This window comes from Dendrobates tinctorius, unplaced genomic scaffold (assembly GCF_039654945.1).
Source record: "Dendrobates tinctorius isolate UK_male_01 unplaced genomic scaffold, ASM3965494v1 ptg000035l, whole genome shotgun sequence".
NCBI lineage: Eukaryota > Metazoa > Chordata > Amphibia > Anura > Dendrobatidae > Dendrobates > Dendrobates tinctorius.
The window spans coordinates 71,588,442-72,127,500 of record NW_027361703.1 but is presented as its reverse complement, the minus strand read 5'-3'; the positions used below and the strand labels follow the sequence as shown (position 1 = coordinate 72,127,500).

General features: G+C 44.9%; 5 protein-coding genes across 7 annotated transcripts in view; 3 read left to right on the top strand and 2 right to left on the bottom strand.

Annotated features, from left to right (window-relative positions):
* FAM185A (family with sequence similarity 185 member A) overlaps window positions 1-35,347 on the top strand; it is a 125,909-nt gene extending 90,562 nt beyond the window's left edge. Inside the window, exons 6-9 of one of the 2 annotated variants that reach the window (XM_073573643.1) lie at window positions 1,806-1,901; window positions 3,555-3,689; window positions 17,826-17,983; window positions 33,092-35,347. In XM_073573643.1, the coding sequence (XP_073429744.1) occupies window positions 1,806-1,901; window positions 3,555-3,689; window positions 17,826-17,983; window positions 33,092-33,100 (398 nt within the window). In that variant the 3' untranslated portion in view covers window positions 33,101-35,347. The remainder of the gene's footprint in view (window positions 1-1,805; window positions 1,902-3,554; window positions 3,690-17,825; window positions 17,984-33,091) is intronic. The other variant, XM_073573644.1, reaches the window with a different exon arrangement.
* Window positions 35,348-53,303: 17,956 nt separating this feature from the next.
* Window positions 53,304-450,168, bottom strand: FBXL13 (F-box and leucine rich repeat protein 13). The gene is made up of 21 exons (XM_073573638.1): window positions 449,928-450,168; window positions 443,876-443,979; window positions 408,846-408,939; window positions 398,251-398,318; window positions 380,662-380,816; window positions 368,933-369,042; window positions 310,651-310,755; window positions 241,283-241,378; window positions 239,031-239,166; window positions 188,943-188,995; window positions 186,865-186,965; window positions 176,335-176,464; window positions 158,679-158,777; window positions 129,030-129,150; window positions 128,791-128,953; window positions 122,808-122,927; window positions 113,779-113,905; window positions 103,142-103,225; window positions 73,818-73,952; window positions 59,068-59,231; window positions 53,304-54,816 (listed from the first exon to the last, which is right to left on the bottom strand). Exons 1-21 carry the CDS (start codon window positions 450,000-450,002, stop codon window positions 54,654-54,656), a joined length of 2,403 nt encoding a protein of 800 aa, XP_073429739.1. The 5' UTR covers window positions 450,003-450,168; the 3' UTR covers window positions 53,304-54,653.
* On the top strand, window positions 176,237-235,854 carry LRRC17 (leucine rich repeat containing 17). The gene is made up of 4 exons (XM_073573640.1): window positions 176,237-176,394; window positions 222,738-223,573; window positions 230,458-230,613; window positions 234,426-235,854. The coding sequence occupies exons 2-4, from the start codon at window positions 222,826-222,828 to the stop codon at window positions 234,827-234,829; spliced, it is 1,308 nt and encodes a 435-aa protein (XP_073429741.1). The 5' UTR covers window positions 176,237-176,394; window positions 222,738-222,825; the 3' UTR covers window positions 234,830-235,854.
* ARMC10 (armadillo repeat containing 10) lies at window positions 450,133-472,229 on the top strand. Of its 2 annotated transcripts, none has more exons than XM_073573642.1 (6): window positions 450,133-450,248; window positions 463,218-463,369; window positions 463,904-464,038; window positions 468,151-468,327; window positions 468,422-468,493; window positions 471,837-472,229. In XM_073573642.1, the coding sequence occupies exons 1-6, from the start codon at window positions 450,185-450,187 to the stop codon at window positions 472,110-472,112; spliced, it is 876 nt and encodes a 291-aa protein (XP_073429743.1). In that variant the 5' UTR covers window positions 450,133-450,184; the 3' UTR covers window positions 472,113-472,229. The 2 variants fall into 2 exon arrangements, with proteins under 2 accessions (XP_073429743.1, XP_073429742.1); XM_073573641.1 differs by lacking the exon at window positions 450,133-450,248 and adding an exon at window positions 450,301-450,545.
* An 866-nt stretch (window positions 472,230-473,095) lies between these two features.
* Window positions 473,096-527,342, bottom strand: NAPEPLD (N-acyl phosphatidylethanolamine phospholipase D). The gene is made up of 5 exons (XM_073573639.1): window positions 527,095-527,342; window positions 495,378-495,678; window positions 479,466-480,112; window positions 477,753-477,867; window positions 473,096-474,869 (listed from the first exon to the last, which is right to left on the bottom strand). Exons 1-5 carry the CDS (start codon window positions 527,274-527,276, stop codon window positions 474,750-474,752), a joined length of 1,365 nt encoding a protein of 454 aa, XP_073429740.1. The 5' UTR covers window positions 527,277-527,342; the 3' UTR covers window positions 473,096-474,749.
* Between the last annotated feature and the right edge of the window lie 11,717 nt (window positions 527,343-539,059).

The following is a 539,059-nucleotide window of genomic DNA, read 5'->3' as shown; positions in this document are numbered from 1 at the left end:
CAACAGGGTAGAGCAGTGCGCCTGGGCTGGAGCCATTACAGGACAGGAGAAGAGGACGACATCGCATGAAGAAGGGAGGCGCCGGATGGGACGGCGACACCCATCGGATCGGACCTCCCACCTCTGTGAGTATAATGTAACGTGTTTTTCTTCTCTTTCAGGTTACATCGGAGGCTTATCTACAGCATTACAGAATGCTGTAGATAAGCCCCCAATGTCTATGCCGGTAGCCAATAGGGCAAAAAAAAAGCGTGACAGATTCCCTTTAAAGGGGTATTTCCATCTCCAAGAGCCAATCCAAATAGGTATGATAGCAATATCAGCAAATGCCTCCAATTAGAAATATAATAGTTTTTCTGTTTCGCTATTACTCTTTCCTCATGTGCAGGCATTGCAGGACCTTAGGTCTCCGTGGTTATGACCACTAGCACCTAACTCACTATTGGTCTTCATAACCATGGATACCTAAGGTCGTGCATTTGCCTGTACATGAGGAAAGAGACATAACGAATCAGAAAAACTATACTACATTTCTGATTTGAGGTATTTGCTAATATTATTACACCTACTACATACTGGAATAGGATCTTGGAGACAGGAATACCCCTTTTACTCTGCAGTTACTATGTAGAGATACAGCAGAGTTGCGTTATTTACCATTAAAATCCCTGCCAGATTTAATTTCACTTCACTGTGCTGTCACTTTTCACCCTCTCTCCACACTGACTGCCATGAGATGAGATCTGGAAGAGTTTATAATGATACATAACTCTGCAGACATGTAGAGATACAGCAGAGCTGAGATTAGTGAAGAGAGAAGGGCGTGTTCTTTTCTTCCCTGCATGATACTGTCTGCTTATGATTGGTCAGTGTCATGCCTGGGAGGAAATGCACGCCCCCAGAGACACAATCTATGCCGGTTAAATTATAACATAAATTATAACCTAAACTTTACGACGTAATATCTCCGCAATGGAGCGGAGAAATTAAAAAATAAAAATTATGTCTTGCATGGCTGTTTATCTGCTATTTCATGTGGCCTGTCTAGTTTGAGAACGTTAATCAAAGGTCCTCTTTAAACTAATATATTTACCCAGTCTCCATGTTTGGTTAGCTTTACTGGTGAAAAATTTTTGTAGCTGTAAATAAATTACTTTCTAGAGCTTAGACAGACCCATGTAATGCCCGTCAGGTTTTGATTACTACCATCGTCCCTTAGGCTAGAACTGGTTTAGACACATGCAGAGCAGGAATTTCCCATGACCTTCTATGTAGGACAGATATTTGATGGATGGACCATATGGCTTTGATTTATCACCAGTTTGTGACGCTGTCCGTTAAAAACATCACATAGTAACTTTATCTTGTGTTTATAATGGTTTGGGTTGAACTTGCATGTAACTTATTAGTTGTGGAAGCAGCTTATACTTCCATAGTGTGCACAGTGTCATAAAGCGTATCTCCTTGTTAGTGCTACAAGACAAACCTGTCTACAATGTAATTAATGGTCTCACTAGGTGTCAGAAACTGAGGGGGCCTGGAAGCTCAATTCCATTTTTCTGAGGTCTTGATATTTCCTGTATCCTGGTGAAATGGGATTCCATAAACCTTAGTGTTGTAGTCTCTGTGCTATAGAATAATGATATGATATAATAATGATGTAAGCCATAGGTTATGTGTGTGATAGAGCGACAATAATAAACTATTGTTATATCTGTGGTGTACTTAGTGTGAATTACTATTGTATGAATAACATATAGTAGTGTATTCTGCCATTGAATAGTGATTGTATTTGTATTTTGTAGACTCGTCAGATGGCTCTTTAATGGCCTCGTCAAATCAAGGCACCATAGATGTTTACGTCAGTCAAGCTGGCAAGGTATATCTAAAAACTGACAACGGTGAGCAAGTTTATTCATTTGCTTTCTCAGGATTTAACTACAATTTACTCTACATAGCTGAACATCCTCCCGCTGTACTGCCTGCCCATGTGCTAGAATTATTACCCCATGTTAGCAAAATGGTATGAGGAGCTCTGTCACCTTGTACCCTATTACATGGGCTCAGGACTTGTTACCTCGCAGTACAAAAATGTTAAAGAAGTGAACAGTGAAGTTACAGAGTCAACATTTATTTATTTTTTTACTTCTAGAGTGTCATCATATTTAACAGCACTTTACAGACATGTTCATCACTGACCCCATTGGGGTCACCATAGAAATTCGCTATCAATATGTCTTTGGCATGTGAAGGAACCCGGAATACCCTATGTATATAGTACATTGCGGTATAGGTGGCTCTGTGGCTAGCACGGTTACTTTGCAGCGCTGGGGTCCTGGGTTCCAAGCCCACCAAAGACAACATCTGCAAGAGTTTGTATGTTCTCCTCGTTTTTGCGTGGGTTTCCTCCAGGTTCTCCGGTTTCCTCCCACGCTACAAAGACATACTGATAGGGAATCTAGACTGTGAGCCCCAATGGGGACAGTGATGGTAATATCTAAAGCACTGTGGAATTAATTGTGCTACGTAGGCAAGTTAAATACAAGTAATAAAAGTATTGAATGATTAAAGCTATGTGCCCACGTAGCGTTTTTTAAACTCTCAGGAAACGGGTTCTCCTTCCCAGAAAACGCGCGTTTTTTCTGCGATTTTTGTGCTTTTTTTGCGCAAAAAACGCCCGTTTTTGATGTGTTTTTTTCCCGTGCGTCTTTTGGACTATAGGAAATAGCCAAAAACGCGGACCTAAGCAGAAATTAATGAACATGCTGCGTTTTTTGCCGCTAAGTGTTTCCTTAGGCTGTGTGCCCACGTAGCGTTTTTTTCGGGGTCAAACCGCATCAAAAACGCTTAAAAGAAGCATCCCATTCATTTAAATGCATTTTGGCCTTTTTGTGCCAATGGATGCGTTTTTTTACCACTAAGGAAACGCTTAGTGGTAAAAAATGCAGCATGTTCATTAATTTCCGCTTAGGTCCGTGTTTTTGGCAATTTCCTATAGTCCAAAAGCCGTGCGGAAAAAACCCCGCGTTTTCTGGGAAGGAGAACCCGTTTCCTGAGCGTTTAAAAAACGCTACGTGGGCACATAGCCTAAAGGTTATGAACAGCTGAGATATTGGGAATATTATTCACTGGTCCCAGGAGGTGGGTCTGAACTAGGCATCTGAACTACTCGATTTTCCGAACTGCTATAGGAGTGGTTATTATGGAAGCTGCATAGCACAGTGACTCCGCTTCCACAACTCATTTACCTCTGGGGATTCCAGAGACCCCTTCTGTGGCTGGCGCTTGGATGCCACAATAATGGCAAAGGGTGTTCTCAGCATTAAAACGTATGGCTTGTCCTCAGAGTAGGTGATAATTGTGTAATTGCCAAGACCCCCACCAATCACATGTTTGAATGGAGCAGAGATGATGCTCTACTCAACGTCAGAGCATCTGAAACTGACTAGAGTCCACAGCACTCAGCTAGGATCATGTCATGATCTATATTACATTTCTTTTATATGCTTGTTTATTTCAGCCGCTTCTTAATAGATTTTTATTACCATTTTTAGGAAATATTACTTTAAAAATCCCTGCAAATCTTCAGGCTCAATTACAGCTTACAGGAGCTACAGTCGATGTTAACCCTGATGTGCAGCTGCACGATATAGAAAATGCCTGTAGAGAAGGGCAGACCATATTGAAAGGTGAGTTTATACTATAGAATTTATCATCTAGTACCTTTATACTACATGTCCCTTCCATGTAGTCAGATTTAGATTTCTGCTCTGTTAGTGCACAGCTGCGATCAATGGCTCCAGTGTAGCTGGATTATGCAGTGGTTTAGAGCCTCACACCGCAGCCAGCACTACCCCTCTAACATGCTTTATAGGGAATCTGTCCTCAGGTTTTTTCTACCTCATCTAAGAGCAGCATTAAGTAGGGGCAGAGACCCTGATTCCAACAATGTATCACTTACTGGGCTGCTTTTTGTTATTTTAATAAACTGAACCCCACAAAAAGGCAACAGTGTTTATCTGCACCGGAGCTTATAAACTAATGCAGGATGCAGCAACCACTCACAACCTGCCAATGCATGGAGGGGGTGATTGCTTGGTATTAAAATTGCACACAAAAAAAGGCTTTTATAGGTCGCTGGTCACAGACAGGTAATTCACAGTGTCTTTATTGCAGCCTATTAGTGACACCAATACGATTATATTAGGTGGGCTGCCTAACAATCTATTAGTGCACCCCATGACGACAGACATCCTTGTTTACAAGGCCAACAATGATGGGCTTGGCTGCACCCTGAATATAAATATTTATAACATCAAAAGAAACAAATGTTATAATACCGCCATACAAGGCAACAGCAATACTCAGAATCAATATACCAAACCAAAGAGAAAAAGAGTACACAAGGCTGTTTACATAATAAAATTATTTTTCTAGTATTATCATTGCATAAAAATATATAAAATACACATAAAATTATTTTATAGACAATAGTTAGTTCAATATTGCAAAGGACATGAACAGTGATACAATAAGTGGTACATAGTATCAGTTTAGAGGACCAGGTAAGTCAATCTAATATATCAAATATACTGTAAATGTCATGATCCAGGTTGGATATGACAGGTTTTGAATAAGTAACCTTTTTTTTCCTTTGAGCTGGTTGCTTATAGTTAGTTTTGCCCCGGTGGCCATTAGGGTTATTACACAGTGGTGTCTTTTGTTCTAGTTTGCCCCCGGTGATGGTTAATGTTATTGCACATGATAATGAAGCAGGTGTGATTCCTTGGGTCCTGCCTATAAAGGTGTAGCAGGTGGTTTCACTCACTGTTGGTGATATTGGTCTTTTCCAACCATCCTTGGTGAAGGAAGGAACTTGAGAAGAGTCCCAGGCAGCTCAGTCAGAATCCTGGAGTGGCAGCTATGGTGTCAGCAAGGAGTTCTTGCAAAGCTTGGAGGAGTGGCAGCTATGGTGTCAGTGTGGAGTTTTTCAAAGCTTGGTGGAGTGGCAGCTATGATGTCAGCGAGGAGTTCTTGCAAAGCTTGGTGGAGTGGCAGCTATGGTGAAAGCTGCACTCAGATGCTGGACTCTGTTGCTGGAAGAGAGCTGCACTCAGATGCTGGACTCTGTTGCTGGAAGAGAGCTGCACTCAGATGCTGGACTCTGTTGCTGGAAGAGAGCTGCACTCGGATGCTGGACTCTGTTGCTGGAAAGCTGCACTCGGATGCGGGACTCTGTTGCTGGAAAGCTGCACTCAGGTGTTGGATCCTGTTGGAGGAAAAGATGCACTCAGGTGTCAGACTCTGTTGCTGGGAGCATTAGCAACAGAGCAAAGCTAAGTGGTGTTTCCCTGTTTGTCACTTTCCTCAATGTGTGTTTTAGTGCAGTGGTGGGATTAGTTTCTGCACCGTCCACTTCACTAGTAAGGGATTGGTTCAGGGCGAGCTAGGGATTTCAGGTATCCTGATCAATGCCCGGTGCGGAACCGGCCTAGGGATCGTTAGGAGTGTAGAGACACTGACTCAGGGGAGTGCAGAAGGTCTCCACGTCCCCGTTCCCTATCGCAGGGCCACCATTGTAATTTTTTTCCTGGTTTCCCCCTTTATTCTGAAATTCGCCCTGCTGGAGGCGGTATATCCAGACATACGTGTACTACTGAAATTCGCCTGCTGAGGGCGGTGTATCCGGCTGCACGTTCTATTATTTAAATTCAGGATCACGCGTGTCATATAAATTCGCCTTGCTGGAGGCGGTGTGTCCAGTCACACGTGACCATGACAATAAACTCCTAAAGTGTCATAACATGTGCAACTACTCAATATGAGCACATTAGATAATTTTAATAATAAGGGAGTGGAAAAATATTAGACAAATATCTATAATCAGCTCACAAGAGTCTGAACCACTCCACGAAACCAAAAAATAAAATGTGCTCAAGTGCAATGAAAGATGGGGAAATTCGTACCCAAATAGGTCCTAATACACCACGTATATAGCAGCCCCAACGCGTGTTTTGCGTGGGCTTCCTCAGGGGCTGGTTTGGTACCCTGAATAGAAATATAACATGCATCTGTATTATATATTTAGAATGTGTGTGTATATATATATAATATATAAATTTTATGGTATTGGTTGATATTTGGCCAGCATACGCAAGCTAGCAATCCTCGTGAAAGGGCCTCATGTTTGAGAGTCCCTATACTAAAATTAAAAGCAAAACCACAAAAATAGGTACAATTCCCCATTTTGATAAAACTGTTTTCTCAGCTTTCGATCTAACAGTTCTCTGCATGCTGAGCTCTGTATAACCCCGCCTACACCACTAATTTTCAGATATCTGTGTACACTGTGCATAGGCAGAAAATTGCCAGTTGCGGGGGTGGGGTGATGCAAAAATCCTGAATAAGGAGGACTATATAGCAGCAGGTCTACTAGTCCATTAGTGATAATATCCTGCTGATAAAATACGAAAACTACTGCAAGCAACCCAGTAAGTGACAAATCGCTGGAATCTGTTTCTGTCTCTACATTATGCTACTCTCCGATGAGGTATCATCACCTGGTAACAGCACTTCATTAACGCCTAGATTGTTATATATTTAAGATTACATGTCTGCTGCTGCTATGACCATTTAATTATAATCTTTAAAGAGTGATTTTTTTTTTAATTTTTATTTCACAAATTAGTAGTACACATGAAAATAAGAAACAACCATTTTTTTTTTTCTCTTTTTACAAATTTCGGAATTTTTCATCACCACTTAATAAAAAAACTATCCACGTCTGGTATTGAAGTAATTGGACTGACTTGGAGATTCATATATCCAGATCAGTCAGAGGCGTGGCTAGGGATTTAGCTCAAGGGTGGGGGGGCAAAACATCGGAGTGGGCCCCTAACCAGGTAACCCTGATTACAACTATAGTGGCACACCCTAAATGTGGGCATGGGGGGACCTCTGCTGATGACCTTGGTATTACTGAAAATAAATTTCTATAAAATATCAACACTGATATTCCCGCCATATGGTGCTAGATACCACTACTGCAGAACATATAGGAGATTACAGCACAGTTATAGATGGAGACTTACAAAGGACGTTCTTTCTGATGGAATCGTTCACTTTTCATGTCTTTTCCATCTGGCCTAGGCCGACACAACAAGTCCAGCCAGGACTCGACTGTAGATATTACAGCAAAGACGCAGATGATTTCTCACTTTTCCAGCATTGTTCCCGTCTATTCCCTGCCTGCACAACCTCCCCATCCTACTGATACCCCAGTACTGAACCTCATCTGCTGTATGTGTCCCTATTAATGCACCTGCTGTACAAAAACAGGGCTCCACTTAATATTGTCCCCCTGAGTCCCCAAAATGTACAGCTCCCCTATACTCAGTATGAGGGACCCATAGCTCCCCTATACTCAGTATGAGCGACCCACAGCTAACGTATACACAGTATGATGGGTCTACAGCTCCCCTTCACTCAGTATGAGAGACCCACAGCTCCACTATACACAGTATACTTCCCCTACAGCTCCCCTATACATAGTATGAGGAACCCTCAGTATCACTATACACAGTATATTTCCCACAGAGCTTCCCTGTACACAGTATGAGGGGTCCACAGCTCTCCTATACACAGTATGATGGGCCCAGTGCTCCCTGAAATATAATGACCCCACAGTAACACCCACCCTTTATAATGGCCTCCACACTGTCTAATGGCTCCCACAATAGCTCCAATACTATATATTGGCCCTGTCCATCAGGCTCCTTCGATTAAAAAACAGTTTTCAGCAAACATTTTAATAATAATCTTTATATGCGCCAACAAATTCCAAAGCGCTTTACAGTTTAACAGTTCCAAAACACAAGTCCATAGGTAACGTTAACAATACAATAATTAAAGAAAAATAAGACAACCCTGCTTGTGAGAGCTTACAATCTACAATGAGGTGGGGGAGATACAAAGTACAGGTGTGTATTTACAGTGATGGTCCAGCCATCTTGAGGGGGTGGGGGGTAGAGATAGTGAATAGGCTACACACACACTTACACATAAAATTACTTTGATTAGGGAACGTGATAGGCCGCTTTGAAAAAATGTGTTTTGAGGGAGTGCCTAAAACTGTGCAAGTTGTGGATAGTCCTAATTTCTTGGGGTAGAGCATTCCAGAGGATTGGCGTAGCGCAGGTAAAGTCTTTGAGTCGGGAGGTACGGATTAGTGCGGAGGTTAGTCGAAAGTCATTTGCAGAGTGCAGCGGTCGGTTAGGCTGATAGAAAGGAGGGTGGAAATGTAATGGGGTGCCACACTGTGCAGAGCTTTGTGGGTGAGAACAAGTATTTTCCCTTCACCCATGACAGCACCACCTGAGAGAGGGATCCGCCCCGCCAGGACAGGAACCTACTGAGACATAAGGGGCGGCACCTCTCCCCCGCTTCAGTTGGGTTCCTGTCCTGGAAGGAATCCCACTGTGGCGGTGCCTGTCATGGGCGAAGAGAAAGATAAAGACCCAGGCCCGTCCCGGCGCGGGAAGAACAGGTAGCTTACCTGTAGCGCCGGCCGTCGGGTCCTGGAAGCGCAGTCCCCGGGGTCCCTGGGGCTCCGGGTTCGTGCGGGCGTGGATGGGATCCCGGTGGCTCCGGGAAGCCCCCACCGCGCCGCCCTCCCCTCGCGCACGCCGCATCTCGATCCCCGTGGTAGGGGAGAGACGCTGGCGTCTTCCGGCCGCTGACGTCAGCGGCGCTTGGAATGCTGGGTGCGCCGGCTGACGTCAGCAGAGGGCGACGGTGTAATGGCGCCGGGTGCGACGCCGGCCGGCTTTCTGAAGCGCTGGGCTGGCGGTCGCAGGGGGGAGGGGAGGAAGACGCTCACCAGGCGGAGGCATGCAATTTAAAAGGGGAAAGACAGCTGTAGATCGGCGGTGCAAGATGGAGTCCGAGCAGGAACGTTCAGCGTCCCTGCCTCCCTCACAGCCCTCTGGCAGAAAGCATGGAAGCCATTCAAGCAGCAGTCGCCCCAGCCGCAGGTCGGGGCACTCCTCAAGGTCCAAAGAGCGCGGGTCAGGTGCTCCGACGCAGCCTCCAAATCCGGTACCCTTGATTACGGGTGGTGAGTGATCTTCGTGAATGTCAGCAGTATATTAATAGGGGGTTTTTCTATTGTATGCTTCACCCTGTAGGAAAGGCCCAGAAAAGCAGGAAGCAAGAAGAACAATAGGGATTGTGCTATATGTAAATCTCCCCTAGCAAGAGACTGGCAAAAAGATCTCTGTGCTTTGTGCATTCAGCGGACTATGGCGGAGGAAGCGCCTAGTTTTGCAGCCAATCTAATATCTGCCCTCAGGTCAGAAATGGAAGGCTCAATTAAGTCCTTATTGAAAAAAGGGAAAAAAAGCAGGAAGGATTTCCCTAGTTCCCCCTCAGATTCCGCATCAGTATCATCTCAGGCGGAAAAATCATCCTCCTCAGACTCCTCAGATAGTGACACAGGGGGAAAGCCATGTTTCCCTGTAGAAGATACAGATGCCCTCCTAAAGGCCATTAGAACCACAATGGGCCTACAGGAAGAAAGGGCGGCTAAAACCCTAGAGGACGTCATGTTTGGGGGGCTTCAGGAGAGGAAAAAACGAACCTTTCCAGTAAACGCGAAAATCCAGGCGCTTATTGAGAAGGAGTGGAAAAAGCCTGAAAAATCGGGGGCCCTTCCATCCGCCTCTAAGAGACGATACCCCTTTGAATACAAGGATACGGAAATATGGGACAAAGTCCCAAAAATAGATGCAGCGGTGTCCAGGTCTTCCAAAAGGTCGGCCCTGCCCTTGGAAGACGCAGGGGTTCTTAGAGACCCGCTAGACAAAAAAGCGGACTCATATTTGAGGCACGCATGGGAAGCGACAGCAGGAGGTCTTAAGCCGGCGATAGCGGGCACCTGCACGGCACGCTCCCTCATGATCTGGCTGCAGCAGTTAGAAGAGAAGCTGGCGTCAAGGGTCCCAAGAGAGAAGATCTTATCAGACATGTATCTCTTGCACGGGGCAGCGGCTTTTCTGGCAGATACCTCGGCGGACTCTATGCGATTGACAGCCAGAGCAGCGTCACTATCAAATGCTGCTAGACGCGCGTTATGGCTTAAGGGCTGTCCGGGTGACCTTCAGTCCAAGGCCAAATTGTGCTCTCTCCCCTGCGATGGCCGATTCCTGTTCGGCAAGAACTTGGACGATATTCTGGAGAAAGCAGGCAATAAGAAAAAAGGCTTCCCCAGATTCCCTATGGATCAGAGGAGACAGCCCTTTCGGAGGGGGAGATTCAATAGAGGGCGTCCTCCCGCTGACAGAAGAAGATGGGAGGATAAAAAGAAGAAAGAATCAGGGTTTATGTTTGGTGGAGGCACCTCCACCTCCAAAAAGTCACCACAGTGATGCCAGTATTCCAGTAGGAGCGAGATTGGCACTCTTTTTCCAGGCCTGGGAAAAGATCTCCTCCAACACCTGGATTCTGAGCATCCTAAAAGAAGGCCTGAAAATCCCCTTTATTCGTCAGCCAAAATCCGTGGTCGTCATCACACCTATCAGGAAGATGACCGAAGAACAACTGGCCTTAGAAACAGAAATCCTGAGCCTGATAGACAAGCGGGTACTGTCCGAGGTGCCACGCTTACAGGAAGGAAAGGGGTTTTATTCACCCCTTTTCCTAATAAAAAAACCGGATCAGTCGTTCAGGACAATCATAAATCTCAGACGCCTCAATCTACGGATAAAGAACCCGACCTTCAAGATGGAATCAGTAACTACGGCAGTGAAGCTGCTACATCAAGATTGCTTCATGGCCGTAGTCGATTTAAAGGATGCGTATTACCACATCCCTATCCATCCAGATTACCAGAAATACCTGAGGGTAGCGCTTTATATTCAGGGCACACTAAGGCACTTTCAGTTCAGGGCTCTTCCGTTTGGCATATCCATAGCCCCGAGGGTCTTCACCAAGGTCATAGCGGAAGTGACAGCCTTTCTCCGGATTCACGATACGGTCATAATACCATACCTGGACGATTTTCTTATAGTGGGCAGTTCAGAGGACCACTGTACAGCACAGCTGACTCAGGTGATCAACACCTTGCAAGAGTTAGGGTGGATAATCAATTTCAAAAAATCAAAATTACAACCCCTAAAGAAACAGACCTTCCTGGGATTTATACTGGACTCAGAAAGGCAAGAGTGTCTGCTCCCAGAGTCCAAGATAGAGAAGGTTCAAAATCTGGCCTTGGCGGGCCGAAACCAACCATGTATGACATTAAGAAAAGCAATGTCCCTGCTAGGTACCCTAACATCCTGTATTCCGGCGGTCAGGTGGGCTCAGTTTCACACCCGGCAACTCCAGGGGGAGATACTAAGAGCACAAAGATCGCTAAGAGGGCGTTTGGAAGGAAAGCTGGAGCTTTCCTTAAAAACCAGAGACTCTCTCAACTGGTGGTTGAACGAGACAAATCTGACCTTAGGAATACCATGGGACAGACAGGCGACAGATATAATTTTAACAGATGCAAGCTCCTCGGGGTGGGGGGCACACCTAAGGGGCCTCATAGGTCAGGGTTCCTGGACACCTCAAGAAAGGAAGGCATCCTCCAACCTGAGAGAACTGTGGGCAGTGGGCAAGGCCCTAAACCACTTCATTCCGCTACTCCAGGGTCGAGATGTACGCATCATGTCAGACAACAAGGTAGCAGTGGCATACATCAACCACCAAGGAGGGACAAGATCACACTCCTTAATGGAAGCAGCAACAGACATTCTGAGCAGTGCAGAGGATCACCTACACTCCGTGACAGCCCTACACATAAAAGGGGCAGAAAACATAGAGGCAGATTTCCTGAGTCGCAATACCCTGAGGCAAGGAGAATGGGCGCTAAACCGATCCATTTTTCAAAAGTTAATTCAGCTTTGGGAGGAACCGGTGATAGACCTCTTTGCAAACAAGCACAACAGGCAAACAGAAAGGTTCTGCTCTCTAAACCCAAGAGAAAACCCATGGGCAGTGGACTCATTGCACATCCAGTGGAACTTCAGACTGGCTTACGCGTTCCCCCCAGTAGCTCTGATCCCGACTGTGGTAAGAAAAATCAGAAACGATCAAGCCAGGGTGATTCTAATAGCTCCATTTTGGCCAAAAAGGCCCTGGTTCGCTCTGCTACGGAAGATGTCCCTCTCCGATCCTTGGGTTCTGCCAGAAATCCCGGACCTACTAGTTCAGGGTCCAATATTGCACGCTCAGGTCAAAGGATTCCATCTGACGGCGTGGAATTTGAAAGGTCGCTTTTAATAGATAGGGGGTTCTCCCCTGGGCTGGTGGCCACTCTGCTAAAAAGCAGGAAACCGGTGACTACTAACATCTACGGCAGAACATGGGATAAGTTCCTACAGTTCTTGGGTAAGCCGTTAGGGAAAGAACCCCCGATTAGTGACATCCTAGAGTTCTTACAATCTGGGTTGCAGATGGGGTTAGCAGTAAACACACTTAAGGTTCAGGTGTCGGCACTAGGGGCGCTGTACAATTGCAAACTGGCATCAGATAGGTGGATAGCCAGATTTATTAAATCCTGCCATAGAGCTAGGCCTATTCCAATACCTAGAATAGCCCCCTGGGATTTAAACCTGGTGTTAGAAGCCCTTACAAAAGAACCGTATGAGCCATTACATCAGCTACCCCTAAAGTTTTTGACCCTAAAAACGATCCTGTTAGTAGCCCTCACATCAGCCCGCAGGATAAGCGACTTACAGGCTCTCTCAGTAAATCCTCCTTATACGCAAGTCTTTCAGGATAGGGTAGTGTTAAGAACAGACCCCAGTTATCTGCCCAAGGTAGTGTCAGATTTCCATCGGGGTCAGGAAATTGTTCTTCCATCCTTTTGCGAAAATCCAAAAAATCTGGGGGAGGAAAAATTCCATAGTCTGGATGTTAAAAGAGCTCTTGTAGAATATATATCTGCCACTAGCCAGTGGAGGAGGTCACAGTCCCTATTCGTAGCTTTTCAGGGTGCCAGGAAAGGCTATGGGGTTTCAAAAGGGACTATTGCTAGATGGATCAGGGAAGCCATTAGTGTAGCCTATTCAGCTAGTGGTATCCCGATTCCTGACGGCATCAAGGCTCATTCCACCAGAGCCGTGGCGACCTCCTGGGCTGAAAAGGCAGAGGTATCAATCGAACAAATTTGTAAGGCCGCTACCTGGGCCTCACCTTCAACCTTCTTTAAGCACTATAGATTAAATCTATCCTCCTCTGCTGACTTAACCTTTGGTAGAAGGGTGCTGCAAGCGGTGGTCCCTCCCTAAGGTGTTTCGAAGTCTCCAAAAATCTCTCAGGTGGTGCTGTCATGGGTGAAGGGAAAACCACCATGGTTACTTACCGGTAGCCGGTTTTTCCGGAACCCATGACAGCACCCGTACATTCCCCCCCTTTTTTCACTGTATGGTGTGCACAATTAGTAGGGTGTTTTGAGTGTTGTGGTGTTGGATTAAACATGTAACTAACCGGGAAGTCCTCTCAATGCTCTGTAACCCAACTGAAGCGGGGGAGAGGTGCCGCCCCTTATGTCTCAGTAGGTTCCTGTCCTGGCGGGGCGGATCCCTCTCTCAGGTGGTGCTGTCATGGGTTCCGGAAAAACCGGCTACCGGTAAGTAACCATGGTGGTTTTGAATTGGATCCTGTAGTGAATGGGCAGCCAGTGTAACGACTGGCGAAGAGCGGACACTTCTGAGTACCGATTAGCCAGGTGGATGACCCTTGCTGCTGCATTAAGTATGGACTGGAGAGGGGAAAGTTGAGTGAGGGGGAGGCCAATTAATAGAGCGTTACAGTAGTCCAGGTGGGAGTGAATCAAGACGACAGTGAGGGTTTTTGTTGTTTCCATGGTGATAAAAGGGCGGATTCTAGAGATGTTCTTTAGGTGTAAGTGGCAAGAGATTGTATATGGGAGGTGAAGGAGAGATTGGTGTGAAACGTAACACCCAGTGGGCGTGGCTATGTAGCGGCAGAGAGAGGACGCACTTAGGCAGAGCTCCTGGCATCCTGAAGTTATCCGGCCAGCGGACCCTTGTCACCGCGACATATTTATTGGTGTCCGGACTTCCCTGGACTCCGAAGCACTCCTGGATCCCCTGCGGGAGAACGCTGCTGGGTTCCCATGGGCTGGCAGCTGTGAAGACTGGGGCAGCCAGCGGGGCCTACACGAGGTGGTGGCCATCTTTAGAAGCGCGCGCTCAGTCTGTGAGAGACGCGGCGATAGCCCCCACCGCTGCAGCGTTGACACAGTGAGCACATATCCTGAAGACCTCTGGGGGACAAGCGGTGAGTGCTGTGAAAGATTGGGCCCTGCACTCCCCCCTTTAAGTCACTTAGCCTGCCGGCGCTATTACTTTAGGGGCCCCTGGACCCCTCCCTGGCTGCTGTCTTTGTGGGCACTGCGGGTCCCCTCCTGGTCATAGGGGCCCTCGTTTGCTGCTCAGAGCTGGTCATTACCTCCCTGCGTGGCCTTTCAGATCTGTGCTGCTCCTGTGGCTCTTCTGCCATTGTATGATAGTCCTGCTACGTTCATAACTTTGGACCAGAAAACTCCAGAGTGTATCGCTTCTAATACCCTGCTGTGCCATATTGCTATTGAAATGAATCGCTCCAAGGGGTCGGGAGCAGCTGAAAAATTGAGAGTTTGCAAGAATAGACCATTCTTATGGTACAAGGTCTCTCAGAAATAATCCCTCACAGGCTCAGCGTAAAAGTCGTCCCTCTGGGGGTGAGGAGGAGAGTGAGCAGGAGGAATTAACCCTTAAGCAGGCGTCCGAACAACTGATGCAGGCCATCTCCTTAACCAGGACATCCCTGACTGGGAAGATAGAGGACGTGTATACCGAGGTGGGGCATCTCCGGCAAGATATGCAGGCCATGAGGGGGCGCATTACGGAAGTGGAGACAAGGGTGTCCCAGGTAGAAGACACCATCACACCTATGGAAGCCAAACTAACGAAAGTGGTGGGCTCTATGAACGCATGGAGGCAAAAAGCAGATGACCTGGAGAACAGAATGCGTCGGAATAATATCCGAGTTATTGGACTGCCGGAACGCTCGGAAGGTCAATATCCGGAGCAGTTTCTAGAAGATTGGCTTAAAACTACTCTGGGAGACAGATTCTCCCCAACATTTGCTGTGGAAAGGGCTCACAGTGTTCCCACAAGCCCTCTTCCTCCTGGAGCCCCACCTAGACCTTTTCTGGCACGTCTCCTCAACTGTAGAGACAGGGATGCAATTCTGCGTCTGGCACGGCAAAAAAGTCCTATCAAGTTTAACAATGCCACGATCTTGATTTTCCCAGACTTCTCAATGGAGCTTCAAAAACAAAGGGCACAGTTCATGGAAGTCAAAAAGCTGCTCCGGGAGAGGAATGTTATGTACTCGATGATCTATCCGGCCCGGCTCCAGGTGGTTCACGAGGGTTCTACTTTGTTTTTCACAGATCCAGCCAGGGCTGTGGAGTCGGTAAGCCAAACCTGTGACTCCGACTCTGACTCCTCAATTTCCCTTACTCCGACTCCGACTCCACGACTCCGACTCCCACACATATTGCTTATATTTAAGTGAAAAATTTATTGTAGTACAATGTGAACCTCAGACATTTAATCATTTTTATGATCCAATAATCAAGATATTTAGATCGAACAGAATATATATTGGTGTACTACCCGGTTTTCATTCTTTTTGGTACAGATACGATATGGATAGACAGATATGGATAAATGGATAGAGCAGATTTCTAATCTGCTTTTGCTATTGAAAACATTATCTATGAGCTCAAAAACCTTTCAGGTGATGCAGTTTTTTAAAAAGATGATCAGCTTTTGCAGCTGAAAAACGTATCCTCAAAAACACAGGAAAAACGCTGTGTGTGAATGTAGCCTTAGATCAGGAATAGAACAGCCATTTATAGGACATTTCATAACTTTCCCAAACTCCTATGAAAAAATATTCAGCACATCCTGCATTGAATTACTGTACCCAATTTATTATATATTTTATGAGTCTGTCCATTTTATACCGACTCCAACTCCGACTCCACCAAAATGAGCTCCGACTCCACGACTCCGACTTCGACTCCACAGCCCTGGATCCAGCAGAGGCAACTGAGTGGCTGCGGTCTCATAAGGGGTCTGCTGCGAAGGAATCCTAATGTATTTATTGTTAGTCAACATTCTTTTATTAATGGTCTGATTGGAGCTTTGTCCGCAAACGTCCAAATTACCAACAATACCGGACACTGAGCTCAGTTATAGTATCCCCTTGTTAGTTTCATGATGGGAGTACAGGACTTTGCTCCCATATTTTTTGTTGTTTCTTTACTTTGATTTTTCTCTATAGTGGTTCTATGTATTTTTTAGGTAGAAGTCGCAGCCAACAGCAATCGCAATCTCTATGCGGTGTCTCTAAATTTTACTCAGGTAATGATATATGCCATATTCAGCGGAGTAAAACATGGGGTCTGAGATGATATATATGACATGGAACGTGAGAGGTATAAAAACCCCTCGGAAAAAGATGGAAGGTTTTCTCACAGATCAGACACTATCGCCCTCACATTGTGGCCTTGGTGGAGACGCACCTGACCAGGGATACAGCTCGGTGCGTACAGAAGCCTTGGGTACAATGGTCTGTCCATGCATTCCACACTAGCTATTCGAGTGGGGTATCACTATTGGTACATAGGGACGTTAGATGGGAAGCCAGAGAGACCCGGAGGGATCCTGAGGGTCGCTTTGTTTTTGTACATGCATTGATAAATCCCAGAAATATGTAATCCCATGTGTTTATAACCCCCCCCCGGCTAATATGTCCATTCTTCATAGGGCAATGAGTTTTGCCATAAATTATCCAGACGTGGATGTTATCTGTATGGGAGATTTCAATATGGTCATGATTGATAAATTGAGATTGGATGATGGAATGTCTGAGGGAGCTTCTTCACCGACTGCAACCCAGCTGTCACTATTTATGAGGGATAGCGGGTAGTTGGATTTATGGCGGATACGTCACCCTGAGTCAAGGGAATATACCTGTCACTCATCCACTTAGCGCTCTCTATCACGCATAGACTATATATTCGGATCCAGTGGTCTGGCGATGTGGGTGGATGGTATAGAAAATGGCAGCAGGGGGATCTTAAATCATAGCCCGGTCATTCTTAAACTTAAATATGGGCAATTAAACAACAGGATGGTCTGGAAGTTGAACCCTTTTTGGTTAAAATTGATGGTGACTCCAGATAGATCGATCAGTTGCATTGTTTCATCTCGTCCCACCCAGAACCTCAAGATATCAATTGCCCTTAAGGCATATCTGAGGGGCTGCTTGTCCTCCAAGATCTCTTATATCAAGTGGATAACTTCAAGTGAGGACGATAAGATAGAGCGACGATTGAAAGAGTCAGAGGCTGCATACATATCTAACCAAACTAACGGCAATAGGATTGAGTGGTTGGCTACTCAGAGGTTATACGCCCAGCATTTAGACACTAAGTCTAAGCGTAAACTATTCTTTACCCGTCAATCTTATTTTGAGCTGGGGAAACCAGGCAAGTAAATTCTTGGCCTATTTGGTGCGCCAACACAACACCTCTAACACAATATTACAGATTCGTAAGTCAGATGGTTCATTGGTGTCTTCAAACGAAGATATACTCTGCTGCTTTTACGATTACTACAAATCATTATATGAATTTAAAAGTGACTTTGATAACTTGGGCTGTTTAGATTACTTGTCAGATGTGATATTCCCTCCATTAGATCCCGAACAGCAAGCCCTTATGGACGCTGAGTTTACTGCGGAGGAGATAGAGAATGCCATGATGATTATGGCCAACGGCAAGGCCCCTGGGCCAGACGGATTCCCTATTGAATTATACAGGAAATATCGGGATATAGTAACGCCACTTCTGGTAAAGGTATTTCGGGGAATTTGGGAAGGGAAATCTATGCCTGAATCCTTTTATGAGGCTAATATCATAGTGCTTAGGAAGGAGGGTAAAGACCCTTTGGAATGTGGATCGTATCGCCCCATATCGTTAGTAAATGTGGACTATAAAATCTTTACTAAGGTCCTAGCTACCAGAATGAATTCGATTATATTGACCCTTAACCCCTTCATGACCCAGCCTATTTTGACCTTAATGACCTGGCCATTTTTTGCAATTCTGACCAGTGTCCCTTTATGAGGTAATAACTCTGGAACGCTTCAACGCATCCTAGCGATTCTGAGATTGTTTTTTCGTGACATATTGGGCTTCATGTTAGTGGTAAATTTAGGTCGATAATTTTTGCGTTTATTTGTGATAAAATCAGAAATTTGGCGAAAATTTTGAAAATTTCGCAATTTTCAAATTTTGAATTTTTATTCTGTTAAACTAGAGAGTTATGTGACACAAAATAGTTACTAAATAACATTTCCCACATGTCTACTTGACATCAGCACAATTTTGGAAGCAAAATATTTTTTTGTTAGGAAGTTATAAGGGTTAAAAGTTGACCAGCGATTTCTCATTTTTACAAAAAAATTTACAAAACCATTTTTTTTAGGGACCACCTCACATTTGAAGTCACTTTGAGGGGTCTATATGGCAGAAAATACCCAAAAGTGACACCATTCTAAAAACTGCACCCCTCAAGCTACTCAAAACCACATTCAAGAAGATTATTAACCCTTCAGGTGTTTCACAACAGCTAAGGCAATGTGGAAGGAAAAAATAGACATTTTAATTTTTCCAACACAAATTTCCTTTCAGCATCAATTTTTTCATTTTCACATGGGCAACAGGATAAAGTGGATCCTAAAATTTGTTGGGCAATTTCCCCTGAGTACACAGATACCTCATATGTGGTCATAAACCACTGTTTGGGCGTACGGCAGGGCTCAGAAGGGAAGGAGCACCATTTGACTTTTTGAATGGAAAATATGCTGGAATATTTAGCGCTTGCCATGTCGCATTTGGAGAGTCGCTGTGTGCCTAAACACTGGAGCTCCCTCACAAGTGACCCCATTTTGGAAACTAGACCCCCCAAGGAACTTATCTAGATGCATAGTGATCACTTTGAACCCCCAGGTGCTTCTCAAATTGATCTGTAAAAAAAAAAAAGTACTTTTTTTTTCACAAAAATTATCTTTTAGCCTCAGTTTTTTCATTTTCACATGGGCAACAGGATAAAATGGGCAATTTCTCCTGAGCACACCAATACCTCATATGTGGTCATAAACCACTGTTTGGGTGCACGGCAGGGCCCGGAAGGGAAGGAGCGCCATTTGACTTTTTGAATGGAAAATTAGCTCCAATCATTATCGGACACCATGTCGCGTTTGGAGAGCCCCTGTGTGCCTAAACATTGGAGCTCCCCCACAAGTGACACCATTTTGGTAACTAGACCCCTTAAGGAACTTATCTAGATGTGTAGTGAGCACTTTGAACCCCCAAGTGCCTCACAAAAGTTTATAACATAGAGCAGTGAAAATAAAAAATCATTTTTTTTTCCTCAAAAATGATTTTTTAGCACGCTATTTTTTATTTTCACAAGGGTAACAGAAGAAATTGGACCACAAAAGTTGTTGTCCAGATTGTCCTGAGTACGCTGGTACCCCATATGTGGGGGGGGGGGGGCACTGTTTGGGTGCACGGCAGGGCGCAGAAGGGAATGAGCGCCATTTGACTTTTTGAAATGAAAATTGGCTCCAATCGTTAGCGGACACAGTGTCATGTTTGGAGATCCCCTGTGTGCCTAAACTTTGGAGCTCCCCCACAAATGACCCCATTTTGGAAACTAGACCCCCTAAGGAACTTATCTAGATGCATAGTGAGCATTTTGAACCCCAAGGTGATTCACAGAAGTTTATAATGCAGAGCAGTGAAAATAAAAAATCTTTTTTTTTCCTAAAAAAAAATTTTTTAGTCTGCAATTTTTTATTTTCACAAGGGTACCAGGATAAATTGGACCCCAAAAGTTGTTTTACAGTTTGTCCTGAGTACGCTGGTACCCCATATGTGGGGGGACACCACTGTTTGGGCACACGTCGGGGCTCGGAAGCGAAGTCGTGACATTTTGAAATGCTGACTTTGATGGAATGGTCTGCGGGCGTCATGTTACATTTGCTGAGCCCCTGTGTGCCTAAACAGTAGAAACCCCCCACAAGGGACCCCATTTTGGAAACTAGACCCCCCAAGGAACTTATCTAGATGTGTGGTGAGCACCTTGAACCCCCAAGTGCTTCACAGAAGTTTATAACGCAGAGCCGTGAAAATATCATCATTTTTTTCCCTAAAAAAAAATGATTTTTAGCCCGCAATTTTTTTTTTCACAAGGGTAACAGGAGAAATTGGACCCTAAAAGTTGTTGTCTAGTTTGTCCTGAGTACGCTGATACCCCATATGTGGGGGATGACCACTGTATGGGCACACGTCAGGGCTCGGAAGGGAAGTAGTGACGTTTTGGTATGCTGACTTTGATGGAATGGTCTGCGGTCATCATGTTACATTTGCAGAGCCCTTGATGTTCCTAAACTGTGGAAACCCCCCACAAGTGACCCCATTTTGGAAACTAGACCCCATAAGGAACTTGCCTAGATGTGTAGTGAGCACCTTGAACCCCGAAGTGCTTCACAGAAGATTGTAACGCAGAGCCATGAAAATAAAGTCTTTTTTTTTCCTCAAAAAATGAATTTTTAGCTCGCAATTTTTTATTTTCACAAGGGTAACAGGAGAAATTGGACCCCAAAAGTTGTCCAGTTTGTCCTGAGTACGCTGGTACCCCATATGTGGGGGGAAACCACTGTTTGGGCACACGTTGGGTCTCAGCAGGGAAGTAGTGACATTTTGAAATGCTGACTTTGATGGTATGGTCTGCGGGCGTCATGTTACATTTGCTGAGCCCCTGTGTGCCTAAACAGTAGAAACCTCCCACAAGTGACCCCATTTTGGAAACTAGACCCCCCAGGGAACTTATCTAGATGTATGGTGAGCACCTTGAACCCCAAAGTGCTTCACAGAAGTTTATAACGCAGAGCCGTGAAAATAAAAAATCATTTTTTTCCCTCAAAAAAATTTTTTAGCCCGCAATTTTTTTTTCACAAGGGTAACAGGATAAATTGGACCCCAAAAGTTGTTGTCCAGTTTGTCCTGAGTACGCTGATACCCCATATGTGTGGGGGAACCATTGTTTGGGCACACCTCAGGGCTCGGAATGGAAGTAGTGACGTTTTGAAATGCAGACTTTGATGGAATAGTCTGCAGTCGTCATTACGTTTGCAGAGCCCCTGATGTGCCTAAACAGTGGAAACCCCCCACAAGTGACCCCATTTTGGAAACTAGACCTTCCAAGGAACTTATGTAGATGTATGGTGAGCACTTTCAACCCCCAAGTGCTTCACAGAAGTTTGTAATGCAGAGACATGAAAATGAAAAAAACATTTTTTTTCCACAAAAATAATTTTTTAGCCCCCAATTTTTTATTTTCCCAAGGGTAACAGGAGAAATTAGACCCCAAAAGTTGTTGTGCAATTTTTCCTGAGTACGCTGATAACCCATATGTGGGGGTAAAACACTGTTTGGGCACACGTCGGGGCTTGGAAGGGAGTGAGCACCGTTTGACTTTTTGAACGCAAAATTGGCTGGAATCAAAGGTTGCACCATGTCGCGTTTGGAGACCCCCTGATGTGCCTAAACAGTGGAAACCCCACAATTCTAACTTCAACCCTAACCCAACACACCCCTAACTACAACCCTAACCCCAACACATCCCTAACCCCAACACACCCCTAACCCCAACACTAACCATAACACTAACCACAAGCCTAACCCTAATTCTAATCCTAACCCTCTTTTCAACCCTAACCCTAATTCCAACCCTAACCCTAATTCCAACCCTAACCCTAATTCCAACCCTAACCCTAATTCCAACCCTAACCCTAATTCCAACCCTAACCCTAATTCCAACCCTAACCCTAATTCCAACCCTAACCCTAATTCCAACCCTAACCCTAATTCCAACCCTAACCCTAATTCCAACCCTAACCCTAATTCCAACCCTAACCCTAATTCCAACCCTAACCCTAATTCCAACCCTAACCCTAATTCCAACCCTAACCCTCTTTTCATCCCTAACCCTCTTTCCAACCCTAACCCTCTTTCCAACCCTAACCCTCTTTCCAACCCTAACCCTCTTTCCAACCCTAACCCTGATGGAAAAATAAAAATATTTTCTTTATTTTATTAGTTCTGCCTACCTATGGGGGTGATAATCGGGGGGTTCATTTACTTTTTATTTCATTTTGATCACTCTGAGAGTGATCAAAATGAAATAATGGAATCTGCAGCCGGCAGATTCGGGCGGGCGCACTGCGCATGCGCCCGCCATTTTCCAAGATGGCGGCGCCCATGAACCGGACCCGCCAGACACCGGGAGCGACGGGGGGACTTGGAAGGTGCCGGGGGCGGTGAGAGTGGGTGAGGGGGGGATCGGAAGCTGGCGGGGAGCGAAGGGAATGGGAGGGGGGGCAGATGATGACAGTGGCGGCAGATCGCCGCTGTCATTCAGTGGCGGGGGGGGCGATCGCCGGTGGAGGGGGGTCAAATCGGTGTCTCCAGCCATGTCCGATGCTACTGCAGCATCGGCCATGGCTGGATTGTAATATTTCATCAATTTTCATTGATGAAATATTACTATCGCTCTGATTGGCTGTTTCACTTTTAACAGCCAATCAGAGCGATCGTAGCCACGTGGGGGCGAAGCCACGCCCCCTGTGGTGAATTACAAAGCCCCCTGTATCTGCGGGTCAGGTGACCTTTCATTGACCCCGGTCACCCGACCCGCAGGGGGGCTTTGAATTCATGACACAGGGTATGCGTCATAGGTCGGATTGGCACCGACTTTCATGACGCATACGCTGTGTCACAGGTCGGGAAGGGGTTAAACATCCTGATCAAACGGACTTTATGCCTGGTAACAGCACTTCCATCAACATTAGACGAGTCCAGTCAATAGTCCAATATAGCTCCCTAATGCCAGACAACAAATGGGCACTGGCATCGTTAGATGCCGCCAGGGCTTTTGACTCTCTTGAGTGGCCTTTCCTCTCCGCATGTTTGCAAAGATATGGCTATGGTGATAAATTTATAAAATGGATCAAAATACTATATATGAAACCCAAGGCCCGTATTATAGTAAATAATTCCATGTCTGAGTCCTTTTCCTTACATAGGGGGACTAGTCAAGGGTGCCTCCTTTCCCGTTCCTCTTCACCCTTGCGATTGAGGCACTGGCAATATGTATTAGGTCTTCCCCTGGCATTAGATGTATAGATATAGCGGGTCGGGTAGATACCATTGGTCTATATGCTGACGATATGGTGATATTTATGGATGAAGCAGAGGATACTCTGCCGCAAGTAATTGCCATTATAGATAGTTAGTAAATTATTCAGGTTTACATATAAATTGGGAGACGTCTGCTCTGTTACCTCTTTCCCATGCCCCAGCTGGAGGCTCTTTCCTCGCTGTCTATTGTATCTAGCTTTAAATATTTGGGTATCTACATATCTCATAATAGTGCGCTTGACTCACAACTTAATATCCACCCACTGCTGGAACTAGTTAAATTTGCAACTTGGAGCAAACTCCCGCTGTCTGTAGCCGGACACATTAACCTGATTAAAATATTACTCCCCAAGCTTAGCTACTCCCTTCAGCACAGTGCAGTAATGGTACCCAAATCCTTCTTTGTGAATCTAATTCCCAAATCATGTCTTTTATATGGGGGAAAACTAGACCCAAACTTAAATTGTCCACCCTACAAAGACCTAAAAAGGGAGGTGGGGCGGCGTTACCAGACTTTTTCCTGTACTATTTAGCTGGGCAGGTTAAAGCTTTAAGTAAATGGATGCTGGGTAATTTCCTCCCCAATTCTGAAAATCACCTGCTTCAAGCTGCACGAACTGATTGCCTATTGGGTTTCCTTGAATCAGAGAGGACTTATGTCCCTCGTCTATTACCCTTGCTCCGACTGGCGTGATTAGCATTGAGGCAAATTAAGAAAGTGATTGGATTTAAAGATTTTATAGCTGAAATGCCCCTGTGGAATAATGATTATTTCATCGGAATTATTAAATCACCCATCCACTGATTTTTGGATTCAACATAACGTCTCCTCGATGGGGGACTTGTATGACCAGGGGACTTGAGCAATTACAAGTTACACATGATATCCCAAGATCCAAATTTTTCCGCTATTTACAGTTGAGATCGGCCCTTCAATCACACATGAGGTGTAAGTGTGGGGGCGTACTATTTCATCTCTACCTCTGATAGGAATCCTTAATTCACAAGTTCCCCAGGGTCTTATCTCCTCTTTGTACCCATACAGTACATGCTGTCAGTGGGAGCAGAATCTGCTATAAGCTCTATTAAAGGGAAGTGGGAAAGACTCATCCCTAATACGCAGGGAGAGGAGTGGGAAGAGATCCTGGAGTCTCCGATCGGATTATCACCATCTATTAATAACAGAATGATAAAGTTATATATAACTAGCTATGAACCCGTTCTACGCCGGGGTGGCGAGCATTTTTATTGGTATATGGTCTCCCATCCTGCTATGTGCTGCCACCATCCTATCCTGGTACGCATGGCACCCCTCATTCCTATCCTGGTATGCATGATACCCTCACCCCCCCCCCCCAATCCTGGTATGCATGGCACCCCATTCTTCATCCTGGTATGCATGGTCCCCTCACCCCCCAATCCTGGTATGTATGGTATTCCCTCATCCCTATCCTGGTATACATGGTCCCCTCACTCCTATTAAAACTAAAAAAAAAAAACAAAAAAAAAAAAACATTTATACTCGCCCTTTTTTCCTGTGCTCCAGCGCTGTTCTGCTGGAGGCCAGGACAGGAGGGCCGTAATGGCATATGCCCATACCGCTGTCCGGCGCCATATTGCTGAAGACACACTGCAAGTGTGTCTTCAGTAAAATGGCGCCGGATCGCGCTATGCCAGTGCACGATTCCGGCCACACTCGTGCCCCGGTCTCCGGCCGAAGAGAAGCGCCACGGCAATGCTCCTCCCGGTCAGGTACGTATGCAAGTATGCAGGGCCGGACTGGGACTAAAATTCAGCCCTGGCATTTGAAGTTACACAGGCCCACTAGTCACATGGTGACTATATAATATTTTTGTACAGTTGTAGATTACAAGAAGTGAGAGGAGATTAACATGACTATATAACATGTAGTCACAGCTGTGTCCAGTATTTCAGCTCAGTCCTCAGTCCTCCCAAAGCTCTGTCCCTTTTTGTACGCACGGTGACAGCGGTCCTGGCAGAACTGCTATCCACTGGGCAACCAGACCCCCTGGTCATAGCTGCCCCTATCATACCTCCCAACTTTTGAGGAAGGGAAAGAGGGGCAAAGACTGATTTTAGGCCACACCCATTCCGCAACTAGTCACACCCATGTCCACGCCTGATCGCACCCATTTAGCACTGCTGATCACACTGACTTGTACTGAGGGCACAGTGGCTGGCATTATGGGCACACTGACTGGCACTAAGGAAGAGAGAAAGAAAGAGGGGAAAGAAAGAACAGAGAGACAGAGAAAGAACAGAGAGACAGAGAAAGAGGGGAAAGAACAGAGAGAGACAGAGAAAGAATAGAGAGAGAAAGAAAGAAAAAAGAAAGAACAGAGAGAGAGAGAAAAAAGAAAGATTAGAGAGAGAAAGAAAGAACAGAGAGAGAAAATGAGGGAAAGAACGAACAGAGAATGAGAAAGAAAGAACAGAGAAAGAAAAAGAGAGAAAAAAATAAAGATTCTATAAAGATACTATAGCAGCCCGGCTCCCATTGTAGTGCCCACCTGAGCCTCCCGATGCAGGACATATCATGATCCGCTCACATGGCCGGCATCCCCGATTCCAAGGCGATCCTGCTGTCTGCGCTGTCGGAGGAGGACATGGTGATGGATCTGAAGCATTCCTGGTTCTGTCACAATCTCCTCAAGAAATTATCTCATTTCCGGTCAGCTTCAAGCACATCACTTCCGGTGGAACGTCATGTGTGTTTTAAAATGCTCCTCGGGGCTCCGCCGTGTACTCCTGTGTCCGTGGGAAAAGCCCGCTTTGTATGCTTCGTACACACTTGGCTCCGCTCCGTACATCCCGTACACATAGGGCTCTGCTCCGTACACCAAGTACACACGCGGCTCCGCTTCGTACACCTCATACACATGCGGCTCCGCTCCGTACACCTCGTACACGCGGCTCCGCTCCGTACACCTCATACACATGCGGCTCCTCTCCGTACACTTCGTACACATGCGGCTCCGCTCCGTACACCTCGTGCACGCGGCTCCGCTCCGTACACCTCGTGCACGCGGCTCCGCTCCGTACACCTCGTGCACGCGGCTCCGCTCCGTACACCTCGTGCACGCGGCTCCGCTCCGTACACCTCGTGCACGCGGCTCCGCTCCGTACACCTCGTGCACGCGGCTCCGCTCCGTACACCTCGTGCACGCGGCTCCGCTCCGTACACCTCGTGCACGCGGCTCCGCTCCGTACACCTCGTGCACGCGGCTCCGCTCCGTACACCTCGTGCACGCGGCTCCGCTCCGTACACCTCGTGCACGCGGCTCCGCTCCGTACACCTCGTGCACGCGGCTCCGCTCCGTACACCTCGTGCACGCGGCTCTGCTACATCTACCCTGTAAACCCCTCCTGACCCCACACATGCTTATCTCATCCAGCACCATGACAACAGCCAACAGCACAGCAGAGTCTTGCAGACACCAAGAAGCAAGGCTGAGCGCACAGGACCTGTGATGAGGTCACAGGAGGGGCGGAGTCAGGGGTCACATGATCAGGGGTCTGGACAAAGGCTCCTGATTATGTGACCCCTGACTCCTCCCCTCCTGTGACCTCATCACAGGTCCTGCGAACAGAAGGCAAGCGACACTGTGAGTGGCTGGGGGTGGGTCTCATGCTACGGCGAGGATGGGGTGCGTGGGGGGGGCGTGGTGGCTTGTCTCCCTGCAGTGCGGGAGGAACTTGGAAACTATCACCGCCGTGCCCGCAGAGGGCCGGCGGCAGGAGCAACAGTGGCCGCAGCAGCTGGCAAGCGGCCAGATGATCGGGCTCTGCCGCCCGCGGCCCACATAACAGCGGCCCAGCGGGAAAATGCCCGGTTGGTTATATTGCCAATCCGGGCCTGTAAGTATGGTGTCGGAGATGGCGGTATGCAGTGTGTACGGTACCGCCATCTCCGGCACCATACACACTCCTCACCGCTGGCTGCCTCATTCTGTCTGGAGCCAGACTGCGCAGGTGCGTCGCACTTGCGCCGTCTATAAGGGCTTCGGACAGAGTGACGCTTACAGCGTTATATTATAGATCAATCATATTTGACTCCGACACGACTTTTTAGGATGGGTCATTTTCAATCATCAGAATGTCTGCAATGTCACTCACCAGATGCAGATTTTATCCATATGGTGTGGCAGTGTCCCACTATCCTACATTATTGGAAGGAGGTGACATCATTACTGACATCCCTGGTACAAGCTCCTGTCCCTCTTGAGCCTCTGGTCTGCTTGTTTGGGGTATGGGTTGAGGAGATTTGGGGTCATTATATCACTGTTTATGGCATGGAAAGTATTGGCACTAAGGTGGATGGGAAGCTCATGTCCCTCTCTTAGGATTTGGATTGATTTGGTAAATTCGATTGTTCCTTACGAGCGCACATTATATCAAAACGAGATGCCCGGGTAAATTTGAAAAGAGGTGGAATTCCTCTCATCTCACTTTGCAAGATGAGACATCGCGTGGGAGATATGATGTAGGATGCTAGGCTACGAAATAGTAAATACCAGTTTATGTAGTGGTAGTTGTAGTTTAGGAATTTATAATTAGATTTTATTATCCGAGTAACATAATGGAGGCTTGTGAGATTTGATTGATATACATGCTTCACAGTGTGCAGCCAGCTGTTCTTTGCGTATGCTTGGAGGGTTATGTACATATTACCTTGTATATCAGTGGGAATGTGCAATTTTTTGTCTTGTATTTCACAATAGATGGAAATTTGTATGCTCTATCATAAGCCAATATGTATGTTATACATTTTCGTTTTTTTCGTGTTCTGAGGTTCAATAAACGAATTAAAAATAAAAATGCGCCTGCTGCCAGGGTGTTATTATGTTCCACCCACAGAGAGGGCAATGTCAAATTTAGGGAGGTTAGTGGACGGCGGGAGCAGAAGTTCAGTTTTGAAGAGGTTGAGTTTCAGATGGAGGGCGGACATGATGTTGGAGACTGCGGACAGTCACTAGTGTTCTGTAGTACAGCGGGGATAAGGTCAGGGGATGACTTATAATTGGGGATAAGGTCAGGGGATGACGTATAATTGTGTGTCATCAGCATAAAGATGGTACTGAAAGCCAAATCTGCTGATGGTCTGTCCAATTGGGGCTGTGTAGAGCGAGGAGAAGGGGGCCAAGAACTGAGCCCTGAGGTACCCCGACAGCGAGAGGAAGAGGGGATGGCGTGGAGCCAGCAAACAAAACACTGAAGGAGCGGTCAGAAAGATAGGAAGAGAATCAGGAGAGAGCAGTGTCCTTAATGCCTAGTGACTGGAGCTTAGAGAGTAGGCGACGGTGGTCAACAGTGTCAAAAGCTGCAGAAAGGTCGAGAAGAATGAGCAGAGAGTGGTCACCGTTACATTTTGCTGTCAGAAGGTTGTTGGTCACTTTGAGTGCAGTTTCTATCGAATGTAGGGGGCGGAAGGTGGGTAGACAAGGCGCGCCAAGAGTTTAGAGATGAAGGTGAGATTGGAGACTGGTCTGTAGTTGTTTGTGCAGGATGGGTCGAGGGCGGGTTTCTTTAATAATGGAGTAATGATGGAGTGTTTGAAGGAGGATGGGAAAATGCCAGAGGAGAAGGAGAAATTAAATATTGTAGTTAGGTGAGTTGTGACGACTCGAGAGAGAGACTGGAGGAGAAGAGGAGAGGAGTCTGGAGACATCTTCTTCTGTGGTGGGATCAAATGTGAAGAGTGAGCCAGGGGAAATGGAGGGCTGGGAGTCACATCACCTGGTGTCTGGGAGCGGATTTCCTGACGGATATTATCTATTTTCTCTATAAAGTAGGAGGCTAGGTCATCAGAACAAATGTTTGTGATAGGGGCTTGTGCTTTCCGCCTGAGGAGGGAGTTGAAGGGGTCATTTTGTGAAATAGTGAACAACCCCTTTAAGGATATTTAACTTGGGCAACCCATTTAATGCCTTTTGATCACATCACTACAAACAACCAGTAACCAAAGATTTCCAGATTGCCACTGTTGCCTCTGTTTGATTAGATTTATGACAATGGGTTGCCCTTGTATCTTCCCTATAACCACATGAGAAAAAGCGTCACGTAGTACCGCAGCCTAGGTATTATTAACCACTTCCCAACCAGGTGATTTTCCATTTTTGCCCTATTGTTTTTTTCCTCCCCTTATTCCAAGAGCCATAACTTTTTTCATTTTTCCATCGACAAAGCCATCTGAGGTCTTATCTTTTGGTGGACAAGTTGTACTTTTGAATGGCACATCCATTTTATCATGTGATGTACTAGAAAGCGGGGGAAAAAACTTAAAGTGCTGCGAAAAAAGCACAATTTCACAATTGTGTTTTTTTTGGTTTTTTTTTAGTATGATTACACGGACTCCAAATATGTATAGTTTTTATTTTATTTAAGTAGTGAAAAAAAATTCAGAAATTTGGAGAAAAAAGGTTAAATTTTTGCTTGTTTCAACATTTTTCAAGAGCCGTAATGCTTTCAATTTTCAGGATATTGAGGGCTTGTTTTTCGCACCCCCTAGTTGATGTTTTTCTTGACATTACATTTGTGGTAGATAAAATATTTTGATCGCCTGTTGTTATGTATTTTTTGGCTTTTTTGTGTTCCAGTGGCTGAAAAACTGCACTTCTAGGTTTTTATTTTTTCTTCTAGTTGTGCAGTTTACAGTTTTACCGTTGGGGTTAATTTATTTAATAATTTGATTGATCAGAGTTTTGCGAATGCAGCGATATCAAATATTTGTATTCTTTTCTTTAACTTTTCAATTTCTTTTAATTTTTATTGGGGGAAATTATGGGTGGTTTGAATGAATGAAATAAATATATATATATATATATATATATATATATATATATATATATATATATATATATATATATATATATATATATATATATATATATATATATAATTTTGTATATGTTCACTGCATTAGTTAGTCCCCTCTGGACACTTGAACCTGCGATCATCTGATCGCTTGTGCTATATACAGCAATGCCACAGCATTATTGTATGTAGCAAAAATCATGGTCTCCTATAAACGCCAGCTACAGGCTGATTGTCACAGGAGTACCTTGATGAGAGGCCACAGGGGTTTTCGGCAGACCCCTGGCATTCATGGCGCCATGCAGTCACATCTAGGGTGCACCGATGAGTGCTTGGAATGACTGCCCTCCACCGGTGCTTGTTAAATTCCACTATCAGAGATTGACAACAGGAGTTAACATTAGTCTGTACCAGCATCTTGCTTTGTTCACATTTGTAAAAACAGACCTTTTAAAATGGTTCTTCAAGAATGCAAAGAAACTAGCTATGAACCCGTTCTACGCCCGGGTGGCGAGCATTTTTATTGTTATATGGTCTCCCATCCTGTTTTGTGCTGCCACCCTCCTATCCTGGTACGCATGGCACCCCTCATTCCTATCCTGGTATGCATGGTACCCTCACCCCCCCAATCCTGGTATGCATGGCACCCCATTTTTCATCCTGGTATGCATGGTCCCCTCACCCCCCAATCCTGGTATGTATGGTACTCCCTCATCCCTATCCTGGTATGCATGGTCCCCTCACCCCCTATCCTGGTATGCATGGTCCTCTCACCCCCCAATCCTGGTATGCATGGTACTCCCTCATCCCTATCATGATATGCATGGTCCCCTCACCCCCTATCCTGGTATGCATGGTACCCCTCATCCCCCAATCCTGGTATGCATGATCCTGGTATGCATGGTCCTCTCACCCCCCTATCCTGGTATGCATGGTCCTCTCACCCCCCTATCCTGGTATGCATGGTCCCCTCACCCCCTATCCTGGTATGCATGGTACCCCTCATCCCCCAATCCTGGTATGCATGGTACTCCCTCATCCCTATCCTGGTATGTATGGTCTTCTCACCCCCCTATCCTGGTATGTATGGTCTTCTCACCCCCCTATCCTGGTATGCATGGTCCCCTTCATCCCCCAATCCTGGTATGCATGGTACTCCCTCATCCCTATACTGGTATGTATGGTCCCCTCACCCCCTATCCTGGTATGCATTGGTACCCCTCATCCCCCAATCCTGGTATGCATGGTACCCCTCATCCCCCAATCCTGGTATGCATGGTACCCCTCATCCCCCAATCCTGGTATGCATGGTACCCCTCACCCCCAATTCTGGTATGCATGGTACCCCTCATCCCCTTATTCTTGTGTGCATGGTACCCCTCATCCCCCAATTCTGGTATGCATGGTACCCCTCATCCCCCTATCCTGGTATGCATGGTCCCCCCCACACCCCCTATCCTGGTATGCATGGTACTCTCACCTCCCCCTATCCTGGTATGCATGGCCCTCTCACCCCCCCTATCCTGGTATACATGGTACCCCTCATCCCCCAAGCCTGGCCTGCATGGCCCCCTCACCCCCCTATCCTGGTATGCATAGTCCCCTCACTCCTATTAAAACTAAAAAAAAACAAAAAAAAAAAACATTTATACTCACCCTTCTTTCCTGTGCTCCAGTGCTGTTCTGCTGAAGGCCGAGGCAGGAGTGCGGCCGGAATAGCATATGCCCATGGCTCTGTCCGACGCCATATTGCTGAAGACACATTGCAAGTGTGTCTACAGTAAAATGGCGCCAGATCGCGCTATGCGCAATTCCGTCCACACTCATGCCCCGGCGCCATATTGCTGAAGACACACTGCAATTGTGTCTTCAGTAAAATGGCGCCGGATCACGCATGCGCAGCGCGATTCCGGCCGCACTCCTGCCCCAGTCTTCGGCCGAAGAGAAGCGCTGCGGCAACCCTCCTCCCGGTCAGGTAAGTAAGTATGGCGTCGGAGATGGCGGTATGCAGTGTGTATGGTACCGCCATCTCCGGCGCCATACACACTCCTCACCGCTGGCTGCCTCATCCTGTCTGGAACCAGACTGCGCAGGCGCGTCGCGCTTGCGCAGTCTATAAAGGCTTCGGACAGAGTGACGCTTACAGCGTTATATTATAGATGCCATCTCCACCCCTACACCTCCCACGGACTTAATTCAAACGGATGCCTGTCCTAGTCGCTTGTGGGAACAGGCTGCAATCTAAAGACACTCCGCTCCCAAGACCTGTTTCTTAACAGTTGCAAGACCAGTATAGTAAGCACGCATACCAGATCTTACAGAGAAGTGTACAACACAAGAAATACATTTTATCTGCTAACAATGGATTTTCTTTCCATCTTGGTCCTCCCTGCTTAGTCAGCCAAGGAGAAGATTTACGGTATTTCTTCTGACATCAGTCATTCTCCTTGGTTCATGAAGGTATTTGTGGTTTTAATACAACTCTTCTGACAGTGAACTGTGCTTTTTCAGACTGCAGTCTGACTTGACACGTGACTAAGAAGGGCTGCAGTTTGAATTAAGTGACGGGGGACATTTTATTTCTTTCTTGGAGAACACATTATGTTGGGAGGCAAAAATAAAATGTTTCCGAGTTCAAAAAGAGCTGCCTCGAAAAAATATAATCAGGTATGTATAAGTAAGTGAACCTAAAGTTTAATCTGATTCATAGGTAGCTACATTAGCACTGTGGGTTTGGGATAATGGTCTGAGGTCAAATCTTGCAAATGTAACCCCTTCCCCCACCAAAAACAAACAGATGTGTTATGTGGAAGTATCCAGAATTCTGCTTAATAAAACAAATTTGTTTGGTACTCTTTTCAGCAACCATGAATTTGGTGAGTGAGACCCAGAGATGCATTGTGGCCGAAGCCCAGAGAGGCACCGTGTATCTGAAGCTCCAGGAGTGGCTACAATCTCTCAAGCTACACACAACCTGAAATCTCAACCCAAACCGGACTGTAGTTTATTGATACATTGCCTGAATGGATTCGTCAGTTGGACACCCTGACCACTTTAGATTCGTACTGATCCAAGTTTGAAACGCTTGAAAAACTTTTTGAGCTGTATTTTGATCTGTCCTATTATTCTGTAAGAGAAGGATTGAGTAATACGCCTTGTTACTTAAAAATGTTACTTTTACATTGTATGGAAAGCTCAGCAGCTATGTGATTACTATATGCTAGTCACACCACACGTGTGTACATCCGACAGCTGCACGGGACACTTGGGTGTCTGAAGATCACTGGAGGATATATGAGAGGCCATTTTTTTTATGTTTCCTGGGATTTCAAGCCTGTGAACTAATGCAGCTTCAAGAGGACATTGCTTTGATGTACTGTGCCTTGTATGGTCTTCCATAGAGAGCTTTTTTATACAATGGTGGAATGTGGGGGAGACTATTCTTAAGGATTATTATACGGTAACAATAATGGGTGACTCTTGGACATGAATACTGTATTGCTGTACTACGTTATTGAATAGCCTTTGCAAATCAGACAGACTTCTGTTTTAAAACCAACGTGTGCTTTTTGGGAGTATAGCTAGTGTTTAAAGAGGGCGTCCGGGATGAAAATACGAGGACACTCCTGTCCAGGGTGTGTGCTGAGTATTGTGTCATAATCAGGGGAATACCTGAGACAATGCAGACATGAGAGCCGCTGATTCTGGGGAAAGGACACTTTGTCCCCCTTATGCTGGATTACCCCTTTAATTCTCACACTTTGCAAGCCAATGTATGTGAAATCTGTAATATATGTGCCTTCTGTAGTGCTGTAGAGGCCTCCGGCACACTAGGTGCTGCTTGGAGTTACTACTGCTAGTTGAGCAGTCTTATTGGTTAGAAGTAAACATTTTATATTTTGTTAGACTTCTGATGTTTGTCTGCATTTTATATGTAAATTTTACACTGCCCCTATTTTTGGTGAACTAAGCCCCAGATATCTCATTGATGAGTATAATGGCATACTCCATGATGATGCTCCTCCACCTTCCCTAAGTGTGTGTTGTGTTTAGGAGTGCTAGGCCCTCATCGGCTAGACAAACTGACAAAACAGATTCTTATTAAAATTCCAGTTTCTTTATTGAAGACTTTCTGTATCGCGCACAATCCATGTTACATTGTGCCAAATAGTGTTCAATGTGATGCGTTTTCACCCATTGTGGTTGTGTATTAAGCATAGCTGAGAACTAGTGTACACATTAAAAAATAAGAATTTTCATTCATTATTGGGAGAAGGAGAGGAGAAAACTATTGGTAAGATCAGAGACAGCCCTCTCTCTTTTCCATTAAAGGGGTTGTCCAATCTTTTGCTAAATCTGCAGTCACCGGCAAGTCACATTACCTGGAGAATCCTGACAGTGTGCAATGCTCTTGCTGTGAGGGTTTGGAAGTCTTTAGTCAACTGTTATCAAAAGACTGGATTACCCCATAAAACATAACAACCAGGCATATGTATGATTACAATTATTCGCCAGAAAGAACACCAGGCTTTTTCTAATGAGTGACAGTCACACCTTATTATATTACGCCATTCAAAGAATTTGGTAAATGAAAAGGATGTGTCTAATCTTACCTGATCTTGTCAAACTATAAGCCTATGTTAAAGAGGTATTCCTATCTCCAAAATCCTATCCCACTATGTAGTAGGTGTAATCATAATAATATTAGCAAATGCCTCCAATTAGAAATGTGGTGTAGTTCTTCTAATTTGCTATGTTGCCCTATGTACAGGGCATTGTAGTATCTTAGGTATCCATGGTTACGACCACTAAGAGCTGACTGTCACTATACGAGTGACTCTAATCATGGATACCTAAGCTACTGCAATGCCCTGCACATGTGGTAAATGACATAGCGAATCGGTAGAACTATACTACATTTCTAATTTGAGGTATTTGCTAATATTATTACACATACTACATATTGGGATAGGATCTTGGAGATACCCCTTTAAGTCTGTATCATGACAGAGGGGTCTTGACTTATGTTTCACATGTTCTATGTAATTATAATGCCCCTGAGTTTAGGCATACTGTAATGTATAATTGTATGATATGCAATAAAAAAGATGTTGTTTACATAGTCATATTATTTTATATCGCATACAAAAATGGAAAGTGGAATTTTTAATGGGGATGTGCGGACCCTGAAATGGAGTCTGCCAGCAGGATTTTACACTCCAAACTATTTATATGTACTGATAAAAAAGGGGAAAAAGACAAGTTTTTAAGCAATGACTCGGCTTATACACTAGTCATTGTCCCAGAAAGAAGGCGGGGAGGGGGAGTGGCGGAGCTAAAGCCTGTGCCTGCTGCTAAAGAGAAATGAATATTTCAGGTGGCCGCTCATTAAGGTAATGAATACTGACCTCTCTCCACTCCCATAGGCGTGGAGTGAATATTCACTACTTTAATGAGCGGGGGGACACATGATCGCTCGGCATGAAGAGCTGATGGCACTGGAACAAGATACAGCGAGGGCGCGCAGTCAAGGTAAGTAGGATTTTTTTTTTTTTCTTTTAATAGGAACCATGCATACGGGGACGGGGAGCCATGCATACAAGGATAGGGACGAGAGACAATGCATACCTGGCTTATACTAGAGTCAATAAGTTTCCCAGTTTTTCATGGCAAAATTAGGTGCCTCCGCTTATACTCAGGTCGACTTATACACGATTATAGACAGTAGTTTGTGACATGCCGGATCACTCATGTGTTTGCTGGTGCAAGCTGGAGGTCACTTGTTCTGGCTTTCATAGACTTGCATTGAGAGCGTGTAACCTTTACAGTTGATTTCCGATCAGTCAGAAGTTGTGGTCACAAGATGTGGTGCTCGTGACCGGAGCGGCGCTGGGAGCAGCTGACGGTGGGTGGCGAGTATAATATATCCAGGTATGTTACCTCAGTAACACTATTACAGTGCTGCAATTACAAACGCTAGATGGGTGCTTTAAAGATAAGTCCGGCAATTCCTTTTACATGTCCATTCCTCCTGATACTTAGAAGTCCGTATTTAAATTGATATGCAAATGAGGCTAGAGAACTATGGTAGATCTGAAGGCTCTGTGACTCCCGCCCAGTACTGCTGCTTCTATGCTGTGTGACTTTAGTCAAAGGAAATGTCAGTCAAGCAGGAGGCGGTGGTGCCAGGCTGGAAAAACATCTATGGCTTCAGAGCTACCATAGTCTTTCAGCGTTTGAATTGCTGTTGAAATGAGCCTCCTTTCTCAGTGAGAGAGGAACGGACTGGCCATGTAAAGGTTTTGCTGAATTTGTCTTTGGGCTACATGCACATATAGTTAGTATAGTTAGTTATAGTTAGTGTGAAATCCTGCTGACAGATTCATAGAATCATAGAATGGTAGAGTTGGAAGGGACCTCCTGGGCCATCTGGTCCATCCCCCTGCTCAAAGCAGGATTCGCTAAATCATCCCATATCCATTGATTCCATCAATCCAGTCAATAATTCACTTCCAGCAACTTGTTCAGTTTGATGAATATATATTAGGAAAGTGAGACGCTGTAGGTGTCCCAGCACTTTACAGTAACTAAAGCCTAATATACAGTGGGGCAAAAAAGTATTTAGTCAGTCAGCAATAGTGCAAGTTCCACCACTTAAAAAGATGAGAGGCGTCTGTAATTTACATCATAGGTAGACCTCAACTATGGGAGACAAACTGAGAAAAAAAAATCCAGAAAATCACATTGTCTGGTTTTTTTTTTTCATTTTATTTGCATATTATGGTGGAAAATAAGTATTTGGTCAGAAACAAAATTTCATCTCAATACTTTGTGATATATCCTTTGTTGGCAATGACAGAGGTCAAACGTTTTCTGTAAGTCTTCACAAGGTTGCCACACACTGTTGTTGGTATGTTGGCCCATTCCTCCATGCAGATCTCCTCTAGAGCAGTGATGTTTTTGGCTTTTCGCTTGGCAACACGGACTTTCAACTCCCTCCAAAGGTTTTCTATAGGGTTGAGATCTGGAGACTGGCTAGGCCACTTCAGGACCTTGAAATGCTTCTTACGAAGCCACTCCTTCGTTGCCCTGGCGGTGTGCTTTGGATCATTGTCATGTTGAAAGACCCAGCCACGTTTCATCTTCAATGCCTTTGCTGATGGAAGGAGGTTTGCACTCAAAATCTCACGATACATGGCCCCATTCATTCTTTCATGTACCCGGATCAGTCGTCCTGGCCCCTTTGCAGAGAAACAGCCCCAAAGCATGATGTTTCCACCACCATGCTTTACAGTAGGTATGGTGTTTGATGGATGCAACTCAGTATTCTTTTTCCTCCAAACACGACAAGTTGTGTTTCTACCAAACAGTTCCAGTTTGGTTTCATCAGACCATAGGACATTCTCCCAAAACTCCTCTGGATCATCCAAATGCTCTCTAGCAAACTTCAGACGGGCTCGGACATGTACAGGCTTAAGCAGTGGGACACGTCTGGCACTGCAGGATCTGAGTCCATGGTGGCGTAGTGTGTTACTTATGGTAGGCCTTGTTACATTGGTCCCAGCTCTCTGCAGTTCATTCACTAGGTCCCCCCGCGTGGTTCTGGGATTTTTGCTCACCGTTCTTGTGATCATTCTGACCCGACGGGGTGGGATTTTGCGTGGAGCACCAGATTGAGGGAGATTATCAGCGGTCTTGTATGTCTTCCATTTTCTAATTATTGCTCCCACAGTTGATTTCTTCACTCCAAGCTGGTTGGCTATTGCAGATTCAGTCTTCCCAGCCTGGTGCAGGGCTACAATTTTGTTTCTGGTGTCCTTTGACAGCTCTTTGGTCTTCACCATAGTGGAGTTTGGAGTCAGACTGTTTGAGGGTGTGCACAGGTGTCTTTTTATACTGATTACAAGTTTAAACAGGTGCCATTACTACAGGTAATGAGTGGAGGAAAGAGGAGACTCTTAAAGAAGAAGTTACAGGTCTGTGAGAGCCAGAAATCTTGATTGCTTGTTTCTGACCAAATACTTATTTTCCACCATAATATGCAAATAAAATGAAAAAAAAACAGACAATGTGATTTTCTGGATTTTTTTTTCTCAGTTTGTCTCCCATAGTTGAGGTCTACCTATGATGTAAATTACAGATGCCTCTCATCTTTTTAAGTGGTGGAACTTGCACTATTGCTGACTGACTAAATACTTTTTTGCCCCACTGTATATTGTACTATGTAATTTTTATGGTAACTCCTACTTTGTGGGAGAAATGTGCAAGAGTTTAACTTGCATAAGGCTATATTTATTATTTGTAAGTGGAATTGGTTTGTGGGGTCTCTGCTTTTCTTTTTTTGGCTTTGTTTTTATATATCATTCATATCCATTGATTAGATCATACTAAATGATTATTATTTGCTGTAACATGCTGTTAAAAATCTATTTAGTTCAGTTACAACATTCTCCTTTACAATATGGCGCCGTCTGGTTTTTGAAGTGTATAGAAATGTGCAGGTCCATTTGATAGAGTGGTAAGGGTCACACACGGCCATTCACTCTCGCCTCTACAGAGCACCCAATGGAAATACAATTCTGCTTTGCTTGCCATTTCTATTGGTTGCTCTTCACTGAACAATAAATCACTATGCAGAGACCTGATTTTGGAGAGCACAATTGTATGCTGAGCACTGTAAAGAATCAAAAGCAATACTGGTTTTGTTACCTTGCCACCAAAAAATATAATTTGAATGTATCCTAAAGTGGTAGATGGCAGGTGAAATAAGTATTGAACACGTCACCAATCTTCTAAGGGAATATAAAGGTGCCATTGACCTGAAATTATCACCAGATGTCGGCAGCAAGCCATCCAATCCACACAGGCAAAGAAATCAAAACATAGATGTCCTTAAGTTATCTGTAATGAGAAAAGACACAGGGACAAATATTGAACACATGAAAAAAAAGCGGTGCAAAAAGCTGTGGAAAGTCCTGACACCAACTGAAATCTATCAGTAATTAGAAAGCAATCCTGCCACTTAGTGAAAAGTGATATCATCTGATGGCCTATAAAAAGGTGTCTCACTACCAAAGTGTCACACAAGAATCATGAGCTGTCTCAAAAACTTTGCAACATTATTGTTGCGAAACATACTAAAGGCATTGGTTACAGAAGAATTTCTAAACTACTGAAGGGTCCAGTGAGCACTGTTGAGGCTATAATCCAGGAGTGGAAACAACGTAATTTTCACCATAAACCGGCCATGACCAGGTGCTCCCCACAAGATTTCAGAAAGAGGAGTGAAAAGAATAATCAGAAGAGTTGTCCAAGAGCCAAGAACCACTTGTGGAGAGCCACAGAAAGATCTAGAATTGTTTCAAAGAAAACAATAAGTAATGCACTCAATCTCCATGGACTGTATGCATGCTCATCACACAAGACTCCATTTATGGACAAAAAGCACGTTCAAGAGCATTTAAAGTTTGCTCACCAACATTTAGACAAGCCTGTGAAATACTGGGAGAATATAGTCTGGTTAGATGAGATCAAAATTGAACTGTTTGGATTCCATAATACACACCATGTTTGGAGGCCAAAAGGCAATGCACATCACCTCAAAAACACCATATAGAAACAGGGATGTTTGGAGATGAGAACATCATGGAGTGGGGCTGTTTTTCAGCCTACGGCACTGGTAAAGGTCATATAATTGCAGGCAGAATGAATGCACATATGTACCAAAACATACTTAAAAAATCTGCTGCCATCTACCAGGATGAAATGAGGGTAGATAATGATCCCAAACACACAGCCAAGGAAACTCTCAATTTTTTTTCAGAGAAAGAAAATAAAGCTGTTAGAATATTCCAGGCAATCACATAACCTGAATCCAAAAGAAAATTTATGGAAGGAACTAAAACTCAGAGTTCATAAAATGAACCCACGGAACCTTCAGGATTTGAAAACTGTGTGGAAGAATGGGACAAAATTGCACCTAAGCAGTACATGCGACTAGCTTCTCCATACAGGAGGCGTCTTGAAGCTGTCATCAACGAAGGCTTTTATACAAAGTATTCATTACATTTTAGGAAGCTTGTTCAATACTTTTCCCTCTGTCATTTCTCATTATTACATGTAACTTAATTTATGGACATATATGGTTTGATTTCTTTGCCTGTGTGGATTGGATGGGTTGCTATTGACATCTTGTGAGAACTTCATGTCAATGGCACCTTTACAAATATATTTACTGAGAAAATTGGTGACGTGTTTAATACTTATTTCACCCCCTGTAAATGAAAACTACAGATCATCCTGCAAAAAAGAACCCTCACAGCAGAGTTCTTTAAAACAAAGGCCTCAAAATAAGGTGTCACACAGAAAAAAGACATTTTTAAGTGATCATATTACACAAAAAAACTTAGGTTGTCCACTACTTTAGCATTGATAACCGATCTTTAGGATAGGTCATCAGTATAGGTCCTGTCCCAGCACCCCCGCCGATCAGCCATCGGCCTGAAATTCTCACTTGCAGAGCTGCTCCGTCTTCTGATAGTGGCCAAGGCAGGGTACTGCGCATCCGCCTCCTATTCAAATCAATAGGTGGTGGAAGTGTAGTGCACTGCAGTGGCCACTCTCAGAAAGCGACCAGCTCCGCAGTGAGTATTTGTGGCCAGCAGCCGCCATCACTGATAACATCTGATTGGGGGGGGGGTGTCGGACCCTGACCAATCAGACATCGATGATAAAGTTAGGTAATCAATGCTAAGGTCGTGGACAACGTCTTTAAACTGCAAAACTGCAAATGTAGTTTTCCAGTAATTGTTTCAATCTGTGGAGTAAAGTTACATGTCATTTATATTGAACAATGAGAAATTGGCAATGGAAGAGTTTAAAAAAAAATATTTCTTGCTTTACAAAAATTGGGACTGTAGTATTCTTAGAAAACCCAGGAGTGCTTAATAGAAAGCAAAGGCATAAATAAAAGCCTGATATATTTGTAAGAAAAGGTAACCCTGTCACTTCTAAGGCTATGTGCACACGTAGCGTTTTAAAACGCTCACTAAAAACCGGACTCCTTCCCAGAAATCGCGCGTTTTTTTCCGCGCGATTTCACCGCGATTATGATCGCGATTTTGCCGCGATTTTCGCGTGCGTTATTCAAGCACTTTCCAAGCGATTTGAAGCATCGCTTGGAAAGTGATTGACAGGTTGGTCACACTCGTCAAACATAGTGTTTGACAAGTGTGACCAGGTTTTTACTATTGAGGCCGCCTATGCGGCATCAATAGTAAAAGATAAGATGTTAAAATGCTAAAAAAAAAAATAAATAAATCGGGGTATATTTACCTTCCGGCGTCCCGCGCTGCATTCCCGGGCCTCAGCGTTCCCAGTAATGCCTTGCGAGACCTGTGATGACGTAGTCTCGCGTTGCTATAGCGATCTCGCGAGACCACGTCATTACAGGGCCTTGCCGCAAGGCATTATTGGGAACGCTAGGCCGGGAATGCAGCGCGGGACATCGGAAGGTAAATATACCCGATTTTTTATTTTTTATTCTTTTTTTTACAGGGGGATGGTGCCCAGGGCCTGGAGGACAGTCTCCTCTCCTCCACACCGTGGGTACCAACCGCACATGAGACGCTTAACTTCCCGCATGGTGGGCATAGCCACATGCGGGAAGTAAGCGATTCTCATGCATTCCTATGGGTGCGGAATCGCGGCAATTCTTTGCGATTCCGCACAAAAGAATGAACATGCTGCGATTTTTTTTCCGCGATGCGATTCCGCCGCGGAAAAAAGCGCAGCTTTAGCACAGCATGTGCGGAATACCATAGGAATGCATGGGGTGCGTTCTGTACACGATTTTTAAGCGTTTTCGCGCTGAAAATCGCGGCAAAAACGCTTAAAAATCGCTACGTGTGCACATAGCCTAATACTGTGTTTTGGTTATTATCAAAGACCCAATGAAAGAAACTTACAATCTAATGCAAAAAAAATGGGCATGTCAATCAAGTCTTTCACGACACAATTGGCAAACTGTTTTTGAATTAAATACACTACTCAAAAAAATAAAGGAAACACTTAAACAGAATATAACTCCAAGTAAATCAAACTTCTGTGAAATCAAACTGTCCACTTAGGAAGCAACACTGATTCACAATCAATTTCACATGCTGTTGTGCAAATGGAATAGACAACAGATGGAAATTATTGGCAATTATCAAGACACCCTTAATAAAGGAGTGGTTCTGCAGGTGGGGACCACAGACCAAATCTCAGTACCAATACTTTCTGGCTGATGTTTTTGGTCACTTTTGAATGTTGGTTGTGCTTTCACACTCGTGGTAGCATGAGACGGACTCTACAACCCACACAAGTGGCTCAGGTAGTGCAGCTCATCCAGGATGGGACATCAATGCGAGCTGTGGCAAGAATGTTTGCTGTGTCTGTCAGCGTAGTGTCCAGAGGCTGGAGGTGCTACCAGGAGACAGGCCAGTACACCAGGAGACGTGGAGGGGGCCGTAGGAGGGCAAGAACCCAGCAGCAGGACCGCTACCTCCACGTTTGTGCAAGGAGGAACAGGAGGGGCACTGCCAGAGCCCTGCAAAATGACCTCCAGCAGGCTACAAATGTGCATGTGTCTGCACAAACTGTTAGAAACCGACTCCATGAGGATGGTCTGAGAGCCCGACGTCCACAGATGGGGGTTGTGCTCACAGCCCAACACCGTGCAGGACACTTGGCATTTGCCACAGAACACCAGGATTGGCAAATGCGCTATCGGCGCCCTGTGCATATCACAGATGAAAGCAGGTTCACACTGAGCACATGTGACAGAGTCTGGAGATGCAGTGGAGAGCGATCTGCCTGCAACATTTTTCAGCATGACCGGTTTGGCAGTAGGTCAGTAATGGTGTGGGGTGGCATTTCTTTGGAGGGCCACACAGCCCTCCATGTGCTCGCCAGAGGTAGCCTGACTGCCATAAGGTACAGAGATGAGATCCTCAGACCCCTTGTGAGACCATATGTTGGTGCGGTTGGCCCGGAATTCCTCCTAATGCAGAACAATGCCAGACCTCATGTGGCTGGAGTGTGTCAGCAGTTCCTGCAAGATGAAGGCATTGAATCTATGGACTGGCCCGCCCGTTCCCCAGACCTGAATCCGATTGAGCACATCTGGGACATCATGTCTCTCTCCATCCACCAATGTCAGTTGCATCACAGACTGTCCAGGAGTTGGCGGATGCTTTAGTCCAGGTCTGGGAGGAGATCCCTCAGGAGACCATCCGCCGCCTCATCAGGAGCATGCCTTGTCATGAGTTATTTCCACTGAAGTTGGATCAGCCTGTAATTTGATTTTCCACTTTGATCTTGAGTATCATTCCAAATCCAGATCATTCCATGGGATATTTATTTTGACTTACATTGACAATTGTTACGTTTTATTGTTCTGAACACATTCCACTATGCAATGAATAAAAATTTGCAACTGGAATATTTCATTCAGAGACATGTAGGATGTGGTATTTTAGTGTTCCCTTTATTTTATTGAGCAGTGTATATGGAATCTGACACTCTTAAAAAAAATAAATACTTTTTTTTATTGAAATCAAGAAATAGTCTACCAAATATATTGACGTTTCGGTCTAATTGAACTTCATCAGATATACACTAGTAGCATATAATTTATTAAATGTTTGAAGATTAGATTCCGGCTGTTAAAATTTCAAATAGCAGCCCCTGTGCTTGGAAACCAGGAATGCCTGGTGCAGTATCGCAGTGTGACGTCCGTCACAATAGTTGCCAGCTTGTCTCAATTATATGCTACTAGTGTATATCTGATGAAGGTCAATGTGACGACACAGCATTTCTTCTTAATTATGCCAGACGTAAATTGTGTAGGCCCAGAATCATAAACTGTCTGAAGTATTGACTCTTCTTGTAGGACAAATATTTACCTCTAATATGATCTCCTACAGTTTTTCTGTTATCTTTGCAAAACAGCAATGCATGGCCACTGAAAAATGATGTATGCTGATATGTTGTTTACATGCATTGTCCATGCCAGCCAGTTTGTTGGCATTCCAAACGGAGGAGGAGGGGCTGGGCAAATAGATTACATAGTCGAACAATGCAGGTTGGCTTCATTCACATCTCTATGACCTCTGGATGCTGGTGGAAGGCCAGTTGTGGACTATATAGAGACTTTTTCTTCTGGTCCAAGTGACTCTTCAGGATCTCCGCTTAGGGGAACTACAGCCCCGGCTGGAAGAATACAGGACTGCTTCATTTACCATCACTGAAATCCTAGAGACGTATTAAAGAATCCAGGTTGGGACAATTGGGTCATTTGGCCACATACCTCACTTCTCTCCGTTAGCTACCTAAGCTTGTCATTACCTCTCCTCTGTGGGGGCCTGCCAAAAGCGGGGTGCTACTGGTGGGGGTATGCGGCGCTGGAAGCGGCTCTAATCCTGGCGAGTCAGCGGAAGGGTAAGACTCTGTAAATTGCACCATCTTGGGTATTTGTTTGGACTGTTCTGTATGCTATTGTGTATTGGTTCAATAAATTACTGTCACATTGTTTTACCCTCACCCTGTGTTGTATGAGTAGAGTTACACCCACATTAAAAGGAGAGCAGGTGTTCGGTGGCAAGATCACTGGTCCATGTGGTTTTGGCTAACGGACCGGGGCGCCCTTCGACCTCCCCTTGTCATAGACAACAGCACTATACAGCCATACCTTTAGTTTTGAATAGAAATTCCTCCTGAAAGGCTTCCTTTAAAGGTTTTATTTAGCATATAAAAAAATACTCTTAAAACAAGTATGTCATAAATCTGTCTCACTTTTTAGTTTTGGTCACTTTTATTCACCAGTTACACTGCAGTAGTTTTTGGATTTCTGATTTGGAGGCATTTTGGAGCTGTGTAATTAAAGGGAACCTGTAAGCAGGATTGTGCACAGAATCCTACACACAGTGTCAGGTTGGCGCTGTTATGCTGATTAAAATGATACCTTGGTTGATGAAATCTATCTTGTGGTTGTTTAATCTTTATTTTCAGTTTTGAGTTAATGATATTCTTGTGCTCCGGGACGGCCTGTGGAGGGGTCTTCATGTGGTGCTTTGCTTATATATTCGTCTATATGGCTTCTGACAAGTCACTGATCCCTAAGTGACCTGCCCCCTAGTTGACGTAATGACTAATATATTTATCTTAGGGGGGGGGACCCTTCTGCAGGCAGGGGCCGGTGGTGGCGCCTGCACTGCAGCATGATCGCATATATACTGTGTGGATACTTAATTTGTTTGCTGTTCTTCTGATAGTTATAAAGAAAAAAAAATCTGTTTGAAAATGGCACCGTCTGCGCAGTAGCAGCTGTCAGTGTATATAGAGGTGATCCGATAGCTGCTACAGCGCCATCTTGCTAGAGAGAAAAAAAAGTCCTCCAAGATGGCGCCGCGGCGTCTGAGCCATAGCAGCTATTGGCAATCGCCAAAATAGCTATTGCACAGGCGCTGGTGGCACCATCTTGGAGGTCTTTTTTTCTCTAGTAAGATGGTGCCGCCGGCTGCTGCACAATAGCAGCTCTCAGCGATGACTGAGAGCTGCTACTGCACAGGTGCCACCTGCGCCATCTTGGACAAGGAAATTTCTCCCACCCATGACAGCATCACCTAGAGAGGGGATCCGCCCATCAATGACAGGAACCTATAGATAAAAAGGCGGCACCTCTCCTCCGCCCCCAGTTGGGTTCCTGTCCTTGACGTTGACCCATAGAACCAGCAGCGGCAGCAGCTTACCTAAAGAAGATCCATGGCCGTCCCGTCTGAGGTCTTGACAGCGGGGAGGCCCCTGTCACGGTGGGGTCGGTTCCTGAAGCCGCTGCAGCTGACGGGCTCGACAGGGTGAGCGGGGGGGGACCGAGCCGCCGCTCGGGAAAGGAGGCTGGAGGAAACCTGGAACACGCGCGGGCAGCGCCATGGTACAGAGGTGTACCAATATGGCGCTGCCCCGGAAATGGATAGACGACTTCCGGGTCCCCGCGGTTGGCGCATGCGCATTCCCCGGGCAGAGAGTGGTGCAGCGGTACAGCGACCAGCAAGAGGAGCAGCCCGAGCAGCAGCCTAGGCAGCAGCAACACCACCATCACTGGCAAAAGGAGACGGACAGGAGCGAGGGCCGGTCCAGTAGCCACTCCACACAGTGCAGAAGGTCGGCTGCAAGGAGCAAGTCACCATCCTTGGATCAGCCCGTACGGGACCTGAATCCTCCTCCCGAACCGGTACCTGCAACCGCGCATACCTGGGTGAGTGACCTGGGTGAGTGATCTACGTGAATGTTCACCATTGTAATAGACTTCTTTCCCTTATCAGGGAAAGAAGAAAGAGAAAACAAAGAACAGGGAATGCCCCTATAAGAAGCTCTGCGAATCCTGCATACAGGAAGTTCTTTGTGACGAAATCCCCGGATTACGCCTCGGACCTAAGAGCTGTAATCCGATCGGAGATTGAGTGCCCTTTCATCCCTGAAACAAAGAGGGAAAGCTAAAAGGAGGGACATCGTAGTGGGTTCCAAGTCAGAGATCTCGACGTCGGGAGGTTACCTCACAGACCTCTGACACCGACTCGTCCTCCTCAGACGAGGAAACGGGGGGCCGTCACTGTTTTCCCCTAGATGAGGTAGACATGTTAGTAAAGGCAGTAAGGTCTACCATGGGGTGGCAGACCCTCGCCCTGATAGGTCAGTCCAGGACATAATGTTTGGGGGGACTGGGCCAAAAGAAACGCAGAGTGTTCCCGCTAAACGAGAATGTACAGGGCCTGATAAAAAAACAGAATGGGAAAAACCGGATAGGAAAAACTCCACGGTCCCTTCCTTTAAGTGGAAATATCCATTTGACGAGGAGGCGTCCACATCTTGGGACAAAGCCCCGAAACTAGACGTAGCGGTCGCCAAGGCCTCAAAAAAGTTTGCACTCCCCTTTGAGGACATGGGCACTCTAAAGGACCCCTTAGATAAAAAGGCCGATACCTTCCTCAAGGGCACTTGGGAATCAGCTGGGGGAAATCTTAGGCCAGCTATAGCGGTAACATGTACCTCGAACCCTCATAGTATGGGTGGATCAACTAGAGAAACAGTTAAGGAAAGGTACACCCAGGGAGAAGATTCTGGAATCTATTCCAGTAATAAGGGGAGCCCCCGGGGGCCTTCTTGGCAGACTCATCAGCTGATTCAGTGAGGTTATCATCTAAAGCGGCAGCCCTGTCAAACGCAGCCCGAAGAACGTTGTGGCTCAAATGTTGGCCAGGGGACTTACAGACTAAGATGAAGCTATGCTCGATCCTCTGAAAAGGGAAGTTCCTATTCAGAGAGACGCTGGATAACATCCTCCAAAAGGCAGGGGATAAAAAGAAGGGATTCCCAAACCTGGGTCCTACAGGCTTTAAAAGGTCCTTTCGTAACAAAAAGTTTTTTCAGAGGAGACCCCCGAGAGAACAGAAACGGGATGACAGAAGGAGAGACAGGGGGTTTTTCTTTGGTAACTCGTCCTGAGACAAGAAACCCACCAAGTGACAGTTTGCCCAGGGTGGGAGGGAGGCTAAGCCTTTTTCTTCCAGCCTGGAAGAAAATATCGAACAACCCTTGGTTATTAAATCTGATCGGATCAGGCCTGAGGATAGACTTTCTCTCTCTCCCACCTCAAAAATACATGGTGACTCCACTAAGATCTTCTATACGAGAACAAAAAGCTCTCGAAAAAGAGGGCCTAAGCTTACTAAGCAAAAGAGTCCTCCAGGAGGTTCCCCTGCAGGAGCAGGGCAGAGGGTTTTATTCTCCTCTTTTTCTGGTGACCAAACCGGACGGTACCTTCCGGACAAATATAAATCTAAAAAGACTAAACAATTACGTCAAAAACCAGAAATTCAAAATGGAGTCAATCAAGTCAATTTCAAATTCTGTTCCCACACTGCTTCATGACAGTATTAGATCTCAGCGATGCGTACTATCACGTCCCCATCCACAAAGACTCCCGAAAATACCTCAGACTGGCGGTCTCTATAGAGGGCGAGATAAAGGAGTTTCAATACAGGGCCCTGCCTTTTGGAATTTCTATAGCCCCACGAGTTTTCACGAAACTAGTAGCAGAAGTGACGGCCCACCTAAGAGAGCAGGATATATTAATAATCCCATATTTGGACGACTTTTTAATAGCAAGCAACTCGGCCCAAAAATGCAGGGAACAGAGGGACAGAGTAATGAACACTCTTCAGAACCTCAGCTGGCTTCTAAACCTGAAAAAATTGAGGTTGGAGCCCAGCAAAGTTCAGGAGTTCCTATGACTAACACTGGACTCAAACACCCAAGAGTGTTACCTTCCGGACCGCAAAAAAGAGAGAATTGCCCAAATGGTAGCAAGAGCGATTCAGAACCCTTCCATGACACTAAGAAAAGCGATGTCGCTACTAGGGTCCCTCTCTGCCTGCCGGCGGTCCAATGGGCACAGTTACATACGAGAGATCTAAAATGGGATGTATTAGCCAACCATTTAGCATTAGGAGGTCACTTGGAAGGTCACGTTACCCTAGACTAGTGATGGGCGAGTCCTAAATTACTCGGAATCGCTTGACTCTAGCGAGTCCGAGCCCGGGACTCGCTACTCGTTGCGAGTCTAGCGAGTCCAATGTTAATGAATGGGGAAGCGAGTCTTAGCGAGTAATGTGCGATTTACAAATCGCAGATGTGTCTCGGAAAGTGCTTGCATTGGCGATTTGTAAACCCCACTCGCAACAGTTTGTTGCTGCTGTGTCCGAGTCCAAACTCGCATTTGTTTGTCTTATTTAGCGCCGATGAGGTGAGGGAAGCGATTTTCTCTAGCACACACCATGCTTTGAGCAAACAGGAAATAATCCGAGTCGAGTTGACATACACACACACACACAGAGCAATACAGAGCAATCATGGCCCGTGTCACTGTCAACACGCTGCAGTTGATTGATCTGGTGGAGGCTCGGCCCCTGCTTTGGCTCCCCACTGACCCTGCCTATGGGCATAACATCCAGCGGACTACAGCCTGGAGGGAGATCGCTCAAGTGATGTTCCCTGCACTGCTACGGCCACGACCTCGTCCCTTTGCAACCTCTTTTTTGGGAAATTGTGGTTTTTGTGACATTGTTGACAAATGCACAGTCACCGAGATGGAGTTAGGTGGTGCTGTAGGCGTCACTTGCTGGCGGGGTAAGTGTGTGTGCTGACACCTAGCAGTGAATCTGCACACTAGTCCCTGCACTGTGCACTGCACTGTAAGGCTTGATCCTCCCTGCCTGCCTGCCTACAGTCTACACAGTACTCCTCTGTCCTCCTGGTAGCTCTCAGAAGAGCTGTTTGGGTTTAATATAAGGAATCTTGAAGTTTCCCTACACTAACTGACAATCCCTATGATCTGCTCAAGCATCTACCTCACCCTGCTCTATCTCAGATCTCTCAGGAATGTAGAGGAAATGGCGGTGGAAAAGGCTTATATACAGCCTCGCCTCTCATACATGACATAGGCATCACGATGGACAGAAGCCAATCATAGTCCTGCCACAACCAACATTACTGAATATGATTGGCTAACATGCTTGTCCATCTAAAAAAGTTTTCTGACCTAACACGCTAGGCTGTCTCGAAAGCTTTGTAGGAACATAACAGATTCTATATTTGCGAGTCCCGAATCCAGTATACAGGACTCGGGATTCGTAGACTCGCTCAGACTCGCTCACAATCGCTGTGTGTTGACATAGGCTGTCTTGGAAACTTGTAGGAACATAACAGATTCTGTATAAGCGAGTCCCGAATCCAGTATACAGGACTCGGAATCGTAGACTCGCTCAGACTCGCTGTTGACAAAGATGTGATATAGCGAGTCTAGCGAGTGAGAAAAAAAAACTCTGACAAAACTAGGATTGCCATTGACTTGCATTGGACTCGTTACTGTGCGAGTAATCACTGGGAGACTCGCCGAGTAACGAGTCCAGCGAGTCCCTTACTATTCGCCGAGTAACGAGTTCTAGCGAGTAGACTCGCCCATCCCTACCCTAGACTCCAAAACTGTTCATTCCCTAGCTTGGTGGAGAAACAGAGACAACCTATCCAAAGGGATTCCCTGGGTATTAAAAATCACACATAATTACCAAGGATGCCAGTCCCATGGGATGGGGAGCACATATGAGCAACAGGGTGGCTCAGGGGGAATGGGGAGGTCAGGAATTAGAAGCCTCCTCGAACCAAAAGGAACTCTTGGCAGTAAGTTATGCCCTAACACACTTCCTACCTGTGCTGCGGGATCATCATGTCCGCATATTTTCGGACAATCAAGTGACGGTGGCCTACATAAATCACCAGGGGGGGGAACCAGGTCCCGAGCATTAATGAACACATCCTCCAAAATCCTCACCCTAGCCGAGACAAACCTACTATCCCTCTCTGCACTGCATATACGGGGAACAGAAAACCAGAGAGCAGACTTTGAGTCGCATCCAGTTACGCCAGGGAGAATGGGTCCTAAAACAGTCCATTTTTCGGCAGATTGTAGAAATGTGGGGAACCCCAGACATAGATCTGTTTGCCGACTACAAAAACAAAAAAGTGGAAGCATTCTGTTACCTAGACCCCAGGTGAAATCCCCGGGCCCTGGACGCGTTTATGCTCCCGTGGACACAGAGCCTAATGTATGCCTTTCCGCCGATCATTCTCATCCCGGCGGTCATAAGAAAAGTCAGAGAGGACAGAGCAAGAATGATAATAATAGCCCCCTTCTGGCCAAAAAGAACTTGGTTCTCCTGGCTGAGAATGCTGTCAATAACCGACCCTTGGGTCCTACCAGATCTCCCGGACCTACTGTCTCAGGGACCAGTGTTACACCCCTGGGCAGTGAAGCTCCATTTAACAGCATGGAATTTGAAAGGGCACTGCTGAGGGAAAGGGGGTTCTCAGAAAACCTGGTTTCTACACTACAAAGAAGTAGGAAACTCATCACGACGAGAGCCTATGGGAGAACTTGGAGGAAATTTCTGTCCACCTCCGGGGCAAGGGTTCAGGATGGAGTCCAGATTGACAAAATTCTCGAAATTCTGCAGAGGGGCTTAGAACAGGGGCTGGCGACTAACACATTAAAAGTACAGATAGCGGCCCTAGGTGCCCTTTATAACCAGGACGTGACAGGCAACCCTTGGGTATTACGGTTTATCAGGGCCGCAGCCAGGTCTAGACCAACAATTACCCAGAAATTACCATCATGGGATCTAAATCTAGTTCTATCTGCACTAACAGGTCCCCAATTTGAACCCATCCAGTCAGCACCCCTAAAAACCTTGTCATTAAAAACTGTGCTTCTAGTGGCCCTAACATCGGCTCGCAGGGTGAGCGATATTCAAGCTCTGTCAGCAGCGCCACTGTTTACTAAAATTCTATACGATAGTCATATTGAAACCTGACCCGGCATATCTACCTAAGGTGGCAACACACTTTTATAGGTCCCAAGAAGTAGTCCTTCCTTCCTTCTGCACAAATCCTAGAAATAAGGGAGAGGAGAAATTTCACACCCTAGATGTGAAGAGGTGTCTAATTCAGTACTTAGAGGCCACCAAGGGATGTAGGAAGGAAGGCTCTTTTTGTGTGTTTCCAGGGACCTCGGAAGGGACTTAAGGCATCTAAGACTACCCTGGCAAGGTGGATAAGGGATGTGATTGCCCTGGAATATTCATCCAGCGGGAATACCATCCCGGAGGGTTTGAAAGCTCATTCCACAAGGGCAATGGCGACCGCATGGGCAGAAAGATCAGAGGTATCGATAGAACAGATCTGTAAGGTGGCCACGTGGTCAACACCTTCTACCTTTTTCAGACACTATTGTTTAAATCTAGCCTCTACGTCTGACCTGACCTTCGGGAGAAGGGTCCTTCAGGCGGTGGTCCCTCCCTAAGCTACAAATCTGTGTAATTCTCTCCGTGGTGCTGTCATGGGTGAGAGAGAATCATTACTCACCGATAACGGTATTTCTCGGAACCCATGACAGCACCCGCTTATCTCCCCCCCCCCCTTCACGTGTGCGGTGAGCACGGTTTACTGTTCGTAGAGTGTTTTCGTTTAGACACGGTGCTTCTTGATAATATGCAACATTATAATGTTATGTATATGCTTTTGTTATTAACTAACCTGTAGACCCTCTGATGCTTTGTAACCAAATGGGGGCGGAGGAGAGGTGCCGCCCTTTTTATCTGTAGGTTCCTGTCTTTGATGGGCGGATCCCCTCTCTCCGTGGTGCTGCCATGGGTTCCAAGAAACACCGTTATCGGTGAGTAAGCTATTTTTTTATTCTCTAGCAAGATGGCGCCGCCTGTACAGTAGCAGCTATTGGATCACCGATAGCTGCTACTGCACAGTCGCGGCCGGTGCCATTTTCAAACAGGAGAATAGCAAACAAATGAATTATGCACACATTACATATGTGATTATGCTTCGGCAGCTGCCTGCAGAACGGTCCCCCTCCCCCCCCCCCCAAGATAAACATAATATTCATTATGTAAACTTTGGGGTAGGTCACTGAGGAGTCAGTGACCCATTAGAAGCCATACTGTGTACTGGTTACTGTGCACAATCCTGCTGACAGGTTCCCTTTAAAGCCCAAAACACTTCCACACATGGGCCAAGTAACATGGGTGGGTTATGAATGCCATGACAGTGTCTCTTTTTCACCGTGCATATGCATAATTCTCATTGAGAATTCATAAATTACAAGGATTGCATATATGTAAGAGAAATAAAATGGCAGATAACCATTTTAATTGGGGAAGATGTGTAGTAAAATATTTTAGGTTTACACTTTAGTTCAGAGTTCTTGGTCTTTAGGTGATTTTTTTTTTTTTTAAGGAAAGCTGAACTACAGTGGGTAAGTAAAAGACAAAACAAGGCCGATGTCAAGATCAAGATGTAGTACAAAAAGTAGCAGCATGCACTGTAAAGCAGAAGAACAAACTGTTTTAGGGTGAAAGTGTCTCTTTTCCAGTGCTGTGCTTCATACAAAGTTTAGAGCAGACAAGCATTTCATTTCATTAAGCTTTTTTAGATGTTTTTCCTCATTTCAGTACAATTCATGTACAAGAAAGAAATCAATAAATTACATAAAAGATTTAATTAAATTCATGCAATCTGTGTTTTTATTGTCAATTTTTAAGGAACTAGATAACTAAGGAACTAATAATTGTGTACATGGTGTATAAGGTTGATGTCCATCCTCAATTTTATCTAGTTTTATTATTTTAATTTCATTATTGCTATTGATTAAATCAAACCCATCATTTGATTCATGCTGCCCAAATCACGCTCCGGAGAATATATACTTAGAAGATCCAGCCAGTGACCGCAGGCAGAGACGAGGCAAGCCCGGCACCACTGTAGGCGCTTGGCAAGTCTCTGGTCTCTCCTGCATCTGCACAGTGAGACTGAGCAATTACTTTGAGTGGTACGAGAAGTAGATGCCCAGGGGTGTACCAGGGTGGTCTCGTCTCTTTCTATAGTTTGTGGCTGAAGCATCAGATAAAAATATACCGGTCTGCAGTCGATCATCCGGGCACTGATTCAGGTTGCCTGTGGTTTGGGCAGCATGAGTTAGCTGATAGGTTCCGTTCTAAGCTTTACTTGCTAAAAATGTGCACTCCCATTTAAAATGATAAATTTTTGATACATAGAGATTTGTATAAAAACACTGATCTGATGAAAACTAACATTTATCTGACCCTTATAAATCCAGCAAATTGTTTCAACATGTTTCATCCATTGATGTAGACTTGAGGCTGCATCAAGCTGTTAAGGGTCTGAATAAATGTTGGGATTATTCATGAATACGAGAAAAACATTTAGATCTTTAATTCCTCAAGTTATTTGGAACATCTGATTAAGGTATGATTGGTGTGACTTTATTTTACCATGTGATAGGGAATATGTACGGTATGTAAGTGTCATTAGTGTAGTAAGTCAACGCCTTCTCATGCCAACAGCCCCGTGCCGTTCCGCTCTACCATCATGTGACTGCCTCTGTAACCTGCTGTATCACTGTTTGAAGTGGTTGTTACAATCTCAGTGTACATCTATGGGTCTCAGATCAAGGCTACAGAGCCTCATTCTCAATTCCCATAGACTTACATTGAAATAAAAAGTGACCTCCACGCCACACAGCACCCACTGTGCGATTCAGCAGGTCACAAATGCAATGACGTAGTACTGGAGCGGTGCTGTTACCATGAGCAGATAGCGGCCGGAGAGTATATTAATTACTACACTAAATATATCCACATACATGAGAATTAGCACATGAAAAAATAAAAACATTTGGCATTTTTCTTTTACATACAGTATACAGTAATTACTTTGAACACAGTTTAGTTTGGCCCATTTACATATCAAATGACTCTTCAGCTGCTCCCTCTTCTGTCTCCTCTATGTGTGGTACACCATGTTGTAGGTTACCACATCGGTCATATCCAAACCAAGGCGGAGGATCATCTGTACTGTACTCCACACGTTGGTACTTGGATTCAATTTTCTGAACAGTTGTCCTATGGAAAAAGAATATTCACCAAATAACAATGAAATATATAGATAAAACCGTTGTCCAAAACTGTATAATGTCAGGTTAATTAATTAGGGCCCCATAGAAAACAAAAACATTGTATAATCACCTCCGGCAGCAGCGCTGTTGGTGACGTGAGGTTGTGGCACATGATCGCTGTAAACAATCAGTGGCTGCAGCCGTTACTAATTTGTCAGTGTCAATGTGTGTGCTGATCTGCACCTGATCAGCCTCCACTGATTGCAGCGGTCAGAATGCACAATATTGTCATTACGCCCGCTGGGAACAGCAACATCAGCATCAGTGGAATTACATTTCTGTAGGAGATAATTACATTAATTTTCATTTCTTTAGGCAGAGTTTGTCAAATAGTGGAAACTTCTTATTTTTTTTATTTTATTTTTACTTAAAATGGGTTCTACTGAATTCCCCCCAATGTGTCTATCACCTTGACTGCATGCAGTGCTATTTTTCCTGTGATACTGATATGAGTAAAGTTAAACAGCAGAGCTGTGAGGTCAGAATACTCTAACAGTTGCCTTAATTTTGTTACTGTAATTTATTGAGGTAAAAGGGGTTGTTACAAGAATTCCTTATTTTTAATGTAGACGTAAAGGGGTTGTCTACTACTAGGACAACCTCTTCTCATACCCCAAGCTTGGCCCTAATAAAATGAAAAAATTTATACTCGCCTCCCGTAACGGCTCCATTCCCGCGGTGTCAGCACCCACTCTCCCTGTGGGTCCCGTGCGGTTGTTGTGGCACGTGACCCAGGCGTCCATTTAGTACTGTCGTCATTGTCCCCGCCTTTTGTCGAACTGAACATGGAGAAGTCTGGGCTGCAGCTGATCTGTGACTTCCTCTTCTTGTTCAATTCGACAGATGGTGGGGACAGTGACACTTGTGCTGATTGGGCGGTGGGGTCACGTGTCACAACAACAGCGTGAGTGCCAACACAGCGGCGGGAACCGCACAGGAGGTGAGTATAAGCTTTATTTTATTAGGGCCAAGCATGAGGTATGACAAGGAGTTGTCCATGTAGTGAACAACTTATTTAAGTCCATCGAGTTTATTCTATAGCCTAACATGTTTATCCAAAAGAAGGCAGAAAACCTATGAGGCAGACACTAATAGCTCCACATTAGGGGAAAAATTCCAACTCCACAAACGGCAAACAGACTAATTCCCTAGATCAACGTCCGATCACCAAATCTAGTGCCCGTAATCTGTGAGGTTATATTTTTCAAGAAAAGCATCCATGACAGTTTACATGATTGTTGGTATTTTAAGGCTGTGCGCACACGTCCGGAATTCGCGCAGATTTGAGGCGTTTTTGCCACGTTTTTATCGACGCAAAAATGGCATTCCGCACATGCTGTGCTAATGCTGCGCATTTTTCCGTGGAAAAATACGCAGCATGCCCATTCTTTGTGCGGAATCGGAATTCTGCACGCATAGGAAAGCATTGTTCCGCTTACTTTCCGCATGTGGCTATGCCCACCATGTGCAAAGTAAGAGGAAAATGTGCGGATGGTACCCAGGGCCTGGAGGAGGGGAGACTCTCCTCCAGGCTTTGGGTACCATATCCCTGTAAAAAATTTAAAATAAAAAAATGGTGATATTCTTACCTTCCGGCGGCCCCCGCAGTGTCCCCAGGCCTCAGCGATGCTCCCGCCAAGTCCCGTTCCCAGTGATGCCTTGCGACAATGACCTTTGATGAAGTCGCGGTCTCGCGATACCATAGTGGTCTTGCGAGACCGCTACGTCATCAAAGGTCATTGTCGCAAGGCATCCCTGGGAATGAGAGTTGTCGGGAGCATCGCGAGGCTCAGGAAGGCTGCGTGGGACGCCGGAAGGTGAGAAAAACACCATTTTTTTTTTATTATTATTATTATTATTTTTAACATATCTTTTACTACTGATGCTGCATAGGCAGCCTCAATAGTAAAAAGTTGGTCACACTCGTCAAACACTATGTTTGACGAGTGTGACCAACCTGTCAATCAGTTTTCCAAGCGATGCTACAGATCGCTTGGAAAACGCTAGCATTCTGCAAGCTAATTACGCTTGCAAAGCGCTAGTTTATCGTGGGAAATTCCGTATGCGAAATTCTAGCATATTTCCCGCTGCAGGGAGTTGCGAAATTCCTGCGGAAATTTCTGTGTCAATTCCGCACCGTGTGCACATAGCCTAAATCTGCTAGAACTTGCCAAGTTTTACACATGTTGAAAAATCTCTGCTGATATGGCCCTAAATTGGCCTCAGTTATTTCCTGATTTTACTGTAATTTTAACTTTAAAATTAATAAATATGCTAAGTGTGAACATAGCCTAATACAGGCCGTGGACTCAAAACAGTTTTAAAGGGGGTCTGAATAAATTCCGTACCCATTGTAATTTTCCACTCTGTTTCATTGCAGCCATTTGGTAAATTAAAAAAAAGTTCATTTTTTTTATCATTAATGTACACTCTGCTCCCCATCTTGACTGAAAAAAACAAATGTAGAATTTTATGCAAATTTCTTAAAAAAGAAAAACAAATATCACATGGTCATAAGTATTCAGACCCTTTGCTCAGACACTCATTTAAGTCGCATGCTGTCCATTTCCTGATGGTTCTCCTTCATTGGAGTCCAGCTGTGTTTAATTAAACTGATAGGACTTGATTTGTAAAGGCACACACCTGTCTGTATAAGACCTCACAGCTCACAGTGCATGTCTGATCAAATGAGAATCATGAGGTCAAAGGAACTGGCCAAGGAGGTCAGAGACAGAATTGTGGCAAGGCACACACCTGGCCAAAGTTACAAAAGAATTTCTGCAGTACTCAAGGTTCCCAAGAGCACAAAGGCCTCCATAATCCTTAAATGGAAGAAGTTTGGGACCCCCAGAAGTCGTCCTAGACCTGGTCGTCCAGCCAAACAGCAATTGTGGGAGAAGAGCCTTGGTGAGAGAGGCAAAGAAGAACCCCAAGATCACTGTGGCAGAGCTCCACAGATGCAGTAGGGAGGTGGGAGAAAGTTCCACAAAGTCAACTATCACTGCAGCCCTCCACCAGTCGGGCCTTTATGGCAGAGTGGCCCGACGGAAGCCTCTCCTCAGTGCCAGACATATGAAAACTCGCATAGTTTGCTAAAAAAAAAAAACACATGAAGGACTCCCAGACTATGAGAAATAAGATTCTCTGGTCTGATGAGACGAAGATAGAACTTTTTGGTGATAATTCTAAGCGGTATGTGTGGAGAAAACCAGCCACTGCTCATCACCTGACCAATACAATCCCAACAGTGAAACATGGTGGTGGCAGCATCATGCTATGGGGGTGTTTTTCAGCTGCAGGGACAGGACGACTGGTTGCAATTGCAGGAAACCTGAATGAGGCCAAATACAGAGGTATCCTGGATGAAAACCTCTTCAGAGCGCTCTGGACCTCAGACTTGCGAAGGTTCACCTTCCAACAAGACCATGACCCCAAGAACACAGCTAAAATTACAAAGGAGTGGTTTTGGAACAACTATGTGACCATTTTTGACTGGCCCAGCCAGAGTCCTGACCTAAGCCCAATTGAGCATCTCTGGAGAGACCTGAAAATGGCTGTCCACCAACGTTCACCATCCAGCCTGACGGAACTGGAGAGGATCTGCAAGGAAGAATGGCAGAGGATCCCCGAATCCAGGCGTGGAAAACTTGTTGCATCATTCCCAAGAAGATTCATGGCTGTACTAGCTCAAAAGGGTGCTTCTACTCAATACTGAGCAAAGGGTCTGAATACTTATGACCATGTGATATTACAGTTTTTCTTTTTTAATAAATTTGCAAAAAATTCTACATTTCTGGGTTGTTGTTTTTTTCATTCAAGATGGGGTGCAGAGTGTACATTAATGAGAAAAAAATGAACTTTTTTGAGTTTACCAAATGGCTGCAATGAAACAGAGTGAAAAATGTAAAGGGGTCTGTATACTTTCTGTACCCACTATATATGAGGGCATCTATTGGCAGGAAGAGTAACATCCACTAAGTAAGTGGCCTTTCTGAAGCCATGTATTTAGGTTTAGCCCATTTGTTTCCTACATGTTAGTCTGAGGCTTGGGTAACTGACAGATTTCCTTTAAAGATGATGTGTTATTTCACATTTATATTACATTTAAAATATTATAAAGAAATCATAATGACAGTACCAACACCAACTATTACATAAACCGCTTTGTATTAATGGACTCGGTGTTAGTGGGTCTTACTTGGTAATACTCTTGCAGTAGAGCATTCTTAAGTAACGGAGTTGTCTGCAGCACTTCTGTAAGTATTTTATTGCCTTGTCGCTGAGATGAATACACCCGGAGATGTCAATGATATGGAGGTAACGGCAGCCCCCCGAAAGATACTGGATGCTTATATCTGTAATCTAGGTAAGATACAATTAAGTACAATTAGCATTACCACATTATATTTAACATTTCCAGCTATTGATTTCCATATAGTTTATAGAGGTCCTTTCAACTGGATGTGAGTTATATTTGGAAAAACATGTTTGTCCCCATGAAAATAATTATATTAGTATAGGCAAAAAAGTGATTTGTTGCATGCAGTGTGGGAAAACTAGCCGATTCCCAGCAGCTCACTGTTTCAGAGCTGTGAGATCTTACAGCTCAGATAGCAAACAGCGCAGTATATAACATCTGCACACCAGCTATCAATTTATATTTTATTCTATACATTGATAATTGCATAATGCCACTGAGATCTCATGACTCTGACTACACATGCTGCCAGGGATAACAGGAAAGTCCTTTGGGTATGACCATTTTATTATCTAAAACTTTGGACTTAAAGGGGTATTTCCATCTCCAAGATCCTATCCCAATATGTAGTAAGTGTAATAATAGTATTAGCAAATACCTTCAATTAGAAACGTAGCATAGTTCTTCTGATTTGCTATGTCTCTCCTCATGTGTAGGCATTGAAGGACCTTAGGTATCCATGGTACCGACCACTAAGAACAAGATGTCACTATAGCAGTAATCGTAACCATGGATACCCAAGGTCCCACAATCCCTGCACATGAGGAAAGAGACATAGCGAATCAGAAAAACTATACTACATTTCTAATTGGAGATATTTGCTAATATTATTATTATTACACCTACTATTGGATAGGATCTTGGAAATGGGAACATACCCTTTAACTCCTGATATTGGTTGAGTTTTCCGCAAACAGTGCACATGATATTTAAACTATTTTGTTAACCATATTTTTGAAATTATATTTACATATACTTTTAGTTAATTGCAAAAAAAAGTGTAATTTATGATATCAAGGAATCACTGGACCACACAAATCAACACTCAAAACTATGTTAAAAATATTTATTAATTCAACGTATCAAAATATACAAATTCCCCAAAATTATTTTTTAATAGGGACCACACAGCCGGAAATTCTGATGGATATTACCAGATCATAGTTCAATTAAATTATTTATGCTACAGGTAACAAAACTACCTAACAAGGAATGTGTCAGTGAGCTATAAAGAGTGCATGTGCATAGAAGCCAATACGCAGGCCCATGGTGGCTTTTTCTCACCCCGCTCCCCTAGACTGACAGGCCTCTCATGTATGTGTAAGTGGGAAGTCCTGTCATTCAATGGGAGCAGGGCGGGGAGAAGCCGAAAGGAACCTGCCTTTTGGACTAATTGTAGTTGCATCGTACCCGGATGCCGTTTTTATGTATGTTTTCTCACAAATACCAGTGTTTCAGAGTGAAGTATACATGGCTGCAATAAATGAGCGTCTTCGATTCATGCTGCACCTCTAGGCCATGTTCACACATTCAGTACTTGGTCAGTATTTTACATCAGTATTTGTAATCCAAAATCAGGAGAGGAACAATCAGAGAAGTATAATAGAAACACGTCACCACTTCTTCCTTTGTAATTGCCGACCAATGTCATCCGAGATTTGCTTGATTGAACACAAGTGTAGAAACACAGAAGGCCATGATACCGCACATCGGCCACACATGCTGTTCACAGTAACACGGGCAACATGTGTTCTGGTGTTGTCATGTTGAAAAATGGCTTCTGGGACACTTTGGAGAAATGGCAGTACCACTAGTATTACGATTGATCCATTCTATACTACAAGTGAAATTGGACGTCACACACCAAGCCTATGGCATCAAACATTACGAACCAGATGTCTTGGTGTCCTATTGACCTTACGCCGCCTTTCTCAAAGGCCATCATGGTGTAGAGCAAAACTGCAATGGTGGCTGCAATGGATTCTATCCTGCTTTTGTTCTTGTCCCAATGATAGCCGATGATTGGTCTGGTCACCACTTGGGCAACAAAATGAAAAGACCTTTACAAGGGAAGGTCACGCTGGTCCTACTCCTGGAATTATGATGTGGGGTAACACGCTGTACAATAGCACACTTAACAGCTCAACGAGACATTAACTTGGCCATGCAATTTTTAAACACAATAATGCCAGACTAAACGTGGTTCGTGCTACTGTGAGCAGCCTGCATAGCTTAAATGTGATACCATGGTCTGCAGCATCTCGATAATTGTATCTAATCAAGCACGTGTGACGTCAATGGTCGGCAATTGCAAAAGGAGCTGTAGCAGATTGTGATGATTTGCATGCTCAAGTGCGTTCAGCTTGGCAGAATATGCTTCAGTCAACCATTAAAGGGAATCTTTCACCTCATTTTTGGCCTATGAGATGCGGGCACCGCCATCAGGGGCTTATCTACAGCATTCTGTAATGCTGTAGATAAGCCCCTGATGTAACCTGAAAGATAAGTAAAACGACTTAGATTAAACTCACCTGGGGGTCCGGTCCGATGGGTGTCGCGGTCCAATCCGGCGCCTCCCATCTTCTAGCGATGACGTCCTCCTTCTTACTTCTGCCACGGCTCCTGCGCAGGTGTACTTTATCTGCCATGTTGAGGGCAGAGTAAAGTACTGCAGTGCGCAGGCGCCGGGAAAGGTCACAGAGGTCCAGTGCCTGCGCGCTGCAGTACTTTACTCTGCCCTCAACAGGGCAGATAAATTATGCTTGCGCAGGAGCCGCAGCAGAAGTAAGGAGGACGTCATCGCTAGAAGTTGGGAGGCGCCGTACCGCGACACCCATCGGACCGGACCAGATCCCCAGGTGAGTATAATCTAACTCGTTTTTCTTCTCTTTCAGGTTACATCAGGGGCTTTTATCTACAGCATTACAGAATGCTGTAAATAAGCCCCTAATGGCGGTGGCCGCATCTCATAGGCCCAAAATGAGGTCACAGATTCCCTTTAATAATCTCATTAATAAAATGCCAAAGAGGTAAGTGCCTGTATTTCTGCATTTCCATTTCTGTATTTCCATTTTTTCATCAATTGCCTATCATTACCAAATCTATCCATCCCTCGATTTCCATAATTCCACAATTCTTACTTTAAGGTGTTGCAAATTGCATATTAAGGATTTGTATGTAAGGTTTGTATGAAATCTAAAACAAAAGTGCAGTATGCGTTCATACACTTGGGCTTATTAACACAGGGCGGACATATAGCTGCTGCAACTACACCGGGGCCCAGAGGTAGAACCTTGCAGGGCGGCTAATAATTAGGGCAATCTGGCCTGTTTCTCAGAGCCCAATGGTCAAGGGGGCCCATGGCCAGATTGCCCTCATCATGTGTGGCATGGCGGGCAGGGAGCGATCCTACAGCTCTGCTGCCTATGGTAGAAAATGGCAGCGGAGCTGCAGGATCCTGTCCTCCGCTTCCTGCCCAGCGATTTCTCAGTGATACAGGCGCACACACAGCTTAATGATGAGAGCATACAGCGCGTGCATATGTCATTTGGAAAGTTGGCGGCGAAGAAGAAAGAAGCGATGCTGTGGTGGAAAGGATGGAGAGGCGTGCGTTTTTTCCCAATACATTGGGGAGAGGACAGTGATGGGAGAGATAAGAGGAAAATGATTGGAGTGTGCAAAGGACAATGAGGGGGGTGGGGGAGAGGACAATGATGCGGTGGAGGAGAAGATATGGAGGGGGTGAGGGACTGGGATGGGAGTAAGCAGAACTTATGAACAGGGGGAGGAGGACGATACATATGTATGTAAAATGAATTGGGAGGTAGAGAACGGTGACAAGTCCCTGATAGTGTTATATTGTTATCAGGGGCTTAAAATTTATTGGATAGTGGGAGAGGAAGAGGTAAGGTGCATATGTTACTTTATAATGAATTGAAAAGTGGGAGAAGATGCTGTCAGGGAATTGTAATGAATTGGGAGGTGGCAGAAGATGCTCAGTACCTGATAATGTCTTCTCTCATCCCCAAATACATTAAGATGCCATCAAGGACTTATAATGGATGGGGACACAGGAGAGGGACTAAGGCTATCTGCACACGTTCATGATTTGCAGAAGAAAAAACTGCTGCATATCCTAGCAGGAAGAACGCTACATACGTTTCTTGCCACTTTTTTTTTTTTTTACATGCGTTTTTGTTGCATATTTTCCCCCACTCTAATTAGTAAGGGTGAAATATGCTGCAACAATTGACATTATTCAGATTTTATTCTGCTGCAAATAAAAAAATAAGAAACGTGCAAGAATCTCATTCACTTTGTTTGTACTGTAAAATGCTTATTTTCTACAACAAAAAGGCAGACGCCGAAAAGCGCGTCGGGGTCGGGCGCATCCTGGAGACCTGTTTGCACACTGGCACAAGGTATTGTTTGAGCACTTTATTTGGCACAGCCACTACATATTTTATTAAGAGCGGCATGGATTAATATACAGTGGGGAAAAAAAGTATTTAGTCAGTCAGCAATAGTGCAAGTTCCACCACTTAAAAAGATGAGAGGCGTCTGTAATTTGCATCATAGGTAGACCTCAACTATGGGAGACAAACTGAGAAAAAAAAATCCAGAAAATCACATTGTCTGTTTTTTTTTCATTTTATTTGCATATTATGGTGGAAAATAAGTATTTGGTCAGAAACAAAATTTCATCTCAATACTTTGTGATACATCCTTTGTTGGCAATGACAGAGGTCAAACGTTTTCTGTAAATCTTCACAAGGTTGCCACACACTGTTGTTGGTATGTTGGCCCATTCCTCCATGCAGATCTCCTCTAGAGCAGTGATGTTTTTGGCTTTTCGCTTGGCAACGGACTTTCAACTCCCTCCAAAGGTTTTCTATAGGGTTGAGATCTGGAGACTGGCTAGGCCACTCCAGGACCTTGAAATGCTTCTTACGAAGCCACTCCTTCGTTGCCCTGGCGGTGTGCTTTGGATCATTGTCATGTTGAAAGACCCAGCCACGTTTCATCTTCAATGCCCTTGCTGATGGAAGGAGGTTTGCACTCAAAATCTCACGATACATTCATTCTTTCATGTACCCGGATCAGTCATCCTGGCCCCTTTGCAGAGAAACAGCCCCAAAGCATGATGTTTCCACCACCATGCTTTACAGTAGGTATGGTGTTTGGTGGATGCAACTCAGTATTCTTTTTCCTCCAAACACGACAAGTTGTGTTTCTACCAAACAGTTCCAGTTTGGTTTCATCAGACCATAGGACATTCTCCCTAAACTCCTCTGGATCATCCAAATGCTCTCTAGCAAACTTCAGACGGGCCCGGACATGTACAGGCTTAAGCAGTGGGACACGTCTGGCACTGCAGGATCTGAGTCCATGGTGGCGTAGTGTGTTACTTATGGTAGGCCTTGTTACATTGGTCCCAGCTCTCTGCAGTTCATTCACTAGGTCCCCCCGCGTGGTTCTGGGATTTTTGCTCACCGTTCTTGTGATCATTCTGACCCCACGGGGTGGGATTTTGCGTGGAGCACCAGATCGAGGGAGATTATCAGTGGTCTTATATGTCTTCCATTTTCTAATTATTGCTCCCACAGTTGATTTCTTCACTCCAAGCTGGTTGGCTATTGCAGATTCAGTCTTCCCAGCCTGGTGCAGGGCTACAATTTTGTTTCTGGTGTCCTTTGACAGCTCTTTGGTCTTCACCATAGTGGAGTTTGGAGTCAGACTGTTTGAGGGTGTGCATAGGTGTCTTTTTATACTGATAACAAGTTTAAACAGGTGCCATTACTACAGGTAATGAGTGGAGGAAAGAGGAGACTCTTAAAGAAGAAGTTACAGGTCTGTGAGAGCCAGAAATCTTGATTGCTTGTTTCTGACCAAATACTTATTTTCCACCATAATATGCAAATAAAATGAAAAAAAAACAGACAATGTGATTTTCTGGATTTTTTTTTCTCAGTTTGTCTCCCATAGTTGAGGTCTACCTATGATGTAAATTACAGACGCCTCTCATCTTTTTAAGTGGTGGAACTTGCACTATTGCTGACTGACTAAATACTTTTTTTCCCCACTGTATAATCCTCTAGGAATATACTTTTCATTTGGAGCCGCACATATATAATATACTTTTTATATAAGATTAGTCAATATTGGACTTTTTAATATCTGCCATTGTGCATTTTTACTTGTCGGGACACTTGTCCATTTTTGTCCATATGATTATTCATAACTGCTATCCTATAAACCTTTTTTTTATTATATGGTTGTATGCCTAAGCCCATGATATTCATGTTGCACATTGCACTTTATATATGAATTGTCCTGCATCTACCTGAGCCTATCCATGAACTATTCAATTGCACTTTCTCATATTTATGGAATGATTTATTTATTCTTTTTGCATTTGTATAATACTTTATGAAGTTATATTATACTTGAGTGCATGCTATTTGTGCAAACTACCTCCTGTGTTGCCCCTTCTTTTGGTAACCCCCGCATTTATTGTTTGAAAATTCTTTTTCAATAAATTTCTAAAATCAATACTGGACGTTGTTTTCGTTTTTTCTCGTTGTGTTATGGTTTGATACCCGATTTTGTCCTTTTTTTTCATATTGTCCATTTGTGCTTCAATAAGGTTTTACAAGATTTCTTTCTTGAATATGCACCTGTTGACCTGAGAATTTTGTTGAATCTACAGTAATCATTGCATTATATATCTAACGAGAGGATGGTATGTAATGAAAATGAGGACGCTATATAAAAAAAACTGTAAGGGATGGTGCTGTATAAAACGAGAGGGCACCATGTAATAAGGAACAGTAATATTTATATATATATATATATATATATATATATATATATCAGTACAGACCATAAGTTTGGACACACCTCATTCAAAGAGTTTTCTTTATTTTCATGACTATGAAAATTGTAGAGTCACTCTGAAGGCATCAAAACTATGAATTAACACATGTGGAATTATATAATTAACATAAAAGTGTGAAACAACTGAAAATATGTCTTATATTCTAGGTTCTTCAAAGTAGCCACCTTTTGCTTTGATTACTGCTTTGCACACTCTTGGCATTCTCTTGATGAGCGTCAAGAGGTAGTCACCGGAAATCGTCTTACAACAGTCTTGAAGGAGTTCCCAGAGATGCTTAGCACTTGTTGGCCCTTTTGCCTTCACTCTGCGGTCCAGATCACCCCAAACCATCTCGATTGTTTTCAGGTCTGGTGATTGTGGAGGTCAGGTCATCTGGCGTAGCACCCCATCACTCTCCTTCTTGGTCAAATAGCCCTTACACAACATGGAGGTGTGTTTGGGGTCATTATCCTGTTGAAAAATAAATGATGGTCCAACTAAACGCAAATCGGATGGAATAGCATGCCGCTGCAAGATGCTGTGGTAGCCATGCTGATTCAGTATGCCTTAAATTTTGAATAAATCCCCAACAGTGTCACCAGCAAAGCACCCCTACACCACCTGTGAATTAACACATGAATTAGGGTGTGTCCAAACTTTTGGTCTGTACTGCATATATCTTATAGTCTCCGTTCTCCGTTATTATGTATAATTGTCTGTCTCTCTCTCTCTCTCTCTCTCTCTCTCTCTATATATATATATATATATATATATATATATATATATATACACTCACTGGCCACTTTATTAGGTACACCTGTCCAACTGTGTGTTAAGACTTAATTTCTAATCAGCCAATCACATGGCGGCAACTCAGTGCATTTAGGCATGTAGACATGGTCAAGACAATCTCCTGCAGTTCAAACCGAGCATCAGTATGGGGAAGAAAGGTGATTTGAGTGCCTTTGAACGTGGCATGATTGTTGGTGCCAGAAGGGCTGGTCTGAGAATTTCAGAAACTGCTGATCTACTGGGATTTTCACGCACAACCATCTCTAGGGTTTACAGAGAATGGTCCGAAAAAGAAAAAAAATCCAGTGAGCGGCAGTTCTGTGGCCGGAAATGCCATGTTGATGCCAGAGGTCAGAGGAGAATGGGCAGACTGGTTCGAGCTGATAGAAAGGCAACAGTGACTCAAATTGCCACCCGTTACAACCAAGGTAGGCAGAAGAGCATCTCTGAACGCACAGTGCGTCGAACTTTGAGGCAGATGGGCTACAGCAGCAGAAGACCACACTGGGTACCACTCCTCTCAGCTAAGAACAGGAAACTGAGGCTACAATTTGCACAAGCTCATCGAAATTGGACAGTAGAAGATTGGAAAAACGTTGCCTGGTCTGATGAGTCTCGATTTCTGCTGCGACATTCGGATGGTAGGGTCAGAATTTGGCGTAAACAACATGAAAGCATGGATCCATCCTGCCTTGTATCAACGGTTCAGGCTGGTGGTGGTGGTGTCATGGTGTGGGGAATTTTTTCTGGGCACTCTTTGGGCCCCTTGGTACCAATTGAGCATCGTTGCAACGCCACAGCCTACCTGAGTATTGTTGCTGACCATGTCCATCCCTTTATGACCACAATGTACCCAACATCTGATGGCTACTTTCAGCAGGATAATGCGCCATGTCATAAAGCTCGAATCATCTCAGATTGGTTTCTTGAACATGACAATGAGTTTACTGTACTCAAATGGCCTCCTCAGTCACCAGATCTCAATCCAATAGAGCATCTTTGGGATGTGGTGGAACGGGAGATTCGCATCAGGGATGTGCAGCCGACAAATCTGCGCCAACTGTGTGATGCCATCATGTCAATATGGTCCAAAATCTCTGAGGAATGCTTCCAGCACCTTGTTGAATCTCTGCCACGAAGAATTGAGGCAGTTCTGAAGGCAAAAGGGGGTCCAACCCCTTACTAGCATGGTGTACCTAATAAAGTGGCCAGTGAGTGTATATATATCAAGAAAAAAATATATATATAATATAATGTTCTAAAGATCTGTAGCTTTGTTGCCATGAAAAGAAGGGGATCCATACACATTTTTTGCACAGGGGCCCCAACCTGTCAGTTTCTCCCCCGTATCAACAAGGTGCTGGAATATATAGTGCGACAATGACAGACTTCTGTCATAAAAGAAGCCATGAAAAATGACATACAACTGGAGCTCAAAGAGGGTACTATAAGATTGTGCATTGTGAGGAGAAAATGAACAAAATATTTTATGCAGTTATCAGTAGAATTAAGGTACAATATTTTACATTTTCCTGGGACACGTATTGTCTTATTAACCTACAAATATATCCTCTCGGCTAAGTGGAGCATGCCCCTAATCCAAAACATATAACCAAAAAGTAAAATCTCAATTTGAAAAAGATCTGAAAAGGTACCATAAATAATATAGCAAGGAATGTATAAACCTTAAATAAATACATATAATCAGACACAAGGGGCAAACTAACAAAAATATATTTTTATTAAACATAGAAGATAACATATAATACTAGATGTGTATTTCCTGAAGGAAGTACAGATAGTGCTTTGAAATGGTGCCCGGGCCAATTTGGTGGGCGGGGCCACTCCGGGGCCAATTTGGTGGGCGGGGCCACTCGGGGGCCGATTTGGCGGGGGGCACTCGGGGGCCAATTTGGAGGGCGGGGCCACTCGGGGGGCCAATTTGGCGGGGGGGCACTCGGGGGGCCGATTTGGTGGGCGGTGCCACTCGGGGGGCCGATTTGGTGGGCGGGGCCACTCTGGGTCTGATTTGGTGAGCGGGGCCCCTCTGGGTCCGATTTGGAGGCCAGGGTCGATCAGCCTCCAATTTGGAGGCCGGGGTGGCTCAGCCTCCGATTTGGAGCCTGGGGTCACTCAGTTTTCGATTTGGCGCGCTGTCCCTTTAAGACTCATTTTGGTGCGCCGGCCCTTTAAGAATCACTTTGGCGCGTCGGCCGTTTTAGAGACAGGGTGGCTCACTGGGCTTCTAAATCCACTTTGGCGCACATTCTCTCTCAGGGGCATGCGTCATGTGATGAAGCTAGATTTGCATTTGTGCTGTGGGTTTCGCTTTAAGAGCTGATATTATGTGGCAGAAGCTCTGTCCTGGGGGCGTCATGTGAAGTTTGTAGGCATTTGCATAGTAACTGGTTGTGCCTGCGCATATCAATGAGCTTAACTGCCATTTGAATTGCCTCAGGGCACGTTTTAAATTTCCCATTGAAAAGCATTGAGACAGTGCATTCCAATGACGGGAAAATGTTTTTTCAAACGCAAATTGCGCAAAAACTACAAATCCGATCGACATGAAAAATGCATAGCACACCTCTCGTGGACGTTGGCACCTCAACGGAGTCTGTGCGTGTAGCGGTTCGGGCCACATTAATTGCGGAAATCAACTTAATAATAATAATAAGAAGAAAAAGAATAAGTTAGCAGCGTTCGGATTACAAGATAGTGGTTTTTTCAAACCACTATAATAATAAAAAAGATAAAGTTGGGAGAATGGAGAGAAGCAGCTAAAAAATAGATGTGGGAACAGCTGGAAACAGTATACCAAGGTCAAGGGAAAGACAACAATATCCCTCTGATCCTGTGCTCACCAGCAAATACGATACTAAAAGCATATCTGTCAGAGTTAAATATATGACAACTAGATTATGGCCCGATGCTATCGCATCGGGAGGATGCGATAGCATCACACCTCTTGCCATGTTAACCCTCAACACACACACTCCTCAACACACACTCCTCTCACCTTTCACCATCTCCACTCACTCTTTCACTCCACATACGACCCCTTCTCTCACTCCGTCTCTCATACTCACGCCGTCATCGCCGCTGCTCCACGATCCCCGACATCATCTTCCGCCGGCGCCATCCTGGATCCAGACGTTGTCCACGCCGGCGACATGTTCTTGCGGTGACGCCATCTTGAGTATCGTGAAATCCCGCGACAGTCAAGATAGCGTCGCCGGAAGAACATGTCGCCGGCGTGGACGACGTCGGGATCCAAAATGGCGTTGGCGAAATCTCGCGAGTTTTCGCCGACGCCATTTTGGATCCCGACGTCGTCCTCGCCGGCGACATGTTCTTGCGGCGATGCCATCTTGACTATCGCGGGATTTCGCCGATCCAAAATGGCGTCGCCGCAAGAACATGTCGCCGGCGTGGACGACATCGGGATCCAAAATGGCGTCGGCGTAATCTCGCGAGATTTCGCCGACACAATCTTTTTGGATCCCGAGTCGTCCACGCCAGCGACATGTTCTTGCGGCGACGCCATCTTGAATCTCGTGGGATTTCACGAAATCCAAGATGGCGTCGCCGCAAGAACATGTCGGCGGCCTGGAGAACGTCTGGATCCAGGATCGCGGCGGCGGAGGAAGATGTCGGGGCAGCGACGATGACGGTGTGAGTATGAGAAACGGAGTGAGAGAAAGGAACGTATGTGGAGTGAAAGAGTGAGTGGACGTGAGTGGAGGTGAAAGGTGAGAGGAGTGTGTGTTGAGGCGGTGTGTGTTGAGAGTTAACATGTGAGTGTGTGTGGTGACGTCACCGGTTACAACTGGACGGAAGTTGTTACAACCGGAAGCTGCTTAGGGCATTTATTATTATAGATGATGAGGAAGAAGCCGTCTGTTGTTGGCGGTGATGGCGTGTAGAGGCTTCTTCAGCCAATGTAATAGATTTAGAGTTAGGGGATTCGTGTGTGAGACGACGGCGTTTATAAGCCTTAATCTTGTCAAGTCGATGCTGTTTTTCCTCAGGAGTCTCATTAGCACGGCGTTGTTTTTGTCGTAGTGCTAAAGCTGCTTTCCTTTCACTGGCATTGGCATACTGTGCATCGGTATTGAATGGTGGTATTGATAGGGCAGAAACAGATTGCTGATTAGTTATGTCAGTGAACGGCATATGGGATGAAGTGTAGCAGTAAATTGTTCCACATGCTGATGTGGAAGCATCCTGTTGTGAGTCTAATAATAATGATGAGGAAGAGGCCGTCTGTTGTCGGCGGTGACGGCGTGCAGAGGCTTCTTCAGCCAATCTTATGGATTTAGAGTTAGGGGATTCGTGTGTGAGGCGACGGCGTTTATAAGCCTTAATCTTGTCAAGGCGATGGTGTTTTTCCTCAGGAGTCTCATTAGCACGGCGTTGTTTTTGTCGTAGTGCTAAAGCTGCTTTCCTTTCACTGGCATTGGCATACTTTTTGTTATGACTCATGTTGGCACAGGTAAAGGAGTCTATTTGGCAGTTATCTGGCAGTGAAGAAGGCGTCCTGGAGTATTGTAGAGTAAACAGATACTAATTGACCCTGTAATTGCCCAGCAGTAGTTATGAAGTGGTAGTGGCAAATTGGCCCTGTAGTTAGACACCAGCAGAGGAGCAATGCAGCAGTAGTTATGGCGGTAGAGGCAAATTGATCCTGTAATTAGACACCGGCAGAGGAGCAAGGCAGCAGTAGTTATGGCGGTAGAGGCAAATTGATCCTGTAATTAGACACCAGCAGAGGAGCAAGGCAGCAGTAGTTATGGCGGTATTGGCAAATTGGCCCTGTAATTAGACACCAGCAGAGGAGCAATGCAGCAGTAGTTATGGCGGTAGAGGCAAATTGATCCTGTAATTAGACACCGGCAGAGGAGCAAGGCAGCAGTAGTTATGGCGGTAGAGGCAAATTAGCCCTGTAATTAGACACCGGCAGAGGAGCAAGGCAGCAGTAGTTATGGCGGTATAGGCAAATTGGCCCTGTAATTAGACACCGGCAGAGGAGCAATGCAGCAGTAGTTATGGCGGTAGAGGCAAATTAGCCCTGTAATTAGACACCGGCAGAGGAGCAAGGCAGCAGTAGTTATGGCGGTAGAGGCAAATTAGCCCTGTAATTAGACACCGGCAGAGGAGCAAGGCAGCAGTAGTTATGGCGGTAGAGGCAAATTAGCCCTGTAATTAGACACCGGCAGAGGAGCAAGGCAGCAGTAGTTATGGCGGTAGAGGCAAATTAGCCCTGTAATTAGACACCGGCAGAGGAGCAAGGCAGCAGTAGTTATGGCAGTAGAGGCAAATTAGCCCTGTAATTAGACACCGGCAGAGGAGCAAGGCAGCAGTAGTTATGGCGGTAGAGGCAAATTAGCCCTGTAATTAGACACCGGCAGAGTAGCAAGGTAGCAGTAGTTATGGCGGTAGAGGCAAATTAGCCCTGTAATTAGACACCGGCAGAGTAGCAAGGTAGCAGTATTTATGGCAGTATAGGCAAATTGGCCCTGTAATTAGACACCGGCAGTAAACAGGCATAGGACCAAGGCAGCAGTAGTTATGGTGGTACAGGCAATGCCAAGCGTCCGCACAGCAAGTCGGCGTGAGGTAAATGACGTAATTTCACAAATGCAAGATGGTGTCGGTGAAATCTCGCGAGATTTCGCCGACGTCGTTAAGGCTGTGTGCACACGCTGCGGATTAGGTGCGGATTCATCCGCGCGGATTTTGTAAAATCCGCAGGTGAAACCGCAGGTCAAAAGACCTGCGGTTTTACCTGCGGATTGCTCTGCGGTTTTTCCCTGCGGTTTTTCATCTCCTCAATAGAGGAGATGGCAAACCGCAGGAGAATCCGCAGAAAGAATTGACATGTCAATTCTTTCTGCGGATTGAAAACCGCAGATAATCCGCGCGGAAAACTCCGCACCGTCTGCACTGCGGTTTTTGATTCCCATAGGGAATCATGGTACTGTACACCGCAGCAAAAACTGCTGCGGGTCCGCAGCGGCCAAAACCGCTGCGGAACCGCAGCAAAATCCGCAGCGTGTGCACACAGCCTCACACCTCTTGCCATGTTAACCCTCAACACACCACACCGCCTCAACACACACTCCTCTCACCTTTCACCTCCACTCATGTCCACTCACTCTTTCACTCCACATACGTTCCTTTCTCTCACTCCGTTTCTCATACTCACACCATCATCGTCGCTGCCCCGACATCTTCCTCCGCCGCCGCGATCCAGGATCCAGACGTTCTCCAGGTCGCCGACATGTTCTTGCAGGACGCCATCTTGGATTTCGTGAAGTCCCGCGATATTCAAGATGGCGTCGCCGCAACAACATGTCGCTGGCATGGGCGACATCGGGATCCAAAATGGCGTCGGCGTAATCTCGCGAGATTTCGCCGACGCCATCTTTTTGGATCCCGATGTCGGCGGCCTGGAGAACGTCTGGATCCTGGATCGCGGCGGCGGAGGAAGATGTCGGGGCAGCGACGATGACGGTGTGAGTATGAGAAACGGAGTGAGAGAAAGGAACGTATGTGGAGTGAAAGAGTGAGTGGACATGAGTGGAGGTGAAAGGTGAGAGAAGTGTGTGTTGAGGCGGTGTGGTGTGTTGAGGGTTAACGTGTGTGTGTGGTGACGTCACCGGTTACAACTGGACGGAAGTTGTTACAACCGGAAGCTGGTTATGGCATTTATTATTATAGATAGTGATAGTATATGCTGACCTGAGATCATAGACCATACAAATCCCAGAGCAGTATGCTAGATTGATAGTGAAAAAAGCCCACACAGAGGATTCAGTGTAGTACAACAAAAGGGGAAAAGGTGTTGACATTAATGGTTTTCCTTTTTGGTTATACGTATAGTCTTATTTCCTGAAATAAACAATAGATGCAAAATTGATTCAAAAGAAATACAACTTTAGACATTTTAACCCTGATGTTTAAGAACTAAATTAGATTTCTATGCATGTCTCCCTTTTCATGTTATACTCCTATAGCTTACCTTTGGACATCCGGCAATATTGATGGATGTGAGCATCTTACAGCAAAATGCAATCGTTTTTACCGTGTTGTTTGTTACTTGCAAACAATGAGAAATATCCAGCACTTCAAGATCTTTTGATTGATGGCAGAATTTCTATAAAATAAAACAGTCAAAATTAAGGGCTGATTCACACTTCTATGTTTCATGTACACTACTGTTCAAAAGTTTAGGGTCACTTAGAAATTTCCTTATTTTTGAAAGAAAAGCACAGTTTTTTTTCCAGTGAAGCTAACATTAAATGATTCAGAAATACACTTTATACATTGTTAATGTGGTAAATGACTATTCTAGCTGCAAATGTCTGGTTTGTAATGCAAGATCTTCATAGGTGCATAGAGGCCCTTTTCCAACAACCATCACTCGTGTTCTTATGGTACTTTGTGTTTGCTAACTATGTAAGAAGGCTACTGGATGGTTAGAATACCCTTGAAAACCCTTGGGCAAGTATGTTAGCACAGCTAAAAACAGTTTGGCTGATTAGAGAAGCTATAAACCTGACCTTCCTTTGAGCTAGTTGAGAATCTGGAGCATTACATTTGTTGGTTCCATTAAACTCATAATTGCCAGAAAAAAAAGAACTTTCATGTGAAACTTGACAGTCTAATCTTGTTCTTAGAAATGAAGGCTATTCCATGCGAGAAATTGCCTAGAAACTGAAGATTTCCTACAATGGTGTGTACTACTCCCTTCAGAGGAGAGCACAAACAGGCTCTAACCAGAGTACTTTAGAAAGAGAAGTAGGAGGCCCCGCTGCACAATTGAGCAACAAGACAAGTACATTAGAGTCTGTAGTTTGAGAAATCGACGCCTCACAGGTCCTCAACTGGCAGCTTCATTAACTAGTACATGCAAAACGCCAGTGTCAACGTCTACAGTGAAGAGGTGACTCCGGGATGCTGGCCTTCAGGGCAGAGTGGCAAAGAAAAAGCCATATCTGAGACTGGCTAATAAAAGGAAAAGATTAATATGGGCAAAAGAACACAGACATTGGACAGAGGAAGATTGGCAAAAAAGTGTTATGGACACAGACGAATCCAAGTTTGAGGTGTTTGGATCACACAGAAGAACATTTGTGAGACACAGAACAACTGAAAAGATGCCGGAAGAGTGCCTGACGCCATCTGTCAAGCATGGTGGAGGAAATGTGATGGTCTGGGGTTGCTTTCGTGCTGGTAAATTGGGAGATTTGTAAAAGGTAAAAGGGATTTTGAATAAGGAAGGCTATCACTCCATTTTGCAACGCCATGCCATACCCTGTGGACAGTGCTTGATTGGAGCCAATTTCATCCTACAACAGGACAATGACCCAAAGGACACCTCCAAATTATGCAAGAACTATTTAGGGAAGAAGCAGGCAGCTGGTCTTCGATCTGTAATGGAGTGGCCAGCGCAGTCACCAGATCTCAACCCCATTGAGCTGTTGTGGGAGCGGCTTGACCGTATGGTACGCAAAAAGTGCCCATCAAGCCAAACCAACTTGTGGGAGGTGCTTCTGGAAGCATGGGGTGAAATTTCTCCAGATTACCTCAGCAAATTAACTGCTAGAATGCCAAACGTCTGCAATGCTGTAATTGCTGCAAAGGGAGCATTTTTTGACGAAAGCAAGTTTGAAGGAGAAAATTATTATTTCAAATAAAAATCTTTTTTTCGAACCTTGTCAATGTCTGGTCTAGATTTTAAATTTATTTGGCAACTCATTTGATAAACATACGAGTTTTCATGGAAAACACAAAATTGTCTGGGTGACCACAAACTTTTGAATGGTAGTGTATGTGTGCTATCTGTTTTTTAACCCCTTCCTGACATGAGACGTACTATCCCGTCCATGGGACCCGGGCCCCTATGCCCATGGACGGGATAGTACGTCTAGCGCGATCAGCGGCGCCCACGTGGTGAGCGCCGCTGATCGCGGCCGGGTGTCAGCTGATTATCACAGCTGACACCCGGCACAATGTGTCAGGGGCGGTCACGGACCGCCCCCGACACGTTAACCCCTTGCACACCGCGATCAAACATGATCGCGGTGTACCGGGGGTTAAAGGGAAGCATCGGCAGGGAGGGGGCTCCCTCCGTGCTTCCCTGAGCCCCCCACGGCAGCGCAATGTGCAGCGCTGCTGCGGGGGACTCCTTTCCTCCAGGCCCCCGGATCCAAGATGGCGACGGGGGCCTTCGGGGGCCTGAGGAAGCTGCCTTCCTCAGTGCCTGCAAAGCGCAGGCATGAGGAAGCCTTCTGCAGTGCCTGTGTCAGATCGCTGATCTGTCACAGTGATCTGTGATGTGACAGATCAGCGATCTGTCACAGGACAGTGATGTCCCACCTGGGACTATTTAATAAAGTAAAAAAAATAAAAAAAAAGTGTTAAAATAATTAAAAAAAAATCGCCAAATAAATTAGAAAAAAAAAAAAAATATTCCCCCAATAAATCCATTTTTTGGAAATAATAAAAAAACCAAAACAATAAAAGTACACATATTAGGTATCGCCGCGTCCGTAATGACCCGCCCTATAAAACTGTCCCATTAGTTAACCCCTTTAGCGAACCCCTTAAAAAATAAAAATAAAAAACGAAGCAAAAAATAATGATTTATTATCATACCGCCAAACAAAAAGTGTAATAACGCGCGATCAAAAAGACGCATATAAATATCCATGGTACCGCTGAAAACGTCATCTTGTCCCGCAAAAAACGAGCCGCCATACAGCATCATCAGCGAAAAAATAAAAAAGTTATAGCTCACAGAATAAAGCGATGCAAAAATAATTATTTTTTTTATATAAAATAGTTTTCATTGCATAAAACCGACAAAAAACATAAAAAAATGACAAATGAGGTATCGCTGTAACCGTACTGACCCGAAGAATAAAACCGCTTTATCAATTTTACCGCACGCGGAACGGTGTAAACGCACCCCCCCAAAAGAAATTCATGAAACGCTGGTTTTTGTTCATTCTGTGTCCCAAAAATAGGAATAAAAAGCGATCAAAAAATGTCACGTGCCCGAAAATGGTACCAATAAAAACGTCAAGTCGTCCCGCAAAAAATAAGACCTCACATGACTCGGTGGGTCAAAATACGGAAAAATTATAGCTCTCAATATGAGGTGATGCAAAAACTATTTTTACAATAAAAAGCGTCTTTTAGCGTGCGACAGCTGCCAAATATAAAAACCGCCATAAATAGTAAATCAAACCCCCCGTCATGACCCCCTTAGTTAGGGAAAAATAATAAAATTTAAAAAAAAAGTATTTATCTCCATTTTCCCGTTAGGGCTAGGGCTAGGGTTAGGGTTAGGGCTAGGGTTAGGGCTCAGATTAGGGTTAGGGGTGTGTTGGGGTTAGGGTTGGAGTTATAATTGGGGGGTTTCCACTGTTTGGGCACATCAGGGGCTCTCCAAATGCAACATGGCGTCTGATCTCAATTCCAGCCAATTCTGCGTTGAAAAAGTCAAATGTTGCTCCTTCCCTTCCAAGCTCTGCCATGCGCCCAAACAGTGTTTTACCCCACATGTAGGGTATCAACCTACTCAGGACAAATTGCAAAACAATTTTTGGGGTCCAATTTCTCCTGTTACCCTTAGGAAAATAAAAAATTGGGGGCAAAAATATCATTTTTGTGGAAAAAAATGATTTTTTTATTTTCACGTCCGAGTGTTATAAACTTCTTTGAAGCACTTGGGGGTTCAAAGTGCTCACCACACATCTAGATAAGTTCCGTGGGGGGGTCTAGTGTCCAAAATGGGGTCACTTGTGGGGAGTTTCAATAGTTTAGGTACATCAGGGGCTCTCCAAACGCACATGACACCCGCAGACCATTCCATCAAAGTCTGCATTCCAAAACGTCACTGCTTCCCTTCCGAGCCCCGACGTGTGTCCATACAGTAGTTTTCTCCCACATATGGGGTGTCAGCGTACTCAGGCCAAATTGGACAACAACTTTTGGGGGTCCAATTTCTCCTGTTACCCTTGGGAAAATGAAAAAATTGGGGACTAATTGATCATGTTTCTGGAAAAAATACGATTTTTTTATTTTCATGCCCTGGCATTATAAACTTCTGTGAAGCTCTTGGGGGTTCAAAGTGCTCACCTCACATCTAGATAAGTTCCTTAGTGGGTCTAGTTTTCAAAATGGGGTCATTTGTGGGGGGTTTCCACTGTTTAGGTACATTAGGGGCTCTCCAAAGGCAACATGACACCCGCAGACCATTCCATCAAAGACTGCATTCCAAAACGTCACTACTTCCCTTCCGAGCCCCGACGTGTGCCCATACAGTAGTTTTCTCCCACATATGGGGTATCAGCATACTCAGGACAAATTGGACAACAACTTTTGGGGTCCAATTTCTCCTGGTACCCTTGGGAAAATAAAAAAATGGTGACTAAAAGATCATGTTTGTGGAAAAAATACGAATTTTTTATTTTCACGCCCGGGCGTTATAAACTTCTGTGAAGCACTGGGGGGTTCAAAGTGCTCACCACACATCTAGATAAGTTCCGTAGGGGGTCTAGTTTCCAAAATGGTGTCATTTGTGGGGGGTTTCCACTGTTTTGGTACATCAGGGGTTTTCCAAACGCGACATGGTGTCCGATCTCAATTCCAGCCAAAAACGTCAAATGGCGCTGCTTCCCTTCCGAGCTCTGCCATGCGCCCAAATAGTGGTTTACCCCCACATGTGGGGTATCAGCGTACTCAGGACAAATTGCACAATAACTTTTAGGGTCCTGTTACCCTTGGGAAAATAAAAATTGGGGTGAAAAGATCATTTTTGTGGAAAAAATATGATTTTTTAATTGTACCGCTGTACGTTATAAACTTCTGTAAAGCCCTTGTGGGTTCAAAGTTCTCACCACATATCTAGATAAGTTCCTTGGGGGGTCTAGTTTCCAAAATGGGGTCACTTGTAGGGGGTTTCCACTGTTTAGGTACATCAGGGACTCTCCAAACGTGACATGGCGTCCAATCTGAATTCCAGCCAATTTTGCATTGAAAAAGTCAAACGGCGCTCCTTCCATTCTGAGCTCTGCCATGCACCGAAACAGTGGTTCCCCCCCACATATCAGGTATCTGCGTACTCAGGACAAATTGCACAATAACTTTTGCAGTCCAATTTCTCCTGTTACCCTTGGTAAAATAAAAAAAATTGAACCTGAAGTATTTTTTTTATGAAAAAAAGTTAGATGTTCATTTTTTTTTAAATATTCAAAAAAATTCCTGTGACGCACCTAAAGGGTTAATAAACTTCTTGAATGTGGTTTTGAGCACTTTAAGGGGTGCAGTTTTTAGAATGGTGTCATTTTTGGGTATTTTCTATCATATAGACCCCTCAAAGTGGCTTCAAATGTGATGTGGTCCTAAAAATAAAATGGTGTTGTAAAAATCAGAAATCGCTGGTCAACTTTTAACCCTTATAACTTCCTAACAAAAAAAAATTTTGGTTCCAAAATTGTGCTGATGTAAAGTAAACATGTGGGAAATGTTAGTTATCAAGTTTTTTGTGTGCCGTATCTCTGTGATTTAAGTGCATAAAAATTCAAAGTTGGAAAATTGCAAAATTTTCAAAATTTTTGCCAAATTTCCGTTTTTCTCACAAATAAACGCAAGTTATTTGAATGAAATTTTACCACTAACATGAAGTACAATATGTCACGAGAAAACAATGTCAGAATCACCGGGATCCATGGAAGCGTTCCAGAGTTATGACCTCATAAAGGTACAGTGGTCAGAATTGTAAAAATTGGCCCGGTCATATACGTGCAAACCACCCTTGGGGGTGAAGGGGTTAAAGGAACTTTTGTCCAATTTGCAGACCAAACTTACATGACAACGAATGGATCCATGATGTGAATGGACAGCACACAGACATGTTTGTTAAATGATTACCGTAAATGGTCATGGTACGTTGACTATTGTTTTTTTTTTTCTTTATAATGGACTAGCTGAAGAGCCCGGCGCTGCCTGGGCATAAAAACTAACTACGGTTAGTTATAACAAATTGTAATGAATATATATATATATATATATATATATATATATATATATATATATAGCTGAGTGTATAGCTCCGCCCACTCTGCATAGCCATATTCACTATAATATCCCACACAATCCAGTCAGCCAGAGCTACCAGACTACTAACCCTAATATCCCACATCATCCTGTCAGAACCACCAGACTACTACCCCTAATATCCCACATCATCCCGTCAGCCAGAGCCACCGGACTACTACCCATAATATCCCATATCATCCCCTCAGCCTGGGGTCAGAATCAGAACGCTGAGTGGAACGGTCCTAACTTCCATACCAGGGATCCCTTTAAAAGAGGCCTGGCATCGGAACCAGAGCGCTGAGTGGATTTGCCCTGACTTCCATACCAATGACCCCTTTAATAGAAGCCTGGGGTGAGTATCAGAGCGCTGAGAGATTTACCCTAACTTCCATACCGGAGATCCCTTTAAGAGAAGCCTGGGGTCAGTACCAAAGAGCAGAGTAGATTTGCCCTCACTTCCATACCAGAGATCCCTTTAAGAGGGACCTGGGGACAGAACCAGAGCGCTGAGTGGAATTACCCTAACTTCCATACCAATGATCCCTTTAAGAGGCCCTGGGGTCAGAACCACAGCGCTGAGTGGAACGGTCCTAACTTCCATACCAGAGATCCCTTTAAGAGAGGCCTGGGGTCAAAACCAAAGCGCTGGATGGATTTGCCTTGACTTTCATACCAATGATCCCTTTAATAGAGGCCTGGGGTCAGTACCAGAGCATTTGAAGGCAATTGCCCTGACTTCCATACTGGGGATCCCTTTAAAGGGAATCTGGCACCCTTTTTTTTTGTCTTGCAGCTGCTGGCATAGACATCGGGGGCTTATCTATAGCATTCTATAATGCTGTAGATAAGCCTCCGATGTAACCCGAAAGATAAGATAAACACGTTATATTATACTCACCGGGGTGGGCGTTGCGGTCCGGTCCGACGCCTCCTTTCTTCATGCGATGACGTCATCTTCTCCTGGCCTGTAATGGCTGCAGCGCAAGCGCATTGCTCTGCCCCTTTCAGGTTACATCGGAGGCTTATCTATAGCATTACAGAATGCTGTAGATAAGCCCCCGATGTCTATACCGGCAGCTGCAAGACAAAAAAAAGGGTGACAGATTCCCTTTAAGAGAGCCTGGGGTCAGAACCAGAACGCTGAGTGGAATTGCCCTAACTTCCATACCGAGGATCACTTTAAGAGAGGCCTGGCATCAGAACCAAAGCGCTCGATGGATTTGCCCTGACTTCCATACCAATGAACCATTTAAGAGAGGCCTGGGGTCAGTACCAGAGTGCTTAGTGGAATTGCCCTAACTTCCATACCAGTGATCCCTTTAAGAGACCCTGGGGTCAGAAACACAGCGCTGAGTGGAACGGTCCTAACTTCCATACCGGGGATCCCTTTAAGAAGATGTGCCTATGGGATGGAGGATGTGTGCTGGGTATATGGAAACGGGAGGGGGTGATTCATTGCTGTCATGTGCTTTCTGCTCCTTTCTGGGGGGCAGACAATGGCTGGGAGCTTATGTTCCCGGGGATGCTAGATTTCTCCCACCTGGTCAGTGTTTGCTGAGGTGTCGTGGAGTGAGAAAACTGTTGCTCATAGCAACCAAACCAGCTCAGCTTCTTTTAAACCGCTCTGATGAAATGAAAGATGCTTAGTGATTGGTTGCAAGGAAAACTGTTGCTCATAGCAACCAATCACAGCTCAGCTTCTTTTAAACAGCTCTGGTGAAATGAAAGATGCTTCGTGATTGGTTGGTGACACACACACACACACACACACACACACACACACACACATTCAATCTTATATAAATAGATTAGAACACCTATGTAATATGTTATAGTCTATGCATAGAAAATGAAGGACCCAAGATTGCCATTCTTAAATTGTCAGACAAACTGCAAAATCCAATTGACTAACACAGAAAGTCACCACCCTTCGCTTAGGCTGTGGAGACTGTTGATTGTGGCATCCGATGAGTTAAACAGCCCATAGTGACAATTACAATGACCCCTCGGAAGGTAATTTGGCAGGCATGACTGTTACTGCACATTCAATTCCCTCGCAACAATAAAAGATTTTGAAGAGGTCTAAGAGGTCTTTTATATGTAAAACATCCTATGGTTTAAGTGGGTTGTCCAGTTAAAACAAAGCTGATTGGTGGGTGTCTCACTCGTGGGACCTGCATCAATCGGCAGATTGGGAAATTTTTATTACCAAAGGGGAACTTTTATTCCTGTTACAAAGTAGCACTGTAGGTTGGACACCAGACCATCACTCTATTCATTTTTGTAAGGCTGTCCCATGGGAAATGAATAGAGCAAAAGTCAAGCATGTGCACTGCCACTCTATTTTAATGGGGATAAAATTTCACGGTTCTGCTGACTGGTGCTGCAGGTCCCAGCTATTGGATACCCAACAATCAACAAGTCATATACCGTGGAGACACTTTCTCATAGAAGCTCCTAATCAAAAGGGTTATTGTCTTGAATGAATAATCTATAGAACTTTCATTATTTATTAAACACTGCCTATTAGGCCGAATTAATCTTCAGATCTTTCCATCAGGTGTGAAGTCTTAGGAGTGGTGTTTCCTCCCTATCAGATTGTGTTGCTGTGTAATTCTCTAATGGGTGCTGCACCCTTTTGTAATCCCTCTTTCTGGCTAGTAGTTGGTTTTCTGTCTCCTTTTTTTTCCTTTCACATGATGTGAAGAGTAAAGGTGAGCGAGTATATAAATATTGACGATGATAATTTGTACAGCTTCTACTTGACTACTCAAGAAACCACTGAAGGAGGAAGTGGGATGTGTCTTTTTATTTTGTTCTAGGCTTCCTGTCCACTGATACGGTGGAGCCCTCTCTCACGGGTGTTATCATGGCTTTCTGGAAAATCAAATCACAGGTAATAATAATTTTCACTGAACAACCCCCTTAAGTTTAAGTAGAGGGAGACGAGTCATAAACACAAGAGTTATGTATGGACCTGTACAGAAGATATACATATGGCCTCTATTGTCTCCAATCCCATAAGTGTTGACAGTCATTAATAAGGCTTGATACTATTCTGCTTTACTTGAAACCTTAGAAAACTACCAAGCATAGTGAGAAAGAAGTTACAAGACTGAAATGTGACTAAACCTTGTCTATACAGCTGCATCAGTATTTTTCTGGCACAAAAAACATTAACATCTTGTAAATGTTAAAATGTTTCCTACATCTTGCTAGTAAGATCAGAACAGAAAAAGCAGCTGTCCTATTGATTTAACTGATATTCTCACAGCTGCAATTCATGCTAATTCTTCGACTTAACAAATGGGGTTACGGTATATTCTAGACAAAGCTACTGACACCAGCTAGCATTGCTAATGTATTTCTGCTGTATAAGATGTACAGATTTATATATGTGATTGCCAATATTTTCCTCTGCAGAACAGAAGTTATTCAGAACTAATGAGACAGAAAGTAAGGTCAAATGAAGAAACTCTGAGCAGCCCAAGAATCTGATATCTACAAGACAACACCCTCAATCAGCATTTTGCAAGAATTTTGTGGGAAGGACTACATACATTTGGTAAAACTTTAGTGAATAGCATTAACTCAATGGGCAAATGTACTAATCTTGTCTTACATGTAAGTAGTGTAAAATTAATCTACACCGTATAGGGTCTAAGGGACAAGTCTCTCCTTGAGGAGAACTCCCGGCACTCAAATATGTCAATGATTTTAATTCTTCTATTTAGAATTGAACTTGGTTCAGCTCCTCTGCTGTTGAAAGTTCTGGAGGAGTTGAAACGTGTTCAGGTTCTGAATAAAGAGTCAAGATCTTTGATATATGTGAGTGTCAGAAGTTCTTTGTTCTTATGCTATTCATTTCCATGTGCACCTTGATCCATAATGGAGTGCTGGTCACCATTTGGTGTTCTCCTTGTGGAGAGTGACATGCAATGTAAGGAGACTTGTAGGCCATGTAATTCTTCTCTGGGAAATTAAATATGCAAATTCCCTTTTCAGAGGGAATGAGAACTTGAACTCCAGTGCCATGTTTTGTAAGTAGCAATCCTCAATATGGACCTAAGGATTGCTATTTCCAATAGGTAGCACAAGAGTTCAAGTTCTCTTCTCTAGAGAGGCAATTTATTTATTTTGCTCATTTATATAGCGCCATTAATTCCACAGCGCTTTACAGGCACTGTCCCCGATAGGGAATTTAGATTGTGAGCCCTATCAGTATGTCTTTTGAAATGTGGGAGGAAACTGGAGGAAAGCCACACAAACACTGGGAGAACATACTGTACAATTTGTATCCAAATTATATCACAATCATATCATATCACATTTCATCCATGATGATAAATTTGTTGGATCTTTAGACATTTTGCCTAACTTTCTACCATCCATTGGTTATCTTGCTTGTTGACTAAAATCGTGTGTCAAAATTAAGCTACACCCCTTTCTAGAAATCTCACATCAGGAGCACTGGCCTCTGGTCCCCTGCATGTTTACTTTTTCATAATGTATTTCTTCTCTATACCTAGTAAATCCATAGTAGGTCCAAGGCTGCCTTTATGATTTAGATATTAACAACTCCTGTGTATTATTTTTGTTGGTCGTGTATTTGGTGTATAGATCAACTTCTTTAGTAATCCACTCCACAACCAGCATTTCCACTATCCTAACACTATCTATTTTTATCTGCTGACTTCAATCTTATTTTTTTGAGGCATGCCTACCTCTCTATACCTATCTATACACACAAACGTCAAAATTGTTGGTACCCCTCATTTAATGACAGAAAAACCCACAATGGTGACAGAAATAACATAAATCTGACAAAAGTAATAATAAATCAAAAATCTATGAAAATGAACAAATGAAACACAGACATTGCTTTTCAACCATAAATCCACAGAATTTTCTAAAAAATAAAACTCTTGAAATAGGTCTGGACATAAATGATGGTAGCCTTAACTTAATATTTTGTTACAAAACCTTTTGAGGCAATCACTGCAATCAAACGATTCCTGTAACTGTCAATGAGACTTCTGCACCTCTCGACAGGTATTTTGGCCCACTCCTCAAGAGCAAACTGATCCAGTTGTCTCATGTTTGAAGGTTGCCTTTTCCAGACTGCATGTTTCAGCTCTTTCCGAAGATGCTCAATAGAATTTAGGCCAGGGTTCATAGAAGACCACTTCAGAATAGTCCAATGTTTTCCTCTTAGCCATTCTTGGGTATTTTTTTGCTGTGTGTTTTGGGTCATTATCCTGTTGCAAGACCCATGACCTGCGACTGAGACCAAGCTTTCTGACACTGGGCAGCACATTTCTCTCTAGAATCCCTTGATAGTCTTGAGATTTCATTGTACCCTGCACAGATTCTAGACACCCTGTGCCAGATGCAGCAAAGCTGCCCCAGAACAGAACAGAGCCTCCTCCATGTTTCACAGTAGGGACAGTGTTCTTTTCTTGATTTGCTTCATTTTTCCATCTGTGAATATAGAGCTGATGTGTCCTGCCAAAAAGTTCAATTTTTGTCTCATCTATCCATAGGACATTCTTCCAGAAGCTTTGTGGCTTGTCAACATGTAGTTTGGCAAATTCCAGTCTGGCTTTTTTATGATTTTTTTTTTTCAATAATGGTGTCCTCCTTGGTCCTCTCCCATGAAGTCCACTTTGGCTCATACAACGACGGATGGTGCGATCTGACACTGATGTTTCTTGAGCTTGAAGTTCACCTTTAACCTGTTTAGAAATTTTTCTGGGCTCTTTTGTTACGATTCATATTATCAGTCTGTTTGATTTCTCATCAATTTTCCTCCTGTGGCCATGTCCAGGGAGGTTGGCTACAGTCCCATGGAGCTTAAATTTCTGAATAATATGTGCAACTGTAGTCACAGGAACATCAAGCTGCTTGAAGATGGTCTTATAACTTTGACCTTTAACATGTTTGTCTGTAATTTTCTTTCTAATCTCTTGAGACAACTCTTTCCTTTGCTTCCTCTGGTTCATGTTGAGTGTGATACACACCATGTCACCAAACAGCACAGTGAGTATCTGCAGCCCTCTATACAGGCCCACTCACTGATTCCAAGATTGTAGACACCTGTGATGCTAATTAGTGGACACACCTTGATTTAACATGTCCCTTTTGTCACATTATTTTCAGGGGTACCAACATTTCTGTCCAAGCCTATTTCATGAGTTTTATTTTTTAAAATTCGGTGGAAGGATGGTTGTAAAGCAATGTCTGACTTTCATTTGTTCATTTTCATAGATTTTTGATTTATTATTACTTTTGTCAGATTCAAGTTATTTCTGTCACCGTTGTGGGTTTTTCTGTAATTAAACAAGAGGTACCAAAAATTTAGACCACGAGTGTACATATGCTGAGCGTATAGAATGTTTACTAGGTATGTTGTGACTGTGCAAGGCAAGTTCAGTGGCTGTTCCCAGGTGCCCTTCTACAGCTACCCCCTATTTTCATAACATATTTGCACTTTATTTTTATGATGTAGAAAAAGAATAGATTTTTTTAGTGTTTTAATTTGTCCTGCCTCCTTTTACACTATACATGCTTACACTCCATTCAGGCTAAACATTTCACCTTTTCTTCTAAGCCGCATTTAAAATAGTACATCACCTATATATGGATACAGGTATCCATGAACCATTAAACAAGAGTATAAAATCAATATAGTTTTATTCAACGTTCATTTAAAAATAGAGCACCAAGGTTCTTTCCCAGTGATCATTCTTCACAAAATTGTAAGCATTGGTGATCCAGTGCTCCTTCCATTGCTCTTGAGAGCCATATTACACGATGTCACTTCACTCAACATGGTAATATTAGCACCATGCACTTTACTTATGTTTCTTCACACAAACATATACACATTTTCAATATGTGTATATTCTATGGACTTTACCTGTATAGTACTGTAGATTCAGTTGATATGATCTGTTATTTTAGTATGGGGACTATAAAAATATGGTGATACCAGGTGGACTTCACTAAAATGGCGCATGTATGCGGATGCGCGCTAAATCCATGTTCCCTGCACCAATAAAGGCCTCTCTAAACTAGTGGCGTGCGTTGATGACGTCATGGGGACATTTTCTCCTCTGACACGCATAGGAGATGAGTACTGGATCTGATGCACCTGAGGGCAGTTCTGCATGCGCTACCACTACTGGCCCATATGTGAGTGGCTTAGATATATAAGTATGACAGGAGAGAGTAACTGACACACTCCCCTTGAGAAAGCATGTGAGTGGAACGCGCGTCGGGGCGTTTGCGGTGGTGTCTTATGCACTGATACATCAGATCATGGGTAAGCATTGACTTTTCAACAATTCCATTTGCATGATTCATTTGGACTATACAGAGATCTATTACAGACTTATATGTTAATTGTCCATTTTGGTAACTGTATTTGTTAAGATGAACTGGTTTGATCTAATGAGGCATGGATCAAATTTATCATTGAATTATTGACAAAATGTCCATTTGGTAATAATAATTCTTAGGATAAAATGATTTGATGGGATGTGGCACATTTGCCTTAGCATCATCTCTCTTGTACTTGTAGTACCCTGTTTGTTACAAACCCCACATACATGTTGTTTGTATGATATATGTTTTTAAATGAACGCTGAATAAAACTATATTGATTTTATACTCTGTGTGAGTGGTTCATGGATACCTTGTATCCATACATGGGTGATATACGATATAATCCACTGCATATTTATAGATAATTACTAATGGAGAGACGGGTATAGATATGCCTATAGCCAGATCTATTTTTTTATGCTTCTTGAATGTTTGTATTTAAAATGGTTGATCTGCTGCGGTGTCCTTATGACAATACTTTTCTGTGAGGAGTGGGGATCACAAGGGCAGTTGCCCTGGAAGCAAAATTCTTAGGGGTGCTCAAGGTGTAGAGGCAAGTGGTTAACCTATAATGACATATTACAAGCAAGATACTGTGTGTGTATGTATGTATGTGTGTGTGTATATATATATATATATATATATATATATATATATATATATATATATATATATATATATATATATATATATATATATATACTGTATATAGGGGCATATCTAGTGGGGTCAGGCTGGGCATTTGCCTCGGGCACAGTCAGCAGCATTTTGCAGCCCCCATAGTGGGAGTTGGATGTTCTCTGAGCTGGCTGTCAAGCTAACAGCCAGCTCAGAGAAGGTGCAGAGTGCAGGCTCCCAGTGTACAATTGTACATGAGTCTTTTAGGTGCTAGTACAATTGAAGCCCTGGCTGACGTCACTTTCAGTTCAGGGTGAGGTCAGCAGCGTGATACTTTAATCACACTGCTGACGTCACTCTTCGGCGCTGCAAAGGTGTCAGAAGTTTGGTGTGTTTAGTGCTCCAATGGAGCTGAAGACACCGAAGATTTATTGTATCTAGGGGAAGGAGGCAAGAAATTTAAATACACAGTATGGGGAGGGAGTAAAGGGAATGTATGCAGACACAGTATGGGGAGCGAGGGGGGCAGTATATGTGGATACCGTATAGGGAACAAACGAGGGGACAGAAAATTTGAGGACACACTAGCAATGAGGGGATGGATGCAGAAACAGTATGGGGAGCGAAGAGGATGTGTTGAGACTATTGAAGAAAATAGTATGAGGAGACAGTATAAGGATGAGAAAAATCTGAGGGAGACTGGATAGTGTGGGGAGGGTAGTATGGAGAGGGAGCAGCATGAGGAGACAGAAAGACGGGGACAGTACGCCGAGGAGGGGGACTGTTATGAGGGAGCATAGTATAAAGAATGGGCATTATGGGGGAAAATAATGTGAAAGATTGAAGATGAGGCCCAGTATGGAAAGGAGACGGCAGTGTGGAAGGCATGTACCATAAGAGGGACAATGTGCGAGTCATATTTTGTTCAGGGAAAACAATGAGGAGAAATTAATTATTCAGGGGCACAGTGTAGAGCAGATATTTTTATTCAGGAGCATTATAATGACACTCCTATTTTTAAGGCAAACGTGTGGAAATATTGCTGCACAAGACCGGAGAAGATGGAAGTATTCAGAAACAAGCTGTGGCTATGAAAAGTCATCATGGGAGCTGAACAAGATGAAGAAAAGAAAGAGAAAACTACTTCAATCAGGGACAACTTCATCTATAAGGTACCTGGATGTAAATGTTTGTTTGTCATATTGATTAAGTCTTAGCCCTACTGCAGTTTCTGTATTGTCCACAGTGTGATGATGACTGATAGCAACAACTCCTTACCATTCTTAAGGTACTGTCACACTTAGCGATGTACCAGCGATCCCGACCAGCGATATGACGCGGTCAGGATCGCTGGTACATCGCTAAGTGGTCGCTAGTGAGCTGCCACATAGGCAGATCTCACCAGCGACATCGCTGGGGACGGGGGTCGCTACTTACCTGTCACACCAGGCGATCCTGCGTCCTCCCGCCCGGCTCCACGCGTCGCTCGTCCTCACAGCAGGAAGCGCCACAGGAAGCTGACGACGAGAAACAGTCCTGAACGTTCTCGCGCGATCAGCGATAACCAGCGGGGGAGCGGGTCGTAGGTAAGTATCAGACACAGAGATATCGCTAGCAATATCGCTATAACGTCACTAGTTATAGCGATATTGCTAGCGATATCTCTTAGTGTGACATGCCCTTTAAGGATGTACTGGAAGTTGTAGGTTCATGCAATACAAAAGGACAGGTGCTTCTCACAAAATTAGAATATCATTAAAAAGTTAATTTATTTCAGTTCTTCAATACAAAAAGTTGAAACTCATATTATATAGAATCATTACAAACAGAGTGATCTATTTCCATTGTTTATTTCTATTAATGTCGATGATTATGGCTTACAGCCAATGAAAAAAGTAATTATCTCAGCAAATTAGAATACTCTATAACACCAGCTTTAAAGTGATTTTAAAATCCAAAATGTTGGCCTACTGAAATGAATGTTCAGTAAATGCACTCAATACTTGGTCGTGGCTCATTTTGCATCAATTACTGCATCAATGTGGCGTGGCATGGAGGTGATCAGCCTGTGGCACTGCTGAGGTGTTATGGAAGCCCAGGTTGATTTGATAGCAGCCTTCAGCTCATCTGCATTGTTGGGTTTGGTGTCTCATCTTCCTCTTGACAATACCCCATAGATTCTCTATGGGGATAAGGTCAGGCGAGTTTGCTGGCCAATCAAGCACAGTGATACTGTTGTTTTTAAACCAGGTATTGGTACTTTTGGCAGTGTGGACACGTGCCAAGTCCTGCTGGAAAATGAAATTTCCATCTCCAAAAAGCTTGTCGGCAAAGGGAAGCATGAAGTGCTCTAAGATTTCCTTGTAGACGGCTGTGCACACTTTGGTCTGGATAAAACACAGTGGACCTACACCAGCAGATGACATGGCTCCCCAAACCATCACTGATTGTGGAAACTTCACACTAGAACCTCAAGAAGCTTGCATCGTGTGCCTCTCCACTCTTCCTCCAAAACTCTGGAACCTTGATTTCCAAATGAAATGCAAAATGTACTTTCATCTAAAAACAACACCTTGGACCACTGAGCAACAGTCCAGTTCTTTTTTACCTTGGCCCAAGTAAGGTGCTTCTGGCATTGTCTATTGGTTATGAGTGGCTTGACACAAGGAATGCGACACTTGTAGCCCATGTTCTGCATACCGTATTTTCCGCTTTGTAAGACGCACTTTTTTTCCCCCAAAATTGAGATTTCAGTGCCGAGATGTCCGTCTGCGCATGCGCGGCGGCCATTTTCCAGGAAGAAAGCAGGCATGGAGCGACAGAGACCCCCCACGCTGAACGGGACAGAGCGCGGCGGCGGCGGTGGGGCGGAAGAAACCACCGGGGGACAGGAGCGCGGCGGTGGCGGACAGCGCAGCGGCAGCATCAGGGCACAGAGTGCCGCCGCAAGTACCCTCAGAACGGGACAGAGCGCGGTGGTGGCGGTAAGAACCGGGGGAGAGCGCGGCGGTGGTGGCAAGCAGGCACCGGGGGACAGCGTGGCGGTGGTGGCAAGCACTGGGGGACAGAGTGCGGCGGTGGTGGCAAGCAGGCACCGGGGGACAGAGCGTGGCGGTGGTGGCAAGCATCAGGGGACAGAGGGCGGCGGCAGTAACAGACACCGGCAGCGGCACGCTGCACATCAAAACACCCCCTCATCCCAGCAGCAATGTTCCACTCCGGCCTCCTCCATCACCACCCCTGGAAAGCAATAAGACGCATGGATTATAAGATGCACCACCATTTTATTAAAAATAAAGTTTTTTTCCTATTTTTCTCCTCAAAATTTGGGGTGCGTCTTATAATCCGGAGCGTCTTATAAAGCGAAAAATACGGTACGTCCGTGTGTGGTGGCACTTGAAGCAATGACTCCAGCAGCAGTCCACTCCTTGTGAATCTCCCCCAAATTTTTGAATGGCCTTTTCTTAACAATACTTCCAAGGCTGCGGTTATCCTAGTTGCTTGTGAACCTTTTTCTACCACACTTTTTCCTTCCACTCAACTTTCCATTAATATGCTTGGGTACAGCACTCTGAACAGCCAACTTCTTTAGTAATGACCCTTTGATGGCTTTCCCTCATTATGGAATGTGTCAATGACTGCCTTCTGGACATCTGTCAAGTCAGCAGTATTCCCCATGATTGTGGAGCCTACTGAAACTAAGACTAAGGGACTTTAAGTGCTTAGGAATCCTTTGCAGGTGTTTTTATTCTAATTTACTGAGATAATGAGTTTTGGGTTTTCATAGGCTGTAAGACATAATCATCAACATTAGCAGAAATAAACACCTGAAATAGATCACTCTGTTTGTAATGACTCTATAGTATACTAGTTTCACTTTTTGTATTGAAGAACTGAAATTATCTTTTTGATGATATGCTAATTTTGTGTGAAGCACCTGTACATAAAGTGATAAAAGATGATTTCTCAGCAACAACACAGCTGATATGAGACACACAGGTAGGGAGGACTGTTTTCAGCATTCTGTAGCCTGTATGTCCATATTAATAATTTAGGTCAAATGTGATGACAGATTCCCTTTAACCCCTTTCCGACATCGGGCATAATAGTATGCCGATGTCAGACTCCCTCCCTTTGATGTAAGCTGTTTTGAACATTTTAACCCCTTTCTGACATCTGACGTACTATCCCGTCCATGTGCCCTGGGCCCGTATGCCCATGGACGGGATAGTATGTCATCGCGATCAGCTGCACTCACGGGGGAGCGCAGCTGATCGCGGCAGGGTGTGAGCTGATTCTCACAGCTGACACCCGGCACTAAGTGCCAGAAGCCATCACGGACCGCTCCCGGCACTTTAACCCCTTGCACACTGCAATCAAACATGATCGCTGCATTCCGGGAGCAGGCAGAGAGCTGTCAACACTGACAGCCCCTCTGCCTTTGGATCAGAGACCCGCGGCATGACGCGGGGTTCCGATCGCTTCCATGGTAACCCGATGTCGTCATGACGACATCCGGGTTACCAGAGCAGAGAGACTACCTGTCATGCGCAGTGCATGTCAGGAAGTCTCTGAGTTTAGTGCAGAGTAGCTGCAACGCTGACAGCTTCTATAGCATGCAGATCTGCATGCTATAGAAGCAATCAGCCTGCACAAAATGAGTGCACCATAGTGGGAAAAGGTGCAAAAGTAAGCATGAAGTTAAAAAAAAAAAAATTAAAATAATTGTAAAAACGGTAATTAGACCTACCGGTAATTGTGTTTCCAGGAATCCATCCTGACAGCACACCTGGAGGACGTCCTTCTCATCCGTAGTGGGACAGGAAACCACGAGAGTCTGAAAGGACCCTCCCTCTACCATCCCACAGTGATTTCACAAAGTAACACCTCTGGATGGATTTAGACAAAAAAGAAATTTTATTCAAACCAACATTTTCCATACACATGTTACATCACAATTGCATGGACACGTTTAACGGGAGGGAACTAATAGTGCTGTCAGGATGGATTCCTGGAAACACAATTACCGGTAGGTCTAATTACCGTTTTCCAGGTCACCACCTGACAGCACACCTGGAGTAGTACCAAAGAATATTGGTCCTAGGGTGGGACTACCACGTGGAGTACCTTTCTCCCAAAAGCCAACTGTGCGGAGGCCACGTCTAACTTATAATGTTTAGAAAACGTACTGAGACTGGCCCAAGATGCGGCTCTGCAGATTTGTTCTGCCGAGGCTCCGCCCCTCTCTGCCCATGATGTGGCCATGGCCCTAGTTGAGTGAGCTCTAAAGCTCCCCGGGGGGCTCTGACCCTGTGCTCTATACGTTGTGCTAAAAACGGATTTAATCCACCTTGCTATTGTGGATTTCGATGCCTTTTTCCCCTTATTAGGGCCTCTGAACTGGACAAAGAGATTATTATCCTGCCTCCAAGGCCTGGTTGCGTCCAGGTACCTGAGCACTGTTTCCCTAACATCCAGGTTATGGTAAGCTTCCTCCTTGCTATTTTTAGGAAACTGACAAAATGAGGGGAGCACTACCTCCTGATTCATGTTCGAATCTGAGATCACCTTGGGGAGAAAAGCCGGGATCCTGAACCAATAGGGCCTGGAGTTCCCCTAATCTTTTGGCTGACGTAACAGCCACTAAGAACGCTGTCTTCAGAGAGAGGTTACTGATAGTTATTTCTACCCCTAGCTGGTATGGCTGTCTACATAGCGCGTTAAGCACTAGATTAAGGTCCCAAGGAGGGACGGTCCTTCTTATCAAGGGCTTAAGTCTCTGCACAGCCCTTGAAAACCGGGCTATCCAGGGGTGAGATGATAGGGTTGTGTCATAGAACACGCTTAAGGCCGCAATCTGCACTCTCAGGGTGCTAGGTCTGAGGCCCTTTTTGAACCCTGCCTGTAGGAAGTCAAGGATCTTCGGGATGTGGGGTTGGTCAGTTTCGACTGTCGCCTCTCCACAGAAGCTGCAAAATTTTTTCCAAATTTTGTTATATATTGCTGCTGTTACGGGTTTCCTACTTGCTTGTAGAGTGGATATAACTTCGTCCAATAGACCCTTCGTTCTCAGGAACTGCCGCTCAGGATCCAGGCTGATAGTTTGAGGGCTTCTGGCCTTTTGTGGAAGACCGGACCCTCATGAAGAAGGTCTTCTCTTCTTGGCAGGAGAATGGGGTCTTCCCGTGATATCTTCCTGAGTAGATGAAACCAGCTTCTTCTTGGCCAATAGGGAACTACCAATATGACCCTGGCTCCGTCCTCGTAGATCTTCCTGAGAACACTTGGGATGAGAGCTAGAGGCGGGAAGGCGTACAGTAAGCCCCTGTTCCACGGCTGCGACAGAGCGTCTATCCCTGTCGGGTCTCCTGCCGGGTTTAGGGAGTAAAAGGCTCTGACCTTTGCATTCCCCTTGTCCGCAAACAGGTCTATTTCTGGTTGTCCCCAGCGATCGCACAGGCTGCTGAACACTTTTTCGTTGAGTTCCCAGTCCGTTGCGGTTATTCTTCTCCTGCTGAGAAAGTCCGCAACCTGGTTGCTGGTGCCCTCCAGATGTACTGCTGAGATTGAGAGGACCTCTTTCCGCCCATCTGAAGATCTGGTCTGCTAAGCCCTGTAGTGCCGGGTGCTTCGGTCCGCCCTGATGGCGGAGAAAGGCTACTGTTGTGGTATTGTCCGAAAATATCTTGACGTGCCTGTTCTTCACCCGAGGCCAGGCGACGAGTAGTACCTTCCAGACCGCTTTTAGTTCTCTGAAGTTGGAGGACCTGTTGCTGTCCTCCCGACTCCATCGCCCCTGATAGTACTCTCCTCCGATGTATCCCCCCCAGCCGTACAGACTTGCGTCCGTGGTTACTACGACCTCTGGGGACTGAATCCATGAGACACCGGTTTTTAGGTTTCTCGGGACGGTCCACCACAGCAGCGACCTTCTGACCTGGGGAATTAATTGTATCTTCTTGTCTAGTGAGCCTTGCCTTTTGTCCCAAGCTGCTAGGACTGCCTGTTGCAGTCTGCGGGAGTGGAACTGACTCCATCTGACACAGGAGATACACAAAGTCATCAGTCCCAGAATCCTCATTGCGTCCCTGATCGACACTCGGTTCTTTGAGAATTGGCGGATCTTCTGTTGGTCTGCTTTTCTTCTGGAAGATAGGACATTCTTCTTTCTGAATCCAGCATGACCCCTAAAAATTTTATTCTGGGCTTGGGTATAAGATCTGATTTCGACCAATTTATTATCCAGCCCAACTTTTGCAGTGTGGCGATCGAGGACTGACAGTCGACTCTGAGCTGGGCTGCTGAATCTGCTACGATCAAGAAGTCGTCTAGGTACGGGATCACTGTGATGTTTTGGGCTCTTAGGCCACAACCTCTACCATTATCTTCGTGAAAACTCTTGGGGCTGATGCTAGGCCGAAGGGGAGACAGTGAAACTGGTAGTGGTGAACCCTGCCCTCCTTCTCGACCGCAAACCTGAGATATTTTTGGTGGTCTGGGTGGATGGTGACGTGGTAATATGCGCTTTTTAGATCTAAAGTGCACATTACCACCGCTTCTCCCAGGAGTGGAACCGTGGATCTTATTGACTCCATCTTGAAGCGTTTGTATGATACCCACTTGTTTAAGGGCTTGAGATTTATTATGGTCCTGGTCTCCCCCGACGGTTTTTTTTATCGCGAAGAGGCTCGAGTAGTGTCCCCTTCCCTCTTCTTGCGTGGGCACTGGTGTGATTGCCTCCATTTCTAGGAGGTCCTGGATATCTAACCACATGGGGGAGGCCGGACAGAGTCGAGAGCTGGTTACTAGGAACCTGTTTGAGGGTAGGGAGCTGAATTCTATCCTGTATCCTTGAGAAATTACCTGCAGTACCCCGGGGCTGGTGGTAATCTCCCGCCATTCTTCCTTGAACCTGAGCAGTCGCCCCCCTACACTGGTGGCGTCATTTCTTCCGGGAGCTAGACCCTGGGCCGGAGAAGATGGTTTCTCTGCTCCTATTCCTACCCTCACCCCCTTTGGGGTAGCTCCATCGACCTGACTTCCCCTTCCCTCTGTAGTCCGTTCTCTGATTGTAACGGGGTCTACGAAAGGGCTGATACCTCTTACGCTTCTCTTCGGGGAACCCCTTTTTTTCTTCTGACGCCTTCTCTAAGATATCATCAAGCACAGGTCCGAAGACTCTGCCTCCCGAGAAGGGAATTGAGCACAGTTTATTCTTGGACTGCATGTCACCCGACCAACTTTTAAGCCAGATAGCTCTTCTGGCTGTGTTGGACAGTGATTGGGTTCTGGCCGTAAATCTAACGGACTCTGCTGAGGCGTCAGCCAAAAACCCCGTGGCTAACTTTAGCAAGGGAAGAGATTTTAGAATAGTTTCCCTCGGAGTTCTATCTGACAAATGCTCCCCTAACTCATCTATCCATAGATGCATGGAGCGTGCCACTGATGTCGCGGCTATATTTGTTTTTATGACTGCCGCTGAACTCTCCCAGGCCCTCTTCAAGAGCCCGTCTGCCTTCCGATCTAGGGGATCCTTTAAGCTTGAGGAGTCTTCAAACGGAATGGCTGTCTTTTTTGATACCCTTGCTACTGGGATATCGATTTTAGGGACCTCTTCCCAGACCCTGACCTCTTCTGGGTCAAACGGCAGGCGAAGCCTGAAGTCTCGGGGGATAGTCAATTTTTTCTCTGCTTCCTCCCATTCGTCCAATATCATGGCCCGTATATGGGTATTTACTGGGAAGACCATTGAGGTCTGGGAGCGCAGACCCCCGAACATCTCATCCTGTATTGAGAGGGTAGTCGGGGGTTCCTCAATCTGCATAGTCTGCCGGACTGCCCCCAATAGCTCATCCGTATCGCCGGATGCAAAGAGATACTTTCTCCCTCTTTCCGGGTGCTCTCTGATCTCCACCTCCTCCTCTGCGTCTGATTCGGACAGGATGTCGTCAGAAGACGTGCCTGACTCCCTCTGCCTCTTTCTGGATGCTTGAGGGTTCTGTGGGGCTTGGGACATGGCTCCGGACACCGAAGCTTGTACTTCCTCTCTAATTATTGCCCTCATGTTAGACATGAGCGTAGCCTGTTCTTCCCCCATTATGCGCTTTGTACATGCGTCGCAGAGGGTTTTTTGCCATGTGTCCTTTAGCTTCTTAGAGCAGACGGGACACTTCTTATCTTTCTTCTTCCTTTCTGAGGTGGAGGTTCCCCCCTGGAACACATAAAGTACATGTTCTGTGGGGTCTATTTTACTGGGGCCCTACCATGACCTCATATGAGGCTACTCACGTGACCCTGGCTTTCCGTTCCTGTCTCCGTCTTTGCCTGGTCCTCCATCACCGATGGATAAGGTTCCCTGTGGCTGTCTGCCTGCGGAGACATCAAACCGTGTAAGTGGCCGGGAGGTGGTGTCCGGCCCTTACACCGCAGGGCCTGCATACCGCTGTTGCGTCTTCTGTCCTGCCGCGCTGCCGATCCGCTCCACTGCACAGAATCTGCCCCCTTCTCAGCGATGCCGGCACTTCCTGAATGCAGGGTGGTCGTCTTTAATGACGCGACCGGAAGTGACATCCGGGTCCGGTGACGCGACCGGAAGTGACGTCCCGGTCGGAAGACCCGCCTCCTGGATGGCGTGCGCACACGTGCTCTGTATGGGTAAAAGTAGCGCGCCTCTGGCTCCCCAGGCATGGCGCTGTTACCGCTTACAGCGGGAAGGGGGAGAGATGCGGCGATCCTCCGCCGGGGTCCGCTTGCGGGGCACGTGGAGTCCGTAGAGGTGGCCCCAGTACCTACGTCGGTGGTGTCAGTGGCGTCCGGGGTCGAGAGCCTCCCGTCGGGAGGAAGCGACCCCTTCTCCAGGAGCAGCGCTACACTGGAGGGGCTGAGGGACCCTGTGCCGGGTTTCAGCTTGCAGAGTTTTCCCGGTAGGAAGGGAAAGGCTGGGCCCCCCCGATCCTGACCCTCTGCGCGGAACGGCTGGATCTCCTCTCGTCGTTCCTATCCGCAGTGGGACAGGAAAAACACTGTGGGATGGTAGAGGGAGGGTCCTTTTAGACTCTCGTGGTTTCCTGTCCCACTACGGATGAGAAGGACGTTCTCCAGGTGTGCTGTCAGGTGGTGACCTGGAAAATATTTTAAAATAATAATAAAAAAATAAATATTTATTCCAGTAATAAATAAATGAATTCAAAAAAAAAATCTAAACAATAAAAGTACACATATTTAGTATCACCGCGTCTGTGACAACCCGACCTATAAAACTGTCCCACTAGTTAACCTCTTTAGTGAGCACTATTTAAAAAAAAGCAAAAAAAAAAAAACAATGCTTTATCATCGTACCACCGAACAAAAAGTGGAATAACAAGTGATCAAAAAGACGGATATAAATAAACAAGGTAAGGCTGAAAATGTCATCTTGTCCTGCAAAAAACTACCCGCCATACAGCATCATCAGCGAAAAAATAAAAATGCTATAGCTCTTAGAATAAAAAGATGCAAAAATAATTGTTTTTTATATAAAAGTTTTTATTGTATAAAAGCCCCAAAACATAAAAAAATATAAATGAGGTATCGCTGTAATCGTACTAACCCAAAGAATAAAACTGTTTGATGAAATTTTACCACACGCTGAACAGTATAAACGCCTCAACCAAAAGAAATTCATGAATTGCTGGTTTTGTTCATTCTGCCTCACAAAAATCAGAATAAAAAGTGATCAAAAAAGTCATGTGTCCGAAAATGGTACCAATTAAAACGTCAACTCGTCCCGCAAAAAACAAGACCTAACATGACTCTGTGGGCCAAAATATGAAAAAATGATAGCTCTCAAAATGTGGTGATGCAAAAACTATTTTTTGCAATAAAAAGCGTCTTTTAGTGTATGACAGCTGCCAAACATAAAAACCTGCTATATAAACCCGCTATAAATAGTAAATCAAACCCCCTTTATCACCCCCTTGGTTAAGGAAAAATAATAATAAAAAAAAGTATTTCCATTTTCCCTTTAGGGTTAGGGCTAGGGTTAAGCCTAAATTTAGGGTTGGGCCGGGGTCACATTGCATTATGGCAGTCCGTTGGATGGACTGCGTTACACTGCGGCATAACGCTGCCTTTTTTTCTGCTGTTGAATTTGAAATTTTTGGAGGCTTTTAGTCTTCTTTTGTGGATTTGCTAATAGTTTTTTCCGCCTCTTAACAGTTAGCTCCTCCCCATAACATGTGACTTTCCAAGAAGCAGTCATTGGTTGACTGCACTGTCAATACTCCTTCCCAAAAAACTAAATAAAACCTTTACTGATGTTGTCTTTGTTAGAAAATTCACAATTAAGACAAGCAAAGAAATGGAAATAACATAGGAAAAACCACATACATTGAAGATGCAGAAATAATGTAATAACAAAAATACTTCTATCTCAGAAACTTTATGTGATAGAGCAAAACTAAGCATATTTTTGGAATCAGCACATGAAACTCCATAAAACAGACATTTTACCTTTGCTGATGATTTTTTTTTGTGTTGACCAGTGTATTTAAAGGGGCTGTCTAAGTTTGTGATGAGTCTGCAGTCATTCTTTGTGACTACAGACTTCTGAATTCTCACAGCGCGCACTGTATGCTTTCATGATTGTCTAGTGCCAGCGGTGAGAGTGGGAGGTATATGCAGTCATGTGCCAACTAGACATCTGTGGCCTTGCCCAATGAATTGCGAGGCTGGACACGTCTAGCCGAAATGTGGCCAGAAGCATAAAAATCACATACTTGTGCTCACGTGACCATCCACTCTTGCCACCGGCAAGGGAGAATCCTAAAAGTGTGCAGTGCATGTGCTGTGAGAATTTAGAAGCCTGCAGTCACCTACAGTAACTGGAGACTTTCATCTCAAACCTGGACAAGCACCTTAATTATAAAATGAGACACTCTAGCATGCCAATCCTAACAGCGTGTAATATACTCACTGTCAGGATACAGCCCTAATAGCGGGTTCCTTCAGTCATCACATGGCCACATCACTCATATGCGATTTACATACTTGCATAACGTGACAATTCGCTTTTCTTCTTGCTTCTCTGTTTTTCATTGAACATTGACACAGCACATGACTGTAAGTGTGCAAATCACATGTGAATGAGGGGAGGCGCCAAGCTGAATTCTTCCTCCAGATGCCACAAAACCTATATACACCTCTGGTACATGGTGTGCATGTGTAATCTTCTTTTCTACCCTGGTGTTGCCAATTTTTGCGTTTTTGTACCAATGCCAGGAAATAATTAACTGTCATATAAATTACAAAGAAACACTCAACAGAACCTGCACGCAAGCTACAAAGAGTTTACACCACCACTGCAGAACTGTGTGGAGCTGAAGAGACAATGTGGCAGAACCATTTCTCATCTGTGAACCCTGAGCAGGTATAAATTAGACTGAGATGTCTTCCAAAGCTCCAGAGGCATCTGCAAACCTCTCTGCTTTGTTAAGTGTCTCGGCTCATTAATCTATCATGAGGAATGAATTGTAAGACTGCAAAAATACTAAAGTGGAAATTACTACTCCACAAGTAATTCGTCTGTTTTAGGTTTGTCAGAAACCACCTAAACAACCAGAACATTTCCTTGGAGACTTTTCAATAGACAATGGAAACAAGAGCTTAAATCATTGTGCATACATAAGAAAAGAGTGTTAAAGAGGAGCTTTCCCAACACTTTATATATGAAACAAGATATATCACTACAAGGGCTACATTGGGCTTTTGAAGTTTAGTACACCCAATATGCAAATTACCCCTTCATCCAAGGGGTATTAACAGATTTTTTTCATCTACATGAACCAACCAGTGGCACAAAACGATCACCTCTCGTAAACTTTTACCAATCTTCATTCGTTTACTGTTATCCGCCTGTTTAACAGATTTAAACGATGCAATGTAGCATGGGTCACCATTGTTCTCGGCAATGCTCATCCTGTTTACACAGGACGATTTTTTTTTGTTTAGCGTAAAAAGATAACTCACCCAATTACTGAGTGTTTTGCTCGTTCATTGGGTGATCAGCAGCCTGTTTGCACTGAAATGTTATCAAATTCACTGACTTTTAGATCCTTAAGATCTTTCACGTTTCCTCTTGCAATGCGAGCACTCTCTGTTAGCACATTCTGCTTCTCCTCGGAGGGTTGTCCTTTTACGTGGTCGACCATGTGCATCTGATCTATGTTAGGTGCAAATGCAACATACTGTATCCCAGCTCTGCTCAGGTGGACAAACACTGTAGAGGACGCTTGGATCTCATTGCCATCATACAGCCCGCAGCCAGAGAGGATCACGGCCACCTGCTTGCTCATGCTGAATACAGGTGAATGGAGAACTCAGGGAGATCAGGAGCAGAACTGAAATATTATCACGAACAAGCTTTCTTAAGAACGCTCATTCACAACTATCTTTTAATGATAATGCAGCTTTAAATGCACATGGTCATGGGTGTTATAGGGTTGCTCAACCTTTCAGCTTATTTTAAGGATCTAATTTGAATAAAATTATTTAATTTCTTGAGTGGTGTACATATGCAAAGTGCTATTTTTGCATCGGTATCAGCACTACCTTCTCTTGTTTTCAACTTTGTGTCCAGACAATTTTTGTTATATTGCAGCGAAATATTATTTTGAAATAAGGCCGGTTTCACATTTGCGTTTCATGGCGCAGCGACTGCCTGCGCATGGCTGCCGCTAAGCCCTGCCCCCTGCCGCGCCTCCGCCGGTAGCTCCGCCTCCGGGCGCATGACGCTGCATGCGTCATGCGTCCCCTATCTTTATCACTGAGGACGCAGGCCGTGCGCAGTATGCGTTTTGGCGGCACCTGCGTCCTTTTGACGGTGCGCCGACCAGCGCCAAACGCAACCTGTTGCAATTTGGTTGCGCTCGGCGCACCGTCAAAAGGACGCAGGCGCCGCCAAACGCATACTGTGCACGGCCTGCGTCCTCAGTGATAAAGATAGGGGACGCATGCAGCGTCATGCGCCCGGAGGCGGAGCTACCGGTGGAGGCGTGGCAGGGGGCGGGCTTAGCGGCGGCCGTGCGCAGGCCGTCGCTGCGCCCTGAAACGCAAATGTGAAACCGGCCTAAATAAGGATTTTGTCTCAAGATGTCAAATGTGTTGAATTGCAAAGAGTTTTCAAAAACAAGCAACCTTGTGTTCTAACTGGTATTAAAAATCCCCTCTATTCCTAACAACCAGGCACCCCTATGGGCTCAGACTGGGGATAACTTAGGCAAGTAGCACATGCCACTTGCAAGCTCTGTGCTGCACAGTCTGCTTGCTGGAGCCCCTCTGTGTTTCCTCCATGCTGCAGAGTCCGAGCTGCCTTTTCTAGCAGCCTGGTAGATGGCTTCTGGGAGGCAGAGAAGCGTAGTGCTCCCGATTAAACTCTTTAAACTGACTAGACAAAAACTATGTTCAAAAAGTACAAAAATATTTAGTTACGTGTATAATTTGATATATCTGTTAATATCATGTTGTTTAAAGAACGCGACACTCTTTCAAATTAAAAATAATAGTTGTTCAGTTTACTGATAGCCAATTGAAAATGTGAGGTTTCAGTGAAATTACCATATTTTTCAGATTATAACATACACTTTTTTCCCAAAATTTTTTTGGGGAAAATGTGGGTGTGTCTTATAATCCGAAATAAAAAAAATAATAATTATTATTCCCTATTACCCAGAGTGGTCATACCGCTACTCTCAGAGCTTTTCTTTTCCATTCTGTTTAGCTCCTACAATTCGATGTTTCAGAAAGGTCATGCAATTTTAATGAAACATCACAATTCTGTATTGCCTAATAAACAGGACAACTATACAATGCAATCTGTCAGTTCATAGTTCTTCCCACTATATAATCGTGGAAGGACCCTACTTGAGCACTTAACATTGGGCCTGGAGTACCATGTTCAATTTTCCGCTTACCAACATACTTTATTTATTTTGCTCACTTATATAACACCATTAATACCACAGCGCCTTACAGGCATCATCATCACTGTCCCCATTGGGGCTCACAATCTACATTCCCTTGCAGTATGTTTTTGGAGTGTGGATGGAAACCGGAGTACCAGGAGGAAACCTACGCAAAAACGGGAAGAACATACACACTCCTTGAAGATGTTGGTGAGATTTGAACCCAGGACCTAATGATGCAGGGCTATAGTGCTAACCACTGAGCCACCGTGCGGCCTTTATACCATGTTACCTGTATACCGATGTCCGTCACTCCCAGGCACTCTGACACACACAGCTCTCTTATTTTACTCTGCGCCCCAAGAGCCATCAGTCCCTGTAAAATACAATAATGACAATCTGGTTACTTCAGACGATTGACTTGAGTTTGAAGGCAGGAGATACTTTGAGTCTTTTTCTGCTTCCCATTTCTTTTGCCAAGGAATTACCATGTTGTATCTACACAGATAGCCGACTTAATCTTACATACATTTCAGATGAGGTAAGGCTTCTCTTTAGCCAACGATTCCAATATTTGTGGAAACACCACCATGGACACTATGAAATATCTTGCTGAGCCCTACATCACAAATCATTAGCCTCAAAAAGGCGCACAGTTAAAGTGGTATGGTTTTAATAACGTAACCAAAGGGAACACTCATTTCACTATCATTTACATATGGCCTAAGCTGAAAATCCTGTCGGTCAGGAACTGTGCTTTATGTCCTGTGTGCAGTAAAATGCTGGGTGAGTAATGTGTGATCTGGGCTCCAGATGTGAATGCCATTTTATATGATGCTATATGTACATAGTTTACCTCTGGCAATGGTCCATGTAATTAATGGGCCTGACATGTCCACCAAGTTCCTTTCATCATCACTGGTATATAAAGTACCAGCCTGCTGGCCCAGGCCATAAAGTGGTGATGTAAAAAGAATAACAAACTTACAATTTTGCATTACGATGGTATAGAGAGAATGTGGGAGGATTGTGTTACCTACTGGAGTAATCAGAGCATGACATAAATATGGCTTCATAATGCCTGACTGGTATTGCTTAAGGACCACCAAGCAAATGACATTTTCAGATATGGTCGGTGGAAGTAAAATAAATATCTGACATCGATGTACCAAAGCTGTTTGTATTATCACTGAGGAAGCTTATTATTGTATCTATTGCTTAACTTATGCATTTCTCCATAGCCCAGACAATACTCACAGGGTAATTCTGCTTAGTCGCCAGTGTGTACCAGAAGGGTTATACACAAAGAAGATCTCCCTTCAGATAGGACATTTATTAAATGCCTAGATACATTCTTCTAATCAATGATATTCTAAGCAACTGCAAATTCTGCAGAATTCTAAAATAGATCACATATGAAAGTCCTCAAAATAATGAACCCCTAATATTTTGGGGTATAGCTGAGGACTGTTAAAAATTATATTTTATTGAAAAAATCATTAAAAAATGTTAAAAAGAAAATAGCTCAGAATATGCATTTATCAAGGACTAATCACCATAGAATACTCACAATGCAACAAAAGCTGTTTACAAAACAGCATGCCGATCAATGTGATGTAATGATATACCACTAAAAATTGATATTCACCAAAAATATATAACATATAGAAGTCTATACTATATGCCTAGAGGTTATGTAAACAAATGCCCCTATCATTAAATAAAGTGCAATAGTGCTTCTAAGATAAACATGACAGCACTAACCGACGCGCATTTCGCAATCCTTCGGGAGGTGTGAAGGCCTCCCGAAGAAGGATTGCAAAACGCGCGTCGGGGCAGCAGGGACGCCAGGACTCCTCCGTGCAAATCATAGGTATATGCCTTTCTGTACCGCTATTCTTATGCCATTTTGGTAATTGATTACATCATTTGTGTCTTCCGTATTGACTGCGCTATTACTCCTAGTAGCTCATGGTCTTATTAGGGATTGCGTGATTGCGCTTTGTAACCTGAGTGTGAATTAGATCCTATTGAGACATGATTGTATAGTCTCTATAGGGGGTTATTAGTGTAACGGTTAGTGCTGTCATGTTTATCTTAGAAGCACTATTGCACTTTATTTAATGATAGGGGCATTTGTTTACATAACCTCTAGGCATATAGTATAGACTTCTATATGTTATATATTTTTGGTGAATATCAATTTTTAGTGGTATATCATTACATCTATTGATCGGCATGCTGTTTTGTAAACAGCTTTTGTTGCATTGTGAGTATTCTATGGTGATTAGTCCTTGATATATGCATATTCTGAGCTATTTTCTTTTTAACATTTTTTAATGATTTTTTCAATAAAATATAATTTTTAACATTCATCGACTGTTGCCTCTTTTCAGGGGTTATTTTTTGTGATTTCTAGAATTCTAAAATAGCCAGAAAATCACATCTTCCAGTACCAACTATGAAAATAACCAACGGCACACATAAGACAAAACTCCTCTGTCATGACATTTGTTCCTCAACCATGCTAATTATGCAAATTGTCTCTTCAACTGGCTCCTCAACCATGAAATGTATTCATAACTCAAAATGAAAAGATAAAGCCTAGCCAAAAGTATATTAAGATAAACATAGTGGACAGATAACTTCTGATTGTAAGTCTGGCTGCTTTAAAATGATTTTACTCCAAATGCCAACATAATTACAGATGCAGAAAAATAGAAGTGACAATGTAGGACACGGATCTCAAACCTGTGACTCTCCAGCTGGTGCAAAACTACATTTCCTGTATGCCCGACCACCTGAAGACTATCACGATGTAGACCACTGATCTGGTCTATAGCTATTACATATTGTTAAAAGCAAATCCCAATCGTCCCAACTACAAGATTTCACACTCATCATTTTTGTGGTCATTTTAAGCTAAAACTGTGCTATCAGATGTTTGTTGGGAGTCTACAAGTTATATTGTAGGTATGTGGACTGTGTTACCCTGTTCCTGCCCCTGAAGACAACAGACACACTACAGTGGGGAAAATTAGTATTTGATACGCTGCTGATTTTGTTAGTTTTCCCACCTACAAAGAATGGAGAGGTCTGTCATTTTTATCATAGGTATACTTCAACTATGAGAGACAGAATCTGAAAATAAAAAAAAAAAAGAATCACATTGTATGATTTTTACATAATTAAATTGCATTTCATTGCATGAAATAAGTATTTGATCACCTACCAACCAGCAAGAATTCGGTTAGTTTTTCTTTAACGAGCCCTCCTACTCTGAACTCATTACCTGTATTAATTGCACCTGTTTGAATTCATTACCTGTATAAAAGACACCTGTCCACACACTCAATGAATCACATACCAGCCTCTCCGACATGGCCAAGACCAAAGAGCTGTTTAAGGACACCAGGGGCAAACTTGTAGAGCTGCGCAAGGCTGGGATGGGCTACAGGACAATGGGCAAGCAGCATGGTGAGAAGGCAGCAACTGTTGGCACAATTATTAGAAAATGAGAGAAAAACAAGAGCACTGTCAATCTTCCTCAGTCTGCAGCTCCATGAAGAATCATGCCTTTTAGGGTAAGGGATGATTCTGAGAAAGGTGAGGAATCAGCCCAGAACTACATGGGAGAACCTGGTCATTGACCTGAAGAGAGCAGAGACCACAGTCTCAAACATTACCGTTAGTACCACACTTACGCCATCATGGATTAAAATCCTGCAGGGCATGCAAAGTCCGTCTACTCTCGCCAGCTCATGTCCAGGCCAATTTTAAGTTCACCAATGACCATATGGATTATCCGGTAGAGGCATGAGAGAAGGATATGTGGTAAGATGAGACCAAAATAGATCTTTTTGCTATCAACTCCACACACCGCATTTGCAGGAAGAAGAAGGATGAGTACAACCCTAAGAGCAACGTCCAAATCGTGAAGCATGGTGGAGGAACATCAAAGTTTGGGTGTGTTTTTCTGCCAGCAGGACAGGATGACTGAACTGTATTGAAGAAAGGTTTCTGTACCAAATATTAAGTTCTGACTTTTTCTATTGTATCAAATACTTATTTCATGCAATAAAATGCAAGTTAATGTTGTAAAAATCATACAATGTGATTTCTGGATTTACTTTTTAAGAGTCCGTCTGTCACAGCTGAAGTGTGCCTACGATAAAAATTTACAGACTTCTCCATTCTTTGTAGGTGAAAAAAACTTGCAAAAGCGGTAGTGTACAAAACACTTATTTTCCCCACTGTATGTGAATAGTTTCGTAAGGTTTCATACGTAAAAGTAACGTGTATAGTTTAAATAACCATCAGCCTTTGGTTGCACTTTATGTAAATGGAAGCCATCATCAGAAAATTACCAATTATTAAAAACAGGTCTTTGAGTTAAATGTGGTTTTTTTTTTTGACAGTTTTGTTTACGTATCACAATCACAACTAAGAATAAAAAAAATAGAAATCTTGCAATTTTCACACTGACCACTGGGGATTTTTTTAAACTCTAACTTCCTGTTGTTTCAGGAAACACCACATATACATTAACCTCTGACCCTATATTTTATATTGAAGCATCTAATGAGCATGTTCAAGGGTCATTGTAAAGGGAAGGGGATCAGGACCAGCTGTGACATCACCTATTGTGATTGGTGGATCCTGTGTTATCAGCCGTGTATAGACGTGTTACATGTCACTGTAACCCTGACTCTGCTGATAAGCAGCCTTGCTGAAAACTGTTCCTTGACAGGAAATAAAAAGTCCCATGGGCCAGTCTGGAAATTGTAAGATTTCTATTTTTTTATTCTTAGTACAGATTGTGATGTGAAAAAAACAACTGTCAAAACTTAAAAAAAAATACATGTAACACAAAAACCTGAACTATGCAACGGGTCATTTTCTGGTAATAGTTTCCCTTTAAAGGGAACGTGATAGCCGACACACATTGCCCAGTCCAAAGGCAGCATATATCGGACAAGGCTGTATGATTTCTGCCATGTACAGTATGCTTGACTATGAAATTCAGCGGTGTTTCAGAGAAAAACTTACTTTAAAAGCTGCTTGGGACTGAGGCATCCTGGAGATTAGTCAGAAAGGCAAGTCCCCGGCGGCGGCTTCTCGCAGTATGCTGCTAGTGACTGACAGGTCTCTGCCAATACGCGCACAGAAGGAAATCTGACAGGAGGAGCAGGCAAGGAGAAGCCGCGAGGGGCCCACCTGTCTGACTAGTCGTGGATCGGTCAGCATTTATCAGCTGTCAGGTTCCCTTTAAGGAAAACTGTGCTGACATCTGATAGAAGGCAGTTGTAGATGATTGCCACCCCATGTTCCATAAGTGACAGCAGAGGTCTGAAGATACATTGCCTTCTGCTACATTGTACACCGCTACAGAATATGGCAGCAGCTTTTTGCCATGATAGATTTTAGTGAAATTAAATGAATCATCGCTGTTCGGCCTGTGACCTCTTCTGAATAATGCCCTTCTGATTGTAGGGTCACGCAGAATGGTGCCGTTATCTAAGCTATGTGACTGTGCTATGGACGCACTGACTCAATAGTTAGACTCGGTATGACATATGGCGACTGTCGGCATTCTGTTCTTGCATATTTTGGTTTGTGTATTGTGTAACCCCTCATGACATGGCTGCTATACAAAACTTGTGATTGTTAGAACGGGTAGTTTGTCACTGTTAGAAAAGCATAAATACATAACTAAACCTAGCAACAGCCAAACAATGTGATAGGAAATAAGGGTGTAATCCATTGTTACCTCCCTATTTGCTTAGGCTAAATCCTAGGCTGTACGTGTTCATTTTATAGATAAACCATGATGGAATTTCTAGCCTCTTGGGTTTTGGTTAAAGAAGGGGGATATAATTTAATGAGAGCCCTTGAAAAAATAAAGCTGATTCATCAATGAAATGGAAACCAGACCTCCTGAAAATAGATGGAGAAATAGCAGACTGTGCATTTTTAAACACATACAATATTTAGTCTGCAGCCGTCTCCTAATTGCTTGTCTTGCTTTTTAGTGAATAAGTATTTCCTGTGTGGATGAAACGTTATACTAAATTACAATGTCACGTTGAAGCGTGGCTTCCTAGGCTATAATCACATATATTGTTATTTCTAGTACACTTGGTGTGACTGGGGCGCCCACCACTAAGATCTCTTTAAACCTTCATAGAGGCATTTTGGGTATAATGATCTAGCGGTCATCTATAAAAGAGCCATTCAGTAGGAAGGCTGGGTTCACACTACTGTTTTGTTTCCTGGTAATTCACACTGTTGATTTGAAATTGGGGTACTATTTAAAGGGAATCTGTCAGTAGGCTTTTGCTACATCAACTGAGAGGAGCGAAATGTAGAGTAAGAGACCCTGATTCCAGTGATGTATCACTTACTTTACTGGGTGCAGCAGTTGTGTTACAATCAGAATTTTTAGATGTCACACATAGTAGAGCTCAGAAAGTTGATCCCGCCCATACCCCTGATTAGCAGCTTTCTGTCTATGTTGTATATGGACAGTAAGCTGCTAATCAGTCCTGGGATCAGAGTTGGATGAGGATTCACGCAAGCACCTAGTCCAGTAGTGATCATCTGCTGATAACACACTCATTGTATTGAAAACAACAGCACACAGCCTAATAAGTGACAAATCACTGAAATCAATGTCTCAGTCCCAACCTCATGCTGTCTTCAAATTACATAGCAAAAAAACTTTTGACAGAGTCCCTTTAACAGAATACATATGATGGAGCAAAAATCGTGATCTACAGTGGGTACGGAAAGTATTCAGACTGTTATGAATGTGTCACCGAGGAGGATAACAGGCCCAGGCTAAGCCACAGAAAACCAGAGAGGTTGGTAACTAAGCGGATTGCAGACCCCTGATCCTATCCACACAACTAGCAGTAGCCGTGGAGCATACCTACAATGATCCTCGGCACAGTCGGAGAGCTAACTAAGCCTAAAGCAAGAAAGGGGAAATCTAAACTGCCCCGGAGCAGACCCCAAAGGAATAGATAGCCCCCAAACATATATTGTCGGTGAGACAAGATGAAAACACAAACGCAGGCAGGAAAATAGACTGAGCAAATGATGGGGCCCACACTGACTAGACAGGACAGGAAAGGAAAGACATTGTCTGCAATCACGCAAAAAACCCTGCAAAAAGTCCAACATGTCTGATGCACAAAAAACACTGAAGTCGCACGACTTCGCCCCCACTAAATTAGTACTCTGGTATATTCTGAAAGCAAAGCAAAAAGAGACCAATATAACAGGACAAAACAAACTGGCACAAGCAGTAACATATGGGCGGTGATTCAGCACAGCCCCAGCAGGAGCTGGCTGAACCGCATAAAGCAGAGATAGACAAAACCAGATCAAATGCAAACAGAATAAGAAATGAACCACTTAGCTGAACCATGCAGGGACAGAGCAGGAGACATCAGACCCCAGAAGGCACAGGAAGAAAATCACCAGCAGGGATAGAGGGAGTCAGCTGTCTTAAATCCCAATCTGAAACCCCAGATCTCCAATCGTCATCCTCATTATCAGGTGTCCAGCCTCTGTCCATCAGATCAGCTCCACTACCTCCAGTAACCACCAGAGGGAGCCCACAAAGAACTTGCAACCCCTCTGTTAATCTGACCAGCTCCACTACCTTCACTAATAACCAGAGGGAGACCAGAAAGAGAATTCACATCAGACCCCTTTAAATTTTTCACTCTTTGTTTCATTGCAGCCATTTAGTAAATTCAAAAAAGTTTTTTTTCTCATTATTGTATACTCTCCACCCCATCTTGAAATGTAGAAATTTAAAAAAAAGAAAAACTGAAATATCACATGGTCATAAGTATTCAGCCCCCCTTGCTCAGCATTGAGTAGAAGCACCCTTTTGAGCTAGTACAGCCATGAATCTTCTTGGGAATGATGCAACAAGTTTTTCACACCTGGATTTGGGGATCCTCTGCCATTCTTCCTTGCAGATCCTCTCCAGTTCCGTCAGGTTGGATAGTGAACGTTGGTGGACAGCCATTTTCAGGTCTCTCCAGAGATGCTCATTTGGGTTTAGGTCAGGGCTCTGGCTGGGTCAGTCAAGAACGGTCACAGAGTTGTTCTGAAGCCAATCCTTTGCTATTTTAGCTGTGTGCTTAGGGTCACTGTCTTGTTGGAAGGTGAAGCTTCGGCCAAGTCGGAGGTCCAGAGCACTCTGGAAGAGGTTTTTCATCCAGGATATCTCTGTACTTGGCCGCATTCATGTTTTCTTCAATTGCAACCATTCGTCCTGTCCCTGCAGCTGAAAAACACCACCATAGCATGATGCTGCCACCACCATGTTTCACTGTTGGGATTGTATTGGTCAGTTGATGAGCAATGGCTGGTTTTCAACAACACATACCGCTTAGAAATATCACCAAAAAGTTCTATCTTCGTCTCATCAGACCAGAGAATCTTACTTCTCATAGTCTGGGAGTCATTCATGTGCTTTTTAGCAAACTCTATGCGATCTTTCACATGTCTGGCACTGAGGAGAGGCTTCCATCGGGCCACTACCATAAAGGCCCGACTGGTGGAGGGCTGCAGTGATAGTTGACTTTGTGGAACTTTTCCCCATCTCCCTACTGCATCTGTGGAGCTCATCCACAGTGATCTTGGGGTTCTTCTTTACCCCTCTCACCAAGGCTTTTTTCCCACGACTGCTCAGTTTGGCTGGACGGCCAGGTCTAGGAAGACTTCTGGTGGACCCAAACTTCTTCCATGTAAGGATTATGGAGGCCACTGTGCACGTGGGAACCTTGAGTACTGCAGAAATTCTTTTGTAGCCTTGGCCAGATCTGTGCCTTGCCACAATTCTGCCTCTGAGCTCCTTGGCCAGTTCCTTTGACCTCATGATTCTCATATGGTCTGACATGCACTGTGAGCTGTGAGGTCTTACTGTATATAGACAAGTGTGTACCTTTACAAATCAAGTCCTATCAGTTTAATTAAACACAGCTGGACTCCAATGAAGGAGTAGAACCATCTCAAGGAGAATCACAAGGAAATGGACAGCATGTGACTTAAATATGAGTGTCTGAGCAAGGGGTCTGAATACTTATGACCATGTGATATTTCAGTTTTTCTTTTTTTAAAAATTTGCAAAAATGTCTACATTTCTTTTTTTCCAGTTAAGATGGAGTGCAGAGTGTACATTAATGAGAAAAAAAAATGAACTTTTTTAATTTATCAAATGGCTGCAATGAAACAGAGTGAAAACTTTAAAGGGATCAGAAAACTTTCTGTACCCACTGTACATCCTGTTCTTAGGACAGAAAAAACAACCTGATCTTGTGTCGTGTTGCATCCCATGAAAAGTACCTTTCGACAGGATCCAAAATTGTGTGTGCACCTATGTGCCTCTTCACACAATGTTTTTGCATCCTGTTGAAAGATGCAACTATATTTTGAACATGAGAATTAAAAATATATTTAAAGCATTTAATAACACGAAATGGTAATCCCATCACATCGAGATGCCATTTATGTTGTTGAAATCAACCCATACAGTATCCACTTGGTTTTATTTTTAAACAGGACAACTTTTCAATCTCTTTCTTTCAGGTAATGAACATAAGAGAGGGTAACCAAAAGAAACAGAAACAGTCTTCTGGAGAGCAGGACACTTGTAGTACCGATTTTCCCTACTGGGTGAAGGGTTAGGTAACCATTTTGAGTCAGTTTGCCAGCCAGGGTTGTTGGAGGAAGGTTGTGTTTGGCTCCATTCATTTATTATTTTCAAAGAGTTTTTCATTTTTTCACCTATTTTGTGATGGCTGATTCACACAAACAAAGTGCAGCTATAAAGTTTTGTTTCATTTTGGGGAAAAATTAGTCAGAAATAATTGTCATGAAGGGTACTCTAATTCAATCGGAAGTCATTTATAATAAATAGTGTATTTATTTTGTCTAAGGGGTAACGTTTCTCCTTGTGGAGAGTGACATACCGGCCCTGGCGTGCCAAGGTAAGGAGGCTTATTCGCTGTGCAATGCTCTTCTGGGAAATGTATTATGCAAATTGCCTCTCTATTGAGGAAGAGGACTTGAACTCTATAGCGCCACCTGTTGGAAGTAGCAATCCTACAAGTCACTATCGACCCTTTAACGAGTCTTGTAATAGGACTTGGGATAAAAGCCAAATCTGAATCTCAGTTTGCAGACACGGTGCTTCAAGGTCTTGCCTCTTGACAGAGCAAAGTATGAGAACTGATTTGGATAGATGAGATGCTCTAGAATGAGGTCCATTTGTATTTAATTCTACCTTTTGAAATTTCAGTCTCCTTTAAAGTGCTCTCCAATCACAGGTAATTGTCCCTCTAGTCAGGGGTGAGAAGGCGAGGCACAAATTTTGCTGCACCTCATTTGCTGCCCAATTTCTTTATTTCAATTCACGGACAAAAACTCTGATATACCAGTCAACTCAAAAAGTTCATCAGTGATCTGTTGACGATCTTTCATCAGTTCGGGTGGTTGATTGTAAAAACAATAACAAAATAACAAAATTAGGACTGAATTACAAAAAAAAACCACTAGAGCCCAACACAACCTTCCCCATCAATGACAGCTGGCATGTTGACTGGGAAGGGTTCCACGAACATTCACCTAGCAGTGGAAGGCCATACTACAACCGCCTCCAGAAGATGATTCCCGTTTCTGACTTCTGCTCCCTCGTATATGTATTATCATTGCACATAAGGGGGTATGACGGTCTCCATCTTGTCTGTGCACTGCTCCTATCTCTCTAAACCTGGTTTTAATTTGAGGAGAAAATAGCTTGACCCTACATGTCCTGACTTCATTTTGGAAGCCTTTATCCTTACGCAATCATTCTCTGTATGTTTATGCTGTATTGCAGTAATTATGGCAGCGACCAATTATACTTACTTGGTCTGTAATGCTCGTCCCAGAAATATCAATGGAAATAAGTGAAGTCATATTCCCAAGGAGTTCAATGCCAGAATCGGTCACATTTTCACAGTAACGGAGGCTCAGAAAGTTTAGATTATGACATCTACAATTAGGAAAAGGATACTCAGCAAAAACATATGTAGTAAGACATGACTATACAGTGCCATGTATACATCTGTTTAATCTATTTCTTGTGTTTTGTGAGTATTTCAGGCTTTGGTATAACTTTTTCTAGCAGTAAAAAACTCATTAATATTTTGTTTTATTACACATAATTTTGTGTTCCACAAGAAACTTTTACAATTTGATTTATTACGATTCACTGGAATACCCTTGCGCTCCTGCAATCACATCACATGTACGAAGCCATAAAGTAAGGTGGTTAAAGGGTAAATTGCATTCAAAGGGTCCGCAGGTTATGTCCTCCTCCCAATCCAAAGATTATAAAGAAATAACACATAATTGCTGTAGGAGCCAAATTAAAGGCTTGAAGACTTTTGTCCAGAACACATTATTTCTATAATCTTGGTCAAATTAAGTAATTTATACTAGTAACAATATGTGCTTTTGAGGCAGACGGCCATGGTAATGATTCAAATACCAACATTTCTACAAATCGTTCCTATCAGTCCAAAATGCATAGTGAGCAAGAAAAAACACCCTATAAAATTTACTCCAGAAATTCAGTTTTGGCTGAAAAGTGGAGTGAATGTCTGCAAAACTGGCAAGAGCGAACATGACATCAGAGGCATTAATGTGTGTCCAAAACACATCAGATTGAACGGATTTCTACACCCACAAATATGGAGCAACTTGCACAGTACTGTCTTAATACAAACCATAGAATTCACAGATGTACCTGTAGGTGTCACAGGATTTTTGTTTTCCCCTCTCTTGGGTAGGAAGGAGAAAGTTGTGATGAGGGATTTAAATTGGAAAATTAAAATGTCATAATGCTTTAAAGGGAACCTGTTATGCCCTCAAATGCTGTTAACGTGTTGGTATATGGTTAATCTGCAGGTTGATGGCGTTCTAAATCTGACTGTCCCCTGTACTGAAAGCCCGGCTACCAGGTGAAAATGAACTTTATTCCTTCTGGCAGCCTCTGGCTTTCATTCATAGATGCATGTTAGGGCCTCTGGCTGTCAGTCACAACTCAGTTCATAGTGAGTGGCGGCTGTAAGCATGCCCCGGCACATTGACTGACAGCTCACTATGCTGTGTATCAGTACAGAGACGGCTGTCAGTCAATGTGCAAGGGTGTGCTTACATCCACCACTTACTATATACTGATGCCTCGCCGGCACGCCTCAATGACCGACAGCTGGAGGCTGCCAAGAGGAATAAAGTTTAATTTCTCCTGGTTTTTTTTTTGTTTTTTTTAAAGTATCGATGACTGGGCAACTTTAGAACACTACTAACATGCATATTACCCCTCATCTGCATGCTAATAGCCTTTAGCAGGAGGAAAATATATAAACGATGAGCTCACTTGAATATTACATAAAAGTATATATTTTGTTAACCCCTTAAGCGTGGTTTGCACGTTCATGACCGGGCCAATTTTTACAATTCTGACCACTGTCCCTTTATGAGGAAATAACTCTGGAACGCTTCCATGGATCCCGGTGATTCTGACATTGTTTTCTCGTGACATATTGTACTTCATGTTAGTGGTAAAATTTCATTCAAATAACTTGCGTTTATTTGTGAAAAAACTGAAATTTGGCGAAAATTTTGAAAATTTTGCAATTTTCCTACTTTTTGAATTTTTATGCCCTTAAATCACAGAGATACAGCACACAAAAAACTTGATAAGTAACATTTTCCACATGTTTACTTTACATCAGCACAATTTTGGAACCAAAATTTTTTTTTCTTAGGAAGTTATAGGGGTTAAAAATTGACCAGCGATTTCTCATTTTTGCAACACCATTTTATTTTTAGGGACCACATCACATTTGATGCCACTTTGCGGGGTCTATATGATAGAAAATACCAAAAAGTGACACCATTCTATAAACTGCACCCCTTATGGTGCTCAAAACCACATTCAAGAAGTTTATTAACCCTTTAGGTGCGTCACAGGAATTTTTAGAATATTTAGAAAAAAATGAACATTTAACTTTTTTTCACAAAAAAAATACTTCAGGTTCAGTTTTTTTTTATTTTACCAAGGGTAACAGGAGAAATTGGACTGCAAAAGTTATTGTGCAATTAGTCCTGAGTACGCTGATACCTGATATGTGGGGGGAACCACTGTTTTGGCGCATGGCAGAGCTCAGAAGGGAAGGAGCGCTGTTTGACTTTTTCAATGCAAAATGGGCTGGAATTCAGATTGGACGCCAAGTCACGTTTGGAGAGCCCCTGATGTACCTAAACAGTGGAAACCCCCCACAAGTGACCCCATTTTGGAAACTAGACCCCCCCAAGGAACTTATCTAGATGTGTGGTGAGAATTTTGAACCCCCAAGGGCTTCACAGAAGTTTATAACATACAGCCGTGCAATTCAAAAATCATATTTTTTCCACAAAAATGATCTTTTCACCCTCAATTCTTATTTTTCCAAGGGTAACAGGACCCTAAAAGTTATTGTGCAATTTGTACTGAGTACGCTGATACCCCACATGTGGGGGTAAACCACTATTTGGGCGCAAGGCAGAGCTCGGAAGGGAAGCAGCGCCATTTGACGTTTTTGGCTGGAATTGAGATCAGACACCATGTCGCGTTTGGAAAGCCCCTGATGTACCAAAACAGTGGAAACCCCCCACAAATGACACCATTTTGGAAACTAGACCCCCCAAGGAACTTATCTAGTTGTGTGGTGAGAACTTTGAACCCCCCAGTGCTTCACAGAAGTTTATAATGCCTGGGCGTGAAAATAAAAAAATTGTATTTTTTCCACAAACATGATCTTTTAGTCACCAATTTTTTTATTTTCCCAAGGGTACCAGGAGAAATTGGACCCCAAAAATTGTTGTCCAATTTGTCCTGAGTACGCTGATACCTCATATGTGGAAGAAAACTACTGTATGGGCACACGTCAGGGCTCGGAAGGGAAGTAGTGACGTTTTGGAATGCAGACTTTGATGGAGTGGTCTGCCGGTGTCATTTTGCTTTTGAAGAGCCCCTGATGTACCTAAACTATTGAAACTCCCCACAAGTGACCCCATTTTGGAAACTAGACCCCCCACGGAACTTATCTAGATGTGTGGCGAGCACTTTGAACCCCCAAGTGATTCACAGAAGTTTATAACGCCCGGGCGTGAAAATAAAAAAATCATTTTTTCCACAAAAATGATATTTTTCCCCCAATTTTTTATTTTCTTAAGGGTAACAGGAGAAATTGGACCCCAAAAGTTGTTTTGCAATTTGTCCTGAGTAGGCTGATACCCTATATGTGGGGGTAAAACACTGTTTGGGCGCATGGCAGAGCTTGGAAGGGAAGGAGCACCATTTGACTTTTTCAACGCAGAATTGGCTGGAATTGAGATCCGACGCCATGTTGCATTTAGAGAGCACCTGATGAGCCCAAACAGTGGAAAACCCCAATTCTAACTCCAACCCTAACCCCAACACACCCCTAACCCTAATCTCAGCCCTAACGCTAACCCTAGCCCTAACCCTAATGGGAAAATGGAAATAAATACATTTTCTTGTAATTTTATTATTTTTCCCTAACTAAGGGGGTTTTTATGTTTGGCAGCTGTCATAGGCTAAAAGACGCATTTTATTGTAAAAATAGTTTTTGCATCACCACATATTGAGAGCTATAAGTTTTCCATATTTTGACCCACCGAGTCATGTCAGGTCTTATTTTTTGCGGGACGAGCTGACGTTTTTATTGGTACCATTTTCGGGCACGTGACATTTTTTGATCGCTTTTTATTCCGATTTTTGGGACGCAGAATGAACAAAAACCAGCGTTTCATGAATTTCTTTTGGGGGGTGCGTTTACACCGTTCCGCATGCGGTAAAATTGATAAGGTGGTTTTATTCTCTGGGTCAGTACTTTGGCGGTTCTATGCAATGAAAACTTTTATATAAAAAAAAATTATTTTTGCATCGCTTTATTCTGCGAGCTATAACTTTATTTTTTCGCTAATGATGCTGTATGGTGGCTCGTTTTTTGCGGGACAAGATGATGTTTTCAGCGGTACCATGGATATTTATATGCGTCTTTTTGATCATGCGTTATTGCATTTTTTGTTCGGCGGTATGATAATAAATCATTTTTTGCTTCATTTTTTATTTTTATTTTTTAAGGGGTTCGCTAAAGGGGTTAACTAATGGGACAGTTTTATAGGGCAGGTCGTTACGGACGCGGTGATACCAAATATGTGTACTTCTATTGTTTTTTTCTTTTTTTATTTCCAAAAAATGAATTTATTGGGGAATATTTTTTTTTTCTAATTTATTTAGCGATTTTTTTTTTAAATTATTTTTACACTTTTTTTTTTTTTTTAACTTTATTAGGTTGTCCCAGGGGGGACATCACTGTCCTGTGACAGATAGCTGATCAGCGATCTGTCACAGGCATAGACGCAGACTTCCTCATGCCTGCGCTTTGCAGGCACTGAGGAAGTCAGCTCCCTACAAGCCCCCGAAGGTCCCCGTCACCATCTTGGATCCGGGGACCTGTAGGGAAAGAGACCCCTGCAACAGCGCTGCACATTGCGCTGCGGTGGGGGGCTCAGGGAAGCACGGAGGGAGCCCCCCTCCCTGCCGATGCTTCCCTAAACCCCCGGTACACTGCAATCGTGTTTGATCGCAGTGTGCCAGGGGTTAATGTGTCAGGGGTGGTCCGTGACCTCCCCTGACACATTGTGCCGGGTGTCAGCTGTGATAATTAGCTGACACCCGGCCGCGATCAGCGGCGCTCACCACGTGGGCGCCGCTGATTGCTGTGACGTACTATCCCATCCTTGGGAATTAAGTCCCAGGGCACATGGACGGGATAGTACGTCACATGGGATTAAGGGGTTAAGCACCATAAAAAGCAAACCCTATTTAAAAAATATTTAAAAGTTAAAGATAATTACACAAATGACACCCATGGTTCAACAATAGACCAGACTATTGCTAGTAAATCCAATATGCAGATCTCCAAAGGTAATATATATATACAGGAAATAGAAATATAAAGGATTCCCTCATGTAAAATCATATATACAGTATAGTCTAATGATAGCCATAAAAAATGACAATCAGCGGGAAATACGTCCTCATTAAGTCAGTATAATAACCACTACTATTAGAAAAGGATAGAGAACAGCAAACTCCCTGTAACCTTAGATATACAACCAAGGAACATGTAATTAAGAATAAGAAAAAGAGAAGCAGGGTATTTGTGCATGATCAGAGAGCGAAGGGATCATTACGATGAAGAAGAATTAGACCTGTACAAACTCCAGTGGATATAGCAAAGCTGAGGCCATGTGTGAGTTATGGCTGGAACGAGCTGACAAGTATACAAGGACATCGAAAACAGACATGTGAAAGCGCTATCACGAGTAGCAAGGGTGTCAAGGCGTTTAAGGACATGACCAATTCCCTTAAAATAATCTTTTTTTATGATTCATAAAGACTTATTGTTAAAAAAAAAAAAAATCCTGTTAATGCAGTTAAACCCAATACAAGATGCTATGGACCACAGTCTTTCCATATTATGAGCTTTTATTATGATGCTCTGTGGTTCAGTTAGCTATTCGTAGAAGCGCTGGGATGGCCGTGAAACGGCTGTTGTCCTCCTTCACTTCCCCGCTCCCCCTGCATGTTAAAGAATTGTCCCACCACATGGAATAAAGGACATTAACCTTTTTTTAAGAAGCAAAGGTGAGTGTTTTTTCCTTGTTTCAATATTGAATGCACTTGATTAAATTAACTTTCAAAGCTTTTCTTATGCATTATAATGTTAATTTTAATTTTTCATCACTGATACACTGAGCAAACACTGATGAATAACGTTCCATGTTTTTACGTACAACAAAATACACAGAGGTCTGAATGAGGCCTAACCTGTGCCTCACATGCATGTATCTACCTTCTGTCGCCTCCAGCTCAAAAATATTTCCAGAATCCATCCTTTCCTCAAAACTCATTCTACTAAAATGCTTGTGCATGCCCTCATCATCTCCCGCCTCGACTACTCCAACATCTTTTTCTGTGGCCTCCCTGCAAACACCCTCACACCTCTCCAGTCCATCCTTAACTCTTCTGCCGACTAATTCATCTCTCTCCTCGCTACTCCCCCGCTTCTCCCCTCTGCAGATCTCTTCACTGGTTACCATTCCCTCAGTGTATCCAGTTCACATTACTAATACTGACCTACAAGGCGATCTATAACCTGTCTCCCCCATATGTCTCGGAACTAATCTCCCGATACCTTCCCTCACGTAATCTCCGGTCCTCCTAAGACCTCCTTCTCTCCTCCACACTTATTTGCTCATCACCCAACCGCCTCCAAGACTTCTCCCGAATATCCCCCATCCTCTGGAATTCTTTGCCCCAACACGTCCGACTATCAACCACATTCGGATCCTTCAGACGGAACCTGAAAATCCACCTTTTCAAGAAAGCTTACAGCCTGCAATAACCCTGCTACCTCCTCACCACTACTGGAGATATCGCCTCAACCAACACCGGAACTGCTGCAACCCACCAACCTACTGTCTCCTTCCCCACCATCCTGTAGAATGTAAGCCCGAAAGGGCAGGGTCCTCTCTCCCCTCTATATAAGTCTGTCATTGTTAGTTTATTTACTGTAAGTGATATCTGTAATTTGTATGTAACCCCTTCTCATGTACAGCACCATGGAACCAATGGTGCTATAGAAATAAATAAAAATAATAATAATAATAATAATAATCAGTGTTGTTCACAAATGGAACACTTACCCATGAAAGTCTATGGGCTATTTTTTATGTCCATTTTTTTTTTTTTGCAAACTGATTATACGCATAAAAATTGTGAAGTGTAAAAAACAAAGTGAAGACCACTTCACCCAAAGGACAAGTGATCAGTAACATTTTAACCCCTTAATGACAGCCAATACGTCTTTTTACTGACCTGAGATATAAGAGAATATCATCCCCACACAGGTGACAATCCAGCAGCTGTCGGCTATCCACTATAGCTGACAACTTGCTGTATCACAAACATCAGTGTTGGCACCGTCCATATCTGTTTAACCCCTTAGTTGCTGCTGTCAAAACTGACTACATCGGAAAAATGGTTAAAAGATTGTGGGGGGCTTCCGCTTTAATCTAATTGACACACCGAGATCATGATTGTGTGGTCCTGATGTTTGCCATATCAGTTCATGGCCAAATAGTGGCCTTAGAGTCTCCCGGATATAGTGGTCAGGTCAGAAGTTAGCGACATTTAGGTGGTAAACAAACACTTTTTCATTCCTGTTATACCACGTTGCATTAATTCCTGAAAATCACCTGAAGGGTTAATAAACTACCTGACAGAAGTTTTCAATATGTCAGGGGGTGCTGTTTTTAAAATGGTATCACTTTTTGGGGTTTTCCAATATGTAGCACCCCCAAAGTCACTTCAAACCTGGAGAGGTCCCTCAAAAAATAAATTTTGTAACTTTCCTTGAAAAAATGAAAAATTGCTGCTACATTATTAAACCTCCTAAAAGCCTAACAAAATAAATTAGCGTTTTAAAAATGGTGCTGATGTAAGGCAGACATGTGGGAAATGTTATTTATTAATGTTTTTGTGTGGTATGACCATCTGGATTAAACGGATAATCATTCAAAGTTTGAAAATTGCAATTTTTTTTTACATTTTTGTCAAGTTTCTGATATTTTTTATAAATAAACACAAAACTTATTAACCTAAATTTACCATTATCATAAAGAATGTGTCACGAAAAAACAACTTCAAAATCAATGGGATTTGTTGAAGCGTTCCAAAGTTATCACCACATAAAGTGATATTGGTCAGAATTTTAAAAATTGGCTCCGTCACTAAGGGGCTAAAACTGCAAGATTATTATGAAGTGAACATTCCTAAAAACACTCGTTCACAATAATCTTGCAGTGTAAATGAAAACCAATACTGAAAATCCTTGCCAGATTCCTTCATCTAATCCAGTTCCTGGACATCATATGGTTGTATTCAGTTAATCCTTTGTGCTATATAATGTCATCTGAGCTCAATAGTGCACTTAATGTAAGCTCAATGATACTTATAATTATTTATAAAAGAAAACAAAAGAAGTGAACTGGAGTATAAGTTGGTATACATGCAAAGTGTAGACTCAGTGCTCGCAAGGGCATGGTCGCCCTTTTTATTGAGCTGGGCATTACATTTATATGTCTTCCCATTGCTGGTATCCAGAGTTGGTCCTTGGTCCTGCTCGACGCTTAATCATATTGAGGTAATTTTTGACACCTGGTAAGGTTTTAATACTAGAGGTTAGGACTGTCCCGACAGGATACACCTTGGTGTTGGTGGGATGGCTTTTACATTTTTTTTCTTTTATCAAAAACTGTAATTACTAAGTGCCCTATTTATTTATATGCATTATTGCTTTTTACTTCCTTATATCAGGGTATGTGTTCATTTTGTTTCTATCTTAGGTTTTGTCTATATTTAGTTATGCCCTGATGTACAACCGATCACATCATTCCTACAGCAACCTTTCTGGAATAAATTACTTTTTCTGCATTTTTGGGGGGAATTGTATAGTGAACATAAGTCGGCCTCTTCTGTATTTTTTCCTTGGGTCCCCCGATGAACCTACATGTCGAGTAGGAAACGTTCAAGGACAGTTTATTAAGTGTTGACATAAATGCTCCATGGCATATCGATCAGCACTTCTGAGTTAGTGTATACACAGCTGGCGCTTAATACCATATATGTTTTACCCATTGTGTCACTCACATTACATAACACTTCCCCTTGTTCATATAGCAGTGAACAAGGATTTTATACAGATATTTAGAATATAAACCTAATGAGATTGAACTAATTTAATTGCTCTCACTTTTGCGCTATTCTGAGAAGCGACAAGTCACTGACACGTAGACAGTTTGTTAGATTCAGTTCTCTTATCTTGTTTCCGGAAGGGCCTTCTACAACTTGTCGTACCCCTGGGTCACTGATCCTGGAAAAGAAAATGGATTACATTTGGACAACGGTAACTTGACAACTGTTATATATAAAAGTCATATTTATTAAGTGGTACATAAAAATGTGTAGACTCCCACCATCTTTCTGAAAAGTGATGTCATTAGTTGGAGGACTTCAATCTCAGACACATTGCTATTAGAGAGACAGGAACAAGGGATTGGTTCTTTGTGTAGGATTGCCATATAGTATTATTATAATTTATAGGATATATATTATCTACACATACAAGACATGGAACCGAAATTGAAGAGAAGAAACACCGACCAAATCAAGAGGCGCACACCCAGGAAAGGAAAACCAAAGTCCAGAGAGGGGAGAGGATTATGTATAGTAGTCACAATTAATGACGTTATATGCATGGAGCTATTGGATACACCACTAAGCACGTCCCAAATAAATAAAGCTTATCTATAATAATAAATGCCCTAAGCAGCTTCCGGTTGTAACAACTTCCGTCCAGTTGTAACCGGTGACGTCACCACACACACGCACATGTTAACCCTCAACACACCACACCGCCTCAACACACACTCCTCTCACCTTTCACCTCCACTCACGTCCACTCACTCTTTCACTCCACATACGTTCCTTTCTCTCACTCCGTTTCTCATACTCACACCGTCATCGTCGCTGCCCCGACATCTTCCTCCGCCGCCGCGATCCTGGATCCAGACGTTCTCCAGGCCGCCGACATGTTCTTGCGGAGACGCCATCTTGGATTTCGTGAAATCCCGCGATATTCAAGATGGCGTCGCCGCAAGAACATGTCGCCGGCGTGGACGACTCTGGATTCAAAAAGATGGCGTCGGCGAAATCTCGCGAGATTACGCCGACGCCATTTTGGATCCCAATGTCGTCCACGCCGGCGACATGTTCTTGCGGCGACGCCATCTTGAATATCGCGGGATTTCACGATACTCAAGATGGCGTCGCCGCAAGAACATGTCGCCGACGTGGACAACGTCTGGATCCAGGATGGCGCCGGCGGAAGAAGATGTCGGGGATCGTGGAGCAGCGGCGATGACGGCGTGAGTATGAGAGACGGAGTGAGAGAAGGGGTCGTATGTGGAGTGAAAGAGTGAGTGGAGATGGTGAAAGGTGAGAGGAGTGTGTGTGTTGAGGGTTAACATGGCAAGAGGTGTGATGCTATCGCATCCTCCCGATGCGATAGCATCGGGCCATAATCTAGTAAGGTATAAATATTTAATATCATGAGACCCAGAGGAATAGAAATAAAGTGCTAATGCAAAAATCAAGGTCTTATAATTGGTAGTAAATCAACTTATATACAATGATAGTAGTCCATATGGGTTCAAGATATGAGAACTCATGCATAAAAATCATAAAAACCAGATTCAATATCAGTTAGACCATTGAAGTCATTCTCTATAATGACACACAATTTTTATATTGTATAATTGAGCATTATATCGGCTCCCCATAATGTTCATCATATTAAGGATTAGAGTAATGACAGGACTTACAGCTTTGAAAGGACTCTCTCCTGAGTGGTGTCCACCCCGATGCGCGTTTTGGCAATTTGGAGCATTGGGATGTGTATTGTGATATCTCTATGCACATAGACTGCACTGCTAATGATATATACAACCTTCCTCATGTCCATATTTTGTATCTATATGTACTAATACCACTCTACGTTTACCAGTAACTCTAAGACTGTATCTCACACTAGCACTTTGCCTATGTTCTTCCGTCCCATATGATATTTAATACATTTATACCTATTTGGGACATGTTTAGTGGTATTTACAATAGCTTCATGCACATAAACTTCATTAATTATGACTACTATACATAATCCCCTCCCCAGACTTTGGTCTTCCTTCCCTGGGTGTGTGCCCCTTGGTTTTACAACATTTTATTCATGTCATTACTTTGTGTTCTTTTTGTTGTCTCCTCAACTAAATAGAATAATATTGGTATACTTACCTTGATGTACTTGGACTTTATGGTCTGTGTTTCTTATATTGCTATTAGGCAAATTCAGGCCGAGAATATAGCAAAGAGACAGCTAAGGTACGGCGAATAACAAAAGCATAATTTGTAGGATCAAATAAACTTATAAACAATTAAATATAACCAAGTGATCTGAGAAATTGTCCCTGCTTATTTAATAAGTGTACACTGTAGTGTGAGTGGAGCCTTACATTTTCAGTCAAAAATTCTTTTTAACCTATAATCTGTGCCTATTCTTACGTTTTTGCCTCCTAATGCGAAAACTGAAATGGCATGCCACCTCCACACAAAACTCGATTAAAAAAAAAATTAAAAAAAATTATGTGATTGAAAAGCGCAGGTCTTGCTTATTTACACATGATGATTTGCTGCTGAGAACAATGATCTTTTTTTCAAACCAAAAGTTAATTACACCCAATGAATGGGTGTTTTGCTTCTTCATTAAGTGATTGGCGATCAGTATACACTGCACAATGATTGGGAGACAAGCAATCTTATGAAAGTTAATTCACTATAATCTTTCAGTGTTAATGCATCTTAAAAGAGTGTGATAAGTGATGATTTACTGCACATAATTACTCTGCATAAGGGGGCTAAGTAAGGTGGTAACCATAATATACAGTAAATCATCATCTATGATTACATGCTCTTAGCCCCTATTATCCCTAGTAATACTGGTATAAAACTGCACTGTATTTAATAATCTTATAAATACTAACAAGCCCCAACCTGTTAACATAAGCCCCCCAACGCCACCTTCCCCCACCAATGAGTAATCCACAACATATATTAATCTAATAATAAACCCCCCAAAAGATAGTAACCATTTCATGAAGTGTACTGCATTTAATAATCATATAATAAACCTTCACTATTCACTATTATTTGGTGAGAATGGAAAAGGCCAAAGAATACAACAAGGAGATCTACTTTTGCTTCATCAGCTACAGCAAAGCCTTCAACTGTCTGATCACCAGATGCTTTGGAACACCATGAAGGATACTGGGGTGCCAAACCATCTGAGCGGCCTCATTAGGAATTGTTACATCGATCAAGAAGCAGCATCTGAACTGAACACGGCAATATGGCATGGTTTAAAGTAGAGCTTTAGACTTGCCGAAAAACAAGAAGGAATCAAAATTGCTGCTTGAATCATCAACAATCTTAAATATGCAGATGATACAACACTAATAGCAGCAAACGTAGATGGAATGAAGGAATTATTACAGAGTGTCAAGATGGAAAGCTCAAACATGGGACAGCTACTTAACACAAAGAAGATAAAGATACTGACTACTGCCAGGTACGACCGGGAAACATTTGCGATGGACAGCAACAAACTAGACGTTATAATGGACTTTAACCTACTAGAATCAATGATCACTCAAGATGAATTAACACCGAAAGTCAATAGGAACAATAGCTAAGGGCAAATCAACAATGAAGTCACTCGACAAGGTCTTCAAATCAAAGAACATTTCACAAGAGATGAGCCTTGCTGCGCTCAGAGAGACCCAGCGACAATGATGAGCGTTGACATCACTTCCCAACACCTTTAAATAGCGGTCACTTTACTGCTATTCACAGACGTCGGAGACATTGGGGAACATGGACTACATCAGACGTGTGTGGCAACATTTTGGGTAATAAATTGGTGAAAGAGGGAGTGCTAATTGTCTTTATTTCTGTCTTTTTATGTCTTTCAGGTTAACTTTTCTGGACTACTTCGGATTCGTTGGATTACTTCGGACATGCATGGGGTTTTTTTTTTTCAATAAAATGATGAACAAGGGGGAATCTTTATTCAAAGAAAGTTTTTTTTCGTGTGTTTTTATTTTTATTCCAGTGTTAGTAATGGGATGTCTGATAGACACCTCTCCATTACTTACACTAGGGGTTGATGGCAGCTGTGATTTTTGACAAATCACAGCTGTCATCAAATTCAACTATTACCTCAATTGCCACAGCAACAGGGCAATTAGTTATAGCTTGGTCAAGCACCAGAATTGAATCATAGAATCATAGAATCGTAGAGTTGGAAGGGACCTCCTGGGCCATCTGGTCCAACCCCCTGCTCAAAGCAGGATTCGCTAAATCATCCCAGTCAGATGTCTGTCCAGCCTCTGTTTGAAGACTTCCATTGAAGGAGAACTCACCACTTCTCGTGACAGCTTGTTCCACTCATTGATCACTCTAACTGTCAAAAAGTTTTTTCTAATATCTAATCTGTGTCTCCTCCCATTCAGTTTCATCCCATTGCTTCTAGTCTTTCCTTGTGCAAATGTGATGCGCCAATTCTAATTTCATCCCATTGCTTCTAGTCTTTCCTTGTGCAAATGTGATGCGCCAATTCTGCGGTGGGTCTGGGATGGTATTTTTTGGCTGGTCCAATACCCAGGGACCTTCCCAGCCTGATAATATAAGCCTGCAGCTGTCTGCTTTACCATGGCTGGTTATCAAAAATAGGGGGGACGTTGTTTGTTGCATTTATTTAATAAGTTAATCCTTGTACAGTAAACTACACACATGGCACTAGTTATATATCTCATGGATATCTATCTTTACATTGCACATCTAATAACATACCAAAGAGAGACAAAAACGCATGCAGCAAAAAAACACAAGTGAGCTGAGGTGCAGGATTCGTGCTGTAATTTAGCTGCGTGAAAGCCTGAACAAACACTGATCTTGGGAACATACTCTAACAGCCAAAAAACTTGCGAGGCGGGGATTCAAGCATGCCTCTTGAGCACCCGCAATACTCAATCAAGTAACGAGCGTACCCAAGCATCTCGATGCTCAATCGAATATATAAAATTGTGGAGGTCATGCAAAATACTAGATGTATTGGTTTTTGATGTGGAGTGTATTCATTTTTGCAATTAATTTGAGCAAAAATTGAAGATTTTATGATTTTGAAAACATGTTATATGAAACTGAGTCTTGTCAAAGTTTTGGAAAATTTTCTTGTGTTCAGTGAGATATTAATTAACATCTTACTTTTCAATGGGAGTGTACTCATGTATTCTGATCACTGCGTATAGTACAGGTTAAAGTCCCCTGAGTAAATGACAAAATTGTTTTTTTAGTTGCTGAAACATTGTAAAAAATGCTGTAAGAATCATTAAAATTGTCATATTTTTCCCAAAATGGCATAAATAAAAATATGAACTCGACACACAATAAACAAGCTATCACACAGCTCCATCACCCAAAACATGAAAACGTTATGTGCTTCAGAATATAGCAACAATCAAAAAATATTATTTTTTACAAATTTCCATTTGTTTCCCATTACTAAAATAAAAAAACCTGGACGAGTTTGGTATAGTTATAATTGTACTGACAAGGAGTCATAATGAGAGATCCTTTTTACCGTATAATGTGCTCGGTAAAAACAATTCCTCCCCCCAAAAAACAAGGTCAGAATTGTGGGCTTTTTCTGTGCAATTTCACCGCACTTGGAATTTTTTTTCCATTTACAGGTACATAATGTGGTACGATGAATGGTGTCCATCAAAAGTAAAAATTGGCCTGCAAATCAATCCCTCATAGTTCTATGAGGACTGAAAAACAAAAAAGTTTTGGCCCTTAGCAGGAGAAGGAGTGTGTGTGTGGGGAATGCTGAGCTCTGTATAACCCCGCCCACATGACTGATTGACAGCTTTCTGTGTGCACTGTGCAGTGGTGGTGTGGTTGAACTACTTGGCAGCAGGTCGAGTAATCCAAGAGTGATAATCTACAGCTGCTAAAACAATAAAAATTACACCCAGCAGACCAAGTGACACATGACTGGAATCAGTTTCTTTGTCTTTATGTTATGCTGCTCTGGTGACAGATTCTCTATGATGTGATGTTACCTGATGCAGTCTGCTACATTCAACACAGCTATATTCTTCAGTGATGCAAGATTCTTAAGACTGATATCAGTAATTTTTTGGCAATCAGCAATATAAATGTGGTTCAGGTTTGGACTGGATCTGCTAATTGCCTTAATGCTGCCATCAGTAATGCGACTGTTTCCTGTTGGAAAAAATGAGATATTACTGAAATTTTAGGGTATAGTAGGTAAACTACAGAACAATTTGGGTTGTACTACCTTCAATCCTGATTTTTACCAGCTTTCGTCCCTGCGCCAGGATTTTGAAAGCTGCATCAGAAAGATGTGGAGACCCCAGCAGAGATATAGAAACAATGTTTTGGCACTTCTCAAGCAAAGTCTACAAAACAAACAATAGAGAAGGATTGGTGTGCACACAGTAGTAGAAGCGAGGTCCAGGTGGAGGAACAGCAAGTGAGGTAAGTTCATCATACACTCATGTGCTGAATGCAATTTCTTTTTATTTCAGAATATTCAAGTGCATGTAGACATAGGCTCATATTAAGCATAAAAAGTAAATTATGAATGCAACGCTGCATTCATTCAACACAAGAATGAATTTACCTCACCACAAAACAAACAAGGAGTGCAACTAGTGTTAGAAAGAGGTATGGGGCGCCAGGACCACCAGAACCACATACTACATTAGCTTTTCCTCCTATAACTATGTAAGTACTTTACTTGTCTCTATACCTCTTTTTGAACACTTGTTTCTTCACTGGGTCGTTATTTTAGGTTCTGACTAGCTATTTCCATTCATTATATTTTTTGATAAGCTTTCTTCATATATTGAATAATAGAAATTAAATCATATATATACACACATGTGATCCTCCGTTGGGTCACTCTGTTTTATTTTTATCTTTACTCCAATTTGTACTTTAAATTATTCTAATAAATATCAAGTTTTATGAGATTTAGAGCAAGATTTGTCATCTGTTGGTGGTATCCAATATATCTCATGCTGTCAAGGGATTGGCTGGGGAAGCCAAACCCTACAGGACCCAGCAGGGTTAAATTCCTGAAGGATCTGGCCACGCCTCCCAATTGCCAGGTGGCAACAGCAGGAAGATACAGCAGAGTACAAAGTGCTGCATGAGGTAACTCAGCGAGGTGATCTGACGGGGAGGAGCAGAGCGGCGAGCGCAGTGAGTAGCATGACGCTGGGAAAGCATGCAAATTACAGCCGAGACTGTATGTTTTGCAGAGGCAGTGTTGGTACACAGTCCCATACATTGCAAAACTGTTCTAAACCAGAATATGGCAAGAACCACATAATTAAGTGAAGAGAAATGACGGTCCATCATTACTTTTAGACATGAAGGTCAGTCAATTTGGAAAATTGCTAGAAAATTTAAGGAATCATCAAAGTGCAGTCACAAAAGCCATCAACAGCTGTGATGCAACTGGCTTTCATGAGGACCGCCCTGGGAAAGGAAGACCAAGTGTATGTGCAGAAGTTCAATAAACACTGCAGATCGGATGCTGCGTACTTGTGCAGCATCCAACCCGCAGCGGCCAGATATTACTGCAAAGTGGATGGGATTTCAAGACATCCCAAGCCCACTATGTGTCCATAGACTGATATGCGGCGTGTCTCTCCAGACAAATTTCACCAATAGAAGATATCGGATGCCATGAATCTGCACAGACGCACTTTTTTTTACCAAAAAAGTTTTGGAGGAAAATGGGAGTATGTCTTAGGCTGGGGTCAGACTAGTGTATGGCATCCGATGCAAGAGCATTGGATGCGATATGCTAATGATGCTCGTATCCTGCATTGCTGCGAGCGGGAGCCGAGTGTCCTGCATCTGTGCTCCGAGCCTCTCGCACTAAGAGGATCGGAGCACAGCTGCGGAGGAGGCAGAGAAATGAATTTCTCCATCTCCTCCATTGCCAGGGTCAGCATATATCACACATCTCTTGGATGATATCCGAGTGATGTGCGTTGTCTCACTCACACCCATAGGCTTATATGGGTGCGAGTGAGCCGAGACTCGGCCGAGTGTTGTGACAATCGCAGCATGCTGTAATTTCACTCGCACGTTGAAAACGGCCGAGAAAGAAAACGCTGATGGGAGCTGCCCCATAGATGAATACTGGTCCGATTGCTATGCGATATTTTATCGCATAGCACTTGTCCGTATTCATCGCTAGTGTGACCCCCCGAATGTACTTATCAGGAGTCTCATCCCAGGCTAATGCGCGGCAGTTTTGCAGATGCTCGGTGGAGCGGGGGCTCCATCGACATTTTGTAAAATCCCGGAGCCCCCACACATCCATCCCAGACTGGTGCGCAGCAGTTTTGGAGATGCTCGGTGGTACGGGGGCTCAGGCGACATTTTGTGAAAGTCCGGAGCCCCCACACTCCCATTGCTGTAATGCGTTGGTCTCCAGGAAAATTCCCGCCGGAGGCAGTGCATGTGTAGATTGAGATCTCAGCAGCGAGACCTCGTCTCCCAAGATCTCATTCTGCGCATGCTTCCATTTTCCTGGAGACCACAGCATTACAGCAATGGAAGTGTGGGGGCTCCGGACATCCAAAAAAATGTTGGCAGAGCCCCAGCAACACTGAGCATCTGCGAAACTGCCCCAAATCAGCCTGGGATGGATGTGTGGGGGCTTTCACAAAATGGCGGAGTCCCCGCACCACCGAACCTGCCACACCAGCCTGGGATGAGTCAGATCATTGCCAGACCACCAAACACCTCCTGTGACCCCGCTCCACCAGCTCTCACGATCACACCCTACCCCCTCGGTAAGCTGAATAATTTGGACTGTAAGATGGACCCTCATTTGACGCATTGATTTTTTTCCCCTATTTTTCTTCTGAAAATTTGGAGTGCGTCTTATAGTCCGAGAAGTACGGTAAGTAGTAACTCGATCTATGTGCAATGCTGTGTCTATGCCCTTATTACTTATTTGGTGTGATTCTGTGCACAAATATGATATCCAATCTGTATTCGATACAAAAGACTCATGTGCAGGGTAGAATACAATACATATTAATAGCAGCTATTTTTAATTATGCATTGAATAGTAATAAGTGGTAAAATATACAGCTCTGGCAAAAATTAACAGACCACTGGAAAATTTTCAGTTTGTCTGATTTTTCTCTTTATAGGTATATTTTTGAGTAAAATGTAAATTGCTTTTTCATTCTATAAACTACTGACAACATGTCTTTGAATTTCCAAGCACTAAATTTTGTATTTATTTTTAGAAAATGAGAAATGGTCAAAATAACAAAAAAATACAGTGCTTGCAGATCTCAAATAATGTTAAGAAAGCAAGTTCATAATCATTTAGAAACAACAATACTAATGTTTTAACTCAGGAAGAGTTCATAAATCAATATTTTGTGGAATAACCATGAATTTTAATCAAAGCTTTCATGCGTCTTGGCATGCTTTCCACCAGTCTTTCATACTGCTTTTGGGTGACCTTATGCCACTCCTGGTACAAAAATTTAAGCAGTTCTTCTTTGTTTGATGGCTTATGACTATCCAGGGGCGTAACTAGAACTGATTGGGCACTATAGCAAACTTTTAAACGGGGCCCGCTCAAAGACACCCCCCTCAAAGACACACCCCCTTCAAGACGCACCCTCTTACCGATAATGCATACTAGAGTCAATTGTTACCAAACACCACTGCAGAAAAGACTGGGCAGGGCTGGGCTGGCACTGAAGAAAAACAATAAAATCCGAGGGCGAGGCAAGAAATCATCAGGCTGGCTGAGTGGCTGGCATTAACTAAGCTGAGACAGTGAGGGCTGCCTGCCTTCCTCCGCGCAAACCGACCTCCAGGAACTACATTTCCCAGAGGTCCATGCGGCAGGCAGCTCTGCAGAGAGCTAATAGACAGCAAGGGCTCAGGGAAGGGGTGGGACTGAACTAGTCTGAAGCAATACACTGACTGCAGGCAGGGAGGCGGGCCCAATATGTGCTTCGCTCCGCACAGCAGGCACAGAAATGCAGTGTAGGCTGCGAAATCATTCATAGACAGTGTACATTTTTTTTCCACCGGGGCCCCGGATCCCCTACAGGCCCCCGGCGGGCCCCCAAGACAGCGTTGGCCACAGCACCTGCCGGAGCGCCGCAGACGCAGTAATGTACTTAATTGCCAGGGGCTGGCTGGCACATTTCAGCCTGGGGGGCAAGCACACAGCAGTGGCCCATGAGTAGCGGCCCATAGTTAAAAAGGTTGTCCGATCTTAAGCTACATGTCTAAAGTCACTATATGTGAATCCTCACATCATGTGCACTGTGAGGATTTTCTGGCGGTGGGAGCGGGCACTTATGTGATCAAGTATGTGATGTGTATATTCCCGGCCATATTACAACTAGACTGTTTCTGGCCTTGCTCAATACAGGTGTAATAAGTGGGGCCGAGCAAGGCTAGTTGTCATGTATGCAAATCACATACCTAGTCACACGCCCGCCGAATCACGACAGCACTGCGAGCAATGTGAGGATTCACGAGTCTGCAGTCACAGAGTGACTTAAATCTGGACAACCCCTTTAACATGTTTACCTCCGGCTGCTTCATAGGCTATATGCCTACTACTGTATTGCCTGTCTGAGAGCTGTTCAATGAAAAACCTGAAAGTACTGGGATCAGCTCAGATGAGCGTTTCTTTTGATCAGACAAATCACATATTATGCTCATGTATTATTAATTTTAAACTGGATATACATTTTCAGATAAGTAGTAAAGCAAAGTATGCTATGCTTCTCATCATTACCTAGGATTTTTTTTTCCAATGCTCTATACTGGTCACACCTGGCTCTGCCTCAGATATCACATATGGAACCATATAAGTTTCAGTTTTAACATAGCCATGAAGCACATTATGGTTTGCTACATGTGTACATGATCAGAACTAGTAGCAGAATGAAGTGACAGAACCGCCAGTAGATACGTGCAACACCAGAATCACCGACAAGAAGAAAAATGTAGCACCAGAACCCCCATCAGTAGATGAATGCAGGGCCAGAACCACCATCAGTAGTAGATGAATGCAGGGACACAGTCACCATCAGTAGATGAATGCAGCAACAGAACCACCATCAGTAGATGAATGCAGCAACAGAACCACCATCAGTAGATGAATGCAGGGCCAGAACCACCATCATTAGATGAATGCAGGGCCAGAAACACCATCAGTAGATGAATGCGGCAACAGAACCACCATCAGTAGATAAATGCAGGGTCAGAACCACCATCAGTAGATGAATGCAGGGCCAGAACCACCATCAGTAGATGAATGCAGGGACACAGTCACCATCAGTAGATGAATGCAGCAACAGAACCACCATCAGTAGATGAATGCAGCAACAGAACCACCATCAGTAGATGAATGCAGGGCCAGAACCACCATCAGTAGATGAATGCAGGGCCAGAACCACCATCAGTAGATGAATGCAGGGCCAGAAACACCATCAGTAGATGAATGCGGCAACAGAACCACCATCAGTAGATAAATGCAGGGTCAGAACCACCATCAGTAGATGAATGCAGGGCCAGAAACACCACCAGTAGATGAATGCGGCAACAGAACCACCATCAGTAGATAAATGCAGGGTCAGAACCACCATCAGTAGATGAATGCAGGGCCAGAACCACCATCAGTAGATGAATGCAGCGCCAGAACCACCATCAGTAGATGAATGCAGCAACAGAACCACCATCAGTAGATGAATGCAGCGCCAAAACCACCATCAGTAGATGAATGCAGGGCCAGAACCACCATCAGTAGATGAATGCAGGGCCAGAACCACCATCAGTAGATGAATGCAGTAACAGAACCACCATCAGTAGATTAATGCAGCGACAGAACCACCATCACTAGATGAATGCAGGGACACAGCCACCATCAGTAGATGAATGCAGGGACAGAACCACCATCAGTAGTTGAATGCAGCGACAGAACCACCGTCAGTAGATGAATGATGAATGCAGGGACACAGCCACCATCAGTAGATGAATGCAGCGACAGAACCACCATCAGTAGATGAATGCAGCGACAGAACCATCATCACTAGATGAATGCAGGGACACAGCCACCATTAGTAGTTGAATGCAGGGACAGAACTACCATCAGTAGATGAATGCAGCGACAGAACCACCGTCAGTAGATGAATGTAACATTAGAACCACCGTCAGTAGATGAATGTAACGTTAGAACCACCATCAGTAGATGAATGCAGCACCATGCTTATTACAGTGGCCAATTTCAGTGTTAGATCAGCCCCATGATACACTTGTATGATATGAATATGTAGCTCCCAGTATGTCCTTAACTATGGTAAGAAGATACTGGGAGTTGTTGCTACCTTTATCATCAGACAGCGGACCATACTGGAACCTCACTACTTATGACATGTAGTCAGTATTAGAGATATCACTGAATTGGCACCCTTAAACCAGATACAAATCCAACCAATAACCGTAATTGCAAAAATCACCGACTGTGGTGGAAAAATAATAAAACTTAACTTTTAATAAATTGTGAATAAATAATATATCAAATCATCCACCGTGCTTGTGTGCAGTCTGTCCAATCAACTCCTATCACAAGAGGGGGTCATAAAGGATACTAATATAATTATACAACATTGTATTCATGGACTCCAAGACACCCTTTAATGAGGGAAAATCTCACTAGGCATAAGTGTTTAACAATTATTGCATATATGGATATACTATATATGGATATACCATTGCATCATTCCCAATCATTAATAGCCAATTTTACACTCCAATATCTTTAGACTAAAGTGCTAATGCTATTGCACATTGTCCCCAATAGAATAACGGAATCTCCCTAATACAGTGTCATCTGTTGACTACACAAAGGCTCCTTTTCCCAATTGAAATAGATGCCAGCCAGTGACCGAATGATTTATCTCACTCAGTCCGTAGATGTCACCCCTCATATGCACATGCTATCCCCTTATTCACATGGGAGTAACATTAATATAGTCTGCCAGTATACTGAGCCATAAACTTAAGGCTCTACCACATCCCGGCAATTTTGCCTCATCCTCGTACTCATAATGGGATTAATATGTCCACAATGTGCCTGAGATGTTAAGCCGTGATATTAAGCTCTGTCACACCTTAGCAATGTTGCCTCAACGCGTTGCGCCATACACTATCATATTAGGGTACATCAGGAGGCTTAGCCCTTTTGCTGTGTGCTTATGATTTTACAATGGCGCAAAATACTCCTGGCCACGATGAGAGCTGCGTGCGGCGGCGTGGACGCCTAGCTTTTATAAACGCGCGTGGCTCTCATTGTGGCCAGGAGTATTTTGCGCCGTTGTAAAATCATTATACTGCCAACAAAGTATAAATATCTACCATGTTGTGCCCCTGACTAAATAATTGCCCTTCAATGTGCTTCCTGCACAAAAAATCCCCCTAGACTGTCTCTCTCCATAATATCCCTCCAACACCACCCCTCTCCATAATATACCCCCTACACCGACCCTCACCATAATATACCCCCACACATGCTGCCCCTCCCCATGATAAATGTCCCTCTCCATAATATCCTGCCTACACCACCCCTCCCCTTCGCTGACTCTCCCTATAATATACCCCATACACCACCTCTCTCCAAAGCATACCTCTCCATCCCATAATATCCCACCTACACCGTCCCTCTCCATAATGTTTGTCTCCATAATTTCCCCCACATACTGCCCCTAGTCTCTATAATGTCCTCCCTCCACACTGCCCGTCTGAACACACACTCACACATACTCATACACACACACACACACACACTTACACATACTCATACACACACTCACACACTCATATACACACTCACACAAACACAATCATACACACACACACACTCATACACACAATGAGGTGCGGCTGCCCTTGTGCACTAACACCATGGATTCATGCCCCATACCTTATGCACAGCAAATGACAGTTCTCCAATCTTCAGCAGCTCAGCTCTGAGTCCGGCTCCTCATTGGAGCGCTGCTGCTCAACCATTCTTCCTGCCGGCCACCTTGTCCCCGCCTCTTCTGCCCTGCTCTGCGTCGCCAGCAGCAGTGTGAGGAGGTTGCAGCATGACGACCTCATCACTCTGCTGCACGCTAGGCCACGGAGCAGCAACAACGGCGATGCTCTGCTCTGCCACCCGGCCCATTCCGCCACTGTTAATTGCACTACCGGGTAGCGCCGATCGGAGCTTTGGCTGCTACCCCGATAGTTACACCAGTGTGACTATCCATCTTCCTTTTGATTTACATTCCAGAGGTTTTCAATGGGGTTAAGGTCTGGAGATTGGGCTGCCCATGACAGGTATTTGATGTGGTAGTCCTTCATCCACACATTGATTGACCTAGCTGTGTGGCATGGCGCATTGTCCTGTTGGAAAAAACAGTCCTCAGAGTTGGGGAACATTGCCTGAGCAGAAGGAATCTACTGTTTTTCCAGGATAACCTTGTATGCGGCTTGATTCATATGTCCTTCGCAAAGATTAATCTGCTCAATTCCAGCCTTGCTGAAGCAGCCCCAGATCATCACCGATCCTCCACCAAATTTCACAGTGGGTGCAAGACACTGTGGTTTGTACGCCTCTCCAGGTCTCCGTCTAACCAGTAGATGACCAGGTGTTGGGAAAAGCTGAAAATTAGAATAATCAGAGAAGACTACCTTATTCCAGTCCTCTATGGTCCAATCCTTATGGCAAATTTCAGCCTGGCTCACCTTTGCTTCTCATTGATGAAAGACTTTTTTTATACCTTTACATGACTTGAGCCCTGCCTCTAGGAGCCTGTTACAAACTGTTCTTGCTGTGCACTACACCCCAGCTGCCATTTGCCATTCCTTTTGTAGGTCACTTGATGTCATCCTGCGGTTGCTGAGTGACATTCGAATAAGATGACGGTCATCCCGGTCAGTGGAGAGTCGTTTTCACCCACTGCCGGTCTGTAGCTTTGTTGTCCCCAATGTATGCTGCTTGACCTTGCTGTAATGGACTGCCGTCTTAGAAATTTTAAGGATGGAGGCAAAATGAAGCTCACTCTGCTAGTAAAACCAGAATTGAGCCCTTCTTTCCCTCACTCAAGATTTTTCTTTTCAACTCCTTTGGCATGGTTAAGTTATTTTTTTTTTCCTATTACTTTTGGGATATTACTTGTTTTGCCATACAGCTTGTCCTATTACAAGAGGATTGTGAACACCACAGCAGGTTTTTTATACTTTCCTTCGTTAAATAAGATTTGGTTCAGGTGATCACCTAATCAGAAGCACATTAAGTAGAATGAGGTGTACTCTGACTGGAATTCAACTGACACTGGAATGGAATGGCTGTTAGAAATGTAGAGAAGCTGATTTTTATAAAACTGTGCAGTGGTCTCTTAATTTTTGCCAGAGCTGTATGTAAAGTGGTAAGTGTTATATAATTGTAGTGTGCATGAAAATACTGGTAACAGTAAATGGAGCCATTCAAGCATCAGATGGACACAGCATATAAGGAGAACAACTAGACATGAAAGACAAAGCAGTAGGCGAAATGCACGTCGTGCACGTGCAGTAACTGTGGGGTCAGTATGTAACCATTATGTCTTTCATGTCTATTATGTCACACCAACTAAGTAACAAGTCTATACATCAGGGAACCTCCGCCATGTTTGACTGTAGGGACCGTGTTCTTTTCTTTGAATGCCTCTTTTTTTCTTCTGTAAACTCTATATTGATGCCTTTGCCCAAAAAGTTCTACTTTTGTCTCATCTGACCAGAGAACATTCTTCCAAAACGTTTTAGGCTTTTTCAGGTAAGTTTTGGCAAACTCCAGCCTGGCATTTTTGTGTCTCGGGGTAAGAAGTGGGGTTTTCCTGGGTCTCCTACCATACAGTCCCTTTTTCCTTCAGACGCCGACGGATAGTAAGGGTTGACACTGTTGTACCCTCGGACAGCAGGGCAGCTTGAACTTGTTTGGATGTTAGTCGAGGTTCTTTATCCAACATCCGCACAATCTTGCGTTGAAATCTCTTGTCAATTTTTCTTTTCCGTCCACATCTAGGGAGGTTACCCACAGTGCCATGGACTTTAAACTTCTTGATGGCACTGTGCACGGTACACAGAGGAACACTCAGGTCTTTGGAGATGGACTTGTAGCCTTGAGATTGCTCATGCTTCCTCACAATTTGGTTTCTCAAGTCCTCAGACAGTTCTTTGGTCTTCTTTCTTTTCTCCATGCTCAATGTGGTACACACAAGGACACAGGATAGAGGTTGAGTCAGCTTTAATCCATGTCAACTGGCTGCAAGTGTGATTTAGTTATTGCCAACACCTGTTAGGTGCCACAGGTAAGTTATAGGTGCTGTTAATTACACAAATTAGAGAAGCATCACATGATTTTTCGAACAGTGCCAATACTTTTGTCCACCCTCTTTTTTGTGTTTGGTGTGGAATTATATCCAATTTGGCTTTAGGACAATTCTTTTTGTGTTTTTTCATTTAAGACAAATTAAATGAAGATAATAATACCAAAGAATTTGTGTTTGCAATCATTTTCAGGAAGAAACTGAGTATTATCTGACAGAATTGCAGGGGTGTCAATACTTTTGGCCACAACTGTATATACAGCATTGCACATAGTTCAAGTGACTATTTACTACATTGAGATACTCCCATAGTCTGTACTTTGAGGCTATTTTTCCCTTGAAGTATTGTACTATTTTTAACATGTGATTAATAAATATAACATTTTATTCAACATTGTCATTTTGTGTTATATTTATAGGTTTATATGATTTGGGATGAGTTTGATTGCTGAATGAATAAATGAAGGAAAAGCAGACAAGAGCTCAGCACCTCTGGGAACTCCTTAAAGATTTTTACAGAGTGCCATTCCAGTTGACGACCTGCTGAAGCTGCTTGAGAGAATGTCATGCTGTTGTAAAGCTGTTATAACAGTAAAATTGGACAATTTTGAGTAATTTAAGGTTCAATAGTTCAATAAACATTCTGGATTGATTTACATGTGTCTTTTTACTACTTCTTTCCATATGTTTTCCTCCATGATTTTGCTGCCTTCAGTCTGAATCTACAATTCCATAATAAGAACAAAGAAAACCAATGACCAAGTACATTCAAACATTTGACAGATACTGTATATTACCTTCATTTGTGATGGTCAGACTATCTATTTGCATTGTTAAAGGGGTTGTCCACTACTTGGACTACTCCTTCTCAGTCGCGAAGTTCCCCCTTATACAATAACAACATATATACTCCTCTCCGGTGCCGGTTCTGTCCAGTGGTGTCGGCACTTGCTCCCCCGGAGCTTGCATGACATTGTTATACCATGCAATCCCTGCAGCCAATCTGCAGCCACTTCACTTTCCCGTCCCTTGGACGTAACTGACATCCAGAGGGAGTGAGAGCTGCGGCTGCTATCTAACTTCCTCTGGATTTCTGATTTATCAAGGAGCTGACAGTGAAGCAGCTGCAGCTTAGCTGCAGGAATCGCATGAAATAACAATGACATGCAAGTTCCGGGTGAGCAACTGCCAACACCATTGGAACGGTGTCGGCCTTGGAGATGAGTATAGCTGTTATTAATTTGCATTGAGGAAACATGGTGATTGAGAAGGGGATGTGCAAGCAGTGGACAATCCCTTTAAATGTTGCATGTGATCGGAGTTTCCAACAATTAATTTACAGTTTGTAAAAATTAGGGACTTTTTCCAGTGTCAAGAGGTTTTTTTTTTAGTGAAAGTGGTGTTTTAAAAAAATCATTATGATTGAAGATGACATAAATTTATAGTTCACAGTAATTGTTGCTAATGCGTTCCCTTCAGTATTCTGAGTAGGAGTAGCTGTAGACATGATTCACTTTATGGTTTTCCAATTTGAATGTAAAAAATGTCAACACTACGATTTTTGAGTAAGTTGTAAAGATGAAAGAAAATTTTAGGTTGTCATCGATTGCGAGGAATAGTGGCAAGGGAGAACATACCGCATGCGCAGCCAGTGAGGCTGTACCGGGGGCCGGAAGTGGAGGGAGGCCCCTGCAGGGTGGCTAACACTGAAGGCAATCTGGCCTGTTTATCCAGCCGCGAGGCTCCGGGGGGGCCCCTGGCCATATTGCCCTTATATGCGGCAGGCAGGGAACGATCCCTGCAGCTCCACTGCCGACAGGAGAAAATGGGAGCGGAGCTGCAGGGATCCATCCTATTTCCCGCCTGACACAGCAACGTGGTTGGATGACGTCGGCATTCAGCGCGCGGCTGTGTCAGAGAGAGCTGCTGGCGACAAAGATGCTGTGGCTGCAGGGAACGTTCGGAGAGGTGAGTGGTGCTGAGCGTGTGTGTGTTTGTGTGCAGGTGGTGGAGATATGTGTGTGTGTTTAGGTGGTGGAGAGGGCAATGATGGGGTGGTGGGGGAGAAAACAATGATAGAGGTGGTGGAAAGGGCAATGATGGGGGTCGTAAGGGAGGAGGCAATGATGGAGGTGATATAGAGGGCAATGATGGGTGTGGTGGGGGAGAAAGCAAAGATAGAGGTGGTGGATAGGGCAATGTTTGAGGTGGTGGAGAGGGCAATAATTGAGGCTGAAGGAGAAGGCAATGATGGGGGTGGGGAGAGGGCAATGATGGGGGTGGTGGAGAGGGCAGTGATGGAGGTAGGGGAGAGGACAATAATGGGATGCAGGAGGAGAGGAGGACAATGAGGGGTTTGGGATGGGAGGAAGGGGGACTTATAATGAACTTACGAACAGGGGAGGGGATGAGGATGTTAGATATGGATATAAATTAATTGGGTGGTGGAGGAGGTTGCTAAGTCCATGCTTGTGTCCTCCCCCATCGCACAATTCATTGTGATGCTATCGGGGACTTGAAATTTATTGGGGATTGAGAGAGCAGGCGATAAGGTGCATAGGACCCTTTATAATGAACCGAATAATAATAATAATCTTTATTTATATAGTGCCAACATATTCCGCAGCGCTTTACAGTTTAACAGTTTCAAAACACAATTCATAAGTAATAACGTTAACAATACAGTAATTAAAGCAAAATAAAACAACCCTGCTCATGAGAGCTTACAATCTACAATGAGGTTGGGGAGATACAAAGTACAGGTGTGTATTTACAATGGTGTATTTACAATGATGGTCTAGCCATCTTGAGGGAGTGAGGGATGGATGGAGATAGTGAATGGGCTACACACTTACACTTACACATAGAATGACTTTGATTAGTGAACGTGATAGGCCACTCTGAACAAATGTGTTTTGAGGGAGCGCCTGAAACTATGCAAATTGTGGATAGTCCTAATTTCTTGGGGTAGAGCATTCCAGAGGATTGGCACAGCGCAGGAGAAGTCTTGGAGTCGGGAGTGGGAGGTACGGATTAGTGCAGAGGTTAGACGAAAGTCGTTTGCAGAGCGCAGTGGTCGGTTAGGCCGATAGACAAATGAGGGAGGAGATGTAGGGGGGTGCTGCACTGTGGAGAGCTTTGTGGGTGAGAACAAGTACTTTGAATTGGATCCTATAATGAATGGGCAGCCAATGTAAGGACTGACGAAGAGCAGACGTGTCCGAGTACCGATTAGCCAGATAGATGACCCTGGCTGCTGCATTAACCCCTTAAGCCCCAAGGGTGGTTTGCACGTTCATGACCGGGCCAATTTTTACAATTCTGACCACTGTCCCTTCATGAGGTAATAACTCTGAAACGCTTCCATGGATCCCGGTGATTCTGACTTTGTTTTCTCGTGACATATTGTACTTTATGTTAGCGGTAAAATTTCATTCAAATAACTTGCGTTTATTTGTGAAAAAAATGGAAATTTGGTGAAAATTTTGAAATTTTGCAATTTTCCAACTTTGAATTTTTATGCCCTTAAATCACAGAGATATGGCACACAAAAAACTTAATAAGTAACATTTACCACATGTTTGCTTTACATCAGCACAATTTTGGAACCAAATTTTTTTTTTGGTTAGGAAGTTATAAGGGTTAAAAGTTGACCAGCGATTTCTCATTTTTGCAACACCATTTTATTTTTAGGGACCACATCACATTTGAAGTCACTTTGAGGGGTCTATATGATAGAAAATACCCAAAAGTGACACCATTCTAAAAACTGCACCCCTCAAGGTGCTCAAAACCATATTCAAGAAGTTTATTAAACCTTCAGGTGCTTCACAAGAATTTTTTGAATGTTTAAAAAAAGAAATGAACATTTAACTATTTTTCACAAAAAAATTTATTCAGGTCCAATTTTTTTTTATTTTACCAAGGGTAGCAGGAGAAATTGGACCGCAAAAGTTATTGTGCAATTTGTCCTGAGTACGCTGATACCTGATATATGGGGGGGGAACCACTGATTCGGCGCATGACAGAGCTCAGAAGGGAAGGAGCGCCGTTGACTTTTTCAATGCAAAATTGGCTGGAATTCAGATCGGACGCCAAGTCACGTTTGGAGAGTCCCTGATGTACCTAAACAGTGGAAACCCCCCACAAGTGACGCCATTTTGGAAACTAGACCTCCCAAGGAACTTATCTTGATATGTGGTGAGAACTTTGAACCCACAAGGGCTTCACAGAAGTTTATAACGTACAGTCGTACAATTAAAAAAATCACATTTTTTCCACTAAAATGATCTTTTCACCCCCAATTTTTATTTTCCCAAGGGTAACAGGACTCTAAATGTTATTGTGCAATTTGTCCTGAGTATGCTGATACCCCATATGTGGGTGTAAATGACTATTTGGGCGCATGGCAGAGCTCGGAAGGGAAGCAGCGAAATTTGAATTTTTTGGATGGAATTGAGATCGGACACCATGTCGCGTTTGGAAAGCCCCTGATGTACCTAAACAGTGGAAACCCCCCACAAATGACACCATTTTGGAAACTAGACCCCCCAAGGAACTTAACTAGATGTGTGGTGAGAACTTTGAACCCCCAAGGGCTTCACAGCAGTTTATAACGCCCGGGCGTGAAAATAAAAAAATCATATTTTTTCCACAAACATGATCTTTTAGTCCCCAATTTTTTTTATTATCCCAAGGGTAACAGGAGAAAATGGATGCCAAAAGTTGCTGTCCAATTTGTCCTGAGTACACTGATACCCCATATGTGGGAGAAAACTACTGTATGGGCACACGTCGGGGATCGGAAGGTAAGTAGTGACGTTTTGGAATGCAGACTTTGATGGAATGCTCTGCGGGTGTCATGTTGCCTTTGGAGAGCCTCTGATGTGCCTAAACTGTTGAAACTCCCGACAAGTGACCCCATTTTGGAAACTAGACCCCCCACGGAACTTATCTAGATGTGTGGTGAGCACTTTGAACCCCCAAGTACTTCACAGAAGTTTATAACGCCCGGGCGTGAAAATAAAAAAAATCATATTTTTTTACACAAGCATGATCTTTTAGTCCCCAATTTTTTTATTTTCCCAAAGGTAACAGGAGAAATTGGACCCCAAAAGTTGTTTTGCAATTTGTCCTGAGTAGGCTGTTTGGGCGCATGGCAGAGCTTGGAAGGGAAGAAGCGCCATTTGACTTTTTCAAAGCAGAATTGGCTGGAATTGAGATCAGACGCCATGTTGCGTTTGGAGAGCACCTGAAGTGCCAAACAGTGGAAACCCCCCAATTCTAACTCCAACCCTAACCCCAACACAACCCTAACCCTAATCTCAGCCCTAACCCTAGCCCTAAACCTAATGGAAAAATGGAAATAAATACATTTTTTTTATTTTATTATTTTTCCCTAACTAAGGGGGTGATAACGGGGGGTTTGATTTACTATTTATGGCAGGTTTTTATATTTGGCAGCTGTCACACGCTAAAAGACGCTTTTTATTGTAAAAATAGTTTTTGCATCACCACATTTTGAGAGCTATAATTTTTCCATATTTTGACCCACCGAGTCTTATTTTTTAAGGGACGAGTTGACGTTTTTATTGGTACCATTTTCAGGCACGTGACATTTTTTGATCGCTTTTTAATCCGATTTTTGGGACGCAGAATGAACAAAAATCAGCATTTCAAGAATTTCTTTTGGGGGGTGCGTTTACACCGTTCCGCGTGCGGTAAAATTGATAAGGTGGTTTTATTCTTCAGGTCAGTACAATTACAGCGATACCTCATTTATGTCTTTTTTTATGTTTTGGCGCTTTTATGCAATGAAAACCATTTTATATAAAAAATAATTATTTTTGCATCGCTTTATTCTGCGATCTATAACTTTTTTATTTTTTCGCTGATGACGCTGTGTGGCAGCTTGTTTTTTGCGGGACAAGATGACGTTTTCAGCGGTACCATGGATATTTATATCTGTCTTTTTGATCGCACGTTATTGCACTTTTTGTTAGGCGGTATGATAATAAAGCATTTTTTGATTTGTATTTAATTTTTATTTTTTAAGGGGTTCGCTAAAGGGGTTAATTAATGGGACAGTTTTAGAGGGCGGGTCGTTACGGACGTGGCGATACTAAATATGTTTACTTTTGTTTTGTTTTTTTTTATTTCCAAAAAATGAATTTATTAGGGATTTTTTTTTTTTTACTTCATTTAGTGATTTTTTTTTTATAAATTATTTTTACACTTTTTAAAAAAAAAAAAAAAAAACTTTATTATACTGTCCCAGGAGGGACATCACTGTCATGTGTCAGGTCGCTGATCTGACACATCACAGATCGCTGTGACAGATCCGTGACCGCCCCTGACACACAGTGCCGGGTGTCAGCTGTGATAATCAGCTGACACCCGGCCGCGATCAGCAGCGCTCACCCTGTGAGCGCTGCTGATCGCTATGACATACTATCCCGTCCTTGGGAATTAAGTCCCAGGGCACATGGACGGGATAGTATGTCATATGGCAGAAAGGGGTTAAATATGGACTGGAGAGTGGATAGTCGAGTAATGGGGAGGCCAATTAATAGAGCGTTGCAGTAATCCAGGCGGGAGTGGATCAATGCTACAGTGAGGGTTTTTGTTGTTTCCATGATGAGAAAAGGGCGAATTTTAGAGATGTTCTTTAGGTGTAAGTGGCAAGAGCGGGCAAGAGATTGTATATGGGATGTGAAGGAGAGATTGGTGTCAAACATAACACCCAGACAGCATGCCTGCTGCCGGGGTGTTAATGTGGTGCCACCCACGGAGAGGAAAATGTCAGATTTAGGGAGGTTAGTAAACGGCGGGAGCAGAGGAAGTTCAGTTTTAGAGAGGTTGAGTTTAAGATAGAGAGCAGACATGATGTTGGAGACTGCGGACAGACAGTCACTGGCGTTCTGTAGTACAGCGGGGGTAAGGTCGGGGAATGACGTATATAGTTGTGTGTCATCAGCATAAAGATGATACTGAAAGCCAATCTGCTGATGGTCTGTCCAATTGGGGCTGTGTAGAGAGAGAAGAGAAGGGGGCCAAGGACTGAGCCCTGAGGTACCCCGACAGCGAGAGGAAAAGGAGATGACGTGTAGCCAGAGAACAAAACACTGAAGGAGGGGTCAGAAAGATAGGAAGAGAACCAGGAGAGAGCAGTGTCCTTAATGCCTAGTGACTGGAGCCTAGAGAGTAGGAGATGGTGGTCAACAGTGTCGAAAGCTGCAGATAGGTCAAGAAGAATGAGCAGAGAGTGGTCACCGTTATGTCTTGCTGTCAGAAGGTCATTGGTCACTTTGATGAGTGCAGTTTCAGTCGAATGTAGGGGGCGGAAGCCGGACTGTGAAGGGTCTAGAAGGGAGTGAGTGGAGAGGTAACGGGTAAGGCAGGAGTAAACTAGGCGCTCCAAAAGTTTAGAGATGAAGGGGAGATTGGAGACTGGTCTGTAGTTGTTTGTACAGGATGGGTCGAGAGCGGGGTTCTTTAGTAATGGAGTAACGATGGCGTGTTTGAAGGTGGATGGGAAAATGCCTGAGGAGATGGAGAGATTAAAGATTGCAGTTAGGTGAGTTGTGACGACTGGAGAGAGAGACTGGAGGAGATGTGAGGTAATGGGGTCGGTAGTGCCTGTGGTCGAATGAGAGGAAGAGGAGTCTGGAGACTTCTTCTTCTGTGATGGGATCAAATGTGGAAAGTGAGCCAGGGGAGATGCAGGAAGGGATGGGAGTCACAGCACCGAAAGGCGAAAGGTGGGAGAAGACGCTGTCAGGGAATTGTAATGAATTGGGAGGTGGAAGAGGATGTTCAGTACCTGATAACGTCTTCTCCCACCCCCAAATTCTTTATGATGCTATCAAGGACTTATAATGAATGGGGGACACAGGGAGTAAGGCTATGTGCACACTCTCACGTTTTGCAGGAGAAAATTCTGCTGCATATCCTAATGTGTTGGCAGGAAGAAAGTTGCATAAAATACATTTATTTTTTTCCACATTTTTCCCATGCTTTACGTATTTTCCCCTATTAGTACGGGTGAACTACGCTGCAAGAATTGACATTATGCAGATATTAATCTGCTTCAAATCTGCAAGAAAAAAATAAGCAACATGTGCATGAGATTTCAGGGATCTCATTTACTTTTCATGTACTGTTAAACCTTGCATATTTTCCATGTGTACATAGACTTAGGGTACCGTTACACCTAGCGATGCACCAGCGATCCCGACTAGCGATATGACGCGGTCAGGATCGCTGGTGCATCACTAGGTGGTCGCTAGTGAGCTGCCACTCAGGCAGATCTCACCAGCGACATCGCTGGGGTCGGGGATCGCTACTTACCTGTCAGGCGTGGCGATCCTGCGTCCTCCCGCCCGGCTCCACGTGTCGCTCGTCGTCACAGCAGGAAGCGCCGCAGGAAGTGACCGACGAGGAATGGTCCAGCAGCTTCTCGCGCGATCAGCGATAACCAGCGGGGGAGCCGGTCGGAGGTAAGTATCACATGCAGCGATATCGCTAGCAATATCGCTGCAACGTCACAAAATCGGTGACATTGCAGCGATATTGCTAGCGATATTGCTAGCGATATCGCAGTGTGTAACGGGGGCTTTACAGGTAATTGGGGAGAGTCACAGACTAAATAGTTTATATTATTGGTAATCAGAGATTATAGTTAATGGGGGACACAGTGCTGCTTATCACTTTATATTTTTAATGGTGTGCGTGGCTAATAGTATATTAATAGTGGGGTACATATCTGTATTCAGGGGGGAGACACATGTATGTATACAATGTATGTGACCTGGTTATTTTCAGGGCTGCGACGATCATCGTGACAAGACGAGTCGTGGCTTTGAGATGTCGATCAGCCGGTGATCAGAAGACAAGTCCATCAGCTCCTCCATTAGAAAAGCAGCTTTCCCATGCTCTATCAGCCATTATTGCATTATACAGTCATATGTTAAAGTTTGGGCACCCCTATTAATGTTAACCTTTTTTCTTTATAACAATTTTGGTTTTTGCAACAGCTATTTCAGTTTCATATATCTAATAACTGATGGACTCAGTTATATTTCTGGATTCAAATGAGGTTTATTGTACTAACAGAAAATGTGCAATCTGCATTTAAACAAAATTTGACCGGTGCAAAAGTATGGGCACCTAAACATATAAGTGACATTAATATTTCGTAGATCCTCCTTTTGCAAAAATAACAGCCTCTAGTCACTTCCTGTAGCTATTAATGAGTTCCTGGATCCTGGATGAAGGTATTTGTGACCATTCCTGTTTACAAAACAATTCCAGTTCAGTTAAGTTTGATGGTCGCCGAGCATGGACAGCCCGCTTCAAATCATCCCACAGATGTTCAATGATATTCAGGTCTGGGGACTGGGATGGCCATTCCAGAACATTGTAATTGTTCCTCTGCATGAATGCCTGAGTAGATTTGGAGCGGTGTTTTGGATCATTGTCTTGCTGAAATATCCATCCCCTGCGTAACTTCAACTTCGTCACTGATTCTTGCACATTACTGTCAAGAATCTGCTGATACTGAGTTGAATCCATGCGACCCTCAACTTTAACAAGATTCCCAGTGCCGGCATTGGCCACACAGCCCCAAAGCATGATGGAACCTCCACCAAATTTTACTGTGGGTAGCAAGTGTTTTTCTTGGAATGCTGTGTTTTTTAGCCTCCATGCATAACGCCTTTTTGTATGACCAAACAACTCAATCTTTGTTTCATCAGTCCACAGGACCTTCTTCCAAAATGTAACTGGCTTGTCCAAATGTGCTTTTGCATACCTCAGGCGGCTCTGTTTGTGGCGTGCTTGCAGAAACGGCTTCTTTCGCATCACTCTCCCATACAGCTTCTCCTTGTGCAAAGTGCGCTGTATTGTTGACCGATGCACAGTGACACCATCTGCAGCAAGATGATGCTGCAGGTCTTTGGAGGTGGTCTGTGGATTGTCCTTGACTGTTCTCACCACTCTTCTTCTCTGCCTTTCTGATATTTTTCTTGTCATGCCACTTCTGGGATTAACAAGAACTGTACCTGTGTTCTTCCATTTCCTTTCTATGTTCCTCACAGTGGAAACTGACAGGTTAAATCTCTGAGACAACTTTTTGTATCCTTCCCCTGAAAAGCTATATTGAATAATCTTTGTTTTCAGATCATTTGAGAGTTGTTTTGAGGAGCCCATGATGCCACTCTTCATAGGAGAATCAAATAAGAGAACTACTTGCAAGTGGCCACCTTAAATACCTTTTCTCATGATTTGATACACCTGGCTATGAAGTTCAAAGTTCAATGAGGTTACAAAACCAATTTAGTGCTTCAGGAAGTCAGTAAAAAATAGTTAGGAGTGTTCAAATCAAGAAAATGATAAGAGTGCCCATACTTTTGCACCGATCAAATTTTGTTTAAATGCAGATTGCACATTTTCTGTTAGTACAATAAACCTCATTTGAATCCAAAAATATAACTGAGTCCATCAGTTATTAGATATATGAAACTGAAATAGCTGTTGCAAAAACCAAAATTGCTATAAAGAAAAAAAGTTAACATTAATAGGGGTGCCCAAACTTTTACATATGACTGTATATCTAACAAAAGAGGATGGTATGTAATAAAGACAGGGCTCTATATAATCCGATATGTAAGGGATGGTGTTGTATATAACAAGAGAGGGCACTGTGTAATAAGGGACAGCAAAATACATAATAAAAGAGACAGCTTGGGGCAAGAAATGTGTCCGGGCCCCTCTTTTATGGTGACAAAACTATATATATATACACTCACTGGCCACTTTATTAGGTACACCATGCTAGTAACGGGTTGGACCCCCTTTTGCCTTCAGAACTGCCTCAATTCTTCGTGGCAGAGATTCAACAAGGTGCTGGAAGCATTCCTCAGAGATTTTGGACCATATTGACATGATGGCATCACACAGTTGGCGCAGATTTGTCGGCTGCACATCCCTGATGCGAATCTCCCGTTCCACCACATCCCAAAGATGCTCTATTGGATTGAGATCTGGTGACTGAGGAGGCCATTTGAGTACAGTGAACTCATTGTCATGTTCAAGAAACCAATCTGAGATGATTCGAGCTTTATGACATGGCGCATTATCCTGCTGAAAGTAGCCATCAGATGTTGGGTACATTGTGGTCATAAAGGGATGGACATGGTCAGCAACAATACTCAGGTAGGCTGTGGCGTTGCAACGATGCTCAATTGGTACCAAGGGGCCCAAAGAGTGCCAAGAAAAAATTCCCCACACCATGACACCACCACCACCAGCCTGAACCGTTGATACAAGGCTGGATGGATCCATGCTTTCATGTTGTTTACGCCAAATTCTGACCCTACCATCCGAATGTCGCAGCAGAAATCGAGACTCATCAGACCAGGCAACGTTTTTCCAATCTTCTACTGTCCAATTTCGATGAGCTTGTGCAAATTGTAGCCTCAGTTTCCTGTTCTTAGCTGAGAGGAGTGGTACCCAGTGTGGTCTTCTGCTGCTGTAGCCCATCTGCCTCAAAGTTCGACGCACTGTGCGTTCAGAGATGCTCTTCTGCCTACCTTGGTTGTAACGGGTGGCAATTTGAGTCACTGTTGCCTTTCTATCAGCTCGAACCAGTCTGCCCATTCTCCTCTGACCTCTGACATCAACAAGGCATTTCCGGCCACAGAACTGCCGCTCACTGGTTTTTTTTGCTTTTTCGGACCATTCTCTGTAAACCCTAGAGATGGTTGTGCGTGAAAATCCCAGTAGATCAGCAGTTTCTGAAATACTCAGACCAGCCCTTCTGGCACCAACAATCATGCCACGTTCAAAGGCACTCAAATCACCTTTCTTCCCCATACTGATGCTCGGTTTGAACTGCAGGAGATTGTCTTGACCATGTCTACATGCCTAAATGCACTGAGTTGCCGCCATGTGATTGGCTGATTAGAAATTAAGTCTTAACACACAGTTGGACAGGTGTACCTAATAAAGTGGCCAGTGAGTGTATATATATATACACACACACACACACACACACACACACACACACATATATATATACAGAACAGACCAAAAGTTTGGACACACCTTCTCATTCAAAGAGTTTTCTTTATTTTCATGACTATGAAAATTGTAGATTCACTTTGAAGGCATCAAAACTATGAATTAACACATGTGGAATTATAAAATTAACCAAAAAGTGTGAAACAACTGAACATATGTCTTATATTCTAGGTTCTTCAAAGTAGCCACCTTTTGCTTTGATTACAGCTTTGCACACTCTTGGCATTCTCTTGATGAGCTTCAAGAGGTAGTCACCGGAAATGGTTTTCACTTCACAGGTGTGCCCTGCCAGGTTTAATAAGTGGGATTTCTTGCCTTATAAATGGGGTTGGGACCATCAGTTGTGTTGTGCAGAAGTCTGGTGGATACACAGCTGATAGTCCTACTGAATAGACTGTTAGAATTTGTATTATGGCAAGAAAAAAGCAGCTAAGTAAAGAAAAATGAGTGGCCATGAAGGTGAGTCAGTCTGAAAAATTGGGAAAACTTTGAAAGTGTCCCCAAGTGCAGTGGCAAAAACAATCAAGCATTACAAAGAAACTGGCTCACATGAGGACCACCCCAGGAAAGGAAGACCAAGAGTCACCTCTGCTGCGGAGGATAAGTTCATCCGAGTCACCAGCCTCAGAAATTGCAGGTTAACAGCAGCTCAGATTAGAGACCAGGTCAATGCCACACAGAGTTCTAGCAGCAGACACATCTCTACAACAACTGTTAAGAGGAGACTTTGTGCAGCAGGCCTTCATGGTAAAATAGCTGCTAGGAAACCACTGCTAAGGACAGGCAACAAGCAGAAGAGACTTGATTGGGCTAAAGAACACAAATAATGGACATTAAACCAGTGGAAATCTGTGCTTTGGTCTGATGAGTCCAAATTTGAGATCTTTGGTTCCAACCACCATGTCTTTGTGCGATGCAGAAAAGGTGAACGGATGGACTCTACATGCTTGGTTCCCACCGTGAAGCATGGAGGAGGAGGTGTGATGGTGTGGGGGTGCTTTGCTGGCTACCACAGCATCTTGCAGCGGCATGCTATTCCATCCGGTTTGTATTTAGCTGGACCATAATTTATTTTTCAACAGGACAATGACCCCAAACACACCTCCAGGCTGTGTAAGGGCTATTTGACCAAGAAGGACAGTGAGGTACTACGCCAGATGACCTGGCCTCCACAGTCACCAGACCTGAACCCAATCGAGATGGTTTGGGGTGAGCTGGACCGCAGAGTAAAGGCAAAAGGGCCAACAAGTGCTAAGCATCTCAGGGAACTCATTCAAGACTGTTGGAACACTATTTCCGGTGACTACCTCTTGAAGCTCATCAAGAGAATGCCAAGAGTGTGCAAAGCAGTAATCAAAGCAAAAGGTGGCTACTTTGAAGTACCTAGAATATAAGACATATTTTCAGTTGTTACACACTTTTTGGTTAATTATATAATTCCACATATGATAAATCAAAGTTTTGATGTCTTCAGAGTGAACCTACAATTTTCAAAGTCATGAAAATAAAGAAAACTCTTTGAATGAGCAGGTGTGTCCAAACTTTTGGGCTGTACTGTATGTATATATATATATATATATAGCTTTGTCGCCATAAAAGGAGGGGGGCCAAGACACATTTCTTGCACAGGAGCCCCAAACTGTCAGTGTCCGCCGTTGAGTAGTGGTATGGTATAAATACTTGTTTTAAGACAACAGTCAGAATTAAAGATTCAAGAGAATCAGGCCAATTATGCAAATGATACTCTGATCAAAGTTTGATCCGAGTGTTAGCACAGTGTGATGTTATTCTTTCAGATGAGCGAACTGTAGCACACAGTGAGTAGAAGGTGGAGAATAACATGTTTCCATCTTCTCCCTTCAGTGAGTCCGTGGAAACTGGACTGCATTCAGATGTCATTCGAGTGCAGTCCAATGTTTTCCACGCACCCATAGACTTGATTGGGCAAGTAGCATCAGATTTCAAAATTAAATTACACCATGTTGTGATTTTGTTCATTGACAGATTCTGTCAGTGAAAAAAATCTTGAATCAGCACTGCGCCATTGAATAGCATTAGACTGAATATGATCTGATAGAAATCGCATAATACTCATCCGATATATATGCTGGTGTGAGCGAACCCTATACTAAAGCTCTCTGGGTGGTCTGCAAACACTGATATCTACATGCACGGCTCATCCATAGAATGAAGCTACACGGGGGAGAATGATTATAGCTAACACAGGCTGCCTATACCCAAAGAGCCCAGCGCACTAGGATAGTAACTCTGGCAAAAGATTTCAAAGGAACTCTGCTAGGGCAACACTCTTCTCTCATGAGATACATGAGGCTCATTGTCATTGGTAGAAACAGAAATGCTTTATATGACTGACCGCTATAGAAATCTTTCATATATTCCACCAAAGTTAATAAAAATAAATACAGGCTATTGAAAATCGGAACATTAGTACTATGCACGTAGCCTTTTCCTAGGAAGTATGCAAGCCCTGCGCAAAATTTATGGCTTTACACAAAGGATTCTTCCAGAAAACATGTGATAATTCATCTATTTGGCTCTGTGTACAGACTTCATATCTTTACTATTTGGATTTTGAGCTTCTTCTAAACTCTCAACAAGTATTACATTTTCTGCAACATTAAGTAATAAACTCTTGACAGTTCCTGGTGAATTGGATTGGTGAATAAATGTGGTCTTATCACTTCATTTCTTCTAGAAATGAGACAGAGTAGTTCACCAATACTGACTCCACTACAACTCCTCTAAAAAAAAGTTCTATAGAGTTTCCACATATTTTGTGAAGTATTTGTATTGCGATGAGCAGAGCAACTTTGTGTTTGAGATCTTCAAAATTGTGAGGAATCGGTACAGACCCTGTATAACTGCTACAGACCCTGTATAACTGCTACAGACCCGGTATAACTGGTACAGACCCTGCATAACTGGTGCAGACCCTGCATAACTGGTGCAGACCCGGTATAACTAGTACAGACCCTGCATAACTGGTGCAGACCCGGTATAACTGGTACAGACCCGGTATAACTGGTACAGACCCGGTATAACTGGTACAGACCCTGCATAACTGGTGCAGACCCGGTATAACTAGTACAGACCCTGCATAACTGGTGCAGACCCGGTATAACTGGTACAGACCCTGCATAACTGGTGTAGACCCGGTATAACTAGTACAGACCCTGCATAATTGGTACAGACCCTGCATAACTGGTACAGACCCTGTATAACTGGTACAGACCCGGTATAACTGGTACAGACCCTGCATAACTGGTGCAGACCCTGCATAACTGGTGCAGACCCGGTATAACTAGTACAGACCCTGCATAACTGGTACAGACCCTGCATAACTGGTACAGACCCTGCATAATTGGTACAGACCCTGCATAACTGGTACAGACCCTGTTTAACTAGTACAGACCCTGCATAACTGGTACAGACCCTGCATAACTGGTGCAGACCCTGCATAACTGGTACAGACCCTGTATAACTGGTACAGACCCTGCATAACTAGTACAGACCCTGCATAACTGGTGCAGACCCTGCATAACTGGTGCAGACCCGGTATAACTAGTACAGACCCTGCATAACTGGTACAGACCCGGTATAACTAGTACAGACCCTGCATAATTGGTACAGACCCTGCATAACTGGTACAGACCCTGCTTAACTAGTACAGACCCTGCATAACTGGTGCAGACCCTGCATAACTGGTACAGACCCTGCATAACTGGTACAGACCCTGCATAACTAGTACAGACCCTGCATAACTGGTACAGACCCTGCATAACTGGTGCAGACCCTGGATAACTGCTGCAGACCCTGCATAACTGGTACAGACCCTGCATAACTGGTACAGACCCTGCATAACTGGTGCAGAGCCGGTATAACTAGTACAGACCCTGCATAACTGGTACAGACCCTGCATAACTGGTACAGACCCTGTTTAACTGGCACAGACCCTGCATAACTGGTACAGACCCTGCATGACTGGTACAGACCCTGCATAACTGGTGCAGACCCGGTATAACTAGGACAGACCCTGCATAATTGGTACAGACCCAGCATAACTGGTACAGACCCTGCATAACTGGTACAGACCCTGCATGACTGTTACAGACCCTGTATAACTGGTGCAGACCCTGCATATCTGGTGCAGACCCGGTATAACTAGTACAGACCCTGCATAACTGGTGCAGACCCGGTATAACTGGTACAGACCCTGCATAACTGGTGCAGACCCGGTATAACTAGTACAGACCCTGCATAACTGGTACAGACCCTGCATAACTGGTACAGACCCTGTATAACTGGTACAGACCCTGCATAACTGGTGCAGACCCTGTATAACTGGTACAGACTCGGTATAACTGGTACAGACCCTGCATAACTGGTGCAGACCCTGCATAACTGGTGCAGACCCGGTATAACTAGTACAGACCCTGCATAACTGGTACAGACCCTGCATAACTGGTACAGACCCTGTATAACTGGTACAGACCCTGCATAATTGGTACAGACCCTGCATAACTGGTACAGACCCTGTTTAACTAGTACAGACCCTGCATAACTGGTACAGACCCTGCATAACTGGTACAGACCCTGCATAACTGGTGCAGACCCTGCATAACTGGTACAGACCCTGCATAACTAGTACAGACCCTGCATAACTGGTACAGACCCTGCATAACTGGTGCAGACCCTGCATAACTGGTGCAGACCCGGTATAACTAGTACAGACCCTGCATAACTGGTACAGACCCTGCATAACTGGCGCAGAGCCGGTATAACTAGTACAGACCCTGCATAATTGGTACAGACCCTGCATAACTGGTACAGACCCTGCATAACTGGTACAGACCCTGTTTAACTGGCACAGACCCTGCATAACTGGTACAGACCCTGCATGACTGGTACAGACCCTGCATGACTGGTACAGACCCGGTATAACTAGGACAGACCCTGCATAATTGGTACAGACCCAGCATAACTGGTACAGACCCTGCATAACTGGTACAGACCCTGCATGACTGGTACAGACCCTGTATAACTGGTGCAGACCCTGCATATCTGGTGCAGACCCGGTATAACTAGTACAGACCCTGCATAATTGGTACAGACCCTGCATAACTGGTACAGACCCTGCATAACTGGTGCAGACCTGGTATAACTAATACAAACCCTGCATAACTGGTACAGACCCTGCATAACTGGTGCAGACCCTGCATAACTGGTGCAGACCCTGCATAATTGGTACAGACCCTGCATAACTGGTACAGACCCTGCATAACTGGTACAGACCCTGCATGACTGGTACAGACCCTGTATAACTGGTACAGACCCTGCATGACTGGTGCAGACCCGGTATAACTAGTACAGACCCTGCATAATTGGTACAGACCCTGCATAACTGGTACAGACCCTGCATAACTGGTACAGACCCGGTATAACTGGTACAGACCCGGTATAACTGGTACAGACCCTGCATGACTGGTACAGACCCTGTATAACTGGTGCAGACCCGGTATAACTAATACAAACCCTGCATAACTGGTACAGACCCTGCATAACTGGTACAGACCCTGCATAACTGGTGCAGACCCGGTATAACTAGTACAGACCCTGCATAATTGGTACAGACCCTGCATAACTGGTACAGACCCTGCATAACTGGTACAGACCCGGTATAACTGGTACAGACCCTGTATAACTGGTACAGACCCTGCATGACTGGTACAGACCCTGTATAACTGGTGCAGACCCTGCATAACTGGTGCAGACCCGGTATAACTAGTACAGACCCTGTATAACTGGTACAGACCCTGCATGACTGGTACAGACCCTGTATAACTGGTACAGACCCTGCATAACTGGTGCAGACCCGGTATAACTAATACAAACCCTGCATAATCGGTACAGACCCTGCATAATTGGTACAGACCCTGCATAACTGGTACAGACCCTGCATAACTGGTGCAGACCCGGTATATCTAGTACAAACCCTGCATAACTGGTACAGACCCTGCATAACTGGTACAGACACTGCATAACTGGTGCAGACCCGGTATAACTAGTACAGACCCTGCATAATTGGTACAGACCCTGCATAACTGGTACAGACCCTGCATAATTGGTACAGACCCTGCATAACTGGTACAGACCCTGCATAACTGGTACAGACCCGGTATAACTGGTACAGACCCTGTAAAACATTATAACCTTAAACAGAACCTGCCAGCTGATTCATGCTTCCTGTCAGGTCCCTGCTAGCTTCTCCCTTCTGATTTCCACTAGACTAAGAGGTCCCACCTTCTATAAATAGGGAGAAGCGTTGCAGGGAGAAGCTGCCGAGGACCAACCTCTGACTATATATCCAAGACAAATAGTTTCCGGCAGGCTTCTCACAGTTTGTAAACCCTGCACAGCTGCAATAACCCAACCACTGTGTGATTTATGCTGCCCGTGAATCGGGCACCATGAATCAGTTGACAGCACACACACATAAAGGTTTACGCCTTGACAATTCGAACGGCTGCCATGTGACCACTGGTGTGTGATTTCCATTCTTGCGTTCTCGTGCTTACCGCTGCTCCATAGGCATTTATGATACACATGTGTGAATTCAGCCTTATTTGTATTCTGCCCTTTGATCGAATTGCCAATATTAATAAACACATTGATGACTCACTGTACATACGCAGTTTACTTACACGTGGCAATTTTATGTTTTCTCTCAAATGCTGCTTGGGTTCTCTTCTGATGTATTAAACATTTGTATGTGTTAAATGACAGCAATTGTCAATGTGATATTTGTAGCAGATCTGTCTTTGCTTTGTAGACCCCAAATGCTTACATGCCTACAAATGTCTTCAAAAGAACACGAATCCATCCAACATAAATCCATGCGCACAAAACATTCAGAAATATTGATACACAAAGAATAACATATTTCTTCCAGATGCACTCAGTCTGTGAATGAGGTTAATACAGATCCAGTGACTCCAGAACCCAAACTTCGTCCCAACAGAAATAACTCACATGTGAGAGCGCTGCGCTTGAACAGGAACAAAATGGAGAAAAAGGATGTGATTGACTTAAGGCAGAGTTGAAACATCATAGATTTGTCTATGGCAGATTGTCCCGGGAGGACCCACGCCAGAAATCCAAGACTGGCACTTTATTTCTGCCAAGGATGTGAAGTTAGCGGGGCTAATCAGTGTTTTTTGGTGCAAAATTTTCATGAAAAATTAATAGACTCATTCTTTTTGTTGTTGATTACAAAAAGCCCATTCCCATGTTTGTATTAGAGCTAAGAAGTTTTAGTAGATGTGATGAGGAATTTAGGATAGAATCCACTGCAGTTTGAAAAAACCTAAATGTGTGAACAGGCCCTAAGTCCAATGACATTTACTTACTGTGATACAATTGTCTGTAAGGGTAAACATGTCATTTATTTTGAGGTGTTGAAGTGACGCGCATCCATCAGCTATGTATCTGAAGCCATCAACCGATATCTGAAGGGGGAAAGAGATTAGAGATTAAGATAAATCATTTCTGGATCTATGAGAGCAAGAACACATGATATTCAGAGTATGAAAATAGACTGGAAAAAAACAACATTGCACCTCATTCTTTTATTACTTTACACTAAAATCCCTGAAAGTACGGTAGATCAAGGTCATGCACCTAACACATCCTTCCATCAACAAAATGGCACAGTTTCGTAAGCATATTATCCATACTCCAACTCTTACACTGTAACAAGCAATGGAGTGTCATAACCTGGAACCCGGGGGAACAATGGAAAAAGGCCTGGACATGGATGTGCAGTCCACACAGAGGGAGCAAGGCTAGAAGTAATAGGAATGTGTGAATATGGCAGCTTTATACTGGGCCAACATGTCTGGCAATAAGAATGTATTTTGAGAAATGCATTATTTCTCTATTTATGGCTAACAATATATACAAGGGTGAGTCGAAAGATTTCCGCACTTCAGTTATATTAACACTTCTATTCGATTGACTGCAATTTCTTTACAAGGCCACTCTCTCCCCCTTTCTAGCACTTTCTGTGTGAGGCCACTTTCTCCCAAGGCACTGTTGTACCGGTTTGAACGTGTTACGTCAATTCATTTGTGACTACGGTGCAAGAAACAATGGCTGCCCCACTTGTGATTTGCACAAAAAAAGAGCAGCATGCAGTAATTCAATTTTTTATGGTCTGAGGGTGTATCTGATGCTGCTATTTATGAAAGACTTTGTGCACAGTGTGGATAAAGTGTTATGTCATGAAGAAGTGGGCATGAATACATAGAGGGATAGGGAACTTCAAAGAAAGTGAGCCATGAAGATTAGCCAGACGTCCATCCATTTCACAGCCACAACTCGTCTCTACCGACGTCCATGTTCTCCAATCTCTCCACACGATACCCTTAGAAACAGCAGTGTCATTATAATGCTCCTGAATCAAAATATTTTCTCTGCGCTGTGCCCCTGAATAAATAATTTTTCCTCATTGTGTTCCCTGCACAAACTATGACCCAACGCTGTCCCTCTTATGGTACATGCTCTCCACATTGCCATCTGCTTTCCATACTGGACCCCATCTTCACACTGTTCTCTTACACTGTGTCCCCCTTTACGGTCCAGTCTCTATACAAATGATGGTGAACTTTTTAGATACAGAGTGACCAACCGCAACCCAAAACCCACTTATTTATGGCAAAGTGGCAACACATCAATTTACTCTGAACATGGAGGTTTTTGAAAAAATCATCTCGTACAGAAAGCAAGCAGGGGCAGCAGAGAGCATAAGGGGGCAACAGAGAGGAGGCACAGACAGGAGCAGGGGAACCAGACAGCAGATATAAAGGAATATGCTCCCTATCTTGGTATATGATCCTCCATCCTGTTATATGCCCACATCCTGGTATATGCACCCCATCTTTGTGGTATATGCTTCCTCCTCCTTGTGGTATATTCTCCCCAGTCTTGTGGTATATGCTCCCCTCATCTTTGTGGTATATGTGCCTCCTTCCTTGTGATATATGAACTCCCATCCTTGTATATGCTCCCATCCATGTATAATTCCCCCATCCTTGTATATGCTTCTCCATCCATGTATATGCTTTCCCAATCCATGTATATGCTCCACCAATTCTTGTAGTATATGCTCCCCCATCCTTGTGTTATATGCTCTCCCATCCATGTATATGCTCCCTCCCATCCTAGGATATGCTTCCAATCCTTGGATATGCTCTCCTATCTTTGCATATGCCCCCATCCTTGTATATGCTTCCCCAATCCATGTATATGCTCAAACATCCCTGTAAATGCCTCCCAATCCATGTATATGCTCCCCCATTCCACGTATATGCGCCCCATACTTGTATTTGATCCTCAATACTTGTATATGCTCCCCCAATCCATGTATAGACTTCCCCAATACATGTATATGCTCCCATCCTGGCGGCACCGCTGTTGTACAATGCATAGAAAACAAAACACAATAAACATCTCTTGTCACCTTACTTCCTATCCCCCGCTGAGCAGTCTTCTGAAGCCGGCAGCTGACTTCAGCATCCAAACGATGGGTGTGCATGACATCACTGCCATGTGCCCAGTCAGGTTTACGCTGACGTCAGCTGATTGGCCAGCAGCGTGTATTGCTGCATACGAACCTTGCAAGTTTGTGCACTACTATACACTTCAGCTGGATGTGTGTCTGAGGGCACAGATCCTGCTGAAGTAGGTGCTGGCGTCACATGCCCTCAGGGAGGGTTCTGCGTGTCCTCTCTGGCATGCGTGTCATAGGTTCGCCATAACTACTGCTCTATATTGTGCTCCCTCACCACACTCCCCCCTCCTCTGCATATTGGCCCTGCCTTTCTGTGGCCTCACACTGTCTGTTCTGTCTCCAACATCTGATTTATAATCCCTGATAATCTGTTTGTTAATGTTTTCAGTGTTTCTGGCTCCCTCTGGTGACCAGAGTCATAACCGTAGTGTTATTGTGTTATTTTACTTTCACTTTGATCCTTGTATTTTTCCCTCCTTTGCAGTACATTCTGGTAAGTTTTGCAGTGCATTCTGGTAAGGTTTGCAGTGCATTCTGGTAAGGTTTGCAGTGCATTCTGGTAGCCTTTTGGAAAATATTATGGTTAGTTCAGCCTCCATTTCCCTCCAGTTCTCGATTTTGCTTTAGCCTGCATTCAGGAAGCATTCTCTTCTCCCCTTGTGATAGCATCGCTGGTACATATTTATGCTTCCTGTATCTAATTCCTGTCCCATATTAGCCTGGTTAATTAGTCCTTCCCCTGGTTAGCTATTAGTGCATATGTTGATTTATAGTTGTGGCCAAAAGTATTGACACCCCTGCAATTTTGCCAGATAATACTCAGTTTCTTCGTGAAAATGATTGCAAACACAAATTCTTTGGTATTATAATCTTCATTTAATTTGTCTTAAATGAAAAAACACAAAAAGAATTGTTCTAAAGCCAAATTGGATATAATTCCACACCAAACATAAAAAAGAGGGTGGACAAAAGTATTGGCACTGTTCGAAAAATCATGTGTTGCTTCTCTAATTTGTGTAATTAACAGCACCTGTAACTTACCTGTGGCACCTAACAGGTGTTGGCAATAACTAAATCACAATTGCAGCCAGTTGACATGGATTAAAGTTGACTCAACCTCTGTCCTGTGTCCTTGTGTGTACCACATTGAGCATGGAGAAAAGAAAGAAGACCAAAGAACTGTCTGAGGACTTGAGAAACCAAATTGTGAGGAAGCATGAGCAATCTCAAGGCTACAAGTCCATCTCCAAAGACCTGAATGTTCCTGTGTCTACCGTGCGCAGTGTCATCAAGAAGTTTAAAGCCCATGGCACTGTGGCTAACCTCCCTAGATGTGGACGGAAAAGAAAAATTGACAAGAGATTTCAACGCAAGATTGTGCAGATGTTGGATAAAGAACCTCGACTAACATCCAAACAAGTTCAAGCTGTCCTGCAGTCCGAGGGTACAACAGTGTCAACCCGTACTATCCATCGGCGTCTGAGTGAAAAGGGACTGTATGGTAGGAGACCCAGGAAGACCCCACTTCTTACCCCGAGACATAAAAAGCCAGGCTGGAGTTTGCCAAAACTTACCTGAAAAAGCCTAAAACGTTTTGGAAGAATGTTCTCTGGGCACATGAGACAAAAGTAGAGCTTTTTGGGCAAATTCATCAACATACAGTTGAGTTTACAGGAGAAAAAAAGAGGCATTCAAAGAAAAGAACACAGTCCCTACAGTCAAACATGGCGGAGGTTCCCTAATGTTTTGGGGTTGCTTTGCTGCCTCTGGCACTGGATTGCTTGACCGTGTGCATGGCATTATGAAGTCTGAAGACTACCAACAAATTTTGCAGCATAATGTAGGGCCCAGTGTGAGAAAGCTGGGTCTCCCTCAGAGGTCATGGGTCTTCCAGCAGGACAATGACCCAAAACACACTTCAAAAGGAACTAGAAAATGGTTTGAGAGAAAGCACTGGAGACTTCTAAGGTGGCCAGCAATGAGTCCAGACCTGAATCCCATAGAACACCTGTGGAGAGATCTAAAAATGGCAGTTTGGAGAAGGCACCCTTCTAATATCAGGGACCTGGAGCAGTTTGCCAAAAAAGAATGGTCTAAAATTCCAGCAGAGCATTGTAAGAAACTCATTGATGGTTCCCGGAAGTGGTTGGTCGCAGTTATTTTGGCTAAAGGTTGTGCAACCAAGTATTAGGCTGAGGGTGCCAATACTTTTGTCTGGCTCATTTTTGGAGTTTTGTGTGAAATGAGCAATGTTTTGCTTTTTGCTTCATTCTCTTTTGTGTTTTTTCATTTAAGACAAATTAAACGAAGATAATAATACCAAAGAATGTGTTTGCAATCATTTTCAGGAAGAAACTGAGTATTATCTGACAAAATTGCAGGGGTGTCAATACTTTTGGCCACAACTGTATAATGAATTATCTGCTATATAATCGTCTAATTCTGTCTGTCTCTCTGTTTGTAACGGAAATTCTGCGTCGCTGATTGGTCGCGCCTAGCCGACTGCGACCAGTCAGCGACAGGCACAGTCCAGCTGCGAATTGGCGCGAAATTCGAACAACGTATGCCACCCCTACCGTCAGGAGATCTGCGGCGCTAGCCGCTGATCTCCTGACGGTTGCCGCGGGTCATCTCCTGCCGCACGGAGGTCAGCGGCAACACAGCCAGGAGATGACCAGTGCTAGCCTGATTGGTCGCGGCCGGGCGCGACCAATCAGCGACAGGTGCAGTCCACCCGCGAATTGCCACGGGATTTGAACTACACTTTTCTGATTGGTCATGCCCGGCGACTTTACCTGGAAAATCCTGTGTATTCATTGCATTATTCTTAAATCTTCATAAATAAACTACATACATATTCTAGAATACCCGATGTGTTAGAATCGGGCCACCATATAGTGTATAATATGTATCCCTGATGTACCCTGTATTGACTGAGTGTATATATTAAGTTTTGCGTGTAGTTTCACCACATCAATATACCATCATGTTCAATAAAGCACAGATTCAACTACAGTCTCCTTATTGGACCTGGTATAGCGGTTTAGCTGCCTGTATAGCTACATGAATTCTGCTTCATTTAGTGAGGACAGAACACTGTCCCCTCATGCTGCCCCCTCTCCATACCGCCCTGCCCACACTACTCAATCTCTATTCTGTGCCCCTCACTTTTTTCTCATCCTTATACTGTCGCCTCACACTATTTCCCTCAATAGTCTCCTGACACAATTTCTTAACTCCCCACACTGCTTCCGCACTCATCCCCCTTGCTCTCCATTCTGTGTCTGAACCCTTCCTCATCTCACTCCAGATACTGTGTCTGCACCAATCCCCCCTCACCCTTCATTCTGTATACATTCCCCCTCGCTCCACATACTGTGTCTGCACCCATAAAGCCCTTCCTCCGCTCCCCATAATGCATCCCTTCTCTATTTATGGCTATTGAAAAATACAAATGGGTCGCCCTCACACCCAGGGCAGCGGGGCACCCGGTACCGAGCCGGTGTCAGAGGGGGAATGTGTCAAAGCAGCAGTGACCAGGTCCGTGGCCCTGGGTGCCCAATATCAATGGCAGTGATGTTAATGGTGTTAAAGTTTATTTGAATAGTTCGTGATGCCACCCGTGGTGTTTGGCAAGGGAGATGGTAAGCCAACGCTGCATTCAGATCCGCTGGGACTGATGGTGTGGTGCAGCAAAGATGGTATAGCTCCCCACGGGTGGAGATGTAGTCCCAGGGCAGTGTAAGTGCAATGGATGAGGAGAGGCGCAGAAAGGTATAGATGCTGGTACCCAGATGTAGTGGTGCTGAAGGTGTTAACGGCGAATGAATGGAGGACACCAGGGCTTGCAGTTTCAAAGCTTTACTCACAGTTCGTGGTACCCACTGGTGCCTGCCTCCGTGCCGTGTCCTCCGGGGTAGAGACTCAATCAACCTCCCGGGCAAGTGAGGGTTCTCCTCTCCAATACTCCGCCAACATGTGCCTTTCCTGAACGACTCCTCTATTGCGCCTTTTAGTGTGAAGAACTCCAGTACCGTAGTTCTCTGGAATTCCTCCTGTCAGATGTTCCTGGAACCTTACTTGTATGACAGACAGCTGTAGCCTCTATCGGGGACTCCCTCTCAGAAGTCCTGGCTCTCTATCCAGTTGCTGTTGTGTCCCAAGTCTTTGATGGGAGTAGTGAATTTACAGCCAACTACTCCACCGGTGTCTGCTGCAGAACCATAAGCGTCCATACAACCTCGGGGACCGGGCCCCGGCCTTGCGCTGAGAACCTATAGGCAGGATACTCGCTCAACCCACAACTCCTCTCTGTTCTCCTACTCCTTCGTTCCGCGCTGTTCCTTCGCTCTCTTATGGAAGCTGAGGTTGCAGGTCTACGTCCTTCTCTTTCTCTTCTCTTTCCTTTGCCAGCTGGCTCAGGTCACTGAGGCAGCTGCAGCACTCTTTCTAAACTGAACTCAAACTGAACTCAAAACTAACTTCAGAACTGAACTCCTTCTCGCCTGACCTCCTGTCAGACTAACCTACTATTCTCTACTTTCCTCTTCTTTTATACTAACTCCACCCACCTCCCAGCACCTCTCGTGTTACGAAGCAGGGTTCCACGAAGGGTGCTCTGCTACCCCCAGCCTGAAGCTGCTAGGCGGACCTACTGAACTATCCTGTGTGTGGGATGCAGGTGTTGGAGCGTGGAAAGGAGTTCCCAACTTACCCAGGCGGTGGGGCACTACACCTTAGGAGAAGGTGCAGTACCTCTGTGGCGCCACACAAACGCAAGTCAAAAGTTTCCCATCATATTAAGGCTAAGTGCAGACGTACTTTTTAGCCCTGCGGATTTTTCCACGCAGAATTGAAGAAATCCGCAGGTCAAATGACCTGCATTTTTCCTGTGGATTTCTTCCTGTTTTCTTGCGGTTTTTGTGCGGTTTTCCCCTGCGGATTTGGAGAATGGAGCAGGTGGAAAACCGCACAAAAGAAGTGACATGCTGCATATTTTAAACCACAAGAAAACCGCACGGAAAAATCCGCAGCGTCTGCACAGCGTTTTTTTTTTTTCAATTGACTAACATGCTACTGTACATCACAATGCAGATATGCAACGTTTCTGTGCGGAAAAATCCGCTGCGGATCCGCTGGATATCTGCATCGTTTGCACATGGCCTAAAACTTCTATTGGCTGCACTCTCTTACTAGCACTCTCTATACAAGGTCGTTGTATCCCCAGTTACTGCTGTACAGGTCCTCAAATTTATCCCCTCTCTCCTCATACTGTCCTAAAATTTCTCCCCCACGCTCCCCAAACTGTGTCTGCACCCATTTCCTCATCGCTCCCCTGTGACCTCAAATTCCTCCCTTGTTCCCCATACTGTGTCTACTCCCATTCCACCCCTGCGTTCCCCATACTGTGTCCCCATCTATCCCCCCTCGCTCCTCATAGTGTATTTTCAAATTTCTTCCCCAGTTGCTTTCCATGCTGTGCTCACATACACCCCCTTCGCTCCGCATAACGAGTCAACTCCCACTACTCTAGGCGGCAAAATGCAGCCGCCGGCGAGAAACCTCGGACCACCTTATCTGGCAGCCCAAGGCAAATGCCTTGCCTGCCCCTCCTAGATTTGCCCCTGGAGTATGCGGTGTGCAGTAGTGAAATGATAAAAATGAATACCTGTGTCTATAAAATTAAATCATAACTCACTTGATGACTATTTTATGCAAATATGCTGCATTAATCAACATTTTTATTTTCTGTACAAGGAAGGGGGACATAAACATGTAGTGTGTCTTCAAATTTCTTCCCCAGTTTGCTTTCCATACTGTGCTCACGTACACCCCCTTCGCTCCCCATACCGAGTCTGAACCCACGCCCCTTCACTTCCCAGACTGTGTCTGCATATATTACCCCCACCCTCTTTCTCCATACTGTGTAGTCAAATTTCTTCCCCCTTCCCCTAATCTTCAGTGACTTCCGCTCCATTGGAGAACATATCAAACCAAACTTCTGCTGCCTATGCAGAGTCGAGGGGTGACGTCGCAGAATAATCACATGACCTGATCACGCTGTTAATGTCGCCCTGATCCAGAAGTGCCTGCAGTCAGTGTTTCCACTGTACTTGCACCTAAAAGACGTGAGTACAATTGCTCACTAGGAGCCAGCCACCTTCTCTGAGCTGGTTGTCAGCTTGACAGCAGGCTCCGAGAACAGTCAACGCCCACTACGGTGGGCGGAAAAATGCAGCCGCCGGCGAGAAACCTCGGACCACCGTATTAGGCGGCCCAAGGCAAATGCCTTGCCTGCCCCTCCTAGACTTGACCCTGGAATATGCAGTGTGCAGTAGTGAAATGATAAAAGTGAATACCTGTGTCTATAAAATGAAATAACTCACTTGATGACTATTTTATGCAAATATTCTGCAGTAATCAACATTTTGATTTTCTGCATCATTTTGGGGGGTACATCTTGACATATTCCTAAAAAGATCAAATAAATAAAATATACATTACCAATTATAAAATTCCGACAATAACATTATTTTAAAGGAGTTTTCCTACTAATATATTCAACACTCATTGAAGGGACAGATAAGTAATGTGTGATTGAGAGAGACTACACTTTGATCTCAAGAGTAGGCGTCACAACATTCAGTACATGAATAGATGGATAGTGCACATGTGCAATCTCTGCTACAGTGGCTTCTAAGCATCTGCAGGACAATAGTATGCATGCATGACCACCACTCCCATATACAGTGAATGGAGTGGTAGACACACATGCAGAATACTTCCCAGTCACATAGGGAACTTTGGAACCTTTTACTCAGTGGGAGTCTCAGCGGTCAGAACTGATGTGGATATGAAATATTTAGTGGGAAAAGTCCTTTAAGAAAATGAAGAAACAATGCTGAAAGGTCCAGGCAAGGCAGTAATTACAACAGCACAAGTCTTACTAAAACTTTCTCTGCTATTAGGACTGATGAGAATGGAGTATTTCAATACTCAACAATGCACAGGCATTTGGTCAGACGCAGGCTTCATTTGTTACAACGTAATGCAGAACAGATCCCTGCTGCCTAGTAAACCACAGAAAAGCGTAGTAATAAAATTATCTTGGCAGCATGTATTCTTTGTACTAGAAGAAAGCCCTCAATTTCATTAAAGTATCTAGATAAACTTTAGTAAAATAAACTGACCTAAGTCTCACACACATGACTGAATTCGGGATCCTTGTGGTTCTGTACTACATGTGCTCATATACATGAGGTCCAAGGGTATGTGCACAAGTTAACTATTTGGCTCCAAAATTTCTGCATCTCTTGGCAGTAAAACCATTGTAAAATAGGCACGTTTTTAACGTATTTTTTTACATGCGTTTTTGTTGCAGATTTTTCCTTACTTATTAGGCAGGCTTCACATTAGCGTTCCTCAGAGCTGCGGACTTCATGAAGCTCCGCCCACTGCCGCACCACCTCCGGACAGTTCCGCCTACGTCTGCATGCGGCCTGCGTACCTATATTTAACATTGGGTATGCAGGCCGTGCAGATGTCTGCGGATGCATCCGCATGCGTCGTTTTGACGATGCGGCAAACAAAACAAATTGCAACACATTGTGTTCGACGAGGTTTGCCGCATCGTCAAAACGACGCATGCGGATGCATCCGCATACATCCGCACGGCCTGCGTAGCCAATGTTAAAGATAGGTACGCAGGATGCATGCAGATGTAGGCGGAGCTGACCGGAGAAGGTGCTGCAGTGGGCGGGGCTTCACAGAGGAAGTCCGCAGCCCTCCGCAGCTCTGAGGAACGCAAATGTGAATCTAGGCTAAGTATGGTGAAATTGTAAGAAGATGAAAGTGTTGTCAACATTCCCCTTTGAAGATGTGTACTGTTATGATGTATAATGTATACTCTGGTATGCGTTAATAGTGTTGGTTTTGTAATTTGCCCAGCAACAGGTAGTGAGTAGGTATGGATAGAGTTAAGAGTTGGAACTAGCCCAGAGAAGGAGGGGCTATGTAGCATGATCAGAGAGGACAACCTGGTAATGAGTCCGACAGGGACTAGCTTGCAGCTAGAGCAGACCTTTGGTCTGAGAACTCAACAGAGCCGCATGAGTTGGGTGTCCCCAAAGTGAGTGGAGACTGAGGCAACGGATAGCATGATCCTGAGCGCAGAAAGGAAAAGTGACAGAAGGACAGAGTGATTTACCGGACACAGGTCCGGAGACAGGACGCCTAGCAGTACTGCCCCAAGTTTATAACTCAGGTAACGGACCAGGACAGAACAGAGAATGTGAGACGAATAGACTGCCCTAGGCAGGAGTTCCAAGGTGTCAGCAAGCAGAGAAGCTAAGTACCAGCCATATTGGAAAACTAGTTCCCTTAAGAGAAAAGAGGACCCAGAACTGTGGGTTGAGAATAGGACTCTCACTAACTGAACTGTAGTACTGATCTGGGCTGTGGTGTAGACAGAGATCATGAGGCAGTAACAAGTGAACTTGAAGAAGTAAAGAGACTGTGTGTGAAAATGTTCCATATTGCAAAAGAAACGTTTGTGAAATTATGCACCCAATATCTATTGTACATAGTTCCCACAAAGTTATTATTAAGTAAAAGACTGTTTATTTTTGAGTGGTGGTTTCACCTCATTTAATTGTTCAACATCTGCTCCTGGCCAGCCAAAGTCACCAGCATCTTGCCGCCCGCAAGGATGTATTGCCCCTTTAGTAGAAAGTCCACACACCCAGTCAGGACCTCCACCATCATATAATCTGCAGGAATATAAGAGACAAGTGTAGTGCTCCTGAGGGTCCAGTCGCCACAGAGTTACTGCACCTCAAACCAGAAGTGTGGTATCCCACCTTGCAAGTAAGACCTGACCTGACTTATTCACTCAGCACACACCTTATAGCGGCAGAGCACCCCGGATGGACCCTACGGGAGGAGGATCTCATCCCTGCTGGGTAAGGAAAGGGTGTTAGTAGGTGGGTGGAGTTGGAGAGGAAGAGCGGGAGAATAGAAGAGAAGGGGAGAGAGTCTTTCCAGGGGAAGAGACTGTAAGGACGTGTTTGCAGCAGCTCCTGGTCGGAGGAGCTGCTAGAAAGGAAAGGAGACTGAAGGAAGCTCCCTGAGAGGGAAGGAATCCCAGAGGCACGGTACAGCGACAATACTGTCCGTGGGGCTCGTTCTACGCCTGCCAGTGTCAGGTGGAGGGATTGGTTGCAGTATAGTGACTGGCCCTATAACTAGTGGAGTGAACAACGGACTCAGCTACATCAACTAGAGGCTGTGAGCACTGCAAGTGTTGCAGCCAAACCCAAAATCAATCGCTGAAAAGGCAGACACATAGGATCCAGGGACCTAGAGGTTATTCCCGACAAGATCCGAGTCTGCTGGCTTTGGACACTGTTGTGAAGGTGCTGGACAGGAGGGAGGAAATCAGCACAGGGAGACGGCCAAGAAAGGAACACCGAAGGGAATTCAGGAAAGGTGTTCTCTATCTGCCTGGAGGTTGGCTGGATCCCTCACCTGGAGGACGTTGCACCAAGCGGGCATCTGTATGCACCAGAAAACTGAGTAAAATCTTGGAACTGCACCTGGCTGTGTCTTCTGCCTTCTTTCTGCATCACCTATTCAGCACTACTTCATCCCTTGCCTCACACATCATCAACCATCTCCTACAAATGCCCACTGCCCTGGGACTAAGCTCTGCCTGTGGAGAGCTGAACCAACTCTGCTGCATCACCACCAGCCCCAGCGGTCTGTACAGCAGCGTCGGCTAACACCTTTATTGCCGAGTACCACAGGTGGCGTCACAAACTTATCTACACACTAGCTGGAGAGCCCGGTGCTGCCCGGGCATAGTAACTAACTGTGGTTAGTTATAGCAAATTATAATTATCCTCCATCCCATAGTTCCGTGCCCATATACCCATCATACATATCCACGATCCCATAGGCCCGTGCCCATATACCCATCATACATATCCTCCATCCCATAGTCCCGTGCCCATATACCCATCATACATATCCTCCATCCCATAGTCCAGTGCCCATATACCCATCACACATCATCCATCCCATAGTCCCGTGCCCATATACCCATCATACATATCCACCATCCAATAGGCCCGTGCCCATATACCCATCATACATATCCTCCATCCCATAGTTGAGTGCCCATATACCCATCACACATCCTCCATCCCATAGGCCCGTGCCCATATACCCATCATACATATCCTCCATCCCATAGTAGAGTGCCCATATACCCATCATACACATCCTCCATCCCATAGTCCCGTGCCCATATATACCCATCATACATATCCTCCATCCCATAGTAGAGTGCCCATATACCCATCATACACATCCTCCATCCCATAGGCCCGTGCCCATATACCCATCATACATATCCTCCATCCCATAGTAGACTGCCCACATACCCATCATACACATCCTCCATCCCATAGTCCCGTGCCCATATATACCCATCATACATATCCTCCATCCCATAGTAGAGTGCCCATATACCCATCACACATCCACCATCCCATAGTAGTGTGCCCATATACCCATCATACATATCCACCATCCCATAGTCCCCTGCCCATATACCCATCATACATATCCTCCATTCCATAGTCCAGTGCCCATATACCCATCACAGACGTGTGACTGTGTCAAATTTTGTGGCTGTAGCTGCGACGGTGCGGATGCCAATCCCGGACATACACACACACACATACATACATACACACACACACACACACACACATACATACATACATACATACACACATTGAGCTTTATATATTAGATAGACTTTATTCCTCATCACTTCTTATTTTTACATGGACACTCAGGGCCACGGACCGGATCACTGCTGCAGCGACACATCCCTTTGAGACACCGGCCCGGTACCGAGTAACCCACAGCCCTGAGGGGGGTGTTCCACAAGCACCTCGCCCACAGCTACCGCCCGAAGCCATGTTGCAAAATCAACCACACTGAAAGAATTGACATGCTGCAGATTTAAATCTGCTCTAAATCTGCAAGTCAAAAATAAGCAACGTGTGCATGAGACTTCAGGATTCTAATTCACTGTGCTGGCATAAGTAAAGCCAGGTTTTGTGACAAAACTGAACAGAAAAGAACACACCAAAACACAACAGCCCAATAGGTAATGTGCTACAGTCTGAATGTTTCCCTGGCACAAATATTATAATGGAGGTGAATTAACCAACCAATATCCTACTAAAATTCTCAGAAACATCACATAGAAGACAAAGTGTAGACATTCCTACACTCATTGCATAGAGTAGTATATGCTTTTGAATTCTTATCAGGAATAATCACATCTTAAACAACACGGCCAATGACAACAGTGACGTTCTCGCTAAGTGCAATGTCCTCCTTGGATAATAAACTTACTGTAGAATAATTGGGATAAATGACAAGGCCATTTAAAGTTCATTACTGCAAAATTGTCCAGCTATATTTAATCCAATTGCCAATTAACTCAACATGGTCTGTACATGCAATTTCCATTTATCCTCATTAGATAACAGCATGAGAATGCTAGCAATAAAGGAGCATGCTGGGAGTCTGCAGTTGGAATTTCTAAATTTTATACGAAAATGTAACCTAAAATTCTTATGTAGTTTAGTTAGTAGAAAAAAACTCCAAATGTATTTACAGTACAGTTTGGCTCTCTGTTTGTTTTATCCTTAAAGTGAACCTGTCTCCAGGTTTGACTGATAAGAGATACGGCCATCACATTTCAGGGCTGATATACAGCATTCTATAGTGCTGTAGATAAGCCCCCAACTTGACCTGCAACAGAAGAAAAATAACTTTCATTAAAATCACCTGCAGGGCGGTCCGGTCCTATGGATGTCGCTGGTCTTGGTCCGGCGCCTCCCATCTTCTTACGATCCCCGTCCTCCTGTTTGCTTTGTGTGGATAGTAGAAAACACCGTGTGCACTACTGTAGTGGTGCCAAGTTAGGTTCCCAAACCATATATGATAAAATGAAAACCTGGCACTCAACTTAATGCTTGGTGAGGCAGTTTATTGTAGTACCAGAAAACGTTTCGGTCGATATAGACCTTCATCAGTTACGTGCTAGTATGTTTGAAAGTAGCTTGAAGGAGGGCGCTTTTTATGTAATTCACTGATAACGCCAGTAATCAAATGGTCAGAATGCTGCTGTAACACAGGATAATCTTAATAGTTGAAAAGATCAGCGCAGCCTGGTCCTCCTGGACGTGGTATACACCACTTCATAGTAATATCGACCGAAACGTTTTGTGGTACTACAATAAACTGCCTCACCAAGCATTAAGTTGAGTGCCAGGTTTTCATTTTATCATATATGCTTTGTGTGGATGACGCGTACCTTCGACATCCACACAGCCTCCTCGGCACAGCGCTCCTGCGTCGGCGTACTTATCTGCCCTTTTGAGGGCAGAGCAAAGTACTGCAGTGCGCAAAAGCCGGTGCTCTTTGACCTTTCCCTGCACCTGCGCACTGCAGTACTTTGCTCTGCTCTAAACAGGGCAGATAAGTACACCTGCACAAGAGCGTGGTGCCGAGGAGACGCATCATCCACACGAAGCAATCAGGAGGACGGTATCACAAGAAGATGGGAGGTGCCGGACTAAGACCAGTGACGCCTATAGGACAGGACCGCACCTCAGGTGAGTATAATAAAAGTTATTTTTCTTCTCTTGCAGGTCAGATTGGGGGAATATGTACAGCTTTACAGAATGTTGTATATCAGACCTGAAAGGTGATGGCCGTATCTCTTTTCGTCCAAACCTGGTGACAGGTTCCCTTTAAGAAAGGTCATCAATATCAGATCATGGGGGGTTGACAACTGGTACCCCCACAATCAGCTGTTAGCAAGTCCTGCACTGGCAGGAAGTAAGTTGTAAGGAGCACAGCTCTGTACACTGTGCTATAGCCATTCTTAGGGACTGCAGCTCAGAACAGCCATTACACAGTATACATAGATGTGGTGTTCTTGCGTTACAAATTGTGTACTTCATATCAGCCCCAGGACACAGTACTCGCTGATTGTTGGGGTGCTGGGTGCAAATGACCACAAATCCGATATTGATGCTAAGGATAGACCATCAATATCAAATTCCTGAGCAACCACTTTTAAATAATCTATGACACTTAAATGTAAAGCCGTATGTGTAGTAAACTGTTCAGCGTTCACTCCTATCACTTCATTAATGCCATGTGTCTACTTCTAAGGAGCTAAATTGCTGGAACAATTTGAAGTACAGCAGATTTACTTAATGTAGCATAATAAAACAAAAAGGGAGCACACATTAAAGGAGTCACAACAGATTTCTAGGAGCAGAAAATGAAGAAATATCTGCTTTACATTAACAATGAGATAACCAGATAAAATTACACATAATGGCTATGTACAAGTAACTGCTCTGTAGGGCATAATCTGAAGCTCCAGGGCACCCAACTACCATGTGCCATTTATTATACTGATGTCTTCCTGTGAGGCATATTCATTGACATTCTTTCAGGAACCAGGACCCAGGAGCCACCATTACCACATCTACAGCCACACAACAGCACTGGACCATAGCTCCTTGGTTCACATGTGCTTATGTTTGGCTGACTTCTCACATTTCAAAAACAAAATGATACTTTTACTGACAGTCTATATTACCCCTGAATTTGTTTGATAGGAAATGTAGTTTGTTGTAGCCCCTGAAGGACAATATACCTGACATGTTCTATCTGTATTCTGCTAAGTCACTGGTCCTGAGTAAAATCAATATTCTTCATAGTAATATACAACTAATATGAGTGCTATTTGAATGGTATCATTGCCTCTTCTATGATCCAGTATTAAACATAGGGAGAATGCTACAAAAAACAAAAAACAGCAACAATAATCTCCATTTTCCAACCCACACACTAGTAATACTTGAATGGTTTAAGCTGAAGGATGGCTTAGGAATAGCACACTCGGGAATGGACCAGTGATGGCTTAGTAAGGGCAGATTCCCATGGAAAGCATACATTTTTGGGTCCCCACACTAGATAGTCATTCTTTTCTGATCTGGCATATGGTATAACACAGAGCTGGGAACCTATGGTTTCTGACTCTTGTTATTTTAGCATGTAATAAATGCACTTTAGCATTAGGTCGTCATTGCCCTACTCCCTGTGTGGGCATTGGCAAGGTCTGGATATTCACTTCATAGTGTACTAAATGTATGTTTAATGCCAGCCATTCACATTGGATGTCTATTGGCAGAATGAAGATTCGGCCAGCTGCTCAGCCGACCGCCTTCCCGGCTGACTCTCCCATATACAGGAGCGCTCATTCAGCTGAGCATTCCTGTGTTCTCTATGAGAAAGCCATCACCAGACATGTCTGGAAACGACTTATCGGGAGAACAAAGCAATTGACAGTCCAAAATCAGACATGCATGATCAATAGATATCCCCCACATGGGGACCATTTGTCGGGGCCCCTCATATGATAAGACTGCTGGCCATGCCTGTCGATATTGAAGGGTTCGGTTGACATTAGTCTAGGCCTTTAGATTGTACTTATGTTTCTCTATGTTACTCACTATTTATATGTAAAAAGCTGTTGAAACACTGCCAGGAATCATAGAAAGAGCCTGTGGGTCCTGCTGACCCCACCTGCACACTGCTGACTAACCTATTTTCACAGTCTGAATACTGCATACAATAATCTCTATTGCTCTCAGTTTATGCATTTCAATGAACAATCACATATGATTGTATTAAGATGACTGTGAAGAAACTAGTAATTTATCAACTGGAAATCCTATTTAGAAATTCACAGAGCCCCTACAGATTACACCCTTATATTTATGAAAAGTAACCATCTAAAATACGCACTTGCGGATCAAGATAGAAACAAAAAGGTAAAAATAGCTCTGTCTACCAAACATTAGAAAAGATTTCCGCTAACGAAATGTACAAGACATTTTACATTCGGATTTGATGCTTTTTTCACACCTAATTCATCAAGCTCGGCGGGCAGCAGCAAGGTTTCTTGTCCCTTTGTTACTCACATCACTTTCACCGGAAATAGATTTATTTAACTTTAAAGAAAAGACTTTGTTTGGATTTTCTGTAGTTGTATGTTTTGTTTTTCTTATTATATTTTTTAAACTTGTATTTAAAAAAGAAGTAAATGTGAATTCCTAACAAAGGGGAAGAGATTTGGAGAAAAGATGAGAGCTTTTTTTCATTACCCAGTAAGTCTTCGCTGTTTATAAGCATGACACTGCCTTGGAATTCTGCCAGTTCATATAGTGCTGTGCCTAAGGAGAGCCTAAGCAGCTGCAGCCTTGTAATTCAAAACCGCTCAAGTTTCCTAAAGGACCAGCACTAGTAGGATGCACAATGAAAGCAAGACACAGTTCTTCGCTCCAAGGATTCCCTTTCTCTGTGCATGAAGAGAAAGCCAAAAGACCAACCTGAGTGCAGCCGGACAGATCCAAGTAGATGATCTTGTGACATCCTTTCCCAGATCCCAGGTACTGTAAGCCTTTGTCTGTAAACTTTCGACTGTAAGCTACACTGAGATACTGCAGGTTGAGCAGGTATCTAATAAGAAGACCAGAAAACAGACACAAAGTAATACATTAAATATGATTTATGAAAAGCTTTGTGTAGGTAGAAGCAGAAACCACCAGTTCCTTGCTGTGACTGCAGATCTCATTGCACAAAGTAGAATTTTGAATGCTTCTCGGATAGGGCTGGAAAAGCATTTATTGTAGGCACACCAACTCCTAGCCTCTGGTGTGCTGACAAATGTGATGGTTTGCAGAAATAAACTTCAGCTGCAATTCTCTGCAGTGTGATCAACTGAGGAGGAGAACTTCGGTTCACAAAAGAGAATTCACAAAGTTGTACAACTAGTATGCAAATAGAAAATAGAGATCTACCTATGATTTCTTTACAACCTCCTTCTGTGCCAGGGGAGCCAGCATTTCCTAGAGCCCCTAATCTCAGCCAATACACCTCTGTTCACTTCTTTGTGCCTTGATGCATCCTTATAGAAACACCACCAAGTTCTAGAAGGTTTGCTAGTGACCACCAGGAGACCACAGATGTTGGAATGGTATCATGAGCTAGAACCGAATGACTATATACATTTTTGTACCCTGCAATTCTTGATCTTGTCTTGTGGAGGATATGATCTCAAGCAGCTGTATTATCAAAACATGAGATACATGTACACCCCTTACCTCATTATTATTGTTGGAAAAAAAGTTTCAAGTCTGTTCTGTCAAGGAATGATTTTGTGGTTTGGAATTCTACATTTCTACCCAGGATATACCGTAGTTTGCAAATATATTTTAAATGAGAATTGAAACTATTTATTGAACTGATTGTAATATGTAATTGGGACGCCCTCACACCCAGGGCTGTGGGGTACTCGGTACCGGGCCGGTATCTCACAGGGAAGTGTCACAGTAGCGGTGACCCGGTCCGTGGCCCTGGGCGCCCATTGTAAATGTTCAGTGTGAATGTGTAAGTCGTGACGCCACCTGTGGTGTTCGGCAATGTAGATGTTAAGCCGACGCTGCAGACAGTTCCTCTGGGACAGATGGTGTGATGCAGCAGTGATGGTATAGCCCTCCACAGGCAGGGCTGTAGACCCAGGGCAGAGTGGATGTAGTGACACTTAGATGATGTAGTGTCGGGCGCAAGGGATGTAGTAGTGCTGGGCAGGTTGACGCAGTAATAAGTGGAGGACACCAGGGCATGTAGTTCCAAAGCTTTACTCACAGTCTGTGGTGGCTCAAGAGCCTGCATCGGTACCGTGTCCTCCGGGTCAGGAGCCCAGCCAACCTCCAGGCAAGATGAAGCACAACTTTCCAACACTCCTCCAACTTATGTGCCTTTTCTGAACGTCTCCCTCTTAGCGCCTTTAAGTGAAGTACTCCTAGTACTGAGTTACACTGGAGTTCCTCCTGTCCGATGTTCCTATGAACTATACTTGTACGGCAGACAGCTGTAGCCTCCTTCGGGGACTCTCTGCTTCTAAGTCCCGGCTCTCTATCTTGTTGCTGTTGTGCCCCCAAGTCTTGTGTGGGAATAAAGTGATGACAAACTTCTATTCCTCTGGTGTCTGTTGCTGGAACATAAGTATCCAAACAACCTCGGGGACCGGACATCGGCCTTGTGCCCAGAACTTGAGAGGGATTCTCCTCTAACCCTCAATCCTCTGTTCTCTTCCTCTCCTCACGTTCCGTACTAATCCTTTCCTTCTTATGGAGAGTCAGGCTTTCTTTCAGTGTTCCTTTCCTGTGCCAGAGGACCCAGATCACTGAGGTCGGCTGCAGCACTTTCCCTCCTTCATCCCTCTCAGGGTATCTCCTTACACAGGTCCGACCTCGTCAGACTCCAGTGACTAACTCCCCATATCCTATCCTCTTCCCGCTCTTTAGTGCAATCTAAACTCCACCCGCCTCCCAGCACACTTCGTGTTCCAAGCAGGGAGCCACCAAAGGGTGCTTTGCTACACTACTGTGTTATGTGGGATGCAGGTGTTGGAGCGTGGTCAGGGGTCTCCACCTTACCTGAATGGTGGGGTACCACACCTCAGGAGGAGGTGTAGTACCTCTGTGGCGACTGAACCCTCAGGGGTGCCACATAATAAAGAATAGTAGGTAATGATTAAAAGTCATTATCTATTAAAGAGAACCTGACAGCTGATATATGGTGCCCAATCTGCGGGCCACACGTATCAGGAACAGGCTGTACTACTTCAGCCAGGTATGTTTGACCCTGAAACGCTGCAGAATTTCAGAGAAAAACAATTTTAATAACTGCAGTGGACTGAGCCGCCCAAAACAGCAGTCGGACAGGCACATCCCCAGAGGCTTCTGCCCGCCGCTCACAGTGACTGACAGGCCTATTTGCGCATACAGGCAGAGACATGTCAATCCAGGGCAGCGGGCGGGGAAGAACCACAGCGAAGCCGCCTGTCTGACTAGTCTACAGCGTGGCTCAGGCCACAGCGGCTAGTAAAAGTATTTTTTTCTCTGAAACGCCGCAGAGGCTTTTAGTCCCATACATTGTGCGGTGGGACCTCCAGTGAATGGATTATTTTTTCCAGCACAAACCACAGATGCTCAATTGAATTGAGATCTGGGGATTTTGGAGGCCAATCTAACACATTGAACTCTTTTACTGAACAATTTTTGAAGAGTGACATGACTCATTATCCTGCTGCAAAAGACCACAGCCATAATGGAATACCATTGCCATGAATGGGTCTAATTAGTCTGCAATAAAGCATAGGCATATATTAAATGTCAAAATAACATATACATGAAGTGCCAAGACCCCAGGTTTCCCAGCAGAACATTGCCCAGACCATTACACTACGTTAGTTAGCTTGCTTTCTTCCTATTTTTCATCATGATGCCATCTCTTCCCAATGGAAACAATTCACATATATCCATCCGTCCACATGATGAGAAAATAACATGATTCTTCGGAACAGTTCACTTTTTTTTATTGCTCCATGGTCTAGTTCTGATGTACATCTGTCCATTGTAGGGTCTTTAGGCAATGCCCAGGCATCAACACTGACATTCCAATAGGTCCGCAACTTCTCAACTCCATATGCCGTAAGCTACAGTGCACTTTCAATCATAGACTGCATTCACTTTTCAGCAATTTGTGCTACAGTAGCTTTTTTCTGTAGGATTGGACTAGGGTGGCTAGTCTTTTCACACAATGAGCAGTAGTGAGTCTGGGATGTCCATGAACCTATCGCCAGTTCACCAGTTGTCCTACCTTGGACCACTTTTTATAGATACTAACCAATGTACAACAGGAACACCACACAACACGTGATTTTGAAGATGACCCAGTCATCTAGTTATCATAATTTGACCACTGTCAAAGTAGCTGAACATCAAGATTTTAGCATTTCGGTAATTTGCTGGCGAATATATCCCACACCTTGGCATTGTCATGAGATAATGTTATTCACTTGTCCCCGTCATTGGCTTAAATGTAATGGCTGTTGGATGTAAATGTGAAGGCTTCTTTTGGGAATGTTTTTATGACCATGTTTAATTGCTATGGCATATATCCCGTTCTGTAGACATTAATACTATTTTTGGCATACTAAACCTATAAAAATTACACCAGGCTGCTGTGCATGTGGAACATTTGTATGCTGTGTTTATTCTACATCTGTGGATGGTCTGTAGTAAGAAAGGTGGTGCCATTACCAGTAATATACCGTAGACACATGAACAATTTTGTATTAGTCTGTAAATGCACAAAACATCCTTGTTTTCAAAGTTTGCTATGAAACAAATTTACTATAGTTTAGGGCTCGCTCACACTGCCATATATTTTCACATATTCTGTAAGATTTTGATCCAAGTGTAACCTTAGTGTGATCCAATTCTCTCAAAAGAGAGAATCACACCAAAGGTGTGGAGAAGACGGAGAATTTAATCTCTCCATCTTCCCTATTATCTCTGTGTGCATACTTCGGACTGCACTTGGATGGCATGTATTGGTGTGTGTGATCCGATCATGGGATGCACCCGCAGCATGCTGCAATTGTGCATGAGAAAAAATAATCGCAGATCTGCACTGCCCCACAGTATAACATTGGGCCAAGTGCTATCCGATAAAACATTGGATAGTACTCGGCCTTGTTATACGCTAATGTGAGCAAGCCCTAAAACGGAGTTTACACTTGTGACAACTCAAGTTAAGAATGACCAAAGCACTAATTCAATGAATAAGTAAGTAAAGTTCAAACTTCAACATGGGGGATATAAATTCTGTTTAGACAACCAAAAATTATGTCCTATAGAGCTTCCATTTGGGATATTAAAAAAAACATCTGGCAAACAAACATTTGTGGGGTACAATTAACCCTTTTCCAATCTTTTCCCTAAAATAAAGCATCACTGTGTGACGTTGGATGCAAAAACGCCACAACAGCCTCATTCATTTAAATAACAACAATAAATAGCATCAAAATCCTAGTAATAAATAGTATAACCAGGGGCGTGGATTGAAAGCTCCAATTTTCCATATTGCAACAACAGCTGCTCCACACCGCCCTCAGTCGTACCACACCGTGGTCCTGCTGAGACCTAAGCCCAGTAGGAACACACTTAGAACTTTAGTAATGATACTGCACCACATGGGCGTCCATCTGTCCCTGTACTGGGTTCTCCCCTGTCCTTCTGTGCAATCCATCACCTTCCAAGACCCCAGCATCTATTTCCGCCACAGCGAGCAGTTATGACTACTTATGCATGCGAAGTCCACCACAGACCAAAAGCCATCTCATCACCTTCTATTTGTGCCAAAGCACAAATATACGTCAATTGAGTTTAAATGAACTCCATCCGACCTCAAAAACTCCAGAGAAGGGGTTTTCAACTTGCAGTGTCGTACCACCCCACCAAGCCTTGCAGCAAAACGAGACACCTTTCTATTAATGGTCACCTTATTAATCCCTTTCACCGACCGCGCAGGTTTCCATGTGAGGTGCGCTTCCATGTTAGACCAGACTACCATAAACCCGGATGGGATGACAAGAGCCTAAGGCAATCACACTTTATGTCATGGATCAAATCCCTTAAAGCCCTAGAACCCAAATCATTCCCACCCGCAAGCAGCACAAGAACATCAAGTGATCTATCTAAAACAATATGAAATTGTAATTCAGGCAGTACCCTGCTCCAGAGTATACCACTAACCCCGATCCAACGAACCAATGCAACCCCTCTGGCAAGACCCAATTGTCGTCCGGCTGGCGAGATATCAGCCCGAAGGGCACCCCAATAAACATAAGAATGTCTCAATACCAAGATCAAAAGGGGGGTTCCTAAAATACATAAGCAAAAAAATAGTAGGGGTCAGTGTGTAACTATATGAATTAATGAAAATGGTGATGAGTATATGTTCAAAGGACAGACATCATCCATAAATATCACCACTCACAACAAATAAGGCTTAACATAGGGCCAATGTCTAACAGAATCCCAGCGGCCAATCTTGAGCACAACATGCATACCCAAACCCAAACGTGCTGTTTCTGTAGCAGCCCCCCCTGTCTGAAAAGAATGGGACCAAAAATCTGCACCATTTAAACCACACTGTTTCAAGCAACGTCAAAATACATTCACAAACTGATTAACCAGCAGTGCAGATCCATCCTGACGCATTAAGAACCAGGACCAGAACCTCTTACTTCCAAAAATGACCAGACCCACCTAACCGGACACCCTTTCATTCCTTGCACTCCCCAAAGCTCAACAATGCTACCTTTACCAAAAAGATCTTGGTACGCCTTAATTAACTCCGTACCATATCTGCCTCGCAGACTACATCCTCGAATAATAAACCACCATGACACTTCACATTCTTACTTACAATTTAGCCCACCCGTAAAGTTTCAAAAAATTCCAAGACAAATGCTGCCCCAAACAAACCACACTTATATTCCTATTTAAATACCCCTTTAAAGGCAACATAATAACTTACTCAAAATCAGGAAAGATACTGGACAACGCCAATCCTTCACCACCCGACTCTTCTGAAACGCTTTCAGCGCTTGACAAACTAAAAAAATCTTTCGTAACAGTCTTCCAACACATTAACTTAAAGAAAAAACGCCAATCATGCTATCCTGCTGAAAGCAACAAATGCAATCCCGATCATATACAGTGTAGTGCAGCGGTAGCACAATGTGCAGTGATAAGGCAAAGCAAAACGTCTTTTTAATGTTCAGCCCAGCAAAACAAAGCACGAAATATCATCCAGTTTGCAGCCGGGAAACATATCCTCTGGATTAGTCACTAAACACACCAGTCCATCTCTGACCAGTTGCCGTGGGTGACTACACCGCTGTATTAATGTACTACTCACAGCTTTACACGGTACACGATGACCTTCAGTTTAGTCACTAAACACGCCAGTCCTCCTCTTGAGACCTGTTGCCGTGGGCGACTACACCACTGTGATAATGTTCTACTCACAGCATTAAACAGTACACGATATCCTCCGGTTCACAGTCACTAAACACGCCAGTCCTACTTCGGGCACAGGACAGTCTACCTCTGGTTCACTGCCAGGCACAAGACCGTCCACCTCAGAGACTAGTTGCCATGGGCGACTGCACCGCTGTGTGTGCCAGGCTCTAGAGCTGTCCTGGCTCTGCTTGTCTGTGTTGCCTCCCACAGATGGAGCACCGCAGAGCTGACTGTTCTGTCTTTTAGCACACACCAGACTGAAACTGATTCTAAACCTGACACACCCAAACCCTATTCTGCAGGGTCTTTAACTAGAATCTGTGGCCGCAGGCCACATGTAACACCCGGGCCGGGAATGAAATGGACTGCACCACTACCATACTGGAGTCAGGTTTTCCCTAAATCTGCCTTGGACAACTAGCATGTCCAAGACCAACACTCACTATAGTCTGCACTGCAACCACAGCTATGCTGTGATTGTAATACCCTCTTATGGCCTCAATACACCTCCTTATATAAGCTCCTGCCACTGACGCCAAGCCGTCACATACCTTGTCCAATTGCTCGTCAAGACTGAATTTTTAACCAATTTTATGGTGGAACTGAAACCAGATCCCATAACTGATGGGACCAAACAGCTTCTGGTGCCAGCTCCCAAAGCCATTGCTACTGGAAGCAAGACAAAGCATCAGCTATTGAATTCTGTATAACAGGCACATGGGCAGCACAAAACCAGACATTAAATTTTAAGCACTTCAAAACCAGATGACGCAATAAAGCAACCGATGGTGGTGATCCTGCCGACATGTTATTTATACTATGAACCCCGCTTAAATTGTCACACAAAATGTACTGTTTTGTTCTTAAGTCAGAGAACCAAACTTCCAAAGCCACTACAATAGGAAACATTTCCAGCAAGGTCATGTTCCTAATCACATACCAAGCTCTCCATGTATCCAGCAATTCACTAATACACCAATGACCACCAAAGTAGGCCCCAAAACCACCCGCTCCTGATGCGTCAGTGGCTCCTAATGGCTCCAACCACATTGATTGTCCATTATACAACTGCAAGAACTCAACACAAACTTTCAGATCCACTTTTTTATGCTCCCCATTCAACTGAACAAAATGCTGAGGGTGCATAACAGCCACTTTAGCTTGTGCTATCTTGCGCACAAACACCCTACCCATAGACAAAATTCTGCAGCAAAATTAAGTTTACCTGATTGCAACTGCCACAGTCAATGATTTTTGGCCTGCAAGGCCTCCTGTATGCTGAGCTTCAAATCCAATAACTTGTGTGCTTGCAAACACCATTCCATACCGGCAAAGTCAATCTGAACGCCCAAAAACTTCAACACCGCTTATTGTCTCTCCGTCTTTTCATGAGCCAATGGAATATCGAAACGTTAGGTCACCTGTTCTATTGCCCTGAGCAGCGACAAAAAAATCGGGGATCCAGCTTGTCCAATACAAAAGAAATAATCCAATTACGCAAAACTGAATCCAAACCGGATTCCTCTCTCACTACCCATTCAATGAAATAGCTAAATTTCTTAAAATAGGTGCATGAAATCAAACAAAGCGTAGGAAAAACAATCCACATTAAAACTATCATCCCAAAAACAGCCTAAAAAATGGCTGCACCAGAAGCAAATGGAACGCGGACTCAACGACCCCTATTCAAACCTACGCACCCACTCCACTGCCTTCTCAAAATATCCACAGGAAACAGACACCAACTCTGGACTTATTCCATCATTAACCAACGAACCATTCGGATATGACAAATGACGTATTAGCCTAAACTTATTAGGCTCCTTTTTAGGAACCACTCCCAAGGGAGAGACTCACAAACTGGGATACGGCAGGGAATTAAAAAGGTCCAGCTATCCTACCAAGCGCATCTTCTTTCTGCAACTTGTCCCCAACAACCATAAGCTAATATCTTGTTAAGGCAGGGGTCTCAAACTTGCGGCCCGTGGGCCAACTGAGGCCCTCGGGACAATAGTTTGCGGCCCTCACCTCATGGGCCCTCGGGACAATAGTTTGCGGCCCTCACCTCAGCCGGGAAAACACATGCAAGAAACACGGCCGAGTCTCGCATGTAAAATCCCAGTCACACGAAGCACAGCTCATTAAGGTCATGAATATGGACGCCACTCTCATAGGCGTGGCGCCCATATTCATGAGCTTAATGAGCGGTACCACGTGACGTGTGACCGCGCGATCATACAGGAAGATGTCGCGCTGGACCATCGGAGTAGCAGCAGGAGGGGGTGAATATGATGATGGCTGGACAGTCACAGCAGCCTGCTGTCAGCAGGCAAGGCGTATGAGTCACACTCACAACACATGCAGCAGGTGCAGCTGAGCAGAGACCGGACCGGGCCACAGACTCAGGTGCGCCGGGTTCAGAATGAGCAGTGGGGCGGTGCGGTATATTGCTCTCAGAGGCGGGACATTAGCTGGCCTTATTGCGAACTTGCGCCATGTGAGAGTAAGCGCTGCCAGATCTCTAGCAGCAAGGAGTAGGCCGAAGAAGCCATGTTCAAAACAGTTTATGTTCAATGTTCCATTCATGTTCAGAAAGTTAAATGTTAAAGAACTGTTAATACAGAAATCTGAATCTTAATAATAATAATTACATTTCTCTAGTCAGCAACTATATGTGTTTTCTTCAGTCTTCTATATCTGCTGTATTATCATTTTCATTTTATTTATTTATTACTGATTGATTTATTTTTTTCTTATGATTTTGTTAATTTATTTTTATTTTTTAACACAAAATAAGATGAAAAAATAAAGACATTTGATAACATTGGAATGTTTTTGTAAGAGCTTTTCTTGTGGAAAACCTGCTGTGGCCCAGCCTCACCCAGATTCTACCTCCAGCGGCCCCCGGGTAAATTGAGTTTGAGACCCCTGTGTTAACGGGAGAAGAAGAGACATGCAATGCACACAAAGATCACCATATTATATTACAAATATTTTTTATTAGATCATACAGCAAAGCAGATTAAAACACTTAAAAGTCAAACTAATACCTCCTCTCCTTTTCCTGTAATTGACAGATTTTAATAGGGCACATTTGTCTACGTACATGGGTGCGCGCTGGGTGGGGCTGAAAGCCTAAAGGGGGTTTTACATCTAGCGATATCGCTAGCAATATCGCTAAAGCATCACCGATTTGGTGACGCAGCAGCGATATCACTATGTGTGATACTTACCTCCGACCGGTTCCCCCGCTGTCTGTCGCTGATCGCGCAGCTCCATTTCTCGTTGGGCGCTTCCTGCTGGCACCGACGAGCGACGCGTGGACGCGGGCGGGAGGACGTCATCATTGCCTCGTCTGAAAGGTAAGTAACGACCGCTGTATCGCTGCTGCATCGCTGTGAGATCTGCCTGTGTGGCAGCTCACTAGCGACCATTTAGCGATGCACCAGCGATCCTAACCGGGTTGTATCGTTGGCGGGATCGCTGGTGCCTCGCTAAATGTGAAGGGGCCTTAATTCTGGGTCATTGTTACTTATGTTATTGTTTGACTTTTAAGTGTTTTAATCAGGTTTGCTGTATGTTCTAATAAAAATGGTGTAGAGTTCCTGACCCCGTTGTGACCCTAACCTATTTACCCCTCCCACATCAGTCCCTCCGACTAACCAATCCAAAAAGACCCTCATACAACCTCTTTCCCCTTCCCTACATTTACTGACACAAATCACTCCCAGAAAATTAACCCCTTATACACAGAACTGGACCTGCGTCATGGAGCCCTCTCCTAAGGCCCGTGGGGGGCTGTGCAGTCCGTAATGCCAAAAGTGTATAATAGTAGTTACAGCTGCCAACAGCTGGAAGCCATGTGCATGGGGCTCGAGGGACACGTGGCTCTAGAGCCGCCGGTAATGAATATTAGTGGAGCAGAGTGATGTGCCTGGTATTGCTATACACAAAGAATATTAATCTCAGAAAGCTTACCTTGACATGACTCGTATAGTGGAGTTGGTTATATCAGTATGAGATAAATTGAGATAAAGAAGTGCTGGGCATCCTTCACAAATAACTCTTATTGCGTCTTCCTGGCCACACAATATACAAGCAAAAAAAGAAGAAAAAATAATTCTAAAACATAAAAGGAATAGTACATGTTCCTTATTTATGGACAGATGCTATGAATACCTATGTACAGAATATATTTAGCGTGAAGACATGTTCCAGTCAACAGAAACACTGTTTTTTTCTACTGGGTTTTATTTGTGTATAAAATCCACTGCATTAACAGTTAAAGCAAAGAGGATGTAATTTTACAAAAACGTATGCCCATTGTGGATTTTATTACAAATTCACGACTCATTTACACATGATAATTTCTCTGTAGATTCAAAATTATCCTTTGAGGCTGGTTCCACATGAAAAGAGTTACAACAAATCGTTGGAACATTTAGTATGAATGGAAAGCCAATGATTAATTTGTGGCTGATCATTCTTGGCACAGCTCACTTAAAAATGTCATTATAGTTGCAAAATGACTAAATAGAATGATATTCTTTTTAGTTTAGTGCACCCCCAGATTTATGAATGCTTTATTATAAGTTAATAATTATGCGTGCTTGTATTCACCAACATCAGTCACAAGATGCAGCACTCAGCTCTCCCACTGAGTTCTCAAGGATTGTGTACTCTTGAATGTCAATCCATATTTCAGTCATGCGGATAAGCAATACTAGCGACCATGGTGGGGGGAGTGGTTGAGCAAAATATTTCTCATCTATCCTGTTTTTCAATCCTGGAAAGGGGTTGCCTACTTTTAGGACACTGGACCTCAAAAACTGTAAAAGACCTAAATTAGCAAATATAGCAGGCTCTCAGACTCACTAGGTCCAGCGCTGGGTCCTTGCAGTGAATATTCATTTCTCTTTAATAGCAGGCACAGGAGTCACATATGCCGGCTTCCTGCAGCTGCCGGGCGATCACATGTGTCCGCTACTTAATGGGCGTGGAGAGCATTGAATATTCATTCCCTTTAGTAGCAGGCACATGTGATTAGTCAGCCGCTGCAGGAAGCCAGCAGTTGAGGTTACTCTGCCTGCTATTAAAGAGCAATGAATAGTTATTGCTCTCCACACACATTGTCCTGGCATGGAGAGCAGTGACTATTCCTGCAGCTGTTTTCTTCTTGTAGGTAGCGCAAGATGCCACTGCCATGTGCCGCTTACAAGCATCAATCAGCTGCTGGCATTGGAACAAGATGCTGCGAGGGAGCGCAGGGAAGGTAAGTTGGAAGGTAGTATTTTTTTAATGTTTTTCTGATGGTGCCCCTGCATACCAAGATAGGGTTGAGAAAGCCATGCATACCACGATGGGGATGAGGAGGCCATGCATACCAGGATAGGGAGATGAGGGGGCCATGCATACCAGGCTTAGGCCAGGTTCATATTGCGTTAACCAGCCCGTTCAACGCATAGCGATTGCGTTATGCTATACCCGCTAGCGCTGATGATTCATCTATGCTAGCGGTGATGGTGCCTCAGACGCTGCAGCCCGCGTCCGAGGCTCAGTCACTGAATGACAGCTCATCGCGAACGCATGCTGTTTTACGGCATGCATCGCGATGCGCCCGATAATGGGGGTCAATGGCAGCGTTAACGGACTGCGTTACACCGCGTTATGACGCGGTGTAACGCAGTCCGTCTAACGGACTGCCATAATGCAATGTGACCTCGGCCTTATACTCGAGTCAATAAGGTTTTTACCAGTTTTTTGTGTTAAAATTAGGTGCCTTGGCTTATATTTGAGTCGGCTTATACTCGAGTATATACAGTATTTTACAGTATGTGGGGTCCACTTTTCTGAAAGAGGGTAACTCCTTTAATACCACTAAAATCTAGTGCGATTGTTAGCGATATTTTTACCTATTGCTTAAAATCTGATGAAAATAACCAAAATGGTAAAATATATGTACATGTATCTGGATGCAAACAGTAATGACATCTGAAAAGTAGTTACATTTTAAAATAAATATATATTTTTCTAAAATTTCTATTAAATGCACTTACATTTACGTTTCTACACTCTGCCAGATTTAGATCTTGCAGATTTCTACATTCACCTGCAATGTAAACAAATTTGTTAAGAAGAGAGTCATTCGTCTTCATAAAATTATCATGGTATGCCTAGAAACACCAATTATCAACTTAAGGGAATCTGTGAGGAGGTTTTTGCCACCTAATTTAAGAATGGCATAACGCAGAGACAGAGACCCTGATTCCAGCTACAGTGGGGAAAAAAAGTATTTAGTCAGTCAGCAATAGTGCAAGTTCCACCACTTAAAAAGATGAGAGGCATCTGTAATTTACATCATAGGTAGACCTCAACTATGGGAGACAAACTGAGAAAAAAAAATCCAGAAAATCACATTGTCTGTTTTTTTTTTCATTTTATTTGCATATTATGGTGGAAAATAAGTATTTGGTCAGAAACAAAATTTCATCTCAATACTTCGTGATATATCCTTTGTTGGCAATGACAGAGGTCAAACGTTTTCTGTAAGTCTTCACAAGGTTGCCACACACTGTTGTTGGTATGTTGGCCCATTCCTCCATGCAGATCTCCTCTAGAGCAGTGATGTTTTTGGCTTTTCGCTTGGCAACACGGACTTTCAACTCCCTCCAAAGGTTTTCTATAGGGTTGAGATCTGGAGACTGGGTAGGCCACTCCAGGACCTTGAAATGCTTCTTACGAAGCCACTCCTTCGTTGCCCTGGCGGTGTGCTTTGGATCATTGTCATGTTGAAAGACCCAGCCACGTTTCATCTTCAATGCCCTTGCTGATGGAAGGAGGTTTGCACTCAAAATCTCACGATACATGGCCCCATTCATTCTTTCATGTACCCGGATCAGTCGTCCTGGCCCCTTTGCAGAGAAACAGCCCCAAAGCATGATGTTTCCACCACCATGCTTTACAGTAGGTATGGTGTTTGATGGATGCAACTCAGTATTCTTTTTCCTCCAAACACGACAAGTTGTGTTTCTACCAAACAGTTCCAGTTTGGTTTCATCAGACCATAGGACATTCTCCCAAAACTCCTCTGGATCATCCAAATGCTCTCTAGCAAACTTCAGACGGGCCCGGACATGTACAGGCTTAAGCAGTGGGACACGTCTGGCACTGCAGGATCTGAGTCCATGGTGGCGTAGTGTGTTACTTATGGTAGGCCTTGTTACATTGGTCCCAGCTCTCTGCAGTTCATTCACTAGGTCCCCCCGCGTGGTTCTGGGATTTTTGATCACCGTTCTTGTGATCATTCTGACCCCATGGGGTGGGATTTTGCGTGGAGCACCAGATCGAGGGAGATTATCAGTGGTCTTGTATGTCTTCCATTTTCTAATTATTGCTCCAAAAGTTGATTTCTTCACTCCAAGCTGGTTGGCTATTGCAGATTCAGTCTTCCCAGCCTGGTGCAGGGCTACAATTTTGTTTCTGGTGTCCTTTGACAGCTCTTTGGTCTTCACCATAGTGGAGTTTGGAGTCAGACTGTTTGAGGGTGTGCACAGGTGTCTTTTTATACTGATAACAAGTTTAAACAGGTGTCATTAATACAGGTAATGAGTGGAGGAAAGAGGAGACTCTTAAAGAAGAAGTTACAGGTCTGTGAGAGCCAGAAATCTTGATTGCTTGTTTCTGACCAAATACTTATTTTCCACCATAATATGCAAATAAAATGAAAAAAAACAGACAATGTGATTTTCTGGATTTTTTTTTCTCAGTTTGTCTCCCATAGTTGAGGTCTACCTATGATGTAAATTACAGACGCCTCTCATCTTTTTAAGTGGTGGAACTTGCACTATTGCTGACTGACTAAATACTTTTTTTCCCCACTGTATGTGTCACTTAATAGGCTGGTAGTTTTGATAAATTCACTGTTTTATCAGTAGGAGATTATAGAGGACTAGTAACCCTGCTACCATATAGTCCTTCATATTCATTAGCTCACTATAACCCCACCCCCACACAAATTGGCAGCTTTCTGCCTATGCACAGTGTGCACAAAGAAGGCTGCCAATCAGTGATGTGGGCAGAGTTATACAGAGCTCAGCATACAGAGAACTGGTAGATCTACAGCAGAGAAAACTGTGATTTCAATACAACTGTTGTAAACAGCCCAGTAAGTGATAAATTGCTGGAATCAAGGTATCTGACCCTATATTATGCTGTTCTCAGATGCAGAACCAAAAACCTGGTCACAGCACACATTTTGACATAACCGGTACTAAACAGCAAAGCAGTAAAAGCCCAGGTTCACAAATAAGCATTATGAATTTTCACTCACACAACAGAAGTTTGAGGTTTTGTTATAAGTTTTGCAAGAAAACATTTAAAATGCACAACTTGCATATACTGTATAGTTTTCAATACTGAGCGCTGTGTAAACATTTCCTACAGTAATTTTAAAGTGGTTTTCCATGATACTGAAATAAAGGCTAAAATATAGGCATTAATATATGATCTATGGAAACACTGGGTCTGCAATAATGGGCAGTATGAAGGTATTGCTAATTTGTAGTCTATAGAATAATACAATGTATACGACATGAATGTTACAACTCAAAAATAAACAAACAAATAAACCAATAGTAGTTCTCATTATTAGGGCTCATACTCACTTGCAAGAGAGTCGCATGATTCTCGTGTGAGTCTCTCGCATGAACACCTGGCACTGCCGCAGGCACTCGGACCGGAGCGTGCGTAAGCATAGAAATACATGCAGCAGCATGCTCCGGTCCCAGTGCCGGCGGCAGTGCCAGGTTTTCATGCGAGAGACTCACATGAGAATCGTGCAAGTCTCTCGCAAGTGAGTATGAGCCCTTAAAGTCAAACTCATGCACAATAGTCGTGTTGCGGTACCGGTGATGCAGTCTTGGTCCTCTGTAAACATAAGTTTTAGGTGGATTTAAAAAACTGTTTTTGGCTTGCTAATTAGCGCAGACCAACTAGTGGATAGGCGCCTCGTTACACAGGCCATTGAAAGGTGATGGGAATAGAACCATAGCTGACACGACCGTTCTGTCCCTATACAGCATTGTGTTATTGGAAGCACCTTGCCTGCTGACACAAGGTGATGTATTGTCGATAACAAGAAGTTTATGCCGGCATAAACAATCCAATCACCTGATAAATGTTTTGCTCACTCGTTGGGTTATCCATTCGTCGGGCGGTAAACATTCATGGGATGTTTACACTGGCCTGATAACTGGGAACGGAAAGCCCCCGCTACACATAGCGATATCGCTAGCAATATCGCTGTAAAGTCACCGAGTTTGTGACGTAGCAGCGATATCGCTACATGTGATACTTACCTCCGACCGTTCCCCCGCTGCTCATCGCTGGTCGCGCAAGAAGGTCCTGGATCATTTCTCGTCGGGCGCTTCCTGCTGGGCTTCCTGTGGCGCCGACGAGCGACGCGTGGAGGCGGGCGGGAGGACGTCAGGATCGCTGCGTCTGACAGGTAAGTAGCGACCCCCGACCCCTGCTATGTCGCTGGTGAGATCTGCCTGTGTGGCAGCTCACTAGCGACCACTTAGTGATGCACCAGTGATCCATATCATTGTCGGGATCGCTGGTGCATCGCTAAGTGTAACGGTACCCTAAGAAAGAAGAGGTGATGTGCTGCAGCGGCCACTACACACTGATTAGAGCTATGCTGTTCAGCTCCATGCACCGTTTACATCCAGAGCTGCTGGAAACTGCTGATCAGTGGGGGTCAGATCCCCACCGATCTGTTATTGACGACCTACCTCAAGAATAGGAAAACAAAATGTATACGCAAAAGGAGGACTCCATCTCCCAATCTTGGTCTGCATCTTGGATGTGCAGTCCTCCTGTTGCATATACTGTTTGTTTTCCATTGGTTAATTGTATATGCGTCACTGGCACGCCATACATATCTATAGTTGTGCCCACCGCAATTTCTCTTTGCCCCAAAGATAGGTCATCAATATCAGTATTCTTTACAAGCCCTTTAAATACTAAGGTTTAGGATACTGTGTGGAGAGGAAACATTTTAAATACGAAATGAAAGTTAAGAAATATTTTGCCATAGAACAACATGTGGTGTGAAAACTGCTTTTGAGCCCCATGAATCATCGTTCAGTGATTTTTTTTCTCTACAGGGCTTTACAAAAGTTTAATACTTTCAGATAATGAGCTTTATAGTTCTTAGGGTTCATTTACACTGAAAGAACTACAACAAACCAAAGGAAGTTCTTAAAGCCGTGTACCCGTGTCTACCTCCATGTACGGTCGAGTAAGCTGCTCTACCACAGCAGGCTTAAAAATTATCATGTCCAAACAATCACTTTCCGTAGACAGAACCTGCACTGCTGAGAACAATAGCAGCCTATGCGCACACAATATATTACAGATCATTCAGTGCTCATCATTTACAGTGATCTGACTGTGTATATAGGCTTTTAAGTGCTGTAGGTCAGTCCATGTAATCAGCTCTTAAAGGGAATCTGTCACCCTGTTTTTGAGATATCATATAATGATATCATTCAATTGTGTGTCACATAAGGATTCTCTTTGCACTTTTCATTCCCCCTGACCCCGCACCTTTCATGCATAAATACCTTTTTTATATTGGTTCAGATGTATGTAAATTGCCACGGTCCGGTCCGCTGGGCGGGGCTTATTCACCTGCTCCACCCCCTGTCTTGCTCTACACAAGAAGAAATGCGTAGAGCAAGACAGGGAGGGGGGGGAGCAGGTGAATAAGCCCCGCCCAGTGCACCGGACAGCGGCAGTTTACATACATCTGAACCGATATAAAAAAGGTAGTTATGCATGAAAGGTGCGGGGTCAGGGGGAATGAAAAGTACAAAGAGATTCTTTATGTGACACACAATTGAATGATATCATTATATGATCTCAAAAAAGGGGTGACAGATTCCCTTTAACAATTTTCATATATATTTTCAGTTGCAAATATATGTAACAGAACAGAAACGGACTGGGAATGAAATTCAGCCCTAGCATTTGAAAGCATACGTGCAAAATAGAACTCGTTGGCCACAATGATCATAGGTATGTGTGGAGAAAAAGGACACAGATTTTCAGGAAAAGAATGGGGGTGGATCAATCATGCTTTGGGGTTGTGTTGCAGCCAATGGCACGGGGAACATTTCACGGGTAGAGGGAAGAATGGATTCAATGACATTTCAACAAATTCTTGATGCAAACATAACACCATCTGTAAAAAAGCTGAATCTGAAAAGAATATGACAACCTTCATAACAGAAATACCCAGACTACGTTGCCCAGGCACCCCATTGTGACTCAAACAAACTCCCCCACCCCATCCCGCAAAAGCGAAGGGGGGGGGCCCAAAACAAAGGGAGGGTGGGTGGGTCTTCTCTCGGCGTCCTCCCATGCAAGAATGCGGTTTTTCCCGCACTTTTCTCCCCCAGCATCCTCTGCCCCTCCTTTTTCTGCCTCCCCCAATCCCTTCCAAGTCCACCCCCATTTTTCAAAACCCTGACTTGCCCATCGCAGTCATGGGGGGCCTCCATCTAGCTGAGCTTATTTCCAGCCCCCCTCTAGAGAGGCCTGGATGTCTTCCTGGAGCGTAACAATATTGTATCTTACAGTTATTAGGTTCTTTAGAAGGATGTAGAGCTGGGGATCTATATTGATGGAATATAGGCTGAACTGGATGGACAAATGTCTTTTTTCGGCCTTGCTAACTATGTTACTATGAATTGGTTAAAAGAAGTGACTTGGTCATTCTTCAGGCAGCTTCCACTGAAATGACGCTCAGTCTCTATACTTCACATACTTACGGGGGCGCTGATGGGGCTGCCATATGACATGCCAGCTGTGATATCATTTAAATGTCACTCTCAAAAACTGACATTGGCATCTAAATGGTTAATAGCCATGGCCGACGCTCCACTCTCCCCGCAACTGTTAATGACAGATGCTGGCTATTTGACATAGCCGGCATCAGTCGCATGGGGAGGGAGCTCAGTTCTTGAGACACAGTTACCCCAGTGTGGATGTACAGGTACGACAGTGTTTTCTAAAAATAAAAAAAAATGCTGGCGGCTTACTCACTGCTTAATGGACTTAAAACAGCAAGAACAACAGTTTACAAACCGCTTTAGGAAACGCCTAAAAAGACGCTGTAAGAGAATACTGCCATTTCTTGAAAAAGTTTACACTTGAAAAGCTTGTCAGCTTCACCCACATGGAAAAAGCATGAACACATACTCTAACAGTTTACCGCAGATCAGGCTGTGGATCACACAACAGTATTTTCTCTCATCTGAGATAATCGGGCCTATTATGCTAATCACACTTTGATCAGGGGGTGATCACAGTGTGCTCAGATTTTCTCGGATTAAGAGGAGAAGATGGAAAAAAAAGTCCCTATCTTCTTCATTCTGCCACTACGTGAAAATCGAACCGCACTCGGATGTCATCTAAGTGCAATCCGATTTTTAACACTTGCAGGCGAGTGCAATCCGAATATTGAATACAAATTGGGCATAAAACATTTTTTTTCCATGGACAGCCTCTGCCCACAGTATAACATTAGTTGGAGTGAGATCCGATGTTTGGTTGGATCACAGTCGGACTAAAAATATACATTCACGCGCACGAGCCCTAATGCCGAGAAATTTAAAATCATTCAGTATATAATATTTATCATTGACCCTGTTACATAATTCCCTGGCTCATGAAACTAATGAATAAGTGGATTTTGTATATTGATTTTTTTTTTCTATGATGATCATATAAAGGCTGCTACTAATAATTATATTCAACCTATTTTCTGCAGGCTCTGGAGATTTCTAACTAACTGTAAAACGTGCTTACTGTTAATTATACAGTTGTGACTCTGGTTGCTGAGAACACACTGTTGCTTAGCTGTTTCATATTAATAGTGTCACGGGTTTACCACAACAAAGAGGAGCCAGAAGACCGCAGCGTCTGATTTCTCCTACTCCTGCGCTGAATAGAAGCACTTCACCTTCTTATTAAAGGTTGTAAATTTCTTTAGGCAGTGAAGGGGTTAATCTGCTCTTTTGAGAGCTCTTGGAGCTAAACCTCTAAGCTGTGCACTGTTAGCCACTCTCTACATAATCTGGGTCCTGACTAAGGGTACCGTTACACATAGCGATGCACCAGCGATCCCGACAACGATATGGATCGGTGGTGCATCGCTACAGTGGGGCAAAAAAGTATTTAGTCAGTCAGCAATAGTGCAAGTTCCACCACTTAAAAAGATGAGAGGCGTCTGTAATTTACATCATAGGTAGACCTCAACTATGGGAGACAAACTGAGAAAAAAAAATCCAGAAAATCACATTGTCTGTTTTTTTTTCATTTTATTTGCATATTATGGTGGAAAATAAGTATTTGGTCAGAAACAAAATTTCATCTCAATACTTTGTGATATATCCTTTGTTGGCAATGACAGAGGTCAAACGTTTTCTGTAAGTCTTCACTAGGTTGCCACACACTGTTGTTGGTATGTTGGCCCATTCCTCCATGCAGATCTCCTCTAGAGCAGTGATGTTTTTGGCTTTTCGCTTGGCAACACGGACTTTCAACTCCCTCCAAAGGTTTTCTATAGGCTAGGCCACTCCAGGACCTTGAAATGCTTCTTACGAAGCCACTCCTTCGTTGCCCCGGCGGTGTGCTTTGGATCATTGTCATGTTGAAAGACCCAGCCACGTTTCATCTTCAATGCCTTTGCTGATGGAAGGAGGTTTTCACTCAAAATCTCACGATACATGGCCCCATTCATTCTTTCATGTACCCGGATCAGTCGTCCTGGCCCCTTTGCAGAGAAACAGCCCCAAAGCATGATGTTTCCACCACCATGCTTTACAGTAGGTATGGTGTTTGATGGATGCAACTCAGTATTCTTTTTCCTCCAAACACGACAAGTTGTGTTTCTACCAAACAGTTCCAGTTTGGTTTCATCAGACCATAGGACATTCTCCCAAAACTCCTCTGGATCATCCAAATGCTCTCTAGCAAACTTCAGACGGGCCCGGACATGTACAGGCTTAAGCAGTGGGACACGTCTGGCACTGCAGGATCTGAGTCCATGGTGGCGTAGTGTGTTACTTATGGTAGGCCTTGTTACATTGGTCCCAGCTCTCTGCAGTTCATTCACTAGGTCCCCCCGCGTGGTTCTGGGATTTTTGATCACCGTTCTTGTGATCATTCTGACCCCACGGGGTGGGATTTTGCGTGGAGCACCAGATCGAGGGAGATTATCAGTGGTCTTGCATGTCTTCCATTTTCTAATTATTGCTCCCACAGTTGATTTCTTCACTCCAAGCTGGTTGGCTATTGCAGATTCAGTCTTCCCAGCCTGGTGCAGGGCTACAATTTTGTTTCTGGTGTCCTTTGACAGCTCTTTGGTCTTCACCATAGTGGAGTTTGGAGTCAGACTGTTTGAGGGTGTGCACAGGTGTCTTTTTAAACTGATAACAAGTTTAAACAGGTGCCATTACTACAGGTAATGAGTGGAGGAAAGAGGAGACTCTTAAAGAAGAAGTTACAGGTCTGTGAGAGCCAGAAATCTTGTAAGTAGCGACCCCCGACCCCTGCGATGTCGCTAGTGAGATCTGCCTGTGTGGCAGCTCACTAGCGACTACTTACAGTGGGGCAAAAAAGTATTTTTTGCCCCACTGTATGTTCAGTAAGTGCGCTCAACTCAATACTTGGTCGGGGCTCCTTTGGCATCAATTACTGCATCAATACAGCATGGAATGGACGTGACCAGCCTGTGGCACTGCTGAGGGGTTATGGAAGCCCAGGTTGCTTTGATAGCAGCCTTCAGCTCATTTGCATTGTTGGGTCTGGTGTCTCTCATCTTACTTTTGACAATACCCCATAGATTCTCTATGGGGTTAAGGTCAGGTGAGTTTGCTGGCCAATCAAGCACAGTGATACTGTTGTTTTTAAAGCAGCAAGTATTGGTACTTTTGGCAGTGTGGACAGGTGCCAAGTCCTGCTGGAGAATTAAATTTCCATCTCCAAAAACCTTGTCGGCAGAGGGAAACATGAAGTGCTCTAAAATGTCCTGGTAGACGGCTGCACTGACTTTGTACACAGTGGACCTACACTAGCAGATGACATGGCTCCCCAAACCATCATTCACTGTGGAAACTTCACACTAGACCTCAAGCAGCTTGGATTGTGTGCCTCTCCACTCTTCCTCCAGACTCTGGAACATTGATTTCCAAGGTCTAGTGTTAAGTATCCACAATAAATGATGGCTTCGGGAGCCATGCCATCTCCTGGTGTCCGTCCACTGTGTTTTATCAAGACCAAAGTAAGCGCAGCCGTCTACCAGGACATTTTAGAGCACTTCATGCTTCCCTCTATGTGGTATTGTCAAGAGGAAGATGAGACACCAGACCCAACAATGCAGACGAGCTGAAGGTTGCTATCAAAGCAACCTGGGCTTCCATAACACCTCAGCAGTGCCACAGGCTGATCGCCTCCGTGCCACGCCGCATTGATGCAGTAATTGATGCAAAAGGAGCCACAACCAAGTATTGAGTGCATTTACTGAATATACATTTCAGTAGGGCAACATTTCAGATTTTAAAATAATTTTTCAAGCTGGTGTTATAAAGTATTCTAATTTACTGAGATAATTACTCTTTTATTGGCTGTATGCCATAATCATCAATATTAATAGAACACTTGAAATAGATCACTCTGTAATGACTCCATATAATATGAGTTTCACTTTTTGTATTGAAGAACTGAAAAAAATTAACTTTGATGAAATTCTAATTTTGTGAGATGCACCTGTATGTTCAGTTCTGTGGCTCTGTTTATGTACATTGCATAAGCCTTTGAGCTCAGTGATTGGCTGCAGTGGTGATATGTGCTGTAGTTATGGTATCACCACTGCAGTCTGTAAAGAAAGTAAAAAAAAAAATCTTCAGCAGGAGTTAGTGCTGGAGCGGGATGGGTACCAGCTACAGCACTATTTTATGCTTCTGATACTCTAGAACAGAAAAAAAGTGAAAAGAGAAAGCGAAAACCCCTTTAAATTAGAATTCAAACATCAATCCACAGTTTTCTTGGCGGAGTGTTTATCTGAGGCTCTTCTCACTAGGGATTTCCCTGTAAATCTCTGTTCAGCTCCAGCCAGCTGGTATTCATCCAACCAAGGTCAGCAAGACATCCAGTAAAGATTTACACAAAATATTAATGAAATATTTCACATGTCACACCCCCCAAGTTATCTGCATGATCATAGTAAAAAGAATAGCAATATTAGGGCTCAATGTTTTTTATGAGCAAAAAATGGACCAATTTTCATCAGTGTTTCGGATCAGATTTTCAGCAAAGTTTGGTCAGTGTCAGACTTTGCCATGAGAGTTTCATCTGTTTTTTCTGTGTATGAGAAGGTTTCCCAGTCTTTAATCAAACAAACTAGGACTAGAATGCAACTGTGTGTATTGTTCAAGGCTTTGGATCAAAACCAGACTAGTCACCCCCCCTTCCCTTATTTTTTTTGTGGACCACTCGGAAAAAAACCTCAGGCATGTGAACAGACACATGGACAATAGCGGGTATGGGTTCAATAGGTGAGTTTCATGTATACAAGTTGAATGTGTAACATGGACATGTGAATGAGCCCTTACAGAAAACGACCAATGACATAAACATTGGTTTATTAAGTATTATTACTATAATTAATTCTAATTTTATGCACACTGCACTAACTTTTTTCCACAGAACAGCATGTTCCACATTAGGGTACATAACGACATACGCTAATAACAGCAGGGAAAGATTTACAACAGAGGTGAGAGGGCCCTACTTTCAAGGTCACAATTTAAAACTACTGTAGTGCCAGAGTCACTCTTAGGGCAGGTGCTGACAACCATATGTTCTCCATTTGAGAAAAAAACGGTCCGATCATGCTAATCACCCTCAGATCAGACTCTGATCAAAGTGTCATCCGATTTTCTCATATGTGGAGAATTAAAAAAAAAGTTTCTTCAACTTTCCCAGTTGGAAGTCTGTCAAAATTGGACCGCACTCAGATATTATCTGAGTGAGGTCCAAAGTTTTTCATGGACCCATAGATGTGAATGGGCAAAGGCCATCTGATTATCGCAGGCTAATTGTGCATGCTGCAAGTTTTTACCTCGGTCCAAGGAAAAAATCAGACATGTGAACTGCCTTATTGAACAACATTGGTCTTTGGTCTGTGGTCAATCCTTTTCCTTTGAATGTCCCACTTCTGGTTTTGTCTTACAAATACAGAGGTAAATAACTCACCAAATACTCATCGTGTGAACGTGGCCTTAGATTTATACTTCAGAAACCTGTTGGAATTCAGTGGTGCCATGTTCTGAATAGCCAGAGAAAATGCAATAAGCAGGTCTGAGGCTAGTTTCACACTAGCGTTCTCGGGCGCAGCACAGGGCCGCCGCTAAGCCCCACCCCCGGCTGCGCCCCCTTCGGTCAGTTCCTCCTCTGATCGCATGAGGCTGCATGCGATCAGTGTATCCTATATTTAGCGTTGGATACGCTGATCGTGCACTGACCGTGCGCTGGTCTGAATTTGCTGGAGCTGCGCCTAGCGCACAAAAACACGCTGTGTTGCATTTTTGTGCTCTGGGTGCAGCGCCAAAAGGGCGCCGCGCCAGCAAAATCAGACCAGCGCACGGTCAGCGTATCCAACGCTAAATATGGGATACGCTGATCGCATGCAGCCTCATGCGATCAGAGGAGGAACTGACTGGAGGGGGCATGGCCTGGGGCGGAGCTAAGCGGCGGCCCTGCCCAAGAACGCTAGTGTGAAACTAGCCTGACACATCATAGCATTCACATATTTTGCAATACAGGTAAGTATTGTTCTATTAGCGGTTGCAAGGTTATAACATAAACTATACTGTATATAAGGATGGAGACAACTATGTCAACTCACACAGCATAAAATGCTACTAACCCTATCCACGAGAAGCATGCAGTCTGTGTTGCACAGTCCAGTTATAGGCTTAGGCCTGTTGTAGCTAAAGAAAAACACAGCCATGGCTGCAGGTCAACTGGAGATCTAGTTTGTGCTCTGTTGTACACCAGCAACATTTATCAAGTAACTCCCATGCAAGATTGCTTGAGATTTCCTTTTGAAGCTTGTACTCCAAGTTCCATTGAACATGCTTGAATAGTGGGATATGCTAGACTAAAACTAATTACTTGCATGCCACTGGGCTCATAATGCTAAATTTCACAACAGGTGTACAATTTTTGTATGTTGCCTACACATGTATGCCCTCGTCTTGCTTCGTATACGGTACAATACAGTGCTGTCTGTTTGGGAGGACCGTTCTTTCTGCTTCAGCGTGGGAGCTAATTTAAATGTTTAAACATACATTATAAAATGGAAGATATAAACCTGGAGTAATGCTTTAGTACATATAGATCTAAAAGGGGTTAATTGATCATGACAAGTTGATTGCGAGCAGATGAAGAGTTTGGAGAGATGGCTGCTCACCCTATGTCCACCCCTGGGTGTTGTTCACTTTGTAAAATGAGACCTGGATGGATTGAGTGCCTTTGCTAAAGAACTAAGAAGCTGGACTCTAAGCCAGACGGGCTAACCAGCGATATTGTATGGACTTGTTACTTTATGTTTTACATTATATTGGACAAAGGCTGTATTTAAGTTTTCCTGTGATGTGGTTTATGAGGACTGAAATAAACCAGCCGGACTTTAAATAGAAATGGTTCCTTTGATACCTCAGATCGCTCCCAAGTGAGTAGCACTGTTACATTTAATGCTAGAAGTGTGGGCAGCGTTCCCAAGGAACACGTATGACTGTTACAGAAGTACTGCATTTCATTGGTGAAGGCAGTTATAAGCCAGAGAGCAACATCAGACAGCATAGAGGAACGGATTAAACACCCGGTGCAAGTCCAATAGCAGCAACAACTGGCACAACAGGAGATGAGTAAGCTGCTTATAAAACAGTTATAGCAGCAACATCAACAGCTGGCACAACTGGTGTCGAATAAGCTGTTCATGCAACAGCTCCAGCAACAGAACCAACAACAGCAGCAGCAGCAGATTTCATTATTCACAGAGGTGGTTCATGGCACAGAGGCAGCTTCAACTCTAAGGACAGCTGATGATTTTTCTGTCCAGAAGGTGGTAAGAAGAGAATATTCAAATTTGAAAACGGAAATTTTGGCACGCTTGTGGATGACAATGTCTGTCAAGGCACAATGGGTCTACTGCTGGGAATATCACCATGACAAACCCCTTTACTTCCAAATGTTTGATCTGCTGCACCTCATTCAAAAGTTGTAGCATCCGGAGTCCTCTCCCCCAGCGCAGATGGTAGAGTGAGTTGTAATGTACTGGTTCATGCACTCCATTACGAGCCTGATGCAGACTTGTGTTGCGCAGGAAGATCACCGGAATGCCAATGACTTGGTTTGGCTAGTCGAAAGGTATCAGGGGGTCGATGGTTCCGTGGGGAGGCAACCCACTCCATACAGGGTGTCCCAACAGGGGGCAGAGGCTAAAAAGGGGGTGGGGTGTCCAAAGTCCAAGGAGGCAGCAGAGGTCTTGCTTAGGGTCTCATCGGGTGATGTAATTTGCTGTATATATCATGGCCAAGGTTATATAGCGGGCCATTGCCCCCTGACTACTGAGCAAATGGACTGTAGCATGGGACATCGGTGTTCATTCTAGGCATATCCGGTTTGCAGTGTGGACTGTCCACACGGCGAAGGGCCCCAAGTTTGTCATCTAAAAGTGAATGGTCTGCAAATGACCAGACTACTGTCACGATGACTCATCCTGTGTGACGTGACCCGCAGGCCGGTAACTAAAACAAGACACGGGGAAAGGGGAAACAGTTACAACGGTGGGCCCTGCGATAGGGAAAGGGGACGTGGAGACCTCCTGCACTCCCCTGAGTCAGTGTCCCTAACGCTCCTAACGTTCCCTATGCCTGTTCCGCACCGGGCGCCGATCAGGAACCTGTCGCCCTAGCACACCCTACACCTATCTGTTCTGAATGGGTCACCGAGGAGGAAAACAAAAACAAGCTAAATCACAGAAAACCAGAGAGGTTGGTAACTATGCGAATTGCAGACCCCTGATCCTAACCACAACAACTAACAGCAGTCGTGGAGCGTACCTATGATGAATCTAGATGCCTCGTCACAGCCGGAGGACTAAATGAGCCTAAAGCAAGAAAAGGGGAAAACTAAACTGCCCCAGAGCAGACCCCAAAGGAATAGACAGCCCCCACACATGTATTGACAGTAAAACAAGATGAAAGCACAAACACAGGTAGGAAAATAGGCTGAGCAAACGATGGGGCCCACACTAACTAGAAAGGACAGGAAAGGAAAGACACTGTCTGCAATCACGCCAAAAAACCCTGCAAATAATGTCCAACACTTCTCATAGCAAAAAAAACCCTGAAGTCACTAGACTTCATCCACTATATCAGCACTCTGGCATATTCTGAGACCAGAGCAAAAAGAGGCCAATCTAATAAGGGACAAAAAAGCAAACTGGCACATACAGTAACATAACAGTGGAAATTCAGCACAGCCCCAGCCGGGGCTGGCCGACCACACAAAAACTGAATAGACAAAACCAAATCAAATGAGGACATTAGCAGAGAAAACGTAGCTTGAGATGCCAGGAGCTGAGCTGGAAACCAAGACCTCAAGAGGCAGAAAAAATCACCAGCAAGGAAATAGGGAGTCGGCTGTCTTAAATCCAGTCTGAGACTCCAGATGTCCAATCATCGTCCTCATTATCAGGTGGCAGGTCTCTGCTAATTAGATCAGCTTCACTACCTCCTTCCACCACCAGAGGGAGCCCGGAAAGACAACTCACGACTGGCAGACCAGAAAATGAATTCACAACACCTATCCCATGCTAGGGAGCTGGGTGGCGCAGGCACTGGCCCCACTGCTGTACTAATACACACTAAGGAAAAACACAAACAGGGAAACACCACTTAGCTTTACTCTGTTGCACTTGCTCCTGGCAACAGAGTCCACCACCAGAATGCAGCTCTCCTCTTGAATCGCTGCCACCAAGCTCTGTCAGAGCTAAGGAAATCCCCTATGACTCCTTCCACACCAGGGCTAAGACAATGCTGCAAGGAACGCTCTCCAGCTCCTTCCTCCACCAAGGATGGTTGAAATGAACACTATCACCAACACTGATTGCAACACCTGTGACTCTTTTATAGCAGGGCCAGCAATCACACCTGCAGTATAATCATGTGCACTTAACTAAAGAAACCAGAGTGCAATGACGCTCACCACCACCAGGGACAAACTTAGATCAAACGACACCACAGTGCAATAATCCTAATGGCCACCGGGGGCAAATACCAAACTTAAGCACAGCTTAAGAAAAAACAGGTTACCTGTGCTTTTTATCAGTCCTGATCCAGCATGGATCATGACAACTACTAGACTCAGGGAGTTTGGTGAGAGTACTAAGTCCAATGAGGTCGACGTGGTCCAAGATTAGTGCACCCAATTATCATAGGCTGGGTGTCACAACTCTGTTGTCAGGTGTCCTAGAACGAGGGGCTCCTTTCCTGTCCCTTTCAGTAGGGGCATCCTAGCTCGCCCTGTTCCCCGGATTGCTTCTGATGGTGAAGATGCCGGGGGCCACGTACCTTGCCTTAGCTCCTGAATCTGCCCTCAGTCTGTACCCTTCCCCCTCCCAGGGAAGAGGCGAATAGTAGTGTACTAGAATACACCAACCAGACTAACAGGGTAATATGAACAGGGATAAAGGATAATACCAATCATACAAATATACACATATAAACAACAGAGCTAAACACCGGGGAGTGAAGGATGGGGTTAAACCAAAGTAGGAGAAAAAAGAGAATTATCGCACACTCAAAACCTTGCAACAGTCACAGATAAATCGACCAAATGCCTTCTCCAGCCACCAACAACCTCCATCCATGCAGCAAAAGGTAGCTCTGACAATGACTACTAGCCAGGGCCCAGATTATATAGGAGATGGGAGTGGCTATCAGTGCACAGCTGAGCCTATATGCAAGAAGGCTTCCAGGCGCTCTCAACGGAGCAAATTAACCCCTGCACTTCTAAAAGAAATTTACATTGTTTAATATGAAGGTAAAGTGCTTCTAATCAGTGCAGGAGTAGGAGAAATCAGACACTGCGGTCTACTGGCTCCACTCTGTTGCAATAAACCCGTGACACCGGGATTTTGTGTTGTTTTGGGACTTCTTGGAGAGGGGTGGAGACCTTGATTGCTCAGTAAGAGATAGCTTGGCTCTAAAGAAGTCTCACCAACCCCAGAGCCTTAAGGTTTTTCCCTTCAGTGTAATGGTGGGAGATGGGATGGATGACATTTCTGAGATAGGGATGACCAGAGAAAATTTGGGGTCTGCCCAACATAGGTCCCTAACTGTAAAAGAGGTGTTCAATAATGTAACATTATAAATGGCATAACACAGGAGGGGGGACCGACACCAGATTTCCTTATTTTATGATGAGTGAGGACTTATTGTATCGGGTTACTGTCAGTGAGGAAATAGTGGAGATATTGTTGGTACTAGGGTCCTATAGACGGAGGGTGTTAGACAGGGCGCATTCACACCTCTTGGGTGGCCCTCTGGATGTCTACAAAAACCAAGAATGGATCAGGCAGAGGTTCTGTTGGCCCAGATGTCAATGGGAAATCCTAAGGTATTCCAATTCCTGTCCCACTTGCCAGTTAACAGCTCCTACCTCTCACTTCTGAAATACCCTCGTGCCTCTAGCCATCAAGGCATGGCAAGAAATGGACCCCGTTGAAACTCCATGTTTGCTGCTTAAACCAGAAGGGGACACTGAAGACATCACAGCCGAGAAACTGTCAAAGGCCCAGAAACAGTAATGTCAGAAATTGCTGGAGCAAAATCTGTTCTCAGCTTTGCCAGGATGTATGGATATCATAGAACACAAGGTTCTGACACAATCTCATGTGAGGGGGAATTCAAAGCCCTACCGAAATCCAGAGGTCTGCTGAGAACTGATCTCAAAGGAAGTGAAGCGTATGCTTAATCTCGAAGTCACTGAGGAATCTAACAACTGGTGATCTAACCTGATTGCCCTTGATCCAATACCCAATGGAGAATGGAGATTTTGTAATGATTATAGGAGGCTGAATGAAGTCTACAAATTTGACGCTTATACGACGCCACGCGTCGATGAGCTGATTAGGAGACTTGGGGAGGAGAGGTACATGACCACCTTGAATCTAACAAAGGTATACTGAAAAATGCACATGTCACAAGAAGCCAATGAAAAGATGGCTTTCTTTACGATCCACAGTTGCTTCCAATATATCCATATGCCATTCGGACTGCAGGGAGTATCTGGAAGATGTTGTATTCTTCAGCCTAGATTGAGGAAGTCATCTGAAGGCGGGGTTCTCTACAAATCCAGAGCAATGTGCCATTGGGAAAGAAAAGGCTAGATACCTTGGATAAATGGTAGGTAGAGGCAAAATCAAACCCCAGATCAATAAATGGGACGCAATCCAGAACTGGCAAAAACCACTCTCAAAAAAGCAAGTTAGTGCCTTTCTGGGAACTGTGGATTACCACAGGAGGTCAATTCCAAACTGTGCCATGGTGGCCCCACACATAACCTACCTCCTTGAGGGGACAAAATCAGTCCTGGCCAAATGGATGTTGGATGCAGAGATGGCCTTTCAAGAACTGAAAGTAGGTCTGTGTGAGCGGCCGGTCCTGGTTACACCCAATTTAATAAGGAATTTATACTCCAAATGGACGCCTCAAAAGTCGGATTAGGAGCAGTCCTTTCTCAGGAGATACACAAAGAGGAGAATCCTGTTCTCCATCTGAATAGGAAACTGTCGGCATGTAAGAAAAATTATTCCATTGTAGAAAAGGAATGCTTGTCTATAAAGTGGGAGGTGGACACTTTGGAATACTCTCTCTTAGGCCAGGATCACACATGCGAGAAACACGGCCGAGTCTCGCATGTTAATACCCGGCACTGCCGCCGGCACTCGGGAGCAGAGAGTGTGGCTGAATGTATTGCTATGTGGCCGCACACTCCGCTCCCAAGTGCCGGCGGCAGTGCCAGGTATTAACATGCAAGACTCGGCCATGTTTCTCGCACCTGTGAACCCGGCCTTAGAGTGAAAATATAAATTTGTGTCAGACCATGTCCCACTTCAGGTGAATGAGAGAGAAAAAGGGGAAAAATACTCATGTTACCTGCTGGTTTCTAGCCCTGCAGAGTTTCCGCTTCCATGTGGAACATAGAGGCAAGAGTTAAATGATAATGCTGATGCCCCCTTAAGAATCCTACAGTATGTCTAGTAGTAGAAAGTGCAAAGTCCAAGGCTTTAGGCAGAGGGGGAAGTTTGTAAGGTGGCTGTAGGACTCCTATTGAATGGTAGATAAACCTGGAGTAATGCTGCAGTAGATATAGGTCTAAAAGGGGTTAAATCGGCCATGACAGGATGATGGCAAGCAACTGAAGAGTTGGGAGAGATGGCTGGTCACCATATCTCCATCCATGGGTGTGGTTCACTTCACTTTATAAAATGAGACCTGTTTGTCTCACACATGTCTGTGTGTATGGAGGCGTGCAGATCTCCTGGATTAAGTGCCTTTGCTAAAGGACTAAGAATCTGGACTCTAAGCCAGGTGGGCTAACCAGAACTATTGTTGGACTTGTTACTTTATGTTTTACTTTGTGCCGGACAAAGGCTGTATTTAAGTTTTCCTCAACACATGTTTCAGAGAAATACCTTCATCTGGGGGTGTATGACAGCACAAGACTACTGAGCCCAGTAATTGGCTGCAGCAGACTTGTGTTGTAGTCGTGACATCACCGCTGCAGCCATAGCAACAAAAAATGGTCAGTGGGGAATAGGCAGCACTTAAGTAAGGCTGATTTTTACACATACCAAGTCTTGTGTCTAAGAAAAGTTAAGTATGGGAAACCACTTTAACAAGGATCAGTAATGATGAATCTTAATATACCTGATACTTTGGTTTATAGGTGATAAGCCTTGGTCAGAGGTGTTTGGCAGTGTCCTGTTCCCACAACCATACTGAATAAACATAAACACTCAAGGATATATTTTGCCAAGAAGGTTAGAGGCTCACAGCTATCCTATGCGCAATGGTTTAAAAGAAACCGTTAGGATCGGATAACACCAACAACCTGCATATACTACCTATGTTCTGCAAGTTATAACGTTAGGAAGCTGCCTGGCTGCTGTACTGAAAGTGCAGCACCCGGGAAAAAATTTACTTTGTTCTGCTGGCTTTCAGTCATAGGGGCATGCCAGCACGGCTACAGTCACCGCTCACAGCACTGTGTAAGAACACCCCGACACTGCACTGGCTGTCAGTCAAAGTGCAGGGGCGTGCTTCCAGCTGCTGCTCACAGTGCACACCTGTATGACTGAAAGCCAGCGGCTACTACCAGGAAGATTTTTAGTTAATTTTCTCCAGGGAGTGGCACGTTCAATATAGCAGCCAATAAACTTCACAACGCTATTATCCTGCAGATTAACCATACACCTGAAGGTTGATAGTGTTATCCTACTTGACAGATTCACTTAGAGGGACTCTGCCAGCACAGAATGACTGTTCAAACCAAGTAGAGGTGCTTGGTGCATCATGTTGTGACTAGTGATGGGCGAATAGCATTGTTGCTCGGGTCTCCCCGAGCATGCTCAGGTGACCTCCGAGTATTTTGGCGTGCTCTGAGATTTATTTTTCGTTGTCTCAGCTGCATGATTTACGACTTGTAGATAGGCTGAATACATGTGGGAATTCCCTAACAAACAGGCATTCCTCACATGTATTCAAGCTGTCTAGCAGTCATGTAAATCATGTAGCTGAGGCGATGAAAATGAAATCTCCAAGCACGCCAGAATACTCGGAGATTACCCAAGCATGTTCAGGGAGACCCAAGCAACGAGTATACTCGCTCATCACTAGTTGTGACCAATCATTTAAATACACCTCTTCGCCTGCTTATTTTCCACCTATTTCAGCCCTAATCTGGCTTTAAGAAGCCGGCACTGTCAATCAAAGGAAAGGGTAAGAGAAGATTAAGGGAAAACAAGCAGGTGGGAAGGTCTATTATTATTAATAATAATTATTATTTATTTATATAGCGCCATTAATTCCATGGTGTTGTACATGAGAAAGGGGTTACATACAAAGTTATAGATATCGTTTACAGTAAACAAATTTGCAATGACAGACTGGTACAGAGGGGAGAGGACCCTGTCCTTGCGGACTTACATTCTACGGGATAATGGGGTAGAGACAGAAGGTCGGGGGTGCAGCAGCTCGGGTGGTGGTGAGGCGGCAGAATGGTTATTGAAGGCTGTAAGCTTTCCTGAAGAGAAGGATTTTCAGGTTCTGTCTGAAGGATCCGAGGGTGGTGGATAATCGGACGTGTTGAGGTGTAGAATTCCAGAGGATGGGGGATATTCGGGAGAAATTTTGGAGGCGGTTGTGTGAGGAATGAATAAGTGTGGAGGAGAGTAGGAGGTCTTGGGAGGATTGAATATTACATGAGGGAAGATATTGGAAGATTAGTTCAGAGATATAGGGAGGGGACAGGTTGTGGATGGCTTTGTAGGTCAGTGTTAGTAGTTTGAACTGGATTCGTTGGGGAATTGGGAACCAGTGGAGGGATTTGCAGAGGGGAGAAACAAGGGAGTAGCGAGGAGAGAGGAGGATTAGTCGGGCAGCAGAGTTGAGGACAGACTGGAGTGTTGCAAGACAGTTGGCGGGGAGGCCACAGCGGAGGGTGTTGCAGTAATCAAGGCGAGAGATGATGAGGGCATGCACAAGAGTTTTAGTAGATTGAGGGTTGAGGAAGGGAGCTAGGAATGGGAAATATTTTTGAGTTGAAGGCGACAGGAGGTGGCAAGAGTTTGGACGTGTGGTTTGAAGGACAGGGCAGAGTTGAGGCAGCGGATTTCAGGGGCGGGAGAGAGTGAGATGCCATTTACCATAATAGATAGATCGGGTAGGGAAGATACGTGAGATGGAGGAAAGATGATGAGTTCGGTTTTGTCTACATTGAGTTTTAGGAAGCGAGAGGTGAAGAAGGAGGATATGGCTGATAGACAATCCGGTATTCAGGACAGCAGAGAGGTGACATCTGGGCCAGACAGATAGATCTGTGTGTTGTCTGCATACAGGTGGTACTGAAAGCCATGGGACTTTATGAGTTGTCCTAGGCCAAGGGTATAGATGGAAAAAAGTAGGGGCCCCAGGACAGAGCCGTGAGGGACTCCAACAGAGAGAGGGTGGGATGAGGAGGTAGTGTGGGAGTGGGAAACGCTAAATGTGCGGTCGGAAAGGTAAGAGGCGATCCAGGACAGGGCAAGGTCTTTCATGCCAAGGGAAGAAGTGTATTTAAATGTTTGGTCACACCATAATGCTCCGAGCACCTGTATTTGGTTTGAACAGTCATTCTGTGCCGACAGAGTACCTTTAAAAGGATATGGACACTTTCAGGGGCATTTGTTGAATATACTGACTTGTATTTTGATAATATTTCTGTAATAACATTCTTAAATAAAGAATTTATTAAAAAAAAAAAAAAAAAAAATTTCAACTAGATTTCATGAAAAATTGTGCAGTTTAATTTGTATAGCCTGTATGTTGTACTGTCTATTACTGGCTGCAGAATGAGTTATCTGAAAATCCATCAGTCTGCTTGTTCTTACAGGGAAATAGGTCATAAATCAGAGGAGCTTAGAAGAACACAGATATAAAAGTTAGGCCGGCGTCACACATAACGTATAAAAAAAAATTGGTCTGTTTTTCACAGCCGAGAATCGCAGAAATGTTCACTGAACAGTGATCCATTTGTCATCCGTGTGCAATGTGAGTATGCGATTTTCTCGCATCTAAGCATCCGTGTGACATCCTATGGCATACGTATGGCGAGATATTCTCGCAGCCTTGCAAAATGGAAATTTAACTGATCCATGGCCTCAAATATTCATGAAAACATATATACCGTATATATCAGTGAGACACATATATAATCTTCAAATTTCATACAGAGATAGATAGCAGAATAGCATTAATTCATTTGTCGGCTACTGTAAAATCATTACAGAACCCGACAGGATATGAGACATGGTTTACATACAATTTTCAAAAGATGAAACCTATTGTATATAAAATAATCTGTCAAGCACAAACTGAATTAAGATCCTACAAAAAAATTGTTCAATACAGACCGTTATTGCTGTCTTTTATTGAAATATAGTAAATAGTAAAATAAAATAAATATTATAAATACAGCTGAATCAAATTGGAGCATGTTTGAAAGTGTATATAAAAAATATGTCTCATATAATGCAATAAACATGATATGGTAAAAAAAGCCAAAATAGCCACAATAAATATAAAATGCAATAAATACCATGAAAATTGTGGCTAAACACACGGTCTAGAAAAAGGCGCAACCTTAATCAAAACCTGTTTAATGTGTATTCACAACTCATGCAACAAAAAGGTACTCAAAATTTAATTATAATGTGCAAAATAGCTTAAAACCAAAACATTCATATATTAAGGTGATAAAGGTGCCTGGCACAAAAATGTACATATAAATGTTTGCTGTTGAAAAAGTGCTGCAGTGCAACTAACTACCAAAAAATCAAAATACACAAAAAGGTGCTTTTTTGAAATACCAGCAGTAGAAAACATGCTACAGTGCAATAAATAGGTGAATAGATAAGGTGCTGCAATAAAGTATCAAGAAACAGGTATAAGGCTTATTTACCAAAAACAAAGCGTGCTGCCAGGTCCCTACGCGCGTTTCAGCGCTAGCCTTCTTCCGTGGGGCGTGTCTATATATATAAATTTTTGTTGTACTAGTTGTGGATACACATTAAACAGGTTTTGATTAAGGTTGCGCCTTTTTCTAGACAGTGTTTAGCCACTACCACTGACGTCACTGATGCTGCGCAGCGGCCCCGCCAGACATGAGGTGAACTTGGCAGCGTGGGAAAAAGTTCAGAAAATTTCCCACGCTACAGAGTTCATGTACAGTCAGACGGGGAGGCTGTGAAGGCAGCTTTTCATTCATTACACAGTAGTTTACAGCCAGTGCGTAGCATTAGCACCCCTCCCAGTTGTAAACTATTTAACCCCTTGAGATGGATTGCAGCATGGGACTTGACTGTACGGCGGATAGGTATGGTATATTGTTGCATTTTTATTTTTAATTTTTTACAGGGGAACGAGGGCTTCGCTTGGATTGGGAGTTTAATAAAGATGGCAAACTTGTGTGTTTAATTATTTCATTAAAAGACTTTATTCTTTGTGTGTGTGTTTTTTAACCCTTTCATACTATTTGATGAATAATGGATAGGCAGGGCCAGTTTTAGACAAAGTGGGGCCCTAGGCAAAAGTTTAAAGTGGGGCCCCAAATGCTATCATTGTAAAATCTCACATTTAGGTTACATTACATGAGGAGGATTTGGATACAGGTGGCAGGGGGGCCTGTGCTGGCACTGTGGCCCCAATATTCAGGGGCCTTATATCAGCCAATGGGTCTGCCACTATTAGCATTACACTGGAGCGTTGCTAGGGTCAGAAAAGATTGGGGGGGCCCAAGCCCCAAGACAAAGAGTTGTCCCCCAACCCCCTCTTAATTTTTTTTTTAACACTGCAGATAACACAGCAGGGCTCCCAACTGTCCTGGATCCAGAGGGACAGTCCCGGTTTTGATACTCCCACCCGCTATCCCAGCCAGGATTGTAGTTTTCCCGCACTGCAAATTAGCCGCCACACCCACCTGTCATTTCAGAAGGGGCTGTGTACCAATCGCCATACAATTCCCTCTATACATAGCACACTCCAGAACTGAAGCCCTCCCGGCTCACGTGACCAGTCACATGACTGTGACCTTAACCTATGTAACACCAGAGATAGCAGTAATAACTCTCGGAGAACAGATAATGTAGTAGATGTCACCTGCAGTCCTATGTAACAGCACAGATAGTCTTACTCTGAAATGCTATGGCTATGTTCACATGCATTTTTTTCAGTAGCCAAAACCTGTTCTATTGGCAGTAAAAATGTTGCGTTCAAAACACCTGTTTTTCAGCTTGTTTCTGGTGTTCTTTACACTTTTAAAGCTTTTTTTAAAGTGAGGATGTTTGCTTTGCTTACAGTATGTTTAAGGCCACGTTCACACGTTGAGTATTCAGTCAGAATTTCACATCAGTATATGCAAGTCAAAACCAGGAGGGTGAGAAAATGTGTTTTTGGTGAATAAAACAAACTTTATTAAACATGTACTGTAGACAAAATGCATATTGCAAAAAAAACAAACATAAAAAGCTCTAAGGGTCTGTGTCCACAATCAGTAAACTATGGATGCTGCGTACATCCACAGCATCCAACCCGCAGCGGCCAGATGTTACAGTATAGTGGAGGGGATTTCTAGAAATTCCGTGTCCACTAATGCGTGCACCGACGCCCACACCTCACCCGAAGAGACAGACATGCAGCACGAGTCTCCGCAAGAGAAATCTCACCCCTACGATGTATTGGGTCACGGTTTAGTGACCACACGCGTGGAATCACCTGCGTAGGATGGCAGCACTTTAGACGGAGCACATGTCCACTGCATCCAAAGTGCTGCCATTTCCGGATCGTCTGCACAAAAAAATGCACCAAAACGCTGATTCCTATGCACACCTGTACTGTATATATGTGTATGGGTTTACCCTTATTATTTCACATGGGAATTCATTTATTTCTATATAATAAATCCCCTAATTCAGCAGACAATATCCCTGTCTTGCATCACCCAGACAGCAGTGACAGGAGGTCGCCAGTCACATTACAAGCAGTGATTAGTGACTGTGGTCAGAGCTGATGCTGATCGCTGCTGTATGTGGCTGTGAATCCTGATCCTACAGCGATCAGCACAGAGCTCTGGGACCACAGTGAGGAAATCACTGCTCTCTGACCTGTTATTGCTGCTCTTACCAGGTTCTGAGGCTTCACTTAGGCATATCCATTCTCAGGACAGTGCTAGGAGCGGCCATGATCAGGACTCAGAAGGAGACAGAGCTGCAGGCATCTTTCAGCGCTGTCACTGTGCTGTAATCGGCCCCTCCCCCCTCACTCTCAACTTTTAACCTGACTGCAGGGAGAAAGAGACAGGGGGGCTCAAGGGGCTTTGGGAGAGACACTCCAAGACTTCAGAGCAATGCACAGCATTATTCACTAATGTACACCCTCTGGGCACTTCATAAATGGACTGCAGATGCAGGGGGCCCCCTTTGTAGGTGAGGGCCCCAGGCATCTGCCTGGTCTGCCTGGTCCAAATGCAGGCCCTGTGGATAGGTGTCTTATTGACACCTCTCCATTATTAACCGAGCTTACTGTCACCTTACAATAGCAAGGTGACATTAACCCCTTATTACCCCAAATGCCACTACAGGGCAATGGGAAGAGAGAGGCTAAGTGCCAGAATTGGCGCATCTTACTGTTAGGGACGACGGAACGCACTAAATATGAATAATAGGAAGTGCGTTCGCCGCCCGGGGTCCACCGTGCAGTATGTGTAACCACCGCTGCTGAGTAATGTTGGACTCGCTATATGGCGGTATACTGCGCTCGGATTAAACGTCACCCGGGGTGCACAGAGCGGACTCTGTTAAACTCACAGGGGCCCTAAAGCATAAACGCCGAGCCTGTTAGCTTCACAGGTCTCAGCTGGAGGGAACACACGGTATATGGTCACAGGACACGGCCCAAGACAGAGGTCGGTGTCCGTCTTGACCTACCGCGGACGCCGGTAAGTGCTGCTAACTGCAGCGCGGCGGTAACTACTGCTGCTATACGATAGTGCCGTGAGGCGTGACACCATCGGATGCTAGTGCAGAGGTGCGGTATGCACTGTGGCCTATAGCTTGCCACTGACTGGCGCTGACTCTCTAGTTCCCTATCCACATGCGTAATATCAGAGGGAAGGGGTTTCAAATGAGTCAGTCACCAGAATCATACATCTGTCACCATTCACACATAGCAAGTATAGCCTATACTAGCGCATGGCGGAACGGCCATGCACGCTTTTTATAGCCGTGCGGGACCTTCCAGATCTCCGAGATGGACCAATGAGATCTGGAACAGGACCTGGGCACATGACTCCCGATCTCCAATGGGAGATCGTCTAGTGAGCATGCCCAGTAGGAGCACAGAGGGACTTAGTCTCTGGAGCGTTCTGCTGCAAAGCAATCTCCTCTGCAGTAGAAAGACAGCAGGAGACGGCAGAATGTGAGGCTCTGGATTCCGACAACTGATTTATCAGCTATTATGCTACCTAACTCTCCATGAAATATATATATATATATATATATATATATACATACACTCACTGGCCACTTTATTAGGTACACCATGCTAGTAACGGGTTGGACCCCCTTTTGCCTTCAGAACTGCCTCAATTCTTCGTGGCAGAGATTCAACAAGGTGCTGGAAGCATTCCTCAGAGATTTTGGACCATATTGACATGATGGCATCACACAGTTGGCGCAGATTTGTCGGCTGCACATCCCTGATGCGAATCTCCCGTTCCACCACATCCCAAAGATGCTCTATTGGATTGAGATCTGGTGACTGAGGAGGCCATTTGAGTACAGTGAACTCATTGTCATGTTCAAGAAACCAATCTGAGATGATTCGAGCTTTATGACATGGCGCATTATCCTGCTGAAAGTAGCCATCAGATGTTGGGTACATTGTGGTCATAAAGGGATGGACATGGTCAGTAACAATACTCAGGTAGGCTGTGGCGTTGCAACGATGCTCAATTGGTACCAAGGGGCCCAAAGAGTGCCAAGAAAAAATTCCCCACACCATGACACCACCACCACCAGCCTGAACCGTTGATACAAGGCTGGATGGATCCATGCTTTCATGTTGTTTACGCCAAATTCTGACCCTACCATCCGAATGTCGCAGCAGAAATCGAGACTCATCAGACCAGGCAACGTTTTTACAATCTTCTACTGTCCAATTTCGATGAGCTTGTGCAAATTGTAGCCTCAGTTTCCTGTTCTTAGCTGAGAGGAGTGGTACCCAGTGTGGTCTTCTGCTGCTGTAGCCCATCTGCCTCAAAGTTCGACGCACTGTGCGTTCAGAGATGCTCTTCTGCCTACCTTGGTTGTAACGGGTGGCAATTTGAGTCACTGTTGCCTTTCTATCAGCTCGAACCAGTCTGCCCATTCTCCTCTGACCTCTGGCATCAACAAGGCATTTCCGGCCACAGAACTGCCGCTCACTGGATTTTTTTTCTTTTTCGGACCATTCTCTGTAAACCCTAGAGATGGTTGTGCGTGAAAATCCCAGTAGATCAGCAGTTTCTGAAATACTCAGACCAGCCCTTCTGGCACCAACAATCATGCCACGTTCAAAGGCACTCAAATCACCTTTCTTCCCCATACTGATGCTCGGTTTGAACTGCAGGAGATTGTCTTGACCATGTCTACATGCCTAAATGCACTGAGTTGCCGCCATGTGATTGGCTGATTAGAAATTAAGTCTTAACACACAGTTGGACAGGTGTACCTAATAAAGTGGCCAGTGAGTGTATATATATATATATATATATATATACACAGTCATATGTAAAAGTTTGGGCACCCCTATTAATGTTAACCTTTTTTCTTTATAACAATTTTGGTTTTTGCAACAGCTATTTCAGTTTCATATATCTAATAACTGATGGACTCAGTTATATTTCTGGATTCAAATGAGGTTTATTGTACTAACAGAAAATGTGCAATCTGCATTTTAACAAAATTTGACGGGTGCAAAAGTATGGGCACCTCAACATAAAAGTGACATTAATATTTCGTAGATCCTCCTTTTGCAAAAATATCAGCCTCTAGTCGCTTCCTGTAGCTATTAATGAGTTCCTGGATCCTGGATGAAGGTATTTGTGACCATTCCTGTTTACAAAACAATTCCAGTTCAGTTAAGTTTGATGGTCGCCGAGCATGGACAGCCCGCTTCAAATCATCCCACAGATGTTCAATGATATTCAGGTCTGGGGACTGGGATGGCCATTCCAGAACATTGTAATTGTTCCTCTGCATGAATGCCTGAGTAGATTTGGAGCGGTGTTTTGGATCATTGTCTTGCTGAAATATCCATCCCCTGCGTAACTTCAACTTTGTCACTGATTCTTGCACATTATTGTCAAGAATCTGCTGATACTGAGTTGAATCCATGTGACCCTCAACTTTAACAAGATTCCCGGTGCCGGCATTGGCCACACAGCCCCAAAGCATGATGGAACCTCCACCAAATTTTACTGTGGGTAGCAAGTGTTTTTCTTGGAAAGCTGTGTTTTTTAGCCTCCATGCATAACACCTTTTTGAATGACCAAACAACTCAATCTTTGTTTCATCAGTCGACAGGACCTTCTTCCAAAATGTAACTGGCTTGTCCAAATGTGCTTTTGCAGACCTCAGGCGACTCTGTTTGTGGCGTGCTTGCAGAAACGGCTTCTTTCGCATCACTCTCCCATACAGCTTCTCCTTGTGCAAAGTGCGCTGTATTGTTGACCGATGCACAGTGACACCATCTGCAGCAAGATGATGCTGCAGGTCTTTGGAGGTGGTCTGTGGATTGTCCTTGACTGTTCTCACCATTCTTCTTCTCTGCCTTTCTGATATTTTTCTTGGCCTGCCACTTCTGGGCTTAACAAGAACTGTACCTGTGTTCTTCCATTTCCTTACTATGTTCCTCACAGTGGAAACTGACAGGTTAAATCTCTGAGACAACTTTTTGTATCCTTCTCCTGAAAAGCTATGTTGAATAATCTTTGTTTTCAGATCATTTGAGAGTTGTTTTGAGGAGCCCATGATGCCACTCTTCATAGGAGAATCAAATAGGAGAACTACTTGCAAGTGGCCACCTTAAATACCTTTTCTCATGATTTGATACACCTGGCTATGAAGTTCAAAGCTCAATGAGGTTACAAAACCAATTTAGTGCTTCAGGAAGTCAGTAAAAAGTAGTTAGGAGTATTCAAATCAAGAAAATGATAAGGGTGCCCATACTTTTGCACCGGTCAAATTTTGTTTAAATGCAGATTGCACATTTTCTGTTAGTACAATAAACCTCATTTGAATCCAGAAATATAACTGAGTCCATCAGTTATTAGATATATGAAACTGAAATAGCTGTTGCAAAAACCAAAATTGTAATAAAGAAAAAAGGTTAACATTAATAGGGGTGCCCAAACTTTTACATATGACTGTATATGTGTGTGTAAATGACTATATATATATATACACACCTATACTATGTGTGTGTGTATATATATATATATATATATATATACACACTGTATATATATATATATATATATATATATATACACACCTATACTATGTGTATATATTTATTTTATCTAGTCTAATTTCATTTATTTTATCTAGTCTCTTTTAACCTGTCAGTGTGCTTTTACATTACAGCGCCCTGAATTGACGGCTTTTCTAAAGGACACCGGTGCGTATTTCTCGCAAGTCACACGCATGGTCCGTGTGTAATCCGTTTTTTTATCGCACTGTAAGGTAGCGCTTATTGTTAGTGTTGGGGGACACTCACTTGACAGCAGATTAATAGGGTTAGGCACAGGTTTTTTCACATAAACAGTCCATTTTGGTTTATTCAAGCACCATAAACCGCTGTAGGCCATGTTACACTTAGGCTTAACACATAGTGCAGAACATTTACAGGTTATGGCTTTTCCTTGCAGTCCCTAAACACACTGGACCTCTCTGTCCAGTGACCGTGGGCGACCGCACGCCAAACAGTTCATTAATGTTCATAGAACCTCACAAGCAACAACAGTTATTTGCCCCTGTCCGGGGTAACATCTTATGAGCTCCTGCTCCGCATACTGACTCCTGTCAGTACTCTCTCTCTCAGGGAAGCTGCCAAACTGGGATCACCATCCCGGACGACGCCTTGCTCCCCACACCACCTGACAGTCCAGATCCACAGGCGGACGGTAGCTCTCCCAATGCAGTGCCGTCACTGACTCTGCAAACACACATGGCCTGTCTGTGTGCTATTCAGGACGTCCGTCCCCACTTTGGAACCTTCCAACACACAGGCCTCACCGGGTGCTATTCTAGGATCTGACCCTCCACCCAGGGTCTCCCAACACACCGGCCACCAGATTCAAGGCCTCAGCGGGTGCTATTCAGGACGTCCGTCCCCTCCTGAGACCATCCAACACTCATGCCTCTCCAGGTCCAAGGTCGCAGCACGTGCTCCAGGGATCTGATCCTTCTCCCAGAATCTCCCAACACTGACCCTCTAGGACCTTGCACCCTGAACCATTCAGGTACACACTCTGTCTCCTTGTGACCAGACCTCAGGCACATTATATGGTACATAACCACACCCACAGGTGAGGTATGGATCACATGGTCACTACAGGTCCTATTCCACACATACAGCCACACACACACAGGCTTTACTTTGGGCTTTCAGACACATGCCCCTGGGTGGGTTTCTAATACACAGTAACAAACCCTCAGCAGTAGATCTGCTGATCAATACATGTTCCAGCTTCCACCACAGGGCCACCCACCCTGTGATACATATTGGCCATTTACAACTCTGCCACTCATCATTTCCCCATCACAATAAAGGAAACAAAGGAAACGCCTGCATGCATGTCCTGGGAAGGCCATACAGCGCCCCCTAGCTGTCACAGTCGTCACTGCATCACAACACCCATAGCTTTGCATTGGCAAGTCTCGGCCGTAATACGGTGCAAATTGTGGCATGCTGCCATTTCTCTCGCACGCATAATACGGGCGAGAAAAAGACGGATGATGGAAGCTGCTCCATAGAGTAACATTGGTCCGAGTGCTATGCAATTTTTTTCATCACATAGCACTCGTCCGTATTCCTCTCTAGTGTGACGCCGGCTTTACACATACCACATTAAATTAGAACAAAACCTTGATGTGGTCATAAAGCTGAGAAGTGCTCAGTAATAGATAGATAAATGAATGACTAACTCCTCATCAGAAGATTGCTGATGCTCTCTCAGTTAACTCATTCTATAGCCATCTGTGCAACACAGATGCTATAGAAGGAAAACGGTAAAACATTTTGAAAGAAACCAAATTCTGCAGCCACTTATTAATTATATCCAAACACAAGCATTTAAGTAAAAAAAAATGTCCCCAAGTATGTTGCTATTCTTTCACACTGATGCTGGTCTATAAAGGGTCATTGAGCTTCACAGAAAACTAAAGCTTTTAAGAAGTGTTCAATACTAACGCTACAAATTAACAAAGCTCTGATTGCATTTCATCACATTGTCTGGCCTATATCATGTATCATCAGGTTTCATGGGAAAATGTGCAGTATCTAATGACAATTAAGAGCACGACCAAAATAAATACTGCGGTCTTCCTTTCCAGGGCCGTTAACCATCACACATCCTCAGTATCCTCCCCTGTGCAGTTGTGAAAGAAAACAGATCTAAAGGGGGATTACAGTAATTCTAAGTAGTTAGTGAGTCAGCGTACAAATCTGCATTAGGAACAAGAAATATTGCTGGATTTAGGGTTCACATGTATCACATTTACTGTATTCCACATTAAATACACTGTTCTACTGTGTACAACCCAGAAGAGAACCTGAAAGGGTTTAGAGAATTAAGACAAGTCAACTGAATAGAAAAACAGACAAAGCTGAGGCTGGAGAGTAAAGAAAAAGAAAGAATGAAGACAGACATATTGAATGAAAACTCACATACACTAACCCTAATACTGCGTTCCTATCTCTTACCTTAAGAGCCACATTCAGTTCTGAGAAATGGTGACAGCCAAAGCCTAACCACAGAAAGTACCATGTGTCACCCTCCCTTGTAGGCAGTATACTCACATCCAGGGGTTTCCACGTGACCCACTTTCAGAATTCTCAAAGAAGCACTCCCACCAAACTATCGCATCCAACATCCCTCTAACACCTAGCATCATCCATTCTCCAGCTAACCATATTTATCCCCCTTAGGCTGGAGTGACACTAGCATATGGCATCCGATGCGATATGCTAATGACTCTGGGCTTCTGCTCTGCTGTGAGCGGGAGCCGAGTGTCATGCGTCTGTGCTCACAGAGAGAATCGGAGCACAGCTGCGGAGGAGGCGGAGAAATGAATTTCTCCATCTCCTCCATTGCCGGCGTCGGCGTATATTGCACAGCACTTGGATGATAGCGGCACTGTTTACCTTGGTTACCAGCTCCCTGCACCAGCAAGCTGGTATCTAAGGTACACAGCGGGTAACTAAGTGACATGCGCGCTTGTTACCCACGTTGTCGCTGTCCTGATCGCTGCTGAGATCTGCCTGTTTGGCAGCTCACCAGCAATCATGTAGCAACACACCAGCGATCCTGACAAGGTCATGTCGTTGTCGGGATCGCTGGTGCGTCGCTATGTGTGACGGTGCCCTAAGTCTCCCATGCAGAGTAGTCAGGCTAATCAGTGTAACCTCTCCCCCATCCCTAACTGGCAGTTTTCTGACAATGTACACAGGTAGCGGCTAATCAGTGGTGTGGGCAGGGTTATACACAGCTTAGTATTATAACTACTGCTACTTCTACAACAGAGAAAACAGGGATTCTATCAAAACCACACTAAGCTGTCCAATAAGTGATAGATGCATAGTTGGAATCTAGTTGGAAAGCTGCCAATCAGTGGTGTGGGCGGGGTTATACAAAAAATGATTAAAGTGAGAGTAAGCAGCCCAGTAAGTGACACCGCTGGAATCATGGTTTCTGCCCCTACATAATACAGCTCTCAAATGGGATTGTAAAAACCTGGTGACAGATTCCCTTTAACTTATTAAGGCTATGTTCACACAGAGCTGATTTGTTTGAACACACCTTAATGTGTCTAATCCTTGACAGTGATTTTTCACACAAACATCCATGATACCGGTTAGAAGCTAAATGGCCACATTTTGTTTAATTCTAATGTCATCTGCATCATGCGCATAAAAGATATTTGACATTCGTCCCGCTGCTCCGTGCCTGTCTATACTAAGTACTCACATATTGGCCGTGTTATTATACATATAAACAAATAATTTATTAATGATGATTAAAACCAAATTATGTGCCAACATGGCTGCCATATGGTCCAATATAACGCTGTTAACCAAGCAATCTCTGACAACGATGAACTAGGAACTGTGCTGAGCACAATAATATGTTAGTGATATTGTATGGTAGAACTGCTGCAGCCAATCATGCAGATCAATTTCTCTTCTGCTTCTCCCAACTGAGACCATGGAAAGAAGAGGAGGAGAAAGTGGATGGCACATGATTGCAAGCGTGCAAGCAGCAGAGTGTAGAAACATTGGAATCTTAACAGTGAGTATATTACACATTGTTAAAGTCCCATGTTAGACTGCCTGCCAATTATAAGTCCTGGAAAACCCCTTTAACAACAAAGCCCAGGTCTCCATAAATTGCATTAATGAGGCCAAAATCTTTGCAAATGTTCATGTAAAAGAGAGTTCAAAAGGTGAGCGCTAGTAACATGTCCTAAATAATGTTGGTGTACCATATAATTAGTTCAACTCAATTTTTGTGCAAGAGATGCTAATTATTTCCAGATCTTCATATTTATTTTTTTTGCTTTTGAAGTATGCATACAATGTTAAAATAAAATGTCTAAACAAAGTTTACATTTCCATTCTCTTGTTTTTCAGAAGAGGGGTTCTAACTATCCCAGCTGTGAACTGAAGAGAAAAAGATTTCATTGCAGTCCTGGGAAATCAGGGCCGGTTGGATGTCAGGATGCAAGTGGTTACCCTAATAATATTACTTTTCTTTTGTAAAGCATCAGAGTTTAAGAAGGTAAGAAGAAACAACCGAGGAAATGACAGATCAAACAACTCGAAAAAATCCTCTAGTACTGTTAAACGCTATGCTGCTCCAGGACTAGCGTGTGAGACATACACATATATTAATGAAAAGTACTTGGACTGTCAGGAGAGAAAGCTTACATCCGTCCTAAATGATTGGCCAGATGATCTGGTACATATTTTGCTATCGAGAAACAGAATTCGTATAATAAAAGATAATGCATTTTCTAAGTTTCAAAATCTAAAAAGTCTGGATTTACAACAAAATGAAATTACAAAAATTGAGCATCAGGCTTTCTTTGGCTTAAAAGGGCTGACAACTCTCTTACTTCAACATAACAGGATAAAAATCTTAACAGAGGAGGTATTTATCCAACTGCCGCGACTTACCTATCTTCGACTTTATGACAATCCTTGGGATTGCAACTGTGAGTTGGAGTCGCTTGTAACATTCCTACAGATTCCACGAAACAGGAACTTTGGGAATTATGCCAAGTGTGAGAACCCAGCAGAATTGAAAGGTGGAAAATTAAAAGACATCACACCTCAAGTAATATGTCAAGAAGATGATGAAAAACCTAAACCACTCGAAGGATCCAAGGTGACAAAACCTTCTGTGGATTCAACACTTTGCCATACATATCTATACCCAACTGCAACACTAGACTGCAGAAAAAAAGGTAACTAAAGCATGACTAGTTATAACACTATGGATGTTAACACATTTTAAGCTCCAGTTCCATCATTTTGATCTTTTTAGAAAGTGTTTCCTTTCTCTTTTTGGCCAAAATTTGGAAAAGTTTTATCCAGTAGTGTTTGTAGTCTCTTGCCTTTGACTTTAGCACAATATTATTTATTATTGGATAGCGTAGTACAACATGAAGCACTATGTTGAAATCTAAAAGTATTAGAAATCTGACCTGAAATTATGAAAGCAAAGCCGAACTTCTTAACTGGCTTAAAGGAGTTGTGTGGTGAAGAGAATTTATCACTTATCCACCATCGGTGAGTGTCTGATCGCTGGGACCCCCACAAACGAGAAACTTTTATCTTTTATGGAGTTATAGTGCTGCACTCGGCAGTCCATTAATGAATGAATGGAGCACCGGTCAAGCATGCGCACCTTCACTCCATTCAAACAGGGATAAAAATGTCTAAGTTTGGTGATCTATGGGGATTAAGTGGTCAGATCATTATTGATCTTTAAGGTATTAACTATCTTATGGAAAGATGACAACTTCTCCTTGCCTCCTCACTCAACCCCTTTAAATCTGTAGACAGATACTTAGGGATGCCCATTCTATCCACTAGATGGACTTGAATTGCTGCACCTGACAGTACAGGAAACTAGCTGGCAGCCCTCCACACAAATTCCTTACCTTAGTGATCAGGGAGAGATGCTGATCATTGCCCTAGACCATCAGTTATTCTGGCAATAACTTATTTAGAGGACAAAGTATACGGGAATTATGCGATAATATAGTGTTAACAGAAATGCATGTGTTAACAGCAGGCATTGTCAAGTAGACATTACATGGTCCCACCGAAATAGGCAAGTACATGTACAATTTAAAGGGAAGACAGCAAAAAAACGCAAATTAAGAAGCTAGCACTTTGTGTAGTCCCAACAAAAGATTTGGTGCTGCTATATACAGGCAAGAAAGCCAATGATGTTGATGATACACATAAAGTATGATCTCTTGTGACCTCTCTACTGTGTCTGTTCTCTATGGATTCTTAATTACCTTAGTATTCGCCACCAGCATATTCCTTGTTGGGCACTTTATAACTTTTCCATAGCAATTTTGGTAAAGTATTTAGTGTGATTGGTATTTTGGCCAGCTACTTTGCTCAGCATCCCCATGTTTCATCAATGCATTGCTATTTTACAAATGTTTATTTGAGCACTGAATCTTTACTGAAGGTGCAATTTGGGGTGGTCGGCTTATTTTTCGTGCATCACTCCAGTAAGTATGGACCGTGTGATGAAGCCAATATTAGCCAGTAATGGTCAAGTGCCAACCAGAATTTCATCATTGGCAGCATAGATACAGAGGCAGTGGCAGTCAGTAGATTAATGGGGCAAATACACTGGCTCAGTAAGAAATTAAAGGGAATCTGTCACCCCTTTTTTGAGATATCATATAATGATATCATTCAATTGCGTGTCACATAAGGATTCTCTTAGTACTTTTGCTTCCCCCTGACCCTGCACCTTTCATGCATAAATACCTTTTTTATATCGGTTCAGATGTATGTAAACTGCCGCGGTCCGGTCCGCTGGGTGGGGCTTATTCATTTGCTCCCCCCCCCCGTCTTGCTTTACACAAGAAGAAATGCGTAGAGCAAGACACGGAGGGGGGGCCAGTTGAATAAGCCCCGCCCAGCGGACCGGACAGCGGCAGGTTACATACATCTGAACCGATATAAAAAAGGTATTTATGCATGAAAGGTGCGGGGTCAGGGGGAATCAAAAGTACAAAGAGAATCCTTATGTGACACGCAATTGAATGATATCATTATATGATATCTTAAAAAAGGGGTGACAAATTCCTTTAAGAAAATGAGTGATCCTTCTTTTGTTACTTTATGACATCAGCAGCTTTTTAAACATCTATTCATAAAATAGAAACATTAAAAATGTTTGCATACATTACTGTTTATGGCCAAATTGAGTTTTTAATGAAAGATCACCAGATGGGTTAAGGGAAGGAGTAAAAAAAAGGGAAGTGAAAAATAAAAGAAAAGCAAAAAGAATTTTCTGGGGATCGCTATGGAGTCCCAACGTGGGCATCTGCAAACAGTATGGAGAATAAAGCGCTTTTCCAAACTACATCAACAGCGAATGTTAAGAAAATCACATGGAAAAGGTTGTGTGTAAGGAAAAAGCACTTTTTCCAATCAATAGAAATTGCCTTCCTATTTTTTCCCCACTTTGTAACATGTAAGTCTATGTAGACATAAAGTATATCGAGGAGTTTGAGGAGTTTTTGTAGCAGAAATTGAGCACAAAATCCTTCTCCAAATCTCAAAAAGCATAAAAAAAATTGGAATTTCCACTCAGAGTTTGCTCCAAATACTCAGCAAAAAGACTGTGTGCACTGTAGTGCAGCGATAGCACACGTATGCAGTGAGGAGGCAGTGACCCAACAAAGTTCCAAAACCAAAGTCTCTTTAATGCGGTTACTTCACAGCATTAATGTCCAATTCACACAAGTATACACCATTAATGTACAATTCACAGCACTACATAGTACCCGGTATCCTCTGGATCGCTGCCAGGAACCATACCCTCCAGTTTGCAGCCGTTAAAAACGCTAGTCCACCTCCTTTGGGCACAGGATAGTCTACCTCTGGTTCACCGCCAAGCACAAGACAGTCCACCTCCGAGACCAGTTGCCGTGGGCGACTGCACCGCTGTGTAAGCTGTGGGTGCCAGGTGTCTCAGCTCTCCTGGCTGATTGGTTCTGCTGGCCTATGTTGCCTCACACAGGTAGAGTGCTGCAGAGCCGACTGCTCTGTACTCCTCCAAACACCAGACAGACACTGATTCTGACCCTGAACTGACACTCTCAAACCCTTTACTGCAGGGATTTTAACTGGGATCTGTGGCCTTCAGCCACATGGAAATCCTGGGCCTGGAATAAAATGCACTGCACAACTACCATCCTGCAGTCTGTTTCAAAATACAAAAAACCCAGAGCAGGTTTTCCCTAACTCTGCCTTGGACACTAGCATGCCCAAGATTAACACTTATTTTTAGTCTGCCTTGCAATCACAGCTACGCCTGTGACTGCAATGCACTCTCATGGCCTCCAAATGCCTACGTGCGCATCCTGGGGGGAACACACAGCCACCCTTACCTGTGACACCGGTCACTGCCTCATGGCACATACAGTGGATATAAAAATTCTAGAAACACCTGTTAAAATGTCAAGTTCATGTCATGTAAAAAAATCATACCAAGAAGAATAATTTCAGAGCTTTTTCCATCTTTAATGTCACACATAAGCTGTATAATTCAATTGAAAAACAAACTGATATCTACTGTATTTGGGTGGAAATAAAAAAATTAAGAACTAAAATAATGTGGTTGTATAAATATTTACACCCTTAATCTAATACTTTGTTGAAGTACCTTTTGCATTTATGACAGCATTCAGTAATTTTGGATAAGAGTATCAGCATGGCACATCTAGAGCTGGAAATCTTTGACCATTCTGTCTTGCAGTAGGACTCCAAACATTGATTTATATTTAGTACTGTTCACAATCCCCCCCAACTTGACTAAAGCCCCAGGTCTAGCTGCTGAAAATCAGCCCTAAAGCATAATGCTGCCTCCACTCATTCTTCACTGTGGGCATGGTGTTCTTTTGGAGATGCACATTATTGCTTTAAACCAAACATATCTTTTGGAATCTGTGGCCAAAAAGTTATACTTTGTTCTCATCAGACCATAACACATTTTCCCACATGCTATTGGCAAGCTTGATGTAGGATTTAGCAAAACATAGCTGGGCTTGGCTCTTTCTTTTTGTAAGAAAAGGCTTTACACTTGCCAGGCTACCCCACACGCTAGATATATCAAGAATAGTTCATATGTGCCATACACCTCTGGTACTTGCCAGAAAGTACTACAGCTGCTTGTTGCTGTGGGCCTTTTTTAGTTTTGTTACTTTTATTTTTCTACTCATATTGATTTCATTTTGTTTCTCAATGGATTTGTACAAATTATTTGTGACATTAAAGGTGGAAAAAGTTCTGGAATTATTTTTCTTGGTATGATGATTTTTCTTTACATGACAGAAACCTGGCACTTTAACAGAGGTGTGTATACTTTTTATATCCACAACACACGAAGTGTATCAGTAGAATCTTGTCCCCCTCCAGCAATCTGAATAACAGAATCATATGATTAAGTTTGTCTGTCTCAGTACAGAGCATTCTGAATGAGGAAAGACTTATTGAAGATATAGGGGAGCATAGTGTCACGACACAGCTGTCGGGTGACCCTGGAGCATAGGCTCCTTCCCTGTTCCTAACACTAGGGGGCGCCCTAGCTCGCCCTACTCCCCAGGATACTTCTGAAGGTGAAGACGCTGGGGCCTCCACACTTGCCTTATTTCCTGAGTTAGTCCTCCGTCTGTTCTCTTCCTCCAAGCAGGGAAGAGGGGCGCTACCGTGCACTTTAGTACACCCAGTGGCGGATTATAATGAGGTCAATTTGGGCAGTTGCCCCGGGCCCAGTGGGGTTAAGGGGCCCACAGCCCAGGCCAGTAAATTGCCCCATTATAATCCGCCACCGCGCAGGGCCGGATTAAAGGCAGGGCAGGCGGGGCTTCAGCCCCGGGGCCCCCACCACAAGAGCTTCTAAGGGGGCCCCCACCACATTCCTGCTGGCTGCTGCAATGGCACTCCATCTTCTCCCCACCTAAAAGTGAGTGACCGTGGGGGTGGCATTATGTGCTCTGCTACCAGCAGCATCTACAAGTAGCGTGAACGCTGATGCTGCTGGTAGCGTGCAAAGGCTTGTGATGAAATCACAGGAGGTAAGGTGTCAGGGCCCCCGATCATGTGACCCCTGTCTCCTCCCCTCCTGTGACCTCATCACAGGTCCTGTGCGCACAGCACAGAACACTGAGAGCAGCCATGTATGTGGAGTGCGGCTCTGCGGGTGGAGGTCGGTGCCGGAGGCTCCATTATTCTCTATGTGGAGTGCGGCTCTGCGGGTGGAGGTCGGTGCTGGAGGCCCCATTATTCTCTATGTGGAGTGCGGCTCTGCGGGTGGAGGTCGGTGCTGGAGGCTCCATTATTCTCTATGTGGAGTGTGGCTCTGCGGGTGGAGGTCGGTGCCGGAGGCTCCATTATTCTCTATGTGGAGTGCGGGTGGAGGTAGGTGCTGGAGGCCCCATTATTCTCTATGTGGAGTGCGGCTCTGCGGATGGAGGTCGGTGTCAGAGGCCCCATTATTCTCTATGTGGAGTGCGGCTCTGCGGGTGGAGGTCGGTGCCGGAGGCTCCATTATTCTCTATGTGGAGTGCGGGTGGAGGTAGGTGCTGGAGGCCCCATTATTCTCTATGTGGAGTGCGGCTCTGCGGATGGAGGTCGGTGTCGGAGGCCCCATTATTCTCTATGTGGAGTGCGGCTCTGCGGGTGGAGGTAGGTGCTGGAGGCCCCATTATTCTCTATGTGGAGTGCGGCTCTGCGGGTGGAGGTCGGTGCTGGAGGCTCCATTATTCTCTATGTGGAGTGTGGCTCTGCGGGTGGAGGTCGGTGCCGGAGGCTCCATTATTCTCTATGTGGTGTGCGGGTGGAGGTCGGTGCTGGAGGCTCCATTATTCTCTATGTGGAGTGCGGCTCTGCGGGTGGAGGTCGGTGCTGGAGACTCCATTATTCTCTGTGTGGAGTGCGGCTCTGCGGGTGGAGGTCGGTGCCGGAGGCTCCATTATTCTCTATGTGGAGTGCGGGTGGAGGTAGGTGCTGGAGGCCCCATTATTCTCTATGTGGAGTGCGGCTCTGCGGATGGAGGTCGGTGTCGGAGGCCCCATTATTCTCTATGTGGAGTGCGGCTCTGCGGGTGGAGGTAGGTGCTGGAGGCCCCATTATTCTCTATGTGGAGTGCGGCTCTGCGGGTGGAGGTCGGTGTCGGAGGCCCCATTATTCTCTATGTGGAGTGCGGCTCTGCGGGTGGAGGTCGGTGCTGGAGGCCCCATTATTCTCTATGTGGAGTGCGGCTCTGCGGGTGGAGGTCGGTGTCGGAGGCCCCATTATTCTCTATGTAGAGTGTGGCTCTACGATTCGTGACCCCCGTCACGTGACGAGGGGGGCCCACAGAGTCTGAACTGCCCCGGGCCCTGGCTACCCTTAATCCACCCCTGAGTACACCAAACCAACAAACAAGGCAATACAAACAAGGGTTAACAGAAAACTCCAGGCATACAAAATGTTCACTAACATATAATAGAGGAATGCACTGGATAGTGGAGGTAGGGGAATAAACCAAAATAAAGAAGGATAGAGAATTACTGCAAATACAAACCAAACAGTCACAGATAACTCCTCCAATTCTCCTTCTCATATGAACTCCTCTCTCCCTCTGTTAGCCATGCAGCAAATGCTAGCTCTAACAAAGATTTGTAACAGAGCCCAGATTATAAAGGGGAAAGGAGTGGCTAACCGAGCTCAGCTGTGAATACAGGGATTTCCAAAATGGCTGATTAACCCCTGTGCTGCCAGAAGAAATAAACACATTTAAAATGAAGGAGAAGTGCTTTTTTCAGCGCCGAGTAGGAGCAACCAGACACTGCAGTCTTCTGGCTCCACACTGTCATGGTTACCCTATATGACACATAGAAGTTGAGTTTCAACAGTTCTTTAGTTGTATATAAGCATAACATGCAGGTTTCAGCCATATTTTTTTCATATTCTGAACAACCCCTTTAATTCTTAGGATTGCTTCATTGAGAATGGTTTATGCATTACTGAATTATACAGTAAGACAATCACAGCTGTGTTAAGGTGATATTGATAAAACCACAAGCAATGATTATTTTTACCCTTCTAGAGTTACAACAAGTTCCAACTGACATTTCTCCAGACATCATAAAACTGGATCTCTCCAGCAATAAAATCAGACGGCTGCAAGCAAATCAATTTAAAGATGTTCAAAATCTTGAGATTTTAAACCTGAGCAATAATGGGATAGAATTTATAGACCCAGGTAAGTGCAAATTAAGATGAGGGTGAGAGATTTTTTTTGCAAATATGAGGTTGGCAGTTCAGTAATACTTAAAGGGTACATATCGTTTTACATTTTTTTATGTTATTCCCAACTTTAAACCGTTAAATCATGGGGTTCTGTGTCCTAAGACTCAACCAATGCCTAAAAAGACTTCTCACAATTGTTCACTTCTGCACAAAATGTAGCATAAATTTGAGTTTACTGCAAAAAGTCACTCTTCTGAGGGTGATTACTCCATATTCTTAAGCTAGAAAAGTAGAGGTGTAGCAATCACGGCTGAAAAGGGTGAGACCGTGACCAAGGCCATGGATGAAGGGGTTCCCTGATGCTAGTCCGATTTTCATCTGGATCTGCATCCTTGGATGTACATTCATTTAAAATGTATTGCAGAGCATAGAGCAACCGGATCCCTGACCACTGTACCTACAGTAGCCACTGGACTATCAGAGGGTTGGAACTTACCGTAGTATGATATTCGGTACAGAATGGGAATATTTTTAGTGAATTGGGACAATTGGAGAAAATTATTACTACACGGGGACAATCCGATTACATTAATATTAAATGGTGCAAATTGGGGAAAATTATTACAATATTTGGCTAATTGGGGAACATTATTACTGTATGGGTGACATGATGGGGGATACTATTACTCCACAATGAGAATCATTAATAATATTCCCCATTGTAACCCACAGACTGGACTAGTCAAGGCAGGGAAAGCAGATACAATTAAACTTAGTATTTAAACATGTACATTCAGAATTTAGTGCTAATACAAACATCATTTAAGAGTTTATTAGGATGCCGATAAAGTAGTCCTAATGCCTCCTAGGGTTAAATCCTGATCACAGGTTCACTTTAAGTATTAGTTTATGGAGCCACTATTTGGGATATTCCAACTGTATTAAGGCAAAAAAGGTAGACGCTATTACTGTGCAGAAGCAGAAAAAGTGTACGTTAGTACTGTATCCCATACACTGGGGATAAGAACACAGAGAGGTATAAGAACACTGAAGCTTAACAGAAGAGAACAGCTCCAGAGAGAGATCCAGCGAGGCACATCCCCGCACAGAATGAGTGGCGGGGGAGGGGAGATCTGCACAGTTACCACATATGACTCAAGAGAACTGTAAACTTTTCCATTTTCACTCTCAGATTTCAACCCATATTAAGCAATATGGTTTTCTACCAACGTATGATGAAGTTTAATTGTTTCAGTTTCCTTCTTATTCAATTTTGCTTTTCTTTGGAGGTAGTAAAAAAGTTTATGATTTACAGTCCTATCCAAAATTAAAGGAGTTTTCCCCTACTTTTTAACTTATTTACAGATTTCTTATTGTCTACGGGCTCAGGGTGGAGAAATCTACTCACCTCCCAAATCAGAGCCACTCCTCCGCACTGACTTGCATTTCCCATACCAGACTCATGACATAAACAATGGCCGCAGGACTATTAGTGGCTGCAGATTGGCTGTAGCCGTCACTTGACATTATTTTAGGAGTCCAGTGGGGGACACAAAAGTCAGAGCGGAGGAGTGACATTGGGCCAGGAAGAAAGTGCTGATTTTTTATATTTCAAATTCTCCATCCTGGGCCCATTTACAATAAATTTTAACATAGCGGAAACCCCTATAAAAGGCACAAATCCTGGAAAATTAGCCTTACAAAAAAAACAAAACAAGCAAGGAGTGATAATTTAGATATAACAGGATAAACTGTATTTTCCCACTGAGAGAAATTACAGGTAATCTATCAGGTGATTTTTGTGTAGTATCCTGATATAGGGCTTGGCCAGCCCTTTTAGGATACGTTACTTTTATTTCTGTACATGGCCCAGTTATGTTCCTGTAAGCCATGGAAAAATTTATTGTCGCGCATTGGCCAGTCAAGTATATATAAATGGCAAATGAATATTCATGCCTTCCACCACCCATAATCCCGGCCGCCTATCTGAACTGGTATCACCGATTCTGTCAGACTGCCGTATGCCTGAGGATCGCATTGCAATCCTCGGACTGGCCGTCTGCTCTCTTGATCTAAGAGTGACCGCTGCATAGAAATTCATCACGGTGTCACACTCAGGTCAGGAGAGCAGACTACCAGCCCGAGGATTGCGATGCGATCCTCTGGAGAGTAACTCAGCAGTCTGACTGAATCAGTGACGCCGACTGGGAGGTGTGGGTGGGATTATGGGCAGGGGAAGGGGTGAATATTTATTTTGCATTTACATGCGTACCAGTAAGTCAAGCGTATGTAAATGCCAAATGAATATTTACCCCTTACCTGCCCATAATACCACCCACCCCTCAAGGCCAGCGTCACTGATTAGATTCAGTCAGACTGCTGTGTTAATTGCCAGAAAATCGTATCACAATCCTCAGACTGGTGACTGCTCTCCTGCCCTGAGTGTGACAGAATGTATTACTATGCAGCTGTCACTCAGGTCAGCAGAAGCGATCGTCAGTACGAGGATTGCGATGCGATTCTCGGGCATACGGCAGTCTTACAGAATCAGTGACACCAGTGCAGAGGGATGGGCAGGATTATGGGTGGGGGAAGGGGTGAATATTAATTTGGGATTTACATATGTTTGACTTGCCGATGTGAAACAATAAAATTATACAGGTCTTACAGCAACACAATGGGGCCACTTACAGAAATAAAAGATACATATCCTGAAAGGGCTGCCCGAGCAGTATTCCAGGATACTATTAGTATACTACACACAAATCACCTGACAGATTCCCTTTAAAAGATATGAAAAGCTTCAGGGACTTTTTTTTTTATTTAAAAGTAACTTGTCAAAGTTTTCCCATGCTGCATTAGGCTGCACTGTGACTAAACATGTAAGTGAATGGAGAGAAGCCACACATGGCTAGCTGGAATGTGACCAGGAGTATGTACAGTGTATCGCACATCTACGGTCACATGACAGCTCAGTATTGCCGCCAGTTCTTGTAGATTGGTGGAGCTCTGATCACTGGGACCCACACTGATCGGTATAATTGGGCACTATTATCCTTGTTAAAATGGAATGGCAGTGGGAAAGCTCAACATGCCACTTCACTGGTTATTGAGGTTACATGGGGCTGCCGAGTGCTGCACTCAGCTTTTTCCAAAACCACTATAGAGAATGAAAGGAGATTGGGCGTCTCTCCTGCCACTTTGCTTTGTGTTGGGGATACAAATTTCCCGTAGGGGATAAAAATGCCCCATTCTGTCAATCTGTGCGGGCTCCAGTGGTCAAACATCAATCAGAATCAGCTAATTATCACCCGTCTTGTACATAACTAAAGGTAACCTGTCATGTCCAGAAACAGTATTTACCTGTAGATATAGGGACAATCTGCAAGTAAATAGGGTTTGAAACCTATTTTGACAGCTTACTGGAGCAGCAGGTACAGGAAGAAAAACAAGTCAAAATCACTACCGACACTAATTGACAGTCAGTTGTGCCGCATGTGTGAGAGTGAAGAGTAGGCTGTTAATCAAAGTGTGGCGGAGTAATTAGAGCATGCTCACTGTGGAGAGAACAGTGACTGTAGCAACCCCCTGATACATCTCAATTAATGGAAGCGAGCAGATGTAATGAGAATAAAACCTTATTTTTTCATAGCCGATGATCCAGTAAGCCAGCTGAACAGAATCTTAATACAAATGACCTGCAGATTACCCCTATGTCTGCAGGTAACCAGAAATTCTGGACATGACAGCTTCGCATTATGGAATATATAATTCACCATGTGTATTAATATTAACCACATTCCTTTCTATATGTCTTATTTATAGCTGCCTTTTCAGGTCTCCTAAATCTCCATGAACTAGACTTGTCAGAAAACAAGCTCTTCAATTTCCAATATGGGGTCTTGGAAGATTTGTACTTTTTAAAAAGGCTATGGCTTAGAGACAACCCCTGGCGGTGTGACTACCACATTCATTACTTGTTCTACTGGCTAAAGCACCATTACAATGTCAATTACAATGGCTTGGAATGTAAGGAGCCACAAGAGTACAGAGGATGGTTTGTCGGGAAGTATGTTAGGAGTTACTATGAGGAATGTCCAAAGGAGAAATTCCAGATTCATGCAGGGATGGATGAAGAGGAGTGGGAGAAGATTGAAGGAGACAAGAAACACACAACTCAAATTGAGTCAGGAAAAACACGCAGTGTCCTATTAACAGTGTTGACTTAAAAGCAACTTTATTACATAATTTTGATGTTCTTTTTTTTTGGAAAATTCTGCAAGGACTTTTCTAAAAAGATTGTTGCAGTATAAGATGTATGATTTCTGTGTAAGAGTTTATTAAAATAGGATCTAAGTAAAACTAAACTAAACATTAGGCTAGGGCTAAACTACGCCTCAAAGGCGATAACTATGAAATTATTATGTGCTTTACCTATCTGGGACTACCCAAATATTAGGTTGTATATGTACTATTTTTGATGACTTGCTTGTATCATCTAAGTTTGTGTAACTTCCTGATAACTAGACCCACAAGAGAAGCTGCCCTGGGTTAAAGATGGACATGTTGTTCTTGTGCCATCAATGTCAAAGGAATCTGTCATGTTGAAAGTGGTATCTTATTTGGAAGTTATAGAGCAGGATGAGCTGATCAGACTGATATACAGTTTTTGCAAAAAAAAAAAAAAAAAGTTTCAGTAAAATTTACATTTTCTTTATCCCTATTGTTTGCATGCATATGTAGTAAATAAATAAGTTCATAGATATTATGAGAGGAAATTCTCTCTCCAGTATCAGAGATCTTAGCCGGTACAGATACTTTACAGTCTTCCTTGTGTAAGTGTGCATGCAAAGATAGCTGTCAATCACTGAGTAGGACCGAATACTCGACTCGTATTCTATCCACTGGAATTCCTGGCGTTTTATGCATGTAAGTTATACAGAATCTTTTCCTACAAACCTATATATTGTTCTGCTCAGCTTCTCCTTCTCTAGACCATGCTGTCCAGCAACTGGACTGCATGAAAGACTTGACAAGTTCTCTTTAATGGCCTTGAGCTTAAACCTAGCCATACACTTCAGATGTATATTGTCCAAACCTGTTAATTTCAGTGGGATCAGACCACCATATAAGGTGTATAAAGTCAACCTGATTCTCCATTGACAGCAGATGTCAGGAGACATGAGGCTAGTGATGGGCGAACATACTCAGATAAAGTCTTATCTGAGCATGCTCAGGTGTTATCTGAGTATCTCAGGTGTGCTCGTATATTATGTTTGAGTCCCCCGCGGCTGCATGATTTGCAGCTGTTAGACCGCCTCAAGACATGCTCAGGCTGTCTAACACCCGCAAATCATGCAGCCGCAGGGAGTTGAACATAATATACGAGCACTCCCAGGATACTCGGATAACACCTGACCGTGCACGGATAAAATGTAATGAAAGTATTTTCACTCATCACTAATGAGGAGCTATTTTTTTACTCAGGGAGATAAGCGGTCACTGGTAATAAGCCCCTCTCCCTACTGAGAACATACTGTACGAATGCTCTACTGTGTCAATCATGCACGTGCCTGGGAGGGCCAGGTGAGAATGATTGTACGGACAACAGCAATGTAATGTCTTTGCCAACCTAACCCAAGAGTAATATGAGACAGACAGTTTGGTATTCATTTCATCTACAAAAACATTATTTTTTTCTTACTGACATCTACAAAATAAACCTATAAATCTATATATAATTGCCTTAAATTGTCTGTCATCCACTTCCGTCAGGATGTCCCCAAATCCCACAATCCACTGCGCCACACCGGAAGTACACCAACCGCCATTTTGGTACACCCAAGTGATGCCGCCCGGATCCAGGACACAACCGCGATCCCGATGGCGCTCTGATCCAGGACGCAGCTGCGATCTCGATGGCGCACTGATCCAGGACGCAGCTGCGATCCTGACCGCCCCTGGGATCCCGGCCGCTGCTTGGATCCCAGCCACCGCTCGGAACCTGGCTGCCGCTGCGATCATGAGGCTGTGAAAGGGGTGTAACGAGGGGGTATAACAAGAGGGGTGTAATATAGGGGGTATACTGAGAGGGTGTAATGAGGGGGGAGTAATGAGAGGGATGCCGCCGCCGGACCCCCGCCAGGACCCACTGCCTGACTACACGCGCCGGATCCCGCCGCTGCCTGCCCACCCACCTCTGTGCAGTCACAGCTGGCAGGAAAGGTCGCGACTTGAGGCCTGTGCTGGAGATTGGGTGCGGCCACACTCTGGTGTCGCCTCACACCATCTCCAGCACAGACCGCAAAACACTGTCTTTCCTGCCGGTTGTGACTGCACGGAAGTGGGTGGGCCGCCACCCCCAGCGCCACAAAGCTGCCCCATCGTGATGTTACTGCCCTGCCGATGCGATAGCATCGGGCACACACCTAGTACATTATAAATAATACCTCATAAATTCTCATCACCTACAGATGAACAGAATACAGCTCGTAAAACTAGTGATGAGGGAGTATACTCGTTACTCGGGTTTCCCGAGCATGCTCGGGTGGTCTCCAAGTATTTTGGCGTGCTCGGAGATTTAGTTTTCGTCGCCTCAGCTGCATGATTTGCAGCTGCTGGACAGCCTGAATACATGTGAGAATGCCTGTTTGTTAGGGAATCTCCACATGTATTCAAGCTGTCTAGCAACCGCAAATCATGCAGCTGAGGTGACAAAAACTAAATCTCCAAGCACGCCAAAATACTCGGAGACCACCCAAGCATGTTCGGGAAAACTCGAGTAACGAGTATACTCGCTCTTCGCTACATAAAACACATAATTCAGCCACAAGATTTTTTTCTATCTGAACGTACCCTTTGAGTGAAGGTGCACAGAAGCAGTGGGATAAGCTGCTGTCAAACACCATATATGCCAGGCACTATGGCAAAAATCAAGGCACTGACCTTGAAAATCAAAGAAATCTTTTTTCCTGAGAATGGATGCTTGAGGCTGTCTGACAACCCCCATTACCATTGGAGTGGTAAATCTTGCCGGCAGGATCTTTAGAGACACATTCAATGTCTATGGGTAGCCTATACCTTGCTGTATTGTTCGTGCCATCTGTTCGCTGGTATTTTTAACATTTACAACTTGACTGCATTTAATTTTTGTTTTACAAGACAGCTATGAGTATCCAGAGGTTGTTTACACACAATAAATCACATACGGCTGTATTTGAAGGAACAATAATAAAATCCTACAGATATTTAAAGAATCAATAGTTTATTACAGTAATTGTATATATAGTAATAAGATGTGTATATGGGATTGTTGAGCTCTGTAATATACAATTTTCCATGCTGTAAACTATGCAAGAACACAAACCAGTGTCATGTACTGAAACAGGAAATTACATTCTGGCATATGTATTAAATGTTTTGCTCTGTATTATCAGTATTACGAGTATTTTTATGACTTTTAATAAAATCATATCTTTTTTCTATTAAATTACTTTTTTTTTACTTTGTGACATAGTAATATGAAATTGACATTTTCAGATTCTACAGAATCACTATGAAACTTGGGCCAAAAAACAATTGCAGCTTTATTTTATGAGTGAATATATGGTCCGATGCATAAGATTTGTGGCTTAAAGAACGTCATGAATTTGATGAGTGGAGATCGTACGTTGCGTCACGATTCCGTCCCACCATAGTTTTGTCAGAGCTGGGTGAAAATGGGGTGAAAACAACAAAAGTCGCTACATTTTTGTGTAGCCTCACATTGTGTGACTTTTCAAAGATTTTTACGTCAGTTTTCTGGCTTAAAAGCTTTGAGGAATCGGGACCATAGTGTACATTATAATATATCATCATATTTGAAATCTCCACTTTTTGAGTGACAGCTCTGTATTTACTGAAGGTTTTTATAATGAACCCTCAATAATGATCCCTAGGTTAAATTATAAGTGGCAGACTGGCAGCGCATGACAATGAGCCGTTTGAAGGGTGCATAACGATCAAAGTAATCTCCACAACCTATTGTTGAAATGAGTCCATGTACATACACGCTGTACACTAGTGACCACTCTACTGGGTATTGATTCATAGTTCCATTCACCTAAATGGGACAATGTTGGAATACCCAACACATGAGCGACTATACTTACAGGTAACTGAGCAGCGTAAACATTGATGTGACTACAAGGCTCACACAACAGTTACAGCCCCTTTAAACAGGTGACAGAGGTGACTACCAACCATCTATTGTGATCCTTTGAAACCCCTTTGAGGATAATTATACACAAGAGTAATAATACAAGTACTGCAATAATACAGAGTTCAATAGTGTTACTTCCATTGTAAAATCCCTATCAGTTCACAAATAATTTATGACTTTTTACACATCTATAACATTTCTAAGAATGGCAAGATAAAAAATACTCATACCAATGCCTTTATAGGTAGACCAGTGCAGAGTGGAACATCTGCGGAGATTTAAACGTATGACGTATGGGCGACACTTCCGTAAGATGTTGATTACAAATTTGTCTTGAATGTGATGCCTTACTGAAGAGAAATCAATCTACAAATAAATAAAACCAAATGTTCAACTATCATCCTGTGACCACATTGCTTCTCAGCAAGCCAACTTCTTGATTACTAGGGAGACGTATCTTTATACTTTACAAGTACTTTAAATGTCTACAGTTTGGTGGGGATCGGGGTACATAGTGCACCTTTGATCGCTTAAAAAACGCCCAAGAAGTGTGCAGCACAGGAGACAGGAACGCACAGTTCCAGCCTGAGCGCACAGAGCGGAGTACGGATTCAATAGAAAGAGCCTAAGCTTTCTACTGAATCCATGCTCTACTATGTGTGCCTTACCCTACAAAATTTATAAAACTACTGGAAGTTGATAAACTTTTTAAGTTTGAGTAAAATAGTGTGTATGGGGGGGGAGCAATTTAAGCTTTTACATATAAATTTCTTTGGGGAGGGAAGGTAAATTCTTTTCTTTTATAAATGCTTTTTATCAGTTTTGAATCTGTGATCACTTGGTTGCATATGCAATATACTGAAATACTGCAGAACTGCACTCGATTGTACAATTACTTGTGTTCTGTGGCGCCCATCTACAGAAAGGACGTCATAGAAGTAATGTTATGGCAGAAGCATTTAGAAGACACCTGGTTGCTGTGGAAAAACATTGGAACCCCTGCAATAGCAATGAATGGATGTGTTGTCTGTCTCTGGAATTATGCCTGTCATGTTGGAGGCACTATGACACTATCATGCTTGACAGCAGCACCTAAAGGGTTAAATTGTTGAGCTCAAAGCTAAGTGTAACATAGACAGCACTATGTATGGTGACAGTCACCATGGGTTTACATTTTGTATAGATTAGCAATTTTGTTTTTAATGTTCATCTGGTGGCTCTTTGCTCTCCTCCTCCCTTCTCTCAGTGTTAGAGATAGCAGCGCAGAGTGGAGGGTTGCAACCAGATTTCTACAGCATGGAAATGGGATAAAATACATTATATTAAGGAGGGAAGCAAAACACGCTATAAAAATGAAGAACATCAAATGAAAAATGAAATAATCCCAGAATGGCTATAGAAACTGTGCTGATATATGGGCAGTGCAGAGAGCAGGACCTTGGATACAGAGCTTTCACCCAGGATATATTACTGGGAGAGACACTCCTGCAAAAGAAAAAGCTGAAACTGCATACCAGGAGTCTGAAAATAAATGAAGGTTGCAGCCTGCAATTTTACTAGCTAAAAGTAACCAAAACTAAAATAAAAAAATAATGTCATAGGTGTCTACAACCTTTAAAGAGTGCAGCTTAGCCCTCCAAACATCTGTTTCAACAAATACATGCATTCTTTATGAAATAATTCTACAGCATTTTCTGGATTGTAACTGTCCCCTATTATTGCTCTTGGAAATAACCGACAACTGAGTGTGCTACCACTGACCTGGTCATTAGGGTGTGTGACAATTTCTAATAGTGTAAGTTGTATAATGATATGCCTCATTGACAAATCATAAGATAGCAGTCACTTGGCAATTTCTGGATAAGACAAACGGTACTAGAATTGGATAAACCTGATTGTAAAGGTTAGGGTACATATTCAGAAACTAGAAATGATTAATCAAAAACACTGAAGTATCTTTTGTATCTAAGTTTATAGAACTTCTAATAACTACTGTATTAAATTCTACACATCTAATATTTCTGTGCGGTGTTGCTATCAGTGTATCAAGAGAGGGAGAAGAGGGTTGAATTGACAATCCAACACAATGGGCAGCCCTTTGAACACATTTTATAAGTGGTCATAAACTTGTAAATAACTCTTGCAAGAAAAAAGTTACATTAAAACCAAGCACACCATTGTTTTTCTTGTGAAACTTTCAATAAGTTTGATGTGTCACATGACCCTCTTCCCACTGGAAAAAATAAAGTTGGATCCAAAATGGCCGACTTCAAAATGGCCGCCATGGTCACCACCCATCTTGAAAAGTTTCCCCCCTCCCATAAACTAATGTGCCACAAACAGGAAGTTGATATCACCAACCATTCCCATTTTATTTAGGTGTATCCATATAAATGGCCCACCCTGTATATTATCTCACAAAGCAGACTTTTCTTTGTATCCCTTCATGCATATAACATGCAATAAATAGAAATGGACTTACACTATTCCAGAGTGAACTATTTTGAGTTATTATCTTCCAAGATCTGCACACTTGAGCACTCCTCGCTAGATCTACCAAATCCATGAAGCCAAATATCTGGAGGAAAACACAGCAACGCGCTATTTAGCATATGGAAAATATAAAAGATGAAAAATGGGAAAAACAAACCTAGCACAGTATTTGTAACCACAATATAAATGTGCAGTGTGTTATGGAAACATGTGTTTTCAAGAAGCAGTAAGAAAACAGCACAAGTAATGAAGTAATATTTCTTCTACAATGTATACTGTGCAATACCCAAATAGAAATGTTTTTAAGAAAAAGAAACATTGTAAACATAATCTAGAAGCATTATTTTGACATTTTCAACTTACAAGTGTTACATGAAATGACTTGAAATGTGTTTGCCAGAATTTATTGTCTTTGTCATATACATGTGCAGGGGGTTATGTAACAGGCCTTTTGGTGCTCTGAATCCATCAGTCACGCACTGTCCCCCAAGGCTGTGTGAGCGGCATAGCACACTATATTAGTTTTGCCCAGAGAGATGTTTAATTCTTTATAACAAATCAAACATTTTCCAACCAACTCTTCATTCCAAATCTTTTATTCCATATGGGAAAAATTGGCACTCACAATAAATCCAAATATTATGTAGTTTCATACGCGTTTCAGACTAAAAAAAAGTCCTTAATCATGGATGTCTTTGGAAACAAGAGGTGGAAGTGGCATTTCCATGCTGAGAACCATTGAAACCATCAGTCAAAGTGAGCTGGGCTACATCTGCTTGCACATGTTTAATGGTTTCCCACCCTGCATCATATTAAAACATTGCAAGATCCAGTTATTGTGATCTGCTGTACTATTATGGTGCAGTGATGGAATGAACATGAGGAGCTATAGCAATGTTAAATATACTTAATTTGTATATTTATTTATTGAGGATTTCTTACAATATGCAAAATTTCAAAGAAAATGTCACAATGTTTCTTATAAAAAAAAAGTAGTGGTTTATTGGATTATTCATGAAAAAGAATCATTGTATTGGGGCTCGGACTGAACACTCATATCCGAGATGTGGTATGAATGGGGCCCATCTGATGCATATGCTATAGGAATGTGTTGATATAGGCCACTATTGGGTGGGGGTGACCTCCTGATTAAACAAGTATTCGGGATGCACATACAACTTGTTCCTAGGATTGGCATACCGGGCCTTCTGGAGGTGGGGTAGATTTAAGATCCCCTGTGACTACCACCATTCTGAGAATACGGTTTCTGGCCAGGAAATTGTTAACATTGCACTGGTTAGACCGTAATCCCCCAACAATGGATGAATTGAAAGCTAAAATTAGTCTAGGTTCACATTTGCATTTGAGTCCGCAGCGTATCATCCGCATTCCCAAACGCATTAAAAATGCATGCAAACGCATGTTAACGCAGTTTTTTTATTGGAATCATCTTACGCATGACGCGAAAAAATGCAGCATTTGCATGCATGTGTATGCGTTTTTGCATGCGTTGCGTTTTTTATGTGCATGCGTTAGAAATTTCCAATTTTTTCCAGTAGCTTTTCCTTGACATCAGACACCCAGTAGGCGTGTCTCATGGGATTTCTATATAAATAGACACACTGCACTGAGGAAATCCTCGTCTTTGGCTGCTGTATCTAACTGCAAGATGGATCTTGACCTGGACAGCTTCCTAGAAGATCTGGCTGCTGCTGCCTTTGCTTTAGCTTGTCAAGAACACAGCAGAAGAGAAAGACGGAGAAGACATTGTCGTCGCTATTGGCAACACCCCATTCTTGAACTCCATGAGAGCCATGGAGCCTACCACTCTTTGTACACCGAGCTGCAGAAAAGCCCGGAGTTTTTTGACTGCACGAGGATGTCGCAACAGAGCTTCCATGACTTGCTATTACGGGTCCAGAGATCCATCACCAGGCAGGACATACAGCTCCATCGAGCAATTCATGCTGAGGAACGTCTCTTGGTCACCCTGAGGTACGTAGTATTGAAAAAGAAACTCCTGTCACAAATAAGACTAACTCTACCCTATCCCTAAGCAGTGTACTGATTTTTGTTTCTCACTTTCTTTTCCGCAGATTCCTGGCTACTGGAGAGACATTGTCATCGTTGCATTTCCAATTCCGGATTGGAGTATCCACCCATTCTGGGATTATTGTAGACACTTGTCGTGCTTTAGTTGGCATTCTGCGGCAAGAATTCCTCCCCCAACCCACAAGTGAACTCTGGATTGATAATGCTTCCAAATAGACTCTCCCACATTAACCAGGACCATTCCCCCCTATGTTGGAGAGGATGCGGGCAACAGGGTAATCTTTACCACATCTTTTGGTGTTGCCCGAAACTAAAACGTCTCTGGCTTCAGGTTTCTCGTCATATTGACTCCTTCACCGAAAACTTTACCTTGAGTCCCCAAAAAGCTTTGCTTTCCTTGGACTTGGATCAACTACAACTTTCAGTGAGACAGGTAGTGATACACATCCTTTTGGTAGTTAAAATAACTTGGCCTACTTTTGGAAGAAACCTGACCCTCCTAAATTTTCAGACATCCTAGACAAAATCTACTAACATAATGCTATTGAATAGAGGTTCACAGTTAGTAATAATAATATTCTCGCATACAATAATAAGTGGAAGGTCTGGATAGTAAATTTAGATGAGTTTAAATTTCTCTCACGCACCTCCTTAAGTGGTTGGACTAGACCGTCCTCATACATCTCCTCCTTAAAGGTTCAGCATTATTATACCTCTATTAATGTATGCTTTGTTACAAGGGTTCCCTATTTTTTTTATTCTTACCCTTACCCTTCCTATGTACATTTACCCTTTTCCCTCCCCCCTCCCCTTTTCTTGTTCCCCCTCCCTAGCCACCTCCTAGTTTTATAAAAAAAAAAACTTTAATAAAAATATTTAAAAGGAAAATGAAAAAAAAAATGCTTCCAAATTCCATGAAATTTGTAATTTTCCTAACTGTGTGGGGGCTGTGGACGGCAAACATATTAGGATTATGAAACCAGCTGCAAGTAGTACAGAGTACTTCAATTATAAAAAATATTTTTCCATTGTTCTAATGGCTATTGCGGATGCTGATTGTAGATTTGTTGCCGTGGACATTGGCTCATTTGGACGAGGAAATGACTTGCAGACATTCAAAAACTCTGACATGGGCCAACGTCTGTATGGGAATGATTTTCATTTTCCGCCGCCATGACCTCTGCCCAACACTGATGGACCGCCAATGCCTTTTGTTGTTGTTGGTGATGAGACACTCCAAATGTGTGCCAACCTCATTAAACCAAACTCAAGTCAGAACTTAAATTACACAAAAAAATTTACAACTACAGACTGACAAGGGCACGGAGAACCGTGGAGTGTGCATTTGGATATCTGATATCGAAATGACGCATTTTGTGCACATCCATTAATCTAAAAATTGACACTATTGATGAGGTTGTGAAAGCATATGTTATTCTGTACACCTACATCATGGTAAAAGAGCGACCAAGCTTACAACCTGAGGAGCCTGTTACATTGCATGATTATCAATTTCACCCTCTGAGAACCACAGTGGAAGTTGCCCAGATGAGGGATAAGTTTGCCACTTACTTTGTTTCAGATAACGGACGTGTGGCATGGCAAGATGAAATGATTCAAGCCGCTAAGTTAAATGTACCTGTTATGTTTTGTAACTCTTATGTTTAAAACATACCTGTAATGTCAAATATTACATACCTGTTATGTTTAAATGTAGCTGTGATGTTAAAATGTACATGTAATGTAAACATTTACCCCTAATGTTTGCTGAGTTAAATATAATCTACCTTCCCTCAAAAATAAAGTGTTTTTGTGTTGTACCTTACCTCAAAAATAAAGTGTGTTTGTGCCGGCGGCACATAAAGATACAAATAACACAAGATATAGTGCTAACAAAATACAACTTTTATTTTCAACACTTTTACAAAAAAAATGGTTAAAGTTGGGGTGATTTGTTTTTTCTTCGGGGTTTACGTGAGGGTGAAATGGGGAGGACCTTGGAGGTGTGGAGCTGTGAGGATTGGGTGGTAGTTGATGAGTAAGGGGAAGGGTGTACAGGGGAAGGGGCAACAAATTGAAGGATTGGATCAGGGATGGCAGTGGAAACATTGGGGATAGATGACAAAGTGGAATCATGGGAATCAATAGACAAACTGGAAGGAACAAAGACACAAGGCAAGGTAGTGACAAATTGGTAGGTGAGGGTGGAGGTGGTGGGTTCAAGGTGGACAAATTGTTTTGGCTCCTGATTTTGGTCCTGGGGCCAAGATTTTTTTTGGACCTCGCTTTTCTTGGAAGAGTGGGAGTGCTGGCCTCTGTAGCAGTCATCTGGCATGGTGCTGGACTGGGCCGCAATGGGGATACTGCTGGCTGCAGGGGTGCAGGAGTGGGCAGGGGTGCTGGACTGGGCAGGGTTGCTGGACTGGGCAGCATCGTTGTTACTGCTGGTTGCATGGATGCTGGACTCTGGAGCATGGTGGATGATGCTGGCTGCAGGGTTGATGGACTTGGCAGCGTGGTCGCTCAGTGAACTGAAGGCGGTGTTGGTGGCAGATAGTTTGGTGCTGTGGGAGCTGGAAAGTAGATTGGCTGCTGGTAATATCCTCCGGCCTGTTGATTGTAGGATTGTGACTGCTGCTGGAACTGCTGCTGCTGCTGTAATGCATGGCTGTATGCAACCTGGCAGACCTGCATGATGTTCAGCCTCAGTTGAGGTGTAAGGTTTTCCGACACGCTCCGCTCAATTGCAGAAAAAAATGTAGCACCAGTCTCTCAAGGTCGGCTTCCAGGCGATCAAGGCGTTTGTTGACTTCCTTGAATCCACTCTTCACTCAGCAATCAATCTAATCCCATCCTGGAAGACCGAGTTTAATTGAATAAACTCGGGCATGCCTGACCTCTCCCAGGCCCTCTGCCGCTGACAAGAAGACCCAGGAAAATCCGAGGCAGAGGGCTGGGAGAGGGGAAAACCTGATGAATCGACTGCCTCTTCCCCAACCTGTGAAGTCTGCAAGGTTGCTCCATCGCTGGTGGATGACTGGGACTGCGTCTGTTCAGTGGCTGGTAGATGAGGGGCCACTTCAACCGAGGATGATCCGGGTTGTGTGGTGCTGCACCAGGTTCTGTGTGGAAAAGAGAAAAACATTAGTGCAAAAATCAAGGTTGTGTTGTACTGCTCCTGGTTCTGTGTGTGGAAAAAAAATTAAACATTAGTAAAAAGAAAAAAAAATTATTTACTTATGTTCGCTGAGTAAGCGCAGGCCTCAGAAAGGAAAGGTCCCGGTGATACTTGTATTTGTAGAACCTTGCAGCAGAACCACTTCAAACCCGAAACTCCTCTCTCATGTCTTTGTTGAAGCGGTCCTTCATTGAGCGCCAACAGATTTTGATTCGCTACACTGTGAAGGGGAAAAAAAAATTAGAAAACAATAAACATCCATTCCCTGGTTCACACCACATTGCAATACTTGTACAATAAATACAATAGTAAGTATATATCCAATAAATTTATGTTTATAAAAGATAAAATGTAAAATATGATGTATATCCACTAAAAAATTGAATGGCAGACCATTCGGTAATATCAGATAGAGAAAAGAGGTAATGGATCAGTGATCTAACAAATAAAGTAAAAATAGGACAAAAAAATTGTCAATTTCAAATACCTTTATTATTGAATGGGTGTAAATTTACACTACATGCATAAGTAGCCGCACCATAAAAATAAAACTATACTAAATACCACATATAATAGAATAGACCCATAAATAACAAATATATTCCAAATATATCTAGATGGTATGTAAATCACAGCAAATTATTTATCAATCAAAAACAAAAACAAAAGGGAGTCCCAGATAAAAATATATAAAGAGAGAAAATGCAAATATGTAATATAAATAAAACACAATATATAAAGTACAAAATTCACAAAGATCTACTGCACAATACCACATTCATAAGTATATAAGTGAATAAAAACAAGAGAAACTCCAAATTAGTGCAAAAAGTGCAATATGCAAAGGAATTCCCAGTTGATGTTATACAAGATATCACATTCTTATATATATATATATATATATATAGGTAAATAGATTGATAAAAAATATATATATATCAACTGCTCAATAATAATCAGTACAAAAATCGTAGTTACCTACCGTTAACGGTATTTCTCTGATCCCATGACGGCACCACAGAGAGAGGGGATCCGACAGGAAACCTACCGATAAAAAGGCGGTACCTCTCTCCCGTATCAGTTGTTTTACAGAGCATTAACGGAACTTCAGCCTAATACTAACACAACACTTTAAGAAAAAGGAATTTCTATAATCATTAAACTGCATAGAGGAGACACCACGTGACTTTTTGACTAAACTGTATTTACAATAAGTGCATACCCCACGCGTGTAGGGAGGGAATATACGGGTGCCGTCATGGGATCAGAGAAATACCGTTAACGGTAAGTAACTAAGATTTTCGCCTTCCCCCATGACAGCACCACGGAGAGAATTGCAGAGACTATCTATTAGGGGGTGACCACTGCCTCCAGCACCCTTCTACCAAAGGTTAGATCTGAGGAGGTAGCTAGGTCCAGCCGATAGTGGTTAACGAAAGTTGAAGGAGAGGACCAAGTAGCGGCTCTACATATCTGCTCAATGGAGACGCCTGCTCTCTCTGCCCAGGAAGTTGACACCGCTCTTGTGGAATGGCCCGTTATACTGCCTGGAATGTCCACACCTTCTGACGAGTACGACAATGTGATGGCGTCCCTTATCCACCTCGCCAGCGTGCTCTTTGATGCCTTTTGCCCTTTCTTTGGCCCCTGGAAGCAGACAAAAAGAGACCTATCTTTCCTACACTCCCTGGTTGCCGCTAAGTATTCCATTAGGCATCTCCTGACATCTAATGTGTGCAAGGTCTCTTCTCCCTTGTTTTTGGGATTGGGGCAAAAGGAGGGGAGGGAGATTTCCTGAGTTCTGTGGAATCGGGACGCTACCTTCGGCAGATAGGCTGGGTCTGTCCTAAGTACCACCCTGTCATCCAGAATCTGTGTAAATGGAGGGAAGGCTGACAGGGCCTGGATGTCGCTAATTCTACGGGCTGATGTGAGGGCTACCAAGAGGGAGGTCTTGAGAGATATTAATTTTAGCGGTGCTTCCTGCAAAGGCTCAAAGGGGGGCTTGGTCAGGGCTGAGAGTACCAAGTTTAGATCCCAGGGAGGGGTGTGTAGGGAAGACACAGGCCTGGATCTACTGACTGCCTTAATGAACCTGGACACCCAACGATTCCCTGCCAAGTCACAGTTGTATAGGGCCCCCAGGGCTGCCACTTGAACCTTTAATGTGCTGGTAGCTAGGCCTTTCTATAAGCCCCTTTGTAGGAACTCTAAGATCTTTGATATGGGTACCTTCCCCTTTGGACTAGCCTTTGATACTGAAAGGAACTTCCTCCAGACCCTCCCGTACTGTTTAGTGGTTATCGGCTTCCTGCTTCGTAGTAGAGTGGATACTAAATTTTTGGAGACGCCTCTGTTGATTAATAGAGCCCTTTCAAATTCCAGGCCATCATGTGTAGGTTCTTCGCCTGAGGGTGCAGTACTGGGCCCTGGGAGAGTAAGTTCGGGATATCGGGGAGGACCCAAGGATCGGAGATGGACATTCTCCTCAACCAAGAGAACTACGTCCTTCTCGGCCAGAAGGGGGCTATTAATATTACCATTGCTTTGTCCTCCCGGATCTTCCTCAGAACTGATGAAATTAAGGCTATCGGTGGGAACGCATATGCAAGGGCAAAGTGCCAGGGGATCATAAGGGCGTCCAGGGCTATCGGGTCCCCGGATGGGTCTATGGAACAGAATGTTTTCACCTTCCGATTCGTCTTGTTGGCGAATAGGTCTATGTTGGGCTTCCCTCATAGCTTTGTGATCTGATTAAAAACTTCCTGGTTCAACTCCCACTTGCCCTGTCTTAGCTGTGTGCGACTTAAAAAGTCCGCCATCACATTGTCTGACCCTTTTATGTGTAATGCCATCAGTGAGCCTAGGTTCCCCTCTGCAAAGTGGAAAATTGACTTTGTCACCTTCATAAGGGTATGGGATCTCGTGCCCCCCTGATGATTTAAGTAAGCAACTACAGTGATGTTGTCCGAGAACTCTCTTACATGGTGGCCTCTGAGGGAGTTTAGAAAATACAGGAGGGCGCGTTTCACTGCCAATAGCTCCTTCATATTCGAGGAGGCTGTCTTTTCGCTTTCTGTCCAGGCTCCTTGTGCTACCTGGTTGTCCCAGTGAGCCCCCCACCCCCTGGGGCTTGCGTCTGTAGTAAGGATCTCAGAGACCGGTATCACCCAAGGAACCCCCCTGGATAGGTTGGATGGTTTCGTCCACCATTGTAGAAAAGCGAGCTGTTACGGGTGAGATGTTTAACTGCCCTTCTAAATTCCCGTGAAGAGAAATCTGTGCCTCTAGTATCTCCCACTGGAGATCTCTTGTATGAGCTTGGGCCCACTGGACTGCTGCTAGGCAGGCTGTCATTGAGCAGAGCAAGGACATGGCCTTCCTGAGTGTCATTACTGTCCGTGTTATTGCTCCTGTTGCTAGCTGTTCTATGTGTAGCCTTTTCCCTTCGGGGAGACGGCACTCCTGCCTGATGGAATGTATGGTTATGCCCAAATATTCTTGCACTTGGCTCGGAATTAACCGAGATTTCGGTAGGTTCAGCAGCCAACCTAGGTTGGACAAAGATTCCATAGTCTGGTTCAACTGGTCTCTGCAATGACCGGGGGAATTGCCTACTACTAGGAAGTCATCCAAGTATGGGACTATTAGGACGTCCTGTTCTCTCAAGTGTGCCATGGCCTCTGATATGATTTTCGTGAATACTCTCGGGGTGATGGCCAGCCCGAATGGGAGGGCTTTGAATTGGTAATGCTTTATTTCTCCCCCTATTGTGACTGCTATCCTGAGAAACCGATGATAGTCCGTGTGTATGGGGACGTGATAGTACGCGTCTTCCAAGTCGAGTACTGTCATGTAACAAGATGGAAACATCTTTACTGTGGATTTTATTGTTTCCATCTTGAATGGAGGAATCACTAGGCATTTGTTTAACCTTTTTAGGTTCACTATCGTCCTGAATGTCCCATCTGGTGTCTTCCGCAAGAAGATAGGGGAATAGAAGCCTTCTCCTTTTTCTTGGTGGGGAACCTCCTGCAACACCGATTTCTCCACCAGGGTCTGAATCTCCTGTTGTACTGCAGCTTGCTCTTCTATCAACTGCCTCTGTGGGGTCACTACCAAAGAGGGTTTGGGTGAGGTGTGGAATTTTAATTTGAGACCTGTTTCTACGATGCTTAGGATCCAGGAACTGCTTGATATCATTTCCCAGGTCGGGAAGAAGAGGCCCAATCTTACCCCTACCTGGGAGACACCTTCATTGGGGTTGCTTCTTGTCTGCCGGTTTCCCGAACATGAACCCCTTCCCTTTGCCTCTTCTATCTTCCCACTTGTCCTGGGAGTTTTTAAGTGGCTTCTTTTGGATAAATTTCCTGCTCCAAAAACATTTGAAGGGGAAATTGGATGGGTTAGGGAAAGACTTCTTTTTATCCCCTGCTTTCTCAAGTATGTCGTCCAGTGTGGGCCCGAAAAGGAATTCACCTTCGCAGGGGATGGAGCACAACTTTGTTTTTGTTTGCAGGTCTCCCGTCCAGCACTTGAGCCATAGAGCCCTTCTAGCTGCATTCGAGAATGAGGCTGCCCTGGCTGTCAACTTGATTGAATCCGCGGATGCATCCGCTAGAAATGCCGCTGCTCTTTTCATTAATGGGACGGAGTCCAGGATTGCTCCCCTTGGTGTTTTGTTCCTTAGTTGGTTGTCCAGCTGGTCCAGCCACACCATCAAGGCTCTGGCTGTGCAAGTGGCAGCTATAGCGGGTTTTAGTCCTCCTCCGGCTGCTTCCCAGGCTCCTTTTAGGAATGTATCCGCTTTTTTGTCCATAGGGTCTATCAGTGTCCCCATGTCCTCGAACGGCAGAGAAAATTTTTTCGAGGCTTTTGCTATGGCTACGTCCACTTTCGCCGCTTTGACCCAAAACGAACAGCTCGGCTCCTCAAAAGGGTATTTCCTTTTTGGTGCTAGGAGGCCCTTTTTCTCTGGCCTTTTCCACTCCCTCTGTATGAGCGCCTGGATTTTATCGTTCATGGGAAAAGACCTCCTCTTCTTCTGCTCTAACCCACTAAACATGGCGTCCTGAATCGTTCTTTTAGGCCTGGTGTCTACTAGCCCCATAGTGGTTCTGATAGCCTTTATTAAGTTATCCGTCTCTTCTATAGGGAAGCATCTGCGACCTTCATCCACAGAGGACGAGGAGCCGGATGACAGGCTATCTGTGTCTGATGAAGAAGATTCGCTCTCCCTATCACTAGGATCTGACTCGGGTTCCTTTCTTTTGGGTTTCTTATGCTTTTTGCTTTTTCCCTGAAGGGTTTTGAAGGTGTTCTCTACCTGATAGGCAATTAGGGCTCTAAGGTCAGAAGCGAACCCTGGGGATTCCTTGCATATTGTATGTTCAATGCAGGACTGGCAGAGCCTTTTTTCCCATGCCATGGGGAGCTCCTCCTTACAAAGTGGGCAAATCTTGTGGTTGGCCATCTGTGTGCACTTCTTCCCCTATAAGAGAAGGAGGACAGGCCCTAAATACAGCATATACGTTCACGTAGTCCACTTACCCGCCAGACAGAAGAAGGATACCGAATCAGACGTGGGCCCCGGATCTGCACGCGGCTTGTCCTTTGGGACCCCTGCCCCCCCGGACTCCTTGCTGTGTCTGGACTCCGAACAGCTGCTGCTGCTGTGTTGCTGTGAATGCTCCTTGGTCTCCTTCTTATGGTGCTGCTGCGGTGACTTCCGTGGCTGCTGCTGGTGTCCTGTGTCCAAGGATGCGTCCAGCAGCTGCTGCTCTTCTGGAGGCTCGGTGCTCATGGCGCCAGGTGACAGGCCGCGCTGTGCCCCCTGTGCTCTTTTAAGCTAAGTGAGGGGCGAGTTTCAAGAACAAAGTTTTTTGTTTCTTTTTTCTTTCCCCCTGCACGCGCGCACCCGGCCTCCCCAGCTGCTTTGCGTCGTATGACGTCGCGCGCTCCGCCCCGCACGTGTGCACCACCGCCGGCTCCCAGTGGTGCATTGCGCGGGTGGTGGCATATCCCCCGACCTGCTGGCGAGTGTGTGATGTTGCGTGCTCCGCCCCATGCGTGCGCACCACCGCCGGAGCGCGTGGGGGATAGCTGCGCCCGCTGGTGCTGTCCCACCCCAGTACCTGCTCCGGCCCAGGGCCTCCCCGGCCGCCATGGAGGACGCCATCCTGAGAGAGAGAACGGATCTTCTTGCTGCCGCCTCTCCCCGCACACACCCTGGAGGCCTGCTGACCCCAGCGGTGGCGCCTCGGGTAACCGCCCCAGCTGGGACAGGGGGCTCCCGCTGCCATCTTCCAGACTGGTCAGCCCCGGCATCTGGTAAGTCTGTAGGTTCCCTATGGGGACAGGAAACCAACTGATGAGGTAGAGAGGTACCGCCTTTTTATCTGTACGTTTCCTGTCCCCGTGGGGCGGATCCCCTCTCTCCATGGTGCCGTCATGGGGGAAGGAGAAATAAAGTGCTATGTGCAAGGAGCACCTAATTGATGTTTATATAAAGTATCAAAATACTCTGTGTATATACAGTTGTGGCCAAAAGTATTGACACCCCTGCAATTTTGTCAGATAATACTCAGTTTCTTCCTGAAAATGATTGCAAGCACAAATTCTTTGGTATTATTATCTTCATTTAATTTGTCTTAAATGAAAAAACACAAAAGAGAATGAAGCAAAAAGCAAAACATTGATCATTTCACACAAAACTCCAAAAATGGGCCAGACAAAAGTATTGGCACCCTCAGCCTAATACTTGGTTGCACAACCTTTAGCCAAAATAACTGCGACCAACCGCTTCCGGTAACCATCAATGAGTTTCTTACAATGCTCTGCTGGAATTTTAGACCATTCTTCTTTGTCAAACTGCTCCAGGTCCCTGATATTTGAAGGGTGCCTTCTCCAAACTGCCATTTTTAGATCTCTGCACAGGTGTTCTATGGGATTCAGGTCTGGACTCATTGCTGGCCACCTTAGAAGTCTCCTTTGCTTTCTCTCAAACCATTTTCTAGTGCTTTTTGAAGTGTGTTTTGGGTTATTGTCCTGCTGGAAGACCCATGACCTCTGAGGGAGACCCAGCTTTCTCACACTGGGCCCTACATTATGCTGCAAAATTTGTTGGTAGTCTTCAGACTTCATAATGCCATGCACACGGTCAAGCAGTCCAGTGCCAGAGGCAGCAAAGCAACCCCAAAACATCAGGGAACCTCCGCCATGTTTGACTGTAGGGACCATGTTTTTTCTCTTTGAATGCCTCTTTTTTTCTCCTGTAAACTCTATGTTGATGCCTTTGCCCAAAAAGCTCTACTTTTGTCTCATCTGACCAGAGAACATTCTTCCAAAACGTTTTAGGCTTTTTCAGGTAAGTTTTGGCAAACTCCAGCCTGGCTTTTTATGTCTCGGGGTAAGAAGTGGGGTCTTCCTGGGATAGTACGGGTTGACACTGTTGTACTCTTGGACTGCAGGGCAGCTTGAACTTGTTTGGATGTTAGTCGAGGTTCTTTATCCAACATCTGCACAATCTTGCGTTGAAATCTCTTGTCAATTTTTATTTTCTGTCCACATCTAGGGAGGTTAGCCACAGTGCCATGGGCTTTAAACTTCTTGATGACACTGTGCACGGTAGACACAGGAACATTCAGGTCTTTGGAGATGGACTTGTAGCCTTGAGATTGCTCAAGCTTCCTCACAATTTGGTTTCTCAAGTCCTCAGACAGTTCTTTGGTCTTCTTTCTTTTCTCCGTGCTCAATGTGGTACACACAAGGACACAGGACAGAGGTTGAGTCAACTTTAATCCATGTCAACTGGCTGCAAGTGTGATTTAGTTATTGCCAACACCTGTTAGGTGCCACAGGTAAGTTACAGGTGCTGTTAATTACACAAATTAGAGAAGCATCACATGATTTTTCGAACAGTGACAATACTTTTGTCCACCCTCTTTTTTATGTTTGGTGTGTAATTATATCCAATTTGGCTTTAGGACAATTCTTTTCGTGTTTTTTCATTTAAGACAAATTAAATGAAGATAATAATAACAAAGAATTTGTGTTTGCAATAATTTTCAGGAAGAAACTGAGTATTATCTGACAAAATTGCAGGGGAGTCAATACTTTTGGCCACAACTGTACATAACTATAGAAAGTGCACTCAGTGCACGAAAGTGCAAAATAAAGTGCTAAATATAATATGTGCAGAGTAAAGTGCTATATTTTGCTATATATATTTTTATTTATAATAGGGCTCCCTAAAATATCAAACAAAGCATCAAAGTATTCAATATATTTGCCGTGAGAGGGAAATATCAGAAGCTCTCATATGGATAAAAAGGTGCCATATATACTTGCATTGTCCAAGTTAGAATAAGGACTCCATAATGGAAAAGCACCGTGTATTACCTTATTATCAGGTAACAATGGTGCGGCACGTGCCTTGACGCGCATTTCGGAAGTGCTCTTTCGTCAGGGGGTGCACAAGAGTGCACTTTGTATGGTTATGTATATACACATCGTATTTTGATACTTTATATAAACATCAATTAGGTGCTCCTTGCACATAGAACTTTATTTTGCACTTATTATTATTGAGCAGATGATTGATAAAAAAAATATATATATATATTTATCAATCTATTTACCTATATATACAGTATATGGATGCGGTATTTTGTATAACATCAACTGGGAGTTACTTTGCATATTGCACCTTTTGCACTAATTTTATAGAGTATTTTCTCTTGTTTTTATTCACTTATTATATACTTATGAATGTGGCATTGTGTAGTAGGTCTTTGTGAATTTTGCACTTTGCATTTTATATATTGTGTTTTATTTATACTACATATTTGCAATTTCTCTCTCTATATATTTTTTTATCTGGGGCTCCCTTTTGGTTTTGATTGATTATTTGCTGTGATATATGGATATATATGGAATATATAGGTTATTTATGGGTCTATTCTATTATATGTGGTATTTAGTAAAGTTTTATTTTTATGGTGCGGCTAGTTATGCATGCAGTGTAAATTTACACCCATTTAATAATAAAGGTATTTTAAATTGACTTTTTTTGTCCTATTTTTACTTTATTTGTTAGATCACTGATCCAGTACCTCTTTTCTCTATCTCACATTGCAATACTTACCAAAATCAGTTCTTCCTCGTGGCCTGGCACGGTCCTAACCAGGCAGCAGCGATGTTGCCACTTCTTCCCAGAGCCGTCGAATCACCACATTGTCGGAGTGCTGACGGTCACAGGTATCCCACAATGGTACTCGCTCTTGCACAAGGTGAATAAATTGTGTGGCTTCTTCCCGTTGTGAAATCTATAGATAAAATAGAAAAAAAGAATTTTAAGTAAAACTGAAAAAAAAATTGTATTACAACTCTGATGAAAAGAATACTTACACCTCGTCTTTCCTCTTGAGACACATGAGCCCGACGAAGCTGGGAAGAATCCTCTCCACAGGGCTGCTCCTGCTCTTCATCACTGCCAGGTACCTGTAAAGAAATTAAATGATTTAACACATGTGGAGTATTGCCAGTCAGTACATACCAATCAGTATAGCAAATGTGATTACATAATCTTTGTCCAACCTGGGAAGAAGTCTGTTCTTCACTTGAGGACATTTTGAAGTGCAGGCAGCAGTCAAGTGAAACACTACAGAAAAGAACAGAAGAAAAATTAAACTTGTAAAGATCCAAAAACAATGTAGAACAAAAAAAAATGAACAACAATACTTACATTACAGGCAGTAGTCCAACACCACAGCAGTCAGCACAGGCCAGGGACAGAAAGCAGCAACAGGAGACAACCACAGCACCAGGAGACGACCAGTAGAAAACAGCTGCACCAGTACCAGTCCAGTCGACACGTCTACAAGTAAACAGAAAAAAAATTTAGTACAAAGTACAAACAGCAGTGAGAGAGGATTACATTTTCTAAGGTTCTATACTTACATAGCCAGTGCTGTGGTATGAGAGTTACGATCTTTCTGTGTCCACACTTCCTTTTATAGAGCTCTCAATTAGCAGGTGGTTGAATCACTTCCTGGACCAACTTATTAAAATAACGCATGCGTTTAGAACGCATGTGCGTATGCATGTCCTTGTGTATGCATGCGTTCCCATAGACAGTAATGCGTTTATTTGACGCACTCATCCGCATGCACATGAATGCGCATATTTGACGGATTTTGCCGCTTCCAAAAATCCAGTATATTGCGTTTGCCGGACCCCGCCGCACGCTGAAAAACAACGCATGCGTACGCTGACACATGCAAACTGATGCAAACGCTTACCCCTGCGTACACCATGTTAAAGATAGGCAAACATGATGCATACGGATTGCTGCGGATGAAACGCTGCGCAAACAGACGCAAATGTGAAACCAGCCTTAATAATATCATATGCCTGGAGATAGGCACACAATAAAAAAAGTTTATAGATATATGAAAACGGTGGCTGGTCACCTTTGAAGCGGAATTGGTGGAGCTACTCAGAATAACTGTACTAGACCAGTCGGCCATTTCTGCCTTTTCAAATATTATATGTTGAGGACATATGGATACTAATTATTTTCTGTTCATAAACATGTTGTTAGTGAACATACAACCAATACTAGTTTTGGCATAATCCTTGTATTTAATAACGTGTGACCAGTCTTTGGGAAAATCTTCAATTGGACAAAATTGATAACTTTGTTTGGCATGTACTACCTTGGCAGGTATAGGACTATATAAACTTTAGGGGTTAAACTTGTTTATGAAGTTTCTTGTGTTTGTACTATAAGGTATAATGTATGTAATTGTAAAATGATTTGATTTACAAAAGAAAAGAATCATTGCAGCAAAACATAAAGTAGTTACAAAGAGATTGTCGATTGTCCATTTGTCCATAATTAACTCATTAGTTGAAGTTGATCCATCTTTTCCTGGATTTTGAATGGTAGTTTGTGTCTGTCTGTGTCAATAACATGGCTCAAGATGTTACATGAGTAGGAGCACATGTGTCAGGCCTTTATCCATGAGTGAATGTTCAAGTTCTGATACCAAGAGACGCACATCCAAACTGTTGCACGTAGACCCTTTTAATGAATGAAGTCAGTGAAGTGACCCCTCTGTGTGTGTAACGTGCAAAATTACTCCTCCCAGTCTTTAGCTATCAGATCTGTATTTACAATACTGAGATATTAGCAAATTATTTTTAAGGTGAAGAACCTTCACATAAATTTAAACATGGTTATCTTTATCTGAGTTCTAGAAGTTATATTAACATCTGGACGCTGCAGTTATCATGCGCCACAAAATCGCAGCAAAACATTAAAGGGAACCTGTCAGGTCCCCATGCCCCAAGCATCACTAGCAGTTGTGTCTACAAAGCTAAATTCCCTGCCTAACAGTCCTCTTATTACATTACACACAAACAGATCTTTAGAAAAGTATTTCTAAAGTCCGTTTATGATATGTAAATGAGGCCTTTAACTAGTCAATGGGATGTTAGTGTCCCAAGACTAGTTGGCCTACCTAGCATGTTAGAACATCCCTGTGGGTGGGACAACAGGACTTACAAGCACTGGCGTCATAGTTACCGCTAAACTTACCTCGCACAGGTTTGCGCATTCTTTCCCTCACTACATTGATTCTCCGAAACCGGGTGTACACGTGCTATGCATACGTGCAGACACTCCCGGTCATGTGCAGTGCCCCTCTCTGAAGCCTGGTGTATCTGTCCCAGCTTCAGAGGATTAATGATGAACGTGGAAGAAGCTGCGCACATGTGCGAGGTATGTATGGCATTTGCAAGTTATGTTATCACACCCACATAACATGCTAAGTGGGCCGACAAGTCTGGAGACACTAACGCCCCCTTGACTAGTCAAAGGCCTCATTTACATATCATAAATGGACTATAGAAATACTTTTTATAAAGATCTGTTGGTGTGTAATGTAATAAATGAACGTTACACAGGGTATTTAGCTATGTGGACAACTGCTGGTGGTGCTGGGGGCATGGGGGACCTGACAGGTTCCCTTTAAGTCTGAATCTATCTTTATATAGCTGCAATCATGAGACAAACAGTTCCATTGTTTTATGCATATGGAGCCAGATGAGACAAAATATTTTGTTGAACAGCAAGAAATTAATATCTTGAACTTCTAAGATAGGATTGTAGCTCTGCCATGGTTCTAGTGTCAGTACCATACTGTAGCACGCATTATTTCGACATCACACAAAGCCACTGCCAAATTGCTCTTTTGAAGGCAGCCTTCTAATATTTCTATTCCATTGGTCATATATTTATGGAACATATAACATACGGTAAACAGTGTCTACCCTACAAAATGCACTGCCAATGTCCTGGTAAACTATTCCAGACTAATTCAACTCTCCCTGCTGTTGTTACATTTGGAACTCTAGATTTTTTTCATGAACTGACTAACTTGTTTGTTCAGAATAATCACTATTTTTTCAGACATAAGAATATTTTTCCACTAAATCATTTGATCAATTTGCCCTTTTTTTCCCAAAAATGTTTTATGGGTTCACATATAAGTCTTGCATTGGTGACCTAATACCTTGCACTGTTCATGCTTGTATGGTGGAAGCATAGCTGAACTTTGGAATTCAGAAAATTGCTTTGAAAAATGCACAAAAAATGCAGCAAGCAAAACAGCAAAAAAAACCATCAAAACCTGCTTTTTGTCTGCAGTTTTTTTATTTTTTACTTTTGGCTGCAGAAAAAAGCAATGTGTGAACATAGCTATACAAGGCTAGAAACATAAGTTTACTCCTACATTCTAAAACAATAAACTCATCTATCTGGAATGGACATGGAGTTACAGCAGAAAGATCATGTTATGGGCTCCCCTGGTGAGGTGAGTTCACTAAGCCACAGATCAGGGTGAACATCATGGACTGAAGGTAATGGCACAGCATGATTTCTGGATTACTTTCCAGATTGCACAGTGGAGTATGCTGAATGTTAGGCAGGCTAGCAGAGCAGAAAAGACACTGGTCCAGGAACTGATAATGACTTAAAACAATATTTGCAGCGTGAACAAATCCAGTGAAGATTTTGTTATGCTTACAGCAGACAAAGAATTAGTAATGAGCAATCAAATGGATGGCCATTGGCAGCAGTTAAAGAACTGGCAAATTTGTGTGTAGAAATGATTCATCATTTGCAATTTAAGCAAGTTCAGGGAGGAGTTTGCTATGCTTACAGCTGACAAAGGGATATTTGTTAAAGTGAGCTAGAAAGTATATGCATATTGTAGAAATAAATAGAAATTGCTAAGATGATTTCCAGTTGAGTAAAATTTGGAAGGCAAACTCCAAAGCACATAAAGCTTAATTAAAGCTCAGGCATGAAATCTCTTCAGTAAGAATGTAATAATGTATTAATACATTCATGTATTTTCTAGTTAACAAGCATCTCTCCTCGGGGCTGTATCCCTTCTAGTCTATAAAGTAAAAGAGATTCAACAAATCTTTTTCCAGTCCAGTTCAGTCTGGAATACAGGCAAAAGCAGGGACTGTCTTGACAGTATGAGATAATTTGTTTAAGGACAAGAGGACAAAGTGGTGGAAAACCAAACATATATGTTTGGATATACTGTATGTTGGGAACATATCTATGAGATTAATTAACACTCTTCTTTGTTTTAGCTGTGGCTGGCTGCTGCCAAATTGAATTGCACCTCAGTCCAGATGTCATGAATCTCCTGAAAGACACTGTTAACAGTAGAAAGTTGACTTTTTTAATGCAACTGGCAGAGGTAGACAAGGCTCTCAACCATTTACAGTGACGATGGACATTTTTTCAGAAGAACAAGAAACTGAATTGCAATGAGCAAGTTTGGCCCAAGTAAGCAAATTTGCGCAATTATATTGACGGTAATTAAATAAAATGCAAAGGCTTGTGTTCCAAATATTGGATTATTCTCACACAGTTTGCCCATAACTTTGGAGGCAATAGGTGGAGGAGAAGTATAAGGAGATTAATAGATATTTGCAGAGCGCCATCCAGAACCTGGAAACATATGGCATGGTTAGAAACTATGCGATCTGTGTGCAACCAGAGAATTTATTTAAAAGCCACATAGGACAACTGTGGAGCAGAAAGAAGTTCTATTAATGGAAAAAAATGAAATAGCTTCTAGGGAATGGTCAGCTATGGCCAAATTAGTGGTAAATGCTTGTGCCTCAGGAAGATTTGTAAATAAGTTCATAGAAATCTTAGCCCAGGGTTCTTGTGATATAGGAAGATGCTTGAAAGTTGTCTAATGTGAAGGTTTGAACTGCGCAAACTGAGGACAAGGTGACACAAATTATTTGACTTTTTGTTTCCTTTTGGGCCAACAGTAGAAAGGAGATAAGCAGTTTGCTTAACACCTGGGTGACCAAAGACAAGATAGAAGAATAGGTTCAAGAAAATACTTTCTGGTGAAGTGCTTTTGAGAATAGACAAAGTACTTTAGCTGGAGAACTGGAAAAAGAAAAAATGGAAGCAAGAATAAGTTAAAATTCCTGTGAGATAATACATGAATTATATGACCTGGATAAGGATTCAGACCTGCGTTTTTTCTCGGCAGGACGATAGTTGAAAAGTATGTCAAACCATGAAAAGAAAAGAGGCCATTGAACTTAACGATGATTTAGTCTATGGGCTCTCTAAATTTTTGTGATCAGTATAGATAGTCACTGTGAACTTCAAGTAGATGTTACCATTCCTTTTAGAAGTAATTTTATGGTTAAGAGCTCAAGGTCACCAATAAAATAATTCTGTTTTGCTGGAGATAGTTTCTTGGAAAATAATCCACTGGGATGATGTCTTAATTATGCAAAAAAAAAAAAAAAAATGACAGAGCTGCCCCTAATAAGAGAGGTATACACTTCAAGGAATAGCAGTCCGTCAACAAAAGTATGGTGTACGTCTGGAGTAGTGTAGTGGAAAGCAAGTTTTAAGTTCCTGGAAGACTTTAACAGGAGAATCCAACCAGTTCCAATAATTAGTGCCCTACATAGTAAGTGCCAAATGAGGAGCTAGTACTTGAGAGTACTTTTTAATGAACTGGCAGTAAGAATTTGCAAAGCTGAGGAATCTTTGTGACTAACAGGTTCTGGCCAATAAATAGTAGCAGAATCAAAAGCAGCAGAAACTTTCTCTGGATCCTTACACAGACTTCTGGATGGGATGATGTATTTGAGGAAGTTTATAAAGCTCAAAGAGACTTTTTTCCTTCTTAGCACAAAGGTAGTTTTATCACAGTCTCTTCAAAATGGGGAAGACATAAAGATCTAGGTCTCTGTGGAAGATTAAGATGTCATGAAGATAAACAAAGGACATATTGGTACAGGATATAGCAAAAATTCTCATTAACGAAGTGCTGGAACAAAGCTGAAGATATTAATAGTGACCATCACTGGTGTTCAACGTGGTTGTCACGGTCACGTGTGTCTGGACGCAGCGGTTACCGCAAGGCGAACCCATATGACACACGTGACCCTGGATACACCGCCTCCAGTGGGGCGAATTTAAATAGTAAACACGTGCAGCTGGATACACCGCCTCCAACTGGCGAATTTAGACATTACACGTATATACAAGTCTGGAAACCCCGCCTCAAGTACGGCGAATTTAAACAATAAGGGAAACCTGGGAAACATTAACAATGGTGGGCCCTGGGATAGGGAATAGGGACGTGGAGACCTGCACTCCCCTGAGCCAGCGTCCCTGCACTCCTAACGATCCCTATGCCGGTTCCGCACCGGGCGACGCACAGGAACCTTAAAACCCTGACTCGCCTTGACCCTAAACCCTCACTAGGGAATTGGTCGGTGCGGAAACTAATCCCACCACTGCACTAAACACACACAAGGGAAAATTACAATACAAGGGGAACACCACTTAGCTTTGCTCTGTTGCATACGCTTCTAGCAACAGAGCCCACCACCTGCGTGCATCTTCTCCTCCACCAGGATCCATCACTATAACCGAATCCATCACCATAGTGCAGCCTTGGAGCAGAGTCCACCACCAGTTGCAGCTGCCCAGTAAACAGAGTCCCAAAGATGAGTCCAGCTTCTGCCAAAAAGTCCAGCATGCTTGAGTTCAGTTTTAAGCAACCAAGTTCAGCATGCTGAGTGCAACTCTCACCATCGTCGCCACTCCACCAAGCCATGCAATCACCTCCTGCTGACACCATAAACTGCGACTCCGCCATGCCAGCCCTCCATGCAGACTCCATAGCTGACTCAACCCCTCTGGCTGGGCTGTCCAGGACTCTCATTCAGCTCCTTCTTTCACCCAGGCTTCCTTGAGAATGACTAACTTGCAATATCCCCAACCGTGAACAAACACACCTGACACTCATTTATAGAGCATCACACCTGTTTTATAATTACGTGCACATTAAACCAAAGAAACTAAAGTGCACTACCGCTCACCACCACCGGGCCAACTTAGAATGAACAACACCACGTGTAATAATTCTAATGGCCACCGGGGGCAATCAACCCACTTTGGCACCAAGCCAAAGGGAAAAAAGTTCACTTCGTCCATTTACTTGTCAGATCCACCTTGGATCATGACAGTGGTCTTTCATTCATTAGTCATCCTTTATAATTCAGAATAGGTTTAAATTTCATGGATCTCTAATCTGGATACGATGGTACCATCTTTAAAGGGGCTGACACTATTAAGACACTCTCTTCTCATTCCCCATTTTGATACACGCTGGTGAAGCAGCATTTGTAGTGTGAACAAGTCCAAAGAGGAGTTAACAATGCTTACAGCAAATGAGGGGTTAGCTGCTGGTCTGGGCAGGGACGTAAATGCAGATTGTAGAAGCAAACTGGAGTTTCTGAGATGATTGCCAAATTTTTGTGCCATTATTTCCGATCTCCCCATGTGACTGTGTAAAATATGGGACTAAAACAACATTTTTGTGGGAATAACATAATTGTTTTTTTCTTCACTGCCAAATGGTATAAAGTTCTGTGACCCTCCTGTGGTGTCAAAATAATCACTGCACGCTTAAATAAATAAAATGAGGTCACTTATGGGGGGGTTCTGATGTTCTGGCAAGTCAGGAGCTCTGCCAATGTGACACCTGCAAACCATAACAGCAAACTCTACAATATAATATGGTGTTTCTTCCCTTCTGGGCTTTGTGCTGTGCCTCAAAACTAGTGTTTGACCACACAGGGCCGCTATCAGGGCATTACTGCCCTTACTGGTGTTTGGATATGGCCTTTCGCTAATAACTGATCATGCGTCCTCGGACACACGTTCAGTTACAAACTATTGCCGTGCAGGAAATCTTCCTGCACAGCAATAGGAGACGCCAACCAATGAGAGGCTGGCAGCTGACCTCAACGCATATGTTGCTGACGTATAATGTCACTGTCATGCGCCTGTGCTTCCGCGCCTCAAATGGTTGAGGAAGAGGATGCCGCTGGACCCTGGCCAGATAAGGAGAACTTTTTTTAAACTCAAATCTGCAATATAGGGCGATATATGGAAGGCAGAATGAGAGGACATATATGGGGGCAGGATGAGAGGACATATATGGGGTCAGGGTGGAGACATATAGGGGGCAGGATGGAGACATATAGGGGGCAGGATGGAGACATATAGGGGGCAGGATGCAGAAATATATGGGGGCAGGATGGAGACATATATGGGGGCAGGATGGAGGCAGGACGGAGACGTATGAGGCCAGGATGGAGACATTTGAAGCCAGGATGGAGACATATGAGGCCAGGATGGAGACATATGGGGCCCAGATGGGAGGACACATGGGGCCCAGATGGGAGGACACATGGGGCCAAGATGGGAGGACATATGAGAGCAGGATGTAGATACATGGGGGACAGGATGGGGGTCATTGTTACGGGAAGGTGCCAGGATGTAGGACATTATTCCTGTAGGGGCTAATTAATGGATATTATTAATGCTGTGATATATTTAATTTTTAAGGATACTGTTTTCAGTGGGGGTGGGTGGGAGGTCTTGTTACTGTGCAGGGCAACACTTTTTCATTCATCTAGCGTAGTGTAGAAGTTGGGGAAAAATTGGGGAATGTAACATACATAGTAACATAGTTAGTAAGGCCGAAAAAAGACATTAGTCCATCCAGTTCAGACTATTAAATTCTGTCAGAATAAATCCCCAGATCTACATCCTTCTAAAGAACCTAACAATAACTGTAAGATACAATATTGTTACGCTCCAGGAAGAAGACATCCAGGCCTCTCTTGAACCCTTTGACTGAGTTTGCCATCACCACCTCCTCAGGCAGGGAATTCCAGATTCTCACTGCCCTAACAGTAAAGAATCTTCTTCTATGTTGGTGGAAAAACCTTTTCTCCTCCAGACGCTGAGAATGCCCCTTTGTGACCATCACCTTCCTTGGTATAAACAGATCCTCGGAGAGATATTTGTATTGTCCCCTTATATACTTATACATGGTTATTAGATCGCCCCTCAGTCGTCTTTTTTCTAGACTAAATAATCCTAATTTTGCTAATCTCTCTGGGTATTGTAGTTCCCCCAATCCCCTATATTAATTTTGTTGCCCTCCTTTGTACCCGCTCTAGTTCCATTATATCTGTCATGTCGGACGCTATTCACACCACAGCGTCCAGCAGGCTGCGGTAGTTCCATCTCCGTCCACTATAGCCTCAGTGGTGCCGGCTTGATTTTACTCAGGTTATCGGGGGTTAATCTAGCTGGAAATCAGGGGGGATGTTTAGTCACGCCCACGGTCTTTAAATAGTCGTGCTGGCCTATGGGCGTCGCCGATTATAGCTTGTGTTTTATGCCAAGTGGTTCCGGTCTGGAGAGGAGGTGTTGGAGAGAGAAATTCGTATCTGGTGGCGTATGATCCGTTGTTACCTTTTCGCCTTCCTATATTTGTGTTTTGTTTTGCCCTGTTCACATTACGGTATTTTCCTGTGTGTATGCGGCGCGGTGCGGTTTAAGTTCTCCCTGTCTGTCATTACTGTGTGGGCTTTGGTGGTTTGACGACTCACTGGGTGGAGGGTGGAGGGTTCAGCTTAGGGCTGAGCAGGAGATAAGGAAAGGTTGGAGGCTCAGGCATTTGCACCATTAGCAAAAACCCTGGGTTGAGGGTCAGACAGGGTTTTCCCTAGTTGGAGGGACTCCGCAGGGGCCCCGGGTATTTCAGCCTTCTTTGACCTAAGCCCCGCGTAACAATATCCTTCCTAAGCACCGGTGCCCAAAACTGTACACAGTACTCCATGTGCGGTCTAACCAGAGATTTGTACAGAGGCAGTATAATGCTCTCATCATGTGTATCCAGACCACTTTTAATGCACCCCATGATCCTGTTTGCCTTGGCAGCCGCTGCCTGGCACTGGCTGCTCCAGGTAAGTTTATCATTAACTAGGATACCCAAGTCCTTCTCCATGTCAGATTTACCCAGTGGTTTACTGGTCAGTGTGTAATGGTGATATTGATTCCTTCTTCCCATGTGTATAACCTTACATTTATCATTGTTAAACTGCATCTGCCACCTTTTGGCCCAAGTTCCCAACTTATCCAGATACATCTGTAGCAGAATACTATCTTCTCTTGTATTGACTGCTTTACATAGTTTTGTATCATCTGCAAATATCGTTATTTTACTGTGCAAACCTTCTACCAGATCGTTAATAAATATGTTGAAGAGAATGGGTCCCAACACCGACCCCTGCGGTACCCCACTGGTCACAGCGACCCAGTTAGAGAATATACCATTTATAACCACCCTCTGCTTTCTATCACTAAGCCAGTTACTTACCCATTTACACACATTTTCCCCGAGACACAGCATTCTCATTTTGTGTACCAACCTCTTGTGTGGCACTGTATCAAACGCTTTGGAAAAATCAAGATATACCACATACAATGACTCACCTTGGTCCAGTCTATAGCTTACCTCTTCATAAAAGCTGATTAGATTGGTCTGACAGGAGCGATTCCTCATAAACCCATGCTGATATGGCGTTAAACAGTTATTCTCATTGGGATAATCCAGAATAACATCCCTCAGAAACCCTTCAAATATTTTACCAATAATAGAGGTTAGACTTACTGGCCTATAATTTCCAAGTTCACTTTTAGAGCCCTTTTTGAATATTGGTACCACATTTGCTATGCGCCAGTCCTGTGGAACAGACCCCGTCTCTATAGAGTCTTTAAATATAAGAAATAATGCTTTGTCTATTACATTACTTAGTTCTCTTAGTACTCGTGGGTGTATGCCATCCGGACCCGGAGATTTATCTATTTTAATGTTATTTAGCCGGTTTTGCACCTCTTCTTGGGTTAGATTGGTGACCTTTAATATAGGGTTTTCTTTGTCTCTCAGCATTTCATTTTCCACCGTGAATACCGTGGAGAAGAAGGTGTTTAATATATTAGCTTTTTCCTCATCATCTACAGCCATACTTTCCTCACAATTTTTTAATGGGCTTACACTTTCACTTTTGATTCTTTTACTATTGATATAGTTGAACAGCTTGGGATTAGTTTTACTCTGCTTAGCAATATGCTTCTCTGTTTCCTTTTTGGCAGCTTTAATTATTTTTTTAGACAAAGAATTTTTCTCCTTATAGTTTTTTAGAGCTTCAACGGTGCCATCCTGCTTTAGTAGTTTAAATGCTTTCTTTTTACTGTTAATTGCCCCTCTGACTTTTTTGTTTAGCCACATTGGGTTTTTCCTATTTCTTGTCCTTTTATTCCCATAAGGTATAAACCGCTTACAGTGCTTATTAACCTCTTCCCGACCGCCCACAGTAGGGCTTTGTGCAGCGCCGACGTTTATCTACTGTCGGCGGTTTTGTGCCCCCCGGGACCCCCACATACCTTACAACGCGAGGATCCCGGTGCACAATGCATGCTGGGACCCCCGACGTCATCGAGACCTGATTGGTTCAATAGAAATGCATGCAAAAAAAGCATCATGTGTTTTGCATGTGTTTGCGTTTTTTATGCGCATTCGTTCTCTACGGGTTAAAACCAGAGTCTACACATTTTTACGCCAAAAACGCATGCGCAGGAAAACGCATACGAACGCATGTCCATGCGCACGCCTGCGTTCCCATAGGCTGTAATGCATTATTTTGTCGCATTCCGTGTGCAAGCGTGCGCATGCACTTTTTTACGCCTTTCGGCAGACCAAAAAATGCAACAGGCTGCGTCTGGCGTGCCTAGGTGCACACCTTGAAAAAACGCATGCGCATGAAAACGCATACGAACGCGTGCAAACGCAAGACCATGCGCACCCCATGTTAAACATAGGTACACATGACGGATGCACGCGCATGATGCGCTGCGCAAAAAAACGCTAATGTGAAACCAGCCTTAGTATTGTGTTTTTTTTATTAATAGTCAGTAGTGTAGCATTTGCTCACTGTAGTGGTAATATGTGGTCTGGTCATAGTGTGGTAGTATTTGTCCCCTGTATGTGGTATTATTCGGTTACTATGTGGTGGTATTATGTGGTGTGTCACGGTGTGGTGGTATTTGTTCCCTGTATGTGGTATTATTCGGTCACTATGTGGTGGTAATATGTGATCTAGTCATGGTGTGGTAGCATTTGTTCCTTGCATGGGGTATTATTCAGTCACTATTTGGTCTAGTCACGATGTGACGGTATTCCTTGTATGTGCTATTATTCAGTCACTATGTGGTGGTAATATGTGGTCTGGTGATGGTGTGATGGTATTTGTCCACTGTATGTGCTATTATTTGGTCACTATGTGTTGGTAATATGTGGGCTAGTAATGGTGTGACGGTATTTGTTCCTTGGATGTGCTAGTATTCAGTCACTGTGATGGTAATATGTGGTCTGTTCATGGTGTGGTGGTTTTTGTGCCTTGCATGTGGTATTATTCAATCACTAGGTGGTGGTACTATGTACAGTAGGTATGGACATGGTCTGGTGGTATTGTCCCTAGTATGTGGCCATTTTAAAAAATGTATGTGGCACATTCCCTTAAAGAAAAATAAAGAAAAATATACTTAAAAAGAGTATTGGATATTTTAAGAAATGTTTAGTAAGTTAGAGTAAAGTACAGCCCGGCCAAAAGAGTCTACCTTATCGCAGTGGTGGCTTAAATAAACTATTGGATAAAACAAAAGCTGATGGCTATGTATGTAATATGGCGCTTGATGGAACTGTTAATGTGTGATTGGTGAGGACATGATACAGAAGTGGACTGTGGAAAGTTCTAGGAGTGAAGGTGAAGCTGGGGTTGAGACTGGGCGAAGTCTCAAGGGGGCCTGAAAATTTTGCCAGTATAGGGCCCTGAAATTCCTAGTGGCAGCCTTGTCTACCGTGTGCAAAAAAACAGTAGTTTGTCACCATATATGGGGTATCTGCGTACTCAAAAGAAATTGCATAATAAACTGAGAGGTTCACTTTCTCCTATTACCTTGTGAAAATAAAAAAATGGGCCTAAAATAACATTTTTGTGGGAAAAATGTGATTTTTTAATTTTTTTTTTATTTTCACGGATCAATGTTATAAACTTCTGTGAAGCACCTGGAGGTTCAAGGTGCTCACCACACATCCCTTGAGGGGTCTAGTTTCTAAAATGGTGTCACTTGTGTGGGTTTACACTGTTTAGGTGTTTAAGCATATCAGGGGCTCTCCAAACGCAACATGGCATCTGCTAATTAGGAAACTTTGCAATCAAAAAGTGGTATGGTGCTCCTTCCCTTCTGAGCAATGCCATGCGCCCAAACAGTGGTTTTTCTCCACATATGAGGTATCGGCATGCTCAAGAGAAATTGCACAACAATTGCAACAATTGCAGAGAGTGGTCATCACACTTGTATCTTCCCCTTCATGTAAAATAAGCTAAAATAAGCTCTGGAGGCAGAGCTATTTCCCAGGCAGTATCCTCCCCAGAGCCTGAAAGAGGTAATTTACATAAAGGGATAAAAAATGATTTCTCAACAAAAAGGCATCTGATGAGGCATTCAGGGTATGACTTTCTCAGCAGTCTATAATCTGCATGTCCATATAAATTAATGACAAATTCCCTTTACGTGTGCATTTAAGGCCTCTTTCACACTTCCGTTTTTGACCATCAGTCAAAATCCGCCAGGTTTTGAAACAAACGGATTCATTCTCTCTCTCTCTCTCTCCCCCCCCCTTCCCGGCCAGCGGTTCCTTTAAAATTCTTCATTCTGAGGATCCGTCAAAAAACGGATCCTGTGGCATCCGTTCACATCACTTAGGAACGGATCCGCTTTTCCGCCTTTTTGGCGGATTTTAACTGACTCAAAAAACTGAAGTGTGAAAGAGGTCTTATAGGCTTTATTTTTATAGGGGCACTCAGAGTATTGTGACTGTCTGAGGTGCACACATGGCACTGTTACTTTCCAGGGGTCAAAATATGGGCACTCTTTGCTAGGGCACTTGCAGAGGGCATTAACAGGGGCGTAACTACTGTGGTCGCAGTGATCTCAGCTGCTACGGGGCCCGGAGTGCTTAGGGGCCCGATCACGAGTTTGCACTTCGAAGGTGAGTTGTGTAGTGGGCGTGTCAGAGGGGTGGCAGTCTCTGGGAGCTCCAGCCGCTAATTGGCTGTGCAGCTCCGTGCTTTGATTGGCTGCCAGGCTGCAATTAGCCTGATGCTGATTGATTCATTAGGGCAGCGAAGGCGCACATTCAGGAGCGCGCTCAGTCCCTGAGGCAGAAGGTGGAAGGCAAACATTCAGGAGCACGCTCAGTCCCTGAGGCAGGCTAGAAAGTGGAAGGCGTGCATTCAGGAGCGTGCGATGGCTACTCCGTGCACACAGGACCTGTGATGAGGTCACAGGAGGGGAGGAGTCAGGGGTCACATGATCAGGGGCCTCAGTGTATGCAGGACTCTGCTGTGCTGGTTGTCATGGTGCTGGATGAGGGTAAGTTTATGTGTGGGGTCAGGAGGGGATTACAGGGTGGATGTAGTAGAGCCGTGTGTGTACGAAGTGTATGGAGTGCAGCCGTGTGTGTACGAGGTGTGCGGAGCAGAGCCGTGTTGTATGAAGCGGAGCCGCGTGTGTACGAGGTGTACGGAGAGGAGCCATGTGTGTACGAAGTGTACAGAGAGGAGCCGTGTGTGCATGAAGTGTATAGAGTGGAGTCGCATGTGTATGAGGTGTACGGAGCGGAGATGTGCATGTACGAGGTGTGCGGAGTGGATCAGTGTGTGTATGAGGTGTACGGAGTGGAGCCGTGTGTGTACGAGGTGTACGGAGCAGAGATGTGCATGCAGGAGATGTACAGAGCGGAGATGTGTGTGTGCGAGCTGTGCGGAGCGGAGCCATGTGTGTACGAGGTGTGCGGAGCGGAGATGTGCATGTACCAGATGTGCGAAGTGGTGCCGCGTGTATACGAGGTGTGCGGAGTGGAGTCGTGTGTGTACGAGGTGTATGTAACGGAGATGTACATGTACGAGGTGTACGGAGCAGAGATGTGTGTGTACGAGGTGTGCGGAGTGGAGCTTCGTGTGTACGAGTGTGTGGAGTGGAACTGCGTGTGTACGAGGTGTGCGGAGTGGAGCTGCGTGTGTACGAGGTGTGCAGAGTGGAGCCGCGTGTCTACGAGAAGTGCGGAGTGGAGCCGCATGTGTATGAGGTGTGCGGAGTGGAGCCGCCTGTGTACGAATGTGCGGAGCGGAGCCGCGTGTGTACGAGGTGTGTTGTGAATTCTCTTTTTGGCTTCCCTCTGGTGATTACTGAAGATAGTGGAGCTGGTCAGATTGAGAGTTCTCTTTCTGGGCTCCCTTTGGTGGTTACTGGAGGTAGTGGAGCTGATCTGATTGACAGAGGCTTGCCACCTGATAATGAGGAAGATGATTGGAGATCTGGGGTTTCTGATTGGGATTTAAGACAGCTGACTTCCTCTATCCCTGCTGATTTTCTTCCTGTGCTTCCTGAGGTCTGATGTCTCCTGCTCTTTCCCTGCATGTTCAGCTAAGTGGTTCATTTGCTATTCTGTTTGCATTTGACCTGGTTTTGTTTATCTCTGCTTTGTGCGGGTCAGCTAGCTCCGGCTGGGGCTGTGCTGAATCACCGCCCATATGTTACTGCATGTGCCAGTTTGTTTTGTCCCCTTTTATATTGGTCTTTTTGCTTTGCTTTCAGAATATACCAGAGTGCTGATATAGTGGGCAAAGTCGTGCGACTTCAGTGTTTTTGTGCATCAGACGTGTTGGACTTTTTGCAGGGTTTTTTGCGTGATTGCAGACAGTGTCTTTCCTTTCCTGACCTAACTAGTCAGTGTGGGCCCCATCGTTTGCTCAGTCTATTTTTCTGCCTGCGTTTGTGTTTTCATCTTGTCTCACCTACAATATATGTTTGGGGGCTGTCTATTCCTTTGGGGGTCTGCTCCGGGGCAGTTTAGATTTCCACTTTCTTGCTTAAAGCTTAGTTAGCTGTTGTGAGTTCATTTTCCCCTTCGTCACTGGGGTCTGGTGAACTCCCTTTTCTGGTAAAGGAAGGTAATGAGCCTGATTATCAGGCACCTGAGTCTAATGAGGATGACTGGCTGAGTGGAGTCACGGACTGGATATAAGGCTGCCGACGCCCTTCTGCCCTGCGGGTGATTTCTCTGTGGACTTCTAGGACACCAGTCTGATTCCTGCTCCTCTAAAGCTAAGTTTTCTGTTTTGCCTGTTAGCTTTTTTGTTTTGTTTTTTGTTTTCCTTGCTTTTCAGTATTCTGCCATTCCCTGCTGGGGTGAGCTGAATCTCCTTTTGCCTGTAGCTCTGTCTTCAGTATATTCCTGAGTGCTGACGTAGCTTTTTTGAAGCCTAGCGTCTTCAGGGCCTTTTTCACTGTCAGTCTGTTGGCTCTTATTTTCATAGGGTTTTTCACGGATTGTAGACAGCAGCCTTCCTGTCCTTTTCTATCTAGTTAGCTTGGGCCCCTCTTTGCTCAGTCTATCTTTCTGTCTGTGTTAGTATTTTCATCTTGCTTCACGGTCATTATTTGTTGGGGGCTGCCTATTGCTTTGGGGTCTGCTCTGGGGCAGTTTAGATTTCCCCTTTCTTTCTTTAGGCCTATTTAATTCTCCGGCTGTGATCGAGGGGTCTAGGGCATCGTAGGAACCCCCCACGGCTACTGCTAGTTGTGTTGATAGGTTCAGGGGTCTGCAATCCGATAGCTGTCAACTTCTCTGGTTTTCTGGACTTAGCTATCATTTCTGTTTTTGCCTCCTACGGTGACTCAATCATAACAGAATCACCCGCCATACCGCAGATCCTAGGGTACTCAATAGCAGGAAAGAATTGTGTTTAAAAAAAAAAAAAAAAAAAAAAAGTGTGTATATTCTTTCCTCTATATCTCTGAGGCCGTAGGGGGAATTTTTTTTTTCTCTCTCAATGGAGATAAAGCAATTGTCTGATCGTGTGGAGCAGCTCGCTGCGGAAGTGCGGGGAATTTCCGCCTACCTTGCTCGTTCGCATGCTGTTGAACCAAAGATCCCTACACCTGATGTATTTTTTGGGGATCGATCTAAATTTTTGAGTTTCAAAAATAATTGTAAATTATTTTTTGCCTTGAAGCCTAACTCGTCAGGGAGCTCCGCGCAGCAGGTTAAAATTGTCATCTCTTTGCTGCGTGGCGATCCCCAGGATTGGGCGTTTTCTTTGAAACCAGATGATCCTATTCTGACTAATGTGAACGCATTATTTCAAGCTTTTGGGGTTGTTGTATGACGAACCTAATGCTATTGATCAGGCTGAAAAGACCCTGTTGGCATTGAACCAGGGTCGAGATTCTGCAGAGTTGTACTGTCAAAAGTTACGAAAGTGGGCGGTCCTTACTACCTGGAATGATAATGCCTTGGCTGCTCTCTTTCGGAAGGGTTTGTCAGAAGCCGTAAAAGATACTATGGTGGGATTTCCTGTTCCCTCTGGTCTGGACGATTCCATATCATTAGCCATTCAGGTTGATCGGCGTTTACGTGAACGCAGGATTGCACGAGAGGTGTTGCCACCGGTTGAACAGACGTCTGAACCTATGCAATGTGATAGAGTTTTGTCTAAGGCGCAACGTCAGGAGTTCAGAAGGCGTAATAAGCTGTGTTTTTTCTGTGGAGATGCCTCGCATATTATTTCTGTTTGTCCTAAACGAGAGAAACGCTTTGCACACACGTTTTCTGTTGGTGGTGTTCAACCTAAGTTTCTTCTGGCAATTTCTCTGATCTGCTCCCTGTCCACATTTTCCGCCAAGGCTTTTGTGGATTCGGGAGCAGCGCTAAACCTAATGGACTTGAATTTTGCTAAACGTTGTGGATTTCCGATGACACCTCTGCAGACGCCTATCCCTTTGAGGGGGATTGATGCTACTCCTTTGGCTAAAAATAAACCTCAGTTTTGGACCCAGGTGATCATGCGGGTCACCCCAGACCATCAAGATAATTGCAGATTTTTGGTATTGCATGGTCTGCATGATGCCGTTGTTCTGGGGTTTCCCTGGTTGCAAATTCATAATCCAGTTTTGGATTGAAAATCTGTGTCTGTGGTGAGTTGGGGTTGTCGGTGTGCCTTTAGTGAGGCTCCGGTTTTTTCCACCTCTCCTCAGTCGCATGATGTTCCTGACTATTTGGCGGACTTTTATGATGTATTTAGTGAGAATGAGTCTGCGTCCTTGCCTCCTCATAGGAGTTATGACTGTGCAATTGAACTAAGCCCGGGGTGTAAATTTCCCAAGGGTCGGCTCTTCAATTTATCTGTACCCGAGCACGAGGCTATGCGGTCCTATGTTAAGGAGGCGTTGAAGAAGGGTCATATTAGACCATCCTCTTCACCCTTAGGTGCCGTTTTTTTTTTGTGGCCAAAAAGGATGGTTCTTTAAGGCCTTGTATTGATTATCGTGCCCTCAATAAAATTACTATTAAATATCAGTATCCGTTACCCCTGATTTCGGATCTATTCTCTAGAGTTAGAGGTGCTTGCTGGTTTACCAAGCTTGACCTCAGGGGGGCATATAATCTTATCCGCATTAAGCAGGGGGATGAATGGAAGACGGCGTTTAATACTCCGGAGGGACATTTTGAGTACCTGGTGATGCCTTTTGGGCTCACTAATGCCCCTTCTGTCTTCCAGTGCTTCATGAACGATATTTTCCGAGACTTTGTCGATAAATTTTTGATTATCTATCTGGATGATATTTTGATCTTCTCCAAGGATTGGGATTCTCATGTGGAACATATTCGGACTGTGTTCCGGATCTTGAGGGAGAATTCCCTGTATGTCAAAGGATCGAAATGCCTTTTTGGAGTACAGAGGATTTCATTTTTGGGATTTATTTTGTCTCTGTCAACTATTGAAATGGACCCGGCCAAGGTACAGGCCATTTATGATTGGGTTCAGCCCACTTCTTTGAAGGCCCTCCAGAAGTTTTTGGGTTTTGCTAATTTTTATCGGAAATTTATAGCAAAATTTTCTAGTATTGCCAAGCCATTGACTGATCTGACTAAGAAGGGTGCTGATGTGTTGAATTGGTCTCCTGAGGCTGTTGCTTCCTTTCAGGAGCTGAAGTGAAGATTTACCTCCGCCCCGGTTTTGCGGCAACCTAATGTCTCACTCCCATTCCAGGTAGAGGTGGATGCTTATGAGATTGGTGCAGGAGCTGTTTTGTCCCAAAAGGATCCTGTAACATCTAAAATGAATCCCTGTGCTTTCTTTTCCCGAAAGTTCTCTCCATCTGAACGTAACTGTTAGCGTGGGTGGTCAGGAGCGGGAGCTCCGAGAGTGGACCCTCTGGACCGTGGCACCGAGGGACCCCGGGCGAGCTGTCAGGTGGAACCGACCCCTATACAGGGACCGTTAGGAGCAGGCCCAGGGGTTCGAGTACCACGGTAGCCGGTACCGAGAGGGGCGGCTCAGGATGGACCGGAGTAAGACTGAGACTGGAGTAGGACGGCAGGAACACAAGGCAGGACTGGAGTAGGACGGCAGGAACACAAGGCAGGACTGGAGTAGGACGGCAGGAACACTGAAGGCAGGACTGGAGTAGGACGGCAGGAACACAAGGCAGGACTGGAGTAGGACGACAGGAACACTGAAGGCAGGACTGGAGTAGGTAACCAGGAACACGGGTGGCAGGACTGAGAAGCTGCTATGAGGAGCAGCCGAGACAGGAACTGCAGGAGCAGAGTGTGCACGATGGAGCGAGGCCAGAGTGTCAGGAAACACAACGATCAGGCGCCTCCCTCAGGGGGAAGCGGCCTGATATGGCCCCGTCTGGTCAGCCATTGGTCCAAAGGTGCTTCCGGGTCAGGGCACAGCCGGAGCATAAGAAGCAGGAAGGAGGCGCGGCCGCGGCCTATGGCGCATGCGCATAGCATGCAGGGGAGGCATCGGTCGCGGGCCTGTCTCAGGTGACCGCCGCGGCCGTCGGGTGGAGAGAGGCTGCGGCCTGGGAGCGGAGGGCGACTGCGGCGTGGGAGCGGAGGCCGGGTGAGTATGGCGGAGCGGTGTAACAGTACCCCCTCCCCTAAGCCGCCCCCCCCGGAGATTAACAAGAAACCTCTTGAGGATATGGGGAGCATTAATATTCTCCCGAGGCTCCCAGGATCTCTCCTCAGGACCAAAGCCCTTCCAATCAACGAGAAAGAAAGTCCTACCTCTAACCCTTTTCACAGCGAGGATGTCCTGCACTTCAAAAATGTTGTCGGCACCCACCGGCTGAGGACCAAGATCAAGCGAGGAATGGAAACGATTCAGCACCACAGGCTTCAGGAGAGAGACGTGAAAGGTGTTCGGGATCCGGAGCGAAGCAGGCAACCTCAATTTGTAGGCAACTTCATTAATACGTCCCAGAATTTCAAACGGACCGATGTAGCGTGGACCCAACTTGTAGGAGGGCAGTTTTAGTCGGACGAATTTGGAGGAGAGCCAGACCTTGTCGCCAACACGATACGGAGGAGAATCCAACCTCTTTTTGTCTGCATAGTTCTTCATCTGATCAGTGGATCTCTTGAGTGATGTGTTGGTCTCAGCCCAAATCTTAGAAAATTCCGAGGACAAGGCATTGGCCGCGGGTACCTCAGAGGCAGGGGTTATCGGAAGAGGGACACCAGGATGTCTGCCAAAAACAATGAAAAACGGAGACTTGGCCGAAGACTCACCAGCATGGTTGTTATAAGCGAACTCTGCCCAGGGGAGTAAGTTGACCCAATCGTTCTGGTGGGCGTTAGAGAAGTGGCGTAAGTATCCCGTAAGCGTCTGGTTGGTACGCTCTACTTGTCCGTTGGACTGTGGATGGTAGGCCGAGGAGAAGTCGAGGGAAACGTTCATAAGCTTACAAAGCGAACGCCAGAACTTGGAGGTAAACTGAACCCCTCGGTCAGACACAATGCGTCGAGGTAGTCCATGAAGCCTGAAGACTTGATGAATGAAGATCTCGGCCAGCTCTGGCGCTAAGGGAAGACCGGGCAGAGGGATGAAGTGAGCCATCTTGGAAAAACGATCCACCACCACCAGAATGACTGAGCAGCCCGCAGAGCATTGTAGGTCGGTGATGAAATCCATGGCTATGTTCTCCCAAGGAACCATAGGGACAGGCAACGGAAGCAACAAGCCAGACGGAGATCTCCGTGGCACCTTGTTCTTTGCACAGGATGGACAAGAAGCCACAAAGTCGAGTACATCTTGGCGAAGTGAGGGCCACCAGTAGTGACGTTTGATAAGGTCAAGGGTCTTCTTAGTTCCGGCATGGCCGGCCAGTTTGGAGGAGTGCCCCCATAGAAGAACCTTTTGCTTGAGATTCTCTGGCACAAGCGTCTTGCCAGGCGGAGGAGTAAGCCAGTTCACTGGAGCCACGGTGATGATCCTAGTGGGATCAATGATATGTGATGGTTCCTCCGTGGATTCGTGTGGTTGGAAGACCCTGGACAGGGCGTCGGCTTTGGAATTCTTGTTGCCGGGACGGAATCGGAGCTCGAAATCAAATCGGGCAAAAAATAAAGACCATCTGGCCTGGCGAGGGTTTAGTCTCTGGGCAGACTGGAGATAGGCCAGATTCTTGTGGTCCGAGAAGATGACAAAAGGATGGACAGCTCCTTCCAGGAGGTGGCGCCATTCCTCCAAGGCCAACTTGATGGCCAAAAGTTCCCGGTCACCGATCGAGTAGTTACACTCGGATGGAGAAAAGGCCTTCGAGAAGAAGTCACAAGGGTGCAGGTGACCGGAGGCGGTTCTCTGGGACAGCACCGCCCCGGCACCAGTCGAGGAAGCGTCCACCTCGAGTACAAAAGGTCGATCGCTCTCAGGGCGATGCAGGACCGGAGCCGTGGAGAATGCCCGTTTTAGGGACAGAAAGGCCTCCTCTGCCTCAGGAGACCAATCCTTGGAAGTAGGCCCTTTACGGGTGAGCACAGAAATGGGTCTTGTGATCGCGGAGAAGTGGGAGACAAATTGCCGGTAATAGTTGGCGAACCCGAGGAATCGTTGTATCGCCTTTAATCCGACGGGGCGAGGCCATTTGAGGATGGCAGACAACTTCTCGGGATCCATCCTTAGACCAGCGTCGGAGATAATGTATCCCAGAAACGGCAGAGAGGTCTGTTCGAAGAGACATTTCTCGATCTTTGCATACAGACGGTTCTCCCGAAGACGCTGAAGCACCAGGCGGACACTCTTTCTGTGGGATGAGAGGTCCGGCGAGAAGACGAGGATGTCGTCTAAGTACACGACCACACAGGAGTACAAGAGATCCCGGAAGATCTCGTTGACGAACTCTTGAAAGACTGCAGGAGCATTGCAAAGACCGAAGGGCATGACCAGGTACTCGTAATGGCCATCTCGAGTGTTGAAAGCGGTCTTCCACTCATCACCTGCACGGATACGGACCAGATTGTAGGCTCCTCTGAGGTCCAGCTTGGTAAAGACCCGAGCCCCTCTGAGACGGTCAAACAGTTCCGGAATGAGTGGAAGAGGGTACCTGTTCTTGATGGTAATCTCATTCAAGCCCCTATAGTCAATGCATGGCCGTAGAGTCCCGTCCTTCTTTTTGACGAAGAAGAACCCGGCTCCCGCGGGCGAAGAGGATTTCCGTATAAAGCCTTTGGCGAGGTTCTCTCAGACGTACTCGGACATGGCGGTGGTCTCCGCGGGAGACAGAGGGTAGATTCTGCCCCTTGGGGGGGTTGAACCAGAAACAAGTTCATTTGGGCAGTCAAACGGCAGGTGTGGAGGGAGGACCTCCGCTTCCTTCTTATCAAAAACATCGGCGTAGGAGCTGTAAGCTGGAGGAAGACCCGGAAGGTCTGGAGGTGACCGTGGAGCGGCCGCCAGGCGGACAGGAGTCAGACAGCGAGCTTGGCACGGGTGCCCCCAGCGGAGTATCTCCCCAGAAGACCAGTCGAGAACAGGCTGATGAGTTCTTAACCATGGAAGACCGAGTAGAATGGCGTGAGAGAGCTTAGGTAAAACGTAAAAGGCTATCTTCTCTCGATGTAAGGCTCCGATTTGCAATTCCACCTCTTCAGTGACCAAGGTGACGGTCACCTGTAGCGGTTTGCCATCCACGGTGGCAATCTGAATTGGGTTAGATAGAGTGACTACAGGAATTTGGTATTTGTCTACCTCTTCCGGCCGAATGAAGTTACCCGCTGAGCCCGAATCCACGTAGGCCACCTCGGAACCACGCCTCCCTCCTGAAACCAAAAGCACAGAAATCGTAAGGGGTTGAGAGGAATCATCATCATCACCTAGGAAGGCCTCTCTTACCTGACCTAGGTGGAGTCGTTTCCCTGTCTCTTAGGACAGGTGCGGATATAGTGTGACGAATGACCGCAATAGAGGCACAGACCTTGTGCCCGTCTCTCTCTCTGACGTAACTCGGCCAACCTGAGATGATCTATCTGCATGGGCTCACCCGAAGAGAGGGAAGAAGATCCGACTGAACGTGAGCTGGCCGACTGAGTGAAAGGAGAAACTGACCTGGAGGAGCGCCTGTCTCTCACTGACTCCCGAGCGCGCTCCAGGAAGCGCAGGTCAATGCGGGTAGCCAGCGAGATAAGGTCCTCTAAGGTGGACGGGGTATCTCGACCAGCGAGTTCATCCTTTATTTTACTAGAAAGACCGCGCCAGAATGCCCCTACCAAAGCTGCGTTATTCCAGCCGAGCTCAGAGGAAATAGTGTGAAAGCGAATAGCGTACTGTCCGACCGTGAGAGAGCCCTGGTGTAAGTTAAAGAGTGACTCAGTGAGAGAGGCTAACCGGCCCGGCTCATCGAAAACCTTACGAAAAGTATCCAGGAAAACCGGGAGACTCGAAACGACCGGGTCGTCACGTTCCCAGAGCGGGTTTACCCAAGAAAGGGCCTCTCCCTCCAGATGGGACATGATGAAGGCCACTTTGGCCCAGTCCGTGGGATATTGCTGCGGCAGCCATTCAAAGTGGAGACTACACTGATTTAAGAACCCCCTACAGAGCTTGGGATCCCCGGTGAAACGAGGCGGCTTGGCGAGGCGGGGCGTCGGAGAAGCAGCAGACGCAGGGGGAGGAGTCGGCACTGCAGCGGCAGCCTGGAGGGCCGACAAGCGACTATCAAAGGAGGCCATGTAGGACAAAATGTGGGTTTGAGTATCTTGCTGCTGACCCAGCTCCTGTTGGAGACTGGCCAGCTGAGTGGCATTTCCAGGATCGGCCACCTGTAAGGCCGACAAACGGGTGTCCATCGACTTCATGATTGACATAATGCGCCCCTGATTCTCCCGTAGGAATAGCAACTCTTTCTGGGTAGCAGCCGTAGTACCGGCGGAGTCCATGGCCTGATCGTACTGTTAGCGTGGGTGGTCAGGAGCGGGAGCTCCGAGAGTGGACCCTCTGGACCGTGGCACCGAGGGACCCCGGGCGAGCTGTCAGGTGGAACCGACCCCTATACAGGGACCGTTAGGAGCAGGCCCAGGGGTTCGAGTACCACGGTAGCCGGTACCGAGAGGGGCGGCTCAGGATGGACCGGAGTAAGACTGAGACTGGAGTAGGACGGCAGGAACACAAGGCAGGACTGGAGTAGGACGGCAGGAACACAAGGCAGGACTGGAGTAGGACGGCAGGAACACTGAAGGCAGGACTGGAGTAGGACGGCAGGAACACAAGGCAGGACTGGAGTAGGACGACAGGAACACTGAAGGCAGGACTGGAGTAGGTAACCAGGAACACGGGTGGCAGGACTGAGAAGCTGCTATGAGGAGCAGCCGTGACAGGAACTGCAGGAGCAGAGTGTGCACGATGGAGCGAGGCCAGAGTGTCAGGAAACACAACGATCAGGCGCCTCCCTCAGGGGGAAGCGGCCTGATATGGCCCCGTCTGGTCAGCCATTGGTCCAAAGGTGCTTCCGGGTCAGGGCACAGCCGGAGCATAAGAAGCAGGAAGGAGGCGCGGCCGCGGCCTATGGCGCATGCGCATAGCATGCAGGGGAGGCATCGGTCGCGGGCCTGTCTCAGGTGACCGCCGCGGCCGTCGGGTGGAGAGAGGCTGCGGCCTGGGAGCGGAGGGCGACTGCGGCGTGGGAGCGGAGGCCGGGTGAGTATGGCGGAGCGGTGTAACAGTAACTATGATGTGGGGAATCGGGAACTGTTGGCCATGAAATGGGCATTTGAGGAGTGGAGACATTGGTTGGAGGGAGCTAAAAATCAAGTTGTGGTCCTCACTGACCACAAGAATTTGATTTACCTAGAGTCGGCTAAACGCTTGAACCCTAGACAGGCTAGGTGGGCCTTGTTTTTTACACGTTTTGATTTTGTGGTCTCTTTTCTTCCTGGAACTAAGAATGTCAAGGCAGACGCCCTCTCTAGGAGTTTCTTTGCTGATTCTCCTGTGGTGACCAAGCCTGCTACCATCTTAGGCGAAGGGGTAGTTCTTTCTGCCATCTCGCCCGATTTGAGACTTGCTCTGCAAGAGTTCCAGGAGGACAAACCTGAGCGTTGTCCCAGTGGAAAGTTGTATGTTCCTGACCAGTGGAAGAAGAGAGTGATGTCTGAAGTTCATTGCTCTGTATTGGCTGGTCATCCAGGTATTTTTGGTACTAGAGATCTGGTGAGTCGCTCTTTTTGGTGGCCCACCTTGTCTCATGATGTCAGGAATTTTGTGCAGTCCTGTGGGACTTGCTCCCGGTCTAAATCTTGTTCTCGCTCTAGTGGGTTGTTGATGCCTTTGCCGGTTCCCAGGAGGCCATGGACCCATATTTCAATGGATTTCATCTCTGATATGCCGGTCTCTCAAAGAATGACTGTTATTTGGGTGATTTGTGATAGGTTCTCTAAGATGGTTCATCTTGTACCACTCCCTAAGTTGCCATCTTCCTCTGAGTTGGTGCCCCTGTTTTTGCAACAGGTGGTTCGCTTACACGGGATTCCTGAGAACATTGTATCTGACAGAGGAGTTCAGTTTGTGTCTAGATTTTGGAGGACTTTCTGTTCCAAGCTGGGAATTCAGTTGTCCTTCTCCTCTGCTTTTCACCCTCAGACCAATGGGCAGACAGAGAGAACAAACCAAACCTTGGAGTCGTATTTGAGATGTTTTATTTCCGCTGATCAGGATGATTGGGTTTCATTTTTGCCCTTGGCCGAATTTGCTTTAAATAATAGAGCTAGTTCTGCCACTTTGATGTCACCTTTTTTTTGTAACTTTGGGTTTCATCCTCGATTTTCTTCAGGGCAGGTGGAGCCTTCTGCCTGCCCAGGTGTTGACACTGTGGTGGAGAGAATGCACCAGATCTGGGACCAAGTGGTGGATAAGTTATCTCTCTCCCAGGAAAAGGCCCAGCGGTTTTCCAATCGACATAGGACCATTGGTCCCCAGTTTAAGATTGGTGATATGGTGTGGTTATCATCAAAAAATATTGCTATGAAGGTGGCTTCTCCTAAGTTTAAGCCTAGATTTATTGGACCTTACAAGATTTTGGAGATTATTAATCCGGTCTCTTTTCGTTTGGCTCTTCCTGTAACATTTAAAATCCATAATGTGTTCCATAAGTCCTTGTTGAAGAGGTTTGTTGAACCAGTTGTTCCTGGGGTGGCACCTCCAGACCCTGTATTGGTTGAAGGTAACATGGAATATGAGGTAGAGAAAATACTGGATTCCCATCTGGCTAGACGGAGACTCCAGTATTTGGTTAAGTGGAAGGGTTATGGTCAGGAGGATAATTCCTGGGTCTCTGCCTCTGATATTCATGCCAAAAGATTGATGCGTGCATTTCATCGGGCTCACCCTGATCGCCCTGGTGGCGTGGTTGAGGGTTCGGTGACCCCTCCTCAAGGGGGAGGTACTGTTGTGAGTTCATTTTCCCCTTCGTCACTGGGGTCTGGTGAACTCCCTATTCTGGTAAAGGAAGGTAATGAGCCTGATTATCAGGCACCTGAGTCTAATGAGGATGACTGGCTGAGTGGAGTCACGGACTGGATATAAGGCTGCCGACGCCCTTCTACCCTGCGGGTGATTTCTCTGTGGACTTCTAGGACACCAGTCTGATTCCTGCTCCTCTAAAGCTAAGTTTTCTGTTTTGCCTGTTAGCTTTTTTGTTTTGTTTTTTGTTTTCCTTGCTTTTCAGTATTCTGCCATTCCCTGCTGGGGTGAGCTGAATCTCCTTTTGCCTGTAGCTCTGTCTTCAGTATATTCCTGAGTGCTGACGTAGCTTTTTTGAAGCCTAGCGTCTTCAGGGCCTTTTTCACTGTCAGGTTAAGTGGAAGGGTTATGGTCAGGAGGATAATTCCTGGGTCTCTGCCTCTGATATTCATGCCAAAAGATTGATGCGTGCATTTCATCGGGCTCACCCTGATCGCCCTGGTTGCGTGGTTGAGGGTTCGGTGACCCCTCCTCAAGGGAGAGGTACTGTTGTGAGTTCATTTTCCCCTTCGTCACTGGGGTCTGGTGAACTCCCTATTCTGGTAAAGGAAGGTAATGAGCCTGATTATCAGGCACCTGAGTCTAATGAGGATGACTGGCTGAGTGGAGTCACGGACTGGATATAAGGCTGCCGACGCCCTTCTACCCTGTGGGTGATTTCTCTGTGGACTTCTAGGACACCAGTCTGATTCCTGCTCCTCTAAAGCTAAGTTTTCTGTTTTGCCTGTTAGCTTTTTTGTTTTGTTTTTTTTCCTTGCTTTTCAGTATTCTGCCATTCCCTGCTGGGGTGAGCTGAATCTCCTTTTGCCTGTAGCTCTGTCTTCAGTATATTCCTGAGTGCTGACGCAGCTTTTTTGAAGCCTAGCGTCTTCAGGGCCTTTTTCACTGTCAGTCTGTTGGCTCTTATTTTCATAGGGTTTTTCACGGATTGCAGACAGCAGCCTTCCTGTCCTTTTCTATCTAGTTAGCTTGGGCCCCTCTTTGCTCAGTCTATCTTTCTGTCTGTGTTAGTATTTTCATCTTGCTTCACCGTCATTATTTGTTGGGGGCTGCCTATTGCTTTGGGGTCTGCTCTGGGGCAGTTTAGATTTCCCCTCTTTCTTTAGGCCTATTTAATTCTCTGGCTGTGATCGAGGGGTCTAGGGCATCGTAGGAACCCCCCACGGCTACTGCTAGTTGTGTTGATAGGTTCAGGGGTCTGCAATCCGATAGCTGCCAACTTCTCTGTTTTTCTGGACTTAGCTAGCATTTCTGTTTTTGCCTCCTACGGTGACTCAATCATAACAGTTAGCTCTCCGGCGGTGCCGAGGTGTCTAGGATCATCGTAGGTATGCGCCACGGTTACTGCTAGTTGTATGGACAGGATCAGGGGTCTGCATCCGCTTAGTTACCAACCTCTCTGGTTTTCTGTGGCTTAGCCTGGCCTGCTATCCTTCTCGGTGCCCTATTCATAACAGAAGTGCACAGAGCGGAGATGTGCATGTACGAGGTGTACAGAGCGGAGATGTGCATATACGAGGTGTGCGGAGTGGAGCCGTGTGTGTACGAAGTGTACGGAGCAGAGATGTGCGTGTACGAGGTGTAAGGAGCAGAGATGTGCATGTATGAGGTGTGCGGAGTGGAGCCGCATGTGTACGAGGTATACGGAGCGGAGATGTGCGTGTACAAGGTGTACGGAGCAGAGATGTGCATGTATGAGGTGTGCAGAGTGGAGCCGCGTGTGTATGAGGTGTACGGAGCGGAGATGTGTGTGTACGAGGTGTACGGAACGGAGATGTGCATGTACGAGGTGTGCGGAGTGGAGCCGCGTGTGTATGAGGTGTGCGGAGTGGAGCCGCATGTGGACGAGGTGTACGGAGTGGAGCCGCGTGTGTACGAGGTGTGCGGAGCGGAGTCGCGTGTGTACGAGGTGTACAGAGTGGTGATGTGCGTGTACGAGGTGTACGGAGCGGAGATGTGCATGTACGAGGTGTGCGGAGTGGAGCCACATGTGTATGAGGTGTACGGAGCAGAGATGTGTGTGTACGAGGTGTACGGAGCGGAGATATGCGTGTACAAGGTGTGTGGAGTGGAGCCGCGTGTGTATGAGGTGTGCGGAGTGGAGCCGAGTGTGTACGAGGTGTGCGGAGTGGAGCCGAGTGTGTACGAGGTGTGTGGAGTGGAGCCGTGTGTGTACGAGGTGTACGGAGCGGAGATGTGCGTGTACGAGGTGTACAGAGCAGAGCCACTTGTGTACGAGGTGTACGGAGCAGAGATGTGTGTGTATGAGGTGTGTGGAGCGGAGATGTGCATGTACAAGATGTGCGGAGTGGTGCCGCGTGTGTACGAGGTGTGCGGAGTGCAGTCGTGAGTGTACGAGGTGTATGTAACGGAGATGTACATGTACGAGGTGTACGGAGCAGAGATGTGTGTGTACGAGGTGTGCGGAGTGGAGCCTCGTGTGTACGAGGTGTGTGGAGTGGAACTACGTGTGTACGAGGTGTGCGGAGTGGAGCTGCGTGTGTACGAGGTGTGCAGAGTGGAGCCGCGTGTCTACGAGGTGTGCGGAGTGGAGCCGCATGTGTATGAGGTGTGCGGAGTGGAGCCGCCTGTGTACGAATGTGCGGAGCGGAGCCGCGTGTGTACGAGGTGTGTTGTGAATTCTCTTTTTGGCTTCCCTCTGGTGATTACTGAAGATAGTGGAGCTGGTCAGATTGAGAGTTCTCTTTCTGGGCTCCCTCTGGTGGTTACTGGAGGTAGTGGAGCTGATCTGATTTACAGAGGCTTGCCACCTGATAATGAGGAAGACGATTGGTGATCTGGGGTTTCTGATTGGGATTTAAGACAGCTGACTCCCTCTATCCCTGCTGGTGATTTTCTTCCTGTGCCTCCTGAGGTCTGATGTCTCCTGCTCTTTCCCTGCATGTTCAGCTAAGTGGTTCATTTGCTATTCTGTTTGCATTTGACCTGGTTTTGTTTATCTCTGCTTTGTGCGGGTCAGCTAGCTCCGGCTGGGGCTGTGCTGAATCACCGCCCATATGTTACTGCATGTGCCAGTTTGTTTTGTCCCCTTTTATATTGGTCTTTTTGCTTTGCTTTCAGAATATACCAGAGTGCTGATATAGTGGGCAAAGTCGTGCGACTTCAGTGTTTTTGTGCATCAGACGTGTTGGACTTTTTGCAGGGTTTTTTGCGTGATTGCAGACAGTGTATTTCCTTTCCTGTCCTGTCTAGTCAGTGTGGGCCCCATCATTTGCTCAGTCTATTTTTCTGCCTGCGTTTGTGTTTTCATCTTGTCTCACCTACAATATATGTTTGGGGGCTGTCTATTCCTTTGGGGGTCTGCTCCGAGGCAGTTTAGATTTCCACTTTCTTGCTTTAAGCTTAGTTAGCTCTCCGGCTGTGCCGAGGCGTCTAGGATCATCGTAGGTACGCTCCACGGCTACTGCTAGTTGTGTGGACAGGATCAGGGGTCTGCATCCGCTTGGTTACCAACCTCTCTGGTTTTCTGTGGCTTAGCCTGGCCTGCTATCCTTCTCGGTGCCCTATTCATAACAGAGGTGTACAGAGCGGAGATGTGCATGTACGAGGTGTACGGAGCAGAGATGTGCATATACGAGGTGTGCAGAGTGGAGCCGTGTGTGTACGAGGTGTACGGAGCAGAGATGCGCGTGTACGAGGTGTAAGGAGCGGAGATGTGCATGTATGAGGTGTGCGGAGTGGAGCCGCATGTGTACGAGGTATACGGAGTGGAGATGTGCGTGTACAAGGTGTACGGAGCAAAGATGTGCGTGTATGAGGTGTGCAGAGTGGAGCCGCTGTGTATGAGGTGTACGGAGCGGAGATGTGTGTATGAGGTGTACGGAACGGAGATGTGCATGTACGAGGTGTGCGGAGTTGAGCCGCGTGTGTACGAGGTGTGAGGAGCGGAGTCGCGTGTGTATGAGGTGTACAGAGTGGAGATGTGCGTGTACGAGGTGTACGGAGCGGAGATGTGCATTTACGAGGTGTGCGGAGTGGAGCCACGTGTCCATGAGGTGTACGGAGCAGAGATGTGTGTGTACGAGGTGTATGGAGCGGAGATGTACGTGTACAAGGTGTGCGGAGTGGAGCCGTGTGTGTATGAGGTGTGCGGAGTGGCGCCGAGTGTGTACGAGGTGTGCGGAGTGGAGCCATGGGTGTACGAGGTGTACAGAGCAGATATGTACATGTACAAGGTGTACGGAGCGGAGATGTGCGTATACGAGATGTACGGAGCGGAGATGTGCGTGTACGAGGTGTACAGAGCAGAGATATGTGTGTACAAGGTGTGCGGAGTGGAGCCGCGTGTGTACGAGGTGTACGGAGCGGAGATGTGCATGTACGAGGTGTACGGAGCAGAGATGTGTGTGTATGAGGTGTACGGAGCGAAGCCATGTGTGTACGAGGTGGGCGGAGCGGAGCCGTGCGTATACGAGGTGTATAGCGTGGAGATATGCGTGTACGAGGTGTGCGGAGCCACGTGTGCACGAGGTGTGCGTGTATTTTGGCATGGGGGGGGCATTTGAAAGTTTGTACCTGGGCCCATAACTTTGTAGTTATGCCACTGGGCATTAATATAATCTAGAGGATACAAAGGAGGCATTTTACTTTGCAAGGGGCACAGTGGTGGGCATTATTATTATTTGGGGTACTAAGAGGAGCACTGTTATAGCGCCAAACAACTGATCTCATTATAGCAACACATACTGCAGCAGTGGTTCAGTACTGGGGTATCACCAGGATGAGGAGTTTGTATAGGTTGGGAATAGATGGGTACAGGGCTGGAAATGTGAGAAGTCAAATGTGTCTTTGTTGTAAACTCTGAAGACGAGTCCTTACTGGAAGAATTTGTCATGTCAGTCTGGGCCAAATGGAAAAGACAGGAAAAGTAAATGACTCCATCAGAAAAAAACATCAGTTGTAAGTCACCATCTCATAGAATCATAGAATGGTAGAGTTGGAAGGGACCTCCTCGGCCATCTGATCCAACCCCCTGCTCAAAGCAGGATTCGCTAAATCATTCCAGACAGATGTCTGTCCAGCCTCTATTGGAGGAGAACTCACCACCTCTCGTGGCAGCCTGTTCCACTCATTGATCACTCTGTCAAAAAGTTTTTTCTAATATCTATAATTGTACTGTAATCTCTTATATGTTCTACAGGACTGGTATGTACTACTATATGGTCACCGCACGGCAGTAATTTCGACGTTGACCTTTGAATAGAGATTTATTTTCAGTAAAACCATAGTCATCTGTTGAGGTTCCCCTATACCCACAATTAGGCTGCTCCACTGTAGTTGTAAACATACGGTAGTAAACATAGTTACCTGCAGGGGTCACCCACCTCATATACAGTATTTCACCCCTCTTGAGCTGATCTCCTTTCTACACCTCTGGATCACGAGATTGAAGTCACATAGCATGTGTCTGATCACATGACCACACAAAGCACTGCAACCAGGGCTGTAGAGTCAATAAGCCAAACCTCCTCAATTTCCCTGACTCCAACTCCATAGCACTACCCCCTACTGAGCATGTACATAAAGTGCAGCACAGACTCATCTCCAATAAAAGCTGAGAGTCTTAGATCAGGAACAGAACAGACATTTATAGGACATTCCATAACTTTCCCAAATTTTTATGAAAACATATTCAGCACATCATGCATTGTACTACTGTACTCAATTTATTATATATTTTAGGAGTCGGAGTTGGTCCATTTTATATCGACTCAACCAAAATGGACACTGATTCCAACTCCACCACTCTGACTCCACAGCCCTGACTGGAACACAACCCCAAACTCATGCATACACGCCGGACTCTTAACTCCTTCACCCCTGGGCCATTTTTTTTTTTTCGTTGTTTGTTTTTTGCTTCTCTTTTCCCAGAGCCATAACTTTTTTACATTTCCATCAATATAGCTGTGTAAAGGCTTGTTTTTTGGGGGACGAGTTGTACTTTTGAACAACACCATTGAATTTTACCATATAATGTGCTGAAAAACAGGACGAAAACTCCAACAGAGGTGAAATTGCAAAAAAAGTACAATTCCATTATTGTTTATTGCTTTTTTACCATGTTCACGGAATACTAAAACTGACTTGCCATTATGATTCTCCAGGTCATTACAAGTTCTAAGACACCAAGCATGTATAGGTTCTTTTTTATTTAAGTTGTGAAAAAAAAATCAAAAGTTTGTAAAAAAAAAAAAAAAGCATCATTTTCCGAGACCCGTAGCATCTCCATTTTTCGAGATCTGGGGCTGGGTGAGGGCTTTTTTTTTTGCGAGCGCGAGCTGAGCTGACGTTTTTATTGATACTATTTTAGGGTATAGGCAATATTAGGATCACCTGTTATTGCAATGTTGCGGCGACTAAAAAACATAATTCTGGTGTTTGATTTTTTTTTCTTATATTTTGATGAAAGCAGCGATCCCAAATATGTGTGAAGTTTTATTTTTTTTTTAAATTGCTTTATTTTGAATGGGGCAAAAGGGGGTGATTTGAACTTTTGTTTTTTTTAAAACCTTTTTATATACTTTTTACTGGCTTCAATAGTCTCCTATGAACGCTGGATACAGGATGGCGCTCATAGCAGATCGGCAATTACACCCACTGGGGACTCCTGCAGACCCCCAGTTGTCATGCCCACCCATTGGTGCCCCGTGATCATGTGACGGGGGCCAATGGGTGGGGGTTAGTGACACGCTTTAAATGTTAAATGTCGCTGTCAGAGATTGCTGTTATGTGCCGGTAAAGATGATTGCTCAGGGCAGGAGGCTGTATCAAAGGGGGACACACGACATATGACATATTTGTACGTCAAATGTCGTGAAGGGGTTAAGAATAAATAGTGTGATAGAGTCACTGGTGAAGTGATGGAGGGGAGATACGTGTCACTGCGCATGATAGCGTCAGTGATATAAAACCAGAATAGTTTCATCCAGCACACTATGTATTGGGACAGTTTATTGAAAGTTATATATGGGCTAGTTTTAGTCGGCTTTCATAGAGTGGGAGGGAGAATGTCCATATATCTCCACCTGCAGTGTCCTGACAGGACCTGAGTGATATTGAGATCATGTGATCAATCACATGATGGAGGAGTCACATGGTCTGGGCTTGAAGGGCTGACTGCCAAAACTTTCAGTGAGGGCCTGGAGAGAGAGCACTCCTGGAAAGTGTGTGTTAAACATGAACTGTAGACATTGCTGCCTGTGAGCGGGCTGACCCCCGCTAGGAAAAGGACTGTGTTTCTTTGTTTTGCTGTTTTGCCCAGAGGGCCGTGTTTACTTTCCCAAGCTTGATTTATGCTGTCTTCAATAAACCAAGCATTTTCTTAAAGAGACAGTGTTCCGGTTTTACCTCTGTGTCCAGCTAAGGGAGCTGTTCTACCACAGGTGGTGTTAGAAGTGCGGGCAGTTTCCCAGCGAACACGTGTGGTGGCCACAAGCCAGCGTAGATGTCAGGCAAGATGGAGGACCTGCTCAAACATCTGCCACAAGCACAGCAGCTACAACATCAGCAGCAATTACAGCAGCAACAGATGACACAACAGGAGACTAGTAAGTTGCTTATATAACAAATGCAGGAGCAGCATCAGCAACAACAGCAGCAGATTGACTTACTGGCAGAGGCGGTTCGTGGAACCCCAACAGCCCCTCTCCCAAGTCTAGGTGCCCTTTAAGTTGGGCACTTTAGCCCCTGAAGTGCTGAATTTAACTATAGATAATGTTGTTGGTCATTAATGTTTATTTCTGTTTTCACTGATTATGATTTTTGTAATTGTGTATTTTTTTACTTATTTTTGTATTTTATTTATTTTTTATTTATATTTATTTTTTATCATTTATGTTATCATTATCATTTTCATGGTTTTCGGTCTTCTTTGGCGCTCTAAGAGTGCTTTGTGGGCTTAATTGGTTAATGTTCCCTATTGGTGCATTTTCCTATAAATATGTCACTTACCCCCTATGTTTTTTCTACCACGTGAGGAAGATAGCGTGCCGCTATCGAAACATGGTGTGGACTGTTATACATTTTAATAAAGGTTTGTGCCTTTTAACTGTTTTACCCTTCTTGCCTTAGAGCTCCTAAAGACCGCATCATCTTTTTGCTTTCAAGTCCAGGTGACAACACGTACGTCCGGAAGATGGTAAGACGGGCAATGCAAAATATTCTGATGATGTGGAGGCCTTTTTGACTGTGTTTGGTGTGGGGTTGTGGAGCGTGAGAAGCTACCATCAGAGAAGTGGGCGGAGGTGCTGGCCCCTATTTGACTGGTGAGCCCCAGAAGGCCTATTAGGATTTGGCATTGCAGGATGCTCAGGAGTATGCCAAACTAAAAACTGAAATTTTGGCACATGCAGGAGTGACTGTCAGTCAGAGCACAAAGGATAAACCACTGGGCCTATCGTGGGGACAAACCGCACCGATCCCAAATGTTTGAACTGCATCTAATGCAAAAATGGCTGCAGCCGAAATCCTCCACCCCAGGCCAGATGTGTGAGAATGTTGTCATGGACAGGTTAGTGCACTCCCTTCCTAGGCCAGTGCAGACCTGGGTTACCAAGAGAGATCCCCGAAATGCAGACGAATTGGTGGGCCTAGTGGAACGGTTCCAGGTGGTCAAGAGGTCTCTAAGAAAGCCAGGGGGTGATGCAACCTCATATTGGGGTACCCAGCGAGAACCTGAGCCTCAAAAGAGAGGTAGTAAACCCACCAGTGGGGGGGTCCTAGATCCCAAGGGGTCATTGAGGGGTTGTCAAAGACCACGGATAAAGACTTGCTTTGCTGGAGATGTCGTGGTCCTGGACATATAGCAGCCTGTTGTCCCTTGTCCTCCGAAGATATGAACTGTAGCCTATGGAGGCGCTGCTCCTACTATGCCTACCCTACCTGCAGTGTGGACTATCAGCCCGGTGAGAGGCCACAGGCATGTCCCGTGTCAATAAATTGGGTGCTGATGACAGGACTCTTAAGGCCCTGTCACACACAGCGATCTCGCTAGCAAGATCGCTGATTTTGTGACACTACAGCGATCTCGCCAGCGAGATCGCTGTGTGTGACGGGGATCAGCGACCGGCCCCCCTGCCGGTTATCACTGATCGTCCTCAATCGGCCTGGGCCGTTTTTCGATCGCTGGTCTCCCTCTGGCCAGCACGCATCGCTGCGTGTGGCAGCGAGAGACCAGCGATCAGCGACGCTGGTTTCTAATGTAAATATCGGGTATCCAGGAGCCGCGGCTCCTGGATACCCGCTGTTTACCTTGGAAACCGGCGTACACGCTGGTTTCCAAGGTAAACAGCGGGTATCCAGGAGTCGCGCGGCTCTATGTGACAGCTCACCAGCGATCAGCCTAACGATGTCCCAGCGATCCCATTATGTCGGATCATTGGTGGGATCGCTGAGACATCGTTATGTGTAACGGGGGCTTTGGATTCATGGAGATAGTCCAGTCAAAATACGACAAAAAAATTCTTTACCCTGAACAAATTCCAAGAAAGCGTTTTATTGTTTTTTTTGGTAGTATTACATGTAGGGAAAAACATACTAAAAGTTTACCAAGATAGGGTTACCACAAAGGGTCCAATTGTGACGTCAAAGAATATGGCCGCCAAAGCTGTAAAATGTTAAATGCGACTCGCCTTTCAGTGTCTATCATATTTCTTTTACAATTACTACTATTATTATATTTATTATTTAACGATTTATTTATCTTCTTTTACAGAGCTGAGAATGATGGAAAGTCAAGAAACTTGCCCCTTATGCAGCCATGAAGTAGAAGATGACGGAGAAAGAGTGGTGATTGGTACGAAAGGAGCTGAAGGGATGAATAAAGCTAGTACTGAGAGGGGCGTTAGCACTGTGGTAGCTGCTGGAGCAGTGGTGCACAAGAGATGTCGTATGAACTACATAAACAAGAAGCAAATAGACTTGCATAAGAAAGCTACTTCCGTTCATCGTTCACCTACCAAGAGAGGTACACGGGTGTCTACTGGATCCTATGATAGCACGACGCAGTGTTTGTTCTTTGGACATGAAGTGGTGAAGACAAGATCTAGTAGTGATTTCGATGACTATAGCTTTGTTAAAACGGATAGATTTGTAAGGTCCATCTTGTCACATTGCAAACAGCGTAATGATGACTGGGCAATCACCATTCAAGGGAGAATCGCGTACTTTTTTGGAGGGACTTACATGCTGCAGACTGTCCGTATCGTCGGTCATGTGACATTAACTTTTGGACAAATTACGGAATTCCTATGCGTCATGGTGGTGGATCTACTACAAAGTAACCGTGGAAGGAAGGGAGGCCGATGAACATGGACCAAGAGCATCCATTCTTGAGAATGTGTGCATTTCTCGAGGACAACGATGAAGAGCAACTGACTGTCACAGATCTTGCAAAGAAAATGACGGAGTATCTTGTAGAAGGAGACAGTGCTGCCTATAGTAATAAATGGCTGAGGTATAGGCTGGAGGAGAGGTATGGCGATTCGCTATTCATAGCAGAGTGTGAAGGGTTGCCTAACATTGTAACGTTCCGTGAAAAGACCAGAATAATCCTGAGGGACTATTTCCGTAGTCAGGAAATGGATGAAGAAGCCCAGAAGAGAGCCATCATAGAGACTGCGGCCAAACTAATCAAGAGCGATATCAAGTCTAAGATCCCATCTTCAACCGATGAATATCCAAAGACTTCTTCGCTTGAATGTCAGTCTGCCTTAGATTATCTCCCCCTGGGTTTGCTTTGCTTGCTTGAAACCCTCTTCGTTGGAAAGGACATTCACAGGAAGGTCGCAAGCATTGGACAATCAATTGTTCAGGCTGTACGTCCCAGGGCTGTAGTAACTTCATTGCAGCTTGTGTTAGCAGTCCAGCTCCATCATCATTTCAGGTCTCGATTTCTTGTAAACAGTTTCTCAGCCATGGGATATTGTTCATCATATTCGGAAGTTCAGCGATTCGAGGAAAACGCTGCCGCTTCTGTTGGCCAGGATGTACTCGGTGGTACCATAGACAGACTGGATACGGCACTGCTGTTCGCTGCGGACAACGTCGATCATAATATCATCACGTTAGATGGGAAGGGCACGGCATGGGGATGGTAGCTACTGTGACTCCAGGAAGGAAAGTCAGTCGCACTGTTCTCAGACGGAAGACTGCGGACTTTGAGATAGTTGAACAAAGCAGAGTTGATGTAAGGGAATACCGTTTCGCAAAACACACTCACTGAAACATAAAATTCAAGTCCTTGCCATTTCTCGACGCCATTGACCATCGTGTTGATGTATTGTGGGAGATGTCTTTACGCTTCAAACAGCCTGCACCGAGCTGGAATGGAATGATGCACATGCTACATAAAGACTGTGATCATCCGGGGTCGTCTTCGGTAATCTTCCTGCCCATCATTGACATGTATTCCGGAGACAAGTCATGCATCTTCTCTACTCTTGAGTATCTGTGCAACCTTGCTGATAAACACCGATCCGCTGCAGTTGTTACATTCGATCTGCCACTCTACTGGAAAGCGTCAGAAATCAAACATGAGGTGCCTGAAGACAGCCCGGTTCGAGATGTTGTCCTGATGCTCGGGAGCTTCCACACATTGATGAATCTTATGGGTTCCATAGGAATGTTGATGGATGGGAGTGGAATCAAAGAGATCTTGGGAACAATTTACGGTGACAATGCTGTGCAACACATCATGACTGGAAAGGCAGTTCAGCGTGCAGTTCGTGGCCATCTCTTCCTTGATCAGTGTCTTACTCAGCAAGTTGCAGACAAAGTACTTTGCGACCATCCTAGTTTTGCAGACCTGTTGCAAGAACTTGAGCAGTTGTATGCTCGGACACTGACAGGGGAGAGTGACTTGAATTCGGTCATCACTTCTACCTGCCTTAGTGAAATTGTCCACCTCTTGTCCACCAAAAGAAACGGACTATCCGCTCACTCTCGCACCAGTAAACTATGGCTGAATTACCAACAGATGGTTGGAATTGCAAGGGAGCTTATCGAGGCCGATCGTACAGGATCCTGGCTGATGCACCTTCATGCTGTAGCCGAATGTCTGCCCATTCTTGCAGCTGCTGGGCATGGGAACTATGTGAAGGCCGCCTACCTTTACCTCCAGTCTATGACCACTCTGGAAGATGATATGCCATCAATCTTCCATAGATTTATGAATGGCTTGCATGTTGTAAGGCGGACTGATCAGTACTGGGCAGGCCTGGGTTGCGACCTAGTCATCGAGCAAGCTCTGATGGGCTCCCTAAAAACTGCAGGAGGACTCACCAGAGGAAGTGGAATGTCCGAATATCAGAGGGCCTTGTGGACTCTGTCTGTGCCAGTGTCCTCTTCCTACAGTGATGCAATGCAGGGTTTCACTCGGCAGAGCTTTGTCACCAGTGAACAACACAAGGAGGCAAGAATGTCAAGGACGAGAAGAGATCGTGAAGACCTAGAGAAAATTGCAGATAAACTTGAGACCTTTTCACCTTTCTCTGATGAAGTGTCTCTTCGCAACATTATCACCGGTGTCAATGCAAATAAGGATGTGAATGTCCATAACCTGTTCACCATTGGCAGAGAAAAAGTGGCAACAATGGAGGGTCAATCACTGTTTTCAGTTAAGTACAAGCGGTCAATGAAAGCCAAGACCCTGGCATCCAGTGAGGCTATTGACGTTGCTAAGGACAAAACAATAGACCCCGCTCTTTTGTTCCAAAGGTTTCTTGTGGTGTCTCAAACTGATGATCTTTCCCTTGATGAGGTGATGGCCTATGAACTTTCACCATACCCACCATCCCTCTTTGAGGCTAAACATCTCTTACACAAACCAAACAAAGCATAACTGATGGCTGCTATAAAAGAACAGAGTTCAGATGACGCAGTACTCAAGGATGTACCAGAGGTGGAACATTATGTTCTTGACGGAGGTTCTCTTCTCCATCGACTGAAGTGGTCAGAAGGAAAGACATATTGTTCAGTCGCTGAAGACTATGCATCTTTCACACTAAAGCACTATGGTAAGGCTACGATAGTATTTGATTGTTACATTGGAGGACCAAACACTAAGGACATTACCCATCAGCGACAGGGCAAAAAACGAGCAAGTAACAAAGTGAACATTGCTGAAGGAACGAAATTTGTCGGGAAAAACGAGGACTTCCTTTAGAATGTGGAGAACAAACAGTCTCTTATCAATCTCGTTTCACAGCGCATGAATGACAGCGGTTGCCACATAATACAATCAGAGGGGGATGCAGATGTGGAGATTGTTAAGGCAGCAGTGTCAATGTCATCCAACAAAAGTTCTAGTCTCATTGGCGAAGATACAGATCTTTTGGTGTTGTTACTTCATCACGCGTCAACCAGCGATGGCAACAAGCTGTACTCGGATAAAGGGAGTCCTGCAACAGTATACGACATTAAGGTTATGAAGAAGTTCCTGGGAAACCATGTCTGCAGCAGTCTTCTGTTCCTTCATGCATTCACGGGTTGCGATACCACTTCCGCGGTTTTTGGAATCGGAAAAAAACTCGGTCTACACAAGGTTTTGAAGGGAGACTTAAATAGCTGTGCTAAAATCTTTTCCACACCTAACAAAAACAGAGCTGAGATTGAAGACGCTGGGTGTAAAGCGATGGTGGCATTGTTCGGGGGCAAACCTGGAGACAATCTGTCTGCAATGAGGTATTCTACTCTCTGCAAAAAAGTTGGTTCAGCCAAAATCTTTGTTACACCTGAACGACTGCCACCGACCTCCTCTGCAACGAAGTATCATGCCCTTCGGAGTTACCTCCAAGTGATGCTTTGGATGGACAATGGTGAGGCCATGGACACTACTGAATGGGGATGGGAATTGCAGAACAACAGTCTAGTTCCAGTGATGATGGATACTTCACCCGCGCCAGAAACACTTCTGAAAATAATTCACTGCAATTGTTCTCGAGGTTGTAGTACGCTTCGGTGCACTTGCAAAAGACACGGACTTACCTGTTCACGGGTATGCGGACCATGTCAAGAAGGGCATTGTGACAATATGAGTGAGGAAGCAGTGTCTGATGATGAAAATAGTGACTATTGACCTGACACGCTTATTCAGTGATGAAGTAGGTCATAAAATGCACTGTGTATTAATTCTATAATTTCTAGAAATGTACATATATGTCATGACGTCTTTGATGACATCATGACCTCGCCTGTCCATGTAGTTAGTATAAAACTTTGTATAAAAATTGTTATATGAAAATATATAGTATACAAAATGCAAACTCTTCTGTAACCTAAAGCTACAGCTTTGAAATAGGGAAATATTCGTTAGTTTTAGTGCGATGGCTGTCATTGTCTTATGACGTCTTAGTTAGGACCTTTGTGGTGATCAATTTTTGGAAAACTTTTAATATGTTGTTCCCCACATATAATAGTAATAAAAAAATCATAAAACGCTTTCTTGGAATTTGTTCCGGGTCAAACCGTATTTTGACTGGACTAAGTTTGGTGACAATGATAAGGGCCAGACTTCTCCATCAGTTGATCCCGGGGAAACACGTGGGTGTACATTATATCCACGGGAACACCAGGATGTTCACAGGTGGTGGAGCATGAGATCCTGACTGAACCACATATGAGGGTGAACCAAAGGCCGTTTGAGATTTCTGAAGCTCGCCGTGAGGTGATTTCCCAGGAAGTGAAGAGAATGTTGAGCCTGGGTGTCATCGAGGAGTCAAAGAGCAGCTAGTCCAGCCCTACTGTCCTGGTGCCGAAGCCAATTGGAGAGTGGCACTTCTGTATTGATTACAGGAAGCTCAACGAGGTGTCCAAGTTCAACGCATATGTGATTCCCCAGGTTGATAAACTTATTGAGAGGCTAGGTTCAGCCAGGTACATCACCACCCTGGACCTAACAAAGGGATACTGGCAAATTCTCTTGTCTCCAAGTGCCAAAGAGAAGACGACCTTCTCTACAACCTGATGGGTGCTTTCAATATACCCAGAAGCCATTCGAACTACAAGGAGCACCAGCTACCTTCCAGAGGGCTATAGACCAGATACTAGTGCCACACAAGATGTACGCCGCTGTCACTGACATGGTTTGTGGAACCACTGTGCCACGGACCGTGGAGAGCCTGGAGGGGTGTGATTAAGCGAACACCTGACTGTTCACTAGAGCCTCTGATGGTGAATTAAGACTTGGCTCCCGATGAACGTCAGTTGCCACTCCAGGACAGATCAACGGATATGCAGCAGCTGGACCCTGACTGGGGGAAGCAGCTGGCAGAGTTTATATTAGTATGCTTGGCTCCCGATGAACACCATTTGCCACTCCAGAACAGACCAATGGACGCGCAGCAGCTGGACCCAGACTGGAGGAAGCGGCTGGCAGAGTTTATATTAAAATGCAGCAGAGATTGCATCAGAGTGCAGCAGACAGAGTTTGCATCAGAGTGCAGCAATCAGAGTTTGCATCAGAGTGCAGCAGGCAGTGTTTGTATCAGAGTGCAGCAGGCAGTGTTTGCATAGGAATGCAGAAGGCAGTGTTTGCATAGGAGTGCAGCAGGCAGGATTTGCACCAGAGTGCAGCAGGCAGGATTTGCACCAGAGTGCAGCAGGGACTGGTATGCAACCTTACACAACTTAGACTTCAAAACAGGAAGGTTGTTCAGGCACCTCCCCAGTGAAGAGAAAGCAATATATACATAATGCCTCTCAACTATTAGCTGGGGAGGAAATAGCAAGTACACACGCTGGCCCTTTAAGAGGGTGGAAGCGCGTGTGTGTCCTAAGGACATGGCTGGAAGTGCTGCTGGGAGCATGCAGGGCATGAGGAAGAGAGGAACCGACCACAGCGCGGGTAAGTGAAACAAAACACCAGAGACTCTTGCCTGTCAGAGCAGGGATCCGGCGTGGTGATAAGAGAGGAACCGACCGCAGCGCGGGTAAGTGAAGCAAAACGCCAGAGACCCTTGCCTGTCAGAGCAGGGATCCGGCGTGGTGATAACAGTACCACCCCTTTTACGCCTCTTCCTCTTCATTCAATCGAAGAATTTCCAAAGGAGAATCGGAGCGTGAATGTTCTCCTTCGGCTCCCAGCATCTCTCTTCGGGACCAAATCCCTTCCAGTCAATGAGGAAGAAGGTCTTGCCTCTTACCCTCTTCATGGCTAAGATGTTCTCCACTTCAAAAACATCATCCGAGACAGTTGGCATGGGCGTGGTACTGGGATTCTTGAAGAAGGGACTCAGGATGACCGGCTTCAGTAGAGACATATGGAAGGAATTTGGAATCCATAAAGAGGGAGGCAGCTTCAATTTATAGGAGACCTCGTTGATCCGCTTCAACACTTCGAAAGGCCAGATAAAACAAGGACCCAACTTGTAAGAAGGAACTTTCAGCCGCACCTGGACGAGAGCCATACCTTGTCACTAGGGTGGAAACATGGAGGATCCAGGCGCCTTTTGTCTGCATGTCTCTCATATGGGCGGAAGATACTTCTAAAGTGGCTTTGGTGTCCTCCCACAATTTCACAAAATCCTTGGAGAGGACATCTGCCGCAGGGCCATCAGAAGGAACCGTCACTGGGAGGGGAACCTCTGGTTGCAGACCGAACACAATGTAAAACGGAGATTCTCCCGAGGCCTCACCAACGTGATTGTTGTACGAGAACTCAGCTCAGGGAAGCAATTTCACCCTATCATTATGGTGGGCACTGACAAAGTGTCACAGGTAATTGCCCAGGACCTGGTTGACAAGCTCCACTTGCCCATTGGCCTGGGAGTGATAGGCCGATGAGAAATCCAAGGCGATATCCAGATGTTTACAGAGAGCTTGCCAGAATCTGGAAGTGAACTGCGAACCTCGATTGGACATAATGTGATAATGTGACAAGGAAATCCGTGCAGGCGGAAAATATGTTTGATGAAGCTGTCAGCTAGTTCAGGAGCAGACGGAAGAGCAGACGAAGTAAAGTGTGCCATTTTATAGAAGCGATCCACGACTACCCAGATGACGGTGCAACCCTCGTATACTGGCAAATCTGTAATGAAGTCCATAGCTATGTGCTGCCATGGACCAGATGGTACGGGTAAAGGCAGGAGAGAACCGGTAGGAAGTAATCTGGGGACTTTATTGCAGGCGCAAACCGGACAGGTAGCCACGTAAGCATAGGTCTCCCTCCTCATGGATGGCCACCAATAGTAGCTAGAAATCAACTGTAGAGTCTTCCTTTGTCTCGAGTGACCAGCCACCTTGGACGAGTGACCCCAAGACAAAATTTGCTCCTTCTCGGATTCAGCCACAAGGGTCTTCCCTGGGGGAATTCATGACAGACTGACCAGAGTGACAGTGACCATCTTGGACGGTTCAATGATAAATTGTGGATCCTCCTCTTGATCCTTGGACAGAAAAGAGCGAGAGAGGGCATCAGCACTGACATTCTTGTCACCTGACCTGAAATGTAAAAGTAAGTTAAAGCGGACACAAAACAAAGAACACCTAGCTTGGCATGGATTAAGTCTCTGGGCGGACTGGAGATATGCCAAGTTCTTACGGTCTGTGTAGATGACCACTGGATAGACTGCACCCTCCAGCAGGTATCGCCACTCCTCCAAAGCCACTTTAATGGCGAGTAACTCCCGGTCCCCGATGGAGTAGTTACGCTCAGGAGTGGAGAAGGTCTTAGAGAAGAAACCACAGGTTACGCGGCGACCCGAGGAGGACTTCTGAGTGAGCACAGCTCCAGCCCCTACCGAGGATGCATCCACCTCTAAGAAGACCTGTTTGTTCAAATCTGGGCGGTGCAGGATGGGAGTGGTGGAGAAGGACCGTTTGAGAGAGCAGAAGGCCTCTTCAGCCTCAGAGGACCAGTTATTTGGATCGGCTCCCTTTCGGATCATAGCAGAGATGGGAGCGGTCAGCATGGAGAAGTGAGGAATGAATTGCCAATAATAATTAGCAAAGCCAAGGAATCGCTGTATTGCTTTGACTCCCATGGGCAGCGGCCATTTAAGGATGGAAGAGACTTTCTCAGGATCCATCCTGAGTATGGTATCTGAGATAATGTAACCCAAGAAGAGAAGAGAGGACTGATCAAAAATACATTTCTCATACCTGGCGTAGAGGCAATTCTCCCTAAGACGCTGAAGAACTTGCCTGACTGCTTGTCTGTGGGAGGCCAGATCCGGGGAAAATACCAAAATATCGTCCAGATACACGACAACGCAGGAATAAAGCAGGTCCTGGAAGATGTCGTTGACGAATTATTGAAAAACTGCCAGTGCATTACTGAGACTGAAGGGCATCACTCAGTATTCATAATGTCCATCCCTGGTGTTAAAAGCCGTCTTCCATTTGTCTCCCCAGTGAATGTGGATTAGATTGTAGGCGCCTCTTAAGTCTAATTTGTTGAAGATCATGGCACCTCTTAATCGGCCAAACAACTCAGGAATCAGTGGGATAGGGTATTTATTTTTCGCCGTGATCTGGTTGAGACCTCGATAATCAATACAGGGTGGGAGTGATCAATCCTTCTTCTTAACGAAGAAAAACCAGACCCCAGCAGGAGAGGGGGATTTCTGAATGAACCCCCTGGCCAAATTCTCCTGAATGTAGTCCGACATAGCTTGAGTGAAATTGGAGATGATCGGATCCTCTCTCTCAAATAATGGGTTCAATCACGCCAGGACCTCGCCTCCAAGGTGCGACATAAGGAACGCAACTTTTGCTGGGTCCAACGGGAAGTGGTGCGGAAGAAGTTCACAATGTAGCCGACACTGATTGATGAACCCGCGGCAGAGCTTCGGATTGACGTCAAAACGTGGCGAAGCTGAGAGTCGGGACCTGGACCTTGAACTAGGCAAACTGTCTGAGAAGTCTCTGGAGAAGACACAGCGGCTTGAACATGCTGGAACTCTGGAGGGATGTTTAAGGCCTCCAACTTAGTGGTTAAGAACTGCAGCTGTATAGACAGCTCTGTGTGTCTTTCTATCTCCTGATACATGGTCTCAACGGACAGGATCCGGGGTTCAGCGGGTTCCATGGCCTGAGCAAACTGTCACGGACGTGGTTTGTGGAGCCACTGTGCCACGGACCGTGGAGAGCATGGAGGGGCGTGATTACGCAAACTCCTGACTGTTCACTAGAGCCTCTGTTGGTGAGGTTAGACTTGGTTCCAAATGAACGCCAGTTATTACTCCAGGACAGACCAATGGACACGCAGCAGCTGGACACAAAGCAGCTGGACACAGAGGACAGATTGGAGGAAACAGCTGGCAGAGTTTGCTTCAGAGTGCAGCAGACAGCGTTTGCACCAGAGTGCAGCAGGCAGGATTTGCACCAGAGTGCAGCAGGCAGGATTTGCACCAGAGTGCAGCAGGCAGGATTTGCACCAGAGTGCAGCAGGCAGGATTTGCACCAGAGTGCAGCAGGCAGGATTTGCACCAGATTGCAACAGGCAGGATTTGCACCAGATTGCAACAGGCAGGATTTGCACCAGATTGCAACAGGCAGGATTTGCACCAGATTGCAACAGGCAGGATTTGCACCAGAGTGCAGCAGGCAGGATTTGCACCAGAGTGCAGCACGGACTGGTATGCAACCTTACACAACTTAGACTGCAAAACAGGAAAGTTGCTCAAACACCTCCCCAGTGGAGAGGAAGCAATATATATATATATAATGCCTCTCAACCATTGGCTGGGGAGGAAATAGCAAGTGCAGGTGTTGGCCCTTTAAGAGGGAAGGAGCGTGTGACCTAAGGACACATCTGGAAGTTCTGCTGGGAGCATGCAGAGCATGAGGAAGAGTGGAACCGACCGCAGCATGGGTAAGTGAAGCAACACACCGGAGAACCTGCCTGTCAAAGGAGGGATCTGGCATGGTGCTAACAGCCGCTGCTTACTTGGACGACCTTGTGATCTTCAGCCCGGATTGGGGAAGTCACCTGCAGAAGGTCCAGGCGGTACTCGATGCACTAAAGGAACGTGAGGTTTACCATAAACCCAAAGAAGTGCGCCCTCGGGAAAGAGGAAGTGAAGTACTTGGGCTACATCGTTAGAAGGGGCAAGATAAAGCCGCAAATAGGCAAAGTGGAAGCAATCCAAAAGTCACCACAGCCGTTCTACAAAAAGCAGGTTAGGACGTTTCTGGGAATTGTGGGACATTATCGGTGATTTATCCTGTACTTTGCCATGATAGCTGCCCTCCAAACTGATCTTCTCAAGGGCACAAAGTCGACAATGGTCAAATGGTCCTCTGAAGCGGAGATGGAATTCCAGGAGTTGAAACTCGTCCTGTGCCGACAGCCAGTCTTGGTCACACCAGACTTCACGAAGGATGCCTCCAAAGTCGGTTTAGTAGCTGTGCTGTCCCAGGTAATAGATGGTGACGAACACTCAGTTCTATACCCAAGTAGGAAACTCTCCTGTGAGAAGAACTATGCCATCATGGAGAAATATTACCTGTTAGGCAGAAGGTTTAGGCTAATATCTGATCATGCACCCCTGAGATAGATGAGGAATAAAGAAGGGGAAGAATGCCCGGTAACTAAGTGGTTTCTGGCGTTCCAGGACTTCACTTTCCATGTGGAGCACAGGCCAGGGAGGTTGCATGGGAAAGCAGATACCCTGTTCAGGGTCCCCTGCTTAGTCAGTGAAGTTGCCAAAACCCCCAGGCTTTGGGCAGAGGGGGGAATAAGTGACTGAGTCACTGGTGAAGTGATGGAGGGGAGATACGTGTCACTGCGCATGATGGTGTCAGTGACGTAAAACTAGAATAGTTTCCTCCAGCACATTACATGTTGGGACGGTTTATTGCAAGCTATATTATGGGCTGGTTTTAGTGGACATTCAGAGAGCGGGAGGAAGAATGTCCACGTATCTCCACCTACAGTGTCCTGAAAGGACCTGTGTGATGTTGAGATCATGTGATCAATCACATGATGGAGGAGTCACATCGTCTGGGGTGACAGCCAAAGCTTTCAGTGTTCAGTGAGGGCCTAGAAAGAGAGCACTCCAGGAAAGTGTGTTCTAATTCTGAACCATGGACATTGCTGCCTGTGAGCGGGCTGATCCCCGCTAGGAAAAGGACTGTGTTTCTTTTTGTTTCTTTGTTTTACACAGAGGGCCATGTTTACTTTCCCAAGCTTGGTTTATGCTGTCTTTAATAAAACAAGCATTTTCTTAAAGACACAGTGTTCCGGTTATACCTCTGTGTCCAGCCGAGTGAGCCACTCTATCACAATAGGTATGAAAGGATCAGGAGAAAATTGGAGGAAAAATGCCATGAGTCGCTGAGGGTAATAAGAAATTGCTTTGCAGGCTGCATGTTTGAGACTCTTGGCCTAGAGCAGAGGTGGGGAACCTCAGGTAAATGGCCATTTACTGCCAGCAATGACCTTTTCTCCGTCCCCAGGCAGATTCCTGGGGACTGCAGCTTCGTTTTGACGGCTGACGAACCTTTAATTTCTTCTTGCTCTGTGAGCACATGTACTTAGCACTCATAATTGAACACAAAGGTGCATGCAGTGAAAGATTACATCGTGATACCAGTGCCAGTACTTTGTGGGCAGTGTTAGCGCGATTTGTAAGACCCACCAAGGATGATTAAATATTCAAATGGCCATTGGCAGAAAAAGGTTCCCCAGCCCTGACCTAGACAGACATGTAATAACTTATAATCTCTCCCACCAATGTGAAGAGCAAATTGGATAATTACAGTTCAAGTGATTCAGTAATTTTTTTTCACAACATTTACATAAAGGCAAGAACGGTGGTTCAGTGGTTAGCACTGTAGATTTTGCAGTCGGAGTCGTGGAGCCGGTGTCCGTTTTGGTGGAGTTGGCATAAAATGGACAGAGTCATAACCCTAAAATATATAATAAATTGGGTACAGTAGTTCAATGCAATATGTGGTGAATATTTTTTCATAAAAATTTGGAAAAAATATAAAATGTCCTATAAATGTCTGTTCCATTCCTGATCTAAAGATCTCGGCTTTTAGTTGAGATTAATCTGTTCTACACTTTATGTACATGCTCACTAGTGAAGCAGTGCTGTAGTGTCAGGAGTCAGGGAAATTGAGAAGCCAGAGTTGGAGGTGTGGCTTACCGACTCCACAGCCTTTGCTTACTGCGATGGGGTCCTGGGTTCAAGTCCCACCACATCTGCAAGGAGTTTGTATGTTCTCCCATTGTTTGTGTGGGTTTCCTCACACACCGCAAAGGGAATTTAGGTTGTGAGTCTCAATGGGGACAGTGAAGATAATGTCTGTAAAGTGCTGTGGAAATAAATGGTGCTATAAAGGTAAAGTAAATAAGATAATCAGTGTATACTAATACTGCAGTAAAAAAAAAGTAGAAACCAGATCACAAATTCCAGCTGAATTATATAATGTTATAGAACCAAAACCTCAGAATTTTTGGACAGAAAAACAACACTGCGCAGTCTAAACATACATTTAAAAGAGAAGCAGCTTTCAACTTCGTAGTGAGGAAAACACTTCACTGGAGAAAACATCTTTGTAAGTTTTAAAGAGTTCTGGGGATGGAGTTTTCAGGGAACAGGAATTACATAAATTAATAGATGTCATGTAGCAGTATACCACTTAGGCCTGGATCACACTTCCATTTTTTAAAATCCGTCCAAATCCGACGTTTTCCGTTAAAAAACGGATCCGCCATTTTTTTGGAGGATCCGTTTTTTGGTCCCATAGACTTCCATTAGCGGTTACCGCGGATCCGTAAAAAAAAACGGATCCGTTTGCATCCGTTTGTGGTAAAACGGAAACGGAACCGTTTTTTCACACAAAAACGGATGCAAAAAACGGATGGCGGATGCCAAAAAACGGATGTGTGAAACAGGCCTAAGCGGGTAGCGACCCAAGTAGTGGTCAATGCTAGGACAGAAATCGGGGAAAATGCATGACTTCTGCGACTTTTATAAAGGAGCCACACCTCGACAGCGTGTGCACCAACCACAATATGGGATCCTACCACACAAGACAAATTTTACCAACTGTAAAACAACAGGTAAAAGATGCATAGTTACTCCAGGAAACAAATTAAAGGGAATTTGTCACCCTTTTTTCAAGTATCAGCTGCCGGCACCGACATCAGGGGCTTATCTACAGCATTCTGTAATGCTGTAGATAAGCCCCGATGTAACCTGAAAGATAAGAAAGAAGAGTTAGATTATACTCACCGGGGGGGCGGCCCGGTCTTGGTCCGATGGGTGTCGCGGTTCGGTGCCTCCCTTTTTCTAACAGCCCGGCGCCTGTGCACTGCAGGACTCTGCTCTGCCCTCAACAGGGCAGAGCAGAGCGCCTGCGCAGGAGCCACGACAGGAAGGAAAGAAGGGGATGGCATCGTATGAAGGTGGGAGGCGCCGGACCGGACTGCGACACCCATCGGACCAGACCGCCCCTCTGGTGAGTATAATCTAACTCTTATTTCATATCTTTCAGGTTACATCAGGGGCTTATCTACGGCATTACAGAATGCAGTAGATAAGCCCCTGATGGCGGTGCCGGCAGCTCATATTCGAAAAAATGGGTGACAGATTCCCTTTAAGCAAATGTGGCGCCCCTGAGGGTTCAGTCGCCACAGAGGTACTGCACCTCCTCCTGAGGTGTGGTACCCCACTATTCAGGTAAGGTGGAGACACCTGACCACACTCCAACACCTGCATCCCACACAACATAGTAGTGTAGCAAAGCACCCTTTGGTGGCTCCCTGCTTGGAACATGAAGCGTGCTGGGAGGCGGGTGGAGTTTAGTTTGCACTAAAAGAGCGGGAAGAGGATAGGATTTAGTCAGTTAGTCACAGGAGTCTGAAGAGGTCAGTCTGTGAAAGGAGACCCCCTGAGTGGGATGGATGAAGGAAGTGCTGCAGCCGACCTCAGTGATCTGGGTCCGCTGGCACAAGATGGGGAACATTGATAGAAAGCCTGACTCTCCATAAGAAAGAAAGGATTGATACGGAACGTGAGGAGCATAAGAGAACAAGGACCAGGGTTAGAGGAGACACCTTCCCAAGTTATAAGCGCAAGGCCGGGGTCCGGTCCCCGAGGTTGTATAGGTCCTGCAGCAGACACCGGAGGAACAGAAGTTGTCACCACTTTATTCCCACACAAGACTTGGGGGCACAACAGCATCTATAGTGAGCCGGGACTAGGTAGAAGGAGTCCCTGAAGCAGGCTACAGCTGTCTGCCGTACAAGTAGAATTCTTAGGAACATCTGACAGGAGGACATCTGACAGCTTACGCTGAGTCGTTTTTCTTTGAATGAGTGGACCCTCTGGGCCGTGGCACCCACCCACCTAGGGCGAGCTGACCTAGTGAGGAACCACCCCCTATACAGGGAGTGTCAGGGGCAAGACCAAGGGGGTGAGCCACCACGGCTGCTGGACCAGACGGCCGGCTCAGGAAGCAAGACAAGACGAACAAGGCATTAGTTCAAGTAAACTTCATTCAGGAACACTTCAGGGTACAACAGGTGCAAAGGTGAACACACAAAGAACACAAAGCAAGATGCGTGCAAGGGCACGCCGAGGTCCAAGGCATGAGGAACTCTTCAAGGTAAAACTGGTGCAAAAGGTGAACACACAGAATCCATATAACAAGGTGCGTGCCAGGGCATGCCAAAGTCCAAGGCAGGGTGCGAGGAATCGGACTCCAGAAGGCTGGCAAGGGCTGACAGGGTCCAGGCATCAGAGTGTAGACATCTGGCTCCAGACCTCCGGCATTAGTCAGCTGGCTTCAGGAATCCGGCAGACAAACTAGGAGACAAAACAGGGTGCGTGCAAGGAGACACGCCAGGATCAAATTCACAGAACGGAGACCTGCGCATGCCAAGGGGCATGCCAGGGACGGGTACCAGGACGGAGGCCTGCGCGTGCAAGGGCATGCCAGGAAGGAGCACAAGGACGGAGGCCTGCGCGTGCAAGGGCACGCCAGGAAGGAGCACAAGGGCGGTGGCCTGCACGTGCGAGGGCACGCCAGAGACGGGTTCAATGGCATCGGAATCCGGGGTGCTGGCATCGACCGACAGGGTCCAGGAATCAGGCTACGGACATCAGCTCCGGACATCAGGCCGCAGTCATCTAGGTCCGGACCTCTGGCAGCGGTCGGCAGGTTACGGAATCCGGCAGGCAAACTAGAGTTCAGAGCAGAGCAAAAGAGGCAAAATGCTTTGTGCAAGAGTAGCACGAAAAGGCACAGTGCGAGAACCAGCGTGTGTGCAAGGGAGCACGAAGACCACAGCTGGGAGCACCGGCAGGTGGTACCGACAATGGCATAAGCAGGCGGGCACGACAAGAGGCGGCACCGCTGCGGCCACGCAGCCGGAGACCACTATAGCACTGGACAGCGGGCACGGCTGAGGCACACAGGCGAGCACGGCTAGACGCGGCTTGGCTGAGGCACACCAGGCAGGCACAGGCGACCAGGCACGTGCACGGAGGCACGGAGCCACAAGGCAGGACTAGGCAAAGATACAGGACAGAGACGCGTGCAGACAGCACGGCAAAGCCTAGTACGAAAAGTGCAAGAGTGCACGAAGTATCAGAGACAAGGCATAGAGTAGTAGACAGGACCCTGCGCATGCAAAGGACATGCCAGGGGCAAAGTACAAGGCGAGGCCTGCACGTACCGAGGGGCACGCCAGGGACAGAGCACAGAATGGAGGCCTGCACGTGTAGACAGACGATAGGGACAGGGACAGAGTCTAGCAGCGGAGCGTAGGCCGAACCCTAGAGCCGGGCCAAGGGAGAACCTTGGGACTAGACAGGGTACAGAGCGGAGGCCTGCACGTGTAGGAAAACACACCAGGGACAGGGTACAGAACGGACATAACAAGAAGACGTAGCGAGGACAACAGGGCACGGAGGACAACACGAGACAAAGCACAAGACAAGAGACGGAATACGAGCACGGAGCGTGTGCAGAGACGCACGACAGAGCAGAGTGCAAGGGCACAGAATAGAGGGAGCAACCCCACAGACCAAGCAGACATGCAGAGAAGTAACACAATACTCAGGCCCTGAGCATAGGAAGGGGTGGTCTGATATAGGGCATAGCACCACCACTTCCGGGTCAGGACCAGGGAAGAGCTTCCAGTTCAGATCCTCTAGGATCACAGAGCGCAGTCACATGATCAGCATTCCAGACATGCAGGGATGATTGCAGAACCGGACAGTGCAGGATCCTAGGAAAGGTCACATTATCAGGGTTTCAGACATGCAGAATCGATTGCAGAACCGGACAGTGCAGGATCCTAGGAAAGGTCACATGATCAGGGTTTCAGACATGCAGAAACGACTGCAGAACCGGACAGTGCAGGATCCTAGGAAAGGTCACATGATCAGGGTTTCAGACATGCAGAGACGAATGCAGAACCAGCCTATGCTAGAACATAGGAAGGACACATGATCAGGGATTCTAGACATGACGAGATGATCACAGAAGGCAGAGCAGAAACGCAGGCATCCTGCAGCTCAACAGACATGAGGTGTGTGTGCACACTGCTCTAGGGAACATGCAGGATAGCAGACACGAGATGCGCGTGCACACCGCTCCAGGGGTTCTTGAGGCAAAACAGACACGGCGGACATGACAGGCATGGCGAGCATGACAAACTCCAGTGTAACTCAGTACTGTGAGTACTTCACTCAAAGGCGCTAAGAGGGAGACATTCAGAAAAGGCACATATGTTTGCGGAGTGTTGGAAAGGAGTACTTCATCTTGCCTGGAAGTTGGCTGAGCTCCTAACTTGGAGGACACGGCACGGATGCGGGCACCTGTACCACAACAGACTGTGAGTAAAGCTTTGGAACTACTGTATATGCCCTGGTGTCCTCCACTTATTCCTGCGCCAGCCTGCCCGACACTGCTACATCCCGCCTGCGTCCGACACTACACCATCTAAGTGTCACTTCACCTACACTGCCCTGGGACTACAGCCCTGCCTGTGAAGGGCTATAACATCATTGCTGCACTACACCATCTGTCCCAGAGGATCTGTCTGCAGCGTCGGCTAACATTTGCCGAACACCACAGGTGGCGTCACGAATCGCTTATAAACGTTCACCATCATAAGCACACGGAAACAACCCCTTTTGCAATGGAGCCCCAGGGCCACGGACCGGGTCACTGCTGCCATGACAACTTCCGTTGAGGAGATAAACCGGCCCGGTACCGAGTACCCCACGGCCCTGGCGAGTGAGGGCGCTCCACAAACGTCTACGAATAAATTCACATGACCATATTAAGAATCATCCATATTTCACCCAGAAAAAACTCATCCATAATGTCAGCCATATACCATCAGTATGACAATTTTTCAAGGATAGATAATGTTTCCTATGTTAATAATTGAAATGGATCTGTTAAAAATGGATCCCATACAAATGGTGTTTGTGTTGCATCTGTTTTTTGGGAGGAGAGGTGGAACCCATAGAAACATACAGGCAATTCTCATCCAAAAAAACCATATGAAACCAGCACATACTATAATTTTTTTCACACATGCTGATGGTCCAATTGGAAAAATATTCATGAGAACAAACACATTGATTCACATTGATGTGTGTACCATCTGTGTGCGATATGTTTTCTACAGCACTATGACCAAAAGAAAAGTTTCTGTGAAGGCACAGAAAAACAACCTGCTACATGCAAAATAATGTAAATTACATTCTCAGATTTTTTTCTATGGAAATTTTAGAAACAGAAAAGAATTTTAAAAAAAGTACTTGTACCTTAAGAACAGCCCTCTGTGGTAGTTGAGAAATATCATCTTCACCTTCTCTCATAGCAGATGAACTTTCATTTCCCAAATCATCCATGTCGCCTCTTTCCAAACGCTTGTAAATAAATATAAAATAATGTCATTGTTAATGTAGAAATGATGTACTCATAAGAACTAGATATTTGTAAAAATGTGATCCCCCCCACAAAAAAAACAGGCTTGATAGTAATATGGAACAAAGAACAATTATCTAGCTACTGTGGCACTATAATAATATGTAGTAGTAAAAATCCTAAACTTGTTGGCTTTTAATTTTCTCAGATGTAGAGATGTCTAATGATCATACATAAGTCTAACCTAATTTTACATAATCCAACATATCAATGAACATAGTACTTTTTCTATCTAGAAAAAAGAACGTTCAAAATGGCTAAATAGGGAGGCAACTCCTTTAGAAGTATATGAACCTATATAGAAATGGAGTATAACGCCAAAAAATTCAACTAATTATATTATAGTATCAAAATTATTTGCTCTTTATTAGTACAGGTGCAAAACAAGTACATTAAAAAGTACAATCAATATGATCAGGGAACAGAGATGACATAGAGGAATGGAATCGCCGCACATATATGGTGAGTACAATGGTAAAAGGATAAAAAATCCCAAGTCTACATGGAAACCCATGCCCATGCTGCAAAGTTTCACATATGGCCATATATTAAGGTTACTGCCAAAGGGCATAGGGAATTCGTACAAAAACTTCCATAAAATGCTGTGTGCAAAAAAGTATGGAAGAAAAAATAGTTAGCCACCAAGCTTACCCATAGAGGAGATAAATGTGCGGAGTGTCCAGTCCCCAGAGCCCCTACGCACGTTTCGCGCTGGGCTTCATCGGGGGGCGTATGTGGTGCTGTTGAATGTGCGGGGGATAAAATATGTATAGCACAGGTGTCTGAAATTAGCATCGCCGCGGGAGGATGTGAGCGCATGAGAGGTGGGCCCCAGTCGCGGAACGTCACTTCCGGCCGTCATAACCTGTGGGAGGGACAAGGAGAGATGCCACTCTCCTGACGTCATTGTCCCGCCCCAGGTGGTGCTGACGCCTTCCGGGACGCCCGCTCACGACGGGACCAGCCGCGCATGCGCAACCCCGCGGCGGCCATTTCTGGTATTGGCAAAGAGAAGGGAAAGTTATGATGGAATAACACGGCCTACAAAGAGGCACGGATAGGAAGGAAAAGGAAGCGAAATGAGTGAAGAGGGGGGGGAAGAGAAGTTCAACACTGATACCAATGGCCATATAAAACCGCAATCTTCCACAAACAAAATTAGCGTAGTTCTCAAAACCCACACAAAGTATGTTTAACAGCCATTGTGATTTACAGAAGAAAAAGCAGTAATGTACATATAACAAGAAAAAAGTCTAGATATATACAATTGTAACTATTTATGTAAAAAGCACCATACAATGATATCCAGATATCTCAATTGTATATAAAATATTGAAATAGTATGATGATAATCAAAGCACTCATTTTCTCATATATAATATGACATCATTCAGTCAGGACATAGCCCCGCAGAAAATAATCATAGTCAATTTCATTATTGATCATTATATCAAGAGAGTGCAATATGTCACCTCATCTAATTAAGATACAAAATATCATTTAATGTGCTATATATCCAAACATTAAAGTCAAAGCACAAAAAATAGCTAACACACAGATGGCTCTGCAAAATCTGCATGACCAAAGGGTCAGTATAAAAACTGAGGGAATTTTCTTCCTTTTTCCTCAATTCCATGTCCTGCATACAAACAGGTGATTGTTTCTCCACCCTTCACTCCGCGGTTCCAATTCGTGCGCCCAGAATGAACCCCGCAATATATACAAGAATTCATGCTAATTGTACACTGAAAAAACGTGAAATAAAAAACAGCAATTAAAAACAAGAACAAAAAAATGTTTTCCTTATATATACATACACATATAAAAAGCCAGAAAGACATGTTGACATTACAAAAAGGGGGCAAAGGATAGCTTCTCATTGAGTCCATAAGGTGTCATGGACCCTAGAGTGAATATCCACCGACACTCTAGCTGGGCTAAGACCTTCTTATAATCTCCACCCCTAGTACCAAGATGTACCTTGTCAATCCCTTTAACTTTAAAGGTCCGTGGATCGCAATTATGGACTTGCTTAAAGTGCCGAGGGATAGTCTTTAATATTGTGACATCTGAGATCTCCTTTGCCACCCTTATGTCCCTTACATGTTCCCTAACCCTAGTGCAAAGCTCCCTAGAGGTGAGTGCCACATAGATCAAGTTACATGCACATGTGGCGTAATATACCACATATGTGGTGCTACAAGAGATATAATTTGTGATATGGTATTCCATACCACCATCGGCCGCCTTAAAAGTGGTTGCCCTAACAATATTTTGGCAGGCCAAACATGTGCCACATGGGTAACATCCCCACCTCTGGGGTCTGGCACAAAAAGGGTTAGTGGATTTAGCCACATAGTGACTTCTTACGAGATAGTCTTTCAAATTTCTTCCCCTTCTAGCGGTCAGAAGGGGTCTATCGGGCAGGATTCCCTTTAATGTGATATCTGTTTGTAAAACAGACCAGTGTTTTCCCATGATCTCTCTTATCTTATTCCACTGATTATTGTAGGTCATAATACACCTCAGTGGTTGTTCCCTCACAGAACCGGCATGTTGTTTAGAGTCAAGAAGTTGTTGGCGAGGAGTCCTCCTGGCACGAGAATAGCCCGATTTAATATTTCTCATACTATATCCACGATCACGGAACCGCTGGGCAAGATCCCGAGCCCTATCCTCAAAGACCTCATTGGTGGAACATATTCGCTTCATTCTCAAAAACTGACCCACAGGAATGGCCCGAATGGTTGATGCATTGTGGGCAGATGATGCATGCAGTAAAGAATTGACAGACGTTTCCTTCCGGAACACGTCAGTTTGAATTGCACCATCCCCACATAACGTGATCTTAATGTCTAAAAAATCAATCTCACTCGCCGCCACCCTGTGGGTCAGTTTGATATTACGGCAATTTTGATTTAAACCACAAATGAAGTCGATGAGGACAGGTTTTAGCATGAATTCTTGTATATATTGCGGGGTTCATTCTGGGCGCACGAATTGGAACCGCGGAGTGAAGGGTGGAGAAACAATCACCTGTTTGTATGCAGGACATGGAATTGAAGAAAAAGGAAAAAAATTCCCTCAGTTTTTATACTGACCCTTTGGTCATGCAGATTTTGCAGAGCCATCTGTGTGTTAGCTATTTTTTGTGCTTTAACTTTAATGTTTGGATATATAGCACATTAAATGATATTTTGTATCTTAATTAGATGAGATGACATATTGCACTCTCTTGATATAATGATCAATAATGAAATTGACTATGATTATTTTCTGCGGGGCTATGTCCTGACTGAATGATGTCATATTATATATGAGAAAATGAGTGCTTTGATTATCATCATACTATTTCAATATTTTATATACAATTGAGATATCTGGATATCATTGTATGGTGCTTTTTACATAAATAGTTACAATTGTATATATCTAGACTTTTTTCTTGTTATATGTACATTGCTGCTTTTTCTTCTGTAAATCACAATGGCTGTTAAACATACTTTGTGTGGGTTTTGAGAACTACGCTAATTTTGTTTGTGGAAGATTGCGGTTTTATATGGCCATTGGTATCAGTGTTGAACTTCTCTTCCCCCCCTCTTCACTCATTTCGCTTCCTTTTCCTTCCTATCCGTGCCTCTTTGTAGGCCGTGTTATTCCATCGTAACTTTCCCTTCTCTTTGCCAATACCAGAAATGGCCGCCGCGGGGTTGCGCATGCGCGGCTGGTCCCGTCGTGAGCGGGCGTCCCGGAAGGCGTCAGCACTACCTGGGGCGGGACAATGACGTCAGGAGAGTGGCATCTCTCCTTGTCCCTCCCACAGGTTATGACGGCCGGAAGTGACGTTCCGCGACTGGGGCCCACCTCTCATGCGCTCACATCCTCCCGCGGCGATGCTAATTTCAGACACCTGTGCTATACATATTTTATCCCACGCACATTCAACAGCACCACATACGCCCCCCGATGAAGCCCAGCGCGAAACGTGCGTAGGGGCTCTGGGGACTGGACACTCCGCACATTTATCTCCTCTATGGGTAAGCTTGGTGGCTATTTTTTCTTCCATACTTTTTTGCACACAGCATTTTATGGAAGTTTTTGTACGAATTCCCTATGCCCTTTGGCAGTAACCTTAATAGATGGCCATATGTGAGACTTTGCAGCATGGGCATGGGTTTCCATGTAGACTTGGGATTTTTTATCCTTTTACCATTGTACTCACCATATATGTGCGGCGATTCCATTCCTCTATGTCATCTCTGTTCCCTGATCATATTGATTGTACTTTTTAATGTACTTGTTTTGCACCTGTACTAATAAAGAGCAAATAATTTTGATACTATAATATAATTAGTTGAATTTTTTGGCGTTATACTCCATTTCTATATAGGTTCATATAAGTCTAACCTAAGTAGGCTTTGCTGCACGAGGGACAGATACTGACACAATTGCATCTTGTGCCTGTAATTTATTTGTTTTAAAGAAGCACTCCCATGAAAGTTGTTATCCTCTTAATATATTGCAGTCATCATATTATATAGTACTGTGTACAGTATTTTTCGGACTATAAGACGCACTTTTTTCCTCCAAAAATATGGAGGAAAATGGTGGGGCCATGCATACTAGGATAGGGATGAGGAAGCCATGCATACCGGGATAGGGGGGATAGGGATGAGGGGACAATGCATACCAGGATAGGGATGAGGAGGCCATGCATACCAGGGTAGAGATGAGGGGGTCATACTTACAAGGGTAGGGATGAGGGGACCATGCATACCAGGATGGGGATGAAGTGGCCATTCATACCAGGATGGGTATGAGGGGACCATATACAGCTCTTGCAAAAATTAAGAGACCACTGCAAAATTTTCAGTTTGTCTGATTTTTCTCTATATAGGTATATTTTTGAGTAAAATGTAAATTGCTCTTTTATTCTATAAACTAGGCACCGATGCCCAAAACTTTACAGAGTACTCTATGTGCGGTCTAACCAGGGATTTGTACAGAGGCAGTATAATGCTCTCATCATGTGTATCCAGACCTCTTATAATGCACCCCATGAACCTGTTTGCCTTGGCAGCCTCTGCCTGGCACTGGCTGCTCCTGGTAAATTTATCACTAACTAGGATCCCCAAGTCCTTCTCCATGTCAGATTTACCCAGTGGTTTCCCGTTAAGTGTGTAATGGTGATATTGATTCCTTCTTCCCATGTGTATATCAATTTTAAACGGCATCTGCCACCTTTCGGCCCAAGTTTCCAACTTATCCATATCCATCTGTAGCAGAATACGATCTTCTTTTGTATTGACTGCTTTACATAGTTTTGTATAATCTGCAAATATCGATATTTTACTGTGTAAACCTTCTACCAGATCATTAATAAATATGTTTGTATGCTTGGGTGCAGTTTCTCCGATCAGCAGTGAATCAAACTGAGAAAAGGTCGGACTTGAGCTGAAGGGTAGATAGCTTTAAGCTCTTTTAGCGATGGTAGATTAATGAAATTTGCAAGGACCTAATGGAGTCTAGTTTTATAGTTGAAGACCAGGAATTTACTCACTCCAACTCCAGGGGGGAATTCTGGATTGTCAATGATCGTATCATAGGTCCTGGAATCTTAGAAATCTTAAATCTCTTTACCAATTGGTCCCAAACTCTGAGATCAACTGTTAATGGGGTGAGTGGTCCCTTGCAGAACGAAAGTGCTTAGAAATCCAGGGTAAAGAAGTTAAGTCTAGGCATGATGGCTCACACTAGAGTCATTCCTAACACTACCTGTTACAGACTGTATTTAATTGCCTGAAAAAGGAACAAGGGAGTGCAATTGGAACTACTTGAAATACATAAAACAGTTTCGGAGGAATGTCCATCTATCTTCAATACATTAATTCTACCGACCCATGTTTATCATAAACATTGAGCTCAGCCTTGACGTAACTGAGTAAAGGCTCATGATTCAGATGGAAGAGCTGGGACAAGTCTGAGGGCAATTGGACCCTAAGATATTTCATAGAACCATAACACCAATGGAAAGGAAAGGACCCCTTCAACAATTGTGCCTCCTCCTGTGGGATATTGATGTTCAAAATCTCTGACTCAGAAAGATCTTGTTAGGGTTGGCGGATTGCACTAAATAAAATAAAAAATACAGTGCAATTGCAAACCGGGGTCCACCGTGCAGAGATGTATAACTGCTGGTCATGTAAACAATGACGGAACGAAGCAGCACATTATCCTAAATGTGTTGCCTAGGGGAAAGCTTTCTGACCCGGACTGACCTTTGTACTCGACAGCAGGGGGTGTGATGTTGATAAAAGGCGTTGTGTGCAGGATAGAGAGGAGAGACTTGGCGGGAAGACAGAGCGCGCAGCAGGGGAAGGTTTGTGCGCCGTCCTGTGAGCATCGTGATAGCGCAGGCCCGCGCTGTAGATTCCCTGCGTCCAGGTACACTGACTGTGGACAGCAATCTGCCGTGTGCCGTTGTCTCCCATGTCTGAAAATTTCAGATGCTCCGGGCCGGTGGTTGCTGCGCACGTGCCGCCTAAGACAGACTGTGTGACTCATCTAGAACCGTGTCAATCCTCACCTGCATACTACAGCCGAGCTGAGTCACGCTCCGGCGGTAACACAGACTGTGCTGCATCCCATACAATGAACTGTGGATCAAGAACCCTGCTTAGGACAATGAGGACTCACCGCCATCACCTGAACCGGACTCCCAACTTCTTCAGGACACTGGAGTCATCACGCGCCACTTGCGTGGGTGCCACCGTTGGAACCTAAGGCTCTGCACCCTATAATTTATAACCAGCAATAGCTATGCAGGCAGCTGAGAGCTGATATTTATAGCCTAGGAAGGGGCCATGGACAATGCCCCCCCCCAGAAAGCCAGCAGTAACCAAACATATTCTATGAGACTGAGCAAGACACTGGGACCGACGTCTGTGCTAAGCAGCACCCGCAGCGGCCGGACCTGAATGGGAGACCACAGCACCAGACAATGCTAGGGATCCATACCGCTCAGTAGGAGAATCCAGACACCTAACAGATCTACCTTAAAATTACTTAGTTGACTACAGTAGGGGAAAAAGTATTTAGTCAGCCACCAATTGTGCAAGTTCTCCAACTTCAAAAGATAAAAGAGGCCTGTAATTGACATCATAGGTAGACCACAACTTTGAGAGTTAAAATGAGAAAACAAATCCAGAAAATCACCTTGTCTGATTTGGCAAGATGTATTTTGCAAATTATGGTGGAAAACAAGTATTTGGTCACCTAAAAACATGCAAGATTTCTAGCTCTCACAAATCTGTAACTTCTTTGAGAGGCTCCTCTGTCCTCCACTCATTACCTGTAGTAATGGCACTTGTTATCAGTATAAAAGACACCTGTCCACCACCTCAAACAGTCACACTCCAAACTCCACTATGGTGAAGACCAAATAGCTGTCGAAGGACACCAGAAACAAAATTGTAGCCTTGCACCAGGCTGGGAAGACTGAACCTGCAATAGGTAAGCAGCCTGTGTGATGAAATCAATTGTGGGAGCAATAATAAGAAAATGGAAGACATACAAGACCACTGATAATCTCCCTCAATCTGGGGCTCCACGCAAGATCTCACCACATGGGGTTAAAAAGATCACAAGAACGGTGAGCAAAAATCTCAGAACCACACGGGGAGACCTACATAGAGCTGGGACCACCGTAACAAAGTTTACCATCAGTAACACACTACGCTACACCGCCAGAGACTCAGATCGTGCAGTGCCAGATGTGTCCCCCTGCTTAAGCCTGTACATGTCCGAACAGGTTTGAAGTTTGCTAGAGAGCATTTGGATTATCCAGAAGAGCATTGGGAGAATGTCATGAGGTCTGATGAAACCAAAGTAGAACTGTTTGTTAGAAACAAAACTCGTCGTACTTGGAGGAGACAGAAAGTTGCATCCAAAGAACACCATACTAATGTGAAGAATGGGGTGGCAACATCATGCTTTGGGGCTGTTTCTCTGCAAAGGGACCAGGACGACTGATCCGTGTACATGAAAGAATGGATGGGGCCATGTATCGTGAGATTTTGAATGCAATCCTCCTTCCATCAGCAAGGGCATTGAAGTTGAAATGTGGATGGGTCTTTCAGCATGATAATGATCCCAAGAACAGTACCTGGGCAACGAAGGAGTGGCTTCGTAAGAAGCATATGAAGGTCCTAGAGTGGCCTAGCCAGTCTCCAGATCTCAACCCGATAGAAAACCTTTGGAGGGAATTGAAAGTCCATGTTGTCCAACGACAGGCCCAAAACATCACTGCTTTGCCAACATACCACCAACAGTGTGTGCCAACCTTGTGAAGACTTACAGAAAACGTTTGACCTCTGTCATTGCCAACAAAGGATATATAACAAAATATTGAGATGAACTTTTGTTAATGACCAAATACTTATTTTCCACCATAATTTGCAAAACAAATCTTGCCAAATCAGACAAGGTGATTTTCTGGATTTGTTTTCTCATTTTGACTCTCATAGTTGTGGTCTACCTATGATGTCAATTACAGACCTCTCTCATCTTTTTAAGTTGGAGAACTTGCACAATTGGTGGCTGACTAAATACTTTTTTCCCCACTGTATATGTCTCAAATTCTTTCAGTATAGAGGGCAGTGATGTTTTAGGATTAGTAATGTACAATAGAAGGTCATCTGCGTATAGCGCCAATTTATGAAACTCATGCCCAACTGGGATTCCTTGAATATTGTTTTTTTTCCTGAGGGCCATTTCCAGATGTCCCATCATAATAACGTACAATGACAGGGAGAGTGGACACCTCTGTGTTGTTCCATTCAACACTCTAAAAGATTCTGAATAGGAGCTTGTCTGCATTGTTGGGTCTGGTGTCTCTCATCTTCCCCTTGACAATACCCCATAGATTCTCTATGGGGTTATGGTCAGGCAAGTTTGCTGGCCAATCAAGCACAGTGAAACTATTGTTTTTAACCCCTTCCCGACCTGTGACACAGCGTATGCGTCATGAAAGTCGGAGCCAATCCGACCCATGACGCATATGCTGTGCCATGACTTCAAAGCCCCCCTGCGGGTCGTGTGACCGGGGTCAATGAAAGGTCACCCAACCCGCAGATACAGGGGGCTTTGTACTTCACCACAGGGGGCGTGGCTTTGCCCCCATGTAGCTATGATCGCTCTGATTGGCTGTTAAAAGTGAAACAGGCAATCAGAGTGATAGCAATATTTCATCAATGAAATTTGATGAAATATTACAAACTAGCCATGGCCGATGCTGCAGTAGCATAGGACATGGCTGGAGACAGTTATCTGACCCTCCCACCAGCAATCTTCCCCCCGCCACTGAATGACAGCGGCGATGTGCCGCCGCTGTCATCATCTGCTCCCCCGCCTTCCCTCGGCTTCCGATAACCCCCCCAGCTTCCGATCACCCCCCGGTACCTTCCGAGTGCCGCTGTCACTCCTGGTGTCCCGCGGTCCCGGATCATGGGCGCCACCATCTTGGAAAATGGCGGGCGCATGCGCAGTGCGCCAGCTCGAATCTGCGGCTGCAGATTCCATTCATTCATTTTGATCACTATCACAGTGATCAAAATGAAATAAAAAAGTAAATAAACCCCCCGTTTATCACCCCCATAGGTAGGTACAACTAATAAAATAAAGAAAATATTTGTATTTTTATTTTTCCATTAGGGTTAGGGTTAGAATTAGGGTTAGGGTTGGAATTACGGTTAGGGTTAGGGTGGAATTAGGGTTAGGGTTGCAATTAGGGTTAGGGTTGCAATTAGGGTTAGGGTTAGAGTGGAATTAGGGTTAGGATTGAATTAGGGTTAGGGTTAAAATTAGGGTTAGGGTTGGAATTAGGGTTAGGGTTGGAATTAGGGTTAAGATTAGGGTTAGGGGTGTGTGGTGTTAGGGTTGGGATTAGGGTTAGGCTTGTTGTTAGGGTTGGGATTAGGGTTAAGGGTGTGTTGGGGTGAGGGTTATGGTTGGGAATAGGGTTAGAGATGTGTTGGGGTTAGGGTTGTGGTTAGGGGTGTGTTGGGGTTAGGGTTGGAGATAGAATTGAGGGGTTTCCACTGTTTAGGCATATCAGGGGGTCTCCAAATGCGACATGGTGCCACCAATGATTCCAGCCAATTTTGCATTCAAAAAGTCAAACGGTGCCCCCTCCCTTCCAAGCCCCGACATGTGCCAAAACAGTGGTTTAGCCCAACATATGGGGTATCAGCGTACTCAGGAAAAATTGCACAACAACTTTTGGGGACTAATTTCTCCTGTTACCCTTGGGAAAATAAAAAATTGGGGGCTAAAAAATTATTTTTGTGGAGACAAAATGATTTTTTTTTTTCACTGCTCTGCGCTATAAACTTTTGTGAAGCACTTGGGGGTTCAAAGTGCTCACTACACATCTAGATAAGTTCCTTAAGGGGTCTAGTTTCCAAAATGGTGTCACTTGTAGGGGGTTTTCACTGTTTAGGCACACAGGGGCTCTCCAAACGCGACATGGTGTCCGATAACGAGTGGAGCTAATTTTTCATTCAAAAAGTCAAATGGCGCGCCTTCCCTTACAGACCCTGCTGTGCGCCCAAACTGTGGTTCATTACCATATATAAGGTATTGGTGTACTCAGGAGAAATTGCCCAACAAATTTTAGGATCCATTTTATCCTGTTGCCCATGTGAAAATGAAAAAACTGAGGCTAAAAGAAAATTTTTGTGAAAAAAAGTACTTTTTTTTTTACAGATCAATTTGTGAAGCACCTGGGGGTTCAAAGTGATCACTATGCATCTAGATAAGTTCCTTGGGGGGTCTAGTTTCCAAAATGGGGTCACTTGTGGGGGAGCTCCAATGTTTAGGCACACAGGGGCTCTAAACGCGACATGGCAACCACTAAATTTTCCAGCATATTTTCCATTCAAAAAGTCAAATGGTGCTCCTTCCCTTCTGAGCCCTGCCGTGCGCCCAAACAGTGGTTTATGACCACATGTGAGGTATCGTTGTACTCAGGAGAAATTGCCCAACAAATTTAAATATCCATTTTATCCTGTTGCCCATGTGAAAATGAAAAAAATGATGCTTAAAGAAAATTTTTGTTGGAAAAATTAAAATGTCCATTTTTTCCTTCCACGTTGCTTTAGTTCCTGTGAAGCACCTGAAGGGTTAATAATCTTCTGGAATGTTGTTTTGAGTAGCTTGAGGGGTGCAGTTTTTAGAATGGTGTCACTTTTGGGTATTTTCTGCCATATAGACCCCTTAAAGTCACTTCAAATGTGAGGTGGTCCCTAAAAAAAAGGTTTTGTAAATTTCGTTGTAAAAATGAGAAATCCCTGGTCAACTTTTAACCCTTATAACTTCCTAACAAAAAAATTTGTTTCCAAAATTGTGCTGATGTAAAGTAGATGTCACGCCTACCTCCCGTTCCACGGCTGCCGCTCTCCCCGTGGCTTCTGCTCTGGCCGCCTCTGCCACGGCTCCCGCTGTCCCTGTTCCTGCGGCCGCTGCTCTGGCCGCTTCTGCCGCAGCTTCCCGTCACAGCGCCGGTGGCTCCTGCAGCCTCCCGGGTCTCCGCGCCACCCAGGGCTTCCCAGTGCTCCGGGCCTGCCCCCACTGAAGGCGCCTGTCAATCAGCCTCCTCCCTTCCTGTCCTGCAGCCGGTCGCTGCCCCGTCAGGTACGCAGGGGCACATCTAGGCACGCTTCTCCCAGACCGAGCCGTCCTATTCCTTGGCCTCCATGATGCTGGTGCACCCTGACCCGAAAGTCCTGCAGCGTGCCCTATATCAGGCAGTCTCACCCCATGCTCTGAGCCTGATTATCAATTTTAGTTCACGCTTGATCTCGGGTCCACGTTTTCCTGCGTTTCCTCTGTTCCTGCGCTTTGCACCCTCCTGGCCTCCGCTGGGCCTCCACCTGTGACCTCTCTGTGTTCCCTTCTAGGTCCAGACCGTTCCAGCTTGTGTCCGCCTGTTCCAGCGTCTTCCCCAGAGCCCGTTCCTGCCTCTTCCCTTGCCGTCAACCTCCATCCGTCCCCGCGGCTACAGCAGTCTCCCATGTGGTCGTTGCCTTCTCCCCTCTGCCCGCCAGCACGTTCCCCGCCTGTTTCCCTCTGGCTGTTCCCAGGTATCAGCTTCTGCGGCGATAGTCTCCCCTGGGTCTGCCCCTAACGCTCCCGGTATAGCCTGTATAGGGGGTGGTACACCTGGCCAGCTCACCCGAGGGAGGTTCGTCGTCGCGATCCTGAGGGTTCAACTCCCGGAGCATTACAGTCTCATAGTATAATCAGGCCTTGGACCCTGCTGGTACCTTGTCCCCAACTCAAAAGGAACTCCTGTTCTTACGGGAGAATCAGACGAGGATAATGTCCTTCCTCAAATCCATGGTATCCCGTCTGTCATCCTTAAAGGCCTCTGACCCTGAAAGCGCTCCCCAGATGGCGGGTCTCCAGCAGGAGCTCGCACAGCAGTGCGATACTCAGGCCCATATTTTAAATTACATGGCATCAGTGGATAACCGCCTCCTGGCCCTCCAGACCGTGGCTTCTGCTCCAACTCCGACCTCCCACCCACCACCTCGTTTGGCGAAACCCCCACGGAATAATGGCGATCCCAAATTGTGCAGGGGATTCCTGAATCAATGTCAGCTACACTTCGAGCTGTCACCTCAGCAGTACCCCACTGACCGGACCAAGGTGGCCTTTGTTGTGTCCCACTTAGAGGGTGAGGCCCTAGCTTGGGTAAACCCTTTCTGGGAACAGGACGGCCCCATTGTCTCCCAACTTTCTATTTTTTTGGACACCTTTCGTAAAGTGTTCGATGAACCAGGTCGCTTGGCCTCTACTACCGAGGCGCTTTTTAATCTCCACCAGTGCACGCTCTCGGTAGGACGGTACGCCATTCGGTTTCGCACCCTGTCCTCAGAGTTGGGTTGGAACAATGAGGCCTTGGTGGGAGCCTTTTGGCGGGGCCTCTCTGGTCGAATCAAGGACGAGTTGACGGGTCAAGATACTCCAACCTCCCTGGAGGATCTGATCTCCTTGGCCACCCGCATTGACTTACGCTTTCAGGAGCGGTCCCGAGAGGTAGCTAGAGAGAGAAGACCTTCTCGTTTTCTTCCGGCCAATCGTAGTCCGCCCCGCTCCCGCCCAGTGTCTGCTTCTGCGGCCCCTGCACCGGAACCCATGCAAGTGGATGGTCTCAAGCTGGTGGAGGAGCGCCGGAGAGGATCGAACAGAGGCTCTGCTTCTATTGTGGGAGTGCATCCCACTTCCTTCGCTCCTGTCCTATACGCCTGGGAAACGCCTCCGACCTAGGACAGGTAAGAGAGGCCTCCCTAGGTAATTGTGACTCCTCTCTACCCTTAATTCTTTCCGTCCTTTTGCATATAGGCTCCAAACGTTCTTCTGAGTGGGCTTACATTGATTCGGGTGCAGCTGGCAACTTTATTCAGTTCGAGGTGGTTAAGAGACTTTGTATCCCTGTCCAATCCCTGGAGACTCCTCGGCAGATTGCTTCGGTCGACGGTCGACCCTTGCGGATGTCCGTTACTTTGGTCAACGAAGAGGTGGAACTGCAAATTGGAGCCTTACACTGGGAGAAGATAGTCTTTTATGTGCTGCCCTCGTTATCTCACACCATCCTCTTGGGCCTTCCCTGGTTGAGAACCAACGAGCCTATCTTGGACTGGTGCTCCGGTGATATCCTGCGCTGGGGACAATAGTGTCAAGACAAATGTCTGCTTTCCGTCCAGCTAAAGAACTCCTCGCCTCCCACTTCAGTCTCTACAGATTTACCTTTGGCCTATTGGGCTTTCTCAGACATCTTTAACAAGAAGGAGGCAGAGGTCCTGCCCCCGCATCGGCCCTATGATTGCCCAATCGACCTTGTTCCCGGTTCTACTCCACCCCGTGGTCGGATCTATCCACTATCCCTCTCCGAGACTCAGGCCATGACCGAATATATTCAAGAAAACCTGGCCAGAGGCTTTATTCGCAAGTCGTTTTCGCCTGCAGGAGCGGGTTTCTTTTTCGTCAAGAAGAAGGATGGATCTCTCCGTCCCTGCATTGACTACCGGGGTCTCAATGATATCACTATCAAAAACAAATATCCGCTGCCTCTCATTCCAGAGCTGTTCGACCGTCTACAGGGAGCACGGGTCTTCACGAAGTTGGATCTCTGAGGGGCCTATAATCTAATCTGCATTCGTTCCGGAGATGAGTGGAAGACAGCTTTCAATACCCGAGACGGCCACTATGAATATTTGGTCATGCCCTTCGGCCTGTGCAATGCTCCCGCAGTGTTCCAGGAGTTCGTCAACGACGTGTTTCGAGATCTTCTCTACTCCTGTGTAGTGGTGTATTTGGACGACATTCTTGTGTTTTCCTCGGACCTGGCTACCCACAGAAAGGACATCCGCCAAGTCTTACTGCGTTTGAGAGAGCATCATCTCTATGCCAAACTCGAGAAGTGCGCCTTCGAGCAGTCCTCCCTGCCGTTCTTGGGTTATGTCATTTCTGACTCTGGCCTACGTATTGACCCTGGAAAAGTGTTCGCCGTGCTCAAGTGGCCGCTTTTTTGGTAAATTTTTTGAATTTACCAAATGGTTGCAATGAAACAAAGAGTGAAAAATTTAAAGGGATCTGGATACTTTTCATACCCACTGTATATAATTGTAGTTTTCTTTCATCTCTGTTCATACACTTCAGCCTTACACCTCCTTGGGTGGGGAAGGGAACAGATAATGTTTAAGATAAGAGCATAGCAAAGTACAGGGACCCCGGCGTCTCCACCTTCTGGGGTAATCCGGAGGACAGGGATATACGAGGGCACCCCCTACTTCGAGGGATCAGTTAGGCGCCCACTGTCGCTAGTCACTACTTGACACAGATGCTACGAGGGACCAGATTTGGAGGAAAAATTTTAATTTATTTTTTTTATTTTTATTCAAAACGGGAATAGTTATATAAATGAGGTGATGCGATAGGCCAGACTAAAGAAATGCGTTTTTACGCCACGCTTCAAATTACTAGTGATTATTCGAATTGTCCTGGGCAGGGCAGTCCAGAAAATTGGCGTAGCAAGTGAAAAAGCTTGCAGTGGGAGGTTCAAATTATTGAGGATGTTAGCCTTTGATTATTAGCAGAACAGAAGACATGAGTAGGTTGATAGACGGAGATGTAGGGTGGTGCACTACAGTAGAGCACATTGTGGGTGTGAGGATTAAGTTTATATGCAGTTCTTGCATTTATCATTCCCTTCTTCAACTCCTGACCAAGCTGATACTCCATCCTGCCAGGGACTTTTGCAGTGACTTATGACTCATACAGGGAAAACTGACCTCCTCTTTCTACAAAGAACTTAGTCTGTTTTTAATCATGTGATGTCATAGACCTAATAGAGAACAAAAGAATTAACTGGGTAGAAAAACAAAATGAGGAACTGTAAGTACATGGTTGTATATAATATGATGATTGCAATATATTAAGAGGATAAAAATCTTGATGGGAGTGCTTCTTTAGACCTCTTTCATTTATTATTGAGTCCGGTGACAGTGGTGACAGTTTTCACACATACTGGAGACACTTTCAAGACCCATTCAAATCAATGCGTCTCTGCACATGCCAGTGTGTTTCCAGGGACCGTGTGTCCGTGGGCAAAATACGCTGACATGTCTGTTTTTTAACAGCAGAACGGGATGCAAAACGTCCTGCACATGGATGACACACAGAGATGTCATCCATGTGACACATAGCGACGCCTGAGAAGCAGCGGTACAGTTGGCAGTATTCCTCGGCGCCAGGTGTTGAAGACGGCTCTCATCATCTGCCAGCGATCAGGGGAGTCAACTGATAATAGCAACAGTAGTCGGCAGCTGATGTGAATATTACTCCCATCAGCCTACGCCTGCTGTGACTATTACTTCCATCAGCCTACGCCTACTGCCACTAATAACAGTGAGAGCAGATGGCGGTTTATGGGAGAATTCATCAGTCGCCGCCGGAGCTATAAATAAATAGATTAAAAAAAATAGCATGGGTTCCCCTGTATTTCTGATAACCAGCAATGCAAACCTGACAGCTGTGGGCTGCAACCCTCAGCTGTCAGCATTAGCAAGGCTGGTTATCAAAAATAGAGGGATCCCCATGCTGTTATTTTTTTTTTTAATGACGTGGAGTTCAAAGATTAAAGATCAAAGATCTGTGGTGAACTCACTGAGCTGAACTGAGGTGAACTCAGTGACTTTTTCTCAAGGTGCCGAGGTCATCGAAGTTCAGCCCGGCTGGAAATGTAGCCTCAGTGACTGGTGGTAACCTCAATGAGGTCACCGCTGCTCACTGATGCTGCGCTTGCAGCACCTCATTCACCAGCAGTTCTCAGCCTGGATGGTTACATCTTGGCTCCAAGCTGAAAACTATTAAGCCTCAGGCAGGGATTATGGTGTGGGACAGAACGTTGGACAGGTGAGGAATATTGTAGTTTTTTATTTTTTGTTTTATTACAGGAGACGATGGTTTCAAGGCAATGGGCGTTAAGTGAGTATAACGGTTTGTTATTTTTAAACAAAAAATGGAAAAGTGTGTTTTGTTTTGATTTCAAATAAAGGACTTTATTTTTGCGGTGTCTTTATTTACAATACAACTATAGGATTAGTAATGGATAGGTGTCTTATAGACACCTCTCCATTATGAACCCGTGGGCTTGATGTCACCAGACAATACAAAGTTGACATCTACCCCACAAATATTACCCCACTTGCCACTGCTACAGGTAGCCATGGCCCCTTAGCAGCCTGAGAATACCAGCCCCCAGGTGTCTGCTTGAGCAGTGCTGGTTGTCAATAATGGGGGGACCCCACGCTATTTTTTTTTAAATTATTTAAGTAATTTAGAAAAAAAAACAGCGTAGGGACCCTTCTATTCTTGATAACCAGCCTTCCTAATGCTGACAGATGAGGGTAGCAACCCCCTGCTGAAGTTTTTCCTGGATGGTTATAAAAAATACAGGGGAACCCACGCTTGATTTTTCATATATTTATAGAGCAGGCGCCAGCTGCTGAATACTCCCATCAGCCAGCCCCTGCTCCCACTGTTATCATTTGAATATAACACTCATCATTCCCCGCTGATATCCGGTAGAACAGGGGAGAATGATGACAGCGGTCTCCAGCATCCGGCGCCGGGGAACAGCGCTAATTGTACTGCTTCTTTCCAGGCAGAAGAGCGTATGGTACTGATGTGGCACACAGTTGCCACACATATTACACACATGGACATCTCCGCTACTGGTTTCTCCGGTACCGGAAATATCAGGATGTTTGAAACAGGCCTTAAGTATTAATAAAACTTCTCCACAGATTTTTACCATGTTGAACCTAGAAAAGCAGAGAGCATTTACACTTGTGTCTATGTATGTTGTCTAGTAAAATTGAGGAGCAAATTAAATTCCTCAAAGCATAAAGCTTTAACTATAAAAAAATGATGCTTGAAATCATCTAAAACAATAAAACTTTTATTATGTCTACATTAAACACTCGATAGCTCAGGCTCTAAAACATTCATCAGGAACGGTTTCTAAAATGGCAAGTACTCAAAATTTGGCAGCCTCAATTCAACAAGACCTTTAATGTGCTACAGAACTTGTCATGCGGGGCGGGAATGATAAGAGTATTTTACTGATGTTCCATATTCACTATATTCACTGTGTTCCTAGTAACACACAACTGTATCTAATAACTCATATTCAATTTGACCTTAATGACCAGGTCACATTTTTCAAAACTGGCCAGTGGCACTTTATGTGGTAATAACTCTGGAATGCTTCAACAGATCTCACTGATTCTGGGAATTCTTTTTCGTGACATAGTGTACTTCATAATTGTGGTAAAATTTGCTTGATATGACATGCATTTATTTGTGAAAATATTGAAAATTATGCAATTTTTCAAATTCTATTTTCTATGCCCTTATATCAGAGCGTTATGTCAAACAAAATAGTTAATAAATAACATTTCCCACATGTCTACTTTACATCAGCACAATTTTTTAAAACAATTTTTTTTTTTAGGAAGTTTTTCCAACAAACTTTACAAAACCATTTTAGGGACATTTGAAGTGACTTTAAGGGGCCTATATGAAAGAAAATACCCAAAAGTGACACCATTATAAAAACAGCACCCCTCATTGTCTTCAAAACCACATTTAGGCTATGTGCCCATGTAGCGTTTTAAAACGCTCAATAAAAACCGGACTCCTTCCCAGAAATCGCGCGTTTTTTTCAGCGCGATTTTACCGCGATTATGATTGTGATTTTGCCGCGATTTTCGCGTGCGATATTCAAGCACTTTCCAAGCGATTTGAAGCATCGCTTGGAAAGTGATTGACAGGTTGGTCACACTCGTCAAACATAGTGACAAGCGATTCTCATGCATTCCTATGGGTGCGGAATCGCGGCAATTCTTTGCGATTCCGCACAAAAGAATGAGCATGCTGCGATTTTTTCCACGATGCGATTCCGCCGCGGAAAAAAGCACAGCATTAGCACAGCATGTGCGGAATGCCATAGGAATGCATGGGGGGGCGTTCTGTACACGATTTTTAAACGTTTTTGCGCTGAAAATCGCGGCAAAACGCTTAAAAATCGCTACGTGGGCACACAGCCTTAAGAAATTTGTTAACCTTTCAAGGTGCTTCCCATGAACTTTTAACTTTTTTTTTTTTTTTACAAAAATTTTACTTTAACCTCATATTTTTTCCCCAAGGGTAACTGAGTAAATGGACATCAAAATTTCTCCTGAGTAAGCCGATACCTCATATGTGGAATAAAAGTATTGTTGGGCGCACGGCAGGACTCAGAAGTAAAACAGCACCATTTTGCTTTTTGAACACAAAAATGGCTGGAATCTAGAGTGGACACCATGTCGCGCTTGGAGAGCCCCAGATGTGCCTTAAGGCTGGAGTCACACTAACCTGCGTAAAATACGGTCAGTATTTTACATGCGTAATACGGATGACAGACCCCTAAACAGTGCTCCGTATGTCATCCGTAATCAAGGTGTGGTCGCGTATTTTGCGCATGTCAGCATCCGTATGTAATCCGTATGGCATCCGTATGGTGAGATTTTCTCGCAGGCTTGCAAAATGGACATATAATGGAGCCCTATGACAGTTTTAATAAAGAAATGAAAGAATAGATATAGACACATAGAATGCATATATATATATATATATATATGTGTATTCTATGTGTCTATATCTATTCTTTCATTTCTTTATTAAAACTGTCAGTGTGAGTTTACTGTATCGTGCACTGAATTGCCGGCTTTGCTAAAAGACACCGGGTGCGTATTTCTCCCAGGTCACACGTGTGGTCCGTGTGTAATCCGTATTTTTTGCGCACCCATAGACTTGCATTGGCGTACTACGGCCGTAGTACGCTGACAATCGCAGCATGCTGCGAGTGGCACGGAGCGTAGGATACTGAGGAGAAGTATACGGCTGGTGCGAGGGACCCCATAGAGAATCATTGGTCCGTGTCTAATGCGTGCTTTTTGCGCCTCTCACGCACCCGTATTCCTCACCAGTATGACTCCGGCCTAACAGTGGAAATCCCCACAAATGATGCCATTTTGGAAAGTAGACTTCTCAAGGAATGTACAGTTTTGTTCAAAAGTTTACAAACCCTGGCAGAATTTTTGCTTTCTTGGCCTTTTTTCAGAGAATATTAACCCCTTCACGACCTATTTTGACCTTAATGACGAGGCTATTTTTTGCAATTCTGACCAGTGTCCCTTTATGAGGTAATAACTCAGGAACGCTTCAACGGATCCTAGCGATTCTGAGAATGTTTTTTCGTGACATATTGGGCTTCATGTTAGTGGTAAATTTAGGTCGATAATTTTTGCGTTTATTTGTGAAAAAAAAATGGAAATTTAACGAAAATTTAGCAATTTTCAAATTTTGAATTTTTATTCTGTTAAACCAGAGAGTTATGTGACACAAAATAGTTACTAAATAACAGTTCCCACATGTCTACTTTACATCAGCACAATTTTGGAAAAAAAAAAATTTCTTAGGACGTTATAAGGGTTAAAATTGACCAGAGATTTCTCATTTTTATATCAAAATTTACAAAACCATTTTTTTTAGGGACCACCTCACATTTGAAGTCACTTTGAGGGGTCTATATAGCAGAAAATACCCAAAAGTGACACCATTCTAAAAACTGCACTCCTCAAGCTACTCAAAACTACATTCAAGAAGATTATTAACACTTCAGGTGCTTCACAGGAACTACAGCAACGTGGAAGGAAAAATTGACATTTTAATTTTTCCAACAAAAACTTTCTTTTAGCATCAATTTTTTCATTTTCACATGGGCAACAGGATAAAATGGATCCTAAAATTTGTTGGGCAATTGCTCCTGAGTACACTGATACCTCATATGAGGTCATAACCCTCTGTTTGGGCGCACAGCAGGGATCAGAAGGGAAGGAGCATGATTAGACTTTTTGAATGGAAAATATGCTGGAATATTTAGCGGTTGCCATGCTGCATTTGGAGAGCCCCTGTGTGCCTAAACATTGGAGCTCCCCCACAAGTGACCCCATTTTGGAAACTAGACCCCCAAGGAAGTTATCTAGATGCATAGTGATAACTTTAAACCCCCAGGTGCTTCACAAATTGATCCATAAAAAAAGTACTTTTTTTTTACAAAAATTTTTTTTAACCTCAGTTTTTTCATTTTCACATGGGCAACAGGATAAAATGGATCCTAAAGTTTGTTGGGCAATTGCTCCTGAGTACACCGATACCTCATATGTGGTCATAAACTACTGTTTGGGCGCACGGCAGGGCCTGGAAGGGAAGGAGCACCATTTGACTTTTTGATTGGAAAATTAGCTCCAATCGTTAGCGGACACCATGTCGTGTTTGGAGAGCCCCTGTGTGCCTAAACAGTGAAAACTCCCCACATGTGACACCATTTTGGAAACTAGACCCCTTAAGGAACTTATCTAGATGTGTTGTGAGCACTTTGAACCCCCAAGTGCTTCACAGAAGTGTATAACGCAGAGCAGTGAAAATAAAAAAACATTTTTTTTCCTCAAAAATGATTATTTATCCCACTATTTTTTATTTTCACATGGCTAACAGGAGAAATTGGACCCCAAAAGTTGTTGTCCAGTTTGTCCTGAGTACGCTGGTACCCCAATTGTGGGGGGGAACCACTGTTTGGGCGCACGGCAGGGCTCAGAAGGGAAGGAGCGCCGTTTGACTTTTTGAAAGGAAAATTAGCTCCAATCGTTAGCGGAAACCATGTCGTGTTTGGAGAGCCCCTGTGTGCCTAAACTTTGGAGCTCCCCCACAAATGACCCCATTTTGGGAACTAGACCCCCTAAAGAACTTATCTAGGTGCATAGTGAGCACTTTGAACCCTCAGGTGCTTCACAGAAGTTTATAACGCAGAGCCGTGAAAATAAAAAAATAATTTTTTTCTTCAAAAAATTATTTTTTAGTCCGCAATTTTTTATTTTCACAAAGGTAACAGGATAAATTGGACCCCAAAAGTTGTTGCCCAGTTTGTCCTGAGTATGCTAGCACCCCATATGTGTGGGGGGGACCACTGTTTGGGCACATGTCGGGGCTCGGAAGGGAAGTAGTGACGTTTTGAAATGCCGACTTGATGGAATGGTCTACGGGCGTCATTTTACGTTTGCAGAGCCTCTGATGTGACCAAACTGTTGAAACCCCCCACAAGTGATCCGATTTTGGAAACTAGACCCCCCAAGGAACTTATCTAGATGTGTGGTCAGCACTTTGAACCCCCAAGTGCTTCACATAAGTTTATGACGCAGAGCCGTGAAAATAAAAAATCATTTTTTTTCCTAAAAAAAAATTATTTTTAGCCCGCAATTTTTTTTTCACAAGGGTAACAGGATAAACTGGACCCCAAAAGTTGTTGTCCAGTTTGTCCTGAGTACGCTGGTACCCCATATGTGGGGGGACCACTGTTTGGGCACACGTCGGGGCTCGGAAGGGAAATAGTGAAGTTTTGAAATGCCGACTTGATAGAATGGTCTGCGGGCGTCATGTTACGTTTGCAGAGCCCCTGATGTGCCTAAACTTTGGAAACCCCCCACAAGTGACCCCGTTTTGGAAACTAGACCCCCCAAGGAACTTGTATGAAAATACATTTTTAACACATATTAAAGCCCTAGGTCTTGCCTCATGACGTGCCCATAGAGACGACTATAAATCAAATGAAAAAACTGGAGAAAACAAGAGTCCAAAACTATATACATGAGTACTTTATTAATATAATAGAAGACATATATGAGATACAGGACATGTATAGATAAATTAGATGGTCTAAGGGTTAATTAGCCTAGAACCATAAAAAGAGAGCAGACCAGCGAACATGACTGATGGGAAGCTAAATGGAACAATAGTATCAGGTCAAGTATGGTGCTTATCACACATAAAGTGGGAGTAGTGAACGATCATGTAAAAAAATATATCAAAAAAGTTAATCACAGCCTATTGCACTATGCCCCTAAAAATAAGCTGCTGACGTGGTGGTGGAGGCTGCAGTCACAGCAGGCGTAACACGATCGCAGTCAATGTGAAATGTATATAGTTGCTGCAATATAAGCCATGGTGGCCCGTAATCATATCCACTGTAGCTACGGGCGACACCACATAGGTCAGATAATACAGCGCTATGGAAAAAGCTGCAATGTGCTATCAATCAGATTACCAAAGTCACATTAAAAGATATATTGCACGAAACCCACACAAAAACAATATATCAAAGCATACCCATCATGTCATGGATAGACTGCTGGTCAGAAGACCCCAACAAGCGTTTCGCGGTGTAAATACCACTTCCTCGGGGGGCGTCATGTTACGTTTGCAGAGACTCTGATGTGACCAAACTGTAGAAACCCCACACAAGTGACCCCATTTTGGAAACTAGACCCCCCAAGGAACTTATCTAGATGTGTGGTGAGCACTTTGAACCCCCAAGTGCTTCATATAACTTTATGACGCAGAGCTGTGAAAATAAAAAATAATTTTTTTTCCCCAAAAAAATGATTTTTAGCCCGCAATTTTTTTTTCACAAGGGTAACAGGATAAATTGGACCCCAAAAGGTGTTGTCCAGTTTGTCCTGAGTACACTGGTATCCCATATGTGGGGGGGACCACTGTTTGGGCACACGTCGGGGCTCGGAAGGGAAGTAGTGACGTTTTGAAATGCCGACTTGATAGAATGGTCTGCGGGCGTCATGTTACGTTTGCAGAGCCCCTGATGTGCCTAAACTGTGGAAACCCTCCACAAGTGACCCCATTTTGGAAACTAGACCCCCCAAGGAACTTATCTAGATGTGTGGTGAGCACTTTGAACCCTCAAGTGCTTCACAGAAGTTTACAACGCAGAGCCGTGAAAATAAAAAATATTTTTTTTTCCTCAAAAAATGATATTTTAGCCCGCAATTGCGCAGTTCATGCTCGACAGCCCAGGAATTTACAGGAACTGGAGGCTTTTTGCCAAGAAGAGTGAGCAGGCAACTTTACCATCTGAGAAAATAAAGAACCTCATCCATAATACCACAAAATAATAATAATAAAAATAATAATTTTATTTCTATAGCGCCAACATATTCTGCAGCACTTTACATTATAGAGGGAACTTGGACAGACAATAGACATTACACAAAAGACTTCAAGCTGTCATTGATGTTAGAGGGGGCAATACACGGTATTAAGAAGTGGGGAATGTAAACTTTTGATCAGGGTCATTTGGATGTTTTGGGTTGTCAATATGATTTAAAAAGAGAAAACACAGTAGTTTGACAATAAATGGCTTCACCCAACCACTAACCATGAGTGGAGAAAACATTTTGGTGTTATCAGTCATATTCTCTGAAAAAAGGCCAAGAAAGCAAAAATTCTGCCAGGGTATGTAAATTTTGAGCACAACTGTATCTAGATGTGTGATGAGCACCTTGAACCCCCAGAAGCTTCACAGAAGTTTATAGCGTAAAATTAAGAGTCGTGAAAATAAAAAAGAAAAAAATCACATTTTCACACAAAAATGTACTTTTAGCCATTTTTTTTATTTTCACAAGGGGTTAACCGGAGAAATGAAACAACAAATTTTGGGGTCCATTCTCTCCTGAGTACACCAATACCCCATATGTGGGGGAAAAAGAGCTCTTGACATGCGAAAACAGCAGAAACCCCCACAAGTGATTCCACTTCGGAAATTATACCCCTCAAGGAATTCATCTAGGGGTGTACTGAGCATTTTTTAATGTACAGGTGATTCACAAACTTTATAACATTTAAATGTGAGAACAAAAAAATAAAAAAATATTTCACTAAAATACTGTTTTAGCACCAAATTTATAATTTACATAAGGGGTAATGGGAAAAACTAAACCCCACAATTTGTTAGGCAATTTGTCAGAAATGTGGCGGTACACTATATGTGTTTGTACACTACTGTTTGAGCACAGCAGGGATCGGATGGCAAGGAGCGCTACTTGGCTTTCAGAACACAGATTTTGTTTGATTAGATTGTGGGCTCCATTGGCTGAGCCCCTGAGGTGCCAGAACAGCAGGTGACCTCATATTGGAAACTTCACTGCCTAAGGAACGCGTCTAGGGGTGTAGTGAACCCATAGTTGCCTCACAGAATTTTATAACATTGAGACGTGGAAATATGACATTTTGGTGGTAAAAATGTAATTTTTCTTATTTGCTACAATTTTGTCAGGTACACAAGGGTTAATATGTGAAACTGGACCCCAGAATATATTGCGCAATTTCTCCGAAACGCGGTGATGCGCCACATGTCGTTAGAAATTACTGTAAGGCCGGAGTCACACTACGGCGAGATAAGGCCGAGTCTCGCAGGTTAAAACCAAGCTCTGGCACCGGCACTCCGGAGCGCAGCGTGCAGCTCCATGTATTGCTGTGCGGCTGCATGCTCCGCTCCAGAGTGCCGGCGCCAGAGCTTGGTTTTAACCTGCGAGACTCGGCCGTATCTCGCTGTGTGTGATCCCGGCCTTAGGCCACACATCAGGCCTGAAAAGGAAGGAGCGCTGTTTGAAGCAAAGATTTTGCTAGAATAGTTTGCAGGTGACATTTGCAAAGCCTCAAAGGTGCCAGAAAAGCAGAAAAAAAGAACAAAGTGATCACATTGTAGAAATTGCAGTGACTATTTTGTAACATCCATGCCAGGCGGTTTTTCTAGAGAATTGCAAATATGCCAGTTTAGTGCCAATACATTGTGCCCCCATACAACATAGAGGCCCCCATACATTGTGCCCAGCTTGTGCTTCCGGTGATACACACCCAGCAAATTGTTAAGTGCTCTTTCCCTATTAAAATAATGCCAATCGTGGCAGCTTACTGTGGTTTAGGCACAGTGGTGCTCAAAAGGAGGGGGGCATTTGGATGTGGGAGCGTAGAATTCAATGGATTTTGTTTGAGGGGGCAGGAGACGTGTCGATTTTCCAGAGAATAAGTTCAAGCAGTAACCCCGATATTTCCAGTGACAGATGACGGACCTGAGTGCATTTATATATGCAAAATAGCAGACAGTAATCTCTAAATAGACACATTATGGTAAGTGGTAACACACTCATCTATATATATAATTGTCTTATCATGTCTATCTGTAACCAAAATCCTGCGTCGCTGATTGGTCGAGGCAGTTAGGCCGTGATCAATCAGCGACAGTCGCTTAATCGTCGCGGCAACATGGCCTCATCGCTTATTGTACAGGCACATTACAGCCGTTAAAGGCATCACTGCTGCGTCACTCATTACACAGGCACAGTCCTGTACATATTCTGGAGTACAATACATTAGGTAAAAGCAGAACAGTGACTGCAGCTCTGGGTGTAACAAGAGTACATTAGGTAACAGCAGAACAGTGACTGCAGATCTGGGTGTAACTGGAGTACAATACATTATGTAACAGTAGAACAGTGACTGCAGCTCTGGGTGTAACTTGCATACAATACATTAGGTAACAGCAGAAAAGTGACTGCAGCTCTGGGTGTAACTGGAGTACAATACATTAGGTAAGAGCAGAACAGTGACTGCAGCTCTGGGTGTAACAGGAGTACATTAGGTAACAGCAGAACTGTGACTGCAGCTCTGGGTGTAACTTGCATACAATACATTAGGTAACAGTAGAACAGTGACTGCAGCTCTGGGTGTAACTTGCATACAATACATTAGGTAACAGCAGAAAAGTGACTGCAGCTCTGGGTGTAACTGGAGTACAATACTTTAGGTAAGAGCAGAACAGTGACTGCAGCGCTGGGTGTAACAGGAGTACATTAGGTAACAGCAGAACAGTGACTGCAGATCTGGGTGTAACTGGAGTACAATACAGTAGGTAAGAGCAGAAAAGTGACTGCAGCTCTGGTTGTAACTGGAGTACAGTACATTAGGTAAGATCTGAACAGTGACTGCAGCCCTGGGTGTAACTTGCGTTCAATACATTAGGTAAGAGCAGAAAAGTGATTGCAGCTCTGGGTGTAACTGGACTACAATACATCAGGTAAAAGCAGAACAGTGACTGCAGTTCTGGGAGTAACTGGAGTACAATACATTAGGTAACAGCAGAACAGTGACTGCAGATCTGGGTGTAACTGGAGTACAATACATTAGGTAACAGGAGAACAGTGACTGCAGCTCTGGGTGTACCTGGAGTACACTACATTAGGTAACAGCAGAACAGAAACTGCAGCTCTGGGTGTAACAGGAGTACAATAGTTAACAGCAGAACAGTGACTGCAGATCTGGGTGTAACTGGAGTACACTACATTAGGTAACAGCAGAACAGTGATTGCAAATCTGGCTGTAACTGGAGTACACTACATTAGGTAACAGCAGAACAGTGACTGCAGCTCTGGCTGTAACTGGAGTACATTAGGTAACAGGAGAACAGTGACTGCAGATGTGGGTGTAACTGGAGTACAATACATTTGGTAAGATCTGAACAGTGACTGCAGCTCTGGCTGTAACAGGAGTATAATACATTAGGTAAGAGCAGAATGGAGACTGCAGCTCTGGGTGTAACTGGACTACAATACATTAGGTAAAAGTAGAACAGTGACTGCAGCTCTGGGAGTAACTGGAGTACAATACATTAGATAACAGCAGAATAGTGACAGCAGCTCTGGGTGTAACTGGAGTACAATACATTAGGTAAAAGCAGAACAGTCACTGCAGCTCCGGGAGTAACTGGAGTACAATACAATAGATAACAGCAGAACAGTGACAGCAGCTCTGGGTGTAACTGGAGTACAATACATTAGGTAACAGCAGAACAGTGACTGCAGCTCTGGCTGTAACTGAAGTACAATACATTAGGTAACAGCAGAACAGTGACTGCAGCTCTGGCTGTAACTGGAGTACAATAAATTAGGTAACAGCAGAACAGTGACAGCAGCTCCGGGTGTAACAGGAGTATAATACACTAGATGGTGGCCCGATTCTATCGCATCGGGTATTTAGATTCTGTTAAAATAAAAAATAGTTATATACTCACCTTCCGACGGCCCCCGGACTCTGTCCCTCCTCTCACCACGCGCCCGGCATCTTCCGGTTCCAGTAATGCTTAACGAGAAGGGCTGAAGATGACGTCACTCTCGCAAGAGCGCGACGTCATCAGCGTGTTTCGCGCAAAGCATTACTGGAACCGGAAGATGCCGGGAGCATGGAGAGGAGAGAAAGAGTCCGGGGGCCATCGGAAGGTGAGTATATAACTATTTTTTATTTTAACAGAGACTCTAGAATACCCGAAGCGATAGAATCGGGCCACCATCTAGTCTGTAATATTCATCCAGACCCAAAATGCAGGTCGCACATATCACAGTCCCAAAATGTATGGCCTGCATTATGGGTCTGGCTGTATTTCCCACACATAACCAGGTGGTATATTGGACGATACCTGTGCTGCACTTTGTGTTAGGTGTGTACTAGGGTCACAAGGGAAAGCCAACGATGAGTGGGGGCGCCATACTGCAGAAACTTAGGGTGCCAACTTCCATTGACAGGCAGGGAATCCCTTAGGGTACTCTAGGGCTTATTAGCCCTGTTTCACACATCCGTTTTTTGTGTCCGCCAAACGGATCCGTTTTTTTGACGGATCCGTGGTAGCCGCTAATGCAAGTCTATGGGGGAAAAAAACGGATCCGCCAAAAACATGGCGGATCCGTTTTTTAACGGAAAACGACAGATTTGGACGGATTTAAAAAAACGGAAGTGTGATCCAGGCCTTAGTCTTTACACATTGTTCCTTTTTTAAATTCCTTATTTTTTATTTTTGTATTATATGTATATCTTACTAACATAGACTTGCGATGTCTTCTGTCTTAACTCTCTAATTAAAAGTTATATTTTAGGTGTTCATACATTTGTGGGGGGGTTCCCACTGTATATACCAGGATGGGGGATATATAGACCAGGTTTGGGCCCAGGATGCAGGATACATATACCAGGATGGGGCCCAAAATAAGGGACATACAGTCCTTTAGAAAATAAGGGACGAAAAAATGCATTGAATACAAATGCTACAAATAGGGGAGAAAAAGTGTCTACTCAAACGCTATTCTTCTATCCTACAAAAAAACAGCAATGTTATGTCTTAATTATAGCAAGCCAAAGTGTATTAGTAACTGTTGAGGAAATGTTATATTAGGACAATATGTTGAACACAAATAACTTTAATATGCTGCTGCAGATCACAAAGCTGCGGTAAGGTTTCAAAGAGAAATGACTTTTTTCACAGTCACAAAGTGCTGTTTCATTGGAATAAGCCAGGGAATACTGAGATTAAAAGGTTTGGAGACATTTAGAAAAATGACGTAATAACACCTGCTTTGAATTACTAAATTACACCTCTACGTTCTGAATTTTAGCTATTGAAGTTTACACTTGAAAGCCCAATGCCACTAATCCTCTGTGATACAGCAAAGTTTACTACAATAAGCAATGTGTCCTAGCTATCAGTGTTAGTGGGCGTCCTCTGAAAATGGCCCAAACATCTGTGTACAAACTATAACAACTGGAATACATTTCATATGTTTGTTTCCATGTGTGATAAATGACCAAAAAACTCAATCTTCTCATTCAAAAATATATTTTTAGATTATTCTATTATTATTTGATTATTCTAGCTAAATAAAAACAATGGTGCAGATTTACTATTTAATATGTACCAGGATAATTGCATATATGCCGTGCATCACATTTAGACACTCTTTAAGCCTTGCTGAATGAGGGGATGTGGCTTAGGGGTAAAGGAATATTATTTAACAGAAAGGGGGCTTGATGAAGTGCTACTTTCCACCAAAAGTTGGGTAAAAAAAAACTTTCCCTAAGAAAACCAACCAAGAAATGTAGGTGAATTAGTAAAAAGTCTTAACCCTTTCACCTTGAAACCTGCTTTCACCTTCCTAACCAGGACAATTTTTTCAATTCTGATCTTTATCACTTTATGAGAAAATAAGTCTAGAACACTTCAACGGTTCCTAGTGATTCTGAGAATATTCTTTAGTGAGATATTATACTTCATGATAGTGGTAAAATTTGTTCGATACAACTTGCGTTTTTGAAAATATTGGAAATTTGGCAAAAATTTGGGAAATTTTGCAATTTTCAAGTCCTTAATTCAGAGAGTTATATCACACAAAATAGTTAATATATAAGATTTCCCACATGTGTACTTTACATCAGCACAATTTTTGAAACATCTTTTTTTTTTTTTAGGAAGCTATAAAGGTTAAAAGTTGACCAACGATTTCTCATTTTTACAACCAAATTTACAAAACCCATTTTTTTAGGGACCACATAAAAATACCCACAATTTACATAATTCTAAAAACTGCACCCAAGGTGCTCAAAACCATATCCAATAAGTTTATTAGCACTTTAGGTGCTTCACGGGAATTAATGGAATGTGGAAGGAAAAAGTGAACATTTTTTACAAAAATGTTACTTTTGACCCTATTTTTTTAGTTTCACATGAGTAACAGGACAAAATGGACCCCAAAGTCTGTTGTGCAATTTCTACTGAGCCTGCAGATACCCCATATGTGGGGGAAAACTAATGTTTGGGTGCACAGTAGCGCTCGGAAGGGAAGGAGCACCATTTTACTTTTTGAATGCAGAATTTGCTGGAATCACTTGTGGATGGCACGTCGCGCTTGGAGACCCCTTAAACAGTGAAAACTTCCCACAAGTGACCCGATTTTGGAAACTATAACCCTCAAGGAATGTGTCTAGATGTGTGGTAAACACCTTGAACGCCAAAATGCTTCACAAAAGTTTATAATATTGAAAATTTATTTAAAAAAATCTAATTTTTCCCCACGAAAAAACTCTTTTATCCCCAATTTTTTTATTTTCACACAATTTGTTACACAATTTCTCCTGAGTACACCGATACCCCAAATGTGCAGGAAGACCACTCTTTAGGTGCACGGTAGGGCTCGGAAGGGAAGGAGTACTATTCTGCCTTCAGGCACGCTGACACGATGTGCAATCCAGCATACAGCATAAACCACAGCTCTGTGTTCCAAAATAAGCAGACTGTTCTCTGTAGTCTATCTTGTTTATTTGTGAAGAGTATAGAACATGCGGTAAAACTGTAAAGAATACAATGACATACATAAGTATTGGGCAGATGATCACACAATTAACACAGATACAGGAAGCATTTAGTGTGATGCAATTTACCTACAAAGAAAACACAGGTGTCCAATTACGTCTACTGAGCACTGACTAATAAACTCTCTGCACACACTGCATTGCAAGAAAGATTAAGCTTACCAGATATGCATTAATCGGATAACGAGTTCAAGTTGGAGAATTAAGATGGAGGACAGGTAAACACGTGCATCCTATGATATACACAGAAGCAAAATGGCCCTTCTTCATCCCAGAATACATTGCTTCCTTCCCACAAAGCACTGCTTCAATCCCATAGTGCATTGCTTCTGTTAAAGGCACAGACTATATAATGCTATCAAAGACACTGCTATAAATTCAGTCACCACTAGATGGTGCTATAATTAACTCAGCACATAATACAAACAGACTGCCCTATTCAGAGCACATAACACAAAACAGACTGCCCTATATCAGAGGGCAGAACACTCCCCGCTTGGCATCAACTGATCCCACTTACAGGCTCTTTAGGCGAAAGCAATAGAATTAGCTCCGCAACTGGTCTGAGGAATAGTTTACTCTCCCCAGCCTTCCACACTTTGACCTCGACCTTGCGCACCTTCTCATCTTTGCTTGGGAACACCTTGGTGATGAGGCCCAGAGGCCACTCATTTTGATGTGACTGACTGTCCTTCATGAGCACAATATCACCGGGTTTGATGTTCGACTTGTTGATCTGCCACTTCTTCCTAGGCTGTAAGGTGGAGAGGTATTGTTTTCTCCATCTGTCCCAGAAAGTATTGGAGAGACTTTGAACTTGTCTCCATTGACGTCTGTAGAGGTCCTTGTTGCTGAATTCTCCCAGAGTAGCGCTAGGAGTGTCGGTTTTCTGAGTGAGTAACATGGCGGGAGTGAGAATGGTTGGCTCTTTAGCATCACTGGAGAGTGCAGTCAATGGTCTGGCATTTATGATGGCCGAAACTTCTGCCAAGAATGTAGTCAAACCTTCGTGTGTGAGTCATGTGCTACCTTCTTGCAAGAAGATAGGAATAGCACGCAGAATCTTAGACTCTATCATCCTCTCCCAAGCACCTCCCATGTGAGAAGAGTGTGGTAAATTGAAGGTCCAGGTATATCCCTGTTCACTCAGGTATCTTTCCACACTGGTAATGTTTAGGTTGGAAGGAATTTGGAGTTCTTTCACTGCTCCTATGAAATTCGTGCCTCAGAGCGAATGTGTTTCACGGTGCCTCTGATGGCAACGAAGCGTCGGAGTGCATTTATGAAACTTGATGTGTCAATGGATTCAATCACTTCGATGTGGACCGCTCTGATGGACATGCAGGTAAACATAACTGCCCAGCGTTTTGCGTTGGCTTGGACTCTTCTAGTATGCCGTGCAACCACAGACCACAGCCCGAATACATTCAGTCCAACGTTGGTAAAGGGAGGATCCATACTAAGTCTGATGGGAGATTGGCCATCTTTGGGCTTTGAGTCGCGCCGCGGAGTTTGCAACAAGTCACACAGTTGAAGATGAGTTAACTCACACATCTCTTTGCTCCGACTATCCATAGTCCAGCAGTTCGTAGTTTCCCTTCGGTAAACAATCGGCCCTGATGTTTCACCAAAACATGATGGTGCTGTACGAGCAGAGTAGTCACATGATGATGGCCAGGAATTATTACAGGGTGTTTTTCCACGAATTCCACCTTGGCTTCCTGAAGATGACCTCCAATTCGTATCAGCTCATTTTGGTCAATTATTGGATCAAGTTTTTTTCAAGACGCTGTCTCTAGAAATGGGTTGACCTTTGTTGAGATTGTCTATTTCTTTGGCGTAACACTCGCGTTGCATGGTACGAATTATCGTGTTTTTGGCATTTTCCAGGTTCGGAGCGGTAAATGCGTGTTTGCAATGGTGCCAACCCTTACAAGACTTCTGACTGGTGGGTGATGTTGACTTGTAAGACTGAGCCACATGCAAGTAATTGCACGAACAAGCGAGGTCCAGGTTGAAAACCTGCTGAAATGGTGGGATTTGAGGTGATTGTCTGAAGTCACCGTATGTAGAGTGGATACCTGAGGGCGGATTTCTTCATCTGCATCTGGATCTGCCAGTTCAAAGGTGTCTGATTCGTCACTGTGAGGCAGTGAACGGCATAAGAATGCATGGCCCATAAACCAGGTTGTGTCCTTAAGTTGTCCAAATTCAACAGATCTAATTGCGTGGTCCGCAGGGTTGTGGTGTGTGGACACATAGTGTCACTGTTTAGGGCAAGTGGATCTCCTGATCCTTAGCACCCAATTGCTGATGTAAACATAAAAGCGTCGAGTTTCGTTGCAAATGTACCCAAGCACTACCTTGCTGTCCGAGTAGAACTCAACGTCCTTGATTTCCAGGTCAATTTCTGTCAAGATAAGTTCAGCTAACTCTACTGCTAGCACAGCTGCACAGAGTTCCAGTCTGGGTATTGTGTGCTCCTGGACTGGCGCTAGTTTTGTCCAGCTCATAACAAGCCTTACATGGCATTTATCCCTGATGTCAGTAGTTTTCAGATATGCTACTGCTGCAATCGCTTTGATTGAGGCATCGCAGAAGATACAGAGCTTTCGAGTCTTGACTTCTGTTGATGGCACTGAAGCGTATGGTTGCACCACATAAAGATCTGACAAGGCTTCTAAAGATTTCTTCCATCTTACCCACAGATCTCTCTTCTCCATGGGAAGCGGATCATCCCATTCAGACATCTCTTGGGTGAAGTCTCTCAACATCATTTTACCTTGGATAGTTACAGGGGTTACAAATCCTAGAGGATCGTACAGGCTGTTTATCACGGATAGGATGCCTCTACGTGTGAAAGGTTTTTCCTCTTCGTTGATCCGAAAGGTAAATGCATCTCTCTTCAAATCCCAGAGCAAACCAAGGCTCTGTTGCATGGGAAGGGAGTCCGTATCCAAATCCAAGTCTTTTAGATCAGTTGAGTAATTTTGAGAGGGAAAAGCTGCCATCAATCCTTGGCTGTTGGAAGCAATTTTGTGCAGCCTCAAGTTGGACAAAGCAAGCATTTCTGACTGCCGATTCATCTGTGGGTGCGAATTTCAAACAGTCGTCCACGTAGAAGTTCTTCTCTACAAACGATCTAACATCCGACCCGTACTTTGCTTCGCCCTCTGGCTGAATGTCTAAGACCGTAGATTGCGACAGCAGAGGAAGGGCTGTTCCCGAAGATGTGTACTCTCATCCGATACTCCACGATGTCCTTGTAGGGGTCATTATTGCTGTACCAGAAAAACCTCAAATAGTTTCTATATTCTTTTTTGACAAGGAAGCAATGAAACATCTGTTGAATGTCAGCCATGAATGCCACTGCATCTTTTCGGAAGCGAAGAAGTACTCCTAGAAGTCTGTTGTTGAGGTCTGGGCAAGACAAAAAAACGTCGTTTAGTGAGACACCTTCATATCTGGCGCTTGAGTCAAATACTATTTTTATATGACCAGGTTTCTTAGGATGATACACACCAAAAATGGGTAGATACCAACATTCCTCTGAATCTTGAAGCATAGATGCAATTTCTGAATGGCCATTTTGAAGTATTTTCTCCATGAAGGCAAAGAAATGCTCTCTCATTTCAGGTTCCTTCTGAAATTTGCATTTGAGGGAGACAAATCGACCATAGACAGGTTCTCTGTTGTTGGGTAAGCGTTGCCTCTGGGGTTTAAATGGTAGAGGGGCCATCCAACTCTTTGACTCATCTCTTACCATCTCCCTATCCATGATGTCCAAAAACAGTCTGTCTTCTATGGACATTGCTACCTTGTTGTCCTCTCTTGTTCTGTAGAAAACTGTGCACCCTATGTGATCTTGGTCGCCGTCACATGAGTGGTCTTCACAGGAAGGATCAGCTAATGGACAAGGTAGAGGAGCATTGTGTGGCAACTCTTTTACCAGGAAGCTACTCTTACATGGCTGGAAGAGAGACAGACGTCCATTTTCAAGAGTATTGGTAAGCATGCTGTCAACTAAGGCTGGCTTGTGTGCTCCTCCTAGGCAGACGTCCCCTATGATGACCCATCCAAGGTCGTGCCTGTGCGTACGGAGCATTCCTGGAGACGTTTATACATTCTCTAGCCTTGTGGACTTGTAGTATATCTCTTCCCAGAAGTAGAGCTATTGGGGTTCCTGGATCTAGTTCAGGTATCAGGTGGGCTATACGCTTTAGATGGGGGTGATATGTCGCCACCTCCCGTGAAGGTATTTCTGACCTGTTGTCAGGAATCTGGTTGCACTCCAGGATGGTCGGTAGTGATAGGCAGGTCTGGCCATCTATGAACTCCACTTTGTATCCGGTTGCTTTTCTCCCCGCCGTCTCAACGCTACCTGAACATGTTCTCTGGGTGTAGGGAAAACCAGGGCCTACAATGCTGAAGTTGTCAAAAAAAAAGGACCTGGCTAGAGACCTGTTACTTTGGTCATCCAGGATTGCATAAATCTTGAAGGCTTTGTCCTTGCGGCCTGCAGGATAAACTTGGACAAGGCAGATTTTTGAACAGGACCTTCCTCCTGTGAGTCCTCTACAGATCTCAGTACATTTAGAGCTGACATCCGGGGTGTCTTCGTCAGTGTCCTTCTGCTTTCCATCGTGCTCCTCTGCTTGCGACAACACTCGTGGAGGTGATCCAGGGTGCAAGGCTGTATTGTGATCCGTGCTGCTGCATTCTGCACATTTCACGCTAGCTTCACAGTTCCTGGCGAAGTGAGAGGTTGCGGCACAACGTTTGAAGCAGATGTTGCTCTCCTTGAGGAAACCTTTACGATCATCTAAAGACTTCTCCCTGAGGCTCTGCATTTTAGTAGAGGATGTGGTTTCTTGTGTAGAGGACAATATTTACTGACATCCTGAGGTTCTCTCTCGTCTAGAGGGGTTTTATTCAACTTGTGAGGAGGGCCTGTGGAATCAATGTTAGTTTTGTGGACTGCCACGGGTGTCTTACCGGGTTTGACACCAGTGGCAGTGGAACACGACAGAGTAAAATCAAAACTAGAGTCATTTCTAATCCTAGATTGTTTGGTGACAAAATCAACAAATACATTGAAAGGAGGAAATGATACATTATGATTGTGTTTATACTCTGAACCACATGTAATCCACTTTTCTTGTAAGGAAGTTTCTGTACTATCAGATTGACACCCCTAGCGGTACCTGAGAATGCCAATCCGGGCAAGTCTCCTTCCTGCTGAGCAACCTGCAACTCATTAAACAAATCTCTCAATTCTCTAAGCTTTAGATAACCTTTAGGTCCTACCTTAGGAAAATCCTCAATTCTTTTATATAAAGCATTCTCTATGACTTCTACTGCCCTATAGCATTCATCGAGTCTTTCCCACACTTTATTTAGGGCTGTGCAAGGATGCTTTACATTAATGTCTCTCAGTCTTTTGGCATGCTCGACTGACTCACTTCCAAGCCACTTTACCAGGAGATCTAACTCCTCACCACAAGAAAGGTCCAGACGATGAATGGCGTTCCGGAACGAGGCTCGCCATGACCGATAGTTCTCGGGTTTGTCAGTGAACTTTACAAGTCCCTTTGTAACCAGTTCTTGGCGGGCAAGGAACTTTGCAAGGTCCTTGATGGCTCCGTCAGTGCTGGCACGAGCCGGTGTGTGATAGTCATGTCTAGTGTGTGGTGCATCATCATACCTGTAAGACTCTTGTGACTCCGGATAGTCTGTGCGGTACCTTGTTGGTGAAGGTGTCTATTTAAGGTGGGATGGGAGCTGTACCTTCCTTTCAGTGGAACGGTAGCTGTAGTTGACATCTCTGTGCTTGGACATCTCCTCGCCTATGGTAGTGAAGCTCGGGGTTGGATCACTGGTAATCGGCATGGGCTGAAAGATATGATGCGCCAGGGCTGTCATCTATGCCGGAATGTTGGCAGACGTACTCTGCGACGCGTTGCTCTGGATCTTGCTGCTCTAGATCTGGTCCGAGAATGCTGCTGTGTCTCTCAGAATAAGAATCTTTCATAGCTTCCAAATACTCTGCTTTAGCTATTGCAGCTGCTGTCTCTGTCTGCCGCAAGTCTTTCTAGCTCTGCTTGCAAACGTGCAGTTTCCGCTTCTCTCTCTGCCTGCAGACATGCAGCTTCTGCGTCTTGATCTGCTTGTCTCAGCTTTAGATGCATCTCTCGTTCGGCGAAGGAGGATCTCGCTTTGGCTGCTTCGGCCTCGGCGCGAGTGACAGAAGCTAGCTCTACTAAGGACGACCTGCTGGAGCTTGCTCGTGACCTTGTTTTGAGTGAAGATGTACTTGTCACGGGGGCTTAGTTCAACTAAGGCTGAAATACCCGGGGCCCCTGTGGTGTCCCTTTACTAGGGGAAACCCTGTCTGACCCTCAACCCAGGGTTTTTGCTGAAGGTGCAAATGCCTGAGCCTCCGACCTTTCCTTATCTCCTGCTCAGCCCTGCACTTAACCCTCCACCCTCCACCCAGTGAGAAGTCACCACCAAAGCTCCCACACAAATAATGACAGACAGGGAGAACTTAAACTGCACTGCGCCGCATACACACAGGAATAAACAGTAATGTGAACAGGGCACAACTAAACACAAATATGGGAAGGAGAAAGGATAACGATGGATCATACGACACCAGATATGAATCTCTCTCTCTTGAACACCTCCACTCCAGACCGGAACCACTTCGTATGAAACACAAGCTATAATCGGCGACGCCCATAGGCCAGCATGACTATTTAAAGACCGTGGGCGTGACTAACCATCAAACCTGGTCTCCAGCAGGATTAACCCCCGAGAGCCTGAAGATCAGGCCGGCGCCACTAAGGCTATAGTGGCTGGAGGTGGAACTACCTCTGCCTGCCGGATGCTGTGGTGTGAACAGCGTCCGACATGACAGTACTTTTACGAGACATTGTGCATTTAGCTGAGTGCTGCTTAGTATATTGGCGGGAAACAGTCTATGTATGGCAGCTTCCGTGTGGCGGGGAAGATGTAGCACTTCTTGATGGGCTGTGGTAGCGTTCTGCGGCTGTATGGCGGCTGCTGTGATACCCGTATGCGGAGTAGGTGTGGTGTTAGCGGTCCCGTACAGTCTATGCAATCACCGTGTGCGACCGGCGGTCCTTTACTGAGCCCTGGGCTTGTCTCCTGCAGCTGTATGGCGGCTGCTGTAGTACCCGTGTGCGGAGCAGTCTGGGTGATAGTGGTCCCTTACAGCCTGAATTCACTGTCGCAGGCGTATGGCAATCTGTTTTACTAGGCCCTGGACTTGTCTCCTGCGGCTGTATGGCGGCTGCTGTAGTACCCGTATGCGGAGCAGTCTGGGTGATAGCGGTCCCTTACAGCCTGAATTCACTATCGCAGGCGTCTGGCATCTGTTTTACTATTCTGCCTTCAGGCACGCTGACACTATGTGCAATCCAGCATACAGCATACACCACAGCTCTGTCTTCCAAAATAAGCAGACTATTCTCTGTAGTCTAGCTTGTTTATTTGTGAAGAGTATAGAACATGCGGTAAAACTGTAAAGAATACAATGACATACATAAGTATTGGGCAGATGATCACACAGTTAACACAGATACAGGAAGCATTTAGTGTGATGCAATTTACATAGAAAGAAAACAAAGGTGTCCAATTACGTCTACTGAGCACTGACTACTATGCAGCTAATAAACTCTCTGCACACACTGCATTGTAAGAAAGATTAAGCTTACCAGATATGCATTAACTGGATAACGAATTCAAGTTGGAGAATTAAGATGGAGGACAGGTAAACACGTGCATCCTATGATATACACAGAAGCAAAATGGCCCTTCTTCATCCCAGAATACATTGCTTCCTTCCCACAAAGCACTGCTTCAATCCCAAGTGCATTGCTTCTGTTGAAGGCACAGACTATATAATGCTATCAAAGACACTGCTATAGACTCTCAGTGGGAGAGCGTATTACAATTCATCCCCAAGGTCTCTATGAGTGAAGCCAGGAGAGTCTCACAACTCTACCTAACACATACGGTATACAGGACCCCGGTCTGGATGAAGAGGGTGGGCCTGAGGGGGGATTCTTGCTGCCTGCGTTGCTCTAAGGATGGGGTAGATCTCCTACATATGATGTGGTCCTGCCCTGCCCTACAGAACTTTTGGGTACAAACACTTAATTTGACCCAGGAGGTAATGGGAGTGGATCTTATAAGGAACCCGCTGACGTGTGTATTGAGATGCATGGAGGATATTGCAGTTGATGAGTGGGGGAAGCTGACCATAGCCAGAATCCTATATGCTGCCAGAAAGCTCATTGCGGCCCACTGGTTAGATGACAAACCGCCAGTTAGACAGGAACTGATTAATAAGCTTAACTTTATTGTTTTGATGGAACAGAACATATATGCGAAAAGAGGTTAACACATGCAGTTTGAGAATGTGTGGGGTGGCTGGATGAGCACCCAGGCCTGGCTTCGGAGGCTCTTATGAGAGAAAGAATGTGTCTACCTACGCGCCTGTCATGTCGGACGCTGTTCACACCACAGCGTCCGGCAGGCAGAGGTAGTTCCACCTCCGTCCACTATAGCCTCAGTGGCGCCGGCTTGATCTTCAGGCTCTCGGGGGTTAATCTTGCTGGAGACCAGGTTGGATGTTTAGTCACGCCCACGGTCTTTAAATAGTCATGCTGGCCTATGGGCGTCGCCGATTATAGCTTGTGTTTCATACCAAGTGGTTCCGGTCTGGAGTGGAGGTGTTCAAGAGAGAGAGATTCGTATCTGGTGGCGTATGATCCGTTGTTATCCTTTCTCCTTCCCATATTTGTGTTTAGTTGTGCCCTGTTCACATTACTGTATATTCCTGTGTGCGTGCGGCGCAGTGCAGTTTAAGTTCTCCCTGTCTGTCATAATTTGTGTGGGGGCTTTGGTGGTGTGTCTCCTCACTGGGTGGAGGGTGGAGGATTAAGTGCAGGGCTGAGCAGGAGATAAGGAAAGGTTGGAGGCTCAGGCATTTGCACCATCAGCAAAAACCCTGGGTTGAGGGTCAGACAGGGTTTCCCCTAGTTAAAGGGACATCACAGGGGCCCCGGGTATTTCAGCCTTAGTTGAACTAAGCCCCACGTGACAGAGCCCTTGACCCTCTGTGTTGGTACTTTAAACAGGGATCTTAAGTGGCTGTCTCGAAAAAAGATCCAAAATGTGACATGGTGTGTGATAAGTGCAATGATTTAAAGGGATGGGGTTAGGGTGGATGGGGGGGAGGGGAAGTGATTTAGGATGTAAGCACAGTTATATCGCCTGTCAGGTTGAACATGGTTTATATTATATGCTAAAGTTAAATGTATTGTCAAAGTTTCATGCTGACAATTTTTAAATAAAAATCATCTGATTTAAAAAAAAAGACACTGCTATAAATTCAGCCACCACTAGATGGTGCTATAATTAACCCAGCACATAATACAAACAGACTGCCCTAATCGGAGCACATAACACAAAACAGACTGCCCTATATCCGAGGGCAGAACAAGCACCATTTGTTTGAGTTTTTGAATGCAAAATTTGCTGGAATCATTAGCAAAACCAATGTTGCCTTTGGAGAGCCCCCGATGTGTCTAAAGAGTCAAAATCCCTCACAAGTGATCCCATTTTGGAAAATAGACTCCTCAAGATGTGTGATGAGCACCTTGAAACCACTGATGCTTCACAGAAGTTTATAATGTAGAGTCATGAAAAGAAAAAAAAAAGAAAAAGAAAAAAATCACATTTATCTCATCAAAATGTTCTTTTAGCCCCTTTTTTATTTTCAAAAAGGTAACAGGAGAAATTCTTATCTGCCTACCAGTAGCGGTGTTTTTTGAAGCCCATGACAGCACCACGAGAGAGGGGATCCAACCTTCAGGGACAGGAAACCTGCAGACATAAAAGGGCGGCACCTCTCTCCCGCATCAGTTGGATTACAGAACATGAGAGGACCACCCATGTTAGTAGCAAAATATACATTTTAAACTAAACACAATTTCCACACGTGCTTGAGCTTCAAGCCCAGAAGAGTGCTCACCCACATGTGAAAGGGAAGGAATGTAAGGGTGCTGTCATGGGCTCCGAAAAACACAGCTACCGGTAAGTAGCTAAGCATTTATTCAGTCTCCCATGACAGTACCATGAGAGAATCTAGGGAGGAGCCACCCAAATCCAGTCTATAATGCTTGAAGAATGTGGATGGAGAAGACCACATAGCCGCCTTACATATGTCCTCAATAGACACCTCCAACCTCTCCGCCCAGAATGGCGCCACGGCTCGGGTGGAGTGGGCCTTTAGGCCCTTTGGAACTACAGTGCCACTTCCTGTGTATGCCAAAGAAATTGCCTCCCTAACTCACCTGGCTAAGGTACTTTTGGAGACTCTAAGCCCCTTCCTAATCCCCTGAAACGACACAAATAAACAGTTTTTCTTCTTCCAAGGGTCGGTTACTGAAATATAAGTAAGAAGACACCTTCTAACATCTAATGAGTGGAGTTTCCTTTCTTTTCAATTTGCCGGGTTATAGCAAAAGGAAGGAAGGACTATTTCCTGCAGTCTATGGAATTTAGAAGCCACTTTTGGCAGATTACAGGGGATCTGGCTTCAAAACAACCCTATCGTCCCCTAACTAGGTATATGGAGGCCGCCTAGATAGGGCCTGCATATCACTAACCCTCCGACCCGATATCAGCGCAACTAAAAGGGTTGTCTTGAGAGAGAGAATTTTTATAGGTTTGAATGGAGCTTCTGTCAATGCTGTGAGCACTAGGTTCAAATCCCACGGTACTAACTTCTGCTTAAGAATGGGCCTAGATCTAGTTGCTGCTCTAATAAACCTGGATACTCATTAATTGCCTGATAGATCACAATTATACGGCTCCTAATGCCGACACCTGAACTTTAAGGGTGCTTGTTGCCAGACCCATCTCCAAGCCCCTCTGAAGGAATTCCAACACCTGGTTTATCTTAAATCTTCGCACCCGAGACTGACAGGAACTTTCTCCAGGTTCTGGCGTATATTCTATTTGTGGATGCCTTCCTACTTTTTAGCAAAGTTTCTACTAGGCCCCAAAAAAACTCTCCCTCAACAGTGCCCTCTCAAACTCCACGCCGTCAGATGTAGGTTGGACACTCGTGGATGGAAGATCGGTCCCTGTGAGAGGAGATTTGGGAGCTCCGGGACGACCCACGGGTTGGTGACGGACATCTTTCTTATCCAGGGAAACCACTTTTGGGTATTTTCTTTCATATAGATCCCTCAAAGTGACTTCAAATGTGATGTGGTCCCTTAAAAATGGTCTTGTAAAATTTGTTGAAAAAAATGAAAAATCGCTGGTCAACTTTTAACTCTTATAATGTCCTAACAAAAAAAATTTTGGTTACAAAATTGTGCTGATGTAAAGCAGACATGTGGGAAATGTTATTTATTAACTACCTTATATACTCGAGTATAAGTCGATCCGAGTATAAGTCGACCCCCCTAATTTTGCCACAAAAAACTGGGAGAACTTATTGACTCGAGTATAAGTCTAGGGTGGGAAATGCTCCATAGATTATTCCCCCATATGCTGCCCCCATAAGAAGCTCCATAGATTGTTCCCCCATATGCTGACCCCAGAAGAAGCTCCATAGATTGTTCCCCCATATGCTGCCCCCATGCTGCTGCTGCATGTAAAAATAAAAAAAAGACATACTCACCTCTCCGTCACTGGGTGTCAGATACTCACCTGTCCTGCGTCCATGGCTGCTCACCGCTATCTGCCACGTCATCAGTCAGTGACGTTCAGACTGCAGGGGGAGCGGCGCGCACTAACCACGTCACCGCACCCTCTGCTGTCTGAAGTCACTGACCGATGACAGACAGCAGCAAGCAGCCATGGACGCAGGACAAGTGAGTATCGCTATACTTACCCGTCCTGACGCTGTGTCTTGAGCCCCCAGCTTCTCCACGCTCTCTCTTCCTGCCTTCAGCGGTCACGTTGTACCGCTCATTAAAACTCATGAATATGCGCATATTCATGAGTTTTAATGAGCGGCACCCCGTGACCGCTGAAGGCAGGAAGAGAGAGCACGGGGAGAAGCTGGGGGCTCAAGACACAGCGTCAGGACGGGTAAGTATGACCTGACACATCCGCCCCCTCCGACCCCCTTTGTATATGACTCGAATATAAGACGAGAGGGGGACTTTCAGCCCAATTTTTTGGGCTGAAAATCTCGACTTATATTCGAGTATATATGGTATTTTGCATGATGTGATTCTAATTTAAAGGCATAAAATTTAAAAATTTGAAAATTGCGAAATTTTTGCCAAATTTCCATTTTTTTTCACAAATAAACTCAAGTCATATCGAAAAAATGTACAATATGTCGCAAGAAGTACAATATGTCGCAAGAAAACAGACACAGAATCACCAAGATCCGTTGAAGCGTTCCAGAGATATTACCTCATAAAGTGACAGTGGTCAGAATTGTAAAAATTGGCCTGGTCAGGGAGGTGAAAACAGGCTTCGGGGTGAATGGGTTAACCTGCAGATATGGGTGTTACACATCTGCCCTGGGTATCCAAATCCATGCTGTCTTCCCCTTGGTACCCTAGCTCCACATCAGGGTTTGGAAGTTGCCTGGCGAGGATCAATGACATCATCTCTCTAGACCTATTTAAGGCCCATTGACACACACACACATTTGTGCTTTTGGATTAAGTTCATAAGATTACTAGTCCTATGTTAGGTGTGTGGCAGCATTTGTACTGTTTCTGTTTTGCATTCGTGCTTGTATTCATCCCTGCTGGGTTGTACTGCAATCGCCCTGTTGATCTTGGATTATTGGTGATCCTTACACTCCTTGCTGCCCATTTGACTTCCTGCTCACTGCTTCGATGCCCGGAGTCCATGTGCCCACCCGGACCTAAGGCTTAGAGGATCCACCTCACTTGAGCCGTGACAATGGGATTAATCTGCAGGTTAATAGTGTTCTGAAGGCGTTCGGCTGCTGCACTGAGGGCCAAGCTCCTGGGAGGAAATCAACTTTATTCCTGCCTGCAGCTTCCAGATTTCTGTCACAGAGACACAGCCGTCACAGCTTTGGTCCCTGCACAGTACATAGTGAGCGGTGGCTGTAACCACGGTCTGACATTGACTGACAGCCGTCTATGAACAGAAGCACTCCTGAGCCGACTGTCAGTCAGTGAGTTTCGGAGCGTGGTTACAGCTGCCACCCGCTATGCACTGAGTGATGACTGAAGCCGCACTAGCTGAGCAACTGAAAGCCCAAGGGTGCCGGAAGGACTAAAGTTAATTTCCTCCCAGCAGCCATCCTAGTAGTGTAGTGACTGTAAGGCTGCAGATTGCAATTAAACTGCAGGTTAGCTCCATAGCTGTATCTAATAGTGTTTTTTCAAATGACAGGTTCCCTTAAAAAAATGTGTCAAATGTATTATCTAGCATGAACTACTGTGATACATTTTCTGTATCTAGTTTAATTCTAAACTTTCATAATTTTACATGAAATTAGTTACCGTAATTTGTCTATTTGTAGAATCAATTCTTGGTTCATTGTCATCCACTATAATACTATGGAATGAATAGGATATTCTTAAAAAAATTTAAAAAAAACCAAACAACAACCTGCCAGACTGAAAATTGTCTCCCATCTCCTGGGAAACACCATTCACACAGGCTCTGCTACCTACAGACTACAAGCAATTCTCTGCCGCCTGCACATCACGCACATACACAGCCTCTGCCGACTGCACATCACACACACACACAGGCTCTGCCGCCTTCATATCACAAACACAGGCTCTGCCGCCTGCATATCACACACAGGCTCTTCTGTAGCCAGCAGCAGGACCAGCGTTTGGGGCAGGCAGACCAGGCAGATGCATGGGGACCCCACCCACAAAGGGGGCTTCCTGCATCTGCAGCCACTTTATGAAGTGCACAGAAGGTGTACAGCAGTGAATAATGCTGCGCATCCTCTATAGCCCCTGAGCGTCTCTCCCAAACCCCCCTCCAGTCCCCCTCTCTCTCCTTTTCTCCCTGCAGTCAGGTTAGAAGTTGAGAGTTAGGGGGAGGGGCCGATTACAGCACAGCAGAGATCCCTGCTGGGCCAGGAAGATGCCTGCAGCCCTGTGTGTCTGTGTCATCTCCTCCTGAGTTCTCATCATGGCTGCTCATAAAGCCCTGTCCTAGGAATGGATCTGTACAAGTAAAGCCGCAGAACCTGGTAAGTATACATGTATATGTATATCTGTGTGTGTACATGTGCAGTATACAGTGTGTGTGTCTGTATATGTGTATATAGTATGAGTGTGCATATATACACATACATACACATGTACATACAGTATATAGTATGTGTATCTATATTATATTTGTATACTACATGTGTGCAGTATATTGTGTAAATATATATAAACTGTATATGTATGTGAGCATACTGTATATAAACTGAATGTTTCGTGTGAATATACTTTATATATGTGCTTGTACACACTGTCTGTATACTGTATATACTTTATATATGTGATTGTACACACTGTATGTGCCTGTATACAGTGTATGTTTTTATATTTTTAGAAAGTACTAGCTGAAGAGCCCGGCGATGCCCGGCATAGTAACTAACTACGGTTAGTTATAACAAATTATAATGATTATATGTATATATATATATATATAAAGCTAAGTGTAGAGCCCCGCCCACTCCGCATAGCCACATTCACTATAATATCCCACATCATCCCGTCAGCCAGAGCCACCGGACTACTACCACTAATATCCCACATCATCCAGTCAGCCAGAGCCACCGGACTACTCCCCCTAATATCCCACATCATCCCGTCAGCCAAAGCTACCGGACTACTACCACTAATATCCCACATCATTGTGTCAGCCAGAGCCACCCGACTACTACCCCTAATATCCCACATCATCCAGTCAGCCAGAGCCACCGGACTACTACCCCTAATATCCAACATTGTCCCGTCAGCCAGAGCCACCAGACAACTACCACTAAAATTCCACATCATCCCATCAGAGCCATCTGACTACTACCCCTAATATCCCACATCATTCCGTCAGCCAGGGCCACCAGACAACTACCACTAATATTCCACATCATCCCGTCAAAGACGCCGGACTACTGCCCCTAATATCCCACATCATCCCATCAGCCAGAGCCACCGGACTACTACCTCTAATATCCCACATCATCCCGACAGCCAAAGCCACTGGACTACTCCCCCTAATATCCCACATCATCCGGTCAGCCAGGGCCATCATCCCGTCAAAGATGCCGGACTACTTCCACTAATATCCCACATCATCCCATCAGCCAAAGCTACCGGACTACTACCACTAATATCCCACATCATTGCGTCAGCCAGAGCCACCCGACTACTACCCCTAATATCCCACATCATCCCATCAGCCAGAGCCATCGGACTACTACCCTTAATATCCCACATCATAGGGTCAGCCTGGGGTCAGAACCAGAATGCTGAATGGAATGGTCCTAACTTCCATACCAGGGATCCCTTTAAAAGAGGCCTGGTGTCAGAACCAGAGCGCTGAGTGGATTTGCCCTGACTTCCATATCAATGACCCCTTTAATAGAAGCCTGGGGTGAGAATCAGAGTGCTGAGGGATTTACCATAACTTCCATACCGGAGATCCCTTTAAGAGAGGCCTGGGGTCAGTACCAAAGCATAGAGTGGATTTGCCCTGACTTGCATACCAATGATCCTTTTAAGAGACCCTGGGGTCAGAACCACAGAGCTGAGTGGAACGGTCCTAACTTCCATACCAGGGATCACTTTAAGAGAGGCCTGGGGTCAGAACCAAAGCGCTGGATGGATTTGCCCTGACTTCCATACCGGAGATCCCTTTAAGAAAGGCCTGGGGTCAGTACCAAAGCGCAGAGTGGAATTGCCCTAACTTCCATACCAATGATCCCTTTAAGAGACCCTGGGTCAGAACCACAGAGCTGAGTGGAACAGTCCTAACTTCCATACCAGGGATCCCTTTAAGAGAGGCCTGGGGTCAAATCCAAAGCCCTGGATGGATTTGCTCTGACTTCCATACCAATGATCCCTTTAAGAGGGAAGATGTGCCTATGGACGGAGGATGTGTGATGGGGATATGGGCAGGGAGGGGGGGATTCATTTCTGTCATGTGCTCTTTGCTCCTTTCAGGGGGGCAGACAAAGGCTGGGAGCTTATGTTCCCGGGGATGCTAGATTTCTCCCACCATGTCAGTGTCTGCTGAGGTGTTGTCAAGTGGGAAAACTTGCTCATAGCAACCAATCACAGCTCTTCTACTTTTAACCAGCTCTGGTGAAATGAGAGATGCTTAGTGATTGGTTGCAAGGAAAACTGTTGTTCATGGCAACCTATCACAGCTCAGCTTCTTTTGAACAGCTCTGGTAAAATGAAAGATGCTTCGTGATTGGCTGGTGATACACACATACATACATACATTCACTTTTATATATAGAGATATATAATGTGTATCCATGTATAGTGTGTATCTGTGTATATGTGCTGCATAAATAGTTCTGTAATTGTAGTGTCGCCATAATAGGAATCAGTAGTTTACAGTATGTCTAATGCCTGTGTCTTACATTAGGGCCTGTTCACACTGTCTTTCTTTACTGCTCCTGTGCATTCTGCCTGAATCCTGTATAGAGCCATAGATGGCAAAGACAAGAATGGAGTTCACATGAATTCCACAGGACTTGTTTTTTTTTCTGAACGTGTCCGTCTGTTCCAACAGCCACAGAAAAATGGACACTTTTAGACAAAAAACACAAACAAACTCTAAGGGTAGGTGCACACGATCAGTAATCACTTTGGGTTGGACGTTGTGTACTTGTGCAGCATCCAGATATTACAGCATAGTGGATGGTCCACGGCAACATGTCTATTTATCTTGCAGAGACGTGATAAATCTCACCGTACAATGTATTGGACGCATTGAATCTGCAAGATTCAAGGATGACATGTGGAGTCACCCGCGTTCAATAGCCGTCAGCGGACATGTGCTGCGTCCTAAGCGCTGCCAATTCCTGATTGTGTGCATCTGGCCTAAGAAAATAAATCAGTCAATTTCACAAAAAAAGAAAAATTCATTTGACCTCTGCTTGTGTCAGTGCATTCTGTGGCCCTGTTGAGGATTTACATGAATCTTATTTAAAGCCCCCGTTACACACTGCGATATCGTTAGCAATATCGCTGTAAAGTCACCGATTTTGTGACGTAGCAGCGATATTGCTAGTGATATCGCTACATGTGATACTTGCCTCCGACCGCTCCCCCGCTGGTTATCGCTGGTCGCGCGAGAAGGACCTGGATCATTTCTCGTTGGGCACTTCCTGCTGGGCTTCCTGTGGCGCCGACGAGCGACGCGTGGACGCGGGCGGGAGGATGTCAGGATCGCCGCGTCTGACAGGTAAGTAGCGACCCCCGACCCCTGCTATGTCGCTGGTGAGATCTGCCTGTGTGGCAGCTCACTAGCGACCACTTAGCGATGCACCAGCGATCCATATCGTTGTCGGGATCGCTGGTGCATCGCTAAGTGTAACGGTACCCTTAGAGGGATTCAGACAGAGCTCCCGGACGTACTGCAGAAGCGCAGTGTGAACAGGGCTTAATATCCTATTGTGTGGAATAGTGCCGTCTACTATACTATTCTGCACTGTCCCAGTGCAGCAGCCAGACACAGACACCGGCCAGACACGGACAGCCAGGAGACTTTTTTTTTTTTTTTATAAATATGTTGCTGTCGTCTTTCAGCATTTGTGAAGCGTTTTTTCCCTATTCAAATGAATGGGACACAAAAATGCAAGTGAAAAGGCTACAAAAACGCTGAATATTTCCTGCCAACACTGTAGATCATTCCGCAGCCAAAATGGTGCATGTGAACAGACACTACAGGGGTTTTCTGATAATGTAAAAATAATTAGCATGAAATGATAAATCCCCTGCGGCTCCAGCACTGATGCTCCAGGGGTCTCCACCAGTCTCAGCACTGGGCTGCAGGGGTCTTGTGGCTCCGGGGGTCTCTGCCAGTCTTAGCATTGGGCTGCAGTGGTCTTGTGGCTCCGGGGGTCTCTGCCAGTCTCAGCAATAGGCTGCAGGGGTCTTGTGGCTTCAACTTATATTATAGCTGCAAAGTGAATAATAGCCAACAGGGACCCTGAACCATCGGCCACAGAGACAGAGGGGATTTAGCAGAGTAAATTAGTTTGGGGGACATGTAGGACTTTTTTTTTTAATCGCTTTTTATTCTAGTGTTTGTGAGGTAAGATGTAGAAAAAGACGGCAATTCTGCTAATGTTTTCTATTATGTGACTATACGGCCTCCTTCACACAACCGGGTATCATTTTTTTCACAGATGCCAAGTGTCTCCTATTTGACCTACGGTGCTGCTCTCATGTCCGTGTTTTCCCAGCAGCACATATGACAAGGGCCAATACAAATCTATGGGTCCGTGTAAACGTGCCATCCATGTTCCATCCATGTGCCGTCCGTGTTTAACATGGAAAGTATATGAGAAGCTTTGTAATTTCATTTCCATTATCCATACCGGAGAAACACGGATGGCACATGGACGGCACACTGGTAACACCGATATCGGTGTAACATGTACGTGTTTTATATGGACATGGGAGCCCCACTTTGAATGTTGCCTAGGGCTCAATTTGTCTAAAACTGGCCCTGGCCAGCAGCTGACTTTGGCATGGCAGGCATGGGCGGCGCATGATGTCACTGCACGGATCAGGTCGTGGTCGCACCCTATGAGACCACGATCGTTACAACCTGCTTACATTGTTCCACATATGTATTACCATTTCAGCAGAGTAAGGGTGGTTTCACATTAGCGCTTTTTAAGCGCACGCACGGCCGAGGGTAGCTCCGCCCCCTAGCCGGCTCTCTGCCTGGCGTGCCCGCCCCTTGCTTGTAGCGCCGCCTCCTAGCGCACAGTGGCGCCTGCGATCGGCGCACCCTATCTTTAGCATAGGGTGCGCAGATCGTGCGCAGGCCGTGCGCTAGTTGTGCTTTGACCTGCGCTGCGCACTCTTGACGGTGCGCCGTGCGCGCCAAAATCCGAAAAGTTTGATTTTGGCGCGCACGGCGCACCGTCAAAAGTGCGCAGCGAAGGTCAAAACGCAACTAGCGCACGGCCTGCGCACGATCTGCGCACCCTATGCTAAAGATAGGGTGCGCCAATCGCAGGCGCCGCTGTGCGCTAGGAGGCGGCGCTACAAGCAAGGGGCGGGCACGCCGGGCAGAGAGCCGGCTCGGGGGCGGAGCTACCCCCGGCCGTGCGTGCGCTTAAAAAGCGCTAATGTGAAACCACCCTTACATTTAGGCTAAGTGCCCACGTTGCAGAAATCCTGCGGAAATGTCCGCAGCTTTTCCGCAACTCCCTGCCACGGGTAAAACATGCGTGGAATTCGCATGCGTTTTCCCGCAAAACACAAGGGTTTGGCAAGCGTTTTTAGCTTGCAGAATGCTTGCGCTTTTACAAGTGATTTGAAGCATCGCTTGGAAAAGTTATTGACAGGTTGGTCACACTTGTCAACCATAGTGCTTGACAAGTGTGACCAACTTTTTACTATTGATGCTACCTATGCAGCATCATTAGTAAAAGATAGAATGTTAAAAATAGTAAAAAAAAAATAAAAAATAGGGATATACTTACCCTCCATTTGCCCCCTGGAGTCGTCCCGCCCCTCATTGGCGCTGCCGGCAACTTCCGTTCCCAGGGATGCCTTGCGACAATGACCTCTGATGATGTAGCATCACGCGAGACCGCTACGTCATCAGAAGTTATTCGCGCAATGCATCCCTGGGAACGGAAGATGCTGGCAAAGTGGCTGAGAGGCGGGAGGACTCCGGGGACCGAAACAGGGTAAGTATATGCCTATTTTTTATTTTAATTCTATTTTTTAAACAAATATGGTACCCAGGGCATGGAGGAGACTCTCCTCCAGACCCTGGGTACTATCCGCACATGAGGTGCTCACTTTATGCATGGTGGGCATAGCCACATGAGTAAAGCGAGCATTTCAATGCAATCCTATGGCGGTGGAATCGCCACGATTCCACAGGAATAATGGGCTGCGGATTTTACAGCTATGCAATTCCGCAGCGGTAAAATCCGCAGCGGTAAAATCCGCAGCATTGACACAGCAACTGTGGAATCCCACAGGAGTGCATGGGGATGCATTTTATTAGCGTTTTTTAAGCGTTTCCGCTGAGGCAAAACGTGGCGGAAACGCATAAGAAACGCAATGTGGGCACACAACCTTAAAGTGAATCTGACAGTCAATATATGGTGCCAAATCTAGGGGCAGCATGTACCAGGCACTGGCTATATGTTCTCCACCAGGTATGTTTTTCACTGAAACTTGAGGTTTCTGAGAAAAGCATACTTTAAAAGCCGGGCTGTAGACTAGTCAGACAAGGCAGGTCTACAGCGGCTTCTCCCTGACCGCTGCTCTGGATTGGCAGGATTCTGCCTACGTGTAAGTACAAAAGAACCGTTTGAGGGACAAAAGCGCACACAAATAAAGCAGCATCACCTGGTTGAGATAGTGAAAGGTGGGAGCATGTGCTCACCTGGTGGTGTTGTGTGAAGACACAACACCTGCAGATCCGTATAGCCGCTGTTGCAGCCCTGCTGCTGGAGAAAATAATCTTCTTCCAGCTGTATAATAGTAAAGACAGGGGCTGGGGAGGGCACAGCCTGAGAGGAAGTCCCCAATGACTGCAATGGGCGGGCAGGTTTTTCAAAATTGTTTGGGCTTCGGGTGTCCTGAATGGCTGGGTCTGGGTCAAGGGAGGAGTTCTGGGCGTGGACGCCCTGGGGGTAGTGGGAGAAAGTGCGGGACAAACTGCATTCGGGTCAGAGAAGCAGAGAACCTAATAGCCCACCTGATCCCAGAAGAAGTATGGAGATAGTGGATGCGCTTATGTCCAGGCTCCAGGACGTGGCCCGATCCAGGAGGGGAGGATGGCTCCAGTCTCAGCTGTCCTCTCTCCTCCAGTCTGTGGATACGCCTGGAAATAGCCAGCGGGGCAGGAGGACGAGGCCCCCTGATAGGTTGTCACCGGAGGTGACAGCGCGCAGCAGGCGACAGCTACGGAGCCCCTCCAGGGACCCTGCGGGTGGCGCGAGCTCCCGGGCAGCTTCCCCCCTCAGCGCCCGTCCAGGCAGGAATCCGCCCAGCCAACCTGCGGGCGCAGGAAGCAGGAGAGCGGGAGCCGTGCTGGAACAGCAGGCCAGCCAGGAAGTGAGGACGTCGCGGGCGAGAGCCGAAGTATCGCGGGACAGAGTGGCGCCAGGCAGGTCCCCGGGCACAGGAGTGGTCTGCGGCAGGCCTGCGCCACAACGGCGAGCAGGCCAGCGGGCAGAGGCTACGTCAGCGAGGACAGCGTCGGCAGGCCAGGCAGCGGGCGCTACGGGAGGTCCGCACCCGGGGGCCTGCTGGACAAAGCGCCAGTCAGAGCGGCGCAACAGGCAGGCGGGGGCATTATGAGGACGTCCTGTCAGGCCCTAGCAATGAATACAGGTCGGGGAGAGCAGCGGGCAGCAATGGGCAGCTGTCCGGCAGTCGGCTGGAGTCTGATACGGACCGGACAGGCCGGTCTGGGTCCGGGGATCGACACAGGTCCCGCTCGGGCCGGAGATCCGCGGAGCACCAGGAGTCACGTGCTCAGGTCCCCCCTGGTGATGAGGAGGCCAGGGGCGCGGGCCGGGAGCAGCACAGAGGGTCCGACGGTACTGGCTCTGGCAGTGAACGGCAGGATCGGGGAGGACGGCGGGATTCTGGACAGTCGGCTGGCGGGGACACAGCACCCACGCAGCTATGTGAGTATGGCTCTATGTCGTGTCTGTCGCCCGCAGGGGCAGTATTGCAGGACGTTGGGGGTATTTTAGGGGGTAGCAGGGAGCAGAGGGGGTGTAGCAGGCATAGTGGGGCTGAAGTGCCTGAGCTGAGAGATATTTTGAATAATATGTCAAGCATATTAAGGAGACTCGAGGGGGGGTAATTGGGGAGGCAGCCCCATCTCCGGTGGGGACATGGCTAGTGGGTCGGGTATCCGGCACTCAGACAGAAGGAGAGGCGTTACGCCCGGTCGAGTGCGACGGAAGGGCATCAGCGGGGGTATCGGTTTCGGGGCAAACGGAGACGGACAAGGGTGACAAGATAAAACTGGACGATAGGGCTAAGGGAGAGGTTTATGTGTGTTTTGAGGGGCCTTTGGGTGAGCATTTAAAGAAGGAAGTGAAGGAAAAAAGACGATAGTAAAAAAGAGGAGGAAGAAAAGAGGAGGTGGCTGTTGATTCCACAGACGTTTGTAAATTGGATGCAGGCGTTTGCTATTTTGGCGAGTGTCATAGGCGAAAAGTTTCCGGAAAATTGCTCTGGCCTATTTTTCTATTTAGATGCTATTGGGGAGGCGCATCGTATTTACGGGGGTCAGGCGTGGTTACGATAAGCAGTTTAGACAGAGGAAGGCGGTGCAGCCAGAGATAAAATGGGATCAGAAGGATATCGGGTTGTGGCTGAAGGTGATGGCTCCAGTGAGGTATGAGCAGTCCTTTCACGGGAGCGGGGGCAGTGGCAGCCAGCAGGCAGGACACTGAAATGGTGGTCAGGCAACCCAGGGAGGAAAGGAGAAGTCTGGAACATGCTGGCAATTTAATGACGGCCAGTGTAAGTACGGGAACAGCTGTAAGTTCAAGCACATGCGCTCCCACTGCAATGGTACCTCTCACGGGGTGGCAAAATGTTTCAAAAAGGGGAAGGGTAAGCCACACGTGTGTGCCGGTCAAGGGGGAGAGCCGGTGAGACTTCAAGAGATGGCCCCCTTTCTAAATAGGTACCCGGCTCAGGTGGAGGCTGATGTTATTTGGAAAGGTTTTGTTGAGGGCTTCAGGATTCCCCCTCCAGGCCATGTGGTTCCTTTCTCGGTTAAAAATTTGCGGTCGGCAACAATGCATGGGGTGGTAGTGGATGCGAAGTAAAAAAAGGAAGTGGAACTGGGCAGGATGGCTGGTCCATTCCCCACTGCGCCAGTAGCGGGTTTGATTGTTTCCCCTCTGGGGGTAGTGCCAAAAAAGGAACCGAACAAGTTTTGTTTGATCCAGCATTTATCATACCCGAAGGGTTTGTCAGTTAACAATGGGATTGATAAAGAGTTGTGTTCGGTGGAGTATACCTCGTTCGATACCGCTGTGCATTGGGTGCGGCGTTATGGTTTTGGGGCTCTGTTAGCAAAGACCGACATTGAATCGGCCTTTCGTTTATTGCCGGTTCACGCGGAGAGTATCCCGCTGTTGGGTTGTTTTTGGAATGGGGATTTTTACCTCGATAGGTGTTTGCCGATGGGTTGTTCAATTTCTTGTTCACTTTTCGAGATGTTTAGCACTTTTTTGGAATGGGTGGTGAGGGATGTTGCAGGTGTGCAATCAATCATTCATTACCTGGATGATTTTCTTTTTATCGGTCCCCCGGATTCATCGTTGTATAGGAATGCATTAGCAGCCATGGTTTGAGTGGCGGAGCGTTTTGGGGTGCCTTTGGCGATGGAATAGACGGAAGGCCCTAAGACCGTTATAAGTTTTTTTGGGCATAGTAATTGATTCGGAAAAGATGGAGTGTCGCTTACCAAAGGACAAATTGTCATTGTTGAAGCATGAGGTAGAGAGGATGGCGAGGTTGCGGAAGGTGACGTTAAAGGAGTTCCCCTTTATTGGGGAGATTGAACTTCGCTTGTAGGATTATGCCCATGGGTCGCATTTTTTCCCATCGTCTGGCTTGCGCATTGGCTGGAGTGAAGGCTCCGCACTATTATGTTCGCTTGACTAAGGAACATAGGGAGGATGTGATGGTTTGGCAGCGTTTTTTTAGGGAATTACAACGGTCGGTCGTTGAAGCAGGAGGAGACTTTGAGCAATTTTGACTTTGAGATCTATATGGATGCAGCGGGCAGCTCTGTATACGGCGCCTACTGTAAGGGGAAGTGGAGTGTGGGGCAGTGGCCGCAGGAATGGAAGTCGTTGGGTCTTACCAAAAACTTGGCGTTGTTGGAATTGTTTCCTATTGTTGTAGCTGTCTCGATTTGGGGTTCTATGTTCGCGAATCGGAGGGTGCGATTTTATTGTGACAACGCGAGCGTAGTGGCGGTGATTAACAGTTTGTCGGCCTCATCCCCCCCGGTGATTATGTTGGTTAGGGTTTTGGTTCTACCGTGTCTGGAGTTGAATCCGGGGATTTCTGCAGTACACGTGTCCGAGGTTACAAACTCAATAGCGGATTCTTTGTCTCGTTTTCAGTGGGGGCGTTTTCGAGAGTTGGTGCCAGAAGCGGATGCCTCGGGCATGGAATGCCCTTCTTATCTGGGGCGAGTGATTACGGAAGAGCGGGAAGATTGATCCAGGAATCGGTATCGCACCAGACCTGGTCGGCCTATGAATCCTCGTGGCGAGTATAGCAGAGTTGGGCATCAGAATGGGGCGGCGTTAATGGCGAGGAGGAGAGAATGTTAGCAGTATTGTTTTTAATTGGAAAAGCGGCTGATAGTGGTTGGTCTGCGGCCAAGGTGAACAAATTTGTAGCGGGTCTGGCTTTTGGTTTTAAATTACAGGGTGTGACGGACATGACGAAACAATTTTTGGTTTGACAGGCATTGTGAGGTTTTCGCAGGGGTAATAAAACTTGTGATAAACGGAGGCCTATTTCGTTCAGTACATTGGAAGCCTTGGGCAGGGTCTTGGGGGTTTGAGCTGGCATTGTTTAGGTTAGCTTTTTCTTTGGCCTTTTTTGGGGCAATGCGCATCAGTGAGGTAGTGTCAAGCAGCAGGGTCACGGCCGGAGTTTTGTTGGCAGAAGATGTGGAATTTTGGGCAGGGGGGCATTGTTTTTTGGATTAGGCGCTCCAAAACCGATCAAATGGGTAGAGGCAGGAGGGTAGAGTTGGGGCGAGTTGACGGGGCAGTAATGTGCCCTCAGAAGTGTTTGGAGTTGTATTGGGAAGGGTGGTCAGGTGGGGGGGGTCGTTTGCTGTGCCATGCGGATGGTATGTATTTGTCTCGTTTTCAGTTTATTGCGGTCTTGAAGAAGGGATTGTTGGAGCTTGGCCTTCCCCCGGATATGTATGGGTCCCATTCCTTTAGGATAGGGGCAGCGTCCGAGGCTGACAGTCTTGGTCTGGGGGCTGAGGTGATCAGGAGAATTGGCAGGTGGAGGTCGGATCGTTATTTATTGTATGTTCGGCGTTAATTGCCGTTATGAGGTATTTGTTTTCCATACTTTGTTATATTTTTTTCAGGTGGCGACCCCTTTCTGGCCTGGATATTTGGACACTCGTACGCGTACTGGGGTGCGCTACGAGCTGATGCAAGGCCAGATGGTAGGCAATTGGGCTTTAGGAGGGAGCAAGTGGTGATCCATTGGTTGGGTTTTCGAGGCATGGTGTGGAGCAGGGTGCTCTCTGAAGTAGCTAAGTCCGCTCGCCTTGATAGACCTCCCGATGTTCTGGTCATACATGTGGGTGGTAACGATTTAGGGGTTAAGCCGGTGATGGAATTGATTAGGGACATACGTTCCGATTTTTTGAGATTGTGGATGTCTTTCCCGGACGTCTTGACTGTGTGGTCAAATGTGGTACCCAAGCAGAAGTGGAGGCACGCGAGGTCGTTAAAAGGGATTAATAGGGCTAGGGTAAAATTGAATCGGGCAGTGTCGGGAATTGTATCTAGGAATGGGGGTATTAGTGTTAGGCATTTTGAGCTGGAATTGGTTGTCGGTAATTATTGGTTAGCCGACGGGGTTCATTTGAATTCTATTGGGATTGGTTTGTGGGCATTGGCAATACAGGAGGGGATAGAGAGGGCCTTGGTGGCTTTGGGGCACTCTCGAGCCTGAGGTGGTCAGGGCTGTTCGTGGTTGGCGGGGGGTAGGGTTCTTTGAGTTGAGGATGATTGGTCGGGGAAGGATTTGGAAGAAAATTTCCTGGCAGTTTTCAAATGGTATGGGAGATCTGGCTTTTTGGTTATGGGCTCTGGACGGGGTTTTTACCTCGGGAGCTCTGGTGGTTAGTTTCCCGGAACGGGAGTTAAGGTGCCCTCGAGCTGGGGATGGACGGCTGAGGGTAACATGGAGGTTTTAGCCAGATCTTTTAGCTCCAAGAACCCTCCCCTCATATTTTGCATTATGATTGCATATTAATGCTTATTATTAAATGTTATTGTTTGTAAATAAACTTGGCCTCTGTGGCCAAATTATCCAAAGAATTCAAGTATTGGCGTGTATTATTGTGGGAATGGGGATCTCGGAGGGGGGCCGGTTAGGTATTGGATAATGGTAAAAGGGGAAAAAACTGGACTTGCCATATGCGGTCAAGATGGGGGCTGGGGAGGGCACATCCTGAGAGGAAGCCCCCCATGACTGCAATGGGTGGGCAGGTTTTTCAAAATTGTTTGGGCTTCAGGTGTCCTGAATGGCTGGGTCTGGGTCAAGGGAGGAGTTCTGGGCGTGGACGCCGTGGGGGTAGTTGGAGAAAGTGCGGGAAAAACTGCATTCGGGTCAGAGAAGCAGAGAACCTTCAAGTCTAGGCAGAGACCTATAAACCCAGGGTAGCAAACAGGGTAAATCCACCGAGGACCCACCTGTCCTACTAGTCCAAGATTGCAATTTTTAAAGTATGTTTTACTCTGAAACGCTGCAGTGTTTCACAGTCAAATATACACATCTGAGATCATACAGCTGGTGTCTGATACATGCTGCCCGTGGATTTGGCAGCACATATCGGCCGTCAGATTCACTTTAAGGGTATGTGCACACGTTGCGGATTTGCTGCGGATCCGCAGCGGATTTGCCGCTGCAGATACGCAAGAGATTTACAGTACAATGATAACCTATGGGGAAAAAAATTGGCTGTGCACATGCTGCGGAAAATTCCGCACGGAATCCGCAGCGGTTCTCTTTCCGTAGCATGTCAATTCTTTGTGCGGATTCCGCAGCGTTTTTACACTCATTCCATTATAGAAATCCGCAGGTGTAAAAACACAGGCCAAATCCCCACAAAATCCGCAATAAATCCGCATAAAAAACACGTGGATATTGACCTGCGGATCTGCCAAACGTGTGCACATACCCTAAAGACTATAGTGCTGCGAGAGAAAATGCCACCATGCCCTTACCTACGAACTCTTTGCTAATGGAAACGTTTTATGCATGCTTACATTTCCAAGTTACGGTAAAAACAGCAGTGTATTTTTAGATTCGAGATAACAATTTTAAGTCCCTTACTTGGCGAGTCTAAATTTATTTTAGACTATGTCAACACTACAACTGTTAAGTTTACACATACCTCAAAGTACTCCCTCTTCTTTTTGGAATCCTGGGTTTCAGCATTCCATGCTTTTAAGATTTTTTTCAAGAAGGCATCATCATAAACATTTTGAATTCTGGTTGAAGCCACTGTAGAGAGAAAGACAATAAGCATTTTTCATTGAAAGTACAAGTCAAGTGTTTTTTTTTATTACACCCCTAATCAGCATTCAGTAATGTGTGTATAGTGTGTGCAGTAAAATACTTACCCATTGCTGTCTGCCGTTCCCAGCGCTGCTCCATTCCTCTCCTGCATCATAAGACCACAGAGCTTACCTGATGGCTCACACAGCAGACTATTAGTTGCTTTCTTAAGGAAGCACTCCCGCTAATTTTTTTATACATTCAGGGTATGTGCACACGTTGCGGATTTTTCTGCGCGGAATCTGCAGAATCCGCAGGTCAAAATGACTGCATTTTACCTGCGGATTTCCTGTGGATTTCTAGCGGATTGGCCTGCGTTTTTACACCTGCGGATTTCTATAATGGAATAGGTGTAAAAACGCTGCAGAATCCGCGCAAAGAATTGACATGCTGCAGAAAATAAACCGCTGCGTTTCCGCTCGGAATTTTCCGCAGCATGTGCACAGCGGTTTTTGTTTTCCATAGGAAAACTGCTGCGGAACCGCAGGGCCGAATCCGCTGCGGATCTGCAGATGAATCCGCAACGTGTGCACTAGGGTGACCGCAAAAAAATCGATGTCGGAATTTTGTCCGTCTGGACCCCACAAAACGATTCCCCTCTCCAGATATTGAGATAGCCAAAATTTGAGCTCGATCAAACGACGTTAACCCGTGCCGCTCGTCGCTCAAAGTTTGAAAAAATCCAAATTGAGGTATTTTAAGATTTAGGTATTTTGCATAGTCTGTTAGACTATAAAGAATGTGACAACAACATTGCAGAAATAGCCCTGACCAAATTTTCGAACCATTTGTGGTATTTGAATGTAGAGTTGGTGGGATTATCGTTTTTTGATCCCACCATTACAGACAATGAAAAGTTGTTAATGGCTAATAAATTGCTCAGTAGCACAGATGAACCATCAGAGCACGCTAGGGTTGTGAATCCAAAAGTTAGGAAAGAAAAATTAAAAGAGGTAGGAAGTAACCGACTTTAACGACCTTCTGACAAAAAATGAAGAACAAAAGCAATATGTCCTGCAAGTTGTAAGCAAATGCCGAGCATTATATTCTGACGTTTCAAAAACTACTTAAAGCTCTAGAATAGATTAGATAACTATGTAAAATTATAAACTCATGTAGGTTAGCATGCTCTGATGGTTCATCTGTGCTACTGAGCAATTTATTAGCCATTAACAACTTTTCATTGTCTGTAATGGTGGGATCAAAAAACGATAATCCCACCAACTCTGCATTCAAATACCACAAATGGTTCGAAAATTTGGTCAGGGCTATTTCTGCAATGTTGTTGTCACATTCTTTATAGTCTAACAGACTATGCAAAATACCTAAATCTTAAAATACCTCAATTTGGATTTTTTCAAACTTTGAGCGACGAGCGGCACGGGTTAACGTCGTTTGATCGAGCTCAAATTTTGGCTCTCTCAATATCTGGAAAGGGGAATCGTTTTGTGGGGTCCAGACGAACAAGATTCTGACATTTTTTCCCCCCCATATGAGATCCGGTCACCCTAGTGTGCACATACCCTAAATGTGTGTATGTGCATATAATGTATTGTGAGTGCATTACTATAGTCATCTGCTGATGCTCTCTCCAATAAGCAGCGCCGTTCTTCTCTGACAACTTTCATTCTTGTGCTACTACCAGGGTGGATAAAAATCTTGATTTTTTTAAAAAAATCAAAAAAATCAGATTTTTTTGATTTAAATCAGATTTTTTTGATTTAAATCATTTTTCTTTTCATAGACTTTAACCATCCCAGTAAAATGTCTGTTAAAAAAATAGGTTGTAAATTAATTGCCAGACTTACCACTAGTACTAGGCTCCTGGTGCATAAGAAGCTGTGGGGGTTCATTGACATTAGTTGTATCACTATCAACATCTTCATTTCCCTTCTGGTTGCAGTTTTTATAATGTGATTTCAAAACGGCAAACAAGTCCTTGGATATCCTTTTGACAGTATTTGCACTTTGCTCTTGCACCTTTCTTTCCAAGATCTGCTGCTGGCATCTCAACAAAATGAACCCAAATAGGGTCTCTCTTACGACCTGCTGCCATGGCTCACACAGATCACTTATGAAGTTTGATTGTTACTACAGCCTGAGCCAAGCACTGCTGATGTTACTACAGCCTGAGCCAAGTACTGCTGACTATCCAACAAGTTTGGGCATGTCAACTGAATGCAGGGAAAAAGAAACTAAACCAAAACTGAAACCAAGCTAGAAGTGTGGAATTAAAGGGGCAGTATGAACAAAATGTGGAGGCTATTAATAGTTTATACAATTAAGACATGCTGCTTTTAAACACCTACCTATTGCCATATAGTAAAACAAAAAAGATTTTTACTTACTTTGGGGTCCCCCCCTCACCCTGGCGTTAGATCGTTGCCCCTAGTTTCGTCCGTGTAACTATGGGCGCACATGCACACTGCTCTCACTTCTCATTTTAATCGTGATTTATATTAAAAAAAAACCTTTTGATTTAAATCAGTGATTTAAATCATGATTAAAATCATGATTTAAATCGATCCGATTTAAATAGAAAAAAATCTTTTGATTTAAATCGTGATTTAAATCGGCGTGATTTAAATCAATCCACCCTGGCTACTACTGCTTTTTCCATCCCTTCCAAGGACCATAACTTTTTTCTGTCAGAGTGAAGTAATTTTCATTCTAAATCTAAATATCTGTTTAATGCCATAATATAAACTATTTTCTAACATACCTGAATTAAAAATTCCCCATTTTTCACTAACTACACCATCTACTTTTTTTTGCTACTTCCTTTATTGATGAAGCTTGACAATCCCAGTGCATGATGGGTTACGCAAAGCGTCATCAGGGGGCAGAGGCTGTGGTCACTGCTGCAACCTCTGCCCCACTCTGAAATAAAGAGTCATCAGTGACGGTTGTTTCCGGGGCTGGGCTAGTCCATGCCCGATGAGCACAATAACAGTGAGCTCTCTGTTGCAGGCTCAGATCAGCTGTAACGAACCAGCACCAGGGCACAGTGTGCAGTGTCAGAATACCCGACGTGTAGGGACCATGCAAGTCTCTGCACGCCAGGTAGTCTTAAAACACACACTAACAGCGCGCGCTCTGGTGCCAGCTCATTACTGCTGATCTGAGCCAGCAACAGAGAGTGCACTGTAATTGTGCACATCCCACAGTGACAGAGCAGAGACAAGCCCAGCCCCTGAAATGGACGTCATTTATTAAACTTAATTTTAGGTATGGGGCAGAGGCTGCAGCAGTGACTGCAGTGTGTGCCCGTGATGACACTTCATTTCATGAATGTCTTTGTCTAACAGACTTTTAGAAAAAACATAGGAGAGTGAGCGAAAGCAAAACTACTGTAAGTGAGAGACACACCTAAACTTTTCAGTTGGGTGAAGACAGAATTAACTTTAGCCAATAAGATGTATGTATGCCAATGCCAACATATATTTAGAGATAAGATGAGCCAATTATATTGTTACAATGCATGAATATTAATAACTTATATAACATGATGTTATGAGGTAATAAAGAGAGATCTGCTTTGATGCTCAATGTATTAGATTGGCTCTCCCATGCATGTATTTGAATTTTACAATTTAATTTGGAACAGGCACAACATCTCAGAACGTCCCACATTATGTGGCGACAACAACTCTAATTTCCAGAAATAGAAGGTGTCAACTTATACATTTTTTTATGTGAATAGCCAGAAAAAAACACTATCAAACCTTAAACCTATACGAATAATAGTATGGATAGGAGTTGCTGGTAAAATATCTGCAGTAAAGGATAAAAAATGTGAATCCACTGTATATAAATCATGGCAGACACTGACATTTTCTAAGACAATGTTCACCAACACAAAAATGTATAGTTTACTGAACAAATGCTATCATTATTAGCAAAGAACTGTAGGTTTGTTCTGCACAGCAATCCATGATGTCCATTCAGTATTTGGAAATAAGAGGCAGAATAATGCAGCAGTAGGAACATAACATAGGGAATCTTGGCTGTTTTATCATTTATTGCCTTCTGAAACATTGATATACTGAAACGAAACAATCTGTGTTATTATGTCTGTAATATTGCTGAAGTGAGAGTCCACTTAGTGCCCGCTGCAAATTGTATAGTTTATCCACCACACTGGGAAACTCTATTCCTTTTGTGGTCATAATATCTGATGTGATCCATTTCAACAAAGTAGTTAAAGAGGTTATCCGGTCTTCTGATGACTAGGTGTCTTCTGAATTCCTACAGCATGTGAACCGCATGCTCTTAGGATTCTCGGGTGTTGAGGCACAGAGCGGTCTGTCACGTGATTTGCATACTTCCGGCCTCTACTAAACTTGCTTGGCTTCACTCAATTCACTTTTATTGAGTGAGGCCGTAAACATCTTGTTTGCACATGGCCACAAGTATGGAAATCGCTTAGTTATGGTCGGATGTGTCACGACGCTGTCGGATGACCAGAAACCACGCGATCCTTCCCTGTCCCTAACACTATGGGGCGCCCTAGCTCGTCCTACTCCCTGGGATACTTCCAAAGGTGAAGATGCCTCTGCCCTTACCTTATCTCCTCAGTTAGCCCTCCGTTTGATCTTTCCTCACCCGGGGAAGAGGGGTGCTACTATGCACCATAGTACACCAACACGACAAACAGGGCAACACAAACAAGGGTTAACAGAAAACTCCAGGCCTATAAAATATTCACTAACATAAAACAGAGGAATGCACCGGGGCGTGAAGGTAGACGAATAAACCAAAATAGAGAAAGATACGGAATTACCACACATACAAACCAAGCAATAGTCATTAATAACTCCTCCAACTCTCCTTCTCATGTGTACTCCTTTCCCACCGCTAGCCATGCAGCAAATGCTAGCTCTGACAAGGATTTGTATCAGAGCCCAGATTATAAAGGGAAAAGGAGTGGCTAACCAAGCTCAGCTATGAGCACAGGGATTTCCAACATGGCCGATTAACCCCTGCTCTGCCAGAAGAAATAAACACATTTAAAATGAAGCAGAAGTGCTTCTTCTCAGCGCTGGAGTAGGAGCATCCAGACACTGCGGTATTCTGGCTCCACACTGTCGCGGTAACTCCATGACAATATGACTGCCTGCTCTCAGCAGCCACAATGGAACATCCTGACAATGTGCCATGCATGCACGGTAAGGCGCTGACTTTTATCATAAGACCAGACAACCTACTTTGAGATCAATGAGATGGATATGCATGCTTTCCAATGACAATGACAATGTTTTTGTTAGTTAACCAAGCAAGTAACAAATATAAAAATTCCTGTTTACAAGCTCACTTTCCAGTTTAGAACATATAGCTAGGTTCCGGGCTTCCTTATTGCATGGTTGAGATGCTAGACCAAACTGTGGCCACTGTAAGACTGATAGCAGAGGCAGCATCAGTGGAGCGCATGGGATGGGTACGAACGCCGGCTGGTTCCAGCAATCTCTCCAGCTTCAGAGCATCGCTTACAAGCTGCGTAGCAAAGAACTTGCATGCGTGCACTCATTGCTTAGGAAACCAGCCACCTCTGAGTTGACTTATACAGGGTTGCCAGCCATCCAGAATTTCCAAAACAGTCCAAAAAAAGAGGGCACTCTTTTGTCCGTAAAAAATTGTTTAAGGCATCCTTGATTTTTTGAAGCTGAAGAAACTTCTCCAGATTATGTTGATTTTAATTATCAGAATATTACAGTTTACATGACGTCTTCATATCAGAATACTGGACTGTAGACATCATAATGATTTATTACGGTTTTCCAATGTGTCCGTAAAAAATATTGTCTGTCCATGATATTTTTACAAAATGTCCAGAAAAAAAATAAAAAGTCAAGTTGGCAACCCTGGACCCATAACCTTGACAATGAGCTGTGTACTATAAAATTGCAAATTACTCTTTTCTTGAGAAGAGAGGATTGTTGATAAGAGGCAAGTTGCAAAGTTGGATATTTTTCCAAACATTTTGCAGCTTTATCCATTCAATAGGATGAGACAACCCCATTTAAAAATGTAATGATATGGTTCTATGTTTCCTATTACTATATGATATGTGCTGCAACCCATTGTTTTATCTGTTACAATTTAAAATGCTATATTTGTGGACTTTATATAGGAATACACATAGGAATTCACATAAGCTTTCCACTTTGATCCTGGGTCCTATGTAAGCTAGACAATAAATGAAACAGCCAAGTGCTGCCATCTATTGGTTAGTCCATAGGTTACACAATCAACATTTTTTTGTCTGACATAAATGTTCAACAAAATTCTATTGAGATTTTTGCATAAACTGTATATTCTCATGTCCCCTATGAGGCTGTAAGTTTGGGAAACCTGGGGTTAGTCTGGGCATTGCGGTCGATATGCGGACCGTAAACACGGCATTACCCAGGTCTTCTCACAAAGGGCAGCATGGTGGCTCAGTGGTTTGCATTGTTGTTTTACAATACTGGTGTCTTGGGTTCAAATCCCACCAAGCACAACATCTGTAACAAGTTTGTCCTCCGCTTTCCTTTCACACTCCAAAGACATAATTGTAATGGTTCCCAAGGGTGAACCCACTGGACTGCGGTAAGCGCACCTCCCCTGGGCGAGCGGGCCAGGTGGACCACCCCCTATACAGGGAGCGTTAGGGACAGGCCCAGGGGAAACTACTCACCACGGCAGCTGGTACCCGAGGAGGATGGAGGGCACGACAAGAGATGTAACAGGCAGGCAGATGGAAGAGCTGGACAGGAACCGGTAGGACTGGAACTCAGGAATGGAGGCTGGAGGATACTGGCAGACGAGGCAGGAACGGTGAAACACGGATCAGATGAAGACACAGGCTGGAAGCGGACACGGGATGGCGGGCCCTGGGAGGAACACAAGGACCAGGTTAAACAGGGAGCACGGGAAACGACAGGCAGACTGAGAGCCAGAGTCACAGTAAGAGACACAAGTGACGATCAGGCAGTGATTCAGAGGAAGAGGCTGCCTCTTATGGAGACAAGAGTTCCGGGTCAGGTCAGCAGGGTCAGGAAGGCGGGGAGAAGGACTGGCTTGGCCTGTACTGGGATCTGAGGCGCAAGGCGCTCATGCGCCGTGGGTAGACCATCGGAACTGAGCGCGGGCCAGAGGGCAGGAGTGCAGGCGAGCGCGCGCCTGCTGCAGGAGCGCGCTGAAGGCGGCGGGCGCTCCCGGAGGCCACGGGCGACGCGGAGCCCGATAGGGGGGCGACAGCAGGAGCCGAACATGAGGTGGGGGCGGTAAGCGTGGAGCCAGCGGAGGCGGTAAGCATGACAGTACCCCCCCTTTTACGCCCCTTCCTCCCAAGGCCGGAAAGAAACTTAGCTAAAATCTGGGGGACTTGAATGTTCTCCCGGGGTTCCCAGGATCTCTCCTCTGGGCCAAAACCTTTCCAGTCAATTAAAAAAAAGGTTTTACCTCTAGATCTTTTCATAGCAAGAATTTCCTTAACCTCAAAGACATCCTGTGCGGACACGGGTGCGGGAGTACTGCCAGTAGAATCATGAAACTGGTTGAGTATGACCGGTTTCAAGAGGGAAACATGAAATGAATTAGGGATCCGTAGAGAAGCGGGGAGTCTTAGCTTGTAGGCAACGTCATTGATACGAGCTAAAACCTCAAAGGGTCCGATGTAGCGGGGACCTAGTTTATAGGAGGGAAACTTGAGAGTCCAGGCGTTTCTTATTGGCGTGCCTCTTGAACCCGTCACGTGCTCGCTTAAGTGCGGTTTTGGTCTCCTGCCAGACCCTGGAGAACTCCTCGGTCAGAAGATCGGCCGCCGGCACACCCGAGGTCGGGAGTACCGGCAGAGGTATACCAGGATGTTGACCGTAGACAGTAAAGAAAGGCGACTTTGCGGAGGATTCACTGGTATGGTTGTTGTAAGTGAATTCGGCCCAAGGGAGCAAGCTGGACCAATTGTTCTGGTGGGCGTTGGAAAAATGTCGGAGGTATGTTACGAGGATCTGGTTCGTGCGTTCTGCTTGACCGTTGGATTGCGGGTGATAAGCGGAGGAAAAGTCCAACGTTACTTCCATTAGCTTGCATAGGGCCCTCCAGAAACGCGAGGTAAACTGAACCCCTCTGTCCGAGACAATGTGCTTGGGGAAGCCATGAATCCGGAAGACATGAGATATAAAAATTCTTGCCAGGTCAGGGGCGAAAGGGAAACCGGGCAGATGGATGAAGTGGGCCATCTTGGAGAAGCGGTCCACGACCACCAGAATGACCGTGTGACCAGAGGACCGAGGCAGATCCGTAATAAAATCCATCGCGATATGCTGCCAGGGAGCTGAGGGAACCGGAAGTGGATGCAGAAAACCGGAGGGTGGCTGTCGTGGGACCTTGTTCTTGGCACACGAAGGGCAGGAGAGGATGAAACTTCGGACATCTTGGGACAAAGAAGGCCACCAATAAAAGCGAGAGATGAGGAAGAGTGTTTTCTTGAGGCCGGCATGACCTGCTAACTTGGTAGCATGACCCCAATGTAGAACTCGCCTTCTGTCATCATCTTGAACAAAAGTCTTGCCGGGGGGCAAGGAAGTCAGGTTAACCGGTGCGACTACGATGAGCTTGTTTGGCTCCACAATGTGCGAAGGCTCCTCCTCGTTGTCGGTGACCAGAAAGGATCGGGATAGGGCATCCGCTTTGAGATTCTTCTCACCCGGACGGAAATGGAGCTCAAAATCGAACTGGTTAAAGAATAATGACCATCGAGCCTGCCGAGGATTAAGCCTTTGTGCTGATTGAATGTAGGCTAGATTCTTGTGGTCGGTGTAGATCTGGAGTGGGTGTACAGCTCTTTCCAGAAGATACCGCCACTCCTCCAAGGCTAGCTTAATGGCAAGCAGCTCTCTGTCCCCGATGGTATAGTTTCTCTCCGAAGGGGAGAATGTCTTGGAGAAAAAGTCGCAGGTAACCAAGCGACCGGAAGGAGATCTCTGAGAGAGAACCGCACCGGCTCTGGTGGCTGAAGCGTCTACCTCTAGGGTGAATGGTTTGTTAGCCTCTGGATGGTGTAGCACCGGGGCTGTGGCAAAGGCTTGCCTCAAGGTTCGGAAGGCGTTCTCGGCCTCAGGAGGCCAGTGGTGAGGATCGGCTCCCTTTCGGATCAAAGCAGCGATGGGAGCGGTCAGAGAGGAAAAGTGTGGAATAAACTGCCGGTAATAGTTGGCGAATCCCAGGAACCGCTGGATTGCCTTAATTCCCTGAGGACGCGGCCAGTTGAGTACAGCAGACACTTTTCCCGGATCCATGCGCAAGCCAGAATCGGAAATGATGTAACCCAAGAACGGCAGAGACGACTGTTCGAAGGCGCATTTCTCCAGCTTGGCGTAGAGACGATGTGTTCTCAAACGAAGTAACACTTGACGCACGTCTTTTCGGTGTGAGGACAAATCCGGGGAGAACACCAGAATGTCGTCCAAGTAAACCACCACGCAGGAATAGAGAAGATCTCGGAATATGCCGTTGACAAATTCTTGGAACACTGCGGGAGCATTGCATAAGCCGAAGGGCATAACCAGGTACTCATAATGGCCGTCACGGGTGTTGAAGGCGGTCTTCCATTCATCACCAGAGCGGATCCAGACCAGATTGTAGGCCCCTCGAAGATCTAATTTTGTGAAGATCCGTGCACCCCGTAGACGGTCAAATAGCTCCGGAATGAGGGGAAGAGGGTATTTGTTCTTGATGGTGATATCGTTGAGCCCTCTATAATCAATACAAGGACGCAGGGACCCATCCTTCTTCTTGACAAAAAAGAACCCAGCTCCTGCAGGTGAGGAAGACTTGCGAATAAAGCCTTTGGCCAAGTCTTCCTGTACATATTCGGACATAGCCTGGGTCTCGGAGGGAGACAGCGGGTAGATCCGCCCACGAGGCGGCGTAGAACCGGGGAGCAGATCGATGGGGCAGTCATATGGACGATGCGGGGGCAGGGTCTCTGCTTCCTTCTTGTCAAAGACGTCCAAAAAGGCCCTGTAGGCGGAGGGTAACTCGGTTGACACCAACGTTGAACGTGGGAATTTCAGCGGCTGTAAAGGGAGTAAACACTTGTCTTGACAAAGTTGGCCCCACCGCAGAACGTCACCAGAGCGCCAATCCAGGATAGGCTCGTGGATCCTTAGCCAGGGGAGTCCCAGGAGGATGGCATGGGACAAAGAAGGCAGCACGTAGAATACTATCTTCTCCCGATGTAAGGCTCCGACCTGAAGCTCCACCTCTTCGGTAACCTGAGTAACGGACTCCCGCAGGGGTTGACCGTCGACCGAAGCAATCTGCCGAGGGGTCTCCAGGGATCTGACAGGAATTCCAAGTCTCTTAACCACCTCAAGTTGAATGAAATTACCGGCCGCCCCAGAATCTATATAGGCCCATTCAGAAAAACGTTTAGAACCCAGATGCAAAAGGACAGATAGAGTCAAGGGTAGAGAGGAGTCAAAATTACCTAGGAAGACCTCTCTTACCTGTCCTAGGCGGAGGCGTTTCCCGGGCGAGTGGGGCAGGCGCGAAGAAAGTGGGACGCACTCCCACAGTAGAAACAGAGCCCCTGTTCGACCCTCTCTCTCCGACGCTCCTCCACCGGTTTGAGGCAATCCACTTGCATGGGTTCCGGTAGCGGGAGCATGGAAGCTGGTGTTGAGCGGACACGAAGTGGACTCCGAGCGGCCGGAAGAGTGCGAGGGGGTCTCCTGTCCCTAGCGAGCTCTCGGGAACGTTCTTGAAAGCGGAAGTCGATGCGGGTAGCCAAAGAGATTAAATCCTCCAAGGAGGTGGGGGTATCACGGCCCGCCAACTCGTTCTTGATTCGCCCCGAAAGACCCCGCCAAAAGGATCGGACCGCCCCCTCCCGATGAGTATAATCTAACTATTTTCTTATCTTTCAGGCTACATCGGAGGCTTATCTAGAGCATTACAGAATGCTGTAGATAAGCCCCTGATGGCGGTGCTGGCAGCTCATATTCGAAAAAAGGGGTGACAGATTCTCTTTAAATAATAAGCTCAATACCTATGCAAATGATTACATTGAATCTATTTAATCCCTATATATGAAGTTTGTAGTATACTAATAAACGACTCTTTTGCAATTGGAATTATTCCTACAGTGTAACTCAGGACAGTAGAAAATTGGAACAGTGACCAGTACAAGCCTTGTGGTTTAAATGTTTAAGTTTTGCACATAATCTAAATTAAATTATTGAATAAAAGTTACATTTTACATTATTATAGAAACTTTTGTTAGGGTCTATTTGCTTTGTTTAAATTTGTAAATATATTAAATAATATATTAAATACCCTACGTTGAGTCTTCTGAACAGTTGAGGTGCAGCATTTATGACAGCACGAGTAGTACCCTTGACAATTGCAACCAATATTTACAATAATGAAATACTCAGATAAAGAAAATCAGATGAACTGAGATGAATCCATATCTAAACATTTTGTAGAATGACTCTACACATTACAAAGGCACTTTGTGCATTGCAGGATTATACTTGTATATCTAGAAAACTTTGAGACTGTTGTATAAAAACTCACCCATATGTTGCTTATTGCGAAATTTCACCCAGTTATTCCAACGGCGTACAGTGGATAGCAAAAACGCTTTCGTATGATGAGCGTCTGCGTTTTGCAGCTTGACCTGAGTGTCCAGTCTTTTGGCTTTCCTTGTTGCACAATATTCCATCCATGCGCTGCACGTTGGCAAGAGTAAATATTTTATTAGGCTTTCACACAAGCTTTCAATGCTTGAAATATAATCCATGTAATCTAATCTGAAACATAGAATATAACTGGCGAAAGAAATGGAAACCGTCCTTTAAAAAGTATTCTGTCCTGATCATATTAATGCTCGTAAATAAAAAAAAACTTAAAACTTAAACTTAAAAGTCTATATGTACAGGTGCTTCTCACAAAATTAGAATATCATCAAAAAATTAATTTATTTATTAATTTATTTCAGTTCTTCAATACAAAGAGTGAAACTCATATTATATAGAGTCATTACAGAGTGATCTATTTCAAGGGTTTGCTTCTGCTATTGTTGATGATTATGTCTTACAGCCAATGAAAACCCAAAAGTCATTATCTCAGTAAATTAGAATAATTAACAAAAAAAACACCTGAAAAGGCTTCTTAAGGCTTTAAAAAGGTCACTTTGTTTCAGTAGGTTCCATAATCATGGGGAAGACTGCTGACTTGACAGATGTCCAGAAGGCAATCATTGACACACTCCACAAGGAGGGTAAACCACAAAAGGTCATTGCTAAAGAAGCTGGCTGTTCACAGAGTGCTGTCTCCAAGAATATTAATGGAAAGTTGAGTGGAATGAAAAAGTGTGGTAGACAAAGGTGCAAAAGCAACTGAGATAACCGCAGCCTTGAAAGGATTGTTAAGAAAAGGCCATTCAAAAATTCGGGGGATAGTCACATGGAGTGGACTGCTACTGGAGTCATTGCTTCAAGAGCCACCACACACAGACATATCCAGGACATGGACTACAAGTGTTGCATTACTTGTGTCAAGCCACTCATGACCAATAGACAATGCCAGAAGCGTCTTACCTGGGCCAAGAAGAAAAAGAACTGGACTGTTGCTCAGTGGTCCAAGGTGTTGTTTACAGATGAAAGTAAATTTTGCATTTCACTTGTAAATCAAGGTCCCAGAGTCTGCAGGAAGAGTGGAGAGGCACACAATCCAAACTGCTTGAGGTCTAGTGTGAAGTTTCCACAATCAGTGATGGTTTGGGGAGCCATGTCATCTTCTGGTGTAGGTCCACTGTGTTTTATCAAGACCAAAGTCAGCACAGCCGTCTACCAGGAAATTTTAGAGCAATTTATGCTTCCCTCTGCCGACAAGCTTTTTGGAGACGGAAGTTTCATTCTCCAGCAGGACTTGGCACCTGTCCACACTGCCAAAAATACCAATACCTGGTTTAAAAACAACATTATCACTGTGCTTGATTGCCCAGCAAACTCGCCTGACCTTAACCCCATAGAGAATCTATGGGGCATTTTCAAGAGGAAGATGAGAGATACCAGACCCAACAATGCAGATGAACTGAAGGCTGCTATCAAAGCAACCTGGTCTTCCATAACACCTCAGCAGTGCCACAGGCTGATCGCCTCCATGCCATGCCACATTGATATAGTAATTGATGCAAAAGGCGCCCCGACCAAGTACTGAGTGCATTTATTGAACATACATTTCAGTAGGCCAACATTTCAGATTTTAAAATAATTTTTCAAGCTGGTGTTATAAAGTATTCTAATTTACTGAGACAATGACTTTTGGGTTTTCATTGGCTGTAAGCCATAATCATCAACATAAGCAGAAATAACACTAAATAGATCACTCTGTTTGTAATGACTCTCTAATATATGAGTTTCACTTTTTGTATTGAAGAAGTAAAATAAATTAACTTTTTGATGATATTCTAATTTTGTTAGAAGCACCTGTATATATCTGCAATGTGTAAATTAGGAGCAAAAGCTTCCTCTGCATTTCCAACACAACTAAGTAAGAAGTGCATATACACCTATGCAGTATGTATTACTTATTAACTGACACATATACAGGAAAAATACTTTCCTCCTCTTTATACAACTCCTATAAGTGTCCTTCACACAATGGGGCAGAAATACTATCATGGCTCTCGAGCGTTGGATGAGTGGCGTGCGCGACGCCACAAATCTTGGACCAGTATCTCATGTATTTCTGGGATAAGTAAAGTCACAGCTCATCATGAATTAGACAAGTTGTGGCATCACGCCCCACCATACTCTGTCTCTCCTCAGCTCCGCCTATTCAGGTGTGGCTGGAAGAAATTGGAGTGAAAATGCTAAAAATCAAAACATTTTTGGGCATGTCTGAGGTGTGGCCTAATTTTGAGATTTTTAAAAATAATTTTCGACAGAATGTTGGCACAATTGCTTAGATGAATCTGAGCCTTGGTGCGAATCCAGGCTTAAAGTGTTTACAGAGACATGGAATCTGTAAAAAGTAATGGATGCTCTCTTCATCACTAATAGAGTTAAGCTAATTTGTTCGGGTCCCTGCTTATTCGGCAAGCTATAGCGCTTCCAAAATTAGCTACATCGGGAATCTGGATACATAGAGTGCGCCGGCTGATCAAATGTCCGGCGCCGCAGTTGCATGTGTTGCAGCTGTGTCATTGTCACAGCACATGCATGGAGAGCCTGTGTGTTGGGCTCTTCATGCATGTGCTGTGACTGTGATGCAGCCGTTAAACATTCAGCTGCGGCGCTGATCAGCTGGCGCGCTCCATGTATCTGGGTTCCCGCTGTAGTTTATTCGATAAGCGCTATAGCTTGCAGAATATGCAGGGACCCGAACAAATTCGCTCAACTCTAATCATTAAATGTTTGCAGGGGTCTGTATACTGTATTTGACATCCAACTGAAAATTACACTTGAGAAGAGATATTTGAGATGCCATCTTCCTACCAACATTTTTTCAACCAACTATTCCTGGTGATGCTGATTAAAAGTCATAGGCCTCATTTTTGGCATTAGTTGTCTTGTGGAACAAAAAAAGTTCCAATTTTCATCAGTCTCTAAAAAATATAATTATTTAGGCTACACATCACTCATATCAGTGTAAGGCCAGGTTCTCATGACCATATTTTTTGTCTGACTGCTATTCACAAACAAAACAGGCAGCATATGGACCAATGTTATTCAATGGGGCAGTGCAGATGAGCAATATTTTCACTGACCGAATCTGCGTTTGAAAAAGAAAATTGCAGCATGATCTAGTTTCCTAGCTGTCAACACACTGACAGCTTCAGCACTCCCCTGACCCAAAACGGATGGCTGAGTTGTCAGTAACTGCTCCCAGGCACACTGAGGGGTGGAACCATGACACTAATGTTAAATACTGATCAAATGCTGAACGTGGCCTAATGGGCTCTTCACACAGTGATTTTTCTCATACTGTATGTAAAAAAAAAATCTGAGTTTCATCAGTACTTCTGATCAGAGAGTCATCAGGGTTTGGTCAATGTGTCAGTTTTTACTATCAGAGTTTGGCCAGAAGTTTCTCAAGCTTCTCCTATCAAACAGTCCATGATAAATGGGCAGCACACAGATGGCATCCAAGTGCTGTTCATTTTTTTTTTCATGGATCCATTGAGGCAGTGACCGGTGTCACATGTAGGGGGTCACTGTGTGTTCCCCCAGGATGCCCACGGAGGCGTATTTAGGCCATGAGAGTGCATTGCAGTCACAGGCGTAGCTGTAGTTACAATGCAGAATAAAAGTGAGTATAGGTCTCTAACAAGCTGGCTGCCCAAGGTAGACTTAGGGAAAACCTGCTCTGGGATTTTGTGTTTTGAAACAGACTACAGATGGTAGTGGTGCTGTCCATTTCATTCCCAGCCCGGGTTTTCCATGTGGCCCACGGCCACAGATTCTAGTTAAAATCCTTGCAGTCTGGAACGATGCCATCAAAAACACTTACAATTCCAACATATCAATGGGTCTTCATGAAAGTTATTTCAAATTGTTAAATAGATGGTACTATACCCCGACGAGGTTATCGCATTTTAACACAGAGCTATCTTCCTTGTGCTGGAGAGATTGTGGACACCAAGGGAACCTCTACCATATTTTCTGGGGTTGTTCAAAAATCAAAAACCTCTGGCTTCAAGTCACACAGCACATTAACCTCATTGCTAAGGACTTCACAATTACACCCGAAAGAGCACTTCTTTCATTAGACATGGAACAATTTGATGATTCGGTAAGACACATTATCATACACATCCTCTTAGTGACCAAGACCATGTTAGCACAATGGTGGAAGAAAGCAGAGGTTCCCAAGTTTTCAGACATACTTTACAAGATAGGCCAACACAGCGATTTAGAACGCAGATTTGCGATTAACAACAATCACATTCACAAATACTCAAAAAAATGGAAGACCTGGAACAACAAATTTCATATCAACTAGACTTAACAAGAGGCACTATATTTTGAAGTTTAAACCTGGGCGCTTTAGTACTGGGATGCTATATCTCCTTCCAAGAATGTTACCTCATAATAAGGATTGTCGATTTTTTTTTTTCTTTTATGTTGTTATTCGATATATGCTATTCTAGGCCTATTTGTGGGTTCTCTAGTTTTTTAATTTTTTTTCCGCACCTGTACAAGGTTGTTTATTCCCCACTCCCTTCCCTCCCTTCCTACCTTCCTTTCCCTACCCTGTTTATTTCTAAAAAAAACAATAAAATTATTTGAAAACAAAAATCCTTGCAGTAAAGGGTTTGGGTGTGTCAGGGTCAGTGTCAGTTTGGTCTGGCTCTGCAGAGCTCCACCTGTGTGAGGTAACACAGGCAAGCAGAGTTGAAAGGCCTGGAACCCACAGTGTACACAGCGGTACAGTCACCCACGGCAACTGGTCTCCGTGGTAGGCCGTCCTGTGCCTGGCTGTGATCCGGAGGTGGACTGTCTTGTGCCCGGCGCTAAACTGGAGGAGGACTGGCATGTTTATTGACTAATCTGGAGGATATGTGTCCGGCTGCGAACCGGAGTTGGACTGTCCTGTTTCACGGCTGTGATTCAGAGGATGTCATGTGCTGTGTTTTTTGCTGTGAGTAAGCATTAAAGAGACTTTTGATTTGGAACTTTTCTGGGTCACTTCCTCAACACTGCTCAGTGTGGATGCCGCTGCACTACAGTGGGTACAGAAAGTATTCAGACCCCTTTAAATTTTTCACTCTTTATTTCTGGGTGGGGAACCTCAGGCCCGAGGGCAATTTTCGGCCCTCGATTACCTTTTATCAGGCCCTCGTGTAGATTCTCAGGGATCGCATTCTTGGGCAAGGAGCTGTATTTTAATTGCCACAAACACATTAATTTCTTCTTGCTCTGTTAGCACACACACGCAGTGTTCACTAATGAACACTGAAGGGCAAGCAATGAAAGCTTGCATCCGAACACCAGTGCCAGAGTCAGGATGTACTTTGTGGGCGGAGTTTGTACAGCCCCCGAAGGATGGTCTAAATTTTGAAATGGCCCTTGGCAGAAAAAAGATTCCCCACCCTTGCTTTATTTCATTGCAGCCATTTGGTAAATTCAAAAAAGTTCATTTTTTTTTCTCAGTAATGTACACTCTGCACTCCATCTTGTCATGGTATAGGACATGGTTAATGTCCCGTTCTCGCAGGGTTAACTTTTGCTTGCCTCCCTTTGGATCTGGGAGGGGTATTTATACCAACTCCAGACCAGGATTCCCTGTCAGCTATACTGTTGTTCTGGCTGTGTGTCTAACCCCCTGGTGTGCGTGTATACTACATTGCTTGGTTGCTTCGTTTATGACCTGGTCTGTCCCCTCACTCTGTTCTCTGTCTCATGTTTTGGTACTATTGTCTTCTTCGGTTCTGACCTCCTGGCTTGGCTATCGTTACTCCGTTACAGTTTGCCTCTATTGTACTGTCTACTGCCCGTTCTGGTTTACTGATCTATTGCTTTGTCCTGACTATCCGTTCTGTCTAATGCTTTGGTACTGTCGTGCTACTGTATCTCGTGCTTTGACCCCGGCCTGATCTGGTTTACGTCTCTGTCTATGCCCCTTGGTAACATTGTCCCGTAGTTGCCTTTTTAGGAGTTTTCCTCAGCTCCTAGCTTTCTGGAGTTTAGACCACGCCCTCAGCAGTCACGTGCTTCAGGTCCTGTTAGTCTGGAGCACACAACGTCACCACTGCTGCTTTGTGCACAGTTTTTGTACTCAGGACACGCGCACTGGCTCAGTGAGCAAGTGCAGTGCGGTGTTCCTGACACATCTTGAATGAAAAAAAAAGAAATGTTTTGCAAATTTATTAAAAAAGAAAAACTGAATTATCACATGGTCATAAGTATTCAGACCCTTTGCATATTTGTAAAAAAGCACCCTTTTCAGCTAATACAGCCATGAGCCTTCTTGAGAATGATGCAACAAGTTTTTCACACCTGGATTTGGGTATCCTCTGCGATTCTCCACAGTGATCTTGGGGTTCTTCTTTACCTCTCCCACCAAGGCTCATCTCCCATGATTGCTCAGTTTGGCTGGATGGCCAGGTCTAGGAAGACTTCTGGTGGTCCCAAATTTTTCCATTTAAGGATTATGGAGTCCACTGTGCTCTTAGGAACCTTGAATACTGCAGAAATTTTTTTGCAACCTTGTGTCATGATACCAGTGCTGGGTGACCGGCACTTCTGGGGTTAATGTTTTGATCTCAGTGCAGACTCTTACCTGCACACCTGGGACCTATTATGGTGGTCTCTCATTGTTTCTGGGAAAGCTTCTTATAGCCTCAGGAAGCTCCCATCCCACGTCAGTTATACTTTCGCCCTTGGCATTGTGTGGTGATCCCTGAGTGTGTTTGTGCTGTGCTCTGGTTGCTTGATTCTCTGTGTATGACTCAGTCTGTTCTCAGGATATTGCTTTGGATTCTGCTTGGTACCTTCTATGTCTGTTTGGTTTTGACTTCTGCTTGGTCTTGACTATCCGTTCTGTCTCATCCCTGGTACTTTACTGATATTTCTGTGTATGACCTCCGTTTTGCCTGACTCTGAGTATTTCTGTATAGTGTCCTGCCATCTCTGAAAGCAGGACGCTAAGCCCCGCCCCCTTGCAGTCACATGACCGTAGGTCCTATGACTGCTTGCTAAACTCAGCGTCCACAGGTCCTGTGTATCTGTACTTTCCGGCTGTACCTGACCCCGGCCCCCCCTACAGTGCGGGTGAGTCCCTGCTCAGCGGAGGCTGAACGCCGGCGCTGACAGGATCCTGACATTATAACTGACCATTACGTTTTTGGGGTTTTTTTGTGCAGAGAGTTATGGATCCCATACAGTCTCTGGCTGACCAGATGAAAAGTCTGACTCAGATGTTTCAGGGTTTATCTCTGGAGCAGCAAGCTCTGGCTCGTTCTCAGCAGCAGGTTTCTGAGACAGTGCGAGGGGCTTTATCTGCTGGGTCTCCGGGGGCTGGAGCGAGGGATGTTGTTCTGGTGTCTCCAGAACCACCTGTTAAACTGCCTGACTTTTTTTCTTCATGGAGGGGTGCAAATTTTTTTTTCGTTTGAGACCACGTTCCTCTGGGGACGAAAACCAGAAGGTAGGGGTCATCATGTTGTTATTAAGAGGGTCCCCACAAGCTTGGGCTTTCTCCTTTCCTCCCACTGCCCCTGAGAGACTGTCTGTGAATGCATTCTTTGAGGCCCTCGGGCACATTTATGATGAGCCTGACCGAGTGCGATTGGCAGAGGACATGGTGATGAGCGTCTGTCAGGGGAAACACTCGGCTGAGTGGTTTTGTACTGAATTCCGCCGCTGGGCCGCCGAGGTCTCTTGGGACGACGCCGTACTCCGAGGACTCTTTGCAGAGGCTTGTCCGAGCGGCTGCAGGATGCCTTGGCGTTACATCCCCCACCTAACTCTCTCGAGGACGCCATGACCCAGGCTGTCCGGATGGACCGCAGGCTGCGGGCAAGAGGGGTGATGCAGGTGGAGACTAAATTGTTCCCCAGTGGAAAAGAGACTGCCCCTGAGCTCATGGATGTAGGCGCCCTCTCCCTGAGGGATACGGAGAGGAAACGCCGGAAGGACAAGCAGTTATGCTTTTACTGCGGTAAAAGGGGACATTGGAAAAGGAAGTGTCCTGATTGCCCGTCTTCGACCCGGTCGGCGGGAAACGACTAGGTCTGGGTAGTCAACAGGGAGACTACTCAGACCCTCAGGTACCCTTTTCCTCGTTTTCTAAAGTGTTACTTCATGTGGAACTGTTTGTGGACGGTAGTTCTTTTCCCTCTACAGCCTTCGTGGACTGCGGATCATCGATTAATCTCATTGACTCCCAATTGGTCACACACTGCAAGATAGGGACAGTTATGCTGAAGGTTCCGATCAAGGTGGTGGCCATTGACTCCTCTCCCCTCACTAAGGAGGGAATTCTCCTTATGTCTGACTTGTTTTCGCTCAGAGTGGGCGCTACTCATGTGGAAAACCTTAGTTGTTTTGTTCTGGACAATCTACCTGCAGGGTTGTTGTTGGGCATGCCCTGGTTACAACGCCATAACCCAGTTATTAACTGGAAAACGGGGGAGATTGTTCAATGGGGGTTTAATGATTTTAAGTTATGTGATAAATCCGCACTGCTGGTTGAACCTGTTAAATCTGTGTCTGTATCATCTGTCGAGCTGGAAGGTATTCTGGAATGCCTGAAGGACTTCGAAGATGTATTCTCTGAAGGCGAGGCCGAGACGTTACCGCCACATAGACCCTTTGACTGCGCTATCGAGCTGGTCCCGGTGGCTAAATTACCTAAAGCCCGTCTGTTTAATTTATCCGGCCCTGAGCGCTTGGCTATGAAGGAGTACATTGCTGAAAGTCTGCGCAAGGGACACATACGTCCTTCAGTCTCACCTGTGGCGGCAGGTTCCTTTTTTGTAAAGAAAAAAGATGGCAGGTTACGTCCCTGTCTCAATTTTCGGGAGCTTAATCAGATTACTGTATGGAATACGCACCCCCTTCCGTTGATTCCCGACTTGTGTAACCAACTATCAGGGGCAAAGTGGTTTTCTAAACTGGATCTTCGGGGGACATATAATTTGATAAGGGTCCGAGAGGGGGATGAATGGAAAACTGCGTTCCTCACGTCCGTGGGACTGTTTGAAAATTTAGTCATGCCGTTTGGTCTTACCAATGCCCCCGCCATATTTCAGAATTTCATCAACGTGGTATTCTCGGATCTCATTTGTCGTTTTGTCGTTATCTACTTAGATGATATTTTGATATACTCCTCCGACAGGCATTCTCATCTGGTACATGTACGAACTGTTCTCCAAAGACTGAGAGAAAATCATCTGTATGCCAAATGGGAGAAATTTGTATTTTGTGTGCAAGAATTGTCTTTTTTGGGATTAATTGTATCCTGTGAGGGTTTTCGCATGGACACCAAGAAGGTGCAGGCCATTGCGGATTGGGTGCAACCCCGAGATCTTAAGGGTCTTCAGCACTTCTTGGGGTTCGCCAATTATTACCGCAAATTTATCCGGGGGTTTTCGCAGGTGGTCAAACCTCTCATGGATCTAACATGCAAAGGTGCGGATGTGAGAAATTGGTCCTCGCTCGCAAAAGAGGCCTTTGCGACTCTGAAAAAATGCTTTATGTCTGCTCCTGTGTTGGTACAGCCAGATCCATCCAAACCATTTGTGGTGGAGGTGGATGCCTCCGAGGTGGGGGTGGGGGCAGTGTTGTCCCAAGGGCCTGCCACTCTAACCAACCTCAGGCCATATGTTTTCTTTTCCAGGAAGTTCTCTGCTGCTGAAAGAAATTATGATGTAGGCAATAGAGAGCTTCTTGCGGTCAAGTTGGCGTTTGAGGAGAGGAGGCACTTTTTGGAGGGGGCCAGTCACCCGGTTACTGTGATCACTGATCACAAAAATTTGTCATACATTGAGTCTGCTAAAAGATTAACGCCCAAACATGCCCGTTGGTCACTTTTTTTTTTCTCGTTTCCAGTTTACTATTACATTCCGTCCAGGGTCAAAGAATGTCAAGGCTGACGCCTTATCTCGTAGTTTTCACCCTGTGTCTGCCCCTGAGCCACCGTCCTCCATTCTGCACCCTGGGGTGGTGTTAGCAGGGATCTCGTCTGAATTGGAACGGGAAATTGAGGGGACCCAGTCGCTGGCTCCTGCGGCCAAGCCAGGGGGCAAGTAGTTTGTCCCAGAGCAACTTCGCCTTAAACTCTTGCAAGAGTTCCACGAATCCAAGTTGTGTGCTCACCCTGTTATATCAGCCATGCCACTGGCGGTGGCTAGGATCTTCTGGTGGCCTACCCTTGGTTCTGATATAAAGAAACTCATTTCTGGTTGTGGGGTCTGCGCTCGTTCTAAAAGCTCCCATAGCCGGCCGGCGGGGGAGCTGATGCCCTTGGAAGTTCCCGAGAGACCATGGACCCACCTGTCCATGGATTTTATTACCAATCATCCCTCTTCCAGGGGTAATACGGTGGTATGGGTAGTGGTGGACAGATTTTCAAAGCAGGCTCATTTTGTTCCCCTGTCCGCATTAACTTCAGCTGAGACCTTATCCAGATTGTTTGTGCAGCATGTGGTCCGCTTGCATGGGGTACCCCGGAATGTGGTGTCTGATCGTGGTGTGCAGTTTGTGGCTAAGTTTTGGTGTGCTTTCTGCAAAAAATTAGGGATAGCTCTGTCCTTTTCGTCCGCATACCATCCTGAGAGTAATGGTCAGACGGAACGCACTAATCAGTCTCTGGAACAGATCCTCAGATGTCTGACTTCTGCTAGACAGAATGACTGGTGTGATATACTGCCGTTGGCTGAATTTGCCTTCAATAGTCGGGTGAGTCAATCCACTGGTATGTCCCCTTTCTTGATCAACTATGGGTTCAGTCCTCATTTTGGTGAGTTTTCTCGTCTGGATTCGGGGTGTCCCGGGGCTGAGGACTCTGTTCAGCGGTTAAAAGATACATGGGCAGAAGTCCAGCGGCGTATATCTAGGTCTCAAGGCAGGTATAAGTTTTTCACGGACAGGAAACAAACACCTGGTCCCATGTTTCAGGTTGGAGAGAAAGTTTCGCTCTCCACGCAAAACATTAAGGTAAAGATTCAGTCAGCCAAGTTGGGCCCCAAATTCTTTGGCCCGTACAAGATTGTGGAAAAAATCAATCCAGTGGCGTACAGGCTGTGCCTTCCACCCTCTTTCAAGATCCTTAACGTCTTGCACAGATCTCTACTGAAACCTTTCTGAAGCAGTCTGGGGAGAATCCGAGTCCGCTGCTCCTCCGGTTTCGGTTGAGGGACATGTGGAATATGAGATTGGTCACATCGTAGATTCTAGGTTGGTACAGCGGTCAGTACAGTACCTAGTTCATTGGAAGGGGTATGGGCCGGAGGACAGGTCATGGGTGCCGGCCTGGTTGATGCATGCGGATCGCCTGGTTCGGGCTTTCCATGCTAGGTACCTGGGCAAGCCTGTGGGGTCCAAAGGCCCCCCGTTGAGAGGGGGTACTGTCATGATACCAGTGCTGGGTGACCGGCACTTCTGGGGTTAATGTTTTGATCTCAGTGCAGACTCTTACCTGCACACCTGGGACTTATTATGGTGGCCTCTCATTGGTTCTGGGAAAGCTTCTTATAGCCTCAGGAAGCTCCCATCCCCAGTCAGTTATACTTTCGCCCTAGGCATTGTGTGGTGACCCCTGAGTGTGTTTGTGCTGTGTTCTGGCTGCTTGATTCTCTGTGTACGACTCGGTCTGTTCTCAGGATATTGCTTTGGATTCTGCTTGGTACCTTCTATGTCTGTTTGGTTTTGACTTCTCCTTGGCCTTGATTATCCGTTCTGTCTCATCCCTGGTACTTTACTGATATCTCTGTGTATGACCTCCGTTTTGCCTGACTCTGAGTATTTCTGTATAGTGTCCTGCCATCTCTGAAAGCAGGACGCTAAGCCCCGCCCCCTTGCAGTCACATCACTGTAGGTCCTGTGACTGCTTGCTAAACTCAGCGCCCAAAGGTCCTGTGTATCTGTACTTTCCGGCTGTACCTGACCCCGGGCCCCCCTACAATGCGGGTGAGTCCCTGCTCAGCGGAGGCTGCACGCCGGCGCTGACAGGATCCTGACACCTTGGCCACATCTGTGCCATGCCACAATTCTGTCTCTGAGCTCCTTGGCCAGTTCCTTTGACCTCATGATTCTCATTTGGTCTGACATGCACTGTGAGCTGTGAGGTCTAATATAGACAGGTGTGTGCCTTTACAAATCAAGTCCTAATTAAACACAGCTGGACTCCAGTGAAGGAGTAGAACCATCTCAAGGAGGATCACAAGGAAATGGACAGCATGTCACTTAAATATGAATGTCTGAGCATAGGGTCTGAATACTCATGACCATGGAATATTTCAGTTTTTCTTTTTTAATAAATTTGCAAGAATTTCTACATTTGTTTTTTTTCAGTCAAGATGGGATGCAGAGTGTACATTAATGAGAAAAAAATTAACTTTTTTGAATTTACCAAATGGCTGCAATGAAACAAAGAGTGAAAAATTTAAAGCGGTCTGAATACTTTCCGTACCCACTGTAGATTTGTTGGAGAATGCGGGCAGTGTGAACTGAGGCATACCCCAAAGAGTGCTGCATGTCAGTGACTAAGCCTGCAACTCTACAGCTCAAGCCGGCTGGAAAAATGGAGGAGCTTTAGAAACAGGTGGTCCTCATTCAGCAGCAGCAAGAGCTGCAGTTTCAGCGGCAGCAGCAAGAGGCCAAGCAGTTGCAGCAGCAACAGGAGCTACTGGGCCAGCGGCAAGAGGCACTGCAATTCCAGCGACAGCAGCAAGTGGTGCTGCAGTTGCAGGAGCATCAGCGGTGTTAAGAGGAAACCCCTAAGGTAAAGGGCCAACAGCAGAGTCAAGAAGAGACCCCTAAAGTAAGGGGCGATCAGCGGGTGTACCAGTGGTCCTCTGCAGAGTCTCATCCCGCCAGGTCCCAGGCATACAGTTATGGCCAAAAGTATTGACACCCCTGCAATTCTGTCAGATAATACTCAGTTTCTTCCTGAAAATGATTGCAAACACAAATTCTTTGGTATTATATTTTCATTTAATTTGTCTTAAATGAAAAAACACAAAAGAGAATGAAGCAAAAAGCAAAACATTGATCATTTCACACAAAACTCCAAAAATGGGCAGGACAAAAGTATTGGCACCCTCAGCCTAATACTTGGTTGCACAACCTTTAGCCAAAATAACTGCAACCAACCGCTTCCGGTAACCATCAATGAGTTTCTTACAATGCTCTGCTGGAATTTTAGACCATTCTTCTTTGGAAAACTGCTCCAGTTCTATGGGATTCAGGTCTGGACTCATTGCTGGCCACCTTAGAAGTCTCCAGTGCTTTCTCTCAAACCATTTTCTAGTGCTTTTTGAAGTATGTTTTGGGTCATTGTCCTGCTGGAAGACCCATGACCTATGAGGGAGACCCAGCTTTCTCACACTGGGCCCTACATTATGCTGCAAAATTTTTTGGTAGTCTTCAGACTTCATAATGCCATGCACACGGTCAAGCAGTCCAGTGCCAGAGGCAGCAAAGCAACCCCAAAACATCAGGGAACCTAAGCCATGTTTGACTGTAGGGACTGTGTTCTTTTCTTTGAATGCCTCTTTTTTTCTCCTGTAAACTCTATGTTGATGCCTTTGCCCAAAAAGCTCTACTTTTGTCTCATCTGACCAGAGAACATTCTTCCAAAACGTTTTAGGCTTTTTCAGGTAAGTTTTGGCAAACTCCAGCCTGGCTTTTTTATGTCTTGGGGTAAGAAGTGGGGTCTTCCTGGGTCTCCTACCATACAGTCCATTTTCATTCAGACGCCGATGGATAGTACGGGCTTACACTGTTGTACCCTCGGACTGCAGGGCAGCGTGAACTTGTTTGGATGTTAGTCGAGGTTCTTTATCCAACATCCGCACAATCTTGCGTTGAAATCTCTTGTCAATTTTTCTTTTCCGTCCACATCTAGGGAGGTTAGCCACAGTGCCATGGGCTTTAAACGTCTTGATAACACTGCGCACGGTAGACACAGGAACATTCAGGTCTTTGGAGATGAACTTGTAGCCTTGAGATTGCTCATGCTTCCTCACAATTTGGTTTCTCAAGTCCTCAGACAGTTCTTTGGTCTTCTTTCTTTTCTCCATGCTCAATGTGGTACACACAAGGACACAGGACAGAGGTTGAGTCAACTTTAATCCATGTCATCTGACTGCAAGTGTGATTTAGTTATTGCCAACACCTGTTAGGTGCCACAGGTAAGTTACAGGTGCTGTTAATTAGACAAATTAGAGAAGCATCACATGATTTTTCGAACAGTGCCAATACTTTTGTCCACCCTCTTTTTTATGTTTGGTGTGGAATTATATCCAATTTGGCTTTAGGACAATTCTTTTTGTGTTTTTTCATTTAAGACAAATTAAATGAAGATAATACCAAAGAATTTGTGTTTGCAATCATTTTCAGGAAGAAACTGAGTATTATCTGACAGAATTGCAGGCGTGTCAATACTTTTTGACACAACTGTATGACCTACTGCAGTTGGTAGAGGAATGGCTCCAGCCTGAGACTTTGACCCCAGCCCAGATGATAGAGGTCGACCGGCTGGTGAGGGCTCTGCCGGCCGCCATGCAGCGTTGGGTGGGGCAAGGGGACCTGGGCACTCTGGACCTGCTGATAAGTTTGAATGAGTAGTATATAGCCACTCAGGATTTTGTACCAGAGCGTGGGAAAAGTAAAAAAACCACTGTTGGGGCTAACCAGAACTGAGCCCGTGAGGAGGCGGTAACCCGAAGAGGGGGTAACAAAAGGTCCCGTTTCCCCTAAAGCGGCTTCAAGGTATAGTCGTGCTGCAGTTATTAAGTGTTGGCGGTGTCAAGGGCCCGGACATGTGGCTGTCAACTGCCCTATGACATCTGAACCCATGGACTGCGGGTACATTCGCTGTGTGTCTTTGTATGTCCAGCCAGTCTATACCGCCACTACGGGCATTGCTGGCGGTGAACCGCAGCTGTGCCGGGTACTCATCAACGGGTGCCAAACTGATGCTCTCCTGGACTCGGGGAGCACAGTGACTTTGGTCCATGGGTCCCTTGTTGCCGGGGACAACCCCAAAGGACGGAAAGTGGAGGTGATGGGTATCCATGGGGAAATTCGAGAATACCCGTCCACGGAGGTTTATTTTTCTATATCATGCATGTGGTGGGAGTAGTGAAGACTCTTCTATAGGGGACTGTGTTGGGAAGAGGCTTGCCCCTGTTCTGGTCCCTGTGGGAGACCAGGGTTACCCCTCCCAAGGTAAATGTTGTTCCTGGTGCAGAACCCAAAGATCCCAAGTCAAGGATACCTGCCATAGGGGTCGCCAACCTAGGGAAAGAGTATAACCCCGATAGGCTTCCCCTAGAGGTATTACCAGGAAAGTTCGAGGAGACCCCACCGAACCCAGAGCTGGAAATGTCCCCTGGTAAGTTCAGGACAGTCCAGTTCCAGGATCCCATGCAGAGACGCCCGTTCAAAAAGAAAGCCTGGAGGAACCGGGAATGAGTGGTCACTGAGGTGACTACAGTCATATACACAGGGAATCCTCTGGCCCCAGCCAAGGATGTAGCTGGGGGTCAGGTTAAAATAAATAAAGCTCTCACTAGACAGCAGCATCAGGAGGCTCGAGTTCAGATGCGACGTGGTATGCTCGGAGTTGCCGGGGCGGACCTCGGCGTTTCGACGGACGTAGTCACCGAGGCATGGGTAAGGGTACAGAGGAAACGGTGCCAAGAGCCCGAGGGCAAGTACTTAGGTTACGGGATGAGCTGCGGGGTTAGTGAACCCCAAATAAACAAGGTCGAGACCACCCAAAACTGGCCAAAATCTACTGTTAGTCAGGAAAGTGGACATGTCTTCTTGAAAGGAGAACGGGTAGGTGGGTAATCATGTAACAAAGTGTGGAGGAGAAACGCGAAGGGGAGGGATACTTCCTTCGTCAACCGATGGTTCCAGTCCCTACTTTGGTTTCTCAGTATAGTGTCAGGCGGGGGTGTGCCAGGGTCATGCGGATGCTCTGTCACGCTCCCATGTGGGGTGACAAGTGTTCAACCCCACAGGTTTGAACAGAGGGGGTATGTGACGCAGTGACCTGTGTCACATGTAGGGGTCGTTGTGTGTTCCCCCAGGATGCGCACAGAGGCATATTGAGGCCATGGGAGTGCATTGCAGTCACAGGCGTAGCTGTGGTTGCAAAGCAGAATAAAAGTGAGTATAGGTCTCGGACATGCTGGTTAACCAAGGCAGACTTAGAGGAAACCTGCTCTGGGCTTTTGTGTTTTGAAACAGACTACAGATGGTAGTGGTGCTGTCCGTTTCATTCCTGGCCCGGGTTTTCCATGGGGATCATGGCCACAGGTTCTAGTTAAAAACCCTGCAGTAAAGGGTTTGGGTGTGTCAGGGTCAGTGTCAGTGTTAGTTTGGTCTGGCAAGTGTGCAGAACAGAAGGCTCAGCAGAGCTCCACCAGTGTGAGGCAACACAGACAAGCGGAGCTGAAAGGCCTGGCACCCACAGCGTACACGGTGGTGCAGTCACCCACAGCAACAGGTCTCGGAGGTAGAAGTGGACTGTCTTCTGCCCGGCGGTAAACTGGAGGAGGACTGGCGTGTTTATTGACTATAAGCTGGAGGATATGTGCCCGACTGCGATCCGGAGGAAGTCGTGTGCTGTGTTTTTGCTGTGAGTAATCATTAAAGAGACTTTTGTTTTGGAACTTTTCTGAGTCACTGCCTCATTACTGCTCAGTGTGGATGCCGCTGCACTACAATCCATAGACTTGCATTGGCAAGCTAGATTCTATACTTGGATCTACATTGAACAAGTCTTCGTGCTTTTCTAAGGACCACTCAGAGAGAGGAAAGAATAAAAAATAAATAAAAATCAGACATGTGAACATCTCTATAGATCATCATAGATATGAGCTCGATCCATGAAAGACAAGGATAGCTCTCATACGAGAAAAACTGACATCTAAATGAGCCCTTAGTCAGACTGCGGAAAGTCGGAAAAAGTTAGAATTATCCAACAGTGGCCTTAGTAATACATCACAAAGACTTCATATCACAGTAATGTTTACTTTGCAATGCCAGGTCTAATTTTTCCATGATGTCACATCCAAGGGACTCAAGTGAAGAACAAGTTGGTAAGAGAAACCTCAGCCTACAAGTTTAACTCTTGTAAAACTATTAAAACACAGCTCAGCAAAAATCTGTCAAACAGTAAAGTATTTAGCAGCTGATAAAGGATGTAAAACAATACATAAAATACCGTAGCTGCAATTTAGTGTTACTACACATTTATACAGTGTTATCAGTTACAAAGTAACTTTTGTGAAATGGTATATCAGAGACAATGTATTAACAGTACTTTATATATTACATTAGTTTCCATTACACCATGGTGGAAACCCTTGACAGGCACTATCAGGTGATTTGGATCTAAAAATATTTATCAGAGCAAGCCCCCCCATTTACTAACTTTTAGCAGATAATCCCCTTTGTCAGGCAGTAAAGTACTCACTCAAAGTACAGTCTCTGCAGCTTATTGATGTAAAATGAGTACGCCTTTTTAAACAGCTCTGGCGACACCTGAATGGAAAAAGAAGACCTGTGTCAAAGAAAAGCCAAACAATAGGAAAAACTGATGATTTATGTCCAGGACTATGCACGGTAATCACTTAGTCACCATCTAAGTGGCACGACACAGGATTACATGACTTACTCTCAACTGTTCCCAGGAGAGGTCTACTTTCAAACAAAGGACTTTCATTAAATACAGTAGCTAAAACATTCCACATCAGGATCGGAGAGTTATATACATGACACATATATATGCCCACAGTATATATAGAAAGTCTACCACATTAATAACATTGTAAATTTACATTGAAGGCTGCTGATCCTTCAATCAGATGAACAATTTTTTACCCATCTTTGAATGAAAATCAGAGAAAAAACATTTTGATATGCAAAACCCAATGAAACATACCAAAATACAAAAGAAAGCATAGTAGAAACATAATTCGTGTGAACAGAGATAGATGTCACTTGTTTCCGCTTGATCCAAAGCCTAAGGGATTTCAGCCAGTCCTATAGAAATTGAATGGAGCAGCATTGAGCATAGTAGACCACCAGCCTACTCAATGGTGGACCCTGGACCACTATCTCACAGTGCGGGAAACCATAGCGATAAGCAGTAAGTTGCAATCATGGTACAAGTTCAGAAGCCAGAATAGGTCAGCCTTGAATCTATAGACAAGAAAAACTTCACAGAATGTAAGGCTGTGTGGACACGTTGCATTTTGCTGCATTTTTTCAGTGCAGATTTGTCACAAAACTTGAAGGATTTCCAGATTCCAACAAAGTAAATGAGAATCATGGAGTCTGATGATTTTGCTGCAGATTTCACCCATACTAATGAGTGGACAAAAATCCGTAACAAAAGTGCAAGTAAATAACACTGCAAAAACATGCTTATGTAGTGATGTTTTTCCTGCCAAGAGATGCAAAAAATGTTGCAGGAATGTCTGCACCAAAAAATTAATATGTGCACATAGCCATACATGGCATATAAAAATAATCTAGACTAAGTTGCAAAATACACTCAAACAATAATAAGCAATGAGGTCATAAAAAAAATCTTCTAGCACTACATGGGATTTTGACTTTAGAACAATAGGACTCCGATAGAGCCAACACAATTCTAGTAAAGATAAACAAAAGTAAAATTTTGTTAAGGTACAGTGCCTTGCAAAAGTTTTCAAACCTTTCCCACATATCATGCTTCAAACATAAAGATACCAAATGTAAATTTTTGGTGAAGAATCAACAACAAGTGGGACACAATTGTGAAGTTGAATGAAATGTATTGGTTATTTTAAATTTTTGTGGAAATTCAAAAACTGAAAAGTGGGGTGTGCAATATTATTTGGCCCCTTTACTTTCAGTACAGCAAACTCACTCCAGAAGTTCATTGTGGATCTCTGAATGATCCAATGTTGTCCTAAATGACTAATGGTGATAAATATAATCCACCTGTGTGTAATCAAGTCTCCGTATAAATGCACCTGCTCTGTGATAGTCTCAGGTTTCTGTTTGAAGCACAGAGAGCATCATGAAGACCAAGGAACACAACAGGCAGGTCCGTGGTACTGTTGTGGAGAAGTTTAAAGCTGGATTTGGATACAAAATGATTTCCAAAACTTTAAACATCCCAAGGAGCTTGGTGCAAGCAATCATATTGAAATGGAAGGAGTATCATACCACTGCAAATCTACCAAGACCCGGCTGTCCCTCGAAACTTTCATCTCACACAAGGAAAAGACTGATCAGAGATGCAGCCAAGAGGCCCATGATCACTCTGGATGAACTGCAGAGATCTACAGCTGAGGTGGGACAGTATGTCCATAGGACAACAATCAGTTGTACATCTGGCCTTTATGGAAGAGTGGCAAGAAGAAAGCCATTTCTCAAAGATATCCATAAAAAGTGTCATTTAAAGTTTGCAACAAGCCACCTGGGAGACACACCAAACATGTGGAAGAAGGTGCTCTGGTCAGATGAAACCAAAATCGAACTTTTTGGCAACAATGCCAAGCGATATGTTTGGCGTAAAGGCAACACAGCGCATCACCCTGAACACATCATCCCCACTGTCAAACATGGTGGTGGCAGCATTGTGGTTTTCTTCAGCAGGGACAGGGAAGATGGTTAAAATTGATGGGAAGATGGATGGAGCCAACTAAAGGACCATTCTTGAAGAAAACCTGCTGGAGTCTGCAAAAGACCTGAGACTGGGATGGAGATTTGTCTTCCAACAAGACAATGATCCTAAACATAAAGTAAAATCTACAATGGAATAGTTCACAAATAAACGTATCCAGATGTTAGAATGGCCAAGTCAAAGTCCAGACCTGAATCCAATCGAGAATCTGTGGAAAGAGCTGAAAACTGCTGTTTACAAAAGATCTTCATCAAACCTCACTGAGCTTGAGCTGTTTGCCAAGGAAGAATGGGCAAGAATTTCAGTCTCTCGATGTACAAAACTGATAGAGACATACCCCAAGCGACTTGTAGCTGTAATCGCAAGCAAAAGTTGGCGCAACAAAGTAGTATGTTAAAGGGACCGAATAATATTACACGTCCGAATATTCAATTTTTGAATTTCCACAAAAATTTAAGATAACCAATAAATTTCTTTCAAATTCACAATTGTGTCCAACTTGTTGTTGATTCTTCATCAAAAATTTACATTTGGTATCTTTATGTTTGAAGCATGATATGTGGGAAAAGATTGAAAAGTTCCAGGGGGCCGAATACTTTCGCAAGGCACTGTATATGCTGCCCATTTTTAATGGCTTTGGATAGTCTACTTATTGCCAATGAGGTGAAACTTTCTCACGGTGCTAGTGGTGAGCTCATTGAGGTCATCGCAGTTCATCAGCCTGACTGGGAACACAGCATCAGTGACCTGCAGTACCTCAATGAGGTCACCACTGGTCACGGACGTTACACTCGCAGCAGTTCATTCTCCAATGGTTTTCAGCCTGGTTGGTTGCATCTTGGCACCGTCCAGGTTGAAAACTATTGCAGACATGGATTACGGTGTGGTACAGAAACTTGGACAGGTGAGAGATATGGTTGTTGTTTTATTTATTTTTTAAGGAGACAATGGCTTCAATGGAATTGGCATTAGGCAAGCATAACTGTGTTTGTTATTTTAAAATAAAAAGCGTGTTTTTTTTCCATTTCAACTAAGGACTTTATACTGGCTGTGTGTTTATTTACTATATACTGTGTGTGTGCCAAGAGCGTGCAAAGCAGGAATCAAAGCAAAAGGTGGCTACTTTGAAGAACCTAGAATATAAGACATATTTTCAGTTGTTTCACACTTTTTAGTTAATTATGTAATTCCACTTGTGTTAATTCATAGTTTTGATGCCTTCAGAGTGTATCTACAATTTTCAGAGTCATGAAAATAAAGAAAACACTTTGAATGAGAAGGTGTGTCCAAACTTTTAGTCTGTACTGTATATAAACTAGAGGATTACTAATGAAGAGGCATCTTACCAGACTGAGAATACCAGCCCCAGCTGTCTGCTTTAGCTTGTCAAAAATGAAGGGAGGACTTCACACCGTTGTTTTTTTAACTATTTATTTAAATAATAAAAAACGGTGTGGGCACCCCTCTGTTCTCGATAACCAGCCTTGCTAAAGCTGACAGCTGAGGGTTGCATTGCAGTCAGCTGTCAGTTTTGCCTTGCTGGTTATCAAAAATACAGGGGGACCCACATCAATTTTTTGAAGTGAGGCTCTGGAATTCTCTTCCTTCAGCCTTCAAAACTATGTTACTATGTTATTTATTTATTTATTCATAGCACAGGCACCGGCTGATGAATACTCCCATCAGCTGCCTCCTGCTCTCACTGTTATCAACAACAGGAATAGGCTGATGAGAGTAGTCATCCCATCAGCAAATGCCTGTGACCGGAGGTAAACTTTCAACTTCGGACAGGTGAGGGATATTGTTGTTTTTTTTATTTGTATTTGATCATAGGGGACAATGGCTTCAGGGGATTAGGTGTTAATGTATAATTTTATTTTTTATTTTATTCTTAATTTTACACTTGAATACAACTCTCAACATTGTCCACTGCTTGCATTGATCGTTGGCACCGCAGGGGACAATAATGCGAGCTGTCTTCAGCACCCGGGGACAGGGAACAGCGCAAACAGTACCACTGCTTCCCAAGTGCCCGTACCTGTCACACTGACATGTGCACTGACCTATTCACTTGAATGGGTTTATGGGTGTGTCTGAAACCTGTGAAAACTGTCACCACATGCGTCTGAGACATTGATGAGTGAAAGATCCCTGCAGGTATGTGCAAACGATCAGTAATCGCTGCGGGTTGGACGCTGCACAAATGCACAGCATCCAGATGTTACAGAATAGTGGATGGGATTTCAAGAAGTCCCATGCCCACTATGTGTGCACAGATGCTGCGGCTCACATGTGGAGATGGACATGCGGCGTGTCTCTCCAAACCGCACCATGCGAGTGTTGTCTGAATTTTATGCAACGGTGTCCTTTGAAAATCCAGCAACTCATGTCCGGCTGCTGTAAAATCAAACTGACAGCTCACAAAACAATAGATATATACACATAGAATACATGCGTGTGTGTATATATATATATATATATATATATATATATATACGCATACATACATGTCAGTGACACACACATATAATATAATATACAGTATATAATATATATACACATAATATATATGTAATATACGGTATATAGAATATATATATTATATATATACATATCATATATATAATATACACAATATTCCAGTGTAAACAAAGTGCTGTAAACAAATGGCACACTACACCTGTGTGGACCCACCAATTGGAGCTAAAGATTAATCCATAATAGAATATAACATACTGTATAGGTGTATAGTGGTCTATATAAAGTATAATACATATTATGCTCACATAGACACAGATTTCAACTCAATAGAGCAGCCATCATAATATCTTTTGAGTACAGCAAAAATGCCCAGCTCCAGGGAACAATCCAGACCGGGGTGTGTGCCCGCCCCTTTGTTACATCAAGCCCCGAGGTTAGTAATGAAGATGCATCAATTAGAGGCCCCCATTACTAACCCCACATAGTCAAGTAGTAAATAAAACACAGACACCCATTAAAAAATCCTTTATTTGAAATAAAACACAGACTCCTTTATTGTTCTTAATTAAACCATACTTACAACCTCTGCTAATTCCCCGAAGCCCTCGTTCTCCTGTAAAAAACATAAAATAATAAACCAACAATATACCATACCTGTCCTTCGTTCTGTCCCACGCCGTAATCAATATCTGGGGATAATACAGTTTGCAAACAGGACGGTGCCAAGATGCGACCGTCCCGGCTGCAAACTACTGGTGAATGAATAAAATGCTGCCAGCGCAGCCTCAGTGACTAGCGGTGACGTCACTGAGTCTGAGCTCCCTCACAGCCTGAACTGAGATGAACTCTTGAGTGTGGGAAAATGCCAGTTGATTTTCCCAAGCTCAAGAGTTCAGTTTGGGTCAGGCTGTGAGGGAGCGCAGCATCAGTGACATCACTATTCACTGAAGCTGTTCTCACAGCCGTCCTGAACTGCTGTGACCTCAGGACGGTGGGAAAATGATGCATATTTTGTTTTATAACGATGTGTAACGATGTGTAAAGGACAGAGAACTGCTGTATGTAAAAGCTCATGTTAAAATCACATTGCATATGGATTGCATACGTATGTTCTGTTTAAAAATCGCACAGAAATCGCATTGCACCGTTTTTTTTTCCTCACAAATGGGTATGAGCCCTTAGTGTCAGCCTCCAAGTGGCAGCATATAAACTCATGGTTCCTGTGACCCCCAATGAAAGCTATAAGAAAAAGATTTGTGGTGCTCTCAATAAATTACATTTTTGTGCAATTGGATTTTTTTCTGCTTAAATTGCTTCAGTATTCAAGATGGAAGCTTTTTATTTTAAAGCACAAGCACCTCAGAAATGTACATGTGGCTGTTATGCCGCGGTCACCAGGAGGCGGGGCTTCAGCCCCGACATCACTCCCTCCGGTACGGCGGTCCCTCGGGGGTCCCCGTCGGGTGCGCACGCGCAGCTCTCATCCCCGGGTCTCCTCCTCCATGTCACGTTTGCGCTTGCGCGCTCCTGTCTGTGCTGTATAGGGCTCGGTCCTCTCTATGGTAATGGAGGACCTGACTTGGAACCTGTAGTGGTCATGTGCTTTCTGGCTAGGTCCTGACCCGGAACCAGTAGTAGTCATGTGCTATATCAGACGACCTCCCCCTAGGGGAGGTGCCTGATTATTGTTGTGCTTCCTGGCTGGGTCAGCTGTGTCCCAGCCTGGCTGTGCGCTGTTCTCAGGTCCTCTGCTCTGTCTGCTATTCTGTGGTGCTCCTAGCACTTGCTCTGAACCCTTGTTGCTTCATGCTCAGTTGTGCCTCCTGGCACATCCTCTCGTATCCTGTCCCTTGTTTCTTGCTCAGCCGTGCCTCCTGGCATTCACTCTATTCCTGTGTTCTGTTACACCTCCTGGCACGACTGCTGCCTCATTCTGTACCCTGTCGTGCTCCTTGCATGCGTCCTGCTTTGTCTACCTCTGGATGTGTTACTCGCTACACGCCTTATGTGCCCACGTGTACCCGTCTTGCAATATCCTGTATTCAGCGCACTCCCGTGTATTCTCTTGTGTTCCCTAGTATCCTGCACTCTCCAGTCACACAGTCTCGTATCTCCTGTGAGCTGGCCGCCTGGTGCCAGCAGCCGTGGTATCGTATGCCCTGGGGCTTGCTCCTGACACTCCCTGTATAGGGGGTGGTCCTCACTAGGCTAGCTCGCCCTGGGAGGGTTGGTGCCGCGACCCAGAGGGTCCACTCCAGGAGTCGCTAACACTCTAAGGCCGGGGTCACACTGGCGAGGAATACGGCCGAGTGAGAGGCGCTAAAAGAACGCATTAGACACGGACCAATGATTCTCTATGGGGTCCCTCGCACCAGCCGTATATTTCTCATCCGTATTCTACGCTCCGTGCCAATCGCAGCATGCTGCGATTGTCAGCGTACTACGGCCGTAGTATGCCAATGCAAGTCTATGGGTGCGCAAAAAATACGGATTACACACGGACCACACATGTCACTTGCGAGAAATACACACCAGGTGTCTTTTAGCAATGCCGGCAATTCAGTGCGCTATACAGTAAACTCACACTGACAGTTTTAATAAACAAACGAAACAATAGATATATACACATACAGTCATGGCCAAAAGTATTGACACCTCTGCAATTCTGTCAGATAATATTCAGTTTCTTCCTGAAAATGATTGCAAACACAAATTCTTTGGTATTATTATCTTCATTTAATTTGTCTTAAATGAAAAAACACAAAAGAGAATGAAGCAAAAAGCAAAACATTGATCATTTTACACAAAACTCCAAAAATGGGCCGGACAAAAGTATTGGCACCCTCAGCCTAATACTTGGTTGCACAACCTTTAGCTAAAATAACTGCGACCAACCGCTTCCGGTAACCATCAATGAGTTTCTTACAATGCCCTGCTGGAATTTTAGACCATTCTTCTTTGGCAAACTACTCCAGGTCCCTGATATTTGAAGGGTGCCTTCTCCAAACTGCCATTTTTAGATTTCTCCACAGGTGTTCTATGGGATTCAGGTCTGGACTCATTGCTGGCCACCTTAGAAGTCTCCAGTGCTTTCTCTCAAACCATTTTCTAGTGCTTTTTGAAGTGTGTTTTGGGTTATTGTCCTGCTGGAAGACCCATGACCTCTGAGGGAGACCCAGCTTTCTCACACTGGGCCCTAAATTATGCTGCAAAATTTGTTGATAGTCTTCTGACTTCATAATGCCATGCACACGCTCAAGCAGTCAAGTGCCAGAGGCAGCAAAGCAACCCCAAAACATCAGGGAACCTCCGCCATGTTTGACTGTAGGGACCGTGTACTTTTCTTTGAATGCCTCTTTTTTCTCCTGTAAACTCTATGTTGATGCTTTTGCCCTAAAAGCTCTAATTTTGTCTCATCTGACCAGAGAACATTCTTTCAAAATGTTTTAGGCTTTTTCAGGTAAGTTTTGGCAAACTCCAGCCTGGCTTTTTTATGTCTCGGGGTAAGAAGTGGAGTCTTCCTGGGTCTCCTACCATACAGTCCCTTTTCATTCAGATGCCGACGGATAGTACGGGTTGACACCGTTGTACCCTCGGACTGCAGGGCAGCTTGAACTTGTTTGGATGTTAGTGGAGGTTCTTTATCCAACATCCGCACAATCTTGCGTTGAAATCTCTTGTCAATTTTTCTTTTCCGGCCACATCTAGGGAGGATAGCCACAGTGCCATGGGCTTTAAACTTCTTGATGACATTGCACACGGTAGACACAGGAACATTCAGGTCTTTGGAGATGGACTTGTAGCCTTGAGATTGCTCATGCTTCCTCACAATTTGGTTTCTCAAGTCCTCAGACAGTTCTTTGGTCTTCTTTCTTTTCTCCATGCTCAATGTGGTACACACAAGGACACAGGACAGAGGTTGAGTCAACTTTAATCCATGTCAACTGGCTGCAAGTGTGATTTAGTTATTGCCAACACCTGTTAGGTGCCACAGGTAAGTTATAGGTGCTGTTAATTACACAAATTAGAGAAGCATCACAAGATTTTTCGAACAGTGCCAATACTTTTGTCCACCCTCTTTGTTATGTTTGGTGTGGAATTATATCCAATTTGGCTTTAGGACAATTCTTTTTGTGTTTTTTCATTTAAGACAAATTAATTGAAGATAATAATACCAAAGAATTTGTGTTTGCAATCATTTTCAGGAAGAAACTGAGTATTATCTGACAGAATTGCAGGGGTGTCAATACTTTTGGCCATGACTGTAGAATACATATATATATATATATCTATAATAATAAATGCCCTAAGCAACTTCCGGTTGTAACAACTTCCGTCCAGTTGTAACCGGTGACGTCACAGCACACCTCTTTCCATGTTAACCCTCAACACACCAATCCTCCTCGACACACACACTCCACTCACCTTTCACCATCTCCACTCACGTCCACTCACTCTTTCACTCCACATACGACCCTTTCTCTCACTCCGTCTCTCATACTCACGCCGTCATCGCCGCTGATCCACGATCCCCGACATCTTCTTCCGCCGGCGCCATCCTGGATCCAGACGTCCTCCACGCCGGCGACATGTTCTTGCGGCGACGCCATTTTGGATCGGCGAAATCTCGCGATAGTCAAGATGGCGTCGCCGCAAGAACATGTCGCCGGCGAGGACGACGTCGGGATCCAAAATGGCGTCGGCGAAAACTCGCGAGATTTCGCCGACGCCATTTTGGATCCCGACGTCGTCCACGCCGGCGACATGTTCTTCCGGCGACGCCATCTTGACTATCGCGGGATTTCACGATACTCAAGATGGCGTCGCCGCAAGAACATGTCGCCGGCGTGGACAACGTCTGGATCCAGGATGGCGCCGGCGGAAGAAGATGTCGGGGATCGTGGAGCAGCGGCGATGACGGCGTGAGTATGAGAGACGGAGTGAGAGAAGGGGTCGTATGTGGAGTGAAAGAGTGAGTGGAGATGGTGAAAGGTGAGAGGAGTGTGTCTGTTGAGGGTTAACATGGCAAGAGGTGTGATGCTATCGCATCCTCCCGATGCGATAGCATCGGGCCAAAATCTAGTATATATATATATATATATATACACATTCTATGTGTCTATATCTAATCTTTGGTTTCTGTTAGAAACCCTGTCATAGGGCTCCATTATATGTCCATTTTGCAAGCCTGCGAGAAAATCTTGCCATACGGATTACATACGGATGCTTACATGCGCAAAATACGCGACCACACCTTGATTACGGATGACATACGGAGCACTGTTTAGGGGCCATTCATCCGTATTACGCATGTAAAATACTGACCGTATTTTGCGTCGGTTAGTGTGACCCCGGCCTAACACTCTAACAGTGGCTTTTTTCCACACTGAATTAACACGTAAAAAACAGCACTATTCACACTATAGATGTGTTTTACCATTGAAATCAATATGAAGCTTAAAATAAAGAGTATTTCTGTCATAGATTTTGAAACAGATACTAATACAAAAAATGTATGTCACAATTCTCCATGTGAACACATCCTTAAAGCATGGCTGTCATTTCAGCTAATAGGTCTATACATGCGGAATAACATTACTTCTGTCCCTTAAATGTCTTGTATGCTACATTTTTGACCAGTTTCTCATTCTCTTTGGGATGGTTGGGGGGTCTCGGTCTCTAACTATGATGTAGAAGAACTTAAATGGTACGTATAATCTTGACTCCTGAAATTAATACATTAAACCCGTACTGCAAATAGGTTTTATCATGAAGGCTGAATCTCAGGAATGCTTTTATGACTAGATCCTTACTGCAATTTTCTAGTGAAAAGCAACCAAGAATGCTGTGTATGGCCTTGGAACACAATGCTCAATACTTTAGGCCAAATAATGCAAGCATATACGTATTACCAGCTGATCTTCATCCTGCCCAAAAAGGTATTCTAAGTAGCTTCCAGCCATTGCCTTTACTTTGGGTTTCCTTGAGTCATCTATGTATGTATCCCTGTTGGAATAAAAAAAAGAAATGTGATTGCTAGCTTAGAAAGAGAGAATGTTCACAGGCAGCATCATTGTATATTGAATTTATTTATTAACCTCTTCAAGGGAACCTGTCAGGTCACCCGTGTCCCCAAAACCACTAGCAGTAACTTCCCTAACAGTGCCTGTATTACATTACACACATAAACAGATAACATGACTTACAAGTCCTGGTTTTATCACGAGCGCTACACATACATCGTGCATGCACGTGGCTTCTTTCCCTCACTTCATTTTTCCTCTTCAGTGTTCCTCTGTATTGAAGTAGTACACCTGGCTTCAGAGGATGAATGCAGTGAGCATGTGCGAGGTATGTACAGCACTAGCGATGACGCCAGCGCTTGTAAGCCATGTTAGCATGCCCACAGGGACGGAATTACATGCTTAGTGGGCAGACTAGTCTGGGGACAATAACGCAGCTTCAACTAGTCTAAGGGTTCATTTGCATACAGTGGGGAAAAAAGTATTTAGTCAGCGACGAATTGTGCAAATTCTCCCACTTAAAAAGATGAGAGAGGCCTGTACTTAACATCATAGGTAGACCACAACTATGAGGCTATGTGCACACATACCGGAACTCTCGCGGAAATTACCGCGAGAATTCCGGAATTCCATTCCGTGGGAAAATCGCATTTTAAATTCCCGCGATTTTCCCACGGAAAAAATAGCATTTTGCAAGCGTATTTAGCTTGCAAAATGCTAGCGTTTTCCAAGCGATCTGTAGCATTGCTTGGAGAACTGATTGACAGGTTGGTCACACTCGTCAAACATAGTGTTTGACAAGTGTGACCAACTTTTTACTACTGAGGCCGCCTATGCAGCATCAGTAGTAAAAGATAAAATGTAAAAAAAAAAAAAAAAAAATGGTGTTATTCTTACCTTCCGACGTCCCGCGCAGCCGTTCCCAGTAATCCTTTGCGAAAATGCCCGCGATGACGTCCGTTCTCGCGGGATCGCGATGTCTCGCGGTAATTCACGATGACGTCGCGCGAATGACCGCGAGACTTCGCGATCCCGCGAGAACGGACGTCATCGCGGGCATTTTCGCAAAGGATTACTGGGAACGAGAGCGTGGAGAGAGGCGGGAAGGCTGCGCGGGACGTCGGAATGTGAGAATAACAATATTTTTTATTTTAAATTCTATTTTTTACAGGGATATGGTACCCAAAGCCCGGAGGACAGTCTCCTCTCCTCCGGACCGTGGGTACCATCCGCAAATGTTCTGCTTACTTTCCGCATGGTGCCACATGCGGGAAGTAAGCGGAACAATGCATTCCTATGGGTGCGGGATCGCCGCGATTCCGCAAAATTAATGAGCATGCTGCGGTTTTTACCGCGAAGCGATTCCGCTGCGGTAAAAACCGCAGCATTAGCAAAGCATTGCGGAATCCCATAGGAATGCATGGGATGCTTATTTTTTGCGTTTTCGTGGCAAAATCGCGCGGTTAAAACCGCCACGGAAACGCGAAAAAAACGCCACGTGTGAACTCAGCCAGAGAGTCAAAATGAGAACACAAAACCAGAAAATCACCTTGTTTGATTTGGCAAGATTTATTTTGCCAATTATAGTGGAAAATAAGCATTTGGTCATTAAAAAAAAAAATCATCTCAATATTTTGTTATATATCCTTTGTTGGCAATGACAGAGGTCAAACATTTTCTGTAAGTCTTCACAAGGTTGGAACACACTGTTGGTGGTATGTTGGCCCATTCCTCCATACAGATCTCCTCTACAACAGTAATGTTTTGGGCCTATCGCTGAGCAATATGGACTTTCAAATCCCTCCAAAGGTTTTCTATTGAGGTTGAGATCTGGAGACTGGCTAGGCCACTCCAGGACCTTCATATGCTTCTTATGAAGCCACTCCTTCGTTGCCCTGGCAGTGTGCTTGGGATCATTATCATGCTGAAAGACCCATCCACGTTTCATCTTCAATGCCCTTGCTGATGAAAGGAGTTTTGCACTCAAAATCTCACGATACATGTCCCCATTCATTCTTTCATGTACACGGATCATTCATCCTGGTCCCTTTGCAGAGAAACAGCCCCAAAGCATGATGCTACCACCCCCATGCTTCACAATAGGTATGGTATTCTTTGGATGCTACTCAGCATTCTGTTTCCTCCAAACAAGACAAGTTTTTCTTCTACCAAACAGTTTTACTTTGGCTTCATCAGACCATATGACAGTTTCCCAATACTCTTCAGGATAATCCAAATGCCCTCAAGCAAACTTCAGACGGGCCCGGACATGTACTGGCTTACGCAGGGGGACACTTTTGGCACTGCAGGATCTGAGTCCCTGGTGGTGTAGTGTGTTACTGATGGTAGCCTTTGTTATGGTGGTCCAAGCTTTATGCAGGTCATTCACTAGGTACCACCGTGTGGTTCTGGGATTTTTGCTCACCGTTCATGTGATCATTTTGACCCCACTGAGTGCGATCTCGTGTGGAGCCTCAGATCGAGGGAGATTATCAGTGAAGCAGATTCAGGCTTCCCAGCCTGGTGCAGGGCTACAATTTCGTTTCTGATGTCCTTCGACAGCTATTTGGTCTTCACCACAGTGTAGATTGAAGTGTGACTGAGGTTGTGGACAGGTGTCTTTTACACTGATAACAAGTTCAAACAGGTACCATTACTACAGGTGTTAGGAGTCGGGTTTTTGCGTCTGCTCTGCAGGAATCCAGAGCCTCACATTCTGTGGTCTTTTGCTGTCTATCTACTGCAGAGGAGATTACTTTGCAGCAGACCGCTCCAGAGACCAAGTCCCTCTGTGCTCCTACTGGGCATGCTCACGAGACGATCTCCCATTGGAGATCAGGAGTCATATGCTCAGGTCCTGTTTCTGATCTCATTGGTCCATCTCGGAGATCTGGAAGGTCCCGCACGGCTATAAAAAGCGTGCATGACCGTTCGGCCATGCGCTAGTATAGGCTATACTTGCTAGATGTGTGAATGGTGACGGATGTATGATTCTGGTGACTGACTCATTTGAAACCCCTTCCCTCTGATATTACGCATGTGGGTAGGGAATTAGTTCAGCAGTCAGCGCCAGTCAGTGGCAAGCCTTAGGCCACTGTGCACACCGCACCTCTACGCTAGTGTCCGACATTGCGCTTGCTTTCTAGCTTTGTCGTCGAGTGGCAGTGTCCTACGCCGCGCAGCAGTTGCAGTCCTTCTTGGCGCTCGCAGTAGCGACACCGCACACACGGTAGGTCTAGACGGACGCAGCTCCTCTGTCTTAGGTCCTGCTCCTGTGACCAGATACCGTGTGTGCATTTACCTGAGGCCTGTGACACTAATAGGCTCAGCGTTTTTGTATGTTTATGTTGCGTTGCCTCTGTGTGTGAACAGAGCCCGCTCTGCTCACTTCGGGTGAAGTTGAACCTGTGCGCATTATACCGCCATATTGCTCGTCTCTCATTACCTAGCAGCGGTGTAACACCTACTGTATGGTGAACCCCGAGCGGCGAACGTACTACTTTATTATTTATTTTTATTTAGTGCGTTCCGCCGTTCCTAACAACAGGTAATGAGTGGAGGACAGAGGAGCCTCTTAAAGAAGAAGTTACAGGTCTGTGAGAGCTAGAAATCTTACGTGTTTTTATGTGACCAAATACTTATTTTCCACAATAATTTGCAAAATAAATCTTGCCAAATCAGACAAGGTGATTTTCTGGATTTGTTTTCTCATTTTGTCTCTCATAGTTGTGGTCTACCTATGATATCAATTACAGGCCTCTCATCTTTTTAAGTGGGAGAACTTGCACAATTGGTGGCTGATTAAATACTTTTTTCCCCACTTAAACAGACTTTAGAAATAGTTTTTCTAAAGACCTGTTTATGTGTGTGGGAAATCTACTGGTCGGACGCACGGCAGGGCTCAGAAGGGAAGTACAGTTTGATTTTTTTTTTAACACAAAATTGGCTGGAATCAAGAGCAGATGCCATGTTGCATTTTTTAGAGCCCCTGGTGTGCCTAAACAGAGGAAACCCCCACAAATTACCCCATTTGGGAAACTATACCCCTCAAGGTTCCTCTCAGAAATTTATAATGTTGAGAAGTGAGAAAACAAAAATCAATTTTTTTTCCACAAAAATGTTAACAGGTAAGGCCTCTTTCACACTTCAGTTTTTTACAATCAGTCACAATCCGCCAGGTTTTGAAAAAAACTGATCCTCAATTTTCTTTTGAGGATCCGTTTTTTTTCCCCATTGACTTCCATTACTGGCGGATTGCCATCCGTTTTTTTTGCGGATCCGCCAAAAGTTGCTGCCCGTCACCATCCTCAAAGATTTCAAAACGGAGCTTGCAACGTTTTTTTTTTCTGGCGGATCCTCCAGACACTAATTTAACCCGAAATTCTTTCTGGGTGCCGGACAAAAAAAAAAATTCTCTCTCCCTCTCCCTCTCTCTCTCTCCCTCTCTCTCTCCTTTTCCAGGCTGCGATTCCTTTAAAATTCTTCATTTTGCGGATCCGTCAAAAAAACGGACGGGTGGCATCCGTTGTCATCAGTTCTAAAACGGATCCAGCATCCATCCTTTTGGCGGATTTTGACTGATGCAAAAAACTGAAGTGAGAAAGAGGCCTAACAGGAGAAAATGGATCCAAAAATTAGTTGTGCAATTTCTTCTGAGTACGCCGATACCCTATATGTTGGCCAAAGCTACTGTATAGGTACATGAAAACAAACAAAACCTACAAAAGACAAAATGAGAAAAACCCTGCTGTAATTAAATACATAGTAACACTGTCTAATATTAAAAACCTTATCATGTGTCAAAGTTGACATCAGTGTGTGAATAAGGGCAGACAAAAGGACCGGGTCCCAACCAGTGGACACCAGTGAGGAGAAGCCTTTAAATACAATTTCCAGCTCAGGAGAGGGAGGCCACACCCCGGCTTGTACAGAATGCAAAAAGAAAAAGAAAAAACAAAAAAGAGCTTGGTTTGAGTTGGTATACATGCAGCTCATAAACACATGTTCACATTGGTCATAAAGCATACAAAACCTACAAAAGACAAAATGGGAAAGCCTTGTTGTAATTAAATAAATAAAAAGCAAAAGTGCATTTAAATATTTCAGAGTTCTTAGTAATACTGTATTTCATCAAATACAGGATAAAAGCCGTCCCACCGTCGACAAGGTGACTCTGATCGGGGCGATCCTACACTGTCTAATATGGCAGGGCTTGGAAGGGAAGAAGCGCCATATTGGAGTTCAGATTTTGCTGGAATGGTTTAAGGGTGCCATGTCATATTAACAGACCCCCTGAGGTGCCAGAACAGCAGAACTCCCCCACCATAAGTGACCTTATTTTACAAACTACACCTCTCCAATGAACTCATCTAGGGGTGCAGTGAGCATGTTGACACCACGTGACTCACCGAAATTTATACCATAGCGCGGTGAAGAAAAAATAATTACATTTTTACAGCTAAAATGTTGTTTTAGCCCCAAATTTTTAATTTTTATGAGCGCTAATAGCAAAAAATGGACCTCACAATTTGTTATGCAATTTCTCCTGAGCACTCCAACACCCTACATGTAATCGGGAACTACTTTTCAGGCACAGAGGCAAGCTTAGAAGGGAAGGAGCACCATAATATAGTGCAGATTTTACAGTTATGGTTTGCAGGCTGCCATGACCCACTAGGAAAGCCCCTGAGCTGCCAGAACAGAACCCTGAAATGACCCTATATTACAAACTACACCTCTCAATGAATTCATCTAAAGGTGCAGTGATCTTATTGACACCACGGGTGTTTTGCATAATTTTAGAACATTTGACAGTGAAGAAAAAATAATTACATTTTTACCACAAAAATGTTGTTTTAGCCTCAGATTTTAGATTTTTGCATGGGGAAATGTGTAAAAAATGACACCAACATTTGTTACATAATTTCTGCTGAAAGTGGCAATATACCAAATGTGGCTTTACCATACTGCTTAGCCCTGTTTCAAACTTCAGTTATTTGACGTCAGTCAAAAGCCGCCATTTTTCTAAAAAAACGGATCCGCCATTTATTTGCGATCCGTTTTTTTTCCCCAGAGACTTACATTAGCGGCAGATTTTGACTGATGATCATCCGTTGCATACGCTTTTTGACGGATCCGTCAGAATTTTAGCATTTGCCGGCTGGAGTAGACGGACAATGTAACGTTTTTTTCCAGCGGTGGACCGCTATTTTAAACTGCGCATGCCCGGAATATTTTCCCAGTCCCTGGGAGGTGTAGGTGTTAATTTAAGGGGTTAATTCGTTGTAAAAAAATGCGTGTGCTCCCGCTGTAATTTGGCAACCAGATAGGTAAAGCAGGTGAGTGAGGGCAAATTTTAATAGCCTGGCTACAAAAATCTGCCCCCAGAAACCCCAGAAATGCCGCATCTATAAGATGTGCCAATTCTGGCACTTATCCTCTCTATTCCCATTGCCCTGTAGTGGTGGCGAATGGGTTAATATAACAAAGGGTTAATGTCACCATTCGATTGTAAGGTGACATTAAGCCGATTAATAATGGAGAGGTGTCATTAAGACACCGATCCATTATTAACCCTATACTAAGAAAGGGTTAAAAACCACACACAGACATTAATTAAAAAGTCTTTTAATGAAATAAATACACCAAGTTTTTGACAAATTTTTATTAGTCTGGTAATCCAAAATAAAACCATGACCTGCAACAAAAATAACATAAAAAATCACCAATATCCTTACCTCTCCGCTGTTCAGTCAAGTCCAACGCTGCAATCCATCAGAAGGGGTTAAATAGTTTACAATGAGGACCGGTGCAAATGCGACCAGCCTCACTGTAATCTACTACAAAATGAATTGATTCAGCTCTGCGCAGCCTCAATGGCTGCCTGTAGATGATCTAATTACCATGGGAAAGTTTCTGACTATTCCCACGGTCATTAGTTCATTCACAGATCAGCCGGGGACTCCCCGCAGCCTCAGTGACGTCAGCAGGAGTCCCCGGCTGATCTGTGAATGAACTAATGACCGTGGGAAAAAAGTCAGAAACTTTACCACGGCAATTAGTTCATATTCCTCTCTAGTGTGACGCCGGCCTTAGAGATACTGTAGGGCTCAGATGGGAGAGGGGTATTTGGATTTGGAAGCGCAGAATTTGATGTATTTCATTTTTTGTTGAGTGGAGGGAACGTGAGGAGCCATTTTGCTTTTCCAGAGCCTTTGTACTAGCAATAACTTGGAAGCCCCTATATTTCCCTTAACAGACCATGGACCTGAGTGGGAACTTGCTTTTTTTGTGGATGGAGTTGAAACTTTTATTGGGAACATTTTTCATAAAATTTGGGATCACATTTATCATGCGCTCTACGCTGAGCACTTACATAAGGGTTTCCATCTAATTCTCTGAGTGTTGTGATTCAGATGAAACCTCTGAGGGATCCGTTCACTATAATGAGGCAGCAGAGTTACTCTGGACACCGTCTGGCCTTTGTTCAGCGTTATCTTTTTCAGAAGTGCACAAAACTGTGGCTGATGGCACTTTAAAGCACACCTAAAAAGATGGACACCACTGGATCATAGGACTGATGGTGTGAATAGTGCCGCCATCTGCCTTATTATAGGGAATCTTCCGACGGGGATTCGGTCTGAATCAAGTACTTCAGAGATTTACATGGAAATCCTGGTGTAAGCTTTCAGTGCAGAGTGTATAGTAAATGTGCACTGAGTCTTAATGTGATCTTTGGGAAGCAGGTGAAGAATTGGTTTTATTTATATTTACGCCGTTTCTCATACGGTATAAGTGATTAGATGACTTTATTCTTTGGGTCGATGTGATTACAGCGATACACGATTTATCAAGTTTTTTTCTGCTTGGCTGCTGTCACACACTCAAAGACGCTTTTTTTGTTTGCAAAAACTATTTTTCGTATCGCCATATTTTGATACCTATAATTTTTCCATACTTCGGCCAACAGAGTTGTGTGAGGGTTTGTTTTTTGTGGGACGAATTGACGTTTTTATTGGTACTATTTATGGGCACATGAAACTTTTTTATTTATTTATATTCCAAATTTTGGGAGGCAGAATAAACAAAAAACAGTAATTCAGGATTTTATTTTTTTTTGGGGGGTGATGCTGTTTTAGATGTGTTAAAATTGATAAGGCAACTTTATTCTTTGGGTCAGTACGATTACATTGATAGATTTACATTGAGAAGTGACCTCCAGCCCACTCCACAGAAAACCTTAAAGCGTTCTGGCAGGTCACAACCTGCAGAAGATGACCTGAGTGGAGCTAATAACACATGGAGACAGTGGCTCGTGAGTATGATACTGGGGGAAAGGAACTTTTAAGTAGCACCACTCCAGTGGTAAAATAGAAAAAAGATGCTGGAGTGGTGCTCAAAAGTTATTTTTCAGGTTAAGCAAATATTATCATATATACAATTGAGGTGCTCCCTTGATATGTGGGTGTGATCTTTCTCTTGCTTCTTATGACATGTCTTTTTCCGGGCCCATTGTGAGCCCTCTTGTCTGAGACTGATTAGCGGTGCCCTCCACCTCTTTGACATACACATCATTGGTTTCCCGGCGGCCATTTTCCAGAAGCTGTGAGCGGCTGGAGGCAGCATGTGCGCAAATTGGGATCTATGCCCAGCCGAGATCTAAAGGTGCGCACGAGCCGCCTGCATAGGCCATTTTCTTCAGGCTATCTGCTTCAGGGAAATGACAGCCGGCTGGGCCAAGATCCCAAACTGTGCACATGGAGTCTCCAGCGGCTCACAGTGTTTCAGGTAAAATGGCCACTGGAAAACCAACAATATACTCTGCTCACCGATGACATCGGGACCGCAACATCACGACACTTCTGCTGCTGGCTTCCTGAGGAAGGGACTTGCTCCGCACAATGCACTCTGCTCTGTCTCACTGCCAACCATGGGGCCAAATCATTGCACCGCTGGGATACCCCCCTCCTCCCAACCAGGGCCCACAGAATTGCCCCACTTCCTCCGGCTTCCTGAGGAAGGAACCATGCCTGCTTTGACCCTGCTATACCTCCGTCGCCTCCCTGGTAAGATACCTTAAATTCGGACCTCCATATTTAAAAAAAAAAAAATTCTTAGTCTTACAGTCCGAAAAACACGGTATATCTCTTATGTTTGGCTGCTGTCACTTACTAAAAGGGACTCTTTTTTTTCTTTTTTTAACAAAAAAAAAAGTTTTTGCTTTGCTATATTTTTTATTTTACTTATTTATTGCACAGGCCCCAGCTGATGAATACTCTCATCATCGTACAAAGATCCAAATATTCCAGCACATCTTCTTACTTAAAAATAGAATCTTTATTGAGAAATCTTCATTAAAAATCCAAAAGCAGGATACAGGATAAAAAACCATGGTAAAGACAGGCATTTACGCGTTTCGACTCAACAGAGTCTTACTCATAATGACCACATACTAAAAATTCCCAACCATATATCCTACGCTAGGAACTGAAGACAAATCAGTATGCACCTGATGAATTAACTCAATGTGAACCGCAAATAAACTCAAAGGATCATATGATTGCAAAGAGTACCGTCAAACCATCTACATGTAAAGGCAACCAACCCAGTATATACTGTATTATAGAATTGAAAACGCATGAGACACAAAAAAAACCCACAAAAAAACACACACACAAAAAAAAAAACACAAAAAAACACAAAAAAAAACAAAACGCATGAGTCTCATGCGTTTACAATACAATTCCCCTTTTCCCTTCAATATAAAAAACTCAGATCATTTTTCAAATTTAAACCACCAGGCGTTCTTGTCTGCAAACACAGAATCCACCTCGCCTCACATTTTCGTAATTCATATATTATGTTACCTCCTCTGGATTTTAAATTTGGTTTGTCACTAGCCATAACTTTTAAGTTAGATACATCAGCCCCATACATTTGCAAAAAATGTCGAGATGCACCCGAGGGAGTACGTGTAGTACGATTTTGAGCATCATAAATATGCTCCGATAAACGTTTACGGAGCGAACGCGTGGTGTATCCCACGTACTGCAGACGGCATTGTTCGCAGCAAATGAGGTACACCAGATTAGTACTACTGCAATTCATGAGAAAGTTTATATCATAGGTCTTATTTGTCTGGAAGGAAGAAAAATTTTTGGAATTGACCATATATTTGCAGGCACCACATGTTTTATGGCCACAACGATACGAGCCCAGCGTGGCAAGCCATGTGGATTGGGCTTCCCTATGAAAATTCCTATTAGATGAGTGATCACTGGGTGAAAGATAGTTGCCGATAGTAACCCCGCGTTTTGATACAAATTTAACACCCTTTGAAAGAATTTTTTGTGTAGTGGGGTCAGTATTTAAAATGGGAAGGTACTTCTTTACAATTGCCATTATCTTGTTAAATTGATTACTATATGTAGTAGAAAAAAACTATTTCAGAAACCAGAGAGATATCCAAATTCTGTGTGTGTACACTATCCCTTAAATAATCCTCCCTACTCCTCATATTAGTTTTTCTCTTGGCATTCTCCAATATTGTTTTTTTATATCCTCTGCATAGAAACCGTTTATTAATAATTTGGCATTCAGCAGAATATAAAGCCTCTGTTGTACAGCAGCGTTTAGCTCTAATATATTCTCCAGTAGGGATATTATTAATGATATGCTTCGGATGATTACTTGCTGCATGTAAGAGGGAATTTCCACACACTGGTTTCCTATATAGACCACAGCTGATATTTTTCTCATGGGAATTACCCGTGAGTTGAAGATCCAAAAAGGAAATAGTGTGTGGGTTCTGTTCAAAGCTGAAAGTCATATTGCAGGGATTGTTATTGAGATATGCAATAAATGCACTAATTTCAATTTTGTCACCCCTCCAGATCACCAAGACATCATCAATGTCATGTGTATAAATATAGATGCTATACAAAAAAGGATTTAAATCACTATATACTGTTGTTCAAACCAATTCATAAAAATAATAGCCAGGGAGGGGCTAAATTTGGTCCCCATTGCACAACCTTGAATCTGTAAATAAAATTTCTTAAGAAACATAAAATGATTATTTTTCAAAAGAAAATTTGTAACACTGTTGATAAAATCCTGGTGATCTGGGGTATAGAAAGAATATATGTCAAGTTGGTTTCTTAAAGCCATAAGAGCCAAACTGTGAGGAATTGAGGAATATAGGGATGCAATGTCACATGTCAGCCATTGATAATTCTCAGACCATTCAAGATTATGTGATCATGTGACCGGGGTCATGGGCTATTTGAAGGCCCTACTGGGACTTCTGCACTTACTCTCCTCCTTGACAAAGCGGCGGAGGACGTCGCGAAACGCGCGTCGGAGGCCCCACTGCTGGATTCCCTCCTCCTCCCCTCCCTGGTGAGTTGCTCCTTGGTCTTTTTATATGGTCTTTTGACCCCAACCAGCATTGGGCTTATCTTTGATCCTCACTGTTAGCGGGCATTGGCATTAATATATTTGGTTACCGCTATCTAGGCGATTTACCCTATATTTGCTGGGGTGGTATCTTGATTTGGGATAGGATCCAAGGTCCATGGTATATACTCACCGGGTTTTCTATCTGGGGGGTGTGAGGTCTGTTCATGGGACATATTGTCCAAATTGTTCATGAGCACATCTTTTGCTATCCATTTTGTACTGCTGTTATATATTTAATAAAAATTTGTATTTTCTAGATGGAATTTATTGCGTGCTCTTATGTTTCTCCTCCTATTAATTATATGTTTTGAGCTTACGCTTAGGGTGTTGGAGCTGGGTTGTCCCTTGTCTCCTTATCACCCTTTATTCATGGGACTTCTGTTGCCATTAATTGTTTCTGTGTTTTTCACAGCTGTTCCGATCTTTAATATGGATTTCCGCTCACGTGACCTTACGTGGCGAGCACAACTAAACGATGTGTTTCAGAATGATGTGGGCGGGGAATGCGGGACTTCTAATAAGGATGTGCAGGAAGTTATTGTTCGGTTTAAGGAATTGTTGCGAAAGCGTACCAAGATATGGTGGAACCACGAATTTTTAGATCAATATATTCAGAAAGAGTTGATACCGAGGGGACTTAGGATTCAAGTATTCCCATCCTTTCCTATCTCAGATGAGACTTTCAAAAATAAATGGGAGGAATTAACCAATAATTGTTCAAAAGGTTTTTTGACCCTCTTAAAACAAATGGATCAAGACTCCCTTGCTGTTATTGAAACAGAAATTGATGAATTACAGTCTACTTTACATAAAGAGATGTCCAGTGATGCCCTCAAAAAATTGAATGACCAAATTGATTTGGACTTACAAAAATGGGCTCAGGACATCCAAGTAAATAAGGCTAAAAAATTCAAAAGAGATGTCCAAGATAAACAACTTTCTAGGGTTTATAGATGGCGGGACACGAGTGGTCGATCTTGCCCAAGATACAGGAATACATCCTATTCACGGTCAAGATCTACCTCACTTTGCTCTAATATCTCAACCCAAGAGGATGATTTGGGACAGAGAGGCACTGGGACGAATTTTGGCCCTAAGGTGGCTGCTGCCAAGAGGGTTGAGACGCGTCAATTTACAAAAACTAGAGCTGCGGGATCGGGAGTCCCCCAGGGTGTTCCTCGGGGGGATTTACAGGTAGTAAACCTTTCAAATCATGCTCTTACGGATGTGCAATTGGAGGTTCTGGGGAAGGGACTAACATTCTCACCCACTAACTCTTTTAATTACTTTACAGCCTTGAAAGACCTCCAACTATTTTCAAGGAAATTAATTTTGAAAAAACTTCACACTGCAAGCTATGTCCCTGGGTCCCTGAACAACACTGAAAGGGAGGCAATCCGTGATTTGGAGGATTTGCTTGCTGAACAGGATGGTCCACCTAAAAGTAAGTTTCCTCCTTCATCTGGGCCTAAATCCACTAGGTTCCCCCCCTTGTCGCTTTGTCCCTCTGTGGATATTTTCACTAAATTAGTGAGTGAGGACTTCAAAAAACTGTCATCACGGCGTAGATTGGATAATCTAACTCAAAAACAACGCCTGGCGATCTTCCAATTGCAGTCACTGGAGGATGTTGTATTTAAGCCAGCCGATAAGGGGGGGAATGTAGTGGTATGGCCCAGCTGTAAATATGAGAAGGAAGTGTTTCGTCAATTGAGGGACCCAGAAACATATCAAAAATTGCCCTCGGATCCAGGGTTTCGTTTTTCACATGAGCTTAGACTAATCCTGGAGAGGGCATTTGAGAGCGGTGTCATAACTAAAAAAGTTTTGGACGGCTTGGTGGTGAGATTCCCCAGAACCCCCACTTTCTATCTTCTACCTAAGGTCCACAAGGATGCCCTTGACCCCCCAGGGCGTCCTATCGTGTCAGGGATTGGTAGTATCTGTGAGCCTGTATGCCGCTTTATAGATTTCTATTTGAAACCTTTAGTGGAAGCACTACCATCGTATATCCGTGACACGACGGATGTCCTGGCACGGGTTGATGGCATCCTTGTGGAACCTTCCACTCTTCTTGTTACTGCCGATGTTGAAAGCCTTTACACATGCATCGATCATTCGGTTGGAGTTGATGCTGTTCGCCTGTTTTTGGGGGCCTCCGACCTGGATGGCCCACTATGTGAGCTTGTCCTTGAGATGGTCGACTTTATCCTGACCCTCAATTTTTTTGTTTTTAAGGACCACTTTTATCTACAGAAGCGGGGCACAGCCATGGGGGCGGCCTGTGCGCCTTCGTATGCCAACCTCTTCTTGGGGGCCTGGGAGAGGAGTTTATTTGGCGACGGGGGCCCGCGGGACGTCTCCCATGTGCTGTGCTGGTACCGCTTCATAGATGACATTATATTTTTGTGGGATGGTGAAGTCGACCAGCTCAGGAACTTCATGAGGTCGCTTAATGTCAACAACTATAACATTCGCTTGACATATAGGTATGATGACAGAGTTGTGGATTTCCTGGATGTCCGCCTGGAGATCGACACTGATCGACGTATCCAGACGGACGTCTTCAGGAAACCCACCTCTGTCAACTCCCTACTACATGCATCTTCGGCTCATGATCCGGCCACTGTGAGGGCCATCCCGATCGGACAGTTCCTTCGCATGCGACGCATCTGCTCCACCAATGATCGATTTGAGAAACAAGCCCAAGATATGAGTGATCGCTTTCTAATGAGGGGGTATAGCCGTAGGTGTATTAAGAGGGGCTATAATCGAGCAAGATGTACCCCGCGTAGCGGTCTTCTACAACCCACCACGAGGATCGGCAGACAAGATAGAGATAATAATAATAATAATTTTTATTTATATAGCGCCAACATATTCCGCAGCACTTTACAATTAAGCGGGGACATGTACAGACAATAAATTCAATACAAGTTAAGACAATTCAAACAGTGACATTAGGAGTGAGGTCCCTGCTCGCAAGCTTACAATCTACAAGGAAATGGGGGGACACAGTAGGTGAGAAATGCTTGTTAATTCAGGTCTGGCAATTATAATAGGGATTTTCATATAAAGCTGCATGATCCGGTCATCAGCCCGTGTGTTTAAGTGCAATAGACAAGTATCAAGTGCAGTTATCATGTGCATGAAGGGTGTGGAGACAGATGAATAGTAGGGTGCAGATTCAGAATAATATTTGGAAGGAGGGAACAGGGCAAAGTTAGCTTGCTGAGTAGTTGATGTGGTAGGCTTGTTTGAAGAGATGGGTTTTCAAAGGGCGCTTGAATAGGTCAGGGCTAGGTATCAGTCTGATCGTCTGGGGAAGTGCATTCCAGAGAGCTGGAGCAGCACGAGAGAAGTCTTGGAGACGGAGGTGCGAGGTTCGGATTACGGGGGATGTTAGTCTTAGGTCATTTGTAGAACGGAGGGCACGTGTAGGGCGATAGACAGAGATGAGAGAGGAGATATAAGGCGGTGCAGAACAGTGGAGAGCTTTGTGGGTGAGAGAGATGAGTTTATACTGGACCCTGTAGCGAATAGGTAGCCAGTGTAATGACTGGCACAAGATGGAGGCATCGGTGAAGCGGCTGGACAGAAATATGACCCTGGCTGCCGCATTCAAGATGGATTGGAGAGGAGAAAGTTTGGTAAGAGGGAGACCGATCAGAAGAGAGTTGCAGTAGTCCAGACGAGAATGAATAAGAGCGACAGTAAGAGTCTTAGCAGTTTCAAAGGTGAGAAAAGGTCGGATTCTGGAGATGTTTTTAAGATGCAGGTGACAAGAGCGACTGAGTGATCGGATGTACGGAGTAAAGGAAAGTTCAGTGTCGAATATGACCCCAAGACAGCGGGCATGCTGCTTGGGAGTTATGGTTGAACCCTCCAGGGTTATTTCGATGTTAGGTAGAGTGAGGTTAGTAGAGGGGAGAAACACAAGAAGTTCAGTTTTAGAGAGATTTAGTTTCAGATAGAGGGAGGACATGATGCTAGAGACAGCAGACAGACAATCCTTGGTATTTTGAATTAGGGTAGGGGTGATGTCAGGGGAAGAAGTGTATAATTGGGTGTCATCAGCATAGAGATGATACTGGAACCCAAATCTGCTGATTGTTTGTCCAATAGGGGCAGTGTATAAAGAGAAGAGGAGGGGGCCTAGGACTGAGCCCTGCGGGACACCGATAGTAAGGGGACGAGAAGAGGAAGAGGAGCCGGAAAAAGATACAGTGAAGGAGCGGTCAGAGAGGTAGGAGGAGAACCAGGAGAGGGCTGTGTCCTTGAGGCCTATAGAGCGGAGCATAGTGAGGAGGAGCTGGTGATCCACAGTGTCAAATGCGGCAGAGAGATCCAGGAGAATCAGCAGGGAGCAATGACCTTTCGATTTAGCTGTTATTAAATCATTAGAGACTTTAGTGAGGGCAGTTTCAGTAGAGTGTAAAGAGCGGAAACCAGATTGTAAGGGGTCGAGAAGAGAGTTATCCGAGAGATAGCGGATTAGACGGGAGTGGACCAGGCGTTCCAGGAGTTTAGAGATGAAGGGAAGGTTAGAGACAGGTCTGTAGTTAGCAGTGCAGTTCTGGTCCAGGGATGGCTTTTTAAGTAAAGGGGTTATGATGGCATGTTTAAATGAGGAGGGAAATATACCTGAAGAAAGAGAGAGGTTAAATATTTTAGTCAGGTGAGTGGTGACCACTGGTGAGAGAGACTGCAGGAGCTGTGAAGGAATAGGGTCACTGTTGCAGGTTGTAGGCCGAGCAGAAGCGAGGAGCTTGGAAACTTCTTCTTCTGAAACAGGCTCAAAGATGTCTAGTGAGCTTGAGGTGCGGCAGGGAAGGGGATCCAGGCACTGAGGAGATAGGGCTGAGATATCCTGATGGATGTGGTTGATTTTTTCTAGGAAATAAGTGGCCAGATCCTCACCGCTGAGGTTGGTGATGGGGGCCTGTACTTTAGGTTTCAGGAGAGAGTTTAAGGTTTCAAAAAGTCGTCTTGGGTTGTTGGATAGTGAGGTGATGAGGGTGGTGAAGTAGGATTGTTTATAGAGATGGACCTATACGCTTTATATCTACATATAACCATGAATGGCGCAATATGCGCACCATTTTACAAAAACACTGGCCCATCCTGGGGACAGATCCAGCCCTGAGGACCGCCCTGGGGCACTCCCCTTCCATGACGCCACGCCGTTCTAGGAATTTGAGCGACCTCTTAGTTCGGAGCCACTATGTGCCCACTCCCAAAAATTTCTTTGGGTCAAGTGGTCCGGTGTGTGGATCTTTTCAGTGTGGACATTGTCTGGCTTGCTCCAATGTCTTGCGTTGTTCCACCTTCAGCTCCTCGGACGGTACGAGGGAGTTTACAATTAGACAACGGATATCATGCGGCACGTCAAATGTCATCTATTACGCAACCTGTCCGTGCCCCAAAATCTATGTGGGCCTCACCACGAGAGAGCTGAGGGTGCGGACACGCGAACACGTGCGGGACATTGGCGCAGCCAGGTCCGCATCTGATCCCACTGAACTTAAAACCGTTCCCCGACACTTTTGGGCTCACCATAACTGCGATGCAGGATTGTTGAAAATTAGGGGGATCGATGCATTACATATGGGTATAAGGGGTGGGGACCACAAGAAAATCCTCAGGCAAATGGAGGTTAAATGGATTGTCCGATTGGACACCATGAGACCAAGAGGACTGAATGAGTCCTTAAGTTTTACCCCATTTTTATAATGTTCCATTTAACCCAATTAAACTTAATGGTTGCCCCTCCTTCTTGCTCCTCCTTCTTTTCTCGTATAACGCGACATTCCCTCTTCCTCCTTTCAGGTTTAGATTTTACCCTGAAACAATTATTGTGATACGGTTTCCTTTGTTTGCGGTTTCCGCATGACTCCATATTTCCCATGTCGTTCTGCAGTGGTTGTTTTTAATACTATTTTTCTTTTTATTCATATTGTTTTTAACTTATTGACATACTCTTTGCTTGTCATTTCCAGTTATCACTTTATGTGTCCCGGTTCGGCTCCAATTAGCCCTATATAGTGGATCCGATATTTTATTGTCTACAATCAAGGATACCTGCGGATTTCCCCACAGATCAGTCATCTTGCAACATGCTGTATATTTGAATATTTCGATTGTATGTTTTACTGTACTCTATTTGTAGTGATCTTGTATTTGATTATTATAACTATTACCTGGAACTTATACTTTATTGTACCGTTATATACACTAATGTGAGGGGTTCTCTGTATACTATTTACAGTGTGTAATATATATTAACTATGTATATACAGCGTGGTTGCCTCTAATTATATGGGGTGCATCTCTATACAACTTTGGTCCCTTGATGTAGACCTTTCGATTTATGACCACACACACTGTGTCCTATAATCCCTGTATGGCTGTGCACATCGCCGTGTGGCGTGTGGCTCCATGTTGCGGTCGGCGTCCTTTAACACAGTGCGCTCTGCTTCGGTTTTCCGACGCATGCGCAGTGTGTGGACGCCGTGCTGCAGCACAGGACCTGCAGACACCACGGCGCATGCGCCGCTTGTGCCATTTTTACCAGTGGACGCCGGTCATGTGACCGGGGTCATGGGCTATTTGAAGGCCCTACTGGGACTTCTGCACTTACTCTCCTCCTTGATAAAGCGGCGGGGGACGTCGCGAAACGCGCGTCGGAGGCCCCACTGCTGGACTCCCTCCTCCTCCCCTCCCTGGTTAGTTGCTCCTTGGTCTTTTTATATGGTCTTTCGACCCCAACCAGCATTGGGCTTATCTTTGATCCTCACTGTTAGCGGGCATTGGCATTAATATATTTGGTTACCGCTATCTAGGCGATTTACCCTATATTTGCTGGGGTGGTATCTTGATTTGGGATATGATCCAAGGTCCATGGTATATACTCACCGGGTTTTCCATCTGGGGGGGTGTGAGGTCGGTTCATGGGACATATTGTCCAAATTGTTCATGAGCACATCTTTTGCTATCCATTTTGTACTGCTGTTATATATTTAATAAAAATTTGTATTTTCTAGATGGAATTTTTTGCGTGCTCTTATGTTTCTCCTCCTATTAATTATATGTTTTGAGCTTACGCTTAGGGTGTTGGAGCTGGGTTGTCCCTTGTCTCCTTATCACCCTTTATTCATGGGACTTCTGTTGCCACAGATTCAAAACATGCTTGGAGTCCCTGATATAACTAGGCGATCGGTACGAAATTGGTTTTAACCTGTCATCTAACCACTCGCCAAGATGCTCAGTCAACGAGTTAATACCCGACACTATTGGACGTAGTGGGGGTGGAAAAATGGACTTATGTGTTTTGGGAAATGCATGAAACAATGGTGTTTGTATATAATCAGGCTGAAAAAAAATCACACTGCTTTTGATTAATAATCCCCAAAAAAACACCTTCTGATAATAAGAACTTTAAAAAGCCCCTAATTCGTTCTATAGGATCATGATTCAAATGCATATAGATGTTAGTATCTTCCAGCATCATGTAAATCTCTCGTTCATATAAACCCCTATCCAACACAACCACAGAACCCCCTTTGTCAGAATTTTTAATAATGATGTTAGGATTAACCTGTAGTTGTTTCAGTGAGTCTTGTTCAGCTTTAGAGAGATTAAAACTAGATTGTTTTGTTCTCTCAACATATGAAGTTCAGACTCAACAAAATACTGGAAATCATCCATACTGGGGGTCCGTGACTGTGTAGGATAGAACTGCGGGTTAGGAACTCTTGTAGAAAAATGTTTTCGTCCACCTTAAGCTCATTTTCTATACATGACTCCAAATTCATGACACTGATCTGTTCAGGAAAAGTAAGCAAATCATTAGAAAAAAACTTAGTCCCATTACAGCTAGGAGACTTGTTAAGACTTTCTTCATTATAATAATGTTTTTTAACAGTGATCTTACGGACAAATTTGTTAATATCCATCATGGTATGCAAAAGGTCAAAGTCCTTTTTAGGCACAAAATTCAGTCCTTTTTTTAAAAGTCTTATATCAGACTCCAGCAGAATGGTAGCCGAGAGATTCAAAACAGTATGTTCTTGTGAACAGTTATTTATTTGCTTTTCCGAGTCGGATATCTGTGAGTACATTTTCTTATGTTTGCATCCTGCCCGTCTGGTTCTTTTGGACTTCTTTGTGGCAGTCTGTTTTTTCAAGATTTATTGTTAATAAAAACCACCTCTACCTCCCTTTCTGACTCTGAGGTGTCAGAAAATCCTTCAGAGGAGATTGGTTCTATAGAACTGAAACTCACGCCGTTCAGCCGGCACAGTTGTATGAGTCGATTTAAGAATCGGTTTCGGTGATTTATTTCTTTTTTCTCTTTTATTCTCATGCCAGTTAAAAAAAATTTATTTTCATAATCACGAATATCCCTTTTAAATTTTTTCTGTTTCAACTGGGTGATTGAATCCTCAAGTTTACCCAAATTCTCATTGATGTTCTTTTTTAAAATGCGATAATTCTCCGTATCTTTATGATCTTGTATTGATATCTCCAGTTCTTGAATAGTCTTTTCAAGTGACTGCATTTTCTTGGTTTCATATTTTACAATCAATTCCATAAGTCTACTTGAGCACTGACTCAAGATAGAATCCCATTGTTCAAGAAAAGAATCATCCAGGTTCTGTGTAGGTCTTTTCCTAAGACCCCTTGGAATCATGTTCCTTTCTAGATATTGTTGGAGAGTATGGCTATCACACCAAAGTTTAAGGCATATGACCATATATTTTTCCAACTCCCTCATATTGTTCTTAAGATTAGAGGTATCATCTGGGATGAGAATTTCCTTATTGAAAAGTGCAGTCATTTTGCTGAGTCTGGTTGCATTGTTCACATTGAAAAAATCATCTGGTTCCTCATTAGTAATAGTAAAAGTTGACTCTGCCTCAACATTAGTATCCATGTTATATTATAATAGAAAACACAGTTCTCTTAAAAGGGAGCACGAAAAAAAGCTTGCAAAGTCCAAAAACGAATATATACAGCTCACCTTTTTTACTTGTCACGTTGGAGGCAGTTCTTTGATGAAGGTGCTAGGAAATGTCACAAGCTGACATAAATGAAAAGATCCAAATATTCCAGCACATCTTCTTACTTAAAAATAGAATCTTTATTGAGAAATCTTCATTAAAAATCCAAAAGCAGGATACAGGTTAAAAAACCATGGTAAAGGGGGGCGTGTCTTGGCCATGCAGGAGAGAGGAAGCTGAAAACAGAGGCTCCTGCTCTGGGCCACTTTGAGGCCATATAACAAGCAGCCGCTGCGCTGGAGAGAGACCCACATGTCACCTAAGAAGAGGGGAACACAGCCCACGCAGAACCCGGGCAGTGCAGCAGCTCCTTCTGCTGATATAACACGCTTTCTCCGCAGTGCGGGAAAGCAGGCTTCTGGACTGACCCCGGCCAAGATGGCGACCGCAGGCAGCGTGGGGACCGGCCCTGGCGCGCACATGAGAGGCCAGCGAAGACTGTGTCAGAGCAACTGCAGGGAGCACAGAGGCCCGATCAAAACCTAATTGAGACGGCAGCAGGTACCAACCCTATCCCAAACGCCACTCAGAGGGATGATACAGCACCTCTGCAGGGGGCTACAGCCTCCCAGATAGCTCTGGGTGTAAAGAATGGAGGAAGCCGGAGAGAGCATGGAGGGAAGGAAGATAAGGCAGCACAGCGGGGAGGGGAATCCCCATCAGGAGAGGACATTGAAACTGAAACCCAGAGTACAGGAACTAAGGACAGAGAGGGATCACCACAGGCTGAGTGGTATATACATAAGCCTGACACTTCTGGGCCCCCCTGTCCAGCGCCTTTGATCAATAACCAGCCATTAAATGCATATGCAAATTCTTGGACACCCCGTGAGGGAGATGAGGGGTTTGAGGCATGTACACTCCCCATGTCTATCAACGTTATGCAGCCTGCTGTTAGTATCCCTTTATCTGTAAGAAGAGATGCGCAAGCTCCCTCACAGAAATATATCCATACCCAACAAGTTCACTCTGGTACAGCAGATAGGGGTGGGCAACCTGAAGGAGTATGGGATGACTTCAAGGCCCGTATTGCCGCTATCCCTTCAAGGGAAGAATTTGAAAGTTTTATTAGTCGGCTGGAAGCCTCCTTTAAAGCTGAGACGGCGGCTATCAGAATTGAGATCCGCCACCTTAATGACAGGGTTACTGAATCTGAATCTGTCACTGACAACATTTCAAGGCGTATAGCCGCAGTGGAAAACCATGTTGTAGACCAGGCGTCTCATGCTGAACTTGCACTAGATCTCATGGAGGATTTGGAGAATAGAGATCGCAGAAATAATTTAAGAATCAGGGGGTTACCAGAGTCAATTCGGTCAGGAGACCTGGATACGAAATTAAGGGGCTTTTTGAACTCCATGCGTAATATGGAAGATGATACTCCTCTTGAGTTTGACCGAGCGCACAGATCCCTGGGCCCTCCACCACCAGAGGGAGCGAGACCGCGGGATGTTATTTGTCGGATCCACCATTATAAAGCAAAAAGACGAAATCTTCTCAAAAGCCAGACTGTGTGAGCCTCTGTCATTCCAGGGACATCCCATACAAATATTGGCAGACCTTTCTCGACGCACACTCCTGAAACGAAGAGCCCTAAGACCTGTCCTCGATACCCTGCGAGCTCACGAACTCTCCTACTCCTGGGGGTACCCCTTTCGTCTGCAGGTGAAGAAGGAGGGCCGACTCTTTGTGCTGTCTCATCCCAGAGACATCCCTGACTTTCTTGGCCAACTGGGCATCTCGTCTTCGGGGATCGCCGTCTCGGACTGGCCAAACACTCCAGGAGGCCCTGAGGGAGGATTGCCACCACAGGACCCGAACCGGCGGAGGAGGCAAAGAAGGGGCCCCCCGGAGACGTGACCAGAGAGATATGCTAAGGGGTCGTCTGGAGATGGATGAATAATTTATTATATGCTTTAGAGGGGTCTCTTCCTGTTCTCACAAGGTTTTATATGTGGGATATTGATATTGATGTTGGTTAATACTGTTTCAGAAAATCTTTCCCTTCTTTTTGGAATATCTTGCTGGAATTAATCACAAAGTTGTGTTGTGTTTCTCACTATATATGCTAAGCGGTTATATATGCTATGCTTACATCTAATGATATAGGATGGTACTAGTTACCACTATTCTAATTATAGAATCACAGTTGTTATATGTTAATAATTAGCAGGCCTCGGGGTCTAGGGTGGCTCTCTGTTGTTTGGAAAGGACACACTCCACTGGGGCATCCACACGCTGCAGGCAGGTGTGGAAATTAACATAGCCCACCTAAACTTAGAACTGCTTGAGTTCTCCTTATTTTGGTTGCATCGGTACAATACATATTTCTACTTTTGCAACCTCTTTCCTCTAATATCTTTGTTCTCTCTTTGACTTCCTCTCTTTATCTTACTAATCTCTTTTCTCTTTACCCTTCTTTCCCACCCCTACCTAACCCATCCGCACCACAGCACCATTGAAAGTATACAGCTTTATAAGAGTGACCTGAGAACCGTCTAAAACTCAACTGTATAACAATGAGCTCATTAACAATTTGTACCATGAATGTAAAAGGGTTTAATTTACCCCAAAAGAGATCTCAGATCCTATATGGATTACATAAACAAAGGGCCCACATAGCCTTAATTCAGGAGACACATTTCAAAACGGGCTCAGTTCCTACTTTGGTGAATAGGTATTATCCAACATGGATTCACAGCACCAACCCCGACTCTAGATCAAAAGGGGTATCTATAGGTATCCACAAGAACTTATCTCATGTAACCTTGCATTCCAAGGTCAACCCAGGTGGTAGATACATCTTTTTAAAAGAAAAAATTGGGGCCACAGTCTTAACAATTGTTAATTGGTATCTCCCAAATAGAAACCAGTCTGCCGTTTGCCGAACTCTCCTGCTTCAACTTGCCGATTTTGCAGAAGGAACGGTCATTATAGGTGGCGACTTTAACTTTGTCCTAGACCCCTCTGTGGATTCCTCCTCTGGAAAAGGTACTGACTCATGAAAAAAATTGCGCTCGGTTGGGTAGCTCCTCCACACTCTCCAGCTTGGGGACGTATGGCGAATATTGCATCCACAGGATAGGGACTACACGTATTTTTCTTCGGTTCATAACTCCTATAGTCGAATTGACTTTTTTTTAGTCAGTCATACGGCATTGGAATGGGGTCCCAGCATTAAAATTGGCGACATTTTCCTGTCAGACCATGCTCCCGTATTTCCATCTTTAGAGGTACCGGATCTGGCACGCAAAACATGGTCATGGAGGCTTAATGACCAGTTGTTAAGGGATAACTTCTGTCTCATGGAGTTAAAGAGGGATATTGACGATTTTGTGCATACCCACTCAGGCGACACTACACCACAACCAGTTAAATGGGAGGCGTTAAAATGTATATTAAGAGGCACCCTGGTAAAGCATGGGTCTCGTATTAAAAAAGATAGAGCAGAACAAATACGGGATCTATATACCCAGATCCATAAATTAGAGACGACACATAAACAGACGCTGTCACAGGTGGTTAAAACGGACCTTGTACAGAAACGAATGGAGCTCAAAAAACTGCTGGACCAAAAATATGCACAACAATTAGAGAAATCTAAGAATTATTTTTATATATTCGCCAACAAATGTGGACGCCCCCTTGCTCGCATGCTCCACCCCAGAACTGTACCCATATCCCTAAAATTAGAACGGGGAAGGATCAGATGACTCATAAGCCCTCCGAGATACTTGAAGTATTTAGGAATTATTACCATAACTTGTACAATATTAAAGGCAAATTTGTAGACATGAAACCAGATGAATTGATTAAGAAAGTTAGGGATTATGTATGGTCCACTGCACTTCCTACTTTATCAGAAGATATGATTATGACCTTAGAGGCGGACTTCACTGAGGAGGAACTAGTGGAGGCTATTAAAACAATGCCACTTTCAAAGTGTCCGGGGCCAGATGGCTTTACACCAGCTTTTTATAAAACCCTACGGGAGGTACTAACGCCTCACATGCTTAGCACCTCCAATTCTATGGAGGAAGGTGTGGACTTGACACCCCAGTCCCTAGAAGCTCACATTAGCATAATTCCCAAACCAGGAAAAGATCCAACCATGGCCCCCAATTATCGACCTATTTCCTTATTGAACGTGGACATGAAGATTTACTCAAAAGTTTTAGCGAACCGGTCGTCGCAGTTCCTTCCCTCTATCATCAATCTTGATCAAGTGGGCTTTGTTAAAAATAGAGAGGCCAGAGACAATACAATCAAAACATTACTTCTGATGCATAAAGCCAAAAACAGGAAATTACCGGTCTGCCTGTTGTCAGTCGATGCCGAAAAGGTATTTGACAGAGTTCATTGGGGCTTTATGAGGGAGGCACTGCGGCAGATCGGAATGGGTCCGCGATTCATGTCTAAAGTCTTTACTTTGTATTCAAAACCTTCTGCAAGAGTCAGGGTCAATGGGGTGTTATCAGACTCCTTCAGTATTGGTAACGGGACAAGGCAGGGGTGTCCACTATCCCCGCTCTTATATGTCATCGTAATGGAGCATCTAGCAAGCAGTGGCCATACGGAATAACAGTGATATACATGGTATTCAAATAGGAAAAACACAACATAAAACGGCACTATTTGCTGATGACTTATTAATGTATGTGTCCAGACCCCACACTTCCTTTCCAAGTATTTTGAGGGAATTTGAGAAATTTGGTGCCTTAAGCAATTTTAAAGTCAATTATTCAAAGTCAGAGGCCATGAACATATCTCTCTCCTCAGGAGAAGTACACCAGCTTAAAGCTAACTTCCCTTTTTGGTGGAAGGAGGATTTCATTAAATATCTAGGGATTTGTATCCCAACTGATTTGGCGAAGCTTAGCTCCTACAACCACTTTGCGCTACTTTCACAGGTAGAGGAGCAGTTGGCTTCCTATAAGTCATTAAAATTGTCATGGTGGGGGAGAATCATTGTAGTACGTATGGATATCCTTCCACGGTTCCTATACGTATTATAAACAGCCCCTGTTCATCTTCCTGGGAGCTTCTTTACAAAACTTAACGCAGTTATAACTAGGTTTGTGTGGGGTGGACTGAGACCAAGAATAAAATTGAAGATTTTTATGGCACCAAGGGGAAATGGAGGTGCGGGTTTGCCTGATTTTAAGACCTACTTCCGGGCTACAGCGTTTGTCCGACTGCTTGATTGGCAGTTCAGATCAAATGTTAAAAAATGGGTGGGGGTTGAGCAGGAGGGCTTGGGGATACCTTTGCATCACCTTCCCTGGATTGATCCAATAACTACTGGAAAGCTGGGAACAGAAGCGGAGATCACTTTAGCTACCTTAAGGACTTGGCATACATTCAGACGCACTTACATACCTAAGGGCACTCTTAGCCCATTAGCGCCTCTTTTTTGTAATCCTGACTTTCCACTGGGCATGAACAGGCAGGCGTTCCTGGGCTGGACGAGTGTGGAGGGGATCCGATTGGGACAGATACTATCAGATGGGAATATCCCAGCCCTTACCGAGCTTCGTCAGAGGGCGCCTTTCTTACAGGTGAACTGGCTTGAGTTTGCACAACTTAGATCGTTTCTTTCATCGGCAACTTATCCATGCAGAGTTCGCTCTACTCCTTGCTCGCTTTAAAGGTTGTTCCTTGCTAGCTCGCCGCCGGCACACGCAATATCCGTGCTCTATCAGAATATGATTTTAGAAACAAAAAAGGAAAAATTTTCTTATCAACTAGCTTGGGGGAGAGAGAGTTGGGTAGAGAATATACAGAGGAGGACTGGAAGAGGAGCTTCTTTTGTACTCACTTCATGTCATCCCCATGTGTAGCGCAGGAAAGAAATTATAAAGTCCTAACAAGGTGGTATTATTGTCCAAGCCAGCTTAGCAAAATTTCCTCTTCATATTCTGATAAGTGTTGGCGCTGCGACGCAGAGACAGGAACCATGCTACATATCTGGTGGGATTGCGGGAAGATACGCGGTTTCTGGGATAAAGTTTTCAGAAATTATACGTTGATTACAGGTATAACTATTGTGGGGACCCCTGAAGTGGCGCTACTGTCTATGCTCCCAGGTTCTCCGAACCACATTAAAAAAGACATCTTAAGGTTTTGCGTAGCCGCGGCTCGTGCAATTATCCCGAGGCTCTGGAAAACGACAGAACAACCATCTATACGAGATTGGTATGAGGATCTCTCTATGATCTTTCGCATGGAAGAGCTGGCAGCTGAATGCTTTAACACACAAGATAAGTTCAATGTGACTTGGTGTGAATGGATTGTATTCCGTAATTCCCCTAACTTCCAGAGGTTGTTCATTTGAAGCCACACAGGTTAAAAGGTGGTGTGGGATTTTCCCTTGCCCCGATCCCATCCCCACCCCCCCATCCACTCTCTATTTTCGTCCCCCCTTTCTCTTCCCCCTTCCCTTATTCCTCCAATTTTCTCTTTTCTCCTTCTTTCGTCAATTCTAACTTTTCTTATACCAACCTTTTTTTCTTCTTTTTCCTTCCTTTCTTATATATATTGTTTCTATACTATCAAATATAGGTAAGATAGGTATTTCTGGACCCGCTCGTCTAGATTACACGAGAAGTTCAATATTTATTCTATTCTATAGCTTACTAATAGCAAATATACTAGATATGCTTATCCATTTATGTGGTTCACAAAAACAAAAACGAATATATGGATACTAGTATTAATATTAATAGAAACACAGAAGGGTCATGTCAATATGAAAAAGAGGATCTTGAAGTGGTACGATGTAATGTAATGCTTCTTCTTTATACTTTTACTAGTTGTATATCATATTTCTTTAAATATGAACATTTAATGTTTGGCTTGTCTATACCCTTAAAGGTACTTATAGGGCTAACGGTACATATTGTATATGATTATTGTACCTTCTGTAATTTAAAATACAAAACTCAATAAATAAGAGATTTAACAAAAAAAAACCAAACATGGTAAAGACAGGCATTCACGCGTTTCAACTCAACAGAGTCTTACTCATAATGACCACATACTAAAAATTCCCAACCATGTATCCTACGCTAGGAACTGAAGACAAATCAGTATGCACCTGATGAATTAACTCAATGTGAACCGCAAATAAACTCAAAGGATCATATGATTGCAAAGAGTACTGTCAAACCATCTACATGTAAACGCAACCAACCTAAGTTTTTTTCTAATGATTTGCTTACTTTTCCTGAACAGATCAGTGTCATGAATTTGGAGTCATGTATAGCAAATGAGCTTAAGGTGGACGAAAATTTTTTTTCTACTAGAGTTCCTAACCCTCAGTTCTATCCTACACAATCACGGACCCTCAGTATGGATGATTTCCAGTATTTGGTTGAGTCTGAACTTCATATGTTGAGAGAACAAAAACAATCTAGTTTAAATCTCTCTAAAGCTGAACAAGACTCACTGAAAAAACTACAGGTTAATCCTAACATCATTATTAAAAATTCTGACAAAGGGGGTTCTGTGGTTGTGTTGGATAGGGGTTTATATGAACGAGAGATTTACATGATGCTGGAAGATACTAACATCTATATGCATTTGAATCATGATCCTACAGAACGAATTAGGGGCTTTTTAATGTCCTTATTATCAGAAGGTGTTTTTTTGGGAATTATTAATCAAAAGCAGTGTGATTTTTTTCTGCCTGATTATATACAAATACCATTGTTTCATGCATTTCCCAAAACACATAAGTCCATTTTTCCACCCCCACTACGTCCAATAGTGTCGGGTATTAACTCGTTGACTGAGCATCTTGGCGAGTGGTTAGATGACAGGTTAAAACCAATTTCGTACCGATTTCCTAGTTATATCAGGGACTCCAAGCATGTTTTGAATCTGGTACATAATCTTGAATGGTCTGAGAATTATCAATGGCTGACATGTGACATTGCATCCCTATATTCCTCAATTCCTCACAGTTTGGCTCTTATGGCTTTAAGAGACCAACTTGACAAATATTCTTGCTATACCCCAGATCACCAGGATTTTATCATCAGTGTTACAAATTTTCTTTTGAAAAATAATTATTTTATGTTTCTTAAGAAATTTTATTTACAGATTCAAGGTTGTGCAATGGGGGCCAAATTTATCCCCTCCCTGGCTATTATTTTTATGAATTGGTTTGAACAACAGTATATATATATAGTGATTTCAATCCTTTTTTGGATAGCATCTATATTTATACACATGACATTAATGATGTCCTGGTGATCTGGAGGGGTGACAAAATTGAAATTAGTGCATTTATTGCATATCTCAATAACAATCCTTGCAATATGACTTTCAGCTTTGAACAGAATCCACACACTATTTCCTTTTTAGATCTTCAACTCACGGCTAATTCCCATGAGAAAAATATCAGCTGTGGTCTATATAGGAAACCAGTGTGTAGAAATTCCCTCTTACATGCAGCAAGTAATCATCCGAAGCATATCATTAATAATATCCCTACTGGAGAATATATTAGAGCTAAACGCTGCTGTACAACAGAGGCTTTATATTCTGCTGAATGCCAAATTATTGATAAACGTTTTCTATGCAGAGGATATAAAAAACCAATATTGGAGAATGCCAAGAGAAAAAGTAATATGAGGAGTAGGGAGGATTATTTAAGGGATAGTGTACACACACAGAATTTAGATCTCTCTCTGGTTTCTGAAATAGTTTTTTCTACTACATATAGTAATCAATTTAACAAGATAATGGCAATTGTAAAGAAGTACCTTCCCATTTTAAATACTGACCCCACTACACAGAAAATTCTTTCAAAGGGTGTTAAATTTGTATCAAAACGCGGGGTTACTATCGGCAACTATCTTTCACCCAGTGATCACTCATCTAATAGGAATTTTCATAGGGAAGCCCAATCCACATGGCTTGCCACGCTGGGCTCGTATCGTTGTGGCCATAAAACATGTGGTGCCTGCAAATATATGGTCAATTCCAAAAATGTTTCTTCCTTGCTGACAAATAAGACCTATGATATAAACTTTCTTATGAATTGCAGTAGTACTAATCTGGTGTACCTCATTTGCTGCGAACAATGCCGTCTGCAGTACGTGGGATACACCACGCGTTCGCTCCGTAAACGTTTATCTGAGCATATTTATGATGCTCAAAATCGTACTACACGTACTCCCTCGGGTGCATCTCGACATTTTTTGCAAATGTATGGGGCTGATGTATCTAACTTAAAAGTTATGGCTATTGACAAACCAAATTTAAAATCCAGAGGAGGTAACATAATATATGAATTACGAAAATGAGAGGCGAGGTGGATTCTGTGTTTGCAGACAAGAACGCCTGGCGGTTTAAATTTGAAAAATGATCTGAGTTTTTTTATATTGAAGGGAAAAGGGGAATTGTATTGTAAATGCATGAGACTCATGCGGCTTTTTTTTTTTTTTGTGTGGCTTTTTTTGTGGGTTTTTTTGTGTTTTTTTTGTTTGGGTTTTTTTTTTGTATCTCATGCGTTTTCAATTCTATAATATATACTGGGTTGGTTGCCTTTACATGTAGATGGTTTGACGGTACTCTTTGCAATCATATGATCCTTTGAGTTTATTTGCGGTTCACTTTGAGTTAATTCATCAGGTGCATACTGATTTGTCTTCAGTTCCTAGCGTAGGATATATGGTTGGGAAATTTTAGTATATGGTCATTATGAGTAAGACTCTGTTGAGTTGAAATGCGTAAATGCCTGTCTTTACCATGGTTTTTTAACCTGTATCCTGCTTTTGGATTTTTAATGAAGATTTCTCAATAAAGATTCTATTTTGAAGTAAGAAGATGTGCTGGAATATTTGGATCTTTGCATTTATGTCAGCTTGTGACATTTCCTAGCACCTTCATCAAAGAACTGCCTCCAATGTGACAAGTAAAAAAGGTGAGCTGTATATATTCGTTTTTGGTCTCATCATCGTACGCCTGCTCCAGGTGTACGATGATGAGAGTACTCTCATCAGCTGATGCCTGTGACCAGTGGTAACCTTTTTACCACCAGTCAAAGCTGCTGGCTCACACACTGTCATCTGTATGACAGAGTGGGAACCACAGCATTCTGACCGGCGGTAACAAACTTAGAGCTGGTGTTTCTCGCTGTGTCACACAGATGACAGTGTGGGAAAAGCCGGGTGTTCGGGCCGCCTATTCATTTGAATGGGGTCCAGGTACCGTTCTGGTACTCAAACCAAACTTTTTTAAAATGTTCGGCTGAACCCGACAGAACCAAACATCCACGGGTCTGCCCATCATTAACTCTTTCTGACATTAGACGAAAAGATCCGTCCATATGACCTGGCACAATGTGACCATGGATAGATCATTACGTCTACACAATCGGCCGCGCTCAAGGGGAGTGCGCAGCCGATCGCGGCTGGGTGTCACCTGATTCTCACAGCTGACACCTGGCACTAAGTGCCAGGAGCGACCGCTTCCAGCACTTAAAACCCCCAGAATACTGCGATCAAACAAGATCGCAGCATTCCAGAAGCCGGCACAGAGGCTGACAGCCCCTCTGCCTTTGAATCGGAGACCCCGCGGCATGACACGGGGTCTCGATCGTTGCCATGGTGAGCGGATGTCGTCAAGACAACATCCGGCTCACCATAGCTAGTAAACTTGCTGATCATGCGCAGTCTCACTGTGTTAGTGTGGCGCCCCTGAGGGTTCAGTCACCACAGAGGTACTGCACCTCCTCCTGAAGTGTAGTATCCCACTTCCAAGGTAAGATGGAACACCTGACCAGACTCCACCACTCACATCCAGCACAAACACAGTAGTGTAGCAGAGCAACCTTTGTGGCTCCCTGCTTGGAACACGAAGAGTGCTGGGAGGTGGGTGGAGCTGAGACTGCACAAGAGGGCGGGAGAATGTTAGGAAAAGGTCAGTTGGTGAGAGAAGATCTCCAGAGAGGGATGGAGTGAAGGAGGTGCTGCAGCAGACTTCAGTGACCTGGAGCCGCTGGCACGGGAAAGAGCAATAGAAAGCCTGATTCTTCAGAAGGAAGAAAGATTAGTGCGGAACGTAAGAAGAAGAGAACTAAGGATTAGGGTCAGAGCAGAGCCTTTCCTCAAGTTTGGAGCGCATGGCCAGGGTCCGGTCCCCGAGGCTGTTTGTGAAACTAATGTTCCAGCAGCAAACACCGGAGGAATAGGAGCTGTGACCACTCTATTCCCACAAAAGACTCGAAGACACGGTGACAACCTAAGTGTGAGCCGGGACATGACGGATGGAGTCCCCGAAGCAGGCTACAGTCACTTGTCATGCGAGTGGAGTTTGAGTAACAACAAGCAGGAGGAACTTGAGTGTAACTCAGTACTGCAAGTACCTCAGATAAGCGCTAGAAAGGAGACGTTCAGAACAGGCACACGAAAGGGAGTGCTGGAAAGGTTAATTCCATCTGCCGGGGAGTTGGCTGAGCCCCTGATCTGGAGACCGCAGCATTGAAGGGGGCACCTTTCTGTGCCAAGAACGTGACTAAAAGAACTGGAACTGCACTCAGCTGTCTCTTTGCCTTCTTCCTGCGCCAACCCACTCAGCACTGCTACATCTCTGTGCCTAACACTGCACCATCTACCTCAACACCTATTGCTACTGCCCTGGGACTACAGCTCCACCTGTGTGGAGCTTCAACATCATTGCTGCACCACACCATCTGTCCCAGAGAAGCAACCCTGCAGCGCTGGTCAAACTGACCAGAAACCACAGGTGGTGTCACGAATCATCTTAATAACTTTATCCCCATCACTCTACCCCTTTTACATTGACCGCCTGAGGCCACGGGCCGGGTCACTGCCACTGTGACACCTCCCATTGAAAGCAACGGGCCCGGCACCGAGTACCCCACGGCCTCTGGGGGCGAGTCATTAGTGCAGCGCTGACATAGTCCCATAGTGGGACTAAGTAAAAAGTTAGGAAAAAGTAAAAAAAGAAAAATTAAATAATTGTAAAAATATAAAAAAAAAGTAAAAAAATCAATATATATTCTATTAATAAATAAATATTTGAATGAAAAAAAAAATCTATACGATAACAGTACACCTATTTGAAATCACCGTGTACGCAATGACCCGACCTATAAATCTGTCCCACTGGTTAACCCCTTTAGTGAACACTATAAAAAAAGGGAAAAAAACCCAATGCTTTATCATCATACCGCCGAACAAAAAGTGGAATAACATGCGATCAAAAAGACGGATATAAATATCCATGGTACCGCTGAAAACGTCATCATGTCCCGCAAAAAAAGAGCCACCATACAGCATTATCAGCGAAAAAATAAAAAAGTAATAGCTGTCAGAAGAGATGCAAAAACAATTATTTTTTCTATAAAACAGTTTTTATTATATAAAAGCGCCAAAACATAAAAAAATATAAATGAGGTATCGCTGTAATCGGACTGACCCGAAGAATAAAACTGCTTTATCAATTTTACCACACATGGAACGGAATAAACACCCCCCCCCCCAAAAGAAAAAAAAAAGAAATTCATGAATTGCTTATTCTGTCTCCCAAAAATCGGAATAGAAGGTGATCAAAAAATGTCATGTGCCCGAAAATGGTACCAATAAAAACAACAACTCGTCCCACAATTATAGCTCTCAAAATGTGGTGATGCAAAAACTATTTTTTGAAATAAAAAGCGTCTTTTAGTGTGTGACAGATGCCAAACATAAAAACCCGCTAAGGCCTCTTTCACACATCCTGATATTTCTGGTACCGGAGATGACAATGTCACTCATTAAGTCCATGCCTCAGAGACTGCAAGCTGTTATAAAAGCCAGAGGTGGTGCAACAAAATACTAGTGATGTGTTGGAGTGTTTTTTTGTTTTGTTTTTCATGATTCCATAATATTTTCCCCTATGCTTGGTTTAAAAAAGTAACCATTACGGACTACCACATTTTTTGTTCTTGATTTCTTTTAGTGTTTCTTAAAGCCAGAAAGTTGCCATTTGAAATTACTTTAGTTTTGTGCCATGTCTGTGATCTGCTTTTTTTTCTACAAAATTAAACAACTGAATGAACATCCTCTAAGGCCGGTGATTCTACAATTTTTGCCAGTGGTTGTTTTATTCAAGCATGCCGAAGACACTCAGTTAGCACTCGAGCATGCTCAGATCACTAGTCTTTGTGTCAGCTGCAGGGCCGCCATCAGGGCGTGACAGCCCGTACTGCTGTATGGGGCCCGGTGAACAGCAGTACAGAAGGGGGCCCGCAGATCAGGGGCCCGGCTCCTGTGCTTCCAGTCATCGGGCCCCAAGTGCTGTTCGTCCTCGGGCGACGGGCAGGCCCCAAGTGTGTGCTGCGGCCGGGTCCCAAGTGTGCGCTGCGGCCGGGCCAGCAGCGCACACATCAGCAGAGCCGCCACAGTGGCCAACATCCGAAAGCTACAGAAGTGCTGAAGGACCTGTGGTGACGTCATCATTATCACAGGCCTTCAACATTGATCAGCTCTGCCCCCTGATCACATGACGATGACGTCACAACAGGTCCTTTCAGCTCACACAGCAGCAGCTCTATCTTCACCGCAGGAGCACGGTCAGGTAAGAAGAAAGTTTTTATTTTATTTTATTATTGAAAGGGGCAATATGTTTCCCTGGCAGAATGGAGACATGGGGCAGGATTGGAGACACACAGGGGCAAATATGTAGACACGGGGGCAGAATACAAGACATGGGGGCAGAATGCGAGACACGGGGGCAGAATGCGAGACACGGGGGCAGAATGCGAGACATTATAGGTCACTATGTGGTGGTAATATGTGGACTGGACATGGTGCGGTGGTATTTGTCCCTTTGGATGTGATATTATTGGTCATTTAAAAAATTTAAAATAAATAAAAACATACCTAAATCGTATTGGATATTTTAGCAAATGTTTCATAGGTTAGAGTAGAGTAGGGCCCAGCCAAAAGAGTCTACTTTGTCGTGGTGGCAGATTTAAAAAAATCTTTTGGCCAAAAAAGAGCTGCTGGCTATGTGTGTGATCTGGAGATGGGAACTGTTAATGTGTGATTGGTGAGAAGTGGAGCTTTTCCAAGAGAGAGCGGTGGGGCTGTGGACAGTTTGAAGGGTAGAGGGCGGGGCTGTGGACAGTTCGAGGGGTGGAGCCTGGGCGGCGTCTCAAAGGGGCCCCGAAAATTTTGCCAGTATGGGGCCCCGAAATTCCTAGTGGCAGCCTTGGTTAGCTGCTGTGATAACACAACTGTATCATCCAGATTAGCTGCTGTAACATCACAAGACAATGACACGAGACCTCGCACAATCAGTGACGTCAGTTCTTGTTCTGGGTCAGCTCGATAATATGAATGACAATGACTAACACTACAATGTTGAACATTATACTAGTACCACAGAAGAGAATGATGGCCATTCAATAACATCTCTTTGATCTTCTCCTCCAAAAACTGGAGTGGATTTTCTGGACACATAGCACACAGTCCACATAGTAGTGCCTGGGGGAAAAAAATAAAAATATGTAGATTATTTAGTATGAGGGTGAGTCAAAAATATTCCACAATCCAGTTATACTAAAAGTTCTGCTGGCAATCACTGCGATGCAGGTTTGAACATCTTACGTCAGTGCATTTGTGACTGCAGTGCGAGAAACAATGGCTGCCCCACTTCTGAATTTGCACGAAAGAAGAGCAGCATGTAGTAATTTGTTTTTTTTTGTGATGAGAGGGTGTGTCTGGTGCTGATATTTATCAAAGAAGCACACTATGGAGAAAGTGTTTTATCGGGAAGACCTCTGTATGAATGGTGAAAGTTCAAGGTTACACATCTGTTAACCATAAAGAAGGCGACGGACGCCCGTCCACCACTGAGTGTGCACGTGAACTGAATCTCTTGGATACACGAGCGGCAGCAGATTATGTCCCCTGAAAGAAGCCCTATGACGGAGAAGATTCATGTCTGGTGAAGAGGTGAAGACAGCGTGGTCAGCAAAGCGGACTAAAATGTTTGTTGTTTTATTTTTTAATTGAGGGAATGCAAAAGCTTGTTGATTATTGGACAAAATGTATTGAAGAGCATGGAGAGGTCAAACAATTATATATTTGTTTTATATGAAAGTTGATTAAAATCGAATCTACAGCCAAAGGGCAGAATTTTTTTTTACACCCTCATATTATGTAAAATATTTGAAATAATGATTCCAGTGTTTTCATAACATAATTTGAACGCTCGTTCTTTACATCATTGTAACCAGTCCATGTCCCCCTCAATAATTCACCAAGTTACCTTTGTTTTTATAAAAATTTCTATAATTATAGATTTTTTTATATTTTTTATAACTGATTTTGTATTGAATTTTCAAAAATAAAATTATAGAATAACATAAAATGTAAGATAGTAGCATTTAGTACGACACAACGTCATTTAATCGATAACCAACAATAAAGAGCTCACATCTTGCAAATACATAGTGACAGCACAGGACGACAACAGAATTTACTGTGCTTAAGTGCCTTTTGTTGTGTCCCACAAATGGGAACAACCTATAATGTATATTTCTCTGAGTTTAGTTTTTCCTCCAATCAGCAAACTCCCTGTCACTGCTAGGTAGAATTAGACTGTGTGAAGATTGTTCCTATGTCCCTCCCATAGTTGGACTTTGTATTAGGTTGCTCCTCCCTTCTTCTTCAGTTTAGTCTACAGCTGCCATTACTCATGACTCGAGTACTCCCCTGTACAGATTACTCCTTTTTACCTACTGTCCATTGTAAACTAATATAAGATTTTGGATGAAAACAGCATCGTTTCTCCTGGTCTTTCTACAGTTGCATTGCTGGTGGAGTTAAAGCTATCTGCTTACACCTGGTGGTTTGAGTACGAGTTATACAATTATCTAAGAAGCTGATAATTAGAACACTTGGGATTTGCAGCCATCAGGGAGAGGCAGATTACCTTTCCTGATTGGAAGTGGAAGTCCTGGCTGTCATATGTTTCACCAGGAACAATGACAGATATTATCACCTCCTACCTCCTCCATCTCAAAAATATTTCCAGAATCTGTCTTTTTCTCAACTCTGAATCTACTAAACGTCTGATTATCCATCACACTCTGAACTTTTAGACGGAACTTTTAAAGAAAGTTTCCAGCCTGCAATAACTCACAATGCCACCTCACCACCAGCGGAGCAACCAGAAATCCCCAACCTACCGTCTCCTTCCCCATTACCCTGTAAGCCCACAAGGGCAGGGCCCTCTCCCTCTGTACCCATCTGCCCATGTTAGTTTGCTCTCTGTAATTTCTATTTGTGTCCTGTATATAACCCCTCCTCATGTACAGCACTATGGAGTCCATGATGCGCTAACAGTAAATAATAATATTTAATAATATTACACTGCAGACTGATGGGTCAGTAACATTTCATCTGGGGTGTTCTCTACAGTGGATGTTCCATCTGGAAGTTCTGCAGCTCTTACAGTAACGGCATTGAGGATGAGATTACAACAAATCTCATCCACACTTAGTACATGGACCAGTAATTGCACACTTGAAATCAGAGCTAACAATCAATGCTACTGTGTGGTGGGAGCACGCTCACAGGAGTGTAAGGCCGGAGTCACACTAGAGAGAAATACGGACGAGTGCTATGTGAGAAAAAAAAAAATCGCATAGCACTCGGACCAATGTTAATCTATGGTGCAGCTCGCATCATCCGTTGTTTTTCTCACCCGTATTATACGTGCGGATGAAATCGCAACAAGCTGCAATTTTCACCGTATTACGCCCGAGACTCGCCAATCCAAGTCTATGGGTGCGAGAAAAAACGGATTACACACGGACCATGCGTGTGACTTGCGAGAAATACGCACCGGTGTCCTTTAGAAAAGCCGGCAATTCAGTGTGCTATACTGTAAAATCACACTGACAGGTTACAATAGAATAGATAGAATACATGTATACACATAGTATAGGTATATAGCATGGGCGGACATACCGCCGGTTCAACCGGTGCAACTGCACCGGGGCCCAGAGGCTCCAAAGGGCCCCTGCAGGGCGGCCAATAATGAGGGCAATCTGGCCTGTTTCTCCGGGCCCGAGGCTCTGGGGGGGCCCTGGCCAGATTACCCACATATGCGGCAGGCAGGGAGTGATTCCAGCAGTTCCGCTGCCTACAAGAGAAAATAGCAGCGGAGCGGAGCTGCAGGGATCCGTCCTGCTTCCTACCCGGCGCCCGCCCTTCCTGTCTCTGACACAGACAGCAGCGCCGCTGGATGATGTCGCTATGCCAGAGTGCTGTGTGTGTATTTTTTTTTGTTTGTATGTGTGTTGTGTGTGTAGAGATGAGTGGTGGTGGTGGTGTGTGTGCATGCGTAGCGCTGCAGGGGAACGTGCAGAGAGGTGAATGGTGCTGTGTGTGTAGGTGGAGGAGAAGGCAATGATTGGGGTGATGGAGAAAGCAATAATGGGGGTGATGCAGAAAGCAATGATGGGGGTGATGGGAAGAAGGCAATGATAGGGGTGATGGGAAGAAGGCAATGATGGGGGTGATGGGGTATTATTTCTCAAAAAAACACCTCCACAGCCCATGGTAATCCACATCGATGTCTCACATCAATCCCCGACTCTGTTACATCCAGAGGCTGTGATGAGAGGTGACATCAGTAAGGTTACCGCAGTTCACAGCTGGCTGCTCACACGCTGTCATCTACGGATCACACAGAGGTTACCGTGAGAATCGCCAGCTGTGACCTGTGATAACCTTAATGATGTCACCGCTCATTACTGCCGCTGGTTCTCACACTACTCAGTGTGTTCCAGCAGTCGTGGTGAGCGGTAATGTTACTGATGTCACCGTTCCTCACATCCTCCAGATGCAACAGAGTTGGGAATCGTTGTGGGACATCAATGTGGATTACAATGAACCTGTCATCAGCACCATATATTAACCCGATTGCAATCACAGCAGGGCATCAGGATGAGCTGGTTAAAGCGCCAGAATAAGCGAATCTAATGTGATGTGCCAATTCTGTGGTGGAGGCTGTGGGCTACGGGTCAATAACCATGAACCGCCCTGGCCTGATAATAGAAGCCCACAGACACTCTCTGTTTTATCTGCCCTGGTTTTAAAATATATAACCCAAACCTGGCGAGACGCAGGCGACTCTGACAATACCGCTCTTCACAGTCGCCAAGTGCAGAGCAAGACCCGGAATATCTGAAGAGCGGTGACGTTACTGATGTCACCGCTCTTCAGTCACCGGGTATCGTGCTGAAAGTGGCTGTAAGCAAAGTTTATGGAGCGTCAGAATGAGGTTCCATAGCCTTTGGTCGTATAAATCCCTTCATTATCTACGAGATGCAGTTATGTAAGTAAAGTAGCGTCTTTTCTTGTTACTGCAACTAAAAGCAATAAATAGGACTGAGCTGTAATACTGGATACAGCTGTGATTATATGTTGTATAGTCATATTACCCTCACCTCACTGCTTGTAGCCTACAAGTGTACAAACATATTATATAGTCACCATGTGACAAGTGGGCCTGTGTAACTTCAAATGCCAGGGCTGAATTTTAGTCCCAGTCCAGCCCTGAATGTGGGTCCCTCGTGTAGCTGCAGCCACCATATCAGCCATATACACACACACTTGTATATAATCTGGGTCCTTCGTGTAGCTACAGCCACCATATCAGCCATATACACACACACTTGTATATAATCTGGGTCCTTCGTGTAGCTGCAGCCACCATATCAGCCATATACACACACACACATACACACACACACTTGTATATAATCTGGGTCCTTCGTGTAGCTGCAGCCACCATATCAGCCATATATACACACACACACATACACACACACACTTGTATATAATCTGGGTCCTTCGTGTAGCTGCAGCCACCATATCAGCCATATATATACACACACACACACACTTGTATATAATCTGGGTCCTTCGTGTAGCTGCAGCCACCATATCAGCCATATATACACACACACACACACACACACACACTTGTATATAATCTGGGTCCTTCGTGTAGCTGCAGCCACCATATCAGCCATATATACACACACACACACACACACACACACACACACTTGTATATAATCTGGGTCCTTCGTGTAGCTGCAGCCACCATATCAGCCATATATACACACACACACACACACACACACACACACTTGTATATAATCTGGGTCCTTCGTGTAGCTGCAGCCACCATATCAGCCATATATATACACACACACACACACTTGTATATAATCTGGGTCCTTCGTGTAGCTGCAGCCACCATATCAGCCATATATATACACACACACACACACTTGTATATAATCTGGGTCCTTCGTGTAGCTGCAGCCACCATATCAGCCATATATACACACACACACACACACACTTGTATATAATCTGGGTCCTTCGTGTAGCTGCAGCCACCATATCAGCCATATATACACACACACACACACACACACACACACACACTTGTATATAATCTGGGTCCTTCGTGTAGCTGCAGCCACCATATCAGCCATATATACACACACACACACACACTTGTATATAATCTGGGTCCTTCGTGTAGCTGCAGCCACCATATCAGCCATACACACACACACACTTGTATATAATCTGGGTCCTTGGTGTAGCTGCAGCCACCATATCAGCCATATACACACACACTTGTATATAATCTGGGTCCTTCGTGTAGCTGCAGCCACCATATCAGCCATATATACACACACACACACATACACACACACACTTGTATATAATATGGGTCCTTCGTGTAGCTGCAGCCACCATATCAGCCATATACACACACACACACACACACACACTTGTATATAATCTGGGTCCTTGGTGTAGCTGCAGCCACCATATCAGCCATATATATACACACACACACACACACTTGTATATAATCTGGGTCCTTCGTGTAGCTGCAGCCACCATATCAGCCATATATATACACACACACACACACACACTTGTATATAATCTGGGTCCTTGGTGTAGCTGCAGCCACCATATCAGCCATATATATACACACACACACACACTTGTATATAATCTGGGTCCTTCGTGTAGCTGCAGCCACCATATCAGCCATATATATACACACACACACTTGTATATAATCTGGGTCCTTCGTGTAGCTGCAGCCACCATATCAGCCATATATATATACACACACACACACACACTTGTATATAATCTGGGTCCTTGGTGTAGCTGCAGCCACCATATCAGCCATATATACACACACACACACACACACACACACACATACACACACACTTGTATATAATCTGGGTCCTTGGTGTAGCTGCAGCCACCATATCAGCCATATATATATACACACACACACACACACACACACTTGTATATAATCTGGGTCCTTGGTGTAGCTGCAGCCCTCTCGGGCAGTGCACGGCTGTTACCTCGTAGATGTGGGGCAGGGAGTGCTGCTTGATGTAGTTCCTGAGCTGGGCATCTGCATTACGAAGAGATGCCATGTTACTGGGGTGTCACTGATTGCCACTCTATTCAGTGCCCTAACACAGGCGTCTACCGTCTCTTGGCAACCACCCACCCTCGCTATAAGAGGCAAGCCACGCCCCTACAATCAGAGCCGTGAAGACTCCGCCCATTCACGGGCACGGACAGTGTAGGCGCGAGTTACACACTAGTCCACACAATGAGAGCCGCGTGCTGTGGCCTCAGACCGGGGACACTACGGGTTATGCCTCCGGAGAAACGGTGTAATAGTCTGCTTATCACGTGGTTAGTGGGCGGGAATACGTCCTCAGTCAGAAGCGACCTCCCTCAGTCACGTGTTCCTGCAGTTCGGCATGGTTCCTTCGGTTTAGCACGTAAAATGTCACATACGGGGAAGATGACGGCGGCCAGAGGCCTGCTGACCGCAGCGCTCGGTGCAGGAGTCTGTTACTGCCTGTATAGGGCGCTGGCTGCTAGGAGCAAGAAATGCGGGAGCGGCGCCGGTCTGCGGGACAGGGTGTCGGGAATGACGGTGACAGCGGCAGGGCACGGGAGCCCAGGTGAGGGACAGCCCTGTACGGCAGTGTACCGGGAGTGACGGTGACAGCGGCAGGGCACGGGAGCCCAGGTGAGGGACAGCCCTGTACGGCAGTGTACCGGGAGTGACGGTGATAGCGGCAGGGCACGGGAGCCCAGGTGAGGGACAGCCCTGTACAGCAGTGTACCCGGAGTGACGGTGACAGGGCACGGGAGCCCAGGTGAGGGACAGCCCTGTACGGCAGTGTACCGGGAGTGACGGTGACAGCGGCAGGGCACGGGAGCCCAGGTGAGGGACAGCCCTGTACGGCAGTGTACCCAGAGTGACGGTGACAGCGGCAGGGCACGGGAGCCCAGGTGAGGGACAGCCCTGTACGGCAGTGTACCCGGAGTGACGGTGACAGGGCACGGGAGCCCAGGTGAGGGACAGCCCTGTACGGCAGTGTACCGGGAGTGACGGTGACAGCGGCAGGGCACGGGAGCCCAGGTGAGGGACAGCCCTGTACGGCAGTGTACCCGGAGTGACGGTGACAGGGCACGGGAGCCCAGGTGAGGGACAGCCCTGTACGGCAGTGTACCGGGAGTGACGGTGACAGCGGCAGGGCACGGGAGCCCAGGTGAGGGACAGCCCTGTACAGCAGTGTACCCGGAGTGACGGTGACAGGGCACGGGAGCCCAGGTGAGGGACAGCCCAGTACGGCAGTGTACCGGGAGTGACGGTGACAGCGGCAGGGCACGGGATCCCAGGTGAGGGACAGCCCTGTACGGCAGTGTACCCGGAGTGACGGTGACAGCGGCAGGGCACGGGAGCCCAGGTGAGGGACAGCCCTGTACAGCAGTGTACCCGGAGTGACGGTGACAGCGGCAGGGTACGGGAGCCCAGGTGAAGGACAGCCCTGTACGGCAGTGTACTGGGAGTGACGGTGACAGCGGCAGGGTACGGGAGCCCAGGTGAGGGACAGCCCTGTATGGCCGTGTACCCGGAGTGACGGTGACAGCGGCAGGGCATGGGAGCCCAGGTGAGGGACAGCCCTGTACGGCAGTGTACTGGGAGTGACGGTGACAGGGCACGGGAGCCCAGGTGAGGGACAGCCCTGTACGGCAGTGTACCGGGAGTGACGGTGACAGCGGCAGGGCACGGGAGCCCAGGTGAGGGACAGCCCTGTACGGCAGTGTACCGGGAGTGATGGTGACAGCGGCAGGGCACGGGAGCCCAGGTGAGGGACAGCCCTGTACGGCAGTGTACCGGGAGTGACGGTGACAGCGGCAGGGCACGGGAGCCCAGGTGAGGGACAGCCCTGTACGGCAGTGTACCCGGAGTGACGGTGATAGCGGCAGGGCACGGGATCCCAGGTGAGGGACAGCCCTGTACGGCAGTGTACCCGGAGTGACGGTGACAGCGGCAGGGCACGGGAGCCCAGGTGAGGGACAGCCCTGTACGGCAGTGTAGCGGGAGTGATGGTGACAGCGGCAGGGCACGGGAGCCCAGGTGAGGGACAGCCCTGTACGGCAGTGTACCGGGAGTGACGGTGACAGCGGCAGGGCACGGGAGCCCAGGTGAGGGACAGCCCTGTACGGCAGTGTACCCAGAGTGACGGTGATAGCGGCAGGGCACGGGATCCCAGGTGAGGGACAGCCCTGTACGGCAGTGTACCCGGAGTGACGGTGACAGCGGCAGGGCACGGGAGCCCAGGTGAGGGACAGCCCTGTACAGCAGTGTACCCGGAGTGACGGTGACAGCGGCAGGGTACGGGAGCCCAGGTGAAGGACAGCCCTGTACGGCAGTGTACTGGGAGTGACGGTGACAGCGGCAGGGTACGGGAGCCCAGGTGAGGGACAGCCCTGTATGGCCGTGTACCCGGAGTGACGGTGACAGCGGCAGGGCACGGGAGCCCAGGTGAGGGACAGCCCTGTACGGCAGTGTACTGGGAGTGACGGTGACAGGGCACGGGAGCCCAGGTGAGGGACAGCCCTGTACGGCAGTGTACCGGGAGTGACGGTGACAGCGGCAGGGCACGGGAGCCCAGGTGAGGGACAGCCCTGTACGGCAGTGTACCGGGAGTGATGGTGACAGCGGCAGGGCACGGGAGCCCAGGTGAGGGACAGCCCTGTACGGCAGTGTACCGGGAGTGACGGTGACAGCGGCAGGGCACGGGAGCCCAGGTGAGGGACAGCCCTGTACGGCAGTGTACCCGGAGTGACGGTGATAGCGGCAGGGCACGGGATCCCAGGTGAGGGACAGCCCTGTACGGCAGTGTACCCGGAGTGACGGTGACAGCGGCAGGGCACGGGAGCCCAGGTGAGGGACAGCCCTGTACGGCAGTGTAGCGGGAGTGATGGTGACAGCGGCAGGGCACGGGAGCCCAGGTGAGGGACAGCCCTGTACGGCAGTGTACCGGGAGTGACGGTGACAGCGGCAGGGCACGGGAGCCCAGGTGAGGGACAGCCCTGTACGGCAGTGTACCCAGAGTGACGGTGATAGCGGCAGGGCACGGGAGCCCAGGTGAGGGACAGCCCTGTACGGCAGTGTACCCGGAGTGACGGTGACAGCGGCAGGGCACGGGAGCCCAGGTGAGGGACAGCCCTGTACAGCAGTGTACCCGGAGTGACGGTGACAGCGGCAGGGTACGGGAGCCCAGGTGAAGGACAGCCCTGTACGGCAGTGTACTGGGAGTGACGGTGACAGCGGCAGGGTACGGGAGCCTAGGTGAGGGACAGCCCTGTATGGCCGTGTACCCGGAGTGACGGTGACAGCGGCAGGGCACGGGAGCCCAGGTGAGGGACAGCCCTGTACGGCAGTGTACTGGGAGTGACGGTGACAGGGCACGGGAGCCCAGGTGAGGGACAGCCCTGTACGGCAGTGTACCGGGAGTGACGGTGACAGCGGCAGGGCACGGGAGCCCAGGTGAGGGACAGCCCTGTACGGCAGTGTACCGGGAGTGGTGACAGCGGCAGGGCACGGGAGCCCAGGTGAGGGACAGCCCTGTACGGCAGTGTACCCGGAGTGACGGTGATAGCGGCAGGGCACGGGATCCCAGGTGAGGGACAGCCCTGTACGGCAGTGTACCCGGAGTGACGGTGACAGCGGCAGGGCACGGGAGCCCAGGTGAGGGACAGCCCTGTACAGCAGTGTACCCGGAGTGACGGTGACAGCGGCAGGGCACGGGAGCCCAGGTGAGGGACTGCCCTGTACGGCAGTGTACCTGGAGTGACGGTGACAGCGGCAGGGCACGGGAGCCCAGGTGAAGGACAGCCCTGTACGGCAGTGTACTGGGAGTGACGGTGACAGCGGCAGGGCACGGGAGCCCAGGTGAGGGACAGCCCTGTATGGCCGTGTACCCGGAGTGACGGTGACAGCGGCAGGGCACGGGAGCCCAGGTGAGGGACAGCCCTGTACGGCAGTGTACTGGGAGTGACGGTGACAGCGGCAGGGCACGGGAGCCCAGGTGAGGGACAGCCCTGTATGGCCGTGTACCCGGAGTGACGGTGATAGCGGCAGGGCACGGGAGCCCAGGTGAGGGACAGCCCTGTACGGCAGTGTACTGGGAGTGACGGTGACATCGGCAGGGCACGGGAGCCCAGGTGAGGGACTGCCCTGTACGGCAGTGTACCCGGAGTGACGGTGATAGCGGCAGGGCACGGGAGCCCGGGTGAGGGACTGCCCTGTACGGCAGTGTACCCGGAGTGACGGTGACAGCGGCAGGGCACGGGAGCCCAGGTGAGGGACAGCTCTGTACGGCAGTGTACCCGGAGTGATGGTGACAGCGGCAGGGCATGGGAGCCCAGTTGAGGGACAGCCCTGCACGGGAGTGACAGCGGAAGGGCACAGGAGCCCAGGTGAGGGACATCCCTGTACGGCAGTGTACTGGGAGTGATGGTGACAGCGGCAGGGCACGGGAGCCCAGTTGAGGGACAGCTTTGCACAGGAGTGACGGTGACAGCGGCAGGGCACAGGTGCCCAGGTGAGGGACAGCCCTGTACAGCAGTGTACCGGGAGTGACGGTGACAGCGGCAGGGCATGGTAGGCCAGGTGAGGGACAGCCCGGCTGCACGGCAGTGTACCGGGAGTGGCAGGAGCTGCTGGTGCAGTCACATATATAGCGGCCACCTATATACTAACTACACCCTGGTGCGCGGGGACATAGAAGACATGGGGCCCCACAGCAGAAGTTCTAAGTGACCCCCTCCCCCAAAAACCTAATATTCGGTGGGGTCATAGAAAAGCATAGCTTACAACATAGCAGCCCCTACAACGAAGTTTTCCACCTATTGAAGTCCCCAGATTCCCCTTTAATTTCCTCCAAACAGTATGATGCCAACAAAAGTGCTCCCCAATCCAATGATGATGTCCCCACAGTGAGTTCCTCCAAAGTACTCTCCACCTAAACAGTCTTATGCCAGAGGCGTAGCTAGGGTTTTGGTCAGCAGATGACCGTGCTGTTGCTGAAAATAATCTCTACTAAAAGACCAATATTGATATTACCGCCATATGGTCAGTGGTAGAAACCACCACTGTTGCATAGAGTCACTTTTCCTCCCCATAGGCAGACTCAATATAGTATAATGCATCCCGTATAGGCCAGGCAGACTCTGTAGTATAATGTACCCCCATGCAGACTGCACTCCCCATAGGCAGACTCTATAATGTATAATGCACCTCTCATAGGCAGACTCTGTATTGTATAATGCACCCCATAAAAAATAAAAATACATTACTCCCCTCTCAGTACAGCAGATGACGAGTAATTACTACTTCGCGCCCATTGTCAGTGTCTGCGTCAGTGATGTCAGATTCAGAGGGAGATTGATGGGAGAGTGAGCGTGACGCTCCCTGTCTCATCAAATTGGTCAACTGTATCAACCCTCCCGGTCATGGGACTCATAGCCACCGGGTGGCAGAGCAGGAAGATTGTCTGCTTCAGAAGGTAACTGGGCGTGCTGTGAATGCCGATGCAGTAGCGTATCTCTGGGTGGGCCCCTCAGAGCACAGTGCCCAGGAAGACCCCCTTTTACCCCCCTTCCCTGGTAGCTACACTGCTGATGATGACCCTACTGCACCCTCCATCCCACAGTATGGTGCCTCATCATAGCCCTCCATACAGTATAATGCCCCCTTCATAGCCCAGCAAACAGTATCGTGCTCCCTCGTAGCCTTACAGTGTAATGGCCACCCCCCATGTAGCCCTTTAAACAGTATAATGCCCCTTCCCTTGTAGCCCTGCAAACCGTATAATGCCCCCCCCTATATAACCCTGCAAGCAGTATAATGGTGGCCCCCATGTAGCCCTGCGAACGGTATAATGCCTCCCCACGCGTAGCCCTGCGAACGGTATAATGCCTCCCCACGCGTAGCCCTGCGAACGGTGTAATGCCTCCCCACGCGTAGCCCTGCGAACGGTGTAATGCCTCCCCACGCGTAGCCCTGCGAACGGTGTAATGCCTCCCCACGCGTAGCCCTGCGAACGGTGTAATGCCTCCCCACGCGTAGCCCTGCGAACGGTGTAATGCCTCCCCACGCGTAGCCCTGCGAACGGTGTAATGCCTCCCCACGCGTAGCCCTGCGAACGGTGTAATGCCTCCCCACGCGTAGCCCTGCGAACGGTGTAATGCCTCCCCACGCGTAGCCCTGCGAACGGTGTAATGCCTCCCCACGCGTAGCCCTGCGAACGGTGTAATGCCTCCCCACGCGTAGCCCTGCGAACGGTGTAATGCCTCCCCACGCGTAGCCCTGCGAACGGTGTAATGCCTCCCCACGCGTAGCCCTGCGAACGGTGTAATGCCTCCCCACGCGTAGCCCTGCGAACGGTGTAATGCCTCCCCACGCGTAGCCCTGCGAACGGTGTAATGCCTCCCCACGCGTAGCCCTGCGAACGGTGTAATGCCTCCCCACGCGTAGCCCTGCGAACGGTGTAATGCCTCCCCACGCGTAGCCCTGCGAACGGTGTAATGCCCCCCCACGCGTAGCCCTGCAAAGAGTGTAATAGCTGCCCCCCACGTAGCCCTGCAAAGAGTGTAATGGCCGCCCCTCACGTAGCCCTGCAAAGAGTGTAATGGCTGCCTCCTACATAGACCTGCAAAGAGTATATTATAATGGCCGCCACGTATAATATACTGCAAACTGACCCCCTGCACAAAGTCCCTCAGAACAGTATAATGCCCCCATAATGTACTCACTAATTAAAAATAAATACTCCTTTGGACCAGTTGCTGTTGTGCTTGCGATGAGGGGATGCTTGGGGGGTGAAAATAAAGTCTAGTGCCCTTTGTGGCGAAGTAGATTTTGAGTGGTGCGGTGGGAGGGAGCTGGGGTGGATTGGACCTGATATCCGTGGGGGGCGGGGGGGGGGCGAAATATGATGCGGAGTGGCGCGGCTGGCGGGGATGGTTTTCCCGCTGAAATGAGGCACTGATGTATAATTTTGATTTTTGTTTATTTGTGGAGCCATGTTGTTTATAGGCTCAATTTTATGCAAATATCTGTGTTTTGAGATTTCTTCTTTTTATTTATTCTTACACAGGAAGAGTTTTACCCTTTAAATAATATTTGCTCTCAATGTAAATTTTACTAGCTATATAAGATGTCATATTCTTTCTGTATTGATTCCTGAATGTTTAATAAAAAAGATCTGATTCAAAAAAAAATAAATACTCCTCTCTCCTCACCCCCCCACTGCTCCGGTCTCTGCAGCATGTGGTATGAAGCATCGCACAGCGGGCACGATATAGTGACGTCATCATGCCCACCGTGCTGAGACGTCAGAGCTCAAACGCAGCAGTAGTTTCCTCTTGCATCATCGCTTTCAACTGTATCTGCATCCATGGTAGCAACCGCATGGTTTGCCACCTTTGGCAGAACGCCCCTGCTAGTACTTGTGGATATTCAGTCACACTTTTGGCTAGGGTTTTTTTGTTGTAAGTCACAAGCGTCTCTTTTGTCATATACTTCAATGGATGTCACCTGCAATATGCGACTGTCTTATTTTACAGCAAAATCACATCTATAAAATAATCACATGGATGCATGTTCACACAAGTCATACACATGGTCTTGTTGAATTGCCGTGACTGCGCTGCCCAAACCACTAAGCTCTTTCAAATTTCTTCACTCCATCCAAGAGCCATAACTTTTTCTTTATTTTTCCGTGGACTTATAAGAGGTTTTTTTTTTTTTATTTGGCGGGACAAGCTGTAGTTTTGAATGACGCCATTCATTTTACCATGTAATATACTTAAAAAAAGGGTTAAAAAAAAACATACTGTAAGTGGGATGAAATGGTGAAAAAGAATGCAATTCTGTTACTGTTTTTTGAGTTTTGCTCTTACAGCGTTCATTATGCAGTAAAAATGACCTGACCCTATGATTATCCAGGTCAGTACGATTACAGAGATGGCAAACATTTATAGTGGTTTTTTTTAACCCCTTAACGACCGCCGATATGCCTTTTAATGACGGTAGTTAAGGGTACTTAAACCACATCGCCGTGAAAATTGTATAGCACCCCCCAGCGCCGGATTTTCTCCAGGGTCTTGGCTGCCAGGGGTAGCCGAGACCCCAGAGAACATGATTCTGGTCGTTTTTTACCGACCCTGCTTTTGCGATCGCCGTTATTGGCCGTATAACGGTGACAGCAAAAAAAAAAAAAAAAGTCTGATGTGTCATTTAATTTCTCCTCTGATGTGACCGCACATCAGAGGAGAGACAAATAGGGTCCTCGATCCCCCCCCGGCACCTCCTGGTGGTCCTCGGCCCGTGTGCGTCCCCTCCATCGGCGCCGCCATCTTCCGGGAAGAAAATGGCAAGCCCATGCGCAGTGCTCCCGCTGAGATCTGCTGGCCAGCACCCGGCAAGATTTCCTGTGATAAACCCTGTCACAGTGATCAAAATAAAAAGAAATAGTAAATAACCCCCCCCCCCTTTTATCACCCCCATAGTTAGTGAAAAATAATGAAATAAAGAAAATATATTTATTTTCATTTTTCAGTTAGGGTTGGAGTCAGGGTGAGGGTTGGAATTAGGAATAGGGGTGTGTTGGGATTAGCGTTAGGGGTGTGTTGGGATTAGGTTTGTGGTTATGGTTAGGGTTGGGATTAGGGTTGAGTTAGAATTGAGGGGTTTCCACTATTTAGGCACATCAGGGATTCTCCAAACGCGACATGGCGCCACCATTGATTCCAGCCAATTTTGCGTTCAAAAAGTCAAACAGTGCTCCCTCCCGAGCCCCGACATGTGCCCAAACAGTGGTTTACTCCATCATATGGGGCATCAGCGTATTCAGGAAAAATTGCACACCAACTTTGGGGGTCTAATTTATCCTGTTACCCTTGGGAAAATAAAAAATTGGGGGCTAAAAAATCATTTTTGTGGAAAAAAATATTTTATTTTCTCGGCTCTGCGTTATAAACTTCTGTGAAGCAATTAGGGGTTTGAAGTGCTCACCACACATCTAGATAAGCTCCATATGGGGTCTAGTTTCCAAAATGGGGGTCACTTGTGGGGAGTTTGTACTGTTTAGGCACATCAGGGGCTCTGCAAACTCAACATAACGTCCGCAGACCATTCCATCAAAGTCTGCATTCCACATTGGTGCTCCTTCCCTTCCGAGCCCCGTCATGTGCCCAAACAGTGGTTCCCCCCACATATGGGGAATCGGTGTACTCTGGACAAACTGCACAACAACGTTTGTGGTCCAATTTCTCCTGTTACCCTTGTGGAAAAAAAATAGCGGGCTAAAAAAAACATTTTTGAGGAAAAAAAATGATTATTTTCACGGCTCTGTTATAAATGTCTGTGAAACATAGGGGGGTTCAAAGTGCTCACCACACATCTAGATAAGCTCCTTGTGGGGTCTAGTTTCCAAAATGGTGTCACTTGTGGGGGGTTTCTACTGTTAAGGCACATCAGGGGCTTTCCAAACGCGACATGGCGTCAGATCTCAATTCCAGCCAATTCTGCAGTGAAAAAGTCAAGCGGCGCTCCTTCCCTTCTGAGCTCTGCCATGCACCCAAACAGTGGTTTACCCCCACATATGGGGTATGAGCATACTCAGGACAAATTGCACAACAACTTTGCGGTCTAATTTCTCTTGTTACCCTTGTGAAAATAAAAATTTTGGGGCGAAAAGTTCATTTTTGTGTAAAAAATATGATTTTTTATTTTCACGGCTCTACGTTATAAACTTCTGTGAAGCACTTGGAGGTTCAAAGTACTCACCACACATCTAGATAAGTTCCCTAAGGGTATGTGCACGTTGCGGATTTGGCTCTGCGGATCCTCAGCAGTTTTCCATGCGGTGTACAGTACCATGTAAACCTATGGAAAACCAAATCCGTTGTGCACATGCTGTGGAAAATTCTGCGCAGATTTGCTGCGGTTTATTTTCTGCAGCATGTCAATTCTTTGAGCGGAATCCGCAGCGTTTTTACACCTCTTCCATTATAGGAATACGCAGAAGTAAAAACGCAGGCGAAATCCTCACTAAATCCGCAGGAAATCTGCACTAAATCCACAGGTAAAGCACAAGTCATTTTACCTGCGGATTCAGCAAAATCCGCAGCCAAATCTGCAACGTGTGCACATACCCTAAGGGGTCTAGTTTCCAAAATGGTGTCACTTGTTGGAGGTTTCCACTGTTTAGGCACATCAGGGGCTCTCCAAATGAGACATGGTGTACAATCTCATTTCCAGCCAATTCTGCATTGAAAAAGTCAAACAGCGCTCCTTCCGTTCCAAGCCCTGCCGTGCGCCAAAACAGTGGTTTACCCCCATGTAACGGGGTCAACCCAAGATGGGGTACCTCTTTCAGTATCACCCCGTGTTTTCGGAGGTCCAGTCTGCGTTGGCTGGAGTCTGAATGAATGACGCTGGCTGTAATTCCCTGTTTACATGGGCCCATATAAAAGATCACTGCTTCTCCGTGTATTTCCAGTCTGACAACACTTTACTCACAGGACACAGAATATATCACACAGATACAGAGGGCCGGCCAATAGAAAAGCGGCAGGCCAGACATACATTACAAAAGCCGCAGGTGGCCGGAGCCTGCCGATGTTTACTGTGGAAATTACAAAGGTGGGGGGAGGGCGGACAAAAGGGGAATGCTGATGCATTAGGGACATGCATCCCACATAGAACCTATTATACATACATATAACTGCACAACATATTCTGGGTGCTGAGTGGTTCTGTAACACGTAACACCCCATATATGGGGTATCGGTGCATTCAGGAGAAATTGTGGTTTATTTTCTCTTTTTATACTTGTGAAAATAACAAAAAATTGGTTCTGAAGTAAAATGTTTGTAAAAAAAAAAGTTAAATGTTAATTTTTTTCGCTCCACATTGCTTCAGTTCCTGTGACGCACGTAAAGGGTTAATAAACTTCTTGAATGTGGTTTTGAGCACTTTGAGAGGTGCAGGTTTTAGAATGGTGTCACTTTTGGGTATTTTCTGTCATATTGACCCCTCAAAGTGACTTCAAATGTGATGTGGTCCCTAAAAAAAAAAAAAATGGTTTTGTAAATTTTATTGTAAAAATGAGAAATCGCTGGTCAACTTTTAACCCTTATAAGTTCCTAACAAAAAAAATGTTGTTTCCAAAATTGTGCTGATGTAAAGTAGACATGTGGGAAATGTTATTTATTAAGTATTTTGTGTGACATATCTTTCTGATTTAAGGGCATAAAAATTAAGTTTGAAAACTTCAAAAATTTTAAATTTTTTTTTGCCATATTTCTGTTTTTTTCATAAATGCAAGTCATATCGAAGAAATTTTACCACTAACAGAAGTAAAATATGTCATGAAAAAAATCTCAGAATCAGCGGTATCTGTTAAAGCGTTCCAGAGTTATTATCTCATAAAGTGACAGGTCAGAATTGTAAAAATTGACCTGGTCATTAAGCTGCAAATTGGCTCTGTCACTAAGGGGTTAAACTAATGAATAAAAGGGGGAAAGGGATTATTCATCTCACCAGGTGCAGCACAATTGAGGCCTCCATCAAAAGAATGCGGTGCGCAGACTCCAGACCGGTAGCTGGGCAACAAGTAGAGGAAAAATAAGGGGGTTCCAGCATCTGCTTAATTATCGACTAAATCCCCTGTATTTGTTATCCAGCACTTGCTGATTACTGTCATTTTTTACTCCAGAGTATTTTTGCAAATTTGTCATTTTGTGTTTTCTTGTTGTGTTTCAGTCGGTGGTGTGAACACTGTCCGACCGACTTGTTCACATTTGTGCATGTCACATATGTATTTAATCTGCTTAATTATGTAGAGTTAAAACATGACTTTTAATGAGGAAAAATTAAAATTATAAGGACAAAAACATGCAGAAAAAAATGGGGGGGGGGAGATAAAAGGACATGGGTCTGTGTTTCAAGCTGTAAGGCTGTGTACCCACGTAAGCGTTTTTTTCACGTTTTAAGCGTTTTTACCAGCAAAAACGCTTACAAGAAGCATCCCATTCTTTTGAATGAATTTCGCACTTTTTGTGCATATTGATGCGTTTTTTCCGCGAAAAAACGCATTGCAGTAAAAAACGCAGCATGCTCATTAATTTCGCGGAAAAATCCGCATTTCTAACTATATTCTATGAGACTGGGGATGCTCCGGAAAAAAACACAAAAAAACGCACGTTTCCTGGGAAGGAGTCCGGTTTTTAGTCAGGAATTTTCTGCATACGTGGGTACATAGCCTAAAGCTCTTAGTCCTGGACTATGGTGCTTTATATTAGTGGTAAATCTTGGTATGATATGTGTATATTTATGAAAACATCGAAAATTTGAGAAAAAATTAGAACGTTTTGCAATTTTCTAACTTTAAATTTTTATGCTCTTAAATCAGACAGTTATGTTACACAAAGCAATAAATAATATTTCCCATATCCCTACTTTACGTCTGCTTTATTTTTTAAACATTTTTTTTTAGGATGTTATTTTATTCAATATCAGTATCCACGTCTGTTCACATGTTAGTTCATGTCAGAGGAGAGAGAAATGATTTTTAAATTGGACTTTATTTTTTTTTTTTATGTGATTGCCTTGTATTTGGTGAATAATGGCGATTATGTGACAGAGGGCCGAAAAAACTGGCCCTGACCATGTTCTCCAGGGTCTCAGCTACCCCCGAAATCTGAAACCCAGGATATTTTCCGATGATGGGGGGCGCTATACGCTTATTTCTCAGCGCTGTTAAAAAGTGGCGTTTAGGAATAAGGCCCCTTAACTGCCGCCATTAAAGGGAATCTGTCACCCATTTTTTGTGATATCATGTAAAGATATCTTTTAATTGTGGGTTACCTAAGTATTCTAGTCGTACTTGATCCCCCCTGTCCCTGCACCTTTGATGCATAAATACCTTCTTTATCACTCTTCCGATTTATGGAAATTGCCGTGGTCCGGTCCTATGGGCATGGCTTATCCCCCCCCACCCACCTTGCTGGACGTAATTTCTTCTGTGAATATCACAGATGCCGTCGTTTCTTCGCGCCTGTGCATTGATTATGCCATTCGCGCTTGCGCAGTATGCTTTGCCCAACTGTAGACAAAGAATATAATCGCTACTGCTCATGTGCCGGTATTTTTCCCTGCGTCTATGACCCGGAAGTCTTCATATGCATATTTTTCTTATCATCCGCTACGTTTCTGAAAATCTTCAGTTTTAGTTATCTAAATGTCCATTGTATTTTTTTTCTTTCAGTCCAATCTGAAAACTTTTCGAAGTGTGCTGGTAATCTGGAGGCCCATCATCTAGAATCATTACTTCAGCTTCTCTCGGGCAGCAGTGATTCCTCAGCTGTGGAGCAGATCTTGGTCACGCTCAGTAACAGTGCAGCCTTTTCTGTAAATCATGTAAGTAAACTGTGTGCTCCTGGCCTTCTGCTCACAGAACTCCCTGGATTAGATTTGTGGTACCTATATGCTTAGATGTCTACAACATTTTTATGAGTCTTCCTCTCAATTTTGGCCCTTTAAATAATCAGATTGGTGGAGATTCCACAGTCACTTATGGGGGGTTTCTGGCAGAGCCCCTGAAGTGCCAGAACAGTAGTTTGACATAGCACCCACAAACCATTCCAGCAAGATATCCAATATGGCGCTTCCCTTTGCACTATGCCCAAAACATAGTATTCCCCCACATATGGGGTATTTGTGTACTCAGGTGAAATTGTACAACACATTATATGGTCCATTTTCTCCTGTTGTTTTAATTTATCTGCTTTGAATATTATAAAATAAAATGAAGTGCATGTGTGTGATGTTTGTTTCCACCTACTTTAGATTGTGGTGAATATCTTGAACACTTGGATCTTCTGATGCTGCATACTGCTACATGGAATATTGTAGAGCTTAGTTAATACATTATCAACATTTGCTTTGATTTAGGATATAATTCGAAATTTGGACGGTCTTCGTATTATTGGTGGATTCCTTTCGCACCCTGATCCGAAAATAAAAGCTGGTTCACTAAATGCACTCAACAACCTGAGCATGAACCTACAAAATCAGGAACAAATACAGGTAACAGTTTATAAAATAGGTGCCTTCCCAGACTAAACGTAAAATAATGCTGTGCAGTAGTGTAGAAAATGCCATTAAAGGTTATCGTAAAAATCACAAGTTAGCCCCTATCTGTATGCATAGCATCAGGGATAACTTGCTGTTTGCTGGGGGATATGTCTGATAGGGACACCAGTGATTTCAAGATCAGGGCTCTGCAGCCCCTTCTTCAATATACCAAATGTGCTCACGCTCCATTCTTTGCGTATGGGAATGCGAGAGAAAGCAGGGGATACTTTGCTTTCTCTAGCAGTCCCTTTAACAATGAATAATAATTTTTATTTATATAGCGCCAACATATTTTGCAGCACTTTACAATTAAGCGGGGACATGTACAGACAATAAATTCAATACAAGTTAAGACAATTTAAACAGTGACATTAGGAGTGAGGTCCCTGCTCGCAAGCTTACAATCTACAAGGAAATAGGGGGGGACACAGTACACAGTAGGTGAAAAGTGTTTATTTCAGGTCTGGCAATTATAATAAATAGGGATTTTCATATAAAGCTGCATGATCCGGTCTTCAGCCCGTGTGTTGAAGTGCAATAGTCAAGTATCAAGTGCAGTTATCGTGTGCATGGAGACAGATGAATAGTACGGTGCATTTCAGAATAATATTTGGAAGGAGGGAACAGGGCAAATGAGTAGTTGATGTGGTAGGCTTGTTTGAAGAGATGGGTTTTCAAAGCACGCTTGAATAGGTCGGGGTTAGGTATCAGTCTGATCGTCTGGGGAAGTGCATTCCAGAGAGCTGGCGCAGCATGAGAGAAGTCTTTAGAGACGGAGGTGCGATGTTCAGATTACGGGGGATGTTAGTCTTAGGTCATTTGTAGAACTGAGGCTACGTGTAGGGCGATAGACAGAGATGAGAGAGCAGATATAAGGCAGTGCAGAACTGTGGAGAGCTTTGTGAGAGAGAGGAGTTTATACTGGACCCTGTAGCGAAAAGGTAGCCAGTGTAATGACTGGCATAAGATGGAGGCATCTGTGAAGCGGCTGGACAGAAATATGACCCTGGCTGCCGCATTCAAGATGGATTGGAGAGGAGAAAGTTTGGTAAGAGGGAGACAGATCAGAAGAGACTTGCAGTAGTCCAGACGAGAATGAATAAGAGTGACAGTAAGAGTCTTAGCAGTTTCAAAGGTGAGAAAAGGTCGGATTCTGGAGATGTTTTTAAGATGCAGGTGACAAGAGCGAGTGAGTGATCGGATATAGGGAGTAAAGGAAAGTTCAGTGTCGAATATGACCCCAAGACAGCGGGCATGCTGCTTGGGAGTTATGGTTGAACCCTCCAGGGTTATCTCGATGTTAGGTAGAGTGAGGTTAGTAGAGGGAAGAAACACAAGAAGTTCAGTTTTGGAGAGATTTAGTTTGAGATAGAGGGAGGACATGATGTTAGAGACAGCAGACAGACAATCCTTGGTATTTTGAATTAGGGTAGGGGTGATGTCAGGGGAAGAAGTGTATAATTGGGTGTCATCAGCATAGAGATGATACTGGAACCCAAATCTGCTGATTGTTTGTCCAATAGGGGCAGTGTATAGAGAGAAGAGGAGGGGGCCTAGGACAGAGCCCTGCGGGACCTTGATAGTAAGGGGACGAGGAGAGGAAGAGGAGTCGGCAAAAGATACAGTGAAGGAGCGGTCAGAGGTAGGAGGAGAACCAGGAGAGGGCTGTGTCCTTGAGACCTATAGAGCGGAGCATAGTGAGTAGGAGCTGGTGATCCACCGTGTCAAATGCGGCAGAAAGATCCAGGAGAATCAGCAGGGAGCAATGACCTTTCGATTTAGCTGTTATTAGATCATTAGAGACTTTAGTGAGTGCAGTTTCAGTGGAGAGTAAATAGCGGAAACCAGATTGTAATGGGTCGAGAAGAGTTATCCGAGAGATAGTGGATTGGATGGGAGTGGACCAAGCGTTCCAGGAATTTAGAGATGAAGGAAAGGTTAGAGACAGGTCTGTAGTTAGCAGTGCAGTTCTGGTCCAGGGATGGCTTTTTAAGTAAAGGGGTTATGATGGCATGCTTAAATGAGGAGGGAAATATACCTGAAGAAAGAGAGAGGTTAAATATTTTAGTCAGGTGAGTGGTGACCACTGGTGAGAGAGACTGCAGGAGATGTGAAGGAATGAGGTCACTGTTGCAGGTTGTAGGCCGAGCAGAAGCGAGGAGCTTGGAAACTTCTTCTGAAACAGGCTCAAAGATATCTAGTGAGCTTGAGGTGCGGCAGGGAAGGGGATCCAGGCATTGAGAAGATTGGGCTGAGATATCCTGATGGATGTGTTTGATTTTTTTTCTAGGAAATAAGTGGCCAGATCCTCACCGCTGAGTTTGGTGATGGGGGCCTGTACTTTAGGTTTCAGGAGGGAGTTTAAGGTTTCAAAAAGTTGTTTTGGGTTGTTGGATAGTGAGGTGATGAGGGTGGTGAAGTAGGATTGTTTGGCCAGATGAAGGGCAGAGTTATAAGTTTTGAGCATGAAGTTATAGTGGATGAAGTCTTCTGCTAAGAGAGATTTTCTCCACTGCCGCTCTGCACACCTTGAGCAGCGCTGAAGAATGCGTGGTTGCATTGTGTGCCAGGGCTGCCGTTGTCTGTGTTGGGTCTTTCTGCGTGTAGAAGGTGCTGCTTCATCTAGGGCATTCTTCAGTGTATTATTGAAGTGTGACAATAAGTCTGGACAGGAGAGGGAGGAGATGGGGGCTAAAGATGTGTGGAGATTGTCCATAAGCTGCTGGGTATTAATGGTACGTGTATTCCGATAAGTGTGGTAAGTGGGGGTGTCCCGGGTAAGGAAACAATTCTTGACAGAGAAGGAAAGAAGGTTGTGGTCCGAGAGCGGGAGAGGGGAGTTAGTAAAGTCGTGCAGCGAGCCGGAACGGGAGAAAACCAGGTCCACAGTATTCCCGTCCTCATGTTTAGGAGAATTAGTAAACTGTCAGAGGCCGAATGAAGAAGTTAGAGAAAGAAGATGAGAGGCAGATTGGGAGAGGGGATCATTGATGGGGATGTTAAAGTCTCCCATGATGAGGATGTCACAGGATAGAAAGTGAGTAAGCCAGGTGGCTAAGTGGTCTAGAAATTGGCAGGAGGAGCCTGAAGGGCGATAAACAACCGCCACTCATAAGGAGAAGGGCTTAAAGAGTTTGACGGTGTGGACTTCAAAGGAAGGAAATGTAAGTGAGGGAACTGGGGGGATGACTTGGTAAGCACATTGTGATGAAAGGAGCAAACCAACACCTCCACCCTGTCTGTTCTCAGGTCTGGCGGTATGTGAAAATTTCAGCCCACCAAACGAGAGAGCGGCAGCAGCGGTGGTGTCTGAATGCTGGATCCAGGTTTCTGTAATATCCAGAAGGTTAAGGGAATTAGAGAGGAAAAAAATAAAATCGTGAATGTAAGTTAGTTGGTTACACAGACTGTGCATTCCAGAGAGGACATTGGAAAGCGATAGGAGAAGGCATGCACTGAATGTTAATAAGATTAGCAAGGTTTCTATATGGAGCTGGAGGAGAGTAATGTATGCTGGTGGAGGGAGGCCCAGGGTTGGGGGAGATGTCGCCTGCAACTAGTAAAAGGAGAAAAAACAGAGCAGGTGGTGGGATTATTTGTATGAACTTTTTGAGTACTGCATGGAGGTATTGGATGGTTTGGAGTGGGTAAGAAATGTCAGTAGAGCCTCAGAGTTATACATGGGAGAGGGGAGAAGGGAGGGGTGGATATGGAGAGAGTGCACAGAATGTGTTAAAGGGCGGGCCAGTTGTGAGAAAGCACAATTAATTAATTGGAGGCTGGACATGAACACGTTTGACCCACTTCATAACCCCAATCTTGGGACTGCTGGGTGTCCAAGCTGTGATAGTCCCATTGATCGCCACATAACACATTTTTTGCTTTAGCCCTAAAAATTTTATTAATGTCTGAAAATAACAGCTGAAGTAAGGACCCAATGGATGTTAATCTTTAAGCTTGGTCACTCATTTGTTTATGGTCTACAGTTTTCCTTTAGTTCATTCCCTTCTGTCACCAGTGTTCCATTTTCTAAGTTTTTCTGAATTTGCTTGTTTGCTACCTAGGCCTTTATAAATGAAGTATTACAAAATATCACAGAATCTGCCTTAAACTCTGAAGTGCAGCTGGCTGGCCTAAGGCTGCTAGTTAATATGTCAGTCACCAATAATTACCATGAGAAAATGGTTGATGATATTCCCAATTTACTCCACTTATTGGATGGAGGAAATGACACCACCAAGGTACGTAGACGCTGGATTTTATGTATGATATTGGCACCTGCGTTGGGTTGTGATATCTTGGTTTAAACTGAGTTTTGTTTTTCCCCCTCCTAAGACACAAGTATTAAAAGTTCTCGTGAACTTGTCTGCAAATCCTTTGATGTCCGTGCCTCTCATGGCTGCAAAGGTAAAATGTTCCCTTTATTTCAATTGTCTACTCGCTGTACACTGGCTGTATCTTTTGAAAAATCGGTGATGCATGGTCCCATACACAAAGATCTTACAATAGACTCTAATAGGCTGTTTGGTAACGAAATAAACCAAGCTGCGTAATGGCTTGTTTTTTATTATGTAAAAGGAACCTCTCACCAGACTTGTGACGTAGCATCTGAAAATATTATCATCTTCAACATTTGCACACCGCCCCCCCCCCCCCCCCAAAAAAAAAACCAAACAAAAACTACCACACAGTGGGAGAAATGAATAAGGTTATCTGTTTGGTCTGGTCTGATGGGCGTTACTTCAGGCCTCTGCATCCCTCCCCCCAGCTGCGGCTTGCCGTCGTCAGTCTTTAATTGATGTGGATGATTATCCACACCGCTGTGCACCATCTCATGCCAATGCTGAAATATTGTCTAGCGCCTGCGCAGTGTGTTTTGCCAACTGCGGGCAAAGCCAAAAAAAATAGAAGTGCACAGGTTCCGCATACATGAGTCAGAAATAAGTTAGTCGGCGCATGTGCACTTCTGTTTTTCAGCTTTGGCAAAACACACTGAGCAGGCGCGAGATGCAATATTTCATTATTGACATGAGATGTTGCACGGCGGTGTGGATAGTTATCCACATCAATTAAAGACTGAGGATGGCAAGCAACAGCTGGGGGGAGGGATGGAGAGGCCTGAAGTAACACCCATTGGGCCAGACCAAGAGGATTACCAAACAGCGCAGGAAAAATGAAAGATTTTTTGGGAGTATACAGGGGGAGTTATATAAAGATTTAGGGAATGCAGCGCAGACGCTGAATAAGGTCATAGTTTTAGCAGTTTGTCACAAAACTGGTGACTGGTTCGCTTTAAGATACATATGACTTTCCCTGCGTGTTTTATTCATTTGTTTTGAGATGGGATGAAGATATTAAAAACAATGGCACAATTGTGTGTTTTTTGTTTTTTTTTTGCATTCATTGTACCGGTTAGGCTATGTTTACGAAGCGTTCTAGCATACTTACCGTTGCGCCATCAGGGCTTATGTCTGAGCCCTCGCAAAACCGGATTTAGCATATGCACTGATGGGGCTAGATATATATATATATATATATATATATATATTTTTTTTTTTTTTATTTGCCTTAAATTGTCCGTCATCCACTTCCGTCTGGATGTCCCCGAATCCCACAATCCACCTCGCCGCACCAGAAGTACGCCGACCGCCATTTTGGAACACCCAATTGATGCCGCTCGGATCCAGGCCGCTGCTGTGATCCCAGCTGCCGCTCTGATCCAGGCTGCCACTGCGATCCCAGCCGCCGCTGGGATCATGAGGCTGTGAAAGGGGTGTATCGAGGGGGTGTAATGAAGGGGGTATAATGAAAGGGTAGTAATGAGAGGGATGCCACCAACGGACCCCCGCCAGACTACACGTGCCGGATCCCACCGCTGCCTGCCCACCCACCTCCGTGCAGTCACAGCCGTCAGGAAAGACCGCGGCTTGAGGCCTGTGCTGGAGATTGGGTGCGGCCACCCTCCGTTTCCAGTACAGGCCGCAAAACAGTCTTTCCTGCCAGTTGTGACTGCACGGAAGTGGGTGGGCCGCCACCCCCAGCGCCACAAAGCTGCCCCCATCGTGATGTTACTGCCCTCCTGATGCGATAGCATCGGGCACACATCTAGTTGAATATAATGATCTAGATTGACTGTTATACATAGTTATCAGCCATATACTCATATTGTAAGTAGACACCAAGATATAGTGGACTACATCTTGCTCAACTAGACATATATACGGCTACAAATCATGCACGACCAAGCACACCGATTCAGACTGCAGGGTTTGGACAGAACTCCCTGGCGGAGTGAGTGAATATATGCTAAAACGCTATGTGAATATAGTGTGATCACTTTATAGCTTAGGTCATGGCTATGACCATACCAGTTACAAAGAAATCAAAAAATAATCAGCACCTCTTAACAGAATGCTGCAGGCGTGAACAGGTGCAGCAGCACACACTGTGTATACAAAGATACATGCCAACAATGACTATGAAATGTAAAATGCAATACTTCCATATAGGATGTACTATTATTTTTTTATTATAAGACACTTGTTGGCAGGAAAAAAAATCTTGTCTGATGACCTCTACCTTTGACCGAGAATACTGATACTGCAGCCTTCCAGGTTACTACAAGAACTTCACTCATGTTGCTCGACAATGTTCATTCTGATCAGAGAGAAAGCTACCAGGACATGCAGATCACTAAGGCCTGTTTCACACTTCCCGTTTTTGACCATCAGTCAAAATCTGCCGTTTTGCAAAAAAAAAAAAAAATCGGATCCGCCATTTTGTTTTGCGGATCCGTTTTTTTCCCATTGAGTTGCATTACCGGCGGATCTTGACGGATGGCCATTCGTTTGTTTGCGGATCCGCCAAATTTCTTGTGTCCGCCGACATGCCCGAACGGACCATGCAACTTTTTTTGTGCTGCAGGATCCGTATTTTATAGTGCGCATGCCTGGAGGAAGGAAGTCAGCCGGAAATTTAACCCAGAAATCATCTCTGGCTGCCTGAAAAATATTCTCTCTCCCCTCGGGCTACGGTTCCTTTAAAATTCTTCATTCATCGGATCCGTTAAAAAAAAAAAACAAAAAACAAAAAACGGTCCGGTGGCATCCGTTCACATCAGTTTACCAACGGATCCGCTTTCTGCCATTTTGGCGGATTTTAACTGACACAAAAAACTGAAGTGTGAAACAGGCCTAAAGCTCTTTTCTTCCAAACCACTTAAAGGGGTTGTCCAATACTAGGACAACCCCTTCTGTCTGAATGTTTGCTCCATTAAAATAACACCGTTCCAGTCCAAGTGGAATTCAAAGTGTTGTATGTATGGAAGGGGGGGGGGGCCATAGAAAACCATCTTGCGAAGCACCAAGTGTTTTACCTCACATCAGAAGTTGATTCGGATCAAGACTGCTCCGCTCTGCTGTATAATGTCCTTCATGTTGCTGCAGCTTGTCTGTGTAAGCTCTAAAGTGACTGAAGAGCAGGCTTTCCACTCTACACTATGCTGTCTAGGGGGAATATTCACTCTTCCTCATCTCATACCCGCAAACAGTGGATTGTAAATTACAGCGCATGCAGAGGAAAACTGGTGAGTCAAATAATGGCCAGTAAAGGTGTTATCTCATGTACACACAGGACAACTTATTCTGAATAGTTAGCGTTTTAAGGCAGGTTCATGTTATAGTGACAAGTGAAGAATTAGAATTTAGGCACATGCTAGATAAATGGATAAACAATTATCTTCTCCTTACAGGCACCATCATCACTGCTATGTCTATTTGACAGCAGCATTACAAGGGATATTCTTATAAGAGCACTGACATTTTCAGCAAATCTTTCTGAGAACCTGGGCAGAGAACAGCAATGTGATGGGCAGGCTCACTACAAGGAAGACTCACTCTATGCAGTCCTGTTTGAAGATCCAGCAGCCCTCCAGAGAAGTCTCGCCCCATTGTTACTTTACCCTGATACAGAAATGAAAGAACAAGTGAAAAGATGTATAAGTGCGGAAAGACGCAAATATTCCTGATCTTATGTAGACCGGGGAAAAAGGTCTTCATTATATCAAGAATTTAGGTCTATTAACAGATCGTAACCTGTCAGTGTGAACAGATTTTTATTAAATTGCAAGAAAAAAAAAGTGTCACACATGGTCAATTAGTATTTTTTTATTATTTTTCACACTTACGTAAGAACAGTTATTTTGGTTGCAATGATTGATCACAAAATATCAATCTGATTCAAGTTGTCAGAAATGGGATTTAAACACCTGCCAGGTATGAATTTGGAATACACTTAAAATTAAAGTAAAAACTGTATGCTATTAAGTCAGTAAATGCGGAAATATCAAGGCGATGGGAGTTATAAAATACTAGAGTTCCATCACTCTGCATTTTCAGCGTCCATTTACCATATCAGCTGTGACGGCTTCTAGTACATACCTTTAGCTAGAGTTGAGTGAAAAAATTTGCAGGACATTGGTCTTATGGCAACATCAGTAGTCTGTGGCCTCCACGCCACCTCCTATGTGCCAGCATTCTCAGTGCATTTTTTTTTCGGCTGAGCATACTAATCAGAGATGATGCTGGCTAGAATTAGGACATTTGCAGGGCTCTGCTCAGGCATCCACTGAGTGATGTTCTCACTTGATCACGTTCCTGCAAATCCTTCTGCCAAACTTGGTTAAATCACATCAACAAGTGTTAAGTGTTCTAGCCACTCTACATCAGGAATTCCATTTATTTTAGCTGTATGGAACTATTCAATACAGAGGTATCTACTTACTGGTCTCTATATGTATCCGGACGCACAAGGAAGACACAGTGTGAAAGAAGCCTTACCTGCCCTGTGCTTTCCTATTTAACACCATATGTAGCAGACAATCATTTTAAAATCGGTCAGCATTGTAAACATCTGAAGAAAGAAATATCTAACAGCAGTTAGGGATAACAATTGATTTTCAATATTTGTATATTACTTATACATTCAGCCTTTTCCATCCTTTGTACATACATTCTTCTCCAAACAAGCAGTATCGATCTTTTAGATCATATACTAAGGTTTAACGTCCTTATACAGCTCAATTATTTTTTTTCTCTTCTCCCTTTTTACAAAGGCACTTCCTTTTGGAAATCTCAAACAATGTATTTAGAGTAAAAAAAAAAAAAAGTTACGCGACTTAGGGAAAAAAGGAACACTCAGCAATGCATTTTCAAGGATGACTTCTAAAGTTGCATGTAGGGGCAGCTCCTGGTTATGCTGTGGCCACAACGTGGGTCTCCACCCTAACAAGAGCCAACCACCATTACTTCAGGCAGACGAATGCACTTACTTATTGGTATTAGAGGTAGTCTTGGAATCAGTAGTATATTGTTCATGGCTTACTCAGCCTTTGATTCTGTAAACCATCTGAATATAGAGTGGCATGCTGCTGTAATTTTGGGATGTGCATTTATTAGGCTTAGTCTATAATACAGTATGATTTTCAGACAATGGATGAGAAACGGCACTGTGTGGCGAAAGCCTTAGCTGTTAATATAATGAATTGCAGCCTTTGAAGTTTGGCCTTCTTGTATTTTTTTTAGTCTTTCAATCCCTGGCTTTGTAATTGTTGGACTCTTTCTGCAATATGTTCAAGCATCTCAAAATGTCCATGTACCAGCTGTCTTCTCACTGCTGCTGGTACAGTCAGAATACCCATCTTCACGTAGTGAAGACTCTGGGCTGAGGAGTATTGCGCATCTTGTGTAAAACAGGCTCCTATTGAGTGAGGAAAATCCTTCCTTAATCTAATGATAAAAAGGTTTAGGTATGAACATTACATAACGCTTTTAAAATAAGTTCTAGCTATGCAATGAACCAAGGCTGCTCATGAGCCTGACCATCCTAAGTAAAGCAGTAACCGGCTGATATTAGCGCCATGTTGGGTTTATGGTTTTCAGCCCGATGCCAGTGATCTGAATGAGGAGATGCAGTCAGCACAACAATTAGAGGTATTCATTAACAAGTTCTCACATCGCCCAATTATTTGGTGACAGATCAGGTAGTTCACGTTAACACGGCACCAGTGAAACTTGTTCTGCTCACTGAAATAAGTGAGAACGAACATGCAGTGCACTGCCATTGTGAAAGATTAGGTGAGGAAATCGGTGTTCTGAGCTCAAGTGGTTATACGCAAAGTACAGTACTTACTGATAGTAAAAAGGGACAATGAATAGCAGCTGATCTGCTGAACCAAAGCTGCGCTGCAGTAATGTGAGGATACTACAGGAAAATAATCCACATGCTGAATGTGAGCACAGGCAAAGAATGCTGACCTACAGCTAACAAGAGCCAACGCCTGTGGTCTGGGTTCTTTTACAATGTCTTAGAAAAGGCACAATTATAAAAGTCATCAGTTTGAAAGCAATAAGCTTATAGCTAATGTGCCAGACCAAATTAAAAGGATTTCGAAGACATCCAAATGTTTTCTTAAAATCACTATGGCATATCAAATCATTTTCTTATTCAAGTAAATTAATTATTTACTAGGGATTCTGAGTAAGCATTAGTACACTTTGGTGTAGATCAGAAAAGATCATTGTTAAAAAAACAATTCTCATAGAAAAGGCTGCATCCCGATCAGAATGCAAGTCTCAAGACGTTCTCCACTCCTTCAGGGCGATGATCATCCTAGGTAGGTGTTCAGGAGTTTGGAGTCTCCATGGTTCATGACCATAAAGTCTTCTGATGTAAGGCCGTACCGCTCGAGGGCTTCTCTCAGTTTTATTGGTGGGTCCAGGTAATGCTATAAAGACAAACAAGAAGTTATAATGGCAAAGCTAATTTGATGCATGAATTGAATGAAGACCTCAAGAAATTGAGTATACTGACATACAGAACTCTGCCACTAAAAATTTGTTATGGATTTATAGTCACATTTTGCTCCCATTTAAGTGGAAAGTGTAAGCAGAAAATGACCTATTTAGATAGTATCATAGCTAATGTTGAAGATGGAGAAAAAGTCCAAATTCAACATATGTTTTGACAAGCAAATAATCATTTAAACTATGAACAATGCGATCGTAGCCAACTACTGACTAGCAAACTGTCAGACAAGTGTTTCTACAGGACAAGAATCATGAATCAAATGGCAAGTTGTTGCATTGGAGCGTGGTGCACTGTGCTCTCGGATTATCTGAAGTATATGTGTGCTCAAAATTATTTCAAATACATAAATTCATAAAATATTGTACAGACCTTTCCTTTGATACTGTAAAAAATATGTATTAAAATGACAAGCCAACATTTTTCTACTAATTGCAAATAACTACTCATCCCAATTCTCCCCCTGGTACAAGACCATCTATTTAGAACTTTAATTTGAAACTCCTTTTCGTCAGTCCAATAGTTGGAACAATCTCCCTTTGACAATTTTCAAAAATAGAATGAGAATTTTTTTTCTCTCTCCTAAACTTTCCTACACGATGGAGCATTTTTGGTGCATCATTAAGTCGCTCAACCCACTCACATTGCATAATTAAACTCTCCCCTCTGTACCAGTCTGTCATTGTAAGTTTGTTTACTGTTACCGATATCTATAACTTTGTAAGTAACCCCCCCTTCTCATGTACAGCACCATGGAATTAATGGCGCTATATAAATAAATAATAATGAATGATGGGTCACTGCGGTTACAATCTGACAGATTATTGGCCAATATGTTTGGGCTTTAAATACTAGACTTCCTCTACTACTTGGCAGCTGCATGAACATAGACAGCAATAGACTGGCTGACTGCTTTCCAAGCATGATCTTATCTGGGTAAAAGTTTTGTGAATTTTTGTTCGGATTTCAACAATAGGTTATTCTCCCTTTTTGATCTTGCTGTGAATCTGAAAACAGCAAGTTCTAAAATACATGCAGCACAGCATGAACGTGCAAACACCAAGTAAGTACAGGTACTTAGTGCAACCAAACTTTTAGCCGCACCTTCCTACCTGCTAGTTTGCGCTCTCTATTCCCTTTCCTTTGATTGAAAGCCCTGGCTTCATAGACCAACAGAAAAGCAGATCTAGATGGAAACCAACCAAGGCGGGACGGTGTATTACAATTATAGGCCCCGCCATGATGCACCGCGCGCCTGTACTTTGACTGTTCAAACTTTCTGTGCTGACCGTCCGTTTAAAGGGAATCTGTCACCCCTATTTTGAGATATCATATAATGATATCATTCACTTGTGTGTCGCATAAGGATTCTCTTAGTACTTTGGCGTCCCCCTGACCCCGCACCTTTCAGGCATAAATACCTTTTTTATATCGGTTCAGATGTATGTAAACTGCTGCAGTCCGGTCCGCTGGGTGGGGCTTATTCACCTGCTCCCTCCCTCCCTGTCTAGCTCTACACAAGAAGAAATGCATAGAGCAAGACGGGGGGGGGAAGCAGTTGAATAAGCCCCGCCCAGTGCACCGGACAGCGGCAGTTTACATACACCTGAACCGATATAAAAAAGGTATTTATGCATGAAAGGTGATATCATTATATGATATCTCAAAAAAGGGGTGACAGATTCCCTTTAAAGAGGTTGGCTATTTTTCAAGGCCAATTTCTACAATTCTAATACTGTGATCTTCTCATTTAAGCAATCATAACTAACCGGATTATTTACCCATTTGTTACAAAGCAAAGTCCCCTGCTGTCCAGTTCACAGACCGTCTTTATAAACATTGGATGTTGGCATTCTGTCCAAGTCACATATACATTGGTGTCCTACAGGGACTCCGCAACCCCTATCCTTGGGTACTGACAAGAGTGACACTACCCTTTCAGTGTTGACATGGGTGATCTTGGACAGTAGGGTGCCTCAAAGTGCTGCAGATGGGGCTTAGGACAAAACGCAACAGTTCAGGGCAATGTAAAAAGTATCCAATCCATTAATGGATCCATAGTAGGTGATGATGAGCTTCAATGTCACCTGCTTATGTGAGGATCTGTGGTTGAACATTCTTATATTCATACTGTATATTCATTGTGATGGTCATGTCCAAACTATTATAAATATATCAGTGGCTTTGTATGACAATTCGAATCAGAAGTGAAGCTTAAAGGGGTTGTCCGGGCTTTTCACATAATCTCCGTGCATATCTGGGCTGCAGAATGCTGACAATAAGTAATTTACCTTCTGTGGCCAGTTTGCAGCGTTTGCTTAGATATCAGATCTTGCTTGTAAGAAAAACGTCCGGGGGGGGGGGGGGGTGTTCTGGCATTGAAATGAGAACTGGTCGTTTCCTCCTCACTAGTTTCACTTTCCATAGATCACTGTTCAGCGTGTGTCTGGGGGAGGAGCAGCTGGGAGGTCTGCTCTCTGCACGGAGGCTGCTAGAGGGGGAGGATTTGTTACTGTGTGAGGAGGGATAGGCTTGTTCATGTGGTCGGGGAGGGCCTGTTGCTATGGAGGGTGGGGTTGTTGCTATAGAGGGCATGTTTTTTTGTAGAGTAGGAGGAAACGACCAGTTCTCATTTCAATGCCAGAACACACCCCCCTGGACGTTTTTCTTACAAGCAAGAGGTCATATCTAGCAAACGCTGCAAACTGGCCACAGAAGGTAAATTACTTATTGTCAGCATTCTGGAGCCCAGATATGCACTGAGATTATGTGAAAAGCCCGGACAACCCCTTTAAGGACTAACCTCATTTGCTAAAGCAAATGTTCCCCAGTGGATTGCAACAGATTTCTTGGCACGAACATCAGCATGGATTCTTACGGCTTCTTCTGGGTCAACGTGTTGGTTTTTCATAAACCACCTAAAACGTAAACAAAAAAAAAAGGCTGCTTCAAAAAAATGCACCAAAAAAAAAAACCTTCTACAAAACATGAATTTTTGGAGCTCCCATAGATGTTTTGACCACCTTTCCACTGACAATGGCATGAGATGTTCTCAAGATAGGTGCACATATCCCGGTGATGAGGTCTGCATCTACCAGACATTTATACCATATGCTGTGGAGAGTCCATAAATAACAGATGTGGGAATACCCATTCAAGACTGTGTTCACGTTGCTTTTGCAAACTACATTTACCATATAGGATACAAAAGAGGAACACATGCAAAGGTACCCAACCCCCCTATTTTCCTGGCTAGTTGCTTATGCAGAAATGATCCAAAAAAAAAAAAAAAAAAAAAAGATATTGCATGATATAGATTATCCTTTGTACACAAACAAGAGGATCCTGAGCAGTGTGAACAGATCCTGGAAAAAAAAAAAAAAACAACTTGGTGGACCTTGTAATAATATCAAGCTATTTCACCCGGCTCCCTCCTACACATTAGATTGGCTTTGCAAAATGCAAGTAGTTTGGGATGAGTGCTATGAATTCTACGTGTCTAATCCTTATGACTTCCCCATAAATAATTCCAAGGATATGAACCATACCTCACTTTGAAACGCGTATGATATAACTATAGGTTTTTTTTTCCCAGGAAGTCTTTATTTTACGTGTGTGGAATATATAGGATCAATAAAGAACTGTTTTAAATAAATCTTTGGAAGACAATTTCTGGACTATTTGCGACACACAGCATGTTACAGTAGGTAAGCCAAACATTACTCTCATGTAAAACGTATCTCCGGATACCGTCATACACCTTAGATGGTGGGCTGACCCCACTGAAATGGTTGTGTTTTAATGTCCTTCTTGTGTATCGGGTGCCCGTATCTTGGATGTTATTCGGTAGGTGCTGGGGCTTGTTCCCCATTGGTATTTGTTCCTATGCCCAATAAGCTCAGCAGGCTGGCATTCACTTGTCTACACGCCGGTAACTTTTTTTTTTTTTTATAAACACTTCATCTTAATCTCATTTGCAGTTTGTTTTGGGGAAGCAAGAATAATTTCTTGTCATCCTTATCAACCAACCATGTTCACGTATACTTAAAACATGAGGCCCCATTCATTATTACATTTGTGCTTGTTTTTGTCAAGTTTGGTGTTTTGCACTTTTTTTTGTTGGCAGCAAATTCATCTTTTCATTTGTGACTTTTTTTTAAGTCTATTTTAGGTATTAGTTTTTTAGGTTGCCATTGTGGGTGTGGTTTAGGGCTTCCTGATGTTTGTCTGATTTGTCATTTGCAACTTTATAAAAAGTCGTAAATGTACTCCAATACCCGGTGGAATGGTTCATGTACACCTAAAATGTTTGTGAGAGTTTGAAAAAAGATGCGACTTTTTGCTCAAAGAGTCACAAAAAATGGTTAACAGAAAAAAGGCCTTATTTTATTCTGTGCAAATTTCATGCACCATTTTGATGAATGTTGTACAATAAATGTCAGCAAATATAGCACAAAAGTAACTTAAAGTACAAAAATAAAAGAATGAGAGCCATGGTTTAAGTTTCACATCATACCTTGGTTCATAGGCTCCTATAGGAATTGCAGCTACGTCAAAAGGACCAAATCTTTTTCCGATCTGTTCAAATGCCGCACAATAACCAGTATCTCCTGCAAAATAAAACCTATTGGAGGGTCCAAGTACAGACCAGCTACCCCAGAGAACTTTGTTGTCATCAAATGGAGTCCTTTTGCACCAGTGTTGGCATGGAGTAAAAACAAAGGTCACCTCATCATGTCCAGGAACACAGTTTTGTTCCCACCAGTCCAATTCGATCACATTTTCACAGCCACAGCTTTGCATCCAGTTTAAGAGACCCAAGGGGACAAACCACCTGAGCTCAGTACCAAAACGGGCATTCAGGCCCAAGACAGTGTTGTAATCCAGGTGATCATAGTGGTTGTGGCTTATAACAACAGCATCTATTTTGGGGAGCTGCTCTATAGTGCATGGTGGCCCTCGAAACCGTCTTGGACCTGCAAAGCTAAAAGGAGAGGCCCTGTGACTGAAGATGGGGTCAGTAAGAAATACCAAATCATCCATTTCCACCATGACCGATGCATGCCCCAACCAAGTAATCCTTATGCCATTTTTTGTCTTGCCAGCACGCTCCGGGTGCTGTACAAAGTAGGGTTCAAGAACAGGAAGCTCTCTGTCCAGTTCCTACAAAGAAAATAAAAAGTGTTACATATTTCAAATATATAAGCATACATTTGAAGATAATGCATGGACTGCAGCATTTAACAGCAGGGCTGTGGAGTCCGAGTTGGTGTCCATTTTGGTAGAGTCAGAGTTGGAGTCGGTATAAAATAGACTGACACAGATTACATAATACATTGGGTGCAGTAGTACAATGCAGGATGTGCTGTAAACGTTTTCATAAGAATTTGGGAAGGTTATGAACTGTCCTATAAATATCTGTACTGTTCCTGATCTAAGGATTCTCGGAATTTTAGTGGAGATGAATCTGTGCTGCACTTTATGTACATGCTCAGTAGGAGACAGTGCTGTGGGGTCAGGAGTCAGGGAAATTGAGGAGTCAGAGTCAGAGGTTTGGCTTACCGACTCCACAGCCCTGGATAATAGTATAGAAGACTTGTACAAGACTTAAGGGCCCGATACACATGGCGATATCGCTAGCAATATCGCTGTAACGTCACTGATTTTGTGACGTAGCAGCGATATCGCTGTGTGTGATACTTACATCCGACCGGCTCCCCCACTGATTATCGCTGATCGCGCGAGAACGTCCTGCACTATTTCTCGTCGGGCGCTTTCTGTGGCGACAACGAGCGACGCGTGGACGCGGGCGGGAGGACGTCAGGATCGCCGCGTCTGACAGGTAAGTAGCGACCCCCGACTCCTGCTATGTCGCTGGTGAGATCTGCCTGTTTGGCAGCTCACTAGTGACCACTTAGCGATGCACCAGCGATCCATATCGTTGTCAGGATCGCTGGTGCATCGCTAAGTGTAACGGTACCCTTAGAAATCATGGCTGCATTTTATAACCTGTGGTTAGTAGATGGTATTGAAACAGTCCCATTTATTGCAAAATACTAGACCCAATGGACAGGCATAGTGCTGTTTCTGGAAGAAAGGTCCTGCTCTAAAAGTGTTAAAGGTTATAAGAGGTCACATTTTGTGCTGTCAGTGACCATGACATGTCAAAAAGAGCAAATGTACAATTCACCTGCTTCAGTTTCCAAACTTCACTATGTCATGTGATGTAATGTTCTCCTGTTCTAGCGAGATGTGTATGCTGACTAAGAGATCAGTCTCTTAGTGATGACTCTGCTCAGAAAGTCTTGTTACGCTCAGTTTACTGCCTGGTTCTCAATAGTAGACAGGGCGTGTGGTACAGTGCAATCACAGATGTCTGTAATGCCTTGTGTTATAATAGAGATATTATTTATTACACACAGACACCAAATGGTCAAATCTTGATTTAAACAAAAGAAAAAGTCCTTTTTTAGCTATGTAAAAAACCTTTTCACTTAACCTCTTAATGACCGGAGCTTTTTCTGGTTTTGTGTTTTTGCTCCCCTTCTTCCCAGAGCCATAACTTTATTTTTCCATCAATATGGCCATGTGGGGGCTTATTTTTTGCGGGACGAGTTGTACTTTTGAAAGACGTCATTCGTTTTAGCATGTCGTGTACTCAAACGGGGAAAAAAATTCCAAGTGCAGTGAAATTGCAAAAAAAAAAAAAAGTGCAATCTCACACTTTTTTTTGTTTGACTTTTTTGCTAGGTTCACTAAATGCCATTATGATTCTCCAGGTCATTATGAGTTTATAGACACCAAACATGTCTAGGTTGTTTATTTCTAAGTGGTGAACAAAAAAATTCCAAAATTTGCTTTAAAAAAAATAAATAAATAAAATTGCATCATTTTCCGATACCTGTAGCGTCTTTTTCGTGATCTGGGGTTGGGTGGGGCATATTTTTGCCGTGCCGAGCTGACTATTTTAAGGATACCATTTAAGCCCCCGTTACACACTGCGATATCGCTAGCAATATCGCTGTAAAGTCACTGATTTTGTGACGTTACAGCGATATTGCTAGCGATATCGCTGCATGTGATACTTATCTCCGACCGGCTCCCCCGCTGGTTATCGCTGATCGCGCGAGAAGCTGCTGGACCATTCCTCGTCGTCCAGTTCCTGCGGCGCTTCCTGCTGTGACGACGAGCGACGCGTAGAGCCGGGCGGGAGGACGCAGGATCGCCGCGTCTGACAGGTAAGTAGCAATCCCTGTCCCCAGCGATGTCGCTAGTGAGATCTGCCTGAGTGGCAGCTCACTAGCGACCACCTAGCGATTCACCGCATCATATCGCTAGTCGGGATCGCTGGTGCATCGCTAGGTGTAACGGTACCCTTATGTGCAGATGCGATCTTGTGATTGCCCGTTATTGCATTTTAATGCAATGTCGCGGCAACCTAAAAACTGCAATTAATCTTCCGAATAACAAACGGAACACGACAAGGCTGCCCCCTATCCCCCATTATATTTGCACTATGTATGGAACCGTTGGCTGAGCGCATAAGATCAGATTCCAATATCTCTGGGATCAAAGTGGGCCCGGTAACACTTAAAGTGGGACTTTATGCGGACGATATCATAATCTCGTGTGTGAATATTGGGCCATCGTTCTCAGCGGTCATGTCCGTGCTGGAGGAATTTGGTAAAATATATTACAAACTAAACCCTATGAAATCCTTGATATATCCAGTTGCAGTCCCAGATGCACTGCGCAGATCTTTTGAGTATAGATTCCCCTTTAAGTGGATGCCAGACGGTATCCCATACTTAGGAATTACACTAACAAGCTTCCAAAATGTAGTGGACAATAACTTCTCTAATCTAGCTAAAACTATTAAATCAGAGTTAGATAAACTTCATAATATTATTACCTCATGGATAGCAAGAATCAACATCTTTAAAAGGATAACACTTCCCAAAATTACCTATTTCTTTAGGTGCATCCATTTTAAAATCCCTAATAGGATTATCATGATGCTTCAACGAATGGCCATTCGTTATATCTGGGCACATAAACAGCCAAGGATAGCGAGTAACATATTATCCATATGATCTTGAAGGGATGGGCATGCCGAACCTCTTAGCATACCACAGAGCATCTGTTGTAACCGGACTCAGGGACTGGTGGCATATGGACAGGGACCATAGATGGCTTCAAATTGAAATATTCTATGCTAAAAGGAACTCTCCTCGCCTAGTTTTGGAAGCTGAGGCTCTTAAGATTAGCCGGTATACACCAGGTTTGCCAACAATGGTAGCTGCATTACAGTATTGGAAGAAATTAGCTGCGTCCTTAATTAAAATCCCCCTAAGTATGGTGCCTCTGAGAGCCCTTGAGGCACATATTCCATATATAGACTTACAAGTCTGGATAACGGCAGGGATTAGGAACCTTCAGGACTTGATGGGGAGCTCGAGGATTTTGCCCTTTGATCATTTAGCATCTAAACACCCAGGTATACGCAGATATTGCTATCAATACTTACAGATACGCCATCTTTTGTCAACTTCACCGGAATCACCCTTTAACTCCAAATTAGATCGCAGAGCTAATGGATACTTCTAAATACCAGAATCTGGCCCAAAAGGAGTGTCCATCCTATACAGGGCTCTGAATGATTTTGATCTGGCTATAAAACTTCCTTATATGTCTCTGGGAACGTTTACTGGGTATATCCCTGGAGCCAGGGGCCTGGAGGGATGCTCTGGGAGAGGTGTTACAGGTCTCATCATGTCTTAACCATCTTGAACAACTGAAAAAAAATTCACCTTCGTTGGTATAGGTTTCCGGTACAAGTGGCTCACTTTGGTCCGGACCAATCCCCATTATGTTGGAGGAGATGTGGGCTTCGGGGGGGACACTAGAACACATGTGGTGGGACTGTCCAGCTCTGAATAATCTATGGTAGGATATTGCCAGATTAATACTAGAAGTCCTTGGGGTAGGCCTGACACTGTCTCCTAGCCTGGCAATTTTACATATTGAAACAGAAGGGTTTCCGCATATGATTAGGGGAGCCTTATCTCACATACTGATAGCGGTTAGATTACTAGTGGCAGCTAAATGGAAATGTGCTACAGTTCTGACCATTACAGAAGTAGTTGAAAAAATTAACTTTCACTGTGAGCATGAATTAGCCCTTACACAAACCGCCTCTGCAAAGAAGACTCAGCATATATGGGATCCCTGGCTGCAAAGCCGGTATTCAAATGTGTCGGGGTCATGTGATGTATAACATACGTTTGAAAATTGGTTCTACCGTTTTGGTGTGTGAGGTTTGGGTCCTACCTTTGGAATACGTCTGATTGCAAGAGAATTATTACACTATCTTACCGGGAGATAAGCCTGAGTGGTCTTTTTTTTTTTTCTCCTGTGTTAATGCAAGACATTTACTGTATGTTAATGCTTAGGTCTTCTAATGTCATGTTATGTGCTAATGTTGTAGCACTGATGTTTTTTGTGTCAGTCTTTGTTTGTCATGTTTAAAAATACTAATAAATATGATTGGATAAAAAAAAAAAAAGCGTAAGGCCATGTGCACACGATGCAGATTTGCAGCGTTTCCGCAGCGGATTTTACCGCGCAGAAACGTTGCATATCCGCATTGTGATGTACAGTACCTTTAAAATGAATGAAAAAAAAAAAAAAAAAAAAAAAAAAAAAAAAAAAAAAAAAAAAAAACAACCGCTGTGCAGACGCTGCGGATTTTTCCGCGCGGTACAAAATCCGCAGCATGTTACTTCTTTTGTGCGGTTTTCTATCTCCCCTGTTACCAAATCCGCAGGGGGAAGACCGCAATGGAAAACCGCGTGAAAAATGGAAGAAATCCGCAGGAAAAATGCAGGTCATTTGACCTGCAGTTTTCTTCCATTCTGCACGGAAAAATCCGCAGGGCTCAAAACTCCATCTGCACTCAGCCTAATTCTGGTATTTTGATTTCTTTTTCTCGCTACGCCGTTTAGCGATCAGGTTAATCCTTTTTTTATTGATAGATCGGGCGATTCTGAACACGGTGATACATAATGTGTGGGGTTTTTTTTAATTGTTTTATTTTGAATGGGGCGATTTTAAATTTTTTAATTTTTCTAAAAAAAAAATTTTTAGGGCACCGCCGGAGCCCTCAAAGTGGGGGATCTTACCTTGGACGTACTATTGCATGCAAAGTCAGAAAGGGGTTAACCTCTCCTACATCCCAAAAACACTTTCCCTTTAGGTTTTTCTTCATTCTTAGGAATAAGCAGTCATCACATGGGACTAGTTCGGGAGAATAAGGGAGGGATGACCTTGATTTATTTTGTCAAAAGTCATCACAGGGGATGAATCTTGGTGTTATGGCTATGATCCTGAAACAAAACCGAATTCCAGGAAGTGAAAGACTGCTTCATCGCCCAGACCAAAAAGAGCATGGCAAGTGAAATCAAATTCATGATGGTTTGTTTTTTCTCTACATTAAGGGAGTATTTGACGTTGAATTTGTACCTCAGGGCACCACAGTGAACCAACATTACGATCTGCCAGTGCTGAAGCGATTGTGTGAGGCAGTTAGAAAAGTCTACCTGAATTGTGGCGATAAGGAGACTAGCTCCTTCATCATGACAATGCACATGCCCACATGTCGTTAAAAATCAACTAGTTTTTGGTGAAAAACGGCATGGCAATGATTATTCACTGCCTTACTTACTCGGCCTAGCCCCCTGCACCTCCTTCTGCCCGTGAAACTCACTCTTAAACAATCTTCAACTCAGACTAACGTGTGCCACTGGAGGATTAATGAATCCTGCTTAAAAGGCGATATATAGGGATGAGTTGGAAAAATAAATTGTTTACTAGTTTTAGGTTAACATGGGCTCGATCTCTAATTTTTATTCTATCTGGGAAGCCCATAAGGCTGTATTTAGAGGACACTGCATAGCTTTAAGGGTCCACATCAAAAAAGATAGATTGCACCAGATAGACATTCTGGCTGACCAACTAAAGATTTTTGAAGCTAAACTAACTATAACCCCATCCAAAAGAATACTTAGAGATATACAAGTGCCTACAAGTAGTATTCAACCCCCTGCAGATTTAGCAGGTTTGATAAGATGCAAATAAGTTAGAGCCTTCAAACTTCACACAAGAGCAGGATTTATTAACAGATGCATAAATCTTACAAACCAAAAAGTTATGTTGCTCAGTTAAATTTTAATAAATTTTAAACATACAAGTGTGGGTCAATTATTATTCAACCCCTAGGTTTAATATTTTGTGGAATAACCCTTGTTTGCAATTACAGCTAATAATAGTCTTTTATAAGACCTGATCAGGCCGGCACAGGTCTCTGGAGTTATCTTGGCCCACTCCTCCATGCAGATCTTCTCCAAGTTATCTAGGTTCTTTGGGTGTCTCATGTGGACTTTAATCTTGAACTCCTTCCACAAGTTTTCAATTGGGTTAAGGTCAGGAGACTGACTAGGCCACTCCAACACCTTGATTTTTTGCCTCTTGAACCAGGCCTTGGTTTTCTTGGCTGTGTGCTTTGGGTCGTTGTCTTGTTGAAAGATGAAATGACGACCCATCTTAAGATCCTTGATGGAGGAGCAGAGGTTCTTGGCCAAAATCTCCAGGTAGGCCGTGCTATCCATCTTCCCATGGATGCGGACCAGATGGCCAGGCCCCTTGGCTGAGAAACAGCCCCACAGCATAATGCTGCCACCACCATGCTTGACTGTAGGGATGGTATTCTTGGGGTCGTATGCAGTGCCATCCAGTCTCCAAACGTCACGTGTGTGGTTGGCACCAAAGATCTCGATCTTGGTCTCATCAGACCAGAGAACCTTGAACCAGTCTGTCTCAGAGTCCTCCAAGTGATCATGAGCAAACTGTAGACGAGCCTTGACATGACGCTTTGAAAGTAAAAGGTACCTTACGGGCTCGTCTGGAACGGAGACCATTGCGGTGGAGTACGTTACTTATGGTATTGACTGAAACCAATGTCCCCACTGCCATGAGATCTTCCCGGAGCTCCTTCCTTGTTGTCCTTGGGTTAGCCTTGACTCTTCGGACAAGCCTGGCCTCGGCACGGGAGGAAACTTTCAAAGGCTGTCCAGGCCATGGAAGGCTAACAGTAGTTCCATAAGCCTTCCACTTCCGGATAATGCTCCCAACAGTGGAGACAGGTAGGCCCAACTCCTTGGAAAGGGTTTTGTACCCCTTGCCAGCCTTGTGACCCTCCACGATCTTGTCTCTGATGGCCTTGGAATGCTCCTTTGTCTTTCCCATGTTGACCATGTATGAGTGCTGTTCACAAGTTTGGGGAGGGTCTTAAATAGTCAGAAAAGGCTGGAAAAAGAGATAATTAATCCAAACATGTGAAGCTCATTGTTCTTTGTGCCTGAAATACTTCTTAATACTTTAGGGGAACCAAACAGAATTCTGGTGGTTTGAGGGGTTGAATAATAAATGACCCTCTGAATAAACTTTTCACAATTTAAAAAAAAATTAAACAAAGAAATAACATTCTTTTTTGCTGCAGTGCATTTCACACTTCCAGGCTGATCTACAGTCCAAATGTCACAATGCCAAGTTAATTCCAAATGTGTAAACCTGCTAAATCTGCAGGGGGTTGAATACTACTTGTAGGCACTGTAGTTTCAATGCGCTCAAAATTAAAAGATATTACCATTTACAAAATGGAGAAACTATTACTTTATTGTAGATAGAGATATTATGATAAAGGGAACAAGTCCCATACTCTTCTAGCAAGGCAACTCAGGGAGGATAGGGGGAAGTCGTTGGTCTATGCACTTAGGGATAAAAAGGGGACAATCGTTTATGATCGTGATAAAATTGCTAGGATTTTCCAAGATTATTTATCCAAGTTATACTCTTCAGGATACTCTTCCTCCTAGCCCAGAAAAGAGGAAGATGGTTGTCCAGGCCTTCCCTCAACATCGGTTAAACTCCCACACACGCTCTCTCAGTCTCTTAATGCACGATGGTACCCAACAGGGGTGCCCCCAGTCCCCCCTATTTGTTTTATGTATTGAAGTCCTGGCTGCTGCATTCGCCTTAACCCAAATATTCATGGAGTAGTGGTGATGGACAGGGAGTTCAAATTATCTCTATTCGCAGACTATGTTCTACTGACACTAAAGGCCCCGTCACACCCAGGGAGATCACCAGCAAGATCGCTGATTTTGTGACGCCACAGCGATCTCGCCAGCAAAATCGCTGTGTATGACATGTATCAGCGACCGGCCCCCCGCCGGGTATCGCTGATCGCGCTGGAACGTCCTGGGCCGTTTTTTGATCGCTGGTCTCCCGCTGGCCAGCACACATCGCTGCGTGCGCACCGAGAGACCAGCAATCAGGGACGCTGGGAGCTGGTTTCCAATGTAAACAGCGGGTATCTAAGAGCCGCGCGGCTCTTAGTTACCAGCTGTTTACTTTGGAAACAAGCTTGCTTGCTGGTCCTGATCGCTGGTGAGTCTGTCTATGTGACAGCTCACCAGCGATCAGCTAACTATGTCCCAGCGATCCCATCCACGTCGGATCATTGGTGGGATCACTGGGACATTGATACGTGTAACGGGGCCCTAACACATCTGCATATCACCCTCTAATCTGCATGCTCTTCTGGGAAGGTTTGGCCAATTATCAAGATAAAAGTGAACAACAACAAAACAGAAGTGCTCCCACTAAATGTCTCAGATTCTGCATTAAATCCATTAAAAGGGAAATATAATTACAAGTGGAAAGACACCTCCCTAACATATCTAGGGGTTCAATTGCCTAACTATAAAACATTATACCAGAATAACTTCTCAAAATTATTCCTGGAACTTAGGCGATTAATTAATACAGCTTTGGCAAAAATTAAGAGACCACCACATCAAAACCCTGTCATGACCAGCCCATTGTCCAGACCTGAACCCCATAGAAAACCCCTGGAATCAAATAAAGAGGATGATGGATAGTCACAAGCCATCAAACAAAGAACTGCTTAAATTTTTGAGCCAGAAGCAGTGTGAAAGACTGGTGGCAAGCAAGCCAAGATGCATGAAAGCGGTTTTAAAAAAATCATAGTTATTCCACAAAATATTGATTTCTGAACTCTTCCTGAGTTAAAACATTAGTATTGTTGTTTCTAAAGGATTATGAACTTGTTTTCTGTGAGGTCTGAAAGCACTAGGTTTTTTTTTTTTAATTTTGACCATTTCTCCTTTTCAGAATAAAACAAACAAAATTTATTGCTTGGAAATTCAAAGACATGTGGAGAAGTTTGTAGACTAAAAGAACAATTTACATTTTACTTAAAAATATACCTATAAAGAGAAAAATCAGGCAAACTGAACATTTGAAAGTGGTCTCTTAATTTTTGCCAGAGCTGTATGTGGAACAAGCTTCCACTTCCTTTGTTCGGAAGAATCTCAGCGATCAAAATGACCATACTTCCAAAACTCTTATACCCATTTATGTCTCTTATAGGGAACTACAGTATGTAATGTTCAATCATTTATTCTTTAATTTATTTGGGCACACAAAAGGCATGGGACTGAAAATCAAATTATGATTGCAAGTAAATCTAGGGGAGGACTGGGTGTCCCCGATATTATTAAGTATTACTGGGCAGCTCATCTTTGGCACATCCCAGCGTGGTCTAATCTCAGAGCATTTTCTAGATGGATGGAGGTTGAGAAACTCTGGCTAACCCCAGTACACCCCAACTCTTAGCTTTGGGGAACCTCTTACAATAAGTTAGATTCACACATGCTGGGCCCAATAACCTTTACAAAAACAATTTGGGATCAATCCTCTAAAAAACTCCCACTAATATCAGAACATTGCCCTTTGAAGATATAGTGGCTATACACTCTATAACTCTATTACCTTTTAACATGTTATACACCAGGCAGAACTTACTGGCTAACACTCACTACAGATCAGACATTATATGCATTCTCTTTACTCCACCTCTAAAGTTTCTTACCCCACACATTTTGAAAGATTGTGTAGGCAGGCGTTTCAACCAAGGGCCTTGTATCTGAAATTTACCAGATATTAATTAATCCTTATCCAAATGAGCACCCCAAATACTCTTATATGAGTAAATGGGAAGGTTTTTGGGATAATCTCTTCCACCCTGTATTTGGCAGGAGATCTGGAGAAAACGCAGTAAAAACTTCATGTTCCACCTACAGGGAAAATCAATATAAACTACTCATGTTCTGGTATCAAACTCTTTCCTGTCTGCATAAACTCAAACCTACCATCCCTAGTTGTTGGAGATGTGGGAATGCAGAAGCTGACCTGCCCCATTTGTTTTGGTCATGCTCAAATATTCTAGCCTTCTGGGAATATATCAAGTCCTTGATTAGTAATGTCACCGTCCATCAGATCCCCTTGGGTCCAAAATTTTATTTACTCGATATATCACCATTTCAACTAGGTCGTAAAGCCATACTGGTTTTATTACATACCCGCTGCCCGGGCATAGTAACTAACTATGGTTAGTTATAACAAATTATAATGATATATATATCTCTATCTCTCTCTGAGTGTATAGCCCCGCCCACTCCGCATAGCCACATTCCTTATAATATCCCACATCATCCGTCAACCAGAGCTACCGGACTACTACCCCTAATATGCCACATTGTCCCATCAGCCAGAGCCACCGGACTACTAATATCCCACATCATCCCATCAGCCAGAGCCACGGGACAACTACCACTAATATCCCACATCATCCCGTCACAGCCGCTGGACTACTACCCCTAATATCCCACATCATCCCGTCACAGCCGCTGGACTACTACCCCTAATATCCCATATCATCCCGTCAGCCAGAGCCACCGGATTACTACCCCTAATATCCCTCATCAGCCAGAGCCACCGGACTACTCCCCCTAGTATCCCACATCATCCCTGTCAGCAAAAGACCCACTGGACTACTACCCCTAATATCCCACATCATCCAGTCAGCCTGGGGTCAGAACCAGAGCACTGAGTCGAATGGCCCCAACTTCCATACCGAGGATCCCTTTAAGAAAGGCCTGGTGTCAGAACCAGAGCACTGAGTGGATTTACCCTAACTTCCATACCAGAGATCCCTTTAAGAGAGGCCTGGGGTCAGTACCAAAGCGCAGAGTGGATTTGACCTCACTTCCATACCGGGGATCCCTTTAAGAGGGGTCAGAATCAGAGCGCAGAGTGGATTTGCCCTCACTTCCATACCAGGGATCCCTTTAAGAGAGGCCTGGGGTCAGAACCAGAGCGCTTAGTGAAATTGCCCTAACTTCCATACCAATGATCCCTTTAAGAGTCCTCCCAAGACCTCCTTCTCTCCTCCATACTTATTCACTCCTCACCCAACGCCTCCAAGACTTCTCCCGAATAGCCCCATCCTCTGGAATTCCCTGCCCCAACACGTCCGGCTATCATCCACACTTGGATCCTTCAGACGGAACCTGAAAACCCACCTCTTCAGGAAAGCCTACAGCCTGCAATGATTCCCGCTGCCTCCTCACCACTACCGGAGCTACCGCCTCAGTCACTAGAGCTGCTGCATCCCCCCAACCTACTGTCTCCTTCTCCACCATCCTGTAGCATGTAAGCCTGAAAGGGCAGGGTCCTCTCTCCCCTCTATATCAGTCTGTGAATGTTAGTTTGCTTACTGTAAGTGATATCTGTAATTCGTATGTAACCCCTTCTCATGTACAGCACCATGGAACCAATGGTGCTTTATAAATAAATATAAACATAATAATAATAAACAACAATAAGCGACCCTGTGGTCAGAACCACAGCGCTGAGTGGAACGGTCCTAATTCCATACCGGGGATCCCTTTAAGAGAGGCCTAGGGTCAAAACCTAAGTGCTGGATGGATTTGCCCCAACTTCCATACCAAAGATCCCTTTAAGAGAGGCCTGGGGTCAATATCAGAGTGCTGAGGGATTTGCCCTAACTTCCATACCGGAGATCCCTTTAAGAGGGAAGATGTGCCTATGGGATGGAGGATGTATGATGGGGATATGGGCACGGGAGGGGGTGTGTGCTCTCTGCTCCGTTCTGGGGGGCAGACAATGGCTGGGAGCTTATGTTCCCGGGGATGCTAAATTTCTCCCACCATGTCAGTGTCTGCTGAGGTGTTGTCGAGTTGGGAAAACTGTTGCTCATAGCAACAAATCACAGCTCCGCTTCCTTTAAACAGCGAGGGTGAAATGAAAGATGCTTTGTGATACACACACATTCAATTTTATATATATAGATAACAACTGCCAGATGTTTGATAGCCTGTAAGTGGAAGTCGATTCATCCCCCAATCGAACACTGAACTACAAGATATTCGAGGTATCGAAATCTCACTGCTACGTTGAATAATACTATTGATCATTTCAATGCAGTTTGGACTCTTTGGGACACGTATTGGGTTCAGAGAGACTACTTATAAAGGCAGCGATAATTCGTTGCTATGGATCATATAATGTTTTTTTTCTTTCTTCCCCGCCCCTTTCTGCCTATGTCTTGTCAGTGTTTTTGTTTAAACCTATATATTGAGTTGTAAGCTTATTACGTTGTGCCTACCTAATATTGATGAGAAATTTGTGTTAGAAATTGCATCCATTTTTGCTATCTTAAGAAATATGCTCTTGTATTGAAGGATTCGGACTTTTTCTGTAATGCTATGTTGAAAAATGTAATAAAAATTCAATTATAAAAAAATGTACTTACATATAACCAACAAGTGAATCAGTTACAGTCATTTAAAACATTGGTCAGGTAGAAACAGGCATGTACATCACTGACTGAAAAGAGGGGAATTTTAATTTATAAAAAAGAGCATAGTGCTAATGTAAACGCGCGTTTCACTATGGCCCCCTGAGGAAGCCAACGCGAAACACGGTTTGAGGCTATTGACAGCTTATCATTTACAACTGGCTATAGGTAAGAGTCTCTCTAGACATGGTGGGGATGGGTTTATAGTAAATCCAATTCACAGCACAGGCGTATAAGGAATCACTTTCTCTGAGTAACTATGAGGTTTACATAAGCACTATGCACTTTTTTATAAATTAAAACTCCCCTCTTTTCAGTCAGTGGTGTACATGCCTGTTTCTACCTGACCTACTGCTCTAAATGACTGTACATGTCTTTCTGATGTTAGCTAAAGAGTATTTTTTATACATCATCATTTGGACATTTATTCCGTACTTTCAACTTCTAATCCAATTTTGGAGAGTCCTTATCCTGTCGCTTGTCAGGTCCTCCTAATGGCACAGGGTCTGACTCTTGCTACATGGGTATATGCTGATAGGATTTCTGTTCTGGTGATCGTTTTTCTCAATATTGTACAATGAGACTACACAGAAGTAGGCGAGATGAGTGTGTGCACATAAGGTGAAACCAGAAAGACTATAAAATTCACCTGGACTGAAGCGCACACTCCGCTCTCCTACATCTATGCACACAGATTGTACATTATTTGTGATTTCACAGAAATGGGACATGCTGATCCCACAGTGTAGCAGAGCTTAGTTTGCCAGCAGGTTTACCTGCATTCCTCTGATGGCTTTACATAGGACACAGGAAAACATACTCTAGTCCAGTGCACAGAATAAACAGTTGCCAGGCCCAGCTCTGACATTTACCTGCACTAGCGTTTGCCTTCTGATCTTATCTCATATCAGAGAGGGAAGAGGAGCTGTAATTAGTGAGCGATGGGTCAGGCAGCAGAGCAAACTCCCTCCTCTTGTAGACACATTGCCGCCAGATTTCAATACCAGCCTGCGCCTTTGTGCAGAAATTTCATGCATTCAACACTTTATGATGCTTGTACAAGTGTTATTACGACCTCTGATTTCAGCATAAGCTGTCGTGTGTACATGAGGAATTACACTATTTTTGGCCATTATATGACATGTATCCTGCATTTTTCACTAGTTTTCTCCAATTTTCAGTGGTCTTTGATCTTGCCGCCCTTATGTCTGCCATACACAGAGAAATTTGGCGGATTTGCTGTCTCTCATCTGTATTTCACACCTGTCACATGGAGGACAATTAAACAGCAGTACTAAGCAGTGTAGCTGTGCATACCGCTCTAGTGTGAAACAAAATACTTCTAAAGCAGAACCACCAAATTTGTGTGAGTCTCTGCAACTTCTTCCTTCCCTCTTCTTAGACATCAATAGGCAGTTATACTATGATTCCTTGGTGAATTGGTAGTCTGTCTTCAGCAAAATGACTTTTAGCTGTATTTCTTAATGGAAGATGAGCTCAGGAGGTGGAGAGATGAAGTGGCCCATAAGTGGAGAAAGCAGCAAATTTCTCAATAAGACATTAGAGTTTCTTTTATTTGCTTGTACTATTGATTTATGCAAAGTTTGCTGATATGACAGTGACTACTTAAATGGGAACTTGCCATTTTACCGATGATGCCGCAACTCTGGGAAAAGCGAATCAATGGCTGCATGATTGCAAACAGGAATATCTGTCTCTGAAACACCAGAGTGCTTGTAGTTAGAAGATCCAAACAGGATCCATAGCCAAAGATGAGAGTAGTCTGGGGCTGATCCCGGCCAGCTTCTCCCGGCACCGTACTAGGTGACTGACCGGTCTCTCGCTAGGGAAGAGACCTGTCAAATCACCTTTAGTAGCACCGGGAAAGATGAAAACTATAGGGAGGGAGTTAGCATGGTGATGTCACGTTTCAGGAAAATCAAATTATCCCTAAGTAAATCATCTTTTCCCTGACAGCACCGTACAGAGATTAAAATAGAAAAAAATCCCTAGGGAGGGACCACAGCTGAGAGGACTTTACTCCTAAGGAGAGGTCCAAGTATCCCAAATCCAGCCTGCAGTGCTTAAAGAAAGTAGAAGGTGAAGACCAACTGATGCCTTACATATATGATGGACTGATGCATTGGCCCTTTCTGCTCAGAAAGTGGTCATGGCTCTTGTAGAGTAAACCTTAATACCCTAAGGGGAATATTGACCAGGCGAAGAAGAGGCCAGAACTGTGGCCATTCTAACCAGTCTAGCTAGGGAGGCTCTAGAAGCCTTCCTAACCTTATCGGGGTGTTGAAATAATACAAACCTGGATAAAGATTTCCACTAGGGACTCATAACTTCCAGGTATTTCAAAAGCATCTCCTAACATTAAGGAATGAAGGACTAACTCACCCCAAGATCTCAGAATCTGATACATAGAAAGAAGGAAGAAGTATTTCTTGGAATCTATGAAACTTACAAACCACTTTTGGAAAAAAAGAATCTTGCATACAAAATACACTGCGGTTTCAGAAAACATGTAATAGCTGAACAGAACATGACACTTTTTATATAGCTGTGATGGGATCTATAGTCACATATTTGTCAGTATGGATGATACAGAATAGGAAATACCTCTTTTGAACTTGGTACGCTGCTATTATCTTTCTCAGTTGCAGCCCATTTGACAGCATTTCTCATGGTAGGGGCCTTCCAGGTAGGCCATGGATTGATGAATCTACCATTTTTGCCCTTGACCGACTTGGTGACATCTTCCTCTAATCTGATATCCAGCTTGAAGCTCTTTCTTGAAGAACGAGAGGAGTCACTACTTCTGGAGCTGCGAGTTGAGCTCTGTCGTTTTCGGACCGTCTCTTTTGGGTACTGATTGCTGGAGGTTAAATATTCATCATCTGCTTCTAATAGCTTTTCTAATCTAAAATGAGATATACACTAGTAAGTAGACAAGTAAAAACAGCCAATAATGACACAGCGCGTCGGGAGCTTCTACTGAACACTGATCCTGCTATATGCTTAGCCTGGAATTATTCTAGGAAAAAAAAAAAAAAAAAAAAAAAAGGACTTTACACGGTCACTATAACCAGCGATCAACTACAGCACTCATAACATTGTCAATTTAGAGGTTCTTAGAATGGCTGCCCAAAATATATTATATAGTGGGCAGATTGAAAATAGAAGTACTTGAAACTACACGTGGTGCACAGTCAGGTCACAACTATCACTGGAGGAACTTGTGTCCTCCAGAGCTGCATCTCAGCCACATGATTAGTCTAGATTTTATTAATAAATCTGCCCATACAGCTAAGAAGAATCTGCTGGGAACTTATACCAGTAACTCTAAGTTACGGGCATACCGTGACAAAGTGGGTCAGACGATTATAGCCTCTAGGAACATAAACACCTGCGGTAGTTAGAACGGCTTCACTGTCCTTTTAGCATTTCTGGCTTTCTTTGCTCTGGTGCTGTAACGGTTAAACTGCTTAGTTGGACTCCTGGAGTTCTCAGTCTTGGGTTGTATCAGCTTTTCTGGGTTCCTTACACCCAGCAAGTATAAGAACCCTCCCTCCTTGCATCTGACCTTGCCCGTGATAGTTACCACTACCTGGTTTGGAGTTGAATGAGAGAACTCAGTGTTTGGAGCAGGCGGTTGGAGAGTTTTTCTGGAAACTGCTGCATGGAGTTGGTTTGCATGTTTTTGTGAGTGTATTTGTAGGATTGTAGTTTTCTTTTATCCCTGTCTGTTAACCTCCGTCTTTCTGGTTAGTGTTTGCCTATACACTTCAGCCTCATGCCTCCCTGGGTGGGGGAGGGAACAGAGAAGGGTAAGATAGGAGAATAGCAAGTTATGAGACCCTGGCATCTCCAGCATCCGGGGTAATCCTAGCAGCATAGTCCTTAGACGGATTTTAAATGTACATTTTCTGTGAAATGCCTTTTCCTTTAAGCGTGAAATATACAGTTTTTGGCCAAAATGATAGAGCCTTATCTGATTGATTCTGCACGTGATCTATCTGCATGAATCAATTTTCAGGTTCACTTTACCATGCACCAAAATTTATCTCTCATCTGTATTTCACACCTGTCACAAGGAGGTCAATTAAACAGCAGTACTAAGTAGTGTAGCTGTGAATACCGCTCTAGTTCATTCTGTTAGAGATAACTGTTGTACTTTAAGACTCTAGTCTAAGTTTACCCCACTTAATGTGTGCTGAAAATTTGCCCCAAAACTTTGGTGCTGCAGGTGAGGTCCATGGCCCTTTTCTCCAAAACTATGCCACACTTAAGGGAGGTCATGCTCCCTTGCTGATCAAGACAAAGTGTACAAGACAAATACATCATATTTAGTAAATCATGAAATACATTATTTTTGCTGCAACTTACAACAGAATTCTGGCATATGTAGCTTAATAAAAAAGACGCATTATCCATGTTAGGTGTAATATAATCCTTATGGCTACATTTGCACATCCCTTTCATTTTTTATATCCATCAAAGAGTACCATTTTTCTACCACGGGACATCAGTTTTGCCTGTTTACCTCTTTGTTTTTAAAAATTAATGTAAAACTACGTAAATTTTATTTTTTCAGATTTACACTCAGCAATGGATAGGTTAAAAACTAAAAGATATAAAACGGATGTCTTCCGTTTTTCATCCATATTTGATGGATTCCCATAGATTTGATTGCAAGTCTGATTCGCAAGAACAGAGGAGAAACGGACATGCACATGTTTGAGAGAACAGATAGAGGGATCTGTGAAATAAAATAAATGAACGGTTCCATTAAATTCTATGACTCAGTGTGAGGTCAGTTTAAAAACGGACAGCACAGACGATAAAAACAGATGTGTGAATGTAGCCTTAACGAGAAAATTACTATATTTCAGTGAGAGCAGAATTAATGTGCATTCACATTGATAATACGGCAAGAGCACACTGCAAAACGTATTGATAAGCCACAAACCTCCTTGGAATGACTTTGTTCTTTCATTCATGGAATAGCGAAATCGACTATGCTACTTTACGCGTATATACAGAGAAATCCAGCCAAAAATACAAAAATAAACACAAGACAGACTTCTGTTGGAGCTGCATGTCAAGAATTCTACTTAATGTATATACACGGTGGACACTGCAAAATGTTCTCACTGAGATAACCCTGTAAGGGAAAGTAAGGTGCAGGTGGAAATGGAGTCCTTAACATGCAGAAAATGGTATTAAAGGGAACCTGTCTCTGGATTCATACTGCCCGTGGTTCCAGCAGCATGAATCCAGTGACAGAGCCTGGCTGAGCGATTACAGCCAGATACAGGTGCTTCTCACAATATTAGAATATCATCAAAAAGTTAATTTATTTCAGTTCTTCAATAAAAAAAGTGAAACTCATTATATAGAGTCATTACAAACAGATTGATCTATTTCAAGTGTTTATTTCTGTTAATGTTGATGATTATGGCTTACAGTCAATGAAAACCCAAAAGTCATTATCTCAGTAAATTACAATAATTAACAAAAACACCTGCAAAGGCCTAAGCATTTAAAAAGGTCCCTTAGTTTATTTCTGTAGGCTCCACAATCATGGGGAAAGACTGCTGACTTGACAGATGTCCAGAAGGCAGTCATTGACACACTCCACAAGGAGGGTAAGCCACAAAAGGTCATTGCTAAAGAAGCTGGCTGTTCACAGAGTGTGCTGTCTCCAAGCATATGGCCGGGGTCACACTAGAGAGAAATACGGATGAGTGAGAGGCGTAAAAACCACGCATTGCACACAGACTAATGATTCTCTATGCTATGGGGTAGCTCCCATCAGCCGTATATTTCTTGCGCGTATTTTACGAGTCGAGACAATTGCAGCATGCTGCGATTGTCAGCGTATTCTGGCTGAAATACGCCCATGCAAGTCTATAGATGCACAAAAAAAACGCATTACACACGGACCAGACGTGTGACTTGCGAGAAATATGCACTGGTGTCCTTTAACAAAAGCCGGCAATTCAGTGAGCGATACAGTAAAATCACACTGACATGGTTAATAAAGAAACAAAATAGAGATTCTGTGTACACATAGAATACACATAATATATATATATATATTTACATTTCATAGAGTACTACATATCACAATAGCCGCTAATTCAATTGCCGGCTTCTGTAAAATCAATACAAAACCCGACATGAAATGACGCATGGTTTACATAGTTAACCATTTCATGTATTTTTTTTTATATGTCCCTGACTAATAATTAGATTATTATTTGTGTGTAAAATTTTGGACGTCTAGGTGTTAAGGGGTTAATTCATTGGGAAAAAAATGCGTGGGCTCCTGCGGCAAAATCGCAATCAGAGAGGTAAAGCAGGTGAGTGAGGGCAGATTTTAATAGCCTTGAGAGATACCATTGAGAGACCAGTCCCTGTGTAAACCACTGAACCCCTTCTGATGGAATGCAGCAGGGGACGTGACTGAGCAGCGGAGAGGTAGGGATATGGTTGCTTTTTTGTTTTATTTTTGTTACAGGTCGATGGTTTATTTTTGGATTACCAGAGCATGACAATTGTTTTTGGATTATAACGGCCACAGCAGCCAATTTATTAATTAGTTAAGACACTTGGTGAGGTCCTCGAAGTTAACAAAATCTGGTGATTTACCATGGCCTTGCCCCTCCCCCCCCCCCCCCCCAGCCTTACTCCCGGCCGTGTTTCCCATTTGGCTCGGAAGCACAGTGAACCGAGGGAAGGGGTTACCTCGTACCGTTAACGTGCACCCAGCTTCCACCGCCGGGTGCCCCAAATCTCACACAGTTAACGTGCAGTGCACCCGGATTCCGTCGCCGTGTGCCCCCAAATTCATCGCCAAGTGATACCGACTTCCATCGTCGGGTATCCCCAAGATTTTTCACCAGACCATCACCAAGACCAACCACACAAAGAGGGAATCTATGCAATGTATGACTCTCCCCACTTCCAAATTTTAAACCAACCTCGAGGACCCACCAACGCCACACTGAGCGCACCTCAAGTGCTCGAGACCCCACCACCAGCTATGCTATGGCCCTTTGTAACCCTTCTTGCAGGCCCGTAAGCCACAAGTCCGTCCCCGCTACATTCAAGTGTACCCCGTCTGCCAACCAAAAATCCTTCTCCAAAAAGTCTAGATCCTTATGGCGTACCGCCATTCCTCCATTGAACACAACAAATTTGAACACCGCTTTGTTTACCTTAATGTGGGCCTTATTGATGCTTTGAACTGACCGTGACCCCTGCCAACATTTCCTGGGTACAATGTCACACCCCACTACTTTTATATTTGGGTAAGTAATGCTTAGCTGCCTTAGATCCTTTTTGATATTGCTAGTCAGACCCCTTCCCGAGCGTTTTGTGAGATCGTTGCCCCCAACATAATAATAATAAATTTTATTTTTATAGCGCCGACATATTCCGCAGCACTTTACATTTCAGAGGGGATTTGTACAGACAATAGACATTACAGCATAACAATAATCACATACAGTAGATTATAGCAAATACCAAGAGGAAAGAGGGCCCTGCTCGCAAGCTTACAGTCTATGAGGAAAGAGGTAGACACGAAAGGTGGGTGGTAACAGTTGCCCTGATTGTATGGACCAGCCATAATGTTAGGTGTGTGACAGTACGGACACAGAGGGCTAATGGATGCATAAAGCATGTGGGAGAATGATGCGGGGAACCTGGTTATGGTAAAACTTTTGGCTCTGCCACACAGGGATAGATTAGGTTAATGTGTTGAGGCGATAGGCCAGTCTGAATAAATGCGTTTTCAGGACACGCTTAAAATTGTGGGGATTGGGGACTAATCGTATTGACCTGGGAAGTGCATTCCAAAGAATTGGCGCGGCACGTGTAAAGTCTTGGAGACGGGAGTGGGAGGTTCTGACTATTGAGGATGCTAACCTCAGGTCATCAGCAGAACGGAGGGCGCGGGTAGGGTGGTATACTGAAACAAGGGAGGAGATGTAGGGTGGTGCTGAGCCATGGAGGGCTTTGTGAGTGAGGGTAATAAGTTTATACTGAATTCTGGAGTGGATGGGTAGCCAGTGTAATGACTGGCACAAGGTAGAGGCATCGGTGTAACGATTGGTGAGGAATATGATCCTGGCTGCAGCATTCAAGACAGATTGGAGAGGGGAGAGTTTGGTAAGAGTGAGACCGATTAGAAGAGAGTTACAATAGTCGAGACGAGAATGAATAAGAGAAACAGTAAGAGTTTTTGCAGAGTCAAAGGTAAGAAAAGGTCGAATTCTAGAAATGTTTTTGAGGTGCAGATGACAAGAGCGAGCCAGTGATCGAATGTGGGGGGCAAAGGAAAGCTCGGAATCAAGTATGACCCCAAGACAGCGGGCCTGTTGCTGGGGAGTAATAGTGGAACCACACACAGAAATGGCAATGTCGGGTATAGGTACATTAGTAGAGGGAGGAAACACCAGGAGTTCAGTCTTTGACAGGTTCAGTTTCAGATATAGTGAGGACATGATATTAGACACAGCGTTTAGACAATCGCCGGTGTTTTCTAGAAAGGCTGGCGTGATGTCAGGAGAAGAAGCGTATAATTGGGTGTCATCAGCATAGAGATGGTACTGGAAACCAAATCTACTGATTGTTTGACCAATAGGGGCAGTGTACAAGGAGAAGAGGAGGGGGCCTAGAACCGATCCTTGGGGGACCCCAACAGTAAGGGGAAGATGAGAGGAGGAGGAACTGGCAAAAGATACAGTAAAGGAGCGGTCGGAGAGATAGGAGGAGAACCAGGAGAGAATGGTATCCTTGAGGCCAATGGAACGGAGCATAGTGAGGAGGAGCTGATGATCCACAGTGTCGAATGCTGCAGAGAGATCCAAGAGAATTAGCATGGAGTAGTGACCATTTGATTTAGCTGTTAGCAGATCATTGGAGACTTTAGTGAGGGCAGTTTCAGTGGAGTGTAAAGAGCGGAAACCGGATTGGAGAGGGTCGAGAAGAGAGTTTTCTGAGAGATAGCGGGTAAGACGGGAGTGGACCAGGCGTTCCAGGAGTTTAGAGATGAAGGGAAGATTAGAGACAGGTCTATAGTTAGCGGCACAGTTTTGGTCGAGGGATGGTTTTTTAAGTAGTGGACGTATGATGGCATGCTTAAATGAGGAGGGAAAAATACCAGAAGAGAGAGAGAGGTTAAATATTTTAGTTAGGTGAGGGGTGACAGCAGGGGAAAGGGACTGGAGGAGCTGTGACGGAAATGGGTCACTGGTGCAAGTAGTTGGGCGAGAAGATGCAAGGAGCCTGCTTACTTCTTCTTCTGTGACTGGTTCAAAATCAGAGAGTGAGTTAGATGCAGTGGGGGAGGGAGGACAGTGCATGGTATGAGGTGATTGGGAGATAATTTCCTGTCGGATCTGGTCAATTTTTTCTTTGAAGTAATTGGCCAGATCGTCAGCTCGGAGCTCCGTGGTTGGGGCCTGTACTCTTGGATTGAGTAGAGAATGAAAAGTGTCAAAGAGACGTTTCGGGTTATTGGACAGTGAGGTGATGAGGGTGTTGAAATAGGTTTGTTTTGAGAGGTGAAGGGCAGTGTTGTATGTTCTAAGCATAAACTTAAAATGGATGAAATCTTCGGGTAGATTGGATTTTCTCCACAGACGTTCGGCGCACCTGGAGCACCGCTGCAGGAAACGTGTTTGCACCGTGTGCCAGGGTTGTCGCCGTCTGCGTTGTGGTGTTCTATTTATAGGGGGTGCAAATTCATCCAGGGCAGTTTGAAGTGTTTCATTGTAATGCTTCAATGCAGAATCAGGACATGAGAGGGAGGAGATAGGGGCCAATGAAGACTGCAAGTTCTTCATAAGTTTCTGGGTGTTAATGGCCTGTATGTTTCTATAAGTCTGGACAGTGGGGGTGACCTGAGCAGCCTGGCAGTTCTTGATAGAGAATGAAAGAAGATTGTGGTCAGAGAGCGGGAGAGGGGAGTTTGCAAAATCATCCACTGCACAAAGCCGAGAGAAGACCAAGTCGAGGGAGTTTCCGTCTTCATGCGTTGGAGAATTAGTAAGCTGCGAAAGGCCAAACGAGGAGGTTAGAGATAAAAGGTGAGTAGCAGATGGTGAGAGGGGAAGAGCAATGGGGATGTTGAAATCTCCCATGATGAGGGTAGTGATGTCACAGGAGAGAAAATGTGGAAGCCAAGTGGCAAAATGATCCAGGAACTGATGGGAGGGGCCGGGAGGACGATACACCACCGCCACTCGCATGGAGAAGGGGGTGTAGAGTCTGACGGCATGGACCTCAAAAGAAGGGAAGACAAGTGAGGGTACTTGAGGGATAACCTGAAAGGTACATTTTGGTGATAGGAGCAGACCAACGCCTCCACCAGCTCTACTGTCTGATCTTGGGGTATGAGAGAAGTGAAGCCCCCCGTATGAAAGAGCAGCAGCAGCGGTAGTGTCTGACTGCTGGATCCAGGTTTCAGTAAGAGCCAGGAGGTTAAGAGAATTAGAAAGGAAAAAGTCATGAATGAAGGAGAGTTTGTTACACACTGAGCGAGAATTCCAAAGTGCACAATTAAGAGAGACAGATGGCATGCAGGGAATATTAATAAGATTAGAGGGGTTTCTAAGTGTAGCAGTCGGGGGGTTTGACTCTCTATAACATGGGGGACCAGGGTTGGGAGCAATGTCTTCTGCGACTAGGAGAAGGAGGCTAGAAAGAGTGAGCAGATGGTTAAGTGATTTGTGAGAGCGTCTCTGGTGTTGAATGGTGGGACTGACTGGATCTGTGCAATTTAACAACGTGAAAAGAGCATGAGTGCTATACATAGGAGAGGAAAGAAGCGAGGGGCCAATGTGGATGGAGTGTAGAGAGTTAATGCCAGGACGGTGGATGTGTGTGAATGCAGCGGCCAGGATTAAAATTACACAAATGCATATGGTATATATTTGTTGTACTCCAAATGTACAGGGAGTAGATGTATATAAATGTCTTACCTGTCTCCTGCCCTGTCTAACTGCCATGTTATAACTGCCAGTACTTTGATAAACTGTACTTGGATAAAGTGAGCATAAATGCCTACTGCATAAATGCTATCCCCTAGCTATGTCTGAATATATAGGAGGATAAGACTTAGAACTTTTTTTTTTTTGGCCTCTCTCTCTTCTCGTTAATCAATCACACTAAATTGAGACACCAGGACCCAATAAAATGTTGTGGTCAAATAAACACATGTCCAGCACTACATGGATCATAAAGCACTTTGAAAAGTTTCTTGACCTCACAACATAAGGGGACAAGCAGAGTAAGTTGAAAAAAAACTATATACCATATATAAGCTTGCAGAGTTGAAAACACAGAGATAGCAGTCAGGATTAACTGCTTGCTGACACTGAATGGAGACACAGGAGTGGATTCAGAGCAGAGACTGGAAAAGCTGGTTACCATATATAAGCTTGCAGAGTTGAAAACACAGAGATAGCAGTCAGGATTAACTGCTTGCTGACATTGAATGGAGACACAGGAGTGGATTCAGAGCAGAGACTGGAAAAGCTGGTTACCATATATAAGCTTGCAGAGTTGAAAACACAGAGATAGCAGTCAGGATTAACTGCTTGCTGACATTGAATGGAGACACAGGAGTGGATTCAGAGCAGAGACTGGAAAAGCTGGTTACCATATATAAGCTTGCAGAGTTGAAAACACAGAGATAGCAGTCAGGATTAACTGCTTGCTGACATTGAATGGAGACACAGGAGTGGATTCAGAGCAGAGACTGGAAAAGCTGGTTACCATATATAAGCTTGCAGAGTTGAAAACACAGATAGCAGTCAGGATTAACTGCTTGCTGACATTGAATGGAGACACAGGAGTGGATTCAGAGCAGAGACTGGAAAAGCTGGTTACCTGTATGAAGAGAATAGATGCAAAACTAAGATATTCGGTGGCCCATGGAGGTAAACCGCCCGCTGAAATTCACAGAGTACCCGGCTACAAACCAACTCCTATACCCAAGCCACTTATTTAACGCTACTTCCTTTGTAAAACCTAGCTGTCTTCTGTCAGTCTGTCAACTCATGCTCCCCAATAAACGTAAGAATGTTCTATAATCCAAATTAGAGTTGGAACGTGTCTTGTAACAAAACAAACATAAGTTAATGAACGTTTTTGTTGCTTGAAGGGTTGGCTCCTTCATATCCTTGAGGTTGTATGTAAGACCTGTATCGTTGTGACTCCCACCGACCAATTCTTTTTAGAATTTCCGGATTCAAACCTCCTACTGCCGCCTCTGTTGCGGCTCCAATGTGAAAAGAATGGCCTGCAGAAAAGCTCGGTTCAATGCCTACCTAGACAAGAATGACCAGTCTTCATGGGAGGTCATACGTAGGATCGGTACCATTTTGTCTCCCACCGGTTAATTTCCTTATGATTCCTGGACTTAAACATCCTCTCACTGCCTCCGTACAGCCCCAATTTGAAACAAATGACTTTTCTAATTGTGCGGCTCCATAACCGCTTCCATCAATCACTTTCGAAACACCTGACGAACTGATATTTCGACCTGAAAGACCTATCCTCATGACATAACAGGAGTCGTCCGTGCCTGGGCCTGCAGGCCATGAAAATACCAAAACATAGCCACGGGCACCTAATAGAATCCTGCACCTTTCCCAACATAACCTCCTTTCCTTTTGCCCTTTGATGAGTCTTCGACTTTCCAATCCCAAATTCTAACCCTGTCTGTGTGGCTATAATATCTCCAGCTAAAATAAACACGGCTGTCTGACTAAAAATTCTTTGTCAAATCAGTTCTATTCCGAAGTGGGAGGGGGGTAGCTACAGAATGCATAACTGTATAATGACATGTGTCATGCTTTAAAACTATTATCCTGCCCGTATTGTAGCCAGCTGACCAATTTCCAGGTTTTGGTTCTAGAAACACCCATATGTACAATAGTTGGGTCTAGAAACACCAATATGTATAGTACAATAGCTGGGCAGTAATAATTTTTTAAATCTACCTACTACTATTCCTGGAAAAGTGCTATATATAGGGGAAGATATGATAAATATAGAGTAATTAAAAGCTGTACCCAAAGTAACATCAACCTTATAACCAACTATTAACTAACCTTCATAATGCCTGGACATAGTAATTGAAATAAACCTATGTTACTTGTTTTTCGTGCCCTGGTGTACCCGCACTTGCTGGGTCCAGGTCATCGGGGCTAGGCATATCGCCGTACCTGTTCATGTATTTATCTACATTACCCATAGCTGCTCCCCGTTAATGAAAAGGAAACTGGGAAGAGGTATATTCCATTTTGTGTTAATGTACTTGATCACTTCTTTCTTTAGTTGCTCCCCCTGACTGCCGGTCCCTCCGATTAGGTATACTCCTCTTCAGGTTATTGCACTGGATTACTCCTTGTCCAGAGGTCAGCCTTAAAGAAACAAGACTTGGGCAATATAACAGTCACGCTGCATTCCCTACTCACCAACACACATGAACAGCCAGAGGGGGTCCTCTAACTTTTGGCTTGCACACCAGGACCACGATAATTATTATGATTTTTCCCATCCTGGACAAAGGCATTGCCATGAAATAGAAAAATTATGCCAAGCGTACCACAACATTGGACTATACCCATTAGTCACCGATCCCTGTGTTACCTCATTCCTCACCCACCATATTACTTAAATTAGGGAAATTCATATAGGAAAGACCCCGCTGATGGCTCTGTCCACTCTAATTAATGGCCGACACTGTTGTGTTTGTGCCTCTGCTAGCTCTCATTAATGACCAGCACGTTTGTGTTGTACCTGCCTCCAGTAATGGCAGCACTTGTGTTTATGCTCTGATTCTTGGCTGCAGCACTGACTATAACCATTGAACACCAAGCCTTTTTTTGACCAATTACACCCCCCTCTATTTCTATGCTGTCCAAATGTCCGTGGCCGAAGAGGACAAATCCCCCCCCCTTGCTCTGTCCTTTGTCCCTGGAACCCCCACCTCTGCCTATGTCATTTCCTCCCTCTAATCGTCCCATCTCCATTGGCTACCCGCAGTCAGCCTCCCCTTTTCTCCCCCTCCCCTATACTTTTTCCCCTACTCCATCAATAGGTCACTTCCTCCCTTTCAGAGTCATGTCCACCTCCCCCTATGTGTCGTGTACGGCGGCTACTATAAATCTTGTCAAAAACTAGGTGTGTTTATTTCATTAAAATAATTTTTAATTAATGTCTTTGGGTGTTTCTTAAATGTTTAATAGTCTAAGGTTAATAATGGATAAGTGTCTAATTGACACCTCTCCATTATTGATCGGCTTAATGTCACCTTCCAATTGCAAGGTGACATTAATCCATTAATATTAACCCATTAGCCACGGCTACAGGGCAATGGGAATAGAGAGGATAAGTGCCAGAAAAGGTGCATCTTATAGAAGTGCCTCTTCTGGGGTGTCTGGGGGCAGATTTTTGTAGCCGGGGGGCAAAAACAATAGTCCCTCTATAGGCTATTAAAATCTGCCCTCACTCACCTGCTTTACCTCTCTGGTTGCGATTTTGCCACGGGAGCACACACATTTTTTTCCCACGAATTAACCCCTTAATTTAACACCTAGACATCCCAAATTTTACACACAAATCATAATCTAATTATTAGTCAGGGACATATAAAAAAAATACATGAAATGAAATGGTTTACTGTAGGTAAACCATGTGTCATTTCATGTCGGGGAGCACGGTGGCTCAGTGGTTAGGGTTCGAATCCCACCAAGGTCAACATCTGCAAGGAGTTTGTATGTTCTCCCCGTGTTTGCGTGGGTTTCCTCCTACAGTCCAAAGACATACTGATAGGGAATTTAGATTGTGAGCCCCATTGGGGACAGCGATGATAACGTATGCAAAACTGTAAAGCGCTGCGGAATATGTTAGCGCTATATAAAAATAAAGATTATTATTATGTCGGGTTGTAGAATGATTTTACAGAAGCCGGCAATTGAATTAGTGGCTATCCGGCTATTTTGAACTCTATGAAATGTAAAATATATTATATATATATATATATATATATATATATATATATATATATATATATATATATATACACACACACACGCTATGTGTATATATCTATTCTTTCGTTTGGGTTTTAACCTGTCATAGGGCTCCAATATATGTTCATTTTGCAATCCTGCGAGAAAATCTCGGCATACGGATGCTTACATGCACAAAATACGCGACCACACCTTGATTACAGATGACATACGGATCACTATTTAGGGGACATTTCTCCGTATTACGCATGTAAAATACGGACCGTATTTCTCGTCGGTTAGTGTGACCCCAGCCTATTAATGGAAAGAGGAGAGGAAGGAAAAAGTGTGGTAGAAAAAGGTGCACAAGCAACCAGTGTTAGGAACGGCGGAACGCACGAAATAAAAATAATAAAGTGCGTTCGCCGCTTGGGGTCCACAGTGCAGTAGGTGTTACAACCGCTGCTGAGTAATGGCAGACGAGCAATAAGGTGATATAATGCGCACGGGTTCAACTTCACCCGAAGTGCGCAGAGCGGGCTCTGTTCACACACAGAGGCGCCGCAACAAAAACATACAAAAAGGCTGAGCCTGTAAGGCTGTGTGCACACGCTGTGGATTTAGGTGTGGATTCATCCGCGCGGATTTTGTAAAATCCGCAGGTGAAACCGCAGGTCAAAAGACCTGCGGTTTTACCTGTGGATTGCTCTGCGGTTTTGCCCTGCGGTTTTTAATCTCCTCAATGGAGGAGATGGCAAACCGCAGCAGAATCCGCAGAAAGAATTGACATGTCAATTCTTTCTGCGGATTGAAAACCGCAGATAATCCGCACGGAAAATTCCGCACCGTCTGCACTGCGGTTTTTGATTCCCATAGGGAATCATGGTACTGTACACTGCAGCAAAAACTGCTGCGGGTCCGCAGCGGCCAAAACCGCTGCGGACCCGCAGCGTGTGCACACACCCTTAGAGTCACAGGCCTCAGGTAAATGCACACACGGTATAAGGTCACAGGAGCAGGAGCTAAGACAGAGGGGCTGCATCCATCTAGACCTACCATGTGTGCAGCGTCGCTACTGCAAACGCCAAGAAGGGCTGCAACTGCAGCGCGGCGCAGGACACTGCCGCTGGACGACACAGCTACAAAGCAGGCGCTATGTCGGACGCTAGCGCAGAGGTGCGGTGTGAACAGTGGCCTAAGGCTTGCCACAGACTGGCGCAGACTACTGAACTAATTCCCTAACCACATGCGCAATATCAGAGGGAAGGGGTTTCATAATACGTCAGTCACCAGAATCATACATCCGTCACCATTCACACATAGCAGTATAGTCTATACTAGCGCATGGCAGAACGGCCATGCACGCTTTTTATAGCAGCCAGGACCTTCCGGAAGCTTCCAGATCTCTGAGATGGACCAATGAGATCTGGAGCAGGACCTGAGCACATGACTCCCGATCTCCAATGAGAAACCGTCTGAGCATGCTCAGTAGGAGGATAGAGGGACTTAGCCCCTGGAGATATTTGCTGCAAGGCGATCTCCTCTGCGGTAGATAAAGAGCAAGAGACCGCAGAATGTATGGGTCTGGATTCCTGCAGAGCAGACGCAGGAACCTGACTCCTAACATTACCACCCCTCCTAGGGCCCCCTCCTCTCTGAGCCTTCCAATCCACCACCCTATGCTCATCAGAGGCATAGGCCTCAGACTCGTCCGAAGGAAAGTCTGATGTCCCGGTAGGTGACAGGGAAAACCGGGACACGTGGAAGGTATCAGAGGCGGCAAGATCGCCAGGTTTAAGAAGGGACACATGGGAGACAACGGGAGCGGCAAAACCTCCCGGAGCATAAGTTGAAGTGGGACGCCGCAGTGTGTCGGTGAACGTCTCCACTCTCTGTTTAAGGAAGCTTACCCGAGCACACGAGGCGCATGCCTGAATATATTTCTTAATGTCCCGAGCCCTGTGCGGCCACCTATACGACCCTGCCAGGAGTTTTGTGTTCTGCATGTAGCCACAGTGACCACCGGCCCTGGGCGCGTGTGCCCACGTGTGGACCTTCGGCCGAAGGCGAGGGGGGACAAAGGTCTTGCCCGGCGGCACAGAGTTTGGCCATTGCGGGGCCCAGTTATCCTGGTGAACTGAGTGCTGACAGTGGCAGCCGCAAGTGGAACTTAGTGTTGGACGCGCCTCGAGACTGGCGCGAGACACCTCCATGGACTCTGGGAGTGAACACTCTAGCTCAGGTGATTCTAGAGGTTCAAAGAGGTTGGGAGCCGGAGTAACCTTCCGTCTGGATTGAGCACGCTCCAGCCTGTGCTCCGAAAAACGGAGATCAATACGGGTAGCAATGGCAATCAGCTCCTCCAGACTTGCAGGAACCTCTCTAGTAGAAAGAGCATCCTTAACATGCTCAGCTAAACCTCTCCAAAACACAGGGATGAGGGCTTTGTCAGACCACTTCAGCTCAGAAGCCAGTGTCAGAAAACGAACGGCATACTGACTAACCGAGAGGGATCCCTGAGTCAAAGCCAGTAGCTGTAGAGAGGTGTCTTGCGTGACCCGTGGTCCCAGGAAGACATGCTTAATAGCTGTTAAAAACTGAGCAGCCGTCCAAACCTCTGGGACACCACGCTCCCATTGTGGCGTAGCCCACTCCAACGCCTTGCCCGACAGAAGGGAAACAATAAACCCCACCTTGGCCCGCTCCGTAGGGAATCGCGCAGTCAGTAACTCCAGCTGGATAAAGCACTGGCTGACGAAACCCCTACAGGAGGCGCCATTGCCAGAAGATTTATTGGGCAACAGGAGGCGGGTAACTGTCGGGAGGACGTGGACATACGAGAAACCGCCTCTGCGATCGCCTGTACAGCAGCCTCCGAAGACTTCGCTGCTGCGATAACACTCTCAAGAGCAGCCAACCGGCCCTCTAGCTGGCGAATGCACTGAAGGAGTTGCTGCTGACCTGCCATCACTAGCCAGACCCTGGCGCAAGTATAATGTTAGGAACGGCGGAACGCACTAAATAAAAATAATAATAAAGTGCGTTCGCCGCCCAGGGTCCACCGTGTAGTAGGTGTTACAACCGCTGCTGAGTAATGGCAGACAAGCAATATGGCGATATAATGCGCACGGGTTCAACTTCACCCGAAGTGCACAGAGCGGGCTCTGTTCACACACAGAGGCGCCGCAACATAAACATACAAAAACGATGAGCCTATTAGTGTCACAGGCCTCAGGTAAATGCACACACGGTATCTGGTCACAGGAGCAGGACCTAAGACAGAGGGGCTGCGTCCGTCTAGACCTACCATGTGTGCGGCGTCGCTACTGCGAACGCTAAGAAGGGCTGCAACTGCAGCACAGGACACTGCCACTGGACGACACAGCTACAAAGCAGGCGCTAGCGCAGAGGTGCGGTGTGCACAGTGGCCTAAGGCTTGCCACAGACTGGCGCAGACTACTGAACTAATTCCCTAACCACATGCGTAATATCAGAGGGAAGGGGTTTCATAATAAGTCAGTCACCAGAACCATACATCCGTCACCATTCACACACAGCAGTATAGTCTATACTAGCGCATGGCGGAATGGCCATGCGCACTTTTTATAGCAGCCAGGACCTTCCGGAAGCTTCCAGATTTCCGAGATGGACCAATGCGATCTGGAGCAGGACCTGAGCACGACTCCCGATCTCCAATGAGAAACCGTCTCATGAGCATGCTCAGTAGGTGGACAGAGGGACTTAGCCCCTGGAGAGATTTGCTGCAAGGCAATCTCCTCTGCAGTAGATAAAGAGCAAGAGACTGCAGAATGTAAAGGTACTGTCACACTTAGCGATGTACCAGCGATCCCGACCAGCAATATGACGCGGTCAGGATCGCTGGTACATCGCTAAGTGGTCGCTAGTGAGCTGCCATATAGGCAGATCTCACCAGCGACATCGCAGGGGTCGGGGGGGTCGCTACTTACCTGTCACACTAGGCGATCCTGACGTCCTCCCGCCCGGCTCCACGCTTGTCTCTCCACAGAAGCGCCGCAGGAAGCTGACGAGAAACTGTACAGGACTATCTCGCGCGATCAGCGATAACCAGCGGGGGAGCGGGTCGTAGGTAAGTATCACACACAGCGATATCGCTAGCAATATCGCTATAATGTCACAAGATATAGCGATATTGCTAGCGATATCGCTTAGTGTGACAGGCCCTTAAGGGTCTGGATTCCTGCAGAGCAGACGCAGGAACCTAACTCCTAACAACTGGGATAACCGCAGCCTCGAAAGGATTGTTAAGAAAAGGCCATTCAAAAATTTGGGGGAGATTCCACAAGAAGTGGACTGCTGCTGGAGTCATTGCTTCAAGAGCCACCACACACAGACGTAGCCAGGAAATGGCCTACAAGTGTCGCATTCCTTGTGTTCAATGGCCAATAGACAACGCCAGAAGCGTCTTACCTGGGCCAAGGAGAAAAAGAACTGGACTGTAGCTCAGTGGTCCAAGGTGTTTTCAGATGAAAGTAAATATTGCATTTCATTTGGAAATCACGGTCCCAGAGTCTGGAGGAAGAGTGGAGAGGCACATAATCCAAGCTGCTTCAGGTCTAGAGTGAAGTTTCCACAATCAGTGATGGTTTGGGGAGCCATGTCATCTTCTGGTGTAGGTACACTGTGTTTTATCAAGACCAAAGTCAGTGCAGTCATCTACCTGGAAATTTTAGCGCACTTCATGTTTTCATCTGCCAACAAGCTTTTTGGAGATGGAAATTTTATTCTCCAGCAGAACTTAGCACCTGTCCACACTGCCAAAAATACCAATACCTGATTTAAAAACAACAGTATCACTGTGCTTGATTGGCCAGCAAACTCACCTGACCTTAATCTCAGAGAATCTATGGGGTATTGTCAAGAGGAAGATGAGAGAGACCAGACCCAACAATGCAGATGAGCTGAAGGCTGCCATCAAAGCCACCTGGGCTTCCATAACACCCATGTCACACCGCACTGATGCAAATGGAGCCCCGACCAACTATTGAGTGCATTTACTGAACATACATTTCAGTAGGCCAACATTTTGGATTTTAAAATCATTTTTTCAAGCTGGTGTTATAAAGTATTCTAATTTACCGAGATAATGACTTTTGGGATTTTTAACTGAAATAAACACTTGAAATACATCACTCTGTTTGTAGTGACTATATACAGTATTATTTGAGTTTCACTTTATGTATTAGAGATTAAATAAATTAACTTTTTGATGATATTCTGATTTAGTGAGAAGCACCTGTATTTCTTACTCGGACATGTTCCTGTGTTTCAAAGCAAACATTATTTTAAAAAAAATCGGCCTCTGACTTTGTGCCCATGCTGCACTACTCACGATTCGCTCTATGGCCCCTGACCAGCTTTCCAAACTGCATTTTCTGTTATGCCAGTGTTTCAGACATACCCGAGCGCAATTGTGCAGCCAGGCTCTGAATCCTTATGCCCGTGATTCGGGCAGCATGATTCTAGTACTGTAGTAGGGTCCTTTTCTTTCATGATATATTATGAAGTTTACCATCTGTGTTGGCTGTAGATTAAAAAATATGTAAATTAGCTATTGTCCCCATTCTTATGCCAGTTGTGTATGATATGTGATATATATAGTTGCATTTATTTTTTCCTAGTATCAGGAAGTTATCCATAAGAAACGCAACATTTAATTTTTAGTCACCTACAACTTAAAATTGTATTCCACATTTATTTCCTTGTTTTTTCTATGAGCCTCTCTATCTACACGGTGGCATGCTTGGAGTCAGAAAATATATGAACAGAGCAACAACAACAACAAAAAAAAGAAGAAAAGAAGAAAAGACCCATTTACATGAAAACGTGACCGCTGAGCTCAGCGAGCAAGACACCACCAGTATGTGCCGGACTGTTCTAGAGTCTTTATCTGAGCCAAACAGAACTTCTTTCAAATGATCAGCGACTGGTAACGCAGCAAAAGAAAAGGTTACTTTTTTTAAAACTATATTAAATCTATAGTTTTATATGCACAAAATATTGATGCAAACATGAGCTGATCCCTGCAGTTATCAGAATCAGTGATCTGTATGGAAATATTTACACCCAGCTAACTAAAGGAAATTCTGATCATTGCTTATTTTAGGGTATGTGCACACGTAGTTTTTAGTCTCTGCGGATTTTGTAGAGAAAACCGCAGGAAATCCGCAGGACAAAGTGCTGCGGTTTTTCTGCGGTTTATCTGCGTTTTTTCTGCGGTTTTGCCCTGCGGTTTTACACCTCATAATGGATGAGGTGTAAAACCGCAGCGTTTCTGCACCAAACAATTGACATGCTGCGGATTGTAAACCGCAGCAAAACCGCGCGGAAAAAAACGCAGCATGTGCACAGCTTTTTTTTATTTCCATAGGAAATAAAGGTACTGTACAACGCAGCAAAATCTGCTGCGTTTCTGCAGAGCCAAAAACGCTGCGGAAACGCAGCAGAATCCGCAGCGTGTGCACATACCCTTACTTAAAGGGAACCAGTCACGTGCCAAAACGCTATTAACCTGCAGATATGGGGTTAATCATCAGGTTATAGCATTCTAAAACTACTCGCGCCCACATTGAAAATGCCGTAACTTTATTCCTCCATAACATTTGTCTTCAAACATCAACATTTTAAAATGTACAAGACCAAATACAGTTTCCCAAGTTACTAATGGCAATGTATTCATAAAAATTGGATACTATACAGATGATCCGAATGGGATTTTTATTTTTTTTTGCAGGCGAGCATCATCCGAGATTCGGAAGAGAACAGCGCATGCTGCAATTGTTTTTTGCCAAAAAACAAACAAACATTAATCTAAACAGCCCTGTTACACGGATCAGTGTGCAGTTGGATTCTTACTTGGACAGCACACGTCCATATGATACACTCATCTGAATGAGCCTTAAAGGGAAGGTGCCGCAATTTTATATAATTGCAAAAAAAGAGTAAGTAACAAAACATGTTGTTTCAGCAAATGTTGTACTAACCAGGATTTATGGTTTGTTTGTAGTAATGTTTTAATGTAGCCACTGGGCGCTGCCATCTTGATTTGCAGATCTGTGGAGGACTCATACAGTCTGCAAATATGGCCGTCCCTGGACATAGGAGACTGCGTCCGGCTCCAGACCCCACATTGCAGCCTCATTAGCAGTGAACTGGGCACGCCCCTGTGGGCTGCACCATTCACTGCTGTAGGTGTGGCTGGGCGCCATTTTACTGTAGCCCAGTGCTATCTGCTGAGCTCCACTTTCTGCACCGTGCTTCCTGCTCCAGCTCCACTGTTCTCCTGCTCTGTCTCCGCCTCCTCACACACAGCCCCAGTGATCTCCGGTAATCTGACACCTTTGCTTTTATGAGAGCTTTTAGGCTGTGTGCACACGCTGCGGAAAAGGTGCGGATTCATCCGCGCGGATTTTGTACAATCCGCAGGTGAAACCGCAGGTCAAAAGACCTGCGGTTTTACCTGCGGATTGCTCTGCGGTTTTGCCCTGCGGTTTTTCATCTCCTCAATGGAGAAGATGGCAAACCGCAGGAGAATCCGCAGAAAGAATTGACATGTCAATTCTTTCTGCGGATTGAAAACCGCAGATAATCCGCGCGGAAAATTCCGCACCGTCTGCACTGCGGTTTTTGATTCCCATAGGGAATCATTGTACTGTACACCGCAGCAAAAACTGCTGCGGGTCCGCAGCGGCCAAAACCGCTGCGGAACCGCAGCAAAATCCGCAGCGTGTGCACACAGCCTTATGGCTGTCTGAGGAGGACAGTGACATATACAGCCCATAGTCTAGTGTATAATTGGGGGGGGCTGGAAGTTTCACCAGTGTGGGCATATCTGTAATACTGTCTGGTGTGATACTGACTGCTGAGCCGTGTATCTATTCCTCTCCTGTGTGATACTGCCTGCTGAGCCGTGTATCTAATCCTCTCCTGTGTGATACTGTCTGCTGAACCGTGTATCTAATCCTCTCCTGTGTGATACTGACTGCTGAACCGTGTATCTAATCCTCTCCTGTGTGATACTGACTGCTGAACCGTGTATCTAATCCTCTCCTGTGTGATACTGACTGCTGAACCGTGTATCTAATCCTCTCCTGTGTGATACTGACTGCTGAGCCGTGTATCTAATCCTCTCCTGTGTGATACTGTCTGCTGAGCTGTGCATCTAATCCTCTCCTGTGTGATACTGTCTGCTGAGCCGTGTATCTTAAGGCCCTTTTACATTTAGCGATGCACCAGCGATCCGACCAGCGATCCGACCCGGTCAGGATCGCTGGTGCATCGCTAAATGATCGCTAGTGAGCTTTCATACAGAAAGACCTCACAGCGATGCAGCAGCGACGCAGCGCACGATACTTACCATTCACACACAGCGATCCTGCGTCCTCCCGCCCGCCTCCAGCGTCGCTCGTCGTCACAGCAGGAAGCCCAGCAGGAAGCGCCCGACGAGAAATGGAGCCAGACATTCTCGCGCGATCAGCGATGGACAGCGGGGGAGCCGGTCGGAGGTAAGTATCACACATAGCGATATCGCTAGCAATATCGCTATAACGTCACAAAACCAGTGACGTTTTAGCGATATTGCTAGCGATATCGCTTAGTGTAAAACCCCCTTAATTCTCTGCCGTGTGATACTGCTCTCCTGAAATACTCTGTGCTGCTGTCACCCTGCTGGTTTTATGTGTGATCTACAAGGTGGTATTGTGTATGATCTATATGGCGGCATTGTGTGTGAAGTATATGGCGGTATTATTTGTGATCTGCTAAAAGGGGACCCATTCTGGGGTGGTTCTGGCTGAGCACCTGCACACGGGTCAGGGGTAATAGGTGCAGTCAGGGGAGGGCTGGGGAGGCAGCTGAAGAGAGGGGTCTCATTTTTATCGTTACTGTATGGCTACATTTCCCCCCAGCCTGCTTCCCAGCGTCACCCCGGACTGCGCCTGTAGCCTCGCTTTCACACATCGCCAGGACAGAATCTGAGGAGGGGAATGGGGTCTTTGCATGCAAAGTCTGGATCAGAACAGGCCATCAATCAGCAGAAATGTTTCCTGGATTTCTGTGCTGCTGTCACCCTGCTCCTCCCCCATATATCTCCCTCTGTGCCCCCCATAGATCAGCGCACTGCTCTCCTGAAATACTCTGAGCTGCTGTCACCCTGCTCCTCCACCATATATCTCCCTCTGTGCCCCCCATAGACCAGCACACTGCTCTCCTGAAATACTCTGTGCTGCTGTCACCCTGCTCCTCCACCATATATCTCTCTGTGCCCCCCATAGACCAGCACACTGCTCTCCTGAAATACTCTGTGCTGCTGTCACCCTGCTCCTCCCCCATATATATCTCCCTCTGTGCCCCCCATAGACCAGCACACTGCTCTCCTGAAATACTCTGTGCTGCTGTTACCCTGCTCCTCCACCATATATCTCTCTGTGTGCCCCCCATAGACCAGCACACTGCTCTCCTGAAATACTCTGTGCTGCTGTCACCCTGTTCCTCCCCCATATATCTCCCTCTGTGCCCCCCATAGACCAGCACACTGCTCTCCTGAAATACTCTGTGCTGCTGTCACCCTGCTCCCAGAATCCTTGCTGCCTGCCATCCTCTGTGACCGAAGACCCCATTCCTCTCCTCAGATCCTGTCCTGGCGATGTGTGAAAGCGAGGCGACAGGGGCCTGATATATGGAGGAAGGAGCAGGGTGACAGCAGCAAAGAGTATTTCAGGAGAGCAGTGTGCTGGTCTGTGGGGGGCACCCTGTTCGGTGCCAGGGATTGTACATAGAGCGCTGTGTTTTATACACATGGATGGACCGTCTGCTTGTCTGCTCCACAGAAATCCAGGAAACATTTCTGCTGATTGGTGACCTGTTCTGATCCAGACTTTACATGCAAAGACAGTCAGTAACTTTGCAGGCCCCATCAAAATGGCTGCTCACTGTGTACCTAGATGTCATCCTCTCTTTTCTCTTAGCAAACACCCAGAAGGGGAGGAGAGGAGTGACACCACACCCATGTCAGCAGATTCCGCCCATACAGTGTCCATTTTAGGGCATAATCATATATCAAAATCAAACATCATGGACACTGTATGCCCATAATTATTGCAGGACAATAATGTGAGCTAGTTGTACACTAGGTTTTTGTGCCAAATTTCAGTATCTGCTCCCCCTAGTGTTAACAAGTGGAAATGCCAAACTTTTTAAAATTTTTCATATTTTACAAAATTAAAAACAAATGATAATATTTAAGAAAATGTAAACATTAATTCTTTACATTTTTTCAATTGCTGAAAAATTTTTTTTGGGATGGCACCTTCCCTTTAAAGGTCACATTAGAGGAAAGGTCAGCCAAACCCACTATTATAGGGTCCATACAACTGCCTAGTCACCTCCGAAATCCAACGTGCCTGATCCTACTCCAACATTTGCTGTCTGGACACCCCCCCCCCCCCCACTTTAGGTGACTGGCCATTTCCAATGAAATCAGAATGTTTGGCCAACATTCATCTAATGTGTACAGACACCTTAACACCTGCAATAACCCCATTGTGATCCATCTGTTATCTGTACATAGGTCATTGACTATGGGTTCTGTAGGAACCATGTTATCTTGTTTTCCTAAGATAGCAGTAATAGGCTTAGGAACAAGGTCACCACAGATATAGATCCATCATTTTTTTTTTTTTAATGTTACACTTTATTTTTAGATTGGATGAAGCTATAAAGTTCCAGCAGCATACTTTTGACTTTGGGAATTTCTTCACTTTACTTTTAAAAAATTATATGGCTTTTGTACAGCAGTTAGATACTGTATGCAATTAAGAAAAAAAAATAAATTTAGCAACTTGAACACAATCTTGGTCATTGATAAAATTGCTAATACTAAAAAGGAGTGGTGGAGCATCTAAATTGTCCTTCTAAATATCTATCTTTATCTTTGTAATTTGCTTTATTACAAAACACCCTATACTGTCATTCCCTGAATAGGTTTTCTTTTGCTGCACTTCCTGTAACATTTTGAGAGGAGACTCTAACAGGACGTCACAGGAGGCTAGGGCTGCACTCACCTCCCTGCAGCGCCTACCGTCCCTCCCGAAACAGAAGGGCATCAAGGGATGGCACTGCAGTTACTTGCATCGCTGCGCTCTGAAGATGTCCTGGACCCATTGCAATAGACGCTGTAGGAGAGGGGAGTGCAGCGGCAGAAATCTGTATCTTCTGTAATGTGAAAAAAAAACCCAAACAAAAAAACATCAGGCGGTGGTGCTAGAAGCAGTGAGTGACACCGGTGCCACCCTCTGATGACATTTTATTTTAGGGCGGTGCTAGAAGCTGTGAGTTGGCGCTGTTGTCACTCTCTGTTTCTATCTCCGCCCCCGGATGGCATCCTGGATTCATGGAGCTAGAAACTGTAGGAGGTGAGCGCAGCACTGGCACACTACTTCTATCTCCCCCAGGGGGCGTCATCAAGGGGCAGAGGCAGAAGCAGTGAGTGACACCAGCGCTAACCCCTGATGACAATTTGCTTGAGGACGCTGCTAGAAGCTGTGGGTCAGTGCTGGTGTCAGTCACTGCTTCCATCTCAGGCCCCCTGATGACAGAGAGAACCATATTTAAAAAGGACATCTCAGGAACCAGACTACCCTTTTAAATATTACTTAAATTTCATCTACTTATAGCCCCTAAAAACTTTACATACTAAGGGTATGTGCGCACGTTGCGGATTTGCTTTTGTAAAATTCTGCATGGATTCTGCCTCTTGGCAGAAAAGGCAGTTGAAATTCCGCACGTTTTTGATGCAGATTTGTATGCGTTTTTGGAAGCTAAATAAAGATATATTATTTAACAAAAAGAAAAAAAAGTGTGATGTCATTCCCCTGTCCAACCTCTTGTTTCATTCTCCACTGAAGACCATATCATTACATATCATGTTCAAATATAAGGTTTACAGACACAAAACAAAATAAGTGATATTTTATTATAATTATATATGTCAGCCAGATACCCTCATTAATAAAGAGTTAAACAAAAAAGGAAACACACACACAAAATTTGAGTGAAACTCCATGTTTGTTTAAAAAAAAAAATAAAATAATAATTGCGTGGGCTCCCGCGTAGTTTTCATAACCAGTAGAGGGAAAGCCAACGGCTGATGGTAATATTCTGGGAAGGAGCCAATAACCATAAAGGTTCCCAGGCTGTTAATATCAGCTCACAGATGTTTGCTTAGCCTTTACTGGCTAGTTTACAGGGGAACCCCAGAAAAATTTTTTTTTACATGGGGTCCCCCTATAAAAATCGAACCAGCAAAGGCTAGGCAGACAGCTGCAGGCTGATATTAATAGCCTGGGAAGGGGCCATGTATATTGGCACCTCCCCAGGCTAAAAACATCAGCTCTCAGCCACCCCAGAAATGGCGCATCTTATAGATGCGCCAATTCTGACACTTAGCTTCGCTCTTCCCACTTGCCCTGTAATGTTGGCAAGTGGGGTAATATTTGTGGGGTTGATGTCACCTTTGTATTGTCCGGTGACATGAAGCCCATGTATTAGTAATGGAGAAGTGTCAATAAGTTGCCTATCCAATACTATTCCTATAGTTGTATGGTAAAGATACAGCCAGAATAAAGTCCTTTAATTGAAATAATCACACAGGCTCCTATATTGAATCTTAATTTACCATACTTCCTGAACGCCTAATCCTTGATCTTCTGCAACAAAAATAAAATAAACCAACAAACACTCCCTGTCCAACGTAGTCCATTTATCGAGTGTCCCACGACAATCTCATGTGTAGAACAGTCACAACGGGAGATGTGACCGCTCTACCCGGCCTCTGGTGATATACCAACAGGTGCTAATCGCTCCTGCAGTGGCGTCGGGGATTAGGCATTTGGTGAGTATGAATTTTATTTTGTTCTACAATTGAAAAGTCGCCGGATGATGGGACTACTATCCCATCATCGGCTCATGCTGTCACTGTTATATGTGACAGCAGACATAGCAGGATGGGAGTAGTAGTCCCATCAGACGATGCCTGGCCACAGACACACGCACATTCTCCGCCCACACACTATTCTTCCTTCCTTTCTGCATTTTTGGCACGCAAATCCACAGCTCTTTTTACACTTGCGGATTTGACTGACTCAGTGTAAGTCAATGGGTGCAGAAACGCTGCAGATGCGCAGAAAGAATTGACATGCTGCGGAAAATAAAACGCTGCAAATAAGTGCGGAATATTCCGCAGCATGTGTACATCAATTCCTGATTTCCATTGATTAACATTGCATGAGCACTCCTTTGCGGATTTGGTGCAATTCTGCGCGGAAAAACCGATGTAGATACACAACAAATCCACAACGTGTGCACATAGCCTAAGGAGGCTGGCAATTTTCTAATGAGTAATTGCATCTATGTGAAAGCGCAAATGAGGGGGGCAGCCGGGGAGGCAGTGTTCATGTGACTGCTCCAATATGGCCGTCACACTGCAGTTTTTTTTTTTTTTTAAGCACTATTGTACTTTGAGAATAAATGAACAAAAAAAACAACCTATTTTGATAGAAAGCAAAACTGCATTCTATTCACTCCCAAAACCAAATGCACAGTATAGCCCAACTGAAAAAAACTGCCAGCTTCAGGTTAGTCCTTTTCCAAAATCCTTAAAAATGGTTAATGGCATAATTTCTTTTGCCTCAGCTTCTGAATTTTAAAACACATTTTAGCATCGAACATTCCTAAATCTATGAATAATTTACACAAACTGGCATCTCACAAACACAAACAACGACAGCAATGTTACGCTGGGGAATTACATACACTGTTAACAGTAGTTTTTTAATGTTTTTGTTTCTCTAAAATTAGACACGATCGTCGAGATAACAGTAACGCAAGAGGTATATGGTAATGGTCAAATTTTGGCACTGAATAGGAATATTGTAGGTCATCCAAGTCTAAAAGCATCATTCGTCTGACAGCCATCTCATGGGTGGCGACCTTAAAAAAAGGAGTTTATTCAGGCTACAAGTGGACACTGTGCACCTAGTATTTGGAAACAGCTAAAATAGGACACATATAAGTGCATGGTCAAACTTACATAATACCGGCATATGTTACATAATGCCTGACAGCAGAAAAAAGGGTTTAGCACTTGGTTTAAGCAGATAAAAAGTTTTATTGCTCTCCATAAAAGAAACACAATAATAATAATAATCTTGTACATAGAATATATACTAAGGACAAAGTAATAGCATACAATTCTTAACGGGTTTGTTCACCAATCACTTTGCACACTCAAGATTCTCAGGTGTCGGCAGCGAAAGCAGGCGGTCACACGACCAGTTATGCGATACCCCCCACATTCCAACTAGACGTGCTCAGCCTCTCTCAATATAACAGAACTGAGCGAGGCCGCGCACGTTTAGTCGTATTGTGCCCGGAAGAATGCAAATTGCAAACTTGTGGTCACTGATCACCCAATGTCGCCGACAATACCAGAGAATCCTGACAACGTGCAGTGTCAGACAACCTTTTAATCATCAAATTCAGGATTCTCATTCAGTCCTATTGCCAGAGATGTATAAAATCCAGCACCTAGCCATCCACTGTGCAAACAGTTGTAATTCTGTAATAGGATGCCATTATTGCAACAAGTCAATTTGTGATATTTCTGCCTTACTAAATATCCCATGATCACCTGTGAGTGGTGTTAGGCCGGGGTCAGACTTGCGAGGACAATGCGAGAAAATTGAGCGAGTCTCTCGCATCAATACCCAGAACTGCCGCCGCCACTCAGACCGGAGTGTGCGACTCCATGTATTTCTATGCAGCCGCACACTCCGGTCCCGAGTGCCAGCGGCAGTGCTGGGTATTGATGTGTGAGTTTCTCGCAAGTGTGACCCCGGGCTTAGTAGGGATCACAGAAAGTCATCCACAAAGTGACTGACCATGTAAAGTTAAAGAGCAGATAATGCATAAAAAAAGTCACCAATGCTCTGCTGAATGACATAAATGCAGGGCCCAAACCCTCTCCAGCATTAACATCAGTATAAAAACGGTGCTCCGATAGGGTCATAGCAGCTCCATGCAAGCCTTACATCACTATGCACAATGCAAAGTGTTGCGCAGAGTGGTGTAAAGCACCCACCCTGGACTCGATTTTATACACAGCAGTTAATAACGTTTACAAGACCAAAAAGATTCCTGTTAATTGGTGTATAAAAGCAGTTGTCTGAACAGCCCAATTAAATAACATTGATCCTAGTACTGCCCATGTGATGTCAGCTTTTTCCATGGACAACACTTAGGCTATGTGCACACGTTGCGGAATTCCCACGATAACTTCCGCGGGAATTCCGGAATTCCATTCCGCGGGAAAATCGCATTTTAAATTCCCGCGATTTTCCAGCGCAAGAACTAGCGATTTGCAAGCATAATTAGCTTGCAGAATGCTAGCGTTTTCCAAGTGATCTATAGCATCGCTTGGAGAACTGATTGACAGGTTGGTCACACTCGTCAAACATAGTGTTTGACGAGTGTGACCAACTTTTTACTATTGAGGCTGCCTATGCGGCATCAGTAGTCAAAAGATCTAATGTTAAAAATAAAAAAATAAAAAACATCGGGTTATATTCACCTTCCGGCGTCCTGCACAGCCTTCCCGGGCCCTCAGCGATGCTCCCGTTCCCAGTAATGCTTTGCAAGACCTTTGATGACGTCGCGGTCTCGCGATACTGTAGCGATCTCGCGAGGAATAGGGACCGCTACATTATCGTGAGACCGCGGCATCAAAGGTCTCGCAAAGCATTACTGGGAACGGGAGCATCGCTGAGGCCCGGGAAGGCTGCGCGGGACGCCGGAAGGTGAATATAACCCGATTTTTTATTCTTTTTTTTACAGGGATATGGTACCCAGAGCCCGGAGGACAGTCTCCTCTCCTCCAGACCGTGGGTTCCATCCGCAAATGTTCTGCTTACTTTTCGAAAGGTGGGCACAGCCACATGCGGAAAGTAAGCAAAACAATGCATTCCTATGTGGGCGAAATCCCCGCGATTCCGCAAAATTAATGAGCATGCTATGTATTTTTCCCATGATGCGATGCCGCCGTGGGAAAATCCGCAGCATTAGCACAGCATTGTGGAATCCCATAGAAATTATGGGATGCTGTTTTTTTGCGTTTTCGCTACAAAAACGCGCGTTAAAAAACAAAGCGAAAACGCGATGTGTGAACGCAGCCTTAGGTTGGAGTCACAGCAGTGTATGGCATCTGATGCGAGGGCATGGGATGCGATATGCTAATGGCCCACGGCTCCAGCTCTGCTGGGAGTGTGATCCTATTGTCAGTGATCTGATCCTCTCATATGAGAGAATAGCAGCACAGGTGCGGAGAAAATGGAGAATGTAATTTCTCCATCTCCTCCATTACCGATGTATACTGTACTGCACTGGGATGGAATCAGAGTGCAGTCTGATGTTTCACTCGGACTTGTGTGGGTGTGAGTGAGCCGAGTCTCGGTGCCAATCGCAGCATGCAGTAATAATCACTGATCTGAGCTGTCCCATAGAGCAGGGGTCCCCAACCTGTAGCTCGGGAACCACATGTGGCTGGCGGTCTCATGAATTGTGGCTCGCAGCTGTCTGCCAGCTTGGTGCAATAGCTCCAGATCTAGCAAACAGGTATGAACAGAACATCTCAAAATGGTGAATTTTGTGAGTAGCCCTGCACAGAAGTGCAGATCTGGATGCACATATATTGGTCTTAGGGGTTTACAGATGTTTTAGGTATGGTACGCTGGAGGATGGTACTGCCTGTTAGTGGAGGTGCTCAAAGCTGGATGTGACAGTGTGTTGGGAGTGCTGGATGGGAGAATACTGAATGGGGGGATTGTGTGAACCCCTGGATCTCCGTGTACTGCTTTAGAGCGATTTCAGTGGAAAAGCTTTGGTTATCATTATACCTGTAATGGGGGCTTTGGATGATGCTACTTTGAAGGGGATGGGAGCTGGATGTGGCTCACAACCATCTCTCAGTGCTGAATGTGGTTCTCAAGGTCAGAAAGGTTGGGGACCACTGCCATAGAGTAACACTGGGCACAGAGCTAGGCGATGTTTTATCACATAGCACTCGGCCGTGTTATACGCTAATGTGACTCCGGTCTACGACTGAAAATACGGTTGTGAGAATATTGCCTTACTGAGGACAGTACAACTTAAGTGGATTAAGGCCATTGTCACACTGTCAGTATTTTACATCAGTATGTGTAAGCCAAAACCCGGAGTGGAACGGTCAGAGGAAAAGTATGATAGAAACCCGTCACCACTTCTGGATTTATCACCCACTCCTGGTTTTGGCTTACACATATTGAGGTAAAATCCTGACTGTGTGAACGTGCCCTTAGGCTCCATTCACTCATCTGTGTGCCATGTCTGGCTTCTACTGTCCGTTTTTTCCTCAGACAACACACGAACTCAGAGCTTCATTGATCCATGCACACACCATTCTATACGGGTCACAGTTTCCGGTCGGTGAGACTCAGAGCAGGTCCTATTCTCATCAGTTTTGTGGTTCAGACTCGACCATTAATGTCTATGAGGGTCCATATAAAACACTGAAGACAGACTTTGTACTTCGGAGTACCAGCCACATTTCATCAGGTTTTATCTAATCCATTCCTAAGAGTAAATGGATAAAAAATGTCCAGACAGTCTATACGCTTCAGAGAAAGAAAAATAAATTAGACGCAACAAGGATGAAAAACCGGCAGTCCGTATGGGATGGGAACACTGACACGGATGTGTGATTGCAGCAAAGCACAAAAAGCTCCAGGATTTTCCAGGATGAGCGAACACAACACAGGACTGTGGACTCGCCGTCACTGGTGACCGACAGACAAGAGCACCGCTGTGATGGAACATTTCATGTGACAGTGACAATGCAAGGAATCCTTTCCTACGGTGCATGCCAAGACCCATGACTGCAACGCAGGAAACCCCATATATTTGGAACCTGTGGAAGACGGCTCACGTGCCACAGACTTCCATGCACGTTGTGTGCGACTTGTGATTTTTCTGCAGCTCAAAAAAAATATCTATATATTTACAGCTCTAAAAATAGTCACAACATCCAGCTAAACAGGTTTTTTGTCACACAATGTGTCTAAAGATTACTGCTGTGCGGCGTGTCGTCACTTACCCCCGGCAGGGTTTGGCGAACCTCAGCAATGTCGGCCATATTTTAGCCAGAAAGCCGGACCTTTTGTATCTGCCTGCATTACAGACATCTATTTTGTACATTTATATGGCATCCGGTATTTTTGTGGACAATATAATAAATAAAAGGACAAATACGGTTTCTTACGTTAATAATTGTAATGGATCTGTAAAAAGGCAAGATACAGATGGAGAACTGGATGTGATCCGTTGTTAGTGCACCAGGCATTTACAATGGGGGGGGGGGGGGGGGGGGAGTCAGATTAGTGGGTTACACGTAGACCATCGGTCTGTGTGCAGAAATGTGCATGTGAACCCCACATTGCCTTGGCGTGTGTGCCGTCACTGCGCTGCCCGTGTGCTGTCACTGCCCTGCACGTGCCCTGTCCAGGTTCCATACAGACACACAGACTGATTATGCGCTCATCAGATCTTTTATGGAACTCATTAGCACATGGCTGAAGGCAGAAGTCTGGAATGAGACATTATCTCAGATGAATAAACATGTGCACTAGCCAGATTGATACTGTAGCCCGGTAAAGGTTTCCCCCATTCTGCACACCATTGCTGAGCCTGCATTAAAAAGAATAGAAACAAGCCCAAAATAAAAAATAGCAGTATACTCACCCTCACCAGGTCCAGGGCTGCGTCTCCACCGCAGGTCACTCTGACACTAAAGTGGCCAGGGGGGCGGAGCTCACAGGGTAATAATGCAGAGCCCTTAAAGACACGCCCCCGAGAATCCTGTCAGCCACGCCTCCTTGTAGACAATAAAAACTAGCACTAGTGAAGCGCCCGTAACGCTGGAGCACGGGGTTACAGAACACACGTCATACTGAGGGCCGCACCGGGATACCATTACCAGCCCAGGCGAGGGAACAGACCTGTGGCTGGGCACTACACAACAACTCGCTGTTGCCATAAGAAAAGCGGTGCCGGGAGTGTGATGGCCGCTTATCCCATTGCTCACCACACAAGTTCAGTAGGGACTGCCTGCAGCACGCTCCGGTATATGCCCGCACAGGTGCCAGTGTGCACTCACTCTGCAGAGGGGCACGGCTCACCTGTCCGCCTCCAGCCCGTCCTCTGCCATCCCGGTCTCCGCAGTGATGACCTCCCGCCGAATTGTTCTCCGCAGCGCGGGGCACAAGTCAGTGCCGGGCCTGTGACTCTGATAGCGACTGTCAATGCGGAGCTCGCCAGCGGCGGCTGCGAGGAATTGCAGGCAGCTCCTCCTCACCAGCATGTCAGTGCGGCCGCCCACCGACCGAGCAATGTGCGCGACACCAGCTGGGCCCCACCGGTAGTGGGAGGAGCCAGCACACCATGTTGGAACGACGGGACGTAGTATAGAGAACTTGCATGGGCGCCGTTATCTGCCGCCTCAGACCAGGAGGGACGCCGACCTGCGGTACCGGCCGTGCTTCAGGGACATGGCTCCTGGTCTGACACTGCGGTACCGGCTGTGCTTCAGGGACATAGCTCCTGCTCTGTGCGGTACCGGCAGTGCCTCAGGGACATAGCTCCTGGTCTGTGCGGTACCGGCTGTACCTCAGGGACATAGCTCCTGGTCTGACTGTGCGGTACCGGCTGTGCCTCAGGGACATAGCTCCTGGTCTCACTGTGCGGTACCGGCTGTGCTTCAGAGACATGGCTCCTGGTCTGACTGTGCGGTACCGGCTGTGCTACAGGGACATAGCTCCTGGTCTGACTGTGCGGTATCGGCTGTGCTTCAGAGACATGGCTCCTGGTCTGACTGTGTGGTACCGGCTGTGCTTCAGGGACATAGCTCCTGGTCTGACTGTGCGGTATCGGCTGTGCTTCAGAGACATGGCTCCTGGTCTGACTGTGCGGTACCGGCTGTGGTTCAGGGACATAGCTCCTGCTCTGTGCGGTATCGGCAGTGCCTCAGGGACATAGCTCCTGGTCTGTGCGGTACCGGCTGTACCTCAGGGACATAGCTCCTGGTCTGACTGTGCGGTACCGGCTGTGCCTCAGGGACATAGCTCCTGGTCTGACTGTGCGGTACCGGCTGTGCCTCAGGGACATAGCTCCTGGTCTGACTGTGCGGTACCGGCTGTGCCTCAGGGACATAGCTCCTGGTCTGACTGTGCGGTACCGGCTGTGCCTCAGGGACATAGCTCCTGGTCTGTGCGGTACCGGCTGTACCTCAGGGACATAGCTCCTGGTCTGACTGTGCGGTACCGGCTGTGCCTCAGGGACATAGCTCCTGGTCTGACTGTGCGGTACCGGCTGTGCCTCAGGGACATAGCTCCTGGTCTGACTGTGCGGTACCGGCTGTGCCTCAGGGACATAGCTCCTGGTCTGACTGTGCGGTACCGGCTGTGCTTCAGAGACATGGCTCCTGGTCTGACTGTGCGGTACCGGCTGTGCTACAGGGACATAGCTCCTGGTCTGACTGTGCGGTATCGGCTGTGCTTCAGAGACATGGCTCCTGGTCTGACTGTGCGGTACCGGCTGTGCTTCAGGGACATAGCTCCTGGTCTGACTGTGCGGTATCGGCTGTGCTTCAGAGACATGGCTCCTGGTCTGACTGTGCGGTACCGGCTGTGCTTCAGGGACATAGCTCCTGCTCTGTGCGGTATCGGCAGTGCCTCAGGGACATAGCTCCTGGTCTGTGCGGTACCGGCTGTACCTCAGGGACATAGCTCCTGGTCTGACTGTGCGGTACCGGCTGTGCCTCAGGGACATAGCTCCTGGTCTGACTGTGCGGTACCGGCTGTGCCTCAGGGACATAGCTCCTGGTCTGACTGTGCGGTACCGGCTGTGCCTCAGGGACATAGCTCCTGGTCTGACTGTGCGGTACCGGTTGTGCCTCAGGGACATAGCTCCTGGTCTGACTGTGCGGTACCGGCTGTGCCTCAGGGACATAGCTCCTGGTCTGACTGTGCGGTACCGGCTGTGCTTCAGAGACATGGCTCCTGGTCTGACTGTGCGGTACCGGCTGTGCTACAGGGACATAGCTCCTGGTCTGACTGTGCGGTATCGGCTGTGCTTCAGAGACATGGCTCCTGGTCTGACTGTGCGGTACCGGCTGTGCTTCAGGGACATGGCTCCTGGTCTGACTGTGCGGTATCGGCTGTGCTTCAGAGACATGGCTCCTGGTCTGACTGTGCGGTACCGGCTGTGCTTCAGGGACATAGCTCCTGGTCTGACTGTGCGCTACCGGCTGTTCTTCAGGGACATAGCTCCTGGTCTGACTGTGCGCTACCGGCTGTTCTTCAGGGACATAGCTCCTGGTCTGACTGTGCGCTACCGGCCGTGCCTCAGGGACATAGCTCCTGGTCTGACTGTGCGGTACTGGCTGTGCCTCAGGGACATAGCTCCTGGTCTGACTGTGCGGTACCGGCTGTACCTCAGGGACATAGCTCCTGGTCTGACTGTGCGGTACCGGCTGTGCCTCAGGGACATAGCTCCTGGTCTGACTGTGCTGCAGCGGCTGTGCCTCAGGGATATAGCTCCTGGTCTGACTGTGCGGTACCGGCTGTGCCTCAGGGACATAGCTCTTGGTCTGACTGTGCGGAACCGGCTGTGCCTCATGGACATAGCTCTTGGTCTGACTGTGCGGAACCGGCTGTGCCTCATGGACATAGCTCCTGGTCTGACTGTGCGGTATCGGCAGTGCTTCAGGGACATAGCTCCTGGTCTGACTGCGGCACCGGCTGTGCCTCAGGGACATAGCTCCTGCTCTGTGCGGTACCGGCAGTGCCTCAGGGACATAGCTCCTGGTCTGTGCGGTACCGGCTGTACCTCAGGGACATAGCTCCTGGTCTGACTGTGCGGTACCGGCTGTGCCTCAGGGACATAGCTCCTGGTCTCACTGTGCGGTACCGGCTGTGCTTCAGAGACATGGCTCCTGGTCTGACTGTGCGGTACCGGCTGTGCTACAGGGACATAGCTCCTGGTCTGACTGTGCGGTATCGGCTGTGCTTCAGAGACATGGCTCCTGGTCTGACTGTGTGGTACCGGCTGTGCTTCAGGGACATAGCTCCTGGTCTGACTGTGCGGTATCGGCTGTGCTTCAGAGACATGGCTCCTGGTCTGACTGTGCGGTACCGGCTGTGCTTCAGGGACATAGCTCCTGCTCTGTGCGGTATCGGCAGTGCCTCAGGGACATAGCTCCTGGTCTGTGCGGTACCGGCTGTACCTCAGGGACATAGCTCCTGGTCTGACTGTGCGGTACCGGCTGTGCCTCAGGGACATAGCTCCTGGTCTGACTGTGCGGTACCGGCTGTGCCTCAGGGACATAGCTCCTGGTCTGACTGTGCGGTACCGGCTGTGCCTCAGGGACATAGCTCCTGGTCTGACTGTGCGGTACCGGCTGTGCCTCAGGGACATAGCTCCTGGTCTGTGCGGTACCGGCTGTACCTCAGGGACATAGCTCCTGGTCTGACTGTGCGGTACCGGCTGTGCCTCAGGGACATAGCTCCTGGTCTGACTGTGCGGTACCGGCTGTGCCTCAGGGACATAGCTCCTGGTCTGACTGTGCGGTACCGGCTGTGCCTCAGGGACATAGCTCCTGGTCTGACTGTGCGGTACCGGCTGTGCTTCAGAGACATGGCTCCTGGTCTGACTGTGCGGTACCGGCTGTGCTACAGGGACATAGCTCCTGGTCTGACTGTGCGGTATCGGCTGTGCTTCAGAGACATGGCTCCTGGTCTGACTGTGCGGTACCGGCTGTGCTTCAGGGACATAGCTCCTGGTCTGACTGTGCGGTATCGGCTGTGCTTCAGAGACATGGCTCCTGGTCTGACTGTGCGGTACCGGCTGTGCTTCAGGAACATAGCTCCTGCTCTGTGTGGTATCGGCAGTGCCTCAGGGACATAGCTCCTGGTCTGTGCGGTACCGGCTGTACCTCAGGGACATAGCTCCTGGTCTGACTGTGCGGTACCGGCTGTGCCTCAGGGACATAGCTCCTGGTCTGACTGTGCGGTACCGGCTGTGCCTCAGGGACATAGCTCCTGGTCTGACTGTGCGGTACCGGCTGTGCCTCAGGGACATAGCTCCTGGTCTGACTGTGCGGTACCGGCTGTGCCTCAGGGACATAGCTCCTGGTCTGACTGTGCGGTACCGGCTGTGCCTCAGGGACATAGCTCCTGGTCTGACTGTGCGGTACCGGCTGTGCTTCAGAGACATGGCTCCTGGTCTGACTGTGCGGTACCGGCTGTGCTACAGGGACATAGCTCCTGGTCTGACTGTGCGGTATCGGCTGTGCTTCAGAGACATGGCTCCTGGTCTGACTGTGCGGTACCGGCTGTGCTTCAGGGACATAGCTCCTGGTCTGACTGTGCGCTACCGGCTGTTCTTCAGGGACATAGCTCCTGGTCTGACTGTGCGCTACCGGCTGTTCTTCAGGGACATAGCTCCTGGTCTGACTGTGCGGTACCGGCCGTGCCTCAGGGACATAGCTCCTGGTCTGACTGTGCGGTACCGGCTGTGCCTCAGGGACATAGCTCCTGGTCTGACTGTGCGGTACCGGCTGTACCTCAGGGACATAGCTCCTGGTCTGACTGTGCGGTACCGGCTGTGCCTCAGGGACATAGCTCCTGGTCTGACTGTGCTGCAGCGGCTGTGCCTCAGGGATATAGCTCCTGGTCTGACTGTGCGGTACCGGCTGTGCCTCAGGGACATAGCTCTTGGTCTGACTGTGCGGAACCGGCTGTGCCTCATGGACATAGCTCCTGGTCTGACTGTGCGGTATCGGCAGTGCTTCAGGGACATAGCTCCTGGTCTGACTGCGGCACCGGCTGTGCCTCAGGGACATAGCTCCTGGTCTGACTGTGCGGTACCGGCTGTGCCTCAGGGACATAGCTCTTGGTCTGACTGTGCGGAACCGGCTGTGCCTCAGGGACATAGCTCCTGGTCTGACTGTGCGGTATCGGCAGTGCTTCAGGGACATAGCTCCTGGTCTGACTGTGCGGCACCGGCTGTGCCTCAGGGACATATCTCCTGGTCTGACTGTGCGGCACCGGCTGTGCCTCAGGGACATAGCTCCTGGTCTGACTGTGCGGTACCGGCTGTGCTTCAGGGAAATAGCACCTGGTCTGACTGTGCGGTACCGGCTGTGCCTCAGGGACATAGCTCCTGGTCTGACTGTGCGGTACCGGCTGTGCCTCAGGGACATAGCTCCTGGTCTGACTGTGCGGTACCGGCTGTGCCTCAGGGACATAGCTCCTGGTCTGACTGTGCGGTACCGGCTGTGCCTCAGGGACATAGCTCCTGGTCTGACTGTGCGGTACCGGCTGTGCCTCAGGGACATAGCTCCTGGTCTGACTGTGCGGTACCGGCTGTGCCTCAGGGACATGGTCTGACAGTGCGGTACAGGCTGTGCTTCAGGGAAATAGCTCCTGGTCTGACTGTGCGGTACCGGCTGTGCCTCAGGGACATAGCTCCTGGTCTGACTGTGCGGTACCGGCTGTGCTTCAGGGAAATAGCTCCTGGTCTGACTGTGCGGTACCGGCTGTGCCTCAGGGACATAGCTCCTGGTCTGACTGTGCGGTACCGGCTGTGCCTCAGGGACATAGCTCCTGGTCTGACTGTGCGGTACCGGCTGTGCCTCAGGGACATAGCTCCTGGTCTGACTGTGCGGTACCGGCTGTGCCTCAGGGACATAGCTCTTGGTCTGACTGTGCGGAACCGACTGTGCCTCAGGGACATAGCTCCTGGTCTGACTGTGCGGTACCGGCTGTGCCTCAGGGAAATAGCTCCTGGTCTGACTGTGCGGTACCGACTGTGCCTCAGGGACATGGTCTGACAGTGCGGTACCGGCTGTGCTTCAGGGAAATAGCTCCTGGTCTGACTGTGCGGTACTGGCTGTGCCTCAGGGACATAGCTCCTGGTCTGACTGTGCGGTACCAGCTGTGCTTCAGGGACACAACTTCTGCTATAGCTGTGTGGTACCGGCTGTGCTTCAGGGACATGACTCCTGGACTGTGCGGTAAAGGCTGTGCTTCAGGGACACAGCTCCTGCTGTAACTGGGCGGTACCCGCTGTGTGTCAGGGACATGGCTCCTATAGCTGTTTGGTACCGGCTGTGCTTAAGGGACATGGCTCCTGCTATAGTCGTGCGGTACTAGCTGTGCTTCAGGGACATGGCTTCTATAGCTGTGCCGTACCGGCTGTGCTTCAGGGACTTGGCTCCTGCTATAGCCGTGCGGTATCGGCTGTGCTTCAGAGACATGGCTCCTGGTCTGACTGTACGGTACCAGCTGTGCTTCAGGGAAATAGCTCCTGGTCTGACTGTGCGGTACCGGCTGTGCTTCAGGGAAATAGCTCCTGGTCTGACTGTGCGGTACCGGCTGTGCTTCAGGGAAATAGCTCCTGCTCTGTGCGCTACCGGCTGTGCTTCAGGGACATAGCTCCTGGTCTGACTGTGCGGTTCTGGCTGTGCCTCAGGGACATAGCTCCAGGTCCTGCTGTAACTGTGCGGTACCGGCTGGGATTCAGGGACATGGCTCCTGCTATAGCTGTGTGGTACCGGCTGTGCGTCAGGCACATGGCTCCTGCTGTTACTCTGCGGTACTGGCTGAACTTCAGGAACATGACTCCCTCCTTTAGCTGTGCAGTACCTGCTGTGCTTCATGGACATGGCTCCTGCTGTAACTGAGGTACCGGCTGTACTTCAGGAACACGACTCCTATAGCTGTGCGGTACTGGCTGTACTTCAGGGACATGGCTCCTACTATTGCTGTGCGATATCGGCTGTGCGTCAGGGACATGGCTCCTGTTGTAACTGCAGTACCGGCTGTGCGTCAGGGACATGACTTCTACTATAGCCGTGCGGTACCGGCTGTGCTTCAGGGACATGACTCCTATAGCTGTGCGGTGCTAGCTATGCTTCAGGGACATGGCTCCTGCTATAGCCATGCAGTACCGGCTGTGCTTCAGCGACATGGCTCCTGGTCTGACTGTACGGTATCGGCTGTCCTTCAGAGACACGGCTTTTGCTGTAACTGTGCGGTACCGGCTGGGATTCAGGGACATGGCTCCTGCTATAGCTGTGCGGTACTGGCTGTGCATCAGGGACATGGCTCCTCCTATAGCTGTGCAGTACCTGCTGTGCTTCATGGACATGGCTCCTGCTGTAACTGAGGTACCGGCTGTACTTCAGGAACACGACTCCTATAGCTGTGCGGTACTGGCTGTACTTCAGGGACATGGCTCCTACTATTGCTGTGCGATATCGGCTGTGCGTCAGGGACATGGCTCCTGTTGTAACTGCAGTACCGGCTGTGCGTCAGGGACATGACTTCTACTATAGCCGTGCGGTACCGGCTGTGCTTCATGGACATGGCTCCTGCTGTAACTGAGGTACCGGCTGTACTTCAGGAACACGACTCCTATAGCTGTGCAGTACTGGCTGTACTTCAGGGACATGGCTCCTACTATAGCTGTGCGATATCGAATGTGCCTCAGGGACATGGCTCCTGTTGTAACTGTGTGGTACCTGTTGTGCTTCAGGGACATGACTCCTCCTCTAGCTGTGCTTGAGGGACATGACTCCTCCAATAGCTGTGCAGTACCGACTGTGCGTCAGGGACATGACTCCTATAGCTGTGCGGTACCAGCTGTGCGTCAGGGACATGACTCCTCCTATAGCTGTGCGGTATCGGCTGTGTGTCAGGGACATGACTCCTATAGCTGTATGGTACCGGCTGTGCGTCAGGGACATGGCTCCTATAGCTGTGCGGTACCGGCTACGCTTCAGGAACATGGCTCCTACTATAGCTGTGCGGTACCGGCTACACTTCAGGAACATGGCTCCTACTATAGCTGTGCGGTACCGGCTGCACTTCAGGAACATGGCTCCTATAGCTGTGCGGTACCGGCTGCACTTCAGGGACATGACTCCTATAGCTGTGCGGTACCGGCTGTGCGTCAGGGACATGACTTCTCCTATAGCTGTGCGGTACCGGCTGCGCTTCAGGGACATGACTCCTGCTGTACCTGAGGCTAGAGAGATTCACTGCACACTATTTTTTGGTGATGCAAGTTTCTTTATTTCATGTGAACAAACAAAATTAATTGTGACCTTGAAGTATGCGACAAAGTAAGGACGTTTCAACCCCACTGGGGTCTTTATCACAATGTCATTTGCTACTTGATATGGAAGGGATATATTTGAAGGCTGTGGTCAGACATACGAGAAACTCGCAAGAGTCTCGCATGTCAATACTTGGCACTGCCGCCGGAACTCGGGAATGTGCGGCTGCTTGTATTTCTATACAGCTGCACACTCCACTCCCGAGTGCCAGCAGCAGTGCCAAGTATTAACATGCGAGACTCGTGCGAGTTTCTCACATGTCTGACTCCTGCCGAAGGGCAAGAATTGCAGTTAGTGCTGTGATGTTTTGGTTTCCTTGGCGCTCCCGTGCCTATGTTTGCTGGGTGGTTGCTGGGCAGCAAACATAGGTGCGGGGGCGCTAAGGAAACCAAAACATCACAGCACTAACTGCAACTCTTACACTTCAAATATATCCCTTCCATTTCAAGTACGAAATGACATTGTGAGAAGGACCCCAGTGGGGTCGAAACGTCCTTTGTCGCATACTTCAAGGTCACAATTAATTTTGTTGTTTGCACGAAATAAAGAAACTTGCATCACCAAAAAACAGTGTGCGGTGAATCTCTCTAGCCTTGGTCGTGGGGTCTCAAGCCCCATTCCACCTGCACATCGACACTTTGATCGACTGCATGCCACTCTACCAGCAACTATCCTGCTATAACTATGCGGTACCGTCTGCGCTTCAAGGACATGACTCCTGGTGTAACTACAGTGCCAGCAGTGCTTGTGGAACACGACTGCTGCTCTAACTGTGCGGTACCGGCTGTGCTTCAGGGACATGGCTCCTGCTATAACTGCGGTACTGGCTGTGCTTCAGGGACATGGCTCATGCTATAGCTGTGCGGTAGCGGCTGTGCTTCAAGGACATGGCTCCTCCTATAGCTGTGCGGTACTGGCTGTCCTTCAGGGACATGGCTCCTGCTATAACTGCGGTACCGGCTGTACTTCAGGGACATGGCTGCGAGCTACACTTGTGTGCAGAAACCTCAGTGGCCCCATACAACAGCCACCAGGAAAAGGGCTTCTATAATAATGTCTACGGCTGGATCCTCACAATAGATCCAGCCACAGTGCTGCTATAGTATGATTTACTCCAGCCCTCCAAATGTACAGTGTCCCCATAATAGAGCCAGGCAAAGTGTCTACCACAGCAAGCCATGGTACTACTAGAGCCCAGCTACCCAAAGTCCGGTACCTCCTGTGGGAACAAAGGATCCCGTGTGCCCGAAACCTTCTTTTCACATTCCATTTATGTACGGTTTCATTGTAGACCGACTGCACTAAGATGTCGGTTTGGCCAGCCTAAAGGGAATGTAGAATTTGTCAATTACACATTGAGGGTATGTTCCCACAGTCAGTAAACGCTGCAGGTTGGACGCTGTGTACTTGTGCAGTGTCAAACTTGTAGCGTCAAACCTGCAGCAAACAGATGTTACAGCATAGTGGATGGAATTTCTAGAAATCCCATGCCCACTACGTGTCCAGAGATGAACATGCGACATGTCTTTCTAGACCACAGCATGTCCATATCTATTGCGAAGATGCAAGCCTCTGCAAGATAAATGTCACCCATACAATGTATGGGACGCAGTGATTCCACACGGTCCAATAAACACAGAAGTTTCAGCTGTGTTCAAAAGCCGGCAGCGCTTTGGACGGAGCGGACATGTGCTGCGTCCAAAGCGCTGCCGATTAAATAAAAGATACTTGTCGTGCACATAGCCACGGACCAAAAAGCTCCACAAAGAAGTGTCATTTCCACTTGAAAAACGCAATGTATTTTATTGCCTGAGAAAACTCCATTTGTACACAGCCTGAAGCTATGTTCACATCACGTTTTACTCTACGTTCCATAGCTCCGTTAGGGTTACATCTGAACCATGGAACCATCAGATGGCTCTTCCCTTCTTTCCCCAGCTGTATTGGCAGGTCGTCTAGTAACTACACACTGGCAACAGCTGCCAAGGCAAACCGGATCATGGGGTGCATTAAAAGTGGTCTGGATACACATGATGAGAGCATTATACTGCCTCTGTACAAATCCCTGTTTAGACCGCACTTGAAGTACTGTGTACAGTTTTGGGCACTGGTGATCAGGAAGGATATAATGGAACTAGAGTGAGTACACAGGAGCAGGGCCACCATCAGGGCATGACAGCCCTTACAAGTGTGGGGGGCCCGAGCATGCTGCGCTGGCAGCCCAGTCCGCGCTCGAGCCTGGGGCCCCCAAACATTTTGAGACCTTCCCCTGCTTTGTATTAACCCTAGAATGCATACCTGGGGCCTCGCAGGCCCGCCCTGTTAATTGTTTTCTATTTTCTGCAAGATTAGTTAGAATTTTGAAACTCTAGGTATTCCTCAGGTATATAGTTGTTTGTCATTTCCAGTTCATTTATTTTTGTTACAGGCATTTCGTTATAACAACTCTTTTTTGTGAAAACCCCATATTCACATACCTGGGGCCTTTTAGGCCCGTACTAGGTTTACATGTGATCCTAAGTCTTTTTGTCTTCACTGTTGCTGGGGAAGACTTTGATTCATTCTTTATGACTCTGCTGTTGCTATGAAGAGTGTGAATTCTGCCTGACTACATGGTCATGTGATCTTGGGAAGGAGGCTCCCTCACAACGTCATGCGTCTCTGACATCATCATAGGTCCTGAACACTGTTCATTGTGTGCTACTTGCTGAAGAGACTTTGGAGGAAGGAGTCCGCTTTCTTGTTTCTTGAAAAAGAAACTTTCTGAGTTCCAAAAATCCAAAAGCTTCTACTGCACCTAAAAGAAAGTGGTGACCTGCTGAAGGTCAGAGGAGGGGTCTGCACTTTACCCTTAGCACACACACTAGCAAAGAGTGTACAACCCTGATTGTAATCTTATTTTTTTTTTTTTTCATTTTAGTTTACTGACTTCTAAGGTTACAATGGCACAGTCTACATCCAGGAGTTTGACTGACCAAGAAATCGAAGCAATCATTTTTGACAGTGATGAAGACAGTGAACTTTCTTTGATGAAGAGTACATGCCACCAGCTAATGTCTCTACTTCATCGTCCAGTGATTCTTCAGATGATGAAGTAATGGATCCAGCAGAACGTACAAATAGAACATCCAAAACTAATGTTTTTTGGAACAGTACTGCTGAGGTTCTTGGATGAATCCCATCACATAATATTGTAAGAGTTGCTCAAGGAACTGTAGGAATTCCACAATTCTTGTCCAAAAGAGATATGTTCTGTAAATTTTTTTCAGATGATATTGTAGATGAGGTAGTTTTGTGTACTAACTTAGAAGGAAAACGTATCGCTTCAGGAAGAAAAAAAAAACATGGAAAAATATAACAAAAGAGGAACTGTATGCTTATATTGGCCTTACTCTTCTGGCAGGGAGTACAAAATCACACGATGTTCCCATCAGAACTCTTTATGAACCCTTTTTCAGATCCAAATTACAAAGCTACAATGTCAGTCAATAGATTTGAGGATATGCAGAGAAGCCTTCGTTTTGATGACAAGAGAACTCGTCCTGTCAGTTGTTGCGGTCATTAGTAAAGTAGAAAAGGAACCTTTGAAAAGAGATATTCCTGCAGCATGATTACTGCAACTTTTATATAAAAAACTTAGACAAAAAAACATTATTATAAAGAGTTACATCGAATGCGTATATTGGGCGTTTTAAGCCCGTTCAGTTACTCTTTTGTTTTGTTTTTTGCACATAGTAATGTTTTGAATTATTCACATCTTAGGCTGTGTTCCCACTGGCGCTGGGGTCTGCCAGGAGGTGATCCGTAATGGATCTGATCTCTTGGTAACTCCAGTTAAGGCTGCTGGAATGCCGGGATTCTGCCAGCCTTAGCTGGGGTCACCAGGAGGTCAGATCCATTACAGATCTCCTCCTGGCAGACACCAGCGCTAGTGGGAATGCATCCTTACTTTGCAATTTCAAATA

Coding starts and splice junctions, on each gene's coding strand:
- LRRC17 (XM_073573640.1), top strand. CDS start 222,826: ATGCAAGTGGTTACCCTAATAATATTACTTTTCTTTTGTAAAGCATCA. Junction 223,574..230,457: donor ACTAGACTGCAGAAAAAAAG/GTAACTAAAGCA, acceptor TTACCCTTCTAG/AGTTACAACAAGTTCCAACT. Junction 230,614..234,425: donor GATAGAATTTATAGACCCAG/GTAAGTGCAAAT, acceptor TCTTATTTATAG/CTGCCTTTTCAGGTCTCCTA.
- FBXL13 (XM_073573638.1), bottom strand. CDS start 450,002: ATGGCATCTCTTCGTAATGCAGATGCCCAGCTCAGGAACTACATCAAG. Junction 310,756..368,932: donor AGAAGAGGGAGTACTTTGAG/GTATGTGTAAAC, acceptor TTTATTTACAAG/CGTTTGGAAAGAGGCGACAT. Junction 54,817..59,067: donor TACTGCAAGAGTATTACCAA/GTAAGACCCACT, acceptor CTTTTTCCATAG/GACAACTGTTCAGAAAATTG.
- ARMC10 (XM_073573641.1), top strand. CDS start 450,365: ATGTCACATACGGGGAAGATGACGGCGGCCAGAGGCCTGCTGACCGCA. Junction 463,370..463,903: donor CAGCCTTTTCTGTAAATCAT/GTAAGTAAACTG, acceptor GCTTTGATTTAG/GATATAATTCGAAATTTGGA. Junction 464,039..468,150: donor AAAATCAGGAACAAATACAG/GTAACAGTTTAT, acceptor TTTGCTACCTAG/GCCTTTATAAATGAAGTATT.
- NAPEPLD (XM_073573639.1), bottom strand. CDS start 527,276: ATGCTGGTGAGGAGGAGCTGCCTGCAATTCCTCGCAGCCGCCGCTGGC. Junction 495,679..527,094: donor GACGGGCTGGAGGCGGACAG/GTGAGCCGTGCC, acceptor ATCTCATTTTAG/ATTAGAAAAGCTATTAGAAG. Junction 480,113..495,377: donor GCGTACCAAGTTCAAAAGAG/GTATTTCCTATT, acceptor TTTTCTTTGTAG/GAACTGGACAGAGAGCTTCC.